The sequence below is a fragment of the Bos indicus x Bos taurus genome, chromosome 16, assembly GCF_003369695.1.
Source record: "Bos indicus x Bos taurus breed Angus x Brahman F1 hybrid chromosome 16, Bos_hybrid_MaternalHap_v2.0, whole genome shotgun sequence".
Lineage (NCBI taxonomy): Eukaryota > Metazoa > Chordata > Mammalia > Artiodactyla > Bovidae > Bos > Bos indicus x Bos taurus.
In genome coordinates this window covers 13,212,646-13,789,361 of record NC_040091.1, presented here as the reverse complement: position 1 = coordinate 13,789,361, position 576,716 = coordinate 13,212,646, and the positions used below count along the sequence as shown (strand labels likewise).

The window sequence follows — 576,716 nt, the reverse complement described above, 5'->3', positions numbered from 1 at the left end:
AGATGGCTGGATAGCATCACCGACTTGATGGACATGAGTCTGGGTGAATTCCGGGAGTTGGTAATGGACAGGGAGGCCTGGCGTGCTGTGATTCATGGGGTCGCAGAGTCGGACACGACTGAGCGACTGAACTGAACTGAATCACAAAAAAACAAACCACCAGTGTGCATGTAAACACACACACAGGCACATACACATTGCTTACAGAGATTTGTCTTTTTGCAACTGTGGGAACTTGAAAGCAGTTTATGTAATGCTGTTGTCTGTGAATCTGAAGCTGGAGGCTGAAGGCCACTGAGCGGGCCATTTTTAAAAGTATAGGTGGGTGTGAAGTAGGTGAGAACAGGGACAACATGGACTCCAGCAGTATGAGTTAGAACCTAAAATTAGGACAGATTGAAGCCTTTGTCAATTCTAGTGGTCCCTCTCCTTAATATATGTGTGTCTGTAAAAGAAAACAAATGCAAAAAAGCAAAAAAAACAAAACAAAAACAAAAACCAACGGGCACCTTTCATTAGCGAGTAAAAGACGCACTGTAGAGGAATCCAGGAAACTCCAAAACAGGGTGACCCAGCAGATAAGTAACAAGTTATGAGCCACAAAGTGACTACTGCTTCTCCTCTATCCCAGAATGTCACAAAAAATATTGTCCTAACTCACCAAACCAAGTCAAATTGACACATTTCAAAGCCATCACACTAGTAAAGAGTTAAGTGAAAATAAATAGGTAAAAACATATACTTTGCTGTACAGCAAAAACTAACATGACATTGTAAATAAAGTCCAACAAAAATTAATTTTAAAAAAGCAGTGATAAAACGACTCTATTTAATATGCATTTATCCAAATCCATAGAATGTACAACAGCAAGACTATGAACTGTGATTATGGTGTATCAGTGTAAGTTCATTCTTGGCTAAAAATGTACCATTCTGGGGCACAGTGTTGATAAACGGGGAAGCTATGCCAGTACAAGGACAGGGAAGTATGAGAAACCTCTGTATCTCTCTATTGATTCCCTTTCCCAAAAGCTGGAAATCACATTGACTTACAGAATGTGGGTGAAGCAGAACGGATCGATTACTTCTATGTATCACCCAGATCAGCTCATATGTGTTTGCTTGTTCCCCACTCCCCGGCCCCACAGAAGTGAGATGAAATGGGAAAAGCAAAAGAATGTCAAATTTTCAGAGTACAATTTTGAGGCCCTTACGTTTCATATTTTTAAAGGTTATATAAAGTGATTCTATTACCATCAAATTCATGCACAGGCAGCAGTCTGACAAAGTTCTTTAAGAATCCCAACTAAACATTTTATTGGATGCATAACATTGCAATAATGAGTATATTAAAATTTAATTTAAATCAGATAAGTTGAGTCAACAATTATGTCTTATTTTCCAAGTCACATTTGTTTTTATCCTTAATATTATACTTTTATTATCATAAAATCTAAAGTATATATAACATGTGGAATACTATTGGTGTTTAATTTTGGAAATAAACTATTCTTGAGACTAAGCAATTAAAGAAAATTCTTCTCCCTTTCCTTGTAATTTCTAATAGAATCCTATTTAATCTGACTCAACAGATTGGCAAAAAGCATTAAGCAGACACATTCTTAAGAATATTCAGCACAAACCATGTTTTTTAACTGAGATAATTACTGCTGAGTATATCTATAGAATGGATAGCTTGAGGCTTTAGCGACTAAACTGACTCATATTCTTCTCTCCTTGTAATAACATTGTTATTTGATTCCTTCACTAATAACAAACAATAGTATTTATCTCTTGATGTGTTTATCTTCAAGATCAAATTTGCCGTTAGAAAACATATCCTGATATTATAAAAAAGATTATGATTACAGGAAATAGTCAAAGCTTAAAGTAGAAAGGACAAGCAGAGACTCTGCCATTTTTCCCCAGAGGGATTGAAAACTGCTTTTATCGAACATGAAATCATCTTACATATCAGACCATGCTGAAATTCACCACTGGTATGTGAATAAAGCTTTGGATTTACCTCACTAGAGCCTTAATTAATATAAGGACTGGGATACAAGAGAATTAGGAAGTAAAAGTCTCAAAGGCCGACATTAAATCATGAACTTGCTACTTGAAAATTTAAGAATTAGTTGCTTCAAGGATGACCTGTTAGGAAATGGTTTGGGTACTAGAGAAGAACCCCCATAAACCATCAGAATGAATTACTCCACTTTTTTTTTTTTTTTTTTCACTTCAAGTTCCTGTCATCATTAAAGCTGCTGCTGCTGCTGCTAAGTTGCCTCAGTCGTGTCCGACTCTGTGCGATCCCATAGACGGCAGCCCACCAGGCTCTCCCATCCCTGGGATTCTCCAGGCAAGAACACGGGAGTGGGTTGCCATTTCCTTCTCCAATGCATGAAAATGAAAAGTGAAAGTGAAGTTGCTCAGTCGTGCTGACTCTTAGCGACCCCAAGGACTGCAGCCTACCAGGCTCCTCCATCCATGGGATTTTTCCAGACAAGGGTACTGGAGTGGGGTGCCATTACCTTCTCCGGTCATTAAAGCTAGCTAGTACAAAAGGAACCATCAAAGCAGTCAGTGTTCTTGAATTTTATAATTTGTAGTTTCCTAGTGACATTGGGTTTTACTTCTGTTACTTATAACGCATTGGTATGATTCTGAAACTAAGAAGTGTACTTTATAGAACACTTTTAGCACATGAAGATACTGCTTTAAAGGTATACTTTAATCCAGTGCAAACTAATTATCTATAATAAAATCAGTTTCTTTAATAGTGGAACCTAAATCTACTGAATTCCATCTATTACAATTGATACAAAGACCAACTTTGTGGGCAACAAGGATTTCCATAATTTTGTTTATGAGGAATTAGGATGGTTTTTATTTTTTTACCATGAAAATGCTTTTTTAATTCCTCATATCCCTAATATCTTCCCTGGTGGCTCAAATGGTAAAGCGTCTGCCTACAATGCGGGAGACCCGGGTTCGATCCCTGGGTTGGGAAGATCCTCTGGAGAAGTAAATGGCAACCCACTCTTGTACTCTTGCCTGGAAAATCCCATGGACAGAGGAGCGTGGTAGGCTACAGTCCACCAGGTCGCAAAGAGTCGGACACGACTGAGCGACTTCACTTTCAGTTTCATTCCTAATAAAACATGTGCTTATTTAAATAATAGAATTATGCCTATAAGAAAAGCAGCCCATTTGGTTAATTCAAAAGTGTTTTTATATTGTTACGTTCATATAATTAATTGAACTATTGTTAATTCAAAGACAGTTGATACTTTTTCTTGGTCATGAGCTACTTGAAAACCAGGGAAGAGAAAGATGCCACAGTGGTTTCAGGGAAATACACAACATGCTTAAAGTAAACGAGGTAATTCTCAAAGGCAGAATTTTGAGGACAAAAAGAAAGTTTTAAAATAATAAATGTGGGTGGTATCTTTTACATGAAGCTTAAACTCATGCAAGAGACCATATATTGTTTATACAAATAATTCTAGTGACCTGGGGTTATAAATACAAAATTAGGAGAGAAGGAATGAAATGAATTTGGAGAAAAGTAATCGGAGGCTTCAGCATTATTTGATGATATATCCGTTTTTATTATATGCTATATAGTATCTTTTTCATATTTAGAATTTTTATAGTAAATTTTGTTGTTTTATAGGTGTCTGTAAAATTCCTCCAGCTGTACAGTTTAGGAAGGCACAATATCACCCTCACTTCTGACATTAACTTCAAGTTTGAAGTTCCCCAAACTACCCTCAGGTTTGATCTTTCACTAGCAGGACTCACAGAACTCACTGAGAGCTGTTATATTAAAAGTGGCCAGGGGAAGAAGGGCAAAAGGCAGAGTCTAGGGGAAGTTCTAAATGTGGAGCTTCTGCTATCCTTTTCCATGAAGCCATAGACAGCAGCACTCTGAGAGCATCAGTGTGTGACAACATGCTGGAGTCTTGACAACCAGGGAAGTCCACTTGAGTCTTGGTACCCAGATTCCTAATCAGGGCTCTATCACAGAGGCATAACTGGATGCGCAACTGACATATCTGTCAGCTCCTTAGGAGATGTAACTGATACCACATACCCCAATGACCCCCCATGGGTCACATTGTTACTATCTGGATGGCCCAAGGTCCCAGGCAAACAAAACTACTCCTACCAAATATAACATTCAAGGGATACAGAGATTATCTTCAGAAGAACAAGGCGAACACTAGACCCCTCTGTGGTGAAGGTTAAATTACTTACTACACAACATCTTACACACAAAAATAAATGCATAAATTATCTAGGAGGTAGAATATTTAAGAACTTAACTGTCTGTCATATTTTAAAGGATAATTAACATATTTTCTTTCATAATAAAGAAAAAAGCCCCTTTAACATTAATTTGAAAAGGTATGTGCACCCTAATGTTCATAGCAGCACTATTTACAATAATCAAGATATGAAAGCAACCTAAGAGCCTAAGTACCCATCAACAGATGATATGGTATAAATACACACAGGCACATTCAGCCATAAAAAGTAACTAAATTCTGCCATTTGCAACACCATGTATGACTCAGAGAGCATCGTGCTTAGTGAAATAAGTCAGAAAGAGAAAGACAAATGCTCTATCTTATCACTCATAGGTGGAATGTAAAAAATAAAGCAAATTAAAGTATAGAACCACAACGAAAGATCCCTTAAAAAAGAGAATCTTACAGAATTATGACATGTCTCATCGGTTGATCATTGTTGAGAAACATTGTTCTGAGGGTTTTGGGCCCAGTGGTAAATAAACAAAAACATCACTTTAAAAATCTTATTTATTTATTTATTTTTTTACTTTACAATATTGTATTGGTTTTGCCATACATCAACATGAATCCGCCACGGGTGTACACGTGTTCCCAATCCTGAACCCCCCTCCCACCTCCCTCCCCATACCATCCCTCTGGGTCATCCCAGTGCACCAGCTCCAAGCATCCTGTATCCTGCATCGAACCTGGACTGGTGACCCGCCTCTTATATGATCTACAAGCAACACTTCTAGAATTAACTCTTTTAACAGTCACTTCATGATTTAGATAAGGACTTTACCTTTATAGATGAATATATCTATTTGAGAGGAAACAAAAATTGGATTTGAGAAACCATGCATAACCATCACTTTTTTAAAATCAATCATATTATCACTGAATAATTTTAATCAGGTGCTTCAAAGGAGAGGAGCTGTTTCCCCATCTGATTTTTGCCTCCTCTTATTTTTCTAACTCCTCTCCCCCTCTTTCTGTTTCTAATCACATACATTATTCTTTGTGGCATAGAAGGTCACATCTCAAGGACTGATGTGTTGCTCCATTCAAAAGAGATCCAATTTTCAGTTAGAAAATGCATCCATTGATCCATTTGTCTTCTGCACCAAAGAAGACAACAGAAAAAATAGAACTGGAAAAATAAAAATAATGTGTAAAGATTGAGAGATATGTAGCCCAAAATATGAAAAATCATATCAACTGGTATTTTCATAGGGTCAAATACTTGAGGCCCAGAAAGAAATGGAAAATATATGGCGCATTTTTTTTTGTTTGTTTGTTTGAAGTGAATCTAGTGAAATATATTAGCATAGTGAAAAGTGAAGTCACTCAGTCGTGTACATGTGACTCCATGGACTGTAGCCTATGAGGCTCCTCTGGCCATGGAATTTTCCAGACAATAGTATTAGCATAGTGGGAAATTATTTATTGTCATCTCCAATGAGATATTATCTACTATTGCTTATTAGGTTTCTTTGTATGTGAATAAAAGGACAATAATCATGTTTTCCCTTTCCCATATGCTAAGAAAAACAACCACCGCCAACAAAGCAGGTTTCAGCTGCAGCTTGAATCACTCAGCCTCAGTAAGTATGTTAAATATTGAACAGAGATGTGAGAATTTCTTACTCTTGAGCATTTAAAAACTCATGATAAATTTAAATGATTTGAAAGATTAGTAAGTCTCTAAGAATGAGAGAAGGACTACAGACCTCTTGAGGTATCTTCTGCAATCCCCTACCTTTGGAGAATCTATGATATACTGGGAAAACCAAAGTAGTGAATAAGATTGATAGAGAACAAGAGTACTGATTTTAAACTAGTAGACTTCAACAGGCAATTCAACACTGTGCTGATAAATTCTTATCAGTATTTGCAAGTCATCGGGAAATTTACAAGAAAAGAACCTTGGTATGTTCTTTGACGGCTTCAAATAAATCTCTTGGATTTGGGGATCCAAGATAAAAAGGACACTAAATACTTTCACTTCGAACCTAGATCTTCTTCCCAAAGAAATAAAAACACTCGTGTAGAAACTATTATCTCCTAAGCACTGTTCAGTAAATATCGGTAAAATAGAATAGAACTGTAACTTATGAAGTCATTTAAATAGAAGTGTATCTAGGAATAAGTAAAATCATCCCTTTGCAACTTGTTTAATATCACTTGCAGTTTCTACAAAGTGTGAAATATGATACAAATAAGAGGTACTGCTAAGTATTTTTAATAACAACACTGCTAAGTATTGCTTTAATAACTTCCATTAAATCCCTGGTGACTCAGATGAAAAAGAATCTGTCTGCAATGCAGGAGACCCTGGTTTGATTCCTAGGTAGCAAAGATCCTCTGGAGAAAAGATATGCTACCCACTCTAGTATTCTTGGGCTTCCCTGGTGGCTCAGATGGTAAAGAATCCACCTGAGTGTGGGAGACCAAGGTTCAATACCTGGGTTGGGAAGATCCCCTGGAGAAGGGCATGGCAACCCACTCCAGTATTCTTGCCTGGAGAATCCATGGACAGAGGAGCATGGCAGGCTACAGCGCATGGGGTCACAAAGAGTTGGGCATGACTGAGTGACTAAGCACAGCACAGCACATTAAATCAGTAAAAGTGTACAGAGAAAAATATAAAACAATATAAATCTAGTAAATGTAGCTTTAGATATTTCACAAATCTGAAAATATCAAAAGTAAAACTTGCAAGCTCATCTATTTGGCCCTTAGATGCTCCTTCCAAGTGACTACATACAGCTACTATTAACATTTTATTCTTGAATTCAATGTCTGTTAAAATTCATCTCATATTTGGAAGGAATCAGAGACTAAAATGACAGTAAATTTTATGAACAAAAATATTTTAATTGACACAATTAATTTTAAAGAAAATTTAAAATAAGGACACATTATATAATTTGTTAAAGATTTCAGCACAATTAGTTTTAATGAAAGTAAACTTAATTAAAATGAAATAATCCAATACTGTCTAGCTCTCAAAAGGAGGAGAAAAATACTGAAGGTCCCACCATCCTACAGTAAGATTATTGATTCCTCGCCAAGGACAGAAATGTCCCAAGCTCTGAACTACACTCATAAGGAAACATGATGCTAGAAGTTGAAGGGCACTTCATTACATTTCTCATCAACACCGGGGCATTACATTCTAATTTTAACACCACCTCATTTACTGTCTCCCTTCCTTGAAATCACAACATTTTAGCAGCGAAGGATTTTTGTATTTTAGCTCATGATTTGCCTCTTTTTCAGCCTCTTAACATTTCTTTTTAAAAAAAAATGTCTATTTTTAATTGGAGAACAGTTGTTTACAATATTGTGTTGGTTTCTGCCATCATTAATATGAATCAACATATTCATCAACGTGAATCAGCCACTGATATACATATGTCCATTCCCTCTTGAACTTCCTTCCCCACTCCCACCCCATCCCACCCCTCTAGGTTATCACAGAGCCCTGGTTTAAGCTCCCTGCATCATACAGCAAATTCCCACTTGCTATCTACTTTACATACGGAAAGATATATGGTTCCATGCTACTCTCTCAATTAGTCCCACCCTTTCCTTCCCCCTAACATTATGGGATCTGTTAACACTCAGCACATCTTCATTCTCAGATATTCTATCACTGGAGATCTATAAGGAATCTCATCATGAACTAGAGTATCAAAATTCATTGTGGTCCCCAAAGGATTCCTTCTACACGTTCCCAGCTCCTCCCAATAGGTACGTATCTCTAATAGGTACACACTCAAACCTGCGTGTTTTCTAATCAGTTTAAAGGTTTTCCCAGCTGAAACACCTCAGCCATGTTGTTGCCAAAATTTTCCTAGAAATAATCCTATCTACCTTTTCTACTGACAAAGGGTCAGATATCGCCAGCAAATTAAACAGGAAATTGAAGAGGATGCATGCATTAGTCAAAATTCCACCACCCTCACCAACCTCAGTCATCAGGCACCAGAGAAAGCAAAACCATTGAACTGTTTGAAGAATTAAACTTATCATGGTCACAAGTACTATGACTTTAAGATCCTGACTCCTACCTTCTCATAAACTGTCCCCATTTGAAATCATTGCCGAAAGACCTATGAGAATGCTTTACTCACTCTGGCTAATAGAGGACCCCAATCTAACTAACTCCTACATGCACAACCAGGTATTAATTAAGCTTACACAGTCAGTCAATTAGTTGTTACATTTGCCTTTCCTGTCAAACTCTCTGATTTACAAGTAGGAGATCTGTTATTTTGGAAATGCCACCACTGGAAAACTAACCTTGAGCCCAGATGGAAAGAACCGTATACTTGTTTTACTCATTGCTAACACTGCTATCACATGATAGGGTGTTCAGCTAAAGAAATACAAGAACTGTTTAGGTGGAAGAACACTCCAACTGGGGACCTCAAAGTGAGCCTCATATCATGAGCTTCCAGAAGCCAACTACAGCCAGAGGCAGATGGGCATCCAAAGAATTAGAGAATAAGTGGATGATGTTGCAAAGGCAGCTTCTACCCAAGTTCACAGCAGTAGGTCACCCTGGGTTCCCCTTCTTCAGCCCTTGTCTTTTTATCACTGTCCTCTAAATAATCGAACCCAGGTCTCCTGCACTGCAGGCAGACTCTTTTCTATCTGAGCCACCAGGGAAGCCCTCTAAATAAACATCTTCATACTACTCTGTTTCCAGCACAACATTCTGTCTCCATTTCCATGACTCCTTCTTCTGATCCTAAATATACCCCAGTCCTCCACCATGATCCCCATCTGTTCCCTCCTTATCTCATTCTGATTTGGGTTTTCCCATGGAGATAACAATAGCTTCCTTCTTTTAGTCTATGAGGAATCCAATGAGGCAGAACAAAGTAATTGTGGGTTTGCTCTTACCCCTAAAATTAGCATCTCCTTAATAAATACCCCACTTATAATGCTTTTATATGTAACTCTTTCAGGAAATGTACACACCCAACCAGATATATCTTCCTTTTTAAATGATACTAAACTATGACTTAAAGTCTCTCAAGACTGAGATTACAGTGTGGCCTCTTTAACCCAAAAAATGTGATGTATTACCAGAAATTATCCTAATGAATATAGCTACCATGCGAGACATAGGAAATGCCTTATACCAACATGCGTTCTATTTTCATGAAACTGGAACTTGTTGTAAAGGCCAAACTCCTATTAGGAACACCCTTCTCCTTCAATTGCCCTTGTGACACCAACATCATTTATTTAATACAAGATTTAGATGAAATAAATTACTAATTAAATGGAACCAAAATACTCAACCAGTCAGACATGATGGTACAACCCATCCTTTGAAGCCTACTCCCAATTAGCTCTTCAAAATTCTGCTACAACCAATAGAAGTAGTAACCAGTCCTACTCTGCCCTTGAGAAATGTTATTTTATGCAATCATAAACTATACAAAGTACTTTCAGCCTGCCAGACAGGCCTCTGTCATATGGCTTATTTTGTTGCTCTTTAGTGACTAAATTGTGTCCAGCTCTTTACGACTCCATGGACTGTAGCCCACCAGGCTCCTCTGTCCATGGCATTTTCCAGGTAAGAATACTAGAGTGGGTTGCCATTTCCTTCTCCAGGGGCTCTTCCAGACCCAGGGATCAAACCTGGTCTCCTGCATTGGCAGGCAAGTTCTTTACCACTAGCGCCACTCGGGAAGCCCTATACAGCTTATGCTGTCCCTCAAATGGCTATCTAAGATAAACCTCTCAAAGGACACATCAGCAACATGAGACATCATGCTGTCTCTAGTCCTTACACTCCTAAACAAATAGTCTTAAACAGTCCTAGAGAAAGCCAGTCACTCAGGCCAACCTTACAGGACATTGTATTCTTGGTATCTTATCCCCTGCCATCAGTTTAGTCTTCTCCTGTGCTATGAGATATATTACTCGCATTGGTCATGCCTCTGTTATATGCCTCTGTGTATAGGGGCAATGGGCTTCCCTGGTGGCTCAGACAGTAAAGAATCTACCTGCAATGTGGGAGACCCAGGATCCATCCCTGGGTTGGGAAGATCCCCTGGAGAAGGGAATGGCAATGCATTCCAGTAATCTTGCCTAAGAATTTCATGGACCAAGGAGCCTGGTGGGCTGCAGTCCATGAGGTCACAAAGAGTCAGACACAACTGAGTGACTAACACATAGGAACACTAACACAAAAGGAACAGTTGTGCCACCTCTTATATTGCTGTCTCCATAGTTGCCTCATCCAGCACTTTGACCCCTCCTGAACCTGAAAACCGGAGAAGGCAATGGCACCCCACTCCAGTACTCTTGCCTGGAAAATCCCATGGATGGAGGAGCCTGGTAGGCTGCAGTCCATGGGGTCGCTAAGAGTCAGAAACGACTGAACGACTTTACTTTCACTTTTCACTTTCATGCATTGGAGAAGGAAATGGCAACCCACTCCAGTGTTCTTGCCTGGAGAATCCCGGGGATGGCGGAGCCTGGTGGGCTCCCATTTATGGGGTCGCACAGAGTCGGACATGACTGAAGTGACTTAGCAGCAGAACCTGAAAACAATGTCTGGACCCTTATCAAGAATCTCAAAATGATGATTAATCATTGTTCTACAAATAAGAGATCCACTCTTTTTCTTGAGCAAAAAGAGGGATCAAGAACCATAAACTCTTAGAACAAATGACCCCACCTAACACATCTCTTCACACAGGCACAAAAACAGACATAACCAAACTTAAGCATGACTACACTCAACTCAAGGCATTGAGGAGGATGCCATTCTTGTAAAATGCCTGCCTAAGAAAGTACATCACTTTGAAAGAATTTAACATTTATTCCTTGCAAAACCAGATGATAGACGCTTAACCTCACTTTTCCTAGAGCATTTATTTTAGAAAAGTTGCAGCTGCAGATTCTTTTTCTGCCCTATTGAAATGCAAATCTTCCACAACCCAAAAATGCCTTTCTCTGGGACCCAGGAGCCATCACTTTCAAATGTAATCATCAAGAAAGGATAGGACCCCTATGTCCCAGTCTCTGTAGGAGAGTAGGACCTTCACTTCATTAAGTGTCAATTAGTAAACACAGATGGCATAATCACAGTGGCCAACCACATCCTTTACCCCCACCCTTCTCCCCCACCCATAGCCCTTCAATACTGCTCCTTTAGCACACCCCAACATTTAAAAAGCATCACACCTTTTCTTTCTTTTCTTTTCTTAGTTTATACTAGTATCTCTAACTCTACTGCAGTAGTCAGAAAAAAATCTGTCTTGTCACTTTAAACAGATGTCTGGCTCTGTTTCTTTCTAACACATTTCATAGGAGCAAGTAGACATTAACCAAATAAACAAACACATAATGCAATGACTACAAGCAGTAAGTAATGTTAACTGTGAAAATAATAAGATGCTATGGTAGAGAGGAAAAGCAGTGTTTTTCTTGTGCTGGGCTGACTGAAGAGGTGAAACATGAGTTAAAACATTAAAAATGAGAAAAATTCTGATAAAGGGATAGATGAATATTTTTCCAGGCAGAAAAACATAAATTGAAAAACACAAGGGCTAAGAAAGAGGCTGGAATATGGTAGAAATAGCAGATAATCTACACATCGAGTATAGTCAGAAAAGAGGCAGAATGAAGCTGGACAGGTACAGCGGGGAGCAGGGTATGCAACACTTTATAGTTACTGAAAGAGTTTGTAATTTATGACAAATGCTTTGGAAACTATTAAAGGAAAGAAGTGAATAGATAATAAATTATTTTACTTTCAAATTTCACAGAAAGCTCTGTGTGCAAAAGAGATGGGAGGAGAGAAAATACATAACTAAGATGAGCTGCTTGCTTGGTTAATGGGACTGTCTAAGTGAGCAGAAAAGTGGTAGTTAAGAATAACTAGTTTTAAGATATATTTTTGGCCAACAACCAGTGATCATATATTAGGGATGAGAAAATGACATTTAAAGTATTTCTAAAGTTTCTAACTTTAATAACTGGGAAACTGTTATTCCAGTTCTTGAGACCTAGAAAAATATTAGACTTTAAAGGACAAAAAAAAAAAAAAGAATATTTTGATTTTGTATGGGCTAAGTTTAGAAGTCTATGAGCTATCCAAGTGGAAATATCAAAATCTCAGTGAAAATATCTTGGCTGTAGCTCTGCATGTGAAAATCTATGAATGGTATTTAAGTGAATGAGATCATCGTCAAGTGATGACAGAAGAAAAAATAGCGAATAAAATAGAGAATACCTATAATCTGAGAATCTGTGTTAGTTAGATAAAGGAGATACCAGGAAAGTCTACAAATGGTGGTCAGTAAAGCAGGACAAAAATCTGAAGAGAAAAGACTACTAAAATGGAAAACTCACCACAAATATCTAACAGAAGCAGAAGAAATTAAGAAGAGGTAGCAAGACTATACAAAAGAACTACACAGAAAAGACTTTATTTACCAGGATAACCACAAAGGTGTGATCACTCACCTAGAGCCAGACAACCTGGAGTGCAAAGTCAAGTGGGCCTTAGTAAGCACTACAATGAACAAAGCTAGTGGAGGTGATGGAGTTCCAGATGAACTATTTCTAATCCTAAAAGGTGATGCTGTTAAAGTGCTGCACTCTATATGCCAGCAAATTTGGAAAACTCAGCAGTGGCCACAGCACTGGAAAAGATGAGTTTTCATTAGAATCCCAAGAAAGGCAATGCCAAAGAAAGCTCAAACTACCACAACAATTGCTTTCATTTCAATGCCAGCAAGGTAATGCTCAAAATCCTTCAAGCTAGGCTTCCGTTGTACACCAACTGAGAACTTCCAGATGTACAAGCTGGTTTTAGAAAAGGCAGAAGAACCAGAGACCAAATTACCAGCATCTGTTGGATCATAGAGAAAGTAAGAGAATTTCAGAGAAATATCTACTTCTGCTTCATTGACTATGCTGAAGTGAATGTGTGGGTCACAACAAACTGTGGAAAATTCTTAAGGAGATGGGAATACCAGACCACCTCACCTGCTTCCTGAGAAACCTGTATGCAGGTCAAAAGCAACGACTAGAATGGGATGTGGAACAATAAACTGGTTCAAAATTGGGGAAGGAGTACATTAAGGCTGTATATTGTCATCCTGTTTATTTAACTTATATGTAGAGTGCATTATGGGAAATGCTGGGCTGGATGAAGCTCAAGATGGAATCAAGATTGCCAGGAGAAATATCAACAGCCTCAGATATGCAGATGATACCACTCTAATGGCAGAAAGTGAAGAGGAAGTATAAAGCCTCTTGATGAAGATGAAAGAGGAGAGTGAAAAAGCTGGCTTAAAACTCAACATTCAAAAATCCAAGATTATGACATCTGATCCCATCACTTCATGGCAAATCAATGGGGAAACAATGAAAACAGTGACAGATTTTGTTTTCTTGGGCTCCAAAATCACTGCAGATGGTGACTGCAGCCATGAAATTAAAAGCCACTTGCTCCATGGAAGAAAAACTATGACAAGGTTAGCATATTAAAAATCAGATACCCTCCCATATCTTAATCCCACTCACTACTCATTATTATGTTCTTTCTTTCTAAAACCAAATCTGCCAGGTTCCCACTTCTGCTCAAAACATCCAGTGGAACATCATCAAGTTCAGGTTAAAAGAGTAACTTCCTCATGAAGCGGCTCTTGCCCTACCCTGCCAGGTTCAATTTCCTTAATTTCTTCATAGCCTCCTAACCAGGCACAGCAAACCTTGTCAGTATCAGAAGCCACTGAATGTCACTGATCTGGTTACCACCTGCTCTAAGTTCTTCTTTTAATGTTTCTTGTCAACTAGTCCCTATGAAAATCAATCTAATCTCTTCATAATTCATAATTAAACTCAAATTTCCTCCTTTTAAAATATTTTTTGACTTTGCTTCCTCTCTCTTGCAGGCAGAAACTCTGTCTCTATTCTTCTATAATGCCTTGAGTCCCTTTAGTGTAGGCACTCTAATCACACACTTAGAAATGTTAAATTACCCAAGTAGACTATTAACTCCTTCCATGTAGGTCATGTTGCTTTGGGCACATGCTCAATAAATGTTAAATGAATTAACCAATAATCACTCAAAGAATCTATTGTCTGTTAAAACTGTTTTCTAAAATCTTGACTTTTAAAAATGTTCAGCGTTCATTCATTTCCTACATTTACATGGCAAATTTATCTCCCAGTTAAAATCATTTTTTTTTAAATTTCTTCTTGAGTCTTTATTTATTTCTATCCTTAAATGCACTCTTCTTTCTTATAACATTTTAATTTTTGCAAATTATATCATTTTGAAACCTCTGGTTGCAGTTAAAGGAAACTCATATTAACAAGTTTTAAACATAAGGAAAGTTAATGAACAGAATTAGAATTCTGAGAAGGAACATGCACTAGCATTGTTGGGATGTAATTATTCGGCAATGGCAGTAATTACTCCCCTGGAGAGGGGAATGCAACCCACTCTAGTATTCTTTCCTGCATAATTCCATGAACAGAAGAGCTTGGTGGGCTGCAGTCCATGGGGTCACAAAGAGTCAGACACGACTGAATGATGAACACATTGACTCTCTTATGGAGGGATCATATTAATATGGGTTGGGTCATATGTCAATTCCTGTTGCCAGAGGCATACAATGCAACAGTTGGCTTAGGCGTGGTTTTTAAACTATGCACTTAGTAGGGAGACTGGCTTTGAATCATGAGGGGCCAACCAAAGCTCTGATCAGTGGTAGTTCTAAGTTTGTGCCTTTATTCTAAGTCAGTGAGAGGGACTGGGGTGTAGTTAAAGAGGAAGCACAATATTTAATATATTTATATATATGACTCATACATGACTAAATACTTATATATGTGCACATGTATTTGGATTTTTGGACACATATTTAAAATTCAGAGACTAATGTGTGCTTAGGTTGTTAAAAACAGAGCAGTTTCTAAACACAACTGATGCTTTACTTTTTTATGTTATTCTCAAATAGGTGATTACTTTGGAATCATTATTTTCATAATTTTGATTATGTATTGCATATGGCATGCATACAAAGGAAGGCAAGGAAAACATAGGTTAAATATTTTTCTTTTGTTTTTCATTTTTTTCTCTTTTGATGAAATTCCTTCTCATATTTAATCTGAAGATGAAAGATTGTTAAGGATTCAAAAGTCAAGCAGTATAAGACAAGGATGACATCAATCAACTACATTAAATTGGAAATGTTTTCATTTGAGATATTTTAGTAATTTGTCTCTACCAGGTAAGCATGTTTATGTTAGTAGCAAAGGTAGGTTATTGTAAAATAGCTATTAAAGTAGGAAAAAAGTTTTCCAATAAACTCCAAGTAGAAAAATATCAATCTGTGCTATACAGACTATTATCATATTTTATAGTGATGTATAATTCACAAAGCACATCCACAGTGTTTCATTTATTTCCTATAAAAGCCCAGTAAAAGAGGCATTATTTTCCCTATTTATGAATGAAAAAATTGAGAATCAGAGAGATTAAATTATGTGTAAGAAAAAAATAATAGAAATCAAAGATAGAACTTAATTTAAGACTCTTAATTCTCCATCGAGGGCTCCTTCCTGGAATATCAAATCTTTTCATACCTACAATTAACAGGTTTGAAGAAGATTTATTATTCTTTCACATATGAGATTATAAGATAAATTTGGGGCAACACTAATATAAATATGATACTAGAGTTCTTAATGGCAATGCAGGGGAGGATTAGAGAAAAAAAGTGTACACAAAATATCGTAGGTATGAAGAAAATCAAATAATGATTATTGCAGATGAATGTAGGGGGTACCGAGCAATGAAGTCAATAACTCCCACCTGCTTAATTATAAATTCTGAAACCAGAGAGCTGGTTCACCAGAAAACAAAACAGTGATTCTACATTTATGCAACTTCCCTATGACATGGCTTTCCACTAGCTCTGAGTTTTATGAAGGACAGGGGCTTTTACCAATCAATGTGAAAATATTGTGATTTCAGACATGAAAGGGTTAAAAGGGAACCCATTCAAAGCACATATCGCCAGAGTAGAATGTTCACTGTTTTTACACCTTTCCTTGTTATATGGGTCTTCTTAATGAGGAAGTGACCCTTTCTTCTAAAGGGAGTAAAAGATAAACAATACCATAGATATGGCATTAAGTCAAAATATGACCCTGGCAGAATATATACATTCTAAAGCAGTGAAGAGAGGTTTAAACGTGAAATTACAGATAGAAATTTCTTCAGTGTAAAAAGGAAGCAAAAGCAGGCATTTTGCTTCTCCTTGTTGTGAATAACTGATCATAGGATACCTAGGATGAAAATTAAGAGGCAGCTGAGTAAGTCTCCACTAGGACTGTGTAAAGGGAACACATCCAGGTCTAATGAGCAGGGCCATGACTCCAGCAAACATTACAGAATTACTCATCAATATCCAACTCCCAGGTCAGTTCACATACCTGTGCCTTCTATTTCATAAGCTGGGCACTCATTAAGAAGTTTACAGTTACTTCACAAGTAGTCTCTGTGAATCTTCCTCCTAGAATTCTTTAAATAGATCTCAACTTGTTTAAGGTAACAAACTGGCAAAATGGCATACCATAGAATTTGTAGAGTACTTAGCATTGGTTATGATCAAATTAATTCCTAGATCTCTACAATATCACTGGTCAGGGTTAAGACTTATAGATGCCCCACGACTGTAGCATTTTGATGTAAATCTACTTCATGTTAAGCTCAGGAGGAATCTGAATTTACCAGGTTGTTACTCCCTGAGGTCCTGATTATGCAGAAGCAAATTTGTTTAGCTTTCTTTATGATCATCACAATGATTTCATAAGTTATGAGGTCAGTGTTCTAACTGAAGAGAGGACAAACTGACACTTATGACTGTCTCTAAATAGTGAATCACGGAGAAGGCAATGGCACCCCACTCCAGTACTCTTGCCTGGAAAATCCCATGGATGGAGGAGCCTGGTAGGCTGTAGTCCATGGGGTCACTAAGAGTCGGACACAACTGAGTGACTTCCCTTTCCCTTTTCACTTTCATGCATTGGAGAAGGAAGTGGCAACCCACTCCAGTGTTCTTGCCTGGAGAATCCCAGGGATGGGGGAAGCCTGGTGGGCTTCCATCTATGGGGTCGCACAGAGTCTGACATGACTGAAGCAACTTAGCAGCAATAGCAGCAGCAAATAGCGAATCAAATTAACAAATTATCATGATCCTGGAAGACTGTATTGACTGGTGTCACTATCAAACAAATGAGAGATACAGGGGTGTATCTTTACTTTCATTTAACTTCCTTGACTGTATTCCTAAAAGACAGGTAGTTCTTGGGGGGAAGGGAGAATTTAAGTTTAATGAATTAGTGTCTCCAATTACATACGTTATTCCATATAAGGTCCTCTTACTGGAGCAATTTAATATAGAGATTTTTATATACTCTGCAACATAGTGATCTGCAGGACTAGTTCCTGTTCCTGTAAATAGATGTTTACTTTTACCTGGCAAGAAGAGCAGTATACCTTCCGGGTCATGACTCTTGAACACATTAGTTCATATTCAGACTAAAGGATCTACAAAGCATTTTTTCTTAACCAACTACATTGATGATTTCATATTCATGTGTTCTAAAGTTTAAGAAGTACAGGCATCCAAGCCTGATGATATAAATATGCATGTAGAAGGTAAATTAAATTATCAGGAAGTAAAAGGTCATTTAGGTAATTCATCAGCTACACTGAAAAATGCTAGGATATTTCCTCCAAGGAAAACAACAAATTATTTTCTCCTACACCTAAAAAAGTTTGTATCATTAGACTTTGGAGAAAATATATATATGTCTGTGTTTGCACTTCAACTGAATGACCAAGTGAACTCACAAGTTCCCCTACTTTGAGTGAAGCACAAAGAAAGGGAAATCTTACTTGTTAATTCAGATTAAGTGTTGTATTTCCTTTGTTTCAATGGAGTTGATTTTTTTAATATAAATTTGTTTATTTTAATTGCAGGCTAATTACTTTACAAGATTGTATTGGTTTTGCCATACATCAACATGAATCTGCCACGGATGTACACATGTTCCCCATCCTGAATCCCCCTCCCACCTCCCTCCCCATACCATCCCTCTGGGTCATCCCAGTGCACCAGCTCCAAGCATCCTGTATCATGCATTGAACCTGGACTGGCCATTTTTTTCATATATGATATTATACATGTTTCAGTGCCATTCTCGCAAATCATCCCACCCTCTCCTTCTCACACAGAGTCCAAAAGACTGTTCTATACATCTGTGTCTCTTTTGCTGTCCCACATTCAGGGTTATTGTTACCATCTTTCTAAATTCCATATATATGTGTTAGTATACTGTATTGGTGTTTTTCTTTCTGGCTTACTTCACTCTGTATAATAGGCTCCAGTTTCATCCACCTCATTAGAACTGATTCAAAGGCATTCTTTTTAATGGCTGAGTAATATTCCATTGTGTATATGTACCACACCTTTCTTATCCATTTGTCTGCTGATGGACATCTAGGTTGCTTCCATGTCCTGGCTATTATAAACAGTGCTGCGATGAACATTGGGGTACACATGTCTCTTTCAGTTCTGGTTTCCTCGGTGTGTATGCCCAGCAGTGGGATTGCTGGGTCATAAGGCAGTTCTATTTCCAGTTTTTTAAGGAATCTCCACACTGTTCTCCATAGTGGTTGTACTAGTTTGCATTCCCACCAACAGGAGTTGAATTAAAGACTCAACATCATGTACCTCTCCTTCATCACACTTCTCACTGTTGTAAGTTTTATTTTTTTAATGACTGCTGTAGTTCACTGGACTGTAAGTTTCAGAAGGATGGAGACTGTCTTTTGTTTTCACTATAGTACCCCAGAATGTATTACAATGTTTTCTTCAGAGAACATTCAAAAAATTCTTGAAAAAATAAATTTTGACATAATAAATGGGATATACATATATATATATATATATATATACATATACATATACATTTCTTTTTAGTCTACTTTTCTGATAAGATATATCTTGTTATCTCAAAATATTAGTTTCATTTACTCTCAATGAATGTCTTTGCTGCAACTATAAAATTTAGAGTTAGAGATTTTCTGTGCTGTGATTCATGGGGTTGCAAAGAGTCAGACACGACTGAGCGACTGAACTGAATTTAGGCAATGAGACCTTACAATTCTCTCAAAGTCAAGTCAATAACAACTAAGTTGGTAAAAAAATAATTGAAGAGGAATAATCATAAAAATGCTTAATTCTAGAGGAAGCTTACCTCTGTCCCACCCTTCCTATTTCATCAGGATGAAAAGCAGCAATGATGAGATCATAGGGACTCTACTGAGTCCTTAGACTCTACTGAGATTCTCTCAACCAGTCTCTGTGGGCCTCTGGATATGAGGACCTCTTCTGGTTCCTTTTTCCATGTGGGCTCTTCTTTCTTTCCCTGTAACCTCTCAGAAAGCCCAGTGGGTAAAAGATAGACACAGTTTCCTTTAGGAAGAAAGAATCTCTCCTTTCCTCCCTTGGAAAACCATTCCTACGTCAGCTAGGCCTAAAAAGTTAAAGAGAGGTAATTGGTATACTTACTTTAGTCCTGTTTACAGATTAAGCAGACAGGAACACTGTGCTTAATTATGAATCAAAATAGCCCACCAGGGAAGAGGACTGGGCAGAGTTCAAAGGTCCCTGGTGAAAGTGAAGCACATTAATATCCTGGTATGGCCTTCCCCCTGGGAATTTTCAGTGAGTTTAGGCAGTCTATATGCATTTAGGAATGCTCTCCGAGGTCAGGGGCAGAGGCCGGGAGGACCCCATGCCCGAAGGGGGGCGGCCAAGAGGAGTTACCCCACATCTGAGGTCAGGGGCAACGGCCAAGAGTACCAGACTGAGACCGCGCAGGAACAGCCGAGAGGAGCTACCCCGCATCTGAGGTCAGGGTGGGCGGCCGAGAGGAGATACCCAGCGTCTGAGGTCAGGGGCGGCGATGAGAGGGGTTACCCTACATCCGAGGTCGGGGGGGGCGGCCAAGAGGAGATACCCCACGCCCCTAAGCCCGAGGCCAGGGGCGATGGGTGGGAGGAGCTACCCCATGCCCCCATGCCCGAGGCCAGGGGAGGTGGCCAGGAGGACCAACCCCACGTCCAAGGAAGGTCAGGAAGGGCAGCGGTGAGTAGATATCCCTCGTACAAGGTAAGGAGCAATGGCTGCGCTTTGCTGGAGCAGCCGTGAAGATATACCCCAAGCCCAAGGTAAGAGAAATCCTAGTAAGACAGTAGGTGTTGCAAGAGGGCATCAGAGGGCAAAAACACTAAAACCATACTCACAGAAAACTAGTCAATCTAATCACACTAGGACCACAGCCTTGTCTAACTCAATGAAACTAAGCCATGCCCATGGGGCAACCCAAGACAGGCGGGTGATAGTGGAGAGATTTGACAGAATGTGGTCCACTGGAGAAGGGAATGGCAAACCACTTCAGTATTCTTGCCTGGAGAACCCCATGAACAGTATGAAAAGGCAAAATGATAGGATACTAAAAGACAAATTCCCCAGGTCAGTAGGTGCCCAATATGCTACTGGAGATCAGTGGAGAAATAACTCCAGAAAGAATGAAGGGATGGAGCCAAAGCAAAAAGAATACCCAGCTGTGGATGTGACTGGTGATAGAAGCAAGGTCTGATGCTGTAAAGAGCAATATTGCATAGGAACCTGGAATGTCAGGTCCATGAATCAAGGCAAAGTGAAAGTGGTCAAACAAGAGATGGCAAGGGTGAATGTTGACATTCTAGGAATCAGCAAACTGAAATGGACTGGAATGGGTGAATTTAACTCAGATGACCATTATATCTACTACTGTGGGCAGGAATACCTCGGAAGAAATGGAGTGGCCATCATGATCAACAAAAGAGTCCGAAATGCAATACTTGGATACAATCTCAAAAACGACAGAATGATCTCTGTTTGTTTCCAAGGCAAACCATTCAATATCACAGTAATCCAACTCTGCCCCAACCAGTAACACTGAAGAAACTGAAGTTGAATTGTTCTATGAGGACCTACAAGACCTTTTAGAACTAACACCCCCAAAAGATGTCCTTTTCATTATAGGAGACTGGAATGCAAAAGTAGGAAGTCAAAAAACACCTGGAGTAACAGGCAAATTTGGCCTTGGAATACAGAATGAAGCAGGGCAAAGACTGATAGAGTTTTGCCAAGAAAATGCACTGATCATAACAAACACCCTCTTCCAACAACACAAGAGAAAACTCTATACATGGACATCACCAGATGGTCAACACCGAAATCAGATTGATTATATTCTTTGCAGCCAAAGATGGAGAAGCTCTATACAGTCAGCAAAAACAAGACCAGGAGCTGACTGTAGCTCAGACAATGAACTCCTTATTGCCAAATTCAGACTTAAATTGAAGAAAGTAGGGAAAACCACTAGACCATTCAGGTATGAACTAAATCAAATCCCTTGTGATTATACAGTGGAAGTGAGAAATAGATTTAAGGGCCTAGATCTGATTGACAGACAGAACTATGGAATGAGGTTCGTGACACTGTACAGGAGACAGGGATCAAGACCATTCTCATAGAAAAGAAATGCAAAAAAGCAAAATGGCTGTCTGGGGAGGCCTTACAAATAGCTGTGAAAAGAAGAGAAGTGAAAAGCAAAGGAGAAAAGGAAAGATATGAACATCTGAATGCAGAAGAGATAAGACAGACTTCTTCAGTGATCATTGCAAAGAAATAGAGGAAGACAACAGAATGGGAAAGACTAGGGATCTCTTCAAGAAAATCAGAGATACCAAAGGAGCATTTCATGCAAAGATGAGCTCGACAAAGGACAGAAATGGTATGGACCTAACAGAAGCAGAAGATATTAAGGAGAGATGGCAAGAATACACAGAAGAACTGTACAAAACAGATCCTCAAGACCCAGATAATCACGATGGTGTGATCACTGACCTAGAGCCAGACATCCTGGAATGTGAAGTCAAGTGGGCCTTAGAAAGCATCATTACAAACAAAGCTAGTGGAGGTGATGGAATTCCAGTTGAGCTATTCCAAATCCTGAAAGATGATGCTGTGAAACTGCTACACTCAATATGCCAGCAAATTTGGAAAACTCAGCAGTGGCCACAGGACTGGAAAAGGTCAGTTTTCATTCCAATCCCAAAGAAAGGCAATGCCAAAGAATGCTCAAACTACTGCACAATTGCACTCATCTCACACACTAGTAAAGTAATGCTCAAAATTCTCCAAGCCAGGCTTCAGCAATATGTGAACCATAAACTTCCTGATGTTCAAGCTGGTTTTAGAAAAGGCAGAGGAACCAGAGATCAAATTGCCAACATTCACTGGATCATGGAAAAAGCAAGAGAGTTCCAGAAAAGCATCTATTTCTGCTTTATTGACTATGCCAAAGCCTTTGACTGTTTGGATCACAATAAACTGTGGCAAATTCTGAAAGAGATGGGAATACCAGACCATCTGATCTGCCTCTTGAGAAATTTGTATGCAGGTCAGGAAACAACAGTTAGAACTGGACATGGAACAACAGACTGGTTCCAAACAGGAAGAGTTCATCAAGGCTGTATATTGTCACCCTGTTTATTTAACTTCTATGCACAGTACATCATGAGAAATGCTGGACTGGAAGAAACGCAAACTGGAATCAAGATTTCCAGGAGAAATATCAAGAACCTCAGATATGCAGATGACACCACCCTTATGGCAGAAAGTGAAGAGGAACTAAAAAGCCTCTTGATCAAGGTGAAAGTAGAGAGTGAAAAAGTTGGCTTAAAGCTCAACATTCAGAAAATGAAGATCATGGCATCCGGTCCCACCACTTCATGGGAAATAGATGGAGAAACAGTGGAAACAGTGTCAGACTTTATTTTGGGGGGCTCCAAAATCACTGCAGATGATGACTGCAGCCATGAAATTAAAAGACGCTTACTCCTTGGAAGGGAAGTTATGACCAACCTAGATAGCATATTCAAAAGCAGAGACATTACTTTGCCAACAAAGGTTCATCTAGTCAAGGCTATGGTTTTTCCTGTGGTCATGTATGGATGTGAAAGTTGGACTGTGAAGAAGGCTGAGCGCTGAAGAATCGATGCTTTTGAACTGTGGTGTTGGAGAAGACTCTTGAGAGTCCCTTGTACTGCAAGGAGATCCAACCAGTCCATTCTGAAGGAGATCAGCCCTGGGATTTCTTTGGAAGGAATGATGCTAAAGCTGAAACTCCAGTACTTTGGCCACCTCATGCACAGAGTTGACTCATTGGAAAAAACTCTGATGCTGGGAGGGATTGGGGGCAGGAGGAGAAGGGGACGACAGAGGATGAGATGGCTGGATGGCACCGCTGACTCAAAGGACATGAGTCTCAGTGAACTCCGGGAGTTGGTGATGGACAGGGAGGCCTGGTGTGCTGTGATTCATGGGGTCGCAAAGAGTCGGACACGACTGAGCACCTGATCTGATCTGAAGTATCTATCATACATACTTCAGTGGTGCATGATACAGAAGGTGTATTGTGAAGGCATACTTTTTCTTCCATATAATACTTCTGATAGTTGTTGAAAATTACAAAAACAAACACGACTGCAGTAAGCTAAATGTATAAAGAGCCCTTGGAAAACAATGAAATAATCAAGCAAAGAAAATTAAAAGAATGCAGCATTAACCCAACTTTTCTACCAGAACCAGATTAGATCCATTTAAGGTATGAGGCTAAAACTAGTGGGTTTTGTTGTTGTTTGCTATCCTAATTACTTAATTATTCCTCTGATACAATCTAGATAGTATTTATTTTTCAATGTCTCCAAGCTAATTAAATAAGTACTTTAAGGAATAAGAAGATCAAAGGGAGAGAAAACAGAGCACTGACAATGGAAATATGAACAATAATTTTAAAAAGACAATATCTGTTTATAAAAGTGAAAAGTGAAAGTGTTAGTTGATCAGTCCTCTCTGACTCTTCGCAGTTCTGTGGACAACAGTCAACCAGGTAACTCAGTTCATGGAATTCTCCAGGCAAGAATACTGGAGAGGATAATCATTCCCTTTTCCAGGGGATCTCCCCAACCTCAAAATCAGGTCTCCTGCACTGCAGGCAGATTCTTTACCATCGGAGTCACCAGTATCTCTTACCATATTTTGTTGTCTATAGCTTTTTTTTTTTTTTTTAACAATAAACAAGAACTTGCCATTTTAATTGATTTAGCACCAACTATTTTTTGGCCACCTTATGCGAAGAGTTGACTCATTGGAAAAGACTCATGCTGGGAGGGATTGGGGGCAAGAGGAGAAGGGGACGACAGAGGATGAGATGGCTGGATGGCATCACTGACTCGATGGACGTGGGTCTCAGTGAACTCTGGGAGTTGATGAAGGACAGGGAGGCCCGGTGTGCTGTGATTTATGGGGTCGAAAAGAGTCAGACACGACTGAGCAACTGATCTGATCTGATCTGATCTGATTTATTGTCTTTCCAACCCAATTATAGACATGCTATCCATTTATTTTAACTCATTTAAATAGTTTTAAAATACTTTAATCCCTAATCCCAACAACCTGTTTTTAAAAATGTTTTCCTCTGCATTGCTTTTTTCTTTTTCTCCCTTAAGATTTTCCTCCCCTATTTCCCTCTTCTCACTTGTCAAGACATTCACTTCCCTCTCTTCCTACCATCTGCAGTTTCTCCCTGTGTCTGCCTCTGGAAACATGCATCGCTTCTTCCACCTCCTTCCCTTTCTTCTCTCATTCTCACATTCTTACTCCTTCACAATTTCTTTATTCCCTTCTTAACTACTTTTTTTAAAGTTACATTTTCTTTTCTCTTTTTCAGGGGAGGAAGAGTCTGAGCTATTTGTGCGCAGAGAACTAAGGAGTAAACCTTTAACCTCTCCCCACCTGAAAATAATTGAAAATCTTCAAGAAATGACAGTATTTGAATTGTATTCTATATTGAGGTTTATGTTAAGGTCAGAAAGCTTGGCTGAAATCTTTCCTGCTTAAAGCAGGAGAATGGAAATGCCAATCTGTCACATGGCTTTGCTTTGAATGTAATTGCCACTTACCTGCTTTAGGGATATTCAAATTGTCTAATGTATTTCTCTAATTAAACTGTTCCAAGTGTGATGCATTTTTGATTATGGACAATTATCTCCATTTCCTGGCATTAAATGTTTAAAAAGATCTCTGCTTATAAGTGTCATTCCTTGCCTTTCTACAACAGACAACATATTTGACTGTCATCAAGGGGGCAGTTTCCCTAATGTGAAACCTAGAAATAAAGTTGTCCTCATCATCTACAGTGTTGCATTTAAAAAAGAAGCCTTTTCAGGTTGTTGCTGAAAGAATATAAATTTGAAAAAAGTGTATCTTAGATCAACTGGATTCCAATGTTATGATTACTGCTTTTATCTACAAATGATAGAAAAATTTCACATAAATGTAAGAGCATTAATAATGCCAACTTTTGTCATAGAGTGAAGGTTTAAATATCATTAAAACATACTGTTTTATGATGCTCATTACTCTCTAGAGAAAATAAAAAATGAACACAAAATCTAGCTTTGTTCTGACTGTAAAATGACATATTCTAAGAAATACATTCCTCTGTGAATGTAATAAGCTTTCATATTTATCACATTTATCAGCTTTCCTAATCAGCTTTCTCATTAGTGCCTTCTCTTTTTGGCAAAATCATGTTCCTACAGAAAAAAACAAAAGCTGTTAGATGTTTACTAAATTACAGAGAAACCTATAGGATATAGGCATAGATAGTACCTCAGCTCCTGAAATGGGTCCAGAATTTCTGAGACATTTTATCTCTTAGATAAGCTGGTCAGAATCAGGATAGTCTCTAAAACTTTCTTCAGGGATACAGATCACAGTAGTATAGGATTCTGGGAAATTTTATATAGTGCATTTAACTAAAAGAGTAAACTGAACATTAAACAGTTCACCTCAGGTTATTATATCTTCCAGGCATAAGGAATTACAGTGAATAAAGTAATGAATAAAAAAAAAGAACATAGCTAATGTTAAATAAAAATAATTTAAAAGTAAATACAAATTAAAAACTAAAATAGAGCATAATAAATGGTGATGAACACTATGGAGAAAGAAAAAAAAAACAAACAAACAAGAACAGGGCATATGGTAGTGAGAGAGTCAATTCCTAGGTAGGTTGATAAGAAGTCCAGAGTCCCTGAGGAGAGGAAAGGGGTCTGAGTTTGGGGTTCCTGAGGAGGAGAGAAGTGTCACAGGCTCACAATGAGAAAAGGACAAGCATTTTTTTTTTCTACATCACTTTGTCTTAGTCAATATAACAATGTATCTTGCTGGAGGATATGTTTCTCCTTAACAAGAACCTTCTGACTAATCTTGTTATTTTAAAACTTGTATACTGTGGGAGTGGGTTTGGTAAGATCTTTCTATTGTTAATTCTAATCTTAGTAATTTAAAATGTAAATTGTAGGAGTGGGTCTGGTACAACATTGAGACATCCTTTTGATTTATTGCAATAACTCATTGCAATAACTCATTATAAAAAGTATATAGCTCCCTTGCTAAGACTAGTGTGGGGGCACTCTCTGTCCCCCTTCTGATGTTTGTGTCAGAAGCTTTCCCTGTTCCTTTCATACTTTAATGAAACTCTGCTACACAAAAGCTCTTGAGTGATAAAGCCTGATTCCTGGTCCCAAAACTAAATCTTCTTCAGAGATCAGGAATCGACACCTTTCACTATAGCTATCATCTTGAGGGCTTACCCAGGATCTTCAGGACAAGATAACAACACTCAGAGCTTCAGCCTCCCTGCTTTCTCAGTATACACATTTTCTACTTTACTTTACTAACTCTATGGTGTGCCGGTCTGTGTGAATGTAGAATGAAAGAGATGTACCAAAATGAGTACGAAATGAGCGTTGAGCCCTGCTTTGTGGTTTCATGGTGCCTCGTGATGACTGCAGGCAGCCCCAAAAAGGGGAGCCTATACCGACCTGCCAATGCCAAGAGACATCCAAGGTCCCTGCGAGGGAAGCGGCCAGAAATGGGCGTAGCATGTGGACCAAACTTTTCTTTCTTAGTCACCTTTTCCTGGTCTCTTTGACCATTTCATAATCGTGTAGGGAATTAGAACTACTAACCTACTCTGTCGGACCATAGACTTCCAGGGGAATTGTGATCCATGCCATTACTGTGTACTTTTACTTAGACCCCAAGTATGGAAGCCCGTAGCCTTGCTAGGAGCCAAAAATTACAAGAACATGTTTGGGAGCAAGGCAGAGCTCTAGCTCCAGGAACATCTCTCCGGCTAGAGGTCACTCTTTTGGCTGCTGTGTCAGGGACCTTTGACCTGAAAGCGATTCCTTGTCATGGCTGTGCCTCTGATCTATGTGGACAGAAGTACTGCTGGTGATCATGAGGTTTTTGAGGACACAGATAGGGAATTGCAGGATCTGCTCAGACCGGAAGGGGAATGGGCTTCTTGTTTTGTACTGCTAGCTCTTAGAAAGCCAGAGAAGGCCCTCTGATGGCTTTTGTCTCAACTCCCTAGATATTCCTTTTGTGGAATCTGTGGAAATGAACTGGAAGGAATGGCCCTAGCAGCTTGAGGACAAAAAAATCACTTTTTCCTCGCTGGCCAACCTTCCACCACCTCTTTTGCTCTACTGGCATGGTGACACTCAGAAGGGACATCTTGGTTGTTGTTTATCCCTTTATGACCCACCATTTCTACTGCATCAGGACTGTACTCAGGAATGTGCATAGGCACACAGAACACAGACACATCCCGTAGTAGTCCTAGCTTGGGAAACACCCCAGAAAACTACTCTGCTCCACTCCGGGTGGCATCAGAGGAAAGGGGCAAATCAAATCCAAGGTTTTGGTGGTAAGGAACTAAAAATCAACCTGGGATGCCATCAGGTCTACCCATAGTGCACCTCCACTCCGCCTTGGGGGAGGGATGAATAAGGAGCCTTGTCGGTAAAGGACAGACTAAGTCCAAGCAGGGAAGGAAAGCTCGGGTGGAAAGTCTGTCTACACCCTCATCAAGAGCAGGGAGTAATGCCTCCCGTGGAAAGAAGCCACAGCTGTGGATGCTGCTTTTTTTGTCTGTTATACATGGTAGCTAACAGTTATAGAACCACTCCTTTAAAATGTATTTTTAAAAACTGGGACAAGTTTGAGCCCCAGGGTTTAAAAAAAATACACCTGATCTTCTGTGATACTGAATGACTGCAGTACCCTTTGGAAGATAGGGAACACTGGCCAGGTGAAGGGTCTCCTAATTATGATACTGTTTTACAATTAGATCAGTTCTGTAGAAAACAAGAAAAATGGGTAGAAGTGCCTTATATGTTGCTGTTTATCTCTCTGCAAGAGATGCCAGAATTATGTCCTAAGGGTACAGATTAGGATGTGAAACCTTCAGCTCCCTCCTTACTTACAGGAGCCCTTGTATCCAGGACTCCCAAATGAACAGGCTGAGAATCAGGGCACCCTTCTAGAAGGGGTTGCCTCAACCTCAGTAGAGATTCAAACAGTACCAATTGTGGTCGAGACTACCCAGAGGATCCAAAAAACTACATAGAAGTCTTTACAGGATTAGCTTTACTTTATGAGCTTACTTGGAGAGATGTAATGTATGTCTTGGGACAGACACTGACTCCTGACTTGAAAAGTTGAATTCTTGGGGAAGCTACTGCCTTTAGAGATGAACGGCTTGAGCATGAGGCAGGGGAAAGAGGGAACACAAAATAACCCTCCTTCCTACTGGGAGCCAAGCAGCTCCCATAACAGAGCCACTTTGTCAGATGTATTCTTGAAGGACTCAAGAGAGTGCACGCTAAGACTTTAAACTGCTAAATTGGCTGACAATGAACAGGGATAGAGGGAAACTCCTGGTAAATTCCTAGATAGACCATGGGAGGCTCTCTGCAAGCTTACTGACATTGATCCTGAAAATACAGAGAGAAATGGTCTTAGATAGATTTCTCAGTCAGCTCCAGATAACTGGCCTAAGCTACAAAAACTGGCATTTGGACTAAATCAATCTTTAAAAAACTATTTCGGCTGACTCAGACAGTATATGATGGTAGAGACTATGAGGAGGAAAATAGGAGGAAAAAAAGAACCAGGCCAAAGACTGAAGCCCCAACAATGGCTGTTAGGTCTGCTCTGAAACAGCCTGAGGAAAAACGCCCAGAGGAACCCAGGTGAAAAAGGATGGACTTGTTATTACTGTGGAAAGGAGGGGCATCTCAAGAGAAGTTGCTCTCAGGTGTCTAAGCCATCCCTGGCTCTCCATCAGGTCTGAAAAGGATCACACTGGAGGAGAGACTGTCCCCAGAGGTGTAGGCCCCAGGGGTCAGACTCTCAGGACAATCAGGACTGAAGGTGCCTGGGGGTCCCCACACAAGCTCCTGTCCTAATAACACCTAAGGAATCCCGGGTATTAATAACTGTGTGTGTGTGTGTGGGGGGGGGGGGGGTGTCAATCAGTCGATTTTCTTTTGGACACTGGGGCAACTGTCTCTGTGCTCACTGAAGCCCCTTGTCCACGTTCCTCCTGATCCACTATTGTCATGGGTCTGTCTGGGTGAGCCAAATGCTATTACTTCAGTCACCCTCTAAGCTACAACTGGGACTCTGTGCTGTTTTCTTGAGTTTCTGATCTTGCCAGAGTCTCCCTCACCCTTCTTGGGAGGGACATAGTGAGCAAGGTCCAGGCCTCTGTTTTCATGAATCTGGAGCCTGCTCTTTCTCTCTCACTAACTGAACAAAATGTAAATCCTAAAGTGTGGGCTGATGGAAAAACTGTGGGTCGAGCACAAAATACTGTTCCTGTTGTTATCAAGCTCAAAGACCCTCACCTATTTCCACATCAAAAGCACTACCCACCAAAGCCAAGGTTAAGGAAGGGTTAAGACCCATCCTTGAAAATTTAAAGGAACAAGGGCTATTAATTCCCTGTAATAGTCCTTATAACACTCCTATTTTGGATATAAAAAAAAGTCAAAAGATAAATGGAGACTTATTCAATATATACAAATAATAAGTACCTAATCCTTATACTTTATTATCTGAAATTCTTGCATGGGCCAAATATTTCTCAATAATTGATTTAAAGGGTGTCTTCTGTTCTGTATCATTGGATAAAAGTCAATTTCTTTTTTTTTTTTAATTTTATTTTATTTTTAAACTTTACAATATTGTATTAGTTTTGCCAAATATCGAAATGAATCCACCACAGGTATACCCGTGTTCCCCATCCTCAACCCTCCTCCCTCCTCCCTCCCCTACCCTCCCTCTGGGTCGTCCCAGTGCACCAGCCCCAAGCATCCAGTATTGTGCATCAAACCTGGACTGGCGACTCGTTTCATACATGATATTATACATGTTTCAATGCTATTCTCCCAAATCTCCCCACCCTCTCCCTCTCCCACAGAGTCCTTAAGACTGAACTATACATCGGTGTCTCTTTTGCTGTCTCATACACAGGGTTATTGTTACCATCTTTCTAAATTCCATATATATGCTGTATACTGTATTGGTGTTTTTCTTTCTGGCTTACTTCACTCTGTATAATAGGTTCCAGTTTCACCCATCTCATTAGAACTGATTCAAATGTAGTCTTTTTAATGGCTGAGTAATACTCCATTGTGTATATGTACCACAGCTTTCTTATCCATTCGTCTGCTGATGGACATCTAGGTTGCTTCCATGCCCTGGCTATTATAAACAGTGCTGCGATGAACATTGGGGTACACGTGTCTCTTTCCCTTCTGGTTTCCTCAGTGTGTATGCCCAGCAGTGAGATTGCTGGATCATAAGGCAGTTCTATTTCCAGTTTTTTAAGGAATCTCCACACTGTTCTCCATAGTGGCTGTACTAGTTTGCATTCCCACCAACAGTGTAAGAGAGTTCCCTTTTCTCCACACCCTCTCCAGCATTTATTGCTTGTAGACTTATGGATTGCAGCCATTCTGACTGGTGTGAAATGATACCTCATAGTGGCAGCCTTCAGAATGGGAGAAAATAATAGCAAATGAAGCAACGGACAAACAACTAATCTCAAAAATATACAAGCAACTCCTACAGCTCAACTCCAGAAAAATAAATGACCCAATCAAAAAATGGGCCAAAGAACTAAATAGACATTTCTCCAAAGAAGACATACAGATGGCTAACAAACACATGAAAAGTCAATTTCTATTTGCCTTTGAAGACCCTACTCAGCCAGCTTCTCAGTTAACGTGGACAGTTTTGCTCCAGGAATTTCCTGATAGCCACCACCTATTTGGGCAGTGTTTCACAGGATCTACAAAACTTTAATAGCTCCGAGGCAGTTGGTGCTACAGTATGTGTAGATGATATTCTGCTCTGTGCTGAGACAGAGGACGCTTGCTCACAAGCCTCGGAAGACTTCCTAAACTTTTTGGCTGGCTGTGGTTATAAGGCATCAAGGGAAAACGCTCAGCTTTGTCAACAATTTGTTAAATATCTGGGCCTAATCATATCAGACAGAGAAGGCAATGGCACCCCACTCCAGTACTCTTGCCTGGAAAATCCCAAGGACCGAGGAGCCTGGTAGGTGGCAGTCCATGGGGTCGCTAAGAGTCGGACACGACTGAGCGACTTCACTTTCACTTTTCACTTTCACTTTTCACTTTCATGCATTGGAGAAGGAAATGGCAATCCACTCCCGTGTTCTTGCCTGGAGAATCCCAGGGACGGGGAAGCCTGGTGGGTTGCTGTCTATGGGGTCGCACAGAGTTGGACACGACTGAAGTGACTTAGCAATCATATCAGAAGGGGCTAGGGCCATAGGCCTCGAGATAATTAAACCTACACTAAATCATTCCTTACCTATGACTTAAGACAATTGAGAGGATTCTTGGGCATTACAGGCTATTGCCACATTTGGATTCCAGGTTATGGGGAACTTGCCCAGCCTTTAATGAGGGTTCAAACTGCCCCTTAAAAGAAGGGACTGTTTCTATGGCAGAGTGTTTTAGTGCACAGATATTGTCGTAGATCCTGAAGCCTTAGAATTAACTATGTGACTCAGTTTTTAGCTTTTCAATGGACATTATGAGAACTCTGGGAGGAGATCCCTGACCTAGCCTTCACAATTGGTCTAACTGCTGGATCTACAAAGTGCTCCCCCTACTCATCAATTGAAGACTTCCCATGGTAGGTTTCTCCAGTTCAAGGAAAGGACTTTTCTTCAACTCTGCGAATACCTTCTCCAGCAACAATTGTATGTGACGCCTCTTCTTGATCTGATGACATCTAACAATCCTAAACTGGACTGATGCAATTTTGGACATAATGTAACTATTAATTTTGATTATGTTTTAATTTTGTTTAATGACTATTTTGCCTTACATTTGTAACTGTATAACAGGGTTTGTTTCTAATGGTCTAAAAACTTTTAAGTTACAAATGGTTGTCCAGGCTCCTACAAGTGCCATAGCCTCCTCCAACTATTACCTGGGGCCCCTGGATCAGATACCCTCAGTATGAGGGTTAGGAGAATATGTTACCTCAACAGCAAGAAGTAGTTATAGAATGAAAACGATGCCCCTTTCCCTTGGCAACATAATTCTCCTAAAAGAAAAGGGGGGATTGAGAGAGTCAATTCCTAGGTAGGTTGATAAGAAGTCCAGAGTCCCCGAGGAAAGGAAAGGGGTCTGGGGCTCTCAAGGAGGAGACAAGGACAAGCATTATTTTTTTCTACATTGCTTTGTCTTAGTCAATATAACAATGTATCTTGCTGGAGGATATGTTTCTCCTTTAACAAGAACCTTCTAACTAATCTTGCTATCTTAAAACTTGTATACTGTGGGAGTGGGTTTGGTAAGACCTTTCTATTGTTAGTTCTAATCTTGCTAATTTAAAATGTAAATTGTGGGAGTGGGCCTGGTACAACATTGAGACATTCTTTTGATTTATTGTAATAACTAATTTTTAAAAAGTATATAGCTCCCTTGCTAAGACTAATGAGGGGGAACTCTCTGTCCTCCTTCTGATGTCTGTGTCAGAAGATTTCTTTGTCCCTTTTCATACTTTACTAAAACTCTGCTACACAAAACCTCTTGAGTGATCAAGCCTGGTCCCTGGTCCTGAAGCTAAATCTTTTTCTTTGGATATCACGAATCCTACACTGCTCATCATAAGGTATCAGTAGTGAAGAGTTGATTCTCAATTTGCTGATGGTTAAGACTCAGAGCAAGGTGATACTTGAGTTAAGACCCAGTAGAGGTAAGAAATTGAGCCATGAAGATAAGGTGGGGAAGGCTTAAGTTTAGTCAATACCAAGAGTAAAGGCTGTTAGGTAGGAGTGAGCTTGGAGAATTTAAGAAATAACAAGGAGAGCTGTGTAACTGGCGTGAAGTGAATGTTAGTAGTAAGAGGCACTCACAAGATGATAGACAGTTGCATCTTTTGAAATATACACATAAACAGCTCAAGCATATAAAACTGTTAAGCAGTTTTGGTGTTCAACTGCAAACAGCACAGAGAATAGTATATTTGTTCACTCGGGACCACTTTAAAATCACTCATCAGCATTAGTTATGTACGGTACCTCTGAAAGTCTTGGTTTCTCTTGCATATATCTTTGTACAAAATACCTAACTATATTTCCAAACACATAGTCCAAAATAACATAATTCCCAATATACTTCCTACACATATCCCTTGAAACTACCACATACTGGCCCTGAGAGCACACTCAACACAACCTGCATGAAGTTCATTATCTTCCTTCCTAGCCTATCCTCTTAGTTACTCAAATGAACGTTGAAATAGAAAATCCTGTTTAGATAGTTGAGTCTCCTGTCCTCTTCAATATCAGACCCAAAATTTAGCAGCGCTCATCTTACTACTATAAAAGTCTACATTTTCTTAGCTTCTATTTTCAGCCAGTTTGACAATATGACTAAATTTGGGTAAATTAGATGTGACTGTTAGGTAGGTAGAATAGGGAAAAGGAGTCCAAAATGGCGGTGGCTAAAAGACAAGGAAGGTCAAAGGAAGGTCCGAGGACCAGAGTGAAAACTTCAGGCAGAACAAACAGCACTCCTGGCTAAGCCCAGTTTGCATAGGGCAGGCCCAGGTGGAGGAAAAAACATATAAAAGGAGGAGCCAAAGCACTTTCTCATGGACTCTATCTCCCGCGTGCGTGCGCGTGCACGCTCTCTCTCTCTCTCCCCACCCCTCCCCCTTCCCCTCCCTCTCCCTCCCCACGCACTCCTCCACTCTCTTCTCTTCGAGTCTTGGATTCTCCTGCTATCTTCTAAATAAAATAGAGCTGTAACACTGATTTGTTTAAGAGCTATAGCACGGTTTGTCCAAGACCTAAGAGCTGTGATGCGCCGAGGGCTTTAATGTCTGTCACTCCAAATCTTTGTTGTGACGAGACAAAGAACCGAGGAACATACACTCGCGGGTCATGACCATAAGTGCTGTTTGGGTCTGACTGTTTGAGAACCAACTCAGTCTACATTCCTACTAGTACTTCATCTTCTTGTAGTGGGAGATAAATGAAGTTCTTGGACCGTGCTTGTAAGGTATCTGATGGAAACATGAAGATGGGAGCTTTGTACAAGGATGGTGAAATAAAAAGACAAAAAGTGTGGTTCACTGATGATACTATAGAACTATGATACTGTTCTGGAGTTCCTACCTCCTAATTTTTCTATGTGAGTTTAAACAATACCTGCGTTTCATCTAGCAACTCTTATTCTGAATTGTTATGTTCATCTGAACTGAATCCAATTAACAGATACAACCATTCTTTTATTGGTCCATATTTAGAACCATCTTTCACTCTGCTTTAATTTGTTCTATCTGGTACTAGTAGTTAGCTGTAACATTCTACTTAGTTACCATTCGATATCTAAACAATCTCTTGTCTAATTAACTGCCTTTCTCTCATGACTTATAATATAGAGGATTGAAGGCATTTTCTTAAGGGTGTCTATAGTCAGATGGAAAAATAATTATCCCCACATATAGATCTATTCCTTCCTCTTTCGTGTTCAATTTCTGCTGGTCATTTAATTTTATTATAATTTTCAAAGCTGCTCCAGTACTTGTGTTTCCATAAACAACATACTTGGCAGTATCACACTCCATTTGTCTCCATTCTCACTTATGAATCAATCATAGAGATACTTTTCATATCAGAAGCTGTCAGACACACATCTATATCTACTCTTTTCAATGCCTGAGTTGCCCTTATTTTTTTAGCAAAATATTAGCAAGATGGGATAATAGAAATTCACATGGGTGTAAAATAAAGCACACACAATTTGAAATCTTCAGTTAAGGACTTCTCAGTGGCTTAAACTTCGGAAATTTTCTTACTCTTTCTGAATATGAACTTTATACTCAGTAAATTGTCAATAAATAACATCTTGCCAGTATCGGTTAAAAGGTAAATTAAAAATAATAGCCTAGGGTTATAGAATCCTTGATGGAGCAAGAGGAAAAAATTCTATCCCTCCACCTTAAAAATATGTAGTACATGTAATATATATGGACACATGTAATTATTGCTTTTAGATATTGGTCAATAGGCAATTGTCTGCTATGAAGGGAAGTTGTCTTCTCAGAAGGGAAAAAAAAAATATCACTGACGCTCGCTTCCAGGCACATTTCAGACAACTTGGCAAATAAAGAGGACCAGGGAGTTCATCAACATCTTTTTCAGTTCAGACAGTATCTAAGATCAGGAAATCTGAGGTGGCTGGAAATTTCCAGGCCTGCAAAAAGGCAAGAGGATATAAACAGTAAAGGAGGCCCAGAAATCAACAGTATTGGACTACTCAGATCTCAGGCGAATACTAAAACATAGATTTGTGAGATGAAATTCCACAATATCAAGCACAGAGGAAAAAAGGAGCTGTAAACTTTATAGTTCATACAACTTTACACAGGACTGGGAGGCTTTAAGTTCCTGCCAGCCATAGTGTTACTCTGCCTTGATCACTTAAAGCATTTTGTATAAAAGTCAAAAGGAAAGACTTCAGTTGTAAGGCTAAGTAATTGCTAGGGTAAAAGCTACTCTAGACCTATATAAAGAAAGCTGATGAAACAGACTTGAAACTACCAAAGTGAACCATATGTAACTTGACAAATATGGTTGGAAGAAAAGGATACCCTTTACAGAAAGAAAGAAACTTCAGCCAACTTTGGGTTGGGAAGATCCCCTGGATCAGGGAAAGGCTACCCACTCCAGTATTCTGGCCTGGACAATTCCATGGACTATAGAGTTCATGGGGTCGCAAAGAGTCGGACACAACTGAGCAGCTTTCACTTTCATAGAACTATCAGTTCAGTTCAGCTCAGTCATGTCCAACTCTTTGCGACCCCATGAATCGCAGCACGCCAGGCCTCCCTGTCCACCACCAACTCCTGGAGTCCACCCAAACCCATGTCCATTGAGTCGGTGTTGCCGTCCAACCATCTCATCCTCTGTCGTCCCCTTCTCCTCCTGTTCTCAATCTTGCCCAGCATCAGGGTCTTTCAAATGAGTCAGCTCTTCGCATCAGGTGGCCAACGTATTGGAGTTTCAGAACTAACTGTATTTAAGCATTAAAACTGTGAAAATATAGAAGCAGAAATAATACAATACAGGAGAAAATTTCTGCACAATTGGAGTGGGCCAAGATTTCTTAGTTGACAGTAAAAAGAAAAGTGAAAAAAAAAATTGTTAAAGTGACTTTATCAAAATTAAAACTTCCTAAAATTTTGCCATTAAGAAAATGAAAAAGCAAGCTATAGGATGCAAGAAAAAAATATTTCTTTCTTCCTTTTTTTTTCTGCAGTACCACTATATCTTGAAAATTATCTTATTGATTGCATTACAATCAACATTGTTTATTTTAGTTTTTAAAAATCAGTATACTGAAGACTATCATGGTGACTATTTCACTAGGGATAAATAAGTTATCAATTGCAATGATATAAAACTAACTCTTTTTTAGGGCAAAATTGCATGCATTTGTTTTAATGAAGATATTTATATTCCAAATAGTTGGCCATTTGCATGGAAATTAGAATATGGTGGTTACAATGACTTATTAAATTGGCTACCAGACCACAATGAAGAAAAAAATCAATTAAAAAGCATATATAACCTATAGCATTTATTTGTATTATACCATTAACATATTTTCCTAGATTTAGCGTTAACAATATTCTGTTTTCTGTAGAGAGTCTATCCAAGTGAAACGAAAGGCTTTGAGTACATTTTATGCCATGCACAAAATATCTGTGCTTATTTCTACTATGTAGCTGATGGACCATAAAGCATGATGCCAGATATAAAACAGAGCTGTTAAAATGTACCACATCATTTTATAGATTAGGAAAGTGCTAAAATGATATGATATTTCAAAGATGTCACAAAAATTAAGCAAAATGACCCCACCAAGCCTTTTTTAGTTTTAACAATGCAGCCCCTCATAATTTAAACCGCTCCTTTGATATTTAACGCAAAACCCATAGAAAATCCTCATTTTTATGGAAGAAGAAACATAACTAAAGTGCACCTTCCTTTTTTGCTTCAAAAATATCTGGTGAAGGAGAAATAGTACAGTCTTGGAAGTTCAACAAACCTAGTTTTAAATTTTTGAATTGCCCTAAACTGACTATGGAGGTCAATAATTTCTCTGGACAACAGCAAGAGTTGATATATCAATCCCAATAGGGTTGATCTGAGGATTTAAGACATGAGCCAGACATATGATAAACATTTTCTCCAACTCTCCAAGACTAAAATATAGGAATTGAATATTCCAGTAGACACAATTAAGGGTGGTAGCATGGCAAGCTACATGTGAAAGTGTGGGTTCTGTTTTCCCAGAAATAATTATGCCAATTTTGGCCTATTTTTATTTTGACATATGTTCATTTTTAGGCATTAAAGTAAAACTGAATGTGCTTGTCATCAAATAATGAATTGAAAGAAGATATTTGAGATAAAACAATAACTATTAGTTTTTTTTGACAGGAAAGTAGGATTGATTGGTGGGCATAATTAAGGAGTGAACAGCACCAATGCTCTCATGAGTGCAAGGCCAGCCATTTGTCCAGGGGACCACAATTAGGGATGCATCAGATGAGCTGCTTTTCTGCCACCATGTTTTCAAATTCATCTGCATTAAACTTAGTAAATCTTCACTTATTGGAGATATGGACTTTCGGCTCCAAAGGAACTTGAACTTGGCCCTGCAGACTGTCTCAATCACGTGTTCCTTGCTCTACAGCTTGGTGCAGATATAGACTTATGACTTGTCCAATGTGGACCCTGGCCAGTGTGCCCTCAGGCTTTCCAAAGGCAGTGCACATGTCTGTCTGGAGCCTAGACAGGGAACAGCATGCCAGTCTTGAGTGTCCACTGAAAAGAGTTGTCTCCAAGGTCCCTTATGGCTACCTGTACAGGCAACAGGCTGCATACACTATCAAGGACTAAGCTATGAGGCAGGCATATGATAAATATTTTATCTAACTCTCCAAGATTGAAATATAGGAATTAAATATTCCAGTAGCTGTCTGCAGCTACTGCACACTGGGCCCTCATGGGGAAAAGAGCACAGTTGGCTTAACTGGCTGCAAAAATAGCTATCATTAATAAAATTATACTCTCATTGCATTTTAAAAACTTATGAATAGAAGAAAGGAAGACACATAGCTTCACTTGCATAATATTTCATATCTTATAGATCAATTGCATATATTGTTTTATATACAGCTCTTGATATATCTCATATTATCCCTACTTGCTTTATTCTGTTTTCCAGGTCCTATCTTCATTCTGAGAGAGGCACAATACAGGAATAATAGACTCAATATTCTTCTCCCATATCCATAGTCACTGTATTAGTTTCTCACAGCTCCTATAACAAATTACCAAAATAAGAGTGGTTTAAAACAACAGAACTTTTCTCTCGCACTTCTGGATGCCAGAAATTCAAAAGCCAATATATGGTTGAATTACACTACCTCTGTGGTATGTAGAGATTCCCTCTTGCCTATTTCCAGCTTCTAGTGGTTCAAGATTTCCTGGGTTTGTGGATGCATAACTCCAAAATCTGCCTCTGTCTCCATGAAATCTTACATTGTTACATTTTTCTTACAAGGATACCTGCCACTGGATTTAGAGCCCACCTGGATAAATGCGGATGATTTCATCCTGAAATTTTTAATTAACATCTGCAAAGACCCGTTTCCAAATAAAATGACACATCCTTAAGTTACTGAGGTCAGGATATTGGTTTTTGTTTTTGGAGGAGCTTCTATTCTAGGCATTACTCTTACCTTTTCAGTTTTTCATTCAGCCATAGCATTTCTTTTTATTTTTTTTTTTAATTTTTAAAATTAATTTTATTTTAATTAAAGGCTAATTACTTTACAATATTGTGGTGGTGTTTGCCATACACTGACAAGAATTAGCCACAGGTGTACCTGTGTCCCTCCATCCCTAAACCCCTTCCCTCCCCATCCCATCCCTCTGGATTGTTCCAGTGCACCAGCTTTGAGTGTCCTATTTCATGCATTGCATTTGAACTGGTCATCCATTTCATTTATAGTAATATACGTTTCAATGCTATTCTCTCAAATCGTCCCTCCTTCACCATCACCCACAGAGCCCAAAAGTCTCTTCTTTATATCTGTGTCTCTTTTGTTGTCTTACAAATAGGGTCATCATTACCATCTTTCTAAATTCCATATATATGCATTAATATACTGTATTGATGTTTTTCTTTCTGACTTACTTCACTCTGTATAATACGCTGCAGTTTCATCCACCTCATTAGAACTGACTAAAATGTGTGTTTTTTTAAATAATGAGTAATATTCCATTGTGTATATGTACCACAACTTTCTTATCCATTCATCTGCCAATGGACATCTAGCTTGCTTCCATGTCCTAGCTATTGTAAACATTGCTGCAATGAACATTGAGGTATACATCTGTCTTTTAATTATGGGTTCCTCTGTGTGTATGCCCAGCAGTGGGATTGCTGAGTTGTACAGGCAGTTCTATTTCCAGTTTTTTAAGGAATCTCCACACTATTCTCTATAGTGGTGCTACTAATCTGTAATTCCACCAACAGTGTAAGAGGGTTGCCTTTTCTCCGCACCCTCCCCAGCATTTACTGTTTGTAGACATTTTGATAGCAGCCATTCTGACTGGCGTGTGATGGTACCTCACTGTGGTTTTGATTTGCATTTCTCTGATGAGCGATGTTGAGCATCTTTTCATGTGTTTGTTAGCCATCTCTATGTCTTCTTTGGAGAAATGTTTGTTTAGTTCTTTGGCCCATTTTTTTATTGGGTCCTTTATATTTCTGGTATTGAGCTGCATGAGTTGTGTGTATATTTTGGAGATTAATTCATCAGTTGCTTTGTTTGCTACTATTTTCTCCAATTCTGAAAGCTGTCTTTTCACCTTGCTTATAGTTTCCTTCATTGTGAAAAAGCTTTTAAGTTTAATTAGGTCCCATTTGTTTATTTTTGCTTTTATGTCCATTACTCTGGGAGGTAGGTCATAGAAGATTTCGCTGTGATTTATGTCAGAGAGTGTTCTGCCTGTTTTCCTCTAGGAGTTTTATAGTTTCTGGTCTTACATTTAGATCTTTAATCCATGTTGAGTTTACTTTTGTGTATGGTCTTAAAAAGTGTTCTAGTTTCATTCTTTTACAGGTGATTGACCAGTATCCCCAGCACCACTTGTTGAAGAGATTGTCTTTTTTCCATTGCATATTTTTGCCTTTTTTGTCAAAAATAAGGTGTCCATAGGTGCATGGATCTATCTCTGGGCTTTCTATTTTGTTCCATTGATCTATATTTCTATTTTTGTGCCAGTACCATACTATCTCGATGACTGTAGCTCTGTAGTATAGTCTGAAATCAGGCAGGTTTATTCCTCCAGTTCCACTCTTCTTTCTCAAGATTGCTTTGGCTATTTGAGTTTTTTTTGTGTGTGTGTGTGTATTTCCATACAAATTGTGAAATTATTTGTCTAGTTCTGTGAAAAATACCATTGGTAGCTTGACAGGGGATCTATAGATTGCTTTGTGTAGGATACTCATTTTTAGTATATTGATTCTTCCAATCCATGAGCATGGTATATTTCTCCATCTATTTGTGTCCTCTTTGATTTCTTTCATCAGTGTTTATAGTTTCCTATATATAGATCTTTTGTTTCTTTAGATAAATTTATTCCTAAGTAAAAATGTTTTCTTTTGTTGCAATGGTGAATGGGATTGTTTTCCTAATTTCTCTTTTTGTTTTCTTATTGTTAGTGTAAGGAATGCAAGGAATTTGTGTATTTATTTTATATCCTGCAACTTTACTATATTCATTGATTAGCTCTAGTAATTTTCTGGTAGTGTCTTTAGGGTTTTCTGTGTAGAAGATCATGTCATCTGCAAACAGTGAGAGTTTTACTTCTTCTTTTCTAATCTGGATTCCTTTTATTTCTTTTTCTTCTCTAATTTCTGTGCCTAGGGCTTCCAAAACTATGTTGAATAGTAGTGGTGGGAGTGGGCACCCTTGTCTTGTTCCTGATTTTAGAGGAAATGCTTTCATTTTTTGCCATTGAGGATGATGTTTGCTGTGTGTTTATCGAATATGGCTTTAATTCTGTTGAGATATGTTCCTTCCATGCCTGCTTTCTGGAGACTTTTTAATCATAAATGGGTATTGAATTCTGTCAAAGGCTTTCTCTGTATCCATTGAGATAATCATATTTTTTTTTATCTTTCAATTTGTTAATATGGTGTTGCACATTGATTTATTTCCAAATATTGACGAATCCTTGCCTCTTTGGGATAAAGCCCACTTATTCATGATGTATAATCTTTTTAATATGTCAATGGATTATATTTGTTAGAATTTTGTTGAGGATTTTTGCATCTATGTTCATCAGTGATATTGGCCTGTAGTTTTCTTTTGTGTGGCATCTTTATCTGGTTTTGGTATTAGGGTGATGGTGGCCTCATGGAATGAGTGGGAGATTACCTTCCTCTGCAATGTTCTGGAAGAGTTTGAGTAGGACAGGTGTTAGCTCCTCTAAATTTTGGTAGAATTCATCAGTGAAGATGTCTGGCCCTGGGCTCTTGTTTATTGGAAGAATTTTGAGTACAGTTTTGATTTTCATGCTTGTAATGGGTCTGTTAAGATTTTCTATTTCTTCTTTGTTCAGTTTTGGAAAGTTATACTTTTCTAAGAATTTGTCCATTTCTTCCCAGTTGTCCATTTTGTTGGCATATAGTTGTTGATAGTAGTCTCTAATGATCCTTTGTATTTCTGTGTTGTCTGTTGTGATTTTTCCAATTTCATTTCTAATTTTGTTGATTTGATCCTTCTCTCTTTTTTTCTTGATGAATCTGGCTAATGGTTTGCCTATTTATCTTCTCAAAGAACCAGCTTTTATTTTTGTTGATTTTTGCTATAGTCTCCTTCATTTCTTTTTCACTTATTTCTGCTTTGATTTTTATGATTCCTTTCCTTCTACTCACTTTGGGGTTCTTCATTTCTTCTTTTTCTAGTAGCTTTAGGTGTGAAGTTAGATTATTTATTTGAATTTTCTCTTGTTTCTTAAGGTAAGCTTGTATTGCTATGAACCTTCCTTTTAGCACCACCTTTACTGAATCCTGTAGGTTTGGGTTGTAGTGTTTTCATTTTCATTTATTTCCATGCATATTTTGATTTCCTTTTTTTATTTCTTCCGTGATTTGTTGGTTATTTAGAAATGTGTTGTTTAGCCTCCTTATGTTTGTATTTTTAATAGTTTTTTTTTTTTTTCCTGTAGTTGACATCTAATCTTTCCTGTAGTTGGCATTGTGATCAAAAAAGATGCTTGAAATTCTTTCAATTTTTTGAATTTACCAAGGCTAGATTTATGGCCTAGATTCTGATCTATCCTAGAGAATGTCCTGTGTGCACTTGAGAAAAAAGGTGAAATGCATTGTTTTGGGGTGAAATGTCTTATAATTATCAAAGAGATCTAACTAGTCCATTGTATCATTTAAAGTTTGTATTTCCTTGCTAATTCTCTGTTTGGTTGATCTATCCATAGATGTGAGTGGGGTATTAAATTCTCTCACTGTTATTGTGTTACTATTAATTTCCCCTTTCATACTTGTTAGCCTTTGCCTTAGATATTAAGGTGCTCCTATGTTGGGTGCATATATATTTATAATTGTTATATCTTCTTCTTGGATTGATCCTTTGATCATTACGTAGTGTCCTTCTTTGTCTCTTTTCATGGTCTTCATTTCAAAGTCTATTTTATCTGATATGAGTATTGCTACTCCTGCTTTCTTTTGGTCTCCATTTTGCATGAAATGGCTTTTTCCATCCCTTCACTCTCAGATTGTATGTGTCCCTTGGTTTGAGGTGGGGTCTCTTGTAGGGGTTTTGTTTTTGTATCTGTTCAGCCAGTCTTTGTCTTTTGGTTGGGGCATTCAATCCATTTACATTTAAGGTATTTATTGTTAAGTATGATCCCATTGCCATTTACTTTGTTGTTCTGGGTTCGATTTTATAAACCTTTTCTGTGTTTCCTGTCTAGAGAAAACCCTTCAGCATTTGTTGAACGGCTGGTTTTGTGGTGCTGAATTCTCTCAGCTTTTGCTTGTCTGTAAGCTTTTGATTTCGCCTTCATATTTGAATGAGATCCTTGCTGGGTATAGTAATCTGGGTTGTAGGTTTTTCTCTTTTGTCACTTTAAGTATGTCCTGCCATTCCCTTCTGGCCTGAAGAGTTTCTATTGAAAGATCAGCTGTTATCCTTATAGGGATCCCCTGTGTGTTATTTGTTGCTTTTCACTTGTTGCTTTTAATATTTGCTATTTGTGTTTGATCTTTGTTCATTGATTAATATACGTCTTGTGTGTTTTGGCTTGGGTTTATCCTGTTTGGGACTCTCTGGGTTTCTTGGACTTGGATGCCTATTTCCTTCCTCATAATAGGGGAGCTTTCAACTATTACCTCCTTAAGTATTTTCTCATGCCCTTTCTTTTTGTCTTCTTCTGGGACACCTATGATTTGAGTGTTGGGGCATTTAACATTATCCCAGAGGTCTCTGATGTTGTCCTCCTTACTTTTAATTCTTTTTTCCTCTCTGCTTCATTTATTTCCACCATTCTATCTTCTGCCTCCCTTATCCTCCCTTCTGTCTCAGTTATTCTACTGTTGATTCCCTCCAGAGTGGTTTTGATCTCAGTTATTGCATTATTCATTATTGATTGACTGTTCTTTATTTCTTCTAGGTCCTTGTTAAACATTTCTTGCATCTTCTCAATCCTTGTCTCTATTTATTTATAACTCCATTTTGTTTTCAAGATTTTGGATCATCTTTCTATCATTATTTTGAATTATTTTTCAGGTAGACTCCCTATCTCCTCCTCTTTGGTTTGGTTTGGTGGGTATTTATCATGTTCCTTTACCTGATGAATATATCTCTGCCTTTTCATTTTGTTTAGATTGCTGTGTTTGGGGTGCCCGTTCTGTAGACTGGAAGTTCATGGTTCCTCTTTATTGTGGAGCCTGCTCCCTGTGGGTGGGGTTGAACTAGTAGTGTGTCAAGGTTTCCTGGTTGGGAAAGCTTATGTCTGTGTTCTGGTGGGTGGAACTGGATCTTTTCTCTCTGGAGTGAAGTGTCCAGTAGTGCACTTTTGGGTGTCTATGGGTTTGGCATGGCTTTGGGAAGCCTGTCTTTTAATGCTCAGACCTGTGTCCCTGCTTTGCTGGAGAATTAACATGGTATGTTTTGCACTGGAACTTGTTGGCTCTTGGATGGAGCTTGGTTTTAGTGTAGGTATGGAGACTTTTGGGTGAGCTTTTGTCTATTGATGTTCCCTTGAATCAGCAGTTCTCTGATGTTCTCAAGTTTTGAAGTTAAGCCTCCTGCCTTTGGCTTCCAGTCTTTCTCTTACAGTAGCCTCAAGGCTTCTCCATCCATACAGTATAGATGATTAAAAAGTCTAGGTTAATGGTGAAAAATTCTCCACAATGAGGGACACCCAGAGAGATTCACAGAGTTACATAGAGAACAGGGAGGAGGGAGATAGGGGTGACCAGGAGGAGAAGAGGGGGAGTCAAAGGGGAGAGGCCAATCTAGCCAGTAACCAGTTCCCTAAGTGTTCTCCACAGCCCAGAACACTCAGAGAGATTCACAAATTAGAGAAGAGAAGGGGGAGGGAGGAGACATAGGTTAACTGAGGGAGAAAATGGACAGTCAAAAGGGGAGGCAGTAATCAAGCCAGTAATTACATCCCTAAGTGAAAATGAATACTGAAGATTAGATTCTTAAAGGTACAAAATTAATAACAAATATCAAAAAGCAAAGATTAAAAATCTAGAATAGAGGTTAGACCCCAAAAAATACAATATAAAAAATACAAAACAAAATCAATCACAAAATTGAAATATATATATATATATATATATATATATATATATATATATATATGAAATTTCCTTTAAAAATAGGTCTTTTTTCCCAAGGTAATAGTAGGTTATAAAAATGAAAATTAAAGGAGTATTAAAGGACTTAAAAAATTAAAAAGTGATAATAATAAAAATATATCTAGGAATTTCTCTGGAGCTGTTGTGGGCAGTGTGGGGTCATTTCAGTGTCAGATAGTTCCTTGTTCCCACTTGTACTTATTTTCAAGGTCCATAGACCCCCCTCCTGTGCCCAATGTTAACTACAGGGTTTTAATCTGTTCCACCTGTTACTTCCAGAGCGGTTCCCTCTTCTTTATTTTGACTTCCTTTGTTTGCAAGTCTCCTCATTATCTAATTTCCACCCTAACGCAAGAGGATGAACGTGGTCACTTACTTAGGCTTACTAGTTCTGTTGTGTTGTGCAGAGGGAGGGACACTGCAAACAAATATCAATGGCATGTGTGGGGAGTGCTCACAGTATATGGAGCATTCTGGGTTTGCCCCAGCTCATGGCAGTACATGCTTCCCATGTCTACACTTCTCAGGCTCCAGGGTGCTCTGCAAGGGCACTGTCCGGAGTGGGCCTTGCGTTTTGTGCCCTTCCCAGGTCTGAGCAACTTAGGCGACCAGGTGATTGGTGAGTGCACTTTCCAGGTGGGCCGTGCATCTTTATCATCTCCCTGGTCCCAGCTGCTTGGTTTTCCAGGTGTGCTGTGAGAGCACCATCTCAGGTGTGCCATTTGTCTCCTCTGGGGAGCTGATTTCAGGCTGTGACCCTCTTGGTGGATGTCAATCATTCAAGATCTCAGGAAGACGTGGTTAGCAGCTGGGAGCCTGCTCACAGTTTGGTGGAAGATGCCATCTCTGGGGCCAAGACAGGAGCAGCCCCTTGCCTTTGGCTCTGGCTGTCACACACCTGCCTCTCTACCTCAGTGTGGGGGCTGGAGGTACGGGAAGGGGCCTGTAAGCAGCCAGCTAGCTCTCCTTTGGTATTCGCTCAATCCTTTGTTCCATGAGCAGGCCAGGCTGTGCACTAGGTTAGAGCCTTTCACGGCAAAGTTCTTTTTTTTCTCTCTCTCTCTGGCAATCCCACAGTTTGGTTTACTATCTCGTGTTAGTTCCCTCAGATTGTCCTCGGGGCATTCAGGCCCAGTCCTTACCCTAAGCACTGATGATGCAGCCCGCACCTCACTGCCCAGCCCTCGCTCACTGGTGGCAGATGCGAGCATCTGGACTACTTCTCTGCTGGCAGTTGCAGTTAGGCATGTATTCTGGGTTTTTTTTTTTTTTTTTTTCTCTCTCTCTCTTTCTCCTGGTTATGTTGCCCTCTGAGGTTCCAAAACTCCCCACAGATCCACCTCTGAGAGGGCTTCCTACTGTATGGAAACTTCTCCTCTTTCATGACTCCCTCCCCAGGTCTCTAACTCTTTTGTCTCTTTTTGTCTTTTATATTTTGTTCTACCTCCTTCTGAAGCAAATAGACTGCCTTTCTGGGTGCCTGGTGTCCTCCACCAGTATTCAGAAGTTGTTTTGTGGAAGTTGCTCAGCATCCAAATGATCTTTTGATGAATTTGTGGGGAAGAAAGTGGTCTCCCCATCCTATTTCTCTGCCATCTTGGGACTCCTCACAGCCTTTCTTGTAGTTTTTTTGTAATTTATTCTAGTCTTCCTCATAGGAACATCACTTTTTCTATATGTTCCTGCAAAACTGTAAGACCCTTCCTTGATCCATTTTCATTCCTAGAAATGCCCATAAATTGTTTTCTTATAAATGTCCTGACACACACAGAGAACTACTTTCTTATAAATTCACAGTATCACATGAAGCCAGGCTACAAGTACTCATTGGCAATCTATTTAGATTTTTCTAATTAGATCTCTCAATCTAAACAGATTGTTTTAGCCTTTCTTTTTTCAAATGTCTTATTCTGAAGTTTCCTCATTCCCTTTCATCAAATAGCTAGTCAAAACAAATACCCTCAGCTTTCTTTAATAAAATTCATCCTCCTGACCCTCTCCTTGTTCACCACTCACAGTGGAACAGGCAACTTCACCTTCTACCACAACCTGTGCCTCCCATCTCATGGTGTATCAGGGCTCCCTTAGACCACCCCAAGTTTCAACAGTTCATGAGATGGGCTCACAAGACTCAGAATATAATTGTGCTCAGGTTATGATTTATTACAGAGGAAAGTATACAGGGCAAAATTAGCAAAGGGAAAAAGTAAACAAGGTGAAGTCCAGAGAAACCAGACACAAGTGCTGAGAGTCCTCTCAGAGGAGTTACACAGTGCATCTGAATCCCTTTAATGAGCAGTGGGGACATGTGTGCCATGTGATCTAACAGGATCTCAATACCAATGGGTTTACTGGGGGCCATCACTCAGGCAGGCACATTCTGCCTAGCACACACCAAGACCCAAGATTCCCAGAAGGATGGCAGATGTTCTGCACAAAACATACTTTTTTTTGCACTGAGAGTTTAGTCACAGTGAGCCCCTCTGTGCATAAATTTGAAAAATCTGATCCACACTCTTGGATGCCAACCACGGGCCACCCTTGAAAGCAGACCTTTGTAAAGATTACATTCTCATGCCTTCCTCTCCTCAGGAGCCTTGCCCTTCATATATTATTCCCTTTCCTATCTGTACACCTTGGTCCTCTCTTTTTGCACATTCTTATCACCATTTAAATAATGTCACATCTTCAAGAATAAATATCCTCCCAACTCACATTTTCCTCCAGCCACCTCACTATCATTCTTTATCACTACCTTCACCTTCATATGTATTCAATAACAATCTTGAAAGAATTCTGAACCCTACATTTTTCATTTCCTCAGTTAATTCTCATTCACCTAGCCACTCTCTAACTCTATCCAGAAGTGCTTCACTATAACTGCTGTAGTATAAATCACCCACTGATATTCTGGTTGCTAGATAAACCCAATGTTCTTACAGTTGTAAGCTGTCAGCAGCAAGGTAACTATTGGCATTGCATTCCTTTAGGGATGTTGCTCTTTTGTGATCTCTGGCCACTTCTCAGCCTTCTTTCCCTCTGTCCACCCTCTACTAGTTGATTTGGCATAGGGATTTTCCCAAACCTGCTTTTCCACCTCATATAACTGACTGGCCAACCTTCACTGGCCATGCATAAGTTGTCACATTTCCATTCACCTTTCCATTGTGGGTGAACACAATCCCTGGATTGATTTTAAAAAATAAGATAAGGAATCTAAAATTTCTCAAGTGATAAAAATATTTATTAAAAATCTATTAAAAACATGTGGTAAAGGGGTATACCCTTATGAAAGAAAATCTTAAGATCACATATTCCTCAGCCAAACTCATTAAGCAACTGACATAGGAATTGGTCCCTGTCATTTCTGGGATCTCATCCAGCCATCCAATTAAACAGGCTCTATGTGCCAGGGTTTGTATTAGCCACTGAAGGCAAACACATTTAATTGCTCAAACAGTATTTTATCCTTTCCCTTTACCTCTTACTAACAGTAGGGATTTCTAAGTTATTATGCAATTTCTTTGCCACAGAATTCCAAGGGGCATCATCTGCAAAAAGCGGACACTGAAACAAGATCCTTACTCTGTTTAAGGTAGCAATAAACTTAGCTCGAGACTTAATTAAGTGAACCCTGGAATCAGCATTTTAAAGCTCTCCTGATGATTCTAATGTCTTGCCAAAGTTGGAAGCACTGTTAAAGCTAGTCACCATAACAGTTTTCCTGTTTTCTAGATTTCTATATAGTGAAATGTGTTCAATTTGGACTAAGTCAGATATAAGATGTCTGGATAGTGTTATAAGAAAATGCTTGCTTTCCCGATAAGAACAGAATGAAAGCTGTTATATGATCCTTCCCATTCATCCCTCTGACTTATTTGAAAGCCGATAACACATTTGAAACTAGAGTAGCCATCAGGCAACAATATAATGACTAAAGCCAACAAGAAAGGCAATGTCAAAGAATGCTCAAACTACCGCACAATTGCACTCATCTTACACGCTAGTAAAGTAATGCTCAAAATTCTCCAAGCCAGGCTTCAGCAATACATGAACCGTGAACTTCCAGATGTTCAAGCTGGTTTTAGAAAAGGCAGAGGAACCAGAGATCAAATTACCAACATCCGCTGGATCATGGAAAAAGCAAGAGAGTTCCAGAAAAACATCTACTTCTGCTTTATTGACTATGCCAAAGCCTTTGACTGTGTGGATCACAATAAACTGTGGAAAATTCTGAAAGAGATGGGAATACCAGACCACCTGACTTGCCTCTTGAGAAACCTATATGCAGGTCAGGAAGCAACAGTTAGAACTGGACATGGAACAACAGACTGGTTCCAAATAGGAAAAGGAGTACGTCAAGGCTGTATATTGTTACCCTGTTTATTTAACTTAGATGCAGAGTACATCAAGAGAAATGCTGGGCTGGAAGAAGCACAAGCTGGAATCAAGATTGCTGGGAGAAATATCAATAACCTCAGAAATGCAGATGACACCACCCTTATGGCATAAAGAGAAGAGGAACTAAAAAGCCTCTTGATAAAAGTGAAAGACGAGAGTGAAAAAGTTGGCTTAAAGCTCAACATTCAGAACACTAAGATCATGGCATCTGGTCCCATCACTTCATGGGAAATAGATGGGGAAACAGTGGAAACAGTGTCAGACTTTATTTTTCTGGGCTCCAAAATCACTGCGGATGGTGATTGCAGCCATGAAATTAAAAGGTGCTTGCTCCTTGGAAGGAAAGTTATGACCAACCTAGATAGCATATTCAAAAGCAGAGACATTACTTTGCCAACAAATGTCCATCTAGTCAAGGCTATGGTTTTTCCTGTGATCATGGATGGATGTGAGAGTTGGACTGTGAAGAAAGCTGAGCGCCGAAGAATTGATGCTTTTGAACTGTGGTGTTGGAGAAGACTCTTGAGAGTCCCTTGGACTGCAAGGAGATCCAACCAGTCCATTCTGAAGGAGATCAGCCCTGGGATTTCTTTGGAAGGAATGATGCTAAAGCTGAAACTCCAGTACTTTGGCCACCTCATGCGAAGAGTTGACTCATTGGAAAAGACTCTGATGCTGGGAGGGATTGGGGGGCAGGAGGAGAAGGGGACGACAGAGGATGAGATGGCTGGATGGCATCACTGACTTGATAGACATGAGTTTGAGTGAACTCCGGGAGTTGGTGATGGACAGGGAGGCCTGGTGTGCTGCGATTCATGGGGTCCCAAAGAATCAGACACGACTGAGTGACTGAACTGAACTGAAAGCCAACAAGCTAATGATGGTACAGCAGAAAGGCCAAGAATCTGTACAAGGTTGTATTGCTAAACAACTAAATTAATTCCTACCTATAAAATTGTGTGAAAAATAGCAACTCTTTTATTTAAGCTACCATTAATTATTAGTTGTATTATCTGTAGCCCTGAAATACCACTATTTGGTTTTACTTCAAGTTTCTTTTTCAGGTACACAAAGGTAAAGTAGAAAAATCCCTTAGTGATTGAGATTCATTCCTTAACAATGCTGCAGTCAGGTATTAACAGTCAATTGTGATCAGGTTACATAAGCAGGGCTATTTTGAAAACATGCATGGCACTCAATTATCCTTCACAGGAAAAGAAGTAGTCTCCCTACTGCTAATCTATACTGCAAACAGTGACTCTTAGAAATAGTAGAATGAATAATAATAATAATATACAGCATTTACATGTACCAATTATGTCTTAAACACCCAACAGGCATCATTTCAATCTAATTCTGAAAACCACCCATTTTGATATTACTCCACTGTACATATGAAGAAAAAAAGGCTTAGAAAGATAAAATTAATTTAGGCATTGCTTGACACCTGTTAAGTGCTCTAGTCAAAATTTGAACTCAGACAGTCTTGATTCAGAGGCTACTAACATGAAACCTTATCTAGTCCAAAGATTTACTGCAAATTCCAGAACAGTACATAACCATGACCTAGATACCATCAATAAAAATCTCACAGACAACAAAGGATTAACACACAACTCTAAATCTGAGCTTTCTCTTTTTTTGAAAAGAAAAAAAAAAGTTTCTATCATCTATAGAGGTATCTCAGGAAAGTTTTCTCTCACCCTGTATTTCTGCTTATCAAATCATCATATCCAGTCAACCACGAAATCACATAGGTTGATGATTTAAAAAATATATATATATGACCACATATTGGGTCACACAATTGAGTGGATAATTATCAGTATTTTAAAGATAAAACAGACATAACAGCTGAAAAAATCATATGATCAATAACTGTAATAAGTGCAGAATTCTACACACATTCATGATAAAAAAAAAAAAAAAAACTCTCATTTAAACTAGGAATAGAGGGAAACTTCTTCAACTTGATAAAGGATGTCTACAAAAACCTGCAGCTAACATCATAGTTAATGGTGAGAAACTTGAAACATTCCCACTAAGAACAGGTATAAAGCAAGGGTGACTTCTCTCACCATTCCTTTCTGACAGTATCCTGGGAATTTTAGCTCATGCAATAAGATAAGACAAGGATGTAAGAAAGGAGCTAAGAATCTCAGATGACATGACTGTCTATGCAGAAAGTCTAAAAGAGTCTGGTAAAAAAAAAAAAAAAGTCTGTAATTGCTTGCTGAAAAGCAATTACAGCAAGGATGCAGAATATAAGGTTAATATACAAAAGTCAATTGCTTATCTATATACCATCAATGAACAAAAGGAATTTGAAATTAAAGACACAATGCCATTTACATGTGCATCCACAAAAATAAAACATGCATGTATAAATCTGTCTAAATATAAATGTTTTACATGAGAAAAATTATAAAACTAATGAATGAAATAAAAATGAACCCAAAAAATGGAGAGAGGTTTCATTCTCATGGACAGCAGGATTCAGTATTTTCAGGATGTCACTTCTTTCTAACTTGATCCATACATTCAATGCAATCTCAATCAAACTCCAAGCAAGTTATTTTGTGGATAGCAACAAAATGATTCTGAAGTTTATATGGAAAAGCAAAATAGCCAGAATAACCAGCACAGTATTGAAAAATAAAACAAAGCTGGAAGACTAACACTATGCAACTTTCAGACTTATCATAGAGCTATAGTAATCAAGAGAATGATATTGGCCAAAAGTTAGACAAATTGATCAAAGGAACAGAATAGAGAACCCAGAAATGGACATCCGTGTATACAGTCAACTGATCTTTGACAAATGAATAAAGACAGGACAAAGCCTTTATGGAGCAAAGACAGTTTTTCTGTCACTTGAAAATGGTGATATGCATATGACTATACACACACACATATGAACTTAGACACAGACTTACAGGCTTCACAAAGATTCACAATGAATCACAGACTTAAATGTGAAACATAAAACTATAAAACCTTTATATGATAACAAAGGAGAAAATCTAGATGACCACAGATTTTTGTGATAAATATTTAGATACAACATAGTAGCCATGATTCATGGAAGAAATAATTAATTAGTTGAACTTCATTAAAATTAGGAACTTCTGCTTTCAAAAGACAATTTCAAGGGAATGAGAAGACAAGTCACAGACTGGAAGAGATATTTACAAGAGATACATCTGACACAGGATCATTCTCCAAAATATATAAAGAAGTCTTAAACTTGAAAATAAGGAGATAAAAAACCCACTTTTCAATGCATGATACTGGATGCTTGGGGCTAGTGCACTGGGACGACCCAGAGGGATGGTATGGGGAGGGAGGAGGGAGGAGGGTTCAGAATGGGGAACACATGTATACCTGTGGCAGATTCATTTTGATATTTGGCAAAACTAATACAACTATGTAAAGTTTCAAAATAAAATAAAATTTAAAAAAAAACAAATAAAATGCCATATAGAATGAATAAAAAAAAATTGGCTGAAGACTTGGACACCTTAAAAAAAGATATACAGATTGCAAATAAAAATATGAAAAGATGCTCTATATTGTATGTCATCAGGGAAATGCAAATTAAAACAACAACAAAATACCACTCTACATGTTTGAGAATGGCTAAAAATCAAAAACACTGACACAACAAAATGCTGGTAAGGGTGTAAAGCAAGGTTGGAATGCAAAATGGTACAGCGACTTTGGAAGACAGTTTTGAGGTTTCTTACAAAATTATACATGCTCTTGCCATATACCCTACGTATCACATTTCCTTTGTAGTGACCCAAAGGAGTTAAAATGTATGTCCACAAAAACTCCTGCATGCGTATGTTTATAGCAGGTTTCTTCATAATTGCCAAAACTTAGAAACAACCACAAGGTCCTTCAGTAGGTGAATAGAAAAGTAAACTGTGATAAAGTCAGGCAGTGGAATATTATGAAGAGATCAAGAGAGGAAGAAAGGAAGAGGAAAAAATGAGTCATACAGCAATGAAAAGACATGAAGGAACTCTAAGTGAAGGAAGTCACATTTGAAAAGACTATTGTATGATTCCAACTATACGACATTCTAGAAAACGCAACAAATGTCTGTCTAAGCTATGTTTTTTCCAGTAGTCATATATGGATGTGAGAGTTGGACTATGAAGAAAGCTGAGTGCCAAAGAATTGATGCTTTTGAACTGTAGGGTTGGAGAAGACTCTTGAGAGTCCTTTGGACTGCAAGGAGATCCAACCAGTCAATCCTGAAGGAAATCAGTCCTGAATATTCATTGGAAGGACTGATGCTGAAGCTCCAATACTTTGGCCACCTGATGTGAAGAACTGCCTCACTGGAAAAGACCCTGATACTGGGAAAGACTGAAGGCAGGAAGAAAAAGGGATGACAGAGGATGAGATGGTTGGATGGTATTGCTGATTCAATGGACATGAGTTTGAGCAAGCTCCAGCCATTGGTGAAGGACAGGGAAGCCTGGTGTGTTGCAATTCATGGGGTTGCAAAGAGTCGGACATTACAGAGCAACTGAATTGAACTGTAAAACGGCGAGACTATGGACACAGTAAAAAGATCAGTAGTTGCCAGAAGATGTGAGGTATGGTAGAAGAGTGGATAAGCAGGTGGAGCACAGAGGATTTTTTAGGGCAGTGCAAACATTCTGTATGATACTGTAATGGTAGATACATGTCATTATACATTTGTCCATCAAATGTTAACCCATCAAATGTACTACACCAAGACTGAACCATAATGTAAACTAAGGACTCTGGGTGATTATGATGTGTAGCCAGAGGTCCATCTACTATAGCAAATGTAGCAACTGTTGGGGGTGTTGATAATGAGGGAGACTATGCATGTGTGGGGGTAGGGGGCTTTATGGGAAATCTCTGCAACTTCCTCTCAAGTTTGCTGTGAACCTAAAACTGTCCTAAAAACCTAAAATCTTTGTTTAAAAAATCTTATGCTAAAAATAAAATCAGTTAATAAATATAAGATACTGATATATGCACATATGATATATGGATATATGTACAATTTGCATTTATATAATTGATACATGTGGTTATATTGGATATATCACACACAGATACCTATAGGTAGTTGACAAGTAGGATGACAAATGAGCCAATCAATAATTTTGACATCTCTGCTTAGTGACCTTCTCTGTGCTACATGACCTGAAGGATAACTACAAAGGACTAAGTGTCTACAATTAGTTTGTAAGAAAGAAAAGAGGTTGAATAGAACTTTGTGGGAACAACTAAGGGCTCTGGCCTTAAAGTTCATAGGGCACTACTAGGGACACTCCTCTTGTTTTCAAGTCATCTCCTCTAGTGGCCTTTCATGGCATGTCCCCCCCCTGTTTTATCATTTGAGAATCCCTCCCTTTAGTGCTACTATTTCAGTTTACATTAACAAAAATGAAACCATCCCCAAAACCCTCTCTACTCCACTGTTTTCAGCCTTTTAAAACCAATTTTCCCCTGGCCAACACAGACCATGCCCTAATTTAATGTTGCTTAACATTAAAAAAGATTGATCTTGTTAATCAATAAAATAATGTGTTTCTTGTTTATTTATTTTAATTGAAGGATAGTTGTTTTCCAATACTGTGTTGGTTTCTGCCATTCATCAACATAAAATAATGTTTTTAATAAAAAATAAAACAGAAAATGTCAGAACCGATAGTGCATAGTATTCTCTGAAACAAACATTTTTCAGATATATGTGTGTGGGTGTGTGGGTGTAATGACAAGTGACACTAAACATATTTTCTATTTTAGCCAGTGGTCAAAATGTTTTAAAAGCTTTTTGTCAATTGTATCTCCTAAATAACTCTTGAATCCACCCATTCCCTCTCTTTCATTTAAATTTCTACTCTATTTCAGCATCATGAATTTTTCACAAACTTCCTAATTGTTCTCTTTGCCTCAGGTTTTTCCAATTAAAATCCATTTTCTGCACTGCAGCCCTGATGAGTTTTCAAAAGAAAAAACTCCAACAATGTTGTACCTTTGAATATTCAGTTTTTTGTGCTTTTTGTTTTGGATTTTTGTTTTGCATTTTGGAATGAACTTTAAGTCTGAACTACTTAACATGGAATATAATGCATTAAGTTCTAGAAGCTTCTTATCTCTCACCTCCTCTCTCTCATTATACATGGTCTATTTTCTGTCAACTGAACATGATCTTCCAATCTCTCTGCTGCTTCAAGACAATCCAGCTAAGTGGTGGGAAACAGGTGATGGACTTTATTTGCCATATTATTACTGCATCTGGTTGGAATATCTTTCTTTTTGTTCATCTCTTCGTTCTTTGATTACTACTCATGCTTCACATTCAAAGGGTTTGTTAATGGTTCTTGTATGCTTTTCCTGTGTATATTTTTTATTTGTATCCTTTCTAGGGTGTGATGGCCTCCAGAACTCCATATAAGCTCATATGATATGTTTGTGAGATTTTATAACCATGTCTCCTACATATTCACACTCTTTTGGGCATGTGACTTGGGCAATGGACAGCATCCTTAAGCCGTGAGTATACTTTACAATCTCCCTCCCTCTCTCTCTCACTCACTCACTCACACACACACACCCCTAATGGTAGATGATCTCAACTGAAAACCTTACCATTAGGGCTACCAATTGGTTGTTTATTTGTTTGTCTACCTGACTAGAGGTAAAATCCTTGAGGGAAAGGTTTTATTAGCCCTGTTCATTATTATATCACCACTGACTACCTAATTTCCTGACACAATGTAGATACTCGTCCCTTCATTCAATGAACAAAAAGTGAGCATATTCTGTATGCTAACCAGTGTTCCAAGGACTGGGGGTATAAGAGTGAAGAAAATAATTGAAATGCCTACTTTTAGTGTACTTTCTCATGGAAGGTGTCAAGAAGAAAGATATCTTCTGTTGCTCAAATTGAGCTTAATGGGTAATTAACCTGATGTACATCAAAAAGCAGGAAAAGACCAGGTAATTTCCTGAGGCAAAGCATGTTTGAAGTTTTATTGGGCAAGAAAGTGAGAATATGTTTCATTATGGTTTGAAGCAGGCTGCAGTGTCCCTTGTCTGCAAGTGCTGGAAATGTTCAGATTGCTTTGTGCCCTGTGCATGCCTGGGATTATTGGTGCCATCCGGAAACAGTTCCTTTGAGAGCTGTTTTTATAAGCCTTGAAGTTTGTCTTTTTCTCAAGGTTCGGGGAGGGACAGGTAGCAAAACACCAGACAAACAAAAACAGGGCTTGGGTTGTGGAAAAAGGGGAGGGTCACACCTCTGTTATGTCTGCTTTAATTCTTTTACAAAAGATAATATAGCTAACATATTTCCTGGGTGCTTTACAAATCCATATTTTCATGATAAATGTCCTATAAAATCTTCTTGTTCATTTAATACAACTGCCCCAAGAGGAGGGTTCGAGATGAGAAGACCGAGTCACACAAAGCTTAAATACTTATCCAGCGTTATGTGTCTAGAAAGCTGCAGAAGAGGTTTTGAGAGAATCTCTGTTCCAACTCAGTATGATTAACTGCTTCTGAATAAATAATCCTGAATAAATGAACAAGGAACTTTTTTTTTTTTCCTTAGAAGGCAGAGAAACAAACTCTCCTAAAAACCCACAATGCTAATCAGGTATTTTACTGCCAAGCCAGTTTTAAGCAGCTGATGTGAGCACTCCTGCACTGACTCTACTTGGTATTCAAGATCTGAGGACTGATTCCAATCTCCCTAGGACTCCTCTCTTATAAGACTATCTGAGGAATACTAATATAAATGAGAATTATTTTATATCTTACAGCTTAAAATGGAAAGCATAATACTATATAAATAAAATATTATAGATAGTACTTATTAAACATAAAAGCAATTGTTCTTTTTTATTATATCATTAATAGACATTTAAATTTCCTGCCTGAAGAGAAAATGTTAAATGAATTAGTGACATTTGAGTTTAATTGTAATGCAAAATATGCTTCCACATCAGTAAAACATGAGTTAATGGGCCTAGTTCTTTCCTTCCTACTATTAGGGTGTCTTTCTTGAGATGTTTGGGGTTCCTTCTAAGGTTAAGAAGGAGAATGAAATCACATCTGATATTTGGAGTCTGTGGCACTTGTCACACAGTACTGTAGAAAATGAAAAAGAATAATAATCTGGAAGCCTAAATCTAGTTTTTTACTTCTGCTATTTGCTTAATCACTTAGGCAAGACTCTTGACTTTACTTACCTCTCCTAATAATGAGGAAAATAATAAGTTTAGTTGTTATCTCAGGATGTTAAAAAATCTTTTATAAGATATAAATGAGTCTTATATACTCTAATAAGCAATAAAATTAGAGACACATAAAATTATACATATACATGTACAATTAAAAAATTGCACCTGTCTTTACTGTAGGTGCACAGTTTCAGGAATGCCTCCTAACAGCTCAGTATCTAGTTTTCTCACTTATAAAATAAATGTATCATCTAGTTACCACTAGGGTTATTTTGAACTCTGACTTTCCAGGTGTACAAATAAGAGGACCATATAACTTTGAGAAGCAATATTAGGACAAGAAAGTGGTTGAGCTCACTGGGCATCTATAAGCTTCCACCTGTTGGTCCCCCTGTCCCCATCAGGCTCCATGGCAACTTGTATATTAATATTTTCTCATTTCAGTAATTCTCCTTATCAACATCACAGTCATTCAAAAAGGTGAATCTGACATCAGTTCCGTTAAGTTCTTTTATGACTAAATTTTTAACCACAAGATAAAAGCTCAAGGCATCAAGGACCCCTCATATGATGCCTACATTTCCAGCATCATCTTCTATAATCTTGTCATTTCGGTGTTTAAAGTGAAACTTTGTAGGACCTTATAGGCAATAGTGAAAAGATTTCGTTTTAATGATAAGGTAAGTGGAAAACAATGGAAGGGTTTTACTTCTAGAAGTAAAATCATCCTGTTTAATCTTTAAAATCTCTTTGTGACAACTGGATTGAAGAACAAATAAGGGAAAAAAAAGAAAAATGCAAAAAATTTAATAATTGGGATGAGAGCTTTTTAATTTGCAGTAAGAATGGTGGGTTTCCCTGGTGGCTCAGATCATAAAGTATCTGCCTGCAATGCAGGAGATCCCCAGTTCAATCCCGGGTTGAGAAGATCCCCTGGAGAAGGGACTGGCCACCCACTCCAGTATTCCCACCAGGAGAATCCCATGGACAGAGGAGACAGACAGGCTGCAGTCCATGGTGCTGCAAAGAGTCCGACACAACTGAGAAACTAACACTCAACTGGTGGTAGAAAAAGTGGAGAATGTAGACAGATTTGAATATATTTTGGCAGGATACTTGATTTCAGATTGCATGTAGGATAATAACTAGAGAACTGCCATGAGTATGTGGAAAGATGTTAGTGCCATTTGCAAGGAGAGAGAAAATTAAGCTATTTTCATATTGGCCATGGGGACTTTTATGGGCATATTGGACATACAACCTTTAAGTAATCAGTTTGAGTTCAGTCTCAAGATTAAATGAGAGGTTGCTGACGGAGAGTCATCCACATGTAGAATGTATTTAAAGTCATGGAAACACTATACAGCATAAGCTGCAATCAAGATTGCTGGGAGACATATCAATAACCTCAGTTATGCAGACACCACCCTTATGGCAGCAAGTGAAGAGGAACTAAAGAGCCTCTTGGTGAAAGTGAAAGAGGAGGGGTTGGGGGGGAAACTGGCTTAAAACTCAACATTCAAAAAACTAAGATCATGGCATTTGGTCCCACCACTTCAAGGCAAATAGGCAAATAGATGGGGAAACAATGGAAACAGTGACAGACTTTATTTCCTTGGGCTCCTAAATCACTGCAGAAGGTGACTGCAGCCATGAAATTAAAAGATGCTTGCTCCTTGGAAGAAAAGCTATGGTCAACCTAGACAGCATATTAAAATGCAGATATATTACATTGCCAACAAAGGTCCATCTAGTCAAAGCTATGGCTTTTCCAGTAGTCAAGCATGGATGTGAAAGTTGGACTATAAAGAAAGCTGAGCACTGAGGAATTGATGTTTTTGAAATGTGGTGTTGGAGAAGACTCTTGAGAGTCCCTTGGAGTGCAAGGACATCCAACCAGTCAATCCTAAAGGAAATCAGTCCTGAATATTCATTGGAAGGACTGATGCTGAAGCTGAAACTCCAATACTTTGGCCACCTGATACAAAGAACTGACTTATTCAAAAAGACCCTGATGCTGGGAAAGATTGAAGGCAGGAGGAGAAAGGGATGGCAGAGGATGAGATGGTTGGATGGCATCACCAACTTGATGGACATGAGTTTGAGCAAGCTCCAGGAGTTGGTGATGGACAGGGAAGCCTGGCATGCTGCAGTCCATGGGGTCACAAAGAATCAGACATGACTGAGCCACTGAACTGAACTGTACTGAAGGAAAGCACACAGACAATGAATAGATGAAGACTCAAGACCAAGCCCCAAAACTTATTTCAGGAGGAGGTGGTAGAACTAGCAAAAGATTGATCAATGTGATTTTCAAAAAGATAATATTAGTGTCATAATTGCAACTGCATCAGCTTCCTATTGTTTCTGTAACAAATTAGCATAACTTTGGTGCCTTAGTGCAGATGGTGATTCCAGCCATGAAATTAAAAGATGCTTACTCCTTCAAAGGAAAGTTATGACCAACCTAAATAGCATATTTTAAAGCAGAGACATTACTTTGCCAACAAAGGTCCATCTAGTCAAGGCTGTGGTTTTTCCAGTGGTCATGTATGGATGTGAGAGTTGGACTGTGAAGAAAGCTGAGTGCCGAAGAATTGATGCTTTTGAACTGTGGTGTTGGAGAAGACTCTTGAGAGTCCCTTGGACTGCAAGGAGATCCAACTAGTCCATCCTGAAGGAGATCAGCCCTGGGATTTCTTTGGAAGGAATGCTGCTAAAGCTGAAACTCCAGTACTTTGGCCACCTCATGCGAAGAGTTGACTCATTGGGAAAGACTCTGATGCTGGGAGGGATTGGGGGCAGGAGGAGAAGGGGACGACAGAGGATGAGATGGCTGGATGGCATCTCTGACTCTATGGACATGAGTTTGAGTGATCTCCGGGAGTTGGTGATGGGCAGGGAGGCCTGGTGTGCTGTCATTCATGGGGTCACAAAGTGTCGGACACAACTGAGCGACTGAACTGAACTGAACTAGTGCCTTAAAGTCACAAAAATTAATTCTTTTACATTTCTGGAGATGATGAATCTCACATGGGTGAGCAGAGCTGGAAAGTTCCTTCCCCTGCTTGCTTGTTGTCTTAACTTCTATTTGTCTACAAAATCAGTCCAAACATCACCTCTCCTGAAAAACCTGTGTGGGCCTCCTGCCCCCTTCTGATTTACATGACCTCTTCTGTGTTTCCATAAGAGCCTGTGCTTTCCTCTGTCCTGGCTGTACTGTAACCCTAATTTGCCTGTTTGTCAACCTACGTAGGCTGTGACACCTCTAGGGTAGGGTCCATACCATTTATCTATTTCAGATTTACAGGCACCATGCTCAGCACACAATAAGTGTAAACTGAGTGAAAACAAAATTAAATGGGTGGCAAGGGCTGCTTTCTAGGTAAGAAGTTATTTCCTTTTCTAGCTTCCAGAGGCTTCCTATATCACTGACTCATGTCCCCAGTCACTGTCACCTCTGCTTCTCTGGTCACATCTGCTGTGACTCTCCTGAAAATCTCTTACAAGGACATTTATGTTTACATCAGTTTTACTTAGATAATCCAAGAGCATTTCCCCATTGCAAGATCCTTATCCTAATCACATTGGCAATGTCATATTTACCATGTGATTTAACATATTCATAAACACTGGGATTGAGATATACGTATCTTTGGATGGGACTATTATTGAGTCTATCATAGTAGTAAAGAGATTCAAGTATATCAAAAAGAGAGAATGTGATCAGTGATGTTAAATATTGTGGAGATATTAAATGAAGTGAAGACAGAAAAGCGGCTCTTGGATTTGCCACTTTATAGGTCATTGTTAACTTTAACCATCACCCTTTCATCATTAGGTTGGAATAGGGTAAAGAGTAACTGATAAATGAGAAAGTGAAGACAGTGAGTGTAAAAAATTATTTTGAGATTTGCTTAGGAAAGGGAATAGAGGAATAATAGTTGGGAGAAAAGGTGGAGTTAAAAGAAAGACTGTTTAAAAGATGAAAGTTACTTTATGCAAATATGCATGATCTAATGAAGATGAACAAAATTTGCTATGTGAAAGAATAATAATAAATGCAAATCTGACATTCATAAGAAAGAGAAGAGGGGATAATTGGAGAGGTTAACTTCACTTTTTTTCATCTATAAAAACAGGAGAGAAGACAAAACCTTTACAGATGCAGAAAATAGAATTTGATGGTTAAAAGATGAGTGTGTCCCATTTATATTCATCCTCTTCATCTATTTGAAGATGACTGTCTTCAGCTGGGGTTTTCAAGGGAGGATTCATTCTAGGGAAGAAGTACAGATAATAGAACAGCATTTTCAGAGATTAAATGAGACATTACGTACTGTTACTGACCTGCATTGAGTGCTCATGAGTATGTGATCATTTCTTTCAAGTCAAGAGTCAGCAGAGCTATATGGTTTTTCTGCTCTGATACTTAGTTGTCTTTATGAAGGCACTGACACATTTGATTACTGAATTCAACCAAAGTTGGCTTTTGAGCTGGAGGATTTTATGGAGAAAAAAATAAGTTGAACAATCTTTGTAGATAAATTTTGCCCGTATCCACTCATTTATCATGCCTCACATCTTATATACAGTGAAGCTCCATCACTGTATCCCAAATAAAACTCAACTTTATGTTCTTCTATCTGCATCTACCACCATTTAGCCCAACCTAGAATTCATTCTCCCTTGGATTGTTTCCATAGCAACTTAATCTGATTTTTCTCTAGTCCATTTTCCACTGTAAACAAAACAGAAATACATGAATAAATTCATGCAGCCCTCTGTCCATGTCCACCATAAAATGCATCAAGTTATCCTTCATTGTGATTATGATAAAGATAAAAAATGCACATATCCTTTTAATGTCCTCCACACTTTTATCCCTTCATATGAATGGCATTTTATTGCTCTCTTCCTCTTATGTCAGCATTCCAGCCACTCTGAAATTCCTTTCCATCCATCCTAAGTCACTTCAGTCGTATCCACCCTACGGATAATAGCCCACAAGACTCCTCTGTCCATGGGATTCTCCAGGCAAGAGTACTGGAGTGGGTCACGATTTCCTTCTCAGGGGATCTTCCTGACCCAGGGATTTAACCCACATCTCTTAGGTCTCCTGCATTGGCAGGTGGGTTCTTTACCACAAAATATTGCAAGTGCCAAGGCCTTAATTATATTGTCTCATTCATTAGAAATAAAATTCATTTTTCTCTTTGTCTAATCAACTCTTATTCAGTTCTCTGATCTCACCTGTACCTTGACTGCATCACAGATTCCATCTTTGATCTCATACACAAATTCAGAACCATGGTAATTTATTTAATAGCACATATAAAGGCATCAATATACATGTTTTATTGAATTATACATTAATGGCTATCCCACCATTACTTTGTAAATTACTTAAGGAGAGGACCAATTTTTCAAATAACATACATGTAAATTATCACCATATTTATATAATATATAATGCATGTTTATGTTATATATTATATATGTGAATTATATAGTTTCATACATTATATTGTTATAGATCATATACATATGTCTGTATTTTTTCTATTTCCTGATTCTTACAGATCTGTTAAAAGAATATACACTAAAGCTGAATAGAAAAAAATAGGGAATTATGGAGGTCAGAAAGGAGGCCAAAGCTAAATTTAAACCGTCACTTTATTTTTTAAGTTAATTGGTAATATTATAACATTATCACACTTTTTGTATTTATAATAGTTCAGAAACATATGACAGTATTCTCAACCAGGAGAAGAATTCTGTCACTTTTGTTTGTACAGGAATAGTTTCTGAATCTAAGTGCCAGGTTAAATAGTACACAATGATACTTCTGAACTACAGAATATCTAAAAAATATTAAGAATAGATGTTGTTTAAAATTTAAGAAAAAAGTAATTTTGATTTCATACCTAAATTGATGAGATTCACAAGCTTTTTTTTTTTTTTACAACTATGCTGCTGCTGCTAAGTCCTTCAGTCGTGTCCAACTCTGTGCGACCCCATAGACGGCAGCCCACCAGGCTCCCATCCCTGGGATTCTCCAGGCAAGAACACTGGAGTGGGTTGCCATTTCCTTCTCCAATGCATGAAAGTGAAAAGTGAAAGTGAAGTCGCTCGGTCGTGTCCAACTCCTAGCGACCCCATGGACTGCAGCCCACCAGGCTCCTCCATCCTTGGGATTTTCCAGGCAAGAGTACTGGATGGGGAGTCATTGCCTTCTCCTTTTACCACTATAAACAATTCAAAAACAAAAATTAACGGAAAAAAGGATAAATCTTAATGACCTGTATTTTATGTTGTCAGTATCTAATATAGGTGGTGGTGGTGGTGGTGGTGGTGGTTTAGTTCCTAAGTCGTGACCAACTCCTGAGATCCTATGGACTGTAGCCTACCAGTTTCCTCTCTCTATTGGATTTCCAGTCAAGAATACTGGAGTGGGTTGTCTTTTCTTTCTCCAGGGGATCTTCCTGACCCAAGAATTGAACCAATATCTTTGGCACTGCAGGCAGATTCTTTACCCCTGGGACACCAGGGAAGTCCTAAATATAGATAGGCACATATAACATATATTTGCATGCATGTACATGTGTGTGAGTGTGTGTGTATATATATATATACACACACAGATATATACACACACATTGGTTTCTCTGGTGGCTCAGTGGTAAACATCCCACCTACTGATGAAGGTGATGTGTGGGTTCGATCCCTGGGTTGGGAAGATCCCCTGGAGGAGGAAAGGGCACCCCACTCCAGTATTCTTGCCTGGGAAATCCCATGGACAGAGGAGACATGTGGGCTATAGTCCATGGGGTCACAAGGAGTCAGACACTACTGAGCAACTAAACAACATGCCTATATACATAAGCAAGGATACTGGAGTGGGTTGCCATTCCCTTCTCTAGGTGATCTTCTCTACCTAGAGATCAGTCCCAAGTCTCCAGCATTGCCAGACTCCATACCTTCTGGATTCTGAGCCACCGGGGAAGCATATAATTGTTGTGTTCATGTGTGGGTGTCTGTGTCTGTGTGTGTGTGTGTAACTGGCAGATATTTAGAGGTATACTTATGTTAAGTTATTTATTCTTAATAACCAATGCTTTATGATTTATTTTTGAAGAAACCTTGACAGTGGGAAGATTCTTGTGAATCAGTTCAGTTGCCCACTCGTGTCCTACTCTCTGTTACCCCATGAATCACAGCACGGCAGGCCTCCCTGTCCATCACCAACTCCCAGAGTTCACTCAAACTAACATCCATCGATGTGGTGATGCCATCCAGCCATCTCATCCTCTGTTGTCCCCTTCTCCTCCTGCCCCCAATCCCTCCCAGCATCAGAATCTTTTCCAATGAGTCAATTCTTCCCATGAGGTGGCCAAAGTACTGGAGCTTCAGCTTTAGTATCAGTCCTTCCAGTGAATACTCAGAGTTGATTTCCTTTAGCATTGACTGGTTTTATCTCCTTGCAGTCCAAGGGACTCTCAAGTCTTCTCCAACACCACATTCAAAAGCATCAATTCTTCAGCACTCAGCTTTCTTCACATTCAAACTCTCACATCCATACCTGACTATGGGAAAAACCATAGCCTTGACTAGACAGACCTTTGTTGGCAAAGTAATGTCTCTGCTTTTTAATAGGCTATCTACATTGGTCATAACTTTCCTTCGAAGGAGTAAGTGTCTTTTAATTTCATGGCTGCAATCACCATCCACAGTGATTTTGGAGCCCCCCAAAATAGAGTCTGACACTGCTTCCACTGTTTCCCCATCTATTTCCCATGAAGTGATGGAACCAGAAGCCATGATTTTCGTTTTCTGAATGTTGAGCTTTAAGCCAACTTTTTCACTCTACTCTTTCACTTTTATCAAGAGGCTTTTTAGTTCCTCTTCACTTTCTGCCATAAGAGTGAGGTCATCTGCATATCTGAGGTTATTGATATATCTCCCGGCAATCTTGATTCCAGCTTGTGCTTCTTCCAGCCCAGCGTTTCTCATGATGTACTCTGCATATAAGTTAAATAAGCAGGGTGACAATATACAGCCTTGATGTACACCTTTTCCTATTTGGAACCAGTCTGTTGTTCCATGTCCAGTTCCAACTGTTGCTTCCTGACCTGCATACAGGTTTCTCAAGAGGCAAGTCAGGTGGTCTGGTATTCCCATCTCTTTCAGAATTTTCCCAGTTTATTATGATCCATGTAGTCAAAGGCTTTGGCATAGTCAATAAAGCAGAAGTAGGTGTTTTTCTGAAACTCTGTTGCTTTTTCCATGATCCAGCGGATGTTGGCAATTTGGTGTCTGCTTCCCCTGCCTTTTGTAAAACAAGCTTGAACATCTGTAATTCACGGTTCACATATTGCTGAAGCCTGGCCTGCCGAATTTTGAGCATTACTTTCCTAGCATGTGAGATGAGAGCAACTGTGCGGTAGTTTAAGCATTCTTTGACACTGACTTTCTTTGGGACTGGAATGAAAACTGACCTTTTCCAGTCCTATGGCCACTGCTGAGTTTTCTAAATCTGCTACCATATTGAGTGCAGCACTTTCTCAGCATCATCTTTCAGGATTTGAAATAGCTCAACTGGAATTCCATCACCTCCACTATCTTTGTTTGTAGTGATGCTTTCTAAGGCCCACTTGACTTCACATTCCAGGATGTCTGGCTCTAGGTCAGTGATCACACCATCGTGATTATCTGGGTCGTGAAGATCTTTTTTGTACAGTTTTTCTGTGTATTCTTGCCATCTCTTCTTAATATCTTCTGCTTCTGTTAGGTCCATACCATTTCTGTCCTTTATCGAGCCCATCTTTGCATGAAATGTTCCCTGGGTATCTCTAATTTTCTTGAAGAGGTCTCTAGTCTTACCCATTCTGTTGTTTTCCTCTATTTCTTTACATTGATAGCTGAGGAAGGCTTTCTTATCTCTTCTTGCTATTCTTTGTAACTCTGCATTCAGATGGTTATATCTTTCCTTTTCTTCTTTGCTTTTCACTTCTCTTCTTTTCACAGCTATTTGTAAGGCCTCCCCAGACAGCCATTTTGCTTTTTTGCATTTCTTTTCCATGGGGATGGTCTTGATCCCTGTCTCCTGTACAATGTCATGAACCTCCGTCCATAGATCATCACACACTCTATGTATCAGATCTAGTCCCTTAGATCTATTTCTCACTTCCACTGTATAATCATAAGGGGTTTGATTTAGGTCATACCTGAATGGTCTAGTGGTTTTCCCTGCTTTCTTCAATTTCAGTCTGAATTTGGCAATAAGGAGTTCATGATCTGAGCCACAGTCAGCTCCCAGGCTTGTTTTTGCTGACTGTATAGAGCTTCTACATCTTTGGCTGCAAAGAATATAATCAATCTGATTTCAGTGTTGACCATCTGGTGATGTCCATGTGTAGAGTCTTCTCTTGTGTTGTTGGAAGAGGGTGTTTGCTATGACCAGTGCATTGTCTTGACAAAACTCTATTAGCCTTTTCCCTGCTTCATTCCGTATTCCAAGGCCAAATTTGCCTGTTACTCCAGGTGTTTCTTGACTTCCTACTTTTGCATTCCAGTCCCCTATAATGAAAAGGACATCTTTTTGGGGTGTTAGTTCTAAAAGGTCTTGTAGGTCTTCATAGAACCATTCAACCTCAGCTTCTTTAGCATTACTGGTTGGGGCATAGACTTGGATTACTGTGATACTGAATGGTTTGCTTTGGAAACGAACAGAGATCATTCTGTCGTTTTTGAGATTGCATCCAAGTACTGCATTTTGGACTCTTTTGTTGACCATGATGGCTACTCCATTTCTTACAAGGGATTTCTGCCCACAGTAGTAGATATAATGGTCATCTGAGTTAAATTCACCCATTCCAGTCCATTTTAGTTCGCTGATTCCTATAATGTCGATGTTCACTCTTGCCATCTTTTGTTTGACCACTTTCAATTTGCCTTCATTCATGGACCTAACATTCCATGTTCCTATGCAATATTGCTCTTTACAGCATTGGACCTTGCTTCTATCACCAGTCACAGCCACAACTGGGTATTGTTTTTGCTTTGGCTCCATCCCTTCATTCTTTCTGGAGTTATTTCTCCACTGATCTCCAGTAGCATACTGGGCACCTACTGACCTGGGGAGTTCCTCTTTCAGTATCCTATCATTTTGCCTTTTCATACTGTTCATGAGGTTCTCAAGGCAAGAATACTGAAGTGGTTTGCCATTCCATTTTCCAACGGACCACATTCTGTCAGATCTCTCCACCATTACCCACCCATATTGGGTGGCCTCACATGACATGGCTTAGTTTCATTGAGTTAGACAAGACTGTGGTCTGTGTGATTAGATTGACTAGTTTTCTGTGATTATGGTTTCAGTGTGTCTGCTCTCTGATTCCCTCTCGCAACACCTACCGTCTTATTTGAGTATCTCTTCACGGCAAATATTCTTATGAATATTTATGCTAATTATGCTCCTAAAGAAGTCCATTTATTATACGCAATATCAGATCTCTGACTTATTGAGAAGATAACCTTCCAGCACCTCTTTGAGGTACTACAGTGCCACCCCGCATCACATTCTCAGTCCATTTTCTTTTTGCCTCATGGATTCTAAGCAACTTTGCCAAGTCAACTGCAGCAACCTGGAGCTCCTAGTCAGCTCATCAGTCCATAGATACACACCTGCAACAGACTTCAGATCACATCACCAGACATGCCTGAAATAACTAGGGCAAATGAAATATGAGTAAACAGCTGTTCAATTAAAAGAACATTATCTCTCTTTTTGTTGTTGTTGTTCAGTTGCTTAGTCATGTCTGACTGTGACGTCATTGACTGCAGCACACAAGGCTTCCATGTCCTTTATCATCTCCCGGAGTTTGTTCAAGCTCATGTCCATTGAGTCAATGATGGTATCTAAGCATTTTGTCCTCTGCTGTCCCCTTCTCCTTCTGCTTTCAGTCTTTCCCAGCATCAGGGTATTTTCCAGTGAGTTGGGTCTTCGCATCAGGTGATCAAAGGACTGGAGCTTCAGCTTCAGCATCAGTCCTTCCAATGAATATTCAGGGTTGATTTCCTTTAGAATTGACTGATTTGATCGCCATGCTGACCAAAGTACTCTTATTTACTTAAGTCTCATTGCTGCAATTTTAATAAAAACTAATATGAAATCAGCATATGCTTAGTCACTGAGTCATATCGGACCTTTGTGACCCCATGAACTGTAGCCTGATAGGCGCCTCTCCCCCTGGGAATTCTCCAGACAATAATACTGAAGTGGCTTGTCATGCCCTCCTGCAGGGGATCTTCCCAACCCAGAGATTGAATCAGGTCTCCCACATTGCAGGTAGATTCTTTACCATCTGAGCCACCTGGGAATATTTCTTTAAAAAGAATGTTCTCATAGCATTTATTTTTTATTTAGCTTAAGTCAATTTCATTTAATGATGTTTGGTTTAGTCAGTTTTCTAATGAATATATTATTGCCTGATAGTAAGCATGCCTCAGTGTCACTGTTGAGTAAAATGTTGAGATTTTATCAGAAGTTAGGTGTAGGGATGCTACTGAAAGGTTTACTTTATACTTGATTAAGAGAGCAAAAATACAGGGGAGAAAAGAGGTATGGAATGAAGAACAGATGAAAGGATGGGAGAGAAGGAGGAAGGGAAAATGGAAAGGAATTAATAGGCATGCATATCGAGACTATAATTTACAAAGACGTTAACTGTGGCTTTTATATTTTAGTCTTTAACTCACTAGCATTTTGCCAAGAACTGATAGTCACACACACACACACACACACACATACACACACACACACACACACACACACACACACACACATACACAGAAAGACTATTTAACAGGACAGATAGTCCTGGGTGTTAAAAGAAATCTATATTATCCTTGATATTTATTTGATATATTGATATTTTTGATATTTTGATATCAATAAATATATTGATATTTGATATATTTGATATTTTTCCCAGTATCCATTCCCCATTTTATCAATGATGCATTCCAACAGCATGACTTCAATTTCTGTGTAACAGATTATTCCAAAATTTCCGGAAGACAACAAATACTTATTATCTCACACTTTCCAAGGGTCAGGAAACCTGGGGTGGCTTAGGGGCTCTCCTAAGGTTGCAGTCAAGCTGATGACCAGCACTGAGGTTCTCTGAAGCTTGTCTGGGCCTGGAGGATCTGCTTCCAGCCCCATATCTGCCATTAGTTGCAGGAGGGTTCTCTTCCCTCTATGTGTATATTTCTATGGTTCTAAATATTTTCTCCACAAAACTAATCACACACTGGATTATTAAAATAATGTCTTGATCTCACCTAGAGCATTGGTATAGTTAAGCTATGTTAGAAAGATAATGTGTTTAAACTAGGTATAATTAGGGGTACTGTCATGGTCTCAAAGCAATCCATAATAAAGAACTCTTTTAATGCTAATTCTGAAAACAGATGATTTTTCTGAAGCTTGAACCCTTATGAAACCATTCACCCACTGCCATAATTAGTGTCAGAGAATGACATACTTTCTTCTTGGTGCTCTAATCTTATTATTACATGATTTTCATTTTCCAAGTTCATTAACTGAAGAATAAAATGATGTCTCAAAGCTTGACTCCTACTTTATTAAATTCTAGAAGAAAGCAATCAGGAATTTTTCAGTTAAGTTGTGCTATGGTCGGGGGTGTTTGTGGGTGGGTGGGTGGGTCATCATAGGGTTGTGTGTACACATGCTACTCACAGAAATGAAGAAGAAAGACAAAGATCTAAAACACAAACAATGGAAAAAAACTACTCAAATGCAAGTTCCTATAATATCATAGGGGAGAAGGCAATGGCACCCCACTCCAGTACTCTTGCCTGGAAAATCCTATGGATGGAGGAGCCTGGTAGGCTGCAGTCCATGGGGTCGCTAAGAGTCGGACATGACTGAGCGACTTCACTTTCACTTTTCACTTTCATGCATTGGAGAAGGAAATGGCAACCCCCTCCAGTGTTCTTGCCTGGAGAATCCCAGGGATGGGAGAGCCTGGTGGGCTGCCATCTATGGGGTCGCACAGAGTCAGACATGACTGAAGCGACTTAGCAGCAGTAGCAGCAGCATAATATCATAGATACCAAAGATTTGGCAATCATACGTCATAGAATTAAATTAAATTAGGTTTTTAATATTATACAATCACCTTTTCATTTTGCTTTGTTTTTTTTTTTTTAACATCAAAGTTTCCTACTTCTTTTATTCCAATTTTGAAATTTCTAGTGTTTTATTTGCCCTTCAATAATTTATTTCTCTCTTTAGATATATAGATAATCTACCATATCCCATGGATATGCATCATAGAAAGATTTTATATATATATATATATATATATATATATATATATGAATAATATGAGAAAGTATAATGTAACTGTATAATTACAATAGATTAAAATTGAATGATTTAATAAGAAAACTTGTGAAGTGGCTACAGCAATAGAATATAGGATAAAGGTGGCAGATCAACTGTCTAAGCTCATTAATTTTTCTAATTCTTCATATCAGGAGACAATAGGATGCTCTTTCTTTTCTATCAGTAATTATTTTAAAAGGTGTTAAATACCAGATGGCTTTACAGTTGAATTCTACCAAAAATTTAGAGAAGAGTTAAAACCTATCCTACTCAAACTCTTCCAGAATATTGGAGAGGAAGGTAAACTTCCAAACTAATTCTATGAGGCCACCATCACCTTAATACCAAAACCTGAAAAAGATGTCACAAAAAAAGAAAACTACAGGCCAATATCACTGATAAACATAGATGCAAAAATCCTTAATAAAATTCTAGCAAACAGAATCCAACAACATATTTACAAAATTATGCATCATGACCAAGTGGGCTTTATGCCAGGGATGCAAGGACTCTTCAATATCCACAGAACACTCAACATAATACACCACATTAACAAATTCAAAGATAAAAACCATATGATTATCTCAATAGATGCAGAGAAAGCCTTTCACAAAATTCAACATCCATTTATGACAAAAACCCTCCAGAAAGCAGGAATAGAAGAAATATACCTTAACATAATAAAAGCTATATATGATAAATCCACAGCAAACATTATCCTCAATAGTAAAAAATTGAAAGCATCTCCCCTAAAGTCAGGAACAAGACAAGGGTACCCACTTTCACCACTACTATTCAACATAGTTTTGGAAATTTTGGCCACAGCAATCAGAGCAGAAAAAGAAATAAAAGGAATCCAGATTGGAAAAGAAGAAGTAAAACTCTCATGGTTTGCAGATGACATGATCCTCTACATAGAAAACCCTAAACTCCACCAGAAAATTACTAGAGCTAATCAATGAATATGGTAAAGTTTCAGGATATAATTAACACAGAGAAATCCTTTGCATTCCTATACACTAACAATGAGAAAACAGAAAGAGAAATTAAGGAAACAACTCCATCACCATTGCAACAAAAAGAATTAAATACTTAGGAATATATCTACCTAAAGAAACAACAGACCTATATGTAGAAAACTATAAAACACTGATGAAAGAAATCAAGAGGACACAAATAGATGGAGAAATATACCATGTTTATAGATCGGAAGAATCAATATAGTGAAAATGAGTATGCTACTCAAAGCAATCTACAGATTCAATGCAATCCTTATCAAGCTACCAATGGTATTTTTTACAGAACTAGAACAAATAATTTCACAATTTGTATGGAAATACAAAAAACCTCGAATAGCCAAAGCAATCTTGAGAAAGAAGAATGGAACTGTAGGAATCAACCTGCCTGACTTCAGGCTCTACTACATAGCTACAGTCATCAAGACAGTATGGTACTGGCACAAAGACAGAAATATAGATTAATGGAACAAAATTGAAAGTCCAGAGATAAATCCACGCACCTATAGACACCTTATCTTCAACAAAGGAGGCAAGAATATATAATGGAGAAAAGACAATCTCTTTAACAAGTGGTGCTGGGAAAATTGGTCAACCACTTGTAAAAGAATGAAACTAGAACACTTTCTAACACCATACACAAAAATAAACTCAAAATGGATTAAAGATTTAAATGTAAGATCAGAAACTATAAAAGTCCTAGAGGAAAACATAGGCAAAACACTCTCTGACATAAATCACAGCAGGATCCTCTATGACCCACCTCCCAGAGTAATGGAAATAAAAGCAAAAATAAACAAATGGGACCTAATTAAACTTAAAAGCTTTTGCACAACACAGGAAACTATAAGCAAGGTGAAAAGACAGCCTTCAGAATGGGAGGAAATAATAGCAAATGAAGCAACTGACAAAGAATTAATCTCAAAAATATACAAGCAACTCCTGCAGCTCAATTTCAGAAAAATAAAAGACCCAATCAAAAAATGGGACAAAAACTAAACAGATATTTCTCCAAAGAAGACATACAGATAACTAACAAACACATGAAAAGATGCTCAACATCACTCATTATCAGAGAAATGCAAATCAACACCACAATGAGGTACCATTTCACGCTGGTCAGAATGGCTGCTTTTCAAAAATCTACAAGCAATAAATGCTGGAGAGGGTGTAGAGAAAAGGGAACCCTCTTCCACTGTTGGTGGGAATGCAAACTAGTATAGCCACTATGGAGAACAGTGTGGAAATTCCTTTAAAAACTGGAAATAGGATTGCCATATGACCCAGCAATCCCACTGCTAGGCATACATACCAAGGACCAGAATTGAAAGAGACACACGTACCCCAATGTTTATCATAGCACTGTTTATAATAGCCAGGACATGGAAGCAACCTAGATGCTCATCAGCAGACGAATGGATAAGAAAGCTGTAGTACATATACACAATGGAGTATTACTTAGCCACTAAAAAGAATACATTTGAATCAGTTCTAATGATGTGGATGAAACTGGAGCCTATTATACAGAGTGAAGTAAGCCTGAAAGAAAAACACCAATATAGTATACGAATGCATATATGTGGAATTTAGAAAGATGATAATGATAACCCTATATGTGAGACAGCAAAAGAGACACAGATGTATAGAACAGTCTTTTGCACTCTGTGGGAGGGGGTGAGGGTGGGATGATCTGGGAGAATGGCATTGAAACATGTGTATTATCACATGTGAAACTGATCACCAGTCCAGATTCGATGCATGAGACAGGGTGCTCGGGGCTAGTGCACTGGTATGACCCAGAGGGATGGTGTGGGGAGGGAGGTGGGAGGGAGGTTCAAGATGGGGAGCACATGTACATCCATGGTGGATTCATGTCAATGTATGGCAAAACCACTACAATATTGTGAAGTAATTAGCCTCCAATTAAAATAAATAAATTTATATTAAAAGATCATAGAAAAAATAAAAGGTGCTAAATATCTTTAAAAGTAAAGAACATAACCACCTGAAGGATTAAAACAACCTATATTCATTCAAAGGAACAGAAGAAGGAAAACAAGAACGTAGCATGTCAATTAAAGACAATAATGAAATAAGATGACAGAGTCAAGTTATATAACTTCCAGTTATGTAACAGAAATGTGAAAATCAAAGTTACATAATTAGCTTGCAAGCAAAAACATGGCCACAGAACACACCAAAACTCATTCAAAATATAAACAAAATTAGGATATTAATATAAGGAAAATGAAATAAAAACTAATAAGCACTAAAATAACTGATGAAGTTAATAAATGATAAAGGTTTTAAAAAATGATAAAAGGAACAATTTCAGTAAATAAGACACCTTCATGTTAAAATATACAAACATTTCACACCAACATTTGTAAACTGCAGATATATATAAGATGGATTTCCTAAAAATAATAGATGAAAATATAAATAACATTATTTTTGCTTACAATGTAACATAATTTTAAAGCACAACTCTTAAGACCAGAAGACTACAGAATATGTTTAATTTAACCATGAAAGAATAAGTCATTGAATTTTTTTTTTGAGGACCATTGTTTAATTTTGCTTAGCAACTTCATCCTACAGCTATACACACCTATGGCAAACTCAATAATGAACCCTCAAATCTCAAATTCCCTATCCCTAAAACCTGTGAAGTCAACCTACATGAAAAAGGGGCCTCTACAGATGCAATATATCAAAGGATCTCGAGATGGGAGACTTTCCCAGATAGGTCCTAAATTAAATCAAAAGTGTAATTATAACAGGGAGGCATAGGGAGATATGCCAGAAAATTTGGAAAATTCAAGAATGGCTACAAGACTGGAAAGGGTCAGTTTTCATTCTAATCCCAAAGAAGGGCAATGTCAAGGAATGTTCAAACTACTGCACATTTGTCCTTATTTCACATGCTAGCAAGGTAATGCTAAAATCCTTCAAGATAGGCTTCAACAGTATGTTAAGCGAGAACTTTCAGATGTAAAAGCTGGATTTAGAAAAAACAGAGGAATCAGACATCAAGTTGCCAACATCTGCTGGATCATAGAAAAGGCAAGAGAATTCCAGAAAAACATCTACTTCATTGACTACACTAAATACTTTGACTGTGTGGATCACAACAAACTATGGAAAATTCTTAAAGAGATAAGAATACCAGACTATCTTACCTCCCTCCTGAGAAACCTGTATGAAGACCAAGAAACAATAGTTAGAACTGGACATTGAAGAATGGACTGGTTTAAAATAGGAAAAGGGTTATGTCAAGGCTACATATTATCACCCTGCCTATTTAACTTATATGCAGTGTACACTATGCAAAATGCCAGGCTGGATGAAACACAAGCTGGAATCAAAATTGACAAGAGAAATATCAACAACCTCATATATGCAGATGATACCATTCTAATGGCAGAAATCAAAGAGGAACTTAAGAGCCTCTTGATGAAGGTGAAAGAGGAGAGTGAAAAAGCTGGCTTAAAACTCAGCATTCAAAACACTAATATCATGGCAAGCAGTCCTATCATTTAATGGCAAAAAGATGGGGGAAAAATGGAAACGATGGCAGATTTTATTTTCTTGGGCTCCAAAATCACTAAGGATGGTGACTGCAACCATGAAATTAAAAGACACTTGCTCCTTGGAAGAAAAGCGATGACAAATCTAGACAGTATATTAAAAAGCAGAGACATCACTTTGCTTACAAAAGTCTATATAGTGAAAGCTAGGGTTTTTCCAGTAGTCGTATACGGATATGACAGTTGGACCATAAAGAAGGCTGAGTGCCAAAGAACTGATGTTTTTGAACTGTGGTGCTGAAGATGACTCTTGAGAGTCCCTTGGACAGCAAGGAGATCAAACCAGTCAATCCTAAAGGAAATCAGTCCTGAATATTCATTGGATGGACTGATGCTGAAGCTGAAGCTCCATTACTTTGGCCACCTGATGTGAAGAGCCAATTCATTGGAAAAGATCCTGATGCTGGGAAAGATTGAGCAAAGGAGCACAGGTAGGCAACAGAGGATGAGACTATTGGACGGCATCACTGACTCAGTGGACATGTGTTTGAGCAAACTCAGGGAGGTAGTGAAGGGCAGAGAAACCTGTCATGCTGTAGTCCATGGGGTCGCAAAGAGTTGGAGATGACCTAGCAACTGAACAACAACAAAGGGAGACATGGCTGAAGAAGAGATGGTGAATATGGAGGCAGAGACTGGAGTGATGAGACCAAACATGGAAGGAGGCAAGCAGCCACCAAAGCTGGAAAAGGCAAAGAACTAATTCTTTTTCAGTGCCCCGTCTCTGTTGATAGTTTTACCCCATAACACTTGGTTCCAGCTTCTTGCCTCCAGAACCATAAGATAATAAATTCCTGTTCTTCTATACTGCTAGATGTGTGGTAATTTGTTATGGCAGCAATAGTAGCTGCATATATGCGAGCAAAATTCCTTTTGCTATTGAAATATTTTTTTTAATTTCCAAAACAATGTATCAATTATGAGAAAAGAAATGGGAAACAAACAAAAATACAGAAAATCAGTGAAATAAAATGCTGACTTCTTTAGAAGAACAGAATTCATAAGATTCTAGCCAGACTGATCGGAAAAAAAAGTTATATGACATTATGCAAACTATCAATATTAGAAATGAGAGGGGTAATATTACTATAAAATAGACTGATATAAATGAATAATAAAAGAATAGTATGAAAAAATCTGTCACAGTAAATTAAAAAATATCATCAAAGCTTGCACAAAAAGAAATAGATTCCTTGAATAGCACCACATCCATTAAAGTAATTGAAATCCTAGTAAACAACAAAAACCTTCCCTAAAAGGAAACACTAGGCACAGATCACAGATGGTTCCACTGGAGAGTTTTTTCCCAAACACTTAAGGAAAGTATAATACCAAATCTATACAAACTCTTGCAAAAAACTAAAAAAGACCTTTCTGAGTATTATACCTGATGCCCCAGGTATTTAGACATCTCTTCCCTCTGGCTGATGAAAATGTAATCTCTTGCAGGCCATATGTGAGCTTTGGGAATTGTCTGCCCTGCTGGATTTTGATGATACTTTCCTGAGCCGGTGGAGTTTCCGATCACAGATGTGCTGATGAGCATTTAGCCAGAAATTTGAAAGATACCCCTGACATTCTCCAAAGTCTCTCACTTTGCAGCTCCCTCTTCCCCCAACCAGCCACCTGGCCTCTCTGAACTTCAGTCTCTGTTACTCCTCAGGACCCCTGGACTTCTGTTTGAATTCTTCCTCTCTGCACTGTTACCTGAAATTACCTCCAGCCAGTTTGTGAGGGCAATCATAGGCCTAACCTAGCTTGCTCCCCTTCTCTCACAGATCACCGCCATATTGAGTCCATTACTCAATGTCTGAAAAAGTTGTTAATTTATTTTTCTACTTTCCTAGTTGTCTATAACAGGAATTCAATTATCATAGCAGTTAATCGTTCATGGTTAAAAGCAGAAATCTTAAGTTTTAAGAACATTTTAAAAGCCATGATAAAAGGTACATGACATTTTAATTTCTGTGAGTGTGGCTTTTAGAGCATAACTTTGTCAGAGGATCTAGTCTCAGCATACCAGAGAGTGAGTATCTTTGGTAAGATGAAAAGACCACAGTAAAGCCACACTTAATGTGTAAGGCTCTGTTGATGCTTACCCGAATGTCTTTGCTAGGTTACAGACAATCTGAGTTTATTATGGAAATCTATAATTAGGAACTTATTATAAAGCAGGACAAATGAATATTGTACCAAAACAATATCTATCTGTGTTATATTAATGTTTCCTATTCAAAAATACTTTTCAGTTCTAATGAGGTGGATGAAACTGGAGCCTATTATACAGAGTGAAGTAAGCCAGAAAGATAAACACCAATACAGTATACTAACGCATATATATGGAATTTAGAAAGATGGCAACAATAACCGTGTATACGAGACAGCAAAAGAGACACTGATGTATAGAACAGTCTTTTGGACTCTGTGGGAGAGGGAGAGGGTGGGATGATTTGGGAGAATGGCATTGAAATCCGTATAATAGCATATATGGAACGAGTCGCCAGTCCAGGTTCGATGCACAGTACTGGATGCTTGGGGCTGGTGCCCTGGGATGACCCAGAGGAATCGTATGGGGAGGGAGGAGGGAGGAGGGTTCAAGATGGGGAACACATGTATACCTGTGGGGGATTCATTTCGATATTTGGCAAAACCAATACAATATTGTAAAGTTTAAAAATAAAATAAAATTAAAAAATAAATTTAAAAAATTATATATTGAACAAGAGTTTGATTAAAAGAATAAACATAACAAGTACTTTCAGATCTTATTTTATGGTTGGAGGCATAACACAGTTGATTTTAACCTGGATTACAATTTCTTATAATGTAAAGGAGAAAAAATGTTTTTTAAGAGTGATGTTCTTACAGCATGATTTTTTTAAAGCATTTTGTATCTATTACACTGACTAAATGGGTTGTACTGTTTCAGTATTCAAATCTATAAGTTATATTCTACTTATAATCCTAAGAATATTCTTATGCTAAATATCTTTTACATATGACCCTAAATTAGAAACAGTAGTTATAAATATAACAGCATCAAAGAACACAATGAGCCTTCATTTCTACAAGAATGTATCTTGGGACAACTTGGTATTAGAAACACAATTTTTATATGACATTTAGAGGTATGACATTTAGAGGTACTTAGCAACTTGAAGGGAGAAGGCAATGGCACCCCACTCCAGCAGTCTTGCCTGGAAAATCCCATGGATGAAGGAGCCTGGTGGGCTACAGTCCATGAGGTCTCAAAGAGTCAGACATGACTGAGCAACTTCACTTTCACTTTTCACTTTCATGCATTGGAGAAGGAAATTGCAACCCACTCCAGCGTTCTTGCCTGGAGAATCCCAGGGATGGGGGAGCCTGGTGGGCTGCCGTCTATGGGATCTCACAGAGTCGGACAGGACTGAAGCAACTTAGCAGCAGCAGCAGCAACTTGACATTCTTTTCTATGTATCCACCTATACACCCAAGTATGTATGTGCATAAGTATCTGTGTACTTGTCTAATTGATTATTGTATCTATATACATCATCTTTTTCTGAAGTATTTAAAAACATATCTTGTGTATACCATCCCATTTTACCTATAAACATTCAGTGTGCATTTCTAGCAGGTACTTTTTAAAATATAAATCAGTATTATTTTCATACCTAGCAAAATTTAACAATAATCCCTTCATAAATTTGATAATATAAATATGTATCCCTAATTTTTAATTAAATGCTTTTTTCAGCTTTTGTTTGTTTAAAACAAAAAGGTCTGCTTATGGCATTTGTTGATGTTTCTTCAAAACTCAATCTCTAACAGCTTCCTCTTTTAAAGATGTTTACTTTTCTTTGAAGAAACTGCTCTACGGATGTTCCCTTATTCTGGATTTGGCTGCCTGTATCCTCAGGGTGTTTAACAGGTTCTTCTAGCTACAACATTTCCCCTAAACTGCTATGACTCCCAACTAAAGACTTGATGAGATTCAGATTAATATTTGAACAATGTAACAAGCTTTTAAAAATCCCTTTCAAATCATGATTCTAAAAGACAATCAATATATGCCAATGACAAAGCACTGAGTAAAAGAGACAATGCTTGGTTGATAGGTTCACTGGATCATCCAATGTAGCAAATATTGATAAAAATAATCACCAGTGCAATAAGCACAATTTCATTTATCACAAATTCCTTAATTTGTAGCACAGCTCCAACATTTAAGTGAAATATATATATATATATATATATATATATATATATATATATATATATAAAGTTTGTGTGCTTCAGCTAGTACCTAACATTAAATAAATACTCAAGATCTCATTAGTGTCTCTATACTCAAATAACACTCATTTTGTCTGTTAGCATGATACTTTGATCATAATCATCAGTATAGTTAATGAATGTATAATTTTATAATACATGTTATAAGAAGAATGCTCAATGTTAGTTGGATGATCAGGCTAGAGTGAGGAGGTATTCATGGGAATATAGGAATATTACTAGTTCATTATAAAGGAAATAAAGGAAGGGAGTAAAGATAAAAGGAGGAATAAAATGCAAAGACGTAACCTAAACACATTATGACAGCTCTGACGGGAACATCATTTGCAAATTTTCTCTCCACACATAAGTATATTGGAGAGTAGTCACTCTTATGCATTCTGAAGATAAATCTTAACATATTAATCTTAGTCTTTTTGTATTCACTTGTAGTTAGCCTTGCTAGAGTAGAAATTTAATAAAAAAGAAAAGGAAATATTCTCCTTTGAATTTCCAAAATAGGTCCTCAAATCCTACATCAGAAAGGAAAATTGTATAAGTCATTTTTGTTCTGTTTTGTTCTGCAAAAGCAAAATATGGTTGAGAGAATACCTTCCTTTAAAGAAGGGTAGTGCATGAACCTTTAGCAAAATACTGCAGAGACTATTGGAAAATCCAAGCTGACCCACCCTCTTCAGACACCAAATAAATTTTATGTAAGCAGGAGGAGAATAAAACAGGTGAGATGTGACTATACAAAAGCCAGCAGGGGCCTAGGCAAGGAACTACAACAGGGCAATCTTAGTGGGTAAGATTGGAGAAAACTAACAGGGAAAATCATGGACAACAGAACTCTTACACCCATAAACAGTGTCCCTGTATTCAAATCAGGATCAAGGCATGGCCTGGAATCATATAGACCAACATCCGGAACCTAAAGCAATATAAATAATGTAAATGTCCATCAACAGATGAATGGATTAAAAACTAATGTAATATCCACAGACACACACACAATGGGATATTCAGACATAAAAAAGAATGTCATAATGCAATTTGTAGCAACATGGATGGACCTAGAGATTATCATACCAAGTGAAGGAAGTCCGACAGAGAAAGAAAAGTAGCATATGATATCATTTACATGTGGAACCTAAAATATAATACAAATTGTCTTCTTTACAAAACAGAAAATGCACTTTTAGTTACCAAAGGGAAAGGGGGTAGGATGGGATGATAAATTAGGAATTTTGGATTAACATATACCACAAAGAAAAAAGAATATTAAAAAGTATATATACACACACACACACACACACACATACATATATATAACTGAATCACTTTGTTACACATCAGAAACTAACACATTATAAATCAACTATACTTCAATTAAAAAAAAAAAAATAGAGACAAGCCAATGCTGGCAGAGTTGCTATCCCCATTCAAGTGACTACCTCCACAGAGCACTTGTATTGACATTAACTATTCTCATTATTATCTGGTGGTTTTTTTTTTTTTTTTTTTTTTTACACTATTTTCTGAGTATCACAGTTGCTGATCCTGCAAGTGAAATCTGCTCAAGGGAGGAGGCTTTGCTGAAATTAAGTGAACTGCTCCAAGTGGAAATTCCCTTTCAGTGGTCCTACAGCCTCAGAAACATGTTCCATGAGTCTCTAAGATGTTGTGGGCATATGGTGAGGAAAGGTCCCCAGAAGTCCCTGGATTAGTTATGGCTAGGGAGTATTGTCAGAGAAGGTGATGGCACCCCACTCCAGTACTCTTGCCTGGAAAATCCCATGGACGGAGGAGCCTGGTAGGCTGCAGTCCATGGGATCGCAAAGTGTCAGACACAACTCAGCGACTTCACTTTCACTTTTCACTTTCATGCATTGGAGAAGGAAATGGCAACCCACTCCAGTATTCTTGCCTGGAGAATCCCAGGGACGGAGGAGCCTGGTGGGCTGCCTTCTATGGGGTTGCACAGAGCCGGACACTACTGAAGCAACTTAGCAACAGTAACAGCAGCAGCAGGGAATATTGTAAAGTGGTGAAACTCACTCCAGTTACAACTGCAAATCAGTTGCAAATCAGACCAGCCTGTCACTCCCCACTGGCCTCTACAGCTCCGCATTCAACTCTTCTATTCCACTGGCTACAAACCAATGCATAATTCTCTTCAGCTTTAGGTACAGAAAGGTACTGCTTCTGATAAAATGGCAACCTGAGAAACACTAGTGTCAACTCTGATGGTGAGAACCCCACCCATAGTCACTTGATTATCCCATGCCTTTACAGTTTGACCATCACAGGGACAGTACAAAATAATGTAATTAATGATAGTTCTGAGACTATTAACTGGTGACTGATAGAAATAATGACCTACAATCACAGGTCCAAAATCAAGTAGGTTAGAGTTATCGTTCTATCACTGTTATTATTTCTAATTGTTATTGCATATGAATAGACTGGTTGATAATATTATTTCAGACTATAAATTAAGGTGCAGGCTTTTTATATAATTCAATTTTGCACTCTCTGTGAGAGCACACCTGGTGAACTGGAGAGATAAAGCATCACCATCGAGATGATTTTCATCCCAGGAGATTGCTGTGCAGCACAGAACATTAATTATAGCTACTAAGGAGGGAAAGACAAGTGTCCATCAAATTCTCAGGCTGGGGATAATTACCAGGATTGGCAGGTAAGGTCTCATGGGGAAAGGTTACTGGTTCCTAGAATATATATATATTTTTTCCCCTTCTGAACATAAAATGGAGCCAGAGAATATTTGGTCCTGCAATTATACCTGGAATTTCTGTAACAACCTCAATGCCTACATATGTACTTATGTTAATACAATTGTGTTAAGTATTTAGGAATACAGAATACGGAGCTTGACAAACCAAAGCTTGAAGTGGCTCTGTCAGTTACTAACTTAAAGCAATGGAGTAGCCTTCTGTCTGCCTATTGAACAAACACCTCTCTTTCCTTGGTAGTCGTCATTCAGTTGCTGTCATGTCCGATTCCTTGCAACTCCATGGACTGCAACACAACAGGCACCAGGCACTTGAGGCAGAGCCTGAGATAAAGATTAAACTGTGATGACTGGAGAGATGCTCATTAGGGGTGTAAGCATGAGGACAAGACAGGAAGTGAGACAAGTAAAGATCAAAAGATAAAAAGCTATTTAATATTGTGCCAGTGGTGATGGCCGTGTCTCGGGAAGCTACGAAGGAACCATAAGGTGGTTGTTCAGCAAGTGCTTTGATTGCATTTCAATTCCTTGGCAAAGGGAAATCTCCAAGCAGTTCAATGAAGAGAGAAGGAGGGAGATTTGACTGCCTGATCTCTCCTAATCTCCTGATCTCTCCTTAGCTTCCCTCATTTCTAACTGACTGAAGTTTATCTAATGAAGGGTTACAACCTCCATGCTTTTGCATTTTGTCTGGGGCTTCTCAGCAGCTGCTCTGGAAGCCAGACTCCATGTTTGCTGATAACCTGGAAGTAAAGAAATGACAAAAAAGGAACAGAATACTGACCAAGAGAAAGAAAAGAAATCCAGTAAAATACATAGGATTTTGTCTAATACTCTGACATGGTGCCAAGACCCAGTAAATGATTCATGGATAAATTAGGGTTGAGTAAAGTCATCCCTAATCATTCTCTTTACGTTTACTAGTGATTGATCTAGGAGTGGGCATGTCTTTTGCACTGAACTCTTAAGATGTCGTGGAAGACATTTTCCTTTCCAGTTTCTAAAGAGATGAGAGGAAGGAGGCCCAAGAGGAACATGATATATGTAGAACTTGGTGTATAATCTTTTTAATGTGTTGTTGGATTCTGATTGCTAGAATTTGTTAAGGATTTTGCATCTATGTTCATCAGTGATATTGGCCTGTAGAATGTATTGTTTAAATGGAGAAAGAATGCTTTACGACCTTGCGTTGGTCTCTCCCATATAACAACACAGATCAGCCATAGTTCTACATATATCATGTTCCTCTTGGGCCTCATGGCTGATCTGTGTTGTTATATGGGAGAGACCAACGCAAGGTCGTAAAGCATTCTTTCTCCATTTAAACAATACATTCTACAGGCCAATATCACTGATGAACATAGATGCAAAAATCCTTAACAAAATTCTAGCAATCAGAATCCAACAACACATTAAAAAGATTATACACCATAACCAAGTGGGCTTTATCCCAGGGATGCAAGGATTCTTCAATATCCGCAAATCAATCAATGTAATACACCACATTAACAAATTGAAAAATAAAAACCATATGATTATCTCAATAGATGCAGAGAAAGCCTTTGACAAAATTCAACACCCATTTATGATAAAAACTCTCCAGAAAGCAGGAATAGAAGGAACATACCTCAACATAATAAAAGCTATCTATGACAAACCCACAGCAAACATTATCCTCAATGGGGAAAAATTGAAAGCATTTCCTCTAAAGTCAGGAACAAGACAAGGGTGCCCACTTTCACCATTACTATTCAACCTAGTTTTGGAAGTTTTGGCCACAGCAATCAGAGCAGAAAAAGAAATAAAAGGAATCCAAATTGGAAAAAAAAAAAAAAGTAAAACTCTCACTATTTGCAGATGACATGATCCTCTACATAGAAAACCCTAAAGACTCCACCAGAAAATTACTAGAGCTAATCAATGACTATAGTAAAGTTGCAGGATATAAAATCAACACACAGAAATCCCTTGCATTCCTATACATTAGTAATGAGAAAACAGAAAGAGAAATTAAGGAAACAATTCCATTCACCATTGCAATGGAAATAATAAAATACTTAGGAATATATCTACCTAAAGAAACTAAAGACCTATATATAGAAAACTATAAAACACTGGTGAAAGAAATCAAAGAGGACACTAATAGATGGAGAAATATACCATGTTCATGGATTGGAAGAATCAATATAGTGAAAATGAGTATACTACCCAAAGCAATTTATAGATTCAATGCAATCCCTATCAAGCTACCAATGGTATTCTTCACAGAGCTAGAACAAATAATTTCACAATTTGTATGGAAATACAAAAAACCTCGAATAGCCAAAGCGATCTTGAGAAAGAAGAATGGAACTGGAGGAATCAACCTACCTGACTTCAGGCTCTACTACAAAGCCACAGTTATCAAGACAGTATGGTACTGGCACAAAGACAGAAATATAGATCAATGGAACAAAATAGAAAGCCCAGAGATAAATCCACGCACATATGGACACCTTATCTTTGACAAAGGAGGCAAGAATATACAATGGATTAAAAACAATCTCTTTAACAAGTGGTGCTGGGAAATCTGGTCAACCACTTGTAAAAGAATGAAACTAGAACACTTTCTAACACCATACACAAAAATAAACTCAAAATGGATTAAAGATCTCAACGTAAGACCAGAAACTATAAAACTCCTAGAGGAGAACATAGGCAAAACACTCTCTGACATACATCACAGCAGGATCCTCTATGACCTACCTCCCAGAATATTGGAAATAAAAGCAAAAATAAACAAATGGGACCTAATTAACCTTAAAAGCTTCTGCACATCAAAGGAAACTATTAGCAAGGTGAAAAGACAGCCTTCAGAATGGGAGAAAATAATAGCAAATGAAGCAACTGACAAACAACTAATCTCAAAAATATACAAGCAACTCCTACAGCTCAACTCCAGAAAAATAAATGACCCAATCAAAAAATGGGCCAAAGAACTAAATAGACATTTCTCCAAAGAAGACATACAGATGGCTAACAAACACATGAAAAGATGCTCAACATCACTCATTATCAGAGAAATGCAAATCAAAACCACTATGAGGTACCATTTCACACCAGTCAGAATGGCTGCGATCCAAAAGTCTACAAATAATAATGCTGGAGAGGGTGTGGAGAAAAGGGAACCCTCTTACACTGTTGGTGGGAATGCAAACTAGTACAGCCACTATGGAGAACAGTGTGGAGATTCCTTAAAAAACTGGAAATACAACTGCCTTATGATTCAGCAATCTCACTGCTGGGCATACACACTGAGGAAACCAGAAGGGAAAGAGACACGTGTACCCCAATGTTCATCGCAGCACTGTTTATAATAGCCAGGACATGGAAGCAACCTAGATGTCCATCAGCAGATGAATGGATAAGAAAGGAGTGGTTCATATACACAATGGAGTATTACTCAGCCATTAAAAAGAATACATTTGAATCAGTTCTAATGAGGTGGATGAAACTGGAGCCTATTATACAGAGTGAAGTAAGCCAGAAGGAAAAACACCAATACAGTATACTAATGCATATATATGGAATTTAGAAAGATGGTAACAATAACCCTGTGTACGAGACAGCAAAAGAGACACTGATGTATAGAACAGTCTTATGGACTCTGTGGGAGAGGGAGAGGGTGGGAAGATTTGGGAGAATGGCATTGAAACATGTAAAATATCATGTATGAAACGAGATGCCAGTCCAGGTTCGATGCACGATACTGGATGCTTGGGGCTAGAGCACTGGGACGACCCAGAGGGATGGTATGGGGAGGGAGGAGGGGGGAGGGTTCAGGATGGGGAACACATGTATACTGGTGGCAGATTCATTTTGATATTTGGCAAAACTAATACAATTATGTAAAGTTTAAAAATAAAATAAAATTAGAAATTAAAAAAAATAAACAATATATTCAAAAATAAATAAATAAAAGAGATAAGAGCCAGAGAATCCACATTTTTCTGTCCTTGTCTTGAATGCCCTTGTTTGACCAAGTCTAGAACACATAAAGAGGCAGAGAGTCATCATCATTATGGACATGAAATCTGGACATTCAGTTCAGATTCTGCCTTTCTCAGGTATTATGACTTGGGAAAGTTGCTAGACTTTCTAACTGCACCTCACTTTCCTCATCTGTAAAATAACAGTGACAATAATAGCCATTTCATAATATTATCATGAGGACTCAAGAGTTAAAATATGAAACTATCTTAGAATGCAGTAGGTGAGCAGCAAGAATTATCTACTGTATTAGACAGATATGCTGTCAGTAATTCTAATGTTTACAAGTGTCACTTGTATCCCTGATTACTATGTCAATTATGTCAGTTACTCTCTTTGGACAATCTCGGTTGCTCAGTGTACAGGGTAGTAATAAGTGACATGCTCTCAAATACTTGGGAAATACTAATATACTTCTAAAAGTAAGCACCTTAAAACCTAAAGAGAGGAGCAGCAATATATAAAGCATTTTGAATCCCTCAGAATAAAAAGCCCTTATAAATATAAGTTTTTATCTTTTCCTACTTCTTTTACTGAGTTATTAGTTGATTTGAAGCTATTTGAAAAGTAATCTGATCCTCTCTGAACTCACATTTTTCAGTAAAATTCATATCCTAATGAAAACTGTTGCTAACTGTTACCTCTCTGAATCACTTCATCATGTTAGTGTCCTACTTATTCATATTAGACACTTCAGTATTTCAACTGATTTATGTCTTGGCTAAGGTTCTTAGGAGATAAGTTCTTTTATTCATCTATTTTTTTTTCTCACTCTAGCTTTTTGCCTTTTGTTCTCTGTTGTTTCAATGTTATCAACAATATAGCTTATTCATTTTTCAGCATTTTCATTTAAACTCTTATATTCAAGTTCATTTCATATTATAAAAGTGGAATTCAATAGTTTCTTCTATATACTTTGTTCTTCAATAAAAAAAAAACTCACACATCCTCTTTTAAGGACACAGATGAATATCAGTCTACCCACCTCTGTCTACTTTCATTATCTTTTAATACTAGGAGAAATGTACTCTGATAGCAACTATCATTGTCACCATTTTTTTTTAAAGAAGTCTCTATTTATCCTGAGAGGATTGTTTCTTAAAAGAATGCCTTGAATATTGCTTATTACCAAGACAGTTTGAGGACCACATACTTCAACTTAATGGATTTTCTATTCTGATAAATTTATTTCAAGAGGCTACTTCAATCTTCTAATAAAGGAAAAACTTCATCTGCAGAGTCATATGTTTAAGCTAGTGGTAACACTATCATTTCATGATGATCAAGGTGATTAGTTATACGTTGTACATTTTAAGAAGAAAACTGGGTCTTGAAGGTACAGTTGACATTTTGTTTCACCTTAATAAAGAACTATGATTGTTTAGATTTCAAGAAAAGATGTACAAGATTTACTTGATTGCCTTTTTCATAAAAGACCAAGCATTTACTTCTGCGCATTGTAACTCTGAGCTCTTGAGCCTCATATGAAACATGAGCAACCAATGAGAATGCTGAATGGACTTCAGGGAAATTTTGAGTAGGCGCTGCAAAGTGCATTACTCCATTAAAGTAATAATGTAGCAGAGGGAGTAAGGAGGGCTTAAGAGGAAGATTTGGATTATATCACTGAGCTTTTTGTTTGTTACATTTTCTTCTATTTCTCCAGATTTTGTAGTCTACTTTGAGGCTTTGCAGGACATTTTTTCTGGTCCTGTCAACTTACTTATTCTATTAATTTCTGATAATTCTTTTGAGAGCAATTAATTATTTTCTTTGATAATGAATCTTTCCAGTTGCTGTAGGTTTCCACAAAAGCTGTATTTTGCCCCACAGACTTTTGAAAAACCTTTATTCCAGCAGGCATTACATTTTTCTTTGTTTAAAAATCTGCCTTTCTTACTTTTCCAAAGCAAGAACACTATGTTCATTTTTATAGCACTAGTTCATATATGTGATATTGTCAAACATTTTTTTAAATGGCAGAACCCCAGAGCAAAATTAATTAAACAAAGTAAGAATTGTATTTATTTTCATAAGTGAAAATTCCAGGAGTGTGTCTGATTTGAGATAAAGTTGGATCCTGGGGTCAAATGATTTTATTAGGGTATTATTTTATCCCCCACCCTGTCTTATCTCATTCTTAAGCAGAGATGACCCCCAGGATGACATAATCCAGGTTTAGTCCCAACTTGTGCAGGCTAACCAGAGGCAATGAAAATCTCATGTCTTGGTTATTCAAGCAAAATTCTTAGAATTGAATTCATTGCCCCTAATGAGGTGAAATCTTACTATGTCCACTGATGCCAAGGGCAAGAAATACACTGATTAGTTTTAGCACAAGTCCACCGCCCTTTCTTAGAAAAACTAGTCAAGTCACTTTATCTCTTGACAGAGTTCTTAACTGAAGGAAAAATATGCACTCATGTTGGGTTAAACAGATTTTTTTTTTTTTTGTATTAGTAAGAAGATAAAAATTTGACCAACTCAAGCTGAGCTTTGGAGAAGGAAATGGCAACCCACTCCAGTATTCTCACCTGGAGAATTCTGTGGACAGAGGAGCCTGGTGGGCTGCTGTCCATGGGGTTGCAGAGAGTCAGACACGACTGAATCGACTTAGCATACATGTATGCATTAGAGAAGGAAATGGCAACCCACTCCAGTATTCTTTCCTGGAGAATCCCAGGAACAGAGGAGCCTGGTGGGCTGCCATCAATGTGGTCTCACAGAGCAACTTAGCAGCAGCAGCAAGCTGAGCTTCCAGAAATTACTTTAAGAATTACAATTCAAAATTACTCTAGGATGACTACTGACACTCCTGGTAATACTGAAAACTCAGCTCCCTTTGCCTCAGTCAAGAGCTGCTACCAGCCCATCCAGACCTGCACATGTGCTGCGACCTGCCTTGCAATGGCTTCCATGCACACTGCCCTCTCCACAAATATCAGTGTCCGTCTCAAGCAGGTACATGTGACTGAGAGCAATGAAGTTACATTCCTGCGTATTAGGATGCAGGAGTCATGATAAAAATAGATGTTTGCTTCTAAATGAGGAAATAAGAGTGAATACTGTGAAGAAATATCAAGATGTTCAGAGGATGTTAAGAGATATAGGACACTGAAAGTTGTACACATACGTCTCCATTCAAATATATGGATTGATATTGCAGAATATTTATACCCTATAGAAAATTCATATTATTTTTTTTCCTTTGTTTTGTAACCAGTGCATGAATGGCAACAAAAATTATAAACAATAATAATAATAAAGGTACACTTCATTATCTTAATATGTGACAAGAAGTAAATAAACAATACAGTATTAGTTGAATGAATGAGTAAATGAATGAATCATTCTTAAAATAAAATTGCACTTAGTATATTTGTAAAACACCACCACCAGATGTTGTCACATCTGGATTTATAGCACGAGAAAAAAGAAACAAGGCAATGACATTATCAACATAAGTCTGACAATATTAACATTGCATGGAAATAGACATTTTAAAGCTATTATCAGCATATTTAAATATGAAGGGCTTTATGGTATATCAAAATCAATAGATACTTATAATAATTTCAAAACGACAAATTTTAATATGAAATTTACAGGGTCATCTAACTGAGACAATGGCCTACTTTATAGATTTAGAGGAGTCAGTAAACATATTTAATACAGATAATTTAAATTATAGACAAGACACCTAATTTTGTATGAAGTGTCAGTCTTTCAGTTGTGTCCAACTCTTTGTGACCCCATGGTCTGTAACCCACCAGGCTCCTCTGTCTATGGAATTCTCCAAGGAAGGCTACTGGAATGGGTCACCATTCTGTTCTCTAAGGCATTGTTCTGACCCAGGGATTGAACCCAGGTCTCCTGCATTTCAGGCAGATTCTTTATTGTCTGAGCCATTAATGAAGCCCATTGTTGTATAATCATCTATTAATGATTTGCTCTAAAGTAGAGAGCTGAAATCTCGGTCATATTCTGACTTCTTTTCTTCTAAAATCACAGTAGATTTCAAGTCTTAGCCTTTCAATTTACCCACAGGAAGCAGAAGAACTAATAAGGCTAGGGACAAAAATGACATCCTCACAAATAAAGTTTAGCAAAAAACTGGCACTTTATTCTCATGCCATGAGAATTTTCTCTTTTTTTGGAGTACGTCACAATAGTAACATCATGGGGCCCATGGGAAAGGAGTCATTGATGAAGGAATCTAAGAAGACACAAATGAAAGACATCCTGCATTTATGGATTGGAAGAATTAATATTGTTAAAGCTGGGGCTTCCTAGGTGGTGCTAGTGGTAAAGATCCCACCTGTCAGTGCAAGAGATATGAGTTGGAGGTTCGATCCCTGGGTTGGGAAGATCCCCTGCAGGAGGACATGGCAACCCACTCCAGTATTCTTGCCTAGAGAATCCATGAACAGAGGCTCCTGGTGGGCTATGGTCCATGGGGTCGCAGAGAGTCATACATAACTTAAGTGACTTAGTATGCATGCATGCAAACTGTCTATACTACCCAAAATGATCTATAGATTAAATGCAATCCCAATTAAAATCTTAATTCCATTCTTTAAAGAAATAGAGAAATGAAAAACACTAAAACTCTTACGGAACTACAAAAGCTTTTAAATAGCCAATAGCCAGTCAATCCTGAGCAAGAAGAACAAACCTAAAGATATCATACTCTCTATTTCAAAACCCACTACAAAGGTAGAGTAATCAAAACAACATGATCTTGGCATAGAAACAGACATATGGACCAATGGAAAAGCATAGACAAGCTGAAATAAATCTATGCATTTACAGTTAACTAATCCTTGACATAAGGAGAAGGCAATGGCACCCCACTCGAGTACTCTTGCCTGGAAAATCCCATGGATGGAGGAGCCTGGTAGGCTGCAGTCCCTGAGGTCGCTAAGAGTTGGACACGACTGAGCAACTTCACTTTCACTTTTCACTTTCATGCATTGGAGAAGAAAATGGCAACCCACTCCAGTGTTCTTGCCTGGAGAATCCCAGGGACAGAGGAGCCTGGTAGGAGGCTGTCTATGGGGTCGCACAGAGTCGGACACGACTGAAGTGACTTAGCAGCAGCAGCAGCAATCCTTGACACAAGGGCTTCCCTTGTGGCTCAGCTGGTAAACAATCCACCTGCAATGTGGGAGACCTGAATTTGATCCCTAGGTTTGGAAGATCCCCTGGAGAAGGGAAAGGCTACCCACTCCAGTATTCTGTCCTCGAGAATTCCATGGACTGTATAGTCTGCTGCTGCTGCTGCTAAGTCACTTCAGTCGTATTCGACTCCCTGCCACCCCATAGATGGCAGCCCACCAGGCTCCGCCATCCCTAGGATTCTCCAGGCAAGAACACTGGAGTGGGTTGCCATCTCCTTCTCCAATGCATGAAAGTGAAAAGTGAAAGTGAAGTCGCTCAGTTGTGTCCGACTCTTCGCAACCCCATGGACTGCAGCCTATCGGGCTCCTCTGTCCATGGGATTTTCCAGGCAAGACTACTGGAGTGGGTTGCCTTTGCCTTCTCCGACTGTACAGTCTATGGGGTCGCAAAGAGTCGGACATGACTGAGCGACTTTCACTTTCACTTTCAAATCCTTGACAAAGGTGCCAAGAGTGGAGAATGGACAGTCTCTTCAACAAATGGTGTTGGAAAAACTGAATGAAAGAAGAATGCAGAGGAATGAAATTGAACCCTAATCTCACATCAAATAGAAAATCAATTCAAAATGGATTCAGTTCAGTTCAGTTCAGTCACTCAGTCATGTCTGACTCTTTGCGACCCCATGAACCACAGCACACCAGGCCTCCCTGTCCATCACCAACTCCCAGAGTCCACTCAAACCCACGTCCATCGAGTCAATGATATCATCTAACCATGTCATCCTCTGTCATCCCCTTCTCCTCCTGCCCTCGGCCTTTCCCAGCATCAAGGTCTTTTCAAATGAGTCAGCTCTTTCCATCAGGTGGCCAAAGTATTGAAGTTTCATCAGTCTTTCCAATGAATACCCAGGACTGATCTCCTTTAGGATGGACTGGTTGGATCTCCTTGCAGTCCAAGGGACTCTCAAGAGTCTTCAGTCCCTTGGACTGCAAGGAGATCCAACCAGTCCATCCTAAAGGAGATCAGCCCTGGGATTTCTTTGGAAGGAATGATGCTAAAGCTGAAACTCCAGTACTTTGACCACTTCATGTGAAGAGTTGACTCATTGGAAAAGACTCTGATGCTGGGAGGGATTGGGGGCAGGAGGAGAAGGGGGCGACAGAGGATGAGATGGCTGGATGGCATCACTGACTCGATGGACGTGAGTCTGGGTGAACTCCGGGAGTTGGTGATGGACAGGGAGGCCTGGAGTGCTGCGATTCATGGGGTCGCAAAGAGTCGGACACGACTGAGCAACTGAACTGAACTGAACTGTAACATTTAAGTTTAGTGTTTATGGCTATATTTAAGTAAGTCAATACTCCAGTTTATATTGTTTTTAGAAGTTTCTCATGCAATTAAATTTTTTTCATGTAAATATACAAGTTAATTATTTAAGCTAGATTCAGTAAAATAAGTTTTAAATTCTAAAAACAGACACATTTATCTAAATTCATTAAGGCCTAAACATTGATATATATTAATGAAACTATTATAAAACAAAAGACATTTTTCTTCAGAAATCAACCGCTGTATTTAGATGAAGCTTTATACTTCAGTTACTTTCAACTTAAAACAAAGGTCTCATGTAATGCTTAAATGTACTATTTTTCTTCCTCTGTATAGTGACATTTTGATATCATTTTTATTATGAAATTGTGAATGTTCTTTCAAGGATGCAGAAAATAAAGCAGAAACAAGACTGATTTCTTTAAAAAAAAAAAAAAAAAAAGAGTCTTCTCCAACACCACAGTTCAAAAGCACATTTAAATTTAAAATCTGAAACCATAAAACAACCATACAAAAACACAGGGCTAGGGCTTAATGATATTGGTCTGAAAAATGATTTTTTTAGATGTGACACCAAAAACACAGGCAACAAAGCAAAAGTAGACAAATCCAATTGCATCAAGCTAACAAGCTTCTGCACAGCAAAGGGAAAAACAAACAAAGTAAAAAGGCAACTTATGGAACAGAAGAGACTAATTTCAAACTATGTACCTGATGAGGTATCAATATCTAAAATATATAAGGGGGTCATACAACCCAATAGAAAAGAAAAATCTGATTTTAAAATGGAAAAAGGACCTGAATAAACAGTTCTTAAAAGAACATACACAAATAGCCAACAGGCAAATGAAGAAGTATGCAGTTTCACTAAGCAGTAAAATGCAAATTAAAATCACAATGAGATATCATGTCACACCTGTTAGAATGATAATCATCAAAAAAGACAAGAGAAAACAAGTTTGGTAAGGGTTGGGAAAAAAAAAAAGAAACCTGTACACTGTTGATGAGAGTATAAACTGAAAGTAACATGAGTGCTCCAAAATAAATTGAAAATGGAAGCACTACATCATCTAACAATTCTATTTTTGAGTATGTAGTCAAAGGAAACAAAAAGATATCTGCACTCCAAGGTTCATTCCAGCATTATTCACAATAGCCAAGATATGGAAACAGCCTAAAGATCCATTAATGGATGAGTGGGTAAACAAAATGTACTATATACATGTAATGGAATATTATTCAATCTTAAAAAAAAAAAAAAAAAGAATCTTGTCATTTGAGATCTCATGGATTAACCTGGATTCTGCTATGCTCAGTGAAATAAGCCAGATGCAGAAAAACAAATACTGTATGACCTTAATTATATGTGGACCTTAACACAGTTAAACTCATAGAAACAGTAAAAAGGTGGTTATCAAGACTTGAGGGAGGTGGAAATGGGGAGACACTGGTCAAAGGGTAGAAAGTTTCATTTATGCAAAATGAGTAAGTTGTGGAAAACTGGTGAACTGAAATGTGACTGTAGTTAACAACATTGTATTGTATACTTGAAATCTGCTAAAAGGGTAGATTTGGGGTAGATTTATTCCCACTGAGGTGAATAAAAGGAGGAGGGGGAGAAGTGAGGAAAGAGGAAAGAGGTAATGGACATGTATACTGGCTTGGTTATGGTGAATATATAGGTATCAGATCACCGGTTTATAAACCTTAAATATACACAATTTTTCAGTCAACTATCCCTCAAAGTTGGGGAAAAAATAAAGGGGCTAATGGAAAATTTTTCCTTGCTTGGATCTTGATGCTTTAAGAGAAAACACTTTCTTCTCACATTGATCACATAGCAGAACATCCTGCCTAAGAGATATTTCTAACCCTAATAGGCAAACGACATCTGGTGGAGACCAAGTAGGGTCAGTTCTCTGGTGGTGAATGGAGGTGAGAATAGTTCATTCATGGTGTTTTTCCTTTAGGTGATAGGGAAAAAAATAAAAATTTTCTTTCTATTTCTTTGTCTTCAGTTCAGTTCAGTTCAGTCGCTCAATCGTGTCTGACTCTTTGCAACCCCATGAATCGCAGCACGCCAGGCCTCCCTGTCCATCACCAACTCCCGGAGTTCACCCAGACTCACGTCCATCGAGTCAGTGATGCCATCCAGCCATCTCATCCTCTGTCGCCCCCTTCTCCTCCTGCCCCCAATCCCTCCCAGCATCAGAGTCTTTTCCAATGAGTCAACTCTTTGCATGAGGTGGTCAAAGTACTGGAGTTTCAGCTTTAGCATCATTCCTTCCAAAGAAATCCCAGGGCTGATCTCCTTCAGAATGGACTGATTGGATCTCCTTGCAGTCCAAGGGACTCTCAAGAGTCTTCTCCACCACCACAGTTCAAAAGCATCAATTCTTCGGTGCTCAGCTTTCTTCACAGTCCAAATCTCACATCCATACATGACCACTGGAAAAACGATAGCCTTGACTAGACAGACCTTTGTTAGCAAAGTAATGTCTCTGCTTTTCAATACGCTATCTAGGTTGGTTATAACTTTCCTTCCAAGGAGTAAGCGTCTTTTTGTCTTAAGCTATTGTTTTTTTCTTGTCCACTTAACAAACAAGATGCTAATTTTGAAACTACAGTGAACAAAACTGAACAAAGCATGTACTTTTTAGGGGGAAAAAAAAGGAAAGTTTCAGCAGTTATCTGAATAAATATTTGGGTACTAATCCTGGATGGAAGATTTGGATGAAGATCACATAAAATATCTTTAAAAATTTACATTTTAAAAAAATTGTTTATTTTCCTCTAAGCAAGAAATGCAGTAGGTGATGAGTTTGAGTCAGAAATAAAAGTGATACTTATTCATTTCATAACTAATTGAAGAATCCCTTTTATTTTACTTTCAATTAATAAGTTGTCAATATTTCCCAAAGAGAATTTCACACCAAGATTATAAAATGCTCTGCAAATAAAGCATTCTATGGTCAACTAGAAATGAGGAAAAAACATATAATATAATCTTGCTGCACAGACACAAAATAATTCACACATTAAATTCTATATGAATTTCTGATAATAAAGTACTACATTTAGATAAATTATGTGATTTTATTTATTTCACATAAAAGCTGAATGAATCTCTTCCTGTTCATCTAGCTTTACAAAATTAATTTATTCAACATAATTTATTTTGAGGCTAATGTGAAAGCTCAGTGAAACAGTTAATGATAAAAAAGCAATGATTCTCTATATTTATTATGCACATTTAGAAGAAATGCTACCTATAGCTAAAATACATTAAAATCCTATTAGCTCCTTCATATCTAAACATTGCTTCTATATTTTGCTATATAAAATTTTTTGTACAAAGAAATTCTTTTTAAGCTATGTTTCTCAGTGAAAGTCACTAGTAATGGGAAATTGTTAGGATTTCATAACTTGAATTCTCATAACTTTTAGTTTTGCTCTCAGGATAGTAGTCTTTGATGTAATCACATACAGAGAGTCACATTTTCCTTAAAAAAATTTTTTTTTAAGTATTTCTACTTGACAAAACAAATTTTACTAGGAAGAAATCAATTAACCAAAACATTTTTCTTTACTCTTTAAAAAATATATTTTTTTCATTGAGTGACTCCAATCAAAATATTAAACACTCTGGTGGATATAGAACAGTGATAGTATATACTAGCATTTAAAAAAAATTATATATAGAATGCTGCTGCTGCTGCTGAAGATTTAAATTAAAGTTTCTAATGATGCATTTAATTTAGCTTTAATAAGATTTTGGCAATGTTACATAACAGCCACTGAATTCCCAAAATCATATTTTAAGATACAATGATAGGTGTGAATAGGTATTAGTCAAATTCATTCAAAATTCTTAATGATGGTTAAAAAAATCAAAATTTGAGTATTGTAGTCAGTGTGATGTAGTACAAAGAACACAGGAATGAGACCAAAGGTGACTGGCTTGCAGCTGATGACTAGATCAGATGTCATTCTATTTATCTATTCAAATAAATTCCAAATTTCAGAATTAAAAAAAAATAACAACACTGGCACATTTAAATACAAATAATTAAAATATATACTGGTTTCTGCTGACCATGGAACTTTCAAAATTCACTTTCATTCCTGTCATGATATTCTCTAAACTTCATTACATAGCAAACCAGAGAAACTTAAGACTGGGGTCCTCTTTCTTTCCTTGGCCTGACTGGGCTATATATGTTTCGTAGCATCAAATGTGTTTCAACTTTTCAAACATGCTCCAACCATGCATATAGCAAAGTAAATTGAATTAGAAATGCTCAATATCACAAATGATTCAGTTAATTTGGTTCCGCTAGAAAATACACTATATGCTAAATGACAATTTTTATATCCCTATTGAATCGTAAATGTAACAGTTTAATTTTCAGGAAGCCCTATATGACCATATGCTATGCTATGCTAAGTCACTTCAGTCGTGTCCAACTCTGTGTGACCCCATAGATGGCAACCCGCCAGGCTCCTCCTTCCCTGGGATTCTCCAGGCAAAAAGACTGGAGTGGGTTGCATTTCCTTCTCCAATGCATGAAAGTGAAAAGTGAAAGTGAAGTTGCTCAGTCGTGTCCGACTCCCAGCGACCCCATGGACTGCAGCCTAACAGGCTCCTCCGTCCATGGGATTTTCCAAGCAAGAGTACTGGAGTGGGGTGCAATTGTAGGAAGCACCAAATTGATTCACTTATTTGGTGTTAAGTGAAAACTGAAAGTTGCTCAGTTCAACTCTTTGTGACTCCATGGATTATACAGTCCGTGGAATTCTCCAGGGCAGAATACTGGAGTAGGTAGCCCTTCCCTTCTCCAGGGGATCTTCCCAGGAATCAAACCCAGGTCTCCCACATTGCAGGCAGATTCTTTACCAACTGAGCCACCAGGGAAGCCCAAGAATACTGGAGTGAATAGCTATCCCTTCTCCAGGAGATCTTCCTGACCCAGGAGTCAAACTGGGGTCTCCCGTATTGCAGGCAAATTCTTTACCAACTGAGATATCTGCTAACAGGGAAGACCCAAAAAGCCTATAGCAGCCTGTATTCCCAGGCGGTCTCCCATCCAAGTACTAACCAGGCCTGACCTTGCTTTACTTTCAAGATCAGACAAGATCGGGTGCATTCAAGGTGGTATGGAAGTAACCTAGAATTGGTAATGCGATAAAAATCATGATTCTTATTCCCAACAGACTTACATCTGCATAAAATTCAAATAACCCATATACCCTACCCCTGCTCATGAACAGTTTACCAAGACACCAATGATGGAATAAGACCATTCATGGAGATCCAGGCTTACTAAACTTCCTTAAACTCCTCCAGGAAGAAATGTTTTCCTACCTCATGCTTTTTAAGAATTCTCTATTGGGCACATTTTCTTCAACTCTTATTATTCTAAAAATCCCCAAATAGGCCAATTTCCATTTAAAGCTTCCAGGTTGATTATTGCAGTTTCCAGAAATCCTAGGACTCTCACACAGTACTAGGCAATCCCTTTGCCTAGCAGTTACTCCTTACAATTTAATATCCTGCTTTCTGTTCCATGTCTGACTACTGTGTCCCAGATGCTAGGTTGAAGCCATAGAAAGGCTGGAATCTTGAGTTGTGTGTTCATGGTGTTATCAACAACACTTAATTCCTGCCAAATGAATGAACACATGATCAATGTAATAGACTAAAAAGTCTAGGACTGAAACCGCAGAAGCACAATGGTGAGTTAGACCAAGGTCTGTGTAATGCTTTCAGCTAAAAAGTTAAGACTTTATATAAGCCATATAAAATGTTCTTGTAATTTAGTATAATCTTGATACTTTTAAAAGGTTTATTAACTTTTGCATACAAACAGACTCTGGATTACTCAGATTTTATAAGGTAAGAAAAATTCACCTATTAAAGGGTAATAGGTACCACTATACGCACGATAATGAAAATTTATGTGTGTCATTTCCTCAGCAGGCCACCAAAAGGTCAAGTGTTTACCAAAAGTGAGTCATTTTTTAAAAAAAATAGTCTAGAAGAACTGCAAATCTACTTAAAACAAATGAAAATACACAGATTGTTGGTACACACCCATGTGTGTGTGTGTGTGTGTGTATACACACATATATATGGGGCTTCCCTGGTGGCTCAGTCAGTGAAGAATCTACCTGCAATTCAGGAGACCTGGTTTCAGTCTCTGAGCTGGGAAGATCCCCTAGAGAAGGGAATGGCTACCCACTCCACTATTCTTGCCTGGAGAATCCATCCCATGGACAGAGGAATCTGGCGGGCTACAGTGCATGGGGTCACAAAGAGTCAGACACGACTGAGAGACTAAGCACACACACAAATGATGTGTGTATATATATATATGTATATATTATGTGGAAATATTAAGTTGTGCCCAATTAGAGCTACTGTTTGAAAACTAATCCTGAGTGATTGAAGGGTTGATGTAGATACTTTTAGCTCTTTTTTGAAGTGTACCAACCATTGTTCTAGGGCTTCCCTGATAGCACAGTTGGTAAAGAGTCTGCCTGCAATGCAAGAGACCCAGGTTCAATTCCTGAGTTGGGAAGATCCCCTGGAGGAGGAAATGACAACTCACTCCAGCATACTTGCCTGGAGAATCTCCTGACAAAGGAACCTGGCAGGCTACAGTCTATGGGTTCACAAGAGTTGGACAGGACTGAGTGACAGCACACACGATCATTGTTCTACATATAATTTTATAATAAAGTTTGCTCTGTTTGATCAATTATTAAAGTGTAGAAATCTACTAATTCTACATGCTGTCCACCACTCTGCATATTGCTAGTAAGCTTAACTTTATTTTTGACCACTAAAGACTTGGAATAACCAAAGCAACATTGAGAAAAAAAGAACAAAGATGGACATATCATGCTCCCTGACTTCAGACTACACTACAATATGCATTTGATTTCTTTGGACATTTTAAAAGCTATGGGTTCACTTTGGTTAAACACTATTAACTCATTTTAATCAGTATCTTAGGGCAGCTGACCTGCTTTCCATCTCTGTTCCTCTATCTCAGTTGTGACTAGCTGAGTTCAATTGGCTATGGGACATTCAGCCTAACATCAGACATTAAAAAAAAAAAAAAAATTTTTTTTTAAGAAATTCTATAACACAGCTGACTGTGTCCCTTTATAATGCTTATGATTTCAAATTTGCTATTTTAAGATACAAATATTAAACAAGATAGGATATAATTTAATGCAGAGGTGGCTGCAGGAGGATTGCTTGGTTTTTATTGTTTGGGAAAAAAAAAAGAGAGAGATGGATGAGGGGAATAACAGAAGAAAGCTTAAAATATCTATAACACTTTTAGATTATAGATGTCCCCAATTACAGTTATATAGAATCCAATTTAAAACACTTGCTGATAGAGCAGTTGAAGATAACAAGCTTCCTAAAATTTCTTGAAGGATGTGAAATCTGGAAACAGATCTCTCATTCCTTACTTTTTTCTATAGTAATATCACAAGCAACAGGTAAAATATTCCTAACCACTCAGAAGAGATTTCTGTTGTATAACATCAACTTAGAGTTTTATGGAAGGTAAAATTAAATTAAATTTTACAGTATTAAGATCACTAAGTAGAAATATAAAGAAACTATAAAGAAATATAATATCCCATGCCCAGAGGCCTTCTGAAATAAAAGAGTGTATTAAAAAGACAAATCCTTTCAACATTATATCAGAAAGTAAGGTATTCTATTTTTCTAGGTCCTCAAGGCTAAAATTTAAACATCTGTCATTTATAGAAGGCCCTGCCAAGAAATGCAGAGAAACTAGACAATGACCAAAAAAAAAAACACACAAAACCCTGCTTGCTTGCTTTCCTGGGCAACTAGAAAATATACACAAAATTATTTTTAAGAGATAATTGTTTAATACCTCTATTCAATAACAATCAAATTAATTTAGTATCTAATATATGCCAGGGATTGTGCCTAAACCCCGCAGAGTCAGAGACGAACATGACACTCAAAGAATTTGAAAAGAATTGGAAAGAGAGACAAATTATAAATGTAGTAACAGAAAAAAATTTTGGATAATGAAAAAAAATACACACACATGGAATCTAAACTGGATTGCAAGGGAAGAAGGAACAGTGAATAAATGCAAAAATCTTGAGGAAAAAAATGGTTCCTTTCAGAAACTGAAATATGGTGAATATGATTGAAATTTCTAGAAAATGGAAAAAAAAGCTAAAAAAAAGTTTCAGAATTACAGAGCAGTTATATCATGTATTATTCACTCAAGTTTGGTGGGAAATTTTGTCTGGTTTTTATTCTAAAGTTAATGACAATTCACTGAAGAGCATTTCAGTAGAGGATGACCACAAGATTTATATTGAATCTCTGGCTCACTGTGAGATTGGGGTAAAAGAGAATGACCAAAGACCAGCTAGCACCCACTTGCTGCTGCTGCTGCTAAGTCGCTTCAGTCGTGTGCGACTCTGTGCAACCCCATAGATGGCAGCCCACCAGGCTCCGCCATCCCTGGGATTCTCCAGGCAAGAACACTGGAGTGGGTTGCCATTTCCTTCTCCAATGCACGAAAGTGAAAAGTGAAAGTGAAGTCGCTCAGTCATGTCCGACTCCTAGGGACCCCATGGACTGCAGCCCACCAGGCTCCTCTGTCCATGGGATTTTCCAGGCGAGAGTACTGGAGTGGGGTGCCATTGCCTTCTTAGTTTACAGTAATATAGGGAAAAACTGGGTAGCAGTAGAGTGTCAGAAACACTGGTGTAGAATTGGTAGGAATTAGGATTTTGATTGGATACAGAGGATGTGTTTGAAAGAGGTTTTCAAGATGACTCACAACTTTCTGACAAGAGAAATTGGGGGTAATTAGTAATTGTACTGCAGGAGAAGATGAGGATATGATAAAATCTAATTGTCTGCTTATCTTTATTCACAGAATAGGTACTACAGATTCCTCCCAACCCATAAGGATAAGAGATTAGCCCCTCATAAACATAACTATTCAAGAATCAACAAAATAGTATTTGCTTATTATCTGTAGTTACAACTGCAAGATAATTTGCAATTGTAGATTACATATAAGGAAATTTTAAAAAGTCTACAATTATACCCCTTTTGTCACCAGCAAAGGCAATTAACAATTCCTAGGAAACAAAAATAGAAACTTGGTAATAAAGAGTAACCTTTTTATTTTCCTTTGTGCCTAGTCTGGTTTCAGCTGCTCACAGGAGGCTGTGCAAAAGCTTCACATCTAGCCTTTCAGAGTTCCTGCTGTTTCAGCACCTGTGCTCAGGACTGTGTGCTATGCTGTGTGTGATACTCTATCCAAGATGGCGGCAGCGGCTGTGTGCGGAGACAATGCTGTATATGGGCTGCTGCTGCTGCTGCTGCTGCTAAGTCGCAGCAGTCGTGTCCGACTCTGTGCGACCCCATAGCCAGCAGCCCAACAGGCTCCCCCGTCATTGTGATTCTCCAGGCAAGAACACTGGAGTGGGTTCCCATTTCCTTCTCCAATTCATGAAAGTGAAAAGTGAAAGTAAAGTCACTCAGTCGTGTCCGACTCTTAGCGACCCCATGGACTATAGCCTACCAGGCTCCTCCATCCATGGGATTTTTCCAGGCAAGAGTACTGGAGTGGGGTGCCATTGCCTTCTCCCTCTATATGGGCTGGGAGCAGGGCAACTGTGCCAGCCCCAAGAGAAACCACCCCTCATCTTCTGAGAGATCCCTAGAAGGTAGCCCCACTCACAGCCTGTCCAGAGAGCTTGTTCTCTAGAATGGAGCTCACACCAGTTCATTCTCTGATCAAAGAATAAACCTTCCTTTGCTTCTGAACCCAACCTGGTCTTATTCAGTGGCCTCAGACTGAATGACACCCCACAAGAGGCACAGAAGGATCAGTTGTTTTTGTTATTTAGTCACTAAGTCATGTCCAACTCTTTTCTGACCCTGTGGACTGTAGCCCACCAGGCTCCTTTGTCCATGGGGTTTCCCAGGCAAGAGTACTGAAGTGGGTTGCCATTTCTTTCTCCATAGGATCCTTTCGACCCAGGGATGGAACCCATGTCTCCTGCATTGGCAGGTCAATTCTTTACCACCGAGTCTCTTGGGAAGCCAAAAGGGTTAGTAACACTTTCTATATCTACAGCCTTTTTCAGTGTAACTTTTGCAGCTTTTCCCACCTAAGATGAATTCTTTCCCTCATTTCTCAAACCTAGACTCAGTCTGTGAGTTGGCTTTGACTAACAGAATGAAGGGAAAACATCACCATACAATTCTGTGTCCAGCCGTCAACAGACCTTGCTTGCTTCATTCCTTCTCTTCTGCTTTCACAACGGGAACAAGTCAAACCAACAAATACCCTCAAATCTGAGAGTGCCTGGGCTGGAACAAATGCCATAAATGTATGTTTATGTGGACGATACATGTGAGTCCCCACCTAGGTGACATGGAAGCTTATGACAAATTAGTGAGCATTGCTCTAAAATTTGGTAAATGATACAATCATGTAAATACATTGAGTCTGAATCAGATGAGGGATAAAATCGACCATTTACATTGCATTCTTTATCATTTTGGAGTTAATGCTTATTTTATTATGGTAGTATACACAGATGTCAGCAATAGTTTGGGGAGAAAATGAAGGTTCGGGAAACGGATAGAGGGCAGAACCAGGGCTTCTAGAACATTCTTCAGAGAACAAAGTTCAATCACTGGAGACTTGGGAAGGATTTCCCCAAAATACTGAGTGCTCTCCAAGCTATCTGTAACAACTCTACGATTGCCCCAACTGATGGGATGGAAATGACAAACAGGATTTTATTTGGCTAAACAACAAAAATGCAACCTGCAAAGACAAGATGAAAAACAGGCTTAGTCTTAGACAGTGAGAGACAAATACTGTGTGATTTCACTTCTATGTGGAACCTAAAAGAAAGGAAATGAGCAAACATAAACAGAAATAAAGTTTTAAATACAGAGAACAAACAGGTGGTTGACAGAGGGGAGAAGGAAAGAAAGGGAAAGAATTGGTGTGAGAGATTAAAAAGTACAGACTTGTAGTTGCAAAACAAATGAGTCATAAAATGTACAGTGTGGGGAATATAGTCAGTAACTATGTAATATCTAATATCTTTGCATGGTGATATATTTTAACTTATTTTGCTGATCAGTTTGAAATGTATACAAATATCAAATCATTATGCTTTGTAACAAGAATTAACATAATGCTGTAGGTCAACTATGCTTCAAAAGCCAACAGACTCATAGGACAGAGATAAGGTTTGCGGTCACCAGAGGTTGGGGATGTCAGGAGAAGGGGAATAGGGTGCAAGCAGTCAAAACGTACAACCTTCCAGTTATAAGATGAATAAATACTAGAGATGTAACATACAACTTGATGAATGTAATTAAAACTGCTGTATGTTACATATGAATGTCAAGAGTAAATCCCAAGAGTTCTCATCAAAAGAAGACTTTTTTTCTTTTTCTTTATATTTATGTCCATGTGGGATTATGGATGTTCTTTAAACTTGTGATAATCACTTCATGATACATTAAAATTAAAACCATTATGCTACACACTTTAAACTTATCTAGTACCGCATGCTACTTAAATCTCAATAAAACTGGAAGGGAGAGAAAAAAAAAAGGAAGAAACTGTACCCTGCCAAGGCCAGATGATAACTTATTAATAATGAATAGATTCATAAGGGAGAACGAAGCCTATACAAAGGAAGCAAATTGGATGACTGGGAATATTAATATAGTTAATAATAATTGAAAAACAAAATAATGGTCCAGATCAAAATACATGGCTCCCAAAATAAATCAGTTCACAAAAATTCTTGTGAAAATATTCTACATCAGGTATTCACACAATTCCCTTTACCAGGTGAGGAAACTAGGGAATAGTAATGTCATTTATCTTTCCAAAGTTTATACAACTAAGAAAAAATTAGGATTATATCTCTTAAAGTTGTTTTACTGAAAATTCACTAACAAGTTTGGAACTCTACCTTCTGTTCATCCAAGGATCATATCAAAATCAATGGATGCTTGTCCTGAAAAGATGTTTAATAGAACTAAGGAGCTACAAAATTGAGTTCACCAATCAGTGTTTCTTTCTTGAACCTTTTTTTCTATTATAAGAAACACTTGCAAGTACATTCCCATACTTTTAACTAGGATTAGGAATGAAAACCATTAATGAGAACTGTACTGAATTTTATTGTGTTCTTAATAGTAATGCCATTTATGTTCAATGGTAATATGGTTATTAACAGTAAATTCCAATTCAGTTTGAAACTGAACTTCTTTGTTTGACAAAGGAGTTTCAACTTACAAAAACCCTAGTCTATTAAATTTTTGAATATATATATTTTTTTATTTATTTATTTTAATTGGAGGCTAATTACTTTACAATATTGTAGTGGTTTTTGCCATACACTGACATATATTAAAAATGCTTTTGTTTCCTCTTCTTCATTAGAAATTTCAGCACTTGTCTTATGCAGAGAAAACTACAACACTGCAAGAGACTCTCACCCATATTAGACATTAGGTGACACTTATGATTAGGGAAGATGGGGTACTCATGTTCTCTTTCTATTTGTATTTGATACAGAAAACCTCAGGAGAGAGAAAAGACACTCTGATTCAGGAAAGTGTTCAGACTGATTGAACTGTTTGACTTACTTTGTTCAACACATCCTCCAGAGACATAAGCTATGTCATGAATCTAATCCATAGTGACAAAGGGTACTCATTAAAACCCTCTAACTTTCAAGCTCAATAGTTGTTAAATTTAATAATGAGCCAAAATAAGGCTGTGTTTTAGGGAACATAATATATCACCCACTCCTCAAATGTGACTCTGTAAGGGAAAATGGGTGTAGAATTGACAATCTTGTCCTAATGGGCAAACAGAATGAAACTGATTTACAGGCAAAATAGTTTGAGGCAAAGGTAAGGTAAGAATATCTCATAGCAAACACAAATAGTAAATGATTAAACAAAAAAGATTCAAAGAGAAATTAAAGTGCATATATTATAAAGTCTTCAGTCCATGTATAATTATTAGATTCTTCTGCATGCATTAATAACTTTTATGTGCAGTTCAATCACTCAGTAATGTATGATTCTTTGCAACCCCCTGGACTGCAGCATGCCAGGCTTCCCCGTCCATCACCAACTCCCAGAGCTTACTCAAACTCATGTTCACTGAATTGGTGATGCAATCCAACCATCTCATCCTCTGTCATCCCTTTCTCCCCCCACCTTCAATCTTTCCCAGCATCAGCGACTTTCCCAATAAGTCAGTTCTTTGCATCAGGTGGCTAAAGTATTGGAGTTTCAGCTTCAGCATCAGTCCTTCCAATGAACACTAGGACTAATCTCATTTAGGGTGGACTGGTTGGGCCTCCTTGCAGTCCAAGGGACTCTCAAGAGTCTTCTCCAACACCACAGTTCAAAAGCATCTTCAGTGCTCAGCTTTCTTTTTAGTCCAATTCTCACATCCATACATGACTACTGGAAAAACCATAGTTTGACTAGATGGACCTTTGTCGGCAAAGTAATGTCTCTGCTTTTCAATATGCTGTCTAGGTTGGCCATAGCTTTTCTTCCAAGGAGGAAGCATCTTTTAATTTCATGGCTACAGTCACCATCTCCAGTGATTTTGGAGCCCCAGAAAATAAAGTCTCTCACTGTTTCCCCATCTATTTGCCATGAAGTGACAGGACTGGATGCCATGATCTTAGTTTTCTGAAAGTTGAGTTTTAAGCCAAATTTTTCACTCTCCTCTTTCACTTTCATCAAAAGGCTCTTTAGCTCTTCTTCACTTTCTGCCATAAGGGTGGTGTCACCTGCATATATGAGGTTATTGATATTTCTCCTGGCAATCTTAATTCCAGCTTGGGCTTCATCCAGCCTGGCATTTCGCAGAATGTACTCTGCATCTAAGTTAAATAAGCAGGGTGACAATATACAGCCTTGATGTACTCCTTTCCTGATTTGAAACCAGTCTGTTGTTCTATGTTCAGTTCTAACTGTTGCTTCTTGACCTGCATACAGATTTCTCAGGAGGCAGATAAGGTAGTCTGGTATTCCCATCTCTTGACGAATTTTCCAAAGTTTGTTGTGATCCACACAGTCAAAGATGTTGGCATAGTCAATTCAGCAGAAGTAGATATTTTTCAGGAACTCTCTGGCTTTTTCAATGATCCAACAGATGTTGGCAATTTGACCTCTGGTTCCTTTGCCCTTTCTAAATCCAGTTGAACATCTGGAAGTTCACGGTTCACCTACTGTTTAGTTTTATGTGTATATATATATATATATATATAAAATATATTTTTTAAACTTTTTTTTTTTTAGAAATTTCAGGAAAAACTGTCTTCTATATGAAACACTTCCCTAGTGGGTGATGCTTCTCAAAACCATCCATACTTCCTAATTTTTAAATAATATATTTAATGTCTGATACTTTCATACAATTCTCTTGCTGCCAATTAACAAAATTTTGTCTCAGAGTTTCAATACCTTCAATCTCACAGACGTATATAATTGATAATAGATTACAGGCAGTTTTTTTTTTTAATTTTACGTATTTTTAGAAACTATTAGTAGATGTTCTATGATAAATACACACAATTTATGTGTATGCTACACCGACATCCATGAGATATAATGCATAATAGCTCTGAGAATTATTTCGTTAAATAAAGGCATTTTGTTATTTAATGTGCTTAACCAACTTTTTCAAATTATTTAATAATGAAATATTACATCCCTCCCCACTCCTTGCTGCCAGAAGTTATCAATTAACATCTTGCTGAAAGCTATTTGTCAGTATATTAATGTGGGAAATCCTAAAATATCCTCAGTCCTAGAAATAATAGCTTTAAATGGACAAAACCCTTCCAAGTTCAGTAAAAAAAGAGTGAATTTATATTTACGAGCCCTTGCCATGTTCCAGATGTTATGATGAGCACATTTTATGCTACAGGAGAATGGTGCCTTAAACATTTTAACTTTGGCTTGGCAATATAGCATGCAGGAAAGGGGTGGGTGTTTTCACATTTATAACAAGAGAAAACCTGGAGAAATTAAAACAAGTTCTCTTAAACTCATCAGAGAACTGAGGTCACAGGTAAACCACTGACTCAAAATAGGTAGTGAAGCACTCACCTCCAAGGAGAAATAGGACAAGGGCATTTACTTGCCTGGAAAAGAAAGATATCAGGAACACCATGAAAGCCAGTGAGAGTTGTCAAAGGTTCACCAGGGGCTAGTGTAAGAGAAGAAAGCATCCGGGCCTATAGGAGGGTGTGTCACACTGTCTGTAAGGTTTCCCACAGGAGTTCTACTAGGTGCTCACATGGAAGATGAGCGAGCTCACTGAAAATGCTTGCTCACGGTGCTGACTGCAGGAGAAGAACAAAAACCACTGCCAAAACTCTCCTAGGCCCATCTCTACGATCCCCTGTATAGCACAGAAGCCTTAATCTGAAGGGGGAAGGATAATAGAAACTGTGCCAAAGAGTCGGAGACGACTCAGTGACTGAACAGCAACAACAACTGGAGAGCTCCAATAGAAACTCACTGAATCTGGGAGGAAAAAGGGAACTTAAATCATTCGATCAAACAACTGTTCACTGTTCTCTGAGAGAAGCAGAATCCCTACTTCTTCGGGAAGGGCCAACGTTCCACCTGGAGAAGTATAACACCTGGAAGGCCACACCCCTGAGATGGAGGCTCACATCTGGAAAAAGACTAAGGTTTTATCAAATCATCAGAGAAACCCCTACCTCCTCTAGCACCAAACTAACAAGCATCAAGGAAGACAACAATGGAGTACCACTGGAGGGCTACAAAAGACACACTATCCTAGGAAGCAGTGCAAATGTAAGACCAAAAGCCAAGGTGGGGAGACTCAAAGCCAACAGGGACTAGAACCTGCAAACCCCTGAGAAATTAGCCCTCCATGTAAACCCAAGGTGTAACTAGGGGTATCTGAAGTTTCTTAGGCACTGACAATACCCAGAGTTATAATATAACTTGAAAGCCAGAAAAACTTCTGACTAGTTTAACACAAAAACCCACATAAAAGGCCTTGCAGAAGGAAAAGAATCAGTGAACTTGCAGATAGGCCCATAGAAATGTGGTGAACCTGAAATGCAAATAGAAAAAGGAAAACACTCATACACATACACAAAAATACCATTATTTATATAGTATCTTTACCAACTTGATTTTAATACCGAAACTCTTAGACAAATTTGAACCTGAAGTATTCTAAAGGAAAATTAATTTAGATTCTTGCAAAATGTCAAAATCATGAAAAGAAAACAAAAAAGGTCAGGGGACCGTTCTAGATGAATACATTTAATGACAAAAGATAATAAATAAATGTTGATTAGATCCTGGAAGGAAAATGAGAAATACTATAAAAAGGCAGGGAAAGAGGAAGAACAGGAAGATGATGAGGAAAGAAAGAAGAAGAAAAAGAAGAGATACTGCCAACACAGTGAAATTAACCAAGTGCCAAATATCATATGGATGTTTATCATATTACTCCAACTTTTCTGTAGCATGAAATTTTTTAAGATAAATGGAAAAAATAAATATGATAGCTGTTTCTTTTGCCCGATCTTCACTCTATTTAACTTCTAGCACTATGTCAGTTTCCTCAATTCAGTTCAGTTCAGCTGCTCAGTCGTGTCTGACTCTTTGTGACCCCATGGAATGCAGCATGCCAGGCTTCCCAGCCCATCACAAACTCCTGGAGCCTACTCAAACTCATGTTCATGCAGTTGGTGATGCCATACAACCAGCATCTCATTCTCTGTCATCCCCTTCTCCTCCCACCTTCAACCTTTCCCAGCATCAGGGTCTTTTCTAATCTGTCAGTTCTTTGCATGAGGTGGCCAAAGTATTGGAGCTTCAGTTTCAGCATCAGTACTCCCAGTGAATATTCAGGACTGATTTTCATTAGGATTGACTGATTTAATATTCTTGAAGTCCAAGGGACGCTCAAGAGTCTTCTCCAGCACCACCATTCAAAAGGATCAATTCTTCAGTGCTCAGCTTTCTTTATACTCCAACTTTCACATCCATACATGACTATGGGAAAAACTGTAGCTTTGACTAGATGGACCTTTGTTGGCAAAGTAATGTCTCTGCTTTTCAATATGCTGTCTAGGTTGGTCATAGCTTTTCTCCCAAGGAGCAAGCATCTTTTAATTTCATGGCTGCAGTCACCATTTGTGGTGATTTTGGAGCCCCAAAAAATAAAGTCTGACACTGTTTCCATTATTTCCCCATCTATTTGCTATGAAGTGAGAGGACTGGATGCCATGATCTTAGTTTTCTGAAAGTTGAGTTTTAAGCCAAATGTTTTACTCTCCTCTTTCACTTTCATCAAGAGGCTCTTTAGCTCTTCTTCACATTCTGCTGTAAGGGTGGTGTTGTCTGCATATATGAGGTTATTGATATTTCTCCCAGCAATCTTGATTCCAGCTTGGGCTTCATCCAGCCCGGCATTTCGCAGGATGTACTCTGCATCTAAGTTAAATAAGCAGGGTGACAATATACAGCCTTGACGTACTCCTTTCCCTATTTGGAACCGGTCTGTTGTCCAGTTCTAACTGTTGCTACTTGGCTTGCATACAGATTTCTCAGGAGGCAGGTAAGGTGGTCTGGTATTCCCAGCTCTAAGAATTTTCCACAGTTTGTTGTGATCCACACAGTCAAAGACTTTGACGTACTCAATAAAGCAGAAGTTGATGTTTTTTCTAACTCTCTTGCTTTTTCTATGATCCAACAGATGTTGGCAATTTGATCTCTGGTTTTCTGCCTTTTCTAAATCCCACTTGAACATCTGGAAATTGATGGTTCATGTACTGTTAAAGCCTGGCTTGGTAAATTTTGAGTATTACTTTGCTAGCATGTGATATGAGTGCAATGGTGCAGCAGTTTGAGAGTTCTCTGGCACTGCCTTTTTTTGGGATTTGAATGAAAACTTATCTTTTCCAGTCCTGTGGCCACTGCTGAGTTTCCCAAATATTATGGCATATTGAGTGCAGCACTTTCACAGCATCATCTTTTAGGATTTGAAATAGCTCAACTGGAATTTCATCACCTCCACTAGCTTTGTTCATAGTGATGCTTCCTAAGGACAACTTGAATTCACATTCTAGGATGTCTAGCTCTAGGTGAGTGATCACACCATCAAGGTTATCTGGGTCGTAAAATCTTTTTTGTATAATTCTTTTGTGTATTCTTGCCACCTCTTCTTAATATTTTCTGCTTCCATTAGGTTCATACGACTTCTGTCTTTTATTCCAGATAACTGCTGAATAATTAACTGAAAGTGTGAATAAATATCATAAAAATAGTTTTCTTCTGGGCTCCGGAGCTAAAGTAGAAAATGCTATAGTGAATCAGCATTTTTCTATAGTATTAAAAAATAGAAACATTTTTTGAGAACACACTTTTATTGTATGCACAGATCTCTCAAAATTTTAAAAATCCTATCATCTCAAAGGACATAGACCTATACTTTATGAGTTTTAAGTTCAGTAACCATTATTAACTTCTACTTTGCATTTCAAGTTTTCAGTAAGAGTAGACATATATTAAATAATAATAGTAATCAGGATAGTTTCATACACATAAACTGCAGGAAATGTGAATCACTTGGAAGTAAACAACTGAAAGAAATCCAGACTAAAACTGAGGTTACATGTTCAGTAAAATGTATACATAAAAACAAAAAAGTATTTGGAGACAGTTTCATAAATTCATTCTGTGGAAATGTATCTAGTACTTTAGAAGAACCTGGATACTTTTAGTTATTGATTGGAAATAAGCACAAACCAGAAGTCAAGAGGGAGGGAGGACAAATCTGACAATGTTGAGTAGGAGGTGAAACAGAGTGGGAGAAACCTGAAAGTGAGAACAAGAAAGTACTGTCAAACAGGAAAACAGATATTTTGCATCCCTGGAATATTCTTGTTCAGAGAAAACCTGAAACATAATTACATTACTAAGATGGTTACTACTTTCTAGAAAGTTACAAGAATTTTCAAAACAGTTAAGTAACTTCACTGTAAGAGATGAAACAATTTCAAGAGACTTAGATTCTACTCATTACTTGTAAATTGTGCAAAGTTCAGCAACTCACTTATGGTTCATATGATTTCATACACAACAAAAATGCTCCAGTATTTGTTATCCATTTTAAGTGTGACTTTTTATTCCTTTCTTTTTTTGTAAAGCCTTCTTCAATTAACACTATTTTTTTGTTTGATTGGGGGTTGGGGAAGTTTATTTTTATTTGGGTGTTGGTTTTCTTTTGTTTGATGTTGTAATTCATTATCTCTCATATCAATCAATGATTTATGTAATTCTGTGTTGTTTCATATTTTATATATATATATATATATATACACATATATATATAAGTGAAGTGTTAGGATGTTAGGACAAACTATTTCAATATGCTGAAATGAAATAGCCTATAATCTGTGTATATACATATTCATACTGAAGGATTATTCTAATTAATTATCATTCATTTTTGAAATGATGTATTTTATTAGTATCCATATCAACACAATGTGTTTATTTTTCTGTTTTTTTCCCCATATTTGGAAGCAATTGATTTTGAGTCATCATTTGTGCCAACATTCTCATAACACTTTATAAATACACGTGCTCTACCTGCAGCTTTTAATGAGGAATGATTCTGTTCATAGCAGCTTCCTCAGAACATCAGTCCAAGGGACTGCGTTTGGCACACCAAGCTGTTAAACTTTCCTATCATCTATGTGTATTTTTTTAAGCATTGCCTGTGGCTTTACTGTTCATTATTAAAAGAAAAACATGCTCAGAATTTCAATTCATTTCTCCTGCCTGAATACCAATTAAAACCTGTTTATTACAACATTGGAAATGCTCTCTAATTCATCACTTCATAACAGAATTTCTTGGTTCTAATAAGCTTGCTTTTATACACTAAAATATATATTAGAGTATTTCTCAATTTTGTAGAATTATACCTGATTAGGAAGAAAAAAGTCAAGCTATAGGATTTATTTGTTTAACCAGGAAAGAAGGAGGCTGGCATTAAGTCCAGACTTTGACTTAATTATTAATAGAATTGTAAGAGGTAGCAGTGGTTATGAACTTGACTCTAAATTTACTGGGAAAAGGTATTCATGTATGATTCTACGTTGAATAAAGGAGATAACAGAAGAGACCTTGATAACAGAATTCCATAAGAACACATAAAATGTGGCAATAAAAATACAAAATAATAAAATAGCAATTAAATGATTTCAGAAAATGCTATTATCTTGCCTTTAAAAGGTAGATCAAGATACTTTTAGTACAACTTAAAAAATTATGTCTGGTTTGTAATAGGATAACTCAATAAATTACTGAAGATCTTACATGCTAGTTGATGCAATAAGAAAAGTGAGAAGTTTATCAATGTATAATATAACCTTAAGGGTGATATACTGATATTCATGAATGATATAAAAACAATTTTACATGCCCGGAGGAAATTTAAAAACTCTTTTTAAATCATTGAAAACAATAATGCATAGCACCTTCTATTTAAATTTTTCTGGACTCATAAAAACATAAAAATCAGTCCATATAAAATTACCTAAAAATGATTTTGTAATTCATATGGAAATGAGCATAACTTGCTAAACAGTAAATTCCATAAATTTTTAAACAAAAACATTTATTCTGCAAGTATAACTACTGGCTATTTAGAGATAAATACACTATCATATATACATGTGTATATAATCTGGAGAAGGCAATGGCAACCCACTCCAGTACTCTTGCCTGGAAAATCCCATGGACAGAGGAGCCTGATAGGCTGCAGACCATGGGGTCGCTAAGAGTCGGGCATGACTGAGCGACTTCACTTTCACTTTTCACTTTCATGCATTGGAGAAGGAAATGGCAACCCACTCCAGTGTACTTGCCTGGAGAATCCCAGGGACGGCGGAGCCTGGTGGGCTGCCGTCTATGGAGTCGCACAGAGTCGGACACAACTGAATCAACTTAGCAGCAGCAGCAGCAGCATATATATAATCTGCAATTATTTTTAACTGGGGAAAAAATCTTTTAAACACTAACATATCTGTATTTTGATTTGAGCAATCAGGAGTACTGTTAGTTGAGAAAGAACACCTCAGGGAGAAATCGGATTACAAGCAGTCTTGAAGGGAATGAATACTTTGTTTTAGCCATGTTACATTTGATTATTCTTTAAACACAGATGTTCAGTAGGTCACTGGATAAGATGTAGAGCTCTGGGAAGTGGTCAGCATTGAAGACAGCTGTGTGGAACATGTGAATAGGTATCTGGAACTGAAGACTCTGAGACTGGACAAGGTCTCCTCAGAGGTAGAGTAAGAGAATGGATAGAAATGAGATGATGGAATCAGCTCAGTGCTATTCTGTCACATGCTTGGAAACAGAGGAAGAGCCAGCTGAGGAAAGAGAATGAAAGTAGGAAATGGGGAGCATCACAAGCAAAGCAAAACAGAATAAAGTTTTAAGGAAAGGAGAAAGGTCCACTGATAGGTGAATAAATAAAGAAGATGTGGTGCACACATACAGTGAAATAGTATTTAGCCATAAATCAACAATGAAACAATGCCATTTGCAGCCACATGGATGGACCTAGAGATGATCATACTAAGTGAAGTAAGTTAGAAAGGAAAAGACCAATACCATCTGATATCACTTTTTGTGACACAAATGAGCTTATCTATGAAGTAGAAACAGAATCACAGACATAGAGAATAGACTTGCAGTTCCCAAGGGGAAAGGGGTGGGGGAGGGATGGATTGGGGGTTTGGAATTAGCAGATACAAACTATCATATATAGAATGGATAAACAACAAGGTCCTACTGTAGTGCAGAAAACTGTATCCAATATCCTGTGATAAGCCATAATGGAAAACAACACCAAAAAAGCTATATACATGCACAACTGAATCACTTTGCTTTAGAGTGGAAATTAACATACCACTGGAAATCAACTCATACTTCAATTAAACAAATATTAAGAAAAGAAAGAAGAAAAGGTTAAATCTGTTAAATGCTGTTAAGACTGGTAGGTGAGGACAAATCATAGGACACGGGATCTGGCAGTATGAAGTGGCAATGAGTTGACAGGAAGGGACTGCAGAGTTAGGAGTACTGAAGCCAAATTGGAATATGCCATAGAGAGAGAATGATGGGTGAGAAGATGCAGACTGTGGACACAGAAAACTCATTTGAATCATTCACTTTGAGTAACAGTAGAAACATAAAAGGACAATGTATCTGGAGGGTGATAGAAGATACAGTGAGGACTACTTAAGAGATGAGATATTAGGGTTGATTTCTATGCTAACAAGAATGGCCCACGTCCAAAAGGCACAAATTATGATATAAGAGAGAATGGAGGAATTCATAAAAGCAGAAACAAAACTGCTCATTAGAAAATATTCAGAACCACGTAAACATAAGTGATATTTTGCAAAAATGACTCTTAACAATTAAGCTATTAGGGTACAGAGGCAAATTCTGACAATCCACTTGTAGTGAATAGCCTGCAACTAGCATTAGTTTTAACCTGTGAAAAGAAAATGATGATTTAGTATGGTCAAGATGGATCACACTCTAGCTACTCCTGGCTAACAGTTTGATCTAAACCTTGGGGAGAATTTGTAACAAACTATATGCTTTGCACTGTAGTTTGCATTATTTTTATGCTACTTGTAAAGTTGATGTATTCAACCTGGAGTATATGTTCATGGTGGATGTCAGTACATATCCTCTACTGCCTTTTTAAATGAACCACAATAAAGGAATTTTAAAGGAGAGATACATCAAATGGTAGTTACAATATTTCTTCTTCTTTTTTTTTTTTTTTTTTTGGTCATTTGCTTTTTCTTCCTATTTTTCCTGGTTTCTGGAGTCCAGAGTACATTTGTTACCCTCATTAGAAGTTTCCTCTTCAATTTCTCAGTTAAATTTCTTAGAGTTTCTGAGTTAAAATAAGATCACAATGCAAGCAGAGTCCAGTACTTCCTTTGAAAAGCATTTGGAACATACTCCTACCACAGCCAGAAATGAGACAGAAAATGTGCCTCAACACTTCAGTGCTGACACAGGCGTCACTTCAGACACCTGCCCCATCTTCACTCACCTGTCCCTCTTTATTCCACAGTATTTATCTTCTACACTTAACCTCATTGCCTCATCGTCTACCACATAGCAACATGAATCCAGACACCTTTCTCATGATTAACAAGTGACTTCCCTGCGAAATTAAAAGGGGATAATCTTGTTGTGAATGAGCAGGAAAAAAACAAAAACAGCAGCATAATAAACTAACAAATTTTATTTTCTCCTCAATGGATCTTGCTCTTCTGCCCTTTTTTTTGATATTTTGCAAAGATACCATGACTTTTCAAGTCACCTTGAAATATTAATAAGCATTTTTATTTTTCAAGGATTAAATATTCATATCTAGCTTAATAAAAATTCAAGCCTTATTGAAAACATCAAATTCTGGCAAAGATGTGAATTAATAGGAACTCTCATATTGCTGCTGAGAATACAAAATGGTACACTTTGTAAGATGTTTTGACAGTTTCTTACCACACACACAAAAATGCTTCCTACTGTATAACACGGCAATCATCTTCCTTGGTATTCACCCAAATGAAGTGACATCATGTGTCCGCAAAAAAACTCCAATCCACATTTTTATTGCAGCTTTATTCATAGTTGCCATGGCTTGGAGGCAGCCAGGATAATCTCTGGTAAATGGACAGATGATTAAACTGTGATACATCCAGACAATAAAATATCATTCAGCAGTAAAAAAGAAATGAGCCATTAAAGCCACGGAGGAAACTTGAGTACACATTACTAAATGAAAGAAACCAGTATGAAAGTTTTACCTACTGTTTGTTTCCAGTTATATGACACTGAGAAAAGCAAAACTATGGAGTCAGTAAAAGCATCAGACCAGGGGTTAGCAGGGAGGGTGGGATGATTTGACAGAGCACAGAGGATTATTAGGACAGTGAGATATCTACTGTCATGTGGGATATGTGTCATTATACATTTGTCATTATTTGATCCCTGGGACAAGAAGATCCTGGGGCCATCCCTGGTGGCTCAGTTCAGTTCAGTCGCTCAGTCGTGTCCGACTGTTTGTAACTCCATGAACTGCAACACGCCAGGCCTCCCTGTCCATCACCAACTCCCAGAGTTCACCCAAACCCATGTCCATTGAGTTGGTGATGCCATCCAACCATCTCATCCTCTGTCATCCCCTTCTCCTCCTGCCCTCAATCTTTCCCAGCATCAGGGTCCTTTCAAATGAGTCAGCTCTTCACATTATGTGGCCAAAGCATTGGAGTTTCAGTTAAACAGACCTTTGTTGGCAAAGTAATGTCTCTGCTTTTCAATATGCTGTTTAGGTTGGTCATAACTTTGCTTCCAAGGAGCAAGCATCTTTTAATTTCATGGCTGCAGTCACCATCCGCGGTGATTTTGGAGCCCAGAAAAATAAAATCAGCCACTGTTTCTATTGTCTCCCCATCTATTTCTCATGAAGTGATGGGACCAGATGCCATGATCTTAGTTTTCTGAATGTTGAGCTTTAAGTCAACTTTTTCACTCTCCTCTTTCACTTTCATCAAGAGGCTCTTTAGTTCCTCATTTTCTGCCATAAGGTTGGTGTCATCTGCATATCTGAGGTTATTGATATTTCTCCCGGCAATCTTGATTCCAGCTTGTGCTTCTTCCAGCCCAGAGTTTCTCTTGATGTACTCTGCATATAAGTTAAATAAGCAGGGTGACAATATACAGCCTTGATGGACTCTTTTTCCTTTTTTTTTTTTATTTATTTTTTTGTTTATTTTTTTTTATTTTATTTTTTTAACTTTACAATATTGTATCAGTTTTGCCATATATCAACATGAATCCACCACAGGTATACACGTGTTCCCCATCCTGAACCCTCCTCCCACCTCCCTCCCCATATCATGCCTCTGGATTGTCCCAGTGCACCAGCCCCAAGCATCCAGTATCATGCATCAAACCTGGACTGGCGACTTGTTTCATATATGATATTATACATGTTTCAATGCCATTCTCCCAAATCATCCCACCTATTTGGAACCAGTCTGTTGTTCCATGTCCAATTCTAACTGCTTCTTCCTGACCTGCATATACATTTCTCAAGAGGCAGGTCAAGTGGTCTGGTATACACAACTCTTTCAGAATTTTCCACAGTTTATTGTGATCTACATAGTCAAAGACTTTGGCATAGGCAATAAAGCAGAAATAGATGTTTTTCTGGAACTCTCTTGCTTTTTCCATTATCCATGGGATGTTGGCAACGCTCAGCAGTAAAGAATCTGCTTTCAATGCAGGAGACATAGAGATGTACATTTAATCCCTGGGCCAGGAAGATCCCCTAGAGGAGGAGTTGGAAACCCACTCCTATATTCTCGCCTGGAGAATCCCACGGACAGAAGAGCCTGGCAGGCTACAGTCCACAGGGTTGCAAACAGTCAGACATGACTGAGCGACTTGGCACACATGCAGGAAGACCCCCTGGAAGAAGAAATGGAAATCCACTCCAGTATTCTTGCCTGAGAAATCCCAAGGACAGAGGAGTCTGGTGGGCTACAGTCTAGGGGGTCGCAAAGAGCTGGGCATGACTGAGCAACTAAACAACAACAATAAACAACAACAGAATATGTAACACCAAGAGTGAACCTTCGTGTGAGCTATGGACTTTGAGTGATTATAGTGTGTCAGTGTAGGTTCATCAATTATAGCAAGTCTGGCAGGTCATGTTGATAGTAGGGGAAATCATGTATATCAAGGGACAAAGGTATATAGGAACTTGCTGTATCTTCTGCTCAGTTTTTCTATGAACATAAAACTGCTCTAAAAATAATCTATTTTTTTTTAATTTTACTTTATTTTTAAACTTTACAATATTGTATTGGTTTTGCAAATTTTGAAATGAATCCGCCACAGGTATGCATGTGTTCCCCATCCTGAACCCTCCTCCCTCCTCCCTCCCCATACCATCCCTCTGGGTCATCCCAGTGCACCAGCCCCAAGCATCCAGTATCATACATCGAACCTGGACTGGTGACTCGTTCCATATATGATATTATATGTATTTCAATGACATTCTCCCAAATCATCCCACCCTCTACCTTTCCCACAGAGTCCAAAAGACTTCTACACATCAGTGTCTCTTTTGCTGTCTCGTACACCGGGTTATTGTTACCATCTTTCTAAATTCCATATATATGCGTTAGTATACTGTATTGGTGTTTTTCTTTCTGGCTTACTTCACTTTGTATAATAGGCTCCAGTTTCATCCATCTCATTAGAACTGATTCAAATGCATTCTTTTTAATGGCTGAGTAATACTCCATTGTGTATATGTACCACTCCTTTCTTATCCATTCATCTGCTGATGGACATCTAGGTTGCTTCCATGTCCTGGCTATTATAAACAGTGCTGCAATGAACATTGGGGTACACGTGTCTCTTTCAATTCTGGTTTCCTCAGTGTGTATGCCCAGCAGTGGGATTGCTGGGTCATAAGGCAGTTCTATTTCCAGTTTTTTAAGGAATCTCCACACTGTTCTCCATAGTGGTTGTATTAGTTTGCATTCCCACCAACAGTGTAAGAGGGTTCCCTTTTCTCCACACCCTCTCCAGCATTTATTGCTTGTAGACTTTTGGATTGCAGCCATTCTGACTGGCATGAAATGGTACCTCATAGTGGTTTTGATTTGCATTTCTCTGATAATGAGTGATGTTGAGCATCTTTTCATGTGTTTGTTAGCCTTCTGTATGTCTTCTTTGGAGTAATGTCTATTTAGTTCTATGGCCCATTTTTTGATTGGGTCATTTATTTTTCTGGAATTGAGCTATAGGAGTTGCTTGTATATTTTTGAGATTAGTTGTTTGTCAGTTGCTTCATTTGCTATTATTTTCTCCCATTCTGAAGGCTGTCTTTTCACCTTGCTTGTAGTTTCCTTTGTTGTGCAGAAGCTTTTAAGTTTAATTAGGTGCCATTTGTTTATTTTTGCTTTTATTGCCAATATTCTAGGAGGTGGGTCATAGAGGATCCTGCTGTGATGTATGTCAGAGAGTGTTTTGCCTATGTTCTCCTCTAGGAGTTTTATAGTTTCTAGCCTTACATTTAGATCTTTAATCCATTTTGAGTTTATTTTTGTGTATGGTGTTAGAAAGTGCTCTAGTTTCATTCTTTTACAAGTGGTTGACCAGTTTTCCCAGCATCACTTGTTAAAGAGATTGTCTTTAATCCATTGTATATTATTGCCTCCTTTGTCAAAGATAAGGTGCCCATATGTGCTTGGATTTATCTCTGGGCTTTCTATTTTGTTCCATTGATCTATATTTCTGTCTTTGTGCCAGTACCATACTGTCTTGATGATTGTGGCTTTGTGAAGAACCCCAGGGTTAGTAGAAGGAAAGAAATCTTAAAAATTAGGGCAGAAATAAATGCAAAAGAAACAAAAGAGACCATAGCAAAAATCAACAAAGCCAAAAGCTAGTTCTTTGAAAGGATAAATAAAATTGACAAAACATTAGCCAGACTCATCAAGAAACAAAGAGAGAAAAATCAAATCAATAAAATTAGAAATGAAAATGGAGAGATCACAACAGACAATACAGAAATACAAAGGATCATAAGAGACTACTATCAACAATTATATGCCAATAAAATGGACAACGTGGAAGAAATGGACAAATTCTTAGAAAAGTACAACTTTCCAAAACTGGACCAGGAAGAAATAGAAGATCTTAACAGACCCTTCACAAGCATGGAAATTGAAACTGTAATCAAAAATCTTCCAGCAAACAAAAGCCCCGGTCCAGACGGCTTCACAGCTGAATTCTACCAAAAATTTAGAGAAGACCTAACACCTATCTTACTCAAACTCTTATAGAAAATTGCAGAGGAAGGTAAACTTCCAAACTCATTCTATGAGGCCACCATCACCCTAATACCAAAACCTGACGAAGACCCCACAAAAAAGGAAAACTACAGGCCAATATCACTGATGAACATAGATGCAAAAATCCTTAACAAAATTTTAGCAATCAGAATCCAACAACACATTAAAAAGATCATACACCATGACCAAGTGGGCTTTATCCCAGGGATGCATGGATTCTTCAATATCTGCAAATCAATCAATGTAATACACCACATTAACAAATTGAAAAATAAAAACCATATGATTATCTCAGTAGATGCAGAGAAAGCATTTGACAAAATTCAACACCCATTTATGATAAGAACTCTCCAGAAAGCAGGAATAGAAGGAACATACCTCAAAATAATAAAAGCTATATATGATAAACCCACAGCAAACATTATCCTCAATGGGGAAAAATTGAAAGCATTTCCTCTAAAGTCAGGAACAAGACAAGGGTGCCCACTTTCACCATTACTATTCAACATAGTTTTGGAAGTTTTGGCCACAGCAATCAGAGCAGAAAAAGAAATAAAAGGAATCCAAATTGGAAAAGAAGAAGTAAAACTCTCACTGTTTGCAGATGACATGATCCTCTACATAGAAAACCCTAAAGACTCCACCAGAAAATTACTAGAGCTAATCAATGACTATAGTAAAGTTGCAGGATATAAAATCAACACACAGAAATCCCTTGCATTCCTATACACTAACAATGAGAAAACAGAAAGAGAAATTAAGGAAACAATTCCATTCACCATTGCAACGGAAAGAATAAAATGCTTAGGAATATATCTACCTAAAGAAACTAAAGACCTATATATAGAAAACTATAAAACACTGGTGAAAGAAATCAAAGAGGACACTAATAGATGGAGAAATATACCATGTTCATGGATTGGAAGAATCAATATAGTGAAAATGAGTATACTACCCAAAGCAATTTATAGATTCAATGCAATCCCTATCAAGCTACCAACAGTATTCTTCACAGAGCTAGAACAAATAATTTCACAATTTGTATGGAAATACAAAAAACCTCGAATAGCCAAAGCTATCTTGAGAAAGGAGAATGGAACTGGAGGAATCAACCTACCTGACTTCAGGCTCTACTACAAAGCCACAGTCATCAAGACAGTATGGTACTGGCATAAAAATAATCTATTTAAATATGACTTTTAGTCAAGGCTACCTGGGCAACTGGCCAAGCATGCCATGTCCGAGGGCACTAAGGATGTCACCAAGTATACCAGCTCCAAGCAAATATGCCTAGCTGCTGTTAACGGAGAAGGCAATGGCACTCCACTCCAGTACTCGTGCCTGGAAAATTCCATGGATGGAGGGCCTGGTGGGCTATAGCCCATGGGGTCGCTAAGAGTCGGACATGACTGAGCGACTTCACTTCACTTTCACTATGGTTTTTCCAGTGGTCATGTATGGATGTGAGAGTTGGACTGTGAAGAAAGCTGAGTGCCAAAGAATTGATGCTTTTGAACTGTGGTGTTGGAGAAGACTCTTGAGAGTCCCTTGGACTGCAAGGAGATCCAACTAGTCCATCCTATAGGAGATCAGTCCTGGGTGTTCTTTGGAAGGAATGATGCTAAAGCTGAAACTCCAATACTTTGGCCACCTCATGTGAAAAGTTGACTCATTGGAAAAGACTCTGATGCTGGGAGGGATTGGGGGCAGGAGGAAAAGGGGACAACAGAGGATGAAATGGCTGGATGACATCACTGACTCGATGGGTTGAGTTTGAGTGAGCTCCGGGAGTTGATGATGGACAGGGAGGCCTGGTGTGCTACAATTCATGGGGTTGCAAAGAATTGGACGTGGCTGAGCGACTGAACTAAACTGAACTGATACACCAGAAAATAATTTCAAGGTATTAATCCTGGTTATGTGAAAAACAGTTTTTTAATGTAACTGTTACAATAATAGTAAAGTCATGTGAATATGTAAGAAATAATAGAGAAAAATTCCATGTATCCCATACCCAGTTTTCCCCAAGATAATATGTTGCATAAACAGGACATGGGTATAGGTAGGATAAATACACAAAACTTTTCTATCACCACAAAGATCCCTTGTATGCTGTTAAACATGAGGAACTCTGCTCTTAGCTTAGATTTGATGGACGTTCTTCCCACACTGTTTTTAAATATATACCAAATGACCTTTTAGAGTTACTCCCACTCTCATCCCTTCTTTAGGCCCTGGCAACTACTAAGTTCTTATCTCTATATTTGTTTTTTTCATTTCAAGAAAGGCATATAGATGGATTCATAAGTATGTATCCTTATTAGTTAATTTGTTTCTCTTACTCCTTGAGTCTAGCCACACTGTTGTGTGTATCTATCATCTGCTTCTTCGTAACACTGAGCAGTATTCCATGGTATGGATGCTGAAGGACATCTTGGTTGTTTCCAGTTTGGGACTACAAATAAGGCTGCTATAAAAAATTTTTTTTAATCAAGTTTTTATGGGAGCTACAGATTGGTGTCTTACAACTCAGGCTTGACTCAGTGCAGGAAACCTCACTGGGCAGAGTGTGATGTCAATTTCTACTCACTTACTAGCTTTACTTGCTCTGCCATTTAGTAGTATGGTTCCTGGGTCAGAGGACTTGGAAAGGAGGTGACAGAGGATTTAGGACATATTCTCACAGGCCATGTGTCCCTGCAATCTGGTTTTGTATATTCTGTGTGGCAGATGCTAGATTTCTTCAGTGTCGGGGGACCTCTTGGAGAATCACCTCTTTGAGATCCACATTCTCAGGGGCTGGTGCCTTGTAATTAGTATCCTTTCCAGTTGATTCAAGCCCAGCTAAATTATCTGATACTTGCTGTGGAATATAGGAATATATACCTTTTCCTTCAGGAAATTGGTAATAAAGGTTCACTGCATGTGAAGCCTCTCTCTTTCCTCTGTTAAAGAAAAGAAGCAACTACAACCAGTCTGACATTTAAAATGTGTGTGACAGAAAGATGTCACAAAACAATGACACCATCAAGTCCAGGGACGCACATCAAGTTCTTTAAGTTTCCTAGTCTTCTGATCATCACTCAGTCCAACTGGGCAGAAGAATCACTAACTTAGGGAGACAAAGCATTTTAATGACTGCTTCACAGGAATTATCCTTCAAAGATTTATTCTTTTGCTCTCTTTCTTATTTCATTCATAGGATGATTTGAGTGACAGGTTGGTTTTAGCAGAAATAATTTGGGATAACCAATTTATAATTTAAAAATACAATAAAAAACAAAATTAAGTAATTGAATACATTTTATCAAACTTTGCACAAACTGTATGGATTTGTTATGAAAATGACAATTTCCACATACAAAAAGATGAAATGAACACAACTAATATTTATAAATGTATTTATATGTTTTGATATATTTATATGGTCAAAGAGTATATGTGTGTACACAAAGAACTGCATTCAATTTTTTTAACTTTTGAATTATTTTGTGATGATATCACATTTGAAAATATAAAATACTAAGTAAGCTACTGCCTGTACTTACCACCTTAAAATGTTAGCTATTTTGATCAAACTAGTGGGATTCATAATAACCTGAAATACTATGTGAGATATAAAAATTTAGAAAAAGTTACTGAAATCTCAGTAGATGAGATGCCAAGTGTCTTTATAAAGATAGAGATTTTCTGAATGGAATGAAATATCAAATGTAGTGCAGTACTTTCTTTTCTGAGGACCATTTCACAAGCAGTTTTTTGGGTAAGGAAGTAAACAGAATTTGACCATTGCCTCCAACCATATGTACTAATACTAAGCTGGTTAAAAATGAGAAATAAAAATTTTAGCCTATTAAAAGTTATTTTATAAGAAAAAGTGTCTATTTTTGCAAATGTAGGTACATTTGTTCACATCATGAATAACCTCAACTTGAAGACAGAGTAACAGTTTCCTTTGATATCATGCTGTCATATGATATTTGTCTAATCATTTGTGTTGAAAGTGATCCAGAAAACAGAGGGCATTAAGTTATAATTTTATTGTTATGCTTACTAGAGTTGAAAAATGAGCACTCTATATTGTGCTTGTTCTTTTCTTATAAAAGTCTTATACTGACAGAGATGCTCCTTACGTTGTTCACTTGATTTGAAAACCTCTTCATCCTGTCTCGTTTGTTTAATGGCTCAGTGCTTGAAAACAGCTGAAGACGGATAATCTTGAACTACGTGTGGGTGCTGCACACATACTGTACAAGACTGTTTCACCATAATAGGCAGAAGTATTGGACATATAATGGCCATCTAGTCCTGAAAAAACAGGACTTTTCTATTTAGCAATTAAATAGATCTATTTACCATTTCAATCATTAAACAAAATTGTATTTCCAGAAATATTTGGGGAAAACGCAGTTAATTCTTTTTGTATTCATAACTACATCTCACAAACTTTTTACAATGGTGATATAAATCAATATATAGTTTTTAAAGGGCTTCCCAGGTGGTACTACAGGTAGAGAAACCACCTGTCAATGCAGGAAACATGAGACTTATGTTTGATTCCCGGGTCGGGAAGATCCCATGGAGGAGAGTACAACATCCCTCTCCAGTATTCTTGCCTGGACAGGGGGGCCTGGCAGGCTACAGTCCATAGCACCACAGAGTCGGACATGACATATTTCAATCACTAAATAAATTTGTATTTCCAGAAATATTTCAGGAAAACACAGTAAATTCTTTTGTATTCATAACTACATCTCACAAACTTTTTACAATGGCAATATAAATCAATATATAGTTTTTAAAAGTCCTAATTAGGGATATACAAATATACACACATGACTCTAAATTTTTGACATTTACAGTAATGGTAGAAATTTCTGTACTGATTTAAATAATAAATCCAACAGTGGATGAGTTTTATCAAGTCACAAATATGTTATCATAAATAAATATTATGTAGTCACACAGTCTGCCTAAATTGTAAATTAATAATGAAAGCAAAATTAACTAGGTAATAGAATTTCCAAGCAAACAATTAAGACTCAAAATTTGAAGAGAAAGTGTCACAAAAGTAAAAGAGGGTCATTTCGTAAGGATAAAAAGTCAAATCATCATTAAGATGCTATTGGGGCCCAGGGTAGACCACTCCAAAATGTGCGTCCATGGCATATTGATTATTTTGATTAAAGTGACTAAGAAATGGCCAGTGCAAGAGGGTCAGTCTGACTCCGTCTGCCTGAGAGCAGGAAATAAATCCCTCCTGTAAGAGGCGCACTCCCTGTGTCTGAAGGTAGAAGGACTCCCTTATAACCAGAGATGGGGACTCAGGGCTGAGAAGCCTATAACTTCAAAGCTTGTAAATTCTTTAATTTACTTCCCCAGCCCAAACTCTGTTTAGATTCTTCACTAATTGAGCACACAAAGCCCAAGTTCCTTTATCCTCTCAATTCCTCATAAGCATATTGTTTCTTTCTCCAAAAAGTATAAAAGCTGCCTGCTTTGGCCACTCCTTAGGTCCCATTTCTGTTAGACCTCCATATTCAAGAATTAAAATTTGCTTATTTTTCTCCTGTTAATCTGTCTTGTGTCAATTTTATTATTAGCCCAGCTAATAAGAAACTCAAAAGTGGTATAGGGGGAAGTTTTAGGTGAAAAAGACAAAGCCACAATCATGGTAAGAAATATTAACACAATAAATAATAGATTAAAAATAACAAGTAAACATATAGATTTAAGCAGTATAGTCAATAAGCTTTGTGTGTGTGGATCAGGCTTAGATAACTGCAACAAAAGTATCAAAGCACAGCTACTTCTCAAGCACATATAGAAAGTTTATTTTAAAATGAATTCTGTAATTAGACAAATAATTTAATAAGACATCTTTGCTTCCTGATAAAATATAATAAACAGGATTCTTAGTGGTAAGTATTCCATATTAAAAAAGGAATAAAATTAATGGAGCTCTTAGCTAGCAGAGAAAGACAAGTTATTAAAAAAAATAAGTATTGAGAAAAATATAATTAGTCACATATGATCATTTTCTGTGGCTTACAAAAAGTCCATAAATAATTAAAATATATAAGCTTTGCAAAGCTGATAATTGTAAAATCAATACATGGAAATAAAATATTTCCATTTTGCAACCAAAATAATTTAAAAATTAGAATTTTTAAAAGATAAAATTTATAGGTCATCAAAAAATGTAAAGTGTCTATGATTAAATGCAAGAAAAATGCTAAAAATCCTGAAAAGAGAAAAAAAAGTAGTTTTCAAGGATATTAATGAAGAAAACATAAAAGAAGAAATGTGGAGTTTTCATGGTTCAGAAGACTAAAAGTTATAAATAAATATTCCCCAAATTGATCAAAAAGCTGTATGATTCCATTCAAATTTCCACTAGTTATTTATTGCCTTCTTTTATTTGTTTTTGTTTGGAAACTTGACACAGTTATCATTAACTGTATACTGTAAAAAAGTACAAAAGTTCAAGAGCAGACCTGATGCACTTGAAGACAGGAAGGGAGAACTGTTATCTCATGTAAAAAGACAGCAAAATTAGAGAATTTAATATAGTGTGAAATTACCAACAACGTAACTACAATAAGGGAACGGACTGGAGAGCACCCATGCAGCCATGAATATATCAACACTAATATAAATGAAAACTCTTACAGGCCACTGTTGAAAGATTTCAGGACAGCATGACAGCTGGTTTCTATATTTTTTAAAAAATCTACATTTTTGCTTACTTTTCCATTTATAGCCTCATAATAGTTCTCTCTTCTTCTCTAAACTTTCTGTTTCCTGAGGAAGCTGACTTTACATATTGCATGACATCGGAAGGAAAGGGGGCAGGACACAGCCTTAAAAGAATGACATATCCACAGGATATGAGGATAACTGGTTAGAGCCAACTAGGTCCAAGATGATGGAAGATTGAATTTCCACTGGACCTTGAACCTTATCATATGCTTACTGTAATACACCCAGTTCAGTTCGGTCCAGTCGCTCAGTCATGTCCGACTCTTGTGACCCCATGGACTGAAGCATGCCAGGCTTCCCTGTTCATCACCAGCTCCCGGAGCTTGCTCAAACTCACATCCATGAGTTGGTGATGCTATCCAACCATCTCATCCTCTGTCATCCCCTTCTCCTCCTGCCTTCAATCTTTCCCAGCATCAGGGTCTTTTCAAATGAGTCAGTTCTTCTCATCAGGTGGTCAAAGTATTGGAGTTTCAGCTTCAGCATCAGTCCTTCCAATGAATATTTAGGGCTGATTTCCTGTAGGATTAATTGGTTTGATTTCCATGCAGTCCAAGGGACTCTCAACAGTATTCTCCAACATCACAGATCAAAAGCATCAATTCTTCAGTGCTCAGCTTTCTTTGTAGTCCAACTCCCACATCCATACATGACTACTGGAAAAACCATAGCTTTGACTAGATGGACCTGTGTTGTCAAAATAATGTCTCTGATTTTTAATATTCTATTTAGGTTGGTCATAGCTTTCCTTCCAAGGAACAAGTGTCGTTTAATTTCATGGCTGCAGTCACCATCTGCATTGATTTTGGAGCCCAAGAAAATAAAGTCTGTCATTGTTTCCATTGTTTCCCCATCTATTTGCCATGAAGTGATGGGACCAGATTCCATGATCTTTGCTTTTTGAATGTTGAGTTTTAAGCCAACTCTTTCACTCTCCTCTTTCATTTTCATCAAGAAGTTCTTTAGTTCTTCTTCACTTTCTGTCATCTGAGTATCTGAGGTTATTGATATTTCTCCCTGAAATCTTGATTCCAGCTTGTGCTTCATCCAGCATGGCATTGAGCATGATGTACTCTGCATATCAGTTAAATAAGCAGGGTGACAATATACAGCCTTGATGTACTCCTTTCCCAATTTGGAACTAGTCCCTTGTCTATGTATGGTTCTAACTGTTCCTTCTGGACCTGTATACAGATTTTTCAGGAGGCAGGTAAGGTGGTCTGGTGTTTCCATCTCTTGAAAATCTCCCACAGTTTGTTGTAATTCACAGTTAAAGGCTTTAGCAGTCAATGAAGCAGAAGTAGATGTTTTTTCTGGAATTCTCTTGCTTTTCCTATGATCCCATGGATGTTGGCACTTTGATCTCCTGTTCCCCTCCCATTTTGAAGTCCAGCTTGAACATCTGGAATGTCTCAGTTCACTTACTGTTGAAGCCTAGCTTGGAGAATTTTGAGTATCACTTTATACATTTTGAGCACTGTAATAATTAGCATAAGCTAAGTGACACACCAACCAGTGCCATGACAATTCCCAGATCAACCATCAAAGACCAAAAAGTAGGCGGTGGCCCAATTCCTAGAAATCCCCACCCCTACCCATCAAAGAATTGGAATAATCCCCCAGTCATTAGCCTATAAAATTACCCAGCCCATAAAAGCTAACCACGCCATATTTCAGAGCCTTTGCCTTCTGAGGTGGCCTACACTCTGTGTTTCTCTTTAAATAAATCCACTTCTTGCCTATCAGTTTGTCTGTCACTGAATTGTTTCTGTGCTGAGACACAAGGAACGGGCCTCAGTAAGTCCAGATACCAGATGCATGATTCTAATTAAAAGTCCATGGGTTCAAGTCCCAACCTGGCTTTTGGCTGGGTTCAAGTCCCATTACACAGTTTCTGCATAAGCTTCCTTTCCCTCTGGCTTCTGGCTGAATTTAATCAATGGGAGCAAAAGGTAATAGGAGAGAGAGAGAGAGAGAGAGAGAGACATCTTTTTCTTCCTCTGTGGCCTTACTGCCTCAGTTCTGGCTGGATCTCCATAAAACCACAGCCCGTTCTGGGTGGCCCATTTCTATTTACTCCCGTCAAAGCCAGACTCCTTCAAACATGGGGTGACAACGAATATACCAAAGGCTAAAACTTGCATGCCTAATCATTCCTTATTTGTTTATTTAACTCTGTTAGCACCTCTGTAACAAAGCTTTTAGTTAATCTCTTTGCAAATCCAATCTGACTCTACCTTTTGTCCATATCCAGTTCCCTGATTGATAAAGAACTAGAATATACCATCTGACTCCATTTTTGATATCTGACTGCTGACAGCTTTTAAGCCTCATTTCACCTTTTCCTTGAGATCCACTTCTAGAAAAGCTGGTAAGAAGCATGTTCCCTCCTTTTATGCTGGAAGAAACAATCCATGTGAGTCAGCCCCATCCTCTAACCACAGTAAAATCTCCAAGCCAGTCAGTCTCCTTTCCTTACTTTCTCAAGGCATTTCAGACTTGCTTGAGAGACACACCATGATCTTCAGACAAACCTCAATACTGAAAGCAATAAACGTGTCATGCCCTCTATGTGGCATCATCAACCTCAACATCTAAAGGGAATTCAGAGTGGGACTCTTCCAGACTCTGCAGGGTAGTCCCAACAGTTGGTGGATAAGCAGGATGACTACACGATGGTCACTCCCACCCACCTGGGGTCTTCAATTTCTTGCTTTGCTAACTAGCTCTATTGCCTGAAGGCAAGAACGTACTTGTGGCTGTGGATTGCTGACTAGCTCAATCTTCCAGCTGTGCCCCTTGTGTTGCATTGGAGAGTTCCTCTGAGTCTCTGGTATAGAGTGAACTGACCTAAGTCAGAAATTTCTATGTTGGCATTTAGGGACAGGAGAATAAGATCAGAGCCTTCCCTAAAGTGACTTTGGGTCATGTGTCTTAGCCCAGGCCAATCTCTGTGTCTAAAAATGCATCTGTGAGACTTCTCTGGTGGTCCAGTGAAATTAAGATTTCACTTTCCAATGCAGGAGTTGTGGGCTTGGTCCTTGGTCAAGATCCCATATGCTTCATGGCCGAAAAAACGGAACATAAAAAAGAGAAGCAACATTGTAACAAATTCAATAAAGACTAAAAATGGTCCACATTAAAAAAAAAAATTCTTTAAGAAACAAAGCCTCTGTGACTGATACCACGTACAGGAAAAAACTATATCCTGTGATACCATGGATTGTGCTCAAACAAGCACTGACCTTCATCTATGTCACACTGAGAAGGATGACTCCCTGTGAGAGATACAGATCCATCGAGTCTTCACTTACGAAAGAGAAGTTAAAAAAGAGGGAGGAGGGGGGAAAGAGAAAAGAGGAAAATAGAGGAGTAGTTATGGAATGTGCTGAGATCCACACTCTTAAGAGCAGATGGCTCACTAAGATCTGTAAATATCTCTGCTGCTGCTGCTGCTGTTGCTGCAATGCCTCTGTTTCAAGAAAGATGCTGATTCTCTGTTACAGGAAAACTATCCACAAGTATGCCTTCTCTGAACTACAGCCTTGCCTACATTCCCCATATTAATACCATCCACTGCCCTTAAATACCCCATACTTGGCATGAACACTCTGATCCAATAAGTAATAAAGTAAAATTAAATAAAGCTTTTGGTTTTTCCAAGTTGGTATGACAAAAATGGAACCCAAGGACCATTCTCAGATTAAAATAGTCAATTTAGCCTAACAAGCCTTTCAAGATTGAAAACGATATTTCAAGGATCAAATGTTAACATACCAGGTCTAGATAGAGGAGTGATTATCTCTCCACTTAATAATATAATTTGGCCTCTTCTTAAATATGGAAATAATCAATGTGTGCCTCCCTCATGGTAGATTACTGGAGTCTTAATGTCATGTTTTTATTTATTAAGGTCTCATATACAATATTATTGGAATTACTGAATTATCCACTCAGTAAATATCCTATTTTAATTTGACTTACATGTTTTATTGCATGTCTATTTCAACAGTCTCTCAGTCTCACATTCTTTCACCTTCAAAGGGCACGATAACCCTTAACCCATGGTGTACTTAATAGCTTTTCCACTGCACACAGCCTTTGCAAGCAAGATCTTATGTGCATTCGTTTTCTCTGGAAGCACAGGTATTGCATTACATTAATGATACCTTCCTCTAAGGACCTTCATTTGGCACAGATTCAGGACAAACCTACACAGGAGCTCTACAAAGGGGATGGGCCATTGCCTCATGCATAGTGCAATGCCCTCCACCTCGATTAAATCTCTGACACTTACTTGGTGATATGAAGGCTGCTCCATACTGACAGTGTCAAAAAATAGCTGTTGGTCAACTAAGTACCCGTGATATTAAAACCAGCCCCCAAGTTTTAGGTCTTTCTGGGTTTTGGAGGCAACATAGTTCTCATTTACACTGTTTTTTGCAAATTGGTTAACCTTGAATGGGACACCCTCTGACAAATGACTCTAGAATTTATCCCAATTTCAATGTGACAAATCATACCACTAGTGCTCTTCAGAGACTCCTTCACTTCAGAAGCACAACAACTTGATGTCTTATCTCTTGGAGACCCTGGACACCCACATCATGGTCATAATTGACCATAAATTTCTGATGCAAGAAACTTCCCTCACCAGACCCACATTACACCCCAATAGAATGGCAATCACTGGCCACACAATGAGCTCTTCTGAATAAAAAGATATCACAGGTTCAGATACCTCAATCCCTACATGTACACAGTTACCCATTGCACTTTGGGTCATGGAAGCAATACCCTACAAGTTCAACATGGTTACTGAAGTCTTCTTGCTATAGATGCAGCCAATCCTGAGCCCTCTGGCCTATTTCACATATAACAGGAGGTGGCCTCCCCTATTCTCAGTTCCCTCAGTTCAGATCAGTTCGGTCACTCAGTCGTGTCTGACTGTTTGCAACCTCATGGAATGCAGCACACCAGGCCTCCCTGTCCATCACCAACTCCCAGAGCTTGCTCACACTCATGTCTATCAAGTCGGGCTTCCTTGATAGCTCAGTTGGTAAAGAATCCACCTGCAATGTGGGAAACCCTGGTTTGATTCCTGGATCGGGAAGATCCCCTGGAGAAGGGATAGACTACCTGCTCCAGTGTTCTTGGGCTTCCCCATGGCTCAGCTGGTAAAGAATCTGCCTGCAATGCAAGAGAACCTGATTCAATTCCTGGGTTGGGAAGATCCCATGGAGAAGGGAAAGGCTACCCACTCCAGTATTCTGGCCTGGAGAAGTCCATGGGGTCTCAGCGAGTTGGACACAACTGAACAACTTTCACATCACATCTTTGGAATAGAGAATTCTGGGAATCCCTTGCATCACTCCTACTTAAGAGATATTCAAGTAATGCATCTCTACACACTAATAACATAAATCAAGGCCTCATCAGAACATTCCCTGTATGGTTCCCAACATTATTGATAGTGATCAAATCACTCATTTTACATCCCAGAATACACAGTGCTGGAATGAGGCATACAGTGTAATGTTTATCTTCCTCTCTAGCCTCAGGCTAAAGCCTCAGAAAGCAACATATTGGCATATTTAAATATGTTTGAGGTCAATTAAATAAAACATGGCATATTTCAGCCATCGATTAAACGTCAGGAGAGAATTTTCATAAAGAATTCGACTCCATCTCTTGGTATCTGACACTGATATCCTTTAGCCTCACTCTTCTTTCCCCTTTGTTTCCCAGATTCCCTTGGAAGCGTGATTGTGTAGTGGAGTTGCAGCCAACAGAACTAGAGTCAATTAAAGTGCACCATTTTCCACTAGTGGCCCTTAAAAAAATCCCATATTTGATTTTCCATGATCTTTCCATTTCCTTGCTTTGATGCAAATTAACATGCTTACATTGAAAATAAATCTTTGAAGAGAGTAGAGTCATAAAATAGAAAGATCTGGAGTTCATGAGTAATTGCTGAGAGGAGATTCAGCATCAACCAGAAATAGTTGGAACCCATAAGAAACTAATCCCTATAGTTTTGATCTACTCAATATTTCAGAGTTTGCTTGTTATAGAAGATACCATTGTTTTTAAAATGTACGGCTAAATTCCATTTCTAGAAAGTATAAAAAAAAAAAAGCAAATCTAATATACTGCTTTTGCAATAAATATAAAGGAGATAAACTACGAAGAAATCCAAGGCCTGACTGAGACAAATATCAGGAGTGTTGTTACCTATGCTACAGAGGAAGAGGGATGTGATTAAATAAATACACACAGACAGTTCATTTCATTTGTATTTGAACTTCATATACTTTATAGCTGGGCTTCCCATGTGGCACTAGTGGTAAAGATCCTGCCAGTCAATGCAGGAGACATAAGAGATGTGGGTCCGATCCCTGGGTAGATTGTCCAGATTCCCTGGAGGTGAGCATGGCAACCCACTTGGAGAATCTTGCCTGGAGACTCCCAAGGACAGAGGAGCCTTGCAGGCTACAGTACATAGGATTGCAAAGAGTCAGACACAACTGAAGCGACTTAGCACACGTGCACATACTTCATAGGTACAGTTGACCTTTGAACAACACGGGTTTGAACTGTGCAGTTTACTTATATGTGGGTTTTTTCAACAGTATATACTACAGTGCCATTCGATCCATGGTTGGTTGAATGCACAGATGTGGAACCACAGATATAGAGGAACACTGTATATATTATACAAAAGGCTGACTGTGTGGATTTTCAACTGTGCAGAGAGTGCATTCCTAACCCAGCACTGTTCAAGGGTCAACTGTACTCTTATTGGTATGCTACAGTTCACGGTATGCATTTTTAATGAATTGTCTTTGGCAACGGTGTGTGATATATATGAAAGAAAATACTTGGAAAATTAAAACAAACAGTATTAAGAACTTGATATTCAGGATATAATCTCTGAATGGAAAAGCACTGTAGTACAGTGGGAAGAATAGGCTCTGAAGGCAGACTATTTCACACCTGGAGATACCAGCCATATATCAGTCATATATTGACTGACTTAAAAGGCTGATGGCACTCAGTGAGACCTGAAGTGGTGCAGGATTCCACAACACACACTGGCTTCGGCACTTGGACCACAAAGCATAAGACACCTGGTCATAAAGGGTGTCTGTGGAAAAGAAGTTGCTATGCACAGTTACGGCAGTGCCAAATGGGAGAAGCACAATGTGGGTGTTTAGGATCCTTGACCATGCTATTTCCAGTAGAGAATTATACATTTTTAAAGAACACCTCCTGGTGTGCTATGGGTGCCTGATAAGAGATGCAACATCTGAAGATAAAACCTCAAGAAATCATGTAGTCAAAACTGTTATGAGATGGTTTGAGCAAAAATAACGCAAGGGTGAGTTGTGTGAACGCTATGGTGCTTAGCAAAATCCATACCTCTCCCTGACTCTCCAGCTCCTGGGGGCAGGACTGGCATCCATAGCTGAGAAAGGCCCCAGAGCATGCACAGAACCACCTCACATAGTGTCAAATCCCATTCTCAGGAGCAGTTGCCATCCACTGACTGTCAAAGAGAAGTTTCCAGTCCAAGCAAGTTGATCAAACCTGGGTCAACACTGTTGGTCTATTTCGCTCCCAAATTTTCCATTAGATTGGCTGGGGTCTTTGTCCTACTGCACCACAACCTCCTATTTTCGCCGATCTAATTTTGATCATTTCTTTCTACACAAGTGTGTATCCACAATATAAGTCCTGTACACTCCATCCTGCCTCAGACTCTGCTTTACAGGAAATCAGCCTAGGATAGTTGTCAGGCCTCTGTAAATTATACCTGACCATGAGATTTTGATTAAATTAACATGGAATTGATTAAAATAAATATCCTAAATAGCAACTGAAAAACTAAAAAGTGTTAAACAATATTGCTTTCTTCCAGACATTAAAGAAGAAAACCATGTAGAAACTCCTTTAAAGTTTTGATATTACTTGTTACAAATACCAAGTATTACAAACTTGAGAGTAAAAGGTCTATTTCAGTGAGATACTTCAAATGGACAGGCAGTCCAGTATTTGGAAAATAAAAGCTTAAATACCAGATTTTCTGCTACCTGAAAAAACTCTCCAAGTGCAGAGTTATTATAACCTCTCGAGTACTAAAGTGAAGTTGCTCAGTCATGTCCGACTCTTTGCAACCACATGGACAGTAGCCTACTAGGTTCTGCCTAGTAAATCTCATGGGATTTTCCAGGCAAGAATACTGGAGTGGGCTGCCATTTCCTTCTCCAGGGGATCTTCCCAACCCAGGGATCGAACCCGGGTCTCCTGCATTGCAGGCAGACGCTTTACTGTCTGAGCCACCAGGGAAGCCCTCTTGAGCACCAGTAAATGCCTATTAACCATTTGTGCCTAGGTTGTTGCTTTTTATATGGCTCTGCAGGCTGCTTATGAAAGACTTTAGAAAAAAGGTAACATTTAATTGAAATATATATATATAAGTAGCAGGTGGCATTTTTTCAAACATACATGATCCACCATAAAGAGTATTTTAGAGCATTTTGCTTTTGCTTTCAAGTTCTCAGAACAGTCGACATCATTTTAAAATTTAAAATTTTCAAATGTCTTTCCTACTTTTATAGAACTAAACTATCATAAAGTCCACCTGAGAAATTCACTTGCTTAAAATGCACCAGAAGGTATTGCAACCAAAGAGTAAGTAAACGAGACAGGATGAAATAAGACAACGAATCTGCTGAGAAGTATTACTGTCAAGTAAAATTGCATTTTATCTTCCTACCAGGACCAAATGTGAGAGAATGCCCAAGTTTTTTTTTTTTTTTCCCCCAGCTCTCCCAGATGAGGGGCAGGGGAAAAGAAGAATAGGGGCTTAAAATCTACCAGTAGTCAGACATCAAAAATCGAATCATGCACTTAATACTCCTCTCCACCAGATAAAAGTCTTTATCATGATAATCTTGCTTGAGTCTTTTGAGCATGCCCTACCTTTACCAGCATAATGTACTTTTTAAGTTTTTTACACTTTCAAATTAAAACCAATCCTTCCAACCATATCAGACTTTCCTTAAACCTTGACTTTGCCTCAAATCAATTTCATTCTTTTTTAATGAAAAAATACCCTGTTCTATGCTTTTCTTAGCAGCAGCCATATTAGTCCAAAAAATACACACTTAACATTCAACTTCTGAGAAAAACTCTATAGGGCAATGCATGCATAGATTTTTCTAGGGAGATAACATTCTGATGGAAAAAAAAAAAAATAAGGCTAAAAAATGAAATTTGAAGCACTACCCTAAATCCAATAGTTCAAAATAAATAACCTAAAGATTTATCTGATTTCAGTACATTCATTAAAGAGAATGTCAGGGAATATCAGATTCAAATAAGGTATATATTTGGTTATTGATAAAGGATGATGAGTTTACTTTCAAGATTTTCATTCTGTTCTGTGAATCTATACAAATGGCCCAAACTCAATCTAGAGTTCTATGCACACAGCATGCAGTTACCTTGTGAGCATAATACTCCAAGTAACTTTTGAATTTCATACCTGTCAGCACGCTTACTTGGTATATTATGAGATACAGTATGATTTCACATTGGAGAAGTTATTCTTGTAAGTGATTCTGAAGATCCTTTTATCTTGTAGGAAAAAAATGCAGAAAAACACCCTATTTAGATTTTTTAAGGAAATTCTTGGCTTAGAAGAGAGGTTGCTGCCGCTGCTGCTGCTAAGTTGCTTCAGTTGTGTCCGACTCTGTGCAACCCCACAGACGGAAGCCCATCAGGCTCCCCCGTCCCTGCGATTCTCCAGGCAAGAACACTGGAGTGGGTTGCCATTTCCTTCTCCAATGCATGAAAGTGAAAAGTGAAAGTGAAGTCACTCAGTTGTGTCCGTCTCCCAGCGACCCCATGGACTGCAGCCCACCAGGCTCCTCAGTCCACGGGATTTTCCAGGCAAGAGCACTGGAGTGGGGTGCCATTGCCTTCTCCTGTTTAACTGCTAGTTTGAAATTATTCCTTCAATTCAATTAACACTATATGAGTTACAATACTGTCAATAAAATAAAATTTAACTATTCATTTTTATGTATGAATTAAGGATAATATTTCTTATATAAATGATGACCTAATATCTATATTTATTAGTGAAATGATATAATCCATTTAAGCTAAGTGATTGATTCAAATATGGTTTATTTGAAGGAAGCCAATGAAATGGACTGTAAGCAAGCATATTGCCTGCTCCATAAGCATGTAAACTCCACGAGAAAATATCTTTTGTCCTATTTTCCTTCTATTCCTCAGCACCTAGATAGAGTACTACCTTGAACATGGTGTTCTATAAATATTTATTGAATGATTAATGAGGAATGGATGTTTCAAAACTGAAATAATAGTCCCGATGAGGAGGGCATCAAAATAGCTTCCCATGCATTTACCTGCTGAGTGGTGCTCACACAGATGTCTTCACTATGTGACTATCATTTGAGCAGTGTATTTACATTCAAGCTACTTCTTTTGTGTATCTTATATATATTTGAAGTTTTAAAGTATACAATGTTTCATTATGATTCTGAGTGTTTAATATCTCCAGTAATACAGAAAAAAAGGGAAAAAAAGACCACGCTATTCAGGCAAAAGGCAAATATACGGAGAAAGTGAAATAGTAAGTGGTGAAAGTTATATTTTGTGAAAAGAAACAGTTAGAAATACATAATAAATAAAGAAGAAGAGATTCGCAGTGGCTACAAAAGAGGAACATCCAGAGTGAGGTAAGAAGTGACAATTTCAGAAACAATTATCTATGCTGGAAATGGGGACATATTGATTTAGAGTGGAAAGAAACAGAAGAAGAATCAAAGTCAAGTGACTGTTTACATCTACCCAAAAATTTCACATGGGGATTTTATAGTTTATTTTGCATAATTATATAAGGAACACAAAAATCCAATAAAAATAGCATTTTAAGTTATAGTAACACTTATTTTTTTTTAAAAAGACCAAAATTGGTACAATTTAGGCACGTTGATCTGAGAAAAATAAACAAGTTTAAATAATCTAGATGAATATTTACTAAACAGCATTTAAAAATCATAACATTTTGGTTGAGTAGATGTATTTTAATACAATACTGTAATGGTAATGTTGATGAAATATTACCTTATGCTTAGCCTACTATTGGTCAAATTGATGTAGGTATAGGAAATGGAATAAAAGCGGGCCAGGAACACATTCTTACATTCTTTGACATAATTTCTAACAGATACTTCTCACAAAATCCTAGCAGTTGGAGGACAACTTTTAGTGAGAAAACTAAACTCACTTTTTATCTTTTACTTTGAAACTGTGTTTTACTACAGCCCAGAGTGACTGTGAATTTGAGAAAATAAGAAACAGAAAACTGCTAAATGAATGAATAACCTAATGTCACTTGTACAAGCTGGGTTTAGAAAAGGCAGAAGAACCAGAAATCAAATTGCCAACATTCACTGGATCATTGAGAAAGCAAGGGAATTCCAAAAAAACATCTACTTATATTTCAATAACTACACTAAAACTTTTCACTGTGAAAAATTCTTAAAGAAATGGGAATACCAGACCACCTTACCTGCCTCCTGAGAAACCCGTATGTAGGTCAAGAAGCAACAGAACTGGACATGAAACAATGGACTGGTTCAAAATTGGGAAAGAAGCACAACAAGCCTATATATTGTCATTCTGCTTATTTAACTTCTGTGCAGAGTATCATGCAATATTTCAAGCTGGAATCAAGGTTGCCAGAACTAATATCAACAACCTCAGATATGCAGATGATACCACTCTAATGGCAGAAAGTGAAGAGGAACTAAAAAGTCTCTTGATGAAGATGATAGAGGAGAGTGGAAATGCTGGCTTAAAACTCAACATTCAAATAACCAAGATCATGACATCTGGTCCCATCAGTTCAGTTCAGTTACTCAGTTGTGTCCAACTCTTTGTGACCCCATGGACTGTAGCACACCAGGTTTCCCTGTCCATTATCAACTCCCTGAGCTTACTAAAATTCATGTAAACTGAGTCAGTGATGCCATCAAACCATCTCATCCTCTGTCATCCCCTTCTTCTCCCATCTTCAATCTTTCCCACCATCAGGGTCTTTTCTAATGAGTCAGTTCTTTGCATCAGGTGGTCAAAGCATTGGAGTTTAACTTCAGCCTCAGTCCTTCCAATGAATATTCAGGACTGATTTCCTTTAGGATTGACTGGCTGTATCTCCTTGCAGTCCAAGGGACTCTCAAGAGTCTTCTACAACATCGTAGTTCAAAAGCATCAATTCTTCAGCATTCAGCTTTCTTTATAGTCCAGCTCTCATATGCATACATTTACTGGAAAAAAACATAGCTTTGATTAGATAGACTTTGTTGACAAAGTAATGTGTCTACTTTTTAATAAACTATTTAGTTTGGTCATAGCTTCTCTTCCAAGGGGCAAGTGTCTTTTAATTTCATGGCTGCAGTCACCATCTGCAGTGATTTTGGAAAATAAATCAAGTCTCTCACTGTTTCCATTGTTTCCTCATCTATTTGCCATGAAGTGATGGGACTGGATACCATGATCTTCAGTTTTTGAATGTTGAGTTTTAAACCACATTTTTCACTCTCCTCTTTCACTTTCATCAAGAGGCTCTTTAGTTTTTCTTCACTTTCTGCCGTAAGGGTGGTGTCATCTGCATAGCTGAGGTTATTGATATTTCTCCTGGTAATCTTGATTCCAGCTTGGGCTTCATTCAGCCTGGTATTTTGCATGATGTACTCTGCATATAAGTTAAATAAGCAGGGTGGCAATATACAGCCTTGATGTACTCCTTTTTCTACTTGGAACCAGTCTGTTGTTCCATGTCCAATTCTAACTATTGCTTCTTGAACTGCATACAGATTTCTCAGGAGGCAGGTAAGGTGGTCTGGTATTCCCATCTCTTTCAGAATTTTCCACAGTTGTTGTGATCCACACAGTCAAAGGCTTTGGCATAGTCAATAAAGCAGAAGTAGATGTTTTTATGGAACTCTCTTGTTTTTTCGATGATCCAACAGATCTTGGCAATTTGATCTCTGGTTCTTCTGCCTTTTCTGAATCTAGCTTGAACACCTGGAACTTCACAGTTCATGTACTATTGAATCCTGGCTTGGAGAATTTTGAGCATTACTTTGCTAGTGTGTGAGATGAGTGCAATCGTGCAGTAGTTTGAACATTTTTTGGCATTCCCTTTCTTTGGGATTGGAATGAAAACTGACCTTTTCCAGTCCTGTGGCCACTGCTGAGTTTTCCAAATTTGCTGGCATACTGAGTGCAGCACTTTCACAGCATCATATTTTAGGATTTGAAATAGCTCAACTGGAATTTCATCACCTTCCCTAGCTTTGTTCATAGTGATGCTTCCTTGGGCCCACTTGACTTTGCATTGCATTCCAGGAAGTCTGGCTCTAGGTGAGTGATCACTTCATAGCAAATAGATGTGGAAAATCTGAAAACAGTGACCAATTTTATTTTCTTGGGTTCCACAATTACTGTGGTTGGTGACTGCAGTCATGAAATTAAAAGATGCTTGCTCCTTGGAAGAAAAACTTTGACAAACCTAGACAGCATATTAAAAAGCAGAAACATCACTTTGCCAACAGAGGTCTCTATAATGCTATAGTTTTTCCAGTAGGCATGTACAGGTGTGATAGTTTGACCATAAAGAAGGCTGAACACCAAAGCATTAATGCCTTTGAAGTGTGGTGCTGGAGATAAATCTTGAGAGTCCCTTGGATAGCAAGGAAAACAAAGCAGTCAATCCAAAAAGAAATCAACCCTGACTATTCATCAGAAGGATGGATGCTGAAGCTGAAGGTCCAATCTTTGGCCATCTGATGCAAAGAGCAGACTCATTGGAAAAGACTGATGCTGGGAAATATAGAGGCAGGAGTAGAAGAGAGCAGCAGAGATAAGATGGTTATATAGCATCTCTGACTTAACTCACTTGAATTTGAGTAATCTCCAGGAGATAGAGGAGGATAAAGGAGCATGGCATGCTGTAGTCCATGGGGTCATGAAGAATCAGACATGACTCAGTGGCTGAACAACAGCGATTTGCTCTAATGGGAAAAACTTTTGGAGATAAAGATGCTTTTTATTCCAAAGGCCTTGTTGTGGACCCACACTTGACTTGTCATGGGCCCATACTTGACTCGCCTAGTCACTGAAAGTATGTAAACTCTAATCTCATGAACAACTACAACATAGATTTCAGCAGAGAGAATAACCTCACGAATCATTCAAGTAAGAAGTTAGAAAACAGTCATGATAGGATCACAAGTCCTCAATTTTTTCTGAAATATCTCATCCCACATCTCCCATTAGCAATAAAGTCAGTAAAGAAAGGCTATTAAATGGTCCAGTCAGGCTCTTTATTCTCTCATGGGTGAACTAGTAGAGAAATCAAACTGAAGTTGGGAGGTTCATAAAGTGCTGGGGAAAGGATATGGGAATAGTTATTTGTCCCACATTTGGAAGAGTTATTCCTTTAAGAATCATTTAGTCTATAATTGCAACCGCATTCAGCTAAACATCTTCAGAGCAGTCACTGAACACTGGGAGAAGTCAGCACTTCTGGAGGGGCATTAACTCTTTGGCATTACAGCTATTTAATGCAGGAATATTGACAGTTCACTACATAGGACCTGATTGTACTAAAAGGACAACATGGAATGCACTGGAAGGAAAGAGTTAGTTATAAATAACTTCCTTTATTTAAAAAAAAAAATATGCTTGTCATTTTGTGAAGTGTCTCTAAAGAAAACAAATTCAGTTAGGAATGGCATATTAATTGTCACCTTTATATGAACATATGTTCCTCATTCTTACAAATCATTATAAGCACAATTTTAAAATAAAATTTTTCTTTGCTTTATTCAAATAAAGCTGCACTAAATTTGAACACAAATTTATACCTAAAATGTCAAACCACACAGACTCTGCACTGATTAATGAACAGGTTGTCTGGAATACGTGATAACCAAATGCGCCATAGATTTACACAATTCCACACTTTACTTGTAAGCCTTAGGGTGTGAGAGAATTCTGGGTAAGTAGATACAGCAGGCTTTCCAGTATCAGTGTTTGTTTTTTACCTTTCTTCGCTTTCCATTGAAGAATCCTATCCTGAGGATTTTGTTGTATGAACTTTTAACTCACTGAGGACAATGAGCATGATTTGTGAGTTATCCGCTGTTGTTAAGTTACTAAGTCGTGTCCCAGGCAAGAACACTAGAGTGGGTATTGCCGTTTCCTTCTCCAGGGGATTTTTCTGACCCAGGGATTGAATCCACATTCCTGTACTAGCAGGTAGATTCTTTACCACTAAGCCACCTGGGAAGTCCTGTGGGTTATTAACTTCTGGTTTTTGTCTCTATCTTAGTTTACCCACTTTTACATTTTGAACTGCTGTCTGTGGTTTATATTTCTGCTGAGTTGATAACATTTTAATTATTCTACAGTATTATTTTTTCTTAAACCATGCTTTTTTAGCCTTCCTTATTTCTTAAAAGTATTTTTGATTTTGTGTTTTTGTCTTATAATTATTAAACTTTTAAAATTTGAATTCTTCCATAATTATCTTCATTTTTGTGTTTTTTTTTATTGACTTTTGGTCTTAGTTGATCTTAAATTAGGAACAAAATGTCTGGTGACTTATTTAACGTTATTTACACCTTCTACATGTACTGCTGAATAGAATTCACTCTTCCCTTCCAGATTTTGAGTGTATTTAGCATTCTTTTCCTTTTTTAAAGGACTTGGTTTACAGTAACTCTGTTTTCCTGAAATATATTAATTTATTCAGCATCTTTCTCTTCTGAACCAATTTCATTTATCTTGTGTTTTAAATATACATTTGATTCACTGCAAAAAGTTTTTTTTTTTAATTTTATTTTTCCTTATGATTACACTAATATATAGACATTTAAGAACAGGTACAATAGCAGTTCATTTCCAAGCCTAGGAAGAAAGCTTGTTCTCCATTTATTTCACTCTGTATAGGATTTTCATTGCTATAATCCCATGGCACCAAAATCTTTATTTGAGATAATATAATAAATTAAAAGGGCACTATTTCTTTACAAGTATTCTCCAGGGATATTTTTAGCTTGAAATTCTGGGATTTTTTTTCCCATGATAAATTAATTTTTGGACTCCAAAATCCATCATTACTTCTTAATGCAATTATACAATTAAATAAATCATATAAATGACAGTTTATGAAAGAAGAGTGAGAATTGGTAGGAAGATATCTCTCAGAGGAAAGACCTCAGTTCAATTCCCTATGATTAATCTTAATGAAAAAGTAAGACAGAAGGAATTTGTGGTCAGCACATCATTCATTAAAGAAATATTAAAAAAATTTTCTTCTGAATTGTTATGAAACAAAAAGACAACTGCTTGTAATAACAATGTATTAGTTGATTAGAGCATATAGACAAGTAAAATGAATGTCATGTCAAAAGGGGAGGGAGCAAGGTCCTGGGAAACTTATTAGTTATCCATACTACAGTTGAAGAAAAACAGCTTATTTGAAGGTGCATTATTATTAGATATATATATATATATATATATATATTTTTGCAAACTCTAGGACAACTTCTACCAAACTGACCTAGACAGAATATTAAAAAGCAGAGACGTTACTTTGTCAACAAAGGTCCATCTAGTCAAGGCTGTTGTTTTTCCAGTGGTCATGTCTGGATGTGAGAGTTGGACTGTAAAGAGCACTGAAGAATTGATGCTTTTGAACTGTGGTACTGGAGAAGACTCTTGAGAGTCCCTTGGACTGCAAGGAGATCTAACCAGTCCATCCTAAAGGAGATCAGTCCTGGGTGTTCATTGGAAGGACTGATGTTGAAGCTGAAACTCCAATATTTTGGCCACCTGATGCAAAGAGTTGACTCATTTGAAAAGACCCTGATGCTGGGAAAGATTGAGGGCAGGAGGAGAAGGGCACAACAGCAGATAAGATGGTTAGATGGCATCACCAACTCAATGGACATGAGTTTGCATAAGCTCCAGGAGTTGGTGATGGACAGGCAGGCCTGTCGTGCTGCGGTTCATGGGGTCACAAAGAATCAGACATGACTGAGCAACTGAACTGAACTGATACTATGTTGACACTAATCAAAAGAAACTGGAGTAGCTATATTAAATTTAGAGAAAGCACATTTTAGAAAATGTGCGAGGCAAAAACAACAGGACTGCAAAGAGAGACAGATAAATCCACTGTTACTGTTGGAAATTTCAGTACTCTTACAACAGTTGACAGATCAAGCAGTCAGAAAACCAATAAGGATACAACCGACTGAATAGCACTATTAATCAAAAAATATAATTGACATTTATAGAATACTTTAATCCAACAACAGCACATTACAACACATTCTTCTCAAGGTCAGACAAGGCCATCAAACACACCCAAACAAAATGTAAGATTGGAAATTACACAAAGTTTCCAAACCACAACAGAATTAAACTAGTTATAAATAACAGAAAGATAGCTGGAAATTCCCCCAATACTTGGAGTTTAAATAGCATACTCCTTAGATAACATATGGACTAAAAAGAATTCAAAACATATTAAAAGATATTAAATTGGTGAAAATGAAAATTCAGCTCATGAAAATGTGTGGGGCCCAGTGAAAACACTGCCTAGAGGCAATGTATAACATGGAATGCATGCCATTGAAAAAATATTTAAATTACTAAGTTATTAATAAAACTTTAGGAAACTAGAAAAAGAATTTGGGCCCAAAGCAAATGAAAAATATTAAAGCAGAAACCAACATATTAAAGATAACACTACAGAAAAAATAAAGAGAAATGACAGTTAGTTCCATAAAAAGGATTAATAAAATTGATAGCACTCCGCCCAGGCAACTGGGGAAGGAAATGGCAACACACTCCAGTATTCTTGCCTAGAGACTCCTGTGGACAGAGGAGTCCGGTGGACTGCTGTCCAAAGGGTCACAGAGAATTGGACACGACTAAAGCAACTTAGGATGGGAGGATAGGATATCCAGGCAAGTCAAAAAAAAAAAGAGAGAGAGAGGAGATACAAATGATTCATGTCAGAAACAAAAAAGAAGTCATCATGTCTGGTGCCACAAACATCTAAAGGATAAATGAACAATATTTTGATAACTCTGTCATATGTGGTGGCTCAGTGGTAAAGAATCCATCTGTTGGACACAAATGAGCATTCAAGTGAAAAAAAGAAAAAGATTACTCTATGCCCACAAATGATAACAAATGAAATGGTCCAATTCCTTGAAAGAACCAAACTAAACACATGTGCTTAAGGAAAAATAATCTAAGTAGGATTTTTGTATTAAAGAAATTGAATCAGTAATTAATAACCTTCCAGAAAAAAAAGTAATAGGCCCATATGGTTACCTACAAATTCGACCAAACATTTAAGGAGTAAATGATAACTATCTATGATAGTCTTTCAGAAAATAAAAATAGAACGAATTATTTTCTCACTCATTCTATGAGGCCAACATTATCTTATACCAAAACTAGATAAAGAAAAGAAACTAGACACTAATATCCTCATGAACCTAGACACTGTTTTTTGTTGTTCAGTTGCTAAGTCGTGTCCATTTCCTTGCGACCTCATGGACTATAGCCTTCCAGGCCCCTCTGTCCATGGGATTCTCCAGGCCAGATTACTGGAGTGGGTAGCAGTTCCCTTCTCCAGAGGATCTTCCCAACCCAGGGATTGAACCCAGGTCTCCCACGTTGCAGGCAAATTCTTTACCAGCTGAGCCACCAGGGAAGCCCAAGGATACTGGAGTGGGTAGCCTATATCTTCTCCAGCAGATCTTAAAGTCAGTGGCTTAAAATAACTTACATTTATTTCCCCACATTTTGATAGATCAGGGGATCTGCGCAAGCCTAGCTGAGTCCTCTGCTAAGTGTCTCACAGGATTGCAACCAAGATGTTAGCTAAGACTGGATCTTATCTGAAATTTAAAGTTCTCATGCAAACTTCTGTGGTTTGGGTAGATTTATTCCCTTGAAGTTGTAGAATATACAATGACTCATTTCTTCAAGGATAAACTAAAAGAGATTTTTCTCACCTCTAGAATTTTGTTGAAGAGCTCACTTCATCAGCATGCCCATTGGGATAATTTTTTGTTTATTAACAAAATCAACTGATTAGGGAGTTTACTTACATCTGCAAAGAACTCATCTGTGTGATATACTAGTTAGAAGATAGGTACTGGTTCTACCCACACTTCTTGGACGAGGATTATAAAATAGTGTGGGTCATGGATGATTTTCTTAGAATTCTAACATACTCAAAAAACAAAAACAAACAAAACAAAAAAACAAACACTGTGCAAGACAACTGGGCATTCAAATTAGTTTACGAAAGATAAATGTATGAAATCATAATGTCAGACACAGTCTATTTCAAGCCTAATTCTCAAAAAAAGTAACATCCTTGCAAAAATGATCAACAGTCTTGATGGTACACATTTACTCAGATAACCAAATCTTAACTGACTGTTTAAAATAAAGGACAGAGAGCTGTTCTTTCTTCTACCTTTAAAAGAAATTAATGACACCTCTCCCAAAAACTCACCTTGTAAAAAATCTTGCTTCTGATATAATTTAGGAATTCTCACATTTTTTAGAATGATTCACAGCTTTTCAGAATGATAGTCTACACACAGTTTCAGAGTATAGCATTTTGAAAGCATGAAAGGACACAGGATTCTCAATTAACAAATAAAAGTGCTATCTGTTTTCAGGAGAAATGAAAAAATGATGAATCCAGAACTATTATCTTAGTAGACAAGTAGTGAATTAGTTAACTTGATTTTAAATACATGAATGCAAGAAAAAACTATACAGGATTAAGAAATGAGAAATTCACTGAGTACACTGTTAATAATATAGATAAATTCAAGAAATGAACATACACAATTTTTCTGATTTTGTTTGGTTTTGAGATTCTTTCTAATATTCCATACTTTATAGTGATATGAGGCAAAATGAATGCTTATTAATAGCATAAAATTTAAAAAAGGAAATGTTCCAGTGTTTCAGATAAATAATTATTACAAATATAATGATGCTTAGTAGAATTAATTTTTGATACAATTTTTTGCCAAAAACCTACTGTCACAAATTAATTTGGCAATACTATCATAAAATCTTTAAAATGAACATTCATCACTAATATTTACACAAAAAGTTTTTGAAATAAAATGCCGTAAGTCATTTGAATAGGAAAAACAAAATTTACTTTTAAACATATTTTTAAAAATAGGGAAGTAATGATATGCTACAAAATTTATAAACCGGCAAATTAAAAATATTACCATATTAGCAAGAATGGTGATAGTAGTTGGAGGAATTTTACATAGTAATTCAGGAAATATAACTGTAGATAACTTCAAAATGGTCAAAAAATAGGAATTAAATGTTTTTTAAAAGTTAAGATGTATGACAAATGGCATTTGTAATTACTTTTTCCCATTTACTATTTTAGTTTCAAAATGCTCTAGAAAGAATCAGAGGTCTGAAACAGAGGATAAATAATAAGCCCAGCAGAACATAATTAGTTCCACGAGGACAAGGGCATCTGTTGTGTTCACTGATGTATCCCATGGGCTGGAACTATGGTTCTTACATTTTGTTTTAATCTCAGGCCTATTGATTATAACTCTCAAATTATATTGAGGAGCTCACAATGCTTCTGTTTTGGCAGATTACACACATGCACACACAGAGGTATTTACGGTAATTAAAATAGACATTTTAAAAAGACCTATTTAGGGAATTCCCTTGTGGTCTGGTGGTTAAGGCTCCATGCTCCCACTGTGATGGGGAGGGGCGGAGGTGAGGGGCGTGTGGTTCCTGCTTGGGTTTGACCCCTGGTGGGGGAAGTAAGATCCCACCTGCCATGGGGCATGGCCAAATAGATAAATAAGAAATCTATTTATTATTTCATTCAAAATAACAATAAATCTACGTCTTGCTAAATACAAATAAATTTTTATGAAAGATACTTTATCTTGCAAAGTCAAGAGGGGTAGCATTTTTTACATTTTGCAAATATCTTAATGTGAGGCTAAATAAACAATAGCTGTTTTCACATATCTGCTTCAGTTCAATCTGCTGTTTCTCATTACTTTGTTTGGAGTACGTACAGAGAATCTGAACTCATATGGATATATGAGAAAAGGTAAGAGTCTCTAACAGACTTTACAGATAATTATCAGTATTCTTTGAATCACAGCTAAACTCAGTAAGTAGTAATAGTAGTTCTTAAAAGTTAGTTGCAATGTATAACTCTGTGCATTGATCTTTCAGAAATTATTGATAGACAGAATTATGAAAGTACCCACTTGGCTGAAATAGTTTATCATTATACAATATGAAAAAAAATTGCCTTTGCTAATTCCAACCTCAATTTTATCAGAAAAATCTTTAAATATTAGGAAGCTGTCAAGGTCACTAAACAGATCAAGATTTTCCCAATTTTCAGTTTTGTCCTAAAATGCAAATTTGATCATTGGCAACATGTACTTTCCCCGCCCCCACCTTGAAATCATAGGATCATAGTGTTCATTTTGAGAAAATGTCTTCCAAAGAGGCAACTTTCAACAACCGTAAGTTTTTGACACTGTTCTTTAAATGAGGGATGCTTTTCATGGATCAAGTCATTAGCACTTCTCCAAACAAAATAATGGCACCCCACTCCAGTACTCTTGCCTGGAAAATCCCATGGACGGAGGAGCCTGGTAGGCTGCAGTCCATGGGGTCACTAAGAGTCAGACACGACTGAGCAACTTCCCTTTCACTTTTCACTTTCACGCATTGGAGAAGGAAATGGCAACCCACTCCAGTGTTCTTGCCTGGAGAATCCCAAGGATAGGGGAGCCTGGTGGGTTTCCATCTATGGGGTCGCACAGAGTCAGACACGACTGAAGTGACTTAGCAGTAGCAGTAAATAAAATAATCACACAAAAACCCTTCCTTAAGATAGCCAACCTGCTTTGGTGTGCTGCAAAAGTTCATTATGTTTATATCCTATTTTATCACCCCAAATATAAAGATACGTATTCATGGGTCAAGATTTAGTAATAATATTTATGATTCATCAAACATTTTGGTAAAAAAAACAGCTTTCTCCATTTTTCTCTTATTTTACTTTCTATTTTCTTTTTTGTTTTGTTTTCTATACGTTCATATAAGAAATGCATTGGCATCTAGTAGAGTTTGGACCTAAACCATGACTCATGCCCAACTTCCAGCAGTTTTACTCACCATTAATTTTGCATCAACAATACAAATTCAACACAGTTGTTCCAGGATAACCTATATGATGCAATAAACTCAAAAGTTTCATTTGCCTTTATTTCAAAGAATTCTTTTTCGATGTATATTTTTTTCATGTATTAATTGGTGTTAATATTAAATGAGTGGACACAAAGCAGCAAGTCCTTCCTTGTTTGCAGATTTCTCCCTTCATAAGACAAAGGTATAAATCTGCAGATTGGCTCTAACCTCACTCTTTGCATTTGCAGTAGAGTTAAATTCTGTGAGTTACAATGTCATTAGAAACTAGAAGAGTCATGACTTTGTTTATTGACTTTTCATCCAGCAGGCATTCAACAGTGTCGTCTGTGCAAGGCAACATTTAATTCTATGTGCTTCTCCAGACAACACAAGGGAATTTGTCATATAAGAAGCTGCAGCGGCTTTTTTATTTTGTTTGAAAAACTGTTTTCAAACAAATTTATTGTTAAGTAGGTTCATCATGTTTACATTTAAAGTATTAAATTTATTTTTATGTAAGCACTGAATAGATTTATTGCAAAATAATCCAGAAATTAAAGTGTCAATATATTATTCAACCATGTTGTTTTCTATAATACACACTAAGTTATTAACTAATTAAAGCTGAGAAGTAACTTTCCTCACAGTTTATTTCCTTATCTAAAATTGCATCATGTCTTCAGAATTGATTACAAAGAATGGATTGTCTTTATATTAAAGAATATTCCAACAAGTCAGTTCCTTCTTTTCTCAGCATCTTTAGTAATAGTGTTGCTGTGCATTGAAGAAGTCAAGTCTTCTAATATGTATGTTTAGCTACCAATCAATTGTGAAGTACATAAAACAATTACAAATAAAATTTTAAAGTAATAAGACATTAAACTCCAAAGATAATATGTGTAAACAAATTTTAAAACTTGTCTGTTTTTTAATAAATAATTTTGAAAAATTAAACCAATAAAATTTACTTCATGTTTTTGTATGTAGGCAGAAAGACAACTTAGAAATGTCACAGTAATTTACTGGAATATAATGAGATGATTGGAGAAGGCAATGGCACCCCACTCCAGTACTCTTGCCTGGAAAATCCTATGGACAGAAGAGCCTGGTAGGCTGCAGTCCATGGGGTCGCTAGGGGTCCGACACGACTGAGCGACTTCACTTTCACTTTTCATTTTCATGCATTGGAGAAGGAAATGGCAACCCACTCCAGTGTTCTTGCCTGGAGAATCCCAGGGACAGGGGAGCCTGGTGGGCTGCCGTCTGTGGGGTCCCACAGAGTCGGACACAACTGACGTGACAGCAGCAATGAGATGATAAAGATGATCAAAGTTATTTTGATGTTGCAAATTTCCTAAATAGTTTGAGAACCTGCAAACATCGCTGGATAACATGTGGAGAACCACTGGCCTAAAGATTTGCTAGATCTTTATATACTGTCACTAAATAATCATAATAATAAATGATAAAACAAATATTTGCTACCAATTATATATTTATTATAAATTATATATAAATTTAATACACACAATTAAATGCAGAGTTCCAAAAAATAGGTAGAAGAGACGAAGGAGGACTTCTTCAATGAACCATGCTTAATAATAGAAGAAAACAACAAAAGGGGAAATACTAGAAATCTCTTCAGATTTCTAGATTTTTTCAGATTTCAGATGTTTCCCTTGATGCAAACATCAAGGGAGCATTGAGCCCACACAATAAAGGATAAAAATGGTAGAGACCTAGTAGATGCTGAAAAGATCAAGAAGAGGTGGAAAGAATACATGGAAGAACTATATAAAAAAGATCTTAATGAACCAGACAACTACAATGGTGTGGTTAATCAGACATTCTGGAGTGTGAAGTCAAGTGAACCTTGAGAAGTACTGCTGTAAATAAACCTAGTGGATGTGATGAAATTCCAGCTGCTGCTGCTGCTAAGTCACTTCAGTCGTGTCCAACTCTGTGAGACCCCATAGAAGGCAGCCCACCGGGCTCCCCCATCCCTGGGATTCTCCAGGCAAGAACACTGGAGTGGGTTGCCATTTCCTTCTCCAATGCATGAAAGTGAAAAGTGAAAGTGAAGTTGCTCAGTCATGTCCAATTCTTAGTGACCCCATGGACTGCAGCCTACCAGGCTCCTCCACCCATGGGATTTTCCAGGTAAGAGTACTGGAGTGGGTTGCCACTGCCTTCTCTGGAAATTCCAGAACTATTCAAATCCCTAAAGGATGATGCCATCAAGGTTCTGCATTTATTATGTCAGCAAATCTGGAAGACTCAGCAGCGGCCACAGGACTGGAAAAGATCAATCCTCATCCCAATCCCCAAGAAGGGTAGTACCTAAGAATGTGCTAACCATCAGACAATTTCACTCATCGCCCGTGCTAGTAAGTTCAGGCTTAAAATCTTGCATGCTAGGCTTCAGCATTATGTCAACAAAGAACTTCTAAATGTCCAAGCTGGGTTTAGAAAAGCAAGAGAAACTAGAGATTGCCAACATTCACTAGATTATAGAGAAAGCAGGGAATTTCAGAAAAACATCTCTCTCTGTTTCACTGACTATGCTAAAGCCTTTGACTGGGTGGATCATGACATACTGTGGAAAGCTCTTAGAGAGATGCGAATACCAGACCATCTTACCTGTCTCCTGAGAAACCTGTAGGTGGGTCAAGAAGGAAGAGTTAGAACCTTATATGGAACAACTGATTGGTTCAAAATGGAGAAAGGGGTACGACAGGGCTGTCTGCTGTCACGCTGTTTGTTTAACCTACATGCTGAGCACATCGTGAGAAATGCTGGGCTGGATGAGTTACAAGCTGGAATCAAGATAGGTGGAAGAAACATCACAACCTCAGATATGTGGATGATACCACACTAATGGCAGAAAGCAAAGAGGAACTAAACAGCCTCTTGATGAGGGTGAAGAAGGAGAGTGAAAGAGCCGGTTTAAAACTGATTATTAAAAATCTAAGATCTGGCCCCATTACCGCATGGAAAATAGAAGGGGAAAAGGCAGAAATAATGACAGATTTCCTCTTCTTGGGCTCCAAAATCAGTGTGGACAGTGACTGCAGCCACAAAATCAGAAGACAATTGTTTCTTGTCCAGGATAGCAATGAAAAACCTAGAAAGTGTGTTGAAAAACAGAGACATTACTCTGTTGACAAAGGTTCATAGAGTCAAGGCTATGGTCTTCCCAGGGGTCATATATGGTTGTGAGAGCTGGGCTGTAAAGAAGGCAGAACACCAAAGAGTTGATGCCTTCAAACTATGATGTAGGAGAAGACTCCTCAAAGTCACCTGGATAGCAAGGAAATCAAACCAGTCAAGGGAAATCAACATGGAATATTCATTCTGTGGAAGGACTGATGCTGAAGCTGAAGCTCCAGGATTTTGATCTTCTGATGTGAACTAGACAACTTATTGGAAAAGTCCCTGATGCTGGGAAAGACTGAGAGCAGAAGGATAAGAGGGTGTCAGAGGATGAGATGACTGGACAGCATCACGGAAACAATGAATATGAACTCGGGCAAACTCCAGGAGATGGTGAGGGACAGGGAGGCCTGGCGAGCTGCAGTCCGTGGAGTCACAGAGTGGGACATGACTGGGTGACTGAACAACAACAATATAAAATTTATATATTTATATACATATAAATCATGTTTTTTATTGAGAATATATATTAAAAATGTTTTATAAACCTTAATCTGCATTTTATATTCATTTAAAATTTAATGCACTGATTCTAAATATTATATACTTCTGTATATTTATTCTATATGGAAAACATATAATAGATCTTCTTTTGTAGACAATAAAGCAGTTATCAGGATACAGATTCATTACTTTAAAGTCAAAAGATAAAAGTAAAACAGATGCTGGTGTTAAGTATTTAAATGCATTACTTTCTCCCTCTCTATTATTTTACAGTAATGAGTAATTTACATCTTTAGATTTCAGAACCATTTGCACAAATCTCATAAATGTGGTCATAAGATCTAATATAGGTAAGCTATTTATTTGGTGATTTAGTGTTGTTAACTCCTCAAAAGATGCTTCAGATTCTGATTTATCCTTCTAGGAAAAGATGTCTACATAATCAAGGTTTGACTTTCTCGACCACAGTGAGAGGTGTCTTCCAGCAATGAAATTAATGAGGCCAAAGCCTTTTCTACCTAATTCCTACTGTTCTCTGACTGACCGAGCAGATTTGCCAGATATTTAGGCATCCACAATCAGTAATATTTTAAAATAAATAAAGTTTTACATTCATTAAACTGAAAAGTAGTTGTTTTTTTCATAGGATAAGCTAAAGCAAGGTAAAGTTTTCCTTTATGCCCAAATCTTCTGAAATACCCTGCTTGAGTTTTAGAAAACACTTGATAAAAGAAGGCGATGGATCAACTATGGGCAATTTTTTCATTCAGTGAATGTATTAAAACCAACATGGTCTATAGCCAGCAGATCTCAACCACTGTGGCACCAGGGACCAGTTTTGTGCAAGGCAACTTTTCCATGGAGCAGGGTTGGGGGGCATGTTTTGGGGATGATTCAAGTGCATTACATTTATTGCATACTTTATTTCTATTCATATTACATCATCTCCACCTCAGAGCATCAAGCATTAGATCCTGGAGGTTGGGGACCCATGATCTATACCATTGTCACTGTGGAACACAAAAGAATGCATATTTTGAAAAATGCAATTTTTTTAAAAGTAGGAGAAAAAAATCACATTGTATTAAAACTGAAAATCTATAATGCAATCAATTATATAGACAGAAAACTTTCATTTACTTAATCGTCTTTTGTTTATAGAAAACTAATGATAGACTCTAAAGTAGGAGAAAGTGACTCAGGTATTGAGTTAGTTAAATTTAATATTTGAGTTAAAATAACGGAAGTAGCATCAGCCAGATAGGAAATTAGATGTCTATGATCCAGAGAATCTTGGGTTATCTTTCTGAGTATCAGTAACTATCTCTCTGCCCTTGGGCATGTTATTCGCCACAGGTAATCTTCTGATCAATAACATTTTTGGCAGAGAGATAAAAAATATTTGTTCCTCCTCTACACAGATAATTGGATTTTACTTAATGAGATTGCACAGCTCCTGAAATATCAGGTAAATAGGCAGCAGACAGGGATTTAACTTCTGAGAGTACTATTTTAATTGTTTATTAAATGAGAACAAAATTACTTACTGCTTTTGAAGATTTCTCATGATACTTAAAATTGGTTTATAATAGCTCAATTACACTTAAAAATTCTAATATCACATGGATTATCCAAAATATATACATATAATTCTAACATCACATGAATTATTCAGAAGATACATAGAGAACTATGTCATGTTCACACAAATGACCAAACTCCTGACTGAATGCAAAATACTTCAGATCCTAAATATCAGTTTATCTATTTGTTTGAATGAAATAATCATTTGAAATAAAATAATTGATGATTTCACATTTATATAAAAAGTTGAATATAAAAAAAGTGAAATTATTACCCAGTAGCCACATGTGTCAGTTGCCTCCTCCACCCATGGGATTTTCCAGGTAAGAACACTGGAATGGGTTTCCATTTCCTTCTCCAGGGGATCTTCCTGACCCAGAGATCAAACTCAGGTCCCCTGCATTGAAGGCAGACTCTTCATCTGAGCCACCAGGGAAGCCTGAGTAGACAACTACTTAGAAACAAAGCACTTATATTTGAAATGACATACTAAGACATATATAGATTTTTTTAAAAAGTAAAAACCTAGAAACAAAGGAAAGAAGTAGTGTTCAGGAGGCAATAAATTTTGCTAAACAGAAGGCAAGCTGCAATAACCACAAAGAACATCCCCCACAGCATATTTGACCTTTAATATTGTTTATAATATTCAAGTTACATTATAAAGATATTTATCTATACAAAAATCTCTGCAGCTTATGACCTACACAGAATAATACCTGAATGCTTTCCAAAGTAGGATGTCAAATAGGAAGGTCAAGAGCAAATTACCCAGTGTAATTGGCAGTCTCTATTAACAATGAAACAATAGTTTCCTTTGCCTAGAATATTCTTCCAAGTCCAAAAAGTGTATAGAACTCTTTCCCTTCTCTTTTTTATATTCAATGAAAAAGTAGAGCAATTTCTGCCTAATGCATGACATTAAGAAACTATCTAAACAATAAGGTTGTTCAGTCACTAAATCATGTCCAGCTCTTTTGAGACTCCATGGACTGCAGCTTGCCAGGCTTCCCTGTCCTTCAGTGTCTCCTAGAGTTTGTTCAAATTCATGTCCATTGAGTCTCTGATGCTATATAACCATCACATCCTGTTTTAGTCATGTCCTACACTCTTTGTGACCTTATGGACTGTAGCCCACCAAGCTCCTCTGTCCATGGGATTCTCCAGGCAAGAACACTGGAGTAGGTTGCCATGCCCTCCTCCAGGGGTTCTTCACCATCCAGGGACTGAACCCACCTCTCTTATGTCTCCTACACTGTTAGGTGGGTTCTCTACCACTAGCACCACCTGAGAAGCCCAAACAATAAGGTAAACATTACATTTGAATTTGCATTTTGAGCACACACACACAAAATATAACTGCAAAAGATATACCCCCAATCTGTAGAGATTATTCAAGATATAATTACCAAAATGTGGTGAAAATGATCACTATTATTTGCAATAGATGCCAAAAGTTGCAAGAAAAACATTGTCAAATATTCTCCATATACTAGCTAACACTTAATGATTGCTGATCATCTTAATTTTAGTCACTCTAGTTGGTGTTAGTAGTACTATCTTATTGTGAATTAAATTTGTATTTCTCTACTGAATAAAATTATGCACATCCTTTTATATGTCTACTAGATTTCTATATAGCTCATTTATTGAAATATGTGTTCAAACATTACACTGATTTATTATTGTGATGCTGGCCTATTACTATGGACACAAGTCCTTTGTTAAACATGTTTCAGGTATGTGTGTTTTGCCTTATTCTATTTTTATTGGTGACTCTAGAAGAGAAGTCTTAATTTTAATGAATTCTAAATTGTTATTTTATGATTCACGCTTTTGTGTCCCATCTAAGAATCTTTGCCTGACAAAATGTCATAAAGATACAGCAAAGTGATTGTCATACAGCAGTTCAGTTCAGTTGCTCAGTCATGTCCAACTCTGCAACTCCATGGAGTGCAACACACCAGGCTTCCCTGGATGATAAAGGAGCAGGGCCAGCTTCAGTTCCACAGGCCCCACGCCTTGAAAGCCCTTGAGCTTTGTTTAATGCTTTGATATTTCTGCCTTGTAAGTCTTTATTTTGGGACAAGGGGCCCCTTATTTCATTTAGCACTGACCTGTGTAAGTCATGTGGCTGGTCCTACAGGTGAATATGTTTGATGGTGGTGGAGGGGCAATTTCTTGTTTGGCCAGTTCAGTTCAGTCGCTCAGTCATGTCTGACTCTTTGTGACCCCATGGACTACAGGACACCAGACCTCCCTATCCATCACCAACTCCCAGAGTTTACTCAAACTCATGTCCATTGAGTCGGTGATGTCATCCAACCACCTCATCCTCTGTTGCCCCCTTCTCTTCCTGCCTTCAATCTTTCCCAGCATCAGGGTCTTTTCAAATGAGTCAGTTCTTCACATCTGGTGGCCAAACATTGGAATTTCAGCTTCAGCATCAGTCCTTCCAATGAACATTCACGACTGATTTCCTTTAGGACGGACTGGTTGTATCTCCTTGCAGTCCAAGGGACTCTCAAGAGTCTTCTCCAACACCACAGTTCAAAAGCATCAATTCTTCAGTGCTCTACATTCTTTTTCAGATTCTTTTGTATTATAGGTTATTATAAGATATTGAATACAGTTCCCTGTGTTATATAGAAGTGGCTGTTGTTTATCTATTTTATACATAGTAATTTGTATCTTTTAATCTCAAACTCCTAATTTATACCTCCCCCTACCCTTATCCCCTTTGGTAATCATAAGTTTATCTTCTATGTCTGTGAGTCTGCTTCTGTGTGGTAAATAAAATCATGTCATATTTTATACATAAAAATGATATATATTTGTCTTTCTCTATCTGACTACTTATATAGGTATGATAATTTCTAGATCCATCCATGTTGCTGCAAATGGCATTATTTCATTCTTTTTATGGCTGAGTAGTATTCCACTGTGTATATATGTATGTGTATTTTATGCATTTATATGCCACATCTTCTTATTCATTTGTTGATGGCCAATTAGGCTGCTTCGTTTTGGCTATTGTAAATAGTGCTGCTATGAATACTGGGGTACATTCATCTTTTTGAATTAGTGTCTTCTCTGGATATATGCCCAGGAGTGGGATTGCTGGATCATATGCTAACTATACTTTTATTTAAGGAACCTCCATACTGTCCTCCCATAGAGATGAAATATTTTTACATATAAAACTATCTTTCAATTTACTGAGAATTTATATATGGTCTATCCTGATGAATGTTTTATGAGCACTTGAAAAGAATGAGTAATCTTGTGTTATTGACAATATCCTATAATTGATAATTAGATGATGTTTTTAATAGTGTTGTTCAAATATCTATCTTTTTTAAGAAAGAGTATCTAAAATTGCAACTGTAATTTTAGATTTAGCCACATCTCTTTTCAGTTATATCACATTTACTTCATGTAAAGCCATTTATCTTTAGCAGATCTCCTATATGTTAAATATAAAAATCCATGGCTTTTATCAACTCCTTTATTTCTGGCTCCCCTATTAAATATTGTTTTAATCTTTAAACCATTTTTCCTATTTAAAAAATTTGTCCTTCATCTTCAAACTCCTCTGTCACTTTTTCACTGTATTTTTCATTCTTCAGTCCTTTTAATTCATAATTCAGGTTTTTGCTGCATTCAGTGTGATGTTTAACATATGGAGCTTTTAACTTCCAATAATTATATATTTTATCCCTTCTAATAAATAATATGCTATTTTCAGAGCTGCTCATTACTGTTGTGTTCTTTTTAGAGATTTAACCTGTATTTGAACATTTCATCCATTTAAAAATATTTACTTTTTATCCAGTATCCAAATACATAAGAGTGTATTCCCAATGTTTTTGTTATTTACTAAGTTTCACTCATAAAATATATTTTTCTAGTGAATTTTGCTATATTTTGTTTTTTCATTTTGACATTGCCTCAAGGAGAGTTTTGTGTGTTGGTGAACCTTGTGCCTACCCACTCTCAAGTATTAACTCAAGGATTTGTTTTACAATGATTTGCCTAAGGCAATTCCAAGCAGAAAACCTAAGACCAATTTTATGATAATTTATTGACAAGGTAGTTTCTATTTTACACACTATGACAAGAATGTGATTTTTTTTAAATTTTGCTTTTCCACCCAAAATTATAGGAGCTTTATCCTGTCTCATTGGCCAACGACTGGATTTATCGGTCCACCTTACCCTGGAATTGCGTTTTTAAAGTGTCCTGCATTTATAAAGATTTATTACTCTTCACTTCCCACTTTGTTTTGGCCTGAGGTGTCTTATCTGCTCTGGGATGAAACCCAAGCCGCTGGCAGTTACACCAATACAGTCAGGTGCTGCCATGAGGGGAGACTCTACGGATGTTGTCTCTCAAGGAAACTGGTTATCCGTTTTCTTCTGTGTTCCTTAAGCTTTTAAAACAATTTTGTTCCAATTTATATAACATTTCTCTGTAGTGGGAATATTTCATATTAATAAAAAACAAATTTTCAGGAAGCTTTGCATTTAAAATTTCCTTCATGGACACAGATATAACACTGGAGTAGGTTTTAACACACTGAATACAGTTTTAAAAAGTAGAGACAAAGAAAGGACATTTCAAGTTTCAGTTCAGTTCAGTCGCTCAGTCGTATCCGACTCTTTGCAACCCCATGAATCACAGCACGCCAGGCCTCCCTGTCGATCACCAACTCCAAATTTAAATATGCCTACAGTGAAGTATAGTGTGTTTTCAGTACACAGACACATTTGGTGGAGAATTACTTAGAAATATTTTGATGGTGAAATATGAAATTAGAAATTTAGATAAGCCAAATTTGATACATGTATAATATCATGTATGAAACGAGTCGCCAGTCCAGGTTTGATACACGGTACTGGAAGCTTGGGGCTGGTGCACTGGGACGACCCAGAGGGAGGGTAGGGGAGGGAGAAGGGAGGAGGATTCAGGATGGGGAACGCGGGTATACCTGTGGCGGATTCATTTCGATATTTGGCAAAACTAATACAATATTGTAAAGTTTAAAAATAAAATAAAATTTAAAAAGTATATATCTTTCAAACAATAAGAAAAAATTAACATTTTGTTCAGGTTTTTTGTTGCATTATTGTTGATGGTAGTGTTTTTCCAATACGGAAATATGATTATTCAATTTGTAACAAAATCAAATCTAAAATCAAGTCAATAAATCACTTTTTAGCAGTGTGCATCATGAGTGGATAGCTGGGTGTGGGGGGAGGTGAGATCTAGTGAGGGTGTTTACTGCATACTTTCAAGATTCTCAATACATTTGAAGGAAATAATGGCACCTTCTCTATAACCTTACAATAATCTAATTTGGTTTTACTAATTTTTTATTTCAAGATGTGAAATGGTACTTAAAATGTTTACAACATATATCTTTATTTCAGTCTTGAACCCTCCCAAAAGTATTTTATTACATAGTATAATAACATAAATAATGCAGTTTTAAGAAGTAGATATATACTTAGTTGAGAATTTACTTACATAAATGCAAAAATCACAAATAAGTCTACTGCCCTATTTATGATTAACCACACTATCTTCCCAGGGAAACCTGGGCAGCATAATTCAAGTTGAAAATCAAGTGATAATTTTGCTTTTAGGCATGTATGTGTATTTCTACTTGTCACGCGAGTGTAGGTTCCTCAGTTCTTTGTCTCATCACAACAAAGATTTGGAATGACGGACATTAAAGCCCCCTTGGTGTGTCACAGCTCTCAGGTCTTGGATAGACCATGTTATAGCTCTCAGGTCTCGAATGGACCATGTTATAGCTCTTAGACAAATCAGTGTTACAGCTCAGTGTTACAGCTGTATTTTATTTAGAAGATAGCAAGAAAGTCCATCTTCGAGGCATGAGGGCACGTCGATCCAAAGACACAAGGAGAAGAGCACCCCAGACCACGGGGGAGAGAGAGAGAGAGAGAGCTAGCTTTGGTGTCTCTTTTTATATGTTTATCTCTCCCTGGGCCTGTCCTATGTAAATTGGGCCAGCCAGGAGTGTTGTTTGTTTTACCTGAGGTTCTCACTCCGGTCCTCAAACCTTCCTTTGTTCTATTTTTGCGGGCTTTTCCCCTTTCTTGTCGTTTAGCCACCGCCATTTTGGACTCCTTTTCCCTATTCTACCTACCTAACATACTCGTATACACGGACCTTCTACCATTTAGAAAACTGGGACACATTTTCACCAGTTAATTTGAGGCTTAAACTTTATCACCATGCTAAAATTGTCACAAACCATTATTCTGAGGTCAGCTCTATCTGTAGAGCTAGAGATCATAATGGTTTGTATTTACAAAACTGTCTGAGACAGAAAGTTCACAAAGAAAACAACAATCACAGAAAAAAATGCCTTTAAGTCCTATGTATGTAAGGTCAGTTTTCATTCCGATCCCAAAGAAAGGCAATGCCAAAGAATGCTCAAACTACCACACAATTGCACTCATCTCACATGCTAGTAAAGTAATGCTCAAAATTCTCCAATCTAGGCTTCAGCAATATGTGAACCGTGAACTTACTGATGTTCAAGCTGGTTTGAAAAGGCAGAGGAACCAGAGATCAAATTGCCAACATCCGCTGGATTGTGGAAAAAGCAAGAGAGTTCCAGAAAAACATCTATTTCTGCTTCATTGACTATGCCAAAACCTTTGACTGTGTGGATCACAATAAACTGTGGGAAATTCTGAAAGAGATGGGAATACCAGACCACCTGACCTGCCTCTTGAGAAACCTGTATGCAGGTCAGGAAGCAACAGTTAGAACTGGACATGGAACAACAGACTGGTTCCAAATAGGAAAAGGAGTATGTCAAGGCTGTATATTGTCACCCAGCTTATTTAACTTGTATGCAGAGTACATCATGAGAAATGCTGGACTGGAAGAAACACAAGCTGGAATCAAGATTGCTGGGAGAAATATCAATCACCTCAGATATGCAGATGACCCCACTCTTATGGCAGAAAGTGAAGAGGAACTAAAAAGCCTCTTGATGAAAAAGTGAAAGTGGAGAGTGAAAAAGTTGGCTTAAAGCTCAACATTCAGAGAACGAAGATCATAGTATCTGGTCCCATCACTTCATGGGAAATAGATGGGGAAACAGTGGAAATAGTGTCAGATTTTACTTTTCTGGGCTCCAAAATCACTACAGATGGTGACTGCAGCCATGAAATTAAAAGACGCTTACTCCTCGGAAGGAAAGTTATGTCCAACCTAGATAGCATATTGAAAAGCAGAGACATTACTTTGCCAACAAAGGTCTGTGTATTCAAGGCTATTGTTTTTCCAGTGGTCATGTAGGGATGTGAGAGTTGGACCGTGAAGAAGGCTGAGCGCTGAAGAATTGATGCTTTTGAACTGTGGTGTTGGAGAAGACTCTTGAGAGTCCCTTGGACTGCAAGGAGATCCAACCATTCCATTCTAAAGGAGATCAGCTCTGGGATTTCTTTGGAAGGAATGATGCTAAAGCTGAAACTCCAGTACTTTGGCCACCTCATGTGAAGAGTTGACTCATTGGAAAAGACTCTGATGCTGGGAGGGATTGGGGGCAGGAGGAGAAGGGGACAACAGAGGATGAGATGGCTGGATGGCATCAAAGACTCAATGGATGTGAGTCTGAGTGAACTCTGGGAGTTGGTGATGGACAGGGAGGCCTGGTGTGCTGCTCTTCATAGGGTTGCAAAGAATCAAACACGACTGAGCGACTGAATTGAACTGAACTGATGTATTTGATGGTAACTTTGTATATCTTTTAATCAAAAATTTCTGTGTCAACCTTCATACTTTCATTAAGCAAAGTCTATCTGTTGCTTGGAAGTTTACAAAGACCGAGAGCTGAGAATGACTATCAGTAATCATTCCTCACCCTGGCCTTTAGACTTACTGGAACTCTAACAGCATAACTGCTTCTCATTTCCCAAATTTTAAGATTCTTTATGAGTTTGACTTTAAAAAAAAAAAAGTGTTCTATGCTACGTGACTTTCAGTATCTTAGTTCTCCAATCATTGACAGATGAATGTATAAACATGTGGTACACATATACAATAGAATAATGTGTTTGTACATAGATAATATATATCTATATACATATATTAGCCATAAAAAGGAACAAAGCTGGATCATTTGTAGAAACATGAATGGGCCTATAAACTATCATACAGAGTGAAGTCAGAAAGAGAAAACAAGTATCATATATTAACACATATATATGGAATCTACAAAATTGGTACATATGAACCTAATTGCAGGGCAAGAATAGAGACATAGAGAATGGCCCTGTAAACAAAAGGGAGAAGAGGGAGTGGGATGAATTAGGAGAATAGGATTGACATATTCACTATTATGTGTAAAATAGCTAGTGGGAACCTGCAGGGAATTTGGCTCTGTGCTCTGTGATGACCTAAGAGTGGGAAGAGGTGAGGTGATGAGACGGAGGTCCAAGAGGGTGGGGATAACTATACATTATAGCTGGTTCATTTTGTTGTACAGCAGAAAATAGCACAACATTGTAAAGCAACTGTACTTCGATTAAAAAAAAAAAAAGACATTACCTAATCACAGGTAATAAAGATTTTTTTCCTACTATTTATTCTAAAAGTTTGATACCATTTGGTTTTACATTTAGATCTATAATCTATGTCAGTTGATTTTTGTATACGGTGTGAGGTTAGAGTCAAATTTTGTTATTTTACATATGATATCTAGTAATTCTTGAATCATTTGTTGAGGAAACTAGTTTTTCTCCTTTAAATTGTCTTTGAACTTCTGTCAAGAATCAACTGATTTTGTCAGTTTCCTGGTTTTCACAAGGTACTATGGTTATGCAAAACACTATCAATGGGAGATCTTGAGGGAAGCTGGGTAAAAGGTATAAATTAAATCTCTCTACTGCTGTGTCCAACTTTTTGTGATTCTTAAAATATTTTATTTTTATTTATTTTTTATTTTTTTAAAATATTTTAAAATAGAGTCTTTAAAAAAATCAGTTTTTCACATTTGTTTGATCTATTATTAGATTTTCTATTATGTCCCACTGGTCTTATATATCTTGATTATCATAACTTCATGATAATTCATGAAGTCAGGTAGTATTATTCCTATACCTTTACTCTTCTTTGGCTATTCTAGTTCTGCTGCTTTCCATTTGAATTTTAGATTCAGCTTGTCTATATTCATAAAAATTCCTGCTGGAATTTTGACTGAAGTTGTAACATTGCTTTATCAATTCAATTAGACATTATTTTTTGACCCACAATATAGTCTGTCGGTCAGTGTGTCCCATGTGCTTTTGTACAGAAAGTATATTTTAAACAAGTTATGACACAAATCAGCCTATCTGCAGAACAGAAACAGACTTAAAAACAGAGAACAGACTGGCGGTGCAAAGGGAGAAGAGGTTGGGGAGGGATGGAGTGGCAAGTTGGCATTAATAGATGCAAGACATTATATATAGAATGGATAAACAACAAGTCCTACTGTACAGAACAGAGAACTATATTCAATAACCTGTGATGAAACATAATGGAGAAGAATATAATGAAGAATGCATATATATTTATGTATAACTGAATCACTTTGCTGTACAGCAGAAATTAACAGCACTATAAATCAAATATACTTCAATAAAAACAAACAATAAAAACAAAGACTTACTGTATAGCACAGGGAACTATATTCTATGTCTTGTAATAACCTATAATGGAAAAGAATCTGAAAAGCCTATATATATATATATATATATATATATATATATATATATATCTGAGTCACTTTGCTGTGCACCTGAAGCTACTACAACATTGTGAATTAAAAATACTTCAGTATTTTTAAATGGCTAAGAAAATATACACAATAGGAATAAAAAAAATGTAAAAAAAAAAAGAGCTGAGGTTATACTTGAATATACCATTTACTTAGCTATTTCATCTCAGCTATGCATTTTTCTATTATCTTTGTTGTTGTTCAGTTGCTAAGTCATGCCCAACTCTGCAACCTCATAGACTGCAGCTTGCTAGGTTCCTCTGTCCTCCACTGTGTCCCAGAGTTTGCTCCCATTCATGTTCATTGAATCGGTGATGCTATCTAACCATCTCATCCTCTGTCATCCACTTCTCCTTTTGTCTTCAATCTATCTTACAAAGACAAGTACTGTACGATATAATTCATATGAGGAATTTTTTTTAAAGGCAAATCAGTTAAAAAAAAAAACAGTAAAATGGCATTTTTCAGGGCATTGGTGAGATGTGGGGATAAGACTGATGAAATTTAAGGTACAAACTTATGCATGCATAATAAGTCACTTCAGTTGTGTCTGGCTCTGTGCGACCCTATGGACAGCAGCCCACAAGGCTCCTCTTTTCATGGAATTCTCCAGCAGGAATACTGGATGCCTTCCTCCAGGGGATCTTCCTGACCCAGGGATTGAACCTGCATCTCCAGAGTCTCCTGCGTTGGCAGGTGGGTTCTTTGTCATTAGCACCACTGGGGAAGCCCATTTAACAAGTAACAAATGAACTACAGAGACCTAATGCACAGCATAATGAGTATAGACAAGAATACTGTGCTATTCAGTAGTCTCCCTCTTATCAGAAGCTTCACTTTCCCCAGTTTCACTTACCCATAGTTAATGGCAATCCAAAAATTATAATGGAAAATTTCAGATATAAACAATTTGTAAGCTTTAAACTGTGCACCATTCTGAGTAGCATGATGAAATCTCACTCCATCCTGCTGTCTGCCTAGGATCCCCATCATCAACATTATCATTGCTCAGTGATCCAGAATCACCCAATGCAGGTGATCCTCCTTCTACACATCATCATCAGGTCTGCAGTAGCCTAACCCAATGTTACAAAGTCTCCATCTCTCACCTCATCACACAGGCATTTTATCAATTCAATCACAGCAAGAAGGGCGAGTATAGTACAAGAAGATACTTTGAGAGAGAGACCAGTTTTACATAACTTTTACTGCAGTATGTTTTTATAATTGTTCTATTCTTAATTATTGTTAATATTTTATTGTGCCTAATTTATGAATTCGACAATGGCACCCCACTCCAGTACTCCTGCCTGGAAAATCCCATGGGTGGAGGAGCCTGGTAGGCTGCAGTCCATGGGTCGCTGAGGGTCGGACACGACTGAGCGACTTCACTTTCACTTTTCACTTTTATGCATTGGAGAAGGAAATGGCAACCCACTCCAGTGTTCTTGCCTGGAGAATCCCAGGGACAGGGGAGCCTGGTGGGCTTCCATCTATGGGGTCGCACAGAGTCGGACACGACTGAAGTGACTTAGCAGCAGCAGCATGCATAGGAAAAGGGCTACCCTGGTGGCTCAGAGGTTAAAGCATCTGCCTGGAATGCAGGAGAGCCGGGTTCGATCCCTGGGTCGGGAAGATCCCCTGGAGAAGAAAATGGCAACCACTCTAGTACTCTTCCCCGGAGAATCCCATGGAGGGAGGAGCCTGGTAGGCTACAGTGCATGGGGTCACAAAGAGTCGGACACGACTGAGCAACTTCACTTTCACTTCACTTATGCATAGGAAAAAATACAGTATACATACGGCTCAGTATTCTTCACAGTTTTGGGTATATCCACTGGGTTCTTGTAACATGTAGATAAGGTTATAAGACTTAACTTAAAAGGTTGGGAGGAGTACTGTAATTTATAATATCAGTAAACTTTGCTACACCAGCAATCATATTATAATACATAAATGTACCAAAGTAACACTCTATATACCTTAAACGTTCACAATGTTACATGTCAAATCTATTCAATAAAAAACAAAATGACACAATAACAATAAACAGTGCCTGATAACTGCTCCTGTGCATCAAACACAGTTCTAGACACTTTAAATGCTGCAGCTCACTCAATTCATAAACTCAGTGGGAGATGACTTTTTCCATTTTGTTAATGAAGATCCTGAACCACAGAGCAATTAAGAAACTCTTTCAAAATTACCTGACTAGTAAGTGCCATGCTTAAGATTTCAACCCAGACAGCTTGGTCCCCCAGTTGGCCACCTCCCCACTCTGCTATGGACTTCCCAGGTGATGCAGTGGTAAAGAATCTACCTGCCAGTGCAAGAGACATGGGTTTGATCCATGGCTCAGGAAGATTCTCTGGAGAAGGAAATGGCAACCAACTCCAGTATTCTTGCCTGCGAAATTCCATGGTCTACCATGGAGCCTCGCAGGCTGCAGTCCATGGGGTCACAACTTAGTGACTGAACAACAACAACAATCAGAAACAATAGTAAAACCTTTGCCAACAACTGTAGCAAATCTATGTAATATACTCATTAATACCTGTGAATCAGTACAAATATTTTTATATCATCTATCAGTTTGGTCTATCACTTAAGCATAGTACTGGTCACACAGGTGACACTGAATAAACATGTATTGACTTTATTGCCCAAAATGTTTGTGTGCATTATAGAGGCAATACAAGTCCTGGTGGTTCTGATCACAACCCAGGATCTGGGTTACCTGGGCTTACGTCCAGCTCTATTACTATCTCTATGAACTTGGGCAAGTTACCCATCTTTTCAATGCTTCAAATTATTACCTGTATAATGGGGACAAACACTATCTGCCTTAGTTATTTGTTATCAGTATTAAGTGGTAAATGCATAAAAAGTACTGGTTTCACTAGTGGGCAGAGACAAACAGTAGAGAGAGAGAAAAAGAGAGAGAGAAGAGAAAAGCTAGAAACTCTTTAAGTCTTCAGATAACCCCATTTAACAACTCTCTAGAAAACTGTTTTATACTAAGTGATAATTCTAGCATCGGATAGTCAATAAGGAAAATAAAAGATGATCTGATTTTATATAATTATTGAAAATATTTTATTCTTAGTGCCTAAATTTACATATTGCATATGTTTATGGTGAGTTCACAATGGCAAGGTACTAATTAAAATATTTTTGTTAGAGATTTATGTTTTTAACATACTCTGAAATAATATAATATTAGGGCAGAAAGCTCACATTCTGGACTGGTAGTTTAATACCTATAGTCTTGCCCTAATGTAGAAGTAGAAAAAAATTTTTTCCTTTAAAAATAAGGTCTTAAAAAACCTATTTAAATAAAGTTAAAGTATAAATATATAACATAGAATAAAAACCGATTTCTTTCAAAAATAGATAATCTGTACCTTTAAATAAATCTCAGTTTCTAAGACATCTGTATTTTAGACAACTAAGCAAAATAAAAAGCTATTTAGCCACAATTAATATATTTAATTTGAACACAGGAAAAAAAAAACTCTAAAAAAGAAAAACAAAACCATGCTCAGCTATTGCTTATACTTGTTAACAAGAAAAGCAAAAGAAAAAAAATGAGAAGAAATGAAAACTCAGTATATACTTTTACCTGCATGATGTATGCACTGTATATGTGCTAAAAGAACAATAATGTATCCCTTTATTTCTGGAAGCAGACCAGTGTTACATCTTTAGAAATGAAAATCATAAAATAACTCAATAGATTATGAACAAATAATTGATTAAGAGTCTGACCTCTTGGCCCTAAAATATTGATATACAGCTTAGAAGCATCAGATAGCAACTCAGTTCCTAGACAAGGTCCATGTTTTCACTTAATTTATCCTGAAGGAGGATAACTAGCTGACTAGTATTTCAAGATTAGGTAATATTATATACTTTAAAGTTTGTCAGTAAATATTCTGGCTACTATTTTGTCTCAGAAATGTTGAATATATTTAAACAGGATAGCAAATGAATGACTAAGACCAAAAGAAATTCTAGAAACTATTGGCATTATGTGTGGTAGCATGAATGAGAATGAAGGACCTTAGGATGGCCCAAATTTCTTCGGGAGGGAAATACTGATATACCAGTTTGTGGTGGTGGTTGTTGTTGTAAAGGTAAAATTATGTTAGAGAGAAACGGAGAGAGAACATAACTTCCTACTCTTTAAGTGTAGGCTACAAATAATAACTTCCTTTCATAGCATATAGTATGGAACTGTGTAAAAAGGTGTATGTTTGCAGTAGAGAAATCTGAACACCAGCACCTCAGCCAGGAGACCAAGTCCAATGTCAGCAGCTATAGGTTCTGCTGATGGCATATACCCTGCATATGTGGTGGTGATAAAAATGGCACGTTACCCCTGTGCTCTTCTTCCCATAAACCCAGCCTAACTACAAGAAAAAAGGCAGATAAATCCTAGTGGAATAACATTCTCCAAAATGTCTGGCAAATTTCCTCAAAATTGTCAAGTTCATCACATACAAAGAAAGTCTAAGAAACTGTCCCAGTCAGAAGGAGTCTAAGAAGACAGAATGTCACATATAATCCTGGATAGAATCCCAGAACAGAAAAAAAAAGGGGGGGGGGGGTGGGTGGGATAAGGTAAATCAGAGATATAAATAATGTGAAAGGATCAGATAATAATGATGTATTAATGCTGGTTCATTAATACTGTGCACATGTATCCTATTCATTTAAGATATTAATATTAGAGGAAAATGGATTTGGGAAATAAGGAATGACTCTACTGCTTTTGGAATTTTTTATAAATATAGAACTTTTCTCAAAGCAAAACTTTATGAAGACATATATATATAGAGAGAGAGAGAGAGAGAGAGAGAGAGAGCGCATGCGCAAAATACAAAGGTAAGTTGTTTGTGCTGTGCTTAGTCACTCAGTTGTGTCTGACACTTTCTGACCCCATGGACTATAGCTCACCAGGCTCCCCTGTCCATGGGGATTCTCCAGGCAAGAATACTGAAGTGGATTGCCATGCCCTTCCCCAGGAAGTAAGCTGTTAAAAAACACTAAATATTTCAGTAATCTAACAAATATGAATGAACTGCATATTCCAATTTAAAAGAGATTTTCAAGTTGACTTAAAATAATTGAGGAATATTCTAAGATGCACACATTAGACAAAAATAAGAAGTCTACAGGTAAAATGACAGAGGAGCTGTATCTCACCAATTCTAAGTGAAAGAAAGATAGCTTGGCTAAATTAATAGCAGATAAATAGACTGTATTACAGTGAACATTTTTATGAATGAATCAAATCATAACAAAGTGTTAACAAATTTCTTTTACCAAAAGGAATTAGCTATTGTGACCATGTATGCATCAAGAAGATGTGAAGAAAAGTACTCATAGGTGGCTTACTATGAGAAAATAACAAATCACTATCAGTATGATACCTTAACAGTTCTTTCAAACATTGAGAACAGTATCAGACAAAAATGTTACAAAGGTAGAGAAGGTTTGAATGTCAAAACCAAAAAGTTTAACCAAATGAATGGACATATAGGGAATTTTGTATGCCTCTAACACTTAGGGAATCAATTAAAAATGAAAATATTGCACTGGGAATCATTATGCAATTATAAATGTACAACACGTTGTACACCTTAAACTTTGGAAAGGAGATTTAAAATGGAACATTTATAAAAACTCTCATATAATGTCTGTAAGCAAATCATCCCAGTTTTGTGGAATAGATCTCATAGAGCATACAGAGTTAGGAATTAATAAGAAATGCAGATGGTGGCTGCAGCCATGAAATTAAAAGACACTTACTCCTCGGAAGCAAAGTTAAGACCAACCTAGACAGCATATTAAAAAGCAGAGACATTACTTTGCCAGCAAAGGTCCATCTAGTCAACACTATGGTTTTTCCAGTAGTCATGTATGAATGTGAGAGTTGGACTATAAAGAAAGCTAAGGGTTGAAGAATTGATGCTTTTGAACTGTAGTGTTGGAGAAGACTCTTGAGAGCCCCATGGACTGCAAGGAGATCCAACCAGTCCATCCTAAAGGAGATAAGTCCTGAGTGTTCATTGGAAGGTCGGATGCTGAAGGTGAAACTCCAATACTTTGGCCAACTGATGTGAAAAACTGACTTACTGGAAAAGACCCTGATTCTGGGAAAGATTGAGGGCAGGAGGAGAAGGAGACAACAGAGGATGAGATGGTTGGATGGCATCACCGACTCAATGGACATGAGTTTGGGTAAACTCCAGGAGTTGGTGATGGACAGGGAGGCCTGGCATGCTGCGGTCCATGGGGTCACAAAGAGTCGGACATGACTGAGAGACTGAACTGACTGACTGACCTGAAGATAGATTTAATTTTAAAGAATAGAATGTTAAAGATTAAATATCATAAAAATGTGCCAACTTAGAAGTTGATAGGAAAATTATAGCTATAAGAATAGTCATATTATTGGAAATTTTAAGATATGTTTCTAAGGAATATATTGCTCAAAGAAAAATCATAGATGATATTTTTTTTAATACTTAGTACTGAAAAATTTTAAAGGCAAATGAAAACTATGTAGATAACCTTGTACAGTGAAGCTACTAGGATTCTTCCCATTAAATTTTAGACCTGTATACTTACACCTGAAAATATGAAAGGTTAAAAATAAATTAGTGTGAGAGAGAAAAAAAAAATAGAAAACAAAGGGAGAATGAAGGATATAATAAATAGAAGATTCAAGTCAATGAAACAGAAAACAGAGTTAGGAGTTAGTTTTTCAAGCAATGAGAGATTCTAACAATGAAGGCTTTGCTGGATTGACCCTCTGCAGAAAACAGGTATAAAACCTGTGTATAATGGCACCCTACTCCAGTACTCTTGCCTGGAAAATCCCATGGATGGAGGAGCCTGGTGGGCTGCAGTCCATGGGGTCGCTAAGAGTCAGACACGACTGAGCGACTTCACTTTCACTTTTCACTTTTGACTTTCATGCATTGGAGAAGGAAATGGTAACCCACTCCAGTGTTCTTGCCTGGAGAATCCCAGGGACGGGGCAGCCTAGCGGGCTGCTGTCTATGGGGTCACACAGAGTCGGACACGACTGAAGCACTTAGCAGCAGCAGCAGCATTATGCCCAAAGAAGTCAGCAGATGAAGGCACTACAGAGTGAACAGAAGCAGAGAGTCTAGTGGGGGATGTATGTTCAGAAGAGAAAATAAGGACTTCCTGTTTGTTTATTTTGCAGCTTTTAGTCTGAGGCTACAGACCATCAAATGCTGGATGGCAGCAGTGGTGTCAGTGGAAAAAACAATCTTTCTGGCTTGGGGGAACTAGAAATGCCTAAATAATCCTACAAGAAATGAAACAACACATCTGCTTCCCAGTGGCACAATGGTAAAGAATGCAGGCAACACAAGAGACAGGTGTTCAACGCATGGGTCCAGAAGATCCCCTGGAGTAGGGAATGGCAATCTACTCCAGTATTCTCACCTAGAAAAATCCATGGGCGGAGGAGTCTTGCAGACTACTGTTCACGGGCCCATGAAAAGTCAGATACAACCGAGCGATTGAGCGCACACACACACAAAACAACAAAGATACCAAAGAATTTTAAATATTCCCACAAAGATAGTTACTAGCTTCAAGCAACAAATCATTTCAGTCTTTAATTAAACTCTTCTGGACAATAAGAAAAAAAATATTCCTACTTCCCAGAACACCTTATATGATGTCAGCATTGCTTTGATAAGGGTAACACCAGAGGAAGAAAATTTATGAATCCATTTACAAGTATTTTAAAATACTCAACAATAGTAAATAAAATGCAACTTTACAAAATATAATTAAAGATAAATTAGACAACTTATTGAGAATGAAATAACACCTAATGCCTATTTATAACAATAAAATGTTAAAATGCAAATTAATTTGAGCCCCTCAATAGATGTAGAAAAACTGTATAGAACTCATTATGGATTTATAATAAAAACTAAGTAAATTGGGAATAAAAGATAGCTATCTTAACTTAAAAAATTATATTATAAAACAGTCTATGTACCATCCCAGTTGTGTAAAAAGCATTCCTTAAAATCTAAAACAAAACAAACAAAACAATATCCAAAAAGACTGGGATACTGCAGCAAGCATTTACCACTGTTTGAAGCAAGTCTGGTAAAATAAGAATGAAAAATTAAATAATTTCTAATTGAAAAACAGAAAAAAATCTGCAATATTAATCTGCAAACATCAATTGAATTTTAATAAAATAGCAAATCATTAGAAAATGTAATTAATAAAAAGATACAATTGGTAATAGCAGAAAAAGGCAAGTGACTAGGAATAAATCTGATAAGAAATGTTTAATGAATTCTTCTGTGTGTATGATTATAAAGCTTGATTGTGAGATACTAGGGGAAAAAGATCAAACACAAATATCCAATATTATAGACATAATAAAATATACTTTGTAGACATAATAAAATACACTTTGATGCCACATTGTAAGTACAGAACATAAATTTTCTGAAGGTCTAAAACGTGAGATTTTCTTAATTTTTCTAAGTTTTCCTTTTGTTTGGTATGTATAAAACCCATCTTTTAGATTCCTGAGATGATAAAAAATGGTAAAACAAAGTTCATATTTCTTGAAATACTGTAAATTCTTAATTATTCAAACAAACTCTTCAACCATTACTAATACTAAAAAGAAAAATTAAGAAGTTTGGGAAATAACATGAAAACCATTTATGAAAAAAAAAATTACAAGAAAATGAATTTTCTGGAACACCCAAAAGCTGAGGGTCAAAGATATTTTTGAAAGATTCTTGGCCACTGATTTGACCTTGAGTTTCTAATTCAAAGTGAAGAAATCTTTGCCAAAGTTGGATTGTTTTAGGAAACAGGAGAACTAAGTGACTGAGGAATTTCCTTAATAGAAGTATATAGATTTTGGATCATGATGATAGCACAGTGAAAACCAAGCTTCCCATAGCCAGCAAGTCACTTCCTTGGTCAGCATCACAGGAGCAGTGTGCCAGCAACTGGAACTCTGGAGGTGTGGGAACCCACAACATGCCAAGTCTCATTTCACTCAGTGTGGCCACCTTGATTCCACTAAGTTTTCAAGTGAGTGAAAGTCTCTCAGTCATGTCTGACTCTTTGCAACCCCATGGACTATACAGTCCATGGAATTCTCCAGGCCAGAATACTGGAGTGAGTAGCCTTTCCCTTCTCCAGGGTATCTTCCCAACCCAGGGATTGAACCCAGGTCTCCTGCATTGCAGGCGGATTCTTTACCAACTGAGCTATCAAGGAAGCCCGGTTTTCAAATTCTTGGCTAAAATGTCAGTGACTTGATCTTATCTTAAAGTAGGTGTGTTACCAAGTCCAAGTTCGCCCTGCTCACTGCATGACAGGCCAATAAATTTGAGACACAGAGACAAACTGTTGAGACAAGCAATATAATTTTATTCTGAAAGATGACTGATAGAGAGGATGGCAGACTAATGCCTCAAAATAACCACTTTGTTAGCGTCTGGATGCCAGATTCTTTAATAGACCAGAGAAGGGGAGGAGTTGAGGAAGTAAGACCATTACCTTGCAAATAGCTCCTGGAATGGCCAACCTCATGGAGAGGATGTGCTAATCTCTTTAGGCAGAGGGGCAGGGCTCTCCAAGGCACGGCATTATGCATGACTGGTGCTAGTGATGAAGAACCTGCCTGTCAATGCAGGAGACATGAGAGATGTAGGTTCAATCCCTGGGCTGGGAAGATGGCCTGCAGGAGAGCATGACAACCCACTCCAGTATTGTTGCCTGGAGAATGCCACAGACAGAGGAGCCTTGGCAAGTTACAATCCACAGAGTCACAAAGAATCAGACAGGAGTGAACTGATTTGGCACACATGCATAATAACAAAGGCAATAGAAAACAAGTGTAAGTCAAAGAAACAGATACATTATGGAGTCACAATTGGTGCTTCCCTGCAACAGGTGTGCATGTGTGCCATGTGTCACTACAATACGACATTTCAAATATTAAGTGATGTTGATGGACTATGACATAGTGCTTGCAAAATGAGTGCAAATTACACACTGAGAATACTTAAAAACTTAAAACAAATGTGCTCTCTTGGTGGTTCTATCAGTTATGCCATTATGATATGTAATAAGTCAACTAAATTTTAATAAAAATAAAAATGATCCATTCATTTGAAAATATTCCTTCAAAATGTTTTCAAATTCCTTGAAAATGTTCCTTCAGAAGGGAATCCCTAATATATTGGGCTTCCCAGGTGGCACTAGTGGTAAAGAACCCACCTTCCAACACAGGAGATGCAAGTTCAATCCCTGGGTTGGGAAGACCCCCTGGAGAAGGGCATAACAACCTGTCCAGTATTCTTGCCTGGAGAATCCAATGGACAGAGGAGTCTGGCGGGTCACAAAGAGTTGGACACAACTGAAATGACTTAGTACACAAAGAATATATTAGGTAAAGACTCTTAAAACAATAGAAGCGATGTGTGCAATGTATTCTTCCCTGCTCTTTCCTGACCAATCAGAGAGCAAACTACCCCTGCCAGTCAGCTGCTGATTTTCATGTAAGAGCACCATGTCATGACAGAGCTGTGGTTCTCTACAACTGCCATAAAGACCAATGACCACAAAAGTACTACTAACTGAAAAGGCTTATTAAGCAAATTTTGGAGCAGAAAATGTAAAACAACATGATGACCTTAAGAAAGAAAACCATGTATATTGTCTGCAAGAACAAGAATTAACCTTTCACTTTCATGTATCTTTTGAAAAAAGAAACAACAAAGAATTTTAGTTATTCAGTCTAGGGCATTTTCACTTTGTCAGTTACATTGGAGCTGAGTATATAATCAGATGGTAGTGATCAACTCAGTGATTAATCTTGTATCTCAGACCAGTAGTCATGCCTTTGAGAAAAAGAAGACAAACTTTTACTAGCAATCTTCATGGATGTTAAATCAAAGGAAATTGTCCCACTCGTATTGGTTTTGCTAAAGTTATATAAAGACACTAGAAAGATGAATGAAAAGGCTATTAAAACTCCAAATGTGTTTTGTGCATCAGCATGGAACTTAAAAATGGCTGAGTGTAAATGTTTAGTTATATAATAAAATCATTATGAAGATCAAGGTAAAAGTATTCTATCTGAATTGTGCACCCCTCTGCCTCCAGCCATTCAACCTAAGTCTGGAAGTGGTCCAAGACTTATATAATTGTCTAATGCCTTAACAGCTCAGAAATAAGTGGTGAAATAAGATGTTTGTGCTTTTGATAGCACCCTTCAATGGATCATGTAATGTGACACTAAATTTAAATATGTTCTACTTTTTCAGGACATGGTTTTCATTAGATTTCCATTGTATTAGTTGATACAGAACATCTTAAGTTCAAATTTTTCAAAACAAAACAAAATCAAATAAACTATAGATGAAAATATTTCCATATAAAGTTTATATTGTCCTTTAAAAATATTAGATTGAAGACTGGATTGAGATGAAGGAATAGAAGGATGTGGAGCTCACCTCCTGCCACAAGTACATCAAAATACATCTACACAAGGGAAAACTCTCACAGAATACCTGCTGAATGCTGACAAAATGTCTCATAAAACCAAAACTGCAAGAAATACTGCCATATAACCAGGCAGGATGAAAGGGGCGGGGGAGGAATCCTGAGGAGACCTGCAACCCTGGGAGGGAGCTGTGCAACAGGAAAGGTTCCCTCACCCTGAGAAGCCCTTTCCCTGGCTAGAGGGTCAGCCAGCACCGAAAAGGAGCTTCATAGGCTCAGAGGAGAATGCTGCTGCTGCAGGCAGAACAGAGAGAGACCTGCTCAGAAGGTCCTGACCATCCCGCAGCGGTCCTCAGTCTGAGACATGTACCTGCTGGTGCCCACAGGGGCAAGGTGCTGTGTGCAAGGTAACTCAGGCTTCAGGGGACAGAACTGGGGAGAGGACTGAGACTGGCTGCATAGAGACAGCTGTGAAAGGCTGGAGGGTGGGTCAAGTCAACACAAGGGATGGGCACAGGAAGGAGCCCACATCATCCACTGAGGCCCCAAGGTTAACATCCACACTCGAAGGGAGGGGCAGGGCCCACCTGGGCAGCCACATTCTCCCTGTGCTCCCAGGGGGCACCCACACACTCCTCCCCAACTCCACCCAGAGACTGCCCACATCGGGAAGCGGGGCTGAAATCCAAGCCAGTCCCCAGGGGCTGAGCAGCTTCTCATGCAGGACTGAAACCTGAGTTTCCCAGCAGCTATGTGATCCGTGGATTTGAACATCATAGACTTCGTAAACTTGGAGCTTTGGGACACCAAGAGGGTGACTGGTGCTCCCCTGGCTGGGGCAGGGTGGTGACAGTGACTGTGGTCTTGGCACACACATGCGCACAGACACAAGGGTGGATCTGGGCTGACTCAGTAGCTCTAGGGTGGTCCAGATGCATGACTGTGGCAGACCTGGTGCCTGACCTCAGAGGTTCTGTGCCAACAGACCTAGGCTACTGGCTCCATGAGCAGAGTGCCTAAGGGACATCAGGGCCAACTGCCTGCATCGACACAACTGAAGCAGGGCTGGGGCAGTGCCAACAACAGTGTGCTTTGTGAGCCCACATGATGGTGACAGGCGACTCCATGGAGAGCACTCCCAAGTGGACAGCTCCCAAGCAGGAGCACTTAGGGGCTCATCTTCCAGCAGGGGTGCTCCAGTCCCCCCAACTCACAGCTCAGTTCAAAAGCAGAACTGGGTCATATCCTGCAACAACTGGCCTTCCCTGGTGGCTTAGATGGTAAAGAATCTGCCTACAATGTAGGAGACCCAGGTTCAATCCTTGGGTCAGGAAGATCCCCTGGAGAAGGGAATGGTTACCCACTCCAGTATTCTTGCCTGGAGAATCCCATGGACAGAGGGGCTTGGTAGGCTACAGTCCACGTGTCTCAGATGGACACAACTGATCAACTCACACACACACACACTCACACATTCACACACTCCAACAACTAGGGAGCAGACCCTACCCCTGACTGGGCTTTGATGCCCTTAGAGCAAGAGGAGGCCCTGTTCAGTACCATCAGTGCAGGCTCTGGTCACAAAAAAAACAACTATACCCCATCAATGGGACAGGGGCCAGCACCCCAGGCTGGGTGCTCCACCCTGAGGAGCCTGTAGCTGGGGAGTCAGGCCCCCTCAGCGTTCCCTGCTCTGATGGATATCTGTATTCCCAGTCAAAGCACCTCCAACCAGAAGTCTCTTTATCATGGGCCCTTGGCCTAGCCATGCCTGCCCCAACTTCTGCTGAGACCTCCTTACTGGAGGCAGGAAGGACAGGCATCTAGAGTCACTTGTCTCCTCTCTCAAGCCGCTCCTCTCCTCGCCTCCCTTTTCTCCTGCAGGACCCACATCCCGCCCCCCCACCCAAAGCCACCCACCCAGTCAATGATAAGACCTTTGTCCCGTGCTCCCTCAACAATGAGACAACCCTCCTATTTGTTCTAACACATCTGAACCTCACTAGGTGCATTCCGTGGGTGGGGCGGGGATGAATCACTGAAGGACCTGGTGCTTTCTTCTTTGCCTTATATTATCTCAGGAAGTGACTGAACTCTCCAGATTTACTCTTATTTTGTCTTGTTGTCTCAGTGAACAACTGCAACTTCTGACAGCACCTCTCTCTCTAGGAGGTCAGCCCAGCTCTTGACACAGAGCATGGATTTATGAGTCATCACTTCACTCCTGTAAGTGGGTTCTGGCAAAAGTCTCAAAAACCCTTCCCAGCAGCTTCTTAGTCTGGCAATATCAACTGTTTTAGGGTGGATGCACAAGTTAAAATCTATGCATTCTGGATACATAGAGTTAAAAGGAAAGCAAGAATAGAGTCCATGAGCACATTAAATATCTTGGAACAGAAGAATAGGCAGTGGAAAATGCCATCTTGTTTGATGACTATAAATCTGCTGGTAAAGTAACTCTGTGGTCATTAGAAAACCTCAATTAATTAATGTCAATGCTAATGACTAAATACATGGAGGGCCTATTTCTTACAAAGCACTTTCCAGTCATTATCCTTATAGACAGAGAAGACTGAGTATAATTCCTAGGGTGAGACAAAGACTGTCAAATGAATGGCCTTTTTGAGATTAATAGACACAAATAGCATCATTTAGGTTATTCTATAATATTCTGTCTTTCCTTTAATATTTTAACTATTCGAGGCAAATTCTACCGTCAGATCAGATCAGTCACTCAGTTGTGTCCGACTCTTTGTGACCCCCATGAATCGCAGCACGCCAGGCCTCCCTGTCCATCACCAACTCCCGGAGTTCACTCAGACTCACGTCCATCGAGTCAGTGATGCCATTCAGCCATCTCATCCTCTGTCGTCCCCTTCTCCTCCTGCCCCCAATCCCTCCCAGCATCAGAGTCTTTTCCAATGAGTCAACTTTTCGCATGAGGTGGCCAAAGTACTGGAGTTTCAGCTTTAGCATCATTCCTTCCAAAGAAATCCCAGGGCTGATCTCCTTCAGAATGGACTGGTTGGATCTCCTTGCAGTCCAAGGGACTCTCAAGAGTCTTCTCCAACACCACTGTTCAAAAGCATCAATTCTTCAGTGCTCAGCCTTCTTCACAGTCCAACTCTCACATCCATACATGACCACAGGAAAAACAATAGCCTTGACTAGACGAATCTTTGTTGGCAAAGTAATGTCTCTGCTTTTGAATACGCTATCTAGGTTGGTCATAACTTTGCTTCCAAGGAGTAAGCGTCTTTTAATTTCATGGCTGCAGTCACCATCTGTTGTGATTTTTGAGCCCAGAAAAATAAAGTCTGACACTGTTTCCACTGTTTCCCCATCTATTTCCCATGAAGTGATGGGACTGGATGCCATGATCTTCCTTTTCTGAATGTTGAGCTTTAAGCCAACTTTTTCACTCTCCTCTTTCACTTTCATCAAGAGGCTTTTGAGTTCCTCTTCACTTTCTGCCATAAGGGTGGTGTCATCTGCATATCTGAGGTTATTGATATTTCTCCCGGCAATCTTGATTCCAGCTTGTGTTTCTTCCAGTCCAGCATTTCTCATGATGTACTCTGCATAGAAGTTAAATAAACAGGGTGACAATATACAGCCTTGACAAACTCCTTTTCCTATTTGGAACCAGTCTGTAGTTCCATTCTACTGTAGTGGTCCTTAATAGCAACAATTTAATTATGAAATATTAGATTTATAATTTATAAAATGTAACAAGCTAGAGTTTCACTAATTCAAAAATTCAAGCCACAGGGGTTTGTGTGAGTCTCTAGAATAATTAAATGGATATTTTAAGTAAGAATAGAAATCATAAATGGATATAGGCTATTTTAATTACAAATGTGAGTAACTGTTCACCCAAGAGATGAATAACTTAAACTGAGTTTTAAAGGCAGTTGTATTGATTAAATTATATACTTTCTAAAGCTAAATGTGCATCTATATATGTGTGTGTTTGTATATGTATATATATATATATATACACACATATGCAAATATATATTATACTTATGTAGTGGAGGAAGTTTTATTTTCATTTATAAAATGAGGACAATAACTTATTAATAGGAAAATGCAAAGAAAAATAGCAATGTAAAGTACTCAAAACAGAGCCAAGTGTCCATCATCAATAGATAAAATTGCTGTTGTTGTTTACTCACCAAGTCACTAATTAATGTTAGACACTTTTGTGACCCCATGGACTATATACCTCACCAGGTTCCTCTTGTTCATGGGATTTCCCAGGCAAGACATAAAATAGATACATGTGTATAGGTATACATGTGTATAGATATATGTGTGGGTAAATGTAAATATCTATAATACATGCTTATTTTCTTAGGGTTGAAGAATACAATAGACTCGAGCAACACAAAATTGTATGTCTGCATATTAAGAGAAAGAGATACGAGAGATACAGAGAGATCATATTTAGTTAAAAGATTTGGAATAGTTTCATAAAAAAGGATATTTTAAGATAAGCTTTGAAGGAGACCTATCAAAATACTAGGAAGATGCTGATATATAAGGCAATAGCAGGGGCAGAGGTAGAAATGCCTCTTCATAGTAGAAAAATATCAATGTTATACTATTATTTTTTAAGGTTTTTTTTTGTACCATTTTAAAATTCTTTTATTGAATTTGTTACAATATTATTTCTGTCTTATGGTTTTGTTTTTTTTTTTTGGCCCCAAAGCATGTGAAACCTTAGCTGTCCAACCAGGGATGGGACCTGTACCCTGTGCATTGGAAGGCAAAATCTTAACCGCTGGGCCACCAAGGAAGTCCTCCATTACTTTGTTTTAAGAGTTTTTAAAAAGTTATTATTAAGTGATTTAACTGCACTATGAAAACTACTACCTAAATAAATTCATATAAATAAGTAAATAAAGTTGAACAATAAACTAGATATGATCTAACTCATCTATTCAATAAGTTGGATAAAGTGGTAATATAGAAGACACAATCAAAGTGTTACTATAATTTGCTTGCTTCCATATCTGAAATTTAATTTTAGAAAAATATGTTTTCTCTAAAAGATAATTTTGAAAAATGAAGAATTCGGAGATGGATGTCAATAGTATTTTAGGAATAAGGGTATGAACATTCATCATACAAATAATTCTTAGACACCCATTTGTTTCCATGCAACACCTGTTCCTTGTGTACTTGCTTTTTATTATTATTTTTACTTTCTGTTACCAATGGTGATTTATCATCTCATTTATTTTAGGTCTTTGGTAACAACATATTAAAATGAAATAGAAAAGTATTTTTTTTGTAAATAAGAAACACATTTCTATTCATCCATTTTGGGAAAATCACAGTTACGTGTAAAATATTGATTTGTTGCTAGATTGTTTATTTTTAAAACATCATTTCATGCCTAGAAGTAATAGCTTTCATTAGCATATACTTTATGCTGCAGCACACAATTTCAATATTGTAGACAAATTATATGGTAACAAAATTGGCTGAGTTTCCTGTTTGAAAAAATGAACCATAGTACATCGCCTTCAAAAATCATTACTTTTTAGATGGGCTTCTGCCTTAAATGCATTAACAATAATCTCAGGGCACAATGTGTGGCAAAGCACGTGGTTAAGCATTAGCTTTCTATTCTGAAAAAAATAAAACAAAAACACCTGCATTTCCCAGATCCGTGTCATATATCTTAGGGTGGGACCACCAGGTAGAAATAAAATGATGACAAATAAGCTATAGAACCAACACTTTCTTTTTACTCCCAACTTTAAGCAAGGTCGTGCCCAGTGAGTTATGGGACTCACAGCCATCCTTAGGGATAGCCAGAGTAACACACTTTTCACATCAAAAATCAAATAAATATCCATTTCTGGAGCTGTCTTAGCAGAAAAAAAAGACAGCCATGATTATGAGACAATAGATAAAGCATTAAATAAATTAGGGATGTATATTAAGGAGTTGATTATAGGCTTTTGTAAAGGTAATTAAAATATTTTAAATTTTTTTCCAGAGATGTGCATGTATGTGTTGTGTGTGTGTGTGTGTGTGTGTGTGTGTGTGAAATGAAGCTAGACTCACTCTGAATGACTACCTGCCTCCTACACCCCCAACTCTCTTTCCAGGCAATACTGTTGGCTTCAGTAGCACAATACCCTTTAGCTCCCTTTCCAGTTTATCAGTTTAATTCCGAGAACTCTTAATGTCTCCCTTGAAGGGAGGTAGAGACAGTGTTAATTTTCCTCTCTTCTTATTTTACCTTGGCACCTACTGATTACTTTTCTAAGCAAGCTGTTCTGGTGACATCTGTATAGGGCAAATGCCCTCACCAGCATAAAACAAACAAATTACCGCTTTGGTAAGGTTTCTGAGGTCTGCATGCCTTATTAGAACATCCAGTGTTCTCGGGATGTCAGATCAGCTGCACTTTGCCTCAGCCAAGGCATTCGGCATCTCCTTCCTGGCACCCTGCCACAACTGAGTTGCTTTTCATTCATCAAACGCTGCAGCACAGCACTCTAACTAGGCAACTGCTCCCCGTTTCTGCCCAAATCTCTTTATCATGAAATTGGGTTCATTTCAAAAAGTTTATCATGTTGAAAAGGGCCTGCAATGCAAAAAACAATGCCATTTATCAGCGAAGGCAAGGAGACTGCTAGAAAATGATGAATTTTCCATATGTGGCTGTAGTTTATCACCAGTTTATTTTAACTTCCCCTTGCACTTGCTGGATATGTTTGCATGACAGGTAAACTTTAAGTGCCTGAGGCCCCTCTCCCCTGATGAATGTGCTTAATAATGCAGATGTACATTTATAAAGTTGTCTCCTACCAGAGAGTGTACAAGAAAGGCAAACTGTAAGAGCCATAAACTATTTCGAAAGTATCTGCATGATCTTAGGACTCATTTAGCTCATGCCAGAACAAAAGGCAAAAAATAACATCAAAGAATTGCTTTTAAAAAATAGTTTTACACAGCTACATGTACTGAATTGTTAGAAACTGTTAAGTGTTAGTGGTATACACAGGTGATATTTAGGGCTATCGATGAACTAGTATTTGATTGCAAACAACCCCACTGTCTTACTGAGAAAGATGCCCTAAGGGTTATTAGGAAGCTCCCAGGAATCCCAGCAGGGCTGAAGAGTTGGGCTACTGTACCAGAATCAAGTCCATTTCAGGAGTGGTCCTCGATGAGACATCACTGACACCCCTACTAGGCACTGTCTTCCCCTGCCTGCCTCTGAAAACCAGATTCTCCTGACAGCGGGGTCCCTCCAGGAGGGGCTCGGCACCCTGCCTTCTTTATCCTGTATGGCCTGCTTCTGTATGGCACCTTTGGGGTAGTTTACCTGGTTGGTGGAACCTAGGCTATCTATCCTGGCTGAGAGACAGTAGGATTGGGAGGGAGCTTCTGGATTCTATTTTAGCATACATGGAGATTCACATGATGAAAAAATCCCTACAACTAAACAGCTGTTGTTTAAAGGCTTGTGGAGGAACAACAGCAACAACAGTGCATCCTCGTTGTGTGTCTTTGGCAAAAACTGATATGTGTTTGTAACTGTTTATCTGAGCATTGGCAACTCAGTTGAAGACAGCTAAACCACTTTATTTTCTGTTTCAGCTAACCCAGATACTATCAGATTATTAAAAAATTCAACAGAAAAGGACCAGAATCTATTTCTATTTTATGCCATTAGCCACTCTATCCTACTTTAAGACATTGGTCCTCATGATGCCAACTCTGAATGAACTACCATCTTAACAGAGAGGCTTGATTTATAATGAGGTTGTACAATTCATTTCAGAACTGATTCCTGACAATAAGTCAAAGTTCAGTGAAAGCTCAAAATAAACGTATCTCATAACAGAGTTCTCTACAGAACTGCTGTTTCTAACTGCTCTTAGAATTTTGCTTGATAACCTTTGCAATCTATCAAGCAATTAAATGGTATAAAGTGTTTTACATAAAAGCTGGTGTGTAAATATGTCTGAAAAGAACAAAAAGCTATTCTCTTTTAAAAACAGGACAAAAAGCTCTTTTTAACTTGTTACAGACAATGCTATGACTCAGAGCAGTTCACTTTTCAGTTTGAATTTTCACTAAAACTAAAACCTAGGGTATTTTTGGTCTTTTGGCAGGAGGGAAACAAGAAAGGAGCCCTAACAGGCTGTGTGGCTGAAGTGGCACACTCTTTTTTTAAACTGTTACCTGAGATAACTTGGAAGGCAAACTAAATCCCTTGTGGAAATTTATGTCCAGGTGCAGAGGTGGGAAACAGAACATTATTGGGATATTTTCTCTATTATTTCCTGTATTGGTAAGATATTTATAAGAACAAAATGGTGATCAGCAAACAGAAATGGAAGAGAATAGAAAGATTCTGGAAATCTGGATGCTTGGCAGTTGGAAATACTTGCTTCTCAAGACTAATTGAGGGGCCTGAAAAAGATTGAGTGAAAAATATCCAGCAAGAGCTTTAATCGAACAAAAATCCCTGATAAAATTTAAATTACCTGTTTTTTTCATGTAATGCTTATAGATGTCTTAAATATTGTTGAGAGGAGGAAATGAGGGAAGAATAAGAGGGGTAAGATGGGAAGAGGAAAGAGAGAGGCATGGCATGTGAAAATAATAGGTCAGAAATTTGTCCAGAAAAACTTTGGATTTGGTAAGTTAGCACATGGAAGTGACCAAAAGTCAATAGATAGTCAACTAATACTAAGAAAATTATATTTCCAAATATGTCACAAACCTGGATATAAATAATGAGCTAGTGACTTGGAGTTCAAAATTAAAAGCTCCATCTCTTTTAAAAACACTATTAAGAAATGAAAAGACAAGCCACAATTGGGAGAAAATACTTGCAATTCATATATCCAATGAGGGAATAATAACCATAATATAAAAATCTCACAACTCAGCAAAAAGAAAATTCTACACCCTAATGGACAGGAGACTTGATCAAAAACTTCAAAATGTATGCTTCCATTTATAGTGAATTTCTGAATTATTAGTATTTTAAAACAGAAAGTCTACCAGGGACTATAAATAACTGAATCACTTTACTGTACAGTAGAAATTAACATAATACTGTAAATAAATTATACTTCAGTATTTTTTTAAAGAATAAAAATTAAAATAATTAATCCCACTATGCAAAAAAAAACAGTCTTAATTATCCATGGAGTCAAGGGGGTTTTAGCTGCAAAATAAAAAAATTATAAGGAAATTTGTGGGAGTGAAGAGACTATTCTATATCTGGAGTATGATGTTTATCATACAGGTCAACATCTGATAAAATTCATCAAACTACTTTAAAATTAATACATTTTATCTTTAAATTGTATTCATAACATTTTTTATAAAGCATTGCATATTTTGGACATTAAACCATCCTCCAAACTTAAGCTGGAAGCATGCTGTAATAATTTACTACCCCTGAAGCCAAGGCAAGTTTCTAAGAAGAGAATCTCCCAGGGAATATAACCAGGTACCAAGAGGGAAAAAAAAAGGACAGCAATTCCTGGAGACCAGAATCTGGGCCTACTCAAAGAACCTCTGCTCCTTCAAAGTGAGGACCTTCACGTGATCTGCCCAATGAGATTTCACAAGAGTTTTGGATAAACAATTCTTCTGCATCTTCCATTCTTCCATTTTTGAAGTGTTACACTCTTGTTTACTGTGTGTGTACATGTGTAGAGGGTTGGGGTGTGGTAAAGATAACTTGCTATAAGCTCATAAACACAAGATTTACCCCTAATGTAGATGAAAACACAGTGGCCAGAGCTCTTGGCCTTTGAGCAAAATGGAGGAACAGGATGGGTCTTTGGTTGCCTCCTGTGATGAAGGAAGAAGATACTGTATTTGAGAAGGAGAACAGATGAATGTAAGAAAGGAGCCTGGTCAGTGGCAAAGAATAATGCTCACCATCCTCTGCCTATGTTCTTTCTCTTTCACTGACCCAGAGAAAACATATATTCCTTAGTCTACTGTTATAAGTGGGGCCATTACACTGAGTTCTGGTCAATGAAACGTTGGTAGAAGGCATATACGCAAATTCCAGGTCTAATTTCAAAAATGGCTCATTCAATTGTCTGTGAATCCTCTTGACTCCTATCTGTTAACTTGATGACAACCCCAAGATGACCTTGGGAGTCACGTATTGAAGAAAGAAGAGCCAGAGTTGAAAAGTCAATGTCCCTGATTGATCTGCATGCAATAGAAATCTGCATTGGACATATGGATGAGAAAAAAACCTTTATTTTGTTGGGTAATGGAAATTTTTCTTAGGTATAGCACTTAGCATTACTCATTCTGACAATTTCAGTGCTAAATCACACAGAGTTATACCAAGAAAGTTTATAAAAATTGTAAAACACTGCAACATTTGAAACCTACCATTCAAAATCCTTGAGATGCTTTAAGGACAAAATAATATTTAATTTTTTATCTTTTGAGCAAATTGTATTACATGAGAGAAAATTTCCTGGAACTGCTCAAAAAACACTTGAAGTACAATTAACCTTGGGTTGTAAAGATGAGAAAGATAAGTATTATTGAAAATCTGAATTATTGTGAAGGCATTCACTGCTTTCATGCTCGAAAATGTTGGTTTTAGAATCTTTTCTTACTATGGCTCTATTAACCAAATTCGTCACACTAGAGAAGGGATTCAGTTTTAATCTATTCAAAATTTTGAAGCAAAGAAGCATTTTAGAGTAAGATTCAGTAACAACATACTGACTGCCTTTTCTGATTTTTGTTTTTCATGCTTTCAGACTAACATTTGCAGTGTTTGTGTGTTTTACTGCCTGAATATACTTCAAACCAGACCTTTCCTCACATCACATGTTCAGAGGCAGAAGATGGATAAAATACATTTTCTAAGTGTGAACAGTCCAAGAGAGGAGGAACTCTCCCTTGACACTCTTAAGGTAGATTAAAAATAACAAAAACAAAATCCTCAATAGAAAATTTGTTTTAAAGTGCCTTACTCTACATTAGGCATAATTTTCCACTTCAATCAGGAAGAAAGAATGCTTAGCTATACCCTAAGAGTTAAAATAAAGCAGTATTATCAATTTACAACAAGAATATCCATCATAAGAATGGTAATAGGCATACAGAATCAAATAATAGAATTCATATATAATATAGCTCTCTGTTGAGCTGTCTATTAGAGAATCCAGTGCTGATAAGAGAATTTCACTCTGAGTTTTGGGAAAACAGGGGCGAGTCATTTTGACCAAGTTATCTCTTTTATCAACATGCTATCTGCAATTAAGGAATAATAGTAGTGCTCACCTCATAGGAGTATTGTGAAATTAATATGTATTAATTACTAGGTTAATATGTATGAAATATTGAAAAAGTGACTTCTATTAGATCATATGCTCAACAAAATACAATTTATTTATATACTTATTTATTCTGTCATTTATTTGATGAATACTCATTGAGCACTTGCTTTTTCTGGTACTGGTCTACGTGCTCAAAATATAACTGTGATCCCCACACACATAAATATATGTTCTCATTCGTATTATATTTTACTGAGAGACAAACAATAAAATAAACATGAAGTATATCATAAAATGATGAATACTACAGACTGAAATAAAGAAGCAAAATCAGGAGGTGATATAGAAATTAAAATCTTAAGTGAAGTAAGAGAATATGTAATATAACTCAGGCTTCCACAGCAAAATATCATAGACTGGGTGGCCTAAACAACAGAAATATATTTTCTCACAGTTCTGGAGCTAGAAGTTTGAGATCACGGTATCAGCACAGTCAGGTCATGGTGAGTGCTCTCTTGCTGACTTGCAAATGGCTGCCTTCTTTCTGTGGCCTCATAATGTAGAGAGAACTCTGGTGCTTCTATATCTACTTGTAAGGGACCAGTTTTGCCAAATCAAGGCAACATTCTTATCATTTCATTTAACCTTAATCATCTCCTTGGAGGACCTAGCTCCAAAACAGTCATGTCAAGAATTTAGGGCTTCAACATATATATGAGTTTTTAAGGGGACCCAATTCAGTCCACAGCAGGGAGTTAGGAAATTCCTCCCTGAAAAGATAGCATTTAAGGGCATACCTTGCACCCCACTCCAGTACTCTGGCCTGGAAAATCCCATGGATGGAGGAGCCTGGAAGGCTGCAGTCCATGGGTCGCTGAGGTCGGACACGACTGAGCAACTTCATTTTCACTTTTCACTTTCATGCATTGGGGAAGGAAATGGCAACCCACTCCAGTGTTCTTGCCTGGAGAATCCCAGGGACGGGGGAGCCTGGTGGGCTGCCGAATATGGGGTCGCACAGAGTCGGACACGACTGAAGCGACTTAGCAGCAGCAAGGGCATACCTTAAGTAAGTAGTAGAATGATCCAGGGATTGTGTGGGAAAGGCTAATTTATCGAAGAAGAAAGGTAAGAGCAAGTCCCTGAGCCTGCTGTGTAGCTATAATGGATGAGAGGCAAGGTCAGATTGTATTCAGCTGTTAGGCCATTATAAACACTCTATTATGAGTGAGATGGGAAGCCATGGTAGCAAATAAGTGACCAGGTGTGACAAAATTTTAATAATATGACCCTGATTATTATATTAAGAATATATACAAAGGAGAGAATTGGTAAATAGGAATATTAGATACAAAGAGTAAAAGAGTCCCAGATTACAATGAATTGAACAAAAATAATAGCAACAACAACAAAAAAAATGAGCAACTGTTAGCATCCACAACTTTTTAAAGTAAAAATGTAAAGATCTTTTGGTGGATGATATGTAGACTGTGAGAAAATAAGACAAAGCCATCAAAGAGGGCTTCAACATTTTGGAATAAGCAACAGGATAAAGGAATAGTCATTTAGTATTCACGGAAATGTAGGAGAACAAGTTTAAAATAAAAATCAGGCTTCCACATTTGGATATGTAAAGTCTGAGATGCCCATCAACTACCCAAACGATGAGAGTTGTATGTACACTGAGAGTTCAGGAGAGGAGCTTGGTTATTTTGAGCATCCAGACTCATCAGCATGACTCTGAATAAGTTCAGTAAAAGAGTAAATGTGGGTCTAAAAAGAAGCCTAGATCCAAGGACTGATATTATGATGCTGTAACTTCAGGGAGTAAGATGAAGGGTGCTCGCAAAAGAGACCGATGAAGAGACAGGAAGGAATTTAGAGGGATCTAGTGTTCTGGAAGTCAATTTAAAAATAAGGGGGTGGGGTTTCCAAAGGGAGGCACTAGTCACTTTCATTAAATACTGCAGCGAAGTGAAGTAAAAAGAACCAAGAAATGGCCATTGGGTTTTGCAACCTAGAGGTCATTGTAGACATGAGCAAAGAGTTACAGTGCAATGGTGGGATCAAACACCTGATTTGAGCGAGTTTAATACAGATTATGTGTAAATATACACAAATATTTCAAGGTATTTTATTATAAAGAGGGGGGATAAAGTGGGGCAGTAGTTCCAGGGGTAAGTGATTATACATATATATATATATATATTTAATTTTTTTTAATAGGAGGAATAATATATATTTGTCTACTGATAGGAAAGACCCAAAATATTTCATGATTGAGATAAAAGTTTCATGGGATTATATTTCAGTTATAATGTATTATTTTAATTAGCAATTTTATGTAAAAAAGTCACAATTATAAAATATGTAAAACTTTTTAACTTTTTAAAGAATATATATCATTGCCTTTCAACAACCCACATAGACACTAAAAGAGCCTCACACACAAAGCCGTGGGTTCTTAAAATACTGTCCAATCCATAAGCTTGAAATCTTTATTTACTCTTTTTCATGAATCTGGGAATTTTTAGTAGGTAAAGTCAGCCTGGTTTGTCATTTGATTATTGTTTGATTGTTGAAAATTTAGCAGCTTAAAAAATATATTCATTCTCTCCCAATCTCCATGGATCAGGACTACAGGCAGTAATCACTGATGTTCCACACAGAATCTCACAAGGGTAAAATCAATGTGTTGGTCACACTGAATCCCCTTCTAGAGATTGAGGTATTGCTCCAACTCAAGCAAAATTCAGTTTCTTGTAGCTGTAGGTCTAAGGACCTGAGTTCTTAGTAGTTGCCCCATCTTCCCTGTTATGGAAGCATCTCCACAACGGGATAGTTTGTGTCTTCAACATCCACAGATGATCATCTGATGCCTATTGTCTCCTACCTCCTGACTGTGTTATAAAGGTCAGGCATGCTTAGGGTGATCTCTCTTTTGATTAATTCCAAGTCAATGGACTGATGACATTAACCACATCTGGAAACTCCCTGCCCTTTGCTGTATGAAATCCATCACATTCATGTAAGGGCTACCCCACTAAAAGTAAAGGGATTATATAGGGCCTGCTTACCAGGGAGCAGAAACTCTGCCTACCATTCTAAAAAAAAAAAAAAGGGGGGGGATATTAAGAATGTCCTTGTGTTCTTTCATATGAACTTCAACTCTGAGATGAAATCCACAGTGTGGATACAGTCTTCTTAATTAAACTAGGGATATATGAGTAAGAGAATTGGTATGGTATGGTCTCTCACATAGACCATTTAAAAGTTAAACTGGGTATAAAATAATGTCCCCTACTTTCCTTTCCCTATACACACACACACACACACACACACACACACACACACATGGGTTTTCAAAGTAAACATAGGAAGAGCTCCCAAAAAACAAAAACCACTGAGGAAGAATGTAAGGAAAGCTTCTAAATTAATGTAGCTTATTATCAATATAAATTTAGGCTGTTTAGAAATAAATAATATAGTAATATATAATATCACTATAATAATCAGTTATAGATATAGATATTAGAATATAATAGATACTAGATACTATAATAGGTACATATAATAGATACTACTTCCCTGGTGGCTCAGATGGTAAAGCGTCTGTCTACGATGCGGGAGACCCAGTTTTGATCCTTGGGTTGGGAAGATACCCTGGAGAAGGAAATGGCAATCCACTCTAGTTCTAATGCCTGGAAAATCCCATGGACAGAGGAGACTGGTAGGCTACAGTCCATGGGGTCGCAAAGAGTCGGATATGACTGAGGGATTTCACTTTTACTTTTCTTTCATAATAGATACTAGACTATCATTAATAAATTTCAATAGAAAATAGATTATCAAATTATAGCAACTTTTTGATTTATAATAGATGTCTATATGAATATAAAATTATATAAGCAAATTACATTGTAAACATATACTCATTTATATAACATTACTCTTTCTGGTATTGGTATTCTGCTAGATGTCTTTATTCTAATATCGGTTCCTGTATTGACTTAACAGAAGGAAAAATCCCTTCAACTGTATCAGAGTAGTTTCAAGGTGGTAAGGCAAGGGGTGAAGGCCTCTATCACACTTCCTTTCCCTTAGTCTAGCAAATATATAGTTTTGTAATCACAGGCAACACGTTCCATTGATGAAAATTAAACTAGGTAACTGCCTTGCACAAGCATGCATTAATTTACAATCTGGTTTAACATTGCCCTTAAGAACTGCAGTGTAAGACACTTTTAATAGCATACACAAGATTAAAAAAAAAAAATCATGAGGCCCTGTGAAATTCATATTATGCTTTTGACCAAGCTAAAATCATGACATGTTGAAAATCTCACAGAATTTACAATGGTTTACCAGTGTTTGAACTTGTGTATAAACTAAATTTTCTTCTTCTATTTGTTATCTATATTTTACCAATAAAGTGTATAATGATAAAGAATTAAAAATAGCAAAATAGTTTATATTGAATTTTTTGAATAGTTATTCATTTTAAAATGTTCTATCTAGATTTTAATCACCATATAAATAATGTGACAGAATCTTAGTCCCTGATATGAAAGATAGGATTTATGAAATTTCAATAGAACAAAATATTAACACTTCAAAACACGCAGACTAGAATAGTGTTTCTAAGAATAACAAGACATAAATTGAAAAGGGCTGTAGCTTCCTTGTAAACTATTTCAGCTAATATTTCTTTAGCACTTAAAGGAGTAACTGGCACTCTGGTGCTTTACACTTCACCATCTGAGCCACTAGGGAAGCCCATTAGCAAGTGATAATTACGAGATTTCAATCTATTCTCTTTGATTCTAAAGCCTGAACCATAAACCATTGCATAATATTACTTCAGTTTATTTTTATTATGTTTGGTGTTGTATGTGAAGAAAGCTGAGTGCCGAAGAATTGATGCTTTTGAACTGTGGTGTTGGAGAAGACTCTTGAGAGTTCCTTCAACTGCAAGGAGATCCAACCAGTCCATTCTAAAGGAGATCGGTCCTGGGTGTTCTTTGCAAGGACTGATGCTAAAGCGGAAACTCCAATACTTTGGCCACCTCATGCAAAAAGTTGACTCATTGGAAAAGACTCTGATGCTGGGAGGGATTGGGGGCAGGAGGAGAAGGGGACGACAGAGGATGAGATGGCTAGATGGCATCACCAACTCGATGGACCTGAGTTTGAGTGAACTCTGGGAGTTGGTGATGGACAGGGAGACCTGGTGTGCTGCAATTCATGGGGTCGCAAAGAGTCCGACATGACTGAGCAACTGAAGTCAACTGAATGTTACAATCCCCCAAATTCTAAAATCCATAATTAGCCTGTTGTAGAGAAGGCGATGGCAACCCACTCCAGTCCTCTTACCTGGAAAATCCCATGGACAGAGGAGCCTGGTAGGCTGCAGTCCATGGGGTTGTGAAGAGTCGGACACGACTGAGAGACTTCACATTCTCTTTTCACTTTCATGCATTGGAGAAGGAAATGGCAACCCACTCCAGTGTTCTTGCCTGGAGAATCCCAGGGACGGAAGAGCCTGGTAGGCTGCCGTCTATGGGGTAGCACAGAGTTGGATACAACTGAAGCGGCTTAGCAGCAGCAGCAGCAACAGAGGCAGTTTATATGTGACTTTAACCATTCCAACTTATTTTTATGTTTAATCACATTTGAGGGTTTTTTTGTTTTGTTTTGTTTTTTGTTTTTTACTGCTTTACATTGTTTTAACTGTTGGGCTTCTCTGGTAGCTCAGATGGTAAAGAAACTGCCTGCAAGGCAGATTCCCTTAGTCAGGAAGATCCCCTGGAGAGAGAAATGGCAACTCACTCTAGTATTCTTGTCTGGGAAATTCCGTGGAGAGAGGAATATGGAGGGCTACAATCCATGGGGTTGCAATGAGTCAGACATGACTTAGAGACTAAACAACAACATAAATCATAGCTGCAACCAGACTTCTAGACAGTAAGATATGAGGAAGAGTTGACTCATCTGACCCAATGTCTTTGTAAGCTTCCCCTTCTTCTCTATTCCATGCAAGGACCTCCCCAGCTCATGTGCTTATTTGAGAAGCAGTTCCTTCCAGGTAGGAGAGGAATATCCTTCAAACAAGGACACCTGATTACATTATCCATGCCTTGTTTCTATTTACATTTTCCCAATCTCAAAGAGGAGGCAGATCTTTGGCAGATCTTTAAATAACAACTGGGAATCTATGCTGATCCTAAACATAATGGCCAGTCCTCATTAAACTTAATTTATGAGCTGTATTTTCATAGCTGATCACTGTCTACACAGGATTATTTTGTCTCCTTGTCTGAGGACCCTACTTCTGTTCAGAGTGCTCACCTATCTTTGTTCCTTCCTTCATCATCCCTCTTGTTAGTTCCCCTCCAAACATTTTTTGACTGATCCAAGGCTTCAGCCCTTGTACATCTTCCTTTTCCTATTTATATTCACTGGCTACATCAGTTCATTTACCATCATTACAGTAAATGCCTTGAATTTGCTGATGAATCAAATTTGTGTATCTATTCTTGACTCCTTTGAAACCCTGATTCCTATATTCCAGGACTACTTCAATGTATAGCTGGCATCTCAAATCTAATGCTGTCACCAGAGGATGAGGGGAGAAAAACAAAAACAATAGTCTGATCCTCTCACAATTACCCTATCTCCATTAATAGGAATCCTACCAGTCCCTTAGAAGAAAAACCTTGACGTCATCATCGCCTTTCCTCTTTCACATCTCACAGTGACTCCTTCCAGTAATCCTGTTGGTTCAGTCTTGAAAACATACCCCAGATAAGAGTAGTTCTTGTTTCTTTCACTGCTACCGTCCTGCACCTAGTCACCATCATATCACACAGGTTGTGACAACAGCCACCTCGTGGTCATGCTACTTTTGCTCATATAACCTTTTATTCTATCCATTCACTTGCTAAAATTGTGAAGATGTACACTTGAGTCACCCCTCTAGCTCCAAACATTTCATTGGCTTCTCATTTCGTGAACAGTAAAAGAAAAATTCTAATAGTAGTTTAATCATCTTAACAATTCTTTACTCAATGTCTAATTTCTCCAGTGGAGCATCTCTGACCTCATCTCCTTTCTCTTCAGATTAAGCCATTCAGGCCGCCACGCTCTTCCTCCTGCCTAAGAGTTTGTCCCTCATTTGTCTTTTTTCTCTTTACATAAAATACGCTTCTCATATCTTTCTCCCTGACTTCATTCAAGTCTGTATTCTTTATAATGTCTTCCCAGACTACTTTTAAAAATTTTGCTGTCTCCACTAACACTTGTTAACTTTTGACTTCTCTCTATAACACACATCAACAACTAATTAAGCAGAATGTGTTTATTTATCCTGTTTATTCTGTCTCTACCTATTAGAAAGCAATCTTCTTTGACACAGATATGCTTTTTTTTCCCCTTGTTTAATCACATTAAATGAAATATTAAGGTTTAATAAATAATCAAAGTGTTTATTGAAGAAAACAAAAAGATAACAATGGAAATAAAGAACATCTTTCTTATGCTTTAGATTTTCATATATATATATATATATTCATTAACAAATATTTATTGAACACCTACACTATAATAAATATAGCTCAGTGTGGAGAAGATAAAGTTATGTGGGCGCTAACAAAGTCTATACCTCTTGGTGAGCTTACAATCTATGAGGAAAAGCATAAAAAAAACTAACAAGCAAGTAATCTTTTAAAATATGTTCAAATGATACCAATCACTGTGAAAAAATCAAAACATTAATTAGAATGCTGTGCTGGTATGTTCCTGGGCTATAGGAAGCTGGGTTAGCAAGCAAGGTGAAGGACAGCCTCATTACAATCCGAGGATATGATACTTAAACTGAGACTTTGAAGATGTAAATCAGACTGCCAAATGAAGATATTTGAGGATGTCACTTTGTATCTAGGGTAAATCAAAAACAAGACAGAACTTCAGGCCAGGGCAACACAGAACGTCTAGGAACCAAAGGAGCTCATAGTGGAATGACCATGATGAGTGAAGAAAAGCAATAAATGGGTTTATGCAGGAAAGGGACAGAAATGGATTAATATTTTTAAACGTTCAATTTGTGTGTTCCATAAAGAATGAATTCTAGTGGAACAAAAGTGGGAGTTAGAAGGTAACCAGGAGGCAACTATCCGATTCAAGGCTATGCATACTAACTTTGAGGATTAACGTAGTGGTAGTAGAAAGTTGGAAAAATGGATAAATTTGAGGTACCTTTTGGGAGTAAAGTCCACAGTACCTACTGATGGATTTTATGGGAATAAAGAAAGGAGGGAAATACATAATCAGTGCTCAACTTTCAGGCTGGAACAACTTTCTGAATTTTAGTATTTCCTTTGAGGAAAACAAAGAATCACGTTCAGTATGCATTATGTTTGAGATATCTATTAAACATGCTGGTAGAGCTGTAAGTGAGCAATTACAGGCATTTGGAAGTAAGATGAATGTGGAACTGTACCTGCTGGCAATCTTATTTGTCACTTGTCACCACAGACAAGATCCATGACTTGCATGTGGCTGAAGACCAAAAAATCAGTGTTGAATCAGATTGTTCCTCAGTTCTCCAAATGTACATGCGGAAAACCGTATCTTTGTTTATAAACCTAATATTCAAAATACTTAAGAGATTTCTAGTGTTTCTAATGTTTTTCTTTACTATTGGTAATAAAGTAATTAAAATCTAAGTCATTAGTTCTCATCATTTTGTTTTTGTGTGTGAACTGAAAATGTATTTTTCCAAACACATGACAAAATTATGCTAATGCATGCCTAAACTGCTCTTTTTTTGAAAGCAGGCTACTTGCAAGCTTTAAAACAATGTTAATGAATGCATATTCCAAATCTTTAAAAATCAAATACCTCCTTTGAGAATTTTCTTTCCAGACAAATATTTATGTTTTTTTCTCTTAGAGTTTTTTCTTTTCTTTTTTTTTTTTTGCTAGAGGTTTTACTTTTTTAAATATGATAAAAGCTTAGTATAAATGACAACAACACAACACAAAACTTCTATTCTGCTTCAGGGTCCAAAAATCCAATTATATTTTATTGTAAGAGTTGGAATAAAGTAAAAGAAAAAAGTGGGAAACACTAATACATCTTATAAGCAAAGTGAAGCAATTTCCCTAGAGACAAGAATAAGATGTATCTTCCAACTTCATCCATCTTAGTATTCAGAGTACTGTTTACTATAGAGAATTTAAATATAGTCAATATGTTCATCTATATCTTAATGCCCTTCACTAAGGCAAAATGACCATTTTATACAAATGACAAATATACAAAATATACAAATGACCACTTGCCCCCTCTTTGGATTAGACAGTCATTCAAAACTGTTGAAAAGCAAATAATTTTGTTTTCAAGGTACTATTTATTAGCTTAAGTCCTAGTGAACTGTGTACTTCCAATTGTGCACATCTTTTGAGAAGGGCTTGTCTAACTGCAACAAGCATTATCACATAGCCCCATGGTTAGAGCATCAAAGAAATGGGACAAAAATCAAAGGGAATTGGAGAAATAAGACCTACATGATTAATTATATGCACATATCTATTATGACTGTGATTTCTATACTGTTATTGGAAATAATATACCACTATTTTGAAGTATTTTGACTGTTCTAGACACTGACTTTTTAGAAATCTTAATAAGCTAGTGACAGAGGCAGCCTCATGATATTATATTATCCACTTTTACCTGATTTGATGAAAAAAGCCAGTCTGATATTGTTTATTATATCATATATGCAAGCCTTCACTCTAATTTACAGTGAGTAACAAGGAAGAGAGTATGTTCCTGGAACATTATAAAAGCAAAACTATATAATTAGAAAAAAATCATGTGGTTGGATACAACAGAAAACTAAATCTAATCAAAAACATATCAGATTGCACAAGAAATTATTTAATCATTATGTTTCTGTTTTTTTATGTATGTATCCATGCTCACTCAGTCATGTCTCACTCTTTGCAACCCTAAGGACCATAGGAATTTTCCAGGCAAGAATATTGGAGCAGGTTGCCATTTCCCACTCCACGGGATCTTCCTGACCCATGGATCAAACTCCTGTTTTATTTGAACATAATTATCAGTTTGTGTTTACAATAGACATTGAAATGTTTCAAAAATCATCTGAAATGTTTAGTGTTTCTCTCTCTATCCTGCCCTTCACTCTCTTTCTAGTGCACAGGGGCTCTGGCTTCCCCTCTTTCCTTCTTATTTCAATCCCATCTGCCCTTTGGGCAAGGAGAAGTCCCCTTGGTTCTGTAATGTCTATTTATTATTGACTTTCCTATATTCTATAGCACCTTATTTTTTCTCTATACTATATTCCCAAAGATCCTGGAATAAGGAAAGACATTTTCTTATTGAATTCATTCCTCACCTGCTGCATGCATTCACTGTCCTCCATAACATCACTAATCAATATGCCCATGGATACTCATCACATGAACTACGATTCATATGATTCATGATGCATCTCATTCATTTAGCTATTTAAAGGGTTCCCCCCATTTTTTCATTTAGTCAAACTCTACTTCCTAGGTGCCAAATGCATTTCTCTTCACTCTTCAATAGTCTATAAACTTCCAGATGTGAGGAACACAATATAATTTGAACAGTGCCTGTGCAAAGTGGAATAAGTAGGTATTTGTCCACCTGTGTGTCAAAGAAAAGCTTCCAATCACCTGCTCAATAGTTTAGATGATGTATGAGAAGCACATATGGAAAAATATATATATGTGTGTGTGTACATATATATATATATATATATATATATATATATATATATCACTAGCTTTGTGATGATAAAGGGCCAACAGTTATACCAGATGTTTTGGCAAACCAAAATAAATTGTATTCAAATTTTCAGTTCAGCTCAGTCGCTCAGTTGTGTTTGACTCTTTGCAACACCACAGACTGCAGCAATGCCAGGCCTCCCTGTCCATGACTAGCTCTTGGATCTTGCTCAAACTCATGTCCATTGAGTTGGTGATGCCATCCAACCATCTCATCCTCTGTCGTACCCTTCTCCTCCTGCCTTCAATCTCTGCCAGAATCAGGGTCTTTTCCAGTGAGTCCTTTCTTTGCATCAGGTGGCCAAATTATTGGAGCTTCAGCATCAGTCCTTCCAATGAATATTCAGGACTGATTTCCTTTAGGATGGACTGGTTGGATCTCCTTGCAGTCCAAAGGACTCTCAAGAGTCTTCTCCAACATCACAGTTCAAAAGCATCAATTCTTTGGCACTCAGTTTTCTTTATGGTCCAATCCTCACATCCATACATGACTACTGTCAAAACCATAGCTTTGACTAGATGGACCTTTGTTGGCAAAGTAATGTTTCTGCTCTTAAACTGAACTTTTAGTCAGCTAAAAATCTCAAAATTTTCCTACTATCTTGTGATGTTTAGCCCTCATCGCTCAGTCCAAGTTATCTTAAGCACAGAATTAACATTTCCCCTTTACACAATGCTTGATATACAGCAGAAATCCCATATTTTTTACAGAATGAAAAACATTAGAATAAAGCCATTTATAAACACATTTTTTTTTATCTTAGGAGTAAATGAAGTTTTTTTAGAGATGCAAGCTATGAAAAGACTACAACCAGCCTATTTTTGACTTTGGACTTTCTCATAACTTCTCTTTTTCATCTACCATGCCCTACACTTCATTTATAAATGAAAGCTAAAAATGTAGGAAAATAATAAAAGAAATCTCATGTGCACTCTGTAAAAGGAATATATAAAACATTTCCAATAAAAATCTTCAATATAAATACACAATCCCAGTCACAGAGAAATATCACCACAACCTTAAGAGCTTAAAAATATAGAAAACTAAAGAAATAGAAACTCAGATCTTATTCAAGGAAACTATAAAAGTCGGCCTCTGGTGAAGGTCAAGGTTAATAACCCTTGAAGGGGACTCTCAGAGAAAGCAGAGGAACATATTTCTACTAATTGTGGTGTCACACAAACCTATCAGTCATCAAAATCAGATCTTTCTCCAGCCTCAGAAATTTGCCTCTTGTGTTCTGTTTTTAAAACCCCACATAATCCTTAAAGTTAATTCCCTAAATTATAGTTTCCCACTTGATATTTTTTGTTTTCTTTTCTTTTTTAAAGCCTAACTGTTCTTTCACATATCAATTTTCTTTTTAATACAGAAAAAGAAGTATTGTATTCGTGAGCCATTGAGATCATCTCAGAACTTAACTGGGCCTTCTGAAGAGTTTTTAACCCCTCCAAGTAATTTGATGAGCATTTCAACCTTGTTACTTTTTAAAGCCATTTTTTAAAAAATAGTTAATTACTAAGGAAGCTAGTAACATATTGGTAGAGGTCTTTTACCAGAATGACACACATAGACTAAATCACATATCTGGGGAGTAACAATTCAGTTATAAAAGCAACTAACTCCATTATGATCCTGTCTTTTCTCCAAAGAAATCAGAAAGGACTATTAAATACCTTCCCAAAATTCAGCTCAGTTGTATCCATCCAATTTCCTGATTTACTAGGATAACTACAGCATCTGAAGTTGTTTACCGAATTAGAGAGTAAGTTGAGGACTATTTTGAGGACTACAGTCAATCTCTAAATTTCTTTGGGGATAGAGGTATTGATAGCATAGTGTATTAGTCACTCAGTCATGTCCAACTCTTTGTGACCCCATGGACTGTAGCCCGCCAGGCTCCTCTGTCCATGGAACTCTCCAAGCAAGAATACTGGAGTGGGTTGCCATTTCCTTCTCTAATTGATAGCATAAACAGGACTAAGTGCAGCAAGAATAAAAGGATTTAATACACACCTGGCTCTCTGTCCCTGAAGAACAGACACCTTGACCTTAGGAGTTCATCACAAAAATTTGGGTCCAGGGCAGAGATAATATGGGGGATCATTCCATTCTAGCCCATTGAAAAATATTGCAACGGGTACTGACTATTCAGATACCAATGAATTCAGTTCTCTAAATGCATCTGAAACGCCCAAGGATGTATGAGTGGAGAACAGATTTATATTAGATCAAATATTTTTTCATGGCTGCACTCCTAAGATTTATCAAGAAGGTAATATTCATGAAAAACTTATCAGTTCAGTTCAGTTCAGTCGCTCAGTTGGTCCAACTCTTTGCAACCCCATGAATCACAGCACACCAGGCCTCCCTGTCCATCACCAACTCCCAGAGTTCACTCAAACTCACGTCCATCGAGTTGGTGATGCCATCCAGCCATCTCACCCTCTGTCGCCCCCTTCTCCTCCTGCTCCCAAATCCCTCCCAGCATCAGAGTCTTTTCCAATGAGTCAACTCTTCACATGAGGTGGCCAAAGTACTGGAGTTTCAGCTTTAGCATCATTCCTTCCAAAGAACACCCAGGACGGATCTCCTTCATAATGGACTGTTTGGATCTCCTTGCAGTTCAAGGGACTCTCAATAGGGAGATGCAAAAATGAACATGGGAGCAAAATTATTGCTAAGTGCATTTTTTTCATTCATTTTATCCAAATTTGCATTTATTATAATTATGCAATTGCCAAGCTCTCATTTCTGATATTGTTGCTGAGATGAAAAAGATTTATAGTGAGGGTTTGAGGGTTATAGTATCCTTATTTTATTTCTTCATGATGCTTTCATTTATGATCCATTAATATCAAAGATCTGGTTTCCTACCTACCAAAGTAAATCCATTCATAGGACTTGATCTGAGCATCTTAATTATTTCCTCTGTTTGTGACCTTTCAAGAGAAATAATGTCTTCTGTTACTGGAAAAAAAATTAAACTTAGACATGCAATTTATCACACTAGAACAAGCTCTTTACAGTTATTTTCTTAAGACAGTTACTAAATATAATTTTTTAAGATTTTTTTTTCCATCTCAGAAAAGTGTGAACTGCAAGACAGTATTTTTTGTTCTTTATTTTGTTCAGGGATAAGAGATGCCTGGCAGTAAACAAGCAGCTTTGGGGGAAAATTAATTCCTTTAAATCAATGCTAGTTTGTAACATTTTAGTTTATAAATCATAACTTACAAACCACAGAGGAAGTAAACCTCTCTCAAAGAGTATATATCCTTGAGAATGACCTGTGGACTGCCAAATTTTGAGTCACTGTCTTCCCATATGAAACTTTCCTTTGAAAGATTTATTACCCAAATTATTGGCTATTAACTAAGAATAATTTAGTGGTGGGTAAATGATATAATTCAGAAAGGTCACTGAAATCTAATCCCTAGTCCTACAAAACACATACTATCAATCAACGAATCAGAAGTTTTTAAGATTTCTGCATCAAATTCACTATGACTTAACTGATACCAATCTGAAATTGATGTTGACTCAGAAAGTGATAGCAACTTTTGAGGAGGAACAGAGTACAAAAAATGGTTATGAATAAGTCAGTTAAGGCCAATTGCAAATATCAGTTTTAAAGATACTAGTCTGTGCTAAACTTTTCCTTGTTTCCTTTTTTTTTTTTTTTTTTGGAAAGAGCAGTAGGTCATTGGTATCCATTTAAATTATGTGTATGAATAAATAAAATATTTTCCAAACCTAGACATTAAGTGCTTAGATACCCAATTATTCAGAATTATGTATAAAACTTAGACATAATTTATCACAAAATTTAAAAGCTGCATTTGGATTAATAAAAAAAATAAAAATGATGTTTTACAAAATAATACCAAGTAGTTTTAAAAACTATAATCATTTTACACAAGTGACTGTCAAGTTATTGATTGAAGGATCCATGTAAATTCCTGGAGCTAACATGTGTTTATCTTTTTGGTTCGGCAAGTGGAATTAAAGGAATTTTAAAAATGCTTTAAAACACTCTCACAATTTAAACTCTTTCAGCTATAATCAAATTAAAGCAAAGATTAGATTTAACCAAAATCTCTTATCTGCCATTAGGGGAAAAGGAGATAACGCCAAACAGTCTTCCACACTGGATGAAGATTTCCTACCAAATTTACATTTTATCTCAGAACACAGACTGTCATTAAAGAATCCCCTGCAAAATGATAGGGCTGACCAGGAAATGCTAGACTATTGATTCTAGTGTATTTGGATACTGTGAGCACTGTGTGGTGGGGTCTGGAAGAGGGTAAAGTGATGTCGCTCAGTTGTGTCCAACTCTTTGCGACCCCATGGACTATAGCCTACCAGGCTTCTCTGTCCATGGGATTTTCCAGGCAAGAGTACTGGAGTGGGTTGCCATTTCTAAATGCATTTGAGTGTCCAACAAGATGGGGGAAACTACTTATGGGTTGTGAATTCAGAGTCACAGTGATTAGTGACAAGTAAGTAATTATTGGGGCTTCCCTGGTAGACGAGCAGTGAAGCACCTGTCTGCAGTGAAGGCTACATGGGTTCAATTCCTGGGTCAAGAACATCCCTGGAAGAGGGCATGACAACCCACTCCAGTATTCCTGCCTGGAGAATCCCATGGACAGAGGAGCCTGGTGGGCTACAGTCCATGGGGTCACAAAGAGTTGGACATGACTGAAGTGACTGAGTATGCATACATGCACAAGTAATTATTATGAAGGCCCAGAAATAATTAACCAGGATTTACAACATAACAGAGCCAAAGAATTGCAAACCTGGGTGTAGCAAAATATAAAGAAAGAAACCCACATTAGACATTAGTGAAATGTACATCCTGAAAAGTCAAGGACCAAGAAAAGGGAAGTTTGAAAACTACATTTACTCTCTTGGGTAATTTATTTAGTGATAAGGAATATACATATCCATCCTAAAAAATTAAGCCACATTGCTAACAGCATCTGTTTTATGCTAGATAGTTGTGCTCTAAGAAGCAGTGGATCATTGGGAATAACAAAAGCAAACAGACCTATGGGATCTTGTGAACTAAAGTGATAATCCAAAAAGGTACTCAGGCATCAGAAAATAAAACTGGAAGAGAAATGTGAGATAAACTCTAGGAATAAAATTTTAAGAGCCTGTATCTAGAAGAAGGACTGGAAGGCAGAGTAAATTAACAGCAGAACTGATTCCTGGTACAAATTAACTTATTTACAAAACAGAAAAAGTCACAGATGTATAAAACAATCTTATGGTTACCAGGGGGGATGTGGGAGGGAGGGATAAATTTGGAGATTGGAATTGACACATGCACACTACTATATATAAAATAGATAACTAATAAGGACCTACCCTACAGCACAGAGAACTTTACTCAATACTCTGTTATAACCTATATGGAAAAAGAATTTTAAAAAGAGTGGATATATGTATATGTATAACTGAACTGCTTTGCTGTACAACAAAAACTAACACAACATTGCAAATGAACTATAACCCAATAAAGATTTTTAAAAATAAAATAAAAATGGTCCCTTGTAAGGTCTAGATTATTCTCGAATCCAGTCATCAGACCTAGCTTGGTCAGAAGATATGAATAAATTATGTGGCCAAGGCCTTAAGAAGGGATCAATGAAGGTAGGAAATCAGACGGATTATTATATGTAAAGTGGATATTACCATGTATTATCCCAACATACCTTTTTGGCCCATTAAAAACTGCCATCCTTCATAGATAGCAAAGCAATACAAAGCCAACATCCTTTTGTACCTTCAAGTTTCTGACATTAAGCTACAGAGGATGGGAGACTGGTCTCCATTTGAATGGTGTCTGAGAAACTCACATAGGATGGGAGTCTAACTATCTCTTGTTTTGGTATTTTTGTACTTTAGTGTGCAAATTGGATTGAGGATAGAGGAGTAAAAGAAGAGACAAAGAGATACTGAAAATGCCCATCTTTCACACAAATTCAAGCAGGAGCTACAAGCATATTTTATCACATTGGTTGATAGCTGCAAAATCACACCAAGTTCACCACAATGATTATTGATTGTGTGTCTACTGCTATAAGGGCATTATGAAATAATGAGAGAAAGACAAAGACAAATTCCCCTAATATCATTTTGCATATATCCAGAGGATAACTTTGACATAGTTATTAATCATTATCATACAAACAAAAGTTATAAATGTTAAAAGAGAAATACACATGTGGGATGAAATGGGTACACAGAGGAAGGAATGAGCAAATTTCATAATTGTGTTGGTCTCTTACTTATGAAGAAAGGATAATATATCAATTAATGTAGACAGAAGCAAAATACAGAAAGAAAACAATAAGGCACTGTTCCGCTTGACGGATCAAAGCCTTGTCATGGAGAGAGGACTTGCAGAACTCAATGAAGCTATAAGCCATGCCATTCAGGACCACCCAAGAGAGATGGGTTATAATGAAGAGCTCAGATATAACGTGACCTATGGGAGGAGGAAATGGCAACCCACTCCAGTATTCCTGTCATGAGAACTCCATGAACAGTATGAAAAGGCAGAAAGATATGACAAGGGAAGATGAGACTCCAAGGTCAGAAGGTGTCCAATATGCTACTGGGGAACAGCAGAGGGCAGTTACTAATAGCTCCAGAAAGAATAAAGCAGCTGGGCCATACGGGAAAGGACAATCAGTTGTGGATATATCCAGTAGTGAAAGTAAAGTCCAATGCTGTAAAGCAAAGGACAGGAGTTTCAGCAAACTCTGGGACATAGTAAAGGACAGGGAGCCTGGCATGCTGCAGTCATTGGGGTTGTAAAGAGTCAGAAGTGACTTAGCGTCTGAACAATAACAACGCACGGTTACAAGAAGACAGGTTAAATAAACCATGATTACTCGGGTTATCTGTGTTGCAGAGATCAATAAATAGCAGGGCATACAACTTTGGAAGTATTAAGAGATCTAATGTTTTGAATGTCCTTACAGGAGTAAGAGAATTGGATAGAGGAAATATGTGAAAAGACAAATGCTGAAAAACATTTTGAGAACTGCTGAATCCATAGATCCATGAAGCTCAAAAGATCACTAGCAAGGCAAAAACAATAGAAGAAGAAGAAAAAAAAAGACAGACTTATTAAAGACTTCTAGATAAGTCAGAGTGAAACTGTCCTACACCAAAAGGAAAGAGGAAATCTTAAAATCAACTAAAAGGAAAAATAAAGGATTATCTTAAATATTGATCATAGCAAACAACTTCTACAACAATATAAGAGATGACCCTACACATGGACATCATCAGATGGTCAATATGAAATCAGATTGATTATATTCTTTGCAGCCAAAGATGGAGAAGCTCTGTACAGTCAGCAAAAACAGGAATGAAAGCTGACTGTGGCTCAAATCACAAACTCCTTATTGCCAAATTCAGACTTAAATTGAAGAAAGTAGAGAAACCACTAGGTCATTCAGGTATGACCTCAATCAAATTCCTTATGATTATACAATGGAAGTGAGGGACAAATAGATTCAAGGGATTAGATCTGATAGACAGAGTGCCTGAAGAACTATGGACAGAGGTTTGCAACACTGTACAGCAAGCTGTGATTAAAACCAACCCCAAGAAAAAGAAATGCAAAAAGGCAAAATGGTTGTCTGATGAGGCCTTCCAAATAGCTGAGAAAAGAAGAGAAGTGAAAGGCAAAGGAGAAAAGGAAAGCAGAGAAGCAGAGTTCCAAAGAACAGCAAGGAGAGATAAAAAAGCCTTCCTCAGTGATCAATGGAAAGAAATAGAGGAAAACAATAGAATGGGAAAGACTAGAGATCTCTTCAAGAAAATTAGAGATAGCAAGAGAACATTTCTTGCAAAGATGGGCTCAATAAAGGACAGAAATGGTATGGACTTAACAGAAACAAAAGATATTAAGAAGAGGTGGCAGGAATACACAGAAGAACTATTAAAAAAAAAAATCTTAATGACCCAGATAACCACAATGGTGTGATCACTCACCTAGAGCCAGATATCCTGGAATGCAAAGTCAAGTGGGCCTTAGGAAGCATCACTATGAACAAAGCTAGTGGAGGTGATGCAATTCCAGCTCAGCTATTTCAAATCCTAAAAGATGATGCTGTGAAAGTGCTGCACTCAATATACCAGAAAATTTGAAAGCTCAGCAGTGGCCACAGAACTGGAAAAGGTCAGATTCATTCCAATCCCAAAGAAAGGCACTGCCAAAGAATGTTCAAACTACTGCACAAGTGCACTCATTTCACATACTAGTAAAGTATGGGCTTCCCCCACAGCTCAATTGGTAAAGAATCTGCCTGCAATGCAGGTTCAATGCAGGAACCAGTGCTGGTTCAACAGACCCAGGTTCAATCCCTAGGTCATGAAGATCCCCTGGAGAAGGGCATAGCAACCCACTCCAGTATTCTTGCCTGGAGAATTCCATGGACAGAGGAAGCTGATGGGCTACAGTCCATGAGGCCATAAAGAGTCTGACCCAACTGAGTGACTAACGCACACACAGCAAAGTAATGCTCAAAATTCTCCAAGTGAGGTTTCAATGGTACATAAACCGAGAACTTCCAGATGTTCAAGCTGGTTTTAGAAAAGGCAGAGGAACCAGAGATCAAATTGCCAACATCTTCTGGATCATAAAAAAAGCAAGAGACTTCCAGAAAAAAACATCTATTTCCTCTTCACTGACTATGCTAAAGCCTTTGACTGTGTGGATAACAACAAACTGTGGAAAATTCTTCAAGAGATGGAATACTAGACAGCCTTACCTATCTCCTGAAAACCTGTATGCAGGCAAGAAGCAGTAGTTAGGACCAGACACAGAACAACGGAATGGTTGCAAATTGGGAAAGGAGTACACCAAGGCTGTATATTGTCACCCTGCTTATTTAATATCTATGCAGAGTGCATCAGGCAAAATTTTGAGCTGGATGAAGTACAATCTGGAATCAAGAGTGCCAGTAGAAATATCAATAACCTCATATATGCAGATGACACCACCCTTATGGCAGAAAGCAAAGAGGAACTAATGAGCCTCTTGATGAAAGTGAAAGAGGAAGATGAAAAATCTGGCTTAAAACTCAACATTCAAGAAACTAAGATCATGACTTCTGGTCCCATCACTTCATGGCAAATAGATGGGGTAACAATGGAAACAGTGACAGACTTTATTTCACTGGGCTCCAAAATTACTGTAGATTGTGACTACAGTCATGAAATTAAAAGATGCTTGCTCCTTGGAAGAAAAGTGATGAAAAAACCCAGGCAGCACATTAAAAAGCAGAGACATTACTTTGCCAACAAAGGTCTGTCTAGTCAAGGCTATGGTTTTTTCCAGTGGTCATGTATGGTGTGAGAGTTGGACTATAAAGAAAGTTGAGCACTGAAGAATTGATGCTTTTGAACTGTGGTGTTGGAGAAGACTCTTGCGAGTCCCTTGGACTGGAAGGAGATCAAACCATTCAATCCTAAAGGAAATCAATCCTGAATATTCATTGGGAGGACTGATCCTAAAGCTGAAGCTCCAATACTTTGGCCACCTGATGCAAAGAGCCTACTCATTTGAAAAGACTCTGGGATGCTGGGAAAAATTGAAAGCAGGAGGAAAAGGGGAAGACAGAAGACGAGATGGTTGGATGGCATCACCCACATACTGGACATGAGTTTGAGCAAGTTCCGGGAGATGGTGAAGGACAGGGAAGTCTGGAGTGCTACAGTCTATGCGGTCACAAAGAGTTGGGCATGACTGAGGGACTGAACAACAACAGTATTCAAATCAGTTTACCTTCAAAGGGCTAACTTCAAAAGGGGCTTAACTAATTTAACAATGGATTCTCTATCTCAACACGGAAAACAATAAGCAAGTAGGATAGCTTTAATACACTGATAGAAAATAACTATGAACCCAGAATTGTATAATGAATGCAGTATCTTTTAAGATAACTATCAGATTAGATCAGTTGCTCAGTCATGTCCAACTCATTGCGACCCCATGAATCGCAGCATGCCAGGCCTCCCTGTCCAAAATTCAGGAATTTCATCACTAGATTTACTTTACACTAGAATTATAAAGAATATATTAAGTTGAAAGAAATTGGTCTTCCATTGTAAACTATGATAAAACAGATTTTGAAAATTTTAGAAGGTAATAAATGTGGGACAAATTCACAAATTAACACTGCCTATATAGAGCAAGAATATCTGTTGGTGTTGAAATAATCAAAATACATGAAAAACATATTATAATTTAGAAATAGTATATGAGATTAAATTTTCAAAGGCAAAATCTTGAGAGTGTTAAGCACTGTTTAACTTTGAACAATAATTTTAAAAAATTGCCTACCTGTAATAGTTGAAAGTTGTCTTTGAAAGAAAGAAAAACAGAATAGATATCTTATCAGCTGGTGTCATTTCCCCCCATAAATCAACATTTCTGTTCCCACTTGTAGTTTCTTACTTCAAATCTCAGCCTGAGGCTTTTTCTGACTAAAGAGTCTGGTTCACCTATCAATGACAAATAAAATAGTCAACAAATAAACTAGTTTTCTTCCTTTGGGGAGCCAATACCACACGACATTTTCTACAGCATTTCCAAGAGGTCCCCACGACTGAGCCCCAGTTGCCCTCAGTAGTATCATGCTCAGTAGCAACTGAATTATGTGAACTTTCTTCTCTTCCTGTGTCACATCTGTACTATCTACTGGTTTTCCTGTACTATCTCTAACTTAAACTACTAACAAATATTACTCTCAGGGCATGCTTCTGAGATAACCCAATCTATGACAACATTAATCAAGTAGAGGGAATAATGGGATAAGAAATACTCAAACACCAAAACGTGGTAAGTAAGAGAGAACAAGGTACATAAACCTGGTGGGAAAAAAGGTTTGAGAGTAACATGGTAGACTTTATTCAAATATATTAATTAAACAGATAAAAACTGACTGAAAACTACAATCTAAAGAAAAAGGTTACCAGATACGTAGACAAATCAACAGATACAAAGCAAATCTAAAGAACACTATCAAACAACATGTGCTAATTAATATTTATAGAACACTATACAGAGGAGCCTGGCAGGCCTGGAAGGCTACAGTTCATGGGATTGCAAGGAGTTGGACATGAATGGCTAACACTTGCACTTTTTCACTTTCATACCCCAGAATAGGTGATTGGTGGTATCATGGGCCATAAAATACATTGTCTTGATAATCTGAAAAGATTAAATATTCCAAAGTATATTCTGTGACTCAAATGTAATTAATTAGAAATTAGTAGCAATGACATCTAGTAAAATCTCAAGTATTTGGAATGAAACAACACACATTTATATAAACTATAGGTAAAAGAAGAGGTACCAAAAGGAGTTAAAAAAATATTTTGAAAAGAATAATCATAAAAATACATCAATTACTTTAGACACCTACTTGATAAGAGAAGAAATATTTTAAAAGAATGATCGAGTATCTAACTTAGGAAGTTAAGGAAAAAAGGAAATTAAACCCAAAAGTGAAGTGGGAGATTAAGAAAGATAAGAAAGAGAATCAATGAAATAATAAAAATAAATCCATGGATAAACGTAATGAAGCTAAAAGCTGATTAAAATTAACAATGAGCTCAAGAGGGAGAGCAAGAGTGAATGAACACAAATCACACATATCAGGGATGATGGATACTTCCACAAATTCTGTGAATACTGAAGTATAATGAAGGAATATTAAAAACCAATCCATGCTAGTAATGTTGACAATTTAGAAGAAGCAAACCCCATAAACAACATAATTTACTATATATGAATTGAAATCATAGATCATATATAAATAGCAGTATCTCCATTAAATTCTTAACTAAAATCACTTCCAGAAGGAAAACTCAAAGTTCATACTGCTTCACTGATGAATTCTATCAAAAATTTAGGTAAGAAATAATACCAAAATTACAAAAATTCTTGCTGAGGAATTCCTCTGAAAGAAAACTTTCCAACTCACTTTAAGAGAACCATGTAACATAGATCCCAAAAGCTAACAAAGACACTATTAAGAAAATTATATTATAAACCAATACAGCTCTTAAAGTTAGAAATATAAACCTTTCATAATAATAGCAAAACAAATCTAGCAATATATTAAAAGTATAATAAATATAGCCAAGTGGGGGTAATCCCAGGAATACAGTTAGTATAACAAGCATCAATCAATATAATTTAGCAATTAGTATAATTGAATTAAAGAGAAAAAAATGTATGATTGTTTTAATAGAGTCAAAAAGTGACAAAACTCAGTAACCATTTATAACCATTATACGCAGAGTACATCAAGAGAAACTCTGGGCTGGAAGAAGCACAAGCTGGAATCAAGATTGCCGGGAGAAATATCAATAACCTCAGAAATGCAGATGACATCACCCTTATGGCAGAAAGTGAAGAGGAACTAAAAAGCCTCTTGAGGAAAGTGAGAGGAGAGTGAAAAAGTTAGCTTAAAGCTCAACATTCAGAAAACTAAGATCATGGCATCTGGTCCCATCATGTCATGGGAAATAGATGGGGAAACAGTGGAAACAGTGGCTGACTTTATTTTTGGGGGCTCCAAAATCACTGCAGATGGTGATTGCAGCCATGAAATTAAAAGATGCTTACTCCTTGGAAGGAAAGTTATGACCAACCTAGATAGCATATTCAAGAGCAGAGACATTACTTTGCCAACAAAGGGCTGTCTAATCAAGGCTATGGTTTTTCCAGTGGTCATGTATGGATGTGAGAGTTGGACATATCCATGTGAAGAAAGCTGAGAGCTGAAGAATTGATGCTTTTGAACTGTGGTGTTGGAGAAGACTCTTGAGAGGCCCTTGGACTGCAAGGAGATTCAACCAGTCCATCCTAAACGAGATCAGTCCTGGGTGTTCATTGGAAGGACTGATGCTGAGGCTGAAACTCCATTACTTTGGCCACCTCATGCGAAGAGTTGACTCATTGGAAAAGTCTCTGATGCTGGGAGGGATTGGGGGCAGGAGGAAAAGGGGATGACAGAGGGTGAGATGGCTGGATGGCATCACCGACTCAATGGACATGAGTTTGAGTGAACTCAGGGAGTTGGTGATGGACAGGGAGGCCCGGCATGCTGCGATTCATGGGGTCACAAAGTGTCGGACATGACTGAGTGACTGAACTGAACTGAAGTTAAAAATAATAATTATGCTCCCATTAGATAGAAAGAGGAACATTGTTAATCTAATCAATGGCACCTGTAAAAACCTAGAATTAATATCATATAAAGATGATACAGTAAATGTTCATGCTTTCAGATAAGAAAGCAAGAAAGTTCTCATTCAGCATTTACATTCATAATCATTTACATTCACAATCATAATCATAATCAAATCTCAGCAAAGGAACAAGGCAAGAAAATAAAATCAAAAGAAAAATATCAGAAAGAAAGATGACAAGCTGTCAATATTCATACCAGACATTAATGTCTATAAAGAAAATCCTAATAAGTGAGTTTAGAAAGAATTACAGAATACAAGTTCAATACACTGTATGAGTTCAGAACAGGCCTGTACCCAAGATGTGTCACTTTGGCTAGTGAATAATTTTGAGCTAAAGGCAGCTGAGTTCCTGAAGACTCAAGAGATTTTACTGTCCCTCACTTAACTATCTAGAATTTAAACTGGGGACTTTTTCCAAAGAGTTACTGCCACAGATAAATTTTAACTAAGAAGTGCAAACTCCTCATTACTCACCAAATGTTCTTCTTACTGTCCTGTGAATTACCCTTCTGTCCCAAAGAGCTTCAGGTGCCTCTCCTGATCAAGATCTGTAGAATACATTATTGGGTAGAGAAATGGACCCAACTGATTTTTGACAAAGTGATAAGAGTATTTATTAGTGGATATAAAATGCTGTTCTATTTTTTTTCAATAAATAGTGGTAATAATACAGGATAAGCACATGAGAAAAGTACCTTTGAGCTCATATCACTAGGGTAATGGAAGAACCTAAACAGAAAAATTAAAATATATAAGTTATAGTTTTACTTTGGGTTATGCAGCACTTTCTTCAAGAAAAAAAATAAAAATGAAAAAAATTGACCATTTTTATTTCACAAAAATTAAATATTTCTGGTTGTCACAACATCAGAAAGAAAATGAAAACAAAATAAATCAGAAACATTGTGAAAATGTTTTCTCCATCAACTATTTATATATTATTAATATCTGACACTAGATAGCATATTAAAAAGCAACAAAGGTCTGTCTAGTCAAGGCTATGGTTTTTCCACTGGTCATTTATGGATGTGAGATTTGGACTATAAAGAAATCTGAGCACTGAAAAATTGATGCTTTTGAACTGTGGTGTTGGAGAAGACTCTTGAGAGTCCCTTGGGCTGCAAGGAGATCCAACCAGTCCATCCTAAAGGAGATCAATCCTGGGTGTTCATTGGTAGAACTGATGTTGAAGCTGAAACTGAATACTTTGGCCACCTGATGTGAAGAGCCGACTCATTTGAAAAGACCCTGATGCTGGGAAAGATTGAGGACAGGAGGATAAGGGGGTGACAGAGGATGAGATGGTTGGATGGCATCAGGGACTCAATGGACATGACGAGTTTGAGTAAACTCCGGGAGTTGGTGATGGACAGGGAGGCCTGGCATTTTGGGGTTTATGGTGTTGCAAAGAGTTGGACACGACTGAGCGATTGAACTGAACTGAATATCTGACAATGACTTGTGTCTAGAATACATGGATAATTTCTACATATCAATAACCACCTAATAAAAATTAGGAAATAGTCTTAAAAAACATTCTTAACAATAGTAAAGATATACAAATTGCCTATATATATATATATATATATATATATATACACATATATATATACACACACACACACACACACAAATTGCCAATAAACTCATGAAAAGATGATAACACAGTTCCTAATCAGGTAAATGCACGTCAAATCACAGTGTGGAAGCATTTAATATCATAATATGCAAGTTAAAGTGAGTTCAGCATTAAATATTGGCAAGAGTATAGGAATGTAAAACAGTACAACTATTCTACAAACTTTTACTGATTTCTTATATAGTTAATATGCAACATCCCCATGACTCATCAATTCCACTCCCAGGTACTTACTCAATAAAAATGAAACACTTATTCACAAAAGTAATTGTTCAAGAATACTTGTAGCAACATTATTTTTAATAGTCTCAACCAGAAACAACTCAAATTTCTGAAAGGAAAATGCATTGCAAATTATGGTATATCTATACAGCAGGTGTTGGAGAAGACTCTTGAGAGTCCCTTGGACTGCAAGGAGATCCAACCAGTCCATTCTGAAGGAGATCAGCCCTGGGATTTCTTTGGAAGGAATGATGCTAAGCCTGAAATTCCAGTACTTTGGCCACCTCATGCGAAGAGTTGACTCATTGGAAAAGACTCTGATGCTGAGAGGGATTGGGGGGCAGGAGGAGAAGGGGACGACAGAGGATGAGATGGCTGGATGACATCACTGACTCGATGGACGTGAGTCTGAGTGAACTCTAGGAGTTGGTGATGGACAGGGAGGCCTGGCGTGCTGCGATTCACGGGGTCACAAAGAGTCAGACATGACCGAGTGACTGAACTGAACTGAACTGATACAGCAGGAGATTCCCTGTGGGTCAGATGGTAAAGAATCTTCCTGCAATGCAGGAGACCCAGGTTCCATCCCTGAGTTGGGAAGATCCCATTGAGGAGGGAATGGCAACCCACTCAGGTATTCTTGGATGGATAGTTTCATGGACAGAGGACTCTGGCAGGCTACAGCCCATGGGGCCTCAAAGACTGGGACACTACTGAGTGACTAACACTTTCACTTCTCATACAGCAGGGTACCACTGAGCCAGAATTATGAATAACAAACCAACCACTATGCAACAATATGAATGAATCTGAAAAACATTATTTTAAATGAAAGAAGTCAGATATAAAAAGTATATACTGCATTATTCTATTATATAAAGTTCAGAAATAGAAAAGACTCATCTATGGCTACAGAGATAAGAAAGTGGTTGCCTATGACATATGGATATAGTCTGGAAGGTGTTTTTGTATACTATGTGAGATGGCAAAAAATATAATGTATCTTGAAGTGTTGATTAAATGGATGTATGATTAGTCAATACTCATTGAATTTTATCTTGATATGTGAATATTTTTGGAAATTTTATCTCAATTTTAAAAATATTTTGTATTAAGATTGATGATTATTGATTTCATATTGTTACCTATCAGTGAGTAGTAGAAATTTTGAGTAAAGAATGTCTTTCCCATACCCAACATGAAACATTTCCAGCCTTAATTTATGACATAAATCCAGTTATTTTACAGTCTTTGAGAAAATGTAACAAGTACCTTCTTTAAAAAAAAATTGTTGTTAAATAAGTGTGTGTGTTCTGGTTGGGATTCAAAGAGCTGCCCAATTTTCTTTTCATCTTCTTAAGAGTTTAAGTTTAAACACTGGTATGTATCCCAGTGTCTGAAAATACTAGGCATTCAACAGTAAATAGAAATAATCAACAGTATTTTGCACAGAACTAGATCAAAAGAAAATTAAATGCTGAAGAATTGATGTTTTTGAACTGTGGTGTTGGAGAAGACTCTTGAGAGTCCCTTGCACTGCAAGGTGATCAAACCATTCCATCCTAAAGGACATCAGTCCTGAATATTCATTGGAAGGACTGATGCTGAAGCTGAAACTCCAATACTTTGGCTACCTGATGCTAAGAGCTGACTCGTTTGAAAAGACCCTGATGCTGGGAAAGATTGAGGGCAGGAGGAGAAGGGGATGACAGAGGATGAGATGGTTGGATGGCATCACCAACTCAATGGACATGGGTTTGGGTGGACTCTGGGAGTTGGTGATGGACAGGGAGGCCTGGCATGCTGCGGTTCATGGGGTTACAGAGAGTAGGACACGACTGAGTGACTGAACTAATACTGATACTGATACTGATACTGATGGAAACAGAAAACCCCAAATACCTCAAGTAATCTTGAGAAAGAAAAATGGAACTGGAAGAGTCAGGCTTCATGGCCTCAGACTATATATACTACCTAGCTACAGTTACTTAAAGAGCATGGTATGGCATAAGAAAAAAAAAAAAAAAAGATGCAAATGAAACAAGATTAAAGATTCAACCAAAGAAAATGAAACAAGATTTAAATCCAGAAATAAACCCATGCATCTCTGGTAAACTAAGCAAAGAATAAAAGAGGCAAGAATATACAATGGACACATACAGACTGATAGTGAAGGGCTGGAAAAAGATATTTCATGCAAATTTGGACCAAAAGAAAGCAGGAGTAGCAATACTCCTATCAGATAAAATAGACTTTAAAATAAAGACTGTGATAAGAGACAAAGAAGTACACTACATAATAATCAAAGGGTCAATCCAATAAGAAGATAAATCAATTAGAAATATTTATGCACCCCAACATAGGCACATCTCAATATGTAAGGCAAATGCTAACGAGTATGAAAGGGAAAATTAACACTAACACAATAATAATGGTGGACTTTATTACCCTACTCACATCTATGGATAGATCAGCCAAACAGAAAATTAGTAAGGAGACAACCTCTAAATGATACAATGGGCCAGTTAGACCTAATTGATATCTACAGGCCATTTCACCCCAAAACAACAGAATTCACCTTTTTTTCCAAATGCACACAGAACATTCTCCTGGGCCATAAATCTAGCCTTGTTAAATTCAAAAAATTTGAAACCATTTCAAGCATCGTTTCCAGTCACAATGCAGTAAGATTAGATGTCAACTACAGATGGAGGAGTCTGGTAGGCTGCAGTCCATGGGTCACTAAAAGTCAGACAAGACTGAGCAACTTCACTTTCACTTTTTCACTTTCATGCATTGGAGAAGGAAATGGCATCCCACTCCAGTGTTCTTGCCTGGAGAATCCCAGGGGCAGGAGAGCCTGGTGGGCCGATGTCTATGGGGTCACACAGAGCTGGACATGACTAAAGTGACTTAGCAGTAGTAGCAGTACAGAAAGAAAAAGAAGGAAAAAAAAACTGTTAAAAATACAAACATATGAAGGCTAAGCAACAGATCATGGAAGAAATCAAAAAGGAAATCAAAATATTCATAGAAACAAAGGAAAATGAAAACAGGACAATCCAAAAACTATAGGATTCAGTAAAAGCAGTTAAGAGGGATATTCATACCAATACAAGGCTACCTCAAGAAGCAAGAGAAACTTCTTGTTTAAAGCAACTAGAAAGAGAAGAAAAGAGAACCCCAAAGTTAGTAGAAGAAAAGAAATAATAAAAATCAGAACAGAAATAAGTGAAAAAGAAATGAAGGAGACAATAGCAAAAAACAAAACTAAAAGCTGGATCTTTGAGAAGATAAATAAAATAGACAAACCATTAGCCAGATTCATCAAGAAAAAAGGGAGAAAAATAAAATCAACAAAATTAGAAATGAAAATGGAGAAATCACAACAGACCACACAGAAATACAAAAGATTGTTAGAGACAACTATGAGCAATTATATGCCAATAAAATGGACACCTTGGAAGAAATGGACAATTCTTAGAACAGTATAACTTTCCAAAACTGAATCAGGAAGAAATATAAAATCTTAACAGACCCATCACAAGCATGGAAATTGAAGCTGTTATAAAAAATCTTCCAACAAACAAAAGCCCAGGACCAGATGGCTTCACAGGCAAATTTTACCAAAAATTTAGAGAGGAACTAACACCTATCCTACTCAAACTCTTTCAGAGAATTGCAGAGGAAGATAAACTCCCAAACTCATTCTATGAGGCCAGCATCACCCTAATACTAAAACCAAAGATGCCACAAAAAACAAACAAACTGCAGGGCAATATCACTAATGAACACACATGCAGAAATGGTTCACAAAATCCTAGCAAACAGAATCCAGCAACATATTAAAAAGATCACACGTCACGAACAAGTGGGCTTTATCCCAGGATGCAAGGGTTCTTCAATATTCATAAATTAAGCAATGTGTAACAACATAAAACAAATTAAAGATAAAAAGCATATGATTATATCAATGGATGCAGAGAAAATCTTTGACAGAATTCAACACCCATTTATGATAAGCACTGTCCAGAAAGTAGACACAGATGGAACATACGTCAACAGTGTAAAAGCCATATCTGATAAACCCACAGCAAACATCATCCTCAATGGCAAAAAAATTGAAAGCATTTACTATTGGTACCCACTCTCACCACTACTATTCAACATAGTTTTGGAAGTCCTAGCCACAGCAATCAGAGAAGAAAAAGAAATAAAAGGAATCCAGGTGGGAAAAGAAGAAGCAAAACTCTCAGTTTGCAGATGACATGACCCTCTACATAGAAAACTCTAAAGACACAGAAAATTACTAGAGCTAATCAGTGAATATAGAAAAGTAACAGGACATAAAATAAATATACAAATCTCTTGCATTCCTATACACTAACAATGAGAAAACAGAAAAACTAAGGAAACAATCCCATTCACCATTGAAACAAAAAGAATAAAATACTTAAGAATAAATTTATCTAAAGAACCAAAAGACCTATATACAGGAAACTATAAAACACTGATGAAAGAAATCAAAGGTGACACAAATAGATGGAGAAATATACCATGTTAAGGAATTGGAAGAATCAATATAGTGAAAATGAGTATACTACCAAAGCAATCTATAGATTCAGCGCAATCCCTATCAAGCTACCAACAGTATTTTTCACAGAACTAGAACACACAATTTCACAATTTGTATGGAAATACACACAAAAAAAACTCAAATAGCCAAAGCAATCTTGAGAAAGAAGAATGGAACTGGAGGAATCAACTGCCTGATTTCAGACTATACTAAAAAGCTACAGTCATCAAGACAGTATGGTACTGGTACAAAGACAGAAATATAGATCAATGAAACAAAATTGAAAGCCCAGAGATAAATCCATGCACCTATGGACACCTTATCTTTGACAAAGGAGGCAATAATATACAATGGAGATAAGACGATGTCTTTAACAAATGGTGCTTGGAAAACTGGTCAACCACCTGTAAAAAAATGAAACTAGAACAGTTTCTAACACCTACACAAAAATAAACTCAAAATGGATTAAAGATCTAAATGTCAAACCAGAAACTATATTAATTTTAAAGGAAAACATAGGCAGAACACTCTCTGACATAAATCACCAAAAGATCCTCTATGATCCACCTCCCAGAGTAATGGAAATAAAAACAAAAATAAACAAATGGGACCTAATTAAACTTAAAAGCTTTTGCACAACAAAGAAAACTACAAGCAGGGTGAAAAGGCAGCCTTCAGAATGGGAGAAAATAACACCAAACAAAGCAACTGACAAAGAATTAATCTCCAAATACACAGCTCATGCAGCTCAAAACTAGAAAAATAAACAACCTAATCAAAAAATGGGCCAAAGACTTAAACAGACATTTCTTGAAAGAAGACATACAGATGGCTAACAAACGCATGAAAAGATGCTCAACATCACTCACTATCAGAGACACACAAATCAAAACCACAATGAGGTACCCTCTCACGCAGGTCAGAAGAGCTGCCATCAAAAGTCTACAAACAACAAATGCTTGAGAGGGTGTGGAGAAAAGGGAACCCTCTTACACTGTTGGTGGAAATGCAAACTAGTATATCCACTCTGGAAAACAGTGTAGAGACTCCTTAAAAAACTATAAATAGAACTGCCATAGTGAGCCAAGCCAAGTCAAGTCACTCAGTCATGTCCGACTCTTTGTGACCCCATGGACTGTAACCTACCAGGCTCCTCTGTCCATGGGATTTTCCAGGCAATAGTACTGGAGTGGATTGACATTTCCTTCTCCAGGGGATCTTCCCAACCCAGGGATCGAACTCAGGTCTCTCACATTGTAGACAGACGTTTTACCATCTGAGCCACCAGGGAAGTCAGAACTGCCATATGACTCAGCAATCTCACTGCTGTTCATACACACCAAGGAAAATAGAATTAAAAGAGATACATGTACCCCAATGTTCATTGCAGCACTGTTTACCATAGCTAGGACATGGAAGCAACCTAGCTATCCATCAGCAGATGAATGGATAAGGAAGTTGTGGTACATATACATGATGGAATATTACTCAGCTATAAAAAAGAACACATTTGAGTCAGTTCTAATGAGGTGGATGAAACTGGAGCCTATTATAGTGAGTGAAATAAGCCAGAAAGAGAAACACCAATATAGTATATTAACATATATATACATATGGAATTTAGAAAGATGGTAATGATGACCCTATATGCTGCTGCTGTTGCTGCTGCTAACTCGCTTCAGTTGTGTCTGACTCTGTGCGACCCCACAGACAGCAGCCCACCAGGCTCCCCAGTCCCTGGGATTCTCCAGGCAAGAACACTGGAGTGGGTTGCCATTTCCTTCTCCAACGCATGAAAGTGAAAAGGGAAAATGAAGTTGCTCAGTAGTGTCCGACTCTTTGCAACCCCATGGACTGCAGCCTACCAGGCTCCTCCACCCATGGGATTTTCCAGGCAAGAGTACTAGAGTGGGGTGCCATTGCCTTCTCCAATGACCCTATGTGCAAGATAGCAAAGAGAAACAGATGTAAAGAACAGACTTTTGGACTGTGTGGGAGAAGGCAAGGGTGGGATAATATGAGAGAATAGCACTGAAACATGTATATTACCATTTGTAAAATAGATGACCAGAGCAAGTTCAATGCATGAAGCTTGAAGGGCAATCAAAGCTGGTGCTCTGGGACAACACTGAGGGATTGGGTGGGGAGATAGGTGGGAGGGGGATTCAGGATGTTGGGATACAACATGGGATTGTATGGGACAGAAGGGAACAGCCATCACCCATGGCTGATCCAAATTGATGTATGGCAAAAACCACCACAATACTGTAAAGTAATTAGCCTCCAATTAAAATAAATTAATTTTTTTTAAAAAGAATATACAATGGAAAAGGACAGTCTCTTCAGTAAGTGGTGCTGGGAAAATTGGATAGCTACATGTAAAAGAATGAAATTAGAACCGTCTCTGACACCATACCAAAAAAAAAAAGGCTAATCATGGATTAAAAACCTAAATGTAAGACCAGATACTATAAAATTCCTAGAGGAAAACATAGGCAAAAGACTCTTTGACATAAATCCTAGTAGTATCTTTTTGGATCCATCTCCTAGAGTACTGGAAATAAAAACAAAAGTAAATAAAAAAGATCTGATTAAACTTAGAAGCTATTGCACAACAAAGGAAACCATAAACAAAATGAAAAACAACCTACAGATTGAGACAAAACAATTTTAAACAATGTGACCACCAAGGGATTAATTTCCAAAGTATATAAAATATGCAAAAACAGCTCATACAGATCAATATAAAAAATTACCCAGTCCAAAACAGAAGAGAAGATTTAAATAGATATTTCTCCAAAGAAGACATACAGATAACCAACAGGCACATGAAAAAAAGGCTCAACATTATTAGAGAAATGCAAATTAAACCTACAATGAGGCATCAATTCACACCAATGAGAATGGCCATCATGAAAAAGTCTAAAAACAATAAATGCTAGAGAGGGTGTGGAGAAAAAGAAATGTTTCTACATGGTTGGCCAGAATGTTTTCCATAGTGGTGGTGAAGCCACTTTGGAAAACAGGATGGAGGTTCCCCAAAGCACTAAAAAATAGACTTGCCATAGATCCAGAAATCCCACTCTTAGGCATATATCCAGAGAAAACTATAATTCAAAAAGATATATGAACTCCAATCTTCCTAGAAGCACTATTTTCAACAGTCAAGACGTGGAAGCAACCTAAATATCCACCAACAGATGAATGGAAAAAGAAAACACGACATATATACGTGTGTATATGTGTGTGTGTACATATGTGTGTGCATATATACATATATTCGTATATATATATATATTTATATATATATATTTGAAACATTACTCAGGTATAGAAAATAAAGAATGTCATTTGTAGCAATATGGATGGACCTGGAGATTATCATACTAAATAAGCTAGACAGAGAAAGTAAATATATATCACTTATATGTGCAATCTTTAAAAAAAGAGAGACAAACAAACTTACATATAAAACAAAAAGACCCACAGACACTGAAAACAAACTTACGGTTACCAAAGGGGAAAGGAGAGGGGAGTGATAAATCAAATTTTTAAATTAACATACACACAATACATAAAATAGATAACCAATAAGGACCTACTGCATAACAGAGAACTATACTCAATATATTGTAATAACCTATAAAGAAAAAGAATCTGAAAAAGATGATGTACATAAGAAACTGAATCACTTTTCTGTACACCTGAAATTAATAAAACACTGTACATCAAACACTGTTGTTCAGTTGCTCAGTTGTGTCCAACTCTTAAATACCCCATGGACTGCAACACCCCAGGCTTCCCTCTCCTTCACCATCTCCCAGAGTCTGTTCAAATTCATGTCCATTGAGTAGGTGATGCAATTCAACCATCTCCTTCTCTGTCATCCCCATCTCCTCCTGCCTTCAATCTTTCCCAGCATCAGGGACTTTAATGAGTTAGTTCTTCACCTCAGGTCGCCAAAGTATTGGAGCTACAGCTTCAGCATCAGTCCTTCCAATGAACATTAAGGACTGATTTCCTTTAAAATGGACTGGTTTGATTTTGCAGTCCGAGGGACTCTCAGGTGTATTCTCCAACACTACAGGTCAAAAGCATCAATTCTTTGGCGCTCAGCCTTCTTTATGGTCCAACTCTCACATCCATACATGACTACTGGAAAAACCATAGCTTTGACTAGACGGATCTTTTTTTCAACGAAGTAATGTCTCTGCTTTTTAATATACTGTCTGGCACTGTCATAGCTTTTCTTCCAAGAAGCAAGCATCTTGTAACTTCATGGCTGCAGTCACCATCTGCAGTGATTTGGGGGCCAAAGGAAAAAAAAAAGGCTGTCACTCTTCCCATTGTTTCCCCATCTGTTTGCCATTAAGTGATGGGACCAGATGTCATGATCTTAGTTTTCTGAATGGTGAGTTTCAAGCCAGATTTTTCACTCCTCTTTCACTTTCATCAATCAGTCCTTTACTTCCTCTTCATTCTCTGGCATAAGGGTGGTATCATCTGCATAGCTGAGATGATTGATATTTCTCCCAAAAATCTTGATTCCAGCTTGGGCTTCAACCAGCCTGGCATTTGCTTGATGTACTCGGCATAAAAGTTAAATAATCAGGGCAACAATATGCAACCTTGGTGTACTCCTTTCCCAATTTTGAACCAGTCAGTGTTCCATGTCCAACTATTGCTTCTCAGCCTGCATACAGGTTTCTTAGGAGGCAGTTCAGGTGGTCTGGTATTCCCATCTGTTGAAGAATTTTCCACAATTTTTGGGATCCACACACTCAAAGGCTTTAGCATAGTCAATAAAGCAGAAGTAGATGTTTTTCTGGAACTCTCTTGCTTTCTCTATGATCCAATGGGTGTTGGCAATTTGATCTCTGGTTCCTCTGCTTTTCTAAATCCAACTTGTACATCTGGAAGTTCTTGGTTCACATACTGTTGAAGCCTAACTTGAAGGATTTTGAGCATTACCTTGCTACCATGTGAAATGAGTGCAACTATGTGGTAGTTTCAACATTCTTTGGCATTACCCTTCTTGAGATTGTAATGAAAACTGACCTTTTCCAGTCCTGTGGCCACTGCTGAATTTTCCAAATTTGCTGGCATATTGAGTGCAGCACTTCTATAGTATCATCTTTTAGGATTTGAAATAGCTCAACTAGTATTCCATCACCATAAATTTCAATAAAAAATAAGATTTTTATTTTTATAAAAATTTATAAATTTTTTATTTATAGCTCATCTGGAATTCCATCACCATATTTTATTTCAATAAATTTTTATTGAAATCAACTATACTTCAACAAATTTTTTTTAAATAGTTTGGCAACATGTTATGAAATATTCTACACTTGAACATTGAAAAAAAAATAATCTGCAAAAATTACCAAAAACGTTAACATCAATAATTACAAAAAAATACAAATTAGATATTTGCTATGCCCAGAACTTTAGGACTATTTTATATAGTTAGAATTACTTGAACCTCTAAATCTAAACACATTTCACCCTATATATTCTGCCAAGATAAGAAAATGTGTAAAATTTTAAAATCTGACTCAGGGAAGTTTTGGTTTAAATTAAGTTCTATGCCACTGTTACATGCAGTTATGACTTTAATATTACTAATCTTCTGTTCCACTGAGGTTATATTTTTATTTTGAAGAGATATGGCAATGGGCAAAAAAGTGTGGAAGGGTAATATTAGTAAATGCCATTGAGAGCTCCATGAACAATTATCATAAACTGGAAGAGTTGTAAGTTATTATTTTCCCTTGCATTTATCAGATGTTATTAAAAAATACTTATTAATTAGAAATAAGGCCTACTTTGGTGGCTTATTCTTTCCTTGTCTCATGAGTTCGGTTCAGTTCAGTTGTTCAGTCATGTCCGACTCTTTGCGACCCCATGAATCACAGCATGCCAGGCTTCCCTGTCCATCACCAACTCCTGGAGTTCACTCAAACTCACATCCATCGAGTCAGTGATGCCATCCAGCCATCTCATCCTCTGTCGTCCCCTTCTCCTCCTGCCCCCAATCCCTCCCAGCATCAGAGTCTTTTCCAATGAGTCAACTCTTCGCATTAGGTGGCCAAAGTACTGGAGTTTCAGCTTTAGCATTATTCCTTCCAAAAAACACCCAGGGTTGATCTCCTTTAGTTACTGTTTCGCAAACACACACAAAATGTCTTGTGTAGTAACATGTACTTGTGTTCTATTTATTATTAAGAGTACAGAATCTATAAAGCTGCATCTTAACACATATATTTCTATATGTATAATATATATCTCAGGCTATGTCTAAAATGTGGAATTCAGCCACCAGCTCTGTTTTTTTTTTAACCTCATCTTATTCATTTAGAAGGGAGCACAGACAGGAGCATGAGCAGATACAGTGCCCCACAAGACCCTCTCTTCCCTTCCTCTCCTCCTTTTTCTTTCCCTCAGAGATGAATTGAATAACTCAGCCCCTTTTTCTTAGGCTAAATGATGGACTCTATGGAAACTTAAAAATAACATTTTTGCGTTGCAGTTCTTTTAAAAACTTACCTTGTATCCCTTGACGGGAAGAGGGGCAGTGATTTTGAATTTCCAGTTACAGTTCATTTACAAGTTCATCTCTCCCCTGCCCCAATCCCGCCCTGGCTCAAATTCTGTTCTCATTGTAAGCCCTCTAAAGGCAAGAACAATGGTTTATTTGTTTAGATCTAGATCTAGGTAGTGAGCTATTTCACATAATGGATTAATAATAACACCGAGAATAATTTTTCAGATAAATTTATGACAATAGTGAGAAATTAAACAATTTTTTAAAATATCATTTTGTCAACATGTTGTTGAGCTGGTATTTGAACTAAGGCAAGGTGATTCCGGAGCCTGTTCTTATGTTGTTTATGCCCATTGCCTCCAGTTAATAATGGTTGAATTAAAAAAAAACAAATTCCATCCCAACAAATATCTTTTCCTTTTCTCTCAACCCAGCCAAATCCTATCTCTCTTGAAATCTTCATTCCATTGTTTTCCTGCATTCTCTCCCTCCCTTGCTGACCTCCCATATTTACTGCTCTTAAATGCAGTTCTATCATTTCTATTGCCACATATATTTGGCCTCTATTGATTCTTAAAGACTATAAAACATGTTTACACGGTACTTAGGAAATTTTCTAATATCTATGCACACAATTACACTTATATTCCAGCTATATTATAATATTATATATATATATATATATATAGTTGTTTGTATCCTGAAGCATATAGCAGGATTGAGATACATAGAAATGACTAAATATTTCTATAGTATAATATGAAAAGCTGTCAAAAATTACTTCAAAAATGATTTATTTAAACAAATAATGTATGATATAAAATATGTAAATTTTTACTTCCAACTTTACATAAACAACAAATGTTTAAAATTAGGCATATTGCCAACACTTACTACTTTAGAATTTACAGTTATAATAAATCTCAGAGCAAAATACTTTTTGGTTACAAGAGCAAGCATATCAACTCATGCCATTTTTCTTCATTCCATCTATGTGCTTTGCTGTATAAGCAAAAAATGCTCTATTTGGATGTCAAAGAGAACATGAATAAAAAGGCATTAGCTACTCCATGTGTATAATAAGCTGAGTTTATGAAACCAACAGAACATCTGTTTTTCCTGTGAGGTAGTGACAACTTAAACTCTAGTTGCAGTGGTCTGCTATTAGCTATCATTAAAGCTGGTACTGACTGCACATGTCTCTCATTATGAAACTGCATTAACTCATCATTTAATTCCATGCCCTTTTCAAATCATACTCTTTAATGTTAACTTCACAAAATCGTTCTAACACTTTTAAAATACTGTAAATCCTCTACATTTATCATGTAATGATGAGATGTATTAATTTGAGGGGAAATAAAAGTATCTTTATATATGGAATAAATGTAGCTTCTCTATTGACTCTCCCTTTCCCTCTTGTCTTCTCCCACCTTCACCAGAAGATGGAAAGATATTGACTTACTTTAAGAAGCTAATCACAAAATTATTTACATGCTCACTCCTAAGAGAAGTGCATTACTTCCCAATCTATACAATGTTGATTATGCCCTGTGCACATTAGCTTCCTCTCTTCCTTCCTCTTACATATTGTTACACTTATCATGACACATCCTATTGACTTATGCGGCTATAATACCATTCCTATTAGTGTAGATGTTCGTAATTCCAAATTTTGTTTCCATTTGAAAACATATGCCACTTGAAGTCAGTGGCCATCTTTCCATGAGTCGAACATACTGTCTTGTTCTGAGTATATGCTGAATATGGTAAAAGAGCGATTTACAGAAAAATCAATTGATCCTAGGCATATGTAATAGAGCAATTGTAAAAATACATGATTTGACTGGATATAGATGTATCTTATAAAACTTATACTTTATAGAATCTTCTACAATGTAAAGATGAACAGCATAGCAGTTTATAAGAACACAGGTTTTCTGTATAACATTTCATAGTGGAATTCTCCCTCTGAATTATTTTTTCAAGTAAACTCTGTTCTAACAATATTGTGAGTTTCTAGATTCATTTTTATGATACCCGAACGTGCTCTCAAAACGGCAAGCATGCCAATGAAAGACAGAACGGATGTCACTTGATATTTTCACCTTAAACTTACTGTAAACTTCACTGCTTTAGTGATGTTTAGAATTAACATAACAGTGTATAGAATTAACACCTATATTTAAGTCACTATAACCTGCTATGTTGTACACTAAAAAGTAGCTGGGAGGTAAATTTATGTTGTTTTCACAACATGCCAGATACAAATGTTTATAGCACTGTATTCATGAAATTACATACATAATGCATAAAGAAATTCAACAAAGAAAACACGTGAAATAGTTGACATTCCTGAAAGCTAGCGATTTCACATGATTTATCATATGTCACCTCATGAGTTAAATAATGGCATTTTTAGCTCATTTTTCCTGTGGTCATGTATGGATGTGAAAGTTGGACTGTGAAGAAGGCTGGGCGCTGAAGAATTGATGCTTATGAACTGTGGTGTTGGAGAAGACTCTTGAGAGTCCCTTGGACTGCAAGGAGATCCAACCAGTCCATTCTGAAGGAGATCAGCCCTGGGATTTCTTTGGAAGGAATGATGCTAAGCCTGAAACTCCAGTACTTTGGCCACCTCATGCGAAGAGTTGAGTCATTGGAAAATGATGCTGGGAGGGATTGGGGACAGGAGGAGAAGGGGATGACAGAGGATGAGATGGCTGGATGGCATCACTGACTCGATGAACGTGAGTCTGAGTGAACTCCGGGAGTTGGTGATGGACAGGGAGGCCTGGTGTGCTGCGATTTATGGGGTCACAAAGAGTCAGACACGACTGAGTGACTGAAGTGAACTGAAGTATAGCTCTCTCCTGAAGGGAATAGTTTATATTTTTACAATTATACAACCCTCATCTTAATCATTTAAACAACTATCAAGCTAATATTTTAAGTAATTATACATTTAAATGTTCTGTTAAAAATTTTCTGCTTTATATTATTTCTATTAATTAACCATTTTTAATTTGTTAATCAAATCAATGAAGCATTGGACATCAATTCATAATGTCAAAAATAATGCTTTAACAGAATTTTTAAAAGATATTAAAATAAGCACATAATTTCTCTTAATGTACCATGCTATTAAAATTTGTATATTATTAATATTTTTGAAAACATCTACATACAGAGTTATAAAGATCTTAAATCTGTTATCACAAGTGGCAAGCCATTAACTAAAGAATTGAGTTGATGATCTATTTCTGGAGATTTTAAAAAACTAGTGGCATATTTTTAAACAATAAGATAATTTGCACAGGTATTGGCATTTCATGGTCTCTCAACTTAAATATTAATAAAAACAATACTCAATTTACTTGGTTTTAAGATTCCTGGAAGTCACTCTGGTTTCTAGATTAAAATTACATTAATATAAGACAATAGATAAATAGAACACAGTCAAATCATGTGGATATTATGTCTAACTTATATTAGTAATTACTTATAAAAATGACTCTGAGAATTTAGGATTAGATATGAATTCTTCTTTCATAATTTACCAACTTCTTTACAACTCATCTTTCCTATGTGTGAGCTTGATTTATTCCTCAATTATTTCATCTTTATTAGTTAATAAATATTTAATTTCACTCTCATTTCCAGGCTGACATCTCTGTGTCTTCCTGACTTTTGGATCTAAATAAAAATAAAAGCAAACAAACAGCCTCCTCTCCCAGCCCCATATACACAAAGCCAAGGCCTGACATGATGTATATGTAAAGCAAACTGTGAAGAACACATTGCATGACAGCTTTCAGAATATTGTATACTGCTATTTCAAATATAAAACATGTATAAATTGAGAAAGATATTATTTAAAAACATCTGCACTTTTCTTAACCCACTCCAGTGTTCTTGCCTGGAGAATCCCAGGGACGGGGGAGCCTGGTGGGCTGCCATCTCTGGGGTCGCACAGAGTCGGACACGACTGAAGCGACTCAGCAGCAGCAGCACTTTTCTTAATGTCTTACACGTAAATAGAAATATACAATAAACTGAAAGTTGTCATGCAATGTCACTTTTATGCACAAAATCTTAATTTCCACATAAGGATACTTTGCTTCATCACCACATAACTTGGGTAGATTTGGTTACTTGCTTTAGAAACAAAAAGCTAAATAAGACTATTCAGTAACTAAATAAAAAACAAATCCACCTTTTAAGATAAACAGCTTTTCTACCCTAGCTATGCATTTCACATTTTCAAGAACAATTTCTAAAAACTGGATTCTTCATTAACATTTATTCACTTATTTTTCTTTTTGTTCTTAGAGAACCTATATGTTTCTCATTATGAAAGTATATATTGTGTATATGTACATATATACCCATAGTATTTAATTTTATTGATATTTTCCCTTTTTATTATTATACACACATAATCTGGGTTTTAAAAATCCTCATATAATAAAGGAAATATATTTATTAAAAATCATATTATTGCTTTTTAACTTTACTGTTAACCCAATAATATAATTCATGTAATATAGGAATTGTAAATTATAGTCAATATATTAGTATAATAAAATGCACATAAAATTTTACAAAAACCTTATAAATAATGATCATGTAGCTTTTTTTTTTTAAATAAAAGAATCTCAAAAACATACACACTAATTACTGTTTGTCTAAAACCTTTATTGAACTAAATACATCAGTGAATAGTGGAAGGATTGGATAAACTGAAGTCTTATGTTCCTTCCATAAACTAAAAAGGATCATTTGCAACATGCCATTTAAAACAGTTTTAATATATGGTATACTTAGCCCCTAATAATATATTTATCCTTCTAGATTTACAAAATATGATTTAATTCCATCTTTCCAATTCAGAAGAAATAATTACTACAAGACTGTATATTGTCAGCTTGTTTATTTAACGTATATGCAGAACACATCAAGCAAAATTCCAGGCTGGATGAATCACAAGCTGGAAATCACGATTGCTTGGAGAGATATAACAGCAAATTCAGATGTGTAGATGGCACCACTCTAATGACAGAAAGTGAAGAGCAACTAAAGAGCCTCTTGATGAGGGTGAAAGAGGAGAGAGAAAAACAGAGCTTAGAATCCACCTGATTTCCAGTTTTTTAAGGAATCTCCACACTGCTCTCCATAGTGGCTGTACTAGTTTGCATTCCCACCAAGAGTGTGCTGCTGCTGCTGCTAAGTTGCTTCAGTCGTGTCTGACTCTGTGCGACCCCATAGATGGCAGCCCACCAGGCTCCCCCATCTCTGGGATTCTCCAGGCAAGAGTATTGGAGTGGGGTGCCATAGCCTTCTCCACACCAAGAGTGTAAGACTCAGCAATCCCACTGCTGGGCATACACACTGAAGAAACCAGAATTGAAAGAGATATGTGTACCCTGATGTTCATCACAGCACTGTTTATAATAGCCAGGACATGGAAGCAACCTAGATGCCCATCAGCAGATGAATGGATAAGAAAGCTGTGGTACATACACACAATGGAATATTACTCAGCCATTAAAAAGAATACATTTGAATCAGTTTTAATGAGGTGGATGAAACTTGAGCCTATTATACAGAGTGAAGTAAGCCAGAAAGAAAAACACCAATACAGTATACTAATGCATATATATTGAATTTAGAAAGATGGTAACGATAACCCTGTATGTGAGACAGCAAAAGAGACACAGATGTATAGAACAGTCTTTTGGACTCTGTGGGAGAGGGAGTGGGGGTGATGATTTGGGACAATGGCATTGAAACATGTACAATATCATATAAGAAACAAATTGCCTGTCCAGGTTCGATGCAGGATACAGGATGCTTGGGGCTGGTGCACTGGGATGACCCAGAGGGATGGTATGGGGAGGGAGGAGAAAGGGGGGTTCAGGATTGGGAAGACATGTACACCCATGGTGGATTCATGATGATGTATGGCAAAATCAATACAATATTGTAAAGTAATTAGCTTCTAATTAAAATAAATAAATTATAAATTAAAAAAAAATCCACCTAATGCAAAGAGCTGACTCTTAAAAAAGACCCTGATGCTGGGAAAAGAAGGCAAAAGAAGGGGCAGCAGAGGATGGGATGGTTAGACAGCATCACTGACTCAATGGACATGAATTTGAGCCAACTTCAAGAGATAGCGAAGGACAGAAGAGCTTGGCATGCTGCAGTCTATGAGGCTGCAAAGAGTCAGACATGACTTAATGACTCTACAACAAAGTACTTTAGAATTTATTCTGTCATCTTCATTTGCCATAATGAAACAAGTGATTATTGATCATTTTTTTAATGTGCAAATAAAACAGTATGGAACTGTATGACACAGATTAGTTACCAGAGATCAGAACTGGTATGGTTAAGTCAGGCATTTTCTATCTTCCTTCCCATAAATGATTTTAGATAACACCTGCTATACAAACAAAGCTAGTGGAAGTGATGGAATTCCAGCTGAGCTATTTCAAATCCTAAAAGATGATGCTGTAAAAGTGCTATACTCAGTATGCCAGCATATTTGGAAAACTTAGCAGTGGCCACTGCCAGGAGCCGACGAGAGACATTCCACTCGTGACAAAGGTCATGAGGAAGGAGGCTCGGCATACGCAAAGGCAGGATCGAGCCTCAAGAGTCCCCCCAGATATTCTCGAGCATCTATCCCCCAAAAAACCAGAGTCTGCCTACTTTATTGCTTTGTGCTCTCACCTCTGACTTTACTGGGGGCTGTCCCCCACCACCATCTCGCTCTCTCTGTCAAAGAGTTAACTTACAGCTCCAATTAATAAAGTTCCTGGGCAATTAGGAGTGTTTAAATCCAGACCCCTCAGATGGCTCTCTAACTCGCCTGACAAATTTACCTGGACTCCTACAGCTATGCATACGATTGTTTACAGTCTCCCAGCCTCGAGAGGCACGGGAAGCTTAAGATATTCAAATAGCTTAAAACCTCTCAGAGAGTTAGAAACTGTCAGAATAAAACTAGTAAAGGATTTCATTGATGAGCCAATGCTTGTTGCCAAGTTTTCACATCCCCTGTATTGTATCCTTGAATGTGTATTAATTAATATAGTTGGTATGTAGAAAAAATAAGTAGTGGCCTTGGTGTTAGTAACTTTAGACCCTTAAGGTAATAAATTCTTTCCTTTGTTGTAAACCCATCACACATCTGCCCTATAGGAATGCAATTTTATCTTCGGAAGATGGCGCCAAACCTTAAAATAATTACGCTTAGAGAAAATAAGTCTTTGTTGCTAAGTCCTTGTCAAGAGTCATAAAATGTTAATAGGCCTTCTGGCCAGAAGATGATGTAAATCACCTAAACCATTTGTATATGATAGATTTGCAGAAAAGAAACCCTGGTTTTTGATAAGGATCAAAAACTGACTTTGCATCCCCTATTATCCTCTATGTGTAACTTAGGGTATATAAGCCCCTGTTAAAAATATAGCTATGGGCCTTGCTCACCAACGCTTGGTCTCCCCATGTCATTGTTTTCATATTCTGGCTGAAGTCTCCATCTGGAGTGCGGAGGTCCTCTGCGACCATTTATTTGCCTGGGTTTCTAAGACCCACTCGAGCCGAGAGGGCGCCTGCGGCCTCCGTGGTCAGAGCTAACCTGGTGTCACGGGTTATATTGATTTTCCGCGTAAACCAAGCTACTCAGCTTCTTTTCTCCACTGAATTTTCCTACTGAGCTATCATTCTATTACTCTTTATATCTCTAATTAACACTTGAATAGGTCGCTTAAGCCGTCTCTCCTTTGAATACCCTGGATCAGCCGGGGCTGGCCCCTGGCAGGCCACAAGACTGGAAAAGGTCAGTTCTCATTTCAATCCCAAAAAAAGACAATGCCAAAGGATGTTCAAACTACTGCACGACTGCACTCAGCTCACATACTAGCAAAGTAAATGCTCAAAATTCTCCAAGCTAGGCTTCAACGGTACATGAACTGAGAACTTCGAGATGTTCAAGCTGGATTTAGAAAAGGCAGAGGAACTAGAGATCAAATTGCCAACACCTGTTGGATCATAGAAAAAGCAAGAGAGTTCTGGAAAAAAAACTTCTATTTATGCTTTATTAACTATGCTAAAGCCTTTGATTATGTGGATCACAAAAAACTGGAAAATTCTTCAAGACATAGGAATACCAGACCACCTGACCTGCCTCCTGAGAAACCTGTATGCAGGTCAAGAAGCAACAGTTAGAACTAGACATGGAACAACAGACTGGTTCCAAATTGGGAAAGGAATACGTCAAGGCCGCATATTGTCACCCTGCTTATTTAACTTATATGCAGAGTACATCATGTGAAATGCCAGAATGGATGAAGCACAAGCTGGAATCAAGATTGCCAGGAGAAATATCAATAACCTCAGATATGCAGATGACACCACCCTTAAGGCAGAAAGTGAAGAGGAACTGAAGAGCCTCCTGATGAAAGTAAAAGAGGAGAGTGAAATAGCTGGCTTAAAACTCAACATTCAAAAAACAAAGATCATGACATCCAGTCCCTTCATTTCTTGGCAAATAGATAGGGAAACAATGGAAAGAATGACAGACTTTATTTTTGGGGGCTCCAAAATTATGGCAAATGGTTGACTGCAGACATGAAACTAAAAGACGCTTGCTCCTTGGAAGAAAATCTATGACAAATCTAGACAGCATATTAAAAAGCAGAGATGTTATTTTGCTGACAAAGGTCTGTCTAGTCAAAGCTATGCTTTTTCCAGTAGTCATGTATGGATGTGAGAGTTGGACCATAAAGAAAGCTGAGCACCGAAGAATTGATGCTTTTGAACTGTGGTGTTGAAGAAGACTCTGGAGAGTCCCTTGGAGTGCAAGGATATCAAACAAGTCAATCTTAAAGGAAATCAGTCCCGAATTTTCATTGAAGGACTGATGCTGAAGCTGAAACACCAATACTTTGGCCACCTGATGTGAAGAACTGACTCACTAGAAAAGACCTTGATGCAAGGAAAGAAGAAGGCAGGAGGAGAAGGGGATGACAAAGGGTGAGATGGTTGGATGGCATCATGGACTTGATGGACATGACTTTTCCAAGCTCCAGGAGTTGGTGATGGTCAGGGAAGTCTGGCATGCTGCAGTCCATGGGGTTGCAAAGAGTCAGACACGACTGAGAGACTGAACTGAACTGAACTTTCTGATTCAGTTCCCAAGTAGTATATAGGGGGAAAAGTGAATTTCTAGAATTACAAATTAAGATAAAAATAATTTTATAATCAAATATTTTTATTTGAAGCTCACTTGTATATGACATTAAATTACAACTGAGTTCAACTTCAGCTCAACACCCAACTTCAGGGGGAAAATATGGCTTATATTTTACCTCATAAAGGAAATTTCATTTGTGAACTATTCAACATCATACCTAAAATATTGCTCCAATTGTTTGATAATTAATATTAAAAATTCATACCTCTGTAATTACTTTCAGCCTGGCAATCGCTAAGATCAGATCAGATCAGTCTCTCAGTCGTGTCTGACTCTTTGCGACCCCATGAATCGCAGCATGCCAGGCCTCCCTGTCCATCACCAACTCCCGGAGTTCACTCAGACTCACATCCATCGAGTCAGTGATGCCATCCAGCCATCTCATCCTCTGTCGTCCCCTTCTCCTCCTGCCCCCAATCCCTCTCAGCATCAGAGTCTTTTCCAATGAGTCAACTCTTCGCATGAGATAGTCTGATAATACCAGAGGTAGAATTTGCCCTGCAGGCATTTGGGAGAACGCCAAGTGACTAGACTGGAGGGTTACTTAACTGTTCCTGAAATTAAAGACGAACAAGTTCTAAATGTATGTCTTACCTTTGTTACTGTATTTCTTGGTAACCTTCCCCATCAGTATGTTAAAAGAAAACGTCACTCACCATGTGGTTCATAAATTATTCTTTGGGCAACTCTATTCAGATTTGCTAACTTTCTGAGAGTGACAAAATTAAAAAGATTCAAAGAAAAAAATAAAATAAGCAAGGCTTGTTCAAAATAAAGTAATGCCTTCTCAAGTTGTTGTTGCTATTCAGTCACTAAGTTTATATGTTTCAAAAACATAGCTCAAGTATATATAACAAAAAGATACATTCCAAAAGATCCATTCTAAAGAGAAAGGCAGACAATGTGTTATTGTTCAGTCGCTAAGTCATGTCTGATTCTTTGCAACCTCATGGACTGTGTAGCACACCAATCTTCCTAATCCTTTATTATCTCCCAGAATTTGCTCAAACTCATGTCCACTGAGTTGGTGATGCCATCCAACCATCTCATCCTCTGCCATCCCCTTCTCCTGTCCTCAATTTTTCTCAGTATCAGGGTCTTTTACAATGAGTCAGCGCTTCACATCAGGCCACCAAAGTATTAGAGCTTCAGCTTCAGCATCAGTCAATCCAGTGAATATTCAGGGTTGATTTCCTTAGGATTGAGTGGTTTGATCTAAGTCCTATTGAACATATTATTTAGCATAAATTAAATGCCAACAAAACTAATCTTTTTTTTAGAAATGTGTGTATATTAAATTCAGTCATCAGATTTCAATGAGACGTGTGTGTTTTCCTTTGCCATCATTTTATACAAGATAATATGGAGAGCACACAGGACATTAGAGGTAATTCTAAACACTCACCTTATTGTGCTATTTACTTTTCATTAGCCAAGTGGATTTCTCAGATATGAATCATCTGGTGAATATGTGCTATTCATTCTTGAGCACACATAATAATGAGTAGTGATAAAAGGAAAACAGAAACTGGTAAATATGCTAACATTTATTGAATATTTTCCATTTGACATGCAATGCACAAGACAATTTTATACATTGTCTTGTATAATTTTTCTGCCCAGTAAATAATAAAAACTAATATGAATTTTTTATATTGACACAATTTCATCCATAAAACCATATATTTAGACAGTAACAAAATGGCAAATCACATTCAGGAAGTATTAGCTTGCTAGTGCTGTATAACAATATGACTACAACATGACCATCTTCAGTTCAGTTCCGTTCAGTTGCTCAGTCATGTCCAACTCTTTGCAACCCCATGGACTGCAGCACACCAGGCCTCCCTGTCCATTACCAACTCCCAGAGTGTACCCAAACCCATATCCATTGAGTCGGTGATGCCATCCAATCATCTCATCCTCTATCATCCCCTTCTCCTCCTGCCCTCAATCTTTCCCCGTATCAGGCTCTTTTCAAAGAGTCAGCTCTTTGCATCAGATGGCCAAAGTATTAGAGTTTCAGCTTTAGCATCATTCCTTCCAAAGAAATCCCAGGGCTGATCTCCTTCAGAATGGACTGGTTGGATCTCCTTACAGTTCAAAGGGACTCTCAAGAGTCTTCTCCAACACCACAGTTCAAAAGTATCTTAAAACAAAGCATATTTATTATTTCACAGTTGTGCTGGGTCAAGAGTAGGTGTACCAAGTGGTAACCAAGGTGCTGATTGGATTTCTGTTCTCATCTGAGGCTTCACTGGAAAGGAATTGTCTTCCAACCTCATGTGGTTGCAGGCAGAACTAGCTTCCTCGCAGGCTGCACTTGGTAGCTGCTGATCTCAGACCTTATGTGTGGCAGCACCCCACATGGCAACTTGCTTCTTTAAAGACCAAAAGAGTCTTTAAGTAGAAAGGAATTTACTTGCACCCCTGGGTTGCAACCATATATAGCATAATTACATACAGATAATTATCTTTGCTATATTCTATTAATTAGAAGCAAATCATGGGTTCTACTGACATTCACAGGGAAGATTGACACAAGCACATTGAGCACCAGAAGATGGACATCCTGGAGGCCACTCTGTACACCACACAGGCCTGGGGGCGGGGGTGGGGAGGGTGGTTTAGTCGCTAAGTCATGTCCGACTCTTGCGAGCCTGTGGACTGTAACCAACTAGGTCCCTCTGTCCATGGAATTTTTCCAGGCCAGAATACTGGAATGGGTTGCCATTTTCTTCTTCACCACTGACCTATTTAGCTCCAAATTTTGCATTATCTGCCTAATATAAATATATGTCACTTAACTGAGAGAATGCTATCCTTTAATGACACAAAGGTCAAAGAGCCACACTATTAGGGAAGATTTGAAATGATAGGAATTGCCTTTTGAGGGAATGTGTTTTGTAAAGCACAGACAAACAATTTTCTTTTTGAATCAACACAAATCTATAAAGTAGGCAAATCTCTAGAAAATAAATTCACCATAAAATTAATATACAGTGATTGAAGAGAGAAAAAAAAACAAAGTTAAGATAATCAGAAAAGTCAGTGAAGGATATAATTAGTGCAATTTTGTTTTGGACATGAGCAATGCTTTACTTCAAGAAAAAATCCAAACTCCCATAGATAGGAACAATGAATTAAAACGTATTTATAAAAAGGGAGTAATGAAAAGTGAGAGTGATGAGAATTAATGAAAAAGCCAAATCTAAAAACATTTTTTAAGGAAGAAAGTTAAATTCTGATTTACCAAAAAAATGTGTGTGTGTGTTGTTCTTTAGTACACACACACAAAAAAAGATTCATTGAAAGGCTATTTTGATCTTTATTGGGGTGGTGAGCTCTATCACACACACACAAAAGTGTATAGTGTTAAAAAGAGGAGGGAGGAAAGCTAGAAATCATCAAGTTGTATCACATATAAAAGCCCCCTGTTATACATAGTATAACAACAGACAACAAAATTGATGTCAATTCCAGGCTTCAATATACTAAGAAGGCTAAATTACCCAGGAGAACCAACTACAGGGGGGAAAAAAAGTAATAAATTCGAAAGTATTTTGAAGAGAGAATTTATTTTATTCAATCAGTCTTGTCTTATGAAATCCTAGGCTCAAAAACAGGAGTTTATTTTTGTGATTATTGCATGTTAGAGACTACAGAGTGCCTGAAAAATCATAAATATCCAAAAGATAATTTTTCAATCTATATGGAGACTTGTCTTCATCAAAGTTCCTGATTCTAGAACAGTTTGGGAATAAATAGGCATTATGGTTCACAAGATATAGTCTCCCAGTTTCAACATTTGGTTTATGCCTTTAGGAGCCCAAACGTTACAAAATACATATGGTATATAATATGTATATACACTTAAGCATGTGTCCTTTGTAACAAAAGAGGTAATATACACACATTAAAGACACAATAAGTCAATCAGAAAAATTTTCTAACCTGAATTTGCATTATTTTGCCTTGAATTTAACATATATTTCTCCTGCTTTTTCCCTCTACTCTGTATTATTAATATTTCTTTTTTTTTTTTTGTTTTGTTTTGAGAGCATTTGCTTGCAGGAATGACATAGTTGAAATGATTCTTGGAAAACACAGAAATAAAGTGCTATGGAAGCTAAAAAAGGATTTTCAGTGTGTTCTATTTTGTTTTTGTTGCTGTTGCTGAGTACCTCTTACTTTTTTGTACTGATAATTCTTAGTTTCTGAATGAAACCCAAGATTATCAACAACTGAGCCCCAATTTTTCTGAACTCAAGAAAAAGGACCAGGTAGGAAATAACTCTGCTCTAGATTAGAAATTAGAGAGCTCTTAACAAAAAGAATAATGTGAAGACTTGAGAGGAAACTTCATAAATACCAATTCCCCTGGGTTAAAATGACTGCTTCAGAACTGCTTTAAATAATGTTTATATTACCAGGATGTGGCAAATATTTATTCAGTGTTAACAAAGCTTTTGTGATGCAGAACTGTTGATTCTAGGAAAAACAAAGGCTAGATCTCTCAAAGACTTTGAAAGTAAGCTATTCAAATAGATCCCTCAGTCAGTAGTTCCAGAAGTACATAAACACATTACATTAATTCATGATTCAAAAATCTTCTGATTGTATAGACTTTGAGTGTTTAATATAGGTTTTATGTTGGTGCAAAATTGGAAGTAACTTGTATGCTAATAGGTAGGTTCTAATTTCAGGATACAGTCTTTAACAGTTGTTATTATTAAATGCAAACATCATAATTTTATTGACAAAAATTTCTTTAGAATTTAGTTAGGATAATTTAGGTAGAATTACTAGTTTCATGGAACTGATTCTTCCTTATATGTGGTCAACTGCCACGCAATGAAGTCTCCAATGTTTTTAGTAAAGCTTCCTAATACCTCTACAAATATCTTCAACATGTTTTAAGTCATTTATATTGCAAAACATTTCTCTGACTGTTACTTATGCCTAAACAAATATAAAAAGAACAGTCTTTTCAATAAGCAGGGCTGGGAAGATTGGGTATTGACATGCAAAAAATAAATAAACAAACTTGAACTTCTATTTCACACTACATATAAAAATTAACTCAAAATGGATTGATGATCTGAATGCATGTATAAAACGAAAGAAAAATAAGTGTAAATCATTGTGCCTTTGTCTTAGACCATAGTGACTTAACACTGTACCAAAAGTGCAAGCAAGAACAAAAGATAAACAGGACATTATCACAATTAAAACTAGGTATTGTGTGCTAAAAGACACCATGAAGATAGTGAAAATATAATGCATAGAATGGGAGAATATTGTTGTAAACCAAGTATCTGATGAGGGACTTGTATCTAGGATATATGAAGAGCCATTATAACGTAATTTAAAAAATTAAAATTGTCAAAGGATCTAAATATGTGTTTATACAAAGCAGATGTACAAATTATAAGTACATGAAAAGTTCAGTTATTTTGGTGAAGAATATAAAAATTTCTCAAATGCTTGAACACAGAGCTTGCCACGTAACACAGCAATCACACATGTAGGTTTATACCCAAGTGAGATGAAAACATTCTTACACAAAAATTTGCATACAAATGTTCACATCAACAAATTCATAATAACCAAACTGGAGAAAGAACCCAAATATCCATCAACTTATGAATGGTTAAATAATATGTTTCATAACTATATAATGAATTGTTACATGGTAGTACAACCCACTCCAGTGTTCTTGCCTGGAGAATCCCAGGGACGGAGGAGCCTGGTGGGCTGCTGTCTGTGGGGTCGCACAGAGTCGGACACGAATGAAGGAACTTAGCAGCAGCAGCAGCAGTAATAAAGGAGGGGCTTCCCTGGTGGCTCAGAGGGTAAAGCATCTGTCTGCAACGCAGGAGACCCGGGTTCAATCCCTGAGTTGGGAAGATCCCCTGGAGAAGAAAATGGCAGCTCACTCCAGTACTCTTGCCTGGAAAATCCCATGGAGGGAGGAGCCTGGTAGGCTATAGTCCATGGGGTCGCAAAGAGTTGGACACGACTGAGCGACTTCACTTTCACTTTCGGTAATAAAGGAATATAATACTGATGGTATTATAATGGAAATGAACCTAGAAACCATTATGCTGAGAAAAAGAAACCATTAGTAGCTGCAGTGTAGCATTAGTTTCACAGTCATGCCCGACTCTTTGCAACACCATGAACTGTAGCCCATCAGGTTTCTCTAGGAAAGAATATAGGAATGGATAACTTCTTTGGGAGATCTTCCCAACCTAGGCAATCTACATTGCAGGCAGATTCTTTACCATCTGAGCCACCAGGAAAGCCCCAAAGAAGCCATTTCATTGTAACTTTTAAATGAGTTGATGGTATGATCTTTAAAGTATCTCTCAATGTTGTTCAGTCTCTAAGTCATGTCCCACTCTTTGTGACCCTATGGATTGCATCACACCAGGTTTCACTCCTTCACTGTCTCCCAGAGTTTGCTCAAATGCACATCCATTGAATCAGTGATGCTATGTAACCAACCCATCCTCTGCCACTCTCTTCTACAACTTCAATCTTTCCCGGCATCAGGGTCCTTTCCAATGACTCAGCTTTTTGCATCAGATGGCCAAAGTATTGGAGATTCAGCTCCATGAAGAGATGGGACCAAATGCCATGATCTCAGTTCTTTGAATGTTGAGTTTTAAACCAGCTTTTTCACTCACCTCTTTCACCCTCATCAAGAGGCTCTTTAGTTCTTCTTCACTTTCTGCCATTAAAGTGGTATTATCTGCATATCTGAGGTTGTTGATATTTCTTCTGGCAATCTTGATTCCAGCTTGTGACTCATCCAGCCCAGCATTTCACATGATATAATCTGCATATAAGTTAATTAAGCAGGGTGACAATATATACAGCTTTATCTTACTTCCTTCCCAATTTTGAACCAGTTCTTTCATGTAAGGTTCTAACTATTGCTTCTTGACCCACATACAGGTTTCTCAGGAGACAGGTAAAGTGGGCTGGTATTCCCATCTCTTCCACAGTTTGTTCTATTCCACAGTCAAAGGTTTTATTGTAGTCAATGAAGCAGAAGTCAATGCTTTTATGGAATTCCCTTGCTTTTGCTATGATCCAACAAATGTTGGCAATTTGATCTCTGGTACCTCTGCCTTTTCTAAATCAGCTTGTACATCTGGAAGTTCTCAGTTCACATACTGCTGAAGCCTAGCTTGAAGGGTTTTGAACATGGCCTCACTAGCAGGCAAAATGAGTGCAACTTTGTGGTAGTGGGAACATTCTTTGGCATTGCCCTTCTTTGGGATTGGAATGAAAGCTGATCTTTTCCAATCCAGTGACCACTGCTGAGCTTTCCAAATTATTGATATATTGAGTGAAACACTTGAACAGCATTATCTTTTAGGATTTTAAATTGCTCAGTTAGAATTCCATCACCTACACTAGCTTTGTTTGTAGTAATGCTTTCTAAGGTCCACTTGACTTCATACTTCAGGATGTCTGGCTCTAGGTGAGTGACCATACTATTGTGGTATTCTGGGTGTTTTAAAATGTTTGTGTAGTTCTGTGTATTCTTGCTACCTCTTCTTAATCTCTTCCACGTCTCTTATGTCCTTACCATTTCTGTCTTTTAGCTTTTTCCCATGCTTGCATGAAATGTCTCCTGATATCTCCAATTTTCTTGAAGAGATCTCTCGTCTTCCCCATTCTATCATTTTCCTCTACTTCTTTGTATTGTTCATTGAAGAAGGTTTTCTTATGTCTCCTTGCTATTCTCTGGAACTCTGCATTCAGTTGGGTACATCTTGCCCTTTCTCCCTTGCTTTTCACTTCTCTTCTAATCTCAGCTATATGTAAAGCCTCCTCAGACAACCACTTTGCCTTCTTTCATGTCTTTTTCTTTGGGATGGTCCTGGTCACTGCCTCCTGTACAATGTTACAAATCTCAGTCCATAGTTCTTCAGGCACTCTGTCTACCAGATCTAATCCCTTGAATCTATTTGTCACTTTCTCTGTATAACCTTAAGAGATTTGATTTAGGTCATACATAAATGGCCTAGGGGTTTTCCCTACTTTCTTCAATTTAAGCCTGAATTTTGCAATAGGAGCTCCATAGTCAGCTCTAGGTCTTGCTTTTGCTGACTGCATAGAGTTTTCCAAGCTTCAGCTGCAAAAGACTATAATCAATCTGATTTTACTATTGACCATTGGTGATGTTCACGTACAGAGTTGTCTCTTGTTTTTTGGAAGCGGGTGTTTGCTATGACCAGTGTGGTCCCTTGACAAAACTCTGTTAGCCTTTGCCCTGCTTCATTTTGCACTCCAAGTCCAAACTTTCCTGTTACTCCAGGTATCTCTTGACTTCCTACTTTTGCATTCCAACCCTCTATGATGAAAAAGACATCTCTTTCTGGTGTTCTAGAAAGTGTTATTTCTAGAGAGTTTACTATGTCTCAATAAACCTATTTAAAATATATTCATATATACTTCATATTTGTGTTTCTATTTTAAACAGCACTTCATTTTGAATTATGTCTGTGCTCATTCATAAAATGCCTGTGTGTATTTTGTATATTGATTATATCCAGATTGTTTCATGGAATTTGAATTTTTATTTTAATGGTAAATTTAGTGACTAATTCTGGAGGAAGAAATAGCTTTTACAATAGATAAATATGTGTTCATTTGTATTCTTTGAATCAGAGAAAACATTTAAGTTCAAACTGCTTACAGCAAAAATTCCTCTTCACTACAGACAACTATGAAAAGGAGGCCCTTGACATCCTTTCTTCCTGTCCTCTAATATTTTACTACCTCTCCATCAGGTGTCTCAAATTCCCAAAATACATTTCACAGTTGCCTGTCATGCCGTAAATGGTGGTCACTCCAAAAGGCCACTAACTCTGTAGCTATACTTCTTCAGCAGTCCCTCCCCATGGAGTTTATACTCCTAATTGTATCTCTTTACCTCACTAGTTTCCAGATCCAGAAAACACTCACGGTTATCTACTGCAAAACATCACAATCTCTACTCTCAACTTCCCCTTCCTAGTCTATTTCCAAACCAAGTCTCCTCTAATATTTTGTTTTATTCCAATGCAGTACAGGTGGAGGCAGAAAAGCACCATCCCCCTACAGTACAGTCCTTTATAGACCCACACGTCACCCCTCTCACATACCTGGAAAGTTTTATCTCCTGGGTTACTGCCACTCTATCATTAATCACACTTTAATTTTTGGTCATTAGAATATTCTCCACATGATCCTTCCAATATTCTTGCCTCTCAAGCTTTTGAAACCCATTCCTCCAATAATCTTTTCTTTCTCTTTGCCTCAACTACACATGCTTCTACTCAGTCCCTGTGTCTTATAAATGCAAACCTTCCTAAAACACAATTGCAAGCAACTATGCTGAGCACCATCTCCCATCCTTCAAGCTAATCCCCTTTAGTTCTCCATCTCCATCAACCCCTCTACCTTGACATAACTTCCAACCAATTTAACTTAAATCTCCCTCACTCTCCTCTGGATTTTATTCCACTGTGGTCAATTGTCCTTTTGTGTATATTTTGACACCTTGCCTTCCTTTCTTTTTAAATCTTACTTCCTTGACTAGGCTTCTTTAACTTAAAAACAGCACCCCTGACAGAAACATTTTCTACTTAAAGAAATTCTTTCGGCTACTGTATCCAGATATCAAATAACTTCAAAGAACCTTCAGAGATTTGTAGAATGTCTCCCCAGTCTGACGGCACACTTTCTAAAGATAAGGGCATTCATAAGTCACTTCCTTCCCCACATCTTGACTTTTGCCTAAACTGTTTTTGGTGTACTGAATTCCAAGTGAGTCTAGCAATGTCTAATTTGTATTCATTCAAATAATACATATTGCTGCCTTTCATTTAACCACGTCCTCATTTAGGTACTAAAAATACAACCATATACAAAATCAGCAAGATTCAACGTCTCTTGAAGTTTAAATCCTACTGCAAGAAGAAGGGCTTCTCAGGTGGTGCCAGTGGTAAAGAATCCACCTGCCAATGCAGGAGACATAGGTTCGATTCTGGGTCAGGAAGATACCCTGGAGGAGGAAATGGCAACCCACTCCAATATTCTTGCCTGAAAAAATCCATGGATAGAAGAGTCTGGCGGACTACAGTCCATGGGGCTGCAAAGAGCTGGGCACAACTGAGTAAGTGAGCATGCATACAAGAAGAAAATTTAAATTAATAAAGTATTAATAATAAAATACTTTAGTGTCAGTCACTCAGTTGCATCCGATTCTTTGCGACCCCATCAACTGTGGCCTGCCAGGCTCCTCTGTCCATGGGATTCTCCAGGCAAGAATACTGGAGTGGATTGCCACTCCCTTCTCCAAAGAAATACTTAAAAGGATAAAAAATATCAAGACAATGTTCTGAGCCATCAGGGAAGCCCACAACTGAGAAAACATACTGGTAATTGTAGCAGACAGAAGAGTCAAGAAAAACATTTCTGAGCAGTTCAGATTTTAGCTGATACCCAAAAGAGGTGAGGCAGCTAGACACACAGGTTTTGCCAGGAGTGCTCCTGGGTAAGGGAGCAGGCATAGCTGATGTACTAGAATAGCAGAAAAATTCACATTCTCCAGTGACAAAGAAGACCAGTCTGACCACCACATGATAAAACCGGAGGAAAATGATAATTGTTATAAGCCTGGATGTCATCATTGTTACTATGTGGGTGAGATCAAGTCAGAGAGAAAGATACTTCTCAAGATATATACACTTAGGATTTTCTTTCTTTTCAAATGAAATTTACCTTTCTATTCAAAACTGAGCTATAATTGTTTCCACTGAGAAAACTAATAAAATATCTAATTCCAAAAAGCTCTTTGCCTGGTTTTCAAGTTCCTACAGGACTTCTATTATTCTCCAGAGATTACATATGGGTTATTCTCAGATATTGACAATGTTCATTCAACTTATTTTCCTTTGATTAAACTTTCTCTTTACACTTCTAATTGAGTTCTACCACTTCAAATATTGAATCTTTCTAACAAGCTTAATCTTTTACTACCTTTTCCTAGGAAATACCATAGAATTCATATTTTTTCATGGCAGTTTATTTGGAAGTACTGGCTCAAAGATGATGAAAACTATCATTTCATCTGTCTTGTAAATCCAGGAATTTATTTTCTCAGTATTTTATTCTTGAAACTCATCTTTTTTCTTGATTATACAAGTGAACTATTACAGTATAAAAAGAAGTTCAAGCAATACAGAGAGATATAACAAAGAAAGAAAACATCATCCTAAATCACATTAAAATGTAGTAACACAATTCTCACTGGGCATGTGTACTTGCAAAATGAGAACATACTTCATATGAGGTAATTTCATTCAACATATATAGCAGGCATCTTTCCAAAACATTAAATACAGAGTGCCATAACCATTTTAACAGTTATAAACCATAATTGGGAAAACTCCATGTATGATATATATATATTGTTGCTGTTCAGTTGCTTAGTCATGTCCAACTCTTTGCGATCCCATGGACTACAGTACGCCAGGCTTCCCTGTCCTTCACTATCTCCTGGAGTTTGCTCAAACTCATGTCCATCCAGTCGGTGATGCCATCCAACCATCTTATCCTCTGTTGTCCCCTTCTCTTCCTGCCTTCAATTTTCCCATTATCAGGGTCTTTTCCAATGAGTCAGCTCTTCGCCTCAGGTGGCCAAAGTATTGGAACTTCAGCATCAGTCCTTTCAGTGAGTATTTGGGGTTGATTTCCTTTAGGACTGACAGTTTGATCTCCTTGATGTTCATTACTATAAGTTCCTAGAAATTTTTTGGTTTTGTCAAAAATAACTACTTATACTTAAGATACACTACATATTCACCTATAATGAATACTGGAATACTTGGACTAATTTGCACCTCCAGCAACAGTACCTAGAGTATATCTGAACTCTCTTTTCAAAATCTGGCTACTAAAATGTCTTAAATACTTGTATTACTTGTCAATTTATAGCATACAAACCGTGTGTTAATTTTGTCAGGCATGCTTTTGATTATTAGCGAAGTTGAATAACTTTTCATGAATTTATCATATATATATATGTATTTAATATAAATGCTTGATGTCTTTCTTCAGTTTTAATATTTTTATATATTCTTTTATATTGAGAGTATGCTTTTTCTCATACGTGAGGCAAGTGTTCTGCTAGTTTTTGATGTGCCTTATAGATTTTTATTAATCTTCTATGTTTCACAATTTCAGTATTTGTGTTCAATCAGAATTAATTTAATAATATATATTGCTATAGAATTGTGACATATAGAAAAAATTACTTTACCAACATTTTGTATAATAAATTGTTTTACCTTTTACACCCACAAAGTAAAATGAACTAAGACTTATTTTAACAAAAAATAAATAAATAAATAAAGCAGAGATGTATGTTACACCTAGAAGTAGAAGAGACTACACATAAAGTTTCTAAGAAAATGTGAGCCTTTCCCATGCTTTAGCAATTCAAGTTTTGTTCTCTATTTCAAGTTGTTTGAGTTCAGCTTGATTGTGCAGAAGACAGAAGGATGCCTGCAAATGTTCTTTTACAAAATCATCTGTCTTAATATTCCTTATGCACAGGATGATCTATCACGTTCTTCACAGTTTTTAGTAAACTGTAATAAATCAATACAGATGCAGGCTGACCTAGAGGAAATGTCCTGGAGAACCGTTGCTGGCAAAGTTCTTAGCTGTTTAGTGTTTGATGCTGGAGAACTCACAGGGAAAACTGCATGCTATGCTAAGTCACTTCAGTCGTGTCCGACTCTGTGTGACCCCATAAATGGCAGCCCACCAGGCTCCCCCGTCCCTGGGATTCTCCAGGCAAGAACACTGGAGTGGGTTGCCATTTCCTTCTCCAATGCATGAAAGTGAAAAGTGAAAGTGAAGTCGCTCAGTCGTGTCCGACTCTTAGCAACCCCATGGATTGCAGCCTAACAGGCTCCTCCGTCCATGGGATTTTCCAAGCGAGAGTACTGGAGTGGGGTGCCATTGCCTTCTCCGGAAAACTGCATGACTAGGGTCCAAAGTGTGGCAGAGGGGACCGCTCAGGGGTCATTATGAGACATTTCAATATTTTAAGAAACACTAAGGATATCATACAGAAACATACCTTCTGAATAACAACTCCACAGAAATATGACACTGAAGTACTATATTTTGTTTAAATTCAATACATAAACCTCCTTTTCATATCACATACACAATTCATGCTTTACTATTTTTGGTTAAATAATGACTACCTGATGTATATATTTTTAAGAATATTAAGTAATCAGCTCAAAGTGTTTAACTTACCATTTAGGAAAATGAAGAGATTTACTAAGATCTTTTTATTTTTCCCACATGAAAATATTAGTAACTTCTATAAAAGAAAATCAGGCTATAATCCCTAGTAAGCAAACCACTGAATTTGGTTAGATAACACATGATTTAATTTTTAAAATGCTCAGCACTAATATTCAGGTATGTAAATCACAATAATCTAATTAATTTCAAAGATTATGTGAAATAATCAATAATAAGTATAGAATTTTGACTTAGTATTTTGTGTGACTGATATATTTAGATATATATTATGACTTAATTAGGGCTTCCCAGGTGGCGCTAGTGGTAAAGAACCCACCTGCCATTGCAGGAGATGTAAGAGATGAGGGTTTGATCCTTGGGTTTGGAAGATCCTCTGGAAGAGGGCATGGCAACCCACTCCAGTATTCTTGCCTAGAGAATCCTTATGGACAGAAGAGCTTGGCAGGGTGTACTCTCATAGAGTCACAGAGTCAGACAAGACAAAACCAACTTAGCACAGCACAGGACTTAATTAAATTAATGATCATTAAGTGAATCTAATATAGGTGGCCTATTGTATAATCAGGAATATATAGCATTTGTCTCAATGACAAACCCAAACATACAGAAATATTTTATTTCAATTGAATTATTTCTAATTATTGGGGGGTTCAACAAAAAGTTCACCTTTTTTAAATTCAAACTTTTGTCTGTCCCTTACAATAATTTTTCTTAAAAATATATTTGTGCTAATACCCCAAATTTAAAAATTTATTATTTTTCAAGTAATTACAGTTCTCTTTGTATTTTTTTCATCTAAATCCCTCTTTAAAAAAAGCTGGTCTTCAAAACAACCCTCTTGGGTAAGTAGGACAGTTTTATTATCACCAGTTTTACAGTCAAAAGCATCTCCTAACATCAGACCTGGAAAGGGACAGATGAAAAGCTGAATCAGTGTTTCCATCTTCTTTTCTTGTGTTCTGTTAAATTCTCCTTTTATTTCAAGATATGCCTCATCTAAATAGTAAATGTGGAAATCTTCAGTTTTTAAGTGAAATTCATTTTTAGTATCTAATTCTGACTTTTTCCTTCATATGTTACATAATCTATAATTAAGTCTGATATTCAGCTACCTATAGGTCTGACTGTTTGCAACCCTGTGGACTGTAGCCCACCAGGCTCCTCTGTCCATGGGATTCTCCAGGCAGGAATACTGGAGTGGGTTGCCATTTCCTTCTCCGATTATGGGTTCAAGTAAGGCTAAATAACCTTTATAAGCTTCACTCTATTGATTTTTTAAAATAATTATTATTATCACCCTATGTCACTAACTGGTTACTTAATTGTGTAAGTTTACCTTATTAAACTTATGCAAAGTCTTTAAACTAGGACTAAATCCCATGGACAGTGGAGCCTGGAGGGATACAGTTCAAAAGGTCACAAAGAGTCAGACATGACTGAGCAACCAAGCAAACACACACTAGTGCAAATTAATTGATGTAACTTCAAAATAAGTGGTTTGAGTAAGAACAGCCTTCAAAACAAGAATTATGTAAGACTCTGTTGATCACAGAGGTAAAATATTCTTACATCTGGCAGGTACCTGTCACATCTGTCAGATATAACACCTGCTCAATTTTCTATTACATAGGTACCACTTTAAATTCAATTTGAAACCACCGGGTCAGTTTTTCAACTTTTAAATCCCAAACTTAGATGGCCACTTGTCTTCAGAAAAAAAAAAAAAAAATTACACACGTTCACTGAATGCAAGGCAGCCTGTAAATGAGTTAGAACTATTCCATATAACTTTCTTTGATTTGATTTCATTTGTCAACTTTTCCCTCTTATCCTCCTCCTGGTGTTCACATTAATAGTCCAGACCAGTGATTTCTACTCTTAAATCTTTGCTGTCAACTTTTGACATAGCAAATAGTTTAATTAGGAAAATAAAAGGCATAAATATATCTAGAGCTTGCAACAAATATGGTTAATATCTAAAGGGTTGGGTCTGCTCCTTTCAAAAACAGAGCGATTTATTTCAGTAGCCTTAACAAAATTCATGTCCTAATGTCCTATCTATGATTAAAGTATGATAATTATCTACAATGCTTATGAATTTGGATTTAGCATAGTATTAGCTAAAATAAAAGACTTTCTTGCATACCTGAGATATTTGTGATGATCTCACTCAGCTGGCAGACAACCATGAAAAACCGGTAAGTGGACTTCAATACCTGTGACCTCTATGATTGCCTACAAGCCTGCTGAAGCCGGACTGGAGGTGAGGTAAGACATACTCCACAGATATCCAGATATGTAACTAAAGAAACTGCAGCAAGGCACCTCCTCCAAAAACAGAAAGTCTTAAACAGACAACAGCAAGGGTGACAGCACAATAAAACAAAGTGTCATTTGGCTGCCAGCCACTAAGCATTGAGCAAAACCCATTAAGAAAGTAACTACACGGATCATTCCTAATTCCTCCCACCCAGAATGTGAACAGTCCCAGCTAGTTGCCTGAACTCTATGGTTCATTTCTTCTCCTCTGTGATCTGTTTTATTTTAGGGAGGCTGCTATCCCCAAACCATACTTTCAAAGCTCTCTTGCCAGCAATCATTTTGCTGTGAATGGACAGAGGAGAAAGAGGGGCTATGGTCCATAGGGTCACAAAGAGTTGGACACAACTGAGTGACTAACACACAATGCATGAAGAGGCACTGGCGGAAGCAAAAGCAGAGAGAAGTGACTGTTCTGCTGCTGCTGGTGGCTTCTCCTAACTGGATGTGGACTTTTCGAGGGACAGGGCTTTCCCTCCATTTAACACATTCAATTTCTTCTCTCTTGTCTTCTGGCCCCCTCCTTCTGTGCTGAGAAGCTACCCACTTACTATTATCACTGTTTTAGGGTATATGTGTGCCTGCTTTCTTCTGGCTACTTTTAATGTTTTATGTTTTGCTTCAGCTGTTTAAACATGATGTGTTCAGATTTTTTTTTTCTTCCTTTATCCTGTTTCAGGTTCTTTTGAGTTTTTTCGATGAGTAAATTGAAAGGTTTATCAGTTTTCAAAAATTCTCAGCCAGTGTCATTTCAGATATTCTTTTCCTACTTCACTCATTGTCTCCTCTCCTTTTGGGACTCCAATTATTCTTATTAACACAGGTCAGAGAAAGAAAACCAGATATCATATATTAAGGCATGTATGTGCAATCTAGAAAAATGATATGGATGATCCTATTTGCAAAGTAGAAATGGAGACACAGATGTAAGATCAAAGGTATAGATACCAAGGGGGAGAGGGAGGGGATTGGATGAAGTGGGAGATTGCGATTGACAAGTATAGACTGCTACGTATAAAATAGATAATTAAAGAGAAACAACAACATACATTGTAAATCAACTATAAGTTCAGTTCAGTCGCTCAGTCATGTCCAACTCTTTGCGACACCATGGACTGCAGCACGCCAGGCTTCCCTGTCCATCACTAACTCCCAGAGCTTGCTCAAACTCATGATCATCGATGCCATCCAACCATCTCATCCTCTGTCATCCCTTTCTCTTCCTGCCTTCAATCTTTCCCAACATCAGGGTCTTTTCCAAGGAGTCAGTTCTTCCCATCAGTTGGCCAGAGTATTGGAGTTTCAGCTTCAGCATCAGTCTTGCCAATGAATATCCAGGACTGATTTCCTTTAGGATAGACTGGTTTGATCTCCTTGTAGTTCAAGGGACTCTCCAGAGTCTTCTCCAACACCACAGTTCAAAAGCATAATTCTTTGGTGCTCAGCTTTCTTTATGGTCCAACTCTCACATCCATACGTAACTACTAGAAAAACCATAGATTTGACCAGATGGACCTTTGTCAGCAAAGTAATGTCTCTGCTTTTTAATATGCTGTCTAGGTTGGTCATATAGTCCAATAAAAATTAATAAAAAATAAAATCTATTTCTTTAGACAACAGGAAAAAAAAAAAGACTAGTTGATGTTATCATACAGATATACTGATGCCAAATGTGCTCTCATTTCATTTCTTTATTTTTTCCTATTTGTGATTCAATTTGGATCCTTCCTACTGACCTTTCATCAAATTCATTGATTCTTTTGAGACTGCTTTTAGTGCATCTAATGAATTCTTCATTTCTGATACTGTACTTTTCATGTTTAGCATTTCCTTTTTTTTTTTTTGCCATTTCCATCTCTCTCTAATGAATATGTGCTAATGGCTGTTCACTTTTACAACTACAGCAGAGTTATTTTCAGGTCTTTGCCTCAGAGAAGGAGAAAGAAAGAAAGAAATAGCACCTTCTGGACCTTGGTCTCCTAATACACTTTTATTTATCATTTCCCATCTTTATCAAATGTCATACTTTATTGATTCCCAGCATATCCTGTAATATTTTAAAATTTTATACCAGACATAATATTTAAAAACAGTAAATACCAGTGGTTGGGAAACTTTTTCTGTGAAGCATCAAATAGTAAATAGTTTGAGCTTTACAGGTCATGTGATTTCTACATTACTGCTGAACTTGCTATTATAGTACAAAAGCAGTCAGAGATAATATGCAAATGAATCAGTGACTAAACATGAATAAATCCTTATAGACACTGAGATCTGAATTTTATTCTTTGTATCTAATAAAACATTTTTATTATAAAATTATGTAAAACACTTCTTAGCCAATAGGTGACACTAAAACTGTCCAGAAACCCTAATTTGTTGATCCCTGGTATAGACCAATAATAATAATATTTACCCACACAGGAAGACATATTCTTTCTTACCTCAGGCTGCTCATTTGGGAGCTGACTCAATCTAGTATTGGAAGTGGATCCTGGCTTTGCTACAACTTTTGTAAAATTACAAAGGTACTAAATGTTTCAGATATTGGGTTCCATAATACCTCATGGAAAAACCCAAACAAACTTTTTGGCCAATCGAATACTTTGAAGATGGGGTCAGGATTTTTCCTTAAGGAATCTGGAATTCTAATATTAGTAACACTTCAAAAATTCCTTGTTTTTCAGTCTAACTGTAGCTTTCCAATCTGTGGGATATCTTTTATTTCTCTTTGTAGTGTGACTACAGGCCTTCGGTTGTTGGGGATTTCTCTGTGTTCCCCATTTCCTGTACACTAAGTCTGCTACATATGATCCTTCAAGTTACCAACTTTCAAAGCTGTGAATGTGCATTTGCATGCTCAGTCACGTAAGTTAGTTCATGTGTCTGGGTGTACATTGTCACGTGTGTGCCTCCTCCACAAGTAGTTATGCTTTTGTGTGCTTTCCTGGGCAGTACTGTATGGAGTACAGTAGTGCAGTATCTTTATTTCAAGTCCAGGATGTCTGGAAGTAAGAGTAAAAGCAGCAGTGTATAGTCAACTGTGTTAGTTGGGTACTGAGGCTAACTTCATTGGACCTACAAATTGCACTTATGAACGTGCTCTCATAAGTCATCTATATGTAGGGGACATGCTGTACTACAACCCTACTTGTAGATTATGGAGGGCCACTGCAGTGCATGAGCTCAAGGCCCAGAGTACTTCAAAGGGAGCTCTTTCATTTATTCTGCTTCTGGCTTTACCATCCCTCTCCACTCTTGTGGGAAAGGGGTGATGGCAAGGACTGCAGATTGACTCTGAGGCTGGAGGTCTATGGTTTTCTAACGCATCATGCAAGGCCATGTGCATCCAAAGAAATTTGTTAAAGTTACTGTTAGTTTCTGCTTAACTCCATCTAGGGTGTTTAATTCCTAATCTCCCATTCTGCCAGGATGAAAGTGGTTGCAGATCTATTTTCTTCTGAGAAGTCTTATTAATACTAGAATTTTGTTATTTTATGTTTCTAAATATAACATGTTTTTTAAAAGTATGATTTTTCATTTCTACCTTTTACTCAGCTTCTGTTGTACATAATGGGCATGATAACTTTTTACATATCAACAATAAGCAGAAGTTCACATTTAGTGGTTTTAATCAGAGTGTAAAATCAGTTACATTTTTAGTCAATAATGGTTGAAGTATGAGCTAATGAGTAAGGGGGCATTGGATTTAACAGTGAACACGAAGATATGGTGCAAAGTTGTGGCAGGAGGGGTAAAGAAAGTCGATAGATCAAAGAAATAATTCCTCAATTCCTGTTATCCAAAACATCATGTTCCTTTTCAACAAAAATTAAATTAAAAAGCATGTGAGAAAGAAGGTGAAAAAATGCCATTTTTTTTTTGAGACAAAGGAAGCATCAGAACCAGATTCACAAAAGATGTAGACTTTGGAATTACCAGACAGGGAATTTTACATTACTATGATTAAAATGTTAAAGAGTCTAAAGAAAAAATAAGATGATATGCAAGAAAAGATAGTTAATATAAGTGAAAGATGGGAACTCTAAGAAGGAATCAAAAGGAAATATTAGAAATCAAAACACTGTAACATAAATGAAGAATGCCTTGATTTGGCTCATCAATAGATTGGAAATGGCTGAGAAAAGAATCACAGCTTAGAAATGCATCTATAAAACTTCCAAAACTGAAATGCAAAGGGAAGAAGGAATGAAAAAATGGAAAAGGATATAAAAAACTGGGAGGCAATTACAGAAGGTGTAACATATGAGTAGTGCAAATATCAAAAGGAAAAAAAAAGAAAGGAGCAGAAGAAATATTTGAAGCAATAATAGCCAAGAATTAAAAATAATAACAACGATAATAACAATAACCAAGCCACAGACCTAAAAAAACTCAGGGAACACCTAGCAGGATAAACACGAAAAAACTACAGGAGGAGTATTGTATTTAAATCAAGAAAATTAAAAACAAAGATAAACCTGAAAGAAACCAGAGGGGTGGAGTGAGGCGGAGCATGTTACTGAGGAAAACACAAGGAAACAAAATTAGAAATTACATTAGACTTCTCATCAGAAACCACGCAAGCAGGAATAAAGTAGCATGAAATATTTGCTGTTAAATGAAAAAAATCTCACCAATCTAGAACCTGTAGTAGTAGTAACCTACTACTACAACACCTACTACAACCTGTAGTAGTAGTAACCTTCAAAAATGAAGAAATACAAAATTTATCAAACAAAAGCTCTAGATATTTCTCACCAGTAGCCCTGCCTTATATGAAATGTTAAAAGTTCTTCAAATAAAAGGAAAATGATAAGGTTCAGAAATTCAGATAATTAATTCATATGTAATTCTGGAAAAGGCAATATATTAGGAAAAGAGAATAAATCAGTGGTTTCCAGTAGTTGAAGGTCAAGAAGTTAAGAGGGGATTTATTACAAAGGAGTCTTAGGGAACTTGTGAGGGAGATTATCCTGTGTGTTGACTATTGTTATGGTTACATGAGAGCACACATTTATCAGTGTGTGTATAATGTGTAAAAAGGTTGAATATTTCATCTCTGTAAATATAATCTAAATAAATCTATTTTAACATGGATCTTTTACTCTGATACTAAACTTGTACAAGCTCTACTATTACAAAATATTAACTATCTAAATAATAGGTAGTAGAATAACTCCAAAATAAAAAATAATGTCTTATTTTCTTGGGCTCCAAAATCACTACAGATGATGACTGCAGCCATGAAATTAAAAGATACTTGCTCCATGGAAGGAAAGCTATGACAAATCTAGGCAACATATTAAAAAGCCTTTGCCAACAAAGGTCTATATGGTCAAAGCTATGGTTTTTCCAGTAGTCATGTACAGATGTGAGAGTTGGACCATAAAAAAGGCTGAGCACCAAAGAATCGATGCTTTTGAACTGTGGTGTTGGAGAAGACTCCTGAGAGTCCCTTGGACTGCAAGATCAAACCCTTGGATCCTAAAGGAAATCAATCCTGAATATTCATTGGAAGGAATGATGCTGAAGCTGAAGCTCCAATACTTTGGCCACCTGATGCAAACAGCTGACTCAGTAGAAAGGCCTTGATGCTCAGAAGGATTGACGGCAAAAGCAGAAGATGGCAGCAGAGGATAAAACGGTTGTATAGGAGGAAGAAGAAGATGGTGCAGGAGTAAGATGGGGAGATCACCAGCCTCCCCACAAATACATCCGAAACTCATCAAGATATGGAACAACTCCTACAAAGCAACCTCTAGGCGACAGCAGAAGACCCCAGGACTCCAGGGGGGACAGGCTAAGCTCCCTGAAATGAGGTAGGAGAGAGGATTGAGACATAAAAAGGGAAAAGATGGAGAATTTCTGGGCAGGAGCTTGTGCCAGGAGGGAGGGAGTCCTGAAACAGGAGCTCCCCTGTACAGGGAAATTCCTTCGCAGCCGGGCCTAAGGGGGAGCTGCAGAGTCTTGAAAAACCAGGCAAAGCAGGGACTTAGAGGGCAGGAAACAGAGAAAGCTGCACTTCTAAGCCTGTTAACAGCTCACAAACTGTGGCCCCAACCAGATGGTGGTCTCGGGAAACTGGGACTGAGGAGGTATACTAACCCAACCAGCACACACAACCCTTGCAGCACAGAGGGCAGGCCCAGGTAGCCTAGTGTGGCATGGCATACAAACCCCGGGAATGCACACAACCCTCATGGCACAGAGTGGGACTGGAGTGCCAAGAGAGAGGAGGCATACAAACTTGGGCAACACAGACAACCCTCGCAGCACAGCCAAAAGAAGAACCCTGCGACAAAGAGGCCAGGCAGTGAGACGAAACAAGTGCACACAAGCCCTGCAACACAGAGGGTGAACTTAGGGAACTGAGGGAAGACCACACAAGTCTCCGTAACGCAACGGGCACAAGGCAAGACGCACCCAAGCATCAACCTAGCAAGCTTCGGCCAGCAGTGCAGGGCAGGACAGGGGAGTACAAGCACCGGCAATGATCCCAGGGAGAAGTAGGGTGCTGACGGCAGAGAAGATATGCTGACATAGCCACTTTCAAGCGGCTGTGGAAATTGACACGTCTAACACAGCCAAAGCCAGAAGGACTCCCCAAAGGTATGCTGGACCCATAGACACCCCAAAACCTATTACTGTACAGTGCACACTGCCCTTAGGAGAGATAAGATCCAGCTCCATCAGCCAGAATACAGGCACAAGCTCCCCCAGCCAAAGAAACATCACAGGACGCTAACCCAACCCCATCCACAGGGGCAGGCTCTACAACCAAGAACTATGACCTTGAGGTCCTTTTTTTTTTTTTTCTTATAAATCACACTGTCTACTCCCCCTACATATTTCTACCTTCATATTAGCCTTTTGTGGTGCTGTGGAGTTTTTCTCTTTGCATTTCTTGTCAACAACAACAACAAATTCCTTTTAAGACTTTTTTCTCTTTTTCACCCTTTTTTTTAATGAGTTTTTTTTTTTTAATAGTCAACTTTTTTTCCTATAGTTTTTTTTACTGGCTGTAGCTATTCCTGAATATATATAAATCTTTTTCACATATGTCTATTCATCTTTGCTTTATTATTTTTTCTTTTCTCTCTCTTTTTATCCTCTTTTCCATGCCCCCCTTTTCTCTTCTCCTTCCCTTCTCTTTTTTCTCTCTTTGTTTCTTCTCCCTTTTTCCTCCACTTTCTTGTTTTTCATCAAGTGAGTTAAATTTTTGAGCTCACTTTGCTATATCCCCAGTTAGCCCTCTGCACATGCTTAATTTTCCAGATTGAGCATTAGCTAGCTCTGCTTTTAATTGGCTGATATCACTTCTGGTTTTCCTTGTTCACCAGGTCAATCTCCTGTAATCTTTTCTTTAGAACACTTTGGTTATAACTGTATGTGAGGAAGTGTGTGTATATGTCCCATTATTTCTGTAATTACCTGCTTGATCTCCTCCCACTAGAACACAGGCACAAGTCACCCCTAACAAGAAAGCAACACAAACCACCAAACCAACATTTCCCTCCAAGGGTGAAAACCAAAAGGAAAAAATAATACAACCTTAATGCCTAGGGAAAGGGGAATTCAAGTGGAGCAAGTTATGAAAAAAAATAAAATAAAAAACTGATGAAAAGACAGAGAAATACAGTACAAATGAAAGAGAGGCAAAAACTCACAGGACCAAATAAATGAAGAAGAACTAAGCAATCTCCCTGAAAGAGAATTCAGATGTATTAAATATGTTCCAAGACTTTAAAACAGAATGGAGAAAATGCAAGGAACATTTAACATAGTTAATACAATCACTAAGGACATAGAAGAAATAAAGAATAAGCAAACAGAGATGACTAACACAATTACTGAAATTAAAAATACTCTAGAAATAGAACCAATAGCAGAATAACTGAGGCAGAGGAAGAAATACATGAGCTGGAGGATAGAATAGTAGAAAATATTGCTGAAGAGTAGAATAAAGGGAAAGGAATGAAAAGATCTGAGGATAGTCTCAGAGACCTTTGGGACAATATTAAACACACCAACATTCAGGTTATAGGGGTCCCAGAGGAAGAATAAAAAAACAAAGGCACTTTCAAAAAATTCTGCAAAAGTACAGTTGAAAACTTCCCCAACATGGGAAAGGAAATAGTCAATCAAGTCCAAGAAGCACAGAAAGTCCCTCACAGGATAAACCCAAGGAGAAACACATTGAGATCATATTAATCAAGCCAATAGAGATTAAGCACAAAGAAATAATATTAAAAGCAGCAAAGGAAAAGCAACAAGTAACATACAAGGGAAAACCCATATGATTAAAGTGGATCTTTTGGCAGAAATTCTGCATGCCAGAAGGGAATTGCAGGATATATTTAAAGTACTGGAAGAGAAAAATCTACAACCAAGATTACTATATGTAGCAAAGATCTCACTCAAATTTGATGGAGAAATAAAAAGCCTTATAGACAAGCAGAAGTTAAGAGAATTCAGCACCGCCAAACCAGCCTTGCAACAAATACTAATGGATTTACATAGCCAATGAACACAAGAGAAAGGAAACACCTACAAAAACAAACCCAAAACAATCAAGAAAATGCCAATAGGCAGATATGTGTCAGTAATTACCTCAAATGTAAATGGACTAATTGCACCAACCAAAAGATACAGAATGACTGAACGGACACAAAAACACGACCCATATATATGCTGCCTACAGGAGACCCATTTCAGACCTAAAGACACATACAGACTGAAAGTAAAAGGATGAGAAAAGATATTCCATGCAAATGGAAACCAAAAGAAAGCCAGAGTGGCTATCCTTATTTCAGACAAAATAGACTTTAAAATAAAGAATATTATAAGAGACAAAGAAGAACACTACATAATAATCACAGGATCAATCCAAGAAGAATTTGTAACAAATTTATAATATTTATGCACCCAACATAGGAGCACCTCAATACATAAGGGAGATACTAACAGACATATGAGGGTAAACTGATAGCAACACAATAATAGTCGACGACTTAATACCCCTCTTACACCAATGATACATCATCAAAACAGAGAATCAATAAAGACACACAAATCTTTTTTTTTTTTTTTTTTTTGGTAGAAAGGAAAGTTGCTTTATTTTGGTTGCCAGCAACTGGGCTGGGGGAGGAAGTCTGTCCAAAAGCTAGTTCCCTGCCCACGACAGTGAGGGGGAAAGAGGTTTTACATAGACAGAGGGGCTACATGCAGAAACAGGATGGTCAGCTCTGATAGTCGTCTTCAGATCGGTCATTGGTGGTCTGATCAGCGTCATCTTTGTTGCTTTAGGTACAGTTAATCTTCAGTTTCAGAGTCAGTTAGTTTCCATCTTTGAGGCCAATTCTCAGAATTGTGGCAGCTTATGTCGTGGCTATGGCACCCACTCCAGTACTCTTGCCTGAAAATCCCATGGATGGAGGAGCCTGGTAGGCTGCAGTCCATGGGGTGGCTAAGAGTCAGACACAACTGAGCAACTTCACTTTCACATTTCACTTTCATGCATTGGAGAAGGAAATGGCAACCCACTCCAGTGTTCTTGCCTGGAGAATCCCAGGGACGGGGGAGCCTGGTGGGCTGCCGTCTATGGGGTCGCACAGAGTCTGGACACGACTGAAGCGACTTAGCAGCAGTAGCAGTAGCATGTCGTGGCTACATTCTGATCATCATGGAGTTATCTTTTCCAGCTGGTGGGGTTTCAGTTATCTATAAGACAGCTCACAGGATATGACTCAGAATACATCTGTAGCCTTTGAGGAAGAACTAAATGTCCTTGACTTTGCTTCGTGATTGCATTATCATCATTTGGTCACCTTTGACTGTTTTGCTTTGTTTTTGTAAATTCTCACATCTTTCTCTGATTAAACTTATTCTTTGGCTAAAGTTTTTCCACAGCTAAAAGACAAGCAGAGGACATGGGGTGGCAAGGATGATAGGGTCCTTCTCTGTTTCACACAGCTGAGGATGGAAGTAGGTGATCAGTCCAACTTGAAATCATGGATGAAGAGTTAAAAGGGGATTGTTTCATAATTTCACTCGAGTCACTCAGCTCCAAAGTGGCATGTGGATGAATGCTTGCTTTTATACTCAGCCTATAAAAACTTGGAGTTTTCTAAAAGGCAAGCATGCATGCCCCACTTCTGCAATTAAAGACTTATTATTAAGGACTTCAAACATTAGTGAAACAAGGACATTATTCAATTCAGTGAGGCATTTAAAGTTTTCACTGAACAAAATATATAATATATAGCCTCTCCCTAATTTGGCAGGTAGATATATGTCATTAAATAAAAATGAAAAATAAGAGCAATTTTTGAATTTAACATAGTCAGATGTAATATGTAGGATGTCTGGGCAAAACTAAATTACTTAATGTAGTAAGGGAACTATTTAATTTAAAGATTATTTTTGTTGTTTCTTTAATGTTGTTTTAAATTCTTATTTTACATGATTTCCAGTACTTTCCTGACTTCTTCCATTCACTTCTCCCTAATAGCTTTTCTATTCTTTAATGCAAAAAGTAACATCTGTGGGATTCTTATAGTTTAGAATTCTAGAGATAAATGAATTTTATTGACTAGGACAAAAATTAAGGTATATTTTTAATGACTAACTTATAGCATATTCAGGTAGAAATAAATCAAAATTCACTGGTAGACCTGCTGCTTTCTTTCAGATGAGACAATACCATGGGAATAGTGGGATCTTGATGGCTTTTAACCTACCTGCTCACCCAGAACCACATCCACCTAAGTGTCTGCTAAGTCTATCTGGAGACTAGAGTGTCCTACCTGTGCTTATAAGCAAGCTGGATTCTGGGGTTTCTACTGCTACTGCACTTTCCTTGCTGGGCTACTCCATCTTTGGATGCATCAGATTGTACTGCAGGTTAATTGAGCAGTCCCCACTGTTCACTCAGCCTCACCATCTCCCCAAGGCTCCATGTCAGCTTTGCCTGGCACCTCCACCACCAAATCAAGATGGTTCCTTGCAGAAGACACACAAATCTTTTTTTTTTTTTTTTTTAACTTTACATAATTGTATTAGTTTTGCCAAATATCAAAATGAATCCACCACAGGTATACATGTGTTCCCCATCCTGAACCCTCCTCCCTCCTCCCTACCCATACCATCCCTCTGGGTCATCCCAGTGCACTAGCCCCAAGCATCCAGTATCGTGCATCGAACCTGGACTGGCAACTCGTTTCATACATGATATTTTACATGTTTCAATGCCATTCTCCCAAATCTTCCCACCCTCTCCCTCTCCCACAGAGTCCATAAGACTGTTCTATACATCAGTGTCTCTTTTGCTGTCTCGTATACATGGTTATTGTTACCATCTTTCTAAATTCCATATATATGCGTTAGTATACTGTATTGGTGTTTTTCTTTCTGGCTTACTTCACTCTGTATAATAGGCTCCAGTTTCATCCACCTCATTAGAACTGATTCAAATGTATTCTTTTTAATGGCTGAGTAATACTCCATTGTGTATATGTACCACAGCTTTCTTATCCATTCATCTGCTGATGGGCATCTAGGTTGCTTCCCTGTCCTGGCTATTATAAACAGTGCTGCGATGAACATTGGGGTACACGTGTCTCTTTCCCTTCTGGTTTCCTCAGTGTGTATGCCCAGCAGTGGGATTGCTGGGTCATAAGGCAGTTCTATTTCCAGTTTTTTAAGGAATCTCCACACTGTTCTCCATAGTGGCTGTACTAGTTTGCATTCCCACCAACAGTGTAAGAGGGTTCCCTTTTCTCCACATCCTCTCCAGCATTTATTATTTGTAGACTTTTGGATTGTACACAAATCTTAAATGAAACATTAAACCAAATGGACCTTGATATCTTCAGGACTTTCCATCCAAATGCAGAAGAATACATTTTCTTCTCAAGTGCACATGGAACATTTTCCAGGACAGACCACATCTTGGTGGTCTGATCACGCCTCAGTAAATTTAGGAAAATTGAAATTGTATCAAGTATCTTATCTGACCACAATAATATGAGACTAGTTATCAACTACAGGAAAAAAAAAAAAAAACCTGAAAAAAACACACAAACTCATGAAGATTAAAAAATACATTGCTAAATAGCAAAAAGGTTACTGAAGAAAAAAGAAAGGTAATCAAAATATTCCTAGAAATAAATGACAATGAAAGCATGATGACCCAAAACCTAAGGGATTCAGCAAAAGCAGTTCTAAGAGGGAAGTTTATAGTACCCTTTTATAAGTTTATATACTTTTCTTGTTTCATACCTCAAGAAACAAGAAAAGCATTGAATAGACAACATAACTCTACATCTGAAGCAGCTGGAAAAAGAAGAAGAAGAACAACAACAACAACAATAAAACCAAAGTCAGAAGAAGGAAAGAAATCATAAAATCAGAGCAGAAATAAATGAAAAAAAAATTAAGGCAATAGTAGCAAAGATTAATAAAACTAAAAGCTGGTTCTTTGAGAAGATAAACAAAATTGACAAACCACTAGCCAGACTCATCAAGAAAAATGGAGAAAAATCAAATCAACAAAATTAGAAATGGAAAAGGAGAGACACCACAAAAATACAAAGGATCATGAGAGAATATTATGAGCAACTATATGCTAATAAAATGGACAACCTAGAGGAAATGGACAGATTCTTAGAAAAGTCCAACCTCCCAAGACTGAAACAGAAAGAAACAGAAATTATGAACAACCCAATTACAAACACTGAAATCAAAACAGTGATCAAAAATTTCCCCCAAAACAAAAGCCCAGGGCCAGATGGCTTCACAGAGGAATTCTAGCAAACATTTAGAGAAGAACTAATGCCTATTTTTCTGAAACTCTTCCAAAAAATTGTAGAAGAACAAGCACTTCCAAACTCACTCTATGAGGCCACCATCACCCTGATACCAAAACCAGGCAAAGACAACATGAAAAAAGAAAATTATAGGCCAATATCACTGAAGAACATAGATGCAAAAATCCTCAACAAAATTCTGGCAAACAGAACTCAACAACACATTAAAAAGCTCATACACCATGATCAAGTTGGGATTGATCAAGGGGGATGCAGGGATTTTTGGGATGCAAGGATTCTTCAAGACACACAAATCAATCAATGTGATACAACATATTAACAAATTGAAAGATAAAAACTAATGATCATCTCAATAGATGCAGAGAAAGCTTTTGACAAAATTCAGCACGTATTTATGATAAAAACGCTTCAAAAAATGGGCACAGAAGAAACCTAACTCAACATAGGAAAGGCCATATATGAAAAGCCCACAGCAAACGTTATTCTCAGTGGTGAAACATTAAAAGCATTTCCTCTAAGATCAGGAACAAGACGCAGGTGTCCATTCTCACTACTATTGTTCAAAGTAGTTTTGGATGTCCTAACTATGGCAATTAGAGAATAAAAAGAAATGAAAGGAATCTAGATCAAAAAGAAGTAAAACTCTCACTGTTTTCAGATGACATGATACTATATATAAAAACTCAAAAGAAACTACCAGAAAACTACTATAGCTAATCAGTGGATTCAGCAAAGTCTTGGGATACAAGATCAATACACAGAAATTACTTGCACTCCTATATACTAACAATGAAAAATCAGAAAGAGAAATTAAGGAATCAATCCCATTCACAATTGCACCAAAGATAAATAAGTAAATAAAATATCTTGGAATAAACCTACCTAAGGAGAAAAAAGACCTGTATATAGAGAATTATAAGACAGTGATGAAAGAAATCAAAGATGACATAAACAGTTGAAGAGATATTCCCTGTTCCTGGATAGGAAGAATCAATATTGTGTAAATGACTATACTACCAAATGCAATCTACAGATTCAATGTGATCCCTATCAAATTACCAATGGCATTTCTCACAGAAGTAGAACAAAAAAGTTCACAATTTATAGGGAAAGACAAAAGGCCCCAAATAGCCAAAGCAGTCTTGAGAAAGAATGGATCTGGAGGAATCAACCTTCCTGACTTCAGACTAAAGTACAAAGATAGAGCCATCAAGACAGTATTGTACTGGAACAAAAACAGAGCTATAGACCAATGGAACAAGATAGAGAACCCACAGATAAACCCATGCACCTATGGGTACCTTATTTTTGACAAAGGAAGCAAGAATATACAATGGGCAAAGAGCCTCTTCAATAAGTGGTGCTGGGAAAACTAGATAGCTACATGTAAAAAAATGAAATTAGAAAACTTCATAATACCATGCTGCTGCTGAGTCACTTCAGTCGTGTTTGACTTTGTGTGACCCCATAGATGGCAGCCCACCAGGATGCCCCATCCCTGGGATTCTACAGGCAAGAACCCTGGAGTGGGTTGCCATTTCCTTCTCCAATGCGTGAAAGTGAAAAGTGAAAGTGAAGTTGCTCAGTCGTGTCCAACCCTCAGCGACCCCATGGACAGCAGCCTTCCAGGATCCTCCATCCATGGGATTTTCCAGGCAAGAGTACTGGAGAGGGTGCCATTGCCTTCTCCGTTCTAACACCATACACAAATATAAACTCAAAATAGATTAAAGACCTAAATATAAGACCAGAAACTATAAAACTTTTGGAGGAAAACATAGGACACTCGATCACATAAGTCAAAGCAAGATCTTCTATGACCCACCTCCTAGAGTAATGGAAATAAAAACAAAATAAACAAGTGGAACCTGGTTAAATTTAAAAGCTTTTGCACAGCAAGATCAGATCAGATCAGTAGCTCAGTCATGTCCAACTCTTTGCGACCCCATGAATCGCAGCAAGCCAGGCCTCCCTGTCCATCACCAACTCCTGGAGTTCACTCAGACTCACATCCATCGTGTCAGTGATGCCATCCAGCCATCTCATCCTCTGTCATCCCCTTCTCCTCCTGCCCCCAATCCCTCCCAGCATCAGAGTCTTTTCCAATGAGTCAACTCTTCGCATGAGGTGGTCAAAGTACTGGAGTTTCAGCTTTAGCATCATTCCTTCCAAAGAAATCCCAGGGCTGATCTCCTTCAGAATGGACTGGTTGGATCTCCTTGCAGTCCAAGGGATTCTCAAGAGTCTTCTCCAACACCACAGTTTCAAAGCATCAATTCTTTGGTGCTCAGCCTTCTTCACAGTCCAACTCTCACATCCATACATGACCACAGGAAAAACCATAGCCTTGATTAGATGAACCTTTGTTAGCAAAGTAATGTCTCTGCTTTTGAATATGCTATCTAGGTTGGTCATAACTTTCCTTGCAAGGAGTAAGCGTCTTTTAATTTCATGGCTGCAGTCACCATCTGCAGTGATTTTGGAGCCCAGAAAAATAAAGTCTGACATTGTTTCCACTGCTTCCCCATCTATTTCCCATGAAGTGGTGGGACCGGATGCCATGATCTTCATTTTCTGAATGTTGAGCTTTAAGCCAACTTTTTCACTCTCCAATTTCACTTTCATCAAGAGGCTTTTGAGTTCCACTTCACTTTCTGCCATAAGGGTGGTGTCATCTGCATATCTGAGGTTATTGATATTGCTCCCGGCAATCTTAATTCCAGCTTGTGTTTCTTCCAGTCCAGCATTTCTCATCATGTACTCTGCATATAAGTTAAATAAACAGGGTGACAATATACAGCCTTGACAAACTCCTTTTCCTATTTGGAACCAGTGTGTTGTTCCATGTCCAGTTCTAACTGTTACTTCCTGACCTGCATAAAAATTTCTCAAGAGGCAGATCAGGTGGTCTGGTATTCCCATCTCTTTCAGAATTTCCCACAGTTTATTGTGATCCACACAGTCAAAGGCTTTGGCATAGTCAATAAAGCAGAAATAGATGTTTTTCTGGAACTCTCTTGCTTTTTCTATGATCCAGCGGATGTTGGCAATTTAATCTCTGGTTCCTCTGCCTTTTCTAAAACCAGCTTGAACATCAGGAAGTTCACGATTCACATATTGCTGAAGCCTGGCTTGGAGAATTTTGAGCATTACTTTACTAGCGTGAGATGAGTGCAATTGTGTGGTAGTTTGAGCATTCTTTGGCATTGCCTTTCTTTGGGATTGGAATGAAAACTGACCTTTTCCAGTCCTGTGGCCACTGCTGAGTTTTCCAAATTTGCTGGCATATTGAGTGCAGCACTTTCACAGCATCATCTTTCAGGATTTGGAATAGCTCAACTGGAATTCCATCACCTTCACTAGCTTTGTTCGTAGTGATGGTTTCTAAGGCCCACTTGACTTCACATTCCAGGATGTCTGGCTCTAGGTCAGTGATCACACCACTGTGATTATCTGGGTCGTGAAGATCTTTTTGTATAGTTCTTCTGTGTATTCTTGCCATCTCTTCTTAATATCTTCTGCTTCTGTTAGGTCCATACTATTTCTGTCCTTTATCGAGCTCATCTTTGCATGAAATGTTCCTTTGGTATCTGATTTTCTTAAAGAGATCCCTAGTCTTTCCCACTCTGTTGTTTTCCTCTATTTCTTTGCATTGATCGCTGAGGAAGGCTTTCTTATTTCTTCTTGCTATTCTTTGGAACTCTGCATTCAGATGTGTATATCTTTCCTTTTCTCCTTTGCGTTTCACTTCTCTTCTTTTCACAGCTATTTGTAAGGCCTCCCCAGACAGCCATTTTGCTTTTTTGCATTTCTTTTCTATGGGGATGGTCTTGATCCCTGTCTACTGTACAATGTCACGAACCTCATTCCATAGTTCATCAGGCATTCTATCTATCAGATCTAGGCCCTTAAATCTATTTCTCACTTCCACTGTATAATCATAAGGGATTTGATTTAGGTCATACCTGAATGGTCTAGTGGTTTTCCCTGCTTTCTTCAATTTAAGTCTGAATTTGGCAATAAGGAGTTCATGGTCTGAGCCACAGTCAGCTCCTGGTCTTGTTTTTTCTGACTGTATAGAGCTTCTCCATCTTTGGCTGCAAAGAATATAATCAATCTGATTTCGGTGTTGACCATCTGGTGATGTCCATGTATAGAGTCTTCTCTTGTGTTGTTGGAAGAGGGTGTTTGTTATGACCAGTGCATTTTCTTGGCAAAACTCTATTAGTCTTTGCCCTGCTTCATTCCGTATTCCAAGGCCAAATTTGCCTGTTACTCCAGGTGTTTCTTGACTTCCTACTTTTGCATTCCAGTCCCCTATAATGAAAAGGACATCTTTTTTGGGTGTTAGTTCTAAAAGGTCTTGTAGGTCTTCATAGAACCGTTCAACCTCAGCTTCTTCAGCATTACTGGTTGGGGCATAGACTTGGATTACTGTGATATTGAATGGTTTGCCTTGGAAACGAACAGAGATCATTCTGTCATTTTTGAGATTGCATCCAAGTACTGTATTTCAGACTCTTTTGTTGACCATGATGGCCATTCCATTTCTTCTGAGGGATTCCTGTCCGCAGTAGTAGATATAATGGTCATCTGAGTTAAATTCACCCATTCCAGTCCATTTCAGTTCGCTGATTCCTAGAATGTTGACATTCACTCTTGCCATCTCTTGTTTGACCACTTCCAGTTTGCCTTGATTCATGGACCTGACATTTCAGGTTCCTATGCAATATTGCTCTTGACAGCATCGGACCTTGCTTCTATCACCAGTCACATCCACAGCTGGGTATTGTTTTTGCTTTGGCTCCATCCCTTCATTCTTTCTGGAGTTATTTCTCCACTGATCTCCAGTAGCATATTGGGCACCTACTGACCCGGGGAGTTTCTCTTTCTGTATCCTATCATTTTGCCTTTTCATACCTGTTCATGGGGTTCTCCAGGCAAGAATACTGAAGTGGTTTGCCATTCCCTTCTCCAGTGGACCACATTCTGTCAAATCTCTCCACCATGACCCGCCCGTCTTGGGTTGCCCCACGGGCATGGCTTAGTTTCATTGAGTTAGACAAGGCTGTGGTCCTAGTGTGATTAGATTGACTAGTTTTCTGTGAGTATGGTTTCAGTGTTTTTGCCCTCTGATGCCCTCCTGCAATACCTACCATCTTACTTGGGTTTCTCTTACCTTGGGCATGGGGTATCTCTTCATGGCTGCTCCAGCAAAGTGCAGCCAGGTGAATAGACAACCCTCAGAATGGGAGGAAAGAATAACCAAGGAAACAACTGACAATAAATTAATTTCCAAAATATACAAGCAGCTCATACAACTCAATATCATAAAAGCAAACAACCCAGCAATAAAGTGGGAAAGGAACCTGAAGAGACATTTCTCCAAAATGGCTAACAAACACATGAAAAGATGCTCCACATCACATTATTAGAGAAATGCAAATCAAAACTACAATGAGATACCAACTCACACCAGGCAGAATAGCTACCATCAAAAAGTCTACAAACAATAAATGCTGGAGAGGGTGTGGAGAAAAGGGAACACTCTTGCATTGCTGGTGGGAATGTAGACTGATACAGCCATTATGGAAGATGGTAAGGAGATTCTTTAAAAAGCTAGGAATAAAACCACCATATGACCCAGCAATCTCACTCCTAGGAATATACCATGAAGAAACCAAAATTTTAAAAAGCACGTGTACCCCAATGTTCATTACAGCACAATTTACAATAGCTAGAAAATGAAAGCAACCTAGATGTCCATCAATAGATGAATGGATAAAGAAACTGTGGTACATATATATTCCACTATATATATGTACAGTGGAATACTACTCAGCCATAAAAGGAACACATTTGAATGTGTTCCAATGAGGTGGATGAACCTAGAGCCTATTATACAAAGTGAAGTAAGTCAGAAAGAGAAAAATTAATATCAGATATTGACACAAATATATGGAGTCTAAAAAGATGGCACTGATGAATTTATTTTCAGGGCAGCAATGGAGAAAGAGACATAGAGAACAGACCTATGGACATGGGGGGAGGCGGGGAGGGAGAAGGGAGATGTATGGAGAAAGTAACATGGACATTTACAATACCATATGTAAAATAGATAGCTAATGATAATTTGATGTATGACTCAGGGAACTCAAAACAGGGGCTCTGTGACAGACTGAAGGGTGGAGTGGGGAGGGAGGTTCAGAAAGGAGAGGACATGGGTATACCTATGGCTGATTCTTGTTGATGTATGACAGAAAACCACAAAGTTCTGTAAAGCAATTATCCTTCAATTAAATTAAAAAAAAATGGATAGCATCAGTGACTCAGTGGATGTGAATTTGAGCCAACTCTGGGAGATACTGAAGGACAGGGAAGCCTGGCATGCTGTAGTCCATGGGGTCACAAAGAGTTGGACACAACTTAGCAACTGAACAACAAATTAAACTGAAATGATTCTTGTAATGGGAGAGAGGGAATTTATGTTTCTTACTTCAAACATTATATACTTAATATTAAACCAAATACTTGGTCCAATATCTTTATTTATGAATTCCGAATTGCTCAACAAATTAATGACATTAAACACTAAAGAAAAATATCAGTTATATTTTCTCCTAAATACCAAGTGTTTATGCTATGTATTATTGAAGATTTTAGTTAATTTAGCTTTTAAATACCTGCCACATGACTGTCAACATTATAATTAAAAACTGTTCTATAACATTTTCTTAGCAGTTATTCAGAAAAACTCTAAAGCAAATCAATCTTAACCACTCCATTTTATAGATTAGGAAATTTACCAAAAGCTGAAAAAATGCCTCAAGTTGAATATTGATTCAATGGTAAAATAAACTACTAAACTCAAGCCCTCAGGCTTTATTTCATTATGCAACAAACTCTCTACTTGCTTACATTTTGCATGGAATAAATTTAGATAATGAATCCTGCTAGATATATTTATTAGTTTAAGGGAATATTCATTATCAGAATAAACACTAATCATTTTAAAAAATGAATAAGTAAATATCTATGTTAAAATAGTTTATCAAGTGAGAGATCTGTATATGCATGAAAGTTGCTCAGTTGTGTTTGACTCTTTGCAACCCCATGGACTGTAGCCTGCCAGGCTCCTCTGTCCATGGAATTCTCCAGGCCAGAATACTGGAGTGGATAGCCATTCCCTTCTCCATGGGATCTTCCCAATCCAGGGATTAAACTCAGGTCTCCCAGACTGCAGGTGGATTCTTTACCATTTATCAAGTGAGAGAGCCCTATAGGACTTGAGAAATTTTACAGTTTATTTTTCTTAATTTTAAAAGGGAGGGAAGCTATGTTACTCTAAAAGAAAACACAGAAACAAAACAAAAAAAAAACCCCTAGTAAATAGCAATAACCAGTCTGAAATCCCAAGAGAAGCTCTGATATAGCAGTTAATATAATCTGTTTTAATAACTACTATCTGGATTTTTTGATAGATAAAAGTAATTTAATATTTAAAATTATAGGGAAAGATAGGTATAACATTTATCTATAATCTTTCATCCACATGGTGAAAATATCTCAAAATTCATTTTTTACATACATACTTTTAAATGAATGGAAAATCTATAAGTTATACAAAAGAAACCCAGATATCAGATCTTAAAGCTTGTCTTTATTAATGTACTGTTAGATGTCTATAAAGTTATAGAAAGACACAGGATTATGTGTACTGGGCCCAAAACCAAGTCTGTTTGTAACTTTTGAAGGTTCTCAAAATTCTTGAGGCAAGCTGGGTAATTGTCTTTAGTATCTTCTTGTCAATTCTCTGCAGTCTCTTTAAAATTCTTCTCCATCATTCCTCAAGCCAAACCCTCTCTCTTACCTCACACAGAAGATGAGAATATCCACCAGATCTTCCTACTTGCCCAGACCAGAAAACCTAAGTATTAGTCATCCAAGCCTATAGTTATCTCATGTTCTCTAGTCTAAAACGTCCATGCTACAAATCCTTCTCCACTTAAGGCTTAATTCTTCTACCAATGCTTTCCATAGACTCCACTGCATCATCACAGGGAGTATAATTCATCACTATTCTCTGTTCTATGAGAACACAATTTATATTAGTAGCTAAAAACAAAAATAAATTGTTTCACCATTCTTCTCAGTATATCATCATCATCTCTCTTATCCTTAAACTTCCTGTAACAGTTGTTTCAGAAGGTCAGAGTTTCTGCGTGTAAGCAATAGAGATAATTTTGCATAAAATAGCTGGAATTTAAGAAGTCCTGGGAAAAAATAGGGAGCTTTCAGAACTGAGAAAAGGCAGAGGCCCTGTAAAATAAATAGCAGACATAATTTGTCCAGCACATCAGCTATGCTCTTCATGACCACCCTGGCTAGACTGCTCTCTTGGCCAAAGTTGAATGCTTTATTTCTCTTGGTGAAATGCATTTTTAAACATCCTTTCTTTGGTGTCATTTGCATCAGTTCCCTGAACCTGGACCATGGCCTGTGTGTTGGCTGCCTTCAGGTTCTAAGAAAACCAGTCTCTTCTATTAAGATATTGTGATTAGAGCTGTGGCCCCAAATGAGCCTCCCTAACATTGCAGATAAAAGTGGATTTCACAATAGGGAGAGGTAGACAAAAGATTACTATCCAGCCTTTTATCACCAAATCTGTCCAGATTTCACACTTTCTTCATTTCTCAGTGCAGCACCACGTTGTTCCATGCTACAAGCTTGCTCAAGCTTTTTCTCTCAGTGCTGCTAATTGCCTTAGAGTTTGTGAACAAAAGTTGGCCCAAAAGTTCATTCTGTTTTTTTCCTTAACATCTTATGGAAATTCGGAATGAACTTTTTGGCCAACACAATAAATGACCACTTCTCAGTCTTTATAAAATTTTAATCTTTCAGCACTATTTGTTAGAATTGACTGAAAAACATCTGCTTGCAACATATTTCCTCTGGCTGGAATGTTCTCACTGATTCCTCTTTCTTTTCCTACTTTATGATTATTGCTTCAAGTTCTATTTTTTTCCACATACTTCAGTGCCCTGGTTCCTCAATACTATGCCTTTGCCCTCTGTCCTCCTTACTTTGTATCTTATATACTTTACATTCTTGGGTTTCTTCATTCTCATTTTATTAGTGTAGAAGGATTTTAATAATATATATATATATACACACACACAATAAACAATGCTGTATTCCCAAATCTTTCTTCTAATCTTTCTTTATTCAATGACATGACCCTCATTCTTATATTTCAGTCCTCATCTTAAATTTTATATCCTCAAAGAAACATTTCCTTATGTCCTCATTATTTTCTGTTACTGAGTTTCACATTTACTTTAAAGCCTTTATCCCAATTTATTACGCTACACTTACTTACATTTCTGTTCCATCATCATATATGTGTTCAGGAAAAATATTTTATTTGAAATAAAACCACACCTGGAAAATCATGAGAAAAAACATGCAAATTTGTAATCAGAGCACTAAAAACAAACAAAAACCAGTAGTAAATTTAAATCTCTACTGGTGTATAGAGCCAGCTTTATACTTGACTATTGCCTTAACCCTTTTGGCCTGAGTTTTTCTCCTTTGAAATAGGTACTTGATGGCTTTTGTACTCAAAACACATCACTTTTATAAAAATTTAATTCAGGATATATACATCTTAATTATTTTTAATACACAGGAATTTGTCTTAGAGCTTCTTCATCTATATTCTAATTGATAACTATATAAGACACTATTTGCATTCACGTAAGGAAATTCTAAATCCTAAAGGAGATCAGTCCTGGGTGTTCATTGGAAGGATGCAGAAGCTGAAACTCCAATACTTTGACCACCTGATGTGAAGAGCTGACTCATTGGAAAAGACCCTGATGCTGGGAAAGATTGAGAGCAGGAGGAGAAGGGGACGACAGAGGATGAGATGGTTGGATGGCATCACCGACTCAGTGGACATGAGGTTGAGCGAACTCCAGGAGTTGGTGATGGACAGGAAGGCCTGGCGTGCTGCAGTTCTTGGGGTTGCAAACAGTCGGACACGACTGAGCAACTGAACTGAACTGAAGGAAATTCTATAGGATTTTAAGCTTTTTTCTTCAGGCTTCCCTTTAAATTTTGACAAAGCTCACCTTTGGTCTCTTCAAAAACTTAACATGTTGTATGTAGGGGAATATGTGTGAGCCAACAAGACTTTGCATTATATTAATACCTTTCAGATGTATATCAATCACACATGAAGTAAAGCATTAAAGGAACACATTTCCTACAGAGGAGCTTATGTTGTCATCTCTCCCATATTTTTCATCTCCACACAAGCAGGAAACCTGTCTTCTTTATTTCCCATCATCTACTCAGCAGCTGAATCACTGTGAGAAACCACTGGATTAAATACTAAAAGGAAAACTGAAAGTGTTAGTTGCTCAATCATGTCCAACTCTTTGAGAGCCCATGGACTGTAGCCCACCAGGCTTCTCTGTCCTTGGGATTCTGCAGGCAAGAATACTAGTATGGTTGCTATTCCCTTCTCCAGGGGATTTTTCCCAATCCAGGGATTGAACCTGGGTCTCCTGCATTGCAGGTGGATTCTTTACCGTCTGAGTCACCAGGGAGGCATACTAGTACATGAATTAAATGAGTAAATAGGCCATATATTTTCTTAAACATAATCATTCCTTTCTTTCTTTCTGGCTCTTCTCCAGACACACAAATGAATGTCCTCAACTTTGTGCCTACAGTCCCACGTTAATTTTGTCACTAATCCCTTTGATTCCAATTTGTTTCTTTTAAAATCATATTCCATTTTGTGGCCAGTATTCCTTTAAAACTGAAGATTAGATGGAGTTATGGTGTCCAAAACTTCTTAGAGGATTCTTTCTGCAATAAGGGTAATGACATCTGCATATCTGAGATGTCATTGATATTTCTCCTGACAATCTTGATTCTAACTTGTGCTTCATCCACCCCGGCATTACATATTATGTACTCTACATGTAAGTTAAAAGAGCAGGGAAACGATATATAGCCTTGACGTGCTCATTTCCCAATTTGGAAGCCATCCATCATCCCATGTCCAGTTCTAACTGTTGCTTCTTGGCCTGCATACAGATTTCTCAGGAGGCAGATAAAGTGGTCTGGTATTCCCGCCTTTTTAAGAATTTTCCACAGTTTGTTGTGATCCGCGCAGTCAAAGGCTTTGGCATAGTCAATAAAGCAAAAGTAGATATTTTTCTGGAATTCTTGCTTTTTCTATGATCCAACAGATGTTGGCAATTTGATCTCTGGTTCCTCTGTCTTTTCCAAATTCAGCTTGAACATCTGGAACGTCTTTGTTCACATACTACTGAAGCTTCTTCGTTTGAGGAATTTAAACACTAATTAGCTGTTGTATGAGATAAGTGCAATCATGCAGTAGTTTGAACATCCTTTGGGATTGGAATGAAAACAGCTTTTCCAGTCCTGTGGCCACTGCTGAGTTTTCCAAATCTGCTGGCATATTGAGTGCAGCACTTTCACAGCATTATATTTTAGGATTTGAAATAGCTCAGTTGGAATTCCATCACCTCCACTAGCTTTGTTTGTAATGATGCTTCCTAAGGCCCACTTGACTTCACATTCCAGGATGTCTGGCTCTAGGTCAGTGATCACACCATCGTGATTATCTGGGTCATGAAGACCTTTTTTGTATAGTTCTTCTGTGTATTCTTGCCATCTCTTCTTAATATCTTCTGCTTCTGTTAGGTCCATACCATTTCTGTCCTTTATTGTGCCCATATTTGCATGAAATATTCCCTTGGTATCTCTAATTTTCTTGAAGACATCTCTAGTCTTTCCCATTCTGTTGTTTTCCTCTATTTCTTTGCATTGATCACTGAGGAAGGCTTTCTCATCTCCCCTTGCTATTCTTTGGAACTCTGCTTTCAAATGGGTATATCTTACCTTTTCTCCTTTGCCTTCAGCTTTTTTTTTTTCCTTAGCTATTTGTAAGGCCTCCTCAGACAACCATTTTGCCTTTTTGCATTTCTTGTTTTGGGGAATGGTCCTGATCACTGCATCCTCTACAATGTCCCAAACCTCCATCCATTTTTCTTCAGGCACTCTATCACATCTAGTCCCTTGAATCTGTTTGTCACTTCCACTGTATAATTGTAAAGGATTTGATTTAGGTCATACCTGAATGGTCTAGTGGTTTTCCCTACTTCAAATTAAGTCTGAACTTTGCAATAAGGAATTCATGATCTGAACCACAGTCAGCTCCCATTCTGGATTTGCTGACAGTTTAGAGCTTCTCCACCTTTGGCTGCAAAGAATATCATCAATCTGATTTCAGTATTGACCATCTGGTGATGTCCCTGTGTAGAGGCATCTCTTGTGTTGTTGGAATAAGAAATAAAAACTCTCTATTTTCTTGGGCTCCAAAATCACTGCAGATGTTGACCACAGCCATGAAATTAAAAGAAATTTTCTCCTTAGAAGAAAAGCTATGACAAACCTAGACAGCATATTAAAAAGTACAGACGTTACTTTTGCTGACAAAGGTCATCTTGTCAAGGCTATGGTCTTTCCAGTAGTCACATATGGATGTGAGAGTTGAGCCATAAAGAAAGCTGAACACTGAAAAATTGATACTTTTGAACTGTGCTGTTGGAGAAGACTCTTGAGAGTCCCTTGGACTGCACAGTGATCCAACCAGTCAGTCCTAAAGGAAATCAGTCCTGAATATTCATTGGAGGGACTGATGCAGAAGCTGAAACTCCAATACCTTGGCCACCTGATGTGAAGAACTGATTCATTGGAAAAGATCGAAGGCAGGAGGAGAAAGGGACAACAGAGGATGAGATGGTTGGATGGCATCACCGGCCAACTCGATGGACATGAGTTTGAATAAGCTCTGGGAGTTGGTGATGGACAGGGAAGCCTAGCATGCTGCAGTCCTTGTGCTCCCAAAGAGTCAGACATTACTGAGTGACTGAACTGAACTGAGAGGATCCTTATTGACCTGCAGGTTGGATTAGCTATTTTCTTAATACAAGGATACCCATCATCAAGGTAGCATCTATTCTATGAAGCATCACTTCATGCCACTCTCTGTTTTATAGTTAACCCTCTGGTAAAAATTAAATTGAAATTAGCCTTGTGCAGACATCCTTACATTCTCCTCTTATCTCATAGACTCCATCAACTTCACTTCTCCTTTAAAACCTTAACCAAGAAGCTAACTAACTAATTAACTAACATTCATTAACAATATACTTTTTAGGGCACCCTGATGCTAAATCTACATATTAACCTTTATTTATCCTCGTCAAGTTCCAAGTTCATGTTTTTGGTTGCCTTAAATTAATATTTACAGTAATTCTCACCTAAAGGCCTGTGGTCTTATCATCATTAACATCATAGCATGTTTTCCCAGGTACCCATAAAATTTCTTTGCTCCTTTCCAACTCTACTCAAAATTTTTTCAGCACAGTGGCCTTCTTTGAATCTCTACATACAACAGTATTATTCGCCTCTTTCTATCCCTTTTAACTGGCCATATTTTCTTCATAATAATTATCACCATTATTTTTTGTTTGCTTATTATCTCTCTTCTCACCAGAGTATAAGTTCCATGTAAATAAGAATTCATTTCTGTGGAAGGGGAATGTCATATCCTCAGCTTTGTAACCACGTTTGTGAAATCATACTCAAATATTAAAAGAAAAGAGTAGAAAGTGACAAGCCTTCCCTAATTGTCTTTTATGCCGGACCCTATATATCACTTTCCATCAGGAGTTTGAAATGAGATGTCTAATACCCAGTCCTTACTGAATGCATCCATCAGTGCGCCAAAGAGATTTCTAACACATGCAGGTATGAAGTTTAATTACATTCGCTTCTCTCCTCACTTTCAAATGAACCCCCCACCTTTCTCACCATCATTCTCTCTAATGGTTACATTACTCTCCAAGGAACCCAGATGGAAACCTTGGACAACACCCATGCTGCATGTTCTGATCACCACAGATGGGCATTGTCTCTCCTCAATAAAGCAATGCCAGCCTCGAGTGCTATGTGGCTGAAAGATGTTCTTCATGATCTTTTTGCCAAACAGGTTACTATGCTTTCACAAGTGTGAGGAGAGAAAGGGCCTGTATCCCTGTAAATAATGCAGCTTTAGTTCTCTTTTAATTCATTGGTCTTAATAGTTAAGCTTCAGGTCATCTGATACAATGATCCTCTTAAGAGGAAGATACTGAAAGGTGACCCAAGTAGTCACCATGTGCCTGCTTTAAAAAATGACTTTTAAAACTATCATTGTCCCTTTATTTTTTCTCCTGGGAGCAGTGAGGACTGGTGTTCTGTTTTAGCTTTCATAAGTCTCTGAAATATTAATGAATATTTCATTAGTCTCAGGATATTAATGAACTTTAAGGTCATAATGCAACATAGACCAAGAAAGAAAATATCTTCTGTTCTCTGCCAGATTATCTAAAAACATTCATCAGAATGTACACAATGAATTCAAACTAAACCAGAAAGGATGGCCCTGATTTAAACATAAACACTTTCCCATGATTATATCCCCCAATGGAATTAATATTTAAAAATCCAAATATATGCTCCTCTAAGATCTTATTCAATTAACCCATAGTTAAATGATTCCCAATCAGATGTCTGGCAAAGAGGAAGATTTTTTTCAGCAAAAAAAAAAAGGGTTTAGAACAGAAGCCAGCACATAGTAAATATGCACTCATTTTTTAAGTAGTCATGTACGAATGTGAGAGTCGGATCATTAAGAAGGCTGAACAACGAAGAATTGATGCTTTCAAATTGTGGCACTGGAGAAGACTCTTGAGAGTCCCTTGGACAGCAAAGAGATTAGACCAGTCAATCCTAAAGGAAATCAACCCTGAATATTCATTGGAAAGACTGATGCTGAAGCTCTAATACTTTGGTCACATGACGTGAAAAGCCAATTCATTGGAAAAGACCTTAATACTGGAAAAGACTGAAGTCAAAAGAAGTAGGGGGTGGCAGAGGATGAGACAGTTAGATAGCATCACTGACTAGATAGACATGAACCTGAGCAAACTCCAGGAAATCACAGTGAAGGACAGAGGAGTCTGAAGTGCTGCAGTCCATGGTGTCACAAGAGTTGGACATGACTTAGTGCCTGGGCAACAACAACAACACACCATATAAATAGTAGAAATTTTCCTTTTGCAAAGTTCTTAAAGTCACTAAGGAACATAACAGAGTGCCATGATTATGTCAGTCAGAATGGATGGGGTTAGACTGCAGTGATTAACAACCCTGGCATCTCAGTGGATGATACAAAGTTTTATGTCATTACATGTCCAAGCCCTACAGTTCTTCCCCATGTTGTCTTCGTTGTCTTTGCATAGAAAGAGTGAATTATTATATATAGCAATCTGTCATAGCTCTAATCATGAAAATTAGAAAATTCAAAAATTCACTTATTTATTAAAAAAAAAAGGGAAAGAAACATGTTGTCATGAACCAGGTTCAGTGCTAGGTATGGTATATTTTCATTTTTAATTTTCACATTGTGGAGTAGCTAATATTTATCCCCATCTTACAGACAAGAACACTTAAGTCAAGAGCACACCTCTTGTGTGCTCTTGTGTGGGCTCCACAGGTGGTTCAGAAGTAGGGAATCCACCTGCAAGGCAGGAGACGTGGGTTTGATCCCTGAGTCAGGAAGATCCCCTGGAGGAGGGCATGGCAACCCATTCCAGTATTCCTCCTGGGAAAATCCCATGGACAGAGGACTTAAGTCAAGTAATAGATTTTAGATAGTTTTACAACCTTAAGTAGTATAAGTTATTCAAACTGAATCTTAGTTGGCAAAATGGTACCAAGTAAGTAAGTACTGGTACCATTTCAAACACACCTATAAAATCATACATATCTACAGATTCATATTTGATCTACCAACATCCTAAGGTACAATAAACTCAATATTTAAGAATTTTAATGAGACATTTTACATTTTAAAAAAATCTAGTTATATTATCAGAGAAGGCAATGGCACCCCACTCCAGTACTTTTGCCTGGAAAATCCCATGGGCGAAGGAGCCTGGTAGGCTGCAGTCCATGGGGTTTCAAAGAGTCAGACATGACTGAGTGACTTCACTTTTACTTTTCACTTTCATGCATTGGAGAAGGAAATGGCAACCCACTCCAGTTTTCTTGCCTGGAGAACCTCAGGGACGGGGGAGCCTGGTGGGCTGCCATCTATGGGGTCGCACAGAGTCAGACACGACTGAAGTGACTTAGCAGCAGCAACAGCAGGAGCAGTTATATTCTATTTCTCTTTTTCTCCTGTACCACTGCCTCCTCCTTTTGTTTCTCTTCATAAAACACTGAACTAAATCCAAAGACTAGCATAAACAAATAACTTCTCCTTATTAGCTGATGTGCAGCAGATAAGAAAGTCTGAGGAAGCATTCAGTAGGGGACTGGTTTTCTAGGGTTTTAGGGCATACAGCTACTCTGAGAATAGGGAGCAAAGACTTCAGGACTGGAAACCACAAAGTTCCAGCCATTCTGCAAACAAGTTTAAACAAAAAAGAATACTCGTTGGAAACAGCCACAAGAGAAAGGCCCTCAACAATCTCCTAGGAAAGATTTAGTTGCTACTCGGTAGGTTAGCTTTAAATTTGGGGTTATTGGGGTTAGGTGGGATTTTCCAGCAAAATTACACAAGGTCTGAAAAATCCTTCAATAAGGACTCTTCCCTGAATTCTTCCACATCTGACTTTATGATCTTCAAATATTTTCCTTAGAATTATAAAAAATTTATTAAAAGCTATTTGTTAAAAATATGTATTTTTAAAAAACATGTATTTCAAAGAAAATGTTAGTTTTATTAGATCCTTATGCATGGAGAAGGCAATGGGACCCCTCTCCAGTACTCTTGCCTGGAAAATCCCATGGACGGAGGAGCCTGGTGGGCTGCTGTCTATGAGGTCACACAGAGTCAGACACAACTGAGAAAGTTCACTTTCACTTTTCACTTTCATGCATTGAAGAAGGAAATGGCAACCCACTCCAGTGTTCTTGCCTGGAGAATCCCAGGGACGGGGGAGCCTGGTGGGCTGCCATCTATGGGGTCACACAGAGTTGGACACGACTGAAGCGACTTAGCAGCAGCAGCAGCAGCAGCATGCATTCTATGTACTTTGCCAAAGACTGTTCATCCAATTTGTGTAAATAGGAAAATTATCAAAGTCATAGTAATAGTGAAAGAAAAATGAAGGTCAAGGTTACTGCTTAGAACTTAAGTCTATTTGATGCCCAGTTCACTTCCCTTTCTGATGTAGCCATTGAATTTTTTGAATTGGTTAAAAATCTAAACAGGGTCGACCTAGAGACTGTCATACTTAGTTAAGTATATCAGAGAATGACAAATACTGTATGACATCATTTATATACAGAATCTAAAAAGAAATTATACAAATAAACTTATTTACAAAACAGAAACAGACTTAAAGAGTGAACTTATGGTTTGGGGGGCAGGGAGCAGGGTAGGAGGAGGGATAGTTAAGGAGTTTGAAATTGACATGTACACACTGCTATATTAAAAATGGATAAACACCAAAGACCCACTGTACAGCACAGGGAACTCTGCTCAATGTTATGTGGCAGTCTGGATGGGAGCGGAGTCTGGGAGAGAATGGGTACATGTATATGCACGGCTGAGTCCCTTTACTGTCCACCTGAAACTAACAACATTCCCAATCAGCTATGCTCCAACATAAAATAAGTTTAAAAATAACCAAAATAGCTGATTATTATCTAAAGTTAAATATATGCTTTCATGTTTTATGAAGCTTCTAAAAGATCATTATCAATTGACCATTTACTATTTTAATAAATGTCTATTGATTTCAAGGCTATGAATTTAGTCTAAGATTTCCAAAATATACAATTTTATAGTATAATTTTTCATGATATTGCATATTAGACTTTGCTCTCTACAATTTAATTGGGTTGACAGAATCATGTTCTGAGAGAATTTAAATATCAGAGGACCAAAATCTGTTCATTGGTTACTTGGTTCTACACAAGTGTTTGTTTGTTTTCTCCTATATTCCATTATGGATTTGCTTTTATTTCCTTAAAAGAGCAACTTTTCTGTGTGTACTTGTTCTTGCTCTTTATATTTTTATTTTTGATGCCAAAGGTTTACCTTTTTTACCAGGTTCCGTAAAAGAATCACTTTCATTTTTATAAAGAGTTTGCTTTATTCCATAAACATTGTGGGGATGTTTTTGTTGCCTTCAATTCCATGGACTTTGCGTAGTACATCTGCTTTCATGCCATAAATCCTAAGACTAAATCACAATTTCCTCCCAAGTGAGATGAAATGGATCTGAATTGGATACCGGAAAAGAAAACTGCTGTGCTATTTGTTACAGCTGGCCAACTTTGCTCAATTGAAGCGACAGGGATGTGTTGAAAAGCAGGCTGTTTCCATAAGGTCATTATGAAACTCACTCATGGAATTGGCAGCAGAAAATTTCAAAGAATCCTCCCTTGGAGTGTAGCTGTTTCAGTACAACTAAAGTAGCAATCATCTTTACATCCACAGCTAAGCACAGCAAAATTGGTAATTTTAAAGAAACTTCCAGGATTTTGATGTGTTATGTTGATTATAAATTTTGGATAGTTTTCTTTTAATTCTATTGCTTACAGTTGGAGTAATACAGACAGAACTTTATTTTGTAAAAAACATATAAAGAGGCAAATTTGTCTGTAGACAGTTATTTTTGACAATCATTTGGAAGAGGGAAGAAAGAGATATGAGTCACAACAAAAAGAATTAGTTATTTAAAAATTCTTCTTGGAAATCTTTCTTACTGTGGCACCAGAAAATTACCATGTTCTCCTTACTCACTGATACCCATTTTATCCCAAGGACAAAAGTAACCAAAATGTAAGTTCACTATAAAAGCAAATGTATGGGAATTTATAGTAAAATCATGGGCTGCTCATTTGGATGTGCGAATTCATACATCCATTGTATTTCACTGGAGAGACTTGAAAGTCCATTCACAGTAACATTCACTTAAATGCCTTTATCTTTGACTGTTGTAGCTATTTTCAAAGTTAGGCACCATGAAGACCTACAAACCCTTGATCAAAAGGTCACATTTGAGAAATAAAGTCAACAGGTGAATGCTTCAGAAAGTTATGTCTATAAAACAAGCACTCTTTTATAAAGCTGCAACTGCAAAAATAAAAGCAAAGTTTTCTATGTTGCATCTACTTCATTGCTTCTTTTGTAAATCCCCTCCTAGCATATCATTTTCTGCCTTTTCATTGCCTTTTAGGTCACTGTTTCTAGTAACCAAGCAAGTAGAAAAAAATGGCAGCTAGCGCAGTGAGCAGATGGCTAACACAGTCCCCTCCATGAGACTCCTGCTAACATAGAAGTCTGCTCACGACTACATGGTAAATAGTGTTTATCATAGGTGGGATCATTAGCCCTTTAGCCCCCTTCATTAGCTCTTTGACCCCTACAGTTCAGCATTAATGGAACCATAACTTCCCATTCCTGAGGCCTCTGTACCATTCCAGCAGTTTCCTAGTAATGGTGTATGTGTTTACTGCTGCTACATTACAGAATTTTGTACGGCATGCCCCTAGCGCCAGCCCCACACAGTTGTGGGTCTTTGACACACACTGGTAAAGTTCTGCAATGAACTGTGCTTATTACAGCCCACCAGGAAGGCAAGCTTCTTAGAATAATTAGCTCCCCTGAGAACAATGGCTGCCTTCACAGCTGGAAAGCTAGAAGAAATTTATTCTCAAGTATGAGAAGCACTGAAAAGGCACCTGTAATTAAATTTCTCTTTCTTTTTCTCTTTCATTTATATTTATATTTTAGCTTTTTTGTTGTTTTTTACATCTTCATCCTGATTAGCAGAGAAAAACTAAAAAATCTAGCAATTACTACCATGCTGAAGGTCATGTTTTTAAGGGCTATATGACTTTAACATTGCTTTTCCCTTTTAGGGTAAGTTCAGTAGATATATATTGTACAAACACAAATACACAAGCCTTGTGGAAAAAAAACAGTTGCTTAGAGTCTTCACTATGTAGACAAAATGCTTGAAAGGACTCTGATTTTCACATTGAACAACTCTCCAATTTCCACTGAAGCATGGTCTTAAATTTAGGATGAGGCCATCCTCCTATTCTCCTTTCCCTCTGCTAGTTTCCTATTCTTCTCCTGTTTTTCTTCCCCCTTCCATTATCCCACTTCAGCCATCCTGTTGATAGCATCCTGTTGACTTTTGTTATGAATATACCAATTATCGTTTTAATGGTTTCCAACTTCTCTCAAGTGGAGTGGGAAGCTGTGTAAGTAACACAAAGCAGCTGGCAGCAACAGCATATTACTACAGATGTGAATAGCCATAACTCAGCTGACATGATGGCCTCAGATTACATCTCACATTCATATGGGAGAATAAGGTAGGGTCTTACACCACCCATAAATATCTTTAAAAGAGCAAATAGTTATCTAATAAATGGCTATCTCTTGAGGCATACATAGTAATATATGCCTCAAGAGATATATATTTATATATATTCAATATATTTATTATTGAATATTATTATAATATTATTCAATATTATATATATATATATATATATATATATATATATATATATATATATATATATAAAACTGGGATTGTAATGAAGACCTAAGCAGTCGTTAATTCTAACTTCCACACTTGGGAAAAGCAAGTCTTGAAGGTCTCTGGGGAACAGAAATGCTAATAACTATGGTAATTAAAATTGTCTTGCAATTTCCACAGTACTTTTATAAACATCTTACTGAGTCAACTATGAAAACAATACAAGACAGTCTGTTCAAAGAGCTGACACTGTAGCCTCAGAATCTCTGAATCTGGGATTTTTAAAAAGTCTACAATAAAGTCAAGATTTTTTTCTCCTTGATTTTCCTTCTCTGAGGCTATATTTGCACAACACAATCAACCGTGCTGTTTCAATCAAGTCAGTGAGAAAAAAGTCAGGAGAACCAGATGTTTGGTATTTTGTATATGAAACAGCTGGTTGATTGTCTGAATTTTTCATTTTCAAACTAATCTTGCTGTCATGATATAGAAACATCCTGAAAACTGATTTCTTTGCTTGTGAAATGCAAATAGCTTTCTCTGGAAGCATATTGTCAGTTTAGCTACCTTAGAATTAATAGGAAATGGTTTAGATTGGGTCAAGTTGCAAGTTAGGTAGTGGGGAAGAGAACACGAATAGCATTCAAGGAAGATTAAATTGCCAAAATTTATGGCAGTGCTATTGAAGCTTATCTTAAATTCTGTTCAGCTGGAGTACCACTACTGCAATAGATAAACAATCAACTACTAATTGCTTTGATTTTCAAAAAGAGTTTTTATAAGATCTTACCACTTATGGAATTAACCATTATTTGAATCTGTAATTTTGCCACATTAAAATGTGTGTTAAATTTTTTAAGTATCTTTTTACTACGACAATTTTCTATGAACATGGAATTTTATATTTCTCAAGGAAAAGAATTTTTTAAAGCACTGCACATTTACCCTCTTAAATAAAACAAACTCACTACAGAGGAACTCTTAAATTGGCAAATTTCAATGCTATAAAAACACATATGTACAGGACAAAGACACAATAAGTGTAAGTAAATGTTATCACCAGTTTTTCTAACAGTCTTTTGTTGGTCTATAAATACACAATGCACTCTAATTTCTGAGTCTTTAATTATTAGTTTTATATTTACCCATCCAGTATGTACATGTAACAAGTGATATAGTGAAGTGAAACAATTATCTAGATATTTCAATGCAGTATTTTGCCTTCATCATGCAGTGATTCATCAATAAAATATTTCTTGAAAAATAGTTATACAAAAGGTATTATGCCCAGCACTTTTAGAATGCAGAAGTGTAGGTATAATAACACCTATTTGAGTAATATCAGTATAAACCATTAAATGCTTAAAATTAACAATGGAAATAACACTTGTAATTTTTACAGAATGATTATTTTATGTAGAAGCAACTAGGAAAATGTATACTGAAACAGTTAGGTATCAGCATGGAGTATAATTCTAAAAAGAGTCAGACACTACTTAGTGACTGAAAAACAAGAAAAAACAATTCTAAAAGGGGATGATGACAAGACGACATTCCAGGCAGACTGAACAAGAACAAAAGCCCAGTGAAGAATCAGCTACATGTATAAATGTAAAACAACTATACACCAATAAACAGACACACACACACATAATATAATACACTGGAGACAGCAAGCATTGTCAGAGGCAGATGTTAGATATATGTGTACATGGCACCACCAGCAGCAATGATACATATATATAGAGAGAGAGAGACTATAAGCTATTAATGAATTTTGTGTTACAGAATACATTAGTAAGCAGACAGAATTTGGTGCAAAATATAATTGATTCAGAATAAAGGAAGTAATACAGTCAACCCTTGAAAAATTATGAGTTGTAAAGTAGAAACTAGTTATATATACATACATATATATATATATATATATATATATATATATATATATATATGCAGTACTTGGATGCAATCTCAAAAACGACAAAATGATCTCTGTTTGTTTTCAAGGCAAACCATTCAATATCACAGTAATCCAAATCTATGCCCCAACCAGTAACGCTGAAGAAGCTGAAGTTGAAAGGTTCTATGAAGACCTACAAGACCTTTTAGAACACCCCAAAAAAATGTCCTTTTCATTATAGGGGACTGGAATGCGAAAGTAGGAAGTCAAGAAACACCTGGAGTAACAGGCAAATTTGGCCTTGGAATACGGAATGAAGTAGGGCAAAGACTAATAGAGTTTTGCCAAGAAAATGCACTGGTCATAGCAAACACCCTCTTCCAACAACACAAGAGAAGACTCTATACATGGACATCACCAGATGGTCAACACCGAAATCAGATTGATTATATTCTTTGCAGCCAAAGATGGAGAAGCTCTATACAGTCAGAAAAAACAAGAACAGAAGCTGACTGTGGCTCAGACCATGAACTCTTTATTGCCAAATTCAGACTTAAATTGAAGAAAGCAGGGAAAACCACTAGACCATTCAGGTATGACCTAAATCAAATCCCTTATGATTATACAGTGGAAGTGAGAAATAGATTTAAGGGCCTAGATCTGATAGAGTGCCTGATGAACTATGGAATGAGGTTCATGACATTGTACAGGAGACAGGGATCAAGACCATCCCCATGGAAAAGAAATGCAAAAAAGCAAAATGGCTGTCTGGGGAGGCCTTACAAATAGCTGTGAAAAGAAGAGAAGCGAAAAGCAAAGGAGAAAAGGAAAGATATAAACACCTGAATGCAGAGTTCCAAAGAATAGCAAGAAGAGATAAGAAAGCCTTCCTCAGCGATCAATGCAAAGAAATAGAGGAAAACAACAGAATGGGAAAGACTAGGGATCTCTTCAAGAAAATCAGAGATACCAAAGGAACATTTCATGCAAAGATGGGCTCGATAAAGGACAGAAATGGTATGGACCTAACAGAAGCAGAAGATATTAAGAAGAGGTGGCAAGAATACACCGAAGAACTGTACAAAAAAGATCTTCACGACCCAGATAACCACGACGGTGTGATCACTGACCTAGAGCCAGACATCCTGGAATGTGAAGTCAAGTGGGCCTTAGAAAGCATCACTACGAACAAAGCTAGTGGAGGTGATGGAATTCCAGTGGAGCTCTTTCAAATCCTGAAAGGTGATGCTGTGAAAGTGCTGCACTCAATATGCCAGCAAATTTGGAAAACTCAGCAGTGGCCACAGGACTGGAAAAGGTCAGTTTTTATTCCAATCCCAAAGAAAGGCAATGCCAAAGAATGCTCAAACTATCGCACAACTGCGCTCATCTCACATGCTAGTAAAGTAATGCTCAAAATTCTCCAAGCCAGGCTTCAGCAATATGTGAACCGTGAACTTCCTGATGTTCAAGCTGCTTTTAGAAAAGGCAGAGGAGCCAGAGATCAAATTGCCAACATCTGCTGGATCATGGAAAAAGCAAGAGAGTTCCAGAAAAACATCTACTTCTGCTTTACTGACTATGCCAAAGCCTTTGACTGTGTGGATCACAATAAACTGTGGGAAATTCTGAAAGAGATGGGAATACCAGACCACCTGATCTGCCTCTTGAGAAATTTGTATGCAGGTCAGGAGGCAACAGTTAGAACTGGACATGAAACAACACACTGGTTCCAAATAGGAAAAGGAGTTCATCAAAGCTGTATATTGTCACCCTGTTTATTTAACTTCTATGCAGAGTACATCATGAGAAACGCTGGACTGGAAGAAGCACAAGCTGGAATCAAGATTGCCCGGAGAAATATCAATAACCTCAGATATGCAGATGACACCACCCTTATGGCAGAAAGTGAAGAGGAACTTGATGAGGCTTGATCAAAAGCCTCTTGATGAAAGTGAAGAGTGGAAAAACTTGGCTTAAAGCTCAACATTCAGAAAACGAAGATCATGGCATCCAGTCCCATCACTTCATGGGAAATAGATGGGGAAACAGTGGAAACAGTGTCAGACTTTATTTTTCTGGGCTCCAAAATCACTACAGATGGTGACTGCAGCCATGAAATGAAAAGACGCTTACTCCTTGGAAGGAAAGTTATGACCAACCTAGACAGCATATTCAAATCAGAGACATTACTTTGCCAACAAAGGTTCATCTAGTCAAGGCCATGGTTTTTCCTGTGGTCATGTATGGATGTGAGAGTTGGACTGTTAAGAAGGCTGAGCACTGAAGAATTGATGCTTTTGAACTGTGGTGTTGGAGAAGACTCTTGAGAGTCCCTTGAACTGCAAGGAAATCCAACCAGTCCATTCTGAAGGAGATCAGCCCTGGGATTTCTTTGGAAGGAATGATGCTAAAGCTGAAACTCCAGTACTTTGGCCACCTCATGAGAAGAGTTGACTCATTGGAAAAGACTCTGATGCTGGGAGGGATTAGGGGCAAGAGGAGAAGGGGATGACAGAGGCTGAGATGGCTGGATGGCATCACTGACTCGATGGATGTGAGTCTGAGTGAACTCCGAGAGTTGGTGATGGACAGGGAGGCCTGGTGTGCTGCAATTCATGGGGTCACCAAGAGTGGGACATGACTGAGCAACTGATCTGATCTGATCTGATCTGATATATATATCCTATAGGCCATCCCTCCATATCTGTGGGTCTTCCCTCAGGTCATGTAGTACTGTGGTACATATGTGTTGAAAAAAGTTTATATAAGTGGGCCCATACAATTTGGACCTATGAGGTTCAAACTGTGTTGTTCAAGGGTCAACCATATGCATAAAGATACCAATGTTTTCTCCTCAGACTCTAATGGATCACCTTTAAAATAGATCAATTCAAAACTGCATTTCCAAAGAAGACACACAGATGGTCAACAGGTACATGAAAAGCAGCTCAACCTTGTTATTCAGAGAAATGCAAATTAAAACCAGAATGAGGTATTACGTCACAGCTGTCAATGGCTACCATCAAAAAGAGCACAAACAACAAATGCCGGTGAGGATGCGGAAAAAAGGGGAACCTAGCTACACTTTTGGTGGGAAGATAAATTGGTCCAGCCACTATGGAAAACATTTTGGAGGTTTCCTAAAACACTAAAAATGGAACTACCATATGACACAGCAATTCCACTCCTAGCTACAGACCTTAAAAAAAGGAAAACACTAGTTTGAAAAGATACATGCTCCCCTATGTTCATAGCAGCATTATTTACAACTTCCAAGATACAGAAGCAATCTAAGTGCCATGAAAAGATGATTAGAATGGATGGTGTGTACATACACACATATATACACAATGCAATACTCCTCCTCCTCCTCCTAAGTTGCTTCAGTCGTGTCCGACTCTGTGCGACCCCATAGATGGCAGCCCACCAGGCTCCCCCATCCCTGGGATTCTCCAGGCAAGAACACTGGAGTGGGTTGCCATTTCCTTCTCCAATGCATGAAAGTGAAAAGTCAAAGTGAAGTCGTTCAGTCGTGTCCGACTCTTAGCGACCCCATGGACTGCAGCCTACCAGGCTCCTCCGTCCATAGGATTTTCCAGGCAAGAGTACTGGAGTGGGGTGCCATTGCCTTCTCCTAATGTAATACTTCTACCTGCCTGCTAAGTCGCTTCAGTTGTGTCTGACTCTGTGCGACCCCATAGATGGCAGCCCACCAGGCTCCCCCGTCCCTGGGATTCTCCAGGCAAGAACACTGGAGTGGGTTGCCATCTCCTTCTCCAATGCATTAAAGGTGAAAGTGAAGTCGCCCAGTCGTGTCCGACTCTTCGTGACCCCATGGACTGCAGCCCATCAGGCTCCTCTGTCCATAGGATTTTCCAGGCAAGAGTACTGGAGTGGGGTGCCATTAGTCAGCCATAAAAAATAATGAAATTTTGCCATTTGCAGCAACATGGATGAATTTGGAGGGTATCATACTAAGTGGAATAAGTAAGAAAGACAAATATTCTATGATATCACTTACATATGAAATCTAAAAATAAAAACAAACTAGTGACTTTAACAAAAAGCTTCATTCACAGATAGAGACAACAAATAGCTTTCTATATATAATGGTTACCAATGGAGAGAGAGACAGGGGTGGGTTCAAGATAGCATTAGCGGATTAAAAGGTACAAACTACTATATATAAAATAAATAAGCTACAAGGATATATTATGCAACACAAGGAATACAGAAAATATTTTATAATAGTTGTAAATGGAGTAAACTTTGAAAATTGTGAATTGCTACATTGTATACCTGAAACTTATACAATATTGTATGTCAACTTTACTTTAATTAAAAAAAAAAAAATCATACTTCTAGACCAAGTACTGGCAAATATTCAAGCCATGGGCCAATACACAATATTTTAAACTTAGTAGTCCACATACTATTTCTGCTATATATTCGTTAAAAAATTTTCAACAAGCCATTCAAAATGTAAACAACACTATTAGGTCTTGTCAGGACCCATATTGGGACTCTGATTTATAGTAGTTTGGCAACCCCTGCCTTAGATGATGACCACTTTGAGCTTGGGGAAATGATTTTATTTCTCAGGTGGGACACACACCCATGGCACCTAGCATAGTTAATGGTACATTTTAAGCCTTAAAGAAATGACTGTGTAACACTGATTAATATAACAAATAAAAAGATACACTTAAAATAGGCAGCATTTCATCCACTAACTGAAAGTATTGTTTCAATGCATCGGCAGGCATCTCTTACTTCCAACTATACTCTGAATACCTAGAAAAAGACTGTCTAATGTGGCATTGCCTCATCTGTTTCAGATTTGACTTACTTCTGTTAACCTTCCTGTTACAGTGTGATGATCTGGACATATCTCTGAAAGAAGACCTTCATTATTTTTGCAGAACATAGTTCTTCAAGCTTCTGTTCACAGAAGCTTATTACATCTGTTTGCTGCTTTCAATTAATGACTATTTATGTTAAAATCCATGAAACAGTGTGTTGCCAGTAGGATAATTTTAATTGAAATTAACCTTCACAACAACAGCAGCTTTCTTGCTTAAGACAGTGCTCTGTCTGCTTCTCTACACTGACTGTATCCTGCCCACTACCTTCCATTATTCCCCCAGCAATCAGATGCCCATTTTATGATCAAGTTATTTATTTGGACCAGTACATTCTAGACAAGGGTGAATTATATACAGCTGCATTATTGCCCAGAAATATGGAAACTGTGACACCTTTTCTCTCTGAAGAAACTCAGTGTTACTCCTTTATTACATAGGGAATAGAAAACATTGTTCTACGTGAATAAACAAGCACTGTTTTTTCTTTCAAGGACATCAGGATGTAACAATGGACAACCCACTACTTATTCCTCTTACTGCATCTCCCAGTCTCCAGAGACTTCTGTTGTTAATTTCTGTGTGATTTATATGGGCATGCATATGCTCCATATTCACATGCTTTCTATACTTATTTGCTATTTCAATACCTAGGATATCTGATAGACTATTAGAAAAGTGAGTGGTTTTTGACAGAGTGGTATTTTAAATAAATACCAAAAAATAGGTACATACATACAAGTGAAAATCACTGTGAGCTAGAGTTATGAATAGAATTGCTTGATAGTCAGTTGAACCTACAACTGTTAAGCTATCCTGTTATAGAACTATCCTATTATAGTGCTATAAACTGTAGCACTTATTGCTATATTTCCCACTTAAAATATGAACCAAATCTGGTTTTCTAACTATATGAAATTATTCAGATGCATGGTTACATATGCACATACATCTACTTAATTTTCATGATCTTTAATTGCCTTTCTGTGATCCCTATATGTGTTTCTCTAGTACAGTGGTTCCCAGACAGCACTCCCTGGACCAAGAGCATCAGCACCTCTTGAAAACATGCTGCAAATGAAAATTTGGGGCTCAACCTCAAATCTGGGCTTCCCTGGTGGCTCAGTGGTAAAGAATCTGCCTGGCAATGCAGGAGATGCAGGTTCGATCTCTGGGTTGAGAAGATCCCCTGGAGGAGGGCATGGCAACGCACTCCAGTACTCTTGCCTGGAGAATCCCCATGGACAGAGGAGTCTGGTGGCCTATAGTCCATGGAGTCGCAAAGAGTAAAACATGACTGAGCATTTAAACAACGACCCCCTCAAATCTACTGAACCAGAAATCTGAGGATGGAACCAACAGTGTTTGCATCAGTAAGGCTTTCCTGTGATTCTTAGGAATGCTCAAGTTTGAGAACAACTTCTCTAGCATAGGTATAAAAGACATGACCTCTGTTAATTGCAGCTGCTGCTGACTTCCTTTTCTGCTAACTCCAGGATTAAAATAGAAGCATTGTCCACAATCCTGTGACAAACGACTTCTGTTTCTAAGGATCCCTCTGCATTACACTGAAGATCCTGTAAGAGACTATTAGGGTACACTGTTCCCTTGCTATCATTTTCAACAGCCTAGAATTCTAGTATTAAAAAGGTTCTGGGATGTAAGATACATTTTTCAGCCACTGAATTATACGCCACATCACTTGTTTGCTTAATGAGAAACAGGTGGCTCATTTTCAATTGCTACCATTTATTCCTTTGACATAAGCTTGTTTTCCTTACTTTTTCATGGCTCTTTAATTTGCTTGTTATGATATTACTCTCTCTGAAAGTAAAACTAGAAATTTCAAGAATGGTTGGTGTGCTTTGCCTTGTTATACATCTGTAATCAAGTGCTCTCAATGCCACAGAGAGTCTCATAAGGAGAAATGGAAATGGGCAGGTAAAGTGCGACACTAAATTTCTAAGATAGATACCAGAGTAAACCTGAGCAGAGAACACTAATTTCCCTTATTTATTTCCATCTGAAAAGTAGAAAATAATGTAATTTAGAATTTAATCTTGGCTCAATTTGTCACAAACAAATTGATATGAATGGCATTATGCTAACATTTTTATAAGCACATCCAGGACATTAAAACACAGAGTGCCCATACAAAGACAAACTCAACTTTAAAAATATTCACCTAACATAATCACTAGCAATTTCAGGGTAGAATTTATCTTAATATATGCAATATGTCCATAAATAAATCAATCATGAAGCCTTTCAAAAGAATAAGTAAAATAAAGCACATTAACTGTAGATGTTGTTTTACTGATCATGTTAACACGACATGCAAATTCAGACAAAGTCAGGAGTCATATGACAGGAAACTAATTGCTTACACTGAAAGATTTATTTTTATCAATAAGCTTATATGTCCCTTGAGAATAAGGCCAGTATCTTACCTACATTGGCATTGTAAATACCTTTCATTCCTCCACAAAAATCTTTTACCAAAATCCTCCTAAGTGCTGGGTATACAGACACAAAAACAGTGTCTGCCAATGAAGGCCTCACATTGTTCACACAAGAAATTCACAATTTTTAAAATACACTTATTGCTAACTGTGATGGCCTCAACTTCTTTGAAAATGCATAATTAACAGATTTTAGACTAAAATTTACCCACTAAGAAGAAATTGATACTTATTGCAGATTCTCCATAATTGTTTAAAAATAGCTTTTAGCAATGAAAGGAACATGAACTTTGGAACAAGGTTTGCCTTGTTTTTAATTATAGTTTTCTTCTTTTAACCTCTATCATTCTCAACTACCTATACAATTTTTAGTCTCAGTTTTCTCTTCTGAAAACAAGGGTGATAACTATTTGAGGGTTGTGATTAAGGATCTAGATGAAATCCAGGAGAATTGCATTTCACTAGACGTTAGGTTCTATACTAGTCTTAAGAAATTTGAAGTAGAGTCTTTAATAAAACCTACCTTTGTATGAAAAAGGAAAACTTAAATTGCCTATAAAGTAAAATATACAAGGCAGCAGATACATAATCATTATGGTGGTTCAGTCATTAAGTCACGTCCGACTCTTGCGAGCCCATGGACTGTAGCCCACCAGATTCCTCTGTCCATGGGATTTTCCAGGCAAGAATACTGGAGTGGGTTGCCATTTCCTTCTCCAGGGGATTTTCCAGACTCAGGAATCAAACCCAGGTCTCCTGCATTGCAGGCGGATTCTTTACCAACTGAGTTATGAGAGAAGCCCAGAAATACAATCCCATTTGTAACATTTTAGAGCAAAACATGTTTCTGAATTGAGTAGTTTTTCTTTTAGACGGTTAGTAAGTGCATATACCTTCTGAAGTAATACTAGAGTTCGTCTCTCCCAGAACCAATTGATCAGGCATATTAGTATATCTGCAATGTAACCATGTACAGTGATCATGGAGGGCCATCAAGTAGAGGGATCAGCAAGTGTAAAGGCCCTGAGTTGGAAACATTTGTTGTTCAAGGAAGAAACAGGCAGGTGTGCCCAATGCAAATCAAATTGACATCATTGATTTACATTCTAAAAGAGTAACTATGGTTTCTGCACCAAGAATAGACTGGCATATGGGTGGCAATAATAGAAGCAAGGAGGTCATTTATAGGTGATAAAATTTTACAAAACTCCAGCTGAGAAGTTACAGTTGCTTGGATTAGGTCAGTGACTGGGGAGTTTGCAGTGCAGGGGGGAAGGGGCAGCTAAGGTAAAACTGGTAGAATTTGCTGATTAGTTGGATGTGGACTGTGAAGAGAAAAAAAAAAGTTTCACTAAGGATCTTTAGCCTGAACAACTCAAAGGATAGGCTTGCCATTTACTGAGATCAGTAAATATTATGAGATCCATTGATTTTAATATAAAAAAGTCAGGACTTTGTTTTTTTCTGTTTAGTTCTTGTGTCTAATATTACATATATAAGTGGAACTATTAAATAGGCTTCTGAGTCTAGAGATCAAGACAATTCTAGGCTGGGGAAATACATTTGACAGTCTTAAGCGGGGGTAACTGTATATAAAATCTTGAGACTGATGCTATACAGAGAATAGATAATGACTTTATAAAGGGAAAAGAGATCACTAGGTTCGATCATTCAGTCTGGGTTGAAATTTTGGAAATGTGAGACCATCATGATCCAGCAAAGAGAACTGAGAGAGAATAAAGAATAAAGCAAGACAGAAAAGGGCCCTGCTGCTGCTGTTGCTGCTAAGTCGCTTCAGTCATGTCCGACTCTGTGCAACCCCATAGACGGCAGCCCACCAGGCTCCGTCGTCCCTGGGATTCTCCAGGCAAGAACACTGGAGTGGGTTACCATTTCCTTCTTCAATGCATGAAAGTGAAAAGTGAAAGTGAAGTCGCTCAGTCGTGTCCGACTCTTAGCGACCGCCTGGTCTGCAGCCTACCAGGCTCCTCAGTCCATGGGATTTTCCAGGCAAGAGTTCTGGAGTGGGGTGCCATTGCCTTCTCCGAGGAAAGGGCCCTAGGACCAAGTAAAGAAAGCATTTCCAAGAAGAGGGAACTGTGTGAGAAATAATTGTGCATATAATTGTGTGAGAAATCAAGCAAGATGACAGACAATTGACCACTGGATAAAGCAACATGGCAGTCACTGATAACCATCATAAATTATTATATTGGTAAGTGAAAAAAGTCAAAGCCTGAGTTAAAAGATATGAGGATATAAAAACTGGAGAATACAAGTCTAGACAAAACTTTAAAGCTAATTTGTTGTAAGGTGGATAGAGTAACCAGATGGTAGTTAGAGGAACATAGATTTAAAGAAGAATGGTTTCTTCTCTAATGTAAAAGCTAAAACAGCCTATAAGTGAGTATGACGGTTATGGGAATGATTCAGCAGAGAAAGCAGCTTATGATACAGCACAGAGATGGGAAAACTGTAGGATCAATTCCCTAACACAGGTGGGAAGTTATAAGGTCTCGTGTACAAGTAGAGGAACTGATTTTGCAGGGAATATACACAGCTCATCTCCGGTAACACAGGGCAACACAAAGTGTATGATGACAGATGCAGATAGCTGGAGAGAGAGCAAGATGGCAGCTTATGGAATATGAAACAATTTTCTCAGTGGATTGAAAGGAAGGTGGTTGCTTCAGAGGACTGGTTGTGGAAGAATTTTGAAAGCTCATAGAAAGAGGAGAAAGCAGGAGTCACCTGGCAGAATGGAAGGTGCCTGATTCTGGAATGTGTAGTAGAGCCGAGACTAGTAGCATTTCTTCAGCAAGTTCAGGTTGCTGAAGGCTATACATAGAATAGTGTGAAAGTTTAGTTTAGCATTTAATTTTAAATGGGAGAATTAAAGAGAAAGACAGAAAGGGTTGACTGTGTATAATAGGGGATGTAAAATGCCAGGCTCCATAAATCACAAGCTGGAATGAAGACTGCCAGGAAAAATATCAAGAACCTCAGATATGAAGATGATAACACTTTAACAGCAGAAACTGAAGAGGAACTAAAGAGCCTCTTGATGAAGGTGAAAGAGGAAAGTGAAAAACCTGGCTTAAAACTCAGCATTTAAAAAACAAAGATCATGGGATCTAGTCCTTCACTTCATAGCAAATAGATGGGGAAAACATGAAAACAGCAGATTTCCTTTTCTTAGGCTCCAAAATCAATGCGGACGGTGACTGCAGTCAAGAAATTAAAAGACGCTTGATCCTTGGAAGAACAGCTATGACAAAACTAGACAATGTACTAAAAAGCAAAGACATCATTTTGTGGACAAAGGTCCGTACAGTCAAAGCTATGGTTCTTCGAGTAGTCATGTACAGATGTGAGAGCGGACAATAAAAAAAGCTGAGCACTGAAGAACTGATGCCTTCAAACAGTGGTGCTGGACACCAGTCTCCTTGGACTGCAAGGAGATCAAACCAATCAATCTGAAGGGAAATCAACCCTGAATACTCATCAGAAGGACTGGTGCTGAAGCTGAAGGTCCAAGACTTTGGTCACCTGATGCAAAGAGCTGACTCACTGGAGAAGACCCTGATGCTGGGGAAGATTGAGGGCAAGAGGAGAAGGGGGCAACAGAGGATGAGGTGGTTGGATGGCACCACTGACTCAACGAACATGAGTTTGAGTAAACTCAGGGAGATGGTGAAAGACAGAGAAGGACAGAGAAGCCTGCGGCATGTCAAGGGGTTGCAGAGTCGGACACAACTGAGCAACTGAACAACAAAAAGAAAATGATTATACACTGGGCCTTTAAATCAAACATGTATAAAGAATGTTTTAAAAGACAAGGAAAGAGCCATGTAAAAGTGATATGCTTAATGGACTGGCAAAATTGAAGTGGGTAGAAAATTATGGAGTCACTGAACTAATAGGAATGGTCCTAAGACAAGAGGTATTGCTGGGAAGTACATACTTGAAAGCACACTTATGAAGGACAGTTATCACTGGAAATAAAAAATGCCCAATCTATGCATAGACTGCTGAGTAATAATAGAGAAAATATATTTAGAGGGGAGGAGCTGCCTCTAACCCTCTTTCTCTATGTAACAAAATTATTTTAAGTAATAACCATGGAATGAGAGAAATAAAGAACAGGTAAAAAAAAAAAAAATACAGTTACTTACACTTTTCTTTCACTGAACTTTCATACACAATTATTTGAATTATTTGACTATTTGAACACTGGTAGCTGTACTACCTGGAGAAGGCAATGGCCACCCACTCCAGTACTCTTGCCTAGAAAATCCCATGGATGGAGGAGCCTGGTGGGCTGCAGTTCATGGGGTCGCTAAAAGTTGGACACAACTGAGCGACTTCACTTTGACTTTTCACTTTCATGCATTGGAGAGGGAAATGGCAACCCACTCCAGTGTTCTTGCCTGGAGAATCGCAGGGACGGGGGAGCCTGGTGGGCTGCCGTCTATGGGGTTGCACAGAGTCGGGCACGACTGAAGTGACTTAGCAGCAGCAGCAGCAGCTGTACTACCAAGGAGAACACACACACTAACAACTCCCACCAAATGCAAACCATTAAGAATTTTCTCTTAAAATGTGTACCTGTAGGCATGTCTTTATGTAGACAGGAGTAGCTTAGAGGAGAGTTAGGAGTTCTAATTAGCTTCCTATGGATTAAATTGTTTATTAAAGAAAATTAATATAATTGTGCTAACTGAAACTAAATATAGATTCTATTTTAGATCTCATATAACTACAGTTGATTAGCACACAGACCATTAAAAGATTTTTTTTGACATAGTAATATATTATCCCTGGCATTGTCTAGAAATGCTCTTTAGAAATGCTCCCACATAAGAATAAGCAGACCACCAAATTTTCTGTTTTATTATTTTAAAATCCTCCACAGCTAATTCAACCTTTATTCGCTGTACCTGAAAGAATGCCCACATTCTTCTACTCTCAGAATGACAAAAAAATAAGCCTTATCCTGAATAATTAAATCATTCAGAAAGAGGACTCAGTTCAGTTCAGTTCAGTCGCTCAGTCGTGTCCGATTCTTTCGGAACCCATGAATCACAGCACACCAGGCCTCCCTGCCCATCACCAACTCCCAGAGTTTACTCATACTCATGTCGATCAAGTCAGTGATGCTATCCAGCCATCTCATCCTCTGTCGTTCCCTTCTCCTCCTGCCCCCAATCCCTCCAAGCATCAGAGTCTTTCCAATGAATCAACTCTTCGCATGAGGTGGCCAAAGTATTGGAGTTTCAGCCTCAGCATCAGTCTTCCAATAACACTCAGGACTGATCTCCTTTAGGATGGATTGGTTATACCTCCTTGCAGTCCAAGGGACTCTCAAGAGTCTTATCCAGCACCACAGTTCAAAAGCATCAATTCTTCAGTGCTCAGCTTTCTTCACAGTCCAACTCTCACATCCATACATGACCACAGGAAAAACCATAGCCTTGACTAGATGCATTTTTGTTGGCAAAGTAATACCTCTGCTTTTCAATATGCTATCTAGGTTAGTCATAACTTTTCTTCGAAGGAGTAAGCGTCTTTCAATTTCATGGCTGGAATCACCATCTGCAAAGATTTTGGAGCCCCAAAAAATAAAGTCTGACACTGTTTCCACTGTTTCCCCATCTATTTTCCATTAAGTGGTGGGACCGGATGCCATGATCTTCATTTTCTGAATGTGGAGCTTTAAGCCAACTTTTTCACTCTCCTCCTTCACTTTCATCACGAGGCTTTTTAGTTCCTCTTCATTTCCTGCCATAAGGGTGGTGTCATTTGCATATCTGAGGTTATTGATATTTCTCCTGACAATCTTGATCCCAGCTTGTGTTTCTTCCAGTCCAGCGTTTCTCATGATGTACTCTGCATAGAAGTTAAATAAGTAGGGTGACAATATACAGCCTTGACAAACTCCTTTTCCTATTTGGAACCAGTCTGTTGTTCCATGTCCAGTTCTCTTGGACTGGACTGTTGCTCCTGACCTGCATATAGGTTTCTCAAAAGGCAGGTCAGGTGGTCTGGCGTTTCCATCTCTTTCAGAATTTTTCAGTTTATTGTGATCCACACAGTCAAAGGCTTTGGGATAGTCAATAAAGCAGAAATAGATATTTTTCTGGAAGTCTCTTACTTTTTCCATGATCCAGTGGATGTTGGCAATTTGATCTCTGGTTCTTCTGCCATTTCTAAAACCAGCCTGAACATCTGGAAGTTCACGGTTCACATATTGCTGAAGCCTGGCTTGGAGAATTTTGAGCATTATGTTACTAGCATGTGAGATGAGTGCAATTGTGCAGTAGTTGGACCATTCTTTGGCATTACATTTCTTTGGGATTGGAGTTAAAACTGATCTTTTTCACTCCTGTGGCCACTGGTGAGTTTTGCATATTTGCTGGCATATTGAGTGCAGCACTTTCACAGCATCATCTTTCAGGATTTGAAATAGCTCAACTGGAATTCCATCACCTCCACTAGCTTTGTTCATAGTGATGCTTTCTAAGGCCCACTTGACTTCACATTCCAGGATGTCTGGCTCTAGGTCATTGATCACACCATCGTGGTTATCTGGGTTGTGAAGATCTTTTCTGTACAGTTCTTCTGTGTATTCTTGTCACCTCTTCTTAATATCTTATGCTTCTGTTAGGTCCATACCATTGCTGTTCTTTATCAAGCCCATCTTTGCATGAAATGTTCCCTTAGTATATCCAGTTTTTTTTTAATAGATCTCTAGCCTTTCCCATTCTGTTGTTTTCCTCTATTTCTTTGCATTGATCGCTGAGGAAGGCTTTATTATCTCTCCTTGTTATTCTTTGGAACTCTGCATTCAAATGGGAATATCTTTCCTTTTCTCCTTTGCTTTTCACTTCTCTTCTTTTCACAGCTATTTGTAAGGCCTCTGCAGACAGCCATTTTGTGTTTTTGCATTTCTTTACAGGGGGATATTGATCTCTGTCTCCTGTACAATGTCCTCTGTCCATAATTCATCAGGCACTCTATCAGTTCTAGTCCCTTAAATCTATTTCTCATTTCCACCATATAATCATAAGTGATTTGATTTAGGCCATACCTGAATGGTCTAGTGGTTTTCCCTACTCTCTTCAATTTAAGTCTAAATTTGGCAATAAGGAGTTCATGATCTGAGCCACAGTCAGCTCCTGGTCTTGTTTTTGCTGACTGTATAGCACTTCTCTATCTTTGGCTGCAAAGAATATAATCAATCTATTTTGGTGTTGACCATATGGTGATGTCCATGTGTAGTCTTCTCTTGTGTTGTTGGAAGAGGGTGTTTGCTATGACCAGTGTGTTCTCTTGGCAAAACTCTATTAGTTTTTGCCCTGCTTCATTCCATACTCCAAGGCCAAATTTGCCTGTTACTCCAGGTGTTTCTTGACTTCCTACTTTTGCATTCCAGTCCCCTATAATGAAAAGGACATCTTTTTTGGGTGTTAGTTCTAAAAGGTCTTGTAGGCCTTCATAGAGCTATTCAACTTCAGCTTCTTCAGCATTACTGATTGGGGCATAGGCTTGGATCACCGTGATATTGAATGGTTTGCCTTGGAAACAAAAGATGATTATTGTTGAGGAAGATAACTGAATTGGGTTTGAAATCCAGGATAGAGGGGGAATCACTCATGTGTCCACAGAGCTACTTGTGCTAAGGGTAAGTGGGTGGCATAACATGGTGGGATGAGCTTCTATGCTATACAGTTTAAGGGAGGGAGAGTGCCCTCTCTGGACACAGGAGTGAAAAGCAAGGTTGACTCTGGCTCGACTGTAAGCCCAGTGGATTGGGACTAGTGAGTGATACAGAAGAGAAGCTCATTGCCCTTGGTGGGGGTTACAGAGTAGTAGCATCACAACAGAGCTGGCATCTGGCCTTGTAGACATACAGGATGGTGCTTACCTCTATTTATTGGGTTGTAGAGAAAAGGCATAATACAGAATAAATCAGGAGATGAGCCTCTGACCTAACACTGTCACCTATATCTCATTCCATATGCAATTTTTAAACATCCCCAACCCAAACAAGATATAACTGCTATGTCTGTGTGTGTGTGTGTGTGTGTGTGTGTGTACATCAGGTGGGTGGAATTTATTTCTAAGATTTGTATAAGGAGCCATTTATGTAGGAGCCAAATAAGAAAGTAATAATTACTGTCTACTATCTATCAACTGATATGTGCTTATACCCACTGTAGTCAATAAACAAAATACAGTTTAAATCTAGTGTTTTTTACTCAAGAATCACACTGCACTAGTTTCCTCTTAGATACAAGATATAATATCCAAAATTCTGAGAAAACATTGCCTTCTTGACTAGTAGTCTTGCTTTAAGTGCTTCCAAGGGCAAACACTTTTGCGCTTCCTTATTTGTCAGGTAAACATCTAGATATACAGGGATGGGTGGCAAACAAGACCCTCCTTTTGGAATATCAGAGTTTTGTTTTACTGGATAATATTTCAATATTTTGAGTTTATTATATTCAGGGTTCTACGGCAAGTGGTTGAAATTAATGATATGCTGTCCACCTTAAAACAGTCCACTGAGGAAAGTATAATCATTAAACTCAATTTGCAGACAAGCAAAATAAGTCTTGGAAATGTCAAGTCAACTGCCCAAGTTCACAGGACTGGATAAATAACAGAGCTGGTATTCAAATTTGTGTTATTTTACCTTGATTGGCAAAAGGAAAGTAAGATTATTATACTAGTTTTTATTACTGCTAAATATTAGATGTTGAGTTCTACACCAGCAACATTCTGAGTACCTGCAAATTGCTCCATTCTACACAAGAATGCCCTGAGAGAAAAGGGTGAGCAGAGTCATTCCTAAGCCCTACTTTAATAAGCCAAAGCAAACAGTAACCAAAAGATCAATAAACATACAGATTCTTCTTTAGACCTCACACTATCAAAATAGTAAAGATTTTTTTTTTCTTAAAAATATTGTATAACTCCAAGATAAATCTCTTAGAATATTGTGGAGAAAAAAAATACCATTTGCTCATTCCATATTTAAAACACTGCCTCTTTCTTATCATTCCACCAAAGACTGAGGTCTCAGTAAGTATGGGCTCTGACAAAACTGTCCCTGATCCCTACTCTTTCTCAGTCAGGAATGGGTAATTACAAAAGAGCTATATTTAGATACAATTTTAATTTTATTTAAAAAAAAAAACAGTGCTGAGTTAAAATTTTTCAAATAATATTAGTGCAATAAAGTGAATCAAGAGACTAAATCTCAGTACTCCTTTTGTCCATATTATTAAAAGAGCTTATTGTATTTCTCCTTACTTTACTAAATGTACTGCAATACACAATGAATTGATTTCTGTGTGTGATGGGTATGTATACATTTGTCTCTCATAATGTACTATTAATATTTAGGCTACAGACTATTTAAAGTTCTACATTTTATTCATATTTAAATGAAGATCTAGTACAATAATATATAGCTGCTTAGTCATATTCTAAAATTTTGGCCAAATGCTTATCTGCTATGATGTAATTCTATTCTGACTTCCATTTTATATGTGGTAATATATGAGAAAAAAAGGATAATACATGCACTCATACAGAATTAGTTTAAAAGGGTATAATATCCCCAGGTAAAAACTTGTATATAAACATTCAAAGTGGCATTATTCATAATAAGCAAAAAGTATGAACAATCCAAATGTCCAAACAATAAATTGATTGATAAAATGTAGTCTGTCCTACAATGGACTATCATTTGCCCATACAAAGTACTCAAAGTACTCAAACATGCAGCAACATGGATGAATCTTGAAAATACTATGCTAAGTTAAAGAAGCTAGTCGCAAAAGACCACATATTACATGACTGCATTTATATGAAATGGCCAGAACAGGCAAATATATAGAGAAAGAAAGTAAATTAGCTGTTGCCCAAAATCAAAGGTGGACTTCCCTGGAGGCTTCCCTGGTAAACAATCCGCCTGCCAATGCAGGAGATTCAGGTTTGATCCCTGGGTCAGAAAGACGCCCTAGAGAAGGAAATGGCAACCCATTCCAGTATTCTTGCCTGGGAAATCCCATAGACAAAGGATCCTATACAGCCAATGGGGTTGCAAAGACTTGGATATGACTTAGCAACTAAACAACAACAAAATCAGGAGAGAAAGAGGAAATGCACATGTAATGGGTGTCAAGTTTTCAGTGAAGATGATTATTCTAAAATTGTTTGGGGTGATGGTTGCAAAATTCTGTGAATGCACTGAAGTCACTTAATTGTAGAATGCTGCTGCTGCTGCTGCTAAGTCGCTTCAGTCGTGTCCGACTCTGTGCAACCCCATAGACAGCAGCCCACCAGGCCCCACCGTCCCTGGGATTCTCCAGGCAAGAACACTGGAGTGGTTTGCCATTTCCTTCTCCAATGCAGGAAAGTGAAAGTGAAGTCGCCCAGTCGTGTCCGACTCTTAGTGACCCCATGGACTGCTGCCTACCAGGCTCCTCCATCCATGGGATTTTCCAGGCAGAGTACTGGAGTAGGGTGCCATTGCCTTCTGCGAATTGTAGAATACATGAACTATATCTTAAAACTGTTAGGCGAAAAATTTTAAATAAAATGGCAAAACATATAATTTCTTATATTTCAGATTTACTTTTTTATTGGCTGATAGCAAGACACTGTTCTAAGATCTAGAGTTTCAACTGTCATTAAAACAGACAATGAACCTCTGTCATTAACTTTGGGAATTCCTGCAGTAAGGAATTCACGTGCCAATGCAGGAGATGTGGGTTCAGTCCGAGTCAGGAAGATCCCCTGGAGAAGGAAATGGCAACCCACTCCAGAATTCTTGCCTGGGATATCCCATGGATTGAGGAGCCTGGCAGGCTGCAGTCCAAGGGGTCATAAAGAGACGGACTGGACTTAGCAACTAAACAAACAACAACATTAACTTTACATTCTATAGAGATTAAGTGTCAGGGCAAAGCATTGTTGTTGATAAAGCATAAACAAGGAAAAAGTATAGAGGGTGCTTGAAGGTGAGAGACGAAAGAGCTGCCATTTTGACTTGGTCATCATGGGAGACTCCACTGACATGCGGTAGAGGGAGCTGAAAAATACTGTTCAAGTACAGCAACCAGACCACCTGTGATGAATAGAGGTCACTAGAGCCTGACACTTCTGTGTGTTTTTTTTTTTTTTTAAGTGAAGAAGGTCAAAATAAAATTAGTTACAAAAATGAGGTTTTTCAAATTACAGTATAAATCATAATAAATTAGACATTTTAAAATAGTGACTAACACAAACACTACAAAGTAAAGTACAGAAACCTCAATATATTTTATGAATTAACTGACATACTTGTGTGTTAAATTTTCCACATATTGTTTTCCATCCTGTTGAAAATCTCTATGTTAATAATTTTCTAACAAGAAAATGAAAGGATAATTCATTCTTTTCTTTAGATAGTTGGTTAAAAATTGTCTTCCTTTATGCTGGGTTAGAAAAATTTTCCTTCTTTTTTTAAAGCAAGTACAATCAATATCATGTGAATTTTTAGGGTTATTGTCAAACTTTTGTCATCTTTACAGAATTTATGTTCATATATAAACTATAAACCTCAGGGCACTTTAATTTTTCTTATAATTGTAAAAAATTCTTTGAATTAATAACAATAATTAGTTTTAGATGTAGACTCACTATAGTGTTACCTTACTAGTTTTATGTAATCTTTGTTACTACCATTATTTCATGTTAAATCAGCAGGAAATTAGAATGTGGGAAAATGTAAACTATTCTCTTTTCATTAACTGAATTCTCAAGCAACTTAAGATTCTATTCATTACTTTTCAAAATGTATCTCTTTCAGTGAATTACTGCTTTAGTGGGATATGATTTTTTTCTTCATTTTGCTTCTTGTTATCAAAATCATTTCAGTTGATTTCATCACTCATTTCTATCCCTTTCCTTTCAGAGACTGATATTTTACCTTAACTTTTTGTGTTTGTTTTAATGAAATGTTTCTAAACATCAATTTTTTTTTAATTTTTTTAAATTTGTGTTTGCATTTGTAAAGTATCATTGTTCTCACATGGCAAAGATGACTGATTTATAGTTCCATATTTTTGGAATCTGGCTATATTTAGAAAAAATAATATATATACACACACAGCTTTTTCAGTTATTTCCATGTGTAGCCAAGTTACTGCTTACTGTTTTTCTGCAGAAAGGCACTACCTGGAACCTTCCTATTGGAGACTAACTAAACTGACATTGCTGGCATCTTTAATGATAGTAAAGAAAAAAGTTTTATATGAATATGTTCTGAGGCCTCACTTCTATCACCCGGCAGAAACAGATAGGTGAAAAGGTAAGAAGGTTAATACCTTTTGAAGGCAACAACCTTAACCAACTCTGGTTATAAAGTAGCTGCTTTTTAATCAAATTGGCTTAACATGAGGGTCCTACCCAGATCCTCACTAAGCATTTGTGGGAGTGAAACTTGTTTCATTATCTGTACAGTGATTCTAACATTAGAGGTCAGTGAAACTGGAGCAAAGATATGAAGATGGATTTGGAGGGAGAATCAGAAGAGGTAAGATCTTGTAGAACCTGCTAAAGATTTTCCATTTTATACTAGGTCATCAATTGGACAGAGAAGGCAATGGCACCCACTCCAGTACTCTTGCCTGGAAAATCCCATGGACTGAGAAGCCTGGTAGGCTGCAGTCCATGGGCTCCCGAAGAGTCAGACACCACTGAGTGACTTCACTTTCACTTTTCACTTTCATGCACTGGAGAAGGAAATGGCAACCCACTCCAGTGTTCTTGCCTGGAGAATCCCAGGGACTGGGGACCCTGGTTGGTTGCCATCTATGGGGTTGCACAGAGTCAGACACGACTGAAGCGACTTAGCAGCAGCAGCAGCAGCATTGATTGGAGGGTTCATAGAAAGAAGTAACCTCATCTGATTACCTATTAACAGTTGCTTTGGCTGTTTACTGGAAAATAACCTTGTAAGTGAAGTCTTGCGGGGCCCATTTATGAAGCAGTTTTAGTAGTTCAGGTGTAAGATGATGGTGGCTTAAACTAAGGTATTACCAGTAAAAATCAGAAGCAAAATGTGCTTAACCTAAGCCAATATTTTGAGGTAGTATTCAAAGTATTGATGAGTGGTGTCAATGAAAGAAGTTAAGTCTGAAGGATATCGACATCTTTGTTCTGAGGGAATGCATGTGCAATTTCCAAGATTGCTAAGAATGAGGAAAGGTATTGGCCACATACATTTTGGGATGCCTGTTGAACATATAAGCAATACTCATTTTTCAATCCATGGGCACAGTACATCTTTCCATTAGTTCGTGTTATTTTCAATTTCTTTCATCAGAGTTTTACAGATTTCAGAGTACAAATCTTTCACCTCCTTAGGTTTATTCCTAAGTAGTTTATTCTTTTTGATGCAACTGCAAATGCTATTGTTTTCTTGACTTCTAGTTCTGCCACTTTGTAGTTATAGTAATGCAACAGATTTCTGTATATTAATTTTGTTTTCTGCAATTTATTGAATTTATTACCTCTAAATAGGTTTCTTCTGGGGGGGGGGGAGGTGGCTCCTTTAGAATTTTCTATATATATATGATTGTGTCATCTGCAAAAGTGAAGAGCTTTACTTCTTCATTTCCAATTCAGATTCCTTTCATTTCCTCTTCTTGCCTAATAGCTATGGCTAGAATTTTCAATAGTACGCTGAATCAAAGTGGCAAGAGTAGGTATCCTTGTCTTGTTCCTTATTTTAGTAAATTTTTTTCAACTTTTCACTTTTGAGTTATGTTGGTTTGTCTGTTTGTCATATGTAGCCTTTATTATGTTGATGCAGGTTCCCCTCTTTACCTCCTTTTGTTGATATTTTTTTAATCAGTAAATGGATGTTGAATATTATCAAAAGCTTTTTCTGCATCTATTGAACTGCTGCTGCTGCTACTGCTGCTAAGTCACTTCAGTGGTGTCTGACTCTGTGCGACCCCATAGACGGCAGCCCACCAGGCTCCTCTGTCCCTGGGATTCTCCAGGCAAGAACACTGGAGTGGGTTGCCATTTCCTTCTCCAATGCATGAAAGTAAAAAGTCAAAGTGAAGTCGTTCAGTCATGTCCGACTCCTAGCAACCCCATGCACTGCAGCCTACCAGGCTCCTCCGTCCATGGGATTTTCCAGGCAAGAGTACTGGAGTGGGGTACCATTGCCTTCTCCAACTGTATTGAACTAATGATTTTTTAAGTATTCAATTTGTTCACTGACTAACTTGCAGGTACTTAACCATCCTTGCATCTTTGAGATAAATCCTATTTGATCATGGTATCATGGTGTATGATCCATTTAATGTATTGTTGAATTCAATTTGCTATTTTGTTGATGGTTTTTGCATCTATGTTCATCAGGGATGTTACTGCTTAATTTTTGTGTGTCTGTGTGAAGTCTTTGCATGGTTTTGGTAACAAGGTGTTGCTAGTAACTCATAGAATAAGTTCAGAAGCATCTCTCCCTTTCGATTTTCTAGAATAGTTTTGAGAAAGATAGATATTTTTTAATGTTTGATAAAACTGCTTTGTGAAAGCTTTGCTAGTGGCTCAGTGGGAAAGAATCTGCCTGCAGGAGAAAGGAGTTCCATTCCTCATTCGGGAAGAATCCACATCCCACAGAGCAACTAAGCCTGTGTGCCACAACTACTGAGCCTGTGCTCTAGAGCCCAGGAGCTGCAACTGCTGAAGCCTGTGCACCCTAGGGCCCACGCTCCGCAACAAGAGAAGCCGCCACAATGAGAAGTCTGCACACCCCAACTACAGAGTAACCCCCACTCTCTCCAGCTAGAGAAAAGCCCGTGTAGCAACAAAGACCCACAACCAAAAATAAACAGAGAGATAAAATTAACAAAAATTAAAAATTCCCCTGTGAAACTACCTGGTCCAGGACTTTTGTTTGTTGAGAACTTTTTTTTATTACTAATTCAATTTCATTACTGGTAATCTATCTGTTCATATTTTCTATTTCTTCCTGGTCCAGTCTTGAGGGATTGTATATTTCTGGGAATTCACCCATTTAACCATCTTCAAGGCTGTCGCATCTTAGGTTGTTCATAGTAGTTTCTTATGATCCTTTGTATTTGTGTGGTGTAGTTGTAACTTCTTTTTCATTTCTGATTTGGGTTCTTTTCTTCTGGATGTGTCTGGCTAAGGGTTTCTCAATTTTGTTCATCTCTTCAAAGACCAAACTCTTAATTTCATTGATATTTTGGCTATTGTTCAGTTTGTTTATTTCTGCTGTCATCTTTATTATTTCTTTCCTTCTACTGATATTGTGGGGATGGATCTTTCTACTTCCTTTAGGTGTAAGGTTAGGTTGAGATTTTTCTTTTTCCTGAGGTAGACTTGAACCACTCTAAGTATGGTTCCAGGTCCAGGTCACTCCCCCAGGTGACTTACTGGGTGACCTGGGGGAGCTGGTGGTTTGCTGGTGGGTAGGGTTGGGAACCCATGACACCAGTCTGAACCATGCACAGTCTAAAGGGTCCCAGGCTGGTACCAACCAGTTTTGGGTGGGGCCAAGGCCACCCACTAGATGTTTAAAGGGAGGATTCTACAATGTTAGTTTTCAGCCACAGTGTCCTCAAAGCAGAAAAGCTTTCCCAAAATTGCAGCTGCTGGCCTCTATATCCCCAGAGTGAGTCCCAAGAGTTGGCATCCTGTCTCTCTGGAAGGCTCTCTGAGATCAGCAAGTGGATCTGACCCAGGATCCTTTCAAGTTACTGCCTCTGCACTGGGTCTCAGCATGAGATTTTGTGTGTACCCTTTAAGAGCAGAGCATCTCTTTCCTACAGCTCTCTGAGCTCTCCCGTACCTACTGGATTTGAGTCTGATATTATTGGGGCTCATGTTCCTGGTGAAGGAAAACCATGTTAGAGAGCCTAGTGTGGGGTTTGGATTCCTCAATCACTGGGGTGAACTTCTGCAATTTTAAATATCCTCCTTTTTATGGGTCACACCCAGCCAGGGGTATAAACCATGATTTAGCTCCTCTCAGTCATCTAAATGTGGTTCCTTCTTTGTATTTTTAGTTGTGGAAAATCCTTTTTGCTAGTCTTCAGGTCATTCTCATCAATAGTTGCTCTGTAAACTGTTGTGATTTGGGTGTATCTGTGACAAGAAGTGTCAGTGTCTTCTTACTCTAGCATCTTGGTCAATCCCCAGTATGTACTGGGTATTTGAAGTATCCTAATAGAGTATGAAATGGCAACCCACTCCAGTACTCTTGTCTGGAAAATCCCATGGATGGAGGGGCCTGGTAGGCTACAGTCCATAGGGTCTCAAAGAGTCAGACACGATGGAGTGACTTTACTTTACTTTAATAAAGTAGATCTGAAGTTTTCTCACCTCACAAAAAAAGACTAACTATGTGAAGTGATGTGTTTAGTTGCTCAGTCATGTCCAAATCTTTGTAACCCCAGGAACTGTAGCCCTCCAGGCTTCTCTGTCCATGGTATTCCCCAGGCAAGAATACTGGTGTGGGTTGCCATGCCCTCCTCCAAGGGATCTTCCCAACCCAGGGATCAGACCCAGGTCTCCCACATTGCAGGTGATTCTTTACTATCTGAGCCACCAGGAAAACCCGTGTGAAGTGATAGCATATGTTAATTAACTTGATTATGGTAATCATACATTACATGACATCATATACCTTTAAAAACCTAGCATTGTACAACCTAAACATATACAACTTTATGCATCAATCAATCATACCTCAATAAAGTTGGAAAAAAAATAATGTCATGAGAAAATGGAAAGATAGGGCAATCCAAAGTTCATTTTGCTTCAGGCCTTCCTTACTTATGATTAGATCAAAAGTACAGATCATTGGTAGAATGCATATTAAGAAGTAAAATAAAAAGTTTATTTATATCAATATTTTTCAATGATGCTACTCTTAGAATCACAAAATATGGAAATACAAAAAACCTCGAATAGTCAAAGCGATCTTGAGAACAAGAATGGAACTGGAGGAATCAACCTACCTGACTTCAGGCTCTACTACAAAGCCACAGTTATCAAGATACTATGGTACTAGCACAAAGACAGAAATATAGATCAATGGAACAAAATAGAAAGCCCAGAGATAAATCCACGCACATATGGACACCTTATCTTTGACAAAGGAGGCAAGAATATACAATCAATTAAAGACAATCTCTTTAACACGTGGTGCTGGGAAATCTGGTTAACCACTTGTAAAAGAATGAAACTAGAACACTTTCTAACACCATACACAAAAATAAACTCAAAATGGATTAAAGATCTAAACGTAAGACCAGAAACTATAAAACTCCTAAAGGAGAACATAGGCAAAACACTCTCTGACATACATCACAGCAGGATCCTCTATGACCCACCTCCCAGAATATTGGAAATAAAAGCAAAAATAAACAAATGGGACCTAATTAAACTTAAAAGCTTCTGCACAACAAAGGAAACTATTAGCAAGGTGAAAAGGCAGCCTTCAGAATGGGAGAAAATAATAGCAAATGAAGCAACTGACAAACAACTAATCTCAAAAATATACAAGCAACTCCTACAGCTCAACTCCAGAAAAATAAATGACCCAATCAAAAAATGGGCCAAAGAACTAAATAGACATTTCTCCAAAGAAGACATACAGATGGCTAACAAACACATGAAAAGATGCTCAACATCACTCATAATCAAAGAAATGCAAATCAAAACTATTATGAGGTACCATTTCACGCCAGTCAGAATGGCTGTGATCCAAAAGTCTACAAGCAATAAATGCTGAAGAGGGTGTGGAGAAAAGGGAACCCTCTTACACTGTTGGTGGGAATGCAAACTAGTACAGCCACTATGGAGAACAGTGTGGAGATTCCTTAAAAAACTGGAAATAGAACTGCCTTATGATCCAGCAATCCCACTGCTGGGCATACACACTGAGGAAACCAGAAGGGAAAGAGACACGTGTACCCCAATGTTCATCACAGCACTGTTTATAATAGCCAGGACATGGAAGCAACCTAGATGTCCATCAGCAGATGAATGGATAAGAAAGCTGTGGTACATATACACAATGGAGTATTACTCAGCCATTAAAAAGAATTCATTTGAATCAGTTCTAATGAGGTGGATGAAACTGGAACCTATTATACAAAGTGAAGCAAGCCAGAAAGAAAAACACCAATACAGTATACTAATGCATATATATGGGATTTAGAAAGATGGTAACAATAACCCTGTGTATGAGACAGCAAAAGAGACACTGATGTATAGAACAGTCTTATGGACTCTGTGGGAGAGGGAGAGGGTGGGGAGATTTGGGAGAATGGCATTGAAACATGTATAATATCATGTATGAAACGAGTTGCCAGTCCAGGTTCGATGCACGATACTGGATGCTTGGGGCTGGTGCACTGGGATGACCCAGAGGGATGGTATGGGGAGGGAGGAGGGAGGAGGGTTCAGGATGGGGAACACAGGTATACCTGTGGTGGATTCATTTCGATATTTGGCAAAACTAATACAATATTGTAAAGTTTAAAAATAAAATAAAAAAATTTAAAAATTAAAAAAAAAAAGAATCACAAATATATATGCGTGCATAAGCAACAAAATATAAATTGAATGAATTAAATGATTCTACATAAAAAGTGTGGCCTCCCCAGGTAGTACTAGTGGTAAAGAACCCATCTGCCAATACAGGAGACATAAGAGACAGAGGTTTGATCCCTGGGTCGGGAAGATCCCCTAGAGGAGGGCATGGCAAAGAATCACAAAGAGTCAGACATGACTGAAATGACTTAGCAAGCACACATATATGTAAAGTAAATTTCTTATTTGTTTTTAAAACTGTAAGAAATTAATAAAGAGAAATCTCAATGAAAGTAGTCAGGAGGCCCAAAGGGAAAGCTTTCATGTTCTTTGATGACAGCAGAGTACAAGAGAAGGAAGACAGACTTCCTCTTCCTCCCAGCAAGAATTCAGCCAATGAAAGATGATCACAATTCAGCAAATGAAGAACCACTACACTTCAGACTCCATTCTTCCAATCAATGCTTTGTTTTCTATAGGCCTCAGAACTTTTGTTTCCCTTATAGAAAAAGAGTTCTCTCCATTTTTGTGAGAGAATTGCACTTGGCTTGCCATAGCTACAGACCTCAAATGTCAATTTTTTGTTGTTGACCCCAGGTAAACCCATTTTTACTGGAGAAATAACTGGCAGTCTATTTATTTAGGGTCAGTGAAATCGTCTTTGAATAATATGAAGATAAGTGAAAAAATTCATTCAAGATTTTAAGTTTTTAATATTTTACTTGAAATAAGGATGAAATAGAAAACAAGCACTATGACAACTGTTAAGAGAGAAGCTAAATGAAAAGATAAATGTTCATATTTTAGTACCTTTAAAAGGACTTCATACCTGCATTTTACACAAGTCCCACATTTTTCACTTTTCACAGGCATTTACAAAGTATATAGCCAGCCCTAAAACTCTGTCAAACGTTGCTGAAAGGTCATTGTGAGAAAAGAAGGGAGAATTGAAAGATGTGTCTTGTCTCTACGTATGACAGAGAAAGCCATAGGTATTTCGATATGAAGGTATTTGTTCACCTCGGTGTTTCAAGTGCCTGTAACAATTTCAGCAAGAGAGGATACATGATACATTTTTGAGAGAATAAGCCAGTGAATGAATGAGTGAACAAATTTCTGTTTAAACAAAACAGTCTGGGAATGTCATAAGAGCAGTTAAAATCTCTATCAACAACTGTACAACTCTCCGCATTAGGTAGATACGAGAGTAGTGTCTAGGATTTAATTTCAGGAAAAGTTTCTTTTTAAATTTGAACTAGTTATAATTAATATTTACTTTGACAAAATATCTAAATGGATAAAAATTCATGGGTATTTTTTTAATCTGCTATCAGTTGTGTGAGAGCAGGATGGACAAAGAAATAACAAGCATCTTTAACTGCCACCTTGTTATTTGGACACCAGTGAATTCAGAATCACAGCTGAGACAAGCTTCATTGGAGTACAGCTGTGGGAGCCAAAAACTAGTTGAAACTTGTTCTGTGCAGGTCTCAGACTATTAACAGTAATGATGTGCTAGAAATGCCTGGAGGCTCTCACGTGGATCCAGGTGAGCTTCCCAGGACAGCTACTCTTCCCAAACCAAAGTTCCGACCTACTCTTATTGTTCTTATTATGATTGCAAGATGCCCTTCAGCAATAATCATTAGGAAGATTTGAAGAAAAAGAGTTGGTTACTTCCAAGCCCTGGAGCATACAAAGCACAGCAGAGGGCACACAGCAAGGTCCTAGGTAGAGAGAGGAGTGAGCATAGGCCTGGAGTTCTGCTTTTATGTAGTCAAGGGTGGAGGTCATGAGTTTCATGGGCTCACTACTGGCAAACAAGGGAATTTTAAGCACAGGAAGAGAGAATAAAGAAAAATAAAATAAGCAGCCCAAAAGGCCAGTAATCAAAGTAAACCACGATTTCTAAAACAAAGGAGTCTCACGGCCTGGGATGAGAGAAGGATGTCCTGGATCTTTATCCACTTCTGTGGCTGGCAGTTTGCTTACAGGAGACAGCCTTCCTTCAAGTGGATGCCTCACAATCAAAGCTTAAGTCAGGCAGTTGCATTGCAAGCAGAAAAGTCTACTGTCAAGGCTCACGCTACAGAATACTTAAATGGACAGAATACCTAAATGGTAGTTTTGACAAAATGCTGGCCGGCTGAGTGTGAACAAGCTTGAGTACAGAATGTATGGGGTCATGGTCATAGAAAGGCCACCTTTCTATGGGTTAGACTTTCAGGAATCCCACAGATTTCTCTGCATGAAGATCAAGGAGCCTCTCATATTTCTGGCAGGGGAAGGGAAATAAATCATTGTGAAATACAACAGCATGTCTGAAAACAAAGACCCACTCTCCTGGGCCAGGGAAGTGATCGGTGTTATTATCTTAATTTGGGAGAGAACGTTCCTTTAGTATTTTTGTCTCAGCTGAGATGGAAAAACCTTGTCTTACTGGAGAAAAACTTGTGAAGGTCACTTTCCAGAGTCATAGGTCCACTGAAATACAGAGATCTGCTCCTACGATTACTGAGCACTTCCCTATCCCCTATGCCTGAACACCACACCAACAGAACTCCAAAAGAGTAGGAACGGTTTACAGCGAAAACAGACACAGGGTGCAGCCTGTCTCTGAGGATGAGTTTTTATGATCAAACAATAATTGGTATCAAGGTTGCAAAGAAAAAAGAGCTTTACCTGAGGTCTTACAAATTGCAATCTGGGTAAAACCAAGAGTGTAAAGATCCTAACTAGAAAAGGGACATGCCCTTCATCTCCTCCACAGAGCCAGAGAACATGTCTAGCACCCTGGTTGTCCCACTGCTTGTCCTCTTGAGTGTGTAAACCTTCACTGGCCACTGGATGTTGGTCAATGGGCTACCCAGGGGCCTGGGCAGAGACCCTGCTGGAGTTGTTGGCTGATTGAAGCTGATTGAAATTGGAGGATGCTCAAGAGCAGAGGGCTCCCCCAGCTTCTCTGCTGTTGCTCAGAACTCTGTTTGGATGGGAAAACAATTGAAACAGTTACAGACTTTATTTTTGTGGGCTCCAAAATCACTGCAGATGGTGACTGCAGCCATGAAATTAAAAGACACTTGCTCCTTAGAAGAAAAATTATGACCAATCTAGACAACATACGAAAAAGGAGAGACATAACTTTGCTGACAAGGTCCATCTAGTCAAAGCTATGGTATTTCCAGTAGTCATATATGGATGTGAGAGTTAGACCATAAACAAGGCTGAACACCAAAGAATTGATACTGTTGAACTGTGGTGTTGGAGAAGGCTCTTGAGAGTCCCTTGGACTGCAAGGAGATCAAACCAGTCAATCCTAAAAGAAATTAATCCTAAAAATTTATTGGAAAGACTGACGCTGAAACTCCAATACTTTGGCCACCTGATGAGAAGAACTGATGCATTGGAAAAGACCCTGATACTGGGAAAGATTGAAGGCAATAGGAGAAGGGGGAGACAGAGGATGAGATGGTTGGATGGCATCGTGGACTCAACAGAAATGAGTCTGAACAACTCCAGGAGGTAATAAAGGACAGGGAAGCCTGGCCTAGTGCAGTCCATGGGGTCTCAAAGAGTTGGACGTGACTGCAACTGAACAGCAACAACTGACAAGTCAGGAGATACTTGTCCTAAGGGAATCATAAGTTATTTTAGGGTAAAGATCCAGTACATGTATCTTGAGTTTCTGACAGATTTTCTGGATGCTTTCACTAGAGCAGCTAGTGGTCAAGAAGTGAGATCCCATCCAGGCTGAGACATGAATAACATATCCTCAGTGAACCCCCAGGCTCCAGTTTAAACACCTCTTGAATCAAAATTGACTTGGTTTTGATTTTCCTTCTAAAATAACCAGGTAAAAGTAAAGTACAAAGTTAAGAAAGGAGACAAAACAAAGAAACTAGAGGAATTTGAATCTTCCAATACCTAGAGCTATAGCAAATAATCAACACAGCCCAAGTCCTAGTGAAATTAGCATTAAAACTTCACACTGCAGGTATATTTACCTCCGCCTCTATCACTTGATACAACATGCTGACTTTATTAAAAAAATCACAGTGCAAGAAAAAAACATGTTCTAAATAGACAAAGAACATATCAGAACCATATTCATGAATCAGATTTTGAAACTACCAGACACATAATTTAAATTAGCAATGATTACTATTTTAATGGCTCTAACAGAAAAAGTAGAGAACAAAAGGGTAATGTAAGCAGAAGATGGAAGCTTTAAGAAGAAATTAATAGGAAACACAGGGTGTCAGAAACAGGGTATCAGAAATGAATGATGTTAGCTAATGAAGAACTTCATAGCCAAGACCACTAAGCTTGATGACAAATTTATTGAAACGTCCTAATTTTTCAAAACTGAAATGCAAAGAAAAGAAAAGCAAAGATTAACAAGAAAAGAAGAAGAATAAGAACATCCAAGAACTGTGTGACAATATCTAAAAAATGTAATTGTAATTGTGATACCAGAAGGAAGATGAAGAGAATTAAGCTAAAGTATTTGAAGTTATTTGAAATGCCTGAGTCCTTTTCAAAATTAATAACATAACCCACCACAGATTCAAGAATCTCAGGGAACACCAAGAAGGATAAATACCACCTTCCCCAAAAATCTACACTTAAACATATTTTCAAACTACAAAAAGGCAAAGGCAAAGAGAAAATGTTCAAGAAACCAGGGTGTAGGGAAGAAATACCTGACCCATACACAAACAAGGATGAGAATGACACTGGATTTTTCATTAAAACCCAAGGAAACACAGAGAGCAGTAAAATACTAGCATGTTGGGAAAAAAAAACAAAACAACCTAGAATTCTATGTCCAGTGAAACTAAAAAAGAAAACATACATTCTCAGATTTTAAGAAAACACAAAAACAGACAAAAAAATACATCTTCAGGATACCTATCCTCCAAGATAGGTCAAAAAAAATTTCTTCAGAGAGAATGAAATTACATAGATTAGAAACTTGCTCTACATAAAGAAGCGCATCAGAGAAAGAATAAATAAAAGTGAATGATACTGATATCATAGAAGATGGAAGGGAGGAACTGGGATTACAGGCATAACTTAGAGATGTTGTGGATTGGATTCCAGATCAGAACAACAAAGTAGCACATTAAAGTGAATCACACAATATTTTGGTTTCCAGTCATTATAAAAGCCATGGTCACACTACACTGTATTCTATTAATGTGAAAAAGCAGTATATTAAAAAAACAGTGTACACAGGGCTCTCAAAGAGGAGAAAGAGGTCCTGAGCCCTCAAGGAGAAGAAAGGGGTCTGGGTTCTCAAGGAGGAGAAAGGGACAATTTTTTTTTTTTCTTATATTGCTTTGTCTTAGTCACATAAGTTTTTCTTAAACTCTGAGCTGTTATGACAATAATCTTTAAGACTAACTTTCTTTAAGCCTAGAGCTAATGATTACACAACAAAACAACTCATCTTGCTCAAGGGTATGTTTTTCCTTAAGCTCTGTATCAATGATTATATAACAACAAGGTATCTGGCTGAAGGACATGTTTCTCCTTAGTAATAAGAACTTTCTAACTAATCTTGTTTCAGTGATTATGGTCCCTGTGATCAGATTGGCTAGTTTTCTGTGATTATGGTTTCAGTGTGTCTGCCCTCTGATGCCATCTCAGAACACCTACCATCTTACTTGGGTTTCTCTTATCTTGGACTTGGGGTACCTCTTCACAGCTGCTCCAGCAAAGCACAGCTGCTGCTCCTTACCTTGGATGAGGGGTACCTCCTCATGGCCGCCCCTTCTGACCTTGAACATGGAGTAGCTCCTAACCTCAGATATGCAGATGACATCACCCTTATGGCAGAAAGTGAAGAGCAACTAAAAAGCCCCTTGTTGAAAGTGAAAGAGGAGAGTGAAAAAGTTGGCTTAAAGCTCGGCATTCAGAAAACTGAAATCATGGCATCCGGTCCCATCACTTCATGGCAGATAGATGGGGAAACAGTGGAAATAGTGTCAGACTTTATTTTTTGGGGCTCCAAAATCACTGCAGATGGTGACTGCAGCCATGAAATTAAAAGACGCTTACTCCTTGCAAGGAAAGTTATGACCAACCTAGATAGCATATTGAAAAGCAGAGATATTACTTTGTCAACAAAGGTCCGTCTAGTCAAAGCTATCTATGGTTTTTCCAGTGGTCATGTATGGATGTGAGAGTTGGACTATGAAGAAAGCTGAGCACCGAATAATTGATGCTTTTGAACTATGGTGTTGGAGAAGACTCTTTGAGAGTCCCTTGCACTGCAAGGAGATCCAACCAGTCCATCCTAAAGGAAATCAGTCCTGGGTGTTCATTGGAGGGACTGATGCTGAAGCTGAAACTCCAGTACTTTGGCCACCTGATGCAAAGAGTTGATTCATTGGAAAAGACCCTGATGCTGGGAGGAATTAGGGGTAGAAGGAGAAGGGGATGACAGGATGAGATGCCTGGATGGCATCACCAACTCGATGGACGCGAGTTTGAGTGAACTCTGGGAGTTGGTGATAGACAGGAAGGCCTGGCATGCTGTGACTCATGGGGTTGCAAAGGGTCAGAAACAACTGAGCGACTGAACTGAATTGAACTTAACTAATCTTGCTGTCGTAAGACATATGTTGTGGAAGTGGGTCTGGTAAGAAATTTCTATTGTTAGTTATTAATATAAGATGTATGTTGTGGGAGTGGACCTGGTAAAAGTATATAAAGAAAGTGAAGTCAGCTCACTCCTGTCCAACTCTTTGCGACCCCATGGACTATAGCCTACCAGGCTCCTCTGTCCATGGGATTTTACAGACAAGAATACTAGAGTGGGTTGCCATTTCCTTCTCCAGGAGATCTTCCCGACCCAGGGATTGAACCCAGGTCTCCCATATTGTAGGCAGACGCTTTACTGTCTGAGCCACCAGGAAGTCCTAAAAGTATATAATGCCTTGATAATACCAGCAAGTGGGGCACTCTCCCCCTTCTGATGTCTATGTCAGATGCTTTCTTGGTGCTTTTTCACTGTAATAAAACTTCTGTCACACGAAGTTCTGAGTGTCTGAAGCCTAGTCCCTGGTCCTGAAGCTAATTCTTCTTCAGAGATCACAGAGCCAACATTGTTCACCATAAGCTATCTATACCTTAATGTGAAAACATTATACTGCTAAAAGATGCCAACCATGTGAAACAATAAATCATAATAATATTTTGTAAGAGTAACATTGTAAGCAGCTCTTTACAAAAACCACCTTCAGTAGGAAGTCCCTGCTCCTGTCTCTTTAACAAAACTGCATTGTAAGTAACTTTTAAAGTAGGCACCCCATTCTTTACTCATCTCCAGCTCAAACACATCTTTCAAATGTTTTAATCACATAATGCCTTGCCTAATGTCAAAGTAGAGATGAAGAATAAATAATCAACAAAAAATGACCAGATCTCTTCTCCTTCAGTAATCTCCTGATCAAACTGTGTAATAAGATAACATCTAGAGGAAGAGTTGACAAACCTTCACAGAAGCCTGCACCCCATGGGGGATGGTGGTGACTGTGACCCCCATCTCAGTGATTAAATGATATGACTCTGTTTCTCTTTAAAAGTTTCGTAGTTGAGCAGAATCTTAGGAACTGGTGTTAGGTAGGCACTGAATCCACCATCTCCCCAGATTGCCAACATTCTGATTAAAAGCAACTTTCTTCTCTGTCATTTATGAGTATGTAACTGATTCTGTAAGCAGCAAACAGCAGGACCCTATATATTCAGGAACCAACATCACTGATCACAGATCACCGTAACAAATATAATAAAAATTTTGCACGAAAATGTGGCACAGAGACACAAAGTGAGTAAATGCTGCTGGGAAAATTGTGTCCATAGACTTGCTTAACACAGGGAGGCCATGAAATTTCAATTTGTTAAAAAAAAAAAAAAAAAAAAAAAACATACTGAAGCCCAAGCCCATTAAGTGAAGCACAATAAAACAAGGCACATTTGTACTCTGTTATAAGAGACTTAAACACACACATGAAGCTGTATAGTGTTAATTCAAACTGGACTTTAAAAATGTATATTGGCAACTCTAGGACAATGTCAAAAATACTTTCTTAAAGTAATTTATATGCTGAGAGGAGATAAAATGGAATTTTATAACATTCAATTTTAAAACAGAAGACAAAAAGGGGAAATAAAGTTAAATACAACTAGTAGAACATAGATACAAATACTGTATTTATCCAATTACAAAAAAATTTGTGAATTACTCTGCTGCTACTCTGCTACTGCTAAGTCACTTCAGTCATGTCCGACTCTGTGCGACCCCATAGATGGCAGCCCACCAGGCTCCCCCATCCTTGGGATTCTCCAGGCAAGAACACTAGAGTGGGTTGCCATTTCCTTCTCCAATGCATGAAAGTGAAAAGTCAAAGTGAAGTCACTCAGTTGTGTCCAACTCTAGCGACCCCATGGACTGCAGCCTACCAGGCTCTTCCGTCCATGGGATTTTCCAAGCAAAAGTACTGCAGTGGGTGGCCATTGCCTTCTCTGGTGAATTATTCTAAGATACCAATTAAAGATAAATTGTCAAAGTGGAATAAAAGAAAGGACTCAACTATATACTGTCAACAAAAACTCACTTTAAGCAAAGATTCTGACATGATACAGTAAAAATAAAGGGATACAAATATATGCCAAACAGCGGTTAGAGGAAAATTTACATCACTAGATGTCTATGTTAGAACAAAAGAAAGACCTAGAATCAATAATCTAAGCTTGTACTTTGGCAGTTAGAAAAGGAAAGCAGTTTAAGACTAAAGCAAGTAGAAAAGAAAATTAATAAAAAAACAAAATGAAAATAGAGAAAATTAATTGCATTAAAAGCTTGTTCTTCAAAAATTTCAATAAAATTATAAACCTCTACCAGATAACCCAATAAGAGAGAGAAGATACTTATTACCACTATCAAAAATTAAAAAGGGAGCATCAATACTGACCCCATAGACATAGAAAGTGAAAAAGGCTTACAATGGAAACTCTATTCACAAATTTGATAATTTAGATGAAACAAAACAATTTCTTGAAAGACACAAACTACCAAATTTTACACAAAGAGAAAGCAATAATCTGTATAGACCCATAATTAAAGAAATTAAATCAATATTTAATAATGTTCCAAAAAGAAAGCATCAGGTCCAAATACTTTACTGGTGAATTCTAACATTTAAGAAAGAAAAAATACTAATTTTTCATAATCTTTTCAGACATTAAAACAGAGAGCAAACTTCTTAACTTATTCCCTGATGCCAGTCATTACCCTAATACCAACACCAGATAAAGACATTAGAAAGGGAAAACTGCACACCAGTATTTCTCATGAATATAGATGCAAAATTTCTCAACAAAATATTAGCAAGTAATATCCAACAATGTATAAGAAGTTACACAAAACAACTAAATGATATGTATCCTAGATATGCCAGCCTGGTCCACATTTTTCAGTCAATATTTGTAATCCTCTAAATCAAGGAGCTAAAGAGGAAAGTAACAGTCATACCAATAGATGCAGAAAAGCACTTAATAAAACCCAATTAAGCAAACTAGAAATGGCAGAAAACTACCACAATATGATGAAAAAAGACATGAAAACTCATCAGGTAATATCAGATTTATTGACGAGTAACAATGCCCTTAAATGTATACATATAGCTGATTCACTTTGTTGTACAGCAGAAACTGACAATATCGTAAAGCAATTATATTTCAATAATAAAATTTTAAAAATAAAATAATAAAATTTTAAGCTCATTTTCATCATAGGGGACTGGAAAGCAAAAGTAGGAAGTCAAGAGACAGTTGGAGTAACAGGCAAATTTGGTCCTGGAGTACAAAATGTAGCAGGGAAAAGGCTAACAGTTTTGCCAAGAGAATACACTGGTCATAGCAAATGCCCTCTTTCATCAACACAAAAGAAGACTCTACACATGGACATCAACAGATGCCCAATACAGAAATCAGACTGATTATATTCTTTGCAGCCAAAGAGGGAGAAGCTCTATACAGTCAGCAAAAAAAAAGACCAGGAGCTGTCTGTGGCTCAGATCATGAACTCCTTATTGCAAAATTCAGACTTAAATTGAAGGAAGTAGGGAAAACCACTAGACCATTCAGGTATGACCTAAATCCAATCCCTTATGATTATACAGTGGATGTGACAAATAGATTCAAGGGATTAGATCTGATAGATAGAGTGCCTGATGAACTATGGACGGAGGTTCATGACATTGTACAGGAGGCAGGGATCAAGATCATCCCCAATAAAAAGTAATGCAAAAAGGAAAAATGGTTGTCTGAGGAGGCCTTACAAATAGCTGTGAAAAGAAGAGAAGTGAAAAGCAAAGGAGAAAAGGAAAGATATACCCATCTGAAAGCAGAGTTCCAAAGAATAGCAAGGAAAGATAAGAAAGTCTTCCTCAGTGATCAATGCAAAGAAATAGAGGAAAACAATAGAATGGGAAAGACTAGAGATCTCTTCAAGAAAATTAGAGATACCAAGGGAACATTTCATGCAAAGATGGGCTCAATAAAGGACAGAAATAGTATGGACCTGACAGAAGCAGAAGATATTAAGAAGAGGTGGCAAGAATACACAGAACTACACAAAAAAAGGTCTTCACAACCCAGTCACAATGGTGTGATCATGAACCTACAGCCAGACATCCTGAAGGGTGAAGTCAGGTGGGCATTAGGGAGCAATCACTATGAACAAAGCTAGTGGAGGTGATGGAATTTCAGTTGAGCTACTTCAAATCCTAAAAGATGATGCTGTGAAAGTGCTGCACCCAATATGCCAGCAAATTTGGAAAATCATCAGTGGCCACAGGACTTGAAAAGGTCAGTTTTCATTCCAATCCCAAAGAAAGGCAATTCCAAAGAATGTCCAACTACTGCACAATTGCACTCATCTCACATCCTAGCAAAGTAACGTTCAAAATTCTCCAAGCCAGGCTTCAACAGTATGTGAACTGTGAACTTCCACATGTCCAACCTGGATTTAGAAAAGGTAGAGGAACTAGAGATCAAATTGCCAACATCTCTTGATCATAGAAAAAGCAAGAGAATTCCAGAAAGACACTTACCTCAGCTTTATTGTTTATGCCAAAGCCTTTGACTGTGTAGGTCACAACAAACTGGAAAATTCTTCAAGAGATGGGAATATCAGACCACCTGACCTGCATCTTGATAAATCTGTATGCAGCTCAAGAAACAACAGTTAGAACTGAACATGGAACAAGACACTAATTCCAAAATGGGAAAGGAGTACATCAAGGCTGTATCTTGTCACCCTGCTTATTTAACTTATATGCAGAGTACATCATGTGAAATGCTGGGCTGGATGAAGCACAAGCTGGAATCAAGACTGCCAGGAGAAATATCAATAACCACAGATATGCAGATGACACCACTCTTATGGCAGAAATTGAAAAAGAACTAAAGAGCCTTTTGATGAAAGTGAAAGAGAATGAAAAAGTTGGCTTAAAGCTCAACATTCGGAAAACTAAGATCATGGTATCCAGTCCCATCACTTCATGGCAAATAGATAGGGAAACAATATAAAAAGTGACAGATTTTATTTTCTTGGGCTCCAAAATCACTGCAGATGGTGACTACAGGCATGAAATTAAAAGACGCTTGCTCCTTGGAAGAAAAGCTATAAGAAACTAGACAGCATATTAAAAAGCAAAGACACAACTTTGCTGACAAAGGTCCATCTAGTCAAAGCTATGGTTTTTCCATTAGTCATGGATGGATGTGAGAGTTGGACCATAAACAAGGCTGAGCACTGAAGAAATGATGTTTTTGATCAAACCAGTCAATCCTAAAGGAAATCAATCCTAAATACTCATTGGAAGGACTGATGCTGAAGCTGAGGCTCCATACTTTGGCCACCTGATGCAAAGAGGCAACTCCTTAGAAAAGACCCTGATGCTGGGAAAGATTGAAGGCAGGAGGAGAAGGGGATGACACAGCATGAGATGCTTGGGTGGCATCACTGACTCAATGAACATGAGTTTGAACAAGCTCCAGGAGATGGTGATGGACAGCGAAGCCTGACATGCTATAGTCCATGGGGTCACAAAGAGTCAAACACAACTGAGTAACTGAATTGAACTGAACATTCATGGGATTTTGGAATAGAATAATGATCATTACATAATAATTAAGGAAATCTGATTAAACTATGGGCTTTTCTGGTAGTTCAGACAATAAAGAATCTGCCTACAATGCAGGAAACCCAGGTTTGATCCCTTGGTTTGGAAGATCCCCTACAGAAGAGAATGGCACCCACTCCAATATTCTTGTCTGGAGAATTCCATGGATAGGGGTGGGTAATAATGTAGTAATTATATTACTAATATTAATTTTGATAAATGCATCATAATAGTGTAAATAATAGGAAAAACTTGGCATGGGGCCTATATAAACTACTATACTTGCAATTTTCCTGTAAATCTCAAACAGTTATAAACTAACAGAGCAATAAAAGTAGTTTATGAAGAAAAGACATATAATCTAGTAAATTGAACTAACTAACACAAAAATTTTCTTAGGTTATCATAGTAACTTCCTAAAGAAGCCTGTTAAATATATCAAATTCTTGAAGACAGTGGATAATTGGGTTATTTTTAGGGGATGATTGCTAAGGCAATGCATACACACTTTCATACCGATTTCAGTATCAGACACACACAGACTGAAGTTATGTGGAAAAATGAGTAATAGCTGCAATATCTGTGCAACTTTGCTATTTCAGTCAGGATTCTCAGTTGCAAACAATGGAATCCACTATGAACTCTATAGGGAGAACCTCTGTTAGAGAACACCAGGCAGCTCTCAAAATCTTCAGGGAGATAAGGAAACCTAGTTAGAAGCTATGGACCCATAAACAATATGCAACTGCATTTTGAGATGGTGATTCCAAGAGAAAGCATCACCAGCCTGAGACTAAACTCCAGAGCCTCCATTACTACTGCTCTTTAAGGATCTCCAACTCATATGTTCCCAAAGATAGACTTCATGCTCATCATCTTCCCCATACAGCCCCCTCTAACAAAATCTCATAATGGTTTATCTGACTGAAGAAGCAAAGTTCTATCCTAATGGCAAGAGAGGATGAACTAAGGAAGTCTGACTTCTACTTTGGAAGGGAAATTTCACAAAACAAAGATTTATTCAAAATCTTGAAGAGTGTTCAAAAGATAATAAACAATCATAAATGTGACCTAATCGAAGGCAATGGCACCCCACTCCAGTACTTTTGCCTAGAAAATCCCATGGACCGAGGAGCCTGGTAGGCTGCAGTTCATGGGGTCACTAGAGTAGGACATGACTGAGCGACTTCACTTTCACTTTTCACTTTCATGCATTGGAGAAGGCAATGGCAATCCACTCCAGTGTTCTTGCCTAGAGAATCCCAGGGACGGGAAGCCTGGTGGGCTGCCGTCTATGGGGTCGCACAGAGTTGGACACGACTGAAGCGACGCAGCAGCAGCAGCAGCAGCTACTATATTTGTTTAGTTACCTCCTTTTAGATACATTGATTTCACCTGATAATGCAGTTTTGTAAAATAACATCAGCTTAACATCATGGCTGGAATATATTACTCAAAATGTAGACATTATCATTGGTGCAAAACTTATATTTGTAAAAGCTTTAAACATCTTTTGTATAAAGTACTGTAAGCCAATTTCTGCTACCTCTGTCAATAAAATGATCACTGCTGGATACTTCAGTTCAGTTCAGTTCAGTCGCTCAGTCATGTCTGACTCTTTGCAACCCCATGAACTGCAGCACACCAGGCCTCCCTATCCATCACCAACTCCCGGAGTCCACCCAAACCCATGTCCATTGTGTCAGTGACGCCATCCAACCATCTCATCCTCTGTTGTCCCCTTCTCCTCCTGCCCTCAATCTTTCCCAGCATCAGGGTCTTTTCAAATGAGTCAGCTCTCCACATCAGGTGGCCAAAGTATTGGAGTTTCAGCTTCAACATCAGTTCCTCCAATGAACATCCAGGACTGATCTCCTTCAGGATGGACTGGTTGGATCTCCTTGCAGTCCAAGGGACTCTCAAGAGTCTTCTCCAACACCACAGTTCAAAAGCATCAATTCTTCAGTGCTCAGCTTTCTTCACAGTCCAACTCTCACATCCATACATGACCACTGGAAAAACCATAGCCTTGACTAGACGGACCTTTGTTGGCAAAGTAATGTCTCTGCTTTTGAATATGCTGTCTAGGCTAGTCATAACTTTCCTTCCAAGGAGTGTCTTTTAATTCATGGCTGCAGTCATGATCCACAGTGATTTTGGAGCCCAGAAAAATAAAGTCTGACACTGTTTGCACTGTTTCCCTGTCTATTTGCCATGAAGTCATGGGAACAGATGCCATGATCTTTGTTTTCTGAATGTTGAGCTTTAAGCCAACTTTTTGCTCTCTTCTTTCACTTTCATCAAGAGGCTCTTTAGATCTTCTTCACTTTCTGCCACAAAGGTGGTGTTATCTGCATATCTGAGGTTGTTGATATTTCTCCCAGCAATCTTGATTCCAGCTTGTGCTTCCTCCAGCCCAGCATTTCACATGATGTACTCTGCATAGACGTTAAATAAGCAGGGTGACAATATACAGCCTTGACGTACTCCTTTTCCTGTTTCGAACCAGTCTATTGTTCCATGTCCAGTTCTAACTATTGCTTCTTGACCTGTATACAGGTTTCTCAAGAGGCAGGTCAGGTGGTCTGGTATTCCCATCTCTTTCAGAATTTTCCACAGTTTATTGTGATCCACACAGTCAAAGGCTTTGACATAGTCAATAAAGCAGAAATAGATGTTTTTCTGGAACTCTCTTGCTTTTTTGATGATCCAGCAGATGTTGGCAATTTTATCTCTGGTTCCTCTGCCTTTTCTAAAACCAGCTTGAACATCTGGAAGTTCACAGTTCACATATTCCTGAAGCCTGGCTTGGAGAATTTTGAGCATTACTTTACTAGCATGTGAGATGAGTGCAATTGTGTGGTAGTTTGAGCATTCTTTTGCATTACCTTTCTTTGGGATTGGAATGAAAACTGACCTTTTCCAGTTGCCTGGAGAATCCCAGGGACCGGGGAGTCTGGTGGGCTGCCATCTCTGGGGTCGCACAGAGTCAGACATGACTGAAGCGACTTAGCAGCAGCAGCATGCTAATAAAAAATCAAACTATATAACTGGTATTCTTATTCCAATTATAACTAAACATGCCTTGAAGCTTACTAATAGGAATAAAAATCACTGGTCAAAGGATACAACTACTTGTTCAAATAACAGAATGCCAATAATAAATTTTAATGTTATGAAGTTAAGTTTTTACAACAATTTCTGTGGAACTAGATATTATGAATCCTGTCTGGAGAAATCGAGCATATTTATCAACATACTAACAACCCAGTTTTCATTCAAGAAAAGGCTAAATACTAGATTTCAACTTGTAGTCAGTAGAGAAACTCTCACTGTGAGGCCTACTGGTGGTTTTCCTTAGGCAGATCCTTTTACTGTAACTCATGGCATTTCCTGAGATTTCTACATTCAACAATGAAAATTCCAAAATTTGAAAGTGGAACATAACAGAAAACAGAGTCTTCCTTCCCCCAATTATTATTCAAATTATTGTTTGCTTTTCATCTCTAATGTACAGTTCATAGGCTTAAAAGAAAATCTTTGGAACTGTCAGTGACTATTTAAAGTAAGTAGCTTCCTAAATAAATGCCTTGTCAGTTTGTATTAGAATGCTTGCCTGATTAAAAAAGGAGAGAGTAATTAAGTGTTTGCTTGTTAATCTGTTATTTAGAAGTCATTAATGAAAATGGTTCATGGGTTCAAGAGGCATTCCATATTTAAATTAATTCTGTCGCTAAGAGCTAGACTCAATTTATAAAATATTCAAAACACCCTGGCAAGTGAGCTATTGAATTAGTGGAGGCATTGAATGAAGAGGGTACTTTTCAAAGTCAGTTTATATTTGTTTGCTGTCTTTTAATGTAATGCTACTAAACATGATTGGTAGTTTATTTTTTTTTTTTAACAAATAAAATGAGAGATTATATTATTATGAAAAGTAAAGGAGAAATAATATGTCCCTGAGTTTGTCTTTGTATTCTCTAACTGCAATAAATTGCACTTATGTCTTCGCTAAAGAGAATTTTAAAATTCACCATTGGAAGTAGTAGTTGCATGCACAGGATTCTGTTAAGAGAAAAGGTGTTTGGAAAATATTAGAATATTAGAATATTTCATGAAATTAAAATCTAAGTGGTATGAGACGAAGGTAAGTGTTCAACCAGGAGTCATTACCTCAAATGCAACTTAGAATACTTTCTCCTGACCTTAATCGATATTAATCTTACATTATCTGGTAACTACCTTCATTTTCCTTGTATATTATGTGAAATTTGTCATTATGTTTTTATGTTTTTCAACATGTATTTAATGTTCATTTTCCCATCCAGGCTATAAACCACGTTAGGCTCTGGAATACATCATGTTTTTCCATAGCTCTAATTTTGTCTTAAGTACAGTATTTAGCTCTAGTCAATGCATTTTTTTTGGTTTGCTGTACAGATGTGATGTTTCAATTGAAGGAGAACTGTAGTAAAAATTAAAGGAGAAAAGGGTCAAATCAATATTAAATTTATTGGAATAGAGGATCCAGTCGATTTTCAATGACTAATATGCCTTTCTTAAGGAAAACAGGTAGAGGGAGGAGACAGAGAAAGATTGCCTTAAAAAAGGATTGTAGTGGGCTAGTAATCTAGAAATGGATTTAGTAACATCTATATTAATGGGATTTTATTAAGCCTAAGTTCAGTCATTAATAAATGTGTGTGGTATAAGCCTAGTCTTATTAAGAAAACAACAAACATTTTTACCTGGAAAATAGTGAGATATTTATTGATCATGTAATACAATAAGGTCACTGGACTGTAATTCAAAAAAACATCAACCTTTTCAGCAAAGGGTTGCCATTCTGGTTGATAAATCTTTTCATATGGCATGGCAAACTTTCTGCATTATCTCAAATATACACTGATTGTGGCAAGAATTGGTTTTCTCTCAGAAACAGAAAATATTACAGGGTAAAATTGCATTCATTTCTCAACTTACTTAAAAAAAAAAAAGAGCTGAAGTTGGTGACAGATTGTATAAGTAGATGCATTTATCTCATCACAGCTTCCTTTGGTCTTACCAAGTCTTCAATTCAATTCAGTTCAGTCACTCAGTCATGTTCAACTCTTTGCAACCCCATGGACTGCAGGATGATGGACCTCCCTGTCCATCACCAACTCCCAGTGTAACTCAAACTCATGTCCATCGTGTCAGTGATGCCATCCAACTATCTCATCCTCTGTCGTTCCCTTCTTCTTCTGCCTTCAGTCTTTTCCAGCATTAGGGTCTTTTCCAATGAGTCAGCTCTTCACATCAGGTAGCCAAAGTATTGGAGTTTCAGTGCATCATCAGTCCTTCCAATGAATATTCAGGACTGATTTCCTTTAGGATGGACTGGTTGGATCTCCTTGCAGTCCAAGGGACTCTCAAGAGTCTTCTCCAATACCACAGTTCAGAAACATCAATTCTTTAGCGCTCAGCTTTCTTTAGAGTCCAACTCTTACATCCATACATGATCACTGGAAAAACCATAGCCTTGACTAGATGGATCTTTGTTGGCAAAGCAACATCTCTGCTTTTTAATATGCTGTCTAGGTTGGTTATAGCTTTTCTTCCAAGGAACAAGCATCTTTTAATTTCATGGCTGTAGTCATCATCTGAGGTGATGTTGGAAAACCCCTCCCCCCAAAAAATAAAGTATGCCACTGTTTCCATTGTTTTCCCATCTATTTGCCATGAAGTGACCAGATGGGACCAGATGCCATGATCTTAGTTTTCTGAATGTTGAGTTTTAAGCCAACTTTTTCACTCTCCTCTTTTACTTTCATCAGCAGGCTCTTTACTTCTTCTTCACTTTCTGCCATAAGGTTTGTGTCATCAGCATATCTGAGGTTATTGGTATTTCTCCTGGCAATCTTGATTCCAGCTTGTGCTTTATCCAGCCCAGCATTTCACATGATGTACTCTGCATCTAAGTTAAATAAGCAGGGTGACAATATATAGCCTTAATGTACTCCTTTCCCGATTTGGAACCAGTCTGCTGTTCCTTGTCCAGATCTAACTGCTGCTTCTTAACATGCATACAGATTTCTCAGGATGCAGGTCAGGTAGTCTCGTATTCCCATCTCTTTAAGTATTTTCCACACTTTGATGTGATCCACACAGTCAAAGGCTTTGGCATAATCAATAAAGCAGAGTAGATGTTTTTCTGGAATTCTCTTGTTTTTTTTCTATGACCCAGCACATGTTGGCAATTTTATCTCTGGTTCCTCTGCCTTTTCTAAATCCAGTTTGAACATCTAGAAGTTCACGGTTAATGTAATGTAAGAACTGTATTCACAAACAATATTTCCACTTAAGGCAGTATCCCCATCATTGGGACCTCCTAGTTCCTGAACCAAAACCAGGGTCAGAATGGTACATGTTACCCTAGGGAAAAGGCCAAATCATGCATTTCTAATATTTCTATCTTCCTGCAGAGAAATGATATCCATTATTATTATTTTTTTAATCTGAATCCTGTTGTGAAGGTGAGGAAGTAAGGACTGACATCATATGTGATTCTCCACTTCTACTCCATCAATCCTTTCAAAAGAATGAGAAATAACATCAAAATATATTGCTTCTATGTGGAATTTTGTCTTTTAGCAAAACTGGCCTGTTATGTAAACTCTTTGAGGTTGGTTTTAATAGACATTTGACTAGCATATTCTTGCAATAAGGAATCATGTTAGAATGATATATACTTAAGATTTTAAGAAGTGGATCGATCTCCATTTGGAATCTAACAAAGTTGAATTAGAAATTTGTGCTCTCAGCTATTACTTATAAAGCTTGTTTACTGTAAGATGAGCAATCCTAATGATGGCTAAAAGAGGATAGAGAAATAGAATTCAGGTATTTAAAATTTCATGTGCAATGTTGAAACAATTTGGATTTCATTCTGAGAACAATACAGACCCAACAAATTGTTGTAAACAGAGACCTTCCATGTTTATTGAACTAAATAAATACCTTTCAACATGCAGTATGGAGAACAGATTACGGGCAAATTATACCAAAAGACAAGGTCATAAAAACATGTTGACATCATTTAAGTACAGTATAATGACAGCTTTAGCTATAGATAATGCAATGAATGAAGAGATACGGAAGGAGCCATGAAATATTTATAAGGTGGACTCCATACACATTATTATTTTGGAATTATGCTAAGATAGAAGAAATAAGAGACAAATAGATTTTAGGGTTAAAACTTGAGAAAGAAAAGGATAAAAGTTTTATTAACTGGGGTAATAGAAATGAGTTCACCTTTAGATATGTTTTATTAAAGATCTAAGTGAAATTGAGTGTAAATATATACAGGCAGCTGGTCATATAGGATTTAAAAATTATAAATGTTATCTCAGGTGAGTATGCTTACAAATGGTCTTTAATTTGTTCAACAAGTACCTACAGGGCACTTATGCACTAGACTACTATTGTGGCAAAGTAAGTACAGTGCTGAATGTGACTGATAAGATACTGAATGGCCCCTGTGAAAGAGAGATGGATAATACAAGTGAACAAAGTAATTACAGGTAATGGTTAGTGCTATGGAGAATCTACTAGGTTATACTGTTGACAGTGACACAGAGAAGCTATATTCAGATTGAGTAGTCATTTCATGGAAGGCTTCTCTCTGAAGGAGACCTTGGAGGGAAGGGCTGAGTAACAAGAAGGGCCAGCGTGGTGACTGAGAATGTAGGAGCTGAGGTTCAAGAACTGAATTCATGCCTCAGCCTTGTTAACCATGTAAATTTCCCAAGCTATTTAAACTTTTCTTTTTTTTACTCTATAAGTCTGTGAGTTTGTTTTTGTTTTGTAAATAAGTTCATTTGTATCATTTCCTGATTCCACATATAAGTAATTTCATATATTTGTCATTGACTTCCTTCACTTAGTATAATAATCTCTAGGTCCATCAATGTTGCTGAAAATGATATTATTTCATTTTTTTATGGATGAGTAATATTTCATTTGCATACTAAAAAGAAGAGACATTACTTTGCCAACAAAGGTCCATTTAGTCAAAGCTATGTATGGTTTTTCCAATAGTCGTGTATGGGTGTGAGAGTTGGACTATAAAGAAAGCTGAGTGCCAAAGAATTGATGCTTTTGAACTGTGGTGTTAGAGAAGACTCTTGAGAGTCCCTTGGACTGCAAGGAGACCCAACCAGCCCATCCTAAGGGAAATCAGTCCTGAATATTCATTGGAAGGACTGATGCTGAAGCTAAAACCCCAATACTTTGGCCACCTGATATGAAGAACTGACTCATTGGAAAAGCTCCTGATGCTGGGAAAGATTGAGGGCAGGAGGAGAAGAGGACGACAGAGAATGAGATGGTTGGATGGCATCTCCCGACTCGATGGACATGAGTTTGAGCAAACTCCAGGAATTGGCAATGGACAGGGAAGCCTGTCGTGCTACAGTCCATGGGGTTGCAAAGAGTTGGACACAGCTGAGCAACTGAACTGAACTGAATATTCCATTGTATTTATGTGCCACATCTTCTCTATCCAGTTGACTGCTGAGGACATTTAGGCTGCTTCCATGTCTTGGCTATAGTAAATAGTGCTGCAATGAACACCGGGTTGCATGTATATTTTCGAATCATGTTCCCTCTGGATATATGCCCAGGAGTGGGATTGCTGGATCATAAGATTACTCTATTTTTAGTTTCTTAAGGAACTTCCATCCTGTTCTCCACAGTGACTGTATCAATCTATACTTCCACAAAGAATGTAGGAGGGTTCCATTTTCTCCATGCCCTCTCCAGCATTGTTTGTAGATTTTTTGATGAAGGCCATTCTGATTGGTGTTTAAGTGTAAAACAGAGGTGATAAGAAATCTTATTGAGAAGTGATTAAGAGAAGTAGTCCATGTGAATCATTTAGCATAATTTCAATCATAAGGAAAATATTCTCTAAACACTGGAAATAATTAAAAAAAAAATAAGAATTACATTCTTATTTCATCCAGCTCAACATGGCAGGAAAACATTGTGGGTTTTCTCAGTCACTGGTTGAAACCAGGCATTTGCCTGTGTCCTCTCTGTTTCATTTGCAAATGTACTGCTACTGCTGCTGCTGCTAAGTCACTTCAGTCGTGTCGGACTCTGTGCAACCCCATAGACGGCAGCCCACCAGGCTCCCCCATCCCTGGGATTCTCCAGACGAATGTAAAACAGAGGTAACACACTGGTTTAGAGTGTTGACTTCAGAAATAGCAAGTAGCAGACTAACCTTTAAAGCACACAAAGGGCATAAAGGATTTGGGACCCAGAGTCACATTGCATATTAACTGGAATCCCTCCTTATACATAAATCTACCCGTTATTGTATTTTGCTGTTAAATAAGCCTGAGTAAACATTTTAATGTGTTTTCTAACGACTTCAGTGGCAATTAGACTTGTTATTCATTGTTTCTAAAGACCTTTGTGGTCCAGGATAATATGAATTGCTTCCTTATTCAGCAGGTTGATAATGGCTTCATTTCTTTTAAAGTATTTCATTTTAAAAATTATTTACTGTTCTCTGCTTATAAACAAAAGCATGAGCTTGGCTTTTATCCAAAGAGAGGAGCACAAGGATCTTTGATTATCTAGACATTGCTGTGTTTCAAATAGCAGGAAAGAAATGGAAGATGGTATATTTAAAGTAAAATATATTTAAGTGTAGCATCTTTAAAGTATGTGAGTGGGGTGTGTGCATGTATATTAACCTCTAAAAATGTATTTTCTATTTTTGGAAAATAAAATACACAAAACAAAAGTGTCAAGTCATGTGAATAGCTTCCCCCTCCAAAATAAAATCACAGTTTACTGAAGTTGCATAGTAGGCAAAACTGAATATGATCATTGCAGTATGTAGCTAATCCCATAGTAATCAAAGTCACATTCAAGTGCAATAAAAAGCTTTTTCAGTGTAGTAATTTCTTCCATATTCTATGGTATCTAATCAATAGGCATGATTTAGACCATTTCATAAAGGGAAGCTTCAATTTTTTCCTTGCAAAGAATATATGTAAGTACTATACTCTAAGATTGGAGTAGGAAATGACAACCCATTCTAGTATTCTTGCCTGGAGAGTCCCATTGACAGAAGAGCCTCGTGGGCTACAGTCCATGGGGTCACAAAGAGTCAGACACGACTGAGCGACTGAACACATACACACACAGTCTAAGATATATTATTAATCTTTTTGAATCCCTGAGGTCCCTTCTTGATCAAATGAATCTGTGACCCACCATAAGTTACAATTACCCTATCTTTAACATTTGCATTTTTTATAATTTTAAATGTACATGTTTGTATATATAAATGAGGCTTTCCTGATGGCTCAGCGGTAAAGAATCTGCCTGCAATGCAGGAGATACAGGAGACACAGGTTCAATCCCTGGGTCAGAAAGATCCTCTGTAGGAGGGAATGGCAACCAATTTCAGTATTTGTACCTGAAAAATTCCCTGGACCCAGGAGCCTGGCAGGCTACAGTCAAAAGGGTTGCAAAGAATCAGACAGGACTGAGCAACTGAGCACTCACATATACATAAATGTGTTTGTATATTTAAAACTATAAAGAAATGCAAACTGCAAATAAAAACATGGTGATATATACAAAGTATGTTTAATAATTTGTTTAGTTGTACACTTATTTCTTTTGAAATCCATATTATAATAAATCCCTATAACTTGCTTCTTTGTGCTAACTTTATGAGATTCGACACTAAATTAAGTAGCTAGGGTTCAATCATCTTCGTTGCTGTATACCATCAATATAGCATGTGGATAACTATTATATATGCATGCATAAAATATATGTATGTATAAAACAGTATTTGTCATTACAAGTTGATTCCGCGACTTTGCTTTGTTTGCTATTGCAAAAAATGTGGCCAGGAACATTCTTGTACAAGCCTCCTAGCATAGAATTCTAGGGGTGGAAATTCCAGAAGTGGCAACCCACTCCAGTGTTCCTGCCTGGAGAATCCCAGGGACAGGGGAGCCTGGTGGGCTGCCGTCTATGGGGTCGCACAGAGTCGGACACGACTGAAGTGACCTAGTAGCAGCAGCAGCAGCAGAGTCTGTGAAACATCAACTTTAACAAGCAACTTTTTTGAAACAAAATTAAAACCATTTGCACTGCCAGCATTATGGCATCATGTCTCCCACTATATCTCATTGTAATGCCTTAAAATTGTTCCTCTTTGTGCCTCTCTGGGAAAACTTTCTCTTCTCTTTGAGGAGGGTTGCCTTCTTTCCTTACAAGCCAAAAATGCATTAATGAACACTAATATAAAATACGTATTTATATAGCTTCCCAGGTGGCGCTAGTGATAAAGAAGCTGCCTGCCAATGCAGGAGACAAAAAGTCAGATGCTAACTGCATATTATAAATATATAACCTATTTTCTACAAAAAATGGATGACATGTTATAGCCATTTTATATATAAAATATGCATTTGAGTGTTTCTATTTTTTAAGTGGGGATGTTGTGTTGTTTATCTGGTCTGCCAGAATGTTAAAAGTAGATGCACTGGATTTTTAACATGATATAATTTTTCCCAGTTTTCAAGGAAACCTCTCAATCTTATATTTATCATCTTCCAGGTATTGGCCTATTCTTTTCCTCTTTATGATAAGCAAATTCATAACAGGAATCTCTACATTTTTATCTCCAAGTCTTTGATGTTCTGAAGCTAGACACTGTTAACTATCAAATAATTAATGTGATGCTTATCAGTTCTCTTCGATGTCACATTCAATAGCCATGACACAGCCCTCAAGTTTCTTAACCGTCAGGATGATATAGTTATATGGATGACACATTTAGTATTACGTTGCATTTGAAATATTCTTCTTAGCTTCTGTGAAACAGATTTTATGGGTTTTTTTTTCCTTACATCAGTGAGCACAATTTTTAATTGTTGGTTTATCTTAACCAAATATTAAATATTAGGTTTCTTCAAGGTAAAGATCATTTCTCTGCCTTCATGACCACTTTCAAGTAATTCCACCTGGGCACATAGCTTCACTTTCTTAGCCACAAGCACAAGACATGTACATTTATATCTCCCAACCTGTATCTCTAATTGCTTATGTAGCTTCTTGGAAATGATTCAACATATTCACTCAACATTCAACATGTATGAAATAAACCCACATTCTTTTGTAAAAGATTAATGAATTTTTTAAAAAAAAGAAGATTGTTTTATTCCACTGTTCGCTATGCCAGGGCACAGCCACAGTATCCATCCCATCACACAAGCCAGCTCAGGGATGGCCAGCTTTACAGCTTAATGTCACACCCATCTCTCCTCTCACTGGGATTTAGTCCCCTAACTTCTACTCACATGTATTCTATCATTGTTTCCTTTTTTAGGGAAAAAAAAAGTAAAGCCAGAACCCTGTATTTAAAATAAAAAAATCAAAATCCTCCTCCATCCATACTTTGAATTACTTCAATGGCATCCTATTCCTTTCAGAAAATATTTCAAAAACTTATAAAGAAGTCTGTAAGTTCTGCAGGGTCTGGACCTCACAGTTCATCTGTGATGTGCCTCGCTTCCTGTGATCTGGTCAGAGAGGTGGTCCTTTGAACCATCGACACCTCCACCAACCTCACAAGATTTAACATACTCTCACCTCTCCATGGACATACTTCCTTCATGTGTCTCATACTTAATGCCCACTTTGCAGATACTTGCTAAAACTGTCACTTTTTCAGGTATGCCTTTGTAAGTTCCACTAACAAGGTATCATCAGCCTATTTTATGCTCTAAGACATATACCATTCATATATACCATTAAAAGTGATTTTCTATTTTTACTTCAAGTTTTTAATAATGTAACTTATGATTTCACCAATATACTAGGCATGCCAAGAAGTCAGGGACCTGACACGCAGGTAGCCTAAGTAAGTGTCACGTGAATGAATTCCCATCACCGTGGCAACCAATTATTTTCTCTTACACCCTCCTACTCCCCCCTTCTGTTTCTATTCACTGATGGTCAGTCACCTTTATAGATGAGGGGCACATCTAGTTAATTTTTCAGCAGAAGCTCCACATTCTTGATCAAATTTTCACATCAATGATATTAAGTCATTGCCTTCAATAACCAATTGGACATGTGGTAGAAATTTATTAGAGTGATATTTTTCTTCTTCCTTCTCTTCCTTCCACAGTTTCTGTCTGGCTTGTGTTGGAAGCAGACTAAATCAAAATTATTTAAAAATAAGTTACACAACACCCACAGATGCAACTTTATCTTAAGCTCAAAATGCATGCTTGTTTGACCTAGTTCAAAAGAAACAGTGGGCTGCAGACTGAAGCCTGATCTAGGAACTACTTGCCAGCTATACAGATCTAGACTAATGTACCTTACTTTACTTGTCTTCCAATTCACAATTGTAAGTGTTAAGGCCACCAATGCTATGGCCAGTTTCTTTCTGGTCATTAGAAGCAGTATATCTAGGGCTAAAATCATGGGCTCTGGAGTCTGAGACCGGGGTTTCTGTCAAGGCCAGTTGGCAGCTATACAGCCAGGGACTAGGAACCTGGTCTCTGTGCCTTCATTGCATTATCTGCATAATGGGACTGGCAGTCATTGTGGCTCTCACAGTTTAAACTTATAAATGTAACACACTTAGAACAGTGAGTAGCACACACAAGTATCATGGAAGTTTGAGCTAGGGTGTCCCAACTCTAGCTGGGTTGACTTGGTTTCCTATTTAACATTATTTATTAAGTTACAGTATCTACAAAGTGATTTTATTACAATGTTTTGAACTTCTTAAATATTTTTCAAAATTTGTCTCAAAAAGTCACTTCATTTGAGTCATTTGTTTTCATTTGTATCTTAAACGTTGATCAGTTTCTGCATACTTTATTAAATGGATATGAAGTTATAGTAATAGCTTTTAGATGTATTTCCTATTTGGCATTTCCTTTAATGCTGAAAACTTTAACCTCAAGTAAGACATTTTTAATTTTCATCTTTGACTTCTAAGTGAATTTGGGCCAGCAGGTAATTAAACTTGGTGGATGGCAAAGGATGACAATTTGAATTTTTTCTAATTATTTCTCAAACTAAAATCTAGGATAGCTAAGAAAAATCAATCAAAAGCACATAACACTCTGTTAAGAGTTTTATAATCATGAAATAATAGTTACAGTTCTAACATTATTTCTTCATGTCCTGGCCTTTCTGTCTCTTTAATAAAATCAGCACTTTCGTTGGTATCTTTTAAGATTGAATTTCCATCCCTAAAGCAGGGATATCCATATTTCATGAATAATTTGACAGAAACTTTACATAATATTCTAGGTCAACCTGACAGGATGAATATGTATCGAGTAAATGGACTTGTGTGTGTTTTTAGCCTTTCCATAAGTACTTCCAATCTCCCTCCAGGGCAGACATTACATCTGCTATGTGCAGAAGGCTATTTTATTCAGTCCTTAGATGTACTGTGTTATATCATTTATATCAACAACTGCATTTGAAGTTTTATTCTTTATTCTATTTCATCTGTGTGCAAGTTTATTTCAGGAAACAACAAATGCAAACATCTGTCTTTGGTGTAGTCTGTATTACATTTCAAAGGTCCATTTTATATATTACTCTCAAAATTGAAGTAATTAAAATCAGTATTTTCATATTTAATGGTAATTATTTGTTCAGTTATATATTGGTATTACATGGTAAGTCATACATATTTAACCAAGCAGTTGTCCACTTCTGTCTGGAAAAATCTGCTCTCTTAATTCAAGGTTTTAAAGGACATGGGAAGTGGTGAAAAAGTGTATGGCTAACAAGTTCAACTGAATTTCAAGTATCACAGCCTTTTCCCACCTGTATTCAGTTTATTATTTTATTTTGAATATAAAATGGGAATACAACAATAATCTGAAAGGAATAAACTTTTGTTGGTATAAGTGTAGAATATAATTTTTTAAATTACACACTATTTCCTAAGTGTTAAAATACTTCAAAAATAAACAGTTTTATTTAAGTCCAGAATAACTTTCAAGCCTCAGGACATTAGTAGATCCCATTTAAACCAGGTCCCAAGAGAAAGAAATTTGGGAGTAGCTTTAAATATAAAATAGGAATATGACTTCAGATAAGTTGCTAAAAATTATTCAATTTCCCCTTTCCCAAAATCCATTAGGTCAATAATCTGCTTAAGGTGAAACTATGAAAATAATAAAAAGCCCATTTCATATTAATGTTTTTTTTTATGGAAGGATATTACAATATCAAAATTTACTAGCACACATAGTAGCAGATTCTTCCTGAAAGAGCCCTCATCTCAACTGTCAGAGATTTAATAAGCTTATTTTACAAGTTCAACTCAATTTAACTTTTTTTAAAAAAAGCATAATTTTACTTAAAATATGTGCTGGGTTCAGGAGAGGGCAATGGCACCCCACTCCAGTACTCTTGCCTGGAAAATCCCATGGATGGAGGGGCCTGGAGGGCTGCAGTCCATGGGGTTGCTGACGGTCGGACATGACTGAGCGACTTCACTTTCACTTTTCACTTTCATGCATTGGAGAAGGAAATGGCAACCCACTCCAGTGTTCTTGCCTAGAGAATCCCAGAGACAGCGGAGCCTGGTGGGCTGCCGTCTATGGGGTCACACACAGTCGGACACGACTGAAGTGACTTAGCAGCAACAGTGCTGGATTCTAATGAAATAGACACTCTGCCTTCAGATAGTGCGTTCAAAGGACATCAGGCATAGGAAAATTAATTGTTCCAACTGTATAACAAAAGTTACTTTGGGAATACTCTTGAAGAGTTGTCTCACAATGTAACTTAGGAAGACCATTTAATAAGTAAAGTTTGCAATTAAGCAGAGTCACAGCCTAACTTCTGTGATATTTATACTCAAAATAACTACATCCTTAAATGAAAAATAGGTGGTTGATAAATCTAGGCTAAATCTATATTCTTTACAGTATTAATTACATTTTTGTATTTGTAGTATCACGTGTTTTAAAGATGTGTGTGAAATATTTGGTGTGTGTTTTTCAAAAATGAACACAAGGTCTATTTTTTTTTCAAGTAAAATATGAGATGTTAAATTTTCAAATATGTCAAAGACAATGCTCCATTTGAAATGTAGATCAGATGAAGTCTATTATTTTTTCACTCACCTCCAAGCAGAGCTGTGAACTGTGCATTCTCATTTATGTGCAAAATAGGGGCATACAAAATTCACCTTAAAAGTGAAGCGACAACATGAAGATTGGGAGACAGAAAAGGGCAGCGCTCTTATCATGGCAACACCTTGAAACGGTGCACCTCAACTTGTACAGACAAGCTATTCTTGGAGAAACCCATGTAGGCAAATTTCCATAACTAAATATTTGAAAATCTGCACTTGTGTTTGATAACATGTGCTTTTGTGTTTAACTGCAGCGGAAAATGGTCATAGGAAAATAAATTCCAAAGGTTCCTTTGTACGATTTCTAGAATTTGACTTTTTAGCTAAAGTATTGTCACTTAAAGTACACAAGTACAGAACAATAGCCTCACACCCTACCACCTATTCTGTATGTAACAACTGAAATCCTAGGCCATAAGATATTTAACCAATTATATACTTCTGCTCTCCTACACTTATATAAAAAATATGACATAATGGCTATATGTATCTGTTAGTGCCAATATTAAAAGGTATTGTTTTGATACTGAAGATCTTTGAACAAAAACTGCCAAAAATATCTGTACTCGCCCCCCACCCATAATGCCAGAAATGCCCACCTTATTTACTGCAGTATTTCTTACGTGTGTGTGTATTAGTTGCTTAGTCGTGTCTGACTCTTTCGCTAAGAGTCGGACATGACTGAGCGACTTCACTTTCACTTTTCACTTTCATGCACTGGAGAAGGAAATGGCAACCCACTCCAGTGTTCTTGCCTGGAGAATCCCAGGGACGGGGGAGCCTGGTGGGCTGCCATCTGTGGGATCACACAGAGTTGGAAATGACTGAAGCGACTTAGCAGCAGCAGCAGCAGACTATAACCCACCAGGCCCCTCCATCCATGGGATTCTCCGGGCAAGAACGCTGGAGTGGGTTGCCATTTCCTTCTCCAAAAGGAACCATAGAAAGAAAGAAACTGAAGTCACTCAGTCACGTCTGACTCTTTGTGACCCCATGGACTGTAACCTACCAGGCTCCTTCATCCTTGGAATTTTGCAGGCAAGAGTATTGGAGTGGGTTGCCATTTCCTTCTCCAACAGTATTTCTTAGAGTGTGGCTATTGGGCCAAGTACATTAAGTTGACATGGAAACATCTTTTCTTAAGCCACATCCAGGACCTATTGAGTCAAGTTATTTGATGAGGTGCTCTGGATTCTACATTTTACAAACATCTTCCCAACGATTTTTGTGTCATTTTTAAAACTTGATTAATACAAAAAGTTAGGGATAAAGTATTTCAATTTAATGTGAAGATCCTAATACTCTTTAGGAAAGAGCCATGAAGCCATAATTATGTCTGAAACCTGCATAAATTAATTTCTAATTTTCTAATTAGTCTCCTGAAGATATGGAAGCCTGGACTATGAGAAAGTTATTATGTGAGGCAAGAAAAGACGATATTGACTTTAAGCTTTATCTAATTTTTATTTCTCATCTAAACCAGCTCTGAAAGAATCAGAAACAGATAATTTGGAACATTTCTCTTTGCCAAAACCACTGAACAAATGCATTTCACCTATGTCCAAAAAAAAGAAAACGCAAGGAAGAAGTAAGCATTTTATTAAAGTGACTTTTTGGATGAATACAGCTTTCCCATTAATGTAGGATGAGCTTTCCTGTTTGGTCTGAAAACACATAACTGACAATTTGAAGGGATCAATATTTTACTCTTCATAAAAAGGCATTAGAGTACTTGGCACTGTATGCTGTAAAGTAGTGATGTTTCCATTCATTTATGTGACATCCATTGTGTAATGTGAGCTGCATTTATAGAGGAAAATTAAACTTGGTAGTGACTCTTATTGCAAAGCCAACCACAGTTTTATTTTTTATTTGGTCCTCATCTTGGGACTCAGGTCTGTGAGCACACTGTACATACTTCAAGGCGTACTTAGCATATTAGAATATTTTCACATGGAGACTGACTTTTACTTTGCCTTTAGATATAGTTTTATTAGTTTTTTCATTGGTAAGGTCTTGGGTGTTTGTTTTGCTTTTTTTCCTTTAGAATTGAAAGATGACTTACTATCATTTAAATGTTTTCTGCTAAAATAGAATTTTCAAATGTTCCCTACTAAATTCAACCTTTCAGTTCTCTATTTTCAATATAAACTTCCATTATTTTGAGAACAACATTTCACAGGAGTAGTTTTAACAGCCTTTGAATATAATACAACTAGTTTTTAGCATTTTCCAGGCTATTTCTCTTTACTAATAATACTTTGATAAATTTTGGATCTTAATTATTTGTAGAAGGAGCTTTATTATTTGCAATTTTCTTATAACATTAGATCAGACGTAAGTAAAAATAAATGACCTTTTGTTTTCAGATTATAGCAAGCTGCCAAGTCTGGTGGTAGAAAGCCCAGACTCTGGAGCCAAAAACCACATGACTAGGTCTTGACTCTAGCACTTCTTAGCTGGGAAGAGATACTTGACCTGTATATACCTCCCCTCAGGTTCCCCATCTGTAAAATGGACATATAGCTTTCCATAGATATACTCACTAGTACCCAAATGTCACAGGATTATAATGAGCCAATACTTTAAGATAATACAAAACAGTGCCTGGCACACTAAGTGCTACATGTGTGCGTGCTCAGTCACTCGTCTGTGTCCAACTCTTTGCAACCCCATGGACTGTAGCCTGCCAGGTTCCTCTGTCCATGGGATTTCCCAGGCAAGAATACTGCAGTAGGTTGCCATTTCCTTCTCCAGGGGATCTTCTCGACCCAGGGAATGAACCTGCATCTCTTGCATCTCCTGCATTGGCAGGGTGGTTCTTTATCACAGCACCACCCTAATTGCTACATAGTGTTTATTTAATGAATCAAAATATTAGCTCCTGCAAAAGTGAAATCTGGAATATACTATAAAAACACCTGCAGGTAACTGTATTAAATAACACTGTGTCACAAAAACCTATGACTGACATAGTTTCATTTTGATTGTTGGTTAATTTGTATGGGAAAAAAAAAAAAACAGTTCATATTTCCATAGAATTATACTGTTTCTCTACAAAAATGTGATGCAATAGTACAAAAGCATTCCTAAAATAGTAATGCTTACACAAGGACAAGTTAGCCAGGCAATACAGTGTATAGAGAACCGCATGGGCAACACTTGACACCTGCATGGATGTGCATATCCATCTTCACTGACATGTATAGAGTGTTAGAGTCACACCAAGGTACGGGATTATTGTAGGATGGATTCCTGCTCCTATGGAAGAAACTCAACCACAGCACCATGAATTGAAAGCTAATGAAGAAGTCTATCACATATTCTCAACTTTTCTTTTCTAGCCTTGAGATATAATTGGCATACACCATTGCATAAGTTCTAAGTATATAATGTAATGATTTGATACATGCATTATTCAGAAATGACTATCACAAGTTTAGGTAATACTTAAAATACTTGACATAATTAAAATGTGTGTTTGTGTGTGGTAAAAATATTTAAAATGTACTCTTAGAAATGCTTCCCCTTCATGGATCACAGCCTTGTCATGGTGAAGGGGCTTGTATAACTCAATGAAGCTATGAACCATGCCTTGTAGGACCACCCAAGATGGATGGATCACAGTGGAGAGTTCTGACAAAATGCATTCCACTGGAGGAAGGAATGACAAACCACTCCAGTATTCTTGCCTCAAGAACCCCATGAAGAGTATGAAAACATGAAAGGATATGACTGGAAGATAAGGTCCCCAGATCAGAAAGTGTCCAATATGCTACAAGGCAGGAGGGTGGGCAAATGGATGGGAGCCTGGCATGCCACAGTCCATGGGGTTGCAGAGTCAGACATGACTTAGCAACTGAATAACAAACAACTTAAAAACTCTTAAGTATGTAATATACAATTGTAAACTATAATCATCAGGTTATATATAAGCTCACCATCTAATTCAGTATTCATCTTATAACTGGAATTTTGAATCCTTTAAACAACATCTCCCCATTTCCAAAACATCTAGTCTCTTTGAACCACCATTTGACTCTTTCTGTGAATGAGGCTTTGCAAAGATTCTGTATGTGAGATATTACAGTATTTCTCTTTCTCTGACTTATTTTACTGACTACAATGCCTTCAAGACCCATCCATGTCCTAAATTAAAGGATTTCCTTCATCGTGATGGCTACATAATAATTGAACATACATACCTCTTAGTCTATCCAGCAGTCTATGGACACCAAAGTTTTTCCAGTCTTGGCTATTGTGAATAAATCTTCAATAAATTTTGGGGTACAGATATCTCTTTGATATAGTGTTTTCATTTCTTTCGATTATAGACTTACAAGTGGGTTTACTGAATCACATGATAGTCTATTTTTAATGATTTGAGGAACCTCTGTACTGTTTTCCAGAGTGACTGAATTTACATTCCAACAACAGTCAACAGGTTTCCCTTCTTTCCACACTCTCACCCTTGAATTTTTGAAAATTGTCATTTTAAGAAGAGATAACAGTATGAGGTGGTACCTTATTGTGATTTTGATTTGCTTTTCCCTTTTTAGTGACGCTGAGCATCTTTTTATTTATCTGCTGGATATTTGGATTTCTTCTTTGGAAAAATGTCTGTTCAGTGCCTTTGTCCATTTCTGATTGGATTGTTTTTTGCTATTGATTTATACGATTTCCTTATGTTTTTGAATGTTAATTAACCCCTTTATCAAATATGATTTGCTAATATTTCCTTCCATTCCGCAGATTGCCTCAGTATTTCCTTAATAGTTTCTCTTGTCATGCAGAACAAAAGTTTGCATGAACAAAAGTTCATGCAAAACAAAAGTTTGTTCATGTCATGCAGAACAAAAGTTTTAGTTTGATTGTAATCTTACTTGTTAAATTTTGCTTTTGTTGCTTTCGGTTTTTGGTGTCATATCTAAAAAACTGTTGTCAAGACCAATATTAGGGAGCTTTTGCACTATGCTTCCTTCTAGAATTTTTTTTTAACCTTCAGAGCTTACATTAATGACTTAAATGTATTTTGCACAAATTTTTGTGAATGTAAGATGTAGGTTCATTTTTTAATATATGAATACCCAGTTTTCCCAACACCATTTATTTAAGAGCTTATCCTTTTTCCATTGGAGTATTCTTGGCTCCGTTGTCAAATATTAGTTGGCCATACAAGCATGGATTTATTTCCAGGCAATCAATTCCGTTCCATTGGTCCATCTATTTTTATGCCAATGTATTACTGTGGTGTCAGCTGTAACATTTCCTCTTTTGAAACTTCTTTCTACTATTTTTCCCCCAACACTTATCTGTATGTACTACAGAGTGATCTTTATGTACATTTACCGAACTTACACTATTCATCATATTGAGAATATAGCACTCTTAAAGTTCTTTATATGTATTTTAAACACTTAATGCATTACACAATGTCTATCACATTCATTCCCTGAAATAATATTTTCCTTTTTTTGAAAGTTGGAAAGATTTTATTTTTTTAAAACCTAAATTGTTTTCATTGCTGAAATACTTTAAGAATTTGATGAATGATAAACAATTTTCTCATCTACTCACTTTGTGGTTTTTACAAGGAGCAATATTGCTTCTCATACTGATTTACGTATTTTTTAAAATTAACTAATACAATTAAAACTCCTGGGTGTTCCTTTTCTTTTTCTACCTTCCTGGAAACACCATTATCTGATGTTAGTATTGTTCTCAATGGCTTTTTATTTTTACACTTTTTTTAAACTAAACAAAGCCTATAATGACATTTGTTATTTTACAATTTTGAGATATAACTGCCATAATGTTGTTTAAGGTGTATGTGTTGATCCAACACATTTATATTGAAATATGATTACCACCACAGCATTAGCATTCTAACTTGGGGAAAGGCAAAGATTTTATGGAGCTTTAGTAAGAGTTCAGATGAAATTAAGGTAGTGGGATAATTGGTCAGAAATAATTCTAGGAAAATGAAGGAATTATTCTCAAGTTTTCACAACTGTGGCTGGGCATTTCATTTAAAGGAATTGGAAGGCAGGGTTAAGGTTAAAGCCATATGCAAGAGGGCAGGGAGGAAGAGCTGTGGCTGCCAAGTACATGCAAGGCTTACCGGGGAGAAGTTCCACCTTTAGCATCTCTTACACATCTAACGTGGAGACGGACTATGTCAATAATCCATGGCTTCCCAAAGCAGTCTGCAAACATATTATTCCAACCTTTCAAACTAAAAACTGTGTTTATAATTTAAAGACAGACAACTTTTTTGAACTCTTTTAGGAAAAAAATTAATGACTTTCAGAAAGGTGTATTTTCAGAAAGGTACATTTTACCCCAATTCCCACATTTGCTATAAAGATAGTGTTAATCAGTCACTCAAGTCATATCCAATTCTTTGCAATCCCATGGACTGTAACCCACCAGGCTGAACTATCCATGGATTCTCCAAGCAAGAATACTAGAGTGGATTGCCATTCCCTTCTCCAGAGAATCTATCCCAACCCAGGGACTGAACCTGTGTCTCCTGCATTTCAGGCAGATTCTTTACCATTTGAGCCACCATATAAGCCTAAAAAAAGGATAAAAATTCTATTTTGGCATCCAAAGGGGATAACTAATATTTTCAGGCCACTTCTATTTTTACTTGATCCTGTCCATTGCTAAAAGAATGACTAGTTTACTTGGCTATATACTAAGTACTGAGTGAATATAGCCAAGCCCTGTATTGGCATTTACTCTCTCAGAGGAATGAATCAAAAGAATTCTTGAATCAACTCCAGTCTCACATGCACAGTAAGGTTTTCATTCCAAGTTATAGTCTAATAAGGGAAGTGGCCTGCAACCTTGCAGCTGCTAAGGGTTAAAAGTCAAGGGGGCATAATTCTGGCCTGAGGTCTAACTAAGCTGTGTTCTCCAATGCAGTTTCACCAATTACAAGACAGGTACTTTAGTCTGTATTTCACACTCATTCTAATCCTCAATTGTTTCAGAACCAGTAACGGCAGAAGTAGAAGTGGTTGACTGCCCACTCATTTATCACTTGAATTTTTTTAAACACAAAATTTTAATGAACCATCTCAGAGACTCTTGTTCCACGGAAACACATTAAGAAAGAATGATTTAGTCATTGTGGAGGAATACTGCATACATCAGTGACTTTTAAAATAGTTCACAGAATTCTGGCTGCTATTAGGAGGTTGGAGACCTACTGGATGAGACGATAGGAATCAGAATCAAAAGCCCTTGATTAGTAGGAGGCAACTGAGATAACGGTATATAACATGAGCTTTAGAGAATGCACACTAGATTCAAATTCTGGCCCTATGTTCATTACCTAAGAAGTTATAAAATTACTTTCAAGTAAGTTGTGTATAAAATTCAATTATATGTTTTGTAGAGTTGCTAACACCATACATATAGATGTTATTCAATAATGCTTTTTGTTGAACATCACTGAACAGAATGTGGACAATGTTTGACACAGTGTGGGAGCTGAATAGTAGTTCTTATCATGCTATTATTTTAGTTAAGAACATTAATATTAATAAATAAAAGTCTGGTGTGTTGCCTTTGGATCTTTATGGACCTACTGTTACCCAATAGTTCACCAATAATTTTTAGAGAATGTTGCTGGAAAATCCTAGGCAGTCAATAGGAAGTTGGTAGAAGTTAAGAGGGCATGAAGAATTTTTAATAACAGAATTAGGATTTAAACTCCAGTACTCTTGCCTGGAAAATCCCATGGACAGAGGAGCTTGGAAGGCTGCAGTCCATGGGGTCACTGAGGGTCAGACCTGACTGAGCGACTTCACTTTCACTTTTCACTTTCATGCACTGGAGAAGGAAATGGCAACCCACTCCAGTGTTCTTGCCTGGAGAACCCCAGGGACAGGGGACCCTGGTGGGCTGCCGTCTATGGGGTCACACAGTCTCAGACATGACTGAAGTGACTTAGCAGTAGCAGCAGGATTTAAACTAATTAAAAGCTGAAATAATTAACCAAAAATAACTAGATGAAACATATAAATTCACAGAAAGCAGCTGGTTTTCACAACACAGCAATAGTAAACATAAAATCATTGAATTTTCTGGTTAAATAAAAGCACAAGATGAGTACATGATGCCATATAACTACTTTATATTACATTAGTAGATGTAGTCTTCAACTATAGCTAAGCAAATGTCCTTAAGTTCTCTGTGCTATGCAGACCACACCTGGGTACAACAATAAGCAAGAATACCAAAGACTGTGGCCTTGTTTAAAGGAGATAGGCCAGGGGAATTAACCCAACAGATGAAGCTGGAATGAAATACACAGGTCCTGTTTATCAGCCAGGAAGGAGGATTAGTGACCTTGACAAGAACTTCCTAAATTCTTTAACAACTGTTAAATATGAGAAGGGGACATTCATTTTATATGACTCCAGAAGCTGAGTGAAGTAAGTCAGACAAAAGAGGAGAAATATCATATGATATCCCTTTTATGTGGAATCAAAAAAGGACTGATATAAATGAACTTACTTACAAACCAGAAACACAGGCTTAGAGAATGAGCTTCTGGTTGCTGGGGGGAAGAACTGGAGGGAATGGATAGTTAGGGAGTTTGAGATTGACATGTACATGCTGCTATGTTTCAAATGGATAACCAACAAGGACCTACTGTTTAACACATGGAACTCTGCTCAATGTTATGTGGCAGCCTGGATGGGAGGGGAGTTCGGGCAAGAATGGGTACCCATATATGTATGGCTGAGTTCCTTCACTGTTCATCTACAACTATCACAGCATTGTTAATCAACTATACCCCAATACAAAATAAAAAGTTTAAAAAAATAAGCAGTACTAGGTAACTCATACACAGAAGGAAGATTCAGGTCAGTATTTTGAATACACATAGCCTGTAAAAAATCTGAGCAAGCTTCCTCCAGGGACTGCAGGCTGTAAACCTGAAGGCTCAATGCTGGGAAGCATTTACTTGCTAAACAGAATGTTATTAATAGGCTACTTCTCAGCATTCTCTACATCCCCAGGAATTTTTTTTTTTAATGACTTAATTATTTCAACATTAAATAACGGCAATGAAATGTTTAAGATCCTATCTCTAGTGTTAAAACTTGTAAAGTTTAAGGAAATATTTTCCAGAGAAATGTGGCTCAGATAGTAAAGAATCTACCTGCAATGTAGGAGACTCAGGTTCAACCCCTGGGTCAGGAAGATCTTTTGGAGAAGGGGATGGCAACCCACTCCAGTAGTCTTGCCTGGAAAGTCTGATGTACAAAGGAGCATGGTGGGGCTCCTTTGAGACAGTCCATGGGGTCTCAAGGAGTTGGACATGAATGAGCAACTAACACTTTACTTTTTCACTTTCAATCTAATTATTATTTAAGGGTTATTTGTGATGTCAGGATATCAGAAATTTAACATTTTGGACATGAACTTTTCCCATTACAAGTATTTGGAAAGGTTAAAAAAATTAGCCCCTTTGCCACTTTAATAACCAAATTTAGTACTCTGATACATTGGTCTATTGACTATTTTTAAAAGTTACTTGAATGTATTATTTCTTAGACACTATTTCTGCCAATTAATTTCTCATTCTGTGTCACAGGTAAGAAACTGTCTAATGTGAGAAACTATTGTTTTAATTTCCTATCTGAACACCACCAAAAATTTGATGTATCCAAGTCTTGATTATAACTAATAAACTATAAAAGTCTATTACACAAACATAAATTACTTTTGTTTTTTCAGTTTTAGCTATGATACAAAGTTAGTACAGGATTTGTTTCTCTACCAGTAACTACTCTACAAGGAGGAGAAAACATTTGGAAAAACTGTCCACAGCACTGGAAACAAAATCAAGACAGGTCTATGATCCTGAGACTAGGAGAGTGTGAGAAATGAGCCCCATGTCACCCAGAATTTATCCCCGAAGGCCCTTTTCAATACACTTTCCAGGAATTCATAACACAGAGCTTTAACCTCTCATGGTTGAAGACACAGGAACACACACAAAAGACTGGATTTGATGGTGAGTTACAAGAGGAGGGAATCACAGAAAAGTAACCCAAATACCTGGGCAGAGACTAGAGAGGCCACCCAGTGTGACAGAAGTTCAAGTTGAAGTCCAGCCAGAGTGAAGATACACCACAGCCTACACAATTCATAGGAGACCACAGAAAGGCCAGGTTCTCGGGGTAGGGATCATATCATTGGAGTGATCGTCATGCTCTAAGAGCAAAAGGAAACCAAAACAGACCAGCCTTGACAAAGCACAATATTAGATATTAAGTGAAGTGAAGTTGCTCAGTCGTGTCCAACTCTTTGTGACTCCATGGACTGTAGCCCACCAGGCTCCTGTGTCCATGGGATTCTCCAGGCAAGAACACTGGAGTGGGTTGCCATTTCCTTCTCCAGGGGATCTTCCCGACCCAGGGATCGAACCAAGGTCTCCCGCATTTCAGGCAGACGCTTTAACCTCTGAGCCACCGGGGAAGCAATATTAGGTATTAGGTAACTAATATTGACAGGAACAAAGTAATCCATGGTAACTGAACCACCTACCAGGACAGAACTTAACCCTCTCAGAGAACACTAAGAGACAGTACAACTAAGAAATTAAAATAGGAGCAAAAACCCCCACAGTACTCAAAATAAGTGGTTAATTCAAAAGAAAACTGAAAAGGAGCAATGAAGAAACAATCAGCAAAAGGGGCCAAGAGAAAACGAGTAGCATGATGGTAGCCCAACTCTTTCAGTAATTACATTAAGTATCAATTAAACGCTTCACTAGATGACAGACCTTGTCAGAATATTAAAAAAACAATATGCGCTATTTGGACATGCACTCTACTAACCCTCCAATTCCACTGCTGGGTATATAACAAGAATAACAAAAGACCTCTTTTGTCCAAAGACTTTTACAAATATGCTCATCAGCTTTCTTAAGGTTTTCACTTAAAAATAAAACTTAAATATAGTAGGATGGGTACTTAAATTGTAGTAGCATTTACCTAAGGGAATACTACAGTCAATAACAATAGACTATCGATACACTGAACAACATGGATGACTTCCACAGGCATAATATTGAAGAAAAAACTAAGACACAAAGGAGTACATATTGTATAATACTGTCTGCTTGGAGACAAAAGTCAGCTGTAACTTATATAATGATGGAAGTCTGAAGAGTGGCTAAATTTGGAGTTCTAGGAACGTTCCATATTTTTATCTAGTGGTGGTGACATGAGTAGACCAATATAAAATTTATAATTAAGATTTATGCACTTAGCTGTCAGTTACCCTAATGAAAATAAAGGCCAGTGACTGTGCAGGAAAGCGTTCATGCAGCATGCAGGTCTAACTGCTATCTGTCAAAGGCATATGCGCAAGACTGGCCCTCAGCTGGCATCTTACAACTTGCGTTTTGGAAGTATTCTCATCATTCCCAGAAATGTTGAATGGCTCACTGTGTTTAAACTCTTTTTACAAGCAGTACAGTTTATGCCGAACACCTGCTTTCCTTCTCAGAGACTAAGATTTGTGTACAAGCCACACAGAGGCTGCCTACGTGGCCAGCCCCCAATAAACACCCTGGGTGCCGAGTGTGTACTGAGCTTTCCTGGCAGACAGTATTTCCCTGTAATAAATCATAGTCATAAATATAACTATGGTGAGTCTTGTGAGTCCTTCTAGTGAATTATTGACTCTGAGAATGGTTGGAAACTCCTGGAATAGGAATGAAAAGAAACAAGGTTTTTTGTTTTGTTTTTTTCCTTAATGTAGTTGGACTTTATATTTCTCTTTCTCTTCCTATTCGAATTTCCCTTCCCTTGGGAAGTGAGAAGCTGCATTGGGTGAGAGGATGCCCCACATGAAGGTCATTCCTGGAGGGGATTTGGCAGCCCAAGTTGGGTGAGGAGGACCCATGCAAAGCTCAGCAAATGGTTTTGAACTTGAAAGGTATGAGGATGTCCAAATGGGGGCTTGACAGTGTACTCCCTATTTGAGAAGGGATTCTACACATGCAGGAGTTGGGAACAGGGGTTGGCGTCCCCATTACAGGGTTAAGATTTGTTCAATACAAAGGCCTCATCATGTAACAAGGTACATAAAGGATAAAGGGGTATAGATTTCTCACTATCAAAAAATAAGTTACAGTTGCTGAGAGAATCGGAGAAGGCAATGGCACCCCACTCCAGTACTCTTGCCTGGAAAATCCCATGGACAGAGGAGCCTGGTGGGCTGCAGTCCATGGGGTCGCTAAGTCGGACACGACTGAGCGACTTCCCTTTCACCTTTCACTTTCATGCATTGGAGAAAGAAATGGCAACCCACTCCAGTGTTCTTGCCTGGAGAATCCCAGGGACGGGGGAGCCTGGTGGGCTGCCGTCCATGGGGCTGCACAGAGTTGGACATGACTGAAGTGACTTAGCAGCAGCTGAGAGAATGTAGATCTTAAAAGTTACCGCACACAAAAAATCTGTAGCTATGCATTGTTGATAGATGTTAGTTTATTATAGTAATTGTTACAATATATACATATATCAAATAATTATGTTGTGTACCTAAAATGAATAATGTTGTATGTAAATATTATCTCAATTTTTTTTAACTTGCAAAGAATAAAAATACAAGTTACAAATACAGAAATGGCAAGAACCTAAATGCATCCTGTGTTACTGGATTGGAATTGGGAGATGATAGTGTGAAGTTGTTATCTTCAATATAGATACATAGCTACAGAAATAAATGCAGCTCTACACACACACACACACACACACACACACACACACACACACACACACACACACACACACTCTTTCCTAGGTGCTTACTGAATAGCCAGGAAAGGTGAGAAACCAATGTTTGTTGTTCCATTACTCTTTTAGTTCGTAACTCTTCCACTTTGACTTTAGTACATTTGTCTGCAAAGTTTTTGTTTGTTTTTTTTTTTTTCCTTCTGTAACTGACCAATCTTTTGCCTTCTTTTTGTCCTCCCTCCCCTACTCCCTCCCATTTCTCCATTTGGTTTGTTAGAATGTGAAGAGGTTTTTGAACAAGTGAGACCAGCTATAATCTCATCACTAGCTTTGGGATTCCAATTTTTGAGACACTCTACCTGATTTTTCTAACCTTCCTATTCATACTGCATATTTAATAACTTTTTTTAGTGGGTCAGATTCTTGGTATAAAAGTAGTCATCTTAAGGCTTCCTAAGCTGCCCTAACTTATAAAGCTGGTGACAAATTAATAGAAGTTACCAGAGCATCAACTATTGGTTATGATCTTAAAATGCAATTTTTATATGGTATTTCTTTTATTTTTAATTGGAGGATAATTGCTTTAAAATGTTGTGTTGGTTTCTGCCATATCATCCATACAACAATTTACTAGGGGACTTTTCATTTTGATAGTTTTCAAAACCTCATGGAAAAATCAGAGCTGATTGAACAGAGGCTTCACAAGTGCCTAGTTAGACATGAGCGATTCATTTGCTGAAATTGAGAGGGTAACAGGTAGGAAGGCCAGAGGTCCCCGAGTGGCAGCAAGAAATAAACTGCCAGTGGCAGACATTTTTTTCCTTCTCTACACAAAATTAAGTGAAAGTGAAAGTCGCTCCGTTGTGTCTGACTCTTTAAGAGGCTTCTTTAATTCTGTGTTGACACCTGGTTCAGCCTTAAGCTAACCAATGCATTTTTCTTATGGAAGTATTTTTCTTAAGCTATATTAATGAAACTGTATTTGCTTTGGAATCTGCCTCTCTTCAAAATGGTTCCCCCTAATACTAACTATTTTTCTTTTCTCAAACCTTGGGCTGATAATGGTTCAACAAACCAGTATTCATGTCAATTGTTTTATGTTTGGGGATGACCTACCTTGTGCCATTCTATCTCAAAATGCATATTGTGAGAGAGGGGCCTGGTGAAACTCCCTCAGCCTTCAGGTGTTTCTTTTACCTGATTAGAAGCTCACTAACAGACATAAAGCACCTTGCTAGAAATTAGCAAGGGGACACTCTTTCTGTCCCCTTCTGATGTCTATGTCAGAAGCTTTCCCTATCTCTATTATACTTTAATAAAACTTTGTTACACAAAAAGCTCCAGTGGTCAAGCCTGATCTCTGGCTCCAGATCAAAATCCTCTCCTCCAGAGGTCACGCATCCCAGCATAGCACACAGCTCACAGCAGCAACTTTTCAAAATGAAGAGCTGAAAAATTCTTTATTAAAACCTGACAGACTCCAAATTTAGAAGCTCCCACTGCAATACAGTAAGTGTCCAATTTCAAAAATATACTTCATAACCAAAAAATAAACAAGCAGATTATGAAAAAGTTTGTCAGGGGGAGTATGTAATTTCCTTGGTTCTGTCTCTCTGCAGCAAAAAATTGAAGTGGCAGACGGATCGGTGTTACAGCTCAGTTTTATTTGGCAAGCAAAGGAAAATACATCCTTGAGGTGTGAGCGCAGGCCGACCCAAAAGACCCAAAAGAGGAGAGAGACCAGCGGCTTAATGTTGGCTTCTCTTTTTATATGCTATTTCCCCTCCCTCTTACATAGAGCCTGTCCTATGTAAATCTGGCTAGCCAGGAGGGTTGATTGTTTCACCTGAGGTTCTCACTCCAGTCCTTGGACATTTCTTTGTTCTATTTTCCCTTCTTTGTCTTTTAGCCACCACCATTCTGGACTCCTTTTTCCTATTCTAATTACCTAACAGTTAAAAGAAATCTGGTGAGAATGTGAAATTGCCTAACATAGTAGCTCCTATACAGCAGTCCCTATCTGCTTGGTTAGCATTTTTGAGCCATCAACAAAATCACTTAGTAAAAGAATGAGTTTAAAGACTCCACACTCTTACTACACCTACCAAAAAGATAGGATTGTTCTAAATGTAGCAAGGAGACCTGCTGTTTATTAGAAGTAGATAAAGGCTACTCCTATGATAAGCACAGAAAAGCCTCCTTGGCAAACTTTACCAGGAATCTGATGGTGGTTGGCTGTCATAAAACTAACGACCGTAAAAGGTAGGCGATTTTGTGTAGTCATGGTGTGTATAATGCCTGGACGACTGGAAGTCTGTCTTCAACAAAAGAAATCTGTTTAGATAGCAGTAAAGACTCTTAATAAACCTAATGCTTACTTTGGGAATACCAAAGCACAATGACTCAAACTGAGGAAGATCTTTTATTTCTATTGTTGTTCAGGGAATATGCAGATATTTTCAAAGACCTGTAAGCTGTCATTGGTCTTCCCAGGTGGCTCAGTGGGTGAAGAATCCACCTGCAATGCAGGAGACTCAGGAGATGCAGGTTTGAACCCTGGGTTGGGAAGATCCCCTGGAGGAGGGCATGGCAACCCACTCCAGTAGTCTTACCTGGAGAATCCCAAGGACAGAGGAGCCAGGTAAGCTACAGCCCATGGGTCGCAATGAGTTGGATGCAACTGAGCATATAAGTTGTCATAGGCATTATCACCTTCAGTCCTCTGGACAAGTAGAACAATTTAAACAACCACTAAAAACAAAATACCACATTGACTGATTTAGCAACCCACCAACACTGAAATGGCTTAAGAGCTTTACCACTGGTTTTGTTTAAAAAATAAATGGGAAGCACCTCTCTTGAATTTTGAACTGTTTTGCAGGTCTATGAATTATGGTCTTTAAAAACATCCTGTGATTAATCTAGCTGAATGCCCTCATAATCATGTTCAATACTTGAATTCTCTCCTCCTTGGAAACTCAGAGTCATAATGACCTGGAAAAACTCTCTGGAAGAAATCCTTCACCTCTATGAACAGGAGGTTTCATCTTCACAAAGATATTCTGCAGGAAAAATGGCTGTCATTATGCTGGGAGAGATCCTTTTACATGCTGCTGCTCACCCACATGTCTGTCAAAGTCACTGCTAAACCAACAGCTGGACCCATCTTTCTTAAGGTGGACTGGACTATGGTTCTGTATAACTTCAAATTTCAGGTTTCTTAGTAATTGATATTGGGGCTCAGCTTAACTGGAATGTGATATTCTAGCAAGCTTATTACCATTCTCATAGACTGTCTTGCTGTTCTATTCACAGCAGGGTCATTTCAACTACTTTAAGAATCACATTTGTGTTAGCGGGCAGTTTTTACCAGCTTAGCCACTGGGGAAGACCTTTTACTAGAAAACAAACAAGCAACTTGTTACATGACTCTTTCTTTCTGTACTCCAATTAATGGTCCCCATAATTCTATTTTTGATCACCTCTAAATTCTACTACAAGTACGAACAGATTCTGAACTTAAAAAACAGACATCTGATTATTGACAAAGTAAAATTTGGACCATCATCATTAGTAATTTTTGGTAAGAACAAAGTACAAATAATAAGCATTGAGGTACTTAGGCTCTAAATTTAATTTTTAAAAGTTCTGTTAAGTAGTTTGATTAGGAGAATAGTATAAATAAGAACAATATTTAAATAACAGATGCACAGAAATCTGGCATTTACAGAGAGAGACAGCAGTTAACAGATCTAATGGCACTAAATTAGTTTTGGGATATGAGTCTTTGGCCAATCCCAATAAAGACAGATAAACCCATGGAGATTTAGTTGACTGTTATAATAATATAGTTACTGATTTAGACTTGAGACAAAAAAATACAAGGTTCATTGGGTGGACCTAATGTATATTAGATCCATATACATTAAACATTAGAATTTCAGTCTGTACCTTCAATGCATGTCATATTTTAAGACTGATACTAGTTGATAACCATGAGTATCTTTGCATTTCACATCTAGGAAAAATTTGTGAAGACAGAACAATTCCTAAATAGCCTAAGTTGTCACTGTCATGTGATGGTACTTATGTCATTGAATGAAAATCAGGAGAAATTTATTAGACCTTGCAAGGAAAGCTCTAAATTAAAAACTTAAGAGTACTCAGACTCCATAGTTAAGCTGCCCCATGGGCTGGGATTGGCTAAAACTTGATAAAGAACTAATCATAATGTTTAGTAAAGCATTGGAAAATGTGAACAATAAAGACATCACACCAATTTGTAAAATTCATAGATCACTAAGCAAACTTTTTGTGCACTGCCAATCATGAGTTTGATTTAACCATTCATCACAGGCATGATTTATTCAAAGGTCATTCCTCCAAGCAAATGACATACTGTCTTTTTAAAAACTTAGTAATTTTGTTTTTTGTCATAATTCTAACAATTGCTTTGCTTTGTATTTTACTATAAACTTGCTGGATATTTAGAAGGCTGCAACTTGCCCAGAGAAAGGTGAAAATGGCAATGGAGTTAATTGGAAATAGGTGATATCACTATTTTATTACAGTAACAACAGTGGATTGAAAGTGTAAATACAAATCTAAAAGAAAAAAAAATGTCCCTGTTGAAAGTAAGTGAGATTTCTTCTACCTCCCTTTTCTTAGAGGATTTACTTGACAGAAATATATAATTCTTAGTTCTTTCTCTGTCTGTTTGAAATGTAAATCTTTACAAAAGCTAAATAAGCCTCTTGCCAGCTTCCCAGAGCCAGGAATATCTTTCTCACAATTTTTTTTTTTTTGGTGCTGTGTCATGTGGAATGCAGTTGGTGCCGATTGCAGAGGAAGCTCGGAGTCTTAACCACTGGATCACCAGTGGAGTCCAGGAATATCTTTCTCAAGGACCTGAAATATAACCATCAAAGAATATAGCTGTCTCCCAGTGTCTATGGGAAGATGGCAACCAGACTTCTACACCAGCCTTGACTCAAGCTGCAAAACTACCATCTGTATAAAAGTGAGAAATTCATTTTCCTTTGGCTAAATCCTACTTAAGCAAATACAGATGATCATCCCAATAACCAAGTGAATCTGGGATGAGCTGTGTGTGATAATGAGACTTCCCAGGGGGCTCAGATAGTAAAAAATCCACCTGCAATGTGGGAGACCTGGGCTCGATCCCTGGGTTAGGATGTTTCCCTGAAGAAGGGAATGGCAACCCACTCTAAGTATTCTTGCCTGGAGAATTCCATGGACAGAGGAGCCTGGCAGGCTACATACAGTCCATGGGGTCACAAGGAGTCAGACAAGACTGAGTGACTAACACAAGTACAATTACATCTGTGACAAATGGTGTTGCCAAGTCTTCATACTTGAGAACTAGTTATTATTTACCTTGAAAATATGTATTCAATGGATTATATCTGCTTGACTATGTCCAAGGGTGCGATTTCTGTCTTTGGTATCTCTTAGTGCACTGCCTGTGATACCCATCAAATTCTTGTTTGATGCTTATTCAGTAATAAAACCCAAACTTTTCTTTCTCTTCTAGGCTTGCAGACAGTTTTTTGTGGGTTGGGAGGAGATTTTTTTTAGTTGTACTTCCCCAACACACTCTGCAAATAACTTACCTGTAATCATCAAAAGTATCAAGATGATGAAAGTAAAGGAAAGCTGAAGAAATCAATCTAGATTTAAGAAGACAGACACACAACAATTAAGTGTAATTTGAGTCTAGACTGGATTATTTTGAGTCAAATCAAATAGGAGGAACTGTTAAAACTTCAGTGAGTTCTGAGGATTAGTATCAACACACTGATGTTAATTTTCTTATTCTGGCGATTATAGTGAACAATGTGCTTGGATGCAATACTAAAGTATTATGGTAGATGCATCATTTTTTTCAAATGGTTTAGGAAAGAAATAAGTTACTTGAACTGTTTTTTTCCTTAAGTTTTAGACTGTTCCAAAGTTGGCTGGGGGCAGGGAGAGAGTCAGATATAGAGAGACAGCCACGTACTCATAAAAAAAGGTAAGATCTGTTGAATTTCTCCTAGTTCTTTAAAAAAAACATTCAGATACTTTTAAATCTCCATTCTGTGTTCCTTTTTCTCTTTAGAGATATCTACTCTCTAATGCATCTTTCCCACACAAGCTTATATAATACCTGCTGTTGTTCTGTATTTTAAACTATGTAAGTGGTATCATACATGCATGTACTTTTGTAACTTATTTTTAGCTTTTATTTATAAATTTATATACTTTTTTACATCTTGCTAAATTTTATTTTTAACAGTAGTGTTGTATAAGCCCGAGTTTATCCATTCCCCTACTGAGAAACATGTTGCTTTGACTTTTCTATTATAAATATAATTGCAGCATTATATAAAGTTAAAAAATATCTTCTCCCAGAGTGTGGCTTGCCGTTTTCCTCTTACTAATTGATGTTTGACGTACAGGAGGTTTCAGCTTTAATTCTGGCACATTTATCAATACATTTTTAATGGTCTGTCCCATTGGGTTTTTAAGAAATTATTTTTATAAAAGTTAATGCATTAGAGATATTTTTATAGGTACATCAGAAAAAAAAGTACAATGATTTTTTTGAGAAAAGCCTATCTTGAAAAACAGAAGAATCTAAGTTAACTCACTGAAGGTTTGTGTGTGTATATTCATTCATATAGATTGACAGCCTTAACCAACTCTAAATAAATACCAGTGTAACATTAAATGCTATCTATATAAAGAGAAGTTTGAAATTATTCATTTTCTGAGTGTGTTTGAGAAAACACTTAGGCAAGATAGTTAGGCCTTTATTATTTGTCTTTCAGCTAATTATATGGGAAAATGTTTGAGAATGTTATTAGCTGAATCTACTTCTAAAAATCATTTATTTATTCATTCACTTATCCATGCATTCAAGCAAGCAGTCATTCATTTATTTAACACATATTTGATCTGTAAATATTTATCCTAGTGCTTAGTATTTGCAATAGAGTATTAGAAGCAAAACTAAACCTCTGTCCTCAGGGATTTTGTATTGCAGTAAGGCAAAATAGGCAATAGACAAAAAAAAAAAAAAAAAAATCAGTAACTACACAACATACCAAGTGATACAGAGGCCAATATAGCAACAAGGATGGAGGTAAGGAAGCAGCTACTCTTTCTAGTAAGCTTTTCTAATACAGCCTTATCCTTCATGTGCACAAACAATAATGAGTAAGACTAAGACACTTTTTAGCAAGTTAAAGTAGGAGATGGAAAAATAGAGGAGTTGACACCAGGATGCCTACCTATTTATACTTCATATGAAGTGGCAAAACATTGAGGCTAATTTTGGCAGCAAAGTTTACAAATGCAACATGGAGGAAAGAGATTTAGGATCTGATAGGACTGGCGAGTTGTATTAATAAATCATCCAACTTAGGGAGTGAAAAATTCCCTTCCCTGTTTATTGTTACTGGTATTGATCAAAGAGACCTTAAAGGGAGAACATGGAAGCATGAGAAAAACTGAACAAAGTTTTCCGGTCATTTGAAGTCATTCTACCTATACTATCTATAAAGGTATTATATTCATTCATAAAAGTAATATAATGAAGGCTACTGCTTACTAAAAGACTACAAAGATAGCTGCTAACCAAATCAAGTGACTACTAAATACTCGAAAGTTACATAAAGGAAAGGATTTAGACATGTTTAAGAGTAATTTCAGTAGACAACTGGTAAATCATAATTGAAATAGACTCTTAGATGTAATGATCAGAGGATTGACATGCGTTTTAGATACCACAAAATGCAGTGGCTACTTGTGTTGGCAACTACTCCATATGGCTGCAAATTTCTGTGAGCAGATGCTTCAGGTAGAATCCTGGAGAATTTGCTATAGTGAAAAAAGTCAAGTTTGTAGAATCTATTTTAAGAACTCTATCCTACACCTGCCTCACCCATTCTTCAGTGAGTATGTGATTAGAATACAAGTAACTTTAATGTAGCTTTATGAACACCAGCAAGAAACACTGAGTGTACTATGGCTGACACAGAAATACTAGGTTTCATGATGTGAGTGGTTACCCATCTTGTAAGCTTTAACTTAACCTCGGTCTTGAGAAGCCAAAAAGCAAGCAGGAGGCAGAAACTAATCTGCGTCTTAAACTATTAAGTTGGAAGCCCAGTATATTGTAATTTCTATAAAATGAGGTAAAGATTGAATTTTGAAAATCCTCTAAAGTGCATCTGTTTAAATACGGAGATTCTATGGTAGAGGGGGAAAAAGGGGTGGTATTAAAAATTGGAACTGTGTCTGAAGAGATTTTGTGGTCAAACAGCTTTTACTTGATTTTACAATTAGTACAGGTATTTTCACAGATATTATGTGTAACTAGGTCATGTTGCCTTTGCACCTTTCACAAACACATTGAGTTTCTCTTGTTTTAACTGGCTACGATAAACAGAAACAGCCCTCCTTATGTGAGACATTAGACAAAACTAAAGTCTAGAAGCTAACAAGAGATCATTACACTAATCAAGCAACTGGTTGACATGGAACTTTGGTTTCCCAAAACTTGCTTTTAAAAACCTGATATGATTATTAAGTGATGAAAAATGTTCCTAGAGGCCAAACGTTTTGGCTTCTGGGTTTTTGCTCTCTTAAATTTATTGACAGCCTCAAAGAACTTTTGCTTATGTGAATTACATTTACTAATATGTACCATATTATAAATTAAAACTGTTATATTTGAAAATATTAACTCATTAAAAATGTAACTATCCCAATATGTGGTTACGTAAATAACTTTTCAGGAGTGATATCAACAAGATGGTAGTAAAGGAAGATCTGGACCTTCTCTCTTTCCACGAACACCAACTCAGCAACACATATGGACAAATCTATAATGGGAGTTGGTAAATCATTTTAATTCCAGTATAAAAGTTAAAAAAGAAGTATTAAAATAACTTTAAAATATATTAAAGCATACATGCTGCTGCTAAGTCGCTTCAGTCATGTCCAACTCTGTGCAACCCCATGGACTGCAGCCTACCAGGCTTCTCCGTCCCTGGGATTCTCCAGGCAAGAACACTGAAGTGGGTTGCCATTTCCTTCTCCAATGCATGAAAGTGGAAAGTGAAAGTGAAATCGCTCAGTCGTGTCTGACTCTTAGCGACCCCATGGACTGCAGCCTACCAGGCTCCTCCATCCGTGGGGTTTTCCGGGCAACAGTACTGGAGTGGGTGCCACTGCCTTCTCCCAAAGCATACATAAGTAGACCCAAATTGTGATAACAGTAACAGAAAAGGGAGAAGTTCAATTATTTATTAAACTTTGTATTTTTTACCAGCTTAAATCATGTTATAACTGTACATTATTGTAAGCTCAAAGTAACCACACCAAAAAAATCTAAAGACGTTATATAAACAGAAAACAACAAAGGCATATCAATAAATTTTTACAAATCAACAAAACATAAATGACAGCAGGAGAAAAGAGACAAAAGAATAAGACTAACTGAAAAAGAAACAAATGGTATCAGTAAATACTTTGCTACCAATAATTATCTAAAATTTAAATAGATTAAACTCCTCAAAAGACAGTGTAACTGAATTGATAGAAAAAAAAATAAAAAGACTGAACTACATGCTATCTAGAAAAACCTTTAGATTTAAGGACACACATAGTCTCAAAGTAAGAGAACAGAAAAACATTTCATGAAATAGTAAATAAAAGGTAGGATTGACTATACTTATATCTATACGACTAAGTAGGAATTAAAGGGACAAGTAAAATATTATGACAAATGTTCAGCCTTACACAAAAATAAAATGTTTATAAATATATTCACCCAATAACAGACCACCTACATGTATAAAGTGCACACTGGTGGAACTGAAGGGAGAAACTGACATCAGGTCTACCATGTTGAAGACTTCTTAAACCACATTCAATAATGGACAAAACATTCAGACAGAAGGTCAATAAGGATTTTTGCTGATCAGTCACTAAATCATGTCTGATTCTTTGTGACCCCATTGTCTGCAACATGCCAGACATCGCTGTCCTTCACTCTCTCCCAGAGTTTGCTCCAACCCCTGTCCACTGAGTTGGTGATGCCATCCAACCATCTCATCCTCTGCAATCCCCCCCTCCTCCTGCCCTTGATATTTCCCAGCATCAGGGTCTTTTCCAATGAGTCAATTCTTTGCATCCGGTAGCCAAAGTATTGGAGTTTCAGTTTCAGAATCAGTCCTTTCAATGAACATTCAGGACTGATTTCCTTTAGGATTGACTGATTGGATCTCCCTGCAGTCCAAGCGACTCTCAAGAGTCTTCTCCAACACCACAGTTCAAAAGCATCAATTCTTTGGCACTCAGGTATCTTGATAGTCCAACTCTCACATCCATACATGACTATTGGAAAAACCATAGATCAAATGTATGGAACATACATAAGCAGAACATTACACAAATGGCAGAAGAATTCATTCTCATCCAGGGCGGAGAGATCTTTCTCCAGCACAGATCATATGTTATATCATAAACAAGTCTTAAAAATTTAAGATAATTGAAATCATACAAGTATCTTTTCCAACCACAATGGAATAAAACTAAAAACCAATAGCAGAGGAGAAGTGAGAAAATTGACAAATATATGGAAATTAAAACACACCTAAACTTTGGGTCAAAGAGAAATTAAAAGGTCTTTGGGTCAAAGGTCTTCTTTGGGTCAAAGAAGAAATTTTTAAAATATCTCCATACAAATTGCATGCTAAAACTTACAGGAGACCACAAAATCAGTACTAACAGAAAACTTCATAGTGACAAACATATACATTGAAAAAGAAGATTGAGCCACCTGCTAAATTCCTTGCATATTTACATACATTGCCTCATTTAATCCCCACAATGGTGTAAAGAAACTATTATCATCATTCTTATTTAACAAACGAGGTGATTAAAACCCAGAAAAGACTCCTCTCTTGACTAATGAGAATAACAGTAAATATCAAGGGCCAAAAATCAAATATAGGCTTCAGTTCAGTTCAGTTACTAAGTCGTGTCATGTCTGACTCTTTGCGACCCCATGTACCGCAGCAACCCAGGCCTCCCTGTCCATAACCAACTCCTGGGGCCCACCCAAACTCATGTCCATTGATGCCATTCAACCATCTCATCATCCATCGTCTCCTCCTCCTCCTGCCCTCAATCTTTCCCAGTATCAGCGTCTTTTCAAGTGAGTCAGCTCTTCGCATCAGGTAGCCAAAGTATTGGAGTTTCAGCTTCAACATCAGTCCTTCCAATGAACACCCAGGACTGATCTCCTTTAGGATGGACTGGCTGGATCTCCTTGCAGTCCAAGGGACTCTCAAGAGTCTTCTCCAACACCACAGTTCAAAAGCATCAATTCTTCAGTGCTCAGCTTTCTCTACAGTCCAACTCTCTCATCTGTACATGACCACTGGAAAAACCATAGCCTTGACTAGATGGACCTTTGTTGGCAAAGTAAGGTCTCTGCTTTTTAATATGCTGTCTAGGTTGGTCATAACTTTCCTTCCAAGGAGTAAGCGTCTTTCAATTTCATGGCTTCAATCACCATCTGCAATGATTTTGGAGACCAAAAAGATAAAGTCAGCCCTGTTTCCATTGTTTTCCCATCTATTTGCCATGAAGTGATGGGACCAGATGCCATGAACTTATTTTTCTGAATGTTGAGTTTTAAGCCAACTTTTTCACTTTCCTCTTTCACTTTCATGAAGAGGCTCTTTAGTTTTTAGCTTTCTGCCTTAAGGGTGGTGTTATCTGCATATCTGAGGTTATTGATATCTCTCCTGGCAATCTTGATTCCAGCTTCTGCTTCTTCCAGCCCAGCGTTTCTCATGATATACTCTGCATATAAGTTAAATAAGCAGGGTGACAATATACAGCCTTGATGTAGTCCTCTCCTGATTTGGAACCAGTCTGTTGCTCCATGTCCAGTTCTAACTGTTGCTTCTTGACCTGCATACGGATTTCTCGAGAGGCAGGTCAGATAGTCTGGTATTCCCATCTCTTTCAGAATTTCCCAGTTTATTGTGATCCACACAGTCAAAGGCTTTCGCATAGTCAATAAAACAGAAATAGATGTTTTTCTGGAAATCTCTTGCTTTTTTGATGATCCAGCAGATGTTGGCAATTTGATCTCTGGTTCCTCTGCCTTTTCTAAAACCAGCTTGAACATGTGGAAGTTCATGGTTCATGTATTATTGAAGCCTGCTTGGAGAATTTTAAGCATTACTTTACTAACATGTGAGATAAGTGTGATTGTGCAGTAATTTGAGCATTCTTTGGCATTGTCTTTCTTTGGGATTGGAATGAAAACTGACCTTTTCCAGTCCTGTGGCCACTGCTGAGTTTTCCAAATTTGCTAGCATATTGAGTACAGCAATCTCACAGCATCATCTTTCAGGATTTGAAATAGCTCAACTGGAATTCCATCACCTCCGCTAGCTTTGTTCATAGTGATGCTTCCTAAGGCCCACTTGACTTCACAGTCCAGGATGTCTGGCTCTAGGTGAGTGATCACACCATCATGATCTTTTTTGTACAGTTCTTCTGTGTATTCTTGCCATCTTTTCTTAATATCATCTGCTTCTCTCAGGTCCATACCATTTCTGTCCTTTATTGAGCCCATCTTTGCATGAAATGTTCCCTTTGTATCTCTAATTTTCTTGAAGAGATCTCTGGACTTTCCCATTCTATTGTTTTCCTCTGTTTCTTTGCACTGATCCCTGAGGAAGGCTTTCTTATCTCTCCTTGCTATTCTTTTGAACTCTGCATTCAGATGGGTATATCCTTCCTTTTCTCCTTTGCTTTTCACAGCTATTTGTAAGGCCTCCTCAGACAGCCATTTTGCTTTTTTGCATTTCTTTTTCTTGGGGATGGTTTTGATCCCTGTCTCCTGTACAATGTCATGAACCTCTGTCCATAGTTCATCAGGCACTCTATCAGATCTAGTCCCTTAAATCTATTTCTCACTTCCACTGTTTAATCATAAGGGATTTCATTTGGGTCATACCTGAATGGTTTAGTGGTTTTCCCCACTTTCTTCAATTGAGAGAAATATAGGCTTAACTAACATTAAAGCTTCAAACTCTGTCCAAGATGATGATGATATTCAGTAAAAAACTGAATGATTAAATAATTTAGGTATAAAACAACCTATTTTCACATGTAACAGAACTAGAAAAAGAAAAAAACTAAGCACAGAGTTAGCAGAAGAAAATATATTAAAGAATAAACTAGAAAAAAAATTTTAAATTAATGAAACTTAAGTTGATTTTTAGATAATATTGACAACACTTAGCTAAACCAAGGGGGTAAAAGACAAAATCAGAAATGAAAGTAGAGACACTATGACTGAGTCCACAGAAATAAGAAAGATAAGAGAATACTGCAAGCAAATTGCATGCTACAAACTGGGTAAACTAAAAGAAATGGACAGATTCATAGAAACCTACATCCTACAAAGAATAATCATGAAGAAATAGAGTCTAAATAGATCTGTAACTACCATGAAGAGTGAATCAGTAAAAAAATATCTCCCAGCAAAGAAAAGTAGAGGACTACATGGCTTCATTGGTGAGTTCTACCAAACATTTCAAGAAGAACTGACATAAGTCCTTCTCACATTCTTCTGAAAAAGAGAAGAGAATTCCCTAACTCATTTTAGAAGGCCTGAATTACCTAATACCAAAGCCAGTTGAAAAAAAAAAAAAAAAAAGATATAAGAAAAAGAAATAGCAAGCCAGTAGCTCTGATGAATATAGAGTCAAAAATCCCCAACAGAATGCTGACAAACCAAGTTGAACAACACATTAAAAGGATCATATGCCACAACCACATGGGATTTATCTCCAGGGTGCAAGAATCAACATGCAAATCAGTAAATGTGATAAACTACATTAACAGAATAAAAGATAAAAAATCATGATCATCGTAATAGATCCAAAAAAGACTTCTGACAAAATTCAACAGAATTTAATGATAAAAACTCAAACTAGAAATATAAGTAAATTACCTCAATACAGCATATGAAAAGTCAATGATTAACACTCAATACTCAAAGAAAAATGATAGCTTTTCCTCTAAGATAAGTAATAAAGTAAGGATGTCCATTCTCACCAATTCTATTCAACATAGTTTAATAAGTCCTGGCTAGTCCAATTAGGGAAGGAAAAAAAAGTAAAGAGTGAATGAAATCAGAAATAAAGAAGTAAAACTGTCCCTGTTTGCAAAAAAATATGATCTTATATAAAGAAAACACTAAAGACTAGTTAAAAAACTATTAATACTATAAAATGAGCTTGCAAGACAGAAAATTAATATTTGTAACTCAACTGAATTTCAGTCCACTAATGATGAACTTTATAAAAAGCATGTTAGAAAGATAGCTCTATTTATAATAGCACCAAAAGAACAAAATACTTAGAAATAAAGCTAATTGAGGTGAAAGATTTGCATACTGAAAATTATAAAACACTGATAAATTAAGCAAGACACAAACAAATGGAAAGACTTTCCACGTTCATGAATTGAAAATCCTAACTGTTGCTAAAAAGTCCCTCTTCCCCACAGCAATCTACAGACTCAAAAATCCCAAAGACGTATTTCATAGAAATAGAATTCTACAATACAAATAGCCAACTCAATCTTGAGAAAGGACAACAAAGCTGGAAGCACCACACTTCCTAACTTCAAACTACATTACAAAGCCACAGTAATAAAAATGATGTGGAATTAGCACAAAGAGATACCAAGTGATGGAGCAGGATAGAGCTCCCAGAAATAAATCCATGCCTATATGGTCAACTGATCCTCAACAAGGATGCCAAAAATATGTAGTAGCTAAATAATAGTCTCTTCAATAAATAATTCAAAAAATTGAATTTCAATAGTCAAAATCATGAAAATTGGACTCTTCTACCATACACAAAACTCTACTCAAAATGGATTAAAGACTTGGACCTGAAACTATAAAACTATAAGGAAAAAAACAAGGAGAAACTTGACATTGATCTTGGCAATGATTTTATGAATATGACACCAACAGTACAGGCAGCTGAGATTACAAACTCATCAAGTGAGACTACATCAAACTAAACAGCTTCTGTACAGAATACAATCAACTGGATAAATGACAATCTAAGGAATAGGAGGACATATTTACAAGCTATATTTATGATGAGAGATTAACATCAAAAATCTATAAAGAACCCCTGCAACTAAATAGTGAAAACATTAATAATCCAGTTAAGAAATGGGCTAATGACTCAATAGATATTTCTCTAAAGTTGACAAATGGCCAACAGGTATGATAAAAAAGCTAATCAGCACTATCATTGGGGAAATGTCCATAAAAATTACAATGAACTCTCACCTCACATATTTCATGATGGCTATATTAAAAAAATGAAAAATGTTTTAGAAAAGTACAGGAAAAAAAGGAACCCTATCCTCTATCAGAGATGGCAATGGACCCCACTCCAGTACTCTTGCCTGGAAAATCCCGTGGATTGAGGAGCCTGGTAGGCTGCAGTCCATGGGGTCGTGAAGAGTCGGACATGACTGAGCAATGTCACTTTCATTTTTCACTTTCATGCATTGGAGAAGGAAATGGCAACCCACTCCAGTGTTCTTGCCTGGAGAATCCCAGGGACAGGGGAGCCTGGTGGGCTACCATCTATGGGGTAGCACAGAGTCAGACATGACTGAAGCGACTTAGCAGCAGCAGCACACTCTGTTGGAAATAATGTTAAATGAGTAAAGCCACTATGCATAACAATATGGAGGGTACTCATAGAATTAAAAGTAGAACTGCCATATAATCGAGGTTTCCCAGGTGGTAAGAACCCACCTGCCAATGCAGGAGACATAACAGATGTGGGTTCAATCCCTGGGTCGGAAGATCCCCTGGAGAAGGGCATGGCAACCGACTCCAGAATTCTTGCCTGGAGAATCTCCATAGACAGAGGAGCCTGAGGGGGCTACAGTCCATAGGGTCACACAGAGTCAGACATGACTGAAGTGACTTAGCAGCAAGTACATCATATAATCCAGCAATCCACTAGTAGATAATCAAAGGAATATATAATTACTATCAAAAAAGATATTATCATTCCCATATTTACTCACAACGGCCACAATGTGGAAGCAACCTAAGTTATTGTCAACAGATGACTGAATCTAGAACTGTGGAATATACATACAACTGAATATGATACAACCTTCAATAAAAGTAAAATCTGTAATAATGACAACAGGCACGTGTCTTGAGGACATTATTCTAAGTGAATCAAGCCAATTACAAAAATACAAACATTGCATGATTCCATTTTATAAGGTACATTAAAATCAACTTCATAGAATCAAAGAGGGAAACAGTGATTGCCAGGAGGTAAGGGAAGGGGAAAATGAGGAATGTTAATTCAGAGGCATGAAGTTTCAGATAAAGTGATAAATAAGATCTTGAGATGTGCTGCACAACATTGTCAGTTCAGTTCAGTTGCTCAGTCCTGTCCGACTTTTTGTGACCCCATGAATCACAGCATGCCAAGCCTCCCTGTCCATCACCAACTCCTGGAGTTCACTCAGACTCACATCCATTGAGTCAGTGATGCCATCCAGCCATCTCATCCTCTGTCATCCCCTTCTCCTCCTGCCCCCAATCCCTCCCAGCATCAGAGTCTTTTCCAATGAGTCAACTCTTCGCATGAGGTGGCCACAGTACTGGAGTTTAAGCTTCAACGTCATTCCTTCCAAAGAAATCCCAGGGCTGATCTCCTTCAGAATGGACTGATTGGATCTCCTTGCAGTCCAAGGGACTCTCAAGAGTCTTCTCCAACACCACAGTTCAAAAGCATCAATTCTTCAGCACTCAGCCTTCTTCACAGTCCAACTCTCACATCCATACATGACCACTGGAAAAACCATAGCCTTGACTAGACAAACCTTTGTTGGCAAAGTAATGTCTCTGCTTTTCAATATGCTATCTAAGTTGGTCATAACTTTCCTTCCAAGGAGTAAGCGTCTTTTCATTTCATGGCTGCAGTCACCATCTGCAGTGATTTTGGAGCCCAGAAAAATAAAGTCTGACACTGTTTCCACTGTTTCCCCATCTATTTCCCATGAAGTGATGGGACCAGATGCCATGATCTTCGTTTTCTGAATGTTGAGCTTTAAGCCAACTTTTTCACTCTCCACTTTAACTTTCATCAAGAGGCTTTTGAGTTTCTCTTCACTTTCTGCCATAAGGGTGGTGTCGTCTGCATATCTGAGGTGCTTGATATTTCTCCCAGCAATCCTGATTCCAGCTTGTGTTTCCTCCAGTCCAGCGTTCCTCATGATGTACTCTGCATAGAAGTTAAATAAGCAGGGTGACAATATACAGCCTTGACATACTCCTTTTCCTATGTGGAACCAGTCTGTTGTTCCATGTCCAGTTCTAACTATTGCTTCCTGACCTGCATACAAATTTCTCAAGAGTCAGGTCAGGTGGTCAGGTATTCCCATCTCTTTCAGAATTTTCCACAGTTTATTGTGATCCACAAAGTCAAAGGCTTTGGGATAGTCAATAAAGCAAAAATAGATGTTTTTCTGGAACTCTCTTGATTTTTCGATGATCCAGCAGATGTTGGCAATTTGATCTCTGGTTCCTCTGCCTTTTCTAAAACCAGGTTGAACATCTGGAAGTTCACGGTTCACATATTGCTGAAACCTGGCTTGGAGAAGTTTGAGCATTACTTTACTAGCATGTGAGGTGAGTGCAATTGTGCGGTAGTTTGATCATTCTTTGGCATTGCCTTTCTTTGGGATTGGAATGAAAACTGACCTTTTCCAGTCCTGTGGCCACTGCTGAGTTTTCCAAATTTGCTGGCATATTGAGTGCAGCACTTTCACAGCATCATCTTTCAGGATTTGAAATAGCTCAACTGGAAGTCCATCACCTCCACTAGCTTTGTTTGTAGTGATGCATTCTAAGGCCCACTTGACTTCACATTCTAGGATGTCTGGCTCTAGGTCAGTGATCACACCATCGTGATTATCTGATTATCTGGGTCGTGAAGATCTTTTTTGGATAGTTCTTCTGTGTATTCTTGCCACCTATTCTTAGTATCTTCTGCTCATGAAATGTTCCCTTGGTATCTCTAATTTTCTTGAAGAGATCTCTGGTCTTTCCCATTCTGTTGTTTTCCTCTATTTCTTTGCATTGATCGCTAAAGAAGGCTTTCTTATCTCTCCTTGCTATTCTTTGGAACTCTGCATTCAGATGCTTATATCTTTCCTTTTCTCCTTTGCTTTTCACTTCTCTTCTTTTCACAGCTATTTGTAAGGCCTCCCCAGACAGCCATTTTGCTTTTTTTTTTTTTTCTGACAGAATGTGGTCCACTGGAGAAGGGAATGGCAAACCACTTCAGTATTCTTGACTTGAGAACCCCATGAACAGTATGAAAAGGCAAAATGATAGGATACTGAAAGAGGAACTCCCCAGGTCAGTAGGTGCCCAATATACTAGTAGAGATCAGTGGAGAAATAACTCCAGAAAAAATGAAGGGATGGAGCCAAAGCAAAAACAATACCTAGTTGTGGATGTGACTGGTGGTAGAAGCAAGGTCCGATGCTGTCAAGAGCAGTATTGCATAGGACCCTGGAATGTCAGGTCCATGAATCAAGGCAAATTGGAAGTGGTCAAACAAGAGATGGCAAGAGTGAACGTCGACATTCTAGGAATCAGCGAACTGAAATGGACTGGAATGGGTGAATTTAACTCAGATGACCATTATATCTACTACTGCGAGCAGGAATCCCTCAGAAGAAATGGAGTAGCCATCATGGTCAACAAAAGAGTCCAAAATGCAGTACTTGGATGCAATCTCAAAAACGACAGAATGATCTCTGTTTGTTTCCAAGGCAAACCACTCAGTATCACAGTAATCCAAGTTTATGCCCCAACCGGTAACGCTGAAGAAGCTGAAGTTGAACGGTTCTATGAAGACCTACAAGACCTTTTAGAACTAACACCCAAAACCAATGTCCTTTTCATTATAGGGGACTGGAATGCAAAAGTAGGAAGTCAAGAAACACCTGGAGTAACAGGCAAATTTGGCCTTGGAATACGGAATGATGCAGGGCAAAGACTAAGAGTTTTGCCAAGAAAATGCACTGGTCATAGCAAACACCCTCTTCCAACAACACAAGAGAAGACTCTACACATGGACATCACCAGATGGTCAACACCGAAATCAGACTGATTATATTCTTTGCAGCCAAAGATGGAGAAGCTCTATACAGTCAACCAAAACAAGACCAGGAGCTGACTGTGGCTCAGATCATGAACTCCTTATTGCCAAATTCAGACTTAAATTGAAGAAAGCAGGGAAAACCACTAGACCATTCAGGTATGACCTAAATCAAATCCCTTATGATTATACAGTTGAAGTGAGAAATAGATTTAAGGGTCTAGATCTGATAAATAGAGTGCCTGATGAACTATGGAATGAGGTTCGTGACATTATACAGAAGACAGGGATCAAGACCATCCCCATGGAAAAGAAATGCAAAAAAAAAAAAAAAAAAGCACAACACTGTACCTACTGCCAATAGCATATCACTCACTTAAAAGCTTAAGAGGGTAGATCTCACATTAAGCATTCTTTCAAAATAAAATAGAGTTCATAGTCCTGAACTAGCAGGAAAGTCAGGTTATTAATAACATTTTGTACAATGTAAACAATAATGGCATGTGCTGAATTTCTATGGTAGAAATGAAAATACAGGAACAGACTAAATTAAAAAAAAAAAAACAATTAAATAACATATTTAGTGAAAATAACTATTTTCAAGAATAAAATGGTTAAGAATGGTGGCATTACATTTCCTATTTGCAAATAACTTTAATTTTTGGCTTAATAGAAGGCTAGTTACCTCACATCTGATTATGAGTTCTGTCTATTGTGGTGTATTATTTCAGTTGAGATATAAAAATAAAATCATCTCAAACAAATGTGTTCTTGGAAAAGAGGATTTTTAATAGTTTCAGAAAACTGTATACTCCTTTATTCTCAGCACAACCAATAAGTAGCAGCTTCTAAAAATTTAGTTGAAATGCAGATTCTGAAACCACATCAATGAGCTTCTCATTCTCTTTTAAATTCACTAATTTTGCACTTTAAATGGCTTTTTGATCATAAATGATCTTGTAATAGTATACTTTGGTCATTTGAAAAATACTGGTTTACTCAAACATCACTTTAATATCGCCACTGATACCCACAATACATACCTGAATCAGGAAACTGTCCTACACCTGTTACAGCCCAGTTGAAAATCTTATCAGTGGCACATTAATGGATTTAGGTTGAAAATATCTCCACCACTATGGGGCACCATCCTATCATTCCGATGCCCAAGTTGCCAATTATGCTTTGGGTGATACCAGGAAGACATAGAGTGAGGAGCAGACAATATAGCAAAGTTTTCTAATAATAGATCATTAGAGCATGTAAGAAAACACTAAGGGGAGAAGCCCAAAGCAAGTGCACTGTATACATTAACAGTATAAGCTGTATACACAAGAATGTACTACTCTATTCCCTACGGGGATGATGAGTGTTCTTTCCACCCAGGGCCACTGTATTCCAAGTATAATGATTCTTTCCCAGCTGAGTCAGAGCAGCACTCTGGTTCACTGGTGTTTGATCCCTGTTATCACAGATTGTTCTCTTCCAGCACAAAGTCTGTGGAAGCCCTCCGGTACTCCTAGATCAAACTGTGTTTGGAGGTTTAATGTACCAGCTAGCAGTCTCATTTCTTGACTGAGCAAGATGGCAGAGGAATAAGACGGGGAGACCACCTTCACCCCCACAAATTCATCAAAAGATCATTTGAATGCTGAGCAACTTGCAGAAAACAACTTCTGAACAGTGGCAGATGATACCAGGCACCCAGAAAGACAGCCCATTCTCTTCGAAAGGAGGTAGGACAAAATATAAAAGACAAAAAGAGAGACAAAGAGTTAGGGATGGAGACCTGTCCTGGGGATGGAGTCGTGAAAGAGAAGAAGTTTCCACAGAGTAGGAAACCCTTTCATAGGCAGGTCTGTAGGGAGTTTTGGAATCTCAGAGGGCAACATAACTGGGAGGGGAAAAAAATGAAACAAAACAAACAGAATACACACCTAACTGCAACTGTGGAAAAGAGAACTTTCCTGCGAAAGGCTCGAACCTAACAGGCAGCCTGGCCACTCACAGAACAAAGGACTGAGTGAATACCAAAGGAGAGCTAGCCACCACTAATCTGTCACTCCCCACCTGGAGGCAGATAGGCAGGCCTGCCACAGTCAGAACCAGAAGGCAAGGGGCTGCTGCATCTTCTGCCAAACTGTGTGCAGGCTCCCAGCTGCTAACCATATCTTCCTGAGATCCTGGGTGGTTGACATCCACCAGAAGGGTCGCAGACAGAGATGAGCTCTCCAGAGGAGACACACAGCACACCCGTGATGGTGCTCTCATGGTGCACCTGGGAAATCGAGCAGCGGGGACGGGAGGTGATTGAGGTGCACTTGCCAAGCACCTCGTTGCCTAAGCTGCTCTGACCTAGGAAGGGCACAAAACACATGCCCAACCCACAAGCCTGAGCCAGAACTGTGTCTGAGTTTCTCCTCTGGAGGTATGGATCAGCAGTGGCTTGCTGCAAGGACAGAGGCTCTGGGTCCAGCAGACCTGGGTATGGCACAAGCCCTCTTAGAGGAGATTGCCAATAATCCCACCAGAGAACCAACAGAACTTACACAGGACGGGAGAAACAGATTCTTGGAGGACACAAACAAAACTTGTGCACACCAGAAAACAGGAAAAGGAGTAGTAACCCCACAAGGAGTCAGGCCTCCATAAGTCTGACTCCCTACAAGGAGACTGACCCAGACTTCCCACGAGTGTCCAGGAGTCACCGAAAGAGGCATGAGTGGGGAGTGGCCTGTTGCAAGGTCGGGGCCACTGAGTGCAGCAGTGCCTCCATGAGACATTTTGAAGGTCTTCATTATCTTCATTACCGCCACCATACTTTGGCCTCAGGTCAAGAAACAGGGAGGGAACACAGCCCCACCCATGAATAGAAAATTGGATTAAAGATTAACTGAACATGGCCCCACCCATCAGAACAAGACACAGTTTCCCACTCAGTCAGTCTCTCCCATCAGGAAGCTTCCATAAATCTCTTATCGTTATCCATCAGCAGGCAGATAGAATGAAAACAACAATCACAGAAAACTAACCAAACTGATCCAGTGGACCACAGCCTTGTCTAGCTCAATGAAACTATGACCCATGCCTTGTAGGAACAACCAAGACAGATGGGTCATGGTGGAGAATTATGACAAAACATGGTCCACTGGAGAAGGGAATTGCAAACCACTTCAGTATTCTTGCCTTGAGAACCCCATGAAAAGTATGAAAAAACAAAAAAATAGGACACTGAAAGAGGAACTCCCCAGGTCAGTAGGTGCCCAGTATGTTACTAGAGATCAGTGGAGAAATAACTCCAGAAAGAATAGAGAGATGGAGCCAAAACAAAAACACCACCCAGTTGTGGATGGGACTGGGGATGGAAGTAAAGACTGATGCTGGATAAAACAATATTGCATAGGAACCTGGACTGTTAGGTCCATGAATCAAGTTAAATTGGAAGTGGTCAAACAGGAGATGGCAAGAGTGAACATTGACATTTTAGGAATCAGTGAACTAAAATGGACTGGAATGGGTGAATTGAACTCAGATGACCATTATATCTACTACTGTGGGCAAGAATCCATTAGAAGAAATGGAGTAGCCATCTCAGTCAACAAGAGAGTCCAAAATGCTGTACTTGGAAGCAGTCTCAAAAACGACAGAATGATCTCTGTTCATTTCCAAGGCAAACCATTCAATATCACAGTAATCCAAGTCTATACGCAAACCAATATTGCTGAAGCAGCTGAAGTCAAATGATTCTATGAAGACCTACAAAACCTTCTAGAACTAACACCCAGAAAAGATGTCCTCTTCATTATAGGGGACTGGAATGCAAAAGTAGAAAGTCAAGAAACACCTGGAATAACAGGCAAATTTGGCCTTAGAATACAAAATGAAACAGGTAAAAGGCTAACAGTTTTGCCAAGAGAACACACTGGTCACAGCAAACACCCTCTTCCAACAACACAAGAGAAGACTCTACACGTGGACATCACCAGACAGTCAATACTGGAACAAGATTGATTATTCTTTGCAGGCAAAGATGGAGAAGCTCTATACAGTCAGCAAAAACAAGCCCGGGAGCTGACTATGGCTCAGATCATGAACTCCTTATTGCCAAATTCAGACTTAAATTGAAGAAAGTAGGGAAAACCACCAGACTATTCAGGTATGACCTAAATCAATTCCCTTATGATCATACAGTGGAAGTGACAAGTAGATTCAAGGGAATAGATCTGATAGACAGAGTGCTTGAATAAAAATGGACAGAGGTTTGTGACATTGTACAGGAGCCAGGAATCAAGAACATCCCCAAGAAAAAGAAATTCAAAAAGGCAAAATGGTTGTCTGAGGAGGCCTTACAAATAGCTGAGAAAAGAAGAGACATGAAAGGCAAAGGAGAAAAGGAAAAACATACCCATTTGAATGCAGAGTTCCAAAGAATAGCAAGGAGAGATGAGAAAAACTTCCTCAGTGATCAATGCAAAGAAATAGAGGAAAACAATAGAATGGGAAAGACTAGAGATCTCTTCAAGAGAATTAGAGATACCAAGGGAACATTTCATGCAAAGATGGGCATAATAGAGGACAGAAATAGTATGGACCTAACAGAAGAAGAAGATATGAAGAAGAGCTGGCAAAAATACACAGAAAAACTATACAAAAAAGATCTTCATGACCCAGATAATCATGATGGTGTGATCACTGACCTAGAGCCAAACATCCTGGAATGCAAAGTCAAGTGGGCCTTAGGAAGCATCACTACAAACAAAGCTAGTGGAGGTGATGGGATTACAGTTGAGCTATTTCAAATCCTAAAAGATGATGCTGTGAAAGTGCTGCACTCAGTATGCCAGCAAATTTGGAACACTCAGCAGTGGCCACAGAACTGGAAAAGGTCAGTTTTCATTCCAGTCCCAAAGAATGCTCAAACTACTGCATGACTGCACTCATCTCACACGCTAGTAAAGTAATGCTCAAAATTCTCCAAGCCAGGCTTCAACAGTACGTGAACAGTAAACTTCAAGATGTTTAAGCTGGATTTAGAAAAGGCAGAGGAACCAGAGATCAAATTGCCAACATCCGCTGGATCACAGAAAAAGCAAGAGAGTTCCAGAAAGTATCTACTACTGCTCTATTTACTATGCCAAAGTCTTTGTGTGGATCATGACAAACTGTGGAAAATTCTTAAAGAGATGGGAACACCTGACCTGCCTCCTGAGAAATCTGTATGCAGGTCAGGAAGCAACACTTACAACTGGACATGGAACAACAGACTGTTTCCAAATCAAGAAAGAAGTACGTCAAGGCTGTATATTGTCACCCTGTTTATTTAGCTTATATGCAGAGTATATCATGAGAAATGCCAGGATGGATGAAGCACAAGCTGGAATCAAGATTGCCAGGAGAAATACCAATAACCTCAGTTATGCAGATAACACCGCCCATATGGCAGAAAGTGAAGAACTAAAGGGCCTCTTGATGAAAGTGAAAGAGGAGAGTGAAAAAGTTGGCTTAAAACTCAGCAATCGGAAAACTAGGATCATGGCATCCAGTTCCATCACTTCATGGCAAATAGATGGGGAAACAATGGAAACAGTGACAGACTTTATTTGGGGGGGCTCCAAAAACATTGCAGATGGTGACTGTAGCCATGAAATTAAAAGACGCTTGCTCCTTGGAAGGAAAGTTATGACCAACCTAGACAGCATATTAAAAAGCAGAGATGTTACTTTGCGGACAAAGATCTGTCTAGTCAAAGCTATGGTTTTTCCAGTAGTCATGTATGGATGTGAGAGTTGGACTATTAAGAAAGTTGAGCACTGAAGAGTTGATGCTTTTTAACTGTGGTGTTGGTGAAGACTCTGGAGAGTCCCTTGGACTGCAAGAAGATCCAAACAGTCCATCCTAAAGGAAATCAGTCCTGAATATTCACTTCAAGGACTGATGCTGAAGCTGAAACGCCAATACTTTGGCCACCTGACGCAATGAACTGACTCATTGGAAAAGACCCTGATGTTGGAAAAGATTGCAGGAGGGAGGAGGAGACAAGAAGATGAGATGGTTGGATGGCATCACTGATGTGACGGACATGAGTGTGAGTAAACTCCACGAGTTGCTGATGCACAGGGAGTCCTGGCGTGTTGCAGTCCATGGGGTGCAAAGAGTCAGACACGACTGAGCAATGAACTGAACTGAGCAGACTCATGGAAAACTCAGTAATCCAGTTCACCTCTTACACTGCTGGTCATAATGTAAACTGGTGCAGTCACAATGGACAACAGCATGGAGGGTACTCAAAAAACTAAAAATAGAGTTGCTAATGACCCAGCATCCCACTCCTGTCACATGCAATGAAATACTACTCAATCTTCAAAAAAGAATGAAACAATGCCATCTGTAGCAACACAGATGGACCCTGGGATTATCAAACTAAGTCAAGTAAGTTAGAAAGAGAAAGACAAAACACACACACACACACACACACACACACACAAAACAGACAAAAAAAAAAAAACACACACACACAAAAGAAAGAGAAAGACAAATAATGTCATACGATATCACTTACACGTGGAACCTAAAATATGATAAAAAAAACATTTATGAAATAGAAACAGACTCACAAATATAGAGAACATGCTTGTGGTTGCCAAGGGGGAGGGCTAACAGGAGAGGAAAGGAATAGGATTTGCGGATTAGCAGAGGCAAATTTTTATGTTAATATATAGGACGTATAAACAATAAAGTCCTATTATATAGCACAGGTAACTATATTCAGTTATGAAAAAGAATTATGAAAAAGAATATACACATATATAACTGAGTTACTTTGTTCTACAAAAGAAATTAACACTGTAAATCAACTATACTCCTGCCAGGCTCCTCTGTCCATGGAATACTCCAGGCAAGAATACTAGAGAGGTTTGCCATTCCCTTCCTCAGGGGATCTTCCCAACCCAGGGATTGAACCCTGGTCTCCCCCACTGCAGGCAGATACATTACTGTCTGAGCCACCTGGGAAGCCCTGTAAGTCCACTATACTTCAATAAGTTTAAAAAATACATCAGGGTTCAGATAATTTTCCAAGCTTGTACATATTATATCAATGTGTAGTGGGAACTATGTAAGTGATGGGTGATAAGCATGGCTCCTCTTTGGTAAACATGTTGTAGGTGTGATAGCAGTTTGGGGGTAACAGGGAACAAATATTCTTAGAGGCCTACCGTAATGAGGTAAAATATTTATGAACCCAAAAGGGGACATTAGAGGGAGCTATTTTCTGGAGACAAGCTGAACCTGCAAAGGATGCTAAGTTAAAGGAGAAATGAAATAATGCCACTATCAGAGAACCATATCCATCAGCGATGGTTCAACCAGGCTAGTAGTCTGGCCCAGAAAGGATTATTAGATATTTATTCACTATGAAATGAATTTGTAAGGAAACAATGGTAATCTTATACAATGGCAGGACATTACTGGACAATGTGTCCTTTATTTTCATCCATTAGTGACTAGTAACAGAGGCTTTAAAAAAATTATCTGTATTGTGATGAAAAAAGTTAGAATTGTATAGAAAGAAAACAATATCATCCTTTGGAGGAAAAGAGGAGATAGATGGGTAGTGGCACTCAATGGCACCTGGAAGCCAATGTATTCAAGTATTCTATAATACTGAAGATATTATTGTGCCCACAAAGCAGATGAAATTCAAAGTTTACTGAAAAAGACCTTCAGTTACTCCCTCAATCTCTGGGAGTACATGGTATATGGAGAAATGTCACTTCTACTGGAAACAAAGAAAAGGACTGTAAATTTTAACTGAAGAATGGTGTATCAAACATTAATCTTTCCACCATAGCTATTTAGTGTAACAGAAGTTTTATAGGCTCATTGACAGAACTAAATAAAAAAAAAAAAAAACTAGGCTGTATAAATGATGATCTCCAAGAACAGAAAATAATTTGGGAATTTGAGTTTCAAATTGTTAGGATACACATGGAAACCAAATTTTACTGAAAAAGTAAATTTAACTCTAGAAAAATTACTCCATGCCTTCAGTATACAAATAAATTCAAATAACCCTGGAATAAGAATATATTTAAGGTAATTGAGCTGATTATCAAACATGAGAAGATCTGCACCCTATATGACCATGCTTACCAGTCTGATACTTGATTAAAAATGTTTACCAGTCTGATACTTGGTTAAAAAAAAAAAATGTTGCAGGTAAACAAATGAACCTAAGGCAGAAAAGTATTAAAAATTTTCACATGAAAGGAAACATGGGGAGAATGAGCTGAAGATTACTCGATTAAAGAAAAGGAAACTATAAACTGCATAAATGAAAAAAAAATATGTAATTGTATTTTTTCAGTACTTATCAAAATCTTAAACATTTTTAAAAACTAAATTCTATTAATTACCTTTTGACAATAAACAGGTACCTCTATTTATATAATCTACTTTATACCAAATACCACATGGAGATATTTAAATTTCATGGCACATAATCTTCTAAAAAACATGAAGTAAAACTGACATACTTAGGTGGCAAATATTTATAGATCCTTTTCAACATTTTTACAACATGATCATAACTTTAAAAAATCCCCAGTATTTTTAGCCTACCCATATTGTTTAAAGCACTAAGTCTCTCTATTATAAGTTGAACCTGATCATTTTCAATGAAAGAATGGTCTTGCTGACAAAGCCAGTTCTCTACTAGAGCTAAACCATCAAAAATAACAAGAGCAAATTTAATTAGACAAAAGTTAATTAAAATTACAAAGTAAATTTGGCAACAAAGTTCTTCAAATATCTGCCACATTGGCGATTAAGCAATTTTAAACTAGGAATTAGTTTACAATAATTTAATCATAGAGTATAATAATGTTACTTTCAGAACATGAATGATTCTAATTTTTTAATGGTAAATGCATATAATGTTCAATGGCAGATGAATCTGATTTCATATAAGGTGTTTATATGAGGATAAATCAAGTTCATTTATTCTGGGTAAGTATATTTTGAATATAGACATTATATTTTCTAATTCTTATTTTTAAACAATTAAATACAAAGTTCTACAATAATCAGGAACACTTAATCTGGCTTTTTTCTTCTGAAAATTCAAGTATATTCTATCACAAAATGGTTGTCAACAGCTATTCACATCCTTAAAAATTAGTAACACTCTTGAAAAAAACCCTCCTTAAAAACTAAAATAGTACTTTTGAGGAATTATTCTATTGTTTTGAAGCAAAACCTACTTATAGCCCATCAATTGTTAACAGTATTATTTAAGAAAATTACATCAATTTTCTGCGCATCAATTTCTTCCTAGTTAGAATAGGTGACACATGTCCTACTTGTTAATTTATAGTGTCAAACAGATAAAAAAATAGGCACTCTATTTTTATCTGTTTACCTTAAGTTTGGAGAAGGCAATGGCACCCCACTCCAATACTTTTGCCTGGAGAATCCCATGGATGGAGGAGCCTGGTAGGCTGTAGTCCATGGGGTCGCTAAGAGTCGGACACGACTGAACGACTTCATTTTCACTTTTCACTTTCATGCATTTGAGAAGGAAATGGCAACCCACTCCAGTGTTCTTGCCTGGAGAATCCCAGGGACGGGGGAGCCTGGTGGGCTGCCGTCTATGGGGTCGCACAGAGTTGGACACGACTGAAGCGACTTAGCAGCAGCAGCAGCACCTTAAGTTTAATATGCTACATTATTTTGTAATTATAAATTAAATAAATTTAGCTGTATGTGATCCTATACATTTTTTAAAGCTTTCTGTCTTTTTATCACAACCAGTTTGTGGCTGCCTCAATTGTGACTATATTACTGTGTTACAAAAGACTGGGTTACTGTAGAGAAGGAAGTAGGTAAAGCTTCTGTATGGACAGCAAATTAACACGCTAACTCTCCTTTCATATATTTTGAAAGTAAGTATTTAGATTTCTCTGAGATATATTATTGTGAACACATTTATTCCTGGAATTTGTTGATGAAGTGACACGAAACAGAGGCCAGGGAGCTTTAACTGAGGTGAGTAGTTGGAGGCATAGTTACACCATGTAACAAAAATGTTGAGAGCCAGACTTCTAATCCTTTTCACGGGCAATACTGAGGTAGGAAGCAGTGCTCCACTTCCATTGCCGGCTGTGCCTGGAGCCCAGAGTGAGCAAAACATCAATTCTTGAATCAGAATCTGAGAGAACAATCAAATCTTTGTGCTGTACCTAAACATAGTCACTATCAGCTAAAAAGAATTAGTATTATTGTGAATTTCACAAGTTAATATCCTCAATGTCCAAGATACAATAGTTAAAAAAAGAAAAAAAACCTCATCATACCAAGAATCTAGACAACTGGAATGAGGAAAACACAAAAGGATGCCAGTACTGAAATAACTTCGATGGAATTTTCTGATAATTTTAAAACAAAGAGATATGAAAAAGAATCAAAGGGGATTTTTATAACTGAAAAATAAGATGAATGTATTTTTTTTTTAAATCTCACTACTCTCAAAAGTAAAGCACAGGGGACAAAGGAAAGAATTAGTAAATTTGAAAACAGACTGATAAAAAATCACCCAACCTGAAAAAAATAGAAAATTGCATAATAAAACAAGTAAGTAATCTATGGGCTAACAAGAAAAAAAAAAAAAAAAGAAAAAAACACCTAACATATATATTAGAGTTTCACAAAGAAAGAAGAAAGAATTAAAGACTTAAATTATATTTTAATGAATACTGGCTAAATTTGACATTGTACTGTATTTATTTAAGATATGAACCTTGGGGGTGAAAATACATAACTCTGTGTATTATTTTTGCAAATTCTACTGAGCATATAACTATCCCTAAACAAAAAGTTAAAAATATGTTTCAAACCAACAAAAATTACAGTACTATAGTACATATACAGGGAGAGACATACAATTATAAGAAAGAATATGCTTATATATAGCATGGCACTTTTTTGTGTGCATTAAATATTTGCAAGGAATTTGTTAACTGACAGATAAAAGGATCAAAGTCCTTAATATTGTGTTTTTTGAGTCTGTGGTCTGTGATATTAGTAGTCAGTTTTTTAAATTATTTTGTTGTTACCTCCCAGAAGAAAATTATTATCTATAATTCTACAAAAAAAATTTTTTTCAGTGGAATAGAGTCTTCTAGGAGCACCCAGAAGCTTTTTTTTTTTTTTAAATTTTATTTTATTTTTAAACTTTACATAATTGTATTAGTTTTGCGAAATATCAAAATGCATCCATCACAGGTATACATGTGTTCCCCATCCTGAACCCTCCTCCCTCCTCCCTCCCAATACCATCCCTCTGGGTCGTCCCAGTGCACTAGCCCCAAGCATCCAGTATCGTGCATCGAACCTGGACTGGCATCTCATTTCTTACATGATATTTTACATGTTTCAATGCCATTCTCCCAAATCTTCCCACCCTCTCCCTCTCTCACAGAGTCCATAAGACTGTTCTATACATCAGTGTCTCTTTTGCTGTCTCATACACAGGGTTATTGTTACCATCTTTCTAAATTCCATGTATATGCATTATTATACTGTATTGGTGTTTTTCTTTCTGGCTTACTTCACTCTGTATAATAGACTCCAGTTTCATCCACCTCATTAGAACTGATTCAAATGAATTCTTTTTAATGGCTGAGTAATACTCCATTGTGTATATGTACCACTGCTTTCTTATCCATTCATCTGCTGATGGACATCTAGGTTGCTTCCATGTCCTGGCTATTATAAACAGTGCTGTGATGAACATTGGGGTACACGTGTCTCTTTCCCTTCTGGTTTCCTCAGTGTGTATGCCCAGCAGTGGGATTGCTGGATCATAAGGCAGTTCTATTTCCAGTTTTTTAAGGAATCTCCACACTGTTCTCCATAGTGGCTGTACTAGTTTGCATTCCCACCAACAGTGTAAGAGGGTTCCCTTTTCTCCACACCCTCTCCAGCATTTATTATTTGTAGACTTTTGGATCGCAGCCATTCTGACTGGTGTGAAGTGGTACCTCATAGTGGTTTTGATTTGCATTTCTCTGATAATGAGTGATGTTGAGCATCTTTTCATGTGTTTGTTAGCCATCTGTATGTCTTCTTTGGAGAAACGTCTATTTAGTTCTTTGGCCCATTTTTTGATTGAGTCATTTATTTTTCTGGAGTTGAGCTGTAGGAGTTGCTTGTATATTTTTGAGATTAGTTGTTTGTCCGTTGCTTCATTTGCTATTATTTTCTCCCATTCTGAAGGCTGTCTTTTCACCTCGCTGATAGTTTCCTTTGATGTGCAGAAGCTTTTAAGGTTAATTAGGTCCCATTTGTTTATTTTTGCTTTTATTTCCAATATTCTGGGAGGTGGGTCATAGAGGATCCTGCTGTGATGTATGTCAGAGAGTGTTTTGCCTATGTTCTTCTCTAGGAGTTTTATAGTTTCTGGTCTTATGTTTAGATCTTTAATCCATTTTGAGTTTGTTTTTGGTATGGTGTTAGAAAGTGTTCTAGTTTCATTCTTTTACAAGTGGTTGACCAGATTTCCCAGCACCACTTGTTAAAGAGATTGTCTTTAATCCATTGTATATTCTTGCCTCCTTTGTCAAAGATAAGGTGTCCATATGTGCGTGGATTTATCTCTGGGCTTTCTATTTTGTTCCATTGATCTATATTTCTGTCTTTGTGCCAGTACCATACTGTCTTGATAACTGTGGCTTTGTAGTAGGAGCACCCAGAAGCTTTTATTGGAACCATTTTTTCAAAATTTTTTTTGTAAATACCACCTTAATACATGAGTATTGAATAAAATTACAACAAAATTAAAAATAGGCAAAGGTTGCAAAGAGAGAAGCAAAAAATATTTAGTAAAAGGTTTTTAAAAAAAATCCTAATTAATGGATAAAGGGTTGAATTAGAATAAATGGTAATGATTTTGAAATATTTTATCAAAATTAATTCTGAAAATATTCAGGAATAAAATTTAGAACATTAACAAAAATATTCATAAAGTATATTTAATGTCATAAGTACAGAGCAAAATCCACTACAGAAATAAAATTACAACTCAATTCCACTAAAAAATGAGCAAAAATTAAGGGTCAGTGGGAAAAAAATGATAACGTTCCACTTGAGTAAAATATGAAATACTGAAGCAAACTAGTTATAATATGGGTGGGAGGGCAGCATCCAGAATCATCTGAATCAAGTAATAAAAACAGCAAGAGTACACAAAAGAGTTATTACGCATGAGTCTTAATTTCACCATAAGAGAAACCAAACTCATTTGAAACGTACGGACTTCCTAAAAATGTTGCATGAGTCCATTGTGGCTTCAGAAGATTCATCTGACTTTATGAATTCAAGAAACATACCAGGTCATCTCTATTAAGACAGTGACCACACCACTCTTGAGGTTAAGAAAATTTTAGAGGTAAATACAGTGATACAATGATGCTGAAAAACTTCAAATGCAAGCAAATTATACCCATAATATCAATTCTTAGAGTAAAAAAAAATTTTGTGTAATTTTTAAGAATATTTGACACATTAGAGAATCTAAAAGAACAGTTTGTGAAGCCAATTTTAAATAGAGTAGGGCAAAATTTATCAATATCTCCAATTTCTTTTGCAATAAATTAGAATTAAGGGGATTGGTACATAAATAGCTGGTTATGCAAGTCCAGAAAAATGTTAATTGAATCTAGGAGAGAATATATAGTTTTTCACCATAAAGCTCTGGACATTTTGCTATGTATTAGAAAATTATCATAAAAATGCTTGAAGAAAGGAAAAAAAAGATAATAAGACTAAAATATGAAAGAATGCTATTAAAAATCTAGAGATAGACATTGTCACATATGGCAGCAACTAATAACATGTAGCTATTTAAATTAAATGAAATTAATACTTTATTTCCTCAGTCATCTAGCCCTGTCTCACACATATTCACATGTAGCTAGTGGCTACCATTGGAGAAGGCAATGGCACCCCACTCCAGTACTCTTGGCTGGAAAATCCCATGGATGGAGGAGCCTTGTAGGCTGCAGTCCATGAGGTCACTAGGAGTTGGACACAACTGAGCGACTTCACTTTCACTTTTCACTTTCATGCATTGGAGAAGAAAATGGCAACCCACTCCAGTGTTCTTACCTGGAGAATCCCAGGGACAGGGGAGCCTGGTGGGTTGCCATCTCTGGGGTCGCACAGAGTCGGACACGACTGAAGCGACTTAGCAGTAGCAGCAGCAGTGGCTACCATATTGGACAACACTGCTAGTTGTTGCTGTTGTTGTTCAGTTCCTCAGGTGGGTGTGTCTGACTCTTTGCAACCCCATGGACTGCAGCACACCAGGATTCCCTCTCTATTATCATCTCCCAAAGCTTGCCTAAACTCATGTCCATTGAGTCAGTGATGGGATCCAACCATCTCATCTGACATCCCCCTCTCCTATTGCCTTCAATGTTTCCAAGCATCAGGGTCATTTCCAATGAGTCTGCTCTTTCCATCAGATGGCCAAGGTATTGGTGCTTTATATCAGTTATTTTAATAAATATTCAGGGTCAATTTCCTCTAGGATTGATCGGTTTGATTTCCTTGCAGTCCAAAGGATTCTCAAGAATCTTCTCCAGCACCACAGTTCAAAAGCATCAATTCTTCAGTGCTCACCTTTCTTTATAAGTCCAACTCTCACATCCATACATGGCCAATGAAAAACCATAGCTTTGACTATCAAGACCTTTGTCAGCAAAGTAATGTTTTTGCTTTTTAATACACTGTATAGGTTTGTCATAGCTTTTATTCCAAGGAGCTAGTGTCTTTTAATTTCATGGCTGCAGTCACCATCTGCAGTGATTTTGGAGCCAAGAAAATAAACCCTGTCACTGTTTCCATTGTTTCCCTGTCTATTTGCATGAAGTGATGAGAGCAGAGGCCATGATCTTCACTTTTTTGAATGTTGTGTTTTAAGCCAGATTTTTGACTATCCTCTTTCACTTTCATCAAGAGGCTCTTTAGTTCCTCTTCACTTTCTGCCATGAGGGTGGTGTCACCTGAGTATCTGAAGTTATTAATATTTCTCCCATCAATCTTGATTCCAGCTTGTGCTTCATCCAGCCTGGCATTTCTCATGATGTACTCTGCATATAAGTTAAATATGCAGGGTGACAACATACAGCCTTGATGTACTCCTTTCCCAATTTGGAACCAGTCTGTTGTTACATGTCCAATTCTAACTGTTGCTTCCTGACCTGCACACAGATTTCTCAGGAGGCAGCTAAGGTAGTCTGGTATTCCCATCTCTTTTTTTAAGAATTTTCCACAGTATGTTAGGATCCACACTGTCAAAGGCTTTAGAGTAGTCAATGAAGCAGAAGCAGATGTTTTTTCTGGAATTCTCTTGCTTTTTCTATGATCAATATGATCAATTTTATCTCTTGTTCCTCTGCCTTTCCTAAATACAGCTTGAACTTCTGGAATTTCTCAGTTCATGTACTGTTGAAGCCTAGCTTGGAGAATTTTGAGCATTACTTTGCTAGTGTGTGAAATCAGCATAGATGTATGGTAGACTGAAAATTCTTTGGCATTGGGATGAAAACTGACCATTTCCTGTCCTGTGGCTACTGCTGAGTTTTCCAAATTTGCTGGCATATTGAGTTCAGCACTCTAACAGCATCATTTTTTAGAATTTGAAATAGCTCAGCTGAAATTCCATCACTTCTATTAGCTTTGGTCATACTGATGCTTCCTAAGGCCCACTTGACTTCACACTCCGAGATGTCTGGCTCTAGATGAGTGATCACACCGTTGTGGTTATCTGGGTCATTAAGATCTTTTTCGTACAGTTCTTCTGTGTATTCTTGCCACCTCTTCTTAATATCTTCTATTAGGTCCATACCATTTCTGTCCTTTTTTGTGCCCATCTTTGCATGAAATGTTCTGTTGGTGTCTCTAAATTTCTTGAAGAGATGTCCAGTCCTTTCCATTCTATTGTTTTCCTCTATTTCTTTGCCTTGTTCACTTATGAAGGTGTTTTTGTCTCTCCTTGCTATTCTTTAGAACTCTGCAGTCAAATGGATGTATCTTTCCTTTTTTCCTTTGCTTTTCACTTCTTTTCTCAGCTATTTGTAAGACCTCCTCAGACAGCCATTTTTCTTTTTTGCATTTCTTTTTCTTGGGGTTGGTTTTGATCACCACCTCTTATACAATGTCATGAACCTCTGTTCATAGTTCTTCAGGCACTCTATCAGATCTAATCCCTTGAATCTATCTGTCACTTCTACTGTGTAATCATAAGGGATGTGATTTAGGTCATACCTGAATGGTCTAGTGTTTTCCCCTACTTTCTTCAATTTATGTCTTAATATTGCAATAAGGAGTTCATGACCTGAGCCACAATCTGCACCCAATTTTGTTTTTGCTGACTGTACAGAGCTTCATCTTTGGATGCAAAGAATATAATCAATCTAATTTCAGTACTGACCATCTCTAAAACTGTGGAGTAGAAGGTCATACACTCATCTGCTGGGAGAACACCAAGATCGCAACTAGCTGCTGAACAACCATGAACAGGAGAATGTTGGATCCTGGCAAAAAAAGATACTCCATGCCAAAGGGCAAAGGAGAATCTCCAACACAATGGTAAGAGGGACACAACAGCATTTAAAATAAAATCTCAGACCAGACAGAGACACTCAGAGAGCACAAACAAAACCTTATGCACACCAGGACTGAGGGAAAAGAGCAGAAACTCCCACAAGAGACTGAGCCAGACCTGCCCTTAAGTGTCTCCTGCAGAGGCATGGGTCAGCAGTGACCTTCCATGGGGACAGGGGCTCTGGCTGCAGCAGATGTGGGAGGCGCAGCATGTGGCATCAGTCCTCTTGGTGGAGGTCACCATAAGCGCCATATAGAGCCACTGAGCAGACAACCCATAAACTGGAGAACAATGACACCAAAGAAGTTCTCGCACTGTTGCAAAAGTTCTAGGCCTACAACTGATTTCCCAACCTGGGTATCTGACAAAAGGACTGAGAATCCCCAGGGAAACAGACTCTTGGAGTGCACACCACCACCTTGTGTGCACCAAGACCCAGGAGAAAGAAGCAGTGACCCCACAAGAGGCTGAGCCAGACTTGCCTGTGAGTGTCTGGCAGTCTCCGGCAGAGGTGTGGGTCAATAGTGGAGTGCCACGGGGTCAGGGGCATGACTACAACAGTCCTTGGACTCACAGTATGCTGGCATAAGTCCTTTTGAGGGAGGTTGCCATTAACCCTACCATAGTTTGGCCTGAGAGAACACAGACCCAACCATCAGCAGAAAACTGGATTAAACATTTATTGAGCATGGCCCTGCCCACCACAGCAAGACCCAGGCTTATCCACAGCCAGTCCCTCCTATGAGGAAGCTTCCACAAACCTCTTATCCTCATCCATCAGAGGGCAGACAGAATGAAAACCACAATCATAGAAAACTAACCCAACTGATCACATGGATCACAACCTTGTCTAACTCAATGAAACTATGAGCCTTATAGGGCCACCCAAGACAGATGGGTCATGTTGGCGACTTCTGATAAAACGTGGTTCAGTGGGAAAGGGAATGGCAAGCCACTTCAGCATTCTTACATTAAGAACCCCATGAACAATATGAAAGGGGAAAAAAATGCAACACTGAAAGATGAACTCCCCAGGTCGGTAGATGCCCAATATGCTACTGGAAAAGAGTACAGAAATAGCTCCAGAAGGAAAGAAGAGGCTGAGCCAAAGCAGAAACAACACCCAGTTGTGGATGTGCCTGGTGGTGAAACTAAAGTCCGATGCTGTAAAGAATATTGCAAAGGAACCTGGAATGTTAGGTCCATGAATCAAGGTAAATTGGAAATGGTCAAACAGGAGATGGCAAGAGTGAACATCGACATTTTAGGAATCGATGAACTAAAATGGACAGTAATGGATGAGTTTAATTCAGATGATCATTATGTCTCATACTGCAGGCAAGAATCCCTTAGAAGAAATGGAGTAGCCCTCAGAGTCAACAAAAGAGTCCAAAATGCAGTACTTGGGTGCAACATCAAAAATGACTCAATCTCATTTGGGTGATGAATGATCTCGGTTCATTTCTAAGGCAAACCATTCAACATCATAGTAATCAAAGTCTGTGCCCCAAACACTAACACTGAAGAGGCTCAAGTTGGATTTTTCTATGAAGAGCTGCAAGACCTTATAGAACACCAAAAAAAAAAAAAAAAAAAATGTCCCTTTCTTGATAGGGGACTGGAATGCACAAGCTGGAAGTTAAGAAGATACCTGGAGTAGCAGGAAAGTTTTTCCCTGGAGTACAAAACAAAGCAGGGCAAAGGCTAACAGTTTTGCCAGAGAACGCACTGGTCATAGCAAACACCCTGTTCCAACATTGCTATGGACCCATATTAATGACAACCATCACGACTATAGTTAATAACACCATATTTTATATTTGAAGGTTGCAAAAGGAGTAGATCTTTAAGGTTCTCATCTCCATACCCACAAAGAAAATTTAACTATTTGAGGAAATGAATGCTAACTAAATGTGGTAATCATTTCACAATACATAAATGTCAAATCATTATGCTGTATACATTAATACTATGTTATATGTCAATTATACCTCAATAATTGAGGGACAGCCTGAGGGAAGCCTAGCGTGCTGTAGTCCACGGAGTCACAAAGAGTCAGACACTACTGAGTGACTGAACTGAACTTAATACCAGGGGAGGGCAGCCAACTCTAAAGTAAATTACTTCAAGAAAAATGTCCCCAGAAATGTCTGAAATCAAAGACAGATTGGTGAGAAAAGAATATTAAACATGTTGGTTGCAGTAAATAATTACTAAAAAATAGTAATAATCATAATTTAGAGGGTAAATAACAATTAGAATTAAAATATTGAACAAGATAATCATAATTTGTGATGAATTATGTGTTAAAGAATTTCAAATTTCATACATTATTAGAGAGTAAAAATTGACCCAAATGTAAAAGCTAAAATTTTTGCCTCAAATAAATAACTATAAAATTTATCCAAAAAATAGCAGCAAATTCTTGGAGAGGAAGACTCAATATTGTGAAAATGACTATAATATCCAAAGCAATCTACAGGTTCAATACAATACCTATCAAATTATCAATGCCATTTTTCACAAAATTAAAACAAAAAATTTACAATTTCTTTGCAAACACAAAAGATCACGAATAGCCAAAGCAATCCTGAGGAAGAAAAATGGGGCTGGAGGAATCAGGCTCCCTGACTTCAGACTATACTACAAAGCTACAGTCATCAAGACAGCATAGTAATATCACACAAACAGAAATATAGAATCAGTAGAACAGGACCAAAAGCCCAAAGGTAAACTCACACACCTATAGTAACCTAATCTAGGACGAAGGAGACAAGAATATACAATGGAGATAAGATAGTCTCTTCAATAAGTGGTGCTGGGAAAACTGGACAGCTACATGCTAAAAAAAAAAAAAAAAAGGAAAAAAAAGGAAATTAGAACACTCCTTAACACCATACACAAAGATAAATTCAAAATGGATTAAAGACTTAAGTGTATTCTGGACATTATAAAACTATTAGAGGAATACATAAGCAGAACACTCTGACATAAATCAAGGCAAGATCTTTATTGAACCATCTCTAAGAGTAATGAGAATGAAAACAAATAAATGGGACCTAATTCAAAAGTTTTTGCACAGTAAAAGAAACCATAAACAAGATGAAAGGACAACCTTCAGGATAGGAGAAAATATTGGCAAACAAAGCAACTAACAATGGATTAATCTCCAAAACATACAAACAGCTCATGCAGCTCAATATAAAAAAAAAGAAAAGCAATCAAAAAATGGGTAGAAGACCTACATAGACATTTCTCCAAAGAATACATTCATATGACCAAAAACCTGAAAAGATACTCAATATCACTAATTAGAGAAATGCAAATCAAATCCACAATGAGGCATAACTTCATAATGGTCAGAATGGTCATCATCAAAAAGAAAAAGAAAAAAAAAACCAAAACCTATATACAAACAATAAATGCTGAAGAGGGTGTGGAGAAAAGGGAACCTCTTACACTGTATAAAACAACTATTTGCTGTGCTTAGTTGCTGAGTCATGTCCGACTCTTTGAGACCCCACGGACTGTAGCCAGATACGGTCCTATGTCCACAGGGATTCTCCAGGCAAGAATGCTGAAGTGGGTTGCATTTTCTTCTCCAGGAGATCTTCCCAACCCAGGGATCAAACTCAGATCTCCCACATTGCAGGCATATTATTTACTGTATGAGTCACTAGGGAAACCTAAGAATACTGGAGTGAGTAGCCCAGCCCTTCTCCAGGGAAAGCAACTACACTTCAACAACAATGAAAAAAGAAAAATCTGTTTTTTAAAGCAAAGATATAATCAATGAAATTTAAAAGACAAAATTATCATTTGTGTGGACATCTAAGATATCCATCATAATAACAAATATAAGAAGTTTCCACTTAAAAGACAAATATAATACCAGATGGGAAAGGGGGAAAAGTTGAGGGAAGGGAATAAGATGGAAAAATAAAATGAATTTAGAGTTTTGTTATATAAAGTGAGAATAAGAATGCATTTACCCTTGAAGGCTGCAGAGCAAAGGAAAAAAGAAAAAGCTTTACTGACAGTAAAGAGAGCCAGTACATACTGTAAAGTAATTTACTAGAAAGCTGTAGGCATTCTATACACACTCACCTAATAACATACACACACACACAGCAAATAACATACAGAACCAGGAAAGAGACGGAGGAAAACATGTCACATGGGACAGATTAATATATCCCTCTTTAAATGATAGATGCATAATGCAAAACAAAACAAACAAAAAATCAAGAACAACATAAGTAACTTTACAACAAAATAAGCTGGATCTGATTTAGAGAACACTGCACTGTATAATTCGGAGAAGACAATGGCAACCCACTTCAGTACTCTTGCCTGGAAAATCCCATGGACAGAGGAGCCTGGTGGGCTGCTGTCTATGGGGCCGCACAGAGTCGGACACGACTGAAGCGACTTAGCAGCAGCAGCAGCAGCAGCACTGTATAATTGGAGAAGGCAATGGCACCCCACTCCAGTACTCTTGCCTGGAAAATCGCATGGATGGAGGAGCCTGGTGGGCTTCAGTCCATGGGGTCGTTAAGAGTCCGACATGACTGAGCGACTTCACTTTCACTTTTGACTTTCATGCATTGGAGAAGGAAATGGCAACCCACTCCAGTGTTCTTACCTGGAGAATCCCAGGGATGGGGGAGCCTGGTGGGCTGCTGTCTATAGGATCTCATAGAATCGGACATGACTGAAGCGACTTAGCAGCACTGTATAATTAAAAGTCACTCACTGATGGACAGAGGTGATGGCTGTACAATATGAATTTGTTTAATAGAACTGAACTGTATACTTAAAAAATGGTTATGATGATAGTATTATGTAAAGTGTATTTCACCACAACAACAACAAAAAAAAAAATTGAAAAGAGCAAAGTATCAAAACCAAAGACTACCCATTTGCTTCAATATCTTACACTTTCTCCACACATGCAAGAAAGAAAACCTAGGTAATTTTAATCATCTACAAAATATTTGGAGAAATAATTCCAAAATATCAAAAATTATTAGGAAAAGGGAATATACGGCAAATCGTTTTATGAAGTGAATATATCCTGAACTCTAACCACAGACAATAATCATAGAAAGAAAAAAACAGGGTCTGATCTCACATATTAGACAAAAAAAACTCAAAATATTAGTAAACTGAGTCCATCTGTATATACATTTTATTCAAAGAGTTCAAGAATTATTCAACATCAGAAAATCAAAGTTTATCAGGTACCATCTTACAGGGAAATACCAATTATCTTAGTTGCATGGGGAAAAATTTAAATTCATCATATATGCATTAAAAAAACACTATCACAACAAGGGGAAAGAAAACACTGCTTATAATGAAAAGCATGTCTACATAAATTCATTCTAAATATTGTTCTAGATGCAGAAGATTGGAAGCATTCTGATTGCAATCAATCTCAAGCCCCAAATGCCAATTGTTATTATGGAAAAACTTGCCAGAGAAATAAGAACTTCTCCCCCCAAAACAGAATAGACTATTTACAAACATAAAGGTAAAAATGAAATTACTATTATTCATGTAAATACTTTAGAGTTACTGCTAAAAAGTCTAAAGTATATAAGCAAAACTTAATAAAATTAATAAGGATTATCAAAGTTCTTGATTATGTATAATTAATTATAAACTATTTCTGCTTTATTGACTATGCTAAAGCCTTTGACTGTGTGGATAACAATAAACTGCAAAATTCTGAAAGGGATGGGAATACCAGACCACCTGACCTGCCTCGTGAGAAACCTGTATGCAGGTCAGGAAGCAACAGTTAAAACTGGACATGGAACAACAGACTGGTTCCAAATAGGAAAAGAGTATGTCAAGGCTGTCTATTGTCACCTGCTTATTTAACTTCTATGTAGAGTACATCATGAGAAATGCTGGGCTAGATGAAGCACAAGCTGGAAGCAAGACTGCCGGGAGAAATATCAATAACCTCAGATATGCAGATGACACCACCCTTATGGCAGAAAGTGAAGAGGAACTAAAAAGCCTCCTGATAAAAGTGAAAGAGGAGAGTGAAAAAGTTGGCTTAAAGCTCAACATTCAGAAAATGAAGATCATGGCATCTGGTTCCATCACTTCATGGGAAATAGATGGGGAAACAGTGGCTGATTTTATTTTGGGGGGCTCCAAAATCACTGCAGATGGTGACTGCAGCCATGAAATTAAAAGACGCTTGCTCCTTGGAAGGAAAGCTATGACCAACCTAGACAGCATATTAAAAAAGCAGAGACATTACTTTGTCAACAAAGGTTCGTCTAGTCAAGGCTATGGTTTTTTCAGTGGTCATGTATGGATGTGAGAGTTGGACTGTGAAGAAAGCTGAGCACTGAAAAATTGATGCTTTTGAACTGTTGTGTTGGAGAAGACTCTTGAGAGTCCCTTGGACTGCAAGGAGATCCAACCAGTCCATCCTAAAGGAAATCAGTCCTGGGTATTCATTGGAGGGACTGATGCTGAAGCTGAAACTCCAATACTTTGGCCACCTGATGTGAAGAGCTGACTCATTTGAAAAGACTCTGACTCTGGGAGGGATTGAGGGCAGGAGGAGAAGGGGATAACAGAGGATGAGATGGCTGGATGGCATCACTGACTCAATGGACATGGGTTTGGGTGGACTCCAGGAGTTGGTGATGGACAGAGAGGCCTGGCGTGCTGCAGTTCATGAGGTCACGAAGAGTCGGACACGACTGAGCGACTGAATTGAACTGAATAATAAACTGTATTTCTAGATACTTGTTGCAGTAATTTAGTAATTTTTTTCCAAAAGATAAAAATGTATTTGTAGCTAACAAATATATAATAAAATAAACCTATGGCAGAAACATAAAACAAGGCATTTTCTGTTTAATTGAAGAAAAGTTAACAAAAATTAAGAGATATTCCAGGTTCAAGACAGAATTCAAGGTAAAAATTTTCAAGTCTCTCCCAATTATTCCATTTATTCGATTTATTTCCAGTGTGTGAATGTGTGAGTGTGCAAGTGTAAACTGACAACCTAATTCTAATGCTACTTTTTAAGTGGATGGGCCGAAAACAAGAGCCAAGGCAATACCTTTACCCTACCAGATATCAATGCTGTCATATAAAGTCCTCTTTTTTAAAACAGTTTAGAAGATGTTACAGGGATAAATGGACACCAGTGACACAGAACTGAAAGCCAAGAAAATGTGCAGAGCACATCTGTGATCTTGGAGGTCTTTACACATACCTGGTAAAAATCAAATACTCCAGAAATAATGCAGAAACAATTAGCTTCGTGGTCTATACGGCTTTTCACATAAAAAAATCAAATTGGGTCTATTTATCACAGCATATATCAAACATTTACTCTAGGATTAAGTTTGAAGATTTAAAACATTCCATTAAAATTTTTTGTATGTGCAACAGGCCTAGCTTTAGACCTTAATTTGTATACCCTTCCTCCATCTTTAAAGCTAGATTAGTAGTTTGGTTTTTTTTTTCCTCATCTCTGCTTTTATCCTTACATCTCCATTATCTCTGCTTCCTGTGAGAAGCAATCATACTGCTTTATGTGTCTGTGACCCTCCTGCCCACCTCTTTATAAGAGCCCTTGTGATTTTGTGTAGAGTCAACACAGAAATCCAGACAATTTTTTTTCATCACAAGATCCTTACTGTAATCACTACAAGGTTTATTAAACATGTAAAGTAATATTCACAGGTACTGGGGACCATAGTTAACCTACCATAGATACACTCCATAATGTACAAAAAAGAAAAAGATAGTACATACGGCTTTATATCATGCAATTAGTGATATGAAAAAATAGTAGTACACATTTTCATACATTAAGAATGGGAGTTCGAAACTGAATATGCTTCCTGGAGTTTAAGTTCACAGTATAGTTTGCACACTCTGCTGCTGCTGCTGCTAAGTCGCTTCAGTTGTGGGCAACTCTGTGCGACCCCATAGATGGCAGGCCACCAGGCTCCCCCGTTCCTATGATTCTCCAGGCAAGAACACTGGAGTGGGTTGCCATTTCCTTCTCCAATGCAGGAATGTGAAAAGTGAAAGTGAAGTCGCTCAGTCGTGTCCGAACACTATAAACTACCTTTAATCCAGCAATTCCCTTTGAATAAATGAAATATATTTCAGGAAGTTGTATATGATTTTAAGAGAAGTTTGTTTTTATTCCTTTTGTATTTTTTTTCATATTTTCTTTAATCACCTTTTTTATAATTAATAAAATTAGATTTTTATGAACAAAGTACATGTTTGAGGATGGCATACACTGGACCAGCTCTCTGCTGGTCTATGCACTGAAGCCATCAGGAGGAAAGATGATAGGAGGGCTAAAAGGTCACTTAAATTCAAACATTCAGTTTGAATAAAGAAGTAGAAAACTAAATTAGAATAAGAAAAGGTACAAAGAAACAGAAACCAGATTCTGTGTTGGGGCCAAAAGGAAATAATACAATCCCTTCTCTAGGAATACACATCTTAAACCAGCAAGATGTTAAATGGATGGTCAGGTAGCAAGTTCAAAGCAGCTGCACAGTTGAGAGACGGGAAGATGTGGATGTCGGGGATGGTTGTGGGGCCTTTTTGGTGGTATTTGATAATCACTTGTTAGAAGTTTTGGGGTGGATTAATGGGATTTGATACCATGAATACCAGTTTTAACCTGTAGATTTTAGCTTCTTAAATATTATGGGTTCTTAAGTATTTAAAGTTCCTAAGTATTTTGATGAAGGAGATTTTTCTTAACACTGCTTTTTGTCACTTGGGTTGAGGAAGGACTGTCCTTAGGAATATATGTGCCTCTAAAGAACTAGTTTGATCAAGGTAGAGATATTAGAATAAGGAGACAGATATCTAGGATTTATTGATAGCAGTAAGGAGAGAAGGAAAAGTTCTACAGGTTTGGATCAGTTCATTAACACATATGCAAAATCTGATTTGGCTGTAGCATCCTTCCTATCCTACTAGGAAGTATGGAGCATCACAACATTCATGCAGATGAATGAGGAATTCTGTTGATTCACATAAACTGCCAACTATATCAGAAAACTAATTAATATATTACCCTTAATTCTACTTTACATTACTAAATATGCTCACCCTGTGGCATATTGTTGTTTTCTTCTTATATAAGCATTAGCTGAAAAATAATTCCAGCTGAAGTTTAATTTTTAATCATCTCCAGAGTGGCTGAAATACTAAAAATATTGTTAGTGATAAAATATCCACATTCTGCCAGCTGAATATTTGCATACTGCCTGGAGGGTAAGAGCTGAAGGATGAAGAAATAGCTTTTTAGATCTGATTGATTATATCTCAGTCTCTCTTAAACGGTAGTTTACGTTATTTAGAAGAAAACATACAGAATGATGTCAAATTCAACTCAGGTCACCGCATTGACAAAAAAGAAATTGACGCATTCATTTAGAAAACATTCTAACTACTGGCTAGATGAGTTCATTATATTGTTCCATAGATTTGATATTATCAATATAGATTGAATCAAGCCAACCCCAAAATGGAATTTTACTTTAAATGCTTTTTGATAAATACAGTCTGCAGAAAATGTCTTGTTAAACCAATATCTAGTGAATGCTACATGCAATTTCTACCACCACTTAAATATAGTGACATGCTTAGTAAAAATAAAACATTTATTTATTTTTGTTTCTCTGGAATTAGAAGGTACAGAGATGCAGCTCTCTATCTTTCACATTTTGCTTCTCCCAAATATTCTATCAAATAACCAAGGTTCCAAATTGTTACAAACAAAACTGATGTTTCAATGACATTTATATTAACTATCAATCTATCACCATGTTAATATTTACAGGAAGTCTGAGAATCTAAATTCATGCTTGAACTGGGAAAGATTTATACTTCCATTTTGCCAAAAAATTATCAGGTTTAAAAATACAGTGTATTCATGATCCTTTTTATACAAAACAGCATGCATTCCTAATTATAAAGGAAACAGGAAAATAATGTGTAGTTTATTTTACAAATCTAAGTATTTTTTTAAGTCTTTGCATCAGTTTGAATATGTGAACACTGAAGAACATAAACAAAATGAAAATCTACTGACAATTTATTAGTACAACTATATACAACTACAACAGAATATAAACCATTTTAATTTAGAAACATCATTTGTTTTTCTTTATCTTGTGTTAAACAGTATTATCTACACTCTTGACTTGCAGTATTGGCATCAATCATAAAGACAATTTTTGTGTCATTTAAGTTTTCAAAGTATACACTTTTCACTTTCAATTGCACTTAAAAATATACATATAGCTGTACTTCCTTATGATTCTTTCACAAGAAATTAAATCTTAACCCACATGTATCAATTCCAGTAACATCTAGATGTTTCCCAACCCTCCCAGTACTTACCCTGGCATATGTTTGGTACATGAACATCAGTTTGTTACTTTTAAAGGTGAAAGTTTAGAGACTTGTTTACAATCATATTGAGACAATTACCATTGTAAACTTCATGTCAAATGTTTTATATAGTTTCATAATGTTTCCAAGAGCCAAGTCTTCTAATCAGAAATATGTTGGGAAGTACTTAAAATGGGATTTGCAGTAATGGGAAGCTCAAATCCTGATTTGTACTATTTTCCAATTTTCATAATGTAAGAACTACTACTATGAAAAATAAGCTACTGACGTGAAATGAACTGTCTTGCAAACTTCCTGAAATATTAACAGTGGGCCCACATGAGCCAATCCGGCATACCAATTTAAAAACACAAACATCTTTCTACTTACAGATCAAGATCTTAGCACTTAGCACTCCCAAGTGCTTGTCTTTAATACAGGCTACTCCACTATCTCCATCTTTACTGGCTTCTTCAATATAAACTCACTTATAGTTACTAAAATCTCAGTTCCAGCTTAGGCATCAAAAACAGTTTTCATAACATTGACATTGACAATATTCAACCTCATGCTAATTTCAAAGCTCAGTGAAAGCTTTGTTCAAATCATTTACATTGCTTTCCAGTCAAAAATTACTATGCCACTGCCAAATTTGAAGGATACTTTTCAGTTATCCCAATGCATTTAAAGGGACCAGTATTATCTTGACATCAAAGGCAGTACAAAATACCAAACAACACCGCTCCTCCAGCTTAAAAAAAAAAAAAAAACACTGTGCTAGGTTGATTTAACACTTGAAAATTGAATTAATCCACAATTCAAACATCCTAAAGAAAAGCACTTGAGAAAATTCAACACTAACAATAAAAACTCTCAGGAAATTAGGGAGGAATTACCTCAACGTGATAAAGAAAATCTACAAAACAGAAAAAAAAAGAAAAGAAAAGAAAAACCGCTAAAACCAACATCCTGCTGAATGGCAAAAGCCGCAATGCTTTTCCTCTAAAAATGGACACAAGGCAAGGACGCTCTCTCCCCACCCTCATTCTACTCACTACTGGAAATTCCAGCTACTTCACTTTGCAAGAAAAAGACATATGAGGCACAAAAAAAGTAAAGGAAAAAAATAAATCTCTCTTTACAGGTGTCTGTGATAATCTATGAAGACCAGCCCAAGTTATCACCAAAAGAAAAATCAAAATCCTCCCAGAACAAGCAAGCAAACTCCAAGGTCACACAATACAAGATGAAACAAAAGAATCAGTTGCATCTCTACATATTAACACAAAACAGTGAAGAAAATAATGTTCTTATACTGTTGAGGTAATTACCGATGTATTTACCAGTACAACAACAATATCTGATATTCATTTCAAAATAACTTGGTGAGGAGGATGGAGCAGGGAAACATAAAAAGCAAGATTGGTTCTGGATTGCTGATAGCTGAAGCTGGATAATATAGAATATTTTATAAGCACTAACCTTTCTTGTTCCGCTTTCTGGAAGCGTGGTTCTTGCAGCTGCAGCACCATCCTCATTCCGAACTTGTTACAGGAGCAAATGCTCCGCCCCTAAATTAATTATTTCAAATCAGAGGCTCTGCGAGAGGCCTGTTACTCTGTGACTTAACAAGGCCTTCAGGCGATTCTGATCCAAACTAATGGTTCCAAGCCCTGGCAAGTCAACTGTTCTCACCTGAAGGTCTTACTGGACCAAACTTGCCTCAGGCTTGCGTGCTCAGTAAAGCCTCTCTACTGAAAGAGGGTTGTAGTAAAGGAAAGTGCAGGGTTTATTGAGGTTCATCCAACAAGCAAGCCTGGGTCTTAAAAGACCCTAATTCCTGCAGTCTTTCAGGGAAAATTTTTTAAAGACTGGGTGAGGAAAGGGCGGTTGTGGGATATGTGATCAGCTGGTGGACATTTTTCTGATTGGCTGGTGGTAAGGTAATGGAGAATCAACATCACCAATCTTTTGGTTCCAACTGGCATGGGGTCTCCATGCTTATAAACAACATACAGTTAAATTCTTACACTTGGTGTGGGTTTTAGTCTCTGCAAAACAGCTCAAAGGATATGCCTACTATTTCCTTATTGCCTTTGAGGAGGAATTAAAGATCCTTGACTGTATTTAATGGCTAAAATATTATTATTTTGTCTTGCTTGACTATATTTCTTTTTTTTCATATTTTCTCACTTCTCTGATTAAATTTATTCTTTGACTAAAGTTTCTTTTTGGGCCACCCAGGTGGTTCAGCAGTAAAGAATCTGCCTGCCAGTGCAGGAGATTCGGGTTCAAATCCTTGGTGGGGAAGATCCCCTGGAGAAGAAAATGGCAACCCACTCCAGTATTCTTGCCTGGTAAATCCCATGGACAGAGGAGCCTGGCGGGATACAGTCCATGGGATTGCAAACAATCAGACACACCGGAGTGATTTGTTGTTGTTGTTCAGTCACTCAGTTGTGCCTAACTCTTTGCGACCCCATGGAGTGCAGCACAGCCAGGCTTTCCTGTCCTTCACCATCTCCCGGAGCTTTCTCAAACTTATGTCCATTAAATTGATGATGCCATCCAACCACCTCATCCTCTGTCATCCCCTTCTCCTCCTGCCTTCAATCTTTCCCATCACCAAGATCTTTTCTAATGAGTCTGCTCTTTGCGTCAGGTGGCCCAAGTATTGGAGTTTCAGCTTCAGCATCAGTCTTTCCAATGAATAGTCATGTCTGATTTCCTTTAGGATTGACTGGTTGGATCTTGTTGCAGTCCAAGGGACTCTCAAGTGTCTTCTCTAACACGTCAGTTCAAAAGCATCCATTTGTCAGTGCTCAGCCTTATTTATCGTCCAACTCTCACATCCATACCTGACTACTGGAAAAACCATAGCTTTGACTAGCTGGACCTTTGTCAACAAAGTAATGTCTCTGCTTTCTAATATACTGTCTAGGTTTGCCATAGCTTTTCTTTCAAGGAGCAAGTGTCTTTTAATTACTTAGCAACTAAATAACAACAAAAATATTTTTACAGACAAAATATAGGCAGAAGATATGGTGGAAAAGGACCAGCTCTATTTCAAAGACTGGTAATTTTTGAATGTTTTAAATTAAAGATCCCCCGAAGGAGGGCATGGCAGCCCACTCCAGTATTCTTGCCTGGAGAATTCCACAGACAGAGAAGCCTGGCAGGCTACAGTCCATGGGGTCACAGAGTCAGACACGACTGAGGGACTAACACTTTAATTTTCAAATTATCCACAATACAACAGGGGGAAAATGAAAATGCCTATGCCAGATGTTTCACTAGCAAATCAGAATAAAATCTGAAAACATAAGATTCTAATATGAAACACTTTCAGAGGACAGAAGAATAAATCTTTTCCCTAACTCAATTTACGAGATTAGAAAAATATTAGCCCTGGAACTGAACTAAAAAGTATGAGAAAAAGAAATATCAAAATGAATCTCACTCATGTACACAAGATGCAACAATTTTAATCAGGAAATAAGGATACTGAATCCAGCAGCATATACAAAAACAAATAACAAAACCCCCACTGTAACTAAAATGCATTTATCATAGGAAAGCAAAGTTGGTGTAACATTAGAAAAACTATAAATAGAAGGGAGTATGAGAAATATGTTTATTTCTAATATGTTCTATTTCTTTTCCAAATATTGACTACCTAAGTATGCTTGATTTTGAAAATGTAGAAGTTATGACCAACCTAGACAGCATATTGAAAAGCAGATATATTACTTTGCCAACAAAGGTCGTCTAGTCAAGGCTATGGTTTTTCCAGTGGTCATGTATGGATGTGAGAGTTGGACTGTGAAGAAAGCTGAGTGCCGAAGAATTGATGCTTTTGAACTGTGGTGTTGGAGAAGACTCTTGAGAGTCCCTTGGACTGCAGGGAGATCCAACCAGTCCATTCTAAAGGAGATCAGTCCTGGATGTTCATTGGAAGGACTGATGCTAAAGCTGAAACTCCAAAACTTTGGCCACCTCATGTGAAGAGTTGACTCATTGGAAAAGACCTGATGCTGGGAGGGATTGGGGGAAGGAGGAGAAGGAGACAACAGAGGATGAGATGGCTGGATGGCATCACCGACTCGATGGACATGAGTCTGAGTGAACTCCGGGAGTTGGTGATGCACAGGGAGGCCTGGTGTGCAGTGATTCATGGGGTATGGTTATGATTGTTTTGTTTTTCTGATTGTAAGATGAATTTAAATGAAGATCTTGAAAAAATCTTTAAAAATTCTTGTTCATTATTATAATTGATAAAATTTAGGAACATAGGAAATATTATAATAATACATTGAGAAAAGTAAAATGATAGTAATTCTGCATATTTTGCTCCAGATAATTTTGAGATAGTTTTTCATCTCTTGAAACTTTGATTAAAAAAAAAAAAAAAAAAAACTTCAATGCTTTTTAATACTATAAGCAAATGTTTAAAAGAATAAATGTTATTTAGTTGCTAAATCATATCAGTTTCTTCTTGCAACCACATGGACTATAGCCCACCAGGTTCCTTTGACCCAGGAATTCCCAGGCAAGAATACTGGAGTGGGTTGCCATTTCCTTTTCCAGAGGATCTTCCCCACCTAGGGATCGAACTCATGTCTTCTGCTTTGGCAGACAGATTCTTTACCACTGAGCCACCTGGGAAACCTAAAAGATACAGTGATGATTAAAGCCAATTTGGCCTTTTAAATATTATATTAAATGTGACGATAAACTGGAACTCAGAATACAGAATATTAACATTAAACATTTGATTTTCAAATGAAAATGCAATTATGAATATTAGAGAATGAAATCAGTCTTTGATGTTTTAAACATCATTGGTTCACAGCTGAAGGAATTTCTGGGGTTACATCTGAAACTGGGCCCCTTACATAGAAGGCAAGAGGACTGAAGAAAACACAACCATTGTAGATTGGTAGGTGGCAGGTTTAATAAACAGGGAACTTACATTTGTGTCTGTGACAGGATTAGGTCTCTGCATCTGCCCACCAGAATCTTAAAATCCGCTTTAACTGAGTTCAGTCACATCAACCGTCCAGATGGTCTCAACTCCATGCTGCTCTCTGAAGGCTGTGTCCTGGGAACAGCTCCTGGTGCGGGAATGGTGGGCAGAAGGCACATTTCAAGGACAAGGGAGGTTGAGGAGCCTCAGACTGCTCTGCACAGATCAAGGGTCAACCTGCAGTCTTGTCTTCTCGATGACCTCCTCAAACAAGCATAATAAAATTTTCTTCTCCCTGTCAATATCCCTTTGGTCTCAGGGTCAATGATGACAGAGAATTTATTACTCAGCCATTAAAAAGAATACATTTGAATCAGTTCTAATGAAGTGGATGAAACTGGAGCCTATTATACAGAGTGAAGTAAGCCAGAAAGAAAAACACCAATACAGTATACTAACACATGTATATGGAATCTAGAAAGACAGTAACAATAACCCTGTATGCAAGAGAGCAAAGGAGACACAGATGTATAGAACAGAGAGGGAGAGGGTGGGATGATTTGGGAGAATGGCATTGAAACATGTATAATATTATATGTGAAATGAATCGTCAGTCCAGGCTCGATGCAGGATACAGGATGCTTGGGGCTGGTGCACTGGGATGACCCAGAGGGATGGTACAGGGAGGGAGGTGGGAGGGGGGTTCAGGATGGGGAACACGTGTACACCCGTGGTGGATTCTTGTTGCTGTATGGCAAAACCAATACAATATTGTAAAGTAATTAGCCTCCAATTAAAATAAATTTGAAAAAATTTAAAAAGAGAATTTCAATAAAAAATTAATTTAGCAGCAAATTATGATTTTCTTAAACACTGAATTATCACTTACCAATGTTATTAAAGGAAAAATATCAAACTTTGGTTTATATGACTAACAATTTATGGATTTCAAGCAATTGAATAAATTATATATAACTTAATAAAACAGTAATCTAAAATGAAAATGTTTTATGTTCAGAATAATGTATTTATAATATACCTAAAATAATTAAATTATTTTTAATATCTTTAGAAGATTGGTAGATTATATATTGCCATGGAAGATGCTGACATGCCAAAAGAATTGGAAAATCCTGATTTAGTCAATAGAAGCACATTAGTGCCTCAAAAATAAGAATCTTTGATATTTTTCAGAGATAAGAATATTTGTAATTGCTTGCATCTTCATAAAAAACATATTTTACTTAAAGATATTCTGAGCATTTCTTTGATCAAAATCATTATTATTAGTAGTCAAAAGAAGAGAAAAATAAATTAACCCAGAAAGGTACTCAATGTATATATTTGATTTTTAAAATAATTTTATCAGCATTATACACACCTTTTATTCACTTTAATGTTTGTTGATGAAACAATTTCAAGATTGTAATGATCAAAATAAATATAATAATGATTAGGAATAGTATAACACATCCCTTGGTGAACTGAATCATTATTTTTCCTTAAGTAGACAATATACAGGCATTTTACAAGGCTTTTAACTTCACTGGGCATATAGGTTTTGTGAGAAAAAATAAATTTATTATTGAAAAGCCTTAATTTCAACCCCTGACTTTTCATGCCGGCACTAATTCCATGTCTGCTTGCTGCTGTGTTGACATGTCTCATTATCCCAGCTTTCACTGGGTGACCTATTAATACTAGTGACAATCCCACAAAACAAAATATGGTTGTTTATTTGTCATCTAAAAATAATCATTCAGTTATTATAAAACTAAAGTATGTATGTGTATGTTTCCCATTGAATTCTCATTTATATTTATACAAATATTACCTATGTCTATGTGTGTATATAACAGGTTTACAGAGATTGTCACTAGTAAAACTGCCATTTTTTTTTTTCTTCCTTCCATTGAGTTCAGTCGCTCAGTTGTGTCCAACTCTTTGTGACCCCATGGACTGCAGCATGAGAGGCCTCCCTGTCCATCACCAACTCCTGGAGTTTACTCAAACTCATGTCCATTAAGTCGGTGATGCCATCGAACCATCTCATCCTCTGTCGCCCCCTTCTTCTCCCACTTTCTTTTTTGTTTGTTTGTGTGTTTTTTTGTTTGTTTTTGTTTTTGTTTTTTAGTGATGGAGATTTATTGAAGCATTCACAGGGAAATAAGGAAGACAAAAACAGATACACAGGCATTCTTACAGAACAGAAACTTGAAAATGGTTTATGCCTCCCACTTTCAATCTTTCCCAGAATCAGGGTCTTTTCAGATGAGTCAGTTCTTTGCATCAGGTGGCCAAAGTATTGGAGTTTCAGCTTCAACATCAGTCCTTCCAATGAATAGTCAGGACTGATTCCCTTTAGGATGGACTGGTTGGATTTCGTTGCTGTCCAAGGGACTTCTCCAACACCACAGTTCAAAAGCATCAATTCTTCGGCGCTCAGTTTTCTTTATAGTCCAACCCTCACATCCATACATGATTACTGGAAAAACCATAGCCTTGACTAGACAGACCTTTGTTGGCAAAGTAATGTCTCTGCTTTTTAATATGCTGTCTAGGTTGGTCATGACTTTTCTTCCAAGGAGTAAGCGTCTTTTAATTTCATGGCTGCAGTCACCATCTGCAGTGATTTTGGAGCCCCCAGAAATAAAGTCTGTCACTGTTTCCACTCTTTCCCCATCTATTTGCCATGAAGTGATGGGACCAGATGCCATGATCTTAGTTTCCTGAATGCTGAGTTTTAAGCCAACTTTTTCACTCTCCTCATTCACTTTCATCAAGAGGTTCTTTAATTCTTCTTCCTTCTTTTCCTCTAAAACATCTTTGTGTGAAAGAAGTAATTTGTCTAAAAGTTGGATGATGCATATATTAGTGAATGTTCTTACAAACACAAAGAGAGACTTTTGTTTCTATTTGCATGTCAACAGGAAATAAAATTTAAGTATTCTTTATGCATATATCAAATAAATAGATTGCATGACAATTTCAAATCCCACACTTTCTGCACTCCGGAAGCCTACACTCACAGATCATTAAAACATTATCAACAAAGTAAGCATCCTTTAAAATTCTTTTATCTCTGAAAGGATAAAAATAATTTGGCTGCCTTTTGGAATAGAGACTGGGAAGCTAGGTATTTCCCCTTTTTAATCATTAATATTTTTTGAATGTTTTAAGATATAATTTTTCCCTAAAATTTATATTTTAGTAGGATTTTTAAAAATCTTTCATTGTAATTGAAAATTGGTTTAAATTAGAGCAAAGGGGATTATTCAGATGATTCATGAGAAAAACCTACTAATTAATGAAAATTTTAATGTATTAAGATATGATTTAGAGAAACTTTGAAAAAAATTATCCTAGCTATATGAGAGCACACCATTGCTGTATTCTTTAGACTAGGTGAGCATACATTTCTAATGTTCCTAATTCAACCATTCATATGGCTAGAAATATGCAAAGAAAAATCATTTTTAAAAGATGGCTCTTCTATTGATTACACAACGAACAGTTTTCCAGTGGTGTTTAAAGTCTTCTAATGTTACTATGGAGAAGGCAATGGCACCCCACTCCAGTACTTTTGCCTAGAAAATCCCATGGATGGAGGAGCCTGGTAGGCTGCAGTCCATGGGGTCTCTAGAGTCGGACACGACTGAGCGACTTCACTTTCATTTTTCACTTTCATGCACTGGAGAAGGAAATGGCAACCCACTCCAGTGTTCTTGCCTGGAGAATCCCAGGGACGGGGAAACCTGGTGGGCTGCCGTCTATGGGGTCGCACAGAGTCGGACACGACTGAAGCGACTTAGCAGCAGCAATGTTACTATGGGAGAAGGCAATGGCACCCCACTCCAGTACTGTTGCCCAGAAAATCTCATGGATGGAGGAGCCTGGTGGGCTGCAGTCCATGGGGTCGCTAAGAGTGGGACATGACTGAGCGACTTCACTTTAACTTTCCACTTTCATGTATTGGAGAAGGAAATGGCAACCCACTCCAGTGTTCTTTTTTTTTTTTTATTTTATTTTATTTTTAAACTTTACATAATTGTATTAGTTTTGCCAAACATCAAAATGAATCCACCACAGGTATACATGTGTTCCCCATCCTGAACCCTCCTCCCTCCTCCCTCCCCATACCATCCCTCTGGGTCGTCCCAGTGCACTAGCCCCAAGCATCCAGTATCGTGCATCGAACCTGGACTGGCAACTCGTGGAGAATCCTATGGACGGGTAAGCCTGGTAGGCTGCAGTCCATGGGGTCGCACAGAGTAGAACACGACTGAAGTGACTTAGAAGAAGAATGTTACTATATTATGCTATCTCCTAAAATTTGGCTATCAGTCCTAGATCTTAATTGTTGGTGACAAAGAAAGGCTTATGCCACTCCAGTTTCAGGTAATATGAACAGGCAATATAATTTTGAATGTACCAACAGCGTACCTTTCAGGCAGATAAATTAGAGCCCTTCATATGTAAAACTCCTGAGACTCCTGAAGTTCATTTACAGCAATACTTCCTTTCCTTTATTTAATGTCTTCAAGTCATCAACTCATTCATTCACCTGATCACTTATTCATTGTTTAAAGAAGTAAAAATCGAGCACCAACCATGTGACAGAAAGACTGCCTGATGCTGGAAATGTCATCGAATGAAGCTAGATGTCTGCCATCATAACACTGGAAATTAAGAAAATGCAGAATAAATGTCATAAAATGTGAAAGACTACAAAATAAGTAAATGGGACTGTTTAGATGGAGAATAACATTAGAGAAATCTAATCTGAGTGTCAGGGGAAGTGTCATGAAGAATGTAGTACTTGTGCTGACCTGATGGATGAGAAACCAGCCATGAGCAGAGCACAGGGTCCAAGATCACAGGTAGAGGGAAGATCATATATCAGTACAAAGACCTGAAGTTAGCAACCAGCTTGGGATTATTTTAGAATCTTAAAAAAAGTTGAAAGTCAATGAGCCAAGGGATGTATGGCACAAAATTAAATCGAAGAAGTAATGCCAGACTGATATAATCAGGAGTATAGTGTGAATCTGCTCAGTAAGAAGGTACATAGTACGTACTGGCTTCTGGCAATGGAGAAACATGATCTGACTCACTTGTTTTTTCTTTATAAAATCACTTTTGCTCCAGTGTAGAATTAAAGCTGGACAAACAGGAAGTGTGACTTTGCTATATTAAGTGAAAGGTGATAGGCTTGAAACATTGTATGATATAAAATTCATAAAGAAGGAGAAGTAATCAAGGACTAATCCCAGATTTGGGGCTTGAAAAGCTTCTCATGAACATATTAAAATAATCTCATACTAGAACATCAATTCATGTCCCTCTTAAATGCATGTCATACTTTTCTCTTTTCTACATAATCTTTTTGAAATAATTCTATATGCCTAATAGCATTACTTTCTCATATTTTAGTTATTTATTAATTTCATATACACCTGTTTTCCCCCTCCTCTACTAAACCTGATTTCTGTATTATTACTAATAGTATCCTCATTGATAAACTTGAAGAGACTGCTTTTCTGTCCTACTATAGTAGAAATATTTACCTAAGACTTTTTTACACTGGATCATTTGATTTTTTAAGTTCTGCTAATTTCTGGCTTTTGGGAAACATTCCCTCCCCATCATGAAACTTGCCAGACTGTCCCAGTTTCCTGGCCACCACTGGTTTTGAAATATGATCATAGCTATGGTAATTTATGTCTATATAGTTGGTCTCACCACTAGACTGTGACATCATGGATTCCTTTTATACTCAGTATTTAAGATGTCCCCTCATCAGACTGTCATGAGCTGAATCCCTATCAGACAATTCATATCTAGGTGACATCTGGAAAAATGTTTAAGATTCTCTAAACCTCAATTTCTTCATGTATAAAATGGAAATAATAAAAGTAGACACCTTATTGAATTGTTCTGCTATTAGAATGAGGTTAACTTTACTTCAGTTAGCATCTACACTTAGTAAATGTTATTTTTTCATCATCATAGTTATCATCACAATCATCCTTACGTTGATAATATGAGCAAATAAGTTGGGTCCAGTTCTATTGTAGGTGTTTAATTAGCTCAAAGGAAAAGTGAATGAATATCCTTGGAGGATAATACTTGTGTTTCATATTAGTATCAATCACTTTTATGGACTATATAATTAATATATAGAATATTTATTAACACATAATATGGTTACAGGATATGTACTTAGATGCCTAGAACATAGTTGCCACTAAGAACATGTTTTCTAATAACTTGACAATTATCTGATGAATGTACTAATATTTTTGGAGAGCTGATATAAAAAATGTTCATAGACAAACTAATTTTCTGTTTTCCTATAAACATTTAAAAATAATTCTGTTGTATATAGCTGATTTACTTTGTTGTACAGCAGAAACTAATACACCATTGTAAAGCAACTATCCTCCAATTAAAAGGTAAAGAAAAGCTAAAAATAAATAACATTAAAATTAAAAGAATCCTTTGGGATGGCATCTGTCCTTATCAGTCACCCCGAACCTTCTGTAAAAAAACATTATAATTTCAGAAACATCTTTATATCATGTTATCTTAAATATGTTGGAGAAGGAAATGGCAATCCACTCTAGTATTCTTGCATGGTAAATCCCATGGGCAGAAGAGCCCGATTGATTACAGTGGTGTCTCAAAAGAGTCAAACATGACTTAGTGACTAAACAAAGCAATTTAAATATAAATCTAAGTTTACTTTTGCTATCATGTAATTTTACTTAAATTTGACTCTTTAACTCTTTCTTCTGGAAGTCAGATTTAACTTCCAGAAGAAATGCTTAGTGATACGAATGTGAAAATAATCTATTTAATTGGCAAGCTGCCTTCTAGTTTACCATTTTCTATTAGACATCATGCTAAATAATAATTTTTTTCCAGAGTACACTTTAACTTTCAAATCATAGATAAAGGTTTAATAACAATTGCATCATTCTAACTACCTTGATTGCTTACCAATATATTATACATGCATATGTATAATATTAAATACACTAAGTATGTATGATTATCCTTTGTATCAACCCAAACTAGTAAATATGCATTTATTGATCATTACATATTAATAAATAAAATTAATGACCTGAGCACAAGAAATGGTTAGCAATCAATTTTTCATCTCTTGACATTGATTTAATATGTAGTCAAGTGCCAGGGATGATGTCAATTTCTTAAAGTTCTGCTTAATGGAAAATACAATTTTATTATCTAACATAGGATCTGTTAACAAAGTTCTTTTATCTGTAAATATTATAGTTATTAAATATTAAAAGAAAATTCAGAAATAATAATTGTATACACCAAATAAAAGTGAATGCTGGCTTGAGAAACCATTTGGAAAACACAATGTTTCTCTAGCTAAAGCCAGCACTGTGCCTCTGGTGCCCCCTTGGATGACACTCAACTAGATCACTGATTTTAAAAACAAACTGTAGTTTAGCAATAGGACACTTGTCAAAATGTTGGAAACTAGTATAAATGCAGATGTGGACCTGGCTAGCATAGGGGAAATAAAAGAAAAACCAAACAACACATTTGTTTTAAGCAAGTAAACTTAGCTCCATTTTTGATGAGGCTTTGATAAATAAATTACCTCTTAAAGAATGTAACAAAACTTAATGTGAACTTAACTGCAACCATAAATGGCAATAGGAAAGTGAGGAAGACATTTTGAAAATACTCATCTATCCTGGCTCAATTAATCTTCAAAGGAAGTCATTAACATCAATCTCTTTAGCTAAATTCACCTGAGAATTAGATGCTAGTAACACACATTCTTTAACATTAGAGTTTTTCATCGCCAGACTAAAAAATAAGAACACAAAAGCAATTAAAACATACTCGTTGTTTAACAATTTCCTCTGTTAATTACCTTTACAAACCATCAGTCTTTCAAACTGACATGCATTGTATATAAATTAATCTTAAAGTTACAAGAAAGTATACAAGCCTAGTAAGAGGTATTTTATTTTTCCCCAAAAGAGCCATCAATCATAAATGAAAGCATTAGCCTCAAGGCTAACATTTTTCTTGGGTCCTATTTAGAAGCCAGAGGACATGGATTTATTTTGACTAAATATTAATCTTGTCATATTTTATAGATTTTTAGACAAAACACCCTTTCAGATGTAATTACCTCAATAAAATTAATATTTCAAAAGGTAAATTTTAGATGTTAGAAATGATATAAAACGTACTTGAATATGTATTTGCTATTATTTTTATTATTTCTATCTTACCCATTAAAATGCGTTTTACTTTTAATATTGCCATGTGTGTTTGCATGAACAATTTACCTAAACAGAAGAATCTGTAGTTGTTAGTAATTAAAAGTTAATCACCAGTTATGTTAGGTAAGGTACTAATAAATGTGCTGCTGTAACAAACTCCAGTTATAAAACTGTTCTCACTCAGTGCAAGATTCTCCAGCCATACAGTACCTGCTACTGATAAGCAGGCTTGCTTCTTCCAACTAGTATTTCAAGAACTCCAGTCTCGTTCAATCTCATGACTCGGTTGTTTTAACATGAAACATTCACTGGTGCTCATTTGGAAATGGAAGGATTGTATTTGGAAAACTCATTATTCAATACTCAGTGGATAGGTTTTTTGGCTTGCTTACACTGAGTAGATTTTTGATAGTAAGTCAAATATCCATTTTGTTGTCCAGGCTAAAACATGGAATTGGAGTGTGCAGAGATCTAAATCTCCTCAAGGCCAGTCTTTATGTGGATCAGAGTAATGTAAAAAACGTCATGATAAAGTACACGTGGGGGTAGGTATGCAGACTATCACTTACTCCACCACTTTCTTTAATCACTTTTCCTTAGCTCCTTTCTCTTTCTTCTTTTTAAAATACATACATTTAATAGATAATTTTGAAACTCTTACAGTATGTCAACCACTGTGCTAAGGGAGATAAATTTGTAAGAATGACACATTTCCCTCCCTCAGAAATACCATAATCCAGTAGAAGAAGCACACATTTTTTAAAAAAATTATGACATATCTAAAATGCCACAGTGAACAAATGCCTACAATATTACAGGAACCAAAAAGGGAATAATAAAATCTGCCCTGGTGAAAGGTGGAAATTCTCCCCTGAGGAGTCAAACTGTATCAAAATATAATTTATTCCAATTCAATAAACATATGGTAAACATATGCCAACACTAACCCTTAAAACATAAAATGAATAAGACTTGGCCCTTGTTCTCAAGGGCTCATAATCTGGCACAGAGGAAAGACACAATGAACCGACAAGTGAAATATAAGACTTGCATCTTTGATTCTCTCTCAGTGACAAAGCCTGAGGCTGACGTGAGTTTAGTGACCAGCACACAAAGCCAGGTCCCCTTAATCATCAATCAAACCCTCAGATCATTCAATGGGGAAATTAGAATCACTTCCAATCACTCCCATTCTACTCCCATAGATGTATGGTGAGAGAAATTCAGTGTCCATCTCTGGCTGTAGGAGGAATAGAAGAGGAAAATATATGTCTTTTGAGAACTCTTTACAAACTCATTTTAGTTTTGAATGGGAGCGGAAATCAACCTGTCCAAGTAGCCCATACCACTCAAAGTCAATGCTTTATTTTAAAGTGATCTCAAATTACAATTTCTCCTAGGCACCTGACATAATCAAAGAAAATCTTCTCTGATTCCAAGTCTCAAAGACTTTTCATTGATAATATGTCAGGGCATAAGGATTTGCAATTACAGATTACAATCAATAATTTTTGTCTGATTTGCTCTAGTAATTAGGAATGAGCTCTAGGGAATTGGCTATGGAGAACACAGAAATTTTGGTAAACAGTTTTTTTGAAAGTAAAAGTATGGATTTCTTGGTAAATATTGTGAGCCAATAATTCTTATGGTAGAAAAAAATATATGTATAAGAAAATAAAAGAAAAAGGTCATATGCATGATGACCATAGCACAATCTGATATACTGGATTTTCAGAGGGGGAAACATTGACAAAATAGAAGAGAAAGATTCAGAAAAGGAATGGCTGAGATTTTTCCAAAACAAATGGAAAGTACCAATCTGGGCAGATGGAAAGGTTGAAATTCAATGTGGTGGTGGGAGCTCTAAAATCAGGATGACCCTTGACAGTTGTGCTGAACAGAGGAGGGGGCAGTGGGTCTTTGGGCTTCAACCTTGCTTATTCACTGGTTCTAGGCTGCCCTCAGGGAAGGGTGTGACCTAGGGTGGAGCACCTTCTTATGGCCTAAGGTGATGCCACAGAGAGATGTAAGCCCTCTACAGCCAGCTTTGCTGGTAGACACAGAAATGAGTGCTCTGGTTCTTAAGGGGAATCAGGGACATGCAATAGTAGCCACTGTAACTATACACACCCTAACGTAAATGCTCATGGAATATAGTTGGAAGTCCTAACAGAACTACTCAATAGCTGGAATTCCTTTGCCACACATTAACTTAGGCTGAGTTGTTATGCTACCTGCAGGGCTGTTCGTGTAACAGACACCATCTTAGGCCCAAACAGCTCCTCCTGTCTTTCTGCTGACCCTACCAAGGACTGTTAACTGTGTGGCAAAACACTTTTGTCATCAAGGGCTTTTGAGTGAATAGATACTGTTTAATTATCATTACGACTAGGTGACCTCCTTGCTCTATTAATATTATTACCCAAAACAATTATGAATATATTTGCTGATGTATTTCTGACACCCACAAACCAAGTCTGTACCCCCATACCCAAGGTTAACCAGAAAATTGTCCCAGTGGCCCCTTGGTGTGCAGTGCAGCTGTGAATGCATCCAGTTCATTGTTCTGTCCAACTCCACCCTGTAAATTACCCTATAAGGAATGGATCCATCAGTTTTATGGAGTTGTCTTTCTAGGTTTTCATTCGCAAGATAGCTTGTTAGTTTCATGGACACTTCTCGTTTTCTCAGACCTCCAACATTGCTCAAAGTTCCCTCAGCATTTTAGAACAAAATACTTCTTTCAATCCTCACATGCTGGAAACATCTAGATAAGAAAGTATTTTCTGGGCTCAGTGTTCTCCATCATGAAGTTTTAATGAACATGCTTGTAATAACATATGTGAAAAGGTAAAAAATGTCATTCTCTTCTCTCATCCTCCACCTACCCCACTTGAGTGGGTTTGACTCCTGGTGTTTACCGAGCATTAGCTATGGTTGGAGAAGGAAATGGCAATCCACTCCAGTACTATTGCCTGGAAAATCCCATGGACAGAGGAGCCTGGTAGGCTACAGTCCATGGGGTCGCAAAGAGTCAGACATGACTGAGTGACTTCACGTCACGTGGCTATGGTCAATATGAGGACTAAAAGACTTACACTGTGTGGCTCCGTACTGTGTACAGCCAACAAAACATGACCTACATATTCTGGAGAGGGGACAGACAGAGAAGGAAACAGAAAGGAACCAATTGAAGGGCTATGACATCTTGTTTATAAATAATTTGGTTATCAGGTTTTAAATTTCTAGCATCCAAGTCTCTTGAGTTGACAAATAAGGGGGAAGGAAGTTGCGAAGTCTATGCACAGGCAAGAAAAGTTTTGTTCTATATCCTGGTTGCAAGGCTCAGAGAAGTCATCATACCCATCCCTAATCTTCATCTACAGTCCTTGTTGATACTCTATTCATCCCAAGGCTAGAAAATATTTTTGCACTAAAATATAACATAGTTTTTCCTATTTTAACAATAATGGAAGGAAGGAGAAAGGTCTTGGTTGCCTGAAGACTGAATGGGAAGGCAAGGAAAACAAACAAGTTAATGTTTTAAATACTGTCATCATTATGACATAGAACCATTGATTTATCTTTCATGCCATGTGCTAAATCTCTTCAGTGGTGACCAATTCTTTGCAAGTCTATGGACTGTAGCCCACCAGCTCCTCTGTCCATAGGGCTCTCCAGACAAGAATACTGGAGTAGATTGCCGTGCCCTCCTCCAGAGGATCTTCCTGACCCAGGGATCAAACCTGTGTCTCCTGTGACTCCTGCATTGTAGGTGGATTCTTTCCTGCTAAATTGCTTCAGTCATGTCTTACTGTGTGTGACCCTATGGTTGTTGCCTGTCAGGCTCCTCTGTCCATGGTATTCTCCAGGCAAGAACATTGGAATGGGTTGCCATACTCTCCTTCAGGAGATCTTGGGATCAAATGCACATCATTTACATCTCCTGCATTGGCAGGCAGGTTCTTTACCACTAATACCACCTGCTAAGTCGCTTCAGTCGTGTCCAACTCTGTGTGACCCCATAGACGGCAGACCACCAGGCTCCACCGTGCCTGGGAATCTCCAGGCAAGAAGACTGGAGTGGGTTGCCATTTCCTTCTCCAATGCATGAAAGTGAAAAGTGAAAGTGAAATCACTCAGTCATGTCCGACTCTTCGCGACCCCATGGACTGCAGCCTACAAGGCTCCTCCATCCATGGGATTTTCCAGGCAAGAGTACTGGAGTGGGATGCCATTGCCTTCTCCGAATACCACCTGAGAAGCCCCAATTTATCTTAGGCATAGAAACTAAAGTAGCAATTTCAGCTCTACTTTCCTGGGTAACAAGCAGTCTCAAACTCTGTGGCTTGAAAAAAGTCTTTATCATAGTTTTATATTTGGCTGAGATTTTTTGTTTGTTTGTTTCATCTGGGCTCCTTTACATGCTACATTCAGCTAAAGCATCTCCTGGGTCAGCAGATCTCCAAAGTGTCCAAGTCTAACAGTCGGTACTGATCAATTTTGCCAACAGAGGTCCCTAGAGTCAAAGCTATGGTTTTTCCAGTAGTCACGTATGGATATGTGAGTTGGACCATAAAGAAGGCTTAGTGCCAAATAACTGATGCTTTCAAACTGTGGTGTTGGAGAAGACTCTTGAGAGTCCCTTGGACAGCAAGATAAAACCAGTCAATTCTAAAGGAAATCAACCTTGAATACTCATTGGAAGTAGTGATGCAGAAGCTGAAGCTCCAATACTTTGGCCACCTGATGTGAAAAGCCAACTCATTGGAAGAGACCCTGATGCTGGGAAAGACTGAGGGCAGGAGGAGAAAGGGCAACAGAGGACGAGATGGTTGGATGACATCAGGAACTCGATGGACATGAGTTTAAGTGAACTCCAGGAGATGGTGAAGAACAGGGAAGCCTGGCATGCTGCAGTCCATAGTATTGCAAGAATCAGACATGACTAAGCGACTGAACAACAACTGGCCATCCAGCTACCTTGATTCTTTCCCATGGGGCCTGTCCTCCTTCATTCGACTAGATCAGCCTCCTCTCATAGCAGACCCAAACCAGAATCTATAAGATCTCTTAAAACCTAGTCCCCAGGACTTTGCTAGTGGTCCAGCAGCTAAGACTCCACACTCCTAACACAGGGGCTCAGGGTTCAATCCCTGGTCTGAAAACTAGATCCCACAGGTAACATTTAAGAGTTTGCATGCCACAAGTAAAGATTCCAAATGCCGTAACAAAGACTGAAGCTCCTACATGCCACACCTATGACCTGGTGCAGCCAAATAAACAAATATTAAAAAAAAAAAATCTATTCCCCAAATCAACGGTCACTTCTACTGAATTGTATTCACCAAACCCAGTTACAAGGCCAGGTTTAAGGAGAGGAAAATAGGCTCTACCTCTTATTGGATTAGAGACAAAGCCATATTGCAAAAGAACACTGGAGAAATTAATAAAGCTGTCTTGGAAAAAATCGATAGAGGTATAAAGTGTAAATAGGAGATAAGAGTGAATTTTCATTGTTCCCCAGCACAAACTGTTCAAAGCAAGCAGGCTGGTGAATATTGTTTTACAGTTCAAGTCTTGGGAAATTGACAGCAAAAAAAGAAATGAAAGTCATTTTGTAGGGTATATATATTATCTCTTCAGCCATTGTTCTCTTCAAAATCTTTCAGTTTACCAGACTGGCCTGACTGTAGGAAGTTCATTTTCCCTGGCATTCTACATTAACATCTTTAGCAGAGCTGAATCCTTGTAGCACCAGTTTTTGTGACCGGCACTGTGTAAAGTGATGTACTTCCTTAGCATTATAATAATGAGGGAGGAAAATGGAGGACAAATAAAAAATCTGCTTTATTTCCTCAGTGATTTTTTTTTTCTTTTTAAGAATTATTGGTATGTTGAGGTTCTAAACTTTGAAATGGCAACATTTCTAAAGACTGAGTTTTGAATCAAAATATACGTAATAGTCTGAATTTCATTCCTGCTAAAAGCTAGTTATGCTATTTAAATTATCTTAGGCTGAATTTGCTTTTCTACCTAGTTTATAACAAGAGCTATATCAATATACAGTATCCCAAGGCTGTATATTGTCACTCTGCTTATTTAACTTATACACAGAGTACACTATACGAAATCCTCTCTGGATGACTCACAAGCTGGAATCAAGGTTGCTGGAGAAGTATCAACAACTTCAGATAAGTAGATACCACTTTAATGGCAGAAAGTGAAGAGGAACTAAAGAGCCTCTTGATGAAGATGAAAGAGGAGAGTGAAAAAGTGGGCTTAAAACTCAACATTAAAAAATGAAGATGATGGCATCTGGTCCTATCAGTTTGCAGCAAACAGATGGGGAAAAAGTAGAAACAGTGTCAAATTTTATTTTCCTGGGCTCTAGAATCAATGTGGATGGTGACTGGAACCATGAAATTAAAAGACACTTGCTCCTTGGAAGAATAGCTATGACAAACCTAGGCAGCATATTAAAAAGCAGAGACATTATTTTGTTGACAAAGTCCTGGCTGGTCAAAGCTATGGTTTTTCCAGTAGTCATGTATGGATGTGAGAGTTGGACCATAAAGAAGGCTGAGCGCCAAAGAACTAATACTTTTGAACTCTGGTGCTAAAGAAGACTCTTGAGAGTCCCTTGGAGAACAAGGAGATCAAACTAGTCAATCCTAAAGGAAATCAACCCTGAATATTCATTGGAAGGACTGATGCTGAAGCTCCAATTCTTTGCCTACCTGATGTGAACCAGCAATTCATTGGAAAAGACCCTGATGCTGGAAAAGATTAAGGGCAAGAGGAGAAGGGGATGACAGGGGATGAAATGGTTGGATGGGAAACCTGGCATGACGCAGTTCATGGAGTCGCAAAGTGTTGGACATGACTTAGGGACTGAACAACAACTTATCAATTGAGCAATGGTTGTTAAAAGCTAAGCACTCAATATAGATAATATATAGCGCCCCCTCTGAAAGGGCCACTTACGCAAAATAGGTTAACAGACAAGTCCATAGATAAATATATTTCAGTATTATGTGGATAAAAATGTAGGGGCCCCAAAGTGATAAGCAGTCACTTCCACCTGGGAACCAAGAGGGATTAAAAAATTCTTGACAAATATGGTTCTTAAACTCAACATTAAACTATCAATATGTATTCAGCTAGTGGTGGAGGGGAAAGAAGCCTAGTAAAAGCATAGGAATACAAACAATAGTGCATATTTAGGTGGTTTAGCATGGGTTGAGCTTAGGGTAAAGGGGAAAATAAATAGGGGCCGATGCCTGGAGAGAATAGAGAGGTTATACCATAAAAGATATTTTGGATGTCTTTCAAAATAAATGAAATGAGTTTCAAATGCATTCTCTAGCTTAAGGACACTTTGGGAAGTGTTTATCAGAAGAGTTAAATGATCAAATTTCAGTCTCTAAGCTCATTCTGGAGCAAATAGGGGTGTGGGATTATAGGAGTGATCAGCCAGAGGTGGGAAACCAGTTACACGATTATTTCAGGCAAGATCAGAGCTAGAATTTAGAAGTAGAGGAAATAATGCTGCAGGTGAAATAGCCATACAATATCTTCTTGTGAAACAAATTAACAAGTAAGTTTCCATATCCAAATATTAAGTATTAATATACATGACATTAAATGACTCTTCCAAAACTAATGGCTCCTTTTACTGAATTTTTGTTCCTAAAATGTCTAGTGCATGCTTTATATTCTCCCTGGAAAACAAGGAAATATTCAGTATTTGGTCATGAAAAATACACTCCAAGCCTGGTCTATTTTATATATTATTTTTTTACACATTATTTTACAGCTTCACAGAACTTAAAACACCAAATGACAATAAGATAAATTACTTTCCATGATTCAAAATCTACAGTTATACTTGCTGACAAACATTCAAACCTTTCTCATTCTTTTGGAGATATATGTAAAACTAAGCAGTATGTATTACTGGAAAATAACAGTATTCTCTGCTTATTTTTACTGTCTAAACATAAATGAATTATCTCAACTGAATGGCTACCACTATGTGAATAACTAGCACCTGTCTTTGCTACTTCGTCTTGTCTGAAGCTGTTTTTCCACACAAGGGAACAAAAACATGAATACCTAAAGCTACAGATGGAGTCCAAATGACTCAGTAGACAAGAAAAAATTTCCAATCCTCTTTCAACAAATTCTATTACAGTAAGTAGTACTATAAAATTTACATGTAATTGGATACACACATATACAAAGACCTGTGAATATTTTTCAGTATTTTAGCTTACTTTGATATAAAATCATGAAACACTGATTCAAAGCTTACATAGCAATACAAGCAAATACCACAAAGAAATATATAAGTACATGTTATAGATTTAAGAAGATAAATACATTATGGTGACCTAAAATGATTATTCTAATGATTACATACCCTAAAATAAACATATTCTGTATACTCTACATATATCATATACATTAAATAATAAATAATTTTATGTAATAATATATAATTATATTAAAATGTTACAATTATTAAGCTTCTAAGAATAAAATTTTAAGAGAGGGTAAGATATAAATGGATCTGTAAAAGCTATAGAGGAATTGATCACAGAAGAAAACTGAGAAATAATTTATGGCAGAAAGAATAGTCTTAGCAAAAGGACTTTATGTAGGCTGGTGATAAATAAAATGTTCATTATGTAAATGCTGTTTTGCTTCTTCCCAGTGATACCAAAGCTAAAATCATTTTGATAAACTGTAGTAAAAACAATAAAATATGACACAGTTCATTTTATCAAGATGACTACTAGTACTGGAAATGACATGGATGGCTAGAGAGTAATCCAAGAAGTATTAAGGGGTCTTGGCCTAAATATTGGAGAAGGCAATGGCAACCCACTCCAGTACTCTTGCCTGGAAAATCCCATGGACGGAGGGGCCTGGTGGGCTGCAGTAGGCTACAGTGGCTGCTTCTGTAAGTTCAGTGGTCACAAGAAATATGTCTATATAGGGATGCTTCATAATTGCATACAATTCCTATAATGGAAGTACTAAAGAAAATGTAAGTGACATCTGTAGTATGTTATTTCTGATTACATAAGTATGTCTAAGATATTACAATGCTATAGATATACTCAATGGTCTAGTGGTTTTCCCTACTTTATTCAATTTAAGTCTGAATTTGGCAATAAGGAGTTCATGATCTAAGCCACAGTCAGCTTCCACTCTTGTTTTTGCTGACTGTAAAGAGCTTCTCCATCTTTGGCTGCAAAGAATATAATCAGTCTGATTTCGGTGTTGACCATCTAGTGATGTCCATGTGGAGAGACTTCTCTTGTGTTGTTGGAAGAGGGTGTTTGCTATGACCAGTGCGTTCTCTTGGCAAAACTCTATTAGCCTTTGCTCTGCTTCATTCCATACTCCAAGGCCAAATTTGCCTGTTACTCCAGGTGTTTCTGACTTCCTACTTTTGCATTCCAGTCCCCTATAATGAAAAGGACATCTTTTTGGGGTGTTAGTTCTAAAAGGTCTTATAGGTCTTCATAGAACCGTTCAACTTCAGCTTCTTCAGTGTTACTGGTTGGGGCATAGACTTGGATTACTGTGATACTGAATGATTTGCCTTGGAAACAAACAGATCATTCTGTCGTTTTCGATACTGCATGCAAGTACTGTATTTTGGACTCTTTTTGTTGACTATGATGGCTACTCCATTTCCTCTAAGGGATTCCTGCCCATAGTAGTAGATATAATGGTCATCTGAGTTAAATGTCCATTTTAGTTCGCTGATTCCTAGAAGGTCGATGTTCACTCTTGCCATCACCTGTTTGACCACTTCCAATTTGCCTTGATTCATGGACCTAACATTCCAGGTTCCTATGCAATATTATTCTTTACAGCATCGGGCCTTGCTTCTATCACCAATAACATCCAGAACTGGGTGTTGTTTTTGCTTTGGCTCTATCCCTTCATTCTTTCTGGAGTTATTTCTGCACTGATCTCCAGTAGCATATCGGGAACTTACCCACCTGGGGAGTTCATCTTTCAGTGTCATACCTTTCACCTTTTCATACTGTTCATGGGTTCTCAAGGCAAGAATACTGAATTGGTTTGCCATTGCACTAATCTCATACGCTAGTGAAGTAATGCTCAAAATTCTTCAAGCCAGGCTTCAGCAATATGTGAACTGTGAACTTCCAGATGTTTAAGCTGGATTTAGAAAAGGAAGAGGAACCAGAAATCAAATTGCCAACATCTTCTGGATCATTGAAAAAGCAAGAGTGTTCCAGAAAAACATCTACTTATATTTTATTGACTATGCCAAAGCCTTTGACAGTATGGATCACAATAAACTGTGGAAAATTTTTAAAGAGATGGGAATATCAGACCACCTGACCTGCCTCTTGAGAAACCTGTATGCAGGTCAGGAAGCAACAGTTAGAATTGGAAATGGAACAACAGTCTAGTTACAAATAGGGAAAGGAGTACATCAAGGCTGTATATTGTCACCCTGCTTATTTAAATTAGATGCAAAGTACATCATGAGAAATGCTGAGCTGGAAGAAGCACAAGCTGGAATCAAGATTGCTGGGAGAAATATCAATAACCTCAGATATGCAGATGACACCACCCTTATGGCAGAAAGTGAAGATGAACTAAAGAGCCTCTTGATGAAAGTGAAAGTGGAGAGTGAAACGTTGGCTTAAAGCTCCACATTCAGAAAACTAAGATCATGGCATCCGGTCACATCACTTAATGGCAAATATATTGGGAAACAGTGGCTGACTTTATTTTTCTGGGCTCCAAAATCACTGCAGATGGTGACTGCAGCCATGAAATTAAAAGACGCTTACTCCTTGGAAGGAAACTTATGACCAACCTAGAAGCATATTAAAAAGCAGAGACATTACTTTGCCAACAAAGGTCCGTCTAGTCAAGGCTATGGTTTTTCCAGTGGTCATGTATGGATGCGAGAGTTGGACTGTAGAGAAAGCTGAGCACTGAAAATTGATGCTTTTGAACTGCAGTGTTGGAGAAGACTCTTGAGAGTCCCTTGGACTGCAAGGAGATCCAACCAGTCTATCATAAAGGAGATCAGTCCTGGGTATTCACTGGAAGGACTGATGCTGAAGCTGAAACTCCGATACTTTGGCCACCTGATGCAAAGAACTGACTCATTTGAAAAGACCTTGATGCTGGGAAAGATTGAGGGCAGGAAGAGAAGCGGACGACGGAGGATGAGATGGTTGGATGGCACCACCAACTCAATGGACATGAGTTGGGTAAACTCCAGGAGTAGGTGTTGGGCAGGGAAGCCTGGAGTGCTACAGTCCATGGGGTCACAAAGAGTTGGACATGACTGAGTGACTGAACTGAACTGACAGATACACTGGTGCCATAAAGTATCCTTTGCTTACTAACAATAATGTATATATTGTTCTCAGTTCACCTCAGTTCAGTTCAGTCTCTCAACTGTGTCCCACTTTTTGCAACACCATGGACACCAGGCTTCTTTTTAATATGCTGTTTAGGTTGGTCATAGCTTTTTTTCCTCAACAGATTTGCAAACCACTTTTCAAGTATATTAACTCAAATGATTCTCATAGCAACTCTCTGAAGCAAGTATAATTGTTATTCACAATCATTACCATCACTATTTACCACTGATAAATAGTTGCCCAGAAAAGTCAAAATATATATTTTGTAAAATATATTCATATATTTTGTAAACTGAAGAGACAGAACTCCAGTTTAAGTTTTCATGCAGTAAATCTTATGTCTTTATTATGTCATGAATTTTAATAATTTACTAAAATAGAAAAAATCCTGAAATATAAATAAACACACCGGCTATCTAGGGAATAATTGTTTTCTCATATCATCATAATCAAGCTCCATGGATTACCATATATGGCCAAAGCACAGAAATTTGGAAGACAGGCAACGTTGAGAATATGCATTCAGATTTTCTGAACGTAGGATACTTTAGAAATCTTGGAGCTTTAAAGATACATCTATAAATAAGTCAGATTGAAACTAACATGCATTTACCTCTGCTATTCATCTTCATTTCATAATAAGCTTATTAACTGTGATATATTATTTAACTGTACAACATACAGATGATCATGTAGTGTCTAATTTGATTAAGAAAACACATATGTGATAATATTTGATGAATAAAATTAAATATTATGAAATTTATACTCAGAAATTTTAGAATACCTGCCTAATATTTCACAGTTAGGCCTTAAAAGAACTGTAGCCTTTGAAGAAAGGCTGAGCCAGAGGACCCAGCAAAACCATGCACAGATTCCTGACCTAGAGAAGCTGTGAAAAAATTGTGTTGGTTAACTATCAAGTTTTTGAGTAATTCATTTCAAAGCAATACATAAGTAATAAATAGGATATAATAAAAGTTTGGAAAAATGTTTAAATCATAAAGAATATGTTCTAGGGTCAAGTAAAAATAAAGCGGATCAATAACAGAAAAACAGCTAGAAGTCACCAAAGTTTGAAAAATAAACAACACACTTCTAAATAAGCCTCCAATCAGAGCTGAAAAAAGAATAAAAATTAGAAACACATTAAAAACATTAAAGGTTTGCATGGTATCAACCCATCAGACTTGGATGCCAAGCTCTCCCTATGTAAGTAACAGAAATGTGCTTGTTTGTGCCTGAAAATACACACTAGTAATATTTGGAAAATTTGTGGACAACCTCATTTAAATTACCCTAAGTGGGCCTGGTACCAAGGGAAATAATGCATACACACAGCCTGACCCTATTTACTCTTCTTATGAGGCAATATGTCTTTGACTCAATGTTGATTTTATTGCCATTTACAAAGAGGAACAAAAAATTAGGCAAGTATAACTAATAAGAGGACTGATAGGTCATTACTACAGGTACACAAAGATGTAAAAGCTATTATTAGGAACCTATGCAAATAAAGAACTGGTTTAAAATATTCCCCCGGGGAAAACATCAGGCACAGATGGCTTTCAGACTACATCTACAAAATTTTCACAGAACATATTGTTCCAATATTTCACAAACTCTTACAATCAATAGGAAAAAATGGAACATTCCCTCACTCATGCTGTATTTATATCAAGATCAGAACTAATCAAAGACACCATAAGAATAAAACTTAAAGTCTATTTTATCTATCAATATAGATACACACATCTTTTAATAATTTGCAAAGTAGTGAGCTAAATAATGTATGTGGGTGTGTATATGTATCTTAAATACATATATAATACATATATACATATATATATTTCCAATACTTGGCTTATATACATATTTCCAACATGCTACCGAAGGAACAGTATTTTATATCAAAATACAAATTGAAAATATTTATAAATATCCACATTTGCCAAAGTGCAAACTAAACATCTGTGGTCAAGTCATAAACACACACATATATTTCTTTATATTCGGCAAAGTGAGTGGAACCATTAGAAAAAAAATAACACTGAGATTTAAATTATGTTATTATCAATGCTGGTATAAATATAAATTTGAAATTATGATTTATAAATACATCTAAACATCCTCAAGTCATTTTAATATTAACATTTCATAACATTTATATATTAAAACCAAAATTTTAATTATAGCACCAAAATAATAATCTATTAGCTACTTTTAAAAAGTAAATGTTACTGATAATGAAATCTACCAAAAACTTAAGCCAAGATTTTTTTACTCTCTCTCTGGACTTTGTCTCAGTATTTTGCTGAGAACAGCCCTTGATAAGAACAATAGAACACCAATTTTCCAGTACTGATAAAACATTCATGTATAGAACAAGTTGAGAGTGCTGACATAGAATCTTGATAACAGTATATATTTCTGAAATGACACCCCTGTATTTCCAAAAACTATTTTTATGAGGCATCTTTATATAAAGAAAATAATAATGATTAATTGGTAAATTTTTTTTGAGATTTTAATCAATTAAAAATATGAACAGACAGACCTTGGAGACACTGCAGACTATTTCAGACTGCAGTAAAACAAATATTGCAATAAGTGAATCACATGAATGTTTTCGTTTCCCAGTGCAGATAAAAGTTATGTTTATACAACATTATAGTCTATTAAGCTTGCAACAACATTATGTCTAGAAAACATACATACCGTAAAGAATACTTTATTGCTATATAATGCCAAAATAATTATAATAGTAACATCAAAGGCCACTACTCACAAACAATAACAAATCTAATAACTAACAGAAAAGTTTGAAATATTGCAAGAAATAAAATGTGAGACTGAAAGTGAACAAACACTTGGAAAAAATGGTGCTGACTGACTTGCTAGATGCAGGGTTGCCAAAAATCTTCAGCTTGTAAAAAGAAAAACACACACACACGCGCAGTTATCTGCAAATCTCAATAGAGTCAGGTTCAAATAAACAAGGTATACCAGTACATGATCATTAATCTGCTGAAATTATAGGCTGCTAAGTCGCTTCAGTCATGTCCGACTCTGTACAACCCCATAGACGGCAGCCCACCAGGCTCCCCCATCCCTGGGATTCTCCAGGCAAGAACACTGGAGTGGGTTGCCATTTCCTTCTCCAATGCATGAAAGTGAAAAGTGAAAGTGAAGTTGCTCAGTCATGTCTGACTCTTAGTGACCCCATGGACCGCAGCCTACCAGGCTCCTCTGTCCATGGGATTTTCTAGGCAAGAGTACTGGAGTGGGGTGCCATTGCCTTCTCTGAAATTATAGGCAGTAGAATAGAAAGTTCCATTCACTTGGGGAAACAATGAGGATTTGGTCTCTGTTGAGCGCTTCCCAGTTTTACGGTGGCACTGCTGAGAGAAAGCACCCAGTCCCCTCCCTGCCACCACCCACCATCTCCAGGAAGGGAAGAAGTTTGCCCTGAGCTTGAGAGACTTTAAGGACTCCTGCTAGACTACATTTTTAAGAATCTTCTAGTTTTAAAGCTCCTACACACGACTCTTCTGTTTGTGTCCTCTTTTTGTTTTTCCCTTGATGTAATATTCTCAGACTCTTTCTTCCTAATCAGAATTGAAAGATATAGAGGCTGAGATATGGGTGAGATTAGAGAGAAGCATAAAAGATAATGCTTGGTCTATTTTAGTTGTAGGCCTTAGGCCCTCTTTCTAACCCTGAGATCAGCTGAAAACTGCTTTAGGTTCTATGTAGCAAAAACACTCAATAAATAACATATCCCTTTGTATAGCTTTGCTCTCTATACATATATCCCTTCGAGAAAGTCCTGAATTGCAGGCAGATAACCATTTCAGGAAAGAATTCAAACATTAAGGGTCTTTATATCCCAGAAATATCCCACTTAATCTTCCCACGTACTTTTGTAGCAAGAGACAAGTGTGTATAAATAAAAAGTGCCATTCAGAATAAGGGTCAATATAAGGACAGATTATAAAGTTAAGAGGAGCACAAAAGAGATGATAGTCTGTATAACCCAACAGAAGCATCAAATGCTGCCATGTGATAGCAGTATCTGACAAGATTCACCTATTGGTAATTCATTTGTTTCCAAAGCCAAAAGAAATAAGACTTTGTGGGATAATGTGGGGTTTGCAGGGGGAGATGAAGCATACCAAGAGGAAGGCAGTAGAATTAGTGTGTGTGTGTGTGTGTGTGTGTGTGTGTGTGTGTGTGTGTATCACTTTGTGATATGTTAGCAGGGGAGTTAATTTGTCTCGGTTTTTTTTTTTTTTTTTAAATAATGAGCTTATCTACTTGTTTACAAAACTATGAATGACCACTCTAATAGCTCCCATACCTGACCCTGCTTCCCCTTGCCTCTGGAACTCCCTGAAAGAGCTCTGGGAAGGCAGTTGTTTGCACTGCTACCCTTCCTATTACACCTGAATCTATTCCAACACCATCCATCCCCATGTCTATAATGCTTCTCCCAATGAGAGCCACTAGCAACATTCATGCTGCCAAATCCAAGGAAAAGTTTTCAGCTTTTATTATTCTCAATTCTTCAACAGACTGTGACATAGTTGCTCACTTCTTGAAAACATATTCCTCACTCCCCATCCTATTTCTTCTAAATGCTTTGGCAACTGCCTTTCAGTTTCTAGTTCTAGATACACCACTTTTGGCTAACTCTAAATGTTGGTGAATCCAGGCTTCTGGGATCTCTTTTCCTTTATTTCTGCACTCACTCTGTTGGTACATGCATACCAACCTCTGGGCTTGAACACCATCTATATGCTGACATTTCCCAAGTTTATGACTTTTCCTGACCTCTCTCCTATGCCAGTTTATAGGGATATTCTTAAATGGATACTTAAATAGAAACCTGAAATTTTTTGTTGTTGTTCAGTCACTAAGTAGTGTCTGACTCTTTGCAACCCCATGGACTGCAGCACACCAGGCTTCTCTGTCCTTCACTATCTATCTCCAAGAGCTTGCTCAGATTCATATCCGTTGAGTCAGAGATGCTACCTAGCCATCTCATCCTCTGCTGCCCCCTTCTTTTACCTTCAATCTTTCCCATCAGGGGTCTTTTCCAATGAGTCAGCTCTTTGCATCAGGTGGCCAAAGTATTGAAACTTCAGCATCAGTCCTTCCAATGAGTATTCAGGGTTGATTTCCTTTAGGACTGACTGGTTTGATCTCTTTGAAGTCCAGGGGATTCTCAAGAGTCTTTTCCAGCACCACAGTTTGAAAGTCTCAATTCTTCAATGCTCAACCTAAAAAAATGACATGTCAAAACTGATCTTCATTTCTATGACATCACCTCCCCACAAGAAAATGTTATTTGTCTAGTATTCTCCATTTGGAATAATGGACTCACACAGTTGCCCAGACCTAGAATCTTGACTTTCTTCTGTTCTCTTTTTATGAGTGCCAGTAAGTCACAGAATAGGTGCTCTCTAAATAGCTGTAGCACAAGTGATTGAAAGACTTGCAGGGAATCATTTTTAAATATTTTGAAAACTTCTGTAAATACACAAAAGTTAAAAGTACAACAAATGTCCATTTACCCATAATCAGGCTTGAAGAACTGTCAACATTTTGGAGAGAGTCATTAAAAATAGACATCTATTATTTTAATTACAGTTCATTTTATCAACTTTGTGTAATGTGAGCAAATAGTCTGTAGAACAGACAAAAAAAAATCATGTGGCAAAATGGCCTACATTGCATTAATATAACAAATCTATATAAACAAAATAACTTCAGCCATTATAAAGCACTGTATGTAAGTATACTACAGCATTCTTAATACTGCCATGTCAACAGCAAATAAAACACTGTTCAACAGCAAATAAAACTACAGCATTCTTAATACTGCCATGTCAACAGCAAATAAACACTGTTCAAAAAATTTCTCCTGACTTGATATCCTTCGTTTTACGCATGCATTCATTCTACTTACTTCAAGGCAGTAAGTACTTTTATCTTCATCCTTTTCAATTTCTCATATCTCTATGGTGTTCTGTTCAAAGGCCTCCTCGTACCTGCCTCTTTGGGACTATTTCTACCTAAACAGTTTGACCTTTAGTTCTCAGCTTTCTTAGTTTATCTTATCAGCTAAGCTTGTGCCTCAATGAAACCCTTTCATAATTGGTCTAGGGACTATCAATTTTTTACACTCATGCTCTCTCATGTTTTAAAACATTTTTTGCAGCTTTAAAATATAATGCACGGAAAGAATATATAAATAGTACTCTCTTTCTGCCTGCGTGGTCATGGAGGTGCTTCAAGAATGAACTTATCTACTACAGTACCTTCTCTTGTTTACAAAATTATGTTGAAATAATGTCTATATTTTAGATATCCCTACCCATTCTTTCTGAATGACATTAAACTCAGGGACCCTAGTAAAAATTTGCTTTGGTCAACAAATATTTATTCAATTTGCCTTTGTGCCAAGCACTGTTCTAAGCAACAGAGATATAATGGAAGAGAGAGCAAACGAGGTCCTTGCCTCATATTGCAGCAGATTACTGTGTAATTTCACCAAAGTTAAGTAACTAGGCTCAACAGCCTGTCCAGGTTACCTAAAACACTAGCCATATATTTCTTAAAATATTTTGTTTGGTCCTTAAAATGGGTATGAATGAAGGAAAGAGCAAATTCTTTCCTCTTTATATATCAAATTGCTATCTTTTATTGCTGGCCACAAAGAAGCGTTATTGGGAAATCCATACCAGACTATTCTCTTTGTTATAAAACAGTCAATTAGACTGAGATTTAAGAACTTAGGTTTGAGTCGGGAGGGAAAAAAAAAAAAAAAAAAAAAACCTAACCACCACAGAGTTTCTAGTCATTGCAATAAGATAAGAAATAATAAACAAAAGTATACAGAGTAGAAAGGAATGAAGAATGTTCTTATTTGTATAAGACTGTGCTGATAAAGGATTTGAAGAAATCCATTAAAAGTTACTAGAGCTAACATGTGAATTGAATTTAAAGAAGTTCAAAATTATAAAGTATATTCAAAATAATCATATTTCTATATATTAATCAATAACTGTTGAAAAGTGAAATTTTAAATATCAAAAACATGGAATAATTATATTTAACAAAGTATAGAGGTAGGATATGAAATAAAAATAAACTACAAAATATTGCTAGGAGAAATAATTTTTTTTTTTTACATGAAGCACAGATTTATTAGAGAAAGAAATAGGAGGGAAGCTCACGGATGGGGAATTGGGAAACGGAATGAGACAGAAGCTATGCATCAGCCTCTGGTGTCCCCACGAGTCAAGGTGGAAGCCCTAGAATCAGCCCAGATATATTGCTTGCTTTAGGACATGGATGGGGCCATGGCTGTGGCCAAACTGGAAGCTGGAGAAGCTGGGACCTCACTCATGTTCATCTAGGAGAGTCAGAATGGGGAATTGAAGAATACTGGGCACAAGGGGATGTGTGAGACAAGGGGTTCCATTGGAAGAAATCCTGACAATGCTTCCTTGGATCCTGAGTAGGAGAAGGTGGGAGAGGAAGGCAAATCCTGGAGCTGAGGATCAGAAAAGGAGCAGGAGAAAGAGAAGGCTGCATCTGGTAGCCTGGTTGGCGGGCAGGTATTTCTCAATCCATTCTTACTTCTATTTACTCTTGGGAACTTGCTGGGTTGCAGGGCACTTCTACTGGGCTGGGATTGCTGTATCCTTGGGTGGGCATTGCTTCTTGGCCTGAGGAGCACATGGGTCCTTTGTTTTAGGTGTACACGCCTCTTGACGTTTGACAGAGGTTGGCTGACAGGGCTGCTTGTCATCTGGGGCAGGCACTGCTGCTACTGCTACTGGGAAAACATGGCTGCAGGAACAGGTAAGCCAGAGGCAGGAGCCAGACCCTAGGAGATTCGGCTGAGCACAGGTTCTGAGAAAGAAATTTTAAAGCCTGTAATAAATGGAGAAATACACCAAGTTTATGAATTGGAAAACTTAAATATTGTTAAGGTATCAAGTCTCCCAAGGCTGATCTATAGATTCAATGCAATGTGCAGCATAATTTCAACAGGGATTTGTTTGAGGGGAGGAAGTATAAATTGACAATCTGATACTAATACACACACACACACACACACGCACACAGAAATGCAAAGAACAAGAATAGTCAAGACAACTCTTAAGAAAAACAGATTTGGAAAACATATACCCAGCTGATCTGAACTCATTATAAATCAAGCCAGTGAAGTATAGGTGTAAAGACAGACATACGTATCAATGGAACAAAACAGAGCATCCAGAATTAGATATGTCTGTATGTGGTCAGCTGTTTTCTGATAGGGGTGCTAAGGCAATTTCATGATAAAGAATGGTCTTTCCATATTTCAAATGTTGCTGGAACAACTATTTATTCATATGAAAAAAAAAAAAGAGGCTCAATCCTTATCTTAAACATATATGTTATCCCAAAATAGATCACAAACCTAAATATAAAAGCTAAAACTGCAGAATTTCTAGGACCAGGGTTCAATTTTGCTACACCAATAGATATTTGACAATGTCTAGAGAAAATCCCCGGAGAAGGCAATGGCACCCCACTGTAGTAGTCTTGCTTGGAAAATCCTATGGACGGAGGAGCCTGGTAGGTTGCAGTCCATGGGGTCGCTAAGAGTCAGACACGACTGAGCGACTTCACTTTCATCTTTCACTTTCATGCATTGGAGAAGGAAATGGCAACCCACTCTAGTGTTCTTGCCTGGAGAATCCCAGGGAGGGAGGAGCCTGGTGGGCTGCGGTCTATGGGGTCGCACAGAGTCGGACACGACTGAAGCGACTTAGCAGCAGCAGCAGCAGAGAAAATCCCAACTTCGAATATCTGGCCCAAAATGTCAGGGAGGTTGATGCTGAGAATCTCAGTTCTGGAAAGAAAATAATAGGAAAAAGTGTTTGTGATCTTAGTCATAGAAAGTTACCTCTTAAATATCACACACAGAAATCATTACACAAAAAATAATGACAATCAAAATCAAACACTTCTGGTCTTTAAAATAAACTGTTAAGAAAATAAAAATACAAGTCAAACAAGATTCATAGAAATCTTCACTCAAATATATCATCAAAACATATGTATCCCCAATACACAATATGAGCAACTTCTACAGATCAATGGACATAAGATTTGAACAGATATTTCAAAAACAAAATATATGAAGGCCAATAGCATATTAAAGCAAGATTGATAATATTAAATATTAAAGGTATATAAATTAAAATCATAATGTAATATCAATAGACATGCATCAAAATACCTAAAATTTAAAAACTGACCATATGAATTACTGGTAAGGATATGCAGCAACTAGAATACTCTCTGGTAGCTCAGCCAATAAAGAATCTGCTTGCAGTGCAGGAGACCTGGGTTCAATCCTTGAGTCGGGAAGATCCCCTAGGGAAGGAAATGGCAACCCAGTCCAGTATTTTGCCTGAAAAATTCCATGGACAGAGAAGACTGGTGGGCTACAGTCCATGAGGTCACAAGAGTTGGACATGACTTAGTGACTAAACCACCGCAGAATACTCACACTTTGGTGGTGGGATATAAAACAAGGCAGACACTTTTTAGAACAGTGTATGAGTTTCTTATACATTTAAACAAACTTTTTTTTTTAACTACAAAACACTTAAGTTATTTATACAAGGCAAATAAAAACATATGCCCACACAAAGACTTTAAAAAATATGCATAGCAACTTTATTCACAGTAACTCAAAACTAGAAACCAAACTGTCTATCGATAGGAAAGTGAAAAGTGAAAGTGAAAGTTGCTCTCATGTCTTACTTTTTGTGACCCCATGGACTATACAGACCATGGAACTCTCCAGGCCAGAATACTGGAGTGGGTAGCCGTCCCCTTCTCCAGGGGATTTTCCCAACCCAGGGATCAAACCCAGGTCTCCCACCCTGCAGGCGGATTCTTTACCAGCTGAGCCACCAGGGAAGCCCTATCTATAGGAAGATGGGTAAATAGCTCTGGTATGATCTATACAATGATATTATTCAGCAATAAAGGAAAAACTACTAATCTATATATCAATGTTGATGTATGTCAAAAAACTGTACTGAGTAAATACACTATCTCAAAAGAATGCATAGTATAAGAATGTGTTAACATAAAGTCCTAGAAAAACAAGCAAACAAATTTTAATGAAAGAAGGTGGGTCAGAACTTGTCCATGCCAGGTTTTGAAGGAGGCTACTGTTTTTATAAAAGAATTTTGGGGAATGATAGGCATGTGTTCATAGTAGAAGCAAGTATCACACTTATCAAAATTATTTTTACATTTTAAATGCTTATGTTTCATTGCTTATGACTAAGATCTCAATAAAATTCATTTTCAAACTCCTAGGTAGTATAGATCAGTCTGAGACAGACAGGAGTACCCAGCCACCGGAAAAGCATATATAGAACCACGCAAAACTCAGTAGGACAAAGGAATTAGGGGAAAAAACAGAAAAGTTAGTAGGACGGGACCTGCCCTCAGCAGGTGGGGGAACTGAAGCAGGGGTCTGATCCCCACATTGGGGCACCTGTTTGGGTTAGAAGAGAAATATTTGAGGCTGTGAGTGAAGCAGCTGCTCTGTAGCAGCCTAAATGGAATTAGACTCACACAGACAATGCCTGCTGTAGCCACAAGTACCCGGAGACAGGGACATGGGTCCCCTAGAAGGCACAGCAGCTGGGAGCTGGAGCACAGGGATTGTGGCACAATCCCAGGCTGAGGTCTGCTGTTGACTGTGGGGAGATGGCCCGAGGGGACGTGAGGGAGGAGACTGTGGTGGGAAACGCCTGTGGAGGAAAGCCAGGTAGGCATGAAAGCAGGGCGATGCTGCTGAGTCATGCGTAGGGGGTGGAGCCATCACCACAGCCTATCTCCCCACATGCCAGCACCCGGCATCTGAACGATAGTGAGGTTGTCCCTTCAAGCACCTGACATGCAGGACAACAGAGAAGCCCCAGCCCTTTAAGTGCATGGGGCACCCCTTTAAGTGCCTGACACACCAAACAACAGAGAAGGACCCCGCCAGGGGGAGCCCTTTTAGTGCCTCATGCACAAACCAAAAGAGAAGGATCCCTCTAAGTGCCTGAATGGGCAAAGCAAGGAGAAGGACTAGCCAAAGAGGCCTTCTGATCACCAGCTGCCAAAGGCTAGGGCCATAACTCTGATGGGGCCATAACTCCTGCAGCTGAGGCAGTCCATGTCCCTGCACACTTGGCACCTCCAGGGTCCCAGGAACCCAAGCAGCTGCACCACCTTCATGCTCAATCCTCACTGGGACAGAGCTTCAAAAGGCTAGAAAAATGCCTGAGTCTGAGAACATGGGGTTGTTTCCATTGTATTCAACTCTTTGCGACCCTGTAGACTGGTCTGCTAGGCTTTTCTGTCTGGGGGATTCTCCAGGCAAGAATACTGGAGTGTGTTGTCATACCCTTCTAGAGCACCGTAATTCCTGCTACCCTAACTGACGTCTCCCCTGAATACCTGGTGTTGTGAGGGCCCCTGTGACCAAAGCAACTGTACCACCTCCACACCTGGCACTCCCTGGGGCAGACCCAAGTCCTCCAGGGCCTCAGGAGCAAACCCCAGTGAACGACCCACATGCAGAAGTGGAGGTAAAATCACAGTTGAAACCCAGGGGCAGTGTGCTAAGGAAGATAACCCAAAACTTTGCACCAGATTAAATCCACACAATCAACTAGGCAGACTCTGTGTCTATGGAATATATAAAAGGACATTGAGAGTTCTCACCAAAGAAAACACACTAGTTCTGACATCTGTGGACATTGGAGGCAAGAACACACAGGAGGAGGACCAGATTACAGTCAGAGTTGCCCCCACAGCATGTCCAGAGACCAGCACAGTGTGAGAAAGCATTCTAGGCAGGCAAGGTAGAATATAACTCCCAGCAAGGGAAAGATGTTGACAGAAGAGACTTAAGAAAGACATTTATTTTTCTTACATTTTGACTTGTTCTGTAGTTCCTCCTGAATTTATTTCTTTCTCTCTCTTTTTTTTTTTCCTTTTTTTACCTTAGTTCCCCCTCTGTTGTTGTAGTTCTCGATTAGTACTATTTAAGCTTTTGAGAATTTTTTTTTCAATCACGCACTTTTTATTTCTGTTATAAATGTCTGCATCTTCATTGGCCTCTTGCAGTTCTGTGGAGTTTTCTTTTTTTTCTCAGTATTTTAAAAATTTATTATTATTTTTTCTACATATATTCCTTTGTTTGCTTTTCCTGCTGGTCTTTTCCCTTCACAGTTAATCTTTAATATATATAAATTTCTTTATCTACCTCTATTTAACTTTGCATTTCTATTCTTTCCTTTATTTTCTTTCTTTTTCTCACCATATTTGTTAGTTTGTTTTTGTTGCTTTATGCCCCAGTTGGCACTTTGCTTTAGTTTTGTATTCCAGTTTGTGCTTTAGTTAGTTTTGTTCTTAACTGGTGGATATAATTTTTGATTTCCTTTGTTTACCAGTTCAATCTATTGTACACTGTTTTTGTTTTTTTTTTTTTTTTTTGGACTGCTTTGATTTTGCTTATGGTGTATATGTATGTGTGTGCATTCCATTATTTTAGGTATTATTTATCTGATATTCTAATTGCCATTTGTCTGGGTGCATCTTTTCTTTCTGCTTTTGGGTATTTCTTTTAATCCCATTTAATGCCATAACGAACCACCCGTGGAATCTCCATTTGTGCCAGAGATCAAGGCCTGAGGCTTTGGAGTGTGAGTGCTGCCTCCAAGACCCTAGATTACCAGAGAATTATTAACCCTAGAAAATATCAAATAATTAGAATTCCCACAAAGGCAACCACTTGCATACAAGACACAGCATTACCAACTGCCCAGTAGCACCCTGTGCAAGATGCCTCATCCAAACAACAAACAAGAAAAAAATACAAACACAATCATCAGCAGACAGTATTACCACCTCACTCAGCCCTGCCCATCAAAGGAAAACAGCAACAACTCAACTCCTCCCACCAGAATGCAAGCACAAGTCACATCCTACACAAAGCTTTCACAAACCACTGGGCAAACCTTAGGAGGGCAGAAACCAAACAGAAGAAAGAATTCAACTTTGAAGCCTGGGAAAAGGAGGCCTCAAACACAGTAAGTTAAAAAATAAAATAATGAAAAGGCAGAAAAATACTGCCCAGACAAAGGAAAAACCAAGAAACACAAGTCCAAATAAATAAAAAGGAAATAGACAAACTACCTGAAAAAGAATTCAGAATGATAGTAAAGATAATCCAAAACCTTGAAAATGGAATGGAGAAAATGCAGGAATCAATTAACAAAAACCTAAAGAATTAAAGAATAAACATACAGAGACAAACAACACAATTACTGAAATTAAAAATACTCTAGAAGGAATCAATAGCAGACTATCTGAAGCAGAAGAATGGGTCGATGAGCTGGAAGATAGAATAGCAGAAATAGAAACTGCTGAAGAGCAGAATAAAGTAAAAAGAATGAAAAGAACTGAGGATAGTCTCAGAGACCTCTGGGACAATATTAAATGCACCAACATTCAAATTATAGGGGTCCCAGAAGAAGAAGAGAAAAAGAAAGGATATGAGAAAATTTTTGAAGAGATTATAGTTGAAAATTTCCCCAACATGGAAAAGGAAATAGTAAATCAAGTGCAAGAATCACAAAGAGTCCTATACAGGAAAAAACCAAAGGAAAAACAGGCCAAGACACATAATAATCAAACTAACAAAGATTAAACACAAAGAAAGAATATTAAAAGCAGCAAGGGAAAAGCAATAAGTAACATACAAGGGAAACCCCATAATACATTTAACAGGTGATCCTGCAGCCAGAAACTCTGCAGGCCAGAAGTAATGGCAAGATATATTGAAAGTACTGAAAGGGAAAAATCTACAAACAAAATTATTCTCCCTGGCAAGGATCTCATTCAAAATTGAGGGAGAAATCAAAAGTTTTACAGACAAGTAAAAGTTAAGAGAATTTAACTCTACCAAACCAGCTTTACAACAAATGTTAAAGGGACTTCTGTAGTCAGGAAATAAAAGAGAAGAAAAATATCCACAAAACAAAAAAACACAATCAACTCAGAAAATGGCAATAGGATCATCAGTTCAGTTCAGTCAGTAGGTCAGTCCTGTCCAACTCTTTGCAACCCCATGGACTGCAGCATGCCCTACTTCCTTGTCCATTACCAACTCCCAGAACATGCTCAAACTCATGTCAGTTGAGTCACTTATGCCACCCAATGAGCTCATCTTTGTCCCTTTCTTCTTCTACCTTCAATCTTCCCCAGCATCAGCGTCTTTTCTAAGAGTCAGTTCTTCACATCCAGTGGCCAAAATATTGGAGCTTCAGCTTCAGCATTGGTCCTTCCAGTGAATATTCAGGCATGATTTCATTTAAAATTGACTAGTTTGATCCCCTTGCAGTACAAGGGACTCTCAAGAGACTTCTCCAACACCACAATGGAAAAGCATCAATTCCTTGGTGCTCAGCTTTCTTTATGATTCAACTCTCATACCCATACATGACTACTAGAAAAACCATAGCTTTGAGACCTTTCTCAGCAAAGTAAGGTTTCTGCTTTTTAATACCCTATCTAGGTTTCTCATAGCTTCTCTTTCAAGGAGTAAGCATCTTATAATCTCATGGCTGCAGTCACTGTCTGAAGTGATTCTGGAGCCCAAGAAAATAAAGTCTGTCACTGTTCCCATTGTTTCTCCATCTATGTGCCATGAAGTGATGGGACCAGATGCCGTGATCTTTCTTTTTAGAATGTCAAGTTTTAAGCCAGTTTTTACACTTTCCATTTTCACTTTCATCAAGAGGATATTTAGTTACTCTTTGCTTTCTGCCATAAGGCTAGTGTTATCTGCATATATGAGGTTACTGATATTTCTCCTGGCAATCCTGAATCCAGCTTGTGCTTCATCCAGCCTGGCATTTCGCATGATGTACTCTGTACATAAGTTAAATAAGCAGGGTGACAATATACAGCCTTGATGTACTCCTATTGCAATTTGCAACCAGTCTGTTGTTCCATGTCCAGTTCTAACTGTTGCTTTTTGACTGGCATACAGGTTTCTCAGGAGGCAGATAAGTGGTCTAGTATTGCCATCTCTTTAAGAATTTTCCACAGTTTGTTGTGATCCACACAGTCAAAGGCTTTAGTGTAGTCAATAAAGCAGATGTATTTCTGGAACTCTCTTGCTTTTTCTATGATCCAATGGACGTTGGCAGTTTGATCTCTAGTTCCTCTGCCTTTTATAAATCCAGCTTGAACATCTGGAAGATCTTGATTCATATACTGCTAAAGCTAAGCTTGGAAATTTTTCAGCATTACCTTGCTAGCATGCGAGATGAGGGCAATTGTACAGTATTTTAAAAATTAGTTGGCATTGCATTTCTTTGGGATTGGGGTGAAAACTGACCATTTCCAGTCCAGTGCAGAGTTTTCCAGATCTGCTGGGAAATTGAATGCCAGCACTTTCACAGAATTATCGTTTAGGATTTGAAATAGTTCAGCTCGAATTTCATCACCTCCATTACCTTTGTAGTGATACTTCCTAAGGCCCACTTGACTTCACAATAGGTATGTATATACATCAATAATTACTTTAAATCTAATTGGGTTAAATGCTCCAACCAAAAGATACAGACTGGCTGAATGGATATAAAAATAAGAGCCATATATATGCTGTCTATAAGAAACCTACTTCAGATCTAAAGACACATATAGACTGAAAGTGAGAGGATGGAAAAAGATATTTCATGCTAATAGAAATCAAAAGAAACCTGGAGTAGCAATCCTCATATCAGACAAAATAGACCTTAAGATAAAGAATATTATAAGACATAAGGAAGGACACTACATAATGATCTAGTGATCAATCCAAGAGTAAAACATAGTAAATATCTATGCACCCAACATAAGGAGCACTTCAATACATAAGACAAACACTAACAGACATAAAAGGAGAAACTGATAGTAACACAATAATAGTAGAAGACTTTTACACCCCATTTACACCAATGGATAGATCATCAAAGCAGAAAATAAATAAGGAAATACAAGTTTAAATGACATATTAGACCAGACGGATCTCATTGATATCTTCAGGACATCCCATCCAATTGCAGAAGAATACCTTTTTTTCAAGTGCACATGGAACATTCTTTAGGACAGACCAAATCTTGGGTCACAAATCAAACCTCAGCATATTTAAGAAAAGGGAATCATATCAAGCAACTTTTCTGACCACAGTGCTATGGGACAAGATATCAATTAGAAGATAAATAATGTAAAAAACACAAACACACAGAGATTAAACAATACATTTCTAAATAACAAACAGGTTACTGAAGAAATCAAAAGGGAAATCAAAAAATTCCTGGAAACAAATGACAATGAAAACACAACAACTTAAAACCTATGGGATACAGCAAAACAGTTCTAAGGGTGAAGTTTAGCAATACAATCCTACTTCAATAAACAAGAAAAATATCAAATAGACAACCTAATTTTACACCTGTAACAATTGGAAAAAGAAGAACCAAAAAACCCCAAAGTTAGCAGAAGGAAAGAAATCATAAAGACCAGAGCAGAATTAAATGAATAAGAAATGAAAGAAACAATATTAAGCATTAACAAAACTAAAAGCTGCTTCTTTGAGAAGAAAATTGACAAAATTTTAGCCAGACACATCAAGAAAAAAAGAGAGAAGAATCAAATCAACATAATTAGAAATGAAAAAGGAGAGTTTACAACAGACAATGCAGAAGTACAAAGGATTATAAGAGACTATTATGAGAAACTATACGGCAATAAAATGGATAATCAGAAAGAAATGTAGATTCTTAGGAAAATTCAATCTTCCAAGACTGAATCAGGAAGAAATAGAAATTATGAACAACCCAATTTCAAACTGAATCGAAACTGTAATCAAAAATCTCTCAAAAAGCAAAAGCCCAGGACCAGATGGCTTCACAGGGGAATTCTATCAAACATTAGAGACAAGCTAAAGCCTATCCTTCTAAAACTCTTTCAAAAGTTAGCAGAGGAAGCAACACTTCCAAATTTCATTCCATGAGGCCACCATCACCCTTATACCAAAACCAGACAAAGACAACACATGAAAAAGAAAACTACAGGCCAATATTACTGATGAACATAGAGAAAAAATCCTCAACAAAATTCTGGCGAACACAATTCAACAACACATTAAAAAGCTCACACACCATGATCAAGTTGGGTTTATTCCAGGAATGCAAGGATTCTTCAATATACACAAATCAATAAATGTGTTATACAATATTAACAAATTAAAGACAGAAACCATATGATAATAGATGCAAAAAATTCCTTGACAAAATTCAGCACCTATTTATGATTAAAACTCTTCAAAAAATAGGCATAGAAGGAATCTACCTGAACATACTAAAGTCCATATATGATAAACCCACAGCAAACATTACTCTCAAATGATCAAAAGCTGAAAGCATTCCCTCTAAGGTCAGGAACATGACAAGTGTGGCCATTCTCACCGCTATTATTCAACACACTTTGGAAGTCCTAGATATAGCAATCAGAGAAGAAAAAGAAATAAAAGGAATCCAGATGGGAAAAGAAGAAGTAAAGCTCTCACTGTTTGCAATGACATGATACTATACATAGAAAACCCTAAACACTATCCGAAAATTGCTAGAGCTAATCTGTGTCCAACTATTTGCGACCCCATGGACTACAGCAGGTCAGGCTTCCCTGTCCATCACCAACTCCAGGAGCTTGCTCAAATTTATGTCCATCAAGTGGGTGATGCCATTCAACCATTTCATCCTCTGTCGCCCCTTCTTCTCCTGCCTGCAATCTTTCCCAGCATCAGGGTCTTTTCCAGTGAGTCAGTTCTTCACATCAGGTAGCCAAAGTATTGGAGTTTCAGCTTCAGCATCAGTTCTTCCAATGAATATTCGGACTGATTTCCTCTAGGATTGACTGGTTTGATCTCCTGGCAATCTAAGGGACTCCTAAGAGTCTCCTCCAACACTATAGTTAAAAAGTGTTTTTAATTTTTCAGGGTTCAGCTTTCTTTATATTCCAACTCCCACATCCATACTTGACTACTGGAAAAAACATAGCTTTGACTAGATGGATCTTTGTTGGCAAAGTAACATCTCTGTTTTTTAATATGCTGTCGAGGTTGGTCATAGCTTTTCTTCCAATGAGCAGGCATCTTTTAATTTCCTGGGTGCAGTCATCATCTGCAGTGATTTTGGAGCTGAAAGAAATTGTTTCCATTGTTTCCCCATCTATTTGCCATGACGTGATGGGACTGGAAGCCATGAATTAGTTTTGTGAATGTTGAGTTTTAAGCCCACCTTTTCAGTCTCCTCCTTCACTTACATCAAGAGGCTCATTAGTTCTTCTTCAATTTCTACCATAAGAGTGGTGTCATCTGCATATCTGAGGTTATTGATATTTCTCCTGGCAATCTTGATTCATGCTTGTGCTTCATGCAGCCCAGCATTTAGCATAATGTACTCTGCATATAAGTTAAATAAGCAGGGTGACAATATACAGCCTTGATGTACTTCTTTCCTGATTTGGAGCCAGTCCATTTTTCCATGTCTTGTTCTAACTGTTACTTCTTGACAGGCATACAGATTTCTCAGGAGGTGGGTCAGGTGGTCTGGTATTCCCATCTCTTGCAGAATTTTCCAGTTTGTTGTGATCCACACCAGAGAAGGCAATAGCAACCCACTCCAGGACTCTTGCCTGGAAAATCCCATGGATGGAGGAGCCTGGTAGGCTGCAGTCCATGGGGTCGCTAAGAGTTGGACATGACTGAGCAATTTCCTTTCATGTACTGGAGAAGAAAATGGCAACCCACTCCAGTGTTCTTGCCTGGAGAATCTCAGGGACGGGGGAACCTGGTGGGCTGCTGTCTATGGGGTTGCACAGAGTGGGACATGACTGAAGCGACTTAGCAGCAGCAGTGATCCACACAGTCAAAGGCTTTGGCATAGTCAATAAAGTAGAAGTAGATTTTTTTCTGAAACTCCCTTGCTTTTTCTAGGATCCAGTGGATGTTGGCAATTTGATCCAATTCCCCTGCCTTTTCTAAACCCAGCTTGAACATCTGGAAGTTCACAGTTCATGTACTATTGAAGCCTGGTTTCGAGAATTTTGAACACTGCTGTGCTAGCATGTAAGATGAATACAACTGTGTGGTAGTGTGAACATTCTTTGGCATTGTGTTTCTTTGGGATAGAAATGAAAACTGATATTTTTCAGTCCTGTGGCCACTGCTGAGTTTTCCAAATTTGCTGGCATATTAGGTGCAGCATGTTCACAGCATCATATTTTAGGACTTGTAAAAGTTCCCCTGGAAAACTATCACCTCCACTAGCTTTGTCTATAGTGATGCTTCCTAAGACCCACTTGACTTCACATTCCATGATGTCTGGCTCTAGGTGAGTGATCACATCATCATGGTTATCTGGGTCATGAAGATCTTTTTTGTATAGTTCTTCTGTGTATTCTTGCCATCTCTTCTTAATATCTTCTGCTTCTGATAGGTCAATACCATTTCTGTCCTTTATTGTGCCCACCTTTGCATGATATTTTCCCTTGGTATCTCTAATTTTCTTGAGGAGATCTCCTATCTTTCCCACTCTATTGTTTTCCTCTATTACTTTGCATTGATTACTGAGGAAGGCTTTCTTATCTCTCCTTGCTATTCTTTGGAACTCTGCATTCAAATGGGTATATTTTTCTTTTTGCCCTTTGCCTTTTGCTTCTCTTCTTTTCTCAGCCTTTTGTAAGGCCTCCTCAAACAATCGTTTTGCATTTTTGGATTTCTTTTTCTTCAGGATGGTCTTGATCACTGTACAATGTCACCAACCTCTGTCCATATTTCTTCAGGCATTCTATCAGATCTAATCCCTTGAATCTATGTGTCACTTCTACTGTATAATCATAAGGGATTTGATTTAGGTCATACCAAATGGTCTAGTTGTTTTCTTCACTTTCTTCAATTTAAGTCTGAATCTGGCAACAAGGTGTTCATGATCTAAGCCACAGTCAGCTCCCCGTCTTGTTTTTGCTGACTGTATAGAGCTTCTCCTTCTTTGGCTGCAAGCATTTAATCAATCTGATTTCGGTATTGACCATCTGGTGATGTCCATGTGTAGAACTTCTATTTAGTGGTTGGAAGAGGGTGTTTGCTACTACCAGTGCATTTTCTTGGCAAAACTCTTTTAGCCTTTGCCCTGCTTCATTTTGTACTCCAAGGCCAAATTTGCCTGTTACTCCAGGTATCTCTTGACTTCCTAATTTTGCATTCCAATCCCCTATAATGAAAAGGACATTTTTTTCTGGGTGTTTTTAGTTCTATAAGGTCTTGTAGGTCTTCATAGAATCATTCAACTTCAGCTTTTCAGTATTACCGGTTGGGGCATAGACTTGGATTACTGTGATATTGAATGATTTATCTTGGAAACGAACAGAGGTCATTCTGTCAATTTTGAGGTTGCACCCAAGTACTGCATTTCAGACTCTTTTGCTGACTATGATGGCTACTCCATTTTTTCTAAGGGATCCGTGCCCACAGAAGTAGATATAATGGTCATCTAAATTAAATTTGCCCATTCCCGTCCATTTTAGTTCACCTATTCCTAAAATGTCAATGTTCACTCTTGCCATCTCCTGTTTGACCACTTCCAGTTTACCTTGATTCATGGACATAACATTCCAGGTTCCTAAGCAATATTGTTCTTTAGAGCATCGTAATTTACTTCCATCAACAGTCACATCCATAACTGGGCACTGTTTTCACTCTGGCTCTGTCCCTTCATTCTTCCTGGAGTTATTTCTCCACCCTTCTCCAGTAGCATATTGGGCACCTACCAACCTGGGGAGTTCATCTTTCAGTGTCATGTATTTTTGTCCTTTCATACTGTTCATGTGGTTCTCAAGGCAAGAACACTGAAGTGGTTTGCCATTCCATTTACTTTAGTGGACGTTTTTGTCAGAACCTCCACCATGACCCATCCATCTTGGGTGGCCCTACAGGGCATGGCTCATAGTTTCACTGAGTTAGACAAGGCTGTGTTCCATGTGATCAGTTGGATTAGTTTTCTGTGATTGTGGTTTTCATAAGGTCTGCCCTCTGAAGGATAAGGGTAAGAGGCTTATGGAAGCTTCCAGATGGGAGAGACTGACTGTGGGGGAAACTGGGTCTTGTTCTGATGGGCAGGGCCATGCTCAGTAAACCTTTAATCCAATTTTCCATTGATGGGCAGGGCTGTGTTCCCTGTTTTTTGACCTAAGACCAAACTATGGTCAAGGTAATGAAGATAATGGCGACCTCCTTCAAAAGGTCCCATGTATGCACTGCGCACTCAGTGCCCCAGACCCTGCAGCAGGCTGCTGCCCACCTACACCTTCACTGGATACTCCTGGACACTCACAGGAAAGTCTGGGTCAGTCTCTTGTGGGGTCACTGCTCCTTTCTCCTGGGTCCTGGTGTTGACAAGGTTTTGTTTGTGCCCTCCAAGAGTCTGTTTCCCCAGTCCTGTGTAAATTCTGTAATCAAATCCCACTGCCCTCCAAAGTCAAATTCCCTGGGGGGGGTCTCAGTCCCTTTACCAGACCCCCAGATTCGGAAATATGTTGGAATATTATTCAGCCATAAAAAGGAATACATTTGAGTCAGTTCTAATGATGTTGATGAACCTAGAGTCTATTACTTAGGGTGAAGGAAGTCAGAAAAAGAAAGATAACTATCATATATTAATGCATATATGTGGAATCTAGAAAGACGATACTGATGAATTTACTTTCAGGGCAGCAATGGAGAAACAGACATAGAGAACAGATTTATGGACATGGGCTGTGGGGACGAGGAGGGTTGGATGTATCGAGAGAGTAACATGGAAACTTACATTACCATATGTAAAACCCATAGTCAATGGGAATTTGCTATATGACTTAGGGAACTCAAACAAGGGCTTTGTATCAACCTAGAGGGGTGGGATAGGGGACGGAGATGCGAGGGAGGTCCAAGAGGGAGGGAATATATTTACATATGACTGATTCATTTTGATATTTGACAGAAAACAACAAAATTCTGTAAAGCAATTATCCTTCAATTAAAAAATAAATAATTTTTTTAAAGTGATGCTGACAACACAAGGGAAACTGCAGGCATTTAATTAGCTTTTAGTATGAGAAGATAAACAGAATTATTTTGTTTAAGTTTATACACTAGTACATTTATAATCAGTATAACAACTACACATTTCATGCATTTTTATTTTGGCTTATGTGTTTATCCTCTTATATATTTAAGATGAACTTGTTGTCCTGATTCAACTGTTCCAGGATACAATAAGAAACCTTTGTGCACAAGTAAGTTTGAGAATCAGACCCTTGATAATGTTAATAATAAAACATACCTACACTTTTTGAAACTTTATCTTTGTTGTTTTTTGTTATTCCTCACCAAAAATATTTTTGTTCCAATTTCAGTAGAAAGACCTGTGGTTCTGTGACAGGCAACTGAAGTATATATGCTTCTAATCTTATTTATTCTCTGTACTATATGCATGCATTACAGTAGTGATTTCAGGATTTATGGAAGAAATAATTTGAGCTCAGTAAAAATGCCCACATTAGGATACTAGCAAGTGATAAATATGAAGCACCAAAATAATTTTATAAAATTATTAATTCATTAATTTGAATTGCTCCTTGTTTTCAAAAACATTGATGGCTTAAAAACACAAAATAATGTATAACTTAACAGAATAAATTAGAAGTAGATAAAATAATGAAAAAACAAATGTAGGAATATAAAGATTAGGCAAATAAGGGACAGATAAGAATCATTATATCATAAAATCCCTCACTCTCACTATTGGGGGAATCCACAAATTGGATTCTGATTTCCAACTGTCAAAAAAAAAGTTATTGATCAGATACATTATTCACAGTGGCTTTGCAACAAGTCACAAATCATGTTTTCAAAAGAAGACAATTATTCCCAAATTTCAAAATGAAAAACATCTTATTAAGGAATACTGCAACAAAGAATACTGAAATGAGTATAATGGAGAACACACATGCACTGGGCCTCTTAGGAGGGCATATTAGGAGGCCCTTTCTAAGGTGATCTGCACTGTCTTTATACCAAAGAGCAATGTGCTAGCAGCAAGAATATACTCCAAAGTGCAACACTTATTCTTCAATCCATATTCTACAGAAATACTGTAAGATGATTAGTCAAAAGGTATTATGTAGTGTTGGCTTTGATGATGTGGTCCCTGGCCAGTAAGACCTCAGCATCCGAGTATTCTAAATGCTTGTGGAAGCTTATGACTCGTGCTTTAACTTGCTATGAACGTGGGGTACACATTATTTTTTTCTTTGAAACTTTGTGGGGCAGTAAATAAACAGGTTATCTCCAGTAGAAGAAAGGAAAGAGATAGGAGAAGGAATCCCTATGGATGGTCTGACCCTTTGGGAAGCATATGCCTTCCAATACAACCCTCTTTACCTCTTTATCAATGGAGGGTAAATCCCTCCAAATCTCACATAATCTCATCAATTCAATTTTAAGTAATTATAGGGGCCTGGTGATAACATAAGATACTACAACTTGATTTACCTAATGTCACACATTTGTAATCTTACAAGCACTAGGTCATAATTATTTATAATTTTATGGCTATGGAGTCTTAAAAAATAAATTTTCTAGGATAGAATTTAAGTGCTATTTATACTCAGAGAGAAAAGTTTGATTATTTCATCACATCCATTAAAATTTTTATTATTAATCTCTAAGTTTGCCTTGTTAATTTTCAGATATCACTAGTTGAGTGTTGATTTTAACTGAATTCAAAATCTATATATAATTGCTCTAGATAGCTCACTTCTATTGCTCTCATTTTTCTATTTTGTTAGTTATAAAATATAAATTGATACTCTTTTCTAGTAATATATCTAATCACAGCAGGACCAATGAAAGCAGCCAACTAAATATCATTAATCTTTATTACTGAAAATCATAAATACTGTAAGATATATGAACTACTTCCACAGGAAGCCAATTCTAATATTTTCTGAACTACAGAAGTACCTCAGTTTATAAAATTGAGGCATATATTTAATAATACATAGTATTACATATAGCTATATGTCCATATGTATAGCAGATAATTTAAAAATCATTTTACCCATAACAACAGTCTTTATTTATTTAGGATTACCCGCTAGACTTTATATTAAAGAAGAAAAAATGAAAATTAGATAGCAAAAGAAAAAAGTAGAATGAAAATTAGATAGTAAATTTTATAAGAACAAAATAGTATTTATCCAGACTTGAGTGCAAGCAGATTTTTAGACACAATTTAAAAATACAGACCAAGTGATTTAAATAAGAGTTAGGGCTAGATTCTATGGTTTTTAATTCCTAGTACATTATTTCTCTATTAAATATTCATGTGCAATTTGCTTATTCATTCACTGATTCATTTCTTGTTAATTATTTTCTCAAGAAACATTTATGGAGTACCTTCTATTTTCTTCCAAAAAACTGTGTTGGGAAATTAACTGATGACCAATTGGAAGTGCCAAATAAGTAAATAGGCAAGCATGACTGCTTCAACAAACACAAGATTGTTGGGAGCAGTGAGAACACTTGTTTTACTCTGGACACTACCCAGGATGGTGTTATTTTCCTACTGGTATGAAAGATGAAAACCACATGTGATAGGAAAGGAGAAACTTATAGTTGGGGACACGGAGAGGCAGTGAGAAGTTGGGAAGTTTAGTTCCTTATGGGCAAATAAATGAGCTTTCCTGGTGGCTCCATGGTAAACAATCCACCTGCCAATGCAGGAGACTCGGGTTCGATCCCTGGGTCAGGAAGATCCCCTGGAGAAGAAAATTGCAACCCATTTCAGTATTGCCTGGAGAATCCCATGGACAGAGAAGCCTGGTGGGCTACAGTCCCTGGAATTGCAAAAGTGTCACACATGACTTAGCAACTAAACAACAAAGGCAAAGAAATGCATGGTTAATATTGAAACATAAGAGGATCAGTATGGGTGGATTAGAGATGGATTTAAGGAGGGATAATGAGGTATATTAAAAGATGCTTACTCCTTGGAAGGAAAGTTATGACCAACCTATTAAAAAGCAGAGATATTACTTTGCCAACAAAGGTCCATCTAGTCAAGGCTACGGTTTTTCCAGTGGTCATGTATGGATGTAAGAGTTGGACTGTGAAGAAAGCTGAGTGCCAAAGAATTGATGATTTTGAACTGTGGTGTTGGAAAAGACTCTTGTGAGTCTCTTGGACTGCAAAGAGATCCAACCAGTACATCCTAAAGGAGACCAGTCCTGGGTGTTCATCGGAAGCACTGATGCTGAGTCTGAAACTTCAATACTTCGGCCACCTCATGCGAAGAGTTGACTCATTGGAAAAGACCCTGATGCTGGGAGGGATTGGGGGCAGGAGGAGAAGGGGACGAGAGAGGATGAGATGGCTGGATGGCATCACTGACTCGATGCACATGAATCTGGGTTAACTCTGGGAGTTGGTGATGGACAGGGAGGCCTGGCGTGCTGCGATTCATGGGGTCGCAAAGAGTCAGACATGACTAAGCGACTGAACTGAACTGAACTGAATGAGGTATATGTGTGGAAAAAGTAAATAAAGAATAGATCAGTTGTTATTAAACTTTATGTTTAGGATGTTTCAGTTCAGTTCAATTTCGTTGCTCAGTCGTGTCCGACTCTTTGAGACCCCATGCACTGCAGCACACCAGGCCTCCCTGTCCATTGCCAACTCCTAGAGTTTACTCAAACTCATGTCCATTGAGTCGGTGATGCCATCCAACCATTTCATCCTCTGTTGTCCCCTTCTCCTCCCACCTTCAATCATTCCCAGCATCAGGATCTTCTCAAATGAGTCAGTTCTTTGTATGGGGTGGCCAAATTACTGGAGTTTCAGCTTCAGCATCAGTCTTTCCAATGAATATTCAGGACTGATTTCCTTTAGGATGGACTGGTTGGATCTGGTAGGATGTTTAAGGACATCCTAAAATTTTGAAAAGATATGTATAGCTCATACGTTTTCATATGGCCATCTAAAACTTCTAATCAAATTGAAAAAGATACAAAGCAAATATTTTCCAGTGAATATAAATTATGATGTTTTGAAACAAAATAGTAGTACCTAACGGAATCTAAATACCAGGGTGAATCATCTATTTAGAAAGCACACGAATAAGCTCTTCTTATGGAAAGTCAGACACTATTCTATTTTTTCTCCTTGAAGTTGCTTTTCACTTTGTTCACAGATTTTCTATTTAATATAATAGTTTTTATGTTCAAGGACTTCTATTGATCATCTACCATATTTTTCTGAAATAAATATGAAATCAATTAAAATTATTCTGAATTGTTTTTTACTGTGATTATAAGACTACTACAGGAAATACAATTTTTGGATATATATAATTATCACAAATTTATGAAAATAATAAAGATTTTATTTAATTTTTAAAAACAACTAAAATTTAATTAAAATTAGTTTCATGTTGTAAAGTTTAAATTTGCTCGACTGACTTTCTATGTAAATTTTATTGAATGCTAGAATGCAATAGAAAATCAATTCTATTTATCAATTAATAAAATTGGACATGAGGCATTTTGCATATTTCAATTTATTCAAAAAATATGAGAACTTAGATTTTGTTAAGTTTTAATATATTATTACCAATAAAAGAATTGTTGATAAAATGCCTTAATCTTGTCAGGCAGTTTAAATATAATTTTTTCAACAACTTTGGAGCTTCATATTCAGTTCTTTCAACATACATATAATATCTGACATATAAATTAATTAGCAAAAGCAGTCCTCCTATAAATAAATTAGTCAAATCAGATTTCCATCAAAAAAGCCTAACCTCATTTTTTAATTCAAATATAGTTTACAAGTTCTTTAGGGTATTACAAATGCAGTGAAAAAAAATATTATGAAATACTCTTCTAAGGATCTGTTGCAAAAATCAATCAAATCAAGATTAAAACAATATGAAATACTATTAATTCACTTACTTTTACAAAAAGCCATAATAATATTTATTCTATATGCTATTTCTTACTGCTTATTTGCAATAAAGCAATATAATATATAGCTAAAATCATTTTATTTACAATAGAAGTCTGACAAAAGGTAAAGTATATTTTTGGTAAAAGTGTGTGTATACTGAATTCCATACATAATTTTAAAAAAATTAAATAAGAACCATGTATGAGACAGAGGATGAGATTATTGGATGCCATCACCAACTCGATGGACATGAGTTTGAGAAAGCTCTCAGAGTTGGTGATGGACAGAGAAGCCTGGCATGCTGTAGTCCATGGGGTCACAAAGATTCAAACACGACTGAGTGACTGAGCTGAACTGAACTGATAATATTCATAATTAATTTCTTTAATGCTATTATTATGACTAGACTTTCCCATAAGCTTAATAAAGCAAATATATATATAATCTTTAGGGTAAATTATCCAACATTTAATACATAACTTTAGTTTTGATAACAGGTGTAAGAAAATATCAATTACTTAAGTCTAATATTAATCACTTACTAAGGCTAATAAAATGATGACTAATACTAGAATAAGATGTCATGATATTATTGACAAAATAGGCTTTTAGCTGACTGTATTTAGTGAAGGTTCAACAAGGAAATAGAAGCTTTAGAAGTAACGTCAGAATGAGGAAATTACTTATGTGAACGTGGGATGAGTACGGAAAATGAAGGTCTGGAAGAGAAGAGTCAGAAGATCAAGATTAGAGAAACCTTCACTAACCAGTCCTCCTGAAGCACTGAAGTGGATGGACAGGTCCGAGCTTGCTGGAAATCCAAGAACCTGAGATGTGTGACTGTCTGAGTGGTGCTGTGAAGGGATAGCCGATGGAGAAATCCATGAAAGCTGCCATCTCAGGGAACTGTTGCATCTGTGCAGTAGCTGCCCGTGGTTGGCAGAGCCAGCAGTGGAGATGATGAGAGAGGAGAGCAAGGACAAGGTGCGGCTCCAGGGGTCTTTCTCTCACCTTGTCAGGCTGACAGCCTTCCAAGAGCAACAGTGTCTGCTTCACTTCAGCCTTTAGATTTGTGCACAGGTTCCTCTTTTAGCCAATCTTACCTTGAAATATATTGTGAGGGGATTTCCTGAAAATCTAGTTCCCAGCCTTCCCCAAGCAGGCGTTTCACAATTCAGGACACTGACCACTTGTAACAACTCACACTGAATTGACAAAAAAACCATGCATTCTAACATTTTAGTCTGTAAATTTTCTCCAGTAGTAGGTTGAAACTTCTTGCAGTCCCTGAAAACCTTCCAGTTACTCTGAAATACATCAATGTCAATAGCATGTACTTCATGATCTATTTGAAGATATTTTCCTTTACAATTAAAGCACATCTTACAGGTATGGATATATTCAAAATAAGCTGCATATATATGATAGGTGGGAGAAAGGCCGTTTAATTTTTTGAAGCAAATACTTCTTTTGATTTGTCTCATCAAACTCTCCCCATAAGATCTCTGCCTTTTTGAAAGTCCAAGATAAGAAGAGACAGTAAGCCTCTGATGGGGAAAAATCTTCCATTTTTAAGTGCCCTACAATATGTTACACAACTAAGCAATGGACCATAATAAAATTTGACATGAGTGAATTATATGCATTGTTTCTAAAAGTAGGGAATGAGAAATTATGAAATGGAAGGTGAAAAACAAAAATTTACATGAAGTCAGTAAAGAATATATATGGAATTTGAGGGTTAGGAAGTTGATTCTTTTAAAATTATTAATGCTCACATACCTCTTGAAAATCTTTTAAAGAGTTTCCAGAAGAAAAGCAGAGTTCAAGACTCACAGGGTATAGACAAAAAATAAGGCAGTGTGTACAGAAAGATGCAAACTCCTTTAAATAGTGCTTGTCAGGCCATATGAGAACTGGTTGGAAAGTCACATGGTGCCTATCTGAGGTAGGTTTCTGTAGTTTCTCTCTCTTCCCCTCATTTTGTCTTAACCTGGGACAAGACAGGCATATTGTCACATTAAAGGCTTTACTGAGAACACATGAATGGATGTGATACAAAAAGATAGGCAGGTGGTCAACCATCAAGATGCCTCATTATCTCTCTCTACCAACTGTACCTAGAAACAGAGCAAGAAGGAAAGAAATTCTTATCTTTCTGTGGCCTTTGTCTCTATAGCTTCATATTTAACATCATCAGTACTGACACTGGCAGTGGCCACACGCACACACGCACACACACACACACGCACACACACGCACACACCCCAGGATAATGATGTCCTAAGGCTGTGGCCACAGACACCACTTAAAGGAAAACTCGCTTAAGGAGACACTCTTTTTACTTCTAACAACACACTTAGCACCCACTTCTGGTAATGTTGATGACAAATCGTCCTTACTGTGAATTCCACCATCTAATTAAAAGTCCACGATGTTAGTTGAGGCCCCTCAGCCCACGTGGCACAGGCATGACATAACTAAGGACTGCACTAGAGGATGAAATAGAATCCTAGAAAACTCAAAAGGTAATTTTAAAGACATATTTCTAGCAGTTAAGGCTCTTACTTCCTTAAATGTGCTTCCTTTGTTTCTACAAAAACATGAATATGCTTGCAATTTTAAATATATTTCAAAATTATCTTAATCACAAATTCATAATTTTCAGTCCCATGTATAGTGGTTTAATTTTCTATTTTTATTTATAATTATTTTCCCCTCAAAAAATAAGTGTAATACAGCAAAGACTCAATGTACATTTGATTTATATGAATAGTGAATGGCCAACCTGAATTAGGATGGTCTTTCCAAATAAGTGTAACAGAGTACACATGACATCTACAGGATCTTAGGTCTGCTGCAGTAATCACTTAACAAAAAATACCACAATAAGATTTTTTTTAAAGACTCAGAAAAGAATTTCATTCACTACTGAACTTCATTAAACCACTAAGGTTTTTACGGGAAAGATCATTTGAAACATTTTGGATTGTATCTTGAGACAATGGGTTTCTATGGACCCACTAACCAAGGGACTGACAATATTCCACAGTGGAGAGAATGAAGCGGAGTGTTCAAATGCACAAGAATGTGGATGATTTAATAAGACATTTATGTAATCCAAAATAAGAGAGAATGATGAAGGTGATAGCTTATGTTGAACAATCTCGGATTCATGATCTCTGAAGAAAAAGATTTAGCTTTGGGACCAGGGACCAGGTTTGATCACTCAAGAGTTTTGTGTAGCAGAGTTTTATTAAAGTATGAAAGGGACAGAGAAATCTTCTGACATAGACATCAGAAGGGGGACAGAGAGTTCCCCCTCACTAGTCTTAGCAAGGGGGCTATATACTTTTTTAATTATTTATTACCATAAACCAAAATAACCTCTCAAGGTTTTAAAGATCTTACTAGACCCACTTCCACAATTATATTTTAAGATGACAGAATTAGAACTAACAACAGAAAGATCTTACCAGACCCACTACCATAATATACATTTTAAGATGACAGGATTAGTCAGAAGGTTCTCAAGAAGGAGAAACATGTCCTCAAGCCGGATACATTGTTGTTATATAATCACTGGTACAGAGTTTAAGGAAAAACATATCCTTGGGCAAGATGAGTTGTTTTGTTGTGCAATCATCAGCTCTGGGCTTAAAGGAAAAAAACATTTGTCCTTTTCTCTTCCTTGAGAACCCCAACCCCTCTCTCTCCTGCTCAGGGACCCCAGACGTCTTATCAACCTACCTAGGAACTGACTCTCTCAACAGGAAGAGGCAGAGGAAAAAGAGTAGAGTAAATACACAAATACACATTCATGATGTGCAAGTTAAGATTTGGTAGCTGATTTAATGTATCAATTAAGTGAAGTACCATAGACAATTCTAAATTTCTGTCTTAGGCAACTGAATAAATAATGCCAACCACTAGTCACTCATAGAAAACACAGAAAAGTGGCTCATAAAATGCTAAGATAGAGACCACTGGGCTGTGACAAATGGTATGTATTTATTGGTCCTTGTCATCCAGCTGCATATTTGCAGGTTTCAGGGGGATCTATATGTCCCAGGCACAATACTGTAAAAATATGTTGATTAAAATGGGTGCCAAAGAACAGTTGAAAGACAAGTGTCAAAAGGGGTCTTTTTTTAAGTACAGATTTTTGTTTTTAGTAAATTTGCCACAGAAACCTGAAAATCTACCAGTTATTTTCTAACATAGCTGGGTTTGGAAACTATGGCACTGAGATAACCAATTAAAGAGTTTTCTGACTGGTGCAGCTGAAGTTTACCTTCTCAGCCTTTGTTTATTAAATGGGAATTCATGGTGATCAATCTCTGGGGAGACCTTTTAATATCTGGTGGAAGTCAAGGCAGGGTTCTTTCCCAGCTCAATGTGCAGTTCTGTCTTTGAATGATCTATGTTGAAATTCAAAACATAATCAAGTTAGGCCAAGTCTTGCCTCTTTTCTGGAAAGTATTTCACAAAAAAGTTGTCAAGACTCTATTTATTATGTCATATCCACATACTACAAATTTAATACTTTGATATGAGTTTTGCTGTATATTGCAAGGATACTTTACTTTTCACTAATGTTCAGGATGGCTGCTACTGTGATTCTTGTAAATGATTGGGTCAGGTGCCATTGTTTCTTCTCTTACTGAGTAGGAACACCAGTGAATTGTATTATTGTTAAGATCTTACACCCTAAATTATCTGGAAACTATACTGAGAACTAGTGGGAAACAGGAAAAGGTTATATATTATGCCTTCCTGTGCTTAGACTGTGCTATGTCTTAATTATTCCTAGTTTTTCCACAAAGAAAGTTTCATAGGCAGGAGAATGTGTGGCTCTACTGCTCAAAAGAATGGTTTAATATTTAACTATAAAAATGGTTTCATGATAGACGAAATCCTAGGATTTCAAGAAAGCACTGTTTCAGACTGAGTATCTGTGTTCCTCCCAAATTTATATGCTGAAATCCTAATCCTGAAAGTAATGATATGAGGAGTTGGGGCCCTTGGGAGGTAATCAGATCCTGAGGGTAGAGCCTTCATAAACAGGATTAGTGCCCTTACAGAAGAGACCTCTGAAAGATCTCTTACCCCTTCTGCCACATGAAGACAAAATGAAAAAATAGCCATCTAGGATGAGGGCTTTCACCAGACACCTTGATCTATTGACATCTTGATCTTGGACTTTCCAGCCTCCAGAACTGTGAGAAATATATGTCTTTAGTTCACAAGCCTCCAGTTTGTATTTTTATTACAGCAGCTTAAACAAGCTAAGACAAGCAACAAAGGAAGAAGCAGCAGAGAAAGAAGGCCCAGAATGCAACTCTAAAGAAGATATTATTAAATATTAGTCGCTCAATCATGTCTGACTCTTGGTGAGCCTATGTGCAGTAGCTCACAAGGCTCCTCCATCCATGGGATTTTCCAGGCCAGAATACTAGAGTGTGTTGCCATTTCCTTCTCCAGGGTATCTTCCCAACCCAGGGATTGAACCCTGTTCTCCCGCATTGCAGGCAGACTCTACCGTCTAAGCCATATACATTTAAGGAATGGGCAAGGGAGAGGCACACATGATATCGAGATATGTTGGAGGAAGACAAGAACATGATCCACTGAGAGGCAAAGAAGAAAGAGTTTTAATAAGGTTCACCTAATTTAAGGAAAAGCTTATTATCAATATATGGAGCAACTAAATGTGATCTATTATCTTGACTGGAGCATGTTCAGTGCAATAGTGACAGTATAAACCAGATTTCACATTTTTCTTTTGTTTTAAGAAGTAAAACTACAAAAGTAAAAGCAGTTAGTGTTTTAATCCTGCAAAAATATTTCCAAGTTTAAGTTGAGAAGACATATAATAGCTAAACATATGGGCTATGGGTAGTTTCTTGTGGCAGCATTATTTTTTTTTTTATAATACATATATGTATTATATTTGTATTTATAATACATATAAAGTTCCTGTAGTCGACTTTTAACAGTGCTCTTTAAATAATTAATATTATCATTATGGTTATCATTTTGATTGTCATTGGTTCCTAGCTTCTCTCCTTGGTCTACTATAGCATAACCTTAAAGTGATTCTGCCTTTAGGTTCTCACCTTTCCTGTTTACTTTTTTTTTTTTTTAACTTTACATAATTGTATTAGTTTTGCCAAATATCAAAATGAATCCGCCACAGGTATACATGTGCTCCCCATCCTGAACCCTCCTCCCTCCTCCCTCCCCATACCAGCCCTCTGGGTCGTCCCAGTGCACTAGCCCCAAGCATCCAGTATCGTGCATCGAACCTGGACTGGCAACTCGTTTCATACATGATATTTTACATGTTTCAATGTCATTCTCCCAAATCTTCCCACCCTCTCCCTCTCCCACAGAGTCCATAAGACTGTTCTATACATCAGTGTCTCTTTTGCTGTCTCGTACACCGGGTTATTGTTACCATCTTTCTAAATTCCATATATATGCGTTAGTATACTGTATTGATGTTTTTCCTTCTGGCTTACTTCACTCTGTATAATAGGCTCCAGTTTCATCCACCTCATTAGAACTGATTCAAATGTATTCTTTTTAATGGCTGAGTAATACTCCATTGTGTATATGTACCACTGCTTTCTTATCCATTCATCTGCTGATGGACATCTAGGTTGCTTCCATGTCCTGGCTATTATAAACAGTGCTGCGATGAACATTGGGGTACACGTGTCTCTTTCCCTTCTGGTTTCCTCAGTGTGTATGCCCAGCAGTGGGATTGCTGGATCATAAGGCAGTTCTATTTCCAGTTTTTTAAGGAATCTCCACACTGTTCTCCATAGTGGGTGTAATTAAGGAAACAATTCCATTCACCATTGCAACGGAAAGAATAAAATACTTAGGAATATATCTACCTAAAGAAACTAAAGACCCATATATAGAAAACTATAAAACACTGGTGAAAGAAATCAAAGAGGACACTAATAGATGGAGAAATATACCATGTTCATGGATTGGAAGAATCAATATAGTGAAAATGAGTATAGTACCCAAAGCAATCTATAGATTCAATGCAATCCCTATCAAGCTACCAACAGTATTCTTCACAGAGCTAGAACAAATAATTTCACAATTTGTATGGAAATACAAAAAACCTCAAATAGCCAAAGTGATCTTGAGAAAGAAGAATGGAAGTGGAGGAATCAACCTACCTGACTTCAGGCTCTACTACAAAGCCACAGTTATCAAGACAGTATGGTACTGGCACAAAGACAGAAATATAGATCAGTGGAACAAAATAGAAAGCCCAGAGATAAATCCACGCACATATGGACACCTTATCTTTGACAAAGGAGGCAAGAATATACAATGGATTAAAGACAATCTCTTTAACAAGTGGTGCTGGGAAATCTGGTCAACCACTTGTAAAAGAATGAAACTAGACCACTTTCTAACACCATACACAAAAATAAACTCAAAATGGATTAAAGATCTAAACGTAAGACCAGAAACTATAAAACTCCTAGAGGAGAACATAGGCAAAACACTCTCTGACATACATCACAGCAGGATCCTCTATGACCCACCTCCCAGAATACTGGAAATAAAAGCAAAAATAAACAAATGGGACCTAATTAACCTTAAAAGTTTCTGCACATCAAAGGAAACTATTAGCAAGGTGAAAAGACAGCCTTCAGAATGGGAGAAAATAATAGCAAATGAAGCAACGGACAAACAACTAATCTCAAAAATATACAAGCAACTCCTACAGCTCAACTCCAGAAAAATAAATGACCCAATCAAAAAATGGGCCAAAGAACTAAATAGACATTTCTCCAAAGAAGACATACAGATGGCTAACAAACACATGAAAAGATGCTCAACATCACTCATTATCAGAGAAATGCAAATCAAAACCACTTTGAGGTACCATTTCACACCAGTCAGAATGGCTGCGATCCAAAAGTCTACAAATAATAAATGCTGGAGAGGGTGTGGAGAAAAGGGAACCCTCTTACACTGTTGGCGGGAATGCAAACTAGTACAGCATTATTGTTGTTTTCTGATAAAGTAAGACTTGAGTTCTGTTAAGACATGCTAATACAAAAGAACCAGTGATAAACATACTGCATGCACAGAAGAGGAAGCATAATTAATGGGGTGATTTTCTGAGGAGAAACTAAACAAGTTGTGAGAATTTGATATTTATTTCACACATGTGACAAAATTATAATGAGTTACTAATCTGTTATTACCTCTCCCTCTCTCCTCTCATGTGTGTCTCAGTGGCTATTTTCATCTCCGACAGCCCAAAGCAGAAATAAACACTCTAAAAACCATGGCCCAAAAGGCTCTGGATGCATGCTTACGCTGCAAGATTTTTTGCTTTGCATTTTTATTTTCACAACTGTTAGACAGCCTGAGTCTGGAGAAAAGGAAAGGAAACCAGGACTTGAGAGAATCTTCTATACCAAGACTTCGGGCCATTGAAGTGATTAAAAGAAAGAAAGAAAGAAAAAAATAAAAACCTTTTTTTCTTCTCAAATTCCTGGCAAAGGAGTATAAAGAACTCAATACTTTTGAGCTAAGACCAAATATGAAACATGCTAAGCTACCATCTGCAGACCACCACCACCCAACAGGCATTACACTTCGAATCTCTTGACTAACAGGGTCAGGGAAATGGTGGGAAAGCACAATTAAGGAAAGATATTGCTCTTGACCAAGGTGAAACTGTCAGGGGTAGCACAGTGATTGAAACTGCCCACCCTGGCCAGGCACCATAGTAACCATTTGCATGAGTTGTTTTATGACAGGAGGTCCTGGTAAGTAACAGGGAACTAATAAGCCTTCACCAACCAGAAGAGTTCAGGAAACGTCAAAACTAGACACCACATGTCTGACCACCTCCCAGAATCCTTCTCTCTGGCATCCATCTTGGCTGAACAAGGCATGCACCACTAGGAAGGACTCTGTCAGAATAATTGGCTAAAGACAACCCGGAAACTAATCCTATCACCATAAAACCGGAGAGCTATTCTCCTGGGTTCCCTTACCCTACTGCTCTCCACCTGTATGCCCTTTCCCAATAAAATCTCTTGCTTTGTCAGCACATGTGTCTCCTTAGACAATTCATTTCTAAGTGATAGACAAGAGCCTAGTTTCAGGCCCTGGAAGGGGTTCCCCTTCCTGCAACAAAACTATACCAAATCAATTGGGTTATGAGCTATGACAATGATGAGACACACCATTACCCACAAGGAGATTTAAGCAAATAAGATCTAATATAAGACTGGAGACTGCTAGATCACAGAAAAGGCAAACAAAGAAAACCCTAGGGTTTTTTGTGAAGTGAGGACATCAACATTTTTGAAAGAACTTAGTATTTCAAATACAGAACTGGAAGAATTTCTGCAGCATTGAAGGTCTTATTATGAGTCAAGACCATGAAGTTGTGGAAACTCTAACAATAATCACTAGCATGTTAGTGCAGGAGAGGAAAGGGGAGTACTAGCATAATTAAGTATTATAATACCCTACCTCTATGCTATGCTATGCTATGCTAAGTCACTTCAGTCGTGTCCGACTCTGTGCGACCCCATAGACAGCAGCCCACCAGGCTCCCCCGTCCCTGGGATTTTCCAGGCAAGAACACTGGAGTGGGTTGACATTTCCTTCTCCAATGCATGAAAGTGAAAAGAGAAAGTGAAGTTGCTCAGTTGTGTCCGACTCTTAGCGACCCCATGGATTGCAGCCTAACAGGCTCCTCTGTCCATGGGATTCTCCAGGCGAGAGTACTGGAGTGGGGTGCCATTGCCTTGACCCAAATAAGTCCTAAATAGACAACCTCAATCATCATGTCCCATTCTTTTTGTTGGAGACTGCCTTAGATAAGGTCAGAGAGATGTGAAGGAATTGAGGTGATGCAGAGTGTTGGGCATCTGAAAATGTTTCTTAATTTTTAAGAAGAGAAAAATGATGCTTGTCTTTCTGCTCTCTTTAGCTGTATCTGCAGGTGATACCTAAAGCCACAGCCACTGTTTTGTGACTAGAAAAATATGCTGAAGTTGACAAAGGAAAAGGATAAATGGGGCCGTATCTTTGATGAATCACTGAGCCACTGAATTAATCAACCCTCCAGCCCCTCTTTCTTCAGATAGCTAGTTATGTGAGATAAGAGAGTCTCATTCCTTAAGCCACTTGGACTTTTCATTTTCTCATAGAGGAAAACATCCTAGAAAAGTCATTTTTCCAACTTTTTTTTTTTCACCATGGCTTTAAAACACTATGACTAAAAACACTATTATGTAAGGAGATTAAAACATCATCTCTGGCTATGATTTAAGCACTCAATGTTTTTAGAGAACTTTATTGTGAATTTATTAGCAACTCTTCCAAACAGAGGTATGATAAGGTCAATGTTCTCATAATTTTAACTACTAAAAAGCCAAGATGAAGAGAGATAAATGGTTGATTTCAAGTGGCCCAGCACATCTGTGGAGTAATTTTCAACTCCCAGGCAAGAACTCTCAGAACCGAGCTGCCTTGTCTCTTTTTCTTGCTCTAGTTCACCTGAATGTTAATGGCCATGCAGCAGACAATGTGTCTCCTCCAACAATTAGTAATTTGGGCTAAAATCAAAAAGGTGATGAAATCACTTTTATAATTCAGTGTTTCTCTAGGCTGAACACTCTGAGGAATCAGCCAGTGCCTTAGTCTGGGTGAGCTTAATGCCCCTGTTTAACATTTATATGATTCTAATTACTGGAACACCCCCACCCCCATCCCACCCCTGCCTCGCACTTTTGTTGACATTTTGACTTGAGTTTAAGTGGGTCTGTAAGGGATTATTTCAGCTCTGATGAAAAGACAAAGAATTCTGCTAACTGTAGAGGTATTTTAAATATACTTTTAGCATTGTACTCTCTTAATACCTTCAATGTTTTCATTAAAAAAAAAATTCCAAAAGATTCTGTAAATAATCTTTTTTATGTTTGTTAATACTGCATAAAAACAGGTTATGCAATTTTATCTTTAGGTTATCCCCTCATGCGTTAAATTATTTCTTTTTAGTTCCTCTCTAATATTTTGATATTTCTGTCATTTTATTCTGTCATCCTTACCTACTTCATTTTTTTCGTTTGTAATTTATTCTTATTTTCACAAATTATGGAACCAAGCAGAACCCTTTAGCCTCCTCCCCCTCATCCCAAGTACAAACCAAACAGTTAATGGTTAGGACAGTATAGTCACAGACTCAGTGTCCAGTGCACATTACTGAGTCATTTTACTGATGCTCTAACTGCCATGGGGGGTGGGGTGGGAACTGACTGCATGATGACCAGACTGTAGCCCTGACATGCTGCTAAGTCACTTCAGTCGTGTTCGACTCTGTGCAACCCCACAGACGGCAGCCCACCAGGCTCCCCATTCCCTGGGATTCTCCAGGCAAGAACACTGGAGTGGGTTGCCATTTCCTTCTCCAATGCATGAAAGTGAAAAGTGAAAGGGAAGTCGCTCAGTTGTGTCCGACCCTCAGCGACCCCATGGACTGCAGCCTTCATAAACTGCTCCAATTTGAGCAATACTTAATCTATGGCTAGCACCAGTTCTAAGAACTGGTGCAAAAGAATGGGATTAGAATTACTGCTGATAATAATATGCATCTTTAATGCCCATTTCTATCCCTATCAGAGCTTCAAAGAACCTAATGATAGGAATGAGATCACTAGTCAATGTAACCGAACTCCTGAGTTATGCTCTCCTGAATGCACACCATGCCTTGTCTAACATGAGGATCCTTTTTCTAGATAAAAACAAGTTAAAATGAAGAATTAAAGAATGATTAGCTCTCTCTCCCCAAAGGCCTCCTAAGGAATCCTGCAGGCAGATCATACAAGTAAGATAATTACCTGAAGAAACAGTCAGCCAGTCTGCTCTCTGCTCACAAGGGAGGACTGGGCAGAACCCAACCTCCTGCCTCAATGATTCATTGAGATTCTTCCTCCCATACTTCCCTCTAAGAGCAGAATCATCAGAGCTGGTCTCTGGACACAAGTCCACCTTCTCCCCAGATTGCCAGCTTTTATGACTAAAGCACTTTTCCTTTCTACTGACCCTTGTCTCTTGAATGAGTGGCTTCTGAGCTCAAATAGCCAAACCTAGGTTTGGCAACAATTACATCATGATAAAACTTAATAAAGCTTTCTTACATGAAATATTTCTCTAACAATTTATAAGTTAAACAACTGCATATCACAATAGATTTTTGTTGCTGTTTAAATAGGGTATTTTTATGATTTTAGTACTATACAAATTTAAGACCACACTCAGAAATAAGTTTAGGGACTAGCCTTACAAAAGACTAGGAGTGAGTAGTAAAAAGCCAAAACAAAAAAAGCCCATGCAGGATTGCTATGTAGTAATAAGGACCCTTCCATGCTTTTCAGGTAATCAGCTTTGGGGAAGAGTTCATCACTGATCAATCTTTGGCTACTTTAAATGGATTCAACTAATTTAAATACTCAGTTTAAATCCAAATTATGAAAACTCCATTAGAAGTACTGCTAGTTAATGTTTATTTTCACCAATAAGCATTTAAAGTAAAAATCAAATTGTAAACATTTTAAAGTAAACTCCAGTAACACATTAAATAAATTATTTTTAATTGACTAAGAAAATGGGATAGAGAGGATTATCCTGATAGAGATTGGGTTAAATACATCACTTTAGCTCTGCAAAAATTACAAATGCATCAAGAATATCTAAAAAGAATACTGTACAAACTGATCTCTAGAGTCTACATTTGCTATTATGAAAAAAATGGAAAAATTAATTGTTAATTTGAGCCCACATCTACATTTTAAAGCAAACTAAGCCCAAATAACCCACTAGAAATTTATCTTTTTCTGAAGTAATTCAGATGATGAGGGGATTCCATGAAATATATTGTGTGATTGTTTTATTATTTATTTTTATCTACTGGTAGTAAAAATATCTAGAGTTAGTTTAATTATCTGAGTACAGTATTGTGATTAGTCTTTTGCCTAAATCTCTCATTCCTTCTGTGATTTTAAATTTCAACAGGATAGTATTATGTATTTTCAGTTTTTCTGTATACAGCTTAGTTTCTTTTTGAGAATCAGTTCAGTTCAGTCACTCAGTCATGTCCTACTCTTTGCAAGCCCATGGACTGCAGCACCTTGTTGAACCTTCACTAAATACAGTCAGCTAAAAGCCTATTTTGTCAAGCATATCATGACATCTTATTCTAGTATTAGTCATCATTTTATTAGCCTTAGTAAGTGATTAATATTAGACTTAAGTAATTGATATTTCCTTACACCTGTTATCAAAACTAAAGTTATGTATTAAATGTTGGATAATTTACTCTAAAGATTATATATATATTTGCTTTATTAAGCTTATGGGAAAGTCTAGTCATAATAATAGCATTAAATAAATTAATTATGTATATTATCAGTTCAGTTCAGCTCAGTCACTCAGTCGTGTTTGAATCTTTGTGACCCCATGGACTACAGCATGCCAGGCTTCCCTGTTCATCATCAACTCCCAGAGCATGCTCAAACTCATGTCCATCAAGTCGGTGATGCCATCCAACCATCTCATCCTCTGTTGTCCCCTTCTCCTCCTGCCTTCAAACTTTTCCAGCATCAGGATCTTTTCCAATGAGTCAGTTCTTTGCATCAAGTGGCCAAAGTGATGGAGTTTCAGCTTCAGCATCAGTCCTTCCCATATATTGCAGCTATAATTGGATTTACAGGTTATATTTTAATAAGAAGCATCAGTGCATTGTAATTATAATTTGAGGACAGTTATTATTTTTCTACAACTGTAAATATAATTTGAGACAATTATTACATCAGTTTTTCCATTTTTATAAACTCCTATATGGCCCAAAATTTTACATGAAGATGGTGCTCAATAAATGCTTACTATACAAATTAAAAAAAATAATTATAGTTCTTTTTGATTAAATAAATGTGCACTTTAGGAGAACTTGTTTTTGAACAGTAGCACATTAAAGAGAAAATTTGTTTTGAATTCAGACAAGCCCTGGCAGAATCATGTTCGCCAATTGTCATCTATATGATCTTAGGCGAGTTGTTATCACCTCTATGAACTCAGTGCTCTCATTTATAAAACGGGATGCATTTTTCTGTAGTGCTGTTAAATCACTGCTGCTGCTGCTAAGTCGCTTCAGTCGTGTCCAACTCTGTGCGGCCCCATAGACCGCAGCCCACCAGGCTCCCCCGTCCCTTGGATTCTCCAGGCAAGAACACTGGAGTGGGTTGCCATTTCCTTCTCCAATGCATGAAAGTGAAAAGTGAAAGGGAAGTCTCTCAGTCGTGTCCGACGCTCAGCGACCCCATGGACTGCAGCCTTCCAGGCTCCTCCATCCATGGGATTTTCCAGGCAAGAGTACTGGAGTGGGGTGCCACTGCCTTCTCCGGTTAAATCACTAATGAACATGTATATAAAGCATCTAATGCATGTCCAGGACATGGAAGACACTCATCAAATAGTAGCAATTTTGTTTATTGTTTATTATTTTTATTTTTTAACTTTCTGAAAATATAGGATTTTATAATATTCAAGCTTGATATATGACAGGCAAATTTTCATAATAGGTAAGATTAATTTTTGGCCTCTTGGGCTACTCCTTTACTTCTTCTATACCCTTTTTACTTCTTCCTGCCAGTAATCAATACACTGATGTTAGTGTACTGTTGGCAGTGTGGCTAGTCTAACACGCGTGGATTTTCCCAGCCTCCATACCAAATTTGTTCCAATGACTCCATATTCATGTTTCATCTCCTCTCTCCTTTAAGTTGGGTCCAAATTCAAGACATTTATGCATTTCGAAGGCATCATGGGGAAACTGGAACGTTTGATTTTTTGATGCATTTGTCCTTGCTGGCATCCATTGAAACATCAAGTTTCTTATCTCATCTTTTGACACTTGAAATTAAAGAATTCCCTTTTTATAACTTTTTGTTGCTGTGACATAATTTTCTAAGAGTACTGGCCACAAAGGACCTGGCTGGGATGGAAGTGTGTATATGTAAAAAAAAAAAAAAAAAAAAACTGAAAAATAAAAGTTAATACTTCAAATATATTAAACTGCTATATATATTTAAAAAAACAAGGAATATTCAAAAAACAATGAATAATATGTTGTTATTAGCTGAAGGAGAATCTTAGAATCAGAGAAGAGTCTCCTACTGGTACAGGAACTAAAATCAGACTTTGATACATCAAAGTCAAGTCAGGAAAGAACTCAGCAGTTTGAAGGGCTCGGCTATGTCACTGTTGCCTGGTAACCAAGGGCAAGAATGAGGTCACACAATATCCTGACCAAGCAGCATCTGTTACAAAATGAGGGACAGGTTTTATCCAGCTCTGAAGCAAAAATGGGTAAAGAGGAAAAAAAAAAATTAAGAAAAGCTCTTCCTGGAAACAAAACATCACCTGAAAAATGTATAATTTTTACTTTTGTATTGCTTACATATCATTTTTAGTGTTAATAACACAAATTTAACCAAGGAAATTTGAAGATAAAATTGGCTTTATTAAATGACTGAGGAATTAACATTCTATCTAGCAACTAAAAGGGTTCTTGAGGGGTTGTAGGAAATGGAAAGGTTCATATGCAAGAAGATAGGGCAAGAAGGTATTAATAAAAAGAAAACAGGCAACTTTTGAGCCAGGGAAACTTCTTTTTAGGGGGAAAAGAATCACAGAATTTTATCATGAAGATTGCCTCTTCTTCCTCTGGGTGGATGAGGAGGGCTTACATGACAGATTATCTCACTGGTGTTGACCAGAAACTTTCAGTCTGGTTAATTAAAATTATATTTCTGGGAAAGACAGAAACTGCAATTAGATCAGGTGTTAAAGCTAGGATTTGTACCATTGGCTTTAGCATGAGTGACATCATTTTGGGTCTGTAGCTTTATTTTCGGAAAAGGCAACGGCACCCCACTCTAGTACTCTTGCCTGGAAAATCCCATGGACAGAGGAGTCTGGTGGGCTGCAGTCCATGGGGTCACGACTGAGCAACTTCACTTTCACTTTTCACTTTCATGCATTGGAGAAGGAAATGGCAACCCACTCCAGTGTTCTTGCCTGGAGAATCCCAGGGACGGGGGAGCTGCCGTCTATGGGGTCGCACAGAATCGGACACGACTGAAGCGACTTAGCAGCAGTAGCAGCAGCAGCTTTATTTTAACAGTAGCTTAGTGAAGACACATTAGGTGATGAGTATATATTATGTAGTTTAATCTATTGGGGATATATATTATTCTTAAGTCATACTATTGTGAGTTTTTTAAATAAAATTACAATATAAAGTTTTATTTCTAGAATCTCAAAAGACACTGAGGCAAACGTTAACACCAGGATTTAAACAAATTCTTTAATAAAACAACCACAAATACAGAAGTTAAAATAGACTGCTATTTATTTTTATCCAGTTCTGATCCCAAAAGTCACACTTTGCTACTGATGGTCCTGCTGTAAAATGAAGCATGGGTCATCAGGAAACTTAGGAATCTAGAGGGGGGAAAAAGTGCGGAACCAGGAAGGGGTAGGAGATGACGACTTAGGATAGACATTGTAACAACAAATCCTATCTAAACATAGCCAATTAATCTGATTAAGAACTAGGTATCACAGCCACTATGGAGAACAGTGTGGAGATTCCTTAAAAAACTGGAAATAGAACTGCCTTATGACCCAGCAATCCCACTGCTGGGCATACACACTGAGGAAACCAGAAGGGAAAGAGACACGTGTACCCCAATGTTCATCGCAGCACTGTTTATAATAGCCAGGACATGGAAGCAACCTAGATGCCCATCAGCAGATGAATGGATAAGAAAGCTGTGGTACATATACACAATGGAGTATTACTCGGCCATTAAAAAGAATACATTTGAATCAGTTCTAATGAGATGGATGAAACTGGAACCTATTATACAGAGTGAAGTAAGCCAGAAGGAAAAACACCAATACAGTATACTAATGCATATATATGGAATTTAGAAAGATGGTAACAATAACCCTGTGTATGAGACAACAAAAGAGACACTGATGTATAAAACAGTCTTATGGACTCTGTGGTAGAGGGAGAGGGTGGGAAGATTTGGGAGAATGGCATTGAAACATGTATAATATCATGTATGAAACGAGTCGCCAGTCTAGGTTCGATGCACGATACTGGATGCTTGGGGCTGGTGCACTGGGATGACCCAGAGGGAGGGTATGGGGAGGGAGGAGGGAGGAGGGTTCAGGATGGGGAATACAGGTATACCTGTGGCAGATTCATTTCGATATTTGGCAAAACTAATACAATATTGTAAAGTTTAAAAATAAAATAAAATTAAAAAAAAATAAAATAAATATCACAACCAAAAAAAAAAAAAAAGAACTAGGTATCAGAGTTCCATCAGAAAAGCAAACACAGAAAAAGTGATCTGAATACTGATATACAATATTATAGGAGTTAGACCACAAGACATTGTGAGCTGGTAGATCAATCTATGCAGGTTACTGTCTGTTGCTCTGGCTATAAGTCAGACAGACTAGCAGCTAGGAAATAAACTGGAAAAGCTAAGACCTGCAGGAACAAATCAGAATCCATCAGGAACACACAAGGACAAAGCAGAATTTATGGCATCTCTCACCATCTACAACCCCGATGCCATGATGGCTGCAGGAGAGCAAGGTACTTGGCTCTGTGCTTGGCCTGTAACTCAAGGAAGCAGGAGATATGGGAGCAGAAGAGACTGAGGGTACCCTGTCACCCCACTCTATCAACATGAGCTAGGAGAACAGAAACAAGATAAACGAGTTTCCACACTGATTGGGGACCTACATCAATCTTCAGAGCTTAAGGTCTGCCTCCCAGATCTTGTATAAAATGTCTTGTGCACAATGCCCACAGGGAAGGGAATTCTGGAAAATGTACTTCCAGCTTAGGTAAGCAGGCACAGGAAAGAGTAACCACAAATAATTAACAGTGAAGAGCTACTTTAATTATGAATAAGTATAATTTATAACTTGTTCTGAATCATTTTGATATTTTTAAACTATTAAAAAGTTAGTTTATTTCACAATGCGAATAACACCAATGGTAGATTGTATAATAGCAAGGCATATGCCTAGGACACCAGAAATATAGAGGGACCAAAATTAATTATTTTGAATCAGTGTGAAATAATTTGATATTTCTACATATGTGACAGACATTTGGATATTGCTACTGTTATTTTATAGTTTGGTTTTGTTTTATGTAGAGCTGTTTATTACTGAATGGACAGTAGGTACATATCATAATATTAGTTCTTAAGATCTCCAAAGGATTTAAACTAGTCTTGAGTTCCACAACTGTCAAACAATAACTGGGCTGTTTACATAAACTCCCAAAACAAACAAGTCCTTTTAGGATATAAAAGGTAAATTTTTAACAGACTAAGTCCAACTAACGCTTTATGTCATCTTCTTGGTAGTGCATCTGAAATACCCACTCAGTGGTGCTCCATGTAAAGTGAAGTCTCAATAGGCACCATTCTCTAAGTGTGCTGAATTTTTCATATATTTAATAGAACTTATGGTTTACTTTGTATTACTCAGTAACAAAGCATATCAAGACGAACTTCGATAGAAAATGCAAAGTTTATTGATACTTTTTAATTTATAAGTAAATAAAACTAAGTGGTAAAATGCCATTTATCACAATTGCATTCAAATCTCAAAACTGAATTGTAAAAATTTAAAAAGATTTCAAATCCCTCACATACATATTTTCCTTTCTTTTGTGTTGTGCGTCCTCACAGAAACTGACGGTAATTCTACATAAGAAACTGAAAGAACTCCTAGACTAAGATTGTCAAACAAAATACAGGACAACCAGTTAAATTTAACTTTCATATAAATGATACTTTTTTTAGTGTAAATACTGTAGGGGCCATCAGTTCAGTTCAGTTCAGTCGCTCAGTCATGTCCAACTCTTTGCGATCCCATGAATCACAGCACACCAGGCCTCCCTGTCCATCACCAACTCCTGGAGTTCACCCAGACTCACATCCATCGAGTCAGTGATGCCATCCAGCCATCTCATCCTCTGTCGTCCCCTTCTCCTCCTGCCCCCAATCCCTACCAGCATCAGAGTCTTTTCCAATGAGTCAACTCTTCGCATGAGGTGGCCAAAGTACTGGAGTTTCAGCTGTAGCATCATTCCTTCCAAAGAAATCCCAGGGCTGATCTCCTTCAGAATGGACTGGTTGGATCTCCTTGCAGTCCAAGGGACTCTCAAGAGTCTTCTCCAACACCACAGTTCAAAAGCATCAATTCTTTGGCGCTCAGCCTTCTTCACAGTCCAACACTCACATCCATACATGACCACAGGAAAAACCATAGCCTTGACTTAGACGGATCTTTGTTGGCAAAGTAATGTCTCTGCTTTTGAATATGCTATCTAGGTTGGTCATAACTTTCCTTCCAAGGAGTAAGCGTCTTTTCATTTCATGGCTGCATTCACCATCTGCAGTGATTTTGGAGCCCAGAAAAATAAACTCTGGCACTGTTTCCACTGTTTCCCCATCTATTTCCCTTGAAGTGATGGGACCAGATGCCATGATCTTCCTTTTCTGAATGTTGAGTTTTAAGCCAACTTTTTCACTCTCCACTTTCACTTTCATCAAGAGGCTTTTGAGTTCCTCTTCACTTTCTGCCATAAGGGTGGTGTCATCTGCATATCTGAGGTTATTGATATTTCTCCTGGCAATCTTGATTCCAGCTTGTGTTTCTTCCAGTCCAGCGTTTCTCATGATGTACTCTGCATGTAAGTTAAATAAACAGGGTGACAATATATAGCCTTGACGAACTCCTTTTCCTATCTGGAACCAGTCTGTTGTTCCATGTCCAGTTCTAACTGTGGCTTCCTGACCTGCATACAGGTTTCTCAAGCGGTAGGTCAGGTGGTCTGGTATTCCCATCTCTTTCAGAATTTTTCACAGTTTATTGTGATCCACACAGTCAAAGGCTTTGGCATAGTCAATAAAGCAGAAATAGATGTTTTTCTGGAACTCTCTTGCTTTTTCAATAATACTAAAAAAATAAAGTATATCTGTTATCAGAAATTCAAATTGAACTGGGTGCCCTCTATTTTCATTTATCTGGCAACTCTACCCTACGCATATGGTAGAAAACTAATATGCAAAAAGTTTACCTGAAATGTATGAATGATTTGTACAGGGGATTATCAGAACAGCTGTCAGAAGGCTGGAAAGAAATCTTCTTGGAGGTCATGTGCAAGTGTTCATGATGGGAGAAAGTCTCCTGCCTCCTCCCCATCTCTGCTCCATCCCAGAGAACATATTGTCTTCCAGCCATTTTAGCCAGAGGGGCCTGCCTGAGTCAGTAAAAATGAATTAAATTGACTGTGTAGCTCCCCTATCCCCCAAGACAGTGTTTATCATTGTTATCATTTTCCCATTTCCTCTCAATGCTTCTTGGTAACAATCTCTGCTGCTAATGTCAACAAGGAACAGAAAAGATTTTACTGTCATAAAGTGCTTCTAACATTTATTACACTCCATGGCCATGCAACTAGCTTAAAAAGTAACCTTTCAAACCACCATGAGAGGAAAGCAGGGCTGTTGATACCCCTGAAGACAAAAATAGAATGCTAAAACTTCAACTGATCCCATTCTGATTCTTTCAACAGCTTCTTTCCTCTTTCAGAGTTTTGAAAACTTACATTTAAAGAAGTCTCCAAGACAGGGACTGGACAAAGACTTAAGACAAAGCAAGTCTATTCTACAAAACAGAAGAATAAAAAAATAAGAAACAAATATCAAACAAATAAGTTGCTTTTAAGCACTGTCCCCTCTCCATGCCCTGTAAATAATTAATCATAAAATACATGAAATGAAAGCTACCTTCATTATGCCAAAGGTCTATTTTCAATTTTTTTTAGTGATTTTTCCAACTATATTGTGTCTACACCAATACTTTTAATAATAGAAAGATGAAACTAGGAGATTTTAGGATAAAATAAGTATAATATAGCTCTTAGAAGAACAGCTTTTATAATTAGATAGCTTGAAATAAAATATGGATTATGCTTCTTTCTAGCTAGAAGATGATCAGATAAGCTACTTAGCCTTCTGAAGCTCTAGTCTGCTTTCCATTTGTAAATTGGTGTTATTAATGATACCTTTTTTACAGGGATCTGTGTAATTATTAGGTGAGATAATGTTTATAAAGTTCTTGGAAGAGAATCCACCAAATAATTTGCTCTAAAATAAGTATTGCTTATGATACACCTCATTATTTTCTGATAATTTCATTTTATAAAGTGTCACAAAGAAGCACATAAAGTTTTGTTTTGAATCTGGTTAAAGGCTTCTCTGGTGGTTCATATGGTAAAGAATCCACCTACAATGTGGGAGACCTAGGTTCTATCCCTGGGTTGGGATAGAGATCCCCTTGGAGGAGGGCATGGCACCCTACTCCAATATTCTTGCCAAGAAAATGGTGGGCTACAGTCCATGGGGTCACAAAGAGTTGGACACGACTGAGCAGCTGAGCACAAGTGATGTTGAAGGAACACTGAACTTAAGGGTGGGGAATGCACAGAGGAAAAAGATTGGTTCATTCATTCATTCATTCAACAAAACGATATTGAGTACCTACCAGGTACCAAGTACCATAGGAGACAAAGGTTACAGAGCAGAATAAAAATTCCCTTTCCTCAGAGACCACACAATCTAATGAAGGAGGCAGCTGGTGTGCAAGACACTTCTAGTGTGTTGACTGCAGTGATGTGAACACTCCTAGAGAGAAAGGCACTTACCAATGCCAGGGGTGAACAGAGAGGAGTCATCCTTGAGGACAAATGTTTCTGTTTGATCATGAAAGACAGATGTAAATTAATCAGATAACAACAGGAGGATAATTTAAAAGTAGATTACAGGAGCTACAAGAGCCACAGGGAGTTTTAATATGAAATTTAAAACAGGAGTGTGTCAGGACACTAACCACAATGGAAGGTCTCATACAGAAGAGTTAGGTGTTTAGATTTTTACCATGAAAGTAGGAAGGGACTCTGGGAGGATTTTAATCAAGGTAGAGATATAATCAGAGTTTTCCTATTTAAAAGATCACCCTTTCAGAAGCATGAAAAGATTATACTGGAGGGAAATGTGTACAGAAGCAAGAAGATCACATCTGCTGTAGCAATCAAGGTGAGATTTTGATTAAGAAAATGGAAATTGCAGTAGAAATAGAGAGGAAGGAAAGGAATCAAGAAACATTCAGGGGAAGAATTAGAAGTCTTAGCACTGAGGGAAAGGGATAATCCTCAATGACTCCTAATGTCTGCTACAGGACCTCAAGTGAGAGTGTGTTGGCTGGAAGAAGGGCAAGACATTAAGCTTCCTTAGTCACTGAGTAATTGACTACATCAGCCAGATAACCTATCTGAAGCAGTTTAACTGATATTAGAACAACACCACTTTAACATGTCCTTACATTTCAAGCTTTAAATTTTTTCCAAAAGTATACAAGCAGTGTATTCTGGTTTTAAAGAGAAAGTGAAAGTCACTCAATCGTGTCAGACTCTTTTCGATCCCATGGACTATACAGTCCATTGAATTCTCCAGGCCAGAATACTGGAGTGGGTAGCCTTTCCCTTCTCCAGGGGATCTTCCCAACCCTGGGATCAAACCTGAGTCTCCTGCATTGCAGGTGGATTCTTTACCAACTGAGGTATCAGGGAAACCCTCTGGTTTGAAAATTCTTGGCAAATACAGTGCTTATATTCAATCAGCCCTTTTGTATTTCTAAGGAGAGTTTCAAGTGAAAACTTGCTTTCTTGCAATAAAAAGAAGAAAAAAGAAAACATTCAGGGAAAGGAGACTCTTGTTAAATTTTACCTTTTTTGGACAGCAATGCATATGCCATCAGTTAAGTTCAGTTGCTCAGTCATCTCTGACTCTTTGTGACCCCATGGACCACAGCACTCCAGGCCTCCCTGTCCATCATCAACTCCCAGAGCTTGGTCAAATTCATGTCCATCAAGTTGGTGATGCCATCCAACTATCTCATCCTTTTCAACAGTGTGAATATGCATATGCCATAAATCCATACATACATGGAGTTACTCAAAAAAAAAAAAGAAATACCCAGATATTTCTAAAGCATTTTACCCCAAAATGAAATGAAAGCAAGAGTTCTAGTAAAACTAGATTTAAATATAGAAATGGGGTCAAAACATAGAAGAGAAATCTGCATATGAGGAAAGCAACAGTAAAAAGCATAAAATATAAATAAAATCTAATGGGTCTCTAAATGATTAGACTTAGGAGAGTCTTTATCTCCAGGAAGTCTAACACTCACCATACCACACAAGTTTTATAATAATGTCAATATTATTTATTAGAATAAGGATTTTTATGAGACACTGGTGGAATATATTAGAATGGCAGATTAATGTGAAGTCCCAATTTTCAGTAGCTTATAACTTTGGCAGTATATTTAATTCAAATGGAACTTGGCATGAGTTTACTATGTCAGACTTTAGCCCTTGCCAAGTTTGACAAGCATCCAGTTCAGCTGTTTTGGGCTAATGTGAATGCCAAAGTAAAGACTTTTTTTTTTCTGCATTCAACAACATTTTTCATTATAAAAAGCAAAAATGAGTAAATGAATGTTTATTGTTGGGCCCCTTAATTAATGTAAAACAATTCTCACACAAAGCAGAAATGCAAAGTAATTCAGTGAGCAAAGTAATGGACTGAGGACTCTGCAGAAGTAAATTTTAGTTTTGCTACTGACTCACTATGTAAAGTTGGATAAGTAATGTTGCCTCTTTATGCCTCAGCTTATTCCACAGTAAGATTAGGAGATTAATACAAACATGCATAATCATAATGAAAATGGCTGTAAAGCAGTTTTCAAGTTTAAACATATAATAACTTCTCTTTTCAATACCTTTTCACTATAGGGATTTTTAAGGAAATAAATAAATTTGGGCATATAATGATGACCTATCTAAAGTTGTATAAAAAGCTAGTCTATTAATGTATCAGTATACCCTGGGAATTAATTAGGATCTCTGGGAAGCTATTTGTTCTTTTAGGTAACTAAGTATCATTTAGTGAATTAATGATTTGGTTCACCATTTTGGAAATTACAGTTTCATTACATAAAACAATGCCCAAGTGGCTTGAAGAAGTTAGTACAGTCTACTTCAAAAAACAACTAATTTTCTACTAATGATAGTTTAGGCACTAGACCAAAAAGACCAACTAGCTTGATAAATCAGTGCAAAGGATGCAAGTTTTTTCTATGTATAATGAGTGAAATCACTATTTTCTTGGTCACATTAAGGATTGATTAGTAGGCACTTTTAAATGTCACAGTCAACTGAATTACAGCTTGAACTGCCTCTTAAGTAAACCCAAAATACCAGAGTAATCCAGTAATTTTAATTCCATAGACATAGCAAAAGATTATATACAACGTATCTTCCATTCAGTCCTGCTTGGATTGCATAGGGACACACATAAAAGAAAAGAAACATTAATTACATAATTATTTACAAATGTCTATGTATTCACTTTTCTGTAAGAATAAACAGAGAGAGTGACAGAAGAGGAGACCCCAGCCTCCATTCCCTGATAAAGATCAATAATTAAAAGTTACACAACTATCCACAAACAAAAACAGCCCTGGGAGAGCTCTGAAGTTCTTATAAGAAATTTCAACGATTTGGTGAAACAAAAAGAAGAAAAAGCAGTTTTATTTTGCCTGCATCATCAAATCCCCCAAGTTATCAGTGCTCAGTTCCAAGAGGAAATAATGCAACTAGAAACATTTCTCGTCATAGAGTGAGGAAGAATGGGATGAGTGACCAGTTGCTCCAGCCTTTTGAGCACCATGGAAAGGCCCTGTTTAGGATTCACTCCGTTAAGAGATCAGCAAAACTGTGATACGTAGTGATGGTTGGAAACAAAGAAGAAAAGCGGAGACTACCAATATCAGCCACAGAGTATGAGCAACCACAATTCCAGTGAGCTTGTTTATGACTTTAGCATCTTTGTCTCTGAGAAATTGATGGTGAGCACAAATGCTATGAACTCCTGCAGATGTTGCGTGCTTTTGCCCCACAGGTATTTGTGTTTCCTGATGCCAAGTACCTGATTCCCTGCCTGCTCCCTCCCTCTCCTACCCCTGCCAGAGCCCAGGACCTACACTAGCAGCTGCCCCAGGTCTCTGCAGCTAAACAAGTGCAAGATGACAGTCTAGATCCCCACAGTTGATGCCCCACTGCCATGCAGGCACACAGAACTCAAACTTCTAGCTGTGCATGTGCACACAGCTGGACTTAGGCCCATCACCAACCTCCACTCTCAAGCCCTTATTGCAAAACCCAGCAGTACAGGACCCCTGTGGCCATAAGTGCACCCACAATTGGTCCCAGCCTTTGCTGCTTGCTTTGGCCCCCACCACTACATCTATTTGCAATCAGCCTCTACCACTATACAGACACTTGCAGCTGGTTTCTGCAGCTGGGTTTCTGTGTACCACAGATTCCAGTCATTTATGTGGTTTTCCCTGGACCATAACATCCCTTTGAGTATCATTAGACCCCCTGCAGCACAAAAAAACTATGTAGCAGTTGATGTTGTGAACCACAATGCCCTAAGCCAATAAGCCACAACAGCCCCCACCCCAGATCTAATGCAGTCACATGCTCCCACACTGATACCTTTCACCACTAGACTCAGAGGTCATACTATGCTCCAGCATGCTCCCACTCACAGGTGGTGACTGCTTCTTCAAATCTGCAAACACCTACACAAAGCTACGGATCACAAGGAATAAGAGACACATAACTAACGAAGGAAATACAGTAAATCTCCAGTAACTGGCTCCAAAGAAATGGAGATTCAAAAACTGCCCAAGAAAAAAAATTTCAATAATCATTCTAAAAATGCTCAGAAAGTTAGAAAAAGACACAAATACATAACTAAACAATATTAAAGAAACAATACAAAAACAAGATGAGAAATTTAACAAAGAGATAACAAAAACTGAAGGAATAAAACAGAAATTTTGGAGCTGAAAAATATAATGACTGAAGAATTCAATAAAAAGCTTCACTACAGACTAGAATAAGCTGAAAGAAGCATCAGTGAACTTGGAAGACAGATGATTCACATGGTCAGAGGAAATGTTTTCAATTTTTTGCCATTGAGGATAATGTTTGCTGTGGGTTTGTCACTTATGGCTTTTATTATGATGAGGTATGTTCCTTCTATGCCTGCTTTCTGGGGATTTTTTAATCATAAATGGGTATTGAATTGTCAAAGGCTTTCTCTGCATCTATTGAGATAATCATATGGTTTTTCTCTTTCAATTTGTTAATATGGTGTATCACATTGATTGATTTGCAAATATTGAAGAATCCTTGCATCCCTGGGATAAAGCCCATTTGGTCATGATGTATGATCTTTTTAATATGTTATTGGATTCTGTTTGCTAGAATTTTGTTGAGCATTTTCACACCTATGTACATCAGTGATACTGGCCTGTGGTTTTCTTTTTTGTGGCATCTTTGTCTGGATTTGGTATTAGGGTGATGGTAGACTCACAGAATGAGTTTGGGAGTTTACCTTCCTCTGCAATTTTCTGGAAGATTTTAAGGAGGACAGGTTTAGCTCTTCTTTAAATTTTTGGTAGAATTCACCTGTGACGCCATCTGATCCTAGGCTTTTGTTTGTTGAAAGATTTTTGATTACAGCTTCAAGTTCCATGCTTGTGATGGGTCTGTTAATATTTTCTATTTCTTCCTGGTTCAGTTTTGGAAGGTTATACTTTTCTAAGAATGGTCCATTTTTCCAAGTTGTCCATTTTACTGGCTCACAGTAGGCTCTTATGATCTTTCACTTTTCTGTGGTACCTGTTGTGATTTCTCAATTTTCATTTCGAATTTTATTGATGTGATTCTTCTCCCTTTTTTTTCTTGATGAGTCTGGCAAACAGTCTGTCTACTTTATTTACCTTCTCAAAGAACCACTTGTTAGTTTTGCTGATTTTTGTTAAGGTCTCCTTTATTTCTTTTTCATTTATTTCTGCTCTAATTTATGATTTCTTTCCTTCTACTAACTTTGGGATTCTTCTTTTTCTAGTTGCTTTAAGTGTATGGATAGGTTGTTTATTTGATGTTACTCTTGTTTCTTGAAGTAGGCTTGTATTGCTGTGAACCTCCCTCTTAGCACTGCTTTTACCGAATTCCATAGGTTTTAGGTGCTTGTGTTTCATTTTCATTTGTTTCTATGCATATTTTTATTTTCTTTTTGATTTCCTCCATAATCTGTTGACTATTCACAATCATGTAGTTCACCCTCATTTCATTTACAATCAGGAACCAGACAAGGGTGTGCACTCTCACCACTACTATTCAACATAGTTTTGGAAGTCCTAGCCACAGCAATCAGAGAAGAAAAAGAAATAAAGGGAATCCAGATTGGAAAAAAAGAAGTAAAACTCTCACTGTTTGCAGATGACATGATACACTATGTAGAAAATCCTAAAGAGACCACCAGAAAATTTCAAGAACTAATCAATGAATATAGTAAAGTTGCATGATATAAAACTAATACACAGGAATCCCTTGCATTCCTATACACTAACAATGAGAAAACAGAAAGAGAAATTAAGGAAACAATCCCATTAACCACTGCAATGAAAAGAATAAAATACTTAGGAATAAATTTACCTAAAGAAACAAAAGACCTATATATAGAAAACTATAATAAACTAATGAAAGAAATCAAAGATGACACAAATAGAGGGAGAAATATACCATGTTCATGGACCAGAAGAATCTATAAGGTGAAAATCAGTATACTACCCAGAGCAATCTATTGACTCAGTGCAATCCCTATCAAGCTACCAATGGTATTTTTCAGAGAACTAGAACAAATAATTTCACAATTTGTATGGAAATACAAAAAACCTCGAATAGCCAAAGCAATCTTGAGAAAGAATGGAGCTGGAGGAATCAACCTGCCTGACTTCAGGGTATACTACAAAGCTGTAGTCATCAAAACAGGATGGTACTGGCAAAGACAGAAATATAGATCACCTGAACAAAATAGAAAGTCCAGAGATAAATCCACACACCTATGGACACCTTATTTTTTATAAAGGAGGCAAGAATATACAATGGAGAAAAGACCACTTCTTTAACAAATGGTGCTGGGAAAACTGGTCAACCACTTGTAAAAGGATGAAACTAGAACAGTTTCGAATACCATACACAAAAATAAACTCAAAATGGATTAAAGATCTAAAACTATAAAAGTTCTAAAGGAAAACATAGGCAAAACATTCTCTGACACAAATCATAGCAGGATCCTCTATGACCTACCTCCCAGAGTAATGGAAATAAAAGCAAAATAAACTAATGGGACCTAATTAAACTTAAAAACTTTTGTACAACCAAGGAAACTAAAAGTAAGGTGAAAAGACAGCCTTCAGAATGGGAGAAAATAATAGCAAACAAAACAGCTGACAAAGAATTAATCTCCAAAATATACAAGCAGCTCATGCAGCTCAATACCAGAAAAATAAATGACCAAAGATTTATTGGTCATATAAGTCTTGACCCATATAAAATTTGACCCATATGTTGGGTCAAAGAACTAAACAGACATTTATCCAAAGAAGACATACAGATGGCTAACAAATGCATGAAAAGATGTTCAACATCACTCATTATCAGATAAATGCAAATCAAAACCACAATGAGGTACCATCTCATGCCAGTCAGAATGGCTGCCATCATTGTTTGTAATACAAACAATAAATGCTGGAGGGGGTGCAGAGGAAAGGGAACCCTCTTACACTGTTGGTGGGAATGCAAACTAGTACAGCCACTATGGAGAACAGTGTGGAAATTCCTTCAAAAACTGGAAATAGAAGTGCCATATGATTGAGCAATCCCACTGCTGGGCATACACACTGCTGCTGCTGCTGCTAAGTTGCTTCAGTCGTGTCCGACTCTGTGCGACCCCATAGACGGCAGCCCACTATGCTCCTCTGTCCCTGGGATTCTCCAGGCAAGAACACTGGAGTGGGTTGCCATTTCCTTCCCCAATGCATGAAAATGAAAAGTGAAAGTGAAGTTGCTCAGTCATGCCCAACTCTTAGCGACCCCATGGACTGCAGCCTACCAGGCTCCTCCGTCCATGGGATTTTCCAGGCAAGAGTACTGGAGTGGGGTGCCATTGCCTTCTCCATATACACTGAGGAAACCAGAATTGAAAGAGACACATGTACCTCAATGCTCACTGCAGCACTGTTTACAATAGCTATGACATGGCAGCAACCTAGATGTCCATCAGCAGATGAATGGATAAGGAAGTTGTGGTACATATACATAATGGAATACTACTCAGGTATAAAAACGAATGCATTTAAGTCAGTTCTAATGAGGTGGATGAAACTGGAGCCTAATATACATAGTGAAGTAGGCCAGAAAGAAAAACACCAATACAGTATACTAACATTCATATATGGAATTTAGAAAGATGGTAACAGAAACCCTATATGCAAGACAGGAAAAGAGACATAGATGTAAAGAACAGACTTTTGGACTATGTGGAAGGTGGGGGTTGGCTGATTTGAGAGAATAACATTGAAACATGTAGATTACCATATGTTAAATAGATGACCAAGTTCAGTGCATGAAGCATGGCACTCAAAGCTGGTGCTCTGGGACAACCAAGAGGGATGGGTAGGGAGGGAGATGGGAGGGTGGTTCAGGATGTTGGGACACATGTACATCCATGGCTGATTCATGCTGACATATGGCAAAAACCACCACCATATTGTAAAGCAATTAGATTCCAATTAAAATTAAATACTTAATTTTTAAAAAGTCAGAGAAGGGCATGGCCTCCCACTCTAGTATTCTTGCCTGGAGAATTCCATGGACAGAGGAGCCTGGTGGGCTGCAGTCCACGTGGTGACAAAGAGTTGAACACGACCGAGCAACTAACACTCACATACACACACACACACGGAACAAAAATAAAAAAGAATAAAAAGTAATGAAACAAATCTGCAACTCCTATGCAACACAATTAAGAAACAAAGTTTGTGTCATGGGATTCTGAGGGAGAAAGATGTAAAAAGCTTATTTAAAGAAATAATGGCTGAAATCTTCCAAAACCTAGGGTAGGATTTGTACACCCAAGGTTATGAAGTTAATACATTATTTCAAAATTATAATTAAGATTTCTTTTCTTCAAGATACATTATAACAAAAATGTCTAAACTGAATTTAATGAAGCAAAAGATTAAAAAAATTCTCTAATACAAGGGAAGCTCCTTAAAGTTTTCAGTGGATTTCTCAGTAGAGACTTTATCAGGCCAGGAGAGATTAGGAGGATCTATTCAGGGAGTTTAAAGAAAAAAACTGCCAACCAACATTATTTCACCCAGCAAAGTTGTTTAAAAATGATCGCAAACTAAAGACTTATCCAAACAAACAAAAGCTAAAGAAATCCATTATCATCAGACCACCTAAGAAATGCTTAAAAAGGGTTCTTTAAGCTGAAATGAAAGAATGCTAACTAGTAACATGACATCATATGAACATTAAAAACATACAGGTAAAGGCAAGTATATAGTCATATCTGAATATTATACTACAATAATATGGTGGTGTATTAATGGTGGTGCTTTCTAACATAAATTTAAAAGGACAGGAGCATTAAAAATAAGTATAGCTGTAATCCTTTGTTAATGAATATACAACTCAAAAAGATGGAAAGTGTGACACCAAATACTAATAAACATGTGAAGAAAATAAAAGGTAGAGTTAAATTGTTATCAGTTTAAAAAGACTTACTTCCATAACATATTTCAAGTAAGTTTCAGGGTAGCTATGAAGTGAAATAGATGTTTTTCTGGAACTCTCTTGCTTTTTCCATGATCCAGCAGATGTTGGCAATTTGATCTCTGGTTCCTCTGCCTTTTCTAAAACCAGCTTGAACATCTGGAAGTTCACAGTTCATGTATTGCTGAAGCCTGGCTTGGAGAATTTTGAGCATTACTTTACTAGCGTGTGAGATGAGTGCAATTGTGCGATAGTTTGAGCATTCTTTGGCATTGCCTTTCTTTGGTATTGGAATGAAAACTGACATTTTCCAGTCCTGTAGCCACTGCTGAGTTTTCCAAATTTGCTGGCATATTGAGTGCAGCACTTTCACAGCATCATCTTTCAGGATTTGAAATAGCTCCACTGGAATTCCATCACCTCCACTAGCTTTGTTCATAGTGATGCTATCTAAGGCTCACTTGACTTCACATTCTAGGATGTCTGGCTCTAGGTCAGTGATCACACCATCGTGATTATCTGGGTCGTGAAGATCTTTTTTGTACAGTTCTTCTGTGTATTCTTGCCACCTCTTCTTAATATCTTCTGCTTCTATTAGGTCCCTACCATTTCTGCCCTTTATCAAGCCCATCTTTGCATGAAATGTTCCCTTGGTATCTCTAATTTTCTTGAAGAGATCTCTAGTCTTTCCCATTCTGTTGTTTTCCTCTATTTCTTTGCACTGATTGCTACAGGGAGGCCTGGCGTGTTGTGATTCATGGGGTCGCAAAGAGTCAGACATGACTGAGTGACTGAACTGAACTGATAAAGTAAAAGCTTTCAGTAGACACACACAAGATAAACAGAAGGATGTACAACTATTGTTGTTGCTTAGTGACTCAGTCATGTCTAACTCTTTGTGACCCCAGCACACCAGGCTTCTCTGTCCATCATGAACTCCTGGAGCTTGCTCAAAGTCATGTCCATTGAGTCGGTGATGCCATCTAACCACCTCATCCTCTGTTGTCCCTTTCTCCTCCTACCTTCAATCTTTCCCAGGATCGGGGTCTTTTCTAATGAGTCAGCTCTTCTCATTAGGTGGCCAAAGTATTGGAGCTTCAACTCCAGCATCAGTCCTTCTGATGAATATTCAGGGCTGATTTCCTTTAGGATTGACTAGTTTGATCCCCTTGCAGTTCACAGGACTCTCAAGAGTCTTCTCCAACACCACAGTTCAAAAGCACCAATTCTCCACTATTCAGCCTTCTTTATAGTCTAGCTCTCACATCCATGCACGACTACTGGAAAAACCACAGCTTTGACTAGACAGACCTTTGTCAGCAAAGTAATGTCTCTGCTTTTTAATATGCTGTCTATGTTGGTCATAGCTTTCCTTCCAAGGAGCAAGTGTCTTTAATTTCATGGTTGCAGTCACCATCCGCAGTGATTTTGGAGCCCAAGAAAATAAAGTCCATCACTCTTTCCATTGTTTCCCCATCTGTTCACCATGAAGTAATGGGACTGGATGCCATGATCCTTGTTTTTTGCTTGTCGAGTTTTAAGCCAGCTTTTTCTCTATAAAAGTTATCATTTACAAAACATTACAGCAAGAAAGGAAGAGGGGAATCACAAAACAGCCAGAAAACAATTACCTAGATGGTAGTAGCAAGTCCTTACCGATCAATAATTACTTTAAATATAAATGAATTCAATGATCCAACCAAAAGGGATAAAGGGACTGATGGATTTTAAAAAAATAAAGTCCAACATATGCTGCCTTATAATATGCTTTAACTGCAAGGACATAGAGAGGATCAAAGTAGTTTCCTTAAAAAACAAGAAATACAACTACCATATGACTCAGCAATTCCACTAGTAGGCATACACTCTGAGAATATCGTAATTCGAAAGGACACATGTAGGGACTTCCCTGGTGGTCCAGTGGTTAAGAATTTGCCTTCCAATGCAGGGAATGAAGGTTCAATTCCTGGTTGGGGAACTAAGATCCCACCTGTCATGGAGTAACTAGGCCCATGTACTGTAAGTACCAGAGGCTCTGGGGTCCCACTTGATATACTAGACAGTTCCCTGACTGCAAGTGAAGATCCTGCATGGAACAAGGAAGATCCTCATGTGCAGCAATTAAGAATCAACAAAGCCAAATACATATGTAATTAAAACACACACACACACACACACACATGTACCCCAATGTTCACTGAAGCACTATTTTCAATAGCCAAGACACTGAAGCAACCTAGGTGTCCACTGACAGATGAATAAGAAGTTATGATACATATACACAATGGAGCATTACTCAGTCATAAAAAAGGAATATAATTAGCTGTAGAGACCTGGATGGAACCAAAATCTGTCATATAGAGTGAAGTAAATCAGAAAGAGAAAAACAAATATTGTATATTAATGCATATATGTGGAAACAAGAGAAATAGTAGAGATGAACCTTGTTCTAAGGCTGGAATATAGACACAGACATAGAGAATGGACATGTTGATATGGAAAGGGGCAGGGTGGGAAGAGGAGGGCGGGAGAAACTGGGAGATATACACTTCCATGTGTAAAATAGATAGCTAATGGGAACCTGCACACAGGAAGCTCAGCTCAATGCTTTTTGATGACCTAGAGGGGTGGGATGGGGAGTGGAGTGGGAAGGAGGTCCAAGATGGAGAGAATATATCTATACATATAGCTGATTCACTTTACTATACAGCAGAAATCAACACAGCATTGTTGATTCACTTCATTGTACAGCAGAAACCAACACAAGCAATTATCCTCCAATTAAAAATAATTTTTTTTTAAAAGGCCCAGCAGGTGCTACCTACAAGTACTTGTTTCAATTTCAAGGACACACAGAGGATCAAAGTAAATGGGTAGAAAAATTAATTCTATGTGAATAAAAAACAAAACAGAGCAGAAATAGCTATACTTGCACCAAACAAGATATATTTTATTCAAAATATATCAAAGTTTTGATATAACTATATATCAAAAATATAACTATATTTTATTCAAAATACATTCAAAAACTATAACAAGAGATAAAGAAGGTCAGTTTATAATTATAAAAGAGTCATATATGGATGTAAGAGTTGGATCATAATTAAGGCTTAGCAGAGAAGAACTGATGGCTTTAGATCAAATTGATCTGAGGCACATATATAGAATATTCCATCCAATGGGAGCAGAATTTACATTTTTCTGAAACAAACATGAAGCACTCTTCAGCATAGAACATATCTTGGGTCACAAAACAAGTCTCAGCAAATTTTAAAAGATTAAAATTTTACTAAGTATCTTTTCCAACCATATAGTATAAAATTAGAAATAGATAACAAGAGAAAAACTGAAAAATTCACAGATATGTGAAGATTAAACACTACACTCCTGAATAGCAAATGGGTCAAAGATGAAATCAAAAGGGAAATTTAAAAATATAATTAAACAAATAAAAATGGAAATACAACATACCAAACCTTATGAGATTCAGCAAAAGCATTGCTAAGAAAAAACTTTATAGTGATAAATTGCTACATTTAGAAAAAACAAAAATCTATCAAATAAACAACCTTTCATTTCAAGAAATAAGAAAAACAAGAATAAACTAACTAAGCTCAAATTTTAGAAGGAAAGAGATAATTAAGAACAGAGTAGAAATAAATAAAATAGGGACCAGAAAAAATACAAAAGTAAAAGAAAAGATAAACAAAATTGATGAATCTTTATCTAGACTTACCAAGAAAAAGAAAGGACTCAAATGAAATTATAAATATCAATAATAAGGGACACATTACAACTGATACCACAGAACTACAAAGAATCACACATGACTACCATGAACAATTAAACACCAAAAAATTGACCAGACTAGAAGAAACGGATAAACTCCTAGATAGATACAAACCACCAAAACTGAAGGTAGCTTGTTCCTTCTATTCATGAAGGAACAAAAAATATGAATAAACCGGTAACAAGAAAGGAGACTGTATGAGTAATCAAACACTCCCCCCGCCCCAAAAAAAAGAAAAGCTCAGGACCAGATGGTTTCCTAGGAGAATTCTACCAAACATTTGAAGAAGTGGTGGTGGTGGTGATTTAGTTGCTAAGGTGTGTGCTACTCTTGTGACCCCACGAACAGTGGCCCACCAGGCTCCTCATTTAAAGACGTAATGCCAATTCTTCTCAAACTTTCCCCCCAAAAATGAAGAGGATGTTACACTTCTAAACTCCTTTTATAAGGCTAGTATTATCCTAATATCAAAGCCAGATAGGAGAAAATAAAATCCATAAACCAACAGCACTGATAAATAGAGATGCAAAAATTCTCAACAAAATATTAGCAAACCCAATTTAACAACACGTTAAAAAGATTATTCACCATTATCACATGGGATTTACTGTTGGGATGCAAGGATGATTCGACATTTATAAAACATGCTACACCATATTAATAGAATAAAAGACAAAAATCATATACTCATCTCAATAGATTCAGAAAAAATCATTTGACAAGTGTATAACATCTTTTCATGATAAAAATTCAAGAAATTGGGTAGAGAAGCAACATATCTCAACATAATAAAGGCCATATATGACAAACCCTCAGTCAGGATCACACACAATGGTGAAAAGCTGAAAACCCCAACCAGAAACAAGACAAAGATGTCCATTTTCACCAATCTTATACAACATAGCATTGGAAGTCCTAGTTAGAGCAATTAAATCATACAAAGAACTACAAGGTGTCTGAATCAGAAAAGAAGTAAAAATATCTCTGGTTGCTGGTGACCTAATTTTGAAAATGCAAATTCTCAAGACAAGACCCAAAACAGATCTAAAAGCAAATTCACTAACGATTCAGAATACATGCATAAAAACAGACACAGAGACCAACAGAACAGAATCAAAACTCTAAAACTAAGTCCACATCTTTTGCTTTGGTCTGAAGAGTGTGTTTGGGTTTTTTCATAAGATGTTATGGTAAAACACAACCAAACTTTCTGGCCAGCCCAATACAGGATCAATAAACATTAGACAAGATAGCCAAGAATATTCAGCAGAGAAGGGCTAGTGTTTTCAATAAGTGGATTTGGGAAAAGAATATTTACATGCCAAAGAATGAAACTGAAACCCTAATTTATGTCACTTACAAAAATTAACTCAAAATGAATTAAGGACTTAAAGGGAAGACCTGAAACTGTAAAACTCTTAGAAGAAAACACAGGGAGAAAACTCTTTATTACAGGTATTGACAATGATTTTTTTAATATGACACCAAATGAACAAGCAATAAAAGCAAAAATCAACAAATGAGACTACATCAAAACAATAAGCTTCTGTATAGCAAAAGAAACAATCAAAATTAAAAGGCAACCTACTGAATGAGAAAATATATCCAACACACATAAGGAACTCATAAAACTCAGTAACAAAAATCTAACAATCAGATTAAAAAATGGGCAGAGCCCTTGAAGAGACATTTTCCCAAAGAAAACAAAGAAATGGTCAATAAGTACAAGAAAAAGAAGAGCTGCTCAACTTCACTAATTGTCAAGGAATTGCAGACCAAAATCACAATGAGATTTTAATCTCATACCTCTTGAATGGCTATTATCAAAGCAAGAGATAACAAATGCTAGCTAGGATGTGAAGAAAAGGGAAACTTGGTGACCTGTTGGTAGGAATATAAATCAGTGCAGCCATTATGGAAAACTGTATGGAAGTTCCCCAAAAAATTAAAAATAGAATTACCATATGATCCATCATTCCCCTTTTTGGTTGAAAAAGATGAAATCACCATATTGAAGAGAGAGCTGCATCCCCATGCTCACTGCAGCATTATTTACAATATCCAACACACGAAAATAAGTCAAGTGCCCACTGGCAGATAAATGGATAATGAAAAAGTGAGATGCACACACAAGCATGCAGACAGGCACACACACGTTGAAATGTTCTACTTCCATAAAAAAGAAGAAAATCCTGTCATTTGTGTCAACATGGATGAACCTTGAAGGTATCATGCTACGTATGAATAAGTCAAACAGGAAATACAACTACTATATGATCTCACTTATGTATAGAATCTAAAATCATCAAACTCACAAAGAGTTGAATGATTATTGCCAGAGGCTGAAAGGTGGGGTAAACTGGGACATGTTAGTCAAAGGATATAAACATTCAGTTATAAGATGATTAAGTTCAAGAGATATAATGTTCAGCATGGTAACTATACTTAACAATATAGTATTGTATAACACAAAATTTGTTATGAGAGTAGAGTTTAAATGTCTCACCATAACAGCAGCTACAAGATGGTAAATATGTGAAATGAAGGATATGTTGACCAACTTTACTGCAGTTAACATTTTACAATTTGATACATTTAAACATGTTAAATCACATTTACACGATACATGTAAACATGTTAAAACATGTTTAACATGTTAAGTCATGTTTAACATGTTAAATCATTTCAGTCGTGTCCAACCCTGTGAACTTACGGACTGTGGCCAGGCTCCTCTGTGCATGAGATTCTCCAGGCATAAGTACTGGAGTGGGGTGCCATGCACTTCTCCAAGGGAGCTTCCTGACCCATGGATCAAACCTGTATCTATTAGATCTCCTCCACTGGCAGGCAGGTTTTTTACCACTAGCACTGAAATGAGAACCTAAGTTCTTGTTTGTGGAGCTGAAGAATGAACTTCATGAACACACAAATACCCACAGTAGCAAGCAAATAAGATTTATTTTAAAGAACAGTACAAAGCTCTCAGCATAGACACTGAGATAAGGTGAAGTCTCTCTGAAAAGGTGGGACTTCCAGCACTTTATATCCTTACTAGGATTGATCTGTACATTTTTGGTTCGCTCCTGTCCTTGATATATGTTATTTCTAACCCATCAGTTTAAAATATTTAACTTGACATTTTTATGGCTTCTTTTGATCCCCAGTTTCTAAGTTTCCACAGACATTGAGTCGTTACCCTGTGACTGGATCTTATGACGCCCTGGCCATTTTACAAAGCACCAGATATGGGCCAAAAGTTGATGGTCTATAAGTTGTTTTGCTTTTAGATAAGAGGGCCAGGAGTTAATGGTTATCCTGTCCTGGATCTGGGCGTTTTATTATCTACCAGACCAAGGATGCATTCCTCTGAAAGTCAGTAACAAAGGGAATAGCTCTAGATTAATGGAGTGAGATGTTTATTGATAAAAAGATTGAGGTCTCAGAGTCCTACACTGACTGCCTAGCAATTTCTGTCTCAAGACCACCTGGGAAGCTCATGTCCTAAAGTAGATTAATTTAATTTAAAACTCAGAACGAAATGTCCCACTAGTACTTTTTGGTCATCTCCCTGGGACTGATGATACAAGAAGCAATATTTGTAAGACTAGTTGTGAAGCACAAAAGATCAACACTGCAGTTTATCTTACTTTTCTTCAGAGAAGCTGACATTTTTCATAGTTTAACCCTGTGGACTCTTTTTGGGGTTTTGTGGGGTTTTGTTGGCTTAAAAATAAATTCCATGCTTTAAGAAAGAATTCTATAATGATGATCCACTTAGAATTTTTTTCAGCTCCTCTCCTAGTAAAATCTTCACACAGTCTTCTAGAATAAATCTATATCAATCACTCCCTTTGTGACTGAACCAAACTTGGGTCTACTCAGCCACATGCAATAAAGCCAAGCTACGACCCAGGGACATGGTGAACACAAGTGCAGTGTTTACTGAAGGCTCCAAAAGACTCAGACTTTCTAGTGGGGTCAGGGAAGAGTACATCTGTCTGAAATACAGAGTACCTGCTTTTTGTTTACCGTCATTGTAAAATCAGGAGATAAAATTAAATCGGAAAATGTTTTGTCAGCCATAGAATCAGAATTAATGGGTTTTATCTTGTAGGACAATATAAGTAAAAAAGGACATTAGTTTGATAAATTAACCTTCCCTGTTTTAAGGATGTTTCTACATTGCTGAGTGGTGATTAACAAAAGGAGCTGCACCTCAGTTTAAAGAATATATATGGGTAGCTTCTCATACTTTTATTCTCCTTTTCTAAACTCTTGCATAACTTCAACCTTACATCATTGATGTGTTCTGACATTTTGTAGATCATCAACTACATTTTCATTAACTTTTGAGAACTGACAGACTTTCTCTGCATAAACCTAGAGTTTAACAAGTGGCCTCTTGTTCTTATTTTTATCTTGCCCAATTTATGTTGTTTTCATCAACTTCCATTACAGAGAATGATTTTTACTGAGTTTACTCACAAAGTCTGAACTCATATTCTGTTTAGAGCCAATGGCTCTCTATTCACAGACTCTGATGACAAATTAAGATTTTGTACCTCTAAAAGCCTCACTATGCCTTACCTGTAAATACCATCTCAGGAAAGCTTACCTAAGATAGTTACCTTGGAGGTGAGTAATAGGATACCAACAATATAAGATTGGGAAATACCAATACATGTCTGAGGCATAAAAACATTTCCTTTTTCTCAAAAAAATGGTTTTCTTGGAAGTGAAACATGTTCTGGCAAGCAAATTATTAGCCTTGAGAACAGAAATTTAAAAAGAAACAAAATTAATGACCTTCATGTTTACTGTTTCAACTTTAAATATTAGCTAGAGAGAAATTATTGGCCTTAAGGATAAATGTTAACTGAGATACTGTTTCTTTTCAAGGATTATGAATGCTGCAAATTGTCCCATATAAAATGTAATAAATTTGTAATATTTACATTATTAAAGTGAGGGTGGAAACCAAATCAGCAAAACACAAACCATCATTTTAAATAGAGCCATACTAATTTTAAAATAAGTTAAACTCCTACTAGATTTGGTAATCTTACAGCAAAGCATTTTTTGCATATTTTTATACTTCTTTCTATTTCAAGAACAGAGTCAGCAACCTAAAACAATTCAGAAGCCCTTAAACAAATCTTTTAGATTCTCAGCATTTAAATTTTGGACTCAATGCATTGCTACAAGGCTTTACTGTTTACCTCTTAATCCTTTATTGTTTAATAATCTTTCTTCACAGATGGTGACATGCAAATTATATTTTCCCAATGTAAATAGTGCTGGCAATGCAGATTTAAACCTGAATAAATCAGATTTGTTTTAGGTGGCAATGACAGTGAAGAGAAGGACACATGGAGATGCCAAACAAACTTCTTGTCTCACTCCACTCCTTATGGCCTTTTGGTTCCTAAGCAGGTAGGGATCATCCAAACAGATTGTATCTCAGTATTAACTCAATCTTATCAACTGTTGACATTAAATTAAGAGTGGATACTTGTCAATTCACATAGTTACTTTAAGATGTCTATGCCTGTACTGCTGTGAGTGAAAGGAAAACTGTTCCAATGCTGGCAGTTATATACTGTATTTAAAAAAAAAAAATCGTTCTTAATGAGCCATTAGCTCCTTTCCACTCCCCGGAGAGACAGGTAACCCCCTTCCCACCATAATCTGGAATTCCTCCTCCTGAGTTATAGTACCATCAAAGAAAAGCTATTCTCATTTAATTCAGTGATCATATTCAAATCATGCATACAATGGAAGGCTAGGATACAAAGTACCTGTTTAAAAAAATAAGAGATAAGAGGAGGGTTTGGCAAACTCATAGAACCAATGCAGCTATAAAAAATATCTATAGCTCCTAAAGCAGTTACGGTGTAAATATCCTAAACAGTATTAAAAAGAATATACTTGGCACCTCAACCCACATTTCCACTCAAACGACTCTTTCAAATACTGTTTTGGCTTAATGAGCATTGGCAGGTGATTTTAGAGCTGATTTGGAAGCATGTTCTGAGTTAGAAGCGGAAAACTATCTCTCTTTAATTTCCCAAACATATTTTCAGCACAATGACTGAGATACTTTTTCTCTACATTATTTTTGGTGTTCAAGGATCATGGGTTAAATATAATCAGAGGCCCAAATAAAATATTTGATGGTGGTTTTCCAGACAGTTTTACATTCAAAGAATATATTTTGTATAGAATCAGAAGGTGCCAAATCAGGAAAACACTAGTTGTATGCCTTCAATAATTCCAGTTAGACAGACTTGGTTGGATAAGATCAGCAGGTATAAAGACTCAAAATTAGTCACAAAGAAATAGGTAAAAACTTCTCAGGTCTACAAAAGCTATAACCTAAGCAAATAATTATCATCAAATATGGAGAATGGCAGAAGTCAAAGAGAAAGAAGAAATGCATAAATGCAGAACAGAGGAAAAAGAGATTTGATGTTAGATCAATATTCAAAGCCATGATGCTACAGCATGTCTTCAATTCAGTACATCTGGCAGGAAAGGATGGTCACTTGAAAGGTACCAATTCTCAGACTTTGGATTTTGATTAATTGTTCAACAACAGTAATCCATTTCTATATTTTGTAAGCTTCCTGGGTGATTTTAAATTGCAGAGAGATTTGATAAATGTATATACTAGTAATCAACACCACAATCAACATATAGTATATTTCCATAATCTTAGATTTCACAACCCATGTACCACTTTCCATTCAATCAACCTGCTCTGTGGGCAACTCGCTCATTTCCATCACCACAGATTAACCTTGCTTGTTCTTGTACAAGGCATCTATAGTATATACTTCATGATGTCTGGATTCTTTCATCAACTTCCACGTTTTTAAAAATCATCTTTGTTTCTGTGTGTATCAGCAGTTCATTCTTTCTGTAACTGAGGATAAGTATACTATGATCTACCCATTCACTTCTTGGTGGACTTCTGACAAATTTCCAGTTTGGGGCTGTTATGAACAAAGCTGGTCTGAACATTCTTCAGTAAGTCATTTTGTGGGCTTATACTCAACATTCACTTGGGTAAAATAAAAATGAATGAAATTATTGAGCACAGATAGGTGAATATTTAACTGAATAAATTTCCAATAGTTTTCCAAAGGAATTTACTACTTAATACCCCAACAATGGTGGAGAACTGTCCCAGTTGCTCCACAACACCAACATCCACATCAGTCTTTCATTTTAGCCATTCTAGACAGTGAAAATAGTGTTTCACTGTGGTTTTAATTTGCTTTCCTCGATGACCAATGTTGACAAGCAGAGTTTCTAAAAATGTAATTCCTAGACTAGCAATATCAGTATCATTAAGAAACATGTTAGAAAAGCAAAACTTATACTCCACCCTAGACCTAAAGATTCCAAAGCTTTGAAGCTGGAGCTCAGCAATATTTTAACAAAACCTCCAGGTGATTCTGGGCTTCCCAGGTGGCTCAGTGGGTGAAGAACCTGCCTGTAAATGCAGGAGATGCCAGAGATGTGGGTTTGACTGCAGGGTTGGGAATATCCCCTGGAGGGCACAGCAACCCACTCCAGTATTCTTGCCTGGAGAATCCCATGGACAGAGGAGCCTGGCGGGCTACAGTCCGTAGGTCACAGAGTCAGACACGACTGAAGCAACTGAACACAGCACAGCACCAGGTATTCTGGTCCATGATTTAATTAAATTGCTTAGGTGGTTTCTGGTTTCAAACTCTATAGTATAAAATATAGGTAAAAGTTAAATATCTTAATTTGATATTAATAGGAATGATTTAAAATGATAGAAAATTGTTGTCCTTACCTAGATTATTCCTATAAACAATACTGAAATAAACCAATCTGAATTTATTAAAAAATCTAATACCCATGTAAGTAGATTTCTTAAACATAAATCTCAAATAACTGCTTTGAATTCAAGGAATAAATTAAGGATGAAATTTTAAGAATATTATAATATCTCAAACATCGAGAGCCCTGAAAATACTATTATTTCTTCTATTTTAATGTTTTTCTTACCAATTAAAACATTTCTTTTTATTACACTATTATACAAAATATTTAGAAATCAGCACTTACAATAACTTTCAAGTGTCTTATGTATATGAGGCTGTGGCACAATGGTAGGCATATTACAACTTTAGCATTTACTTGAATCATTGTAAATCAGTCATGCATTGTTTCCATTGTATTTTAGTATTTTTAAAAGTTGGCAAAATCCATTTAATTCATGTTTTGTAGAAAAGTCTAATTTCTTCATGGTTTCCCAAAATCCACAAGGTCTTGGGTTCTTACTGTTCAATGGCGTCATATGTTATTTTATCCACCCTATTCTTTTATGTTCTACAACTCTTAAATACATGCCAATCTATGTGTAGAATTCATTTAACTGATTTTCCTAAAAACTGTTTGCAGCAGCTGATTTACATATATGACAAGTTTAGTGAAGCTTTATAGGAATACACCGCTCAAGGTAATTGATCATCCTAAATAATAGACACTCTTACTCTGGAAAGTCTCTTATCCATGCCCAAACTGGAAATCTCTCAGCACCCACAATTCTAAAAAAAAAAAAAAAAAAAACAGCCTCCTATTTTGTTGCAAGGCCTTTGTTTCCCCTTCACACCTTAAAATTATATTCATGTATCTGTACAATATATAATTACTATGTAAGTACTCAATGAGATACACCAGCATGCATGTGAAAAAAGTCGCTTCAGCCAAGTCCAGCTCTGTGTGACCCTATGGACTGGGACCTCCCAGGATCCTCTGTCCATGGGATTCTGCAAGCAAGAATACTGGAGTGGATTGTCATGCCCTCCTCCTGGGGATCCTCCCAAACCAGGGATCGAACCCACAGCTCTTACCTCTCCCACATTTTCAGGCAGGTTCTTTACCACTAGCACCACCTGGGAAGCCCTGATACACCAGCAGCTTATTCCTGTTTGAGATATGAGGTGACTAATAATCAGAGGAGTAAAATCATCTGTCTAAAATTATCATACAGTCAATGGGAGAGCCAGAACTATGGACAGAGGTTCGTACATTGTACAGGAGACAGGGATCAAGGCAATCCCCAAGAAAAAGAAATGCAAAAAAGCAAAATGACTGTCTGAGGAGGCCTTGCAAACAACTGTGAAAAGCAAAAAGCAAAGGAGAAAAGGAAAGACATATCCATTTGAATGCAGAGTTCCAAAGAATAGTAAGGAGAGAGAAGAAAGCCTTCCTCAGAGATCAGTGCAAAGTAATAGAGGAAAACAATAGAATGGGAAAGACTAGATATATCTTCAAGAAAATTAAAGATACCAAAGGAACATTTCATGAAAAGTTGGGAACAATATAGGATAGAAATGGTATAGACCTAAAAAAAAGCAGAAGATATGAAGAAGAGGTGGCAAGAATACACAGAAGAACTATACAAAAAAAATCTTCATGACCCAGATAATCACGATGGTGTGATCACTCACCTAGAGACAGATATCCTGGAATGCAAAGTCAAGTGGGCCTTGGGAAGCCTCACTACAAACAAAGCTAGTGGAGGTGATGGTTTTCCAGTGGAACTATTACAAATCCTAAAAGATGATGCTGTGAAAGTGCTGCACTCAATATGCCAGCAAATTTGGAAAACTCAGTAGTGGCCTCAGGACTGGAAAAGGTCAGTTTTCTTTCCAATCCCCCAAAGAAAGGCAATGCCAAACAATGCTCAAACTACCGCACAATTGCATTCACTTCACATGCTACTAAAGTAATGCTCAAAAATTTTCAAGCCAGGCTTCAATAGTACATGAACTGTGAACTTCTGTTCAAATGTTAAAGCTGAATTTGCTTGATCAAATTGCCAACATCTGTTGGATCATAGAAAAAGCAAGAGAGTTTCAGAAAAACATCTATTTCTGCTTTACTGACAATGCCAAAGCATTTGACTGTGTGGATCATGACAAACTGTGGAAAATTCTTCAACAGATGGGAATCCCAAACCACCTGACCTGCCTCCTGAGAAATCTGTATGCAGGTCAAGAAGGAACAGCTAGAACAAGACATGGAACAACAGACTGGTCCCAAATCAAGAAAGAAGCACATCAAGGTTGTATATTTTCACCCTGCTTATTTAACTTATGCAGAGTACATCATGAGAAACGCTGGGGGCGGGGGAGGAGCTAAGAAGGCGGAGGAGTAGGACGGCGAGAACACTTTCTCCCCCACAAATTCATCAAAAGAACATTTAAACGCCGAGTAAATTCCACAAAACAACTTCTAAAAGCCGGCAGAGGACATCAGGCACCCAGAAAAGCAACCCAAGTCTTCAAAAGGAGGTAGGGAAAAATATAAAAGACAAAAAAAAAGGGACAAAAGAGGGCGGGACGGAGTTCCGTCCGGGAAGGGAGTCTTAAAAAGAGAGAAGCTTCCAAACACCAGGAAACCTTCTCACTGCCGAATCTGTGCCGAGCCTTGGAAGCACAGAGGGCAACATAGCAGGGAGGAAAAATAAATAATTAAAACCCGCACATTGCGAGCCCTACGGTAACTCCCCCAGCGGGGAAGCAGCGCAGACGCCTGCACACACCATTAGCAAGCAGGGGCTGGGCAGGGAGGCACCGCGCAGGCTGCATCGCAAGAATCTGGCCTGAATACCCCGAGCACTATCTGAGTGAAATAATTTGGGCTAGCAAACCAGACTGTGGGATATCTACCACGTGAAAAGCCAGCCCTAACCTATGACACCGCCAGGCCCGTGCACGGAATAAAGGACTGAACAGAGATAGCTGGCGGCAGACCATCCCCCTCCGGTGATAGGCAGCCAGAGCCGGAAGGGGACAATCGCAGCCCCAGAGAGACAATATCTATAAAACTGTAAGCAGGCTTCTTTGCTAACTAAAACTTCTTGGGGGTCTGGACGGTCAACATCTGCCTGAGAAGGTGTACCGGTGCACAACTAGATAACCGAGCGGCGGGGAGGCGATAAGTCACAGCAATCGTGCACGCAAAACACCTCATCACCTGAGCTGCTCCGATCTGGGAAGGTCACAAAACGCAGGCCCAACTGAGAGTCTGCACCTCTGAGGACTACCCAAGTGCCTGAACCTGAGCGGCTTGGACCTGGGAAGTACAGGCAGCCCAGGGCGGGCCACAGATGGTTCGCGGCGGAGCAACCTAGAGCCTGAGCAGCGTGTAGCAGAGCCGTGAACTGGGGGCAGACCCAGTGTGACTGAGGCACTGCGAGCACACTCCAGTGTTATTTGTTTGCAGCATCCCTCCCTACCTCCCCTCAGTGCGACTGAACAAGTGAGCCTATAAAAAAAAAAAAAAATTTAAGTCCTCTATTATTCCTTTAATTTCCACTTTTATAACCGATTACTTTGCAAAAAAAAAAATAAAAACCCTATTTTTTTTAAAGTAAACTTCACATATATATTTTTTAATAATTTTTTTGACCTTTTTTTTCTTTTTCCTCCTTTTCTTTAACATTGTATTTTTGAAATTCCAAACTCTACTCTAGATTTTTAATTTTAGCTTTTTAGTATTTGTTATCAATTTTGTACCTATAGTTTTTTTTTGTTTTTGTTTTAATATAATTTCTGTGACCCTTTTTTCTTTTTTCTTTTTCTTTTTCTCTGTTTCTTTCTCTTCTTCTTTTAAATAACATTGTATATCTGAAATTCCAAACTCTATTCTAGATTTTTAATTTATGCTTTTTGGTATTTGTTATCAATTTTGTACCTGTATTTTTTTTTATATATAATTTATCCGACCTTGTTTGTTCTTGTTCGTTTTTTGTTTTTGTTTTTTCTCTCTCTTTCTTTTTCTTCTTTTTTTAACACTGTATTTTTGAAATTCCAAACTCTACTCTAGATTTTTAACTTTTGCTTTTTGGTATTAGTTATCAATTTTGTACCTATATTTTCTTTATAATTTTTGCAACCTTGTTTGTTTTTGTTTGTTCATTTTTTCTCTCTTTCTTTTCCTTCTTCTTTTCTTTAACATCGTATTTTTGAAATTCCAAACTCTACTCTAGATTTTAAATTTTTGCTTTTATGTATTTGTTACCAATTTTGTACCTTTAAGAACCCAATCTTCAGTACCCATTTTTCACTAGGAAGCGAGATTACTGGCTTAACTGCTCTCTCTCCCTTTGGACTCTCCTTTTTCTCCACTAGGTCGCCTGTGTCTCCTCCCTAACCCCTCTCTACTCTACCCAACTCTATGAATTTCTGTGTGTTCCAGACGGTGGAGAACACTTAGGGAACTGATTACTGGCTGGATCTGTCTCCCTCCTTTTCATTCCCCCCATTTATCCTCCTGGCCACCTCTGCCACCTTCTTCCTTTTTCTCTTCTCTGTATAACTCTGTGAACAACTCTGAGCGGTCCAGTTGTGGAGTGCACAAAAGGAAGAGATTACTGAACAGCCCACTCTCTCCTCTACTGACTCCACCTCATCTAACTCCCTCCTCACTCTTCTCTTCTCCATATAACGCTGTAAACCTCTCTGGGCGAAACAAGTTTCAGGGCAAGACATACCAAGCAAATTCTCCAGCAGGAAGGAACACAGCCCTGCCTGAGCTCCAAGATACAGGCAGCCCAAAGTCACCCCCAAAACCATAGACATCCCATAACTCATTACTGGACATTTCATTGCACTCCAGAGAGAAGAAATACAGCTCAACCCACCAGAACACCGACACAAGCTTCCCTAACCAAGAAACCTTGACAAGCCACCTGTACAAACCCACACAGAGTGAGGAAATGCCACAATAAAGAGAACTCCACAAACTGCCAGAATACAGAAAGGACACCCCAAACTCAGCAATTTAAACAAGATGAAGAGACAGAGGAATACCCAGCAGATAAAGGAACAGGATAAATGCCCACCAATCCAAACAAAAGAGGAAGAGATAGGGAATCTACCTGATAAAGAATTCCAAATAATGATAGTGAAATTGATCCAAAATCTTGAAATCAAAATGGAATCACAGATAAATAGCTTGGAGACAAAGATTGAGAAGATGCAAGAAAGGTTTAACAAGGACCTAGAAGAAATAAGAGAGAGTCAATATAAAATGAATAATGCAATAAATGAAATTAAAAACACTCTGGAGGCAACAAATAGTAGAATAACAGAGGCAGAAGATAGGATTAGTGAATTAGACGATAGAATGGTAGAAATAAATGAATCAGAGAGGATAAAAGAAAAACGAATTAAAAGAAATGAGGACAATCTCAGAGACCTCCAGGACAATATTAAACGCTACAACATTCGAATCATAGGGGTCCCAGAAGAAGAAGACAAAAAGAAAGACCATGAGAAAATACTTGAGGAGATAATAGTTGAAAACTTCCCTGAAATGGGGAAGGAAATAATCACCCAAGTCCAAGAAACCCAAAGACTCCCAAACAGGATAAACCCAAGGCGAAACACCCCAAGACACATATTAATCAAATTAACAAAGATCAAACACAAAGAACAAATATTAAAAGCAGCAAGGGGAAAACAACAAATAACACATAAGGGAACTCCCATTAGGATAACAGCTGATCTTTCAATAGAAACTCTTCAAGCTAGGAGGGAATGGCAAGACATACTTAAAGTGATGAAAGAAAATAACCTACAGCCCAGATTAATGTAGCCAGCAAGGATCTCATTCAAATATGAAGGAGAAATCAAAAGCTTCTCAGACAAGCAAAAGCTGAGAGAATTCAGCACCACCAAACCAGCTCTCCAACAAATATTAAAGGATATTCTCTAGACAGGAAACACAAAAACAGTGTATAAACTTGAACCCAAAACAATAAAGTAAATGGCAATGGGATCATACTTATCAGTAATTACCTTAAATGTAAATGGGTTGAATGCCCCAACCAAAAGACAAAGACTGGCTGAATGGATACAAAAACAAGACCCCTACATATGTTGTCTACAAGAGACCCACCTCAAAACAGGGGACACATACAGACTGAAAGTGAAGGGCTGGAAAAAGATTTTCCATGCAAATACGGACCAAAAGAAAGCAGGAGTAGCAATACTTATATCAGATAAAATAGACTTTAAAACAAAGCCTGTGAAAAGAGACAAAGATGGTCACTACCTAATGATCAAAGGATCAATCCAAGAAGAAGATATAACAATTATAAATATATATGGACCCAACATGGGAGCGCCGCAATATGTAAGACAAATGCTAACAAGTATGAAAGGAGAAATTAACAATAACACAATAATAGTGGGAGACTTTAATACCCCACTCACACCTATGGATAGATCAACTAAACAGAAAATTAACAAGGAAACACAAACTTTAAACGATACAATAGACCAGTTAGACCTAATTGATATCTATAGGACATTTCATCCCAAAACAAAGAATTTCACCTTTTTCTCAAGCACACATGGAACCTTCTCCAGGATAGATCACATCCTGGGCCATAAATCTAGCCTTGGTAAATTCAAAAAAATAGAAATCATTCCAAGCATCTTTTCTGACCACAATGCAGTAAGATTAGATCTCAATTACAGGAGAAAAACTATTAAAAATTCCAACATATGCAGGATGAACAACACCCTGCTGAATAACCAACAAATCACAGAAGAAATCAAAAAAGAAATCAAAATTTGCATAGAAACTAATGAAAATGAAAACACAACAACTCAAAACCTGTGGGACACTTTAAAAGCAGTCCTAAGGGGAAAGTTCATAGCAATACAGGCATACCTCAAGAAACAAGAAAAAAGTCAAATAAATAACCTAACCCTACACCTAAAGCAACGAGAAAAGGAAGAAATGAAGAACCCCAGGGGTAGTAGAAGGAAAGAAATCTTAAAAATTAGAGCAGAAATAAATGCAAAAGAAACAAAAGAGACCATAGCAAAATCAACAAAACCAAAAGCTGGTTCTTTGAAAGGATAAATAAACTTGACAAACCATTAGCCAGACTCATCAAGAAACAAAGGGAGAAAAATCAAATCAACAAAATTAGAAACGAAAATGGAGAGATCACAATAGACAACACAGAAATACAAAGGATCATAAGAGACTACTATCAACAATTATATGCCAATAAAATGGACAACGTGGAAGAAATGGACAAATTCTTAGAAAAGTACAACTTTCCAAAACTGGACCAGGAAGAAATAGAAAATCTTAACAGACCCATCACAAGCACGGAAATTGAAACTGTAATCAAAAATCTTCCAGCAAACAAAAGCCCAGGTCCAGATGGCTTCACAGCTGAATTCTGCCAAAAATTCAGAGAAGAGCTAACACCTATCCTGCTCAAACTCTTCCAAAAAATTGCAGAGGAAGGTAAACTTCCAAACTCATTCTATGAGGCCACCATCACCCTAATACCAAAACCTGACGAAGATCCCACAAAAAAGGAAAACTACAGGCCAATATCACTGATGAACATAGATGCAAAAATCCTTAACAAAATTCTAGCAATCAGAATCCAACAACACATTAAAAAGATCATACACCATGATCAAGTGGGCTTTATCCCAGGGATGCAAGGATTCTTCAGTATCCGCAAATCAATCAATGTAATACACCACATTAACAAATTGAAAAATAAAAACCATATGATTATCTCAATAGATGCAGAGAAAGCCTTTGACAAAATTCAACATCCCTTTATGATAAGAACTCTCCAGAAAGCAGGAATAGAAGGAACACACCTCAACATAATAAAAGCTATATATGACAAACCCACAGCAAACATTATCCTCAATGGCGAAAAATTGAAAGCATTTCCTCTAAAGTCAGGAACAAGACAAGGGTGCCCACTTTCACCATTACTATTCAACATAGTTTTGGAAGTTTTGGCCACAGCAATCAGAGCAGAAAAAGAAATAAAAGGAATCCAAACTGGAAAAGAAGAACTAAAACTCTCACTATTTGCAGATGACATGATCCTCTACATAGAAAACCCTAAAGACTCCACCAGAAAATTACTAGAAATAATCAATGACTATAGTAAAGTTGCAGGATATAAATCAACACACAGAAATCCCTTGCATTCCTATACACTAATAATGAGAAAACTGAAAGAGAAATTAAAGAAACAATTCCATTCACCATTGCAACGGAAAGAATAAAATACTTAGGAATACATCTACCTAAAGAAACTAAAGACCTATATATAGAAAACTATAAAACACTGGTGAAAGAAATCAAAGAGGACACTAATAGATGGAGAAATATACCATGTTCATGGATTGGAAGAATCAATATAGTGAAAATGAGTATACTACCCAAAGCAATTTATAGATTCAACGCAATCCCTATCAAGCTACCAACAGTATTCTTCACAGAGCTAGAACAAATAATTTCACAATTTGTATGGAAATACAAAAAACCTCGAATAGCCAAAGCGATCTTGAGAAAGAAGAATGGAACTGGAGGAATCAACCTACCTGACTTCAGGCTCTATTACAAAGCCACAGTTATCAAGACAGTATGGTACTGGCACAAAGACAGAAATATTGATCAATGGAACAAAATAGAAAGCCCAGAGATAAATCCACGCACATATGGACACCTTATCTTTGACAAAGGAGGCAAGAATATACAATGGATTAAAGACAATCTCTTTAACAAGTGGTGCTGGGAAATCTGGTCAACCACTTGTAAAAGAATGAAACTAGACCACTTTCTAACACCATATACAAAAATAAACTCAAAATAGATTAAAGATCTAAACGTAAGACCAGAAACTATAAAACTCCTAGAGGAGAACATAGGCAAAACACTCTCTGACATACATCACAGCAGGATCCTCTATGACCCACCTCCCAGAATATTGGAAATAAAAGCAAAAATAAACAAATGGGACCTAATTAACCTTAAAAGCTTCTGCACATCAAAGGAAACTATTAGCAAGGTGAAAAGGCAGCCTTCAGAATGGGAGAAAATAATAGCAAATGAAGCAATGGACAAACAACTAATCTCAAAAACATACAAGCAACTCCTACAGCTCAACTCCAGAAAAATAAATGACCCAATCAAAAAATGGGCCAAAGAACTAAATAGACATTTCTCCAAAGAAGACATACAGATGGCTAACAAACACATGAAAAGATGCTCAACATCACTCATTATCAAAGAAATGCAAATCAAAACCACTATGAGGTACCATTTCACAGCAGTCAGAATGGCTGCAACCCATAAGTCTACAAGCAATAAATGCTGGAGAGGGTGTGGAGAAAAGGGAACTCTCTTACACTGTTGGTGGGAATGCAAACTAGTACAGCCACTATGGAGAACAGTGTGGAGATTCCTTAAATAACTGGAAATAGAACTGCCTTATGATCCAGCAATCCCACTGCTGGGCATACACACTGAGGAAACCAGAATTGAAAGAGACACGTGTACCCCAATGTTCATCGCAGCACTGTTTATAATAGCCAGGACATGGAAGCAACCTAGATGTCCATCAGCTAGATGAATGGATAAGAAAGCAGTGGTACATATACACAATGGAGTATTACTCAGCCATTAAAAAGAATACATTTGAATCAGTTCTAATGAGATGGATGAAACTGGAACCTATTATACAGAGTGAAGTAAGTCAGAAGGAAAAACATACAATACAGTATACTAACGCATATATATGGAATTTAGAAAGATGGTAACAATAACCCGGTGTACGAGACACAAAAGAGACACTAATGTATAGAGCAGTCTTATGGACTCTGTGGGAGAGGGAGAGGGTGGGAAGATTTGGAAGTAATAGCATTGAAACATGTATAATATCATGTATGAAACGATAGCCAGTCAGGTTCGATGCACGGTACGGATGCTTGGGGCTGGTGCACTGGGACGACCCAGAGGGAGGGTAGGGGAGGGAGGAGGGTTCAGGACGGGGAACGCAGGTATACCCTGTGGTGGATTCATTTCGCAATTTGGCAAAACTAATACACTTATGTAAAGTTTAAAAATAAATAAAATTTTAGAAAAAAAGAAAGAAAACTCTGGGCTGGATGAAGCACAAGCTGGAATCAAAATTGCCTGGAGAAATATCAATAACCTCAGATATGTAGATGACACCACCCTTACAGCAGAAAGCGAAGAAGAACTAAAGAGCCTCTTAATGAAAGTGAAAGAAGAGAAGGAAAACGTTGGCTTAAAAACTCAACATTCAGAAAACTAAGATCATGGCAATCTGGTCCCATCACTTCTTGGCAATAGATGAGGAAACAGTGGAAACAGTGTCAGACTTTATTTTTGGGTGCTCCAAAATCACTGCAGATGGTGATTTTCTGATTTTTCAGTGCGATTTTTCAGTGCCAGGTTGGTCATAACTTAAAAAAGTTATGACCAACCTGCTGCTGCTGCTACTGCTGCTAAGTCGCTTCAGTCGAGTCTGACTCTGTGTGACCCCGTGGACAGCAGCCCACCAGGCTCCTGCGTCCCTGTGATTCTCCAGGCAAGAATACTGGAGTGGGTTGACATTTCCTTCTCCAATGCATGAAAGTCAAAAGTGAAAGTGAAGTCGCTCAGCCATGTCTGACTCTTCGCGACCTCATGGACTGCAGCCTACCAGGCTCCTCTGTCCATGGGATTTTCCAGGCAAAAGTACTGGAGTGGGGTGCCATTACCTTCTCCAATGACCAACCTAGAGAGCATATTAAAAAGCAGAGATATTACTTGCCAGCAAAGGTCCTGTAGTCAAAGCTACAGTTTTACCAGTAGTCATGTATAGACATGAGAGTTGGACTATAAGAAAGCTGAGCACCAAAGAATTGACGCTTTTGAACTGTGGTGTTGGAGAAGACTCTGAGAGTCCCTTCGACTGCAAGGAGATCCAACCAGTCCATCCTAAAGAAAATCAGTCCTGAATATACATTGGAAGGACTGATGCTGAAGCTGAAACTCCAATACTTTGGCCACCTGATGGGAAGAGCTGACTTATTTGTAAAGACCCTGATGCTGCAAAAGATTGAAGGTGGGAGGAGAAGGCAAACAACAGAGGATGAGATGGTTGGATGGCATCACCGATTTAATGGACATGAATTTGAGTAAATTCCGGGAGTTGGTGATGGACAGGGAGGCTTGGCATGCAGCAGTCCATGGGGTCGCAAAGAGTTGGAAGGACTGAGCTACTAAACTGAACTGGCCAAACTAGAAATTGCCCCTCTACCACCATCAAACACACTCACCTGTAGGACCAGCCACATAACTGACATAGGTCAGTGCTAAATGAAATAAGGGGCCCCTTGTCCCAAAATAAAGACTTGCAAGACAGAAATATCAAAGCATTAAAGAAAGCTCAAGGACTTTCAAGACATGTGGCCTGTGTAACTGACGCTGGCCCTGCTCCTGTATCATCCACCTGGGAACCCACTCTTTTGATTGATTGATATTTATTGACATTCTCCTATGGAATATCATTTTCCATGCATTTTTCAACTCCATCTTCAGAGATTTTGCATTTCCTTATGTTAGTTTCTGGTATTCACTAACTTTGTACATGCTCCCTGTACTTGGTTCAGCACACAGTTCTAACTTGATATGTTTTCTATCTTTTTTACCTCATGAATTCCCATGAATTTCCCCTACTTTTTTTCAAATAACAAAATATCTGAAGCCACTCCCTCACCCCTGGCAACAGCTTAAGAAAATAAATGTATCAGCTTTGTTGTATTTCACATAAAGTAAACTAGACCTGTCCAACTCTGAAGCTATTATAAAACCTTGCTGCATGTACATGGATCCATATAAAACTGTACTGAAATGCAACTGGTGGTTTAGTCCAAATTCCTGCTAATTCTGTGGAGACTTTCACTCACTTACTTCACTATAAATTTAATAATAGCTTTTGGGGAGAAAAATACTGTTTTTAATTTTGGTAGTCAATAATTCATAATTTTTAATCATACGATTATCTACTACTTTTTCCTTTTACTATCACAATAGAAGTTTAAACCAAAGACATTTTTTAACAGTTTAGAACCTAAGCATTCAGCTGAATCACTACAGGGCTAAGTGTTCTGCAGTGCATAATTCTGAACAGCTTTTATAAAGTGCATGCATGCTATTGGAATAGCTTAGCTGCTTCAGAACTGACTATATAATTTTGAGACATAAAAATAAAGACAGAGTTTTATCTGAACATCCTATTTGGCTAAATTTATAGTCTAATGCTTTCCCCTTTAATCAATTTACACTATTTCAATTTTTATAAATCTATCAATAATAGCATCCTTTTCTCTGCTTGAGTTCGACCCAACTGTGTTAATAAAATTAATGCAACACAAAATAACTCTTTATAATGAAGACTAGGCTGGAGCATATGACATGTAATTCCAATCAAGAGATCCTCCTCTATCTTCACATTGTGCAAACGGACTGACACATCTCCAGAGCAAGTCCCGACATGGGGGTTTCCAGTTATCTGATGTGCTATAAGAATATTACCCCAAAAGTTTTAAAAAGTGAAACAATAAATTCATATGGTCACAGGAGACAGGCTGTGGTTCTTTTAACCCAAGTATCCATCCATCTAGAGTTGTGGTCTACATTCCCATCACCTGCGAAATGAGAGAAATAGTTTCTTGCAAAGTCTAGTACCAATATTATGACTACTCCTCTAATTCTAATCACTTTTTCTTTAGGAATTCTCTTGGAACTACTGATGGACAGATCAGATTAACTACCAGATGTCTCTGAAATAAGTCAGAATAGAATTTAAAAATAAGGCAAAACTCCAAGCCACTCTATTTTATTACTTATTCCATATTTTTATATTTCCTGTCGTCTGATATAATTTACTATCTATTCTGCAGGGAGATCGAATGACAAGATTAAAATTTTCCAATAATAAAATATCACCTTGATAGAGATGGTCAAAATTTACATATAAGCCTACTTCCGTTATCCAATTCCATTCTGTCTAATACTCATAATCTCTCCCTAGCCCTTACTCTGTCCTGGAGGTGAGAAAGAAAAACCCACAAATCAAACCTTTTTATAACTTAAGTTTAAATAATCAGCAAAATCAAAATCTCTTTCCCTGATGAGTTAAGTATACAAAGAAATTAAAGCCAAAAACATCCTCTTGCATTTCACACTTTATTCCCTCTTGGCCAGAAGACCCTCACATGTTTGTGTAGATTTGTTAGGCTATCTCTCACTAAAGTACTATTTACTAGGAAATTTTAAGACCTTACAAATTGAATTAATTTCATGTCAAGTTTCTGATGTACCCTCAATTTTAAAGAACACTCAAAGATGACAGCATATGCAAAATTAAAATAGAATTAGTCCCATATTCACAAATTTAAAAGCAAGCCAACCCTTTCCCCAAAAGCAGTTCCTCAGGCAAAATAATGTTCTTATAATTTAGCACCCAGACCACCTGACCTGCCTCTTGAGAAATCTGTATGCAGCTCAGGAAGCCACAGTTAGAACTGGACATGGAACAACAGACTGGTTCCAAATAGGAAAAGGAGTACGTCAAGGCTGTATATTGTCACCCTGTTTATTTAACTTATATGCAGAGTACATCATGAGAAACGCTGGACTGGAAGAAACACAAGCTGGAATCAAGATTACCAGGAGAAATATCAGTAACCTCAGATATGCAGATGACACCACCCTTATGGCAGAAAGTGAAGAGGAACTAAAAAGCCTCTTGATGAAAGTGAAAGTGGAGAGTGAAAAAGTTGGCTTAAAGCTCAACATTCAGAAAACGAAGAGCATGGCATCCGGTCCCATCACTTCATGGGAAATAGATGGGGAAACAGTGGAAACAGTGTCAGACTTTATTTTTGGGGGCTCCAAAATCACTGCAGATGGTGACGACAGCCATGAAATTAAAAGACACTTACTCCTTGGAAGGAAAGTTATGACCAACCTAGATAGCATATTCAAAAGCAGAGACATTACTTTGCCAACAAAGGTTTGTCTAGTCAAGGCTATGGTTTTTCCTGTGGTCATGTATGGATGTGAGAGTTGGACTGTGAAGAAGACTGAGTGCCGAAGAATCGATGCTTTGAACTGTGGTGTTGGAGAAGACTCTTGAGAGTCCTTGGACTGCAAGGAGATTCAACCAGTCCATTCTGAAGGAGATCAGCCCTGGGATTTCTTTGGAAAGAATGATGCTAAAGCTGAAACTCCAGTACTTTGGCCACCTCATGCGAAGAGTTGATTCATTGGAAAGACTCATGCTGGGAGGGATTGGGGGCAGAAGGAGAAGGGGATGACAGAGGATGAGATGGCTGGATGGCATCACCGACTCGATGGACGTGAGTTTGAGTGAACTCCGGGAGTTGGTGATGGACAGGGAGGTCTGGCGTGCTGTGATTCATGGGGTCGCAAAGAGTCGGACACGACTGAGCGACTGAACTGAACCGAACTGATTGCCAAAGACTAGGGTAGAAACTCCGGAAAAGGTGATGGCACCCCACTCCAGTACTCTTGCCTGGAAAATCCCATGGATGGAGGAGCCTGGTAGGCTGCAGTCCATGGGGTTGCGAAGAGTTGGATACGACTGAGCGACTTCACTTTCACTTTTCATTTTCATGCATTGGAGAAGGAAATGGCAACCCACTCCAGTGTTCTTGCCTGGAGAATCCCAGGGACAGCGGAGCCTGGTGGCCTGTCGTCCATGGGGTTGCACAGAGTCGGAAACGACTGAAGCAACTTAGCAGCAGCAGCAGTTGCAGCAGGGTAGAAACTCAGTAGTTTCTGAGGGAAAGAGGCTTAGGAGACTAAAGTATCAGATAAATCCTCTGTAGGATGTTTTCAAGATCATGGAACTTGTGAACATAAATTTGACTGGAAGAAATACCCCAGCAGAATTTTAATTTTGCCAGTGTGCAAAACCATCTCTAGAAGGAAAAGCCTAATTCTGCATAATGTCTTCTCTCTAAGTGATTGAATGCTACTGACTTCTTGCAAAGCTTAAAAAACAGAATCACAGCAGCTGTGTCATCAGGTTTAAGGACAGCTTTCCTTTAAGCAGAGTCTATGATGTGGATTATTGTCCAGGGATTAATTTGAGGGTATGCTGTCTGGCAAAACTTGAAAGGGCATGAGGAAAGCAGAATAAATCAGGAGAAGAAATTAGGAAAAACTGTGGGTTCAGCTGAAGTTTACACTTAGCTTGACCCAACAGGGTGCTCTGGAAGGTAACAGCAGAGAGGAACACCTGGGAGCTATAGCAGCAGATATTCTCAGCAGCAAGGGAATCTGATAAAAGAGGTCTGGATGGGGCACCAAAAGCATCCACCTCAAAGGGTAAATACAAGTTAGAAGCTTGAAAGAACAGTTTCTAATGATTATTAAAGGCATGTGCCATAAACAGCAATTTTCTATGCAGCAGCTGATCATTTTGATTTTGCAAACCTGTGGAAAGCTATCACTGAACATCTTAAAATGTTGATAGCATATTTTGAATTTTATTTGATATCAAATGAAGATACATGGATAGGAAATTAATGAATCCAGAATCCACCTCCTCTCCAGGAAGTAACTGAAATATAACTATGACTTTGCAGAATACATTGGTGGACCTGGCTACGATAGGCGAATTTTAAAAGTACTGCATTACTTGTTTCTTCTTGAATGAAGTTAAAATGAATATCAAAGCTTGCTGAAATTGCTTTAAAATCTCTTCTTCCCTTCCTGTTAACATACTTATATGAAACTGATTCCCGCACCATGAGAGTTAAAATCAAGGAGAATGAGAAACAAAGCATAGAAACAGTTTAGATATCACTTGTTGCTGTCGCTCTGTTGTGTCCAGCTCTTTGAAACCCCATGGACTGCAGCATGCCAGGCGCCTCTGTCCCTCAGCGTCTTCCAGAGTTTGATCAAACTCATGTCCATCGAGTCAGCGATGCCACCCAGCCACCTGGTCCTCTGTCGTAACCTTCTCCTCCTGCCTTCAATCTTTCTCAGCATCAGAGTCTTTTCTGGCTTTTCACATCAGGTGGCCAAAGTACTGGAGCTTCAGCTTTAGCATCAGTCCTTCCAATGACTATTCAGATTTGGTTTCCTTTAGGATGGACTGGTTTGATCTCTTTTCAGTCCAAGGGACTCTCAAGAGTCTTCTCCAACACCACAGTTCAAAAGCATCAGTTCTTCAGCACTCAGCCTTCTTTATGGTCCAACTCAACATGATTACTGGAAAAATAAGAGCTTTGACTATACAGACCTTTGTTGGCAAAGAAATGTCTCAGTTTTTTAATACACTGTCTATTTTCATCATAGCTTTTCTTCCAAGGAACAAGCATATTTTAATTTCATGGGTGCAGTCACCATCTGCAATAATTTTGGAGCCCCAGAAAATAAAGTCTCTCACCATTTCTATTGTTTCCCCATCTATATGCCATGAACTGATGGGACCAGATGACATGATCTTCTTTTTCTGAATGTTGAGTTTTTAGCCAGATTTATCACTCTCCTCTTTCAGTTTCATCAAGAGTTCCTTTAGTTACTCTTTGCTTTTTCCATAAGGATGTTGTCATCTGCATATCTGATGTTGTTGATATGTTTCCCAGCAATCTCCATTCTAGTTTGTGCTTCCTCCAGCCCAGAATTTCTCATGATGTACTCTGAATATAAATTAAATAAGTGGGGCGACAATATACAGCTTTGACATACTCCTTTCCCAATTTTGAACCAGTCTATTGTTCCATGTCAAGTTCTAACTGTTGCTCCTTGACCTGCATACATTATATATCATTATCCCCTGTAAATGAAATCCCTTACAATTATTCAGTGGAAATAACAAATAGAGTCAAGGGATTAGATCTGATAGAGTACCTGAAGAACTATGGACAGAGGTTCATAACATTGTACAGTATGTGGTGATCAAAACCATCCCTAGGAAAAAGAAATGCAAAAAGGCAAAATGGTTGTCTGAGGAGGCCTTACAAATAGCTGAGAAAAGAAGAGAAGTGAAAAGCAAAGGAAAAAAGAAAAGATACATCCATCTAAATGCAGAGTTCCAAAGAATAGCAAGGAAAGATAAAAAAAAAAAAAAAAAGCCTTCCTAAGTGAATAAGGCATAGAAATAGAGGAAAACAATAGAATGGGAAAGACTAGAGATCCTTCAAGAAAATTAGAGATACCAAGGGAACATTTCATACAAAGATGGGCACAATAAAGAATGGGAATGGTATGGATCTAACAAAAGCAGAAGATAATAATAAGAGTGGCAAAAATATACACAACTATACTAAAAGATCTCAATAAACTCAGATAACCACAATGGTGTGATCACTCATCTAGAGCCAAACATCTTGGAGTGCAAAGTTAAGTGGGCCTTAGGAAATATCACTAAAAACAAAGCTAGTGAAAGTGATCAAATTCTAGATGAGCTAAATCCTAGAAGATGATGCTATTAAACTGCTGCACTCAATATGTCAGCAAATATGGAAAACTCAGCACTGGCCAAAGGACTGGAAAATGTCAGTTTTCATTCCAACCCCAGAGAAGGGCAATGCCAAAGAATGTTCAAACTACCACACAAATGCACTTATTTCACATGCTAGCAAAGTAACGCTCAAAATTCTCCAAGCTGGCTTCAAAAGTACGTTAACTGAGAACTTCCAGATGTTCAAGTTGGATTCAGAAAAGGTAGAGGAACCAGAGATCAAACTGCCAATATCAAATAGATCATAGAAAAAGAAGAGAATTCCAGAAAAACATCTACTTCTGCTTCACTGACTATGTTAAAGCCTTTGACTATGTGAAAGTGAAGTGACTCAGTCATGTCTGACTCTTTGCAACCCCATAGACTGTAATCTTCCAGGCTCCTCCATCCATGGGATTTTCCAGGCAGGAATACTGGAGTGGATCTTCAGGGGATCTTTCCTACCCAGGGGTCAAACCCGTCTCCTGCACTGCAGGCAGACTCTTTACTATCTGAGCTATCAGGGAACCCCTTTGACTATGTGGATCACAACAAACTGTGGAAAATTCTTCAAGAGATGGGAATACTAGACAATCTTACCTGCCTCCTGAGAAATCTGTATGAAGGTCGAGAAGCAACAGTTAGAACTGGACATGGAACAACAGACTGATTCCAAATTAGAAAAGGAGTACCTCAAGGCTGTATATTGACACCCTGCTTATTTAACTTATATGCAGAGTATATCATGCAAAATGCCAGGCTGGAGGAAGCACAAGCTGGAATCAAGATTGCTGGGAGAAATACCAACAGTCTCTTATATGTAGATGACACCACACTTATGGCAGAAATTGAAGAAGAACTAAAGAGCCTCTTGATGAAACTGAAAGAAGAGGGTGAAAAAGCTGGCTTAAAACTCAACATTCAAAAAATGAAGATCATCATCTCTGGTCCCATCAGTTCACAGCAAATAGATGGGGAAACAATGGAAACGGTGAGAGACTTTATATTCTGTGGCTCCAAAATCATTGCAGATGGTGACTGCAGCCATGAAATTAAAAGATGCTTGCTCCTTGGAAGAAAAGCTACGACAAACCAAGACAGCATATTAAACAGCAAAGACATCACTTTGCCAGCAAACGTCTGTATGGTCAAAGCTGTGGTTTTTCCAGTATTCATGTATGGATGTGAGAGTTGGCTCATAAAGAAGGCTGAGTGCTGAAGAATTGATGCTTTTTATCTGGAGTGTTGGAGAAGACACTTGAGAGTCCCTTGGACTAAAAGGAGATCAAACCAGTCCATCCTAAAGGAAACCAAGTCTGAATATTCATTGGAAGGACTGATGCTAAAGCTGAAACTCCAATACTTTGGCCACTTGATGCAAAGAGCCAACTCATTAGAAAAGACCCTGATGCTGGGAAAGATTAAAGGCAGGAAGAGAAGTTTATGACAGAGGACAAGATGGTTGGATGGCATCCTTGACTCAATGGACATGAATTTAAGCAAGTTCTGGGAGATGATGAAGGACATGGAAGCTTGGCATGCTGCAGTGCATAGGATTGCAAAGACATGAACATGACTGAGTAACTGAACAACAATATCCTATAAGAATTATTCATTCAACCTAAATTAGATAAGTTAGCAAGCAAAAAGAAAAGAAGCTCATTTGTAACTATAAAACTCTTAAATACTGATACACATAGATTGGGTCCAAGAATGATTTTTAGGTGCTTTATATGGGAATCAGTATTTCACATGTAAGTTTTATTGATTCACAACAGAAGACCATAAAGTCATGACTATATAAGTTGAGATTTTCTATATTAATCACATATTCTTCAGGTCTTCATTTCGTTATGGAGGCTCTCGTGTTACGTAAAACTTCTATTACATAAATCTGTAATCTGTTCTCCCATTCAAAAAAATAAAATGAGATAGAGATATAATCTCTTAAAAAATAATCACATATACAAACAGTTTCAATCAATGCCTTTAAATTAGTAATTTTTTATTTTTCATGGTTTTATGTCTACTTGGAGTCATACATACATATTTTTTCTGTCTAAAAGAACAATCAAATATTAAGTCTTGCATTTTATATGAATTCTCATTCAACTTTGTAAAATAGTTTATTTGCATTGTATTTTACAAAAGTGTGAGCCCAAGACAACTTTGTAGTTCAAAAAAATAAAAACAAAAGCCAAATGTTCTTTTACCAAAGCTACTTTCAGAAGCATCATTCAATGCAATGTGTGAGGATCAGCTTCCTTGAAGTTGAAAAGCAGCTCTCTGCTTCAACTCTTTCTATAAAGTTCAAGTTTCAGCCGCAGTCAACTCGTATTCTGAAGCCAACCAAATCTAACAAAAATCTGTGCTTTTGCTTAGGCCAGCATCAGGCTAAGCACTTCCCACCCCAGCAACCAGCTAAGATCCAACCACCACCACCACCAAGGAATGTTCCTTTTCAGATGCCTCATTGTTCATGCTTTAGCTGAAGCTTACATTTTAAATCCCAGCATCAGAACTAAGAACAATGGTAACCTTTACTGAGAAAGTTATTTTTCCTTTTTCCCCTCATCAAAAGCCCACTCCTCACTCTAAATTGGTTATCCTACTTCTTTCTTTTTCTCTGAAAACAATTAAAGGAATTTAGAATAGAGATGTCTGCATATTTCCACCACAAATTCAAAAACCCAACTTGTTTTCTCTTCAAAAATGGTGAACTTTTTGTAAGACCAACTCTCTTTGTATGTACAAAAGTTCCATCCATTTTCTTCTCTCAATCACATTTTGTTATATATAATTATGCTTCTGTTTCTTATCTCTTGAATTTTCCTTTCTTGGACTATTTACACATACATTTTCATGCTTCACTCCTTAATATGGCTCCTTGATTCCTCTTACTCCAGCTCATGCCCATTTCCCTGCTCCATTTTCTCTAAAACGAAATTAAATTCAGCTTTTCTCCCAACCAGTCCAAAGTCACTGCCTCAGTAGATAGGCTTCATCTAGCCAAATCCAATGCTTTACTCTTGGTTATCATCTTAAATGATCTCAAGGACCATTGATCTCTTTCACTGAAGCACTTTTTTTATTTGGAATTTCAGACTTGCCACTCTCCCAGTTTCACTTCCTTTTTAAACTTCTTTGCCAGATTCTCCAGACTTATTTCTAAATGTTGGAATGCCCCAGAAGTCTGACTTTGGCCCTTTTTTCTTGCCGTACTGTGTATAATGCCACAATGAACTGAACTGGGTCCTGTGACTTTAAGTATCTTCCATTTCCTGATGGCTCCTAAATTTATTCCACAAACACTGGCACTACCCCTAAAGCCCAGACTTGTACATACATCTACTTAATTAACATCTCCACTTGAATGTCTCTTAAGGATCTCACACTTGGTATTGTAAATTGAACACTTGGATCCCCACACTCTCCAAAATCACTTGATCTCAGTCAGCATTTCTCATTTAATTAAACGGTGCTATAGTTCACTCAGTAGTTCTGACCAACAATTGTGGAGCTGCATTTGACTGATCTCTTTCTCTTACAACCTAATGAAGTGTAGGCAGAAGCCATGAATATCACCTATGGGCCTGGATCATTAAAAACAGTAGCAGGATTTTCTACTCTCTGTCTTTCCCCAGTGAGCCAAGCTAGAGGCCTTACAGTGTCACAAAGACATTTTGGAGGCACCTAGCTCTGTGAAATCCAACTTGGTTGAAAACATTCCAGTACTACATTAGGCTCTTATGTGAATGAGAAACAAACATATGTTGGGTTAAACTACTAAAATTTTGGAATTGTGACAGCAGTGGTCTGTTTTTACTAGTACAGAAGTTCCAACCTAGAAGGATGGTATTACTTAACAACAAAAGCAAAATTGATCATGTGCTACTACTGATGTAGTGGTTAGGAGTCAGGAGACAAATGAACTTAAAAAAGCAAGCTTGAAGAGGGGTGAGTCATACTATTTTGTGGTAAAACATTTAGTAAAAATTCATCTGCAATAACTTGAAATGAAGACCACATACTTACTGAGCCAACAATTTTAAGATAGTGCCTGGAAGAGTCAGAGTGATATTATCCATCAGCTATTCTGAGTTGCTTTTTAGAAGTCATTACAACAAAGGGAGCTGCCAATTTAAAAAGCTGCTGATTTTCAGAAAGAGAGCAAAGGGAATGGAGAAAGTCCACTAATTAAGGGCATGACATGTTTGGAAAAGGTGATTGCTCTGGATCATAAATAGAAAGAGATAAAGCATAAAGAAAACCTTGAAAAACAAAAGTCCAAGGAAGCTTTTAAATTAAGTGACTCCGTTTTGCAGGGAAAAAAATTCAGATTAAGAATATTATCCAAGACTCTTAGTGTCTGTAGCCTCAAGGTGGCTGTGGTTAATCAGAGAGCATGTGGATGGAGATAATATAGGAAAAAGTCAAACTTGGGAAATAATTTTAAGTACAAACTTGTGTTTATTGCCACATGGAACTGTCTGGAAGCAAACAGATAAAAACCTTTCTAACCTTTTGAATAAACTGTATTGCCAAAGAAACAGCAAGTCTAGTCTAAAAACAGTCTATGACTGCTTGTTGAGTCTTAAAACCCTGTACTGAAATAACCCAAGGGTATTTGATAAATCTCCGACAAGAAGCAGGTGTTACAGTTTTATTTCCCCAAAGAGGACACACTCCCTCTTATACATGTTAGCTTTGGCCATGCGGGATAACAGAAGGAAAAGTACTTCCTAAAGAACAGAGGAAGAAACCATGACAAATTTTAAGGGAGTGTTACTAGAGAACAAAATCAGAGTCAAAGGATCTTCTTCTCTCCCCCAATTAGGAGGTTTTCATAATGTGTGCCCAGTAGACTCCAGTAACTTCTATGGAGTAGTGATTGTTCTGGATGGTTTATTCTGCCCTTTCTGGACAACTTTTATTATAATTATCATGTCTTCACTTTATCATTATATACTGGGTATGGAGATGCACATAATTTTTAATAACATGTGTTTTAGGTTCATACCATAAGCAACCTCTAGATCAGACAGAAGTAACTGCTCGTAACATGGAGCACATGGGCCGAGTCATCTGACTTAGGAAGGATGTGTCCTATTTACATAGGAAGAGTACAATGGATGGACTTCCCTGGTGGTTCAGGTGGTAGAGAATCTGCCTTCATGCAGGAGAAGAATAAACTGCAGGAAGATCCCCTGGAGAAGGGAATGGTTACCCACTCCACTATTCTTGCCTGGAGAATTCCATAGATAGAGAAGTCTGGCAGGCTAAAGTCCATGGGGTTGCAAAGAGTTAGACACAACTAAGTAAGTAACACTTTCACTTTCAGTGCAATGGATATTTGGTGGCCAAACAAGCATGAAGTGGCAGAGACTGGCTAGATTTTAAATCTTTATCTCTTTTTCCTGTCTACCAAGCTTGACTATATAGCACAGTTTTGCTTTCTGGAGTAACGAAATTAAGTTCCAGACCAATGGAATAAAGATGGAAGTAACACATACCCTTCTAGTCCTGATTTAAAAGTATACCCCATGCGATCCCCTTTCTCCCTTTCCTTGTTAGGGGCTGCAGTAAAAGGGTTCCGAGGTTCTTTAACAGAATCAAAGGATGGAAGGAACTTAAAGTACTATTGACAAATAGAAACTGGAGAACACAAGCTCTCCATATTCAGAAGACTTGCCTAATCAGAAATTGGGCTACTACTGAAATAAATAAAATATTATTATGCTTGCTATTGAAATGCTGTATTTATTTGTCAGAGCAATTATCTTCTCCACTAATAGGGTACGTGTTCTTATTATTTGTTATTATTATTTTATACTCCATTTATTATACTTTCAACCACCACTTGACTGGAAGTTACTGGAGGGCAAAACAGAGGCTTACTACTTACCTGATAGCTCATTAAACTTTCCTCCAAAACATACTCACTGAAACCTAACCTCTTAAAGCAATAACACATTCTATACCCCATTATGTTGATGGGGATAAATTCAGAGGCATTAGAAGATTGAAATCTGATAAAAATATATATATAACTCTGCTTTATAGATTTTAGAAAGTTGCTAATAAAAGTACTGTCTGCCCACTATTTCAGAGAAGGCAATGGCACCCCACTCCAGTACTCTTGCCTGGAAAATCCCATGGACGGAGGAGCCTGGTAGGCTGTAGTCCATGGGGTCGCTAAGAGTCGGACACGACTGAGCAACTTCACTTTCACTTTTCACTTTCATGCATTGGAGAAGGAAGTGGCAACCCACTCCAGTGTTCTTGCCTGGAGAATCCCAGGGATGGCAGAACCTGGTGGACTGCCGTCTATGGGGTCGCACAGAGTAGGACAAGACTGAAGCGACTTAGCAGCAGCAGCAGCAGCAGCCCACTATTTGGGCAAAATTTGTTAGATTTTGGTGTGATGGTGGCTTGGGAAAAACAAAGAAAAAGACAAACCTAAAGATGAAGGTGCTATCAGGTGAAACAAAGACAATTTCAATTTATTTAATTGAAGTTGTCAGCATAATTCTCATCCCAAAGAGATATAAAAGCATTAAATCCTATTGATAAATCTTGAACTTAGATGTTAGGACTAAAAATTAAATTAAATCCTGCCATCATGTACTTATTTGTAGCAGTCCCCATTCATATAGTGCAACCGCATGCATGATGAATTCCTGTGTCATATTCTTTCAACAGTTCTTGTTAAATTATCTGATTTCTATAAAAGAAGCCAAACTGTAATTAACTTCTGTGTTTAAAGAGCTTTCACATATACTTCCAAACCTATGTTACTATTACCATTTTGAATAATTTCTGAAAATTTCTTCTACAAAATTTTTTTAAATAAGCTACATGTTTAGAACACTCATATATTTTATATGGGAAAGGCATGAATTTATTACAGGTGATCTGCCATTAATGACATGGCATTTCAACATTAATGACATGACATTTCACCTAATTGAGAAATCTGCCTAAAATAATATTTTATTGTAGTGAAAATAGAAGCTGGAAAACAAAGGGAACTTCTGAGTCAGTTATTATGAACTATATGATTTCTTTTCCATGGGCTATAATCTCCATTCAAATCAAAAGTATAAGATGAAATAACTCTCAAATTCTTTCATATAATTAATTCCACAAGGACGATTTTTGGGGATACATAATTCAAGTCATTTGTGGTTTTAAATTTAGTGTGAAAGAGAAGTGTCTGGAAATCTAGTGGACAGATTCTGAAGGCAGCAGAGATCACTGGAACTGGTGACTACTCTCAGCAAGCGTCTACCTGGGCCACTTGAGATCATGGCATTCAGCCCACAGCTGATGTCTAATTCTTATCCAGTTGGTTGGGAAGGAGATCAGCCCTGGGATTTCTTTGGAAGGAAGGATGCTAAAGCTGAAACTCCAGTACTTTGGCCACCTCATGCGAAGAGTTGACTCATTGGAAAAGACTCTGATGCTGGGAGGGATTGGGGGCAGGAGGAGAAGGGGATGACAGAGGATGAGATGGCTGGATGGCATCACTGACTCGATGGACATGAGTCTCAGTGAACTCCGGGATTTGGTGATGGACAGGGTCGCAAAGAATCGGACACGACTGAGCGACTGATCTGATCTGATCTGATCTGAACCTCATTTCCAAAACACTTCCTTTAACTTCTCTTAGACCCTATAAAAATTATCTTGGAAGCTAATCAAACCCTGTAGTAAATGAGTGAAAACTGTCAGTTTCAAGGAAGGCAAGTGAAATTATGGGTATAAACTTTCTCTTAAGTATAATTGAATGAATAAAGTTAGTATCTACACTTCAAATACCCAGCGACTATGAAGATTTTGTTCTATTCTACTGGTAGGTAGTGTCATCCAAATCTGGTGTTAAAAACTAAGAAATAAGAAACACATTGGATGTTATTTAATCAAGCCAGGTACAGGGGATGGTTAATCTCTTCATCCGAGCACAGACATGGTCAGTAACAAACACGCTTATTGCCAAATGATCAGAGGAGAAGCTAGGCTAGAATTTGTTCAGAAGACCAGGCACCCAGATGGTGGAAGGGAAGGGGGTGTCAGACAACTCCTTTAGATCAAAACAGTACCTGGAGTTGAGTATGGCAATCAGCCTGGGGTAGAAATTGAGATGCTGATAAAATACCAGCTGGGCACAGTCAGAAACAACACTAGCCAAAACTCATCTCTCTGATAACAGGGGCTAGCCCTGCTTCATCTTTATGTCCCCAGAGCACTAGGAATTGTCAACGTGCCTGTGAATGAACTAAGAAGAAAGAATTGGTATCTCAGGAGAAATATGCAAACACAGAACATTTAAACTCGGGCTTTCATTGGTAACTTCAATCTGCCTGTAAGTCTGATTTGATCTTCAAAAGATCTCTCCTGATAGCAGAATTTTAGTTTCAATGGAGTAATATCTATATTTCATTCTCAGAAACCAAGGGTTTTCTTATCATGCAAATATTTATCAAAAGTCAGAAGAAACGTTCACTTTTCAAGGAAAATTAAATTATGCCATGTAATCCTTTTAAATAAAGATGAGTCAAGGCCTGGATAGTAATCATGCAACTGATTTACAGGAAGAACACAGGAAGCAGTCTTTCCACAACCACTGGCTTTCTGTCTCTCCCTCTCTCAAGCATCATTACGAACAAAGCTAGTGAAGGTGATGGAATTCCAGCTGAGCTATTAGATGTCCTAAAAGATGATGCTGTTAAAGTGCTGTTCATAGTGAATTTAAATACAGTGAAAATGAAAGTGAAGTCGCTCAGTCGTGTCCAACTCTTTGAGACCCCATGGACTGTAGCCTACCAGGCTCCTCCCCTCCATGGGATTCTCCAGGCAAGAGTACTGGAGTGGGTTGGCATTTCCTTCTCCAGGGGATCTTCCTGACCCAGGGATCAAACCCAGGTCTCCCACATTCCAGGCAGACACTTTAACCTCTGAGCCAATGCATTTGTTCATAGTGAAGCATCACTACAAACAAAGCTAGTGGAGGTGACGGAGTTCCAGCTGAGTTATTTCAAGTCCTGAAAGATGATGCTGTGAAAGTGCTGCACTCAATATCCCAGCAAATTTGGAAAACTCAGCAGTGGCCACAGGACTGGAAAAGGTTAGTTTTCATTCCAATCCCAAAGAAAGGCAATGCCAAAGAATGTTCAGACTACTGCACAATTGCACTCATCTCACATGCTAGCAAAGCAGTGCTCAAAGTTCTCCAAGCTAGACTTCAGTACGTGAACTAACAACTTCCGGATGTTTAAGCTGGATTTAGAAAAGGCTGAGGAACCAGAGATCAAATTGCCAACATTCACAGGATCATAGAAAGAGCAAGAGAATTCCAGAAAAACATCTGCTCTATTGACTATGCCAAAGCCTTTGACTATGTGGATCACAACAAACTGTGGAAAATTCTTAAAGAAATGGGAATACCAGACCACCTGACCTGCTTCCTGAGAAATCTACATGCAGGTCAAGAAGCTAACAGTTAGAACCAGACATGGAACAATGGACTGGTTTCAAATCAGGAAAGGAGTACATCAAGGCTGTATATTGTCACCCTGCTTATTTAACTTCTATGCAGAGTACATCATGTGAAATGCTAGGCTGGATGAAACATAAGCTGGAATCAAAAATGTCAGGAGAAATATCAATAACCTCAGATATGCAGATGACACCATCCTTATGGCAGAAAGCAAAGAGGAACTAAGGAGCCTCATGATAAAAGTGAAAGAGGAGAGTGAAAAAGCTGGCTTAAAACTCAACATTCAGAAAACTAAGATCATGGCATCCAGTTACATCACTTCATAGCAAACAGATGGGGAAACAATGCAAACAGTGACAGACTTTATTTTTCTGGCCTCCAAAATCGCTGCAGATGGTGACTGCAGCCATGAAGTTAAAAGACACTTGCTCCTTAAAAGAAAAGTTATGACCAACCTAGACAGCACATTCAAAAGCAGAGACATTACTTTGTCGACAAAGGTCCATTTAGTCAAAGCTATGGTTTTTCCAATAGTCATGTATGGATGTGAGAGCTGGACCTTAAAGAAAGCTGAGCACCAAAGCACTGATGCTTTTGAACTGTGGTGTTGGAGAAGACTCTTGAGAGTCCCTTGGACTGCAAGGAGATCAAACCAGCCAATCCTAAAGGAAATCAACCCTGAATATTCAATGGAAGAACTAATGCTGAAGCTGAAGCTCCAATAGTTTGGTCACCTGATACAAACAACTGAATCACTGGAAAAGACCCTGATGCTGGGAAAGACTGAAGGCGGGAGGAGGAGACAACAGAGGAAGAGATGATTGGATGACATCACCGACTTGATTGACATGAGTTTGAACAGGCTCTGGGAGTTGGCGATGGACAGGGAAGCTTGGCATGCTGCAGTCCACGGCGTCCCTAAGAGTCAGACATAACTGAGCAACTGAACAGAACTCCCTCTCTCATCTTGTACCTGTGTATGCATGTGCTTGGAGTTAACACTGGAGTTTGTTAAATGCATTTTTGTTGTTGTTTTTGGCTAGGATTCTTAAAAGCTGGTGGTAAATAAACCACTAACCAATGCAGGAGACTTAAGAGACACGGGTTCGATCCTGGGGTTGGGAAGATTTTCTTGGAGAAGGACATAGCAACCCACTTCAGTATTCTTGCCTGGAGAGTCCCATGGACAGAGGAGGCTGGCAGGCTACAGTCCATAGTGTCACAAAGAGTTGGACATGACTGAAGCAACTTAGCACACAGCACACTTGAAGGATGTATCAGATAGAGAACAAGTAAGAGTGATAAATAAAATTTAGAAATCAGGATACAAATTATGTGACTATATGTTTTCTGATATAGCATATTACAGATAATACTAAATAAACTTAGCAAAATTTAGACATTTGTAGACTAAAAGTTACATCTACAAAAGCAAACAAATCCTTCCTATAATAAAATATGTTTTTTGAAGACCAGATTATGGGCATAGGATAGTAGTGTATTACTAATAAGTTAAAAGGGAAAATATATTAGTAAGTTGAATAAAGAATTACTAAATTTACATTGGAACCAACCATGCAGAAGACTGACACATAGTAGATGAGTGTCATCTAACTTATTATAAAGGTGACAGATAAAATGAATCAATCTGTCAATTATTACAAGGATTATTCTTCTGTTCCCATGTGTACACACATAGTAATATTACTTAGTATCATCCTTTAAAAATATAAATCCTTACAAAAAATTCTGCCAGGTTAATCTAGTTTTCTAACAGAAAATTGCCTAGTAGTTAAACAATACATTTTGTATCGCTTCCCAAAATCTTTCAAACTAAAGTCTAAGTCCTATCTTCCTCAATTTTGATTAAAACTGAGAGAGTTTAAAATTGCCCTTCATTTTGTTCTTCACTGAGATAAAACTGGAAAAAAAAATTAGCAGGTAAATTAAATTTCATAAAAGCCACAAACAGTTGCTGATGTATCACCTTATATTAGGAGCAGTGAATGATGCATAGACTTTTCTAAATTCAAAGCTAACAAATTAAATTGTGAAGTTTTACTTAATATTGTCCAACTGTTACACATTTACCTGGAGAAGTGGAAGTCTCATCTTTTACTTGGAAATGTACAGTTTGCAAAAATGCAGATAAAACATCTGAAAGAAAAGAAAAAAATAGTATATCCAATCATCCATTTATTCTAGTTACTCATAGAAATAGTAGTATATCTAGAAGTTCAGATATTTTTAAAAAGTAGAGGTAAATATAAGAACATTCTACACATTTTATGCTAGCTATATCATTTATTTTTAGACACCTAAACTTGCAAAAGTCCAGGTGGAATTCTCAGTTTATTCAAATACTTAGACAGTCAAATTTTATTAGCCCTGAAAAACAGATAGCAAGTTAACCTACAAAGTCAGAAAAATTTCCCCATTTGCTAGTGAAAACTGCCTTACTATGTAAAAGACACCTATAATCCTTTATATCTTTATTTTTAAAAATATTCTGAATTATTCATTTGTTTTACTATTCATTAAATAAATTCCTTTGGTTTCCATGATATCATCCTCTTACTTGTTGTCTACTATTTTGAACTGTGGTGTTGGAGAAGACTCCTGAGAGTCCCTTGGACTGCAAGGAGATCCAACCAGTCCATTCTGAAGGAGATCAGCCCTGGGATTTCTTTGCAAAGATTGATACTAAAGCTGAAACTCCAGTACTTTGACCACCTCATGCGAAGAGTTGACTCATTGGAAAAGCCTCTGATGCTGGGAGGGATTGGGGGCAGGAGGAAAAGGAGACAACAGAGAATGAGATGGCTGGATGGCATCACCAACTCGTTGGAGGTGAGTTTGAGTGAACTCCGGGAGTTGGTGATGGACAGGGAGGCCTGGAGTGCTGTGATTCATGGGGTCGCAAAGAGTCAGACACGACTGAGTGACTGAACTGAATTTTCACTGTTTATCCTCATACATCTGTATTTCCTTTTTTTCTCTGCTTGTGTAATTTATTTTTTTCAGCATTTTTGTCTTGGCTACACTGATTTTTCTCACTCTATGTCAGTCAGTCAGTTGTTTGTAATAAAAATGGTACATTTGGAAATTTTGTTGGGGCATTATTGCTTGTCCCAAAACTAGAAGTATGTTTGATTGGCAGGAACCAGTCTGTCCTGCTGTCAATGGGGTAGTCCTTGAAACAGAAGATGGCTCAGAGCCTGAACAACTTTAAAAAGTTTCACCAGACACTCAAGGGAGTAAACATGCTTTTATATTCTGGGGTGAGCATCTACCTCCACTTTATGCATAAAGTCCAGCTGATGCTTAACTTAGGATACAACTGTAATTTCTTTTGTTTGGAACAATTACCTGAAATACCTGAAGTCTCCTTCCTTTTCTTCATTTGCTCCCTGCAAAGCAAGTCTGACACTAAATACACAGAGTTGGGTCAAACTTGACTAAGAGTATGTGTGTGTATGTGCTCCAGTCATTCAGTCATGTCCATCTCTTTTGTGACCCCAGGACTGTGGTCCCCCAGGCTCCTCTGTCCATGGGATTCTCCAGGCAAGAATATTGAAGTGGGTTGCCATTTTCTTTTCCAGGGGATCTTCCTGATCCAGGGATCCAACCCAGGTCTCCCAGGTTTGGAACTGCAGGCATATTCTTTACTGTCTGAGCCACCAGAGAAGCCCCCACTACCCTTGAGTTTCAATAATTCTCTAGAAAAACTCACACAACTTAGGAATGTGCAGTACTTCCAACTACAGTTTTTATTGTAACAGAAAAGTATACAAGTCAGAGCCAGCTAAAGGGGAGATGCATAAGATGAGGTCTGGGTGGGTTCCAAACGCTAATACATCAGCATCTTGTCACACTGATGTGTGATAGTACACACTCAGAGTGCGGTTAACTGGAAGCTCACCCAAGCCTCCCAGTCTAGACTTTTTATTGGGATTTATTCACACAGGCACACAGGACTGAATCATTGGCCAGGTAGTTAACTCAGCGTCCTGCCCTCTCCCTCCCTGATGTCAATCAGACATCAAATAGCTCAAATCCTTCTAATTACAAGGCTGGGTCGTTCTAATATGGTCACCCACATCCTGAGTCATCTCATTAACATAAATTATGCCCCCCATCTAATTAGCATAACCTCAGGACTGGCCTGAGTGTACATTGGGGCAAAACTAAGGCACTCTTGTCATTCCTGAAATTCCAAGAATTTGGAGGCTCTGTTCCAGAACCAGGGGCAAAGACTAGACAATTCTTTATTACACAACACTCCTTATTATCTTTCCTTATGTCAGACTTTCATCATCTTTCCAAAGTGTTGTTTTCATTTAAATAATGCTCCTACCTCCAACTTGGTTCTGATTCATATCTGTGGTCTGCAATCCTGCCAGAGAAATCTAGCTAAAAAGGAATCTGAATGATGTCATTCCTCTCTTTAAAGTCCTTTAACGGTGCCCTGAATTTAACAAAGAAATCTAGGCTCCTTTGTATAGCACAGAGCACTCTCTGAGAGCTTCACTGCCAAGTTCTCTAGTCTTACACTGCTGCTGTTGCTAAGTCACTTCAGTTGTGTCCGACTCTGTGCAACCCCATAGATGGCAGCTCACCAGGCTCCCCCATCCCTGGGATTCTCCAGGCAAGAGCACTGGAGTGGGTTGCCATTTCCTTCTCCAACTCATGAAAGTGAAAAGTGAAAGTGAAGTCGCTCAGTCGCATCTGACCCTCAGCGACCCCATGGACTGCAGCCTTCCAGGCTCCTCCGTCCATGGGATTTTCCAGGCAAGAGGACTGGAGTGGGGTGCCACTGCCTTCTCCCTCTAGTCTTATACACATCTCAAACTACTTTATCCTCTTAAAAGAACTCATCTAATTGTATATCCCTACTAAAGTAACTGACATTCCTCTCTTGGGTGCCGTTGCTTATTCTATGTTCATTTTTAGAAGACCTTTCCCTTCCTCCACTCCTAACTGTCTGCATAACTCCTTATTAAGTAAGACTCAGATTAGGTGAAATTAAATCTTTCTTGTTCTATCCACTTTGGGTGAATTTCCATTATTTTCTCTTCGCTTGAGGCTCTGTACATTTTTTTTTTTTTGGCAAATTATTTTCTTGTAAAAATTATTCATGCAAATGTCCACACTGAAAAATGCCCTTGTGGGTTTGTAAGAAGAAACCACATATTCAAGTGAGCATTATGGCTTCCAGCCTACCATCAAAGGTGGTCATGTCATATGTTTAAGTTCTGATCTAAGAGATACAAAAAATGTTATGTAAGACTTCTAAGAAGTGTCCTCAGTATGATGATCCCATCCTCTACCTTCTTTTCTCTGGTGAAAGTGAGAATATGCAGACTGGAACCAAAGGTACCATAAAGTGGAAGTCACGTGTAATGGAAGGTGGCATGACCAACAAAAAGAATTATGTAATGGATAATTACTGTATTTATCATCTTTGGACTAACTACTTGATATATATATTTTTTCTCTCATAAGAGAGAAATAAATGTTTATCTTGTTGAACAGCTATTATTTGGTCACTCCAGCCAAATTCAATACTGATTGCTATTCTTCTCACAAAGCATAAGCTCTTATTATTATCTTATTTTCCAGGAACAAGAAGGATAGCTAGTATGTACTCAATAACTGTTCACTGAAATGAAACAAAATATAGATGTAAAAGCAACTGATTTATATTCATAAGGAGAGACAATGAAGTACTTGTCCAATTCTTTATAATAGATTAAGTCCACTGAAATAGGTGTTTGGATAATGACAATTTTAGGTTTCAAGTATGTAAAATAAATACATAAAATTGGCCAAATGAATAACGATCTGTTAGATAAAAATTACACATTTGGAAAGCTGACCAAGATACTCAAAGGGCAAAATATATTATAAAATTAATAACATATTTGTATATTTCAATAGAAGTGGCTAATTTAGTATTGGAAAGTTTAAGGTAAAAACACTATTAATCAATATTCCAATTAGAGAAAAAACACTTCAGTTTATTTATTTTCTTTGCATTCAGTGTGGTATATCTTTGCCAATGTCAAATCCAATGTTTACTTCTTTTGGCTTCTCCTCTATCATTCCGTCTTTGTTTTCCTCTACTTCACAAACTCTCTACTCAGGCTTGATTGCTGGTTCTTCTGTTTCTGCTCAGACCCCAAGAACTGGAGTACCCTGCTGCTGCTGCTAAGTCACTTCAGTCGTGTCCGACTCTGTGTGACCCCATAGACGGCAGCCCACCAGGCTCCCCCATCCCTGGGATTCTCCAGGCAAGAACACTGGAGTGGGTTGCCATTTCCTTCTCCAATGCATGGAAGTGAAAAGTGAAAGCGAAGTCTCTCAGTCGTGTCCAACTCTTAGCGACCCCATGGACTGCAGCCTACCAGGCTCCTCTGTCCATGGGATTTTCCAGGCAGGAGTACTGGAGTGGGGTGCCATTGCCTTCTCCTAAGTCCTTCCTATTATACCCACACTCCCAGGAATCTCACATGGGCCCACAGCATTAGCTATCATTCATCTGTAAGTCTGTATCTACTAAATCGGTGTTTCTACCCTGGACCTAATCTGAAATTCTAGATTTGTCTATCCAAATTGCTACTTTAAAACCCAGTAGTCATCTAAGACTTACCATGTTCAAAAGGGAATTACTGAAATCCTACAGAAACTGACTTCCCCAAACAAATCTTTTATTTATTTTTTTCTAGATTCAGTTTTCTTTTTAATTTTATTTTTAAACTTTACATAATTGTATTAGTTTTGCCAAATATCATGTTACTTTTCAGTAGACATTCATTCAGTAACTCATGTCAAAAACTAGATCATGTTTCTGATGTGCTTTAGTCATCATATCCATTTATACTTCATGCAAGATTTAACTTTAAAAAAATCTACATTTCTTGAATATATCCAGTTCTTTCCATCTAATCTATAATTATTCTAAATCAAACCAACATCTCACTCACCTGGACCACTAAAATAGGATCTTACACAAAGTCATCTTTTATTTTGTTCTAGGACTCCTGGTCTACCTTACAAACCATTCTCCATATGTCAGCCAACATTATGGTTTTTAAATGGTGTGGGGAGGGAGGAGGGAGGAGGGTTCAGGATGGGGAACACATGTATGCCTGTGGCGGATTCATTTTGATATTTTGCAAAACTAATACAATTATGTAAAGTTTAAAAATAAAATAAAATTTAAAAAAAAAAAAAAAAAAAAAAAAAAAAAAAAAAAAAAAAAAAAAAAAAAAAAAAAAAAAAAAAAAAAAAAAAAAAAAAAGAAATCTAAATGGTTCTATATTAACTAGAGGTTGGATCTATAGTAAAAATATAAATTAAAAATAATATATCTTTTCACAAAACCCCCAGTACAGTGGATTCTTCCAACTGTTTTTGGCAGTAATACAAATGACTGAATAGTAATAAATCAGAGATTATCCTTACAAGTTTTATTAATAAAGCTTCAATTGCTTCAACAATAAAAAAAAAAAAAAAAAAAAAAAAAAAAAAAAAAAAAAAAAGAACATGCCATTTCTCTACTTAAAATCAGACATTTATTAAATGTTGAAAAAGAATAAATCTGAGTGGGAAAATTCTAAGTGAATATAACAAATGTAGCAGGTTTGAACTGGGTCAGATTTGAGCAAAATGCTAACTTGGTATCAGACAATGCTCACTTTATGAAGTACAACCACAGAGAAAGTATTTCATCTCATTGAAATGTTGATTCTTATTGGGTATACATGATCATAGAAGTGAAAGTGTTAATCTCTCGGTCGTGTCCAATCCTTCGCAACCTCACGACTATAGCTGGTCAGGATGGGTAGCCATTCCTTTCTCCAGCAGATCTTCCTGACTCAGGAATTAAAACTGAGTCTTCTGCACTACAGGCAGATTCTTTAAGATGATACTGAATAAATGCACCAACATCACTTTCCAGAGCAAGAAACTATTCACAGATCTCATAAAGTGTGAAAGATTAAGTTGGCTATAAAAATCAAATATAATGTCTATTTCTTAATAACATGGAACACATTATTACAAATAGACTGATTATTCTAGTCTTAATAAAAGGAAGATGAAAATTATAAAACAGCTGAATTAAAAAACATTAAAAATTCCTTATATATCACTGATATATATTTACAAAATATTACTTCAACACCAGCAATAAAGTCATATACCTTATTCATATCAATGAATGAAGTTGGTGAATTGTGGAACATTATCACACACAAAAACAATCCATCAAATATAGACTGTAAAAGGACAATAATCTTTTGCTAACATTGAATTATATGCTAACAATGAATAAAATTGATGACTTGGTTTCTCATTTATTGCTTACTTATTAGCTTGACCTGCTGCTGCTGCTGCTGCTGCTAAGTCGCTTCAGTTGTGTCCGACTCTGTGCAACCCCATAGGTGGCAGCCCACCAGGCTCTCCCGTCCCTGGGATTCTCCAGGCAGGAACACTGGAGTGGGTTGCCATTTCCTTCTCCAATGCAAGAAAATGAAAAGTCAAAGTGAAGTCACTTATTTGTGTCCGACTCTTCACGACCCCATGGACTGCAGTCAACCAGGTTCCTCTGTCCATGGGATTTTCCAGGCAAGAGTGCTGGAGTGGGGTGCCATCGCATTCTCCAATTAGCTTGACCTATTTCTCATTCAAATCTAGTAATAAAAATTATTTTTCATGGATTTTTTCCTAATGAAAAGCTGTAATAAATAAAAAGAATTTCTTAAATATAGAACAATGGGAATTCTACTTTCATTTTGCTTCATATTAAGAGACTGACTTCTCTAGATGCAGTATTCTTCTACCCTAATTATCAGGTGATCCCTGGAAAATCAGAGAATCTTCATAAAAGTTATCTAGCCTTCAATTTCTAGGTCAAATTGTTACTGAAAATTCACTTTGCTCCCCACTATATTAGTTTCCATTTGCTGTGCCTAGTTGCTCAGTTGTGTCCAACTCTGCAATCCCATGGACTGTAGCCCACCAGGCTCCTCTGTCCATGGGGATTCTCCAAGCAAGAATACTGGAGTGGGTTGCCATGCTCTCCTCCAGGGGATCTTGCTACTGAAACATTTTACAACAAACCTAATGGCTTAAAACAAAATTTTCATCTTGCCATTCTAGAGCTCAAAAGATTAAGTCTTATTGAGCTAAAAAGAGGGTGTCAGCAGGGTGGCTTTCCTTCTGGAAACAACAGGAAACACTTTGTTTCCTTGTCTCTTCCTGCTCCAATGACACCTGCTTCCCTTGGCTTCTGTCCTCTTCCTTCCATCATCACAGCCAGAGCCATCTGGCCAAGTGCTTCTCAGGGGGCCACCTCTCTGTTCTCTCTTCTGTCTCCCACTTTCACTGTTAAGATCCTTTGTGATTACACTGAGCCTGCCTTAATCTCTTTGGGCTACAACAGCAAACTACCAGAGACTGGGTGGCTTATAAACAACAGTAGTCTACTTCTCACAGTTCTGGACACTGTGAAGTCCAAGATCAAGTCTGTGGAATTTTTTCGCTGTAGCTTCACTTGGAAGAAGGGGCAAGGAGTTCTCTAGGACTCTGTGATTAAGGCACCAATTCCAATTCTGAGAGCTCTGACCTCATTCCCTAATTAACTCCCAAAGGCCACCTCCACTTCAACACAATCACAACGAACATTAGGATTCAACATATGAATCTGGGAGTGAGAGGCACAATCATTCAGCCCATAGCAGGGCCCAATAGGATAATCAAGAATAAACATCCTCATTCAAGTTCAGCTGAGTAGCAACCTCAATTCCATCTGCTGCCATAATTACCCTTTGCACATAACCTAACGTATTCACAACCTTCTAGTATTGGGACTTGGACATCTTTGAGGTGTATGACTTCCACTGGGTGGTCAAGAGATGTAGAGAGATATATTTTAGAACTTAATTAACCTTAAAAAGTATAAGTGGCATGTTGAAAATTAATTTTCCCTCTCCCAGATAAAGCACATTTTTATTCATCTAACACTCACTCATCAAAACATTTATTCAGCTCAGTTCAGTCGCACAGTCGTGTTCGACTCTTTGCGACCCCATGAATCACAGCACGCCAGGCCTCCCTGTCCATCACCAACTCCCAGAGTTCACTCAGACTCACGTCCATCGAGTCGGTGGTGCCATCCAGCCATCTCATCCTCTGTCATCCCCTTCTCCTCCTGCCCCCAATCCCTCCCAGCATCAGAGTCTTTTCCAATGAGTCAACTCTTCGCATGAGATGGCCAAAGTACTGGATTTTCAGCTTCAGCACCATTCCTTCCAAAGAAATCCCAGGGCTGATCTCCTTCAGAATGGACTGGTTGGATCTCCTTGCAGTCCAAGGGACTCTCAAGAGTCTTCTCCAACACCACAGTTCAAAGGCATCAATTCTTCAGTGCTCAGCCTTCTTCACAGTCCAACTCTCACATCCATACATGACCACAGGAAAAACCATAGCCTTGACCAGATGGACCTTTGTTGGCAAAGTAATGTCTCTGCTTTTGAATATGCTATCTAGGTTGGTCATAACTTTCCTTCCGAGGAGTAAGTGTCTTTTAATTTCATGGCTGCAGTCACCATCTGCAGTGATTTTGGAGCCCAGAAAAATAAAGTCTGCCACTGTTTCCACTGTTTCCCCACCTATTTCCCATGAAGTGATGGGACTGGATGCCATGATCTTCATTTTCTGAATGTTGAGCTTTAAGCCAACTTTTTCACTCTCCTCTTTCACTTTCATCAAGAGGCTTTTTAGTTTCTGTTCACTTTCTGCCATAATGGTGGTGTCATCTGCATATCTGAGGTGATTGATATTTCTCCCAGCAATCTTGATTCTAGCTTGTGTTTCTTCCAGCCCAGCGTTTCCCATGATGTACTCTGCATATAAGTTAAATAAGCAGGGTGATAATATACAGCCTTGACGTACTCCTTTTCCTATTTGGAACCAGTCTGTTGTTCCATGTCCAGTTCTAACTGTTGCCTCCTGACCTGCATACAAATTTCTCAAGAGGCAGGTCAGGTGGTCTGGTATCCCATCTATACCTACAACACTGAGGATTACTCACAAAACAAGACAGATAAACTCATTTAGATGATGTTTCAAGGGGAAGGTACACTGGAATTGATGTGACTGTTACTAAGTTATGCCCAAAATTATGGGATTTACTAGGACTCCCCACATAGTTAGCAGTGGCCAGTTCATTAAAAGAGATGGACAATGATTTCCACTAAAAACTGAGGCAAATGCAGACATTATCTGGATCCTTCTAGTATGGTTCAAATCACATCATGTAAAAACTCAGTCTGGTTTTAGCCTGCTTTGAGGTAAAACTCAATTTTTTGGAAAGTCACTGGGATGTTTGTTTTAACCATAGCAGGTAAACACTCAGATTGTTACACTAGTGATCAGATTGTTATAAGACACATCACAGACATGAAGAAAAGAGTAATGGTGGTTTTTACTACAATAACAAAGCAGAATAGTGTATAACCAATCTAGGGAGAACATTAAGCTCTGTGGGAGCAGTGCTAAAGTTTGAAGCCATTTTCATTGTTACTATAGAAACAGAAAAATGTCAACTATTTTTAGAGCTTTGTTCTAAGATTCAACCAGCCATGCTAGTTATCAGTACGTTTAAGGATGCCAGAAACATATGCCAAGTAATATAGCTAGAAATTTAAGTTTGTAAGGTAATTTATTTCTTCTAGAACATATTAATAATATGCATGGCCCCTACATCTAATGCTATTTGTGCAATTGAATATACACACTTCATAAGAAATTATATAAACAAGTATTTTTATATAGACATAGTTAATAAGTTACCTCCACATATGGTTTTTCAAGGGTGAGTGTAACATTATAGTGTTCACAGCTATAAACACTATAATTAACTTGGTACACAGACACCCAATTAGTTGGCCTGTTATCACTTAGCTAATTTCTTTCACCTTCAATAAACAGCTATTGAAAGCCAGACACCCCACTAAGTTCTGGAAACATAAGGATGAGAAAAGTGCCATACTTCCCCCCAAGTACACATTTCTAAACATGAATTTGACCTTAAGATGCATTATATTATAAAACCTGACACAAATTTTAGGACAAACAAATGTTAATTAAGGAGATTGTCTCCAAAAATAAAATGTCTCCAAGAAGCAAAAATGAAGAATGGATTCATGTTTAACTGTGCAATTTCCTTTATGCTTGATGCTTAATGAAGCTCCTCTGGCAAACAGGAATCTAAAACCCATCTGTGCAGTATACTTTACATATTTGTATGTAATGGAAAATTAGTAACTTTTATGATTTTATGGGCAAGACATAAAGCATGCAATTAGCAAAAATGATCCACTTATAGAAATTTTGAATTACTAAAAGTAGTGCTCACTCATTACTATGTATGTATAAAATGTTTATTATTCATGACCTTCATCTTCTCTATACACATTTTGGGGTTTTACAGACAAATGTAATTATTGAAAGCAATTTGAGAAAAAGTGATCTGGCTAATTATTCTCACACAGCTTTACCTTCTTAGATTATCACTGAGGCCTCCTGAGTTCTGTAGATAGAGACAACTAATTGAGAGTAACACAGTTGGAAGATATTTGTGGGAAAAACACCCTCGCACATGGAGTGACTTAGACACATTATGCAATCTTGACTGACAAGTTAAAAGCCAAGTTATTAGACAAATGTATCTAATTTAAACAGATTAAAATCAATACAGTTGACCCCTGAACAACTTGAGACTGTTAATTCCCATAGAATTTATAGCTGGCCCTCCCCATGCAGGGTTCTTCTGCATTAGCAGATTCAAGCAACTGAGGACCATGTAGTACTGCAGTATTTATTACTGAGAAATATCTGTAAAAGTGGATCTGGACAGTTCAAATCCATGTTGTTCAAGGGTCAACTGCATTTTGAAATTAAGATGATAAATGATTGTACTGATTCAGTTCAGTTCAGTTCAGTCGCTCAGTCGTGTCCGACTCTTTGCCACCCCATGAATCACAGCATGCCAGGCCTCCCTGTCCATCACCAACTCCCAGAGTTCACTCAGACTCATGTCCATCGAGTCAGTGATGCCATCCAGCCATCTCATCCTCTGTCATCCCCTTCTCCTCCTGTCCCCAATCCCTCCCAGCATCAGAGTCTTTTCCAATGAGTCAACTCTTTGCATGATTAGTTAATTCAAATTGTGATCCATTGGTTAAGAGGTGATAGACAAGCTTTGATAGCAAAAAAAGAGAAAAAAAAGTATATTTGTGTGGTGTGGGGGGAGGATGGTGCTGAAATGAGTTCAGATTGCTCTCTCCCTGAAACATTAACATGCAAAGAGCATTTTACAGGATTTCAAAAAACTCATACAGATACCTATTTTAAAATGACATTTACTGTTACTTTTAATGAGAGAGTTACATTACCTAATTGAAGTATTTAAAAACAGTTAATAGAATTATCCAGATAATTGCACTTCAATCTCCAGCAGAAAATAACATCCTCTCTGGGAGCTGCCCTCTGTGAAAGACTATTGCCCCCACCCGCAGTTATACCCACTCACTGGGGCAACTTGCTTGTGGTGACCCGGGATATACAAAGGCCTCATTCTTATTAATATCTCAATCAATTTCTTATGTACTTCCTATAGTACCTCATATTAATTTACATGACAGGTCCAAAGCTTTCTGTGGGATCAACTGATTGTTGCTATTGTTGTTTAGTTGCTAAGTTGTGGCCAACTCTTTGCAACCCCAAGAACTGTAGCCCATCAGGCTCCTCCATCCATGGGATTTCCCAGGCAAGAATACTAGAGTGGGTTGCCATTTCCTTTTCCAAGGGATCTTCCCAACCCAGGGGTCGAACTCGGGTCTCCTGCATTGCAGGCAGATTCTTGACTGGCTGATCCAGCACGGATGCCTGGGATCAACTGATGCCTCTGTTAAAATGAATTATTTTTCAACTTCTCCCTTTGCTGAATCTTTGTCCCTCACACCCTTACAGGGAATTTCTCCTAGAGCCTTTTTCCTATAATCCTTTTACATTCAAATCTCCTATAACAGGGACTGCCCTGGTTATAGCAGCTAAGACTCTGAGCTACCAACTCAGGGTACCAGGGTTTGATCCCTGATCAGGGAACTAGATTCCACTAGATTCCACATGCTGCAACTAAGACTTGGCACAGACAAATAAATAATTTTTTAAAAAATCTTCATCACAAAAGTCTGTTTCCAGGGAACCTTAATAAATCCCTTAAAGGTATCTGGAGAGCTAGAGACAGGCTATATAACAAAACAAGCAGAGGGCTGAAAAAAGTAGGTTTTCAGCCCCTATTTATTTTCTTATTACTGATTAATATTTATTGATCTCACATACTGCCTGTCTGCTTTAATAAGGATTATCCATGAAAATGAATATATTCTTTTGCATAACTGTTGCTACTAAAATAAGGAATGTATAGCCAAACTCACATTCTTCAGCTTATTTTTTTGCATTGATTATCTATGTAAGTGACATCATGGTAATGCCTTAGCTGGTAGTGTTTCACTTTATTTTGTAATATACAAAAGTACATATAACATAATTTGTGCATTACAGAACCAAGAATGTCCCTCAGGAATTTACATTTTTCTTTAATAATCAAAAATCTGTTTACAAAATATGAGTTAAAGGTGTACACACTATCCTTATTTATAATTTCTGTTATCATCACTACAAGAGACCATACATTTCTGTATCCTCATATAATTTCTCAGTGCCTAGCACAAAATGCAATTACAATAAATGAATGAATTGATGAATAAAAGTTAGATGGTTTTTATACTGAGCTACCATATTTATTAATAACCAGCAAACAGTATTAAGTGAAGTTCAACTAACATTTATTTATTACTTTCTATATGCTACTTCTTATGGTAGTAAATGGAGGAGATTGGTGTATAGGAAAGAATTTAGTTATAAGGTCAGATTAAGCTGAGTTCAAACCTCAACTTGGTCATTTATTGACATGACTTTTTTAAGTTAATGAATTATTTCATTTATTTTTATCATAATTTTTTATTTATTTCTTATTCTCCCCCCTTCCTTCACCCCCTACTTCTTGCTTCCTTCCTTAACCAATATTAATTAGGGTTTATCCACTATACCAACCACTATGGGGGTGTTACAAACATGACTGTGAGCAACATATGTTTTTAACCTGAAATTTATCATTGTCTGTAACTCAGTCTAAGAGTGTTTGGGGAAGATTTACCAGGAAAGACCTTCTTGAAGACAATTTCAAAAATATGATTAAGGTGTCATTTTGGTAAGATGTGGAGACAGTGCCTGAAGAAGAGGGAGAAATTCCAGGCAGAGGTTATCAGTAAAGGATTGTGTAGAAGTATGGAGACAACTGAACACAGAATACCATGGAAACTCAGTGCATCATAATTTTCTGAGAATCATGTATTATGAGTACACACTCAAGTCTAACAAAGAAAGAGGGATATGTGGTAAGTATCCAGGGGTGTCTAACAGAATTCAAGGAGAAAGGCAGCCAGTATATGAGCGACTGGAATCGATCACAGGCAAGCCATCCTGAGCAGACTGCCCATTTCTTTGAGACCACATAGTGTTTTATCTCTGCTTCATTTAGCATCTCCGTTTCAGTCTTTCTCACAGTTCCTATTTTGCTTTTTCTTTCCATATACAGTGGAAACATTGCTTTGCTAGACCCACATCTACACCACTACTCACATTTCAGAGACTTGGCAAAATCTGACAAGAGGCTCTTTTCCCTAAATCCAGGTTACTGCAAGTAAAAGTTCCCATGGGATCACATGCCTTTCCTAAGTCCAGCCCTACTCTAAGTGAGCTGGATAGGGGTGATAGTTTGGATAATGTGGCCCAACCTGAGGGCTTGTTTCTACAGAAAGTGGTTATTAAAGGAGGAATGCTTCTGTGACTGGAGCACAGAGGGTGACCGTTGGGTGAAGAAGGGAATGGAGTTGGGCAAGAGAGACATAAAACATTCATTATCTTCTAAGTTTTAGGGAGGACTTTGTACTTTATGCTGGAGGTAGGGAAACAGAACCCTGTATGGAACAACTGAATGAGTTACGATTGAGGAAGGAGTTTGTCAAGGCTGTCTATTGTCCCCCTGCTAATTTAACTTATATGCAGAGCACATCATTAGAAATGCCAGGCTGGATGAGTTACAAGATGGAATCAAGACTGCCGGGAGAAATATCAACAACCTCAGATATGAGGATGTGAAAGTCACTTAGTCGTGTCCGACTCTTTGCAATCTCATGGACTCTATAGTCCTTGGAATTTTCCAGGCCAGAATACTGGAGTGGATAGCTTTCCCTTCTCCAGGGGATCTTCCCAACCCAGGGACAGAACCCAGATGTCCCACACTGCAGGTGGATTTTCTACCAGCTGAGCGACAAGGAAAGCCCAAGAATACTGGAGTGGGTAGCCTATCCCTCCAGCGGATCTTCCTGACCCAAGAATTGAACCAGGGTCTCCTTCATTGCAGGCAGATTCTTTACCATCTGAGCTATCAGGGATACCACTGTAATGGCAGAAAGTGAAGAGGAACTAAAGAGCCTGCTGATGAGGGTGAAGGAAGAGAGTGAAAAAAGCAGTTTAAAACTCAATATTAAAAAAACTAAGATCATGGATTCTTTCCCATCACTTCATGGCAAACAGACGGGGAAAAGATGGAAGCTGTGACAGATCTTCTCTTCTTGGACTCTAAAATCACTGTGGATGGTGACTGCAGCCATGAAATTAGAAGACAATTTGCTTCCTGGCAGGAAAGCTATGACAAACCTACACAGTGTATTAAAAAGCAAAGACATCACTTTGCTGACAAAGGTTCACATAGTCAAGGCTATGGTCTTTCCATTAGTCACATACAGTTGTGAGAGCTGGACCATAAAGAAGGCAGAGTGCTGAAGAACTGATGCCTTCAAACTGCGGTGCTGGAGAAGACTCTTGAGAGTCTCTTGGACGGCAAGGAGATCAAATCAGTCAGTCCTAAAGGAAATCAAAGTTAAATCATTTATGGAGACTAGAAATGAAAACAGGTCACAAGGAAAACTGCAAAGCTGTGCCTAAAGGATTTACATTACCCCCAGGGTTACCATTACTGTTTTTATCAGAGTGGATCTAGGATTTGGGAACCTAAAACACCAATAATTTGTGGATTCAGATCAGATCAGATCAGTCGCTCAGTCATGTCCGACTCTTTGCGACCCTATGAATCGTAGCATGCCAGGCCTCCCTGTCCATCACCAACTCCCAGAGTTCACTCAGACTCACGTCCATCAAGTCAGTGATGCCATCCAGCCATCTCATCCTCTGTCGTCCCCTTCTCCTCTTGCCCCCAATCCCTCCCAGCATCAGAGTCTTTTCCAATGAGTCAACTCTTCACATGAGGTGGCCAAAGTACTGGAGTTTCAGCTGTAGCATCATTCCTTCCAAAGAAATCCCAGGGCTGATCTCCTTCAGAATGGACTGGTTGGATCTCCTTGCAGTCCAAGGGACTCTCAAGAGTCTTATCCAACACCATAGTTCAAAAGCATCAATTCTTCAGTGCTCAGCCTTCTTCACAGTCCAACTCTCATATCCATACATGACCACAGGAAAAACCATAGCCTTGACTAGACGAACCTTTGTTGGCAAAGTAATGTCTCTGCTTTTGAATATGCTATCTAGGTTGGTCATAACTTTCCTTCCAAGGAGTAAGCGTCTTTTAATTTCATGGCTGCAGTCACCATCTGCAGTGATCTTGGAGCCCAAAAAAATAAAGTCTGACACTGTTTCCACTGTTTCCCCATCTATTTCCCATGAAGTGATGGGACCGGATGCTATGATCTTCGTTTTCTGAATGTTGAGCTTTAAGCCAACTTTTTCACTCTTCTCTTTCACTCTCATCAAGAGGCTTTTTAGTTCCTCTTCACTTTCTGCCATAAGGGTGGTGTCATCTGCATATCTGAGGTGATTGATATTTCTCCCGGCAATCTTGATTCCAGCTTGTGTTTCCTCCAGTCCAGCGTTTCCCATGATGTACTCTGCATATAAGTTAAATAAACAGGTGACAATATACAGCCTTGACGAACTCCTTTTCCTATTTGGAACCAGTGTGTTGTTCCATGTCCAGTTCTAACTGTTGCTTCCTGACATGCATACAAATTTCTCAAGAGGCAGATCAGGTGGTCTGGTAGTCCCATCTCTTTCAGAATTTTCCACAGTTTATTGTGATCCACACAGTCAAAGTCTTTGGCATAGTCAATAAAGCAGAAATAGATGTTATTCTGGAACTCTCTTTCTTTTTCCATGATCCAGCAGATGTTGGCAATTTGATCTCTGGTTCCTCTGCCTTTTCTAAAACCAGCTTGAACATCAGGAAGTTCACGGTTCACATATTGCTGAAGCCTGGCTTGGAGATGTCAAGATGTCTCCAAGCCTGGCTTGGAGAATTTTGAGCATTACTTTACTCAAAATAATTTAATAAAATTAAATTATTATTAATCTGTGGATTACCTTTAATAAAAATACATTATAAACATGAAATTAAGGATAATTGCAGATAAACAGTGAACTCAGATATTTGCCCAAATCAACTTCCCCTTAGCCAGATTCCACAAATGCTTGACACATCCCAGTCACCCAACAGGAAGGAAATCATGACAGAGGAGAAGCTGACATCAAATTACACAGTAAAAATATCTTACCTTTGCAGAATTTAACATGCTTAAGCTCATATAAACACAATGCTGGGTCCCTTCCAAAGACATGAAAGGGTAAAGGATGTTAAAGCTTAAACTTCACTAGTTTCACTCTACATTCACCTCCAGTTACTAAATATGACAGATAAATCTCCTAGGAAAGCTAAAAATTCCAGTGTCCTTATACAAAGCCAAAAATGTATATGAATGAATCAATCTAATACAACAGGAAGAGAGTAATATCATTCCACAAGAGTTTGAATGTAGACTTAGAATTCATTTAAGGCTATGCTCAATGACTTACCATTCTTCTATATACAGTCAGTTAAAAGAACATTATTTTAAATGCCCTTAAATTGAAAAAGCATTGTTTCTTGAAATAATCTGTTGTTTGAAAAACTTGAGGGTTCAGGTTTACCTAGAATAATCTACTTGGTTCTAAAGTACTTCTAATTATTTTTAATGTTTAATATCCTGACTACACTTAGAGAAATATTTTCTTTCAATTACTGTCGATGACTGAAACTGAGTAACTGTTCACTGGCTCTATCCATGCTCTCTGAAGGGGAAGCTTTCACATGTAAGAAAAATTATCCTAAAGCTTTTGTTGTCTTTTGAAAAAGTGCTTTCTAAATAGACACACCAGGAATCCTTGTTTTACAAGAGTACTCAAAACAGACAACTATTGAAAATGAATTCAAAGTTTATTTCCACTGAATGGATCAGAATGTCTTGGGAATTAATTAAGGGAATTAAGGGAAAAGAGTCAAATTTCTTGAAATTGAAAATACTAGTTCATAATAAACATTAGTACAAAAATTTTAACTTAGAAATAGATTTTATATCATCCTTGACTTTTTATTCATCCAGATACCAGAAAATTTCTCTGTTACACATTTCTGAGTAACATAACGTCATTACTTGGCATTTGTAAAACATCTTCATGCAGAACATATCTTTTTATTTTTTGTAATTTGAAGTGTCTGCTTATGAAAAGTGTCAGACTGACATCCCTAGATATCAAAGTCTTCCATTTGTGCCTTACATAAGCCTTAGGGAAACACAGCCTTCTCAATGATCCTAGCCAAAATAGTTACAACAGAGCAGTTTAAGCAATAACTGGATGGCTGAGGGCTTGGCCTCTTTGCTGAATCTGTCAGCCAATGCACCAATTAACTCAGCTACAAATTTTATGAAAATTTCACTGAAAAGGGAATACATGGCTGTAGGTTTTACAGTTGCCTCAAGAAACAAAGAGCCTAAACTAATTGCAAAAGCTGTCACTATTGGCATTGAGCCACTGAGTTTAAAAAAGTTTACTGAGCCATCTTTTATACTTTGCTTTGTACCTAAAGTCAATGTTATACCTAAATTAGACTATCTGCCTTAGAGCCAAACACAAAACAAGGATAAATTCATTAAGTAATGATATAAATACATACCTTAAGTGCCATAAATTCTATCATAGCTATTGAACAATTTCATTCTTCTCAGTTATAATGCTTAATAAATTTATTTCTAAAAATCTTTCTTAAGCTACATTGAGCCTTCATGGAAATGTAATTTCCAGGCTGTATACACATATTCAATGTAAGATTTGTTTTTGTGATTTGCAGATGATTCTTGAAAAGACTGAATGCATGGGTGTCTGCCCTCTTTTGGTTATGAAACTCAGATAGTCTGGTGGATCTGTGAAACTAATACAAAAATGAGAAACATGTAAGGAAACAGAAGAGTTGGTCTGAGGTGAATGTTGGGGTAGAGAAGAAGATGGCTGACAGATGGTTAAGAGTAAAGGAGAGTCTGGTTTCCTATGTAGAGTTGAGACTGAGAGAAAACCAGCATGTCCTTTCCTGCCTTGCATAGATCCCTGGGTGTGCTGCTGTCCACAGCCCGCTACTGGAGTCAGAATAGCAACAGAGTCAACTCAGACCTGGCTGAGATCAAAGACCAAGTTGTCTGGAATGAGAACTGATAAAACATACCTAGAAGGACAAAACTTTTCCTATCCTGTCCTTCACAGACTGGGCTAGAAGATTATAATTCGTAATTAAGACTTTGGGAAAAGAACAATACTCAAGCATGAAGCCTGAAGAATGTTTTGAAGGGCAAGGTCACCTGTAAGGTCATGTTCAATTGGTGGTAGAGATCTTTGTCCTGAAGCATTATTTTCCAAACTCATCCCTTGAATTCCAGGAAAAGAAGCGAAACCCACACTTTAGCCTCTCTTTCCTCCATATCTGTGACAGCTGAAATGAAGCTTAAGGGGGGAAATAACAAGAAATTGAACAAACAAAAATGCAAATTAAAACTACCAACTAAATAATTTACACCATATGAAACAGACTTAGTGTAACTGAGGTAAAAATATATCTATAATATGTAGGTCTAAAATACTCTAACAGCATTGAAGGCAAATAGTGCAAAGAATAAGCAGAAACAGAGACATCTGTGGAATAGATGTTATTTGAATTTTAAAAATTAGTAGTGTGAAGAAAGAGCAGAATATATAGAACAGAAAATCATCTAAAGAAACTCTTCAAAAGAAAATAAAATGGATACAATTAACTGGCAATGAAAAAGAAGCATTAAGACATGGAATTTGGTAGTAGATTTATCATTATCCTCGTACCCGAGGTTCTAGACACAAAAATGTGGTGGGGCAGGAAGCATTGAAAAAAAAATCATCAAGAAGTAGTCCAAATACAACATAATCTCAAAACCATTCAAAAATTTTACAAAACTAGCTATACATAAAAAGGACACTCTAAGAGCTTCCTGGAAAAGATTATATATTCTAAAAACAAAACAAAAGCTCACTTGAATTAAATTGACATCGACCATTCCAGCACTGGATGAAAGAAGAATCTTTATAAAGTGTTAAAGCAAAGTTCGAACTTAAATACAATTTTATATTTAGCCTGAATCAAATCATCACATTGTCATTTTGAAGCAAGGGGGAAGGGGGCAGGGCACAACCTTTGAAGGAATGACAAAGCCCAAGGACACAACCTAAACTGATTAGAACCAAATGGGTTCAAGATGGTAGACAAGACCTTGAGCCTCAATACATACTCATCATAACATCAACAAGCTAACTGACACAATCACAGGCACTAAGACAGTTCCAAGGCCAATCAAAGACCAAAAAGTAGGTGGCGGCCCAATTTCAGGAAATCTCCACTCCTTCCCCAATATAGTTGGAACAATGCTCCCACTCACTAGCTTATGAAATTACCCACCCATAAAAGCTACCTACACCATATTTCTAGGCCAGTCTCAAGTCTTCTGAGATGACCCACACTTTTGCCTGTAGAATGTGTTTCTCTCTAAATAAATGCACTTCTTACCTGTCTCTCTGTCTCTCATGGAATTCTTTCTGCAATAAGACATTATGAACTCGAGCTTCATTAAAACCCAAAAAGAGTGTGTGATCTCAGCTAGAACACCATGGGTTTTGGCTTGGCTGGGTTCAAGTCCTGGTTGTGTGAGTTCACGTTCAAATCTGAGGTGCATGATTTCAATTTCAAGGGTGAAATAGGGCTGCACTGTCTGTAGAACTTTTCTATAACTTTTCAATAATCATATGTAGATATTGACTACCATCTTAGAAAGAGCAATCCTCAGAACTCACCTTCAAATTTATTCTCAGAAAAACAACTCAATCAAGAGACTCCAATGGTGGTTCACTGGTTAAGATTCCTCCTTTCTACAACACAGGGCATGGGTTCAATCCCTGGTCTGGGACCTAAGATCTCACGTGCCACTCAATGCACTCAAAAAGGAAAAGAAACAAATAAAGGAGGGGGTGAATTTCTATGAGATTTATTATAAGTATAAGCAAATTAAAAGTTTATTCAGGTTTACTGTCATACAGAAAATAAAAGCCCAGCAAACAAAATGAAAATCTATTAAAATCAGGACTAAATAACAAATAATATCAACATAACTGGGTAAAGAAAGAAAAGAATTAAGTATAAGGAGACATGAACACTATATTTAGGGAAAAGATATAGGTGTTTATGAGCTTATCAAATTGAAAAAGATAAAATATGTCTGCATATAAATGTAAAATGTGTAACTCTTAAGAAAGCATAAAAGGTTGATTCAGCTAATAGAAGCCAAGAAAAATAAAAGAAGAAAAAATATAATAAATATAAAATGCAAATAGCAAAAATAAGTCCTAACACAGTAGTACTTTTAATATAGTTGAGTTAAAATTCTTAAGTCAAAGAGACAAACTCTCAAATTATAAAAAAGCAATCTATCAATGCTTTATTTTGGAACAGATAAATTAAAAGAACATATAAGCATGAAACATAAGAAATAAAAATACAAGAAAGCTTCAGAGAGAAGGGAATCCAATGGCAGGTGTCAAACAGAAAAAAGAGATGGCATCAAACAGATTAAAAAAATTTAAATAGATATAGAAAACATATTAAAGAAATACAGAACATGGAACTATAAGAAAAATAGATATGTTAGTATATTGTACTCTGGGATATTCATATTCACTCGAGAAATGTATCAAACTGGCAGAAAAAAATAACTGAAGGTCCAGAAACCTCGAAGAGTACATCAATTGCCTTGAAGTATGTGTGTGTGCACAAACATGTATATACATATACCTTACATCTCAAAAATGCATACTGACTTTGAGCATATTTGTAAAACAAACAAAACTGTGCATGTAATATCCAAAAGGAAATTATAACAAATTTGACAAAATCAACAACTTAGAAGTAATGTTTGCTGATGATGGTAACAATTGAAATCATTAAATGAGTTCATATTTAAACTATTTATATATAAATTATAGGATGATAAAATGTAAATATATACTTATATGCTTATGCATATTCTGCTATTAAACATGTATCATTTTATAAATAAAATTATAAAATTATTTTAAAATACTTAGAACCAAATGAAAACATTACATTTCAAAAGGAGAGGGTACAGACAGATGATAAAGTAGGACTAAAAAGGAAATAGACAAGTTTATATATATTTAGGCAAAAACAAGACAAATTATAAAAATATCAAAATAGTCCATTTTAAAAGGTGAAGAATGATCAAGAGAACAAACCCAAGGGAGACAGAGGAAGAAAATAATAACCATAAGAGTAGAGGTCAGTAATATAAACAATAATAACCAGAAGAAAAATAAATAAAAAAAGATCAACAGAAACAAAAACACAAACAGCAACTGTTTTAGGAAAAAACAGTAATTCAGCTAACTGCAAGCTCAACAGAAGATTAATAGCTTAACAAAAGAACATAGTGGATATCTAGTAATAAATTTGGAAATTTATGAAACTTAAAAACAAATAGCCTTATACAGTCTTATATTTTCTAATTTTTCATTTACTTGACTTGATTTTGTTTACTTTGTGGTACATAATTTTAAGATCTGCTTTAAAGTCTTTATCTGATAATTCAACATCTGGGATATCTTACAATCATCATCTTTCCTATTTTCTTTTTTTTTTCCTATTTTCTTTCTTTTGGAAAGAAAGTTACATTTTCCTGGTTCTTTCAAAGTTGAGTAATTTTTATTTTGACCTTGTGTGTGTTTTTGTGCTAAGTCACTTCAGTCATGTTCAACTCTTTGTGACCCCATGGAATGTAACCCTCCAGGCTCCTTTGTCCATGGAATTCTGCAGGCAAGAATACTGCAACGGGTTGCCATGCCCTCCTCTAGGGGATCTTCCCAACCCAGGGATTGAACCCAAGTCTCCTGATCACCTGCATTGCAGGTGGATTCTTTACTGCTGAGCCACCAGGGAAGCTTTGTACAAATATAATATTATATATATATACTCTAAGTTGTAAACTTCTGCAAAATACTGCGGTTTTTGTTTCAGAAGGCAATCAGTCCTACTATCTTACACTGGAAGTTCTGTGTCACCTTTATGTGCAGTAGAAGCAACTTCAGTTCAATTTGGGCAGGATATACATCTTTAGGGGGTTGTAACACTATGGATGTTAGTGGCAGAAGGGACAGTGGAAATCATTTACTTGAATTGTATTTTTCAGAGAAACCTCTTCAAACTGACAGTTAAATGTCTTGTTCAGTTGATCATCTAAAGGAAGCTGAGGGTCAAATGCAGATATAATGTATTTACATCCAGAGATGTCAATACTGTGTGGCCCTATGCTCTATTTATGGAATAATATGGTCAACAATAAACTAAAAAGCACCAGGTATGTAAGTGACAAAGTTGATTTGATTTTTTGAAGTTTCAGAAGAGTAGCTTTTTTTTTTTTTTTTATAATGTATGTTAAATTCCCAATAGTAAAGTTAATGGACAGAACAGAAAATAGGAAAACTAGTAGAAAAGGCAAAGGGATAAAATCTGAGTCAGACTAAATTTAATTTGAAAAATAAGTACCTTAACTAGCTAACAATCTTTAAAAGGAGTAATACGTATAAAAAGTGCCTCGTAGGGAAACTCACACAATAGTAAGTTTCCATTCAAGCAATTGTAGTTTTATTAGTTTAAAAACACAGCCACTGAGGTTATTCCTACACTGTTCGTTAGAATGTGAAAGGCTGTTCTGAAACTAATGGTCTCGAAGCAGTAAGGCACTGAACATTCCAAGGGAGACAAGACTTACCCAGGTGTGCAGTTATCACTTGAGGATAACTTTCTTATTTAACAAATTTCTTCCTGCAAATGAAACAAAGTACTACCACTGAGGAATTCACTATTTTCTCCAAAAGCATGTGTGTAATGCTCGAAATAACCAGAATTTCTCCATGTAAGGGAACAAAATTTCACACTCTAAAATGCGTTTCTTTGGCAGGAGGATTAATTTAGGCTGATAATTTTTAAGAAACAGAAGACTCAGGAAATGTTTCTCCCCCCTTAACTGCCTAAAAGAATTTAGACGGAGGCCTTGTTCCTGGAATAGAGCTATCACCACAGATATCCGCAAAGAATATGGGCTAGAAATGGTGGGGGAAAGGGCCTAAAATCCCCGTGTCCCCTTGTCTCTGCACGGTCCAGCAACACTTGTTTACCAAGCACTGCTTGTCCATCTGCATGTGAATTGCCTTCCTCTCAAGTCCCAAACACTATCCCCAGCAACCTCTTTTGTCTTGAGCTTAAGGTGGTATTTAAGATAAGCATTCCAGCCAATAAGACTCTCTGCTTCCCATGCAGGGGACCCAGGAAGATCTCACAGATCTCAACTAAGCCCACAGGCCTCCACTAGAGAAGTCCATGCCCTGCAAAAAGAGCCTGTGCTCAGCAATGAAAACTCAGTGCAGCCAAACACTTAAAAAAAAAAAAAAAAAGTTTTGACCATTTCGGAAATAGATGGGGAAACAGTGGAAACAGTGGCAGACTTTATTTTTCTGGGCTCCAAAATCACTGCAGATGGTGACTGCAGCCATGAAATTAAAAGACACTTACTCCTTGGAAGGAAAGTTATGACCAACCTAGATAGCATATTCAAAAGCAGAGATATTACTTTGCCAACAAAGGTTCATCTAGTCAAGGCTATGGTTTTTCCTGTGGTCATGTATGGATGTGAGAGTTGGACTGTGAAGAAGGCTGAGCACCGAAGAATTGATGCTTTTGAACTGTGGTGTTGGAGAAGACTCTTGAGAGTCCCTTGGACTGCAAGGAGATCCAACCAGTCCATTCTGAAGGAGATCAGCCCTGGGATTTCTTTGGAAGGAATGATGCTACAGCTGAAACTCCAGTACTTTGGCCAGCTCATGGGAAGAGTTGACTCATTGGAAAAGGCTCTGATGCTGGGAGGGATTGGGGGCAGGAGGAGAAGGGGAAGGCAGAGGATGAGATGGCTGGATGGCATCACCGACTCGATGGACGTGAGTCTGAGTGAACTCCGGGAGTTGGTGATGGACAGGGAGGCCTGGCATGCTGCGATTCATGGGGTCGAAAAGAATCGGACACGACTGAGCGACTGATCTGATCTGATCTGATCTGATGAGTTACTTAGTTCTCCTGGTCTCTCCCATGTAGTTGTTGTTGTCTGCGACCCCATAGACTACAGTTTGCCAGGTTTCTCTGTCCATGAGATTTCCCAGGCAAGAATACTGGAGTGGGTTGCCATTTCCTTCTCCAGGGGATCTTTCTGACCCAAGGATTGAACTTGTATCTCCTGCACTGGCAGGAAGATTCTTTACCACTGAGCCACCTAGGAAGCCCCTCTCTCATGTAGATATGCTATTAAACTTTTCTTTGATTTTTCTCCTGCTGCTCTGTCTCATGTTAACTTTGTTAATAAATTTTAGATCAGCCAGAAGAACATAGAAGGGTAGAGGATAATTTCTTCTTCCCTAACATCCGTAAGTGCTAGAAAAATGAACTCATTGATCAAAATCGGATATATTTTCACTATAATAGCCCAAAAGTAATGTAGAAATTTTGAAGATTAAGAAAAGAGATAGTCTCACCTGTTGATATAACTGAATCTGTCTTCATTTCTAACCTTTAACTAATATGAATGCTGTGATTATTCAACAGAATCCTGATCCAATTTATTATGTCAACTGTGAGATGAAGAGTAGTTAAGTTGAACTTCCTTTTATCATGAGTTCAATAAATGTACATCACATTTATAGTTATCAAAACCACAGACATGCAAAAACAGCAATGAAGCATGAACGTGCACTTAGTCTACTGAAGTTGCTCTGTCACACACTCAGATATCTGTCCAGTGAAGCATAACTCTGCTGCGAGGCTGGGCTAACTGACATAATTCTATAATTATGAGACATGGAGAAAAGTCTGTGCTGATAAAAAGACAAAACAAACAAACAAAGAATAATAAGCTTTAACCCTGGTAATGACAGCATGCAACAGTTAGCATGAAAGTGAGTTTCACAAATCAGGTAGTAATTTGGGTTTGACGGGCCTCTTAGGGATCACAGCTACTCTAAGAATCTACGACGGTGAAAATTTTTCAGTGATGTGTAGAAATTCCTGTTTGGCCCTTCAGAAAGTCCTCATCCTCACAATCCTGCCCAAATCTCCTGATCTGGATAGTGAAAGTGTTAGTTGTTCAGTCGTCTCTGAATCTTGGTGACCCCGTGGATGCTGTAGCTTGCCAGGCTTCTCTGTCCATAGGATTTTCCAGGCAAGAATACTGAGGTGGGTTGCCATTTCCTATTCCAGAGGATCTGCCTGACCCAGGGATCGAACCTGGGTCTCCTGCATTGCAGGCGGATTCTTGACCATCTATCTAGCTAAGCAGACATTTTCTTTCTCTCCAAGCCTTATAAATGTACACTCAAAAAATTACAGAGCTTCTTTATACTGGCTGAGAATAAAGAAATTCTGACTTGTGAGCTCTCCTTGAGAGAATCTTTAGATATCAACTCTCCATGATCATGACTCTTTTTATTTCTTCAGCAGCTAACACATTCACATGTATTATCAATAGCATCACATGTTAGTCACAGAGCTAAATTACAAATAAAAAAAAGACAAGCCCTGGCTGATTTAGGCAAGAATGGAAAATACTGAGTAAATTTTAAGTAGTTTATAGAATTTCTGGGAGAGTTGGGGAGTTAGGGCACAAAAAAAGGGAAGCTATGCAGCCAGAACCAGAGCCAAAATCAGGCCGCAAAATATCAATCCTGGGTTGGCACGGTCGCCTGCTACCATCACCATGCACATTGGCAGCTGAAGCCAGTGTTACTGACACTGCTGGCACTGACACCCAGAGGCTTCCCCTGTCACTGCTAGCCTCCCACCCATGGAGATGGACATGGCTGCCTCTCCAGTCATTTCCAGGAGCAATTCTTCACTCGGTTCATTTGAATCCATTTTTTCAGATTCAAAATCTCAGCAGATACATTTAACCAGCCACCCTTAGATCCTGTGCCTGTGCCTCAGGTTCCAAGGTGCTACAGAAAGGCAAAATGATAAAGAATAAAGACACGTTCCTCCTAGACACGTAAGTTCAAGGCTTTCTTAGAAGTAGCCAGCCAAGGGAATTACAGATAATAAAATGGTCCAACGAATAGCTGTAAAAAGGAATAGAGTAATGAAAAAATGAATGAACATGGTCAACTTGCATCAAAAGAGCACTTCAAATAGAAAAGAAATTATCCAATTATGTAGAGATGTGGAGTCTATGATGAATACTAAACTTGCTTTTTTTTAATAAGAAGATATCCAGAATGAGTATCTTACTGTACAATTTAAATAAGCCAAGAGCAGTTAGCATGCTAAAGATTAGGAAAGAAAAGAGAGACAAGGGTGGGAGCATTAAGAACACTCCACTGAATCCACACCCTGCTCTACTGAATATGCTTTAGAAATTTAGACCAAATCGAGACATAAAACTACAATCAGTGGCTGGTTTACTGATAGATTCAGGTTAGATGGGGCGACTAAGAGCAGGAGTCAAATGAATCTAATAACTCCCTACAGTCTCTCTGTCCAAAAGGAAGAGAAAGATGAAAAAAAACAAATACCCAACATCAAGAACATTCACATGATTAAAAACATAAGTCACTTTACTTCTATAGAAAGGAGTAGGGCAAGAAGTTAAGATTACTTAAGGAAATATAGGATCAAGAGAAATTCATAAACAGGGTTAACATTTATTAATCTTAAATGTTCATTATCAATTGTAAGGATTAACCATGGTCTTACCATTCCATGATGGGTTGATTGTGTCTCCCCAAAATTTAAAGTCCTAATTCCCCAATACTTCAGAATGTCACTATATTTGAAAATAGGGTCATTGCAGAGATCATTAGGCAAAATGAGGTCACACTAAAATAGGTCAGTCCCCTACTGTAGTCAGGTGTCTTTTATAAAGGGCAAATTGGGACACAGAGTCACAGACAGAGAAAATGCTACACAGAGAAGAAGGCAGAAAGCTAGGTGATCCAAGAAAAGCAAAGATTGCCAGAACTTCACCAGAAGTGAGTACAGACACGGAACAGATTTTCTCACAACCCTCAAAAGGAACCAAGGCTGCCAACACCTTGATCTCAGGCTTATAGCTTCCAGAACTGTAAGATAACAAATTTCTCTTATTTAAGCCACTTAGTTTGTGATACTTTTGTTATGGCAGACCTAAGACATTCATACACAACGCTAGGGAGTTCAGCAAAAGTCACAAGAGTCTTTCCTATTCACCAAAGATACTGCCAATTATAACCACTGCTGCCTTGAAGCGTCTCTCTAGTCTAAGATGTTCTTCTTTCTACTGTTTCATTTCTCCCATTTTTTCAGGGCCAACCTACTTCAAAGACGTATGTACTTGTCTCTACTCTTTTTCATGCCAACTCTTCAAAATAAGGGCAATCTAACTTGTCACTCACCACTTCACCAATATTGCCTCCTTGAAGGTCATGAGTGACTCCTACTTTTAAATTAATTATATGATGTTTGGAACTCTTTTTGAGTGTTTCTTCTTCCAGTTTTATTGGTTTTCAAAAATGATTGGATATTATACAATTTATATCATAATCGATTTTTCAAATTATTGGCCACTATGACACATTCTCCAGCAATTTCATTTAGCTTTTATGGATTTGAGGACGCACAATTATTCATTCTCCTTCTGGAAACTTATGTGGAAGTGATCTTACAGACATTACCTATCTACTGACTACTTCAGAATGTACATCTTCAACTGTGATGTCTCTCATATGTTCCAGACACATATTTCCAAGTTTTGGTGAATACCTCCACCTTACTGTTCATATGAATCTCGCTTAATTCTGAACTGGTTATCTTTACTGCTGTTGACACGGGCTCCTCACAAATTCTTCCACAAATAATTTTACCAAAAACTATGCTCAAGCTTAGGGGTCTTCCCTCTCATTCCATATCCAGCAAGCCATTAAGACCAATAGACAAATTTTTCTCTTCTAAATACTTTGAGCTATAGCAAACATATTCTTCAACAGATTCAATTTGAGCAATCTTTCTCTATCTCAAGATCAAGTGTGCACACATCCTGTATCTTTCCTTAATTCCACTACTGACAGTATGGGAATTTTAAACTCTCTGTTCATTTTTCTATATATTTCCTCAGCTGTGAACTCCTCAAGAGTAAAAAGTCTTAATTCTATGGCTCAACAACTAGGACAGTGATTGTAAGGTTGATGGACTACATTTATTGAATAACTGAAAGCTACTAGAGTGTTTGGAAGCACTTGTTACTTCCAATGATATCAGATCTCTAAAGATGGGGGAGGTTGGGGGGAGAGAGAGAACTTTTACATCAATTGACTGAACTTGAATTACTTCCTCAGAATGTCAGAATTCCCCAAAGAGTAAAATATCACTGACATAGGTAAAAGTGTACTACTTTATCCTTGGGTTTCTTTTAAGATATGAAGTAGCAAAATCTGAACTGCAGCAGACCTCCCTTTTAGAAAGACACATATTCTAGGTTCTCTTTACCTGCATACGTTACTGGAAACAAAGCAAGTTAAGTCAATAGGAAATCTATGTGTTGCTTATGGTAAAGATATTATAATGGGGAAAAAAAAAAAGACAAATCACATTCCTTTCCCACACATTCATTTCAGAAATCTGGCTTCTACAAATGATTCTTTCAGCAGAGGTCTCTACGGCTTAAAAAAAAAAATTTACTGTAGCAACAAAAGTTACAAAGTGCAAAACATTAGATTATCTATTACTCTAGCTCTGATTCTAGTTCTTTCTTGAACATATTTAGAAAACCAAGGTATACAACTGAAACGGAACAGGTCCCTGTGGGCCCCTTACAAATTCTTTCTGGTTCCATTTCTTGCTTGTAGGAAAAAGGCTTCAGCCTCTTAGACCTTCCTGAATACCTAAGGGCAGAGTCTAACAACTGCTATAATCAGGGAAGTGAACAAATGCAGAAACAGAGGCCCAAACAAGTAACAACAGTGCGGGGACCTGGTTCCTTTTCAAGGGATATACATAACAATATTTTTGAGTTCTTCTGGGGAACAAAGGTTCCCAATCTGGGGGAGGATGGTATCTTCAGGCTGAGCAGAAGACTCCTGGAACATCCTCCAGTTACCTCCCCACCGACCAATCTGAAGAAAGTCACACATCCTGCAAATCTCACTCAAAACTTTGCCCATAAAAACTCATCCCTGAAAACCATCCAGGACTTTGTGTCTTTTGAGCAAGAGCCACTTATTCTCCTAGTGTGGCCCTGCAAAAACCTTTCTCTGCTACAGACTATAACGTTTTGGTTTCTCTGGCCTCACTATGTATTGGCACTCGAACTTGCATTCAGTGACACAGTGCCCACTCAAAACCCACCTTCCTACAAACATTATTGCTCTAGCTGTACTAAAATAGTAGGCCCTAGACTTGCCTTTCCGGAGAAGGCAATGGCACCTCACTCCAGTACTCTTGCCTGGAAAAGCCCATGGACGGAGGAGCCTGGAAGGCTGCAGTCCATGGGGTCGCTGAGGGTCGGACACGACTGAGCGACTTCACTTTCACTTTTCACTTTCATGCATTGGAGAAGGAAATGGCAACCCACTCCAGTGTTCTTGCCTGGAGAATCCCAGGGACGGGGGAGCCTGGTGGGCTGCCATCTTTGGGGTCACACAGAGTCGGACACGACTGAAGTGACTTAGCATCAGCAGCAGACATTCCTGTCATATATCAAAAATACCAAAGAACATTAATTAGAGTCTGGAGACATGTTTTATATGTAAGCACTGCTATGTAGGAAAATTTTTTTCTCTGCCCTTGTAAGTTCTTCTGTCTGGTCTAAGAATTAAATTGATTATGAGACAGATTAACAGCAGAAAAATCACACTGAAGTTTCATAACATGTATACATGGGAGAGAACCAGCAAAACCGAATAACTCACCAAAATGGCCTGGGTGAGTGAGTGAGAATCTCTCAGTCATGTCCAACTCTTTGCAACCCTATGAACTATACAGTCCGTGGAATTCTCCAGGCCAGAATACTGGAGTGGGTAGCCTTTCCCTTCTCCACGGGAATCTTTCCAACTCAGGAATCGAACCCAGGTCTCCAACATTGCAGATGGATTCTTTACCAACTGAGCCACTAGGGAAGACCCAAATATACTAACCCTTTACTTTCAAAACCTCCTTCAGCTAAAGACAAGAACGGATTTTGAGGCTAGTGGTTTAGAACTTCAAAGGGGAGAAAGGCAATTCACATGGAGCAAGTATTTTGTAAACCAATGTCTACTGGGCCACGTAAAGACATAGGGTCAAAATGGTCTCTGGTCTCTAGGCCCTGAAGTTCCCCCCACCATTCTTAGCCCATATTCCTTAAAGAGATCTCTGATGTTAGTTCTATTCCAGAAACAGACTGTTTATCTAGATTCTTGGGAGGCAGCTAATAGAGAGGTTAAAAAAAGAAAAAGACTTCCTAAGTCTTCCATACTGTAATAAATAATCAGCCTAAAATAAACCTCAGACCAAAGAGATATATTATAGGTGGCAAATATTGCTCCTCTACAGCAATAGAGTAGTAAAATCCGATGCTTTCAGGTAAAGGAAAAAAATTAATAAAAATATGAAATATCAGTACCTTTATAAGTGACAGTCATTGGTCATTTCTAAAGAAAATAAAAGCTGATCCAAAGATCCCAGGTTTTATGAAATTATTTTCCAAGAGAAGCAATAAAAATATTTTAAACAAAAAACGCTCAGTGTTTGAATAACAATTCATTCTTTTATAACATAAACAGGCAGAAACAAACCTATCTGCAGTTCTGGCTGCGGGCTGCCAGTTTACCGCCTCTGGTTTACAAAAGTCCTTGCAACTCTCCTTGATAAAAACAGAAGCAATTTATGCTGTATTTTTTTACATAGGGATTTTAATTCATTAAACAGCTTAGTTTTTCATATCATACTATTTTGTAATGCTTTGTGGTCCCTCAGGCATGGGTCACTTCTCTCCAACTGCTGCTTCCTTGAGGGTAGAGATAAGCTTATATTTCTTTGTTTTCCATCTCAGAAATAAATACACAGTAGGTATTCAGTACCTCCTTGCTGGTGGGATAATATAATAAGCATTTGGAGAAGCCCAGTTTAGCTTGGCTCTTCAAGTCCTTTGAACACATAACACAACTAGCAATGATATTTCAGAGAATACCCTGCTGGATATAAGACTTAGCCTAACATTTGGCTCTTAAATCAGAAGTGAAAATGGTAAACTGATACCTCTGTAGCTCAACTTGTGTGTTTCATACTAAAAAGTCTAAATTGTGATAAATGTAGGCTTAACCTTTTGATTAAATTCAATTTCATTGAGTCATTGAATCGAATTGTTCACACTGAATTCCTACTGTCTTCTAGGGGCTGCAGATGAAGCAGTTAACAAAGCAAAGCTCTTGCCTTTACATCCAGTACGTTATTGCAAGGGGTTTTGCAAATTATTTTAACAACAAAGTCTGTTTCTACTAGTCTTTATTCTAATCTTAGAAAATACTCAGTGTTTTTTTGAAAGATTAATTTTTTGGAAATTTTGAAATTTATTTAGAAAATTTACAGTTTCTTCATAGGTGATACAAGAAGTCCTTTTACACACTTTTAAGTAATTATGCAAAATAATTAAATGATCAAGAAAGATCCATTCTGTTTGGTTTAAATGACTCAAAGGGAAATGAAAGTAATCATCTATCTGGCAGACTTGTGTGTAATTATTTTCCATTAATATTTGCAACAGAAACTTAAGCTTGGAAATATACAGTGCTATGGGGGATATTACAGAAGAGTCTAGAAACTAAGTAGGCTTGTATAATGCTGTACTAAGTAGCATTTTATTGTTGTTATATAAAATAACATATTGCTATCGCCATTAGTGCAGCTAGCCTGCAGATTTAGACCTTCAGGAATAAACCCTGATGGGGTGATCACTGACAATGTTAACATTTTGCTCTCAGCAATACAGACTTGCAAACAAAACAGCATATATTTGTTGTGACCTTGGGGAAACTTCAGTTTCCTAAAGATAAAATGACCAACGCATATAAAAGGCATGTAAACCCAAGCTAATCAAACGTAAAACAACTTAAATAACTAGCATGCAGGAAATGAATGTAATAAAAAGGAACGCAGAATCATGTCCTTATCTTGACTCCCTTTTACAAAAGTTAGAAGGACAGATATTGCTTGCACAACACTTCAGTGTCTTTTTTTTCCCTTAAGCTGTTCCAAGGCTTCAGGCCTCCCAGGAAGCAGCAAGTTCTTTCTGACGCTGCCCTTCCATGTTTATCTCTGGGTGAATGTGGGAAAGGCCTGCGAAAGCAAGGGTTTCTTGGCAAGACTGATAAATGAACAGCAATTAGCAGAGTTTCCTGCAAGGCCAGACTCAAGCAGCAGTGGGTGACTTTTTGATCTCTGGTTCAGGGCCTGCTTCTTTCCCCTGTAGCTCATCCCTGGCACAATCCTCCTGCTGCTTAAAGTGTCTTCCTCCTTTCCAGATCACCAGACACAACACCTTTGCAAACATGGTAGCAGTCAGTCAAACTTAATGAAACAACTTGCTATTTTTTATATTGATAAATTACATAATGAACTAGATGTTCTTTAGTTCATAGAATAAGACAGTTCTTGAAAAACAAAATGCACAGTATGGGAAATAAATTTGTTTAGGATGACTCTTTGTTGTTTAATTTCCAAAATGATTTATGTTGGGAATAATGCATACGCTGAGAGATTTGGTGTTTAACATGGTTTTGGGGGGACGGAGCGTGACTGTAAAACAGAAACCAATAAAATTATGTCCTGTATCTCATTCTGTGTTCAGAACAGTCAAAAGATTCGAAATCATATCTGGAAAGCCTTGGAAACCACCTATGTCAACTTCCTTAAATTTTGGGAGAGAGGATCTTCTTGTCTTTTTATGAAAATTGTGATAGGCTCATAACTTTAATATTGTATTATTGCAGTCAGCTTTATTCATCATAAAGTTCTATGCAAAATCCACCCATTGGTTAGAGGTCTGCCTTTTAGAGTCACAAGAAGAAGCAGATTTTATCTCCATATAAATTAAAGTAACAGATTCTACACAGGAAATATCTAGTAAAATATGGAGTGAAACAGTGAATGAGAAATGACTGCATGGGAACTTTCAGTATGGAAGTGCCAGGAAAGACATATATAAAGTTATGCTCAACATTGGGCACTAGAAACATTTGTTAAGATAAACTGTTTGAACAATACAACTTCCAAATGTATGTATTTGGCTGAGGTTCACGGTTTTTTCAAATATCACCCAGCTTTTAAAAACGGTATATGCCAATTTGTATTTCTTTGTATTTTATAATTGTATGATTGAGGTCAATAACCCTCAACCTTCTTGAAGCTGCACTTCCTGACCTACCTCCAACTACTCTCAAGCACACACTAGTTGCTCGAGGTGACCTGAGCTCCTCATTCTTTTCCTAAACATCATTTGGGTTTTATTCAACTATGATTCTGATTTCTTCCTTAGAATAGTTTCCTTAGTCCCTTGGAAAGATCTATTGCAATTCTACTTACATAACTCCTTATGAAGCTTTTCTCTGACTATAGTCAGAGAATATTCACAGCAAATTTATAAACAAATGATTTTTCATATTCCATCTTAAGCATATCCCCAACAAATGCCATTTCTAATTAATGTTATCTTCTTATGGGGAGATATATAAACTGGCTGTGTCTCGGCTACGCCTGGAGAAATGGGTGCTTCTCAATCTAAATGTCCTCCTAAAAGAAGCTCTGAGTTCAGTATACCTAATACTTGATAAAGGAGACTCAAGAAGAAAAGAGAATATATTTCACAGAAGAGGACGCTGGAGTGAGAACTGTGAAGGAGAAAGTCACTTCAGAATAATGGTATGTATAAGCCTTATCTCTGGTTATGGTAATAACATAGAAATACGTCAAAAAAATTTAAGTCAGGACTCAAGACTGGAAGAATTATAAAAACACTGGAAACTTTATAACTTCTGCATGCATAACTTTTTTAAGCGAATTTTTGTTACTAGTTAACCAAAATGTATTAATAACAAGCTGATGTCTAGACATTCAGTTCTCACTCTCCTGCCATCCTTCCCTTTCATTCCTACTAGTGACCACCAAAAATGTTCTATTAATGAAGGACTTTGATTTACTTTGATTAATGAAAAATCCCACTCTGGCCTTAGTCCTGCTGTCTCAGAACCTCATTCAATTGTTACTCTGGACACCTCCTGAACATGCAAGTTTCAGTCAGAAAAGCCCACGTGTAGAAGTTCACCAGTGGCCACTGTCCTGGACTGCATTTGAGAAATCGACGACTAGCCTTATAAAAAGAAGGGAAGATGAGAGTCCTGGAAATATAGATTGCCTACTTAGTAAAAGGTTGTTCAAGACCATCTAATGATGCCGAAGCTCACAGCTTCCCCACAAAAGCTGCACCTGTCCAATACCGCTGTGCAAGGACAACAAATGCCTTGTTAGAAAAGATGAAAAAGCTCATTTGTTTTCAAACATTTAACTATGATGACAAAAAAAGTGAAAAGGAATAGCTGCAGGGGTTTTGAGGAGTTTGGGGGCATATCAAGGAAAGAAAAAACTGTGAGAGGCAGTTACCACACTGGGTGTGGGTACGTGGTGACTGGGTGGCACTTGGACAGGGCTGAACGAGAGGCGAAAACTCTCACAGCATGAGATGGTCCGCAGGCTTACAGTGAGGGGGCCGCCATCCAGAAGGATATGAGGGCAAGGGAATTCCCAGGAGAGAGGGGCACCGGCGAGGAGGCTAGCAAGTCTAGGTGATGTCACAAAGCAGCACGGCTGGGAATGCCTGCGTCAGGGAGCTCCAGAAGAGCAGCAGCAGTGGCCCGGGGCCTCTATGGCCTGGGACTATCTTATCTATTGCCAGCAAATGGGGAGTAAGATTCTGCAGGGGACACAAAGCAGGCAGGCCCTAACTGGCTAAAAATCTGCTTGTTTGGGCTATTTTTACATAATTAGGCATATAAACATTTGAGTTTGGCACAAGCAGGCTTTTGAGCTAATGGGTCTCAGCTTGTAGGAAAGATATAAGCAATATAGGGGCCAACAGAGAGGTCTTCTTTGGCTCATATAAAACTATAGGAAAAAGGGAAGATTGCACCTCATTTCTGGTGACCATTTTAATAGGACACAGACCCAGCATGAGAACTCAGGACTGTATATTCTAGGACAAGAAGGAAGAACAAAAGGACTTCAGGAGGAATCTGAGAAACTAGCTGAAGGCTTAGTGGTAGAAAGGCCTTTAAGTTTCTGATAAAGGTCTGTAGTCTGAAGCTTGTCCTGGGAACCAGTGATTCTCTGCATGCGTGCTAGGTCACTTGAGTTGTGTCTGACTTTTTGCAACCCTATGGACTGTACCCTGCCAGGCTTCTCTGTCCACGGAATTCTCCAGGCAAGAATACTGGAGTGGGTTGCCATGCCTTCCTGCAGGGAATCTTCCCAACAGTGAAGAGCAAATCTCCTATGCTTTCCAAAGCTCTCCTCCACTTCTTCTTACTTCAATAACACAGGTATAGTTCTTTTCCAACCAATATAAACCAATGTCAACAGCTGAAAGCACTGTAATTTCTTTTGTCTTCTTTAAGCATTTCTGCAGATGTTAATCTTCATAACCAGTTCACATTTGATGTGCAAAATTATAAATTTAACCATTATATTCTATCCAAAGGACTATAATTTTAGTCTCATATTTAGATTATAACCTTTAAAAGCATTTATTTAAAAAGTGCACTGTGTGTCAGTCTGTATTATGCCAGACCTTGGGAACAAGGCTTGAGATAAAAGACCCAGCTTCTGCATTTATGGGTCAGCTAGGACTCAGGCATGTAACTAGAATGTTTTTTCTATACAGCTTGTGAGGATGGGGCTGTGTTAGTTAAGCCCCCAAAAGTCAGTTAATGCAGGAAGTCCAGTCATTCAGTGGCAATAATTCCTTCCACTATTTTGGGTGTTTTCTAGGGTTTCGCATCCCGTCCAGGTCTGTTCTATAGAGGCTGACTATAAGAAAGAGACGCTAAATGCTGAGTGGTGTTCTCCAAGGAGAGAATCCCTTGGCAAAGTTCCCAGTTCCTACAAAGTCCACACGTGCTAAAGCAGATTCACTCCTTATGTCAAGAAATCGTAAGGGAAAATTCTCCACTTCCCAGCACAACCTTTCTGGAAGGATTCACGTTTAATTAGGACCTGTGAGTTAAAGACCTTTCGTATTTCTGTTGCTTCACAGCTATGAGGTTGAAGAGATTCAGGCTGTAGATTATCAGGGCCACTGATGCTGAAGAGCTGCATCTTAAGTGCCTCAGGATGTGGCAGAGTGCTGTGGCATCTCCCCAGGAGGGCAACTGCTCCCCACACCGATGAAGTCTTAGCAAAGTGTTAGCTCTATGGTAGAGGAGTGCATCGGGGTGCTCAGGGCCATCAAAAAAGTACCACACTGGGTAGCACAAATAGCAGAAATTTTATTATTTCACTGTTCTGAAGGAGAAAAGTCCAAGATCAAGATGTTGGGAGGGCTGGTGTCTTCTGAGACCTCTGTCCTTGGTTTATGGGTGATGTTTTCCTCTCTTCTATCTTTCCTTGGTCTTCTCTCTGCATGTGTCCTAAACTCTTTTAATACAGAGTCCAGTCATGTTGGATTAGGGCCCATGCATAAAACCTCATTTAATCTTATTTACAGGTGTTAGGGATCAGGAGTTTAGCATACAAATTTAGGGGGAATATAATTCAGTCCATAACAAGAGTTGGAACTGAATCCTTCAATCTACTGATGCCACATTTGCTGAACAAGAACATTGTGGATATGTGTCTGAAATCAAGCTCAATAAACACATCTCTTCATCTTGAACACAATCTATTTTAGTTCATTATTTATATACGAGAGACAAGAAAGGCTTAATAGCACCAAAGCATGGTTAGTTAGGGTGTCTGATCTTTATACAACCAATAATCCTATTCTGACTATCCTAATAGTCAGAAAGACCTGTTCTTGTAAAATAATTGGCACTCCCTCACCTGTAGGCAGAGATTCAATCTTCTCTAATGCCAAAAAGTACAATTCTCCAAAAAGCGGTCTCCCTAATTGTAAGGTGATCTTCTGTGGCTACTTATCCTGTGATATAGTTATCAATGGCTCTCATTAAAGGAAAGAAAATCACATATTTAATTTCCACTGGGACCAACCCCCTGTCTACACACAATTCATAGACAGCTGAAGAGAGTGGCAGATACATTCTATGCAAAGGACAGCAGCTACAAGAGTACAAGCATAGAGAGGAGACAACTGACAAAAAATGACAGTATCTGGTATAAAGGCAGTTTAGAGAAGGTACTTCTGGTGGTCGAAGGTGAAATATAAAGAAGGGGAGGTAAGTTACAAAGGACATGGAATGAAAAGCTAAAGAATTTCAAGTTTATTCTGAAAGTTTTTCTGTTTAAGGATAATCTGTTCTTGTTCTTTCATAAATGATCCTTAGAGTATTTGCCTGTTAACAGTTATACAGAAGTCACAGGTACTTATTGTCATCATAATGTTCTTAAAGCTTTCAGTTTATGAAAATGTATTATGTATGTGCCCTCAATATGTGATGGATTACAATGCATATATTATTATTCACCAGTGTAACATGTACACTGGAGAGACTTGATCACATTTTTTGTAAACAAGAAGAAGATACTAAAAACAGATACAATACTCAAAATGTTATACAATTCTTAGTTTTAAAGGTCAAGTTAGGACAACTAATCAAGGAAAATTCTTAAAGGTTTTATTAAATATCTTTTAAATGAAAATGGTCTCAATTTATTTGGAAGATACTATCACACCACCACCTGCTAAACAATAAACTCAAATTCAGACACCAAATCAAATATGTGGGTTAATATCTATGCCTTTAAAATATTTATGGCACTCCTTTATTCCTCATGAGAGAATGCATCTGGTTGAGTCTTTACTTTGGCATTTAATTAGGAGTTTTTTACTCCATTGTGTATATGTACCATAGCTTTCTTATCCATTCATCTGCTGATGGACATCTAGGTTGCTTCCATGTCCTGGCTATTATAAACAGTGCTGCGATGAACATTGGGGTACACGTGTCTCTTTCCCTTCTGGTTTCCTTAGTGTGTATGCCCAGCAGTGGGATTGCTGGATCATAAGGCAGTTCTATTTCCAGTTTTTTAAGGAATCTCCACACTGTTCTCCATAGTGGCTGTACTAGTTTGCATTCCCACAACAGTGTAAGAGGGTTCCCTTTTCTCCACACCCTCTCCAGCATTTAACTGGAGGAATCAACCTACCTGACTTCAGGCTCTACTACAAAGCAAGTTATCAAGTTATCAAGACACAGTTATCAAGACAGTATGGTACTGGCACAAAGACAGAAATATAGATCAGTGGAACAAAATAGAAAGCCCAGAGATAAATCCACGCACCTATGGACACCTTATCTTTGACAAAGGAGGCAAGAATATACAATGAATTAAAGACAATCTCTTTAACAAGTGGTGCTGGGAAATCTGGTCAACCACTTGTAAAAGAATAAAACTAGAACACTTTCTAACACCATACACAAAAATAAACTCAAAATGGAGGAGTTTTTTAGAGAAAGCATTCCATGACAGGCCTGAAAGTTCTTGTTGCTTCCTTTTTTACATCCTCATCCATGGGCTCATCCTCACTTCATTTTATTTCAACACAATGCTGACATTTGTCTAATATTATTTCTGCATTATCCCTCCCAGGCTTTTGACCTTTATCCTCCAATTGGAAATGCCCTTTTCATAAGTTGTCCTGTATAGGATAGAAAATCTCTCTTCAGTAAAACACTCCTTTCCCCATAGTCTTTCCATATGGACAGTGAAATTTGAAAGTTCCCTATCTGTTAAGTTACCAACTTAATACATTATCTGTCTTCTTTATTTTAATGAAACAGTATTATATAAAAAGAGAGTTGTATATAATATTAAAGAAATGTTTTTCTGCTGCTTATTAAAATAGTAAGGAAGATTTTATTCAGCAACTATTGCAATGGGTGTCCGTATTATTAAAATAGAGGCGAGACATGGGACTCAATTCCAAATCAAGGACAAGTGGGGATTTATAGCCAGTGAACAGAATAAACAGAATGACGGAAATGGAAAATTATTAAGAGAAGATGTCAAGTGTAGGGGAATTCTTACTAAAACAACTTAACAAGATCCTTGCTGAAGTCCAGCCAGAGTGATCAAGGATGGGAGATGAAAAATCTGATCAGACACCAAGGGTGATCATATATCAAAGGTGAGGGTGATTCATACTAAACTGACATAGGATTCTTGACAAAACTGGGATATAGGCAGGCTGCAGGCCCAATGACAAGGACTAGCATTGAAAAGAGGGCTCAGAGGAGACTAACTGAAGTTTGATCAAGGCAGTGTTCCTTTTTACAGGAAATGTGAGTTATCTCACATTTTTCTCCCTAGTCCATAGACTAATTGAAGGGATTTGTTAGCTAAATAATCAATGCTCTCTCTGGTAACTATTCTTCAACTGTTGCAAAATAAAGTTAGAACAGTAAATGTATGCTATCTTATCCAAGATTCTGGTGAAGAGTTTCCAACCCAGTCTTTGCATATTCATCTTGTAGTGTTTGTTTCCCACTTTAAAAAATGCATTATTTTTTGCCAGAATGTGAGTAAAAGTTTTTGTGACTCAAAACATTATGCTTACTCCCTTCATGTTCTAGAATTTTAATTCTTCTCCCACTTAAACATTCTTTTTTTAACTCTTTCCAGATTCTCTGACATATATGCATATATCTGAGCTACTCAGATGTGTCTGAAATCCACTGCGGAACCATTTTTATCTTCAACTAATACTGTATACACAGTGTTAGATTTTGTTTGTGAGGAGAGGCTTTCGGCACTAGGTACTGTAAAGAATTATGCTGATGTCCCATCTTTATCTATCTCAACATTTTAAGTTCTTTCCTCATTCCCCTTTCTAAACCTGTGAATAGCACTTTAAGTATAATATATTGCCTTTACCCAACAGTTTATTTTTGGAAATGTCTACTTTTGCATAATTATAAGAAAAACAATGTTCACTTACATGACCAACAATACATTCTTTCTGAAAAAATCAGAAAAATTATTCTAAACTTCCTTCATCAGTTCAGTCACTCAGTCGTGTCCGACTCTTTGTGACCCCATGAATCGCAGCACGCCAGGCCTCCCTGTCCATCACTAGCTCCGATAGTTCACTCAAACTCACGTCCATCGAGTCAGTGATGCCATCCAGCCATCTCATTCTCTGTCATCCCCTTCTCCTCCTGCCTCCAATCCCTCCCAGCATCAGAGTCTTTTCCAATGAGTCAACTCTTCGCATGAAGTGGCCAAAGTACTGGAGTTTCAGCTTTAGCATCATTCATATTTTCACTTATTTCCCCAAAGTTCAACAAATAGTCTGCTATTTTCTGGCTCTTTGCAATATACCACTGTGCTTAGTGCATTTGACCTCTGACATTCTTGTCAACCTGTGTAGTGGTACTTTTGTTAAAATTTCCTAAATCAATATTAAATAATGTCAGAGGCTGCAGTCTAGATGGCCTCCCTCTCATCCTGTAAACGCCACCGTTAACACACTTTGTATCACAGCTGGCCATTTCATCTTCTCATGCATCATGCAAATCAGCAGGGAAAAATTTTCCTCAAAACTCTAAAAGTCTTTATTCACAAACAAGGCCATGCATTTTTACTCCTTAACGGCTTCAGTTAAGCTTCAGTTCTTCACAGTCTACTAATAAATGTGTTTTTTTATTCCTTGTTGCCTGACGTTCACCTGCATAATTTCCTCTTCAGCTATTACATGACCTTCCTACACAGTCAAACAACATGAAAAAGTTGTCTTCTCTTAAATTTCCGTTAGTACAGTAACTAAGTACTGGACCAAACATCCCAAGGAAAACAACAAAATATATTAAATAAAACTTTAAACTCTTCCTATCATATGTGAGATCTGGAAGATCTGGAAGATCTCACATACGGTTATGGGGGCCCAGAACTACATGAAGACAAGAACACAGAGTTAAGCGAGGTGCTAATGTCAGCTTTCACCTTAAGGAAATGTAGAATGCAGGAATTCACCTGCTTGCTGAATAATCTATAGGAGTAACTGCTAAATTGCTCTTGGTCAAGGCTGGATAGTTTGTTGCAATCCTGACACTCTCCAATGATAATCACAAAACTTTCTACTGGGCCTGAAATATCCCCCAAAAATCTCGCCTCCCATAGATATATAGTTGGAAAAAGGAAGAGTGTGTTAAAACTCTTTTAGGTAAGTGTGAATAATCTTCTATGATATTATACCAAAACTTTATAGTGACAGTTTCTTAACAACTTAGTTTCAATGTATAATTTGAAACTATTAATTTATTATACTGTTTATTATAAAATCTCTTGTTGAATCTCACATTTAGAAATAGATACTTTATCCCTACATGATTTGTAAAACAAACACTATTCATTAGAAAAAGATTAGGTGTGTGAGTTATGTATCTCCTCTTCATGTTAACCAATGTCATGAAATAGTTTTTTAAAGTCACTTTTGTTATTATCACCACTGACTTCAATGGTGAAGTCAAGTGTTTAAGTTTTGATACTTGTCAGTCTCATAATAGTGGATTCAGTTTTCCAAACTTCTAATTTTTCTCTCTGGTGCTCAAATTTTATCAGGCAAATTTGGCCTTGGAGTACGGCATGAAGCAGGGCAAAGACTAATAGAGTTTTGCCAAGAAAACACACTGGTCATAGCAAACACTCTCTTCCAACAACACAAGAGAAGACTCTACACATGGACATCACCAGATGGTCAACACCAAAATCAGATTGATTATATTCTTTGCAGCCAAAGATGGAGAAGCTCTATACAGTCAGCAAAAAACAAGACTGGGAGCTGACTGTGGCTCAGATCATGAACTCCTTATTGCCAAATTCAGACTGAAGATGAAGAAAGTAGGGAAAACCACTAGACCATTCAGGTATGACATAAATCAAATCCCTTATGATTATACAGTGGAAGTGAGAAATAGATTTAAGGGACTAGATCTGATACACAGAATGCCTGATGAACTATGGATGGAGGTTCATGACATTGTACAGGAGACAGGGATCAAGATCATCCCCATGGAAAAGAAATGTAAAAAAGCAAAATGGCTATCTGAGGAGGCCTTACAAATAGCTGTGAAAAGAAGAGAAGCAAAAAGCAAAGGAGAAAAAGATAGATATTCCCATTTGAATGCAGAGTTCCAAAGAATAGCAAGGAGAGATAAGAAAGCCTTCCTCAGTGATCAATGCAAAGAAATAGAGGAAAACAATAGAATGGGAAAGACTAGAGATCTCTTCAAGAAAATGAGAGATACCAAGGGAACATTTCATGCAAAGATGGGCTCAATAAAGGACAGAAATGGTAGGGACCTAACAGAAGCAGAAGATATTAAGAAGAGGTGACAAGAATATACAGAAGAACTGTACAAAAAAGATCTTCACGACCAAGATAATTACGATGGTGTGATCACTGACCTAGAGCCAGACATCCTGGAATGTGAAGTCAAGTGGGCCTTAGAAAGCATCACTATGAACAAAGCTAGTGGAGGTGATGGGATTCCAGTTGAGCTATTTCAAATCCTGAAAGATGATGCTGTGGAAGTGCTGCACTCAATATGCTAGTACATTTGGAAAATTCATCAGTGGCCACAGGCCTGGAAAAGGTCAGTTTTCATTCCAATCCCAAAGAAAGGCAATGCCAAAGAATGGTCAAACAACCACACTATTGCACTCATCTCACACGCTAATAAAGTAATGCTCAAAATTCTCCAAGCCAGGCTTCAGCAATACATGAACTGTGAACTTCCAGATGTTCAAGCTGGTTTCAGAAAAGGCAGAGGAAGCAGAGATCAAATTGCCAACATCCGCTGCATCATTGAAAAAGCAAGAGAGTTCCAGAAAAATATCTATTTCTGCTTTATTGACTATGCCAAAGCCTTTGACTATGCAGATCACAATAAGCTGTGGAAAATCTGAAAGAGATGGGAATACCAGACCACCTGACCTGCCTCTTTGGAAACCTATATGCAGTCAGGAAGCAACAGTTAGAACTGGACATGGAACAACAGACTGGTTCCAAATAGGAAAAGGAGTACGTCAAGGCTGTATATTGTCACCCTGCTTATTTAACTTCTATGCACAGTACATCATGAGAAACGCTGGGCTGGAAGAAGCACAAGCTGGAATCAAGATTGCTGGGAGAAATATCAATAACCTCAGATATGCAGATGACACCACCCTTATGGCAGAAAGTGAAGAAGAACTAAAAAGCCTCTTGATGAGAGTGAAAGCGGAGAGTGAAAAAGTTGGCTTAAAGCTCAACATTCAGAAAACTAAGATCATGGCATCTGGACCCATCACTTCATGGGAAATAGATGGGGAAACAGTGGAAACAGTGTCAGACTTTATTTTGGGGGGGCTCCAAAATCACTGCAGATGGTGATTGCAGCCATGAAATTAAAAGACACTTACTCCTTGGAAGGAAATTTATGACCAACCTAGACTGCGTATTCAAAAACAGAGACATTACTTTGCCAACAAAGTTTCGTCTAGTCAAAGCTATGGTTTTTCCAGTGGTCATGTATGGATGTGAAGAAAGCTGAGTGTTGAAGAATTGATGCTTTTGAACTGTGGTGTTGGAGAAGATTCTTGTGAGTCCCTTGGACTGCAAGGAGACAGAACCAGTCCATCCTAAAGGAGATCAGTCCTGGGCGTTCATTGGAAGGACTGATTTTGAAGCTGAAACTCCAATACTTTGGCCACCTCATGCAAAGAGTTGACTCATTGGAAAAGACCCTGATGCTGGGAAAGCCTGAAGGCAGGAGGAGAAGGGCATGACAGAGGATGAGATGGCTGGATGGCATCACCGACTCAATGGACCTGAGTTTGGGTAAACTCTGGGAGTTGGTGATGGACAGGGAAGCCTGGCATGCTGCAATTCATGGGGTCACAAAGAGTTGGGCATGACTGAGCTACTGAAATAAACTGAACTGAACTGAACTGATGTCTGAATAACTTCAGTTTTTCTGTAACTCTTTCATGCGAAAAATGGTGCTCTGTGAATAAGCAGCTACTAATTCACCCCACAACACAAACAACAGGACAGTGTTTCGCCTTACACAAACATCACACCTTTGTATGCAGCAGAAGAGCTTCATGTGTGCTTCCCATTTGTTCACACAAAGCTCTTAAGGATGTACACTTACTAGCTGGAGGTCAGTAAATTTAATAATTTTTTTTGTTTATCAGGACATTCATAAGTTAAAACTGACTTCAACTGTGTGTAAGGATGACAAATACAATGACTGGTAGAGGTTCTGTGTCACTGCTTCATTTGTACTTAGGCACCAGCTGTTTACCCGCTGTTACTTTTGCATAATCTGTGCAAATACTCACACAGTAAAAAAGGCAACAAACACATTATTATAAAAATATTTTGACCTTAACAACTCCCTGAGTCTCACAGTCTCAGGGGGCCTCCTGAAGTCTGTGGCCCTGACTTTAAAAAATCACTAGTCTAGAAAACAATTGGGGAGGAGGTTGAAAACAGAAGTAGTTCTGGAAGAAAGAAATATGGAGTTTACATTCAATATATAAGGAATGAAACTATAAAGAAATAAACAAATTCAGGACATGTTTTGGTTACAGAATCAACAGAAATTACTGCTAGGCAAGTTATGAGTATGAAGGAGAGAGAAAAATCAATGATAACCCCAAGATCTTGCCCTCAGGAAACAAAGAATCTCCATTATGAAGATGAATATATGTAGGGGCAGACTTAAAGAGTAAGAAGTTGAAGACCTTAACTGTCACTTTCCCCCCTTCCCAGAATTAATTTTCAATGATAATCACTATTTATCAACAACTTTCAGAGACAAAACACCATGAAATACTTCTAATAGTCATGTTCTCCTTCTTATTTATATAATCTCCAAAACAAGTCCATCCTTTCAGTAGATCTTAAGTGCTAACAGATCTCCTTATTTCCAGTGATTTCTAACACAATACACTGCCACTGGCTCTACACTAAAGGAAATAAAAAGTGGAAAGGACAATCGGGCAGCGTGAGTACTCACAATAAATCCCCTTAAAAGAGCTCCAAAATTATTCATCTAGGCACCTTCCTTACCTCCTGTTCAATGGCACCCTAGTCCTTGCCCTATCCTTGCTTCATTTTTTCCCTTATCATTTCCATTCTCTTACCCCCACCCATATTCCCCATTCACTATAAAGTGGTAGGGGATTTTACTTTTAATCCTCTTCATCTCTCCTTTCCAAAGGTTTCTAAGAGATTATCTTGGTGTTTTTACCTGTTCTTATCTGTAGGTATAGTTAAGAGTTCAGAATGTGAGTCTCCTAATTTTAGTGGATTTGCTTCTGTTGCTGTCATTTTCATTTATTTCTTCATCTGGTTCTGCAACCCTTGTAAAAGCAGTTATTATTATTCTCTACTGTAAATGTACTTTTTAAACTAATGTAATATCTACTTTAACTGGTTCTTCTTTTTTTTTAAAGCAAATGTTACTTACATACTTAGGTAAAACTCACTTTAATTTTTAAAACTCAATAAGTTATTGTCCCATTTACAAATGCTTAAAGAAGAAAAAGAGGCTACATTAATCTCTCAAGGTCACTAAGCAGAAACTAAAATGACAGGCCTTGCAAATAAAGCCCTGTGTTTAGAGAACCATATTATCTCTAAGTTGCAATAAAATAGGTGTTACATTATATTAATACTATATTGTTATAACATTATAATGTTAAATACAACAAAGTCAATATACTATATTAATACAGTATGTATATGATATATAGTATATGTATACTATATAATATATATTAATATAGTATATACTGACACAATATATCATGCAATTATTTCACAATAAATGTTACATTTTAAAAGATGCTATACCTTAAAAATCATCAAAATGATTTTTGTAAGAATTTAACTGGGGAAGATGTTATTTTTGCAAAATACTTTATTTCAACTCAAATATCATGATCTTTCCTTTATATAAAGTTCCTAAAAATTATTTTTGCCTTGGACCTTCTTGATGAAACAAACATAGGTTTTTCTCTGGTAACAAATAAAATGATGCAATGTTGGTTCTTTGTCACAATCAATATCATGATAAAAGTGCGGGCACAATTAAGGTTTTTAGAAGTAAACTTATAATGAATATTCATGTGAATTTTTTTATAAATTGTTGAAACATTTCCTATGAGTAGTAGATTTCATTCATAGGTAAATTCATTCAAAACATGTAATTTTAACTTTCAGCACTTCAACTTACATTGCAGTTAAAAATGCAATATTTAAGCTAATCTTTCTTAACATTATAAATAGAATCACTTACATCAACAAGGTTTCTATGTTAATTCCAGCACTACCAACTTCCCCTTCACTTAAATGTAATAATATTTAAGAGGCATTTCACTGTAGAACTTTTAAGAGGATGAAAATAATTTTTTTGTGAAAACAAATTTAAAATCAAATAGCGAAATTCCATTCTGAATATTGAAGGACTCTTAACGGGCGGATCCCCTGAATCTTTCCCCATAGGATGTATGTATTTAACAAGTAACAGAGGCTTCCTTTTTTGCATCATTCAGTATAGGTAAGGTTATAGCTCACTGGTTCATAGCTTGTTGGCCATAACCAGTTATTTGACTGCATCCAACAACACTGACCTGGGCTTCCCGGGTGACTTTAGTGGTAAAGAAGAACATGTCTGCCAATGCAGAAGACATAAGAAACGAGGGTTCAATCCCTGGGTCAGGAAGGTCCTTTGGAGGAGAGTGTGGCAACCCAGTGCAGAGAACCCCATGGACACAGAGGAGTCTGGTGGGCTACAGTTCATAGGGTTGCAAAGAGTTGGACACGACTGAAGTGAATTAGCACACATGCATGCAACAACTCTGAGTGTCAGTGTCAGCAAATATATATTCCACTACTATAATCCTGGAATGCAGAGAATCAGAAATATTTGGTGAATATAATTAATACTAGACAGAATACTCTCTGATCAGCTACTTGGTTCATTTTACTTCCTTTAAAGGAAGTCAACAGACATCTCCCCCAGTCCCAAAAGGAAATAACTCCAAAGTTTCATAAGATCAAGACCCAAACTTCAAAGTCCACCCCACCATCTCTAAGTGATGAGTAGTAGACACTACAGCAGGTCTAGACAGGATCCTCCCTTGATTCATAGATATATCAGACAATTGTGTGCTCAACCTCCAAAAACATCTGCAGTGCTTGAACAAACACAAGACAATCAAAACAAGCACCCCCACTGACAAGTGGGAAGAAAGGAAAGTGGACAGATGACATTGGTCCTTGGCAATTCTGAAATTCCATGGGCATTTCAACTACAAGAAGACCTTATACTGGTTGTGGTAAATGTTTCTCAATTAGGCCCTGTTCCACGCTCAGGAAATGGTCTCTGATCTCTTTGATCATCAGCTCTGTCTCCAAAGATACCTTCTCTCTTCTGTTATCCTGTAACCTTAACCCATCAAGAAGTTTTAACAATGGCCAAACCCTTGACGGCATTCTTGCTGCATGGATGACTTTTAACCAACCTTTGTTGTTCGTGAAATTTCCCCAAATTATATTCTACTGGTCAGGATTGAGAAGAAAATAATTTTTCCAGTTGTAAAATTTCTCATATTTTTGCACTCTCTCTAGACCTTTTCATTTCTGCTTATAAGCAGGCCAATTATTTCTGAATCCATTTCCTCCTCTTTGCATTTTCCACATGTAGCCAACAGTAACCAACATACATTATTAGCATTCTATTCCCCACTTTCCTAAAAGTTACAAGGTCAGAATATACATTATTTGCATTACAAATGATGACATTTGACAATTTCATCATGTGTTTCTCCACTACATAACATAGATGACTCTCCCTCTAGTCTCTAATAATAGTTAATTCCTAAAAAAAAAAAAAAAAAAAAAAAAAAAACTTTTTAAAGCAATGTAAAATACAGTGTTTGCTTATTATTGCATTTGCTTTCTGGTGCCAGATTTGTATCAGTGAGGATAGGCTAGTATAGGCTATGGATGAAGAAAAAGAAAATACAAAAGAGAAGTGAACTCCTAAATTTCAATACTTGATGAAAACAAGAGTTTTAGTTTTTGACTGCTTATAAGTACATGGTGATTTGGCAAGAGTACTCTACACATAATCTTCATGCAAGAAACTAGTTTGCCAAAGAAACTTCTTAAAATATTGCTGCTTTTGTATCTTTCCTTATACATTGGTTTTATACTGCTTTTTTAAAAAAAATTACCACAAACTCAGTGATGTAAAACATCACTTAAACAACACCATTTATTATCTCATTGTTTTTTAGTCAGGGTCTGGGAACAATCTAGCTTGATCTCTTGCTTGAGGTATCACAAAATGGTAATCATAGTGTTACCTGGCCTACATTTCTGACAGAACTCAAGGTCCTCTTCAAAATCACATGGTTGTCAGCTGAATTCATCACCTTGTGGATGTATGACAGAGGTCATCTTGCAATTGGTCACTGCTAGCCAGAGTCTGATCTCACACCCTAAGCACAACACAGTCCTTTGCCACATGCCTCTTTCACAGACAATATGGCAATTCACTTCGGTAGGTCAGCAGAATTTCTCTTTTAAGGGATCAAATGATTAAATCAAATCCATGCAGAATAATTTGAGTCCCTAAAATCTGCAAAAATCTTCCAACTTTGGCATATAATGTAACCTAATCTCAGGAATGATATCCCATCTTGTTGACAGATTGTCCACTTCAAGGGAGAGAGGATTATATATGGAAGGTGCAGTAGGGAGGAATTTTGAGAGTCATATTAGATTTCTACCTAAGAAGATAAGAATTTCTTAGCATCTTATCCTGCCACTCAATGCCTAGCCCACAGTTGACTTCTGATAACCCACTGAATAGAACTAGCCTTATGACTCTGTTGAACCACAGGAGGCTGTGAACTGCAATACTGTCATATTTCTGAGAATACTAAGTCATCCAATTGTTGACCCCCACATAGCCAACAGCTAGAAAGATGTGTAGAAATCACTATCTTGAAGGAAACAAATATTTGAGATAGCTCTACACAGCTTCAAAACCAGTCATGTGAGAAAGCAATATTTTAGGTTTATTGACTTTACTTACTAGTTTGGGTGTAAAGCATGGATCTGGAATATGGAAGGAAAGGAAAGTCAACCTCTCTGAGGTCAAAGAAGTTGCCTTTGGTCCTACCACAAGTTAATAATACAGCTAGCATTTAACCCTGTCTGTCTGTGCTCTATCCACTGCACCAAGCTATCCTCTGTGTATGTGGACTGTAGAAACACTGTAATATGAACTACTAGAGTACTGGAAGCTTGAAGGAGAAATGTTTTTAATGCTTGATAAGCAATTGTCTAATTCTTTTTCATTGATTCATCTGTTTATCAAACAGGTATTGTGTCAATTACCACATTTCAGTCACTAGCTCTGAAGCACAGAGAAAACTGTATCATGACACAAACCAGTACTTTATTTTTTTTTTCCTTTAGCCTAAAGATAAAGGGTAAAGGACTCTTTGAAGGTTCATACTTAATAGTAAAGACAATCAGACAAGGACTTACCATAACCTCCTGAACACTGTACTCTCCTTCCTTCTTAGCACAAGAACACTTCTGTTCTGCAGTGCAGCAGCATGACAACGTTCTGCTATGGGATGTAAGTGGAAACCTTGGGATCTCTGGTTTAACAGTTATATTATATTATATATATATATATTATATATATATATATATATATATATATATATATTATATATATTAACAGATATAATTCGGATATACATCTCCACCACGGCCCTTGTCAGCATTCTTACAGAATATAATTCCCATGAAGATGATCTGCCCAATATCCTGGTTTCTCAATTTTTGGCCTTATCAACCCCAAAGATCTGTGTTTTCTACTTGACCTCATCCTGTCATCCACATCTCTATCTTGATTCGCAGCATGAGTTAATTTCTTAAGCTTTTTTTTTTTTTTTTTCACTTATTGTTGCAATGTCACATTACTTCCTCCTTGTACCTGAGCCTCAGCTAATGATTCGCCATGCTCACTGGGCCTTTACTCTTGCTGTTCCCTCTGCTTGGGTGTTTTTATCTGGACATGTGCATGACTCATTTCTTCTCAGCTTAAATATCATTTTTTAAGAAATTCATTCCCTGCCTGTTTAAGTGCCCCATCTCCCTGATTACACTCCTTGACAGTCTTCATTCTCTAAAATTATTTCTGTTTGCTTCACATTTCTCTCTTTTAACATATGGAGGGGGTTTTTGGCCTGTCATTTTTTTCACTGACATATACCAAGGATGGAGAATGGACAAGGATTAAAAATGGACACTGAATAAATACTTATCAAACAGATACATTATTATATAATTTAGCAATGTATCTATATAAAAAAGCCCTGCTGGAAAGTTGTTAAATGAATTAATGAATGAATTACTAGTGAAATGATTTGGATCAAAGAGAGAAGGAAGTGGGAAGCACTCCTTTTTGATATAGCAAAATTTCATAAAAAACTTAAGAACAAAACTTTTCCTAGTATTAAAAAATATTTTAAGCATTACATGGAAGATATTTATTAAAGAAGAATATCTTTATCAACATGAGATTTTTTTACTTATTACATAACAATTTCTGCTATAGTTTCATCAAATTTGAGAGTGTATTTTGCAGAGTATAGTTTATGTTGCATACACAAAATTTCATTTTGCACAGACCTAAGAAATACCTCAAAATGACAGTAAACTGAAAGGCAATCATCTGCCATTTAAAAATAACACTGAGGTTAGATTTTTCATCAAATAATGAGGGTAGCTAGGGTGGAATACCATGAAATACAGACCACATAGCATACATACAAATCATGATGGGGTTACTGAAAACTTTGCAAAGAGATCATTCAGAGCAGCTGACTTGGAGCCACAAAGAGAGACTTTTGTGATTGATGGTTGTGACAGATGAAGGGGACAAGTTCAGAAACTGGACAAAATGGGAAACAGTGGTTTCAAGTAGAAACTCCAAATCTGAAAGGATGGGGCAAATTCTCATAGCATGCAGCAATGTTAATTGAACTTGTCTACACTGACAATCTATATGGAAGCCCACAAATGAGCAGCACTAGAGATGTATGTAATGACAGCTACTGATGGCCTAGAGCATGAAAGAATAGATAACACTAAATAAGAAATGATTGTGTATTGAGATTTTCATAAAAATACTATTATTGTATGCAGCAACATGACCCCTTAGGTATCAAGGCATCCTTCATGAAGTCAGTATACAGGAGGTTGAAAATTGCCCACAGGGTCAGTGATGAGGAACAGGACTTGGAGCAGGAATGAGTCACAGTTGAGACAAGAAGGAGAAATAGTATTATATCCAAAGAGAAAATGAAGTTAAAAAACAATGCAATGACTTTCTTACAAACTAAACGGTAGTTAAAAAGGCCCTGCTAGAGCTGTAAGATAAGATATAATGACAGCCTGATCATAAAGACTGAGAGAAAGGCTTGGAAAAGGATCACAGTCCCTACTCTTCAGCAGAAGAGGTAAGGTATACAAATTCCACTACAATTAGATAATAGACTATAATACAAATATTTAAAATGACATAAAACTATATTTATTGGCCTAAAAAGATGTCTCTTGTTCATTGTTAATAGAAAACATTTATAGAAATATATACTTTCCTTTTTTAAATGATAGAGGAAAACATGAAGCATATTCCAATAGTAAAATCTGATAACTCAAAGTAGGAAAAATATGGATAATTTATTCACTTTTCATGTCCCAAATGTTCTGTTTTGCTTTAGACTAAATATATTAATTATGTAATAAGAAATAATCAACATACCAAGAACCACTAGTTTGGAATAAGTAATTCAAATGATCTATTCATATGATTTATGCACATGAAAAATACACAGTGGGACACACCAGATAAGAGGGGGATTCAAGATAAAGACTAATAACCTTCAATGCAGGCATCAGGTACACTCTGATAGAAAAGAGTATCTGTGTGGCCAGTCTGAGCTATGAGAAAATGAGATATTCATTTTGAAGAGAATCCTAGAAAGATTTATTAGTATAATGACAAAAAGTAGACATTTTCATAAAGGCATTCTGCATCTAGTCATTTTTTAAAGTATTAAATTTCAAAATAAGTTTGATAGATCATAGTGTTTTAGTTCTTCCTACTACCAATTCTGAGAGTTTACTGACTGTGAGGTATGTTTCATAGACATCCTTAAAATAAGAAAAGAGTATCTACTTAATCTTTACTTGGAGGCAGATGTAGTATATCCACCACTTTTTCAATATGTCTATTTACAGGCTACCTGGAATCTAGACTATTACCAGAAG

General features: G+C 37.7%; 2 pseudogenes; both read right to left on the bottom strand.

Annotated features, from left to right (window-relative positions):
- Positions 1-38,791: 38,791 nt before the first annotated feature.
- Positions 38,792-39,001, bottom strand: LOC113907137 (annotated as a pseudogene).
- A 60,071-nt stretch (positions 39,002-99,072) lies between these two features.
- On the bottom strand, positions 99,073-99,191 carry LOC113907115 (annotated as a pseudogene).
- Positions 99,192-576,716: the final 477,525 nt, after the last annotated feature.